Below are 538,198 nucleotides of genomic sequence, written 5' to 3' on the forward strand. Positions count from 1 at the left end.
GACATTTCCCGTTTATCGGTTGTTAAATTTTAAATGAAATGGTCTAGTCTTAGACAGCCGGCTGTGGAAAGATAGAACAAAAATCATTTGTAATTAAAGAATGAAGGATTAAACAATGTAACTTTTAACTTGAGATGATTTTACGAGTTTTAAATGATTGATGTTCAGTGAGGTACTGATTAACGGTGCGAACGACGAGTTTCGATGTGTATCGAGCTGAAATGGTATGATAGGGTGTTGATAGGGTCAAATCAAACTGGCTAGCTGTCATCGGGACAGCCAAAGCCAGCCGCACCTTCACACGCACGCGAGAAAAACGAAAAAAAACGAAAAACACACCGACGGCGGACGCGAAAATTCTTACGACCCTACGGAAAGGAATCGCAAATCTGACTGGCTCAACTGTCATCGAGACAGCCAAAGCCAGCCGCACCTTCACACGCACACACGCCCAAAAAAACGAAAAACAAAAAAACACACCGACGGCGGACGCGAAAATTCTACGACCCTACGGAAAGGAATCGCAAATCTGACTGGCTCAACTGTCATCGGGACAGCAAAAGCCAGCCGCACCTTCACACGCACACACGCACACCAAAAAAACGAAAAACACACCGACGGCGGACGCGAAAATTCTTACGACCCTACGGAAAGGAATCGCAAATCTGACTGGCTCAACTGTCATCGAGACAGCCAAAGCCAGCCGCACCTTCACACGCACACACGCACGCGAGAAAAACGAAAAACACACCGACGGCGGACGCGAAAATTCTTACGACCCTACGGAAAGGAATCGCAAATCTGACTCATTCCGAGCTCACTTGATTTCAAAATGATTCAAAAATTACTTAAAAAACGTTGAATTCAGAACTATTTTTCAGAACAAGCAACTTTGAATTCGTGAAAGAAGCAGGTGCTTATAGTGCTTTGTAAGATTGAAATCTACCATTTTCCTTTAATCCTGTTTTGTGGAATGATCCATATCTGAGTCCCATGATAAAGGTTGGGATAAACTCACATTCTCGCACGAAATACAAAGCTCTGCCGAAAAAATCGTGTTTCAAAGTGAAACCAAGAAGGTACTTGATAGCAAGGCGACAAAAGTGAAAAGACATAGATCATACGATCAATATTGCGCCCTGTCGGAGTCTGTAAACGGCACGAGAATGCGGGAATTCAGAGGAAATTTCTGAGAGAAAGTAAAAATAGATTGTCAATTTGACCCTCCAACCGAAAATGACTTTTGTGAGCATAGAGAGAGAGAGGAATAATAACAATAAAATCAGGCAGAAACCCCGAAAAAAAATCGTGTTCTTATTCTTCCGTAGTTTTCTCTTTTATGCGGCATAATGCCAGGCCTGAAAGTCAATATTCAGATGATCCTTCTATTTTGAGTCGACCTTCTTTCTCACAGCATATTTGATACATTGATTTTTTCTGTTTTGTTTCGCTTGTTCGTCCTCTCTTCTAGGAAATGCTTTTCAATTTCATTTTTTCTCAAAGTCTTGCTCTGCGCGTGGAGGTAAGCCAAATCTATTTTCACATGGTTGTCTAAAGGGTCATCCACAAACCACGTGGTAACTTTTCAGGAGACGTATCTCCCGTTGTGGGTAATTCATTTAAAAATATTGATTTTGTATGGATCGTGGAACATGCAACCCCCTCCCCCCTTCCCGTAAAGTAATCACGTTGTTTATGACTGACCACTACGCTGCAGCTGACGATATGTTTCTGGCTTGAGCTGGAGTCTTGAGACGGTTCAAGATATTTTATAAAATCGAGAACTGCCTTTTAGAAAACTCAAGCAAGTGTGCTTCCTTTTAGACATTTGGTTACACCAATCACTGTTAATACCAATTTTGTTCAATGTGTTTGATGTGTTACCGAGATTTTGAATTTGTTCTCGGTTATGCAGTAAGTCGATTTTTCGATATTTTTGGACAACTACACATAGTTTTTTACACTTACTTAGGGAAAACCACCATCTAACTATTACAAACCAGACACCCTACCGTTGGAGAGTAACGAACAGTACGATAGCGACTAGACAAAAGTGAGTCCCATATGATGTTTCGTTGTGTTCCCCCTTGCCAATTTTGTGAATAAATTTACAGTTTCCCCTGAAGAAGACCGACAAAACCGGTCGAAACGTCGGGCAGTTTTAATATAAACATCGCTTGATTATTTTTAACCGACTGAGAAAGCCGACCAATCAGAACAGAACATTCCAGTCAAAAAAGCATCCATTTGATGTGTTATATACGGTTTTTGATAGCTTTTAATTTTTTTTGATGATATATAACAACTTTTCTTTGTATGATTTTTATGGCAAAAATATTTTTTTCAAGAGCATTACACTATATTTTAAACAAATTTAAACAAAGTGTTTTATGGATGGTCCCTTAGAAAAACAAACCTTTAATCAGATATAACTTTAAACGTTTCAGAAATATTTTCCACGAAAGTTTAGTTTGCATGTAAGGTGAGATAAGGTAAATTTGGTGGACAAAGATTTATTTTGTTTCGCTGATACTCTTGAAAATCATCGCACTGCTCATTACAGCAGCTGCTGGAGTCAACATAAATTTAATGTATTCAATTTTGAAAACATAAATTTGGATGAATCTCTATAATGTTCATACGTAAGACGCAGTTGTGCGAACTCACGAGTAAAAAAGTTCATTTGCAAGATGATCTTTTTGGTATGGCTAAAATCGTAATTCCATACTTCCAGCGTATTTTTTTGGAAACTCATAAGCAAGCACATTTATCTTTTTCGACTCATACTTTTTGCCTTCCTCACCTCAACGAGGAAAGGCTATAAAATCACTTGAAAAATGAACTTCTTTATAAGACATCGTAGACCCACCTTCACGTATACCTATCGACTCAGAATCAAATTCTGAACAAATTTCTGTGTGTGTCTGGATGTGAGTCCGTGCAGCGAAAAATATGCACACGATTATCTCCAGATTGGCTGAAACGATTTCGACCGTTTTGGGGTCCCACAAAATCCTAGTTAATATGAAGTTTAGTAAAGTACTTCAAAAGTTATGCTAAAAAAACGATTTCGAATAAAGTCCGAAAGATTGTAAAAAGAGTGGTTTTTGTAAGAAAACCCGCAACGCTATACATTTTTAAAAAGATATTTAAAAGACCTTTCTAACGAGCCCAAAACGTTTAAGATCTGACAATCCTATCAAAAGTTATTAGCACTTAAGTGTTATTTATGCACTTTTTGGAGGCCGGATCTCAAATATTTTGATGAAAACGTTGTTCGGGTCCACGATGCGACCTGTCTTTGTATAGGTAATCAAAAGACCTTTCTAATGAGCCTAAAACGTTGAAGATCTGACAACCCTATCAAAAGTTATAACCACTTAAGTGTTATTTATACACTTTTCGGATTTCAGATATTTTGATGAAAATAAGTCTTATTTATACTCTTTTTTGAGGCTCTGTAGTGTATTAACTTTATGAATGTAAGGAAGGCACCACCCACCTAAAGGTGGATTAAGCAACGTTTATTTTTAATTTCTGCCCAGCTTGGCTGCCACGAATCGATTCGCATGCGCATTTGATGTCCATCTCTCTCTTTTCACTGCACTGCTGTGGTGCAGCAGACAAAAGAAGGAATTCTGTGCAGGAAGAGGCAAAATCACCTTGAAAATGTACGCAAGGATTTAGCCAAGTTCTCCGGCGATGGCGATACTTCATCGCGTTCAACGGATCGCTGCGGGTTCGATTGGTTGAGTATATAATTTTTCGATTTGCAGACAATAATGAACTTATTATTGACTATAAAAATCGTCCTTTATAAACCGTTTCATTTCGTTCGAATGTAATTTATTGATCACATCGATTATCATAAATTCATAAATGTGACGTCGTAGACGTATTGAAAATGACTAAATGAAACAGGAGGCGGGGTGGTGTTGAAGAGTACATGAGGTCGAATGCTAATCATCATATATTTATGTTGTTCAAACATTGATAAAAATTAAAGTACATATCGATACCTCTGTGCTCTCTTGTAGTAAGCTTGCTGGGTTTCCTATCTAGTTAACATAAGAGAGCACAGAGGCATCGATATATGTGATGCAAAATAGTATATATCTCCTGATGAAGTAAGCGTTAACTGTTTATAAAATTAGAATAAACAATTTCACTTGTTATTTAGTTTTCATTATTTTTTATATTTTCAATAACTGATTGCATTTCACTTAAAAAGATTAAAAAATAATTAAGTTAACAAACTTTTAGTTTTTGCTTGAGATACAATATGCAAGCTTTCGCTTGATCGCTTGAATTTTCCGTCGGCGATCATCGATATGAAAAAGATCATCGAAAATGTGTTTGAACTACATGTTAGTTCCAGCAACATTATTTTACAATTAATGCTTTATTTAAAACTTTTTGCGTGCGTACATTATGACGTAGTGATCAGAAAAATAAGCTCTAACGTTTTTTGTGATAGAATCAAAAAATCAATCTTAATTTTAGCCCTGCCAAATCCCTTTTTTTGTGTTTTAATATGCCTAAGATTCAGGCAAAGCAACATTTTAATGCAGTTATAAAGATTCCTCAATAATATTTTTACTTTCTTTTATAAACAATATACGATACTTGCCTACGATACACTTTGACCGACCGACCTTTGACTTATCTACAATCACCGTCATCTCTGAGCGATATGGGGAAGCTGTTTTAGCTAAGTTCTTTGGGAGTTTGGGGTAACATGGACAGTAGGGGTAATTTGGACACCCCTTTAAAAATTACCTTTTCTTCTGATAACTATAAAGCGAAAACGGCAATTCAAGTGATAAGGCTAGTACTAGTAATGGCCTAGGAGTATGAAAAACCCCAAAAAGTTGAAATAGGTTAAGTAGTTTTGGTATAATATGGGAAAGTTTCCGAAGGCCGGTAGGCACTGCCTTAAGTTCTAATATTTGTGGGTTAGAAAATAAGGTTTTCCAAGGATATGGCAACAAAGTTAACCATTTGTGTTTAAGGGGGCTGCTTGGATGATGCCTGAGATATGTACGTATAAATATTGTGCATTTTATCAATTTTTATCATAAAAAAATGCAATATTTGATAGAACATTCTATGGGGGTAATTTGGACATGGCTTGGGGGGAAATTTAAGGCCTCGTGGCGCGGTGGTTAGCGGCTTCGGTTGCCGATTCCTAAGTTGCTATGGGGCGCAGGTTCGATTCCCGCCTTATCCTCCTGGGCTTCTATCGGATGGGGAAGTAAGACGTCGGTCCATTTGCGTGAAACAATATGTTAATTTGCTAACAATTGAACTGTTATCACTTAGACACATTAGAATAGAATGTATTTGTAAAGTGAGCAACTCTCTACAAAATCAATTTTTATTTTTGTATTTTTTTTATTTAGCTCAAACTTTGTGGAGGCCTTCCCTATGACCAAAGAAGCTATTTTGTGTCATTGGTTCACCCATAAGGCTTTCTAGTCAGAATTTTACCAACACATTCAAAGTATGTTTACATGACAGCTGGACGTTTGTTTGCATCAGGTTTCCTATCTCTTTCTAGCAAAAAAAAATTTGTCAGGCGACTTCTAGCTGGTTTTTTTTACTGACTGCCCGATATTAGTCTCCAACATACTTCACAGGGCTGTGACAGCTACAGCTCGATCATTGTTTGCATCAGGACACTGTGACGAGGAGTTCGTCATTTTTGAGTTAAATTATATTTTTTTCACTGGGCCTAGAAAGCCTTATACAAGTCTCCATGCAATTTTGGCTGTTGTCCATACAAAAATGGTTCGTACATATTCAAACAGCTATAACTTTTGAGTGAATTTTCTGATCAATTTGATGTCTTCGGCAAAGTGGTAGGTATAGAGCTTTATGACGTTGATATTGCTCTGGGTGCTGAAAAGACAGAATGCGTAACGTGATTTCCGAATGATCCCTATGCTCTTCACAAATACAACTGAACTACAGCTGTGAACATAAACAAATTTGAAGGCTATGTTCAAGCACAAGCGTGACATATTTTTTGGTGCTGAAGTGACTTGTTTTGAAACATTTTGGATCTGTTGATTTCTGTTTTCTTTTTTCGCTGAAAAATTAAGTGTTTGCGCTTTTTTGTTCGTAGACTAAATGATGGGCGGCCAAAAGAGTCAATCTTTGTTTTCCACGTTTCCAATTGCGTCAGAAGTGGGTAGAATTTTATGAATCTGAAGAGCATCCGAATGGAAGTTCCGTGATTTTGTATATTGAAGCGCAGTGATAACATCGGAGTAAGTTTATTCAATATTATTTAGCTGGTGCCATTCATAGCTAACATTTCAAAAAACCTCATAAACATAGGTTTTGCGTGAGACATAGCGCTTATTTAAATGTTAGCGACAAATTATGCCAATCTCGATTCCAACCCTCTTTTAAAAATTTGATGACTTCGAATATCGCAAAAGCTCGACACCCTCGACTATTTTATTCCTGACAAAATAAATCAAAGATCGATTACAATACTTGCCACTTCTTGGTATCATTTTTCAAACAGTAAATTGGTTCCGCTTTGACAGTTCTAAATTGAGGCCGCTTTGCGGACAACTATTCTCCACCCAGATATTGCTTGCTGGATAGAATTTAACCTCAATCTTGTTCGTGTACGTATACACAATACATGCGCACGTAGATAGCTCTATTGTTGAGGACTATTGAGAAAAAATAGGTACACGGAAAAAAATGGCTGATTTTTATATCAACTTTTTTTTTTACAAAAATTCAATTTCCGAAAATACGTATTTTTTGATTTTCGAGATTTTTTGATATGTTTTAGGGGACAAAACCCCACAACTTTTGAGCCACAGAGAAGCATGGTCAAAAATCTGCAGCCGGGTTATGGTTTTTTGAAAAAATAGTGATATTTGAAAAAAAAAAAATCAAAATTTCATGCAAAAACAAATTTTACGTATTTTTTTTTAAATGTAAAATTGAATTTCCAATCGAAAAGTACTTTCTGATTTTTTTTTTGAAAAGTTCAGAAAATTTGCTATAAAATTGCCCAAGAGACATTGAAGATTGGACCTCTGGTTCCCGAGATACAGCGGCTTAAAGAAAAAGAAACAGAAAAATTAAAGTTTTTTAAGTCTCACCCAAACAACTCACCATTTGCTAATGTCCATATCTCAGCACTACTTATCTAGGAAAAATGGAATTTTGATAAAATGTCCTTAGAGCAGTTCTGTACGGAATCGGTATTTTTTCTTTAATTTTAATTTTTGTATTTTTTTAATCCGGCTGAAACTTTTTTGGTGCCTTCGGTATGTCCAAAGAAGCCATTTTGCATCATTAGTTCGTTCATATAATTTTTCATACAAATTTGGCAGCTGTCCATATAAAAATGTCTCTTCTTATTACTTATTTACTCTTCTTATTGAAAAGTGCCGGCGACAAAATTGGGCGATTTGATCTTTTTTAAGACTAAAAAAAGTTTTGAATTCAAACCTGATCATAACTTACAACTTTGCCAATGGTTCGTGATCAGAAAATCTTATCTCAAGATACAGATTTGCGAAAACATTCACAGCACTTGTGTATAGACAGACACCATTTTGTATGAAGTATATGAAGCAATAGTGCACAATAACTTTTTTGGTCAAAATAAATACACTCAAACCCCGATGGTTTGACACCAACTGGTGTCAAACGAACGGGGTCACTTTTTAGTTTGACACCCCTTTTACACGGAGTTCACATACACTACCAAACGTTTGTTTTGATAGTGTACGTGAGCGCCGTGTAAAAAGTGACAGTTCGTCACTTTTTAGTTTGACTTTGACCAACCAACGGGGTACAAACTAAAAAAGTGTCAAACGAAAAAGTGACCAACCACCGGGGGTTGAGTGTAAAACAATGGACAAGGTTTCATACAAATCAGAAAATGCAATCAAAAGTCAATTTGTAACAATGAAAGGAATTAAATACTTTGTTGAATACAAAATAACGCCTCAATTTTGTGTTTGTTGTTGTGCAGGTTTGGTTTCAAATATTTCGTTTGATATGTTTCAATTGGGTCCTAAAGTGAAGCTTAAATTTGTGATAGTATTGTTCACAACGATAAAGCTTATATTTCTGAGTACAATGACACTTTGTACGACCGAGAAAGATTTAAAATTGATTTTTAAATAAATTTGAAAAAAAAATCGTGGCCCTTCTTGACAAAAAGATCCTACTTCACAGCTACGCGGACCTTAGTTGATTCATCGAAAAAATGTTGTCCTGTCCTATTTTTTGCATTTAAATGAAAAAAGTGATCAGAGATGGGTTTTAATCTGTTTTTACCGTTGAACATAACAATTGACTTAGGGCTTTAGGACCCTATTGTCCGCCATTACGGGGTTTGTTTTCCGGTACCCTCTGAGATCATGCGTGATCAATGGAGGTCTATATGGGTGAATTAACCAATCGGTGTAGCTTCAGGTAGCTTTCGTGAACCACGATAGATACTCTGGGGTACGTTGGATTGTTATTGATCATCCAAGAATTCCAGGAAGTGATGACCTGATGATCTACCTGATCAATGCGAAACTATATGGGTATATCAACCATCGGTATCGCTTCAAGAAGCTTCAGTGGACCATGATGGACACTTTGTACCATGCTGGGTTTCACCTTAGAGCACAGACAAACAGACGGGACTCTCGAGTGCCAAACCATCGTCCTCAAAAACGGTTATTTCAAATGCAATGTTGTTTCGGCATCCACTCACCCGGCGCTGATGGCGCTGCTGTCGTGACAGCTCACCCGTCTTTTCTCAGTGTGTGTGATGCGTGTTTTTGTTTTTAAGTTGAGCGTGAACACGTGCGAGGCAACAAATGAAAACACCAAAATTTGTGGGATTCAGGAATTCTACCGGTGAATCACAATCCAGGCTTTGCAGGATAAAATTGGGGCTGTCTCGGCCATGGCCTTTTGTCCCACGATTAATCTGGTAGGCCTGCTCAATTGCCTGCCGATGTCGAGGCTGCTGCTGAGGCGCCCGCTACTGCGGAAGAAGCCGGATCCTGTGGTGGAGTCATCTTCTTCGGAGCAACCTGCTTATCCTTCGTGGACTGCTGCTCCGATTGCTGCTGTTGGTCGTCCTCTTGGCCTTTTGGCGATGTTGCATCACTCAATCTTGCACAGTTCAGTTTCTGTGGTTCTGTTTCGATGAAAATTTTACGGCACCGTTTTTGGAATCTTTGCGTTTTTGTCAAAAAGAGCGCACACTTAAAAGATTAGTCTAAGTTTGTTTTTCATGCTAAGCACTGCAAATATTAAACTTACCAGAAGTTCCGGATTACCGAAACTGTTGCCCCCGAAAAAGCCCCTGGTGGATTGAAAAAACTTCTCCGCAAATCAAATGCAACCGGAAGCAACCCGCCGGTAAAATCGATTGCCGCAGTGCCCAGAACCCTCGCCAGAACTAGTTTTACAGATCGGAATCAAAAATTAGCCACCCTTACCTTTCATTAGCGGCTAGAGGGTGACGATTCTCGAGATTTTCGATTTCCCGGGAATCGAGAGTTGTATTTGGCAATTTCCCGGGAATGCAATTGTGCCAATAATTAAAAAAAGTAATAAATTTGTTTCTTTTCAATGAAAAGTTACAATTAATTAAAAAAATTTCAATGAAACGGTAATTTAAGTAGGCTCATAACATAGTTCTACTTTTTGATAATTTTTTTTCTAAATCTGTGAATACGAGTTCATTTCATGAACTTTTTGGGACTCAAAATAGTAGTTGAAAATGTTTATAAATCTTTATTCACACTGACTGATTTTTTAAAAGTTGCACAAACTTTTTCATGAACTACACAGAAAAAAATAATGTAAATTTGGAAGCTGTAATTTTGGAAGGTTGAATATTACCTATTATATGATGTAATTTTACCGCAATTTAGACTGAAAAAGTGACATTACACCAGAAAAGTGGTAAAATTACAAATTTCCAGAGGTAAAATTACACCTTTTTTCTGACATAAAAGATGTACCCCTTCCCAGATGTAATATTACCATGATTTTTTTTCTGTGTAGACTTAGATTTTTGTGAAGTAAAAAACTAGCTCTTATATATTTTCCCAATATCAGGATTTTTGCAATATGATAAATAACGACTCAAAACAACAATTTAAAGTTCTTTTTCTTTCTTAAGGTCAACTGTTAATATAAAAAGTAAATAATTATGTTATTTTTATTATTATTATTAGGAAAACTCGAATGTTCACAATTAGCGGACCTTTACTTTTAAAGTTTTTTTATTTCCAAAATGTAATTAAATATTGACATCAGAAAGGAAATTACCTTGATACAGCGAAATCAACTTCAATACTAAGAATTAAAAAAAAAAAACGAAAAACAAAATTATAAGGTTTTCTATGTTCAAGAGAGGATACGGAAAAAGAACACCCAACTGGCAGTCGCATGATTGTGATGCATGGCGGCATGAAAGTATATCAGAATCTGCATGAAATCTGTCCTCATGCATTTTTTGCGATATAGGAGTATGACATTTTTGCCCGTTACCGACAATTATCGACATCACCGACGGCTTTTTGGTTGTATTTCACAAAAAAAAACTTAGTAGAACGAGGATTGAATCACCAACTTCTTGGTTATTGATCCGACACGCTACCACCGCACCATGGACGCTTGATGAAAAGTGAGTGAAAGAGCACCAACATATGCTTCTCTTTGGAGTGTTGCTCGGGGACGGGCCAGCATTATATGTGTTGGTAAGAACTGCAGATCGCTGAAATTTTTACACGCGGGCAAAAATGATCTACGGGCTTGCTGCAAAAAATGTTATAAAATATGACATTTTCTGCAGCAAATCCAATGTTGCAGATTTTGAGATATATTTTTCCTTTGGGTGAACTTATCTTGAAAAGGTTTTATTCCCTCTTAGAAATAATAAATAATTTTTTTTTCAAAATACTTTAGTTTTTCATTCATTCCTGCTAGACATGATTTAAAGTAACTTTTGGCGTTCACATTTGTTTGGCAACACTCAATTATAGTTATTGGAATTTTTAACAAGTTAAAATTTACACTTTCTTAATAAGAAGATTGCAGAAGCAATGATATATTCGAAATTGAATATCGAACATGTAACTCTCAATTTTCTTCGAATTTTTCGAATGTTTTTCCTGATTAGTTTACATAATGTTGCTTTCATATTTATAATTACAAAATTTCCCGGGAGTCTCGACCAAATTTCCCGGGAATCGAGAGGTCCAAAAATGATCGATTTCCCGGGAAATTTTTCCCGGGAATTCCCGCTCGTCACCCTCTATTTGCGGCAAAAACATTTGAAATCGGTTTATTTCCATTTTTTGAGCGATTTCCTTCGACGTTAGACATTTCCAAATGTTGATCCAGCAAACAAAACAGCGCGCTGCTGACAGACCGCGGATGAACTTTTCTTTTGTTCTACAAGGGGAATTGGGGGTAGAACGGTCAAATTGGCAAACATTGTTATATTAAAATTTGACCTAGTGTGTTTGAAAGGTCAAATTTGATGTAACAATGCCTTATTTACTGTAAAAATTAATTACATCGCAGCAGCGATATTTACGAAAAAATAATTATTTTCTAATTAAACAGAATGACGAAACAATCATTAAACCTTAATGAACCCCGAATCCTTTTTCGCGGTGTTCACTCGCTCGCGCCAACTCGCGATCTCCGGGCGATGAATTTTTCGCCCAATTAGGTTTTACGCCGACTCGGTTTTTAGGTTAGAAATTTGACAGCTAGGCTGCACTGTTTACAGTTTTTGCACGTGTGTCTCAGTAAAAATGTGTGTGCGTGTGCGCTCGTGACGTCACGCTGTAAAACCTAATTTTGTCGCCGGCACTTTTCAATAAGAAGAAATATTTTTATTAGGACCTCTAAGGTGCTGCGATCACGTAAGGGGAGACCCATAAACCATGTGGACATTTTAAGGGGGTTGGAATCACTCTTTAAATGAGAGGAAGGCACCAACCACCTAAAGGTGGGTTAAGCAACGTTTTTATTTAACTTTTTGTCACTAAAACTTGATTTGCAAAAAAACATTTTTTTCATTTTTTTTATATGTTTTAGAGGACATTAAATGCCAACTTTTCAAAAATTTCTAGGTTGTACAAAAAATCTTTGACCGAGTTATGCATTTTTTAATCAATAGTGATTTTTTTAAATTGAAATATCTGTTGCAAAAAGTTTTCAACTTCATTTTTCGATGTAACATCGAATTTGCAATCAAAAAGTTCTTTAGTGAAATTTTGATAAAGTGCACGTTTTTAAGTTATTGCCATTTTTAGGTAACTTTCTTGAAAATATTCAAAGTTTTTCATTTTTTTAAATTAGCACACGTGTTTGCCAACTTTTGAAAAAAAAATTTGAAGAGCTGAGAAAATTCCTATATTTTGCTTTTAAGAATTTTGTTGATACGACCCTTATTTGCTGAGATATTGCCATGAAAAGGTTAAAAAACAGGAAAATTGATGTTTTCTAAGTCTCACCCAAACAACCCACCGTTTTCTAATGCCGATATCTCAGCAACTAATAGTCCGATTTACAATGTTAAAATATGAAATTTTCCGATCTTTTCGAAAAAAAATATTTTCAAAATTTTTAAACCAAGACTAACATTTTAAAAGGGCGTAATATTGAATATTTGGCCCTTTTGAAGTCTTGATTTAAAATTTTTTAAAACATTGTTTTCAAAGAGATCGAAAAATTTTACGAATGTTTCATATTTTAACATTGTAAATCGGACCATTAGTTGCTGAGATATTGACATTAGAAAACGGTTGGTGGTTTGTGTGAGACTTAGAAAACATCATTTTTTTTTTTGTTTTTTAACCATTGCCAATCTCAGCAACTAAGGGTCGTATCAACAAAGTTCAAAAAAGCAAAATATAGAGTATTTTTTCAGCTCTTCAAAAATATCTTTATTATTTTTATAAAATATTCAAAAGTGGGCAAACACGTGCACTAATTTTAAAAATGAAAAACTTCGACTATTTTCAAAAAAGTTACCTAGAAATGGCCATAACTTGGAAACGGTGCACTTTATCAAAATTTCACTGAAGTACTTTTTGATTGCAAATACGATTTCACATCAAAAAATGATGTTGAAAAATTTTTGGGACCAATATTTCGATTTTTTGAAACAATCAGTATTGATTGAAAGATTCATAACTCGGTCAAAGATTTTTTGCCCAACCTAGAAATTTCTGAAAAGTTGGCATTTGATGTCCTTTAAAACATATATAAAAAAAGTGTTTTTTTGCAAATCAAGTTTTAGTAAAAAAAAGTTAAATAAAAAAAATTTTTTTTATTTTTTTGATTTTTTTCAGTGTAGTCCATATCCATACCTACAACTTTGCCAAAGATGAAATCGATCAAAAAATTCCTTCAAAAGATACAGATTTTTGAATTTTCATGCATCGTTTTTGTATGGACAGCTGCCAAATTTGTATGGAAAATAATATGGACAAACTAATGATGCAAAATGTCTTCTTAGGGCATACCGAAGGCACTGATTTCGTAGAGAATTGCTCTACAAAAATGACTTTTTAAATCGCTAATAACTTTTCAGGATCGAGTTTTACAGCTTTGGTTAGTTTGCGCACCGTGCGGACCAAACCGTAAGAAAATTGGGTTTTTCATACATAGGATAACATAGCCTTGGTGTCTATCCGTAGTTGCTATTCTGTTATTGACCAGGACCTCCAAGAATTGCTCCGTGGAACACAGATGAAGAGTAGGAACCAATCATCACCACTTCGCAACTTTCAAATGTCCCTATCATGCTAGCCAATCACAGCGCTGTCCACGACCAGTGGTAAGACACGGGGAAGTGGATAGGAATTTTAGTCCGATACTTGATTGATGAAAACCGCTAAATCGGCTGCGTCTTCGACAAAGTATCACGTGAGGTTTGAGGGTGTTAGTAAAATGGGTGTGAAGCCAGGATTCACCGTGGTAAGTGATACGGCCGGTCAAATCTATTTATAGTCCTTAATTCTTCGTATGTTCTTGGATTCATTTTGGAAGCTTTCCAATTCGGTTCACTAAGCTTTTTGTGGTGAATTCTGGTCGTGTTGAAGGTTCAATATTCACCTAACGAGTGCAGCCGAGTAAGTTCTTGAATAGGGGGATGGCGTCGCTATTTTTAGACCACGTTTTCCACTTTTTCTCATCGAAACCGACTACTTTATCGACTTTATTTTGCTGGGTGAGATAGGACGCCGTCTATTTTTAGACGATGACTCAGCACTTTTTCACTCTTGCGCTTAAAAAAACCAGGTGGCAGCACGATGTAACGTCACGTCCCTATTCAACTTTGCATTCAATATTGGCATTGTCTGTTCTATGGTTCTCAGATTACCATCAAGTTTCATGGATTCTTATAGCATTCTTAATCCTTTTAGTCAACTAAATCTCGATGGTCTGGTGGTTAGCATTTTTGTCTGCTGACCCAAAGGACGGGGGATCGAACCCCGCCGGGAGCTAATGAATTTTTCGTTCATATTTAAGTGTTCAGAATTCCTCCTTTCCACAATTTCTCGATAGGAGCAGATGGGAATCGAACCCAGAACGTCCGCTTACAAAGCGAACAGCGTAACCATTCAGCCACCCCTTCGTAAGAAAATTGGATTTTTCATACACAGTAAAAAATCCGATGGTAAAATCGCATGTAAAAGCATGCACACCACCTTCGTCAAAACAGACACTTAATATTACACGCTGCATGTACAATTTTTGTAAACACAAAAAAAATTGCAACCGACGGGACTCAAACCCAGCACCTCAGGCCATCAGACCGATTAAAAACGGAAAGATAAACGCATATATGAGCTTAATGCAGTAGTGTAGTTTGTAGTGTCCTAGACTTTGCCGCTACGCATTTTTTACAATTTAAATGATAATGGTGTAATTCTATAGCAGAAAATGTGAAAACAAGCGAAACATTGTAAAAGTGACTGTAAAAACATGAAAAAATTAGATATACCACCAAAAACTACCAGAAACTACTACTACTACCAAAAACAAACATAAACTAAACAAGATAAAGCAAATTAAAATACTAAACAGTAGAAGAGAGTTAAGTTTTTCGTAGAACAAAAGTTGCTCAAAATGACCTCCTGAACACGGGAGAAAACATTTGAGCAGTAAAGAGTTAAATTTCCGTTGGAGATTATTGGTGTCGTGTCGTGTTTCTGGTAAAAGCTATTTATTGCTTGAAATATAATATCTGAGAAAATTTATGTTTTCAGAAACAAATTGTTTTCACATAATAAAAGCACAGAATGAATTAAAGTATTCTATTTGCACCAGCATAAGAAATAGAGGAGGAAGGTATATATGAATACAAAAATAAAATAACTGAAGAGAAAAAAGTTTTGATGATGCTCTTTATGCACCGAATCAAGAAATTTATATTTGTATTTGGAACTTTAAAAGAATCTGAGTTTGATAAATCTAGAGTTTTTTGATAGGTCCTATAAACATATGAAACACAATATCTTATAGGACTTAAAAAACTCTGGAAATGTATTGTATATTATTGTATGGAAACAATAATATGAGAATCTTTATAAAGTTTTATAAAACTGGTGATGAATGTCAACATTGGACTTTCAGAATAATAAACACGAATAAAATGATTATATTAATTTTGAGACAAACATGTGGGTGTTACAGTCTATCAAACATGAGCAGATCACGTACACAATTTGGGAAGCTGGATCGAATAAGATTTGTTAGAATCGGGAGGGATTTTTTTCAAGTCTGGGAGACTAGAAATCTTTGAATCATATTAGACAGATTTGTCGAATCACAATTACAAACTTGCTCTAAACACAAACAATAACTAAACAGTAAACATCCTCCAATTGGAAGCAGTAACCAGTAATAGCACTTGTTTGTTGTTTTTCCTGGAACCTGGAAGCGCACATTTATGTTCAGTTCTCTGTTCAAGGGACGAGTGCGAATGGTCTGCATTCGCACACTACAGTAACCTGTCCCTTTGCAGGGATCAGTTTCGCCTGTCAGGAGATGATAAGAGAGCCTCGTCGTCGGAAAAGGTCCTTGTATGTGACGTCGTCGTTTGTAGTCCTGCGAGAAGTTCATGCCTGTGCACTGCCTGTGCGCGAGCAAACACACGTCCGAAGACGTCGACGTCGAAGGCGCGTCTTTGTTCCCATCTTACTCAGTTATGCCGGCAGCTCTCGGGCGGGAGTGCGAGAAGATCCGACTCCTACCATGATCGGCAATCTTACCGGCCTTACCAATATTAGTGCATGGTAGATGATGCCGCAAGGTCGAGTGGTGTGTGTGTGTGAGCGGGATTCAAACAAAATGTTGTGTGAAATCATCGGCAAACTGTCATGGATTATAAACCAGTTTGCGAGAGGCAAGAGAGAATGCTTCCATGCGCACAAGTTTGTCGTTTGGGTGCATGTGTGGTGAGGATCGGATGGCACGCAAACATTTACTTTTTTGTGGGGCGAGTTCACGAATACATTTTTAGCTTTCCTAGTGGTGTGCGTGCTGAGAGAGAGCGGGAAAGAGAGATAATGAAGTGGTTTGTGTGTGTATTAAATTTAAAATTTTTATCCTATAAGACATTCTTCATTTCAATCGCCCATATAAATAATTGTATATAGCTATCACATTTTTGTATGAGAATAGGCGGAGTTATTGCGTGCGCAAATTTCAAGCCGTATAGTGGTGCTTGAGCGAGAGCGGGTTGGCAGGAGTGCGCTTGTCGGTTGCGTGAAGAGACAAGGAAAACGTAAAAAGAGGCGGTCTCATAAATTTCGTTTCTACCTCTCGTATATTCCCACCACGGTAGATGAATGTTGATTGACAAGACAGTGTATATTTGCCTTCGAAACGCGTACGACGTGTTTACGAACGTCGCTCTCACTCTTTATATATTCAACCATAAGACAAATTATTATAACAATAATAGTATACCAATAATCATTTAAAATCGTTTTCGTTAGTCATTTATTACTGCTCTTCGGCAAATTTAGACAAATATAAATCGCTGTAAAAATTAATGTCTATTCGGTGGCCAATTATAGCAACAACAAAAACAAAAACAACAATAACACCGAAGGCAGATCGTTGTGATCCGAAAAGTGCTCCGCTGCAGTCAAAAGTGATCGTGGTCGTGGAGTGTGAAGATCGCGGGTTTAAGTGCGAATCGTGTTACCACCGGCGGAGATAATGGATAATACCTCAACTACAGTGAACTAGGACTCGCTGAAAAAGTCGTGTCGTGTGGGGCCAATTGCGTGCAGATTTTGGCGGTTCCGGCCCGACAACGGTCTGCCAACATTGCCTGAACATAAAAGATCTACGACAGTAGGCCGTGTTGTTATCCTTCCTGGTCATCGACGTCGGCCGCGGGCAATCTGATCTATCCTCCTTGCAGCGCGCGCTCCGGCACTCGGGGTTCGGAGACGCAAGGGAACCATCGGCGGACGCTCGTTCGGGAACATCCCGGCGAGAGGAGAACAGGGGAGATCCAACGAGCGAGAGAGTGAGAGGCCACAACAAGGTGGTGCAAAAGAGAGGGCCTACTATGTGTTGTAGAATTCGTCCTCGTCGCACCGCATACTCGCGCACACATGAATCCGTCGCCGTCGTCGTGAAAAAGCGCGCATCGAAAGTGAAGATTCTAGTGTGAAACCTAGACAGTGTCCCGCGTGAGTGTGATAAATCATTTCTCGCTCATCACACGCGCAGCCGACGACATTGTGCAAAGAGTTCGCGCGCTACTCCTCGCTCATTGAACCGAAATGCAAGTAATTAATATTCTTTTTTTTCGGTTGCTGAAAATTCATCGTCGTGCGGCGGACACCGCGGGTTGTTTGTGTACAATTTCTGCTCCTACTATTGAGCGAATAGTTTTCGCGTGTTTGTCATTGAAATAGAGAGACAATAATTGCGTTCATTCGGGATTTTCGGGAAACTTTCGTGGTTACCGATGATGCAGCGTAAACACAACGGAGGAAGGCAGCATCACACAAAACATTGTAACAAGTTTAGATAAAACTGTGATTCTAGTTTTTAGGCAAGTGGAAAATTCATTTAAGATTGTAACAATCAAGAAAAATACGTATACGGTTTTCGGTTTTCGCGCGCGTGCTGTGTAACGTGAAAGGATAAGAGAACGTGTAATTAATCAAAAGCTCAGACAAAGCGTAAACATATGGAGAAAATATCTTGTATACTAAAAAATCGTTAGTTTTGCTATTATGCTATATTCCCAACAACGAAACTAAACTGCGATTTCTTATGATTTGGCGAACGTGAGTCTAGCCGGTATCACAAAAAAAAAAAACATAAGAATAAGTAACTGAGATGAGTAGCAGCTGTAGGAATTCGTAGTGGCGCTGATCAACAGAGAAAGAGCGGTCTCGTGTGACAGTTTTATATGAAGAAAAGTGATATCATCGGTAGTGTTTTTTGTTTTAATTTGTGGTAATAAGTGACAAGTTTTTTGTGTTTTGTTTTCGAAGCGATTCATCTCGCTTTCGGAAACCACATTAATGGCACAACCTAGGGTAGGTATATTTTGTTTGTTAAGTTCGACAAGTGATTACAATAAAAACATGTTAGCATGAGAATATTTAAAATTTTGTTGAACTGCAGTTGCAGCAACCGTTGTATATTTTTTTAGTAAGCCGCCATTATGTTTGGTTCCCGTCGGGTTTTTCATGGCGCAGTTTCGATTAAAAAAAATAGCTTTTAAATGTTTGTCATTGGTTTTTGTTTGCCGTCGTTTACTGAAAAATTCGTAGCAAAATGAGCAACTAAGACACACATAAAACGCAAACTGTCAATCCGCTTAATTATCGTTTTCAATCAGGAAGGTTTCAAGCTGCGTCCGACAATGCCGAAGATTCCTGGTTAATCTCCATTATTTAAAAATGCAAATCCAATTTCGTTTTTCCTGGCAAGCACTGCTGCAGAAACAGCAGCAGTGGCCTTATCCCATCCCGAAGCTCGAAGAGCAAAACAAAAAGTTTAAGAAATTCCTGATGCTGTTGGATTTGGCGAAGCATTTAATCCCCTTTCTGCTTTGCTGCTTTTTATCATGTTCGGTCTTTTATCCGCAAAACAGTGTGAATATATGTACAAGTGTGTGTGTTCCCGGTGAGCCTAACAAATGAGCAAAAATAAGATTTTTTGTTGCTGGTCCTTTGTTTGAACCAAAAGCAGCAGCAGCAGGGAAAAGGACTTTGACGAAGGAGCCGAGAACCTCGGGAAGGTACGCACCAAGGTGTCCCACTCACATTGTTAGACGGTTTCCCTGAAGAAATCCTGGTCCTCGGGGAAGACACACAGCATGCAGCGCTGCACACAGTTTTGATTTGGTGCGCTTTTCCAGTTTGATCTTTGTTGAAGAATAGTAGAAAAAAAAGTTTACGCTTAATTGTTCGGAGGATCTGTTGGATTCGTTTTTTTTTTCAATTCCCAAACCGGTCTCTTCCTGTTTCGTTGGCAAAGAAGAGGAACTTTTGTAGGAAAAAAAGTGCCACAGGCCAGAGGGGAATGTCTAGTGAGATAGATTTATGATTTATTTTTGGTGTTGATTGTAATGTGCAAAGAAATTTTCAGTGAATCAAAATAGAAGAAGACATTTGTACACCGTTGAACCAAGCAAATACTTGTTACGATTCGTTAAAATTCATAAAATTCATTTCTTGAAGAGCAAACTATCTTCAATTTAAAGATTTTGTATTGAGTATTTTTTAACATACATTTTCAAACGTCACTGCCATTTTTCTCTAATGTGGGAAGTTGGTTTTTCCCGAAGTTTGATACGAAATAACGTACATTCTTTCATAAAGTAGTAACGTGTATTACCAAACATTGCTTTTGATGAATCATGCAAAAAGAAAAAAACAAAAGATCAGGATATTTAACATTATACCAGAACTTTGGTACTCCCTCCAGTCCCGCCGGGGATCCTCGACGATCTCTACGGCGGCGGTACAATCTCGGTACAACTGGATCGTCGAAGAAAGAACCGAAAAATCACTTAAACTGCCCCGCACATCCTACTCTGCCGCGGCCTCGGCGGCATCGTTGGCCTCTAACGATCTGGAAGTCGTGGCAGGCCGGTTCGCCGTGCCGTGCCTCTGGGTTTGCTGGGTTTTCGGCTTTGTCTAGCGCGCGCGGTTTCACTATTAATTTCCTGATGAACACACTAAAAAGCGTCTCTAATGTGGTATTAAAAACTGTCAGATGCGCGCCTGTATTGAGAGCCAGAGCTGGAGTTCTATCGAATCTGAGCGGTGGTGTTTTCGTTGAGTCATGTTTGGGAAACTGTTTTTTGTGGAAATCGATCATTTCGTTTTCATTGAAACTTTATTATTTAGAGCAACATTTGTGATTCTCACAAAAAATATTAATATGTTTACAATTTTTTGTTTTTGTTGATATTTTTGAGATTTTGGGAACACCAAAGATAAATTTAATGCGGTACTAAGCGACGACAATTTTCCACTTATTGTGGTTGGTGTTAAATGAATGTCGTGGAATGTGGGTTAGCATCTTGTGGTGTGATGAGAAGTTTCAAAATGGCCGCGCGTAGTAAAATTGATTGATGATCTTTTTCGTCTGCAGCCCCGCTGCGTATGGTCGCGGCCGTCGTCGTCGACGTTTTTCTCGCCAGCTCGCGACGTTCTACTATATTAATATGGGTTGATTTTTTTGTCTACCCGTGTCTCATGCGGCCTTAACATGCTGAGGATTCCGTTTTTTGTGAGTCTGAAACTTACGCTTGCTTATTTTGGCAAAAAATATTAGTCAAAGACAATGCTTTTTGATTGCACAGAAAAAAAAAGTTTTATTTTGGAATGTTGAAAATTTGGTAGGTTGAATATTACCTCTTTTTTTGGGTAATATTCCATAAAAAATGTGTAAAAATGTGAACCTGATGAATATTCATCAAAAACTGATGAAAATTCATCATTTTCTGGGGTAAAATTCATCATTTTTTTAGCCACAAAATCTGTCACCATTTCCTGATGAATATTACCATCATTTTTTTCTGTGTGTGTATTCAGAATAATATTTAGTAAAACTAGAATATGAAAGTGTTTAACTTTTTCCTTTAAATCCTATAAAGTTATTTCAAACTCATGTTTACCACAATTAAAAAAAATATTTACCTAAATAGAACTCAGAAAACATTCGGTTGAAGACTTCTGGGGAGAGAAATTTTTCAAAATTGGTGTAATATTCGAGAAACCTTGATTTTGCTTAAGGGTACCTATTTTCCCCTCGTTCCCTATAAAAGAAAATTAGAAAATATTGCATGAAAATTACCAAACAACCAAAGGTCACAAAAATATAAGCTTTTGGTGGGTTTTCCACATTCAACCGTCAAAGTGCCAGTGTGAAGAACGATTGGCTATTATTTCACTATTTAACCAATGTTCTGGCCCAGTCAAACTGACCGTCATTGCCATCGTTTATAGCAACAGAAAGCGAGAGAACACGGCAAAGAACGCCTTTCAAATTTCTATATACAAGCACTAATACGCGTAAAATGAAGTTTAAGTTAAATCAATAATTTTAATTTCAACCTGTTTTATCGACGGTGGTGGTGGATCGGACCCAGCCAGCAGCTGTGAGCTTCGCTGTTGGTCGGCAAATGATGAGCGTTGAAGAGAGCGGCGAGCGCGCGTGATGATGTAGTGTGAAATGATTTGACAGATTTCGATCATGGTGGAAATCAATTGAGCATTTTCCAACTATTTGATCAGAACGGTCGTTTTTTTGTGTTCGGTCGAGACGAAACCGGTACAAGTACCTTTTTGTTTTCAAGGATGATCGGCGTTGAAGCAACAAGAAACATTCATAATTTGAAAACTGAGTCGACTCCATAGCCATGGATGAAATTGTATCTGCTGAATGTACGTATTTTTCATCTCATATATAAAAAAAAATAAATAAACGGTGCAGATTTAAAACTTTCAGCATCTATAAAATAACTATCATTTCACGGAGTTGTTCTATAAAGTTTTACATATATTCGAGCTATAAATAAGAGCAGTGTATTTTATTTTTTGTAAAAAAAAAAATTCTCGGTTGGTCGTTCTGTACCCGCACTGCATTGTAGTTCTCTCTCTATGTGGCGGAAGAAAAATACAACATACAAAATGGAAAACTCATGCTATTGTCAGCTCAACAATCTCGTTTTACCTGTGTTTCTCGCATTGTTTGTTGAAATTTCGTATATACACACTCAAGGCGAAAAAAAGGGGTTCTGCGGACCGTTTTTCTTCCCGTCTTTCATTTCTGTTCTTTCTCAGTCATTTTACTCGAATCGCGCTATCTTGCATTTTCCCCACTAATTATACACGAATTCAAGTTTTATTTTATAGTTCCGCATGGGTTGCGAAGTCTCGTTGCTTTTTCGCTGCCTTACCCCTCCCTTTCTCGTGTGCACTCTCACCCCTTTTTTGCCTTTATTTCTTAGGTAGAAGTTGCGAGACGGTTAGTCGCCATTGTATAAATGTACGAGAATTAGATGAGAATGGAGAACGCGAAGAAAGCACTCTCTAATGTAGAATTTAGAAGCTTCTCCTGGCACACTTGCAGTCAAATTGATGGAATTTATATGTTTTATTGTCGAGTTATCTCTTGGCTGTACGAATCATTAATGCCGAATCTCTTTTTGTATGAATGCATGCGCCTTTCTGCTAATTGTAAAAAAAAAATCGATGGTTATCTGCTCTTCGAACCGTTTGAAGACGATACAACTCATTTCATTAAGTCTACCCGAAAATTGGGCTGATTCTTTGAAGCATTTTCTGCGCTTTCGCAAAAGATTCCGAATTTTCTTTTCGGCTAGGTCCAGCATAAATTAACAGCTTCGTTTGAAAGTTTAAACTATACTTTACCTGACATTAAACTTACATCATGCCATGTACTTACTCATGTTTCAAGGTCTATAAACATTGAGTAAACGTTCAACTGTTGATAACCAGATAATAATTTCAAATTACTTTATTTGTATTGGCAGATGACAGTTGGGCTACAGCCGACAAAAATTAGACCCGGGATCACCATTGAACAACTAAACTGATGCCACACTGTGGGATGTGAGACCCGCGCTCGGTCAACTGAGCATTATCGCTTCGACGGATTGATCTGACGTTCGATTCAACGTCTACGTTCCTGGATAGCCCCGCGTTCGGAGTTTCCTTCGGCGATCTCTCTTTTCCACATGGATAAATTGCTAAATTAATTGAATTAACCCACACCAGACACTTTAATGGGCCGGCATCGTGAACTGATTTGTTTACGTATTGCAATGCAACGATCCGTTATGCTCTATCTAATTTCACGCTATCGTTCGATGATGATGATGATGATGATGGTGATGACGCCATGTAGAAGGCAGTCTTTGCTGCCGCCGCAGCGCCGTTACATATTTCGAGAGCACCCACCGATGCGGGAATATCCCCAGCCCAGCAGCCATCATATGCGTACGTACGTACGTTTCCTGTAACCGTGGTCTAACACGCGCGAAATGGCATAAAGTTGGCATTAAAGCGAAAACCCCGTCGCCGGGGAGATCCCGATGCAGCGGCGACCGGCGGTGGCAGTGGCGTCACTTTTTTGCCCACTTAGCATCAGCTGACGTTTGGTAGCGGTGCCGTCGGCACCGACGTCGGAACAAAATCTGAATACGTGCGGTTCTTGCGTTTCTCGAGACGTTCGATCGTTACCATTACGGTTTGACCCATTTTCGACAACCAATTGCACAATGAATCGAGCGCCATTGATTGCTTTGTTTAACATGACTAATAGATGACTTGGCAGTAACGTGAAAACGAATAGCGTCAACTAGGGCGAATCGGGACTACTATCTTAATAGGGACAGCAGTTTTTAAAGCATTCAGAAGCTTGAATTTTGGAAAACGATGCACTGTTTCTGTTGTTCTGTGTCCGAAACTAGTCAAAAATATCAACATACTGTGCATTAACAAGGCTAAAACAGTTGTCACAATTCGCTCCAGATGACTGTAGTTTTAATCTTTTGAATCCCAAATCCCCGATTTTATATACCTACAAAACCGTACTATGGGATTTGAACACTTTGTTCGAGGTTCCCATTTTGATGAACGCTTGTTCACGATTTTGGGAACACTTTTTTCTCCGTGTAGAGCTTTTTCAACATATTGAATAGTTTAGGTCAACGGTAATGTCATGTAATAAGTTATATATTATAGAAAACTGTCATCACTATGAGTGATTATGATTATGGTATGCGATTGAATATATATTTTTTAATACAATATGAAGTGCTTATTTAAAAATAAGTTGTGAAGGTCTATACTGAGCAGAGTATCGATAGCATACTTAACACAAAAAAAGATGATGAACCAGGTTGTTGTTTATTTCTCAACAGGCACTTGTTGCCCAAATGAACTCAAAACTAAAACTAATGATGAACCATGTTACCTGGTTTTAATTAATTTAAAACGAAAACAAATTTGTTGAGCCACTGTAAAAAAGTTGAACGCACCAAAATTTACAAAAATGAAAAGGCGGAACATAAACGTGACGACATTTTACAAATAACAGAATTTTTAAAGAATTTCTGAACAGCGAGCATTTATATAAAAACAAATTGTTTTTTGTCAAAAGGCTAAATTCATTACCATTTAATGAGTTGCATGCAAACTCCTCTAAAATCATACATTGCTGAAAGATTTAATGTCTTACGAATAAAGTGCTATAAAACTCTCGAAAACGCCAGCAAGTGCCCAAATAGCAAACACCAGTTGCTGTTGCCAAATTCAGGCTTAAATTTTCGAAACAACCGCCAAGTGCTATGTATGCCTTCTAAAACATCTCTTTTTGCCATTTCTCTGCGCTCTTGCATTGGGGCCCCTTACAAATTTAATGCTGATGATGATGATGGATATAGGTAATGTACTCGTAACGTTACTTTTGTTCATTTATTTTATGACAAACCATACCATATTCGTGCGCTAAACTGAATCGGTTTCCTCGAACAGCAGGCTGTGCCGGGCGATTGTTGGACTTGTACCAAAACCTTCCAGAAGACACCTCGAGAGAAGCATGCACACAAAACACACGCTCAAACGCATAGAGCGGCAGCAATGTAATAAAGTTTTATGACAGAAAAATTAATTTAGGTGTGATGCCAAGATAAGCACCACTCTCATAGTGTTTGGCCTGTAAAACTCTCATCGTTTGTTGCGTCTGGGTCGTGTGGTTTTGGGGCGACGGTGATGGCGCTACTATCGACAAAAAAATGTCTGGTTATCGATTGTTTGAGCTACCAGTTTGCGGCTGGTTGTGATTTTGGAATTTCGGGAAATTGTAATTTTTTTTAAAGTTACAGTTGCAGGTTTCCCCCAACTCATAAGGGAGCGTTCTTTTATTACGTAACGCAAAATTTGGGATTTGTGACCCCCTCCCCCCCTCCTTCATAACAAATCGTAACAGATGAGCGATCCCCCCCTACCCCCCTGTAACGCGTAACACAAGGTCTTTTTGCAAATTTTTATGAATGCTTATATGAAAATTTTGCGTTACGTAACATAATTTTTCATCACACCCCCTTCCCCCAATTTTCGTAACATTTCGTAACAGACTCTGACATCCCCTCCCCCCCCCCTATCTGCGTTACGTAATACATGAACGCTTCCTAAAGTACTTTATAAAGAATTCAGACTATTCTTAAGCTCATCATTTGTTATTCGCCACTTCCGAAGTTGTTGAATATTAGCCGAAATCGACTGCGGCTTCTCAGAATTTGTCAACGCCGACTCTGAGTTTCTTATAAGACACAAATTCAACGATTTCTTCTTCGTTTTGAAGCAGTATTAATTCTAGCTGTTTGTTTTCTGTTAACACTTGAACTTTTTCAATTAAAAGTACTTATTTTATAAATGGCCACTAGGATGTAACAAAAATGACTTTTTGGCGAGCATTCAATGGTTTGTTCCATTGGGCATACTGAGCCCAAATCCTAAATATGAGCTTGATTGGACGTATAGGATAGAATAGGATTTAACCCATAAAAAGACATTTTTCAAAAATATCAAAACTTCAATGTTATATATACCAAAAGATGCGCAAGAATCTGGCCTACACAACTACACTAGAGCGTCCAATTTCCCGTCCCGGGAATTGTTAATTTCCCAGGAATTCCCGAAATTCAAGCGGAAGTATACATTTCTTAAATTTTTTGAACTTTTTTTTAAAATGCTCTAAAAAAAATAAATGAACAAACTTAACATGATTTTGTTAAATTAAATGTATTATTTGGTTTATATATAATTAACCAGATTATCACAAATTATGATATCAGAATTATTTCTGATAATACTAATTTTTAAGGCACCTGGGAATAGATCTTGTTTAATGAGTATTAAATTATTACAAATTAAATAATGATTAAATTTCAACAGATTGATGTAATTGAATCGAAACAATATTAACTCCTTACCTCCAAATTAAAATTGAGATTTCGTTTTCGTTTACCATGATCAAATGAGATGAAAATCGAATTTGTGCAAAAAGAATGAATTCAATTGGTTGAATACCTAGTACTAAAGAAATTACAATTTTAGATAAAAGAATTATGGAGCACTGGTGCAACTACAGGTGTTAAAGGGTTAAATGTGAAAAATAGAAGACTTTTTGTGGATTGATGTTAGTTTATCGTGTAATTTAAATGATGCAACATGATAATACAAAAAAAAATCATTGAAAAATTACTTTCTATTGTTTGTTCTAAAAAAATGCAAGAGTTTATTCAAAGTTTGCTCAAATATTTGAAAACATGGGGTTGTTTGGAGTAAAACCAACACTAAAAAGCTTTACGATTTGAAGAGAGCTGAAACCAGTATTTGTCATGAAAAACATAATTTCTGCATGTTTTTTCTCATTTCAATAAACTGGTCACAGAGGCATGTTTAAAATTTCTCATCAAAAAATACCAAAATACCTTTTCTTGTAGTTGAATGATTTTTTAACATGCAGTCAAGCTGTTAATTGATCTTCACACTTATTTAAACCATGTCCTATTTAATATTAATGAGAACCAAGACCATAACCATTTTCAATAAATTTATAATTTTCCGGGAATTCCCGGGATTTTCGAGGAAATCGGCTGAAAATTTCCCGTTTCCCGGAAAATTTGTATCCCCGGGAAATTGGACGCTCTAGCCTACACTGCCCACCATTGAAAAACCGGCTAATATCCACTTTTGGCAAAAACGAATTATTAGTACCAGGTGGTAGAGGATGTTCCAACGCATCTTCTAAACTTGAATTTCACTAAAATATAATATACCACTCATATGGAAAATCGTCTTGATGGAGATTTGGTGACAAAAACGCGTTTTTCTCGGAATACTTGATTTGGCATAATAGCCGAATTTTTTAATTCTGGGCAGTACAACGCTTCAAAAATGTCAAAAAATGACATTTCTGAAAAAAATCAGGTTAAATGCATTTTTTAATGCAAGACGCAAGCTCCTGTTACGTCTAATCAAGTTCATATTTGGGATTTGGGCTCAGTATGCCCACCAGAACAAACCCCTGAATGTCCGCCAAAAAGTCATTTTTGTTACACTCTAATGGCCACCCTTGATGCATTTCATTAATCAACCATTTTCTTCTCCTCCACAATTGCAGTACGACGATGGCCTGCACGGCTACGGCATGGACGGTGGTGCGGCGGCGATGTATGACCCTCACGCCGGCCATAGGCCGCCAGGGTTATCCGGCTTACCTCCACATCACTCACCTCACATGAATCATGCGGCGGCTGCATCAGTCGGCATGCATGGTTATCATGGAACCTCTAGTCATGTATCACCAGCCACCAGTCACATGGGTGCAGTGCAACCAGATGTGCATAAACGTGATAAAGAAGCTATTTATGGGTAAGTTATCAACCAAACACACACCGTTTACCGGCTCATCCCAGTAGTAATCGATGACGCCCCGAAAAAGAACCTGTAAGGTCCGCCTTTTTTCTTCGCAATATCATGTTTTTTTGTGTTTTAATTGAGACTCGCGACGAAAAACACAAACAATGATTACTAATCGGGCTGATCGCTCGAGCCCAAGCACACCGGGGAGAGGATATTAAATCGCCATAAATCATGTGGCCTGTGGACGAAGCACAAACATCAGCATTCTTAATTATAACGCGAAGAATGGAGAAAATTTACGAAATTACAACCTTTCTAAGTGGCGAGGATACGCTCAAATTGAATGCCTTCACTCCATGCACACGGGGAATGGGCGAGAAAATGGTCGCATCCACCCCGAAAAGATAATAACGATTATCCAAAATACCATAATAACAGATATCAAATTAAGGACAACCTGCTCTCGTCAATAGAGTGATGCAGTCTGCCCGTCAAAGTTTCAGTTTCAGCCTTTTGTTAGCTTGGGCATGATGGACGTATAGTTCTGGGTCTCTCTCACTCTCTGATCAATCTATTAATCTTAATTATAGTTCACATATTGAAGATTTGTGTGCAATTTTGAAAGTTGCGCTTCGATATATGATCATCTCACGCCGCCGCAGAGCCGGCCACAACAGCAGTGTCGATGTGCTGAAGGATACCTTTTTTTGTTCGTTCCACCGTTTAACGTTTCTCTTCTGATGGTGCTTTTCTTCGCCTTCTGCCAGCTAGCAGCTGTCGTGTCCTAAACTTTCTTTGGATTATTCCGATGGTTATCCTGCTCTTCTTTTGCGCCGGGTTTTTCCTAGTAAGGGCGAGCAAAAGGACCTGTTTAAAGTCATTTCAATATGTTTGGAATAATGATAATTTTATTTCCATTAATATCATTCAATCATCTCCTCTTTTTTCCCTTCGGCTGTTTACAACTGTTGCAACGTGGGGAGTGTTGCCATGAAAAAGGGAGTGACCTGCAGTCATTAGAGCCATTATCGTGTATATTTTTCTATGTCTGAATGATGCCCTTAAAAACAAAAAGCGGGAAAGCAGCTTAGTTTTTGTGACACCTTTCCCAATGAAAGAGGAAATTAACAAGAACAACCCAAGGCGCTTTATTACTCAACACGCCGAACCATTGATTTCCTTGTTGGTATATTTACTGTTCAAACAGGAGCGTGTTTGGGTGGTGGTTTCTCCCAAGAACAAATACACACGCACACACATGATGAATTTTTCAAAAGTTTGATATTTGTTTTGTACGCATTTTTGTTTTATCTGGGCTCATGTGCGGTGGCAGCACGAGGTACGACCACGTTTACGCCTTGTTTTTTGTGAGTGTGTTGATTCTTTTGATGCTTGCCCAGAAGGTGACCAATTTATGTCGTCAAATATTTGACTTTTAAATTTACACTTTAGATTCTTCGTTTGGTCGTCTGTCCGGCCTGCCTGGGGATCGAATGAAGATGCCTCACGCGGTTGGGCATTGTTTACACTTGCCGTCAAGCATCGGCAGCTCAGGATGCACGTTGATGCTCCAGCTGAATGATCCAGTTTGAGCACACAAGCAATTAGGGGTAGGTTTTTGTTGTTGTCCTACACCGGTAGCTAGCGTCTTTATATCTGTATTGAATGATCTCCCAACGGTCCTGGAGTTATGATATTGGCCTTTGGAAGGATCGGTGCAGTGGATTGAGGTTCGATGAAGCTCTACTGATCTTGGATGTCATAGCTGACCATCAGGACTGTTTAGAGAACCCGTTGTTGATTAACACTGGAACGCCCAACGCATGTCCAACTTACACGGACGCCCAAGCCTCACAAAAAAGGTGGAACGGAAACTTCAACTCGCTGGTTCTCGGGCATTACTCAACCAATCGGGACGATTCTTGTTTCCAGTGATTTGTAAGAATGTCTAGATGGTTTTGCAGAACTTGATTTGAACAAATCTGTAATTTCTGCGACCGAAAACATCGTTCCACCTTTTTTAAAACGACTGCCTCCGCGGAATTTTTGGCGAATTTTTTTTTTTACACCCGAAAAAAAAAGTTGGAACGATGTTTTTGATCGCAAAAATTACAGATTTCATCAAATTAAGTTCTGCAAAGTTCTAGAATCATCTAGCCATCCTAAAAAACCACTGGAAAGAAAATCATCTCGATTGGTTGAGTTATGCCCGAGAACCATTGAGTTGAAGTTACCGTTCCAACTTTTTTGGAGCCTTGGGCGTTGGAATGTTAACAGTGTGGTACTCTGAAGCCCTACCGATCCTTACTTTTGACATGGAGTTCACCCTCTAAAACACAGAGCGAGTTGTGGCGCTATAACCACGGCAAATAGTGTCAAGGGCATTCGTGGAAATACAATGTCCCATCCCAGAGGGTCCCGGAGTACCAAACCTTCTTAGCATGGTGCTCCCACCGAAAACAACCAAAATCTCGGAGCGTATGGTGGTGTGTCCCCACGCTTCTTCCTCCCTGTCGATTCAGAATTGTGGTGTTGTTCGAACACTCAGTGCTCAAACTCAACCCAATTACGAGTCATCTCTGCGATACGGCTTTACGCAGTAGGCCTGGCCGCTTTAACGCTTGTAATGTTTCAATGCATTCTAAAGCAATGGCGCACTACAAATGTTAATAAATGACAAAAAGAGTGCTAGGCGTCATCTGACCTAAGGCACTCTCCAGGATCCCTTCGAAAGATTGGCTGCGCTAGGGTCTGATTAGATTAGATTAGATTAAGAGTTCAACCTCTAAAACACTGATTTATAGGGCATCCAATTTTCCCGGGTTTTGAATTTCCTGGGAAACGGGAAATATTTTTGGAATCCCGGGAAATTTTTGAAACTGTCATAAAATCTATTTTTTATTATATTTGTTATGTCTTTCAAGCCTAAAATCATATAATTAGCTCAATACTATTAATTGCTGAATATCTACACTTCAATCTTAACAATGGCAACAGTTTAAGATAGCTTTAAAAGCTTAAAATTAAAAAAGGTTTTTTTTTTGTTTTTTTTGTAGTGCTCTGGATTTTGAATGCACTTTTATACATTTTTTTAACATGACTCTTGAGAAATTTCTTTGAAAATTTCTAAAAAATAAAACAAAAAGTTTTTTGTTTTATGTTAAATATATATATTATAGATAGTTTAATATACGAAAATATAATACCCAGTCCCCTAAAAATAAATAAAATAAATTAGAAAATATTTATTGCGTTATTTCAATGTTTCCTAATAAGCCAAATTTATGCTGATATACGTTAAATTAAATGTTTAATGCATTCAAATTTTTATCTAAGTATTCAACTGTTCATCTATTTACTCAACCAAATCCGACCCAAATTTATTTTGTTTTTTTTCAATTTCGGGAATTCTCGGGACAAATTTTGAAAAATCCCGGGATCGGGGAATTTCCGGTTTTAGAAAAAATCCGCACCCAACCGGCGGTCGCATGATTCTGATGCATGGCGGCATGAAAGTATATCAGAATCTGCATGAAAACTGTCCTCATGCATTTTTTGCGATATAGGGGTATGACATTTTTGCCTGTTACTGACAATTATTGATATTACCGACGGCTTTGTACTGGTTGTATTTCACAAAAAAAACCTTAATAGAACGAGGGTTGAACCACCAACTTCTTGGTTATTGATCCGACACGCTACCACCGCGCCATGGACGCTTGATGAAATGTGAGTGAAAGAGAACCAACATATTCTTCTCTTTGGATTGTTGCTCGGGGACGGGCCAGCATTATATGTGTTGGTGAGAACTGCAGATCGCTGAAATGTTAACACGCGGGCAAAAATGATCTACGGGCTTGCTGCAAAAAATGTTACAAAATGTGACATTTTCTGCCGCAAATCCACTGTTGCAGATTTTGAGATATATTTTTCCTTTGGGTGCGGGAATATTGTCCCGGAAATTGCCGGGAAGGACGCACTACACCCTTATCAAAAATCATGATTTTCTGAGTTCAATATCCCACTTTTTCTACGATTTTTTGAGTTCAGGTACTATACAACCATAAAAATGGTTATATGGGATGAACTGAAAAATTTCTATGAAAAGTGGGATATTGAACTCAGAAAACCATAATTTTTGGATAGGATGTATGATTTATGAACAATATGTAGGACCTGATATGTAGGATTGATACACCTCGTTCCAACGAACTCTTTGTAGTATCCTCAAGTATAAAGCTACCAACTCTTGTTGAGCAAAAATCCGTACACTTTGCCGATATGACACCATGGTGTAATAATAATATAAAACTGTGCCATTTTTACAGCTAACAAATTTCACAAAATGCTATCAGAGTGCTTATGACTTGCACGTTTAAAAGTATTAATAAAATAAAGTGTGATTTGTATCAAATCATTATGTTCTTCATTTTTTTTTGTTAAACGTTTAAATGTTTACGAAATGTCAAGTTTGCTTTTACGAATAATATCGTTCTTAGTGTTTTCACGAACACTTTTCCAGAGTTTTTTTTTATTGAAAAGGTTCTATAACATGTGAATCACTACAGTTTATAGGACCTTTAAAAAAACTCTAGATTTGTTAATTCAAATGTTCAAAAGTTTTCACAAGTCTTAGAAAGCCTTTGGAAATGGATAAATATATTTAGTAAGGAATTTCTAAAATAACAATTCTAGAGTTTTTTTTTAAAGGTCCTATCAACATATAACATAGTTAAAAAAACTCTAGAATTATTCATAATCAAGTTTGAATTGAGGAAACCTCGGAAAACTCTACCTTTTTAAATCAAACTCACAGAAAAATAAAAATTTCTAGTTAACAAAAGCTTCGACCAAATCAAAAAGAAATTAAAAGAAAATGATTAAAAAGTTGTTAAAATTCCGTACAAATCCGTATTATGCGTAAAATTCCCTACAAAAATTCCGGCCTGTTAAAGATCCGCGAAGAGGTTCGAAAATCTGTATGGCAAGGAAAAAATCCGTACAGTATTCTTCAGAACTTTTCTGATTTTCCAGAACAACAATATCCATATTCCAGAAAAGTTTAGATAAACCATGGTGCGAAATTCTAATCATAAAAATCTCAACATAAATTTCTCCAACCTATGTCGAAAGCGTTGAGCTTTACTTTGGTGCAGAAAACCCGCGCTCAGTGGCACAAGATGCTGCAAAGTCTTCACCACATAAGTATCGCCATATCTGAACAAGATTTATAACCCTGCAACCACATCATAATCGTAAACAATTTAATCTGTTCTTGAAGAGTATGTGTAGCTGTGTGTGCGCAAGCCTCATATTGCCATCTTTGTTGCTGTATCGATGAGATGAGTCTCACGGCCACCGGCCTTTTAATACTTCCAATGTTGTTGTTACTCCCTGGGAACACGGTGCACAGGATTTGTAGATCCTCGTTTTACAGCTCGGCTTTCCCTAGTGGGATTCACATACCGATAACTGAGGGTGGTTGTATTTTTTAACGTATGTCTGGCTTCACATGGTTTTGTGTTTGTCTACTTTTTCACAGAGGTTAATTTTTTCTGCTCTACTCAGTGCCTATATTGTGCAACTTTCTTCAATGCATGAATTATTATCACTCCTATGGAGCTACTTCAAGCGTAATAGTGTTATCCTTTCGTTCTCCAGATATAATTATCTTACCACAATTTGATTATAAATTTTTATTACACATATTTAGCTTATATCAGGGCACTCCTTTCTTGTCAGGCGGCGTCGGGTCGATGATTTAACACGTCGCCCTGGTGTTGAGGCAATTAAATATACTTCCCAAGTAAGAGAGAGGTGTGGTGGCGTGTGTGGCTATCCGTTAAGTGTGTTGTTCTATATGGACAACGGAGATGCTGCTCAAAGAGATGTAACCAGAAAAAAAACATGAAAAGAACGAACTTCGTTTAAGCAAGATATAAAAAAGCAGTCATAAATGTTTTACGACCATTGTTTTAACGCGTGCTTTGCTTCGCTTTCCTATCGCTTCACGTTAATTCATACACTAACGAATATTATTAGGAATTCGAGATGGTTTAGGGTGTATCTTATAAGAATCCCTTTTGATACTCCGAGGTGTATTATGTGTGTGTTCGCTAGTTAATATTTCATGTGTCCATCGCGTAGTGTATGACCATACCCAAAGTAAGTTCAGCACCCAATAACGTTATCGACATTCATGTAGCGAGCCACGTGATTCTCCGCCATGAATGAGTGTGTGATCAAAACAAGATGTTTTTTGAGTTTTATGATTTATTTGAATCACAACAGTTTAAAATTGAGGGTATTTAATATGTTTATGATTCTCCCAGGTAGTATTTAAATGAGATTTCGTAAAGTTTATTAATTTACAGGTTATTGGGGCAATCAGCATTGTATAAACTATACTGCAACTTTTTGTGGACCAAACTTTATGTTATGGCGAAATGGCCCTGGGCAACAAAGTGAACACGCACACACACGGTTGTTTCCTATCGATTCCTCGAGGTTCTTCTTAAAGCAAAGAGAGCACAAGTAAACAAAAGTAAAGCAGAGGAATATATGCTAGGTATTAATCGATTATAATCGTTTATCATTGCTTAACATTGGAGTTAAACTTATTGTTTTAAATGTACACAATTGTACGCATACGTCACTTCGTGGAATAGATTTATTTAATATACATGAAATCTTTTAAAGGAACTAGGAGTATAATCAAAACGGTTTGCATAATGCGTTTACTTATGAAATAAATTTGTACAAATTTAGAATGTGTAAATATTTATTCGCCACCCAAGTATACAATTACATTGTTTCTACAAACTTTGCTTTTTTTTATCAAAACACTGACTTTGTTTTGATCATGGATTAATTCCTAATGTTGTTTACCATGTTGTTTGTTGATATCACAGGACATATCATGATGGTTAGCAATCCCTGTTAAAATGCAACCTCGAGGCTCAGCCTACTGTGACCATCGTCGCGTTTGTTTGATTTAGGTTATGGCAATATTTTTCCACCTAAACACATCAGCCTTCCAGGATGGTGTATTTTGTGAGGGCGCCAACTTTCGTATCTCGGTTTTGTTATTTGTTGTTCTTGGTGCTCTGGATTCTGGGCCTCCAAGTTTGCCTTATACAAGTAAGATGTTCCGGGAGCGCACGCGTCGCCTCTTTGGCAGATACATTCACGATCCATACAAGATCACGTCGGCAGACGGGCGCGGCGCGGGTGGGTCGAAATTGTGTACGCTTCTGTCGCCCGCCAGCGGACCACGAGTCTTGTTTATCAAGCACTCCGGCTCCGGCGGCGGCTGGATGTTATTTTCTAATTCAGTTACTTCCTGCACTGCACTCTCTTATACGGTGCCCCACTATCATGTTAACTCTAGAGTGAGCGGTCACATTTTTGCCTTAGACGGTCTATTGATTTAAATGTTTGAAATACTCCCTTCTATAAATTTCTATTAACTGTTGCTCAAATGCATAGTTTATATATAGTACATTATAAAAAAATAAGTTGCAGTAGTGTAGGGTTCGATACAGAGCCCTTAACCCATGGTGTTCGTTTGCTTTCTTCGTCTGACGATTTTCTTGCTTAAACAACAACCATCAAAATCATCCCGCAAATTACATAAACAGATGGTATAAGTATAATATTTAGTGACATTATCAAAATATTTATGTATACCGGCGTCAGCGCGCGGAGTACGTGTGCGTGGTGTTTGTGTGGTTGTCTTTGTCAGTGTTGCATTTACTTGATGATTTAGCCTTGTTAAAAATCAAGATGACCGAGCAGCAAACTAAGCCTCACGAATTAACTAGTACAGTAAACTATGGTTGAAGTGAGAAGATGACACTTTCCCAATGTTACTAAACCCTTCTTTAACACTGGAACGCCCAACGCATGTCCAACTTACACGGACGCCCAAGCCTCGCAAAAAAGGTGGAACGGTAACTTCAACTCGCTGGTTCTCGGGCATTACTCAACCAATCGGGACGATTCTTGTTTCCAGTGATTTATAAGAATGTCTAGATGGTCCTAAAGTTTTGCAGAACTTGATTTGAACAAATCTGTAATTTCTGCGACCGAAAACATCGTTCCACCTTTTTTAAAAACGACTGCCTCCGCGGAATTTTTGGCGAGTTTTTTTTTTACACGTGAAAAAAAAGTTGGAACGATGTTTTTGATAGCAAAAATTACATAATTGATCGAATTAGGTTCTGCAAAGTTCTAGAATCATGTAGACATCCTAACAAATCACTGGAAAAAAGAATCATCTTGATTGGTTGAGTTATGCCCGAGAACCAGTGAGTTGAAGTTAACGTTCCACCTTTTTTGCGAGGCTTGGGCGTTGGAATGTTAATTAGTTTTATAAATACTTTCGTTTAAAGTTAAATAGAAATCAATGGCGAAATAAAAATATTCAACGAACAATTTAGCTGGATCCTTATATAACACATTCGTCTTCATTCACTTTCGACGCAAGACTTTAAAGATTACGACACGTGCACTAACCAGGATTTTATATACGCTTCTAGATTTACCTTTCAATCTTTCTACGTTTTTTTAATTTGATGTTCTTTATAGAAAACTTAAAAATACTTCACTATAATACAAGGAACTAACATTTTCAACTTCTATTTGCGATACAACTATTCCAACATCTCGACTCTGAAGTACACAATTGAATTCTATTATAGTTTTCTATTCTTGGTCCGCGATACTGTACTAAACGAAGAAATGTCAATTGTTACGAGATTGAGCAATAAAATGTATTTGCTTGATGAAACTAAACTGGCTACTGCTGCCGTTGTTACTTCTAAACGACAGCAATTCTCGACAGGCATTCCAAAGAGAGATATTAATATAGACAAACAGTCACCACGTACCAGAGGAGGTGTATGATCTTATCACCCCGAAATTAAACATCCCAGGTGTTATCAGTTGGTAGCTCTAATTACACACAGGGCAGTAAAATGTTTCACTTTTTCCGTGTTTCGTTTAAAGTTAAACACGGTCTAGGGCGTTAGGTGGACTGAAGGGCGTTATAGAATCTTGTTTGTCAATCACCTAACGCGCCAACGCGTAAAATGTTCATTGTACCTTAGGCTAAAGTTTGGAAGATAGCTGAAGAAAGCTACTACTGATGAACTAAATCACTACACAGTCTAAAGAATGATTTACTTGATAACTTATTTTTGTATTTCTCTTTTTCTTCGACAGACATCCTCTATTCCCGCTATTGGCACTCATATTCGAAAAATGTGAACTAGCAACGTGTACACCCCGAGAACCAGGTGTAGCGGGTGGTGATGTTTGTTCGTCAGATTCCTTCAGTGAAGATGTAGCAGTATTTAGTAAACAGGTAAGTCACATTTAGGCAACAGGAAACCGTTCACTGTTATCTTGCGTTTGTTCATCACAAACACGCAACATTTCTTCCATGGACGACTTTTTTTGGGATCGATATTGTTGATAAGCGGGGTTGTCCCTCGAATACTGGACTCTGTTTACGTTTATTTCCTATATTTGCTTAGACGGAGCAGACTTTACGGCTGCTTCCATGTGCCCTACTTGACTAATTTCACACTTTTGATCAAATATATTTATTTATATTAAAAAATTAGAAACAAATATTTATGACCCGAGAATAAATTAACACATTTTATTTTAAGGAACAAATTAATTTACGTTCAACTGAAGTGTCACAAGTGTGACCGCAGGAAGTTATTAACATACAGGTTATAGTGGTTACGAAACTTTATCTACAGTTTTGTACGATCCCACCCTAACGTTCTACCTTTGTTATCTGATAACAGCTCCAAACTTGTGTTCGTGCGAAGGTGCGCTTTCACTATTAATCTGTAACTTTGTACTTTACGTCAAATCCCACTGATTATCAATAAATGGTGTTGTTCGGTACTGGCTGAAATTCCTACTTGGGATTGCACAGTGTAAAATGGTGCCCCCGAATCCGAAACAAATCCGGAGCTCAAAACCCCGCTATCAATCAAACTCGATAGGACAGATATTATTCGCCTTGACAGAGAATTCGGTTGCAAACAATTGTGATTCGAGCGGGATGATAACACTATCAGCTCTGGCGTGTGCGTTTGGGGCTACATAGTAAAGTTTGGAGGGAAATTGTTATCGGAAATATAGTAGCACTGCAAGAAATGAATTTGAATTTTGATAACGACAGCTTTTCGACGAATCTCACGATATAAGTACTCCTGGTCGTCCTATTTATAGCATTTTTTGTGATTCATTCTATGATTTGAAAGATTTCTTTATAAGTAAATTAGGGAAAAGACGTTACATTTGGCTATTTTTGGGGCTTTAATTTCGGTTTGACTTCTCTCTCTCTTTCGTCGAATTGGACTATGAAAAAGTTATTGAAAATAGGTCCACAAATAATCACCATTTATTCATTCCGATCAGCGAAGAATTAAAGTGTCGCTTACGTCATGTATGCAAGGACATTCAAATCGCCCTCTCGTTCGCCGAGATGTGCTTGAATGCGTCGTGTATGGTATATTTTAGTTCGCTTTCTCGCGCTCACAGTAAATGAGGTACAGATGAAGTATCATCGCGCCGAGCTGAAAAGCCAAAAGTGAGGGATTCATTATCATCGAGCCAGCATCTTCATCTTGAGCACTGCTTGGGCGGCGGGGATCTGGTCGGAACATTTGGTGACGAGAGGTGGAGGAGAACGCGAAGAGCGAGTGAAAATAACATTACCATGCATGCAAACCAGCATCAGGGCCAAGCCAGGCCAGAGCAGAAGCAGACAGACAAACGCGAGTGATGCGTAAAGTATGTGTTGGAAATTCTAAACCAAACGAACTATAATTTGAAATCGTGACACACACAGCGGTTTACTCTTTTCCTTTCTTCTTCGTGGCTTGTTCACTTAGTCTTAGCGTTAGGTGGACAATGTTTACGTTTTGAAATTTTAGTCTTGATCATACTTTCGGATGGTTAAAGTGAAAGAATCACGCCCGATTGGCGCAAAAATGTTGGAATGCGAGTTGTGACCACCCTTGCTCTCAAATTAGCTCAGTGTGCCGGAATCCGTCGAACACTTGTGTGTGCGGGAGCATTGTGTTGCCGTGGGTAATCTCTCCTGCTCTCGTGGTGCGAGATGAAAACTCATCCGTGGTGTTTTATTTTATGGTCTGAAACAGTTCATCATTTCATGTACTCGTTATCGTATTTTCATATTTTTCGCCCTTGTTGCCTTCTATTTTTGAGTGTCTCGCACTAATTTTAGGATCCATCTGCAAGTATCACTCGGTGGTGCTAATAATATTTTATACCGGCGCATGGTTAGGTTTGAGCGCGATCGTCACATTTGGTGTTATATCCGATGGACAGTTTTTAAGTCGGATTAGCCAGGACGAGTATTCCTTTACATAGAGTTGAATGAGTGGTTTTGTACAGATCTTTTTTAATAACTTCTCTGTCACCGATCACTTAAATGGCCACAACACTATTACTTACCTGCATTCGATGTTGGTTCTCCGATAATGTTTTTGTATGGTTTCTCTTGGCAAGCTCATAGCGACTTTCATGCCAAATATCAGCGCATTTGGTTGAAAACTGGCTGCGCGCATCAGGGTTAAAAGCATGAAAAAGCATCAAATTTTCCTTAGCATGATATGAAAGTTTGATGAACACCACGACGCCATATGTCAGGTAGCTACCACGTGGTTGACCTATTAGCAATAAAATACAAATTTGCTATGTAAAGATTCTGAATTCGACTAAATACTATCAAGATTGCTCGGAATGATCATTTTCTAGCTTAAAAGAGGTTTAAAATTGAATATTCCAGCTGTTTCTCACCCACGTGTTAGCTGTCTGATATATGGCTTCGCGGTGTTCATCAAGCTTTCATAGCATGCTAAGGAAAATTTGATGCTTTTTTTGGGAAAATCGTTGATTCCGGAGACATCGGATTGTTTGCCAATGCGCCCGCTCTGGGTACAACGAATCCGTGTGCTCTCTTCGGGAAAAATGTTCTCCAGACCATTTCCCCTTGACCATACCAGAAGTTGGCGCGTGAGCCCCTATGGACATGCCCTACAAGGGGAACATTTTGAAAAACGTACCGAGTGAGTCCCGTGCACATAAATGAATCCCATACGATGCGTGATTAGAGGCATATAAGCTTTCTTATAATTTGAAGTTAGCTCAAATGTTCACATCAAAACAACAGTTCTTATCTTTTAAAAGTTCTACCAAAAATTTCTTAGATTCATCTGCGTGGTAGTTTTGAAAGCCCAAATATGCTCAATCAATTTCCCAAGGCATGCTTTTTGGTATTAGCTGGCACGTGGTTTTCCCCTAAACATTATCAACCTAATATCAATACAAATCCATAGCGAAGAGCGATAAAAACACTCATATGCATGTCATATAATACATTGGCAATTATCAGCCTCAATAAAAAATATGTTAATTCCCAGCCAATAAAAAATGTGGATTGATTCCTCCCAGTCGCACGTCATTCTCGTCGATTCTTCAATACGAAATTGCTCCAAACAACAATCAGCGCGCGCTCGTGGTGTTCTGAGCGCTCTTGATTTACGATGCCCGTGCTCGTACATCTGACCATGCCCACGGAACACTCCCGTGAGTCCCATGAACATAAATGAATCCCATACGATGCGTGATTAGAGGCATATATGCTAATAAAAAGAAAGCACGGAAATACTGGTTGGGACATTACAATTTGCGAGGAGTTCGAACTTTTCAGTGATATTTTTGTGGGGTTTTTGCATCGAGTTAAATTGTTTCGGATGGATTTGCAAACATTAGTTGTTATAACCCATTTCGGATAGACGTCGATATAAACGTTTATTTCCAAACAGCATCTGTCTTTGATACTAAATTTCCTCACGCGCATGACTAACGAGTCCGTTTCCAAAAGAGACACGGAGAACTCGAACTCGATCCGTCCGCGCAGTCAAATTTAATAATTATGTTTTAAGTCTATAATATGACTATAATGACAGTAATTTTCGAATCACATGCTGGTAGGGATGAGATGCACGTTGGAAAAAGAAGATCGGCGATTTAAAAGCGTAGAATGATTTAATAATGCGTTTCGTTATATCGGTGGTATAGATCTTTTCTCGGTGCGTTTGTTACTGCGCACTCTTGTGTGGAGCCCAAGAGTGGGACGCCGAAGATGTTTTAGGCTGGTGCTTTGGATGAGGTGGCATCTAAGTTTTCACACAAACTACGTCGAATGGTCGATCATCTCGATTGAATTAGATAAATTAGTGGTTCAATTTTAGGCATCCCACAGTATTATGTATGCTCTTTACGTTGAAAGCAATGAGGAAATTTTATTTGTTTGTACTTCGCTGGAGTAACCAACTTGAAGCCGCAATGGAAAGGCAATATGAGTATATTTTATTTGTATACATAAACATAACGTTGGAGATAAATGATATGTTTGGAACATCTTGGAATATATTCGTTCAAGGTCATCATTGAAAATGTGCAATAGGAACCGTATAACTCGAAATAACTTGTTTCAACCAACTTTTCACCAACGAGCAGCTATGACTGGGTAATTCATTGAATTAGTGTCGTTGACAGGTTCCAACAGCTGAATCGTCCGTATACATTGGACCGATCAGCTGTTTGAGGAATCGGTCGATTCAATGGAAAGTGAGTGTGGCAATGTGCATTTATCATACCTGTATTATATTCGGAGACCGCACTTTAGTAGTTCTACCGATGCTACTTATCGGTCCTGAAGGCGTTGTATACGTTGAAAAACAGAATTGCGTACTAATGGTTGGTACAGCAGATGCATCGCTAGAGCCAAGGGGGAGGGCATACGGGAAGCATCAACCAACACCTACATCAATCGTATTTATGTCAATAGTGCACTCCGGCTTGGATGTGTTGCGCTGCGACGTGGCCATGATGATGGTGGTATAAGAGTATAAGAGAGCTCATAAATGACACATTCAAAGTTGAATTTTAAGAAACATAAATGTTCAGAATCACGAAATCACACTGGTACAACTTTAGACAGATCGACAGGTAAGGGACAATTCACAAAATATTAAAGTACGTTATTTATCTGCTTTACCTTGATTTTGGATGCAACTTTTTTGTATTAGGGAAAGAGGATCGATTCTGAAATCTGTAATTGAAAGTTCATTTGACCACAAAATTATTCCAAGAAATTTCAGCCAAATTTCTACAATGTGATTAATGTTTGGGCATTCATTAAACATTAAAAATTGCGCATTTGTACCAAACTACCTCTTTTTGACAAAAAAATCATTGTTCTGAGGCAGATGCTTTATGTTTTAACACGGTTTATGTTGTTACAATTGCCTCGAAAAACGGAGTGCGCAGTAAGCTTATCCCATAATCCGATACACTAAATTGCAGGGTGACTTCTACGAAAAAATGCGTTTCCTGCAAGCTCCGCTACGTATCCTTGAATGTTCGGTTTGGGTTTTAGAAATACTCACAGCCAGTCAGGCAGAGGAGAGGAATAAGAAAAGAGCACGAAGAACTTTTCAATTATAAGAATTTGAAACTCTAGGCGATTCACTTCTTCTTCATTCTCGAAACCATCTATGAAAAAATCCTCGGATCATGAGAAGAAAGTGTACAGAGAGAAGGAGAGAAAGAACAAGGGTAAATCCAATTTAAAGGCATCAAAAATTTGGGAAAAAGGCCCGTTTGTGAAAAGACACTGCAAGGCAGGGCAAACACAGCAGGGGACGGATGGTCTCTTGTTTGATCTTTGGCAGCATGAAATGTGTTCTAGGCTGTCTTTTTTGGGTGTGCTGTGCTAACCTTCGAAGTATTATTCTACACAGCTTTAGTTTACTCAAAAAACAAACTTCACATCAGAGATCCTGCACAGAAAAAAAATCATGGTAATATTGCATCTGGAAAGGGGTACATCTTTTATGTCAGAAAAAATGTGTAATTTTACCACTATTCTGGTGTAATGTCGCTTTTTCAGTCTGGATTGAGCTAAAATAACATCATAAAACAGGTAATGTTCAACCTTCTAAAATTACACCTTCCAAATTTACATATTTTTTGCTGTGTGCGTTAACTTGGCCAGAACTGATAATAAATCGTTTTTTCGTCGCTGCGATGATCAAGTGTGAGATAGTCTTATGCAACATTCTTTGGATTCATGTTACGATTACTGTATGATGAATTTGAAAATTAAAATAATTTCTGATAATTGAAAATAACTGCACTTTTATTCGCTAGAATATCTTTAGGAAATGTTATCTACCTGGTGAGGTTGCTCCCAGAATTCATTTTAAAATCCGTAAATTTCAAGGGCTGGTACCACTGATGCTATAAATCAATTATCTTAGGACCAAAAGCCATTCCTCCCCGTGTTTGCTGAAGAGGTCGTAGGTCGTTTATTAGGGGTCGTAGAACATTTTCCACAAAATATCCTGGAAAATTTGCTTTCACTTTCTTCTCGTATTCGTATTCGGGGAAGTCAAACCATGTTTATGAGCTCTTACTTTTACAAATTTGTAAATGATCCTTCCATTTGGGTGAATGTTGGAAATTTGCTTTATGGCGTTACTGAAGCTAGAAGTAAAGAGGATTATAATGGTTTCTTTAACCTTGAAATTAAGTAAATTTGCATGAAATTTAAAAATTATCAGTTTCTCTTGCAAATGTTTGAAAAAATAAAATAAGAACAGTTTGTCCAGCTAGCAGAACTCCCTGCTACAATAAGAATTATTTATGCGTGCTCATTGTCGAGTATTTTCAGATGATGTTTTCTTTGCTTTTTCGCAAATTTCTTACCGGGTATCGCCAAAAGGTACCAAAATATAGTTATATTTAAAAATAGTAAAATTATTGCAATTCCTTATGGGAGCGTTCTTTGATTACGTAATGCAAAAAAATCGGATATTCAACAATCCCCCCCCACCCCTCAAATCAAAATTTCCATACAAATTTCGAAAAAATGTATGTAGCTTAACACGAACCCCCCAACTGCGTTACGTAATAAAAGAACGCCCCCTATACTCAGGTGGAATTTTCGGATAGCCAGTCTGTCTGGAGGTGCAGACAAAGTTATCAGAGGTCCTTTAAGAGTGCCAGCCAGTGGATATTTTAACTATATTTATAAACAGCGGCCATAAATCATTTGAAGAGCACTGTTTTTGATGCCTCTCTTTTTGGTTCATCACCGGAGAGAAGCTCTCTCTTTCTGCCATTCTCTATCTTCTGTCTTTCTATTTTCTGCTCTCACAAACACCAAGGTATGAAAATATACCAACGAGAGCACCAGCGTGTTCATACGACCTCCGATATTTGCCTGGAAAAGGAGAAGGATCATACGAAAAAAGGGTTCAGCTTGTGGAATGTTGTGTAGCTATAATTGAGGACTCTGCCCGAGTGGCCATAATGACTGATCATCATTCAATCATAATTTCAACGCAAACCTCTCTCAGACCAATCGCGCACACACATGGGGCGGCTGGTCGGCCAGAGTTTTATATATTTATAATGATCGAGCGAACGCGAGAAACAAAAGCAAAACGATCGCCATGGAGCGCGGGCTGCCATGAAAATATGTTTATTTTGTGTAGATTTGGTAATAACATAGCTATAAAACTCCGAAACAGTTTAATGGTAGGTTAGCGCTTTGGTATAATTATTCTGCACGAGTTGCCCGAAAAAAGGTGGAAAAATCATCGTGTATCGCCGACGGCCAACCCTAGCGATGATAATTTATGTTCACACAAAACTAAACGAATGATTTTGACAGTTGTCACGAGACGAAATGAAATGATCAAAGATTTCGAGTGATGATCAAACGTACACGGAGAAAAATGAGTTCCCAAAATCGTGAACAAGCGTTCATGAAAATGAGAACCTCGAACAATGTGTTCAAATCCCATGGTACGATTTTGAAAAACGTACCATGAAATTTGAACACTTTGTTCCTGGTTCTCATTTTCATGAACGCTTGTTCACGATTTTGGGAACTCTTTTTTCTCCGTGTAGGGTTTTTTTTATTTAGCCACCGATAAGATTGATTCAATGAGTACAGCAAGAAGTGGTAATTTCTTGTCATACTAGCTGCACTGGAGAGGTAAAAAACTAAACTAGCTGCATGCTGTTTGATACCGAATCAGACAGAAAAAATACTCCCTGTGTCGAACGCATGCGCATATTAATCTTTTTCAATCAAAACTAGCTGGTTTCGTTTGTCCGTCCGCGACGCCTGCTATGCTGTCGCTCCATGCCGTCGACGACGTTGGCATGGTGGCGCGCGCGGTAGGAGCTTGCCGAGCTCGTCTCCTCTCGCGCTTTGATCACACACTGGCTGTCAGAAATCTCTAAAGAGTCCCTCTGCAGGCCGCACAGCGTCCCGGGGAAGATTTGATTACACCTCGTAATTATGATTGATTAATGATTTTTTTCTCTCTCTCTCTTTTTGTTTTGCATTTCTCTGCAGATACGACAAGAAAAACCCTACTATGTGGCGGACCCCGAAGTAGACTCACTAGTAAGTATCGCAAGAATTGGTCTTGCTTCTTGTTTTCAACCTGTCCAGGCTAGAATTTATTCAAATACTGATGCTTTTCTCTCTCTCATTTTCATTTACAGATGGTGCAAGCAATTCAAGTGCTACGGTTTCACCTCCTAGAACTTGAAAAAGTAAGTAATTTCAAGCATCTCTCTTTATCGTTTACCCCTAAAACATGACCACTTCCCAAACAGAACGCGACATATCGAGGCTCTTCCTGACGACCACTGACGACGCTAGATGAATCCATTGCTACTTTTCACCACCAGTTGCGATACCCGTTCGAAGCTAATGATCGAATTAATTGCCCTTGACACAGCGAGAATTTAAATAACTCTTTTTACGACTTTTTCCACAACAAAACGTCTCTCGTTCAGTCGCGTTGTTGACTGAAAGGACCCTACCCAGATAGCAAGAACGTGCGTGTGTGCGCGGATCGCAGTGTGCCATAAAGTTTTATAACCCTTACAACTTCCTCAGCCTGCTACCACTGCTGCTGCTACCTTTGTTTACAGTGTTACGTAAAACTTACAGCTTGTCGTAGCAGGCTGGTGCCGGGCGATGTATTCATTTCTCTAATTGAATTAAATATGAAAACTTTTGCCACTTGTTCGGTGCGCGAGCTTTGTACGCGACCCTCGCTGATAGAAAAATGATCCAAAGCGCGCTGGAATGCTATTTTTTATATAGGCTTCTTCCGGACAATAGAAATTAGTGCATCTGCTGCTCCAATAAAACAAAATTCTTTTTTTCAGTCGAAACAAAAATACATCGCCCAATGGACAGGTGCCGCTTGTCGCTCCCCTCTCTCTTTCGCGCTGTTTATATTAGCGAGACATGATGTATAAATTAAACCGGGGAAGCAACCGTGCAGCTCCGTTCGAGGTCAATTTTCATCAAAATAAAAATGTAAATTAATTTTACTATTACAAATTTCGGTACTAATCACATCGTCGTTCCATTAGCATTTGTTCCGTTCTACACCGGGCAATCTTTGGGCGCTAGATTAGCTCGCCCATATTTTGTGGCCGCCGTGGCGCGTGAATCCCAGCCATAAATAATGCCTATTGGGGCCTTTTTTCCTTTATTTAGCCCAACTATTTTGTTAGTTTTGCAAGATTTTCCAAAACATTTAACTCATTGTTTCGGGGATCGAGGAACTGTTGTGTAGAATTTTGACAACTTGAGTAAAACTTGAACGAATGATCACTCATGTTTGCATGCAATCTGCCAACGACCCTCGCCAAGTCAGAATGCAGATTCTAGGAGGGTCGGACAGGAATTTCAAGGAACTAAATTTGGTATTAAAAATTATGGCTGCTTAGATAAATCATTGCTTGTTTTACAAGCAATAGATTCCCCCACTCTGAATGGCCCAAGAGGCATGTGTTTTAAAAATGGAGCATGGAATAGCAAAGTGGAGTAAATTCACAAAAGAACATAATACATGAAGAACGAAACGAAGGAGAAATAATAGAAGAAAATGAAGAGGAGAATGCTCCGAAAAGGCAAAAAATATATGTGCCCTTTGCATATATTAATTCATCAACGCCGTTGATTAGCATAATTTGTCATGAGTTTCGCCAATATCAATTCGAATGAGGCAAAGAATGTTATGTTCAGGCGTAAGGTACCTGGCGTTGAAACGAAAAAGAGTGAGGAAGTATATGTGTACGAAACACAGGCATCGTAAGGCAGATTTTACGTATGAATATATTAAATAAATGATACGTAAAATGTTTTAACGGTCCGGTATACCGTCCTCCTCGAAACTCTGTGTTTGAAGAAGGAGTGCACGATTTCCGCAACCTGTTTTCGATGGCAGACCACATTTTCTTCTGATGAGCTTTGTTTCTCAGCTTTCTGCCAGTGTATTATAAATTTCGAACTTTTTTAATATTAGGACCAGTCTGCCGGAAAACAAAAAGAAAAGAAAAAAATGGCGAGGGAAGTAACTATTGTGCGTTGCTCGATTTACCTCTGACTTGAAATATTTGTTTCACAAAAAGCAGTGGCCAAAACATAGGTGTGTTCGTCTATTATGACGAACCTTCCCACTTTTTTTCCGGGCAGCTGACTTTTCTTTCAACATTTTCTCAGCCAACGTTCAATTATCTCCAGCTCGCGCTCAAGGCTAATTTATTTCTAATGTTATAATTATTCCTTTTATCGTATTAATAAAATTTAAATTATCATCAAGTCCTTATAAAATTTGTTCGTTTTTTATTCTATCTTACACAAACGTCGCGTGTTCACAATGCTCAACCGAAAACCGCACCGCGCGCACTCTCCTTATCCAAAGATGGACTAGAGATAATTGCTTCACACCATGTTTGAGACTAGGAAAAGCGTTCGCGCTCAACTAGGGGGGGTCCCGTCCTCTCGGTGTCTTTGTAAGTGAGTGGCACGGTCTGAACTTCATTGCCAACATTGTGTTGTGTATGATATGGTTGGGTAAGCCAAAATACTCTTGCGACTCCTTCCAAAGTACTGCTGCGATCCGGAGTTTGGGAGCCACATATGACCAACAGATCCATGTTAAAAAATCATTGTTGAAGATTCATCTTAGTCAAATCCAGTAGAAATAAAACTGGTGTCAAATAGTTTTTTTTCATCATTTGAAACTTGTGACCGCCGATCATATCAAAACCATTTTGATCACTTTTTATAAGGCTCGTTGGCGTGGAGACTATCCTTTAGGCACACGAGAACGGCGTTGTGAAAGCAAGGGTGGAAAATGTCGTAAAATATTCATCTTTATTACGATGTAGTTCTTCTTTCACTTCCAGCCGAGGTTCTTGCGTCCATCGATACACATAGGATACATTTACGAGATTTTAATTTTCTGGATCGTTTTTATAGCATAAATTTTCGTGGCTTAATTTCCGTAGCTTTTATTATATTTTACCCGCTCAATCGCCTACTGCGATCAATACCGCTCGCGCTGACCTTCCCACCGTTGTCGTTGCCGTTGTCGCCACCGACGTCTTCGAGATCTGTGATTCATTTGATCAAAGCCTCCTTATCATCCGGCACCGCGCGCGCCTCGGGGAGATTTAAACAGGTTTTGAATAAATCTGAGCTGACCATAGTGGGGTCGCACACTTGGATCGGTATTGATTTTGAGTAGACCGAAGAGAACCGTGGATGTTTTTTTTTGTTGTTGTGTGGGGCTCCTCCAGTTGCCGCAGACCGCTCTGAGCGATGGTTTTCAAAAAATGTAAAAGATCAACTCGTAAATTTTGAATACGTCCAGCAGTGAATCTATTTGTTGCTTCTTCTTCCTACGACGCTAGACGCTTTTCATTATGAAGATCAAAAACTCCTATGGGAGAAACATAATGACGGGATATTGATATTTATGGGAAATTCAAATGATATCTTATATCTGAATGTGTCTCTCGCACAGCTTCCCACCCTGCCGTGTTTGTGTTTTTCGAACCATAAAGAAAAAAAAACTGTGGCCTTAAGCGTATAGCAAGAAAGACAAAAATCGTTTGTAACGAATAAACTGAGAATACGAAGAAACGAAACAAAAATACGATTACAGTTTCGTTAATTTTATTCCCTTCTCTCGCGCGGCATGCACCGCGTCGCCACCGTCGTCGTCTGCGAGTGCCGAATAAATTCAAATCAAAAAAGATATTTTTCTCTTTCATAAATTTGGTTCTCATCTCCTTAAAAATCTAACATAACCAAGTGAGGTGTAGAAGCCACAGCCAACCCAAATCGGAAACAAGAAGCGAACTTAAAAAAGAAAAAGACGTAGCAGAAGGCGAACAAGAAATTCATTTTCGAAAATTTTTAGAATCTGTAGAAGATAAAATTAAAACGTCGTATAAGGCGAGACGAAACCTAAGCAATGTTAATCTTTGCCTTATTCTTTCGGCGTCATATCTGGTTGGGTATGTCCAACCGACTGTAAGGAGAAAAAAATGTTCTCGTTTTGGCCTCTGAAGAACTATGTGTGTCTCATAGAAAAATATATACACACTCTTACACTTGACGTTCTCCGGGGTATGACAGTCAAGCACCCGCGCATAAGCAAGCCTCTTCATCCCCCCACGTTGCTGCTACAGCTCCGTCCGTGTTTCACTCTGGGAGTCGCGAGGTTACCCGGTAGGTACCAGTTTACTCACCTTTCCGTGAACCGGTTTTTGGAACGTTTTTTAAAATTCTCAGGCGCGCATTTTTTTCATTTGTGTCGCTCTGGTAACATTATCCATACGCACAGATGAGTGAGTTTTTGGCATGGTAATCAGCTCCAGGGTTTTGAAAAAAATACATTCCTTGATAATAGGAGTAGGAGAACAGCATCTAATTCCAGCGTGTCTCTAATGTTGGCAGGTCAGAACTTTGACATTCAATTAAAGCTAATTAAAAGCGTTTTAAACTGAAATCGAGTAATAAATAGCTCAATAAGAAGTGAGCAAGCAAGTTTCTATAAAAAGTTTTGCAAAATTAGTTGTTTAAATAGTGAAAATCATCAAATTGGATGAAGTTAGGAGCGAGAGCTTAACCTGCCAAACATACGAGAATTTACACCACCAGATTTGAGATTGACTATCGTTGTTCCTTGAATCAAGCAGTTCAACTCGAGTAAAGTCTCAACTCAACTCAAATAAATATATTTTCGATCCTGAGTTTAATCACATGTTTGCTGTTGACAAACTGATCATGTGCTGTGCTCTAAAACATTACCTCGATTTCCCGGTGCATATGCAAATGCAAAAGCTGTTGGAATCGGTCAGTCATGACCACAGACTTCTGCCTCCAGATGCGGAGCACAAATTGGAAACATTTAGACCCAAACTGCAAAGTGATTCAAATGAATATGTATTATCAAATGCATCATTATTTGCCGGGAATAAGATTGAGAGACCAAAAGAGCTTCCAGCCAGGCCCGGTAGGTACCACACAAAGGTGTTGCAGATACTCTCGCGAGGCCAAGATCCCAGGCCGGCCCGCGTTTGCTGTGCGAAGAAGTGTCCAGTCAGTGGAATAGTTTAGATTCCTCTTTTACTCTTTTGCTGATGCACGATGACGCGATACATTAGCACCACCACCAACCTCAACAGTTCAGGAGCAGGGGTTCGTTGGCGGAGCATTCCGCGTGCTACAAAAACTGTATCGAGATGCCGATCGGCACGATAATTACTGGACTGGTGTGCTGTTGCTTCTGGTCCCCAGTAAAAGCGCAAATGACGTGCCGTGGTTGATGCATCCACGACCCGGTGCTGCGCTCTCCCGAGGGATCAGAACAGCCCACGCGGAGTTCCAAAATGTGGTGTGCTAGATGACTTGTGACTTCTGTCAATTTGCACGCGCACATACACGCTCTCCAATTCTGACTTGTCACTTTGCTGTCAAACACCGGTAGGTGGTGTAGGCCATAGGCAGATGCAAGCTTACGGTGAATGCCCGCGCGCTTACGGGTGACATTCTGCCGTCGGCATTTTGGTTTTTTGTGTGTGGATACAATGTTGCACGAAAATAGTCTAAATTCTTTTCGAAAAGCGATATTTTAATGCTTTGCAATCGTTATTGCGTTACCTATGTCATCTGATTACCAAGGTTGGCCAATTAGTACAAGAATACTTCAAGTCCGGGCGCGTTCGGTACCGGTAACTGGCCGTGGGTGAACGAACAAACGTTTTACAACGTACACACACGTGTTTTAAGCGGCAAGGTTATATCTCGAGGCACACTTTCTGTCCATCCAGCGCGCACACTGCACCGCACTGACTCGTTTGCGTGGGATTTGCGCGAGTTGCCGGCCGTCGCTGTTCGGTATACCTTGTTTATCTGTCGATAATCACTGCGAATGATGTTTCCAGTCGATGGTACGCACTCTGCTTGTGGAGACGACCCAGTACGCGGGTAGTTTGGGGGTGACTTTATGACACATCTATAATGTTTCGAACACGACGAGGGACGGACGAACGGACCCTTATGAAAACAATTCGACATCATTAGTGAGGTGAGCGAGACCGATTGAATCCCTTAAAGCATCGGAGAATTAAAAATGACTGCTTACTGTTTTTACATTTTGTGTTAGGCAACTCGTTCTATCTTTCTAGTTTGTGTATGTGTGTCTGGGACGATCAGGCGATGTAAAAAAACTTGCCAATTAGCTCTATTGCATGGCAAGTTGGATTGACGACTGATGACATGGGACGCTTCGATATCTCGCACTCTGCAGAAGGAGGAGGAGCAAAAACGACTCCCGACTGACATCCTGTTTCCCATCTCTAACATCTCTTTCAGGTGCACGAATTATGCGATAATTTCTGCCATCGATATATTTCATGTTTAAAGGGTAAAATGCCAATAGATTTAGTGATTGACGAACGGGACACCACCAAACCACCAGAACTAGGCGGTGCCAATGGCGAGGGTAGAAGTAATGCAGATTCAACATCACATACAGATGGAGCTAGCACACCAGACGTTGTGAGTACCCCCTTCGCGGGAGCACATGGTCCTATATTGGCGAGCTACAATGCGGTGGTGCACCCATGTTCGTAGTACGACTATGACCTTCTTGCAAAAACGAAGCGGGTGCTCACAATGCCCTGGGATAATGGCCAGAACTTCGCTTGAGATCGCGCTGACTATGCTTAATTGTACTACTTTAGATACAACAAATTATAAAACAAAATACCAAAAAATGAAGCAAAAAATCGATAGCATTGATTCAAAATTGTCACTTAACTAAACAAAAACAAAACACGAGCAAACTAGTAAACGCCAATGAACATCTGCATTAACATCTTGCGAGCCACCAGCGCAATATTGAGATGATTAATGAAGTTTGCAGTACGTACAGAAGCTACAACCACATTCCAAGAGACTCCTCGCACTAAACGAAAAGGAAGAGATCCATGTGTGAATAATTCAAAACGTCTGGCTAAAGGCAAAGTAAAAAAAGAGTAAACGAACAGCAAACCGTAAGATGGCATGGAAAACGGCAAGTGTGCTGCATGTGCAACAGAGAAAAACGGAGAGAACACATTACACAGACAATGGAGAGACAGTGAAAAAGAGGAATAGCAATCAGCAAGTCTGTGAGTGCAAACAATCACACTCTGACCACCGGCTCAGGTGCATTGCTTCCCCTTGTGTGTATGTATAATCTCGTTTTTCATCTAGCATATTACAAAGCCTTGAACCATGAATCCTGTTTATAACAACAACAACAACAACAATAAAAAGCTTAAAACACTGTTGGTGAGAAAGAGAAAAAAGAATGCATAAATCAGACAATTTGAATGAATTGTGGAATCTGTACGTGCTGCAAACATTTGAATTTCAACAGCGTTCAACGTAGAAGCAACAGAAAAACAGTATAAATTGTATTGCTACATCTTAATTACGGATACAAGAAGAAGAACTAATGCGACAAACGTACGAATCTGATGTATAGATTATAAAAGCAACTTTATATACGTAATTAAAGAATAAGAATTAAAAAGTAACTATAATTAATTTCAAATTTTGTTGAATGAAAAAAGGAATCAGATTAAATCAGCTGTTTAAGGCAAGCCAGGAGAAAGATATACGATACAAAAAGTAGCCAGAGTATCCTTCGTTTTTGCAAGAGGCCCATATAGCTCGCCAACTTCAATACCCGTAACCATTTGGCAACAAAGTGTGTATGTGTGTGTGTTTGAATGTGCGCACATGATCGTCTTCAAGGATTCCTTTTCAATAATTCACAATTACCGGCAGAAGCGAAGGATGTCGTTGCTATCTGCTCGGAGAAAACTCATGTTCAATGATTATTTTTCCTAGAGTTATGCAACCAGATGATCCTCTCTTCGTTGCTGGGAAACATTTCCACAACAACAACTAGCTCAAAATCAATTTCTTCATCCTTGAAACAGCACACAGCAAGTCGCCCACGCCCACGAGGTGGCCGCCGCACGTCATATTGTTGTCAAACGGTTCCGTGTTTGCATGTATAGTTGTAATTTTTCACTGTGACAAAGTATTCTTTTGTGTATTATTCCTTTCCCGTCTATCATCTAATTACATGCTTGATATTACTTCAACAGCGAGAGCCAGAAAATTTAAGAGTTTTGTTTTGTTTCGTTTCTCGGAACGAACTCGAAAATTGCTTTCTTTTTTCGTCACGTGAACTTCCCCACTTTGAAATACCTATTGAAATTAGAATCTCTTCTACCGACAATTAACAAACATTACAAAAACAAACTATATCTATCATCTAGAAAAAAAGCAGCTTACTGAATCGTTTCTACCGAGGATGAAGCGTGCGACAGTTCTAGTAGCGAACAAAGTGTAGTCGTTAATCCAAAACCATTCAGAGTACACACACGTAAATCATAGCAAAAATCTTTAGTTGTGTTATATTTAACTGCTTACGCTTCTTTTATTTGGCGCCATCTTGCTCTCATGCTAAACCATGAGAAAAGGTGGTTGGTGGAATATGGAAGTAAGCAAACGATCAAGGATAAAACAAACGATATACGTAATTTACATATGACTGAAAGTTTTTTTTCTCATATTGTAATTCCCCGAACGGTTCGCGCACAAAGAAAGTGCAACCATTCGGCTAAATCTAACCTAACCTGTATTGAACTAGGACAAAAAGTACCACTTAAATTCAGAGAATACTAGAACCTATTAACGCGGTGATGAAAGTGAAATCAACAGAGTATACGATTTTGAAATCCTCGACTACGTAATGAAAATATATTGTTCTTATTGATTCATAGAATAACCATTCTCTCAAGTTTTTAACTGCCACCGATAAGGGTACCTACCTTTTTGAAGACATTTCAGCTTGGTCTTATAGCGAAGGCTGAACGTGTCGTTCAGGATGAACTCTTTCAAGCAAGGAAAAGAATGCACATCGGTATATGTTTTGTTTTCTTTGTGGCAACGACTTAATTGGATATACATAGTATACTATAACAAAAAAAACATGCAATCGGATCGTGATCACCAACGTATACTTGATGCGTTTACGCAATTTTAATCAATTTTGATCTACCTTACGAGATAAATGCATTTCTCAATCATTCAATGAATGTTTGAATAATCACTTTTTCTTCTATGACCGAGGCGTTTTCGATGCATTTTCCAATTTAAAATGCCTAACTAGTATCTTATAAAATATAATTACGCTGAATTTTAGAGAAAAAAACACAAACACTTAATATAAAGCGGCATAAGAAATATAAACAAATTGATTTTTTTCAACAAACGTCTCTCAAAATAAATTCTACAATTCAATGAGTACTAAGCGAAAACAAAACAAAGCATCCAACCCTATACACATTTACCTAGATAGATTATAAGTTAAGGTTTGAATTAACAATGATGAATTGCGTATACGAACTATATTTAAAAAAGGAACCAGGAAAAAACCTACAAAACCATGAAAAAGAAATAAATATTTTATTAATGAAATATTTTTTGTAAGTATGTAATAAAAGAAGGTATATTTAAATTAACTCGATCTATGAAAAATTAAAGAAAATAAAAAAGGTAAACTAATAAAATAAAGTTAGTAAGAGTAAGCTAGCTAAACTCTCGCTTTTGGCGGTCATACAAAAAGAATAGAGAAATCTTCTCAAATTAGAATAAAAAGTATGATGAAACAAGCTATATGGGCATTTTAGTTTAAAAACAGCAAAATATCAGAAAAGTATGAGGAAAAGAGGTAATCCCCAAATTGATAACAATAACTGCAGAAAATATAAGAAGGATAAGAAGAAACAACAAAGAAAATCATACTCAGTATACAAGAAAGTAAAATTTGTGATTTTTTATTTATATTATTAGAGAAAAAAGAAAACAATACGAAAAATGTAAGCAGCAAGATGTTTTTAGAACAATTTTCATTATGTTTGGCAAATCATGTTCTTTTTCGTTATGATTTATCAGCTAGCTAAACGCAACAACGCAAACAAGGCAAGGTTTAGGCGATAGATACAGACTATGCAGAATGCAGCTCGTACACCGTCGGCAAATCTAAACAATGCGCTTGAACAAGCATAAAATAAACAAACAAATGCACAATTTCTGTTAAAATCAGTAGCATCCATGGAGAAACGGGTTTCATACAAAGTTGTTTACAACAAAAGCTGCACTCTGGATTGTCTAAATGAAAAGAATGAAGGCAAAAACTAACTGGCAAAATTAGCAAACACCCGCAGGCAAAAGAAAATTTATCAAAAATTAAATATTTTTAGTTAACGTTCGTCTGTTTTTATTATCATTATTATTGAAGCATTTTTGTCTATTGATTATTGTAATTTTTATTTTATATTCTATACAACGCAAAAACTAACTTATCAAAATTCTGGAATACGATTGAAAACCAAGATCAAACTGCGGCCACCGGTCAAGGCAGTTACATATAAATATTGAACATATATGAATTATTTTTTAACAAAATAAATGTTTTGTTGTTAAAATATAAGCAAAATGTGTATTAAATTCTTATAAACAGTCCAAAATAGGTTTAAGGCACGCAATCCATTTTTCGTTGTTAATCTGCCAGTTATGCTACTCGGAATTAATATTCGTAATATATCCACTAAATGTAAATGTTTGAAGATGAGAATCGTTTTAATATCGCACTTCAGAGTTTATGTCACCTCAATGTTAATTGACGTTGAACTGTCTTGAGTCTCTTTGGTACGAATCAATGTACGTAGGGATGCTTCGCGAGCTTAGGCGTTACCCGATTCTTCGATCAAAGCGGATTAGTTTTAACTAAAAATTGAGAAACGATCAAAACCCCTAATTCTTCCCAGTAGCATAATTGTAAGTACTAATTTCCTCTACATTTAGAATACGAATCCTGATTGGCTGCGAGTTCGAGTGTGTGCGTGTTGATTTGTATCGAGGATAATTACACGACCGATCAACTTCGACAGGGATTAGCCACAGCATACTCGGATGGATGGAAGGTTGAAGGAAGGCGCGCGCGCGTGTGCCAATGGCCATGACCTGCTTCGACCGGAAAAGGAGCCGCGTGGCGAGAGACTGGATTGCCATTGTTGGCACACGTTGCCAAAACAAACTCCCAAATCACACCGACCGACGATTGCGTCGTGGCATGCTGCGTGATGGGATGATTATTTGAATGTTGTGTTGTTGTCCTATACCAACAAACAGTTCCCATTAGGAATTTATCGCCTACTGCCTACCCCACACGGTTTGCACCCTTCATTTTGTGGGCAGATTTTTATATCCGTCCGACCCGCTCTCTCAGGATGCACCCACAAAAATCAACAATGGCACGTCGTTGATGTGATGTGAGTGTTTGTGATAGCTTTTTGACTATTGTTCAGGCGAGGATAAGCCGCCGGTGGAAAACGTTGCCGCGTCTTCCCGTGCAAATTTTGTGCGAGAGCCGAGAACCAGATCACAATGATGTGGCCACAGATTTGAGGGCGATTTCCTGCCAGTGGTGGTGCGTGAGAAAACAAAAATCTCTTTCCGTTTTTATGGGCGATTTTTATTCAAATGTAATGCCCGTTTAAAGCACTTTTTATGGCGCGGGTATTTCCCCGAGAGAGAAATTTTGAATACCGCACACTTTGCCCTGCCCTCCGTTTCTGGAAAGAGCTGCTCCTCGCGCCCTGGTTGGCAGTCGGACACTGGCACTGTTGCTCGCTGGGGATGAGATGAAGATGCTGTTAAAATCAATGTTTGCAGGAAAAGTTAGCTCCTGGCTTTTGCAGCTATGCGTTCGTTTTCTACCCTTGTCAGGATTCGTCGTCGTTGCCGCGAGTTGCAGTACGTGATGGGATTTGTGGCAGTAAGTGTGGGAAAACGGAAGGAAGTGATTGAAAATTAGCATAATTTTCAATGGATTTCAATTTTCAGGTTCAAACTTTTGGTTGTGGTTCGTGATCGCAAGGGCCAGTAGCGGATGATTTATTGCTGAAGTTTTAGCATCATTTCAACGTAAATGTGAAAAAAACTGTACAAATCCAAAATATAACGTAAAAAAACAAACGATAGTGGAAAAACAGAAAATTATACCAAATTATTCCATAGACATTATTTTTCTAATAATCGAAGGTTGCGTTCACAAATTCTGAGCTAACATGCAAGCTTCCTTAAAACCATTAAGCCATATTTTGCACATTTTTTTATGTTCCAATTGAAAGTGGACTTATCTGCTACCGTCAGTTGGCCAAGGATAAGCTGTTTTTTCAATTTCTTAGGTTTTTCTCAATAAAAAATAATTCTGTTTTAGGGTTGTGTAGGGGTCATCTTAAATAAACCTTAATAAACCTTGCCAATTGAAAGTGGACTTATCTGCTACCGTCAGTTGGCCAAGGATAAGCTGTTTTTTTTTTTCAATTTCTTAGGTTTTTCTCAATAAAACATAATTCTGTTTTAGGGTTGTGTAGGGGTCATTTTAAATAAACCTTACTGAAAAAAACTCGTTCCTAGAACAAATCCTGTCGTTTTGGCATATTTGGATAATTTTTCATAGTAAAGCTTTTCAAACGACTTTTAAAAGCATAAATTGTGTATAGACTTTGTGGTGAGGAAGGTTAGTTATTTAGAGGGTACAGTTTAATTACAAATTACAGTTGAATTGTTCAAGCTGTTTTTTTTTATCTATATAGTCTAACAATTTATTGTATGAGGTCAGTATCTGGGAGGGAGAAGCGATGAGGTCTTCTTATTCTTATTCATTTTCTTGTTGTTGTTTTTGTTTTTATGTGCAAGACAATTTCTCTTCCCATTTAAATTTAATGTTAAAATGAACGATCTTAATTTTTAGGCAAATTTTTCCTAGGATGATTTTTTTTTTCAAAAAAAAAAAGAAGAAAACGTTCTGCTTCCTTTTTATTCATGTCAACCTCCAGCTCGCCGTTTTTTCCCTCTTTGTTTCTATTTTCGTTCAGAGAATTTGCTTCACTTCCTCCACAGCTCGGGTTGTACTGAACGATTTATATATTTAAACACATTGACTAACTACTACTAACTGAATAAGTCTTAGTTTAAGTACATGTATGAAAGACATAACATTGATTGATTTATGGTCATTTTGGAAATATATCTCATGAATACATATTTTCAACTAAATCTTATCAAAAATTTGCAAGAATTGACAAATAAATAAAAAAGAGGCTAACTCTTTTGTATTTAATAAATTGTCTCAGTCTGAAAAAAACATTTGCAAATTTAAACACTTTTTTAAATTTATTTTCTTTCAAACACAATACTGCTCTAACCAAATAAGAACAGTAACAAAAATTTAAGGCGGCTCTCACTGACAGTTCGCAAGTGGCTGACACTGACAACTAGGTATATTCTTCTCCGCCCGACTCAGGTCAGTATACACCCAAAGTTAAAGAACGAGGGGATAGTCCTCACGAAAAGAAACGTGAGGAAAGTGCTATATTGCGAGAGTATAGTCCTCTCGCGTGTTCATTCGTTCATTGGAACCAGGGCTTGCCATTTACCATTTTACTACCGAATCGTGCTGGGTGTAGGTGATCATTCTACCAACAGCGGGGAAAAAGTGCCCTACATATCATCTTGACCTCATTGCATTTGAAAAGACATTTTGACAACGAAAGTGCAGCTCTCGTATCGAATGACGATATGTGACAATCGGACCAGGGTATAGAGTTTCACCGAAACTTTAATCAGACCAAAAGTGCATGTACCGCGTGCCCGGCCGAATTTCGGGATTTAAGCCCAAAAAATCTGGATTTACCCAATTCGCCATGCGATATGTGTGTATTCATTGCAAGAAAAGAGCCTGCAGAAGCCGCTCTGACAGCAGGCTGCCCGAAACAACTTTGCAACTGCAGTTCAGGGACTCACTTTCCAGATCAAGTTACTCTGGGTGAGCAAAAAGTTTGAACAATATGTGAGCCACAAGTTGCCGTAGTGGCCGACGAGGTTGGGCGACATCATCATCATCATTGTGGTCGGTTGGTGTGCAGGAGGGTGGCGCGGCAACTTTGTTGCAGCTTCTTAGCCATGCCAAACGGCGGCAAATTCTCTCCGGACCTTTGGCATCGAACCACGGGCATCGGTTAACGGCTAACTTGATTCCCTTGATATCACATCCGAGACACGTGACCAAATCTAAGCGTCGTCGTCGTGCTTCTCGATCTTTACGGAGTTGATGCGGCTGAAGAGTTTGTACAATGCCCTCTACATGCGCCGCCACCCGTTCTTGCGTCCGTTCTGGCGCAGGGCGCGCAAGAGTGCACGAACCAAGCCCCTAAATATGACACTAACTGGTAATGAGGGAGATTAAACAGAAAAATGCATTATGTGAAATATGAGACCGTAAACTGAAGTGACAAAAACAGTCAGTGCGTGGCGCAGCGTGGCCCTGGTCGGGTTCGGGTGTTTATTTGCCCTGCCTGTTAGTCGGTGGGGTCTTTTGGTTCCTTTGGTGAACTGTTGATGTTGTTGTTGCGTCGTGTGTCGCATGCGTATTTAATGCTAATCTGGATAAAGTCGATTGTGCTTGACATTGCAGTTGAACGTTCGTTTAAATACCAATGCGGTGAACTACGCATATACTTGCGATGTTTCACAATAAAAGGGTCACTAGGGAGTGAACGACAGCTCAGATGGAATAATTATTAAAAATGAATTGAGCAAAACTAGAGAAAATGCATGTATATATGTCAGACTAACGATTCATAATCAATTTATTTTGCAAAAGGTCTAAGGTTAAATAATATTAAGGTAACGATAAGTTCATGCAAACTATCATCGTGATTATTTACCTTAATAATTCGATTTGTAAAATAAAGCTAGGACAGCTTGTTCAAAACCGTCATCAAAAATCACCGTTAATCTATCAGAGGACCCATGCAAAGTTCCGAACACATTGACCTGTATGCGTATTTGCAAAGATTTTGTTTCTTGCGGTTTCGGCTCCCATCAGACAACCACGTCGTTCGAGATGAATTCATCCATATGATGTTGGTTAATATTTAAGAGGTTTCTTGGTGAAACTAAGCCTCCACTTTCAAGGCCTTCTTGTTTCGCATCAACACGCTCCGGGAGAACAACGCGGTGCGGAGCTTATTTTTAGATGAATGAGGCAATATTGCCGTTAATGGCAATTATCCTCTGAAAATTTGTTTAAATCACCTTAATGTGGAATTATTTGAGAATCTCATTTCTGGTTCCGTCGTTTTCCCTTAAACTAATTTACACACCCTCGAAAAATGTTCATCATTGTGTACAAAAGACTGGCGAAATTACTTGCATGCATCAGCAATTAAGCCAGGGCGACAGCCAGCACCCGCACAGGGCGTTGGTGGTGGCGTCGTCGGCGACGATAGCGCAGCATCAGCGCTTGCTTTGATACGGTGAAAGTGGTTCTCGCCGGGACTGTTGCAGCACCTACTAAGTTGTGTATCGTCGTATTACTGTCGAGCAAAGTCCCTCTGCGGTACCCGAAATTATGAAATATGATTCCTTTTTCTCACTTTCACATGCGGCAGAGCCATCAGGGCCCTACTGGGAGAAGAAGGGATGCACGGCAGAGGGCGACTAGAGTGGAAAACCTGGAGAAAATACCCATTATCGTCGTCACCCCTCATTCTGAGCATTTTTCGATGTCAGACCGTGTACCGGATGGATTGCTGTTGTAAGAATGAATGGTTGGTTGACGCCGGAGCGCTGTTCACTCCGGAGGAGGAAAACTCGGCCGTAACAAAGCGAAAGAGCCAATCAGTCTTTTGGATAGGAAAAACGATACTTAACATTCAAGTTTGAAGTTTCAAAGACGCTAGCAAAGTTCTAGTCATCAAAAGAAACTCAAGTTACTCACAGCATATGAGTCCAAAACCTATATAAATGGTTATAAGTCATAATCATTAAATATGAGGCAAAATCTCTTACTCCCTTTTGCATAGTTGCGCCCGAATTCCCTAGATGCTGTTATTATTTTTTCCTGCTTTTCCCGCTCTCGCCCCTCTCGACACCTCTTGCCGTCTCGGGCGCGTCAACGTTGGTCGGCTGCTGCCTGCATCCCCGCCCGCTATCTTTATTATTATTTTTATTTTTGTTTGGTGGAATACGGTGCGAAGAGTAAATTGACGCCAATTACCAGTCTGCCACCCTCTCTCGGCACCAAGAAGCTTTGGGTACTCTCTAGGGGAAGCAATTTTCATGTTCTTTTCTGCCACGCAGCAGCAGCCCAGTCCCTTCTGTTTTTCTGTTCAACCCTCGGAGCGCGCGCGGGAACCTAGGGAGTTTTAGGGTTCGGGGAAGATTTCTCTGGTTCTTTGGCCACTTACGACTCCCGACGACGAGGGGGAAAACTATGCCGCGTAGATCTCTACAGCTCAGGCGTACATTCCTTCTCTGCTTAGGCCGGAATTCTTCGAAATTGTAATAGTATACGAATAAATCCATGATAATAATGACGTTGTTCGGGTGGGCTATTTATAGGTGGTATTACTAATACATAAAAATATGTTGCAAATGAAAAAAGTCTTTATTGCAAATAACATAGGATTTTGAAACCTTTTTGGGATATCCTCACGCTGTAATGTCAAAGAAGTTTCATCACATAATATTATTGATAAGCTCATCTTAACCTTTTAAACTACTTTATTTTTTGGTGGTTTTAATTTGTTTAGGTCCAATTAAAACCACTTTCATTTAAGGGGTACTACATGATGCCATTGCAAATATTTTTTGAAATTTATGTCCCTCGACAATGTGAAAGGGAAGGGGGTTGGTTAGTTTTCAAAAAATGTAAGAAGTGATAAAAAAATCTCGAAAAAACCTTTTTGTACTTTTCACATTTTTTTCAAAGGAGTTCAAACATTATAAATATGATTATAACGCAAAAAAATGCATTTCTAATAGTTATCAGTTGATTATGCTTCTTTTCTCATAGAAAATTATTGGTTATTTTATTGTCCCTCGATTTTTATAACCTTTGAAACATATTTGCAACGGCCTTATCGGCTAACTTTTTAAACTTGGATGGTCTATACTAACCACGTTTGCATAAAATGTACATTTTCGTCGCTTTTAAGTTGATGATGCAGTTGAATTACAGATCAGGTACACTTTCACTGAAATCTAAAACATACAGTATTTTGTTCTAAAAATTCGTCTGAAAAAGTTTTTTAGTTAAAAACCCTGTTTTTTTCCATGAATGTTAAGCTATTTTGGAACAACTGTTGTTAATTAAAGTTTAAAATTGTAAATGTTGCTCAAAATAGTAATGGAAAGTCACTTTCAATGAAACATTACACAAACAAGATGATTTGCATGATAACGCTGGCTTTAGAGTTCGGATCGATCTCATATTTTAGTATATGTTAAAAAACATTATTAGAAAGTGGGAGTAACGAGGACATCATAGAATTATGATGAAAAAGTTCAAAAGCCATTGAATATACCAAAATCTAAAGTGACTACTCTAACCTATAGTTTGTTGAAATGCTGAAAAAAGTATTTTTCAAGCGTTTAACAACCACAAATTTTACAAGTTGCCAAGAAAATGTTGTATCAAATTACATTTTGTGCATAAAACAAGTTACTTATTCGAAAGATTTCCGAATTCACGATACCGTAATCTGGGGTGAATCGGGACTACAGTCTGAATAGGGACAGCAGTTTTTAGAGCACTTAAAGCTTTTAAATTTGGAAAGAAATGTACACATTTTGTTGGCCTGAGTTTGTTCTAACCGAAACCAACCAGAAAAATCAAAATACTGTGCTCCAACATGGTTAAAACTGCTGTCCCAATTCGCCTCATGTGTCCCGATTGACCCCAGTTTATGGTAGTATTAACAACCGCAAAGTCGGACAAACATATTTGGGAAAATGGAGCGAAAGTTCTTAACCTGAAACAGGTAATGAATTTCTTCATTTTCTTAAGCTTATCAGACTTTCAAAGATTTTTCCCATATGCTACAAAAGTGTGCGGGAGGGGGGAAAATAAAGAGGAAATTGCGGAAGCGAAGGTTTCTTCTCCCATCCATCCGTATGAAGATGAGATGGAATTCCGTTCATGCTTCCGTTTTGAGCCACCACGCTGCCCCCAATCGCTGCTCGTTGAGAACAAGAACATCATCTTCCACGACGGCTTCAAGAACCAATTTGGGAAAGTTTTCCGCTTCGTAGAGCTGCGTTCCAGCCGACTCCGCTACCGCACCGCTGACCCCAGTTCCTGTAGTACCATGTGCTCAGTGTGGAATCCCATTCGTCGGGGGGAAATGAGAGTTTTTCCCGACATTTTGCTTCCTACGAGCAAATAAAATAAGTGGGAAAAAGTAAAACCAACAAAACTAGGCACCGAAGCAAATAGAATCTTAGCATGGTAAACAAAACAAACATATTTAAGTGATTTATTATTTATTTTTGTTTCCAATTTAGGGCCACGTCACTGCCAAAAACATGTACGAGAGCCCCGAGAGTAGATCGGAAAGAGTGTGTTCCGTATTATGTGCGTATGAATGTTTCGTTCACCAGCCAGCCAGTCGGGCTGCCGTTTTGGTTTGGTAACACGGCGGCTCTCGTTTGGACATGGAGAATTAGAAGATTCAAGATTGTGTTATAATTAGCTTTCTCTTGGTTATAACGTGTTTAGAGTTTTGTTACTTTGGCAGGTGTATTGATTCGAAGTTTTGCAAGAATGTAGCAAAATTGTATAAACTTTAATGTTGATGATTTATGAGCATAGAATTGCCATATTTGTTCCAACATTCAGTATAATTTGGACTTTTTGAACATCAATTCCCTTTAAGAATGTTTCTATCAGAAAATAAATTAGGAAAGTAAGTTTTCCCCAATTCCTGACAGAAACACTCTTAAATGGAATCGGGGCCACATTTACCAAGCAAATTCAGTGACATTTTTTTTCATAACTTATGTCTACATAATATACATGAAGTACATACTCGCAATTTTTGACAAGGTTGTCAGTTCTTCAATCGTTTGGACTCGTTGGAAAAGTTTTTTTTTACTTTGTATCCAACAATGGTTTGTATTAATGATCCGGTTCAGCTAGTGATGAGATTACTGATTGCACAATAGGGTGCCCAGAAAAAATGACCCCCTGCTCCACAAACGGAAAACGGTTAATTGGGTCATTTTAAGCATCTGTGCAAATTTTGAGCAAAATTGGTTGAGATTAATCCATTGATACCCGAGCCTAAAGTTGGTGAAAAAAATGTTTTCATACAAAAATGATTTTTTTAAATCACTAATACCTTTTCAGGATCAAGTATTACAACTTTGATATGTTCTACAAATTTCTAATGAGAATCTCACTTTTATGAATATTTGGATTGAAGTAGCGCACCGTGCAGACCAAATAGTAAGAAAATAGAGCGAGGTTTTGAGAAAAAGTCCCATGTTCTGGGCACTCTATTGCACAATAGGGTGACAATAAGAAAACTACATTAGGGATTCCCCCTGACTCGTTTCTTTAGGCAAAAATAAAAAAAAACTGTGCCAATTTTGAACCAAGTCGGTTAAGGTTTGGGGGTCGCTATTGATCGTTGAAGATTGTTTGGCACAATTCGTAAAAATATAAGAGTTCTTGTTGCACCCTTCGTCAAATTTGTAGGGAATCGGACACTTTGGGCGAGATCTCAGTATGTTTAGGAATGCAATGATGTGTGCCTTCCAAAAGCTAGCAACATATCTATATCTATGTTTTTATGATTGTGATTTTTTTAATATCTTGTTTTTTCTTTCGATCTGCGTCATTAAATAACATTTTTTTAAATTTATAAAACATGCGCTAGCTCATAAAATAAAATAAAATAAAACTGTTTTCATCAATTTCAAGACAAAACTGTTTGTGAGATGCTTAAGTGTATGAAAGTATGGCAAGGAGTGACGGCGCCAAATACCCATATTTACACACCGAATTTTAGAGCGCCCGCCGCGGTATTCGAACCGGTTACCTCTAGATTGTGAGTCCAGTGCGGTGTCTGATTGATCCACACAGGCGGACTTGCTTTTGTTCTATTTGGTATAAAGTGTCATGTTAAGTTTCATCTTTCAAATTCATTCGCAAGGAACATTATTTTTCAAATCATCTGATTCAACGTTTTCACAATTTTACCTGACTTAAAAGGAGCAGGGAAAGATTTTGTGTTGGCATCGCGTACTAAATTAGATTTACTAGGTTACCGTCATCAGGGGTAGTATTGAGTCTGGGGGTGATATTGGATCAAACAAATTTTCGCAATCATTTTGTACGTTTCGTGAAATTTCCTTGAACTTGATATTTTTGAATTATTGACTCCGTAATTTTTTTTAAGCAGGAAAAATCACCTAGTCCATTGTTGAGCGAATCGAATTTTGATGGTAAAAGATCAACAGTTATGTTGGTCCGAGCCGAGCATTAAACTCTTGATGTTTCACATACGAGTTGAAAGCGTCTTAGTTTTAGTCATTTAAAAAATCTAATTGAAAATCATTTGAATGTAGAAAATTCACATCTGAAAGCTTATCCTATTAGTCGTGTAGTTTTGCGTAATGAAATCTCGATTGACAAAAAAAATTAACAACAGTTCACATTATGATCCATTTTTTGTCACAAACATGTATGAATGATCTTAGCTTCAACTGCTTTCCAGGACACTGATTTGTATTTGTTCCTTTTTAATTACCATAGCCAAATTAATTAAATCTGTCAGACACACTCGACGACGACGCTGATCCGAAAGTGTCGAACCGTGCTTGTCACACGGCAATGCACCGCGCCCACGAGACGGCCAATTGATTCTCTATACCAAAGAGGTTGTCGAGCGTCGCGGAACTTGCGATGCATCGACATCGGCTTCGGCACTGCTGCGACGCGTGGAATTTTCTCGTGTGTGTGTGTGTGTGTGAGTTTGTCGGGTGTTGTTGGCCTTTTCCTGGATTAAAATTAGAATCGGCGACATAAACCTCAATTTGTAAGCCGAATAATTTATCTACATACTGAAATGCTCTATTGTGACACTTTTGCACTCTCGGTATAGCTCGCGGTACGGTGGACGATTCGGCTCTTGGGTATGTCAGGTTGCCAGCGCCGCGGCGGCAAGTAAAATGCATTCTTTTTGCTCGTGATCCAAGTAACACGTGCATCCTCCACTTCTGTACAGTGTCGTGGCGACAGAGCGCTGCCGGCGTCTTCGATGGCGATCAGCTGCTGTGTGCGCGCGATTTGTTGTTTTTCTCTCTCTTGTTTCTTGTTGCTATTAAAATCGTATGAATGGGAGTGCAAAATACACTTTCTGCTCGCAAAAAGGAGTGCATCTCGATAGTGTTGCGGACACGTATTTTTAGATCGGCATGCTATGATAGCGCCACAGGAAGAAGCATCGCCATCCTACGTCGACTATGGCTACTTTGACCTACTCCCGATTGCTGCCGGATCGGATCGCTCTCAGTGCGCGCGAATTCGATTGTTTATTGGCCTTTGTCAATCAACACGCGCGTTTAAAGGAATGAGGGTGGTGACTGGTAGGCATGACAGCAGCACCAGTCAATAGATCGTACGCACGGAACACAGAGTGGCAGAATAATGCGCAATCGGTTGTAGTAGCTGTCAGCTTCTGGCAGACTGCTAATTTGACGAACTTCGGGACATTCGTCGGATTTGACACTTAGCTGATGATCGGTGCTGTTTTCGCATCGCACTGGCAGACAACCTCAACCTCTTTTTGAATGTAAAAATAAAAGCGGATAATGTTTGTTGCATAATACTTACTGTATTCCGGTGGAGAAAAGTTAAATTTTGTTTTGTATTTGATTATTGTTTCAATGATACTGATTTAAATAGTATGTTATTTGAAATAATGCAAAATTATCCTACACGCAGTTTTTCGTAATGTTTTTTCTGCTCTGTTTGAACAAGGCTATTTGACGATTTTTTACTAGCCCTGTAGATCGAAAACACCGCACTATTTATTAAGGTGATGTGAATTGATAAGTTCTAGAAATCAAGATGCACAACAAAACCAAAAGTAACCTGAATCGACACGTACACTATTTTTTAACCAGCACTTGCGTAATCGATGTTTTGTGGACCTCATCTCACTGGAATATTACGTATCGTTCCAAACTTTTATTTGAATGCGAAGAAGCTTCGGAAAGAAGAGCATTTTAAAAGACATAAAGAGTAGACAGAGGTTTACCCTTGAACCAAACGATCACCGGCAGATATGAGTGATCGTGGGTGTTCTTTTATAGGTTTGTGTCTACGTTAACGGTCAATTTTCTCTTTCGGTCGCAGTATGTTTCCCGACCCAAAAGTCGAAGAGACATCAGGCAAGCAAAGAGATAATTTTTCCACCGCCGCATGGGCAGAGGATCAACAAAAAAGAGTCGAATCGAATCGACTTTGTTCTGTCCTTCATTTCTAATGCCACCATACAAAGAGCAGCACATGGTGAAGAGACGAGAGGAGGAAAGGCTCACAAAAAGTATAATGCTGTCCTCTAAGACCAAACGCGCTTCGGAAAAATGAACTCGTATTTGTATCGGTCTTTGCTGGGGCTCACCAGCGTGCCTCAACACACTACATTCGGAGTCCCGGGTGGAGGAAAGTGACAAATTCGGTATCATGCTGTGTGTGATCCTGAAGGGGGTCTCTCTAAACTCTCCTATTTGGATGGCTGACCAGGTCAATCAGGTTCCGCTTCATTTTGAATATTTAGATCTCCCGTTGAGCGAGCTCAAGTGTTGCTTTCCCTCATGCCTGGCTCTTTGGTTTCGCTCGATCTCCTACTCAATGGGCATTTTAGTTTGAATTTAAATCAGACACACAAAACACAGCCGAAATATATATCATAGGAACAAAATCGCCGCACTCGCCCTGTAATGTAATGAGATTTGAGTGCGACACAGTGTGTTAAATACCCGTGGCGTGCCCAAAGTAGAGTAACGTGAAATTTTACGATATTTTTATCGTAGTCTTTATGTTTATCTTATTTTATTCGTGTTTCGGCCACATACCCGCCATCTCCCTAGATACAGAAAAACACCTCACGTCTTCAAGTGCCATGAGAGAACACTTTCTGGTGCTTTTGTGCAAATGGTGTTACTATAAAGAGCTCGTAAAGTTTACACTACTTTAGAAGGCGTAAAAAAAAACATAGTGCGAGAATGCTACAAAAAAGCTAGTTTAATTTGACGGCTCCGGGTGGTTTTTCCGGCGACCACCTCGGGAACGCAGCATCTTCCTGCCCTGGTGGGTCTCCTATTTCTGCGCGATCCGCGTTTTGAATTTGTATGCCCCTTCATGAGAGGCGACACATTCGTTCGCCTCATAAACTCTCGTTTCCTCATTTTTCCATTAATCGCTCGTATGTGGTGCTCCACACAGCACGATAAAACGGAGTAAAAACAGGTGTGGATAATTCAAACTTTTCTTGATGGAATTTAAGCTAATTGCTCTTTGTTTCGGGTTTAAATCCAGTTTTATCGTGGTTATGCATTCCTGTGTGTGTGGATAAGGTTGAGCATATTAGAGTGAGATTGAAAGAAGTATGCCACGATGAAGTGTGCTTGCTTTATTTTAGAATAAATAACATTTCGTGGTCGTGCTTTTACAAACGGAGATACTGGCCAGGGCAAATCGATCATCCCTTGGATTAGCTAAACTAACTCAACTTAAAAGTTATAAGCTCGGCTAACAGTTTAGTTATCTGAAACAATCTATACTGTTCATGTTAATGTCTCATGTGCAAAAACATTGAGCTGAGAAAAACGCAAGGCAAATGTCCCACTCTCATAAAAATGCATGCCCTAAACTAAGTCGAATGTAACCGATTTGATCAAAATCGGTTAAGCCAGTGCTGAGAAAACTCAGTGAGAATTTTGGTCACATACATACATACAAACACACACATACATTTGTTCGGTTTCCGTTCTGAGTTGTTATGTATACATGAAGGTGGGTCTTCGAGCTTTTAATAGAAAGTTAATTTTTATAGCAGGATTATAGCCTTACCTCAGTAAGGAAGTTAAATCTTGGAGATCAACGATAAAAATGCAAGAATATCATCAAAGCGTCACATTTACACATGAATCGCAACAGGAGAAAAAAAAAAACAAAGGAGGCACATCACCAAGTGTGTGTGGAGCAGCTGTTCTTTTTTTCCCCAGCCTTGACGTCGATAAAGCAGTTTATTTTTGTTCGAGCTTTTGGCTAGGCATTAAATCGGCATCACTTTGCGCCACTAGAAATATTTCTCATGGGAAAAGTGCTGATTAAATGTGTTTGAGCATTATTTGCTGGTATTAAATGCCACTATAATGCTGATTTAATGCCGCTTTTTAGTGTAACTCGCGGTTACTTAGGCAGTATCACGTGTATTTTGATTTTTACCTAAATTTGTTGGGAAGGCCGTCGAAAGAAGTTTTTTCTCCAAACAATGAACTACAAATAACATGTTTAACATATTTTATAAATGAACCCACTGGAATAAACAATGTTAGTTTTGCAATTATTCAATCCATGTTTTATACAAAATGTATAGTCCATATTGTTTTTAAGTTGTACCCGAAAGAAAACAAAATTCTAAATAGTATATTTTCCTACACCCAAAGTTAAGCGGATAGTCCTTCCGAAAAAAACTAGAGGAATGTACTATTTGGCGAGAGTATAGACCTCTCGTACTCAACCCCAGGTGCTCGGAAAAAAAAAACAATTCTCAAAATCGTGAATTAAATTCACGAATGCGAGTACCACGAAGGAATATACTCACGTTTATAGTGCAAATGTACCATACTATTGAATAAATTCCTTCGTGGTTCTCACATTCGTGAACTTAATTCACGATTACGAGAATTGATTTTTTTCGGTGTGGTTGGTGACTTTTGTCCCGCCCGTGTGGATCAATTGGACCGCACACTGGACTCACAATCCAGAGGTCGCAGGTTCGAATCCCGTGGCGGGCGCTCTAAAATTCTTTGTGTAAATATGGGTATTCGGCGCCGTCGCTCCGTGCCATACTTTCATACACTTAGGAGCCCAGGGCGGCGAAGTCCTTGTAGATAAAAGGAAGACACTCGTGGTTGGTACTAGCAATGGTGGCCGACAGCTATAAAGTCAACTTCGTTGGTCACTTTTAAGTTTGACACTTTTTTAGGTTGTATGGGAAATATACCCATTTTAATCAGTCTAAGCCGTTCGACCAATTCTCATCACTTTTGCCGCTTTCCGCTATTAAATCAACATTTTCAGATGTACAGTCATATTCGGAACAGTTTACAGATCAGTTTACAGATGTTAAAAAAATCATAGCAAATCAATAATTAAACTTAATGATTCGCTTTTACCTTCATTTGAAAGCTATTCTTGCTATCTTTCGAATGCTGTATCGAACAACTGCAAATTTTAACTTTTATATCAATTTTTTGAAGAAAAACTTTGACCCTTGAAATCCACAGATTCGGAACATTTTTTTCTTACGAATGTAAACAACCTTTGGATCTCTCCAGGAGTTCATATTTGTAACAAAATAATGACTTCACCCACTGCAACCAGTGAAACTCAAGCTTAGTGATGTTTTATCCATGGTCTGATAACTTTTTTGTGTGAAAATATTAGTTAAATTTAGGGCCTCCCATAATTGTGGGAGGCACAATAACATCCCACAATCACGGAACAGGCAATTTGGAGGCAGTGTTTTGCTGTTCATGATTAAATAGTCTTGAAATGAAGTTTTTTGTTCAAAAAGTACTTCGTTTAATAGTGAAATACCAAGAAAATGTCCAAAAAAAAGGTCCTAAAACTAGTAGGGTCGAGAGAAAAGCTGCATTTGGCATGTAATTGACAAATTATCATAAAAGTGTTCCGAATTTGTGGGTGTTCCGAATATGTGGGATGACTGTATCAACAATGGAGAGTTGCGTGCTCATTTTTATTTGAGCTATTTATTACTTTGGAACAATCAAAAACTTTTTATAAAAGCTGTAATTCATGATCAAAGTGCTGATAGGTCGATAATAGAAATAGGCTGAGAAAGGGTTGAGTTCCCCTACCCCATTGGTAGGTCAAAGTCAAACCAAAAAGTGACGAAGTGTCACTTTTTTCACGGTGCTCACGCTCCCTATCAAAATAAACATATGGTAGTGTGTGTGAACTCCGTGTAAAAAGGCTCACTAAAAATCATTTTACTACCGAACCATGTTCTTTATCCTCTCGTATGCCGATGCCCAGTGCTGGGTGTAGTAAAAATAAATAATTACACGAATATTATTTGACTCCACAGTTTGCTGAGAAGCAAGCCTCCGCAGTACATTCCTCAAGATCCAATTTTCAATTTAGGAGTTTGTTGTAGAGGGATGCGAGGATTGGAAAACTTTGCTCGTACCTTTCTCGCTCGAGAGCTCGATGGTTCGTTCTTTGCGGAGAAAAAGTTTTTCCCAACACGACAGTTTCCTCGCCAGCAACTTTCCTTGATCTGGCAACATTTTTTGTGTGCTTTCGCTCTTTTATAAACTGTGTAACTTTTCTTGTCAAGAGGGTGAGCGGAACAATTTTTGGAATTTAATTTAATGTTCAATACAAATTATTTATCTTATCTTTGCGAGGCATAGAATTTTAATCATTCTAAATTCCTCAGCCGTTTGAAAAATGTCACGCTATTGGATACACTCCTAACTCAAATGAAGAGCGTGCAAAATAATAGAAAAAGGATAAATGCGGGCAACACTGCTTTAAAACAGTAGTTTTCAATTCGGTAAATTTGATAAAATTTAAAACATTCACGCAGAAAGTAAGGCAAGGGAGGAAATTCATTTTGCATTTCCGCTAATATCTCCGCAGATCCCAGTAGACTTTAGCAAAACCTGGCGGGGGTGTTAAAGGCTCTCTTTTCACGCACACTGCAAACTTCCTGCCACGTGAAAACGGAACGCGCACTCTTTGTGCCTAGGGCGGTCGCAGGATTGGCTGGGGAACTTTTCTCCAAAGACCCGCGGCAGAGAGGAGGAGTTTGTGCGCGCCTTGTATTATTTTATAATAAATCACAAGGACAAATTTAATTACCAGAACGTCGAGCAGCACGCGATAAGGGAGAGCCAAGACGAACGTCGGCAGGATAATCGATTGCACACAGGAAAACCCAAATCAACAGCGATGGAGGAGGGCCGGAAAAAGCCCGGATTCCGAGAGGCTGTGAAAAGCAGTGGAAGAAAAAAAAAACTAGAGCGGTGTGAAATAATTTTCTCGTTTAAATTTTCAACATGCTTCTCTCCGACCATCAAAGACGGTTTCCTTGGGGAAATATAAATGGTGAATATGTATGCGCTGCATAGATTGAAAAAGAAGATTTAGATATTTTGAAAGATAAGCTGAAAATGGGAAAATTTTGCATCTCGTTTTCTTCGCTGTTGGTAGTTGGTATGCCGAGCGCGAAGCGATTCTTGGAGGGCAAACACGATAGCACACACACCACTCAGTCGCACGACCAGCAGCGATGCGGAGCGAACCATGTATCTACCCACTGATACAACAGCTCCCCTTTGGATAGACGGACGGGGGAGCCGGTTCGGTTGTGAGGTCGTTTATCGTATGTGAAAATTTGCTTCAAGGGAAAACGCGCGTCGCCCAGTGCTGCTGCGCTAAATTTCAGCACGTTCTCGATTGAGTTGTGCGAAGAAATGGCGGAATTCCGTTATGATTACTTATTGTAATAAGGGTATTCCGAAATCAATTTGGTTTTTACTCTTTCAGCTTTACCCAAAATGATTACTACCTGTTGTTCGGGTTCTACTGGATACAACAATGTTTGAATATGAAATTACAAAAAAAAAAAACGAAAAAACGAAGTTGACTTTATAGCTGTCGGCCACCATTGCTAGTGCCAACCACTAGTGTCTTCCTTTTTATCTACAAGGACTTCGCCGCCCTGGGCTCCTGAGTGTATGAAAGTATGGCACGGAGCGATGGCGCCGAATACCCATATTTACAAAAAGAATTTTAGAGTGCCCGCCTTGGGATTCGAACCGGCGACCTCTGGATTGTGAGTCCAGTGCGCGGTCCGATTGATCCACACGGGCGGGTACAGATTTTATAATAACAAGGCCTAATTCCTAACCTATATTTCTGTACTAAATATAAGTTAAGGATCATCCATAAACCACGTTGACACTTCAGGGGGAGGGGGGATTGACGATTGTTCACGCTTCATACAAAAAAGATGAAGGCTGAAAAACTCTGTTATCAAGAATAAAAAATAATCTGAACTGAATTTATTTCTTAATAGAATAGATCATTTACAGTCCATGTAAAAATGTTTGCAAAGAAACAATAATAAACAATCCAATACGTGATGTCTTTAAGTTACTATATAGTCTAGAAACGATTTGCAATTTTTGCAAATTTCTTAGCCTGACAGATTATGCCTTTTTATCGCCACAAACTGATCGCAGCAGCCTGACCCAAGCCTCACACCAGTGCATCCCAGTTGCAGCAACCAGCGCGAACAGCAAAGAATAATCGTAAAAATGAAATTAAGGGTTATAAAAATCCTACCGTTGCAAATCGTTTGAATTAGTAACGCCTACTGCTGCCTCTTCCGTTGGTTCTCGCATAATAACAGGCGATAACAACATCTGATTCAGAAGCATCTTCGCCATCATTATCATTATCATCGGCTTGGCATCGTCATCGTCGTCATCAGCGATCGTTTGGGCAAACCTTAATTAAGGGTCACATGTATGGTTGTATCAGACTGTGGGTCAGATTTGTTTTAAACTTTCTGTCGCTTTTCCTACATGCCTTGTCAAGTTAATCGCACAACGCAACTAAGCATTTTTTAAGAAACCTTGAACGTATCAATGATTAAAAAGAGAGCTGTCCGAGAAGTGCCCTCTCACCATAACAGGTAGTTATGCCAAAGATCTTGCTACGCCATCGATGCTGGAGTAGTTCTGATGAGTCCACTCACCACGCTGAAGAGCAATCGTACCTCTTGTATTCACGAGAGCGTTTCTTTCTTTAGTGGGAGCAAACTAGCTCACTACAGACTTTGTTAACGATCTTGGTTGATTGAATTTTGCCGATAGTCCACTGTTTTTTTAAATATTTTGATCACGTGCATTAATGTTTTTACCTAGTATCAATATATGCTTTCACCCAAACGAATGTAGCCAAATCCTTTGACAAATCCGGACGGACAAGGATGATCTGCAAATGGAAGTAAGAAAAAACGTACCGCATACACACAGATTGTAGCAAAACCCGCAGCGGTAGAAGGTAGCTGGGAAGGCCAGTAATTGTTTAACACATCGATTTTTGTGAAAAAGTTACCTGTTGTCTCGGAATTGTCAAACTAGTTCCAGCTAGCAAAATGCTTATCCACCCTTTTCAAATGTTGCTTCAGAATTTTCCCGGGGTCTCTATTCACCCTATATGTCCCTAATCGCCCCAGTTAGCAGTGTTGCTCCAGATTTATGCGAAGAAACACCGAATTCGGTCAGCTCCAGCATGCAAAAAACTTCAATGTTATATATACCAAAACTTGCGCAAGGATCTGGCCTACCCGCCAATGGTGTTGAAAATAAACGCATTAGTGGCTAAAGTACTTTAAAAAATAAATCAAAAAATCTTTTTACGGGTTTAATCTATTTTTTTCAAATGCAGAGCGCCAGCTCTTTTTACGTCCAATCAAGTTGGGCTCAGTACACCCACCGGAACAAGCCCCTAAATGCCCACCAAAAACTCATTTTTGTTACATCCTAATTTACCAATATTTTGGATTATACATGCAACGAAGTGCAAACTAATTTATGGATTGGTGTTAAAAATTGGAGGCATTCTTTATGGATTCTTAGGCAGGCTAGTGTGCGTGAATCCGATCTAAGATACCTTAATTGCGAAGATTGAGTTATTGGGAACTCGAGCCTGCATCATAGAGTTTAAGCCCTTATTCCACGGTCATGAAAATTCAAAACGTCTTTAGCGTAAAAGGGATCAATCAACCGTTTCGTCCTTGCGTGAATCAAAATTAGTTCCATAACACCGCAATTGTTTCCCACTAACAAAACATTTGAACAGTGGCCGAGGTTCGTCGTCGGTGGTGGTTGTTGAATTGAAAACCGACTTCCTTTCCCTCCGTCATTTTTTTTAACTGCTTATTTGATTCAATTCATTGGGCTGCTGGTGGGCTGGCAATATGCTCTAGCTCTAGAAAACAAACAAATTAATCCGTATTGTTTGACGAATTTCAGTGGTTTTATTTGGTTCCTCTCCACGCAAAACGAAATCCTTCGGTTTGACACGAACCTTGTTTGCCGTTGGCAGCATCAGGATCAGGATCGGTAGGCAGGCAAACAGGCAGGAGTGTGCATCATCTGCTGTTGTTGATTGGTAGAAGTGAAGCATATGTGCGCCCTCTTTGGATGGAATTAAAGTCGGATTGTGCGAGTGAAAGTTTTTCACCCGCGGGCATCCTTTTTCTGCGCCGAGGCTGTTTACTGAAAGATTATGAATATTTAGATGGTATTTTAATTTTACCAGGGGTTCATGAATTTACATTAGCCGGTTTATGAACAGAACTAAAGTACCCGAATACCAAAATGGGTGAGCTAAAGGCAAATGAACGCACAGAAAAGCTCCCCGAACCAAACCAGTTGGCAGTTGCACGATGCTAATAAATGTAAATCGAATAACGCTCCCGGTAGCAATGCGAATCGTCATTTAGGGAAAACCGTTCCACATTTCACGGTAGCCCTCCTCAACAATACCGGGAACCGGGCGCGTTGCTCCAAGGTGGAAAAGCACAAAATTATTGCGCCAGCTTTGCCATCGGAGGTGGTCGCGGAGTACCGTGAACGGACCCATTGAGTGACGTTATTCCTTTTCTCGCGGTCACACAATTTGACTTACGCGGTAGCTAAAATGCCTGTCAAGTTTCGGCTGTAAAAACGTCACTCATAATTTATGTATCTTGGGTAAGCAATCGTTGCTCATCCATCGCGCTGAGAAGAGTCGCATCAGTTCCGACCTGCAAGCGTCTGAAGAGTTCTTATTTTCACGTGTACCACACGGTACCTTTTGGCTCTGGTGCCACTTTTTTATGGTTCGCGAAAGTCTCTCCCAATTCGATCCCGCTGAAGACTTCCATTAGTGAAAACAATCATCCAGTAAAAGTTCTATAATAATGGATCTCTCATCTACTTCAAGAGTCGTTTCCCACATTTTAACGAGTGCTATTCTAGACGAATTAGTTGACCTTATGTTGAAGAAAGGCTTTCCCAGGTGTCCAGCGCGTTGAATTTCCGCGGGCTTTTCTCGGTCCATAAGCAGCTTTTGGGTCTTCTCTTGCCACCGGCCTACTGTCGGTCGTCGCCGCCGTTGGTTTTAGGGGAAAGTGGGGCAAGTGTAACAAGCTAAGGAAATGCTCGTTATAACCCATTAAAAAGTTAAAAAATCTGTCGGATTTTATTATAATCATCTTATTCTAGGTCTTGACTAAGACTTTGTTTAAACAAGTTTTAAAAAAATCCTGTTTTTTAATGTGAAAAATTGATTTTAAAATTTTTGATTTTCCGTACGTTCTACTCAACTATTGGGGCAAGACGAGCAACCCGTTGGGGCAAGAGGAACAATGCATGAAAAAATATGGTAATTTGCTAACAATTGAACTGTTATCACTTAGATACATCAGATTAGAATGTATTTGAATGGTTTCTTCCATTTTTAGATTAAATAATAATATTTTACTAAAAAATTTATCGTTTTTACGAAAAAAAAATACTTCTTCGATGATAAATAGTAAATTTTTATAATATCACTATACTTTGTATTTAACGATTGTTTATCAGTTTTTAAGTACTTTCATGTATTTATTTTCCAATAAAATATGTTGTTGCAGCAATTCGTAATTTTTTCCATACTAAAAATCCATATGGTACACTTGCCCCACCTGAACAAGATTTTTTAAAAGCTCTCAACAAAAATAACCAAAAGTTAAATCATACTTTGTAATAGGTGCATGTCATTTGTAGGGACACTACTGATCTAGGAAAAATAGCATTTTTATAAAATGAGCCTTAAAACGAACCCTAAGCCTTATTTTGTACTTTCCAAATATTATAAGAAAACAAAGGTTTCGAAAAAAACTTCATTAAATCTTATGCCCCGTGGCGTTTACGTCATTTTGGCGGTTATGTGGTAGTAGAATCAGCTAATTGCATTGCTAGCAACAATTCCTCATACTGGAAATAATCAAAATTGTAAAAATTACGGCCGTAGGAGCGATTGTTCCTCTTGCCCCATATGGTCGTCTTGCCCCACCTTCCCCTATTGGTCTTTTTCTCTCCTTCACAGAAGGCGTCGGCGGCACAGTTTGCGGTACAGTCCGTGGCCTGCTATGGCGTGTAGCGGCGGGAAAATGTTGTAAAACTCGATCGTTCAACAAAAAAAAAAACACACATTTTTATGACGTTGTGGTAGGATGCAATAAAATTGTTCAATTACGATTGACGAATCAGTCAAAACCGGGCAAAATATGTTAATTTGTGTGGTCATATGTAATGAGATAAGGCAAAAGTGGGAAACACACGTGAGAGTGACACTTGAAACAGTGCCAGAGTTGAGAATTCTAGCGCTTCAACGGTTCCTACATGAGGTTTACTGTAGCCCAATAGTTGAAGTTTTTGGAACCCAAATCACAAACCAGTTGATTACAATAATACTACAAAATTATCACACGGTTGGCAGCTGCTTTCACACTCACTGCAATTGCAGTTAGATGTCAGAGGTACAGTTATTATTATTAGCATTTCAAATGTCTAATACAATATTTGAAAATGAATTCGATTTTAAACAAGATTTTTTTAAAGACAATTAGTAATGGCGTTTCTTTTCCATACAATGTTCTGTGATGAATGTTTCAGCACTTTCACTCAAATTTTAATTTAATTTTAACTGCTCATTTTACAACGCCCTAGAATGCTGGTAAACACTAGCGGAAATCACGCGAGCACAAAACAGCAATTATTTCATGAAATATTCAGTTTCCAAATTATTTTATAGGTTTTCTTCTCCCCTTTACGCCCGTAACGGGTTAGCAGAAAATTTGGACAAATTGAAGAAGTGCCCAGCAACACCGCAGTTCACTTTGTTCTAGAAACGCACTGTTTGGTGGGGAAGCCACCTATTTTTCTCTCACCCCTTCTCCTCCCCTTCACAGAGTTTATACCCAACGGGCATGTGCTTGCGTAACTCCAAGCATAAGGGGTTGATTTCACTTTTCACGTTTTAAATTACTTTACCCGAAAAGTCAGGATTATGTTCATCCCACCATTTCACCCCCTTTCGGTCGCCGTACGTACACCAAGCTGAAAACCTATATCAAATATTCAAATGCAAATACAATATCATCACGTCGGCCCATACCAAACCAGCAAAATTGCTGGTGGTGGAACCTGCTGTAATATGCCACCCTAGTGTCTTTACGAACAACCCTCACCCTCAACCGAAGAGCGAGAGGGCGAGGATGCTTCGAAATCCTAGGAGCCTCCGGAGCGGCAAAACCGACAAGAATTTCGAGTCAAGAAGCTGAGTGTGCGATGTGGTGTTTAAGGGTGCCAAAAGCAAGTGCAGCTGCGGTGGTTTGCAAGTGGGAACACCATCGTTTTATAAATGTATGAAGATGAGGGTTTGTTTTTTTTGCATCAATAATTGAACGACACCCAAATGTACACTACATGTGATTCTGATTTGACCGGGAATGTTTGCCTCTCCGTGCTGGTAATCTATAGACCAGTTCAAGCAGATGTGACCGAGTACGGGGTATAACGAAATTTACTTAAAAGTGCACTAGAGTGTAACAAAAATGACTTTTAAGCGGGTGTTCAGGGGTTTGTTCCGGTGGGCATACTGAGCTCCATATTGTTAAGTCGTAACAGGAGCTGGCGCGTTGCATTTGAATTTCAAATGCGATTTAACCCATAAAAAGATTTTTTTCAAAAACATCAATTTTTGAGGCACTAAGGCGTGTAGGCCAGATCCTTGCGCATCTTTTCGTATACATAACATTGAAGTTTGGAGCACCCTGGAGCTCGGCACAGACCTTCAAAGTTTTTTTTTTTTGTAAAAATCGTACCCAGCAATATCAAATGGCGTCGCGAAATGCGACGCATATCTTTTTTGCTGGGGCGATTTAAAAAAAAAATGCCAAACTTAGAAGGTCTGTACCGAGCTCCAGGGTGCTCAAAACTTCAATTTTATGGGTTATTTCGCCCAAAAAAAAAAAAAACAAAAAAAAACAAAAACACAAATTTGAAATCAACTTTTTCTGATCAAGCTCAAATTTTGTGGAGCTATAGAGGAGAAAAGCAACTCGCGACAAAATTTTGAGGCTAGGAATTTTTACAGGTATGATTTTCATAAAGCCTCCTTTTCTCTCCCACAGCAAACTGAGGACAAAGTAGTTGTCAAACAAGGCCAAACTGTTAAAGTCACTCACAAAATGAACTTTGAGTGATTTGAGTTCATTTCTGACGTCACGATTTTCTCCTTTATTGATACTATCAAAACATGTAAGAATCACGATTTAGAACCAAATTGGACCACCCCTTCTTTTTTGGCACCACCCCAAAGTTTTGCGATTTTCGTCATTTTTCCAAAAAACCTCTTTTTTTTTAAATGGCCATATTTCGGAGAAAAAATTATACAGCAAAACTTGACAGTTATTTTTAAAGAAAATTGTACGCTGAATCGAACTGCGTCATAAGATTTTCTTTTGGAATCAAACTTTGATGCATTTTGCGCAATTGAAAAACTTTACGCGCAATTTTCTCAATATACATGCAATTAGATTTTGAATTCTAGAGTTTTTTTTAAAAGGTCCTATAAACTATTGTCTTTCATATGTTTATATGGCCTATAAAGACTCTTGAAATAAACTTTACCATCGTGTTTCCCAGACGATTCAACATAAGAAATCAATCGAATGTTGGGCAAATTAAAATCTCTTGAGATAACAATTTTTTAAGCATGCAGTTGCAGAACTTACGTACTACGTGATACATTTTGAGTGGAAATGTTAATTAAAACGTAGCTGACGCATGGTGTCAGGTAGACATGGCAAGATGTGCTTGTTGGTTTTTTAGGCATGCGTGGTAGGAAAATTCTGCAACTGCAAGCTTAAAAACGTTACTTAATCCACCAGAAGGTGGTTGCTGCCTTCCTTCTAAAAGCCTTGCAACAACACACTACGAAAGCTTTGGCTAACGCTTACTTAGTAAAGACACTATACATCTGAGTGCGGCATTCTATGATAAATTTAATGAACCATTTGAAAGCACTGCAGTGTTTGTGTGCGTGCATTGAGTGGAAAGTTCCGTCAGTTATCCGTCGGAGCTTTCAAATTATGTAAATAATGACCCTTTTTAGTATCAATCAAAACAGTTTTTAGAACATAACATTTAAAGTACTGCACCAAATCGGATGAAATTTAAAAGAGACTTAAAGGACCTGAAGACGAATCCTAAAACATAGATCCGGACAAAATCGGTCGAGCCAGTTCCGAGAAAAGTGAGTGAGAAAAAAAAAATCTACGTCCATCCACACGCACAGACATTTGCTCAGAATTTGATTCTGATGCGATATGTATACGTAAAGGTATATCTTGGAGGCTTATTGAAAAAGTTCAATTTTTGAGTGATTTTATAGCCTTGCCTCAGTGAAGTGAGGGAGGCAAAAATCGTTATCTCAAGAGATTACAATTTGCCCAACATTCGAAAAATTGATTCTTTCGTAAAATCGTCTAGGGAACACGATGGTGAAGTTTAATTCAAAATTTAATCGCATGTACAGTATGTAAAAAAAGTATTGTGATGAAACATCTAAACAATTTAATGTTGACAGAAACCTAGTACTACGTTTTGTTCAGAAACTCATGCCAGACATTTTGCTACAAAAAGCTCATGAAATGATGTTTTCTATAAAAAGTTATATAACAAATACTATTACGAAAATAAAAAAGGTGCAAAAAAGTTTGCAAAAGATCGGAAATTTTATGCCCTTTCTGATGCCACATAGGTTGACTTGTGAATTGTGGGCCGGTTCAGATGCCGGTGGATTTTCCGACGACGTTATTCCGGGTTGGTACCCAATTCCAACGAAAAATCTATTCTATCGATACAAATACCCCCTAAACGGTGTTATACCCACTCCAAAATGTTTATTTAGCAATTCTATGGTAATATATTGACATTTAGTTGAATTAAAAGTTTGCAAAATTAAGTTTAGATAAGATTTATATACTTTTATACTAAGTAGTTAGTAAACTTTATATTCAATCCAAATTTTTTTTTATCAGTCAAGAATGCCTATTTGGAGTTGGGAGACTGGATTTATGGTGATTTGTCAACAAATAACATTATTTATGTTAATTTTTCAAAAGGTGTACAAACTTTTTTTGCACCTTTTTTATTTTTGTAATAGTATTTGTTATATAACATTTCATAGAAATCTTATTTTCATGAGCTTTTTGTAGCAAAATATTTGGCATGAGTTTCTGAACAAATCGTAGTACTAGGTTCCTGTCAAACTTTATTTTTTTTACATTTTTCATCACAATATGTGCATAGTGCCCAAGGGGTGTAAATACTTTTATACATACTGTATATATACAGTATGTACTTTATATTGAAATAAAAAAAAATGCATGTCAAGTTTTCAATACCCCAAAATGCATCAAAGATTGATTCCAATCGAAAATTTTATGACGCCATTCGATTCAGCCTCCAATTTCCTTTTTAAAAAGCTTTCGAGTTTTGCTCTATCATTTTTTGTTTCTAAAATATGGCCATTTGAAAAAAGAGGTTTTTTGAAAAAATGACAAAAATCGCAAAACTTTGGAGCGGTGTAAAAAAAGGAGGGGTGGTCCAATTTATAATTCTTACATGTTTTGATAGTATCAATAGCTCCAAAAAATTTGATAAAAAGTTGATTTCGAATTTGTACTTTTTGTGAACAGTTGAGGCGAAATGACCCAAAAGATGCACAATGATCTGGCCTACACCCCAGTGATGTTGAAAAAATAACGCTTGAGTAGGGTGCCCAAAATATGGGACTTTTCTCAAAACCTCGCTCCACAAGCTGAATATTGTCCCTTGAGCTATTTTAGGACTCTGGGCCAAATATGAGCAAAATCGGTCAACATTCACCCATTAATACTCGAAGGTGAAGTTTGTATGGAAAAAATCGAAAAAATGTATGAAAACCCCAATTTCCTCACGTTTTGGTCTGCAAGGCGCGCTACTTCCATCCAAATATGCTCAAAAGTGAGATTTTAATTGGAAATTTAATGCTCTACAACTTTGTAGAACATGCCGAAGCTGTAAAACTCGATCCTGAAAAGTTATTAGCGATTTAAAAAAGTCATTTTTGTATGAAAAACATTTTTTTGGCAACTTTAGGCTCGAGTATCAATGGGTTAATCCTAACCAAATTCGCTCAAAATTTACACAGATGCTTAAAATAACCTAAAAAACTGTTTTCCGCTTGTGGAGCAGGGGGTCATTTTTCTGGGCACCCTACGCTTTAGTGGACAAAGTGCCTCAAAAATTTAGATTTTTGAATTTTTTTCTGGTTATATCTCAAGCTCATATTTGGGATTTGGGTTCAGTATGCCCACCGGAACAAACCCCTGAATGCCCGCCAAAAAGTCATTTTTGTTACACTCTAATGTACACAGAGAAGGTTTTTTTTTTGCATTGATAAAGGATTAATATCGTATAACAAATGGTTCTTAGCTTTCAAGCTTAGATCTAGTCAAGGAAGAAAATAGTACAATGAGACCTTATCTGCTATTCTGTACTTGGCTAAATATCATTTAAAGTTATTTTCTTTTTCAGACTAATTATAATAAACACATTCCACTCTAAAAAGTCTTGGGGAATCTTTTGATAAGATTAATATGTAGCTGAATTACCTTTAATACGGTATATTAAAATATTTGAAAGTAATGTTTAATTGAAATGGAATTGTATTGTATAACAATTGCGTGTTGTACTATTCCAATTCAATTGCGTCCAATGATCAAATATAAAATTCAGCAAAGAGGGTGCGTAACAGAACCCACTGTAGCGTTAATCACCGCAAATGAAACATGAATTATCACTTCCAGTTTATACTTTGCTATCGTGATAACAATTAAAAGCGTTTTTCGATTTGCATGTATGTTTAATTTTTTACACATTATACTCTTTCTATCTCCCACAAAATGGAAAGAGAAGTGCGAAATAAATCAGATTGGTAGTGCAAGAGTTACGTATTTTCTTGTATCTTGCTGCTAATAAAGGCAATTTCTCTACGTAGTTGTCGAGTGACCCTAATCCAGTAGCATGTTTGACTTATGCAGCGTACGATAAGTAATGAAAATGCTATTTTCTAATTATCACGCTAATTACAGTAACGACCTCATCATGCAATTTCACCTCCATGCGCATTTTACAGTATGTAGTTAGTTCGCAGGGTTTACTTGAATACAATGAAAGCAATAAGTGGAAACTGTTCATCGAAGCTGCTGACGGATTCATAAGTGCTCGGTTTAGATTTATAAGGGTATGTTTGTTTTCCTAACGAATGCATTATTTATTTTTTGAATTTATTATGGATTGTCCCAAAATAAATGGATCGACCTTTTGCTTGCAAACTATGAATGGATAAAAAATAAATAATAAGAAGGTTTTTTCTTCAACTACATTACACGTGTGATGTTTATTGCCACTTCAAATTGTCTGTTGTTAATTTGTGTAGAAGAAGAGAAGAAAATCAGCAGAATAAAAAATATACTTTTTAGACACTCAAGTCACATATGCGTTTGTTGGTTTCTTGATCAGTCGGTTTTCGAAAAAAAGGCAAAACCATAAGACGCTGTTACAGCAATCTTTATTCAAATCTAATTTGCCATATCGAATGTTTTTTCGGTGTGGCAGGAACCACAAAACGAAGGTCTGAACAGAGGGGGAGCCTGTAACTGTATAGGATAGTAAATTTAATAAGCAAACTGTTACCCAAAAGGAAGAAAATAAGAAAGGATAAATAATGTGCCGTGCTGACTTTCTGGTCAAATGCGAGAAACGGATACAGGACGAGGACAAAACGACGAGACGCGTGTTCGTAATCCAATAATGCAGCATCCCACTGGGATACCTCGGCGAAGTAAGATGGACAGAAAAGTCAAACGGGCAGGCAGAATCCGGTACCAATTGATCGACCGTCTACTATCCCTAGTTTCAAACTCTCCCTTTATGTGGGTCGCCTTTTTCGGATTTCGAAACTGTTCCTTTTGAATGTTAGTTGAATTTCACTCAACCGGAACAAATTGTTGGTTGCCAAAATGGTTACAGAAATTGCAATATCGGTTTTAAACCGCATTAAAGGGCGTTAAAGGACTCATCTTTTTGACCTTAGTTATTATAAATATTCATATATTCCAATCTGTATTTCGATTTCCGTACCGGAAATATTACAATTTTTCTTAGAGTGCCATGACAATCCTCGTTCGAAGACACCTGGTTCCCAATGAACACACAGCCTATTTAGATCATATTATTGAGCTATCATCGCGTTGTCATTGTCGAGCACCGCCTGCTACGATTCACAAACTAATCAGCCAGAGTGCTTTCCGAAATAGCATTTCATTGGCGGCTGGAGACTACCCACAGGCCGCACTCTCTACTGTACCACCGCACACTTCAGATGAATATTACATGGTGCAAGTGAAAATAGCAATTCTCGCCCCTTCAGCTTCACCTCTAATGCAAACACGGTACGCAATGTAACGCCGACAGGCAGGCAAGTGATCCCCGAATTCCCGTGAGTATACCCCAGTTGGCATTCCTCCCAGGTATCTGGCTCCCTACAGGGCGCAACTCTAGGGAGGTACCGACCATCGTTGTGTGTGACGCGAAAGCTAAAGTTTTCACACAACTCAATAAAAAAGTGGGAAAAAACAAAACATTCCGGGTTGAGAGATTGCTCACCCCTCCGCTCCCTAAGCGCCAGGCCGGCAGGACTTTGTCACGGCGTACGAAATGAACAAATTCGTCTCCCAGTGGGCTGATGCCAAGGACCATTTGGCAGCCCTTGATTTCTCAATACACACAATACCGATCCATTATGAGCAATCGAGTGCGGTAGTGGTCGTTACTGCTGCTACTGCTGGGACCGCATAGGATCACATAGGGGAACCCATAAAAAGCAGTCTAGCAATTGATTTTATTATTTCGTACATGTACGGAATATTAACAACAATGCATTATTAATGAAATTTTATCCTAACTGAATTTGATCGATTAGAGATGCGAACCCCGGGCAGGGCTGGAAAACTCCAGGAACCCTCTAGGAGGGACAGAACACCAGCGAAAAGTGTCAAGCGTTGCTCATTTTCTCAGAAGAGTGTGGTGGAAGATGAAATTACTGACAATTGTGAATTTATAAATTATATTTGGGTAAGTGAGAAAAATTATCATACACTTTTGTATCCGATTTGATGCTCGCTAGCCGGGGCGATCTCAAGTAGGGTGGAAGAGGTCCGCAATAATTCGATTTCGGAACGCCTGTCAATCTACGGTGCCCATCAACCGGCATAAGTGACGCGCGACTGGTCTAAACCAGAGGGTTAGAATAGAGGAGAGTTATTTTTCAAAGATACCATTCTCCGACGGTAGGCAAGTTTAAAAGTGTCTTATCAAGAAAGTTGAACACTTGCATCGCAACGGAACGGCTATGCATAATTCATATGTTAATCAACGAAAAGGGTAGGTATTTGGTTATTAGCCTATTAACTTATTTATGTCTATGAATAATACATTTATCATGTACACGGCGATGAATGTTGGAGCCATTTTGAAATTAGAATAAGTTAATCTCGGGGTTACAATCAACCGATTGATGGAAACGTCACAGCAGGTTTGTTGGAAGTTTCAGAAAAGAAATGATTCATCGAGAAGATTGACCGGTTCGTTGAAATGTAGAAAAAAATACACTATGTTGAAACTTCCTTGAAGCTTTCGATAAAAATCCGGAACCTGCCTTGGTTACTAATATTATGATCCGCAATCTTTTTTTTTGAACTTCATCATCCCGGTACGAGTATCGAACTCACGACCTCTAGATTGGAAATCCAGCACGCCGCTAGTCGAAACCCATCCCCTACCGGTCAGTATTCCCAGTGCCGAACCAGACAGGAATCGAACTCATTAACTTCCGCTTACAAGGCGAAACCCGTAACCTTATGGCTACGGAAGCTCGGCAATTAATTAATTAATTCTTTAAGATAAGGAAGCTCGAATACCGTCAGCATGGGTTGGGGGCCCAATGTAAACCCTGCTAACGATATTTGGGAATCTTCAAAATCATACAATCGTGACGATCTTTGTTTTTCGGTCCGCGAGATTAATTTTCACAGTATTGTAATAATTTATATTACATAGTTTGATTGTAATAGCTTTTACAAGGATGTCATAAAACACAAAATTAGCTTTTAAAACAAAGTTTTCAACAAGAAATAATGCACCGCCAAATGCTCCATAAATGTGCGTGTGTTTGGAAAATGAACGTGCTCATGAGGCGTGTGATTTAATGGCATTATCCTTCCATTTAAGGCTCCAGCTGGAACAAACCCACCACAACATTTTAGTGAAGGAGCGGTAGCTCTCCAGGATCTAAACGCGCGTGTGTAGTGTTAATGTATTCCAGTTTGAGGGATTCCCACCCGGACGGCCAACCTGGCCGGCCAATACCACCCTCGGCAGAGTGAATTTAGACAATTGCAGAACATGCACATTGCATTGGTCACCCGGTGCGTTCTGTGCGTACACCAGCAACATTCATCTGTCTCTCGTTGTTGTCTAATTTCATAATAAACAGCAATAGTCATCGATGGCTACCGGAGCGTTTGATTTGCATTCACTACAAATTTGCATTCCATTCCTCGTTATGCCCGGGAGCCATGGAGAAGAGGGTGAGACGGCTCCGCAATGAAATACGCCCTCTAGTGCTGCATTATATCCATCCAATGAATTTTCCTGCTCACTGGCTGGCGCCGCTCGTGTTCCTGATCCCTGACGCAACACCCGGGACTGTTTTATAAAATAAATCGACCAAAAACAGCACGTTGTTGAGGTGATTCAGGTGAAAGTGTCGACGTCGAAAGTGTCATTTTGACACCATGCGCCAAACACGCTCTGATGATGGCATTGGCCAGCACGAGCATTGCCAGGACAGAACACTGATGGCGACGGGGTGCAACCTTTGGAGAGGAATGTGTTTCCATTACCAATAAGCCACCGAGAATGGTGTTAAATATCAATAAACTAAAATAAGCAAAACTTGTACAAATGGCTGCTCATTAACCTCTTTAAGGAAAATGAGCTTAAATTGAATGAAATGTATCGTGGTTTTGGTGATGTTTTCCATGCATTTAACAGGTGTGAGGAGAATTTGAACTAGTTTTTTCTCATTAACAATTTGAACAGCTGTTTTTAAAAACGTGTATAATGGATATTATACTACCTTAGTCGAATGTTGTTTTACCTAATACCCTAGGTGTAATATGGTTGTATGGAAAAAAAACTTGTCCAAATTTAGTGATCGCAGAAAACTTTTCAGCTCCTTTTAAGGTCCTAAATAACTTCCCATAGTTTGGGAACGATTGGTTAAGTCCCCATTTGGCGCGAAGCGGTTCAATTTTGTATGGGAATTAGTATGGGGAAACCTATTATTTTATTTTGATATTTCAAAAATCCACGTTTCACGCTATATTTTAACCGGATTCATATTCGGATGCTCTAGAATGTGCTTTACAACTTAGTTTCCCGAAGAGAGTATGTGCTAACTTGCTCCTATAAAAAGATACAGCGTGTTCAAAACTCGTCTAAAACGTGTTTTTGTGCTCGAAAAGCACGTTTTTGACAAGTTTTGAGGACGCTTTGTCTTCTTTCAGAAACAAGTTAGCACCATACTTTCTTCGGGAAACTTGTAGAGCACCTTGGATTTTTAAAAATTTCAAATTAAAAAAAAATCTTATGCAAACTTATATGGAAAAATGAATCGCTTTGCGCAAAGTGGGGACTGAACCAATCGTTCTTAAACTTTGGGGAGTTGTTTAGGACCCCAAAATGAACTGGAAAATTGCTGTGCTGGAAAATCGATTTTGATATTACACCCTAATGATGCATATGCAACGTTGAGGTAAAGTGAACCAAAGCACACGCTGATAATATTCGCTCAATTTTTTACTAAATATGCATGTTTTTTGAAGGTCCTAATTCAAGAATGGAAAACGTTTATCTTCCTATCCAATGTTAAAACAATAAACCGACCGTTATTTTAACGCTTCACTCCCAGGTGCTACGCAATGAATAAAACGGCGATAAAGCAAACCTAATTTAACTTTTATTGGTTCGTGTTCTTGTTCACAAGTTCAACCGAGCTTACGCATGATGATGGCGGAGTTTATTACGGATTGTTGCAGTTACCTCATCTGGAAAATAATAAAAAGAGTGTGTGTGGTAAAACTATAAAACTAAATTGGCTATTTTGAAGTTATTTGGATAGAAAGATGTTTCTTCAATTGACTACAAAGAAGTTTTAGTGTAATATCAAGATGTTATACCAATTAGACGTTAGACGTAGTTTGTTTTCTTACTAAGTTATGGAAAAATACTCAATTATCATCATTATTTTGCAGAGACCGCCAAGCTCATCGATATCGTACAGTGGAGCGGTGAACGATGACGTGCGGTCACCTGGTTCTGGGAGCACGCCTGGACCTCTAACGACGCAACCTCCTCCCGGCCTCGAAACGCCTGATCCCGGTAAGTAACGCACATCCCCTTTTATGGAGTTATGATGGTTCCGTTGTGTTGTCGCATATTTGGAAAGTCGCCTGCAAACTCAGGCCAACACAGTCCAGACAACTTCCGTTCGCCCGTTACCAGACAATACGTCGTTGTCGCGGAAGTTGTAGACAAACTGTCTGCGGATTGCCTGTCCGATCAAGACTCTTTGCTCATGTCGCTCATCATTGTTTGCGTGCGATTGTGGAAACTAGTGAGCTCGCACATGATGTCAGTGGCTATGCTCACCGCACAACTCCATTGTGGGAATAGAAAATTATTTCAAAAATAAATGCGACGCAAAAATTGATATTCAAACAATACAGAATCGATAGACATTTATTCATAAATTATGCATATTTAATGGCCATGTTAACAGCCAGTTTTACGATTTACTTAATAGCATTATTTATGGAAACGATTTTCATTAATGAAATAATTATTGCACGTATTGAAACAATAATTCATTCAGTATTCGTCCACACTCAGCATTTTATTGCTCTCCATGATGGGCATTAAGTTTCTACTGAAGGAATATGAAATGGCCAAGTTGGCAAAGGTTTCGGTTACATACCTACATGGTATGCACAAGTCTGTCGTACCGTGTGAAGTACAACGCTGAAGGAGCATACCAGATCAAATAAAAAATCAAAGCTGACTTGATCCATGACTTGTTGAAGGCACAGCACAAGACAAGGCACCAGAGGGCGCAAATATGTGTAATTCATGCCGAAATTTTTATTGATCAATAACAATTATGCTGGACAAATTTTCAGTTTGCTTTCCGCGTTGATTTACGGCTTTCTAATTATCAATTTTAATAAATTCAAGAGTGTTTTGTTTATCAGTGTAATTAAAATAAATTCATATTTATGAACATCATTATCGCCACTTTTTGCTCTTTATACTTCGGTTTTGTGTGCTCATCTGGTTGGCAATTAAATGAGTATAAACCGAGGAAGAACATCACTTAAATTTATTTATATATATTTAAATAGACGGCCGCGCGAGAGAAGCGAAACAAAACGCATACATGCGGTTCTGCCGTAAAAAGGTGAAAGTTCAGCCGCGGCAACGCTGATAACGACTGATTACAATGCGATTTCAGCTTCGCGAGAAGTAATGTACCTCCACAAACTTTTGTCTTTTATGGCTAAACAAAGTGTGAGTGTGTGTTTTGGCTTCCGTATGTCTTAAATGCATGATTTGGATGAAGTTTAGCGGGATTGTCGTAAGCCTGTTTGAGACAGATTTGAAATAAACACTTTTTTATTGCTTCGCCATGATAGAGTTGCTGATCTACTTGTTTGTGTACACTTTGTAGGTCAGTATAAAACAATAAAACAGCACCATTGCAGTGAAGTATAATTTGTTCTTTTCGATTTGTAATTGGAAAATATTTTGACACTTTCGACGGCTAACCAGCGCTCCGTGGAATCGCAGATGATGAACTTGTCATCACAGCCGCCGGAACAGTGGAAAAATCAGCCGCAAAGTGCCGTAATCAAAGTAGCCGATGCGAGGGTGATAAGGGCTATAAAACAGGTCCCGGTTTCCGCTACTTGTTGTAAATTTACACGCTAGACCAATTCATACCGATGCAACATTTGCTGCTTAAATGTACAATCGAAGTAAGCTGCTAGCTGCCTTGTTTGCTGTCGTGAAATCCAAATGTGAGCCATAGTTAGGCTGTCTTGTACGTCCAAAATGCAGACAACCTGATAGCTCGGCTGTCTGGGTGATCCTATTGCTGCCAGAGAGTAAACTAGACTGATTGCTAGTTTCCGCGGAAAGTCTTTTTTTGTTGCGGAAATAGTTGGAAATAATGAAATGAGTCATGTAAATCTACCAGCGAATGAAAAAAAAACACAAAAAATTACAATTGAAAACTAAAAACATTGATATTAAAAATTATCCTACTCTGATTCACTTGAATAAGATTATGCTCCGATCATGCCGTTAGAGCATGCAGCGTTAGGACAAGTTCATTCATCGTATTGTTTGTCAAGAGCGAGCGTAGCCCTCTGCGTCACGTCTTCCGCCATGGTTGTACTTTCATTTTACGCTTCGCCTGAGCATTATCATTTCACAATTCGTCGAGCATCCGTATCGTGATGTTTGATGAACCATATCACAGTTCATCCTTGTTGTCTTCTTCTGTTTTCTTCTTGAGTGCTGCGCTCGCTCCTCGCTCCCCACACAGTCACAGTCACAGGGAGTTGATGTTGCCTGTGCGTAACGGCACCTTCCAGCACCGACGTCGTTGTATTCGTCGTCGACGATCAGGACGCGTCGTCGGTTGTTGCAGGGGTGTCAAAGCGGATTCTCCAAACTCATGATTCAAATGAACGGAATATGAAATTGAGTTACCTCTTTAATCACTTCAGAATTTCACAAAGGTTCATTCATCCAAATGTAATCCTTGCAGAATATTGAATTCCAGGTATACAGGATCGCGGTTGAACCAGCGACACATATTTCCACTAAGATTATTTATTTGGTTGAAATCACAAAGGGCACTTGTTAATCTAGTGGATCGAGTTAAAAAAAAAACAATCAAAAATTGGTTGTAACATCAGAATACTTCTAAAACTTGTTTGATCCAAGGTAAACTAAGTGAATTTTTTAGTAACAAGTTGATTGGTTTTAGTTGGAAACAGTGGGATCCCGGTTGATCTAGTTATCCTAGATTTAAATAGATGAGTGTATGCATACTCAACTCCTTAAATGATAAGGGTCCCAATCCATGTGTTTGTGAATCATGTGTCAATAATCAATTGAGATAACATAGATTTGATGATGATTTGGGGATGATTCTGGGTTCGATTCCCATCTGCTCCAACCTTCCATCGGATGAGGAAGTAAAATGTCTGTCCCGGCCTTGGTTGTTAGGTCGTAAGTCGTTCCAGGTGTAGGAGTCGTCTCCATGCCATAAGTACAAACCACACACCAAACCAAGCCTACTCCGGTGGAATCGCTGGCGGCGGTTGGACTCACAATCCAAAGGTCGTCAGTTCAAACACTGGGGTGGAAGGTTCCTTGGAGTAAAAGAGGTTTGGGTGCTCTCCCCATTCAAGCCTTCGGACTCCTAGGTTCGAGCAGAAACTTGCAATAGAGACCACAAAAGACCTGGGGGTCGTTAATGTGGATGGTTTGTCTTTGTAGATTTGAATACAGGCAAGAATTGACCGAACCACGTAGCCCAGTGGTAACGCTTCCGCCTCGTAAGCGGTAGATCGGGGTTCAAATCCCGACTCGACCCAACACAACTGGTGATCTTTTCCCTTCTGGAATCGATTGCTTAGTAAAGGGAAGGTAGTGTATCGTCACAAACTGGACCTTATCACGACACCTTAGGAAGGCGACCTATAGAATGTTAACATTAATCTTAACATGTTAACATTAAGTTGAGAATGAACTGCCACTGAATCCGCTTTGTAAATGCCGGCCCCGATACTCTTCAAGGGTGTTCCCCTCAGGAACTGGGAAAGATTTACTTTTACTTTACAAGAATTGGTTTTAATTTCTGGATATTTGTTCATGAACCTTTTTTTCCTGGTTACACTAAGATGGATTAAAAATTGATATAAAATAGAATCAAGCATTGAATTTGCTGGATCCTTTCTTTTGGACAGAATTTACCCGGTTTCTTGTGACCAACATTAACAGTAGGTTTATTTAAGATATGCTTCGCAACCCCTGATATATTGGTATAACGCAGAGGCAAATCTACACTCAAACCCATACAGACACAACAAGCCACTTTTCTACCCCAATGCCAACAGTGCAAGCGTAATGTGTAATTTTCCAAGCGTATACACAATTTCATTATTTTTCCACCTTTTCTCCCCCTGTGACGCGATGGTTTTGATACATGAGCGCGATATCGCATACCCCGCGCGTTCTACTTGGTGAAATTTAGGGATTCTTGCTCCATTGGAATTTTTGGTCGAAGGGATCTGCAGCAGCAGCCGCGAATAACAAGAACACGTTAGAGGTATACTAAAATAAGATAGAGCGAGTCGAAAACAACAATATTTCATGGCGACGGTGACGGCGACGACGTCGTCGATGATTTTTTGTGAGTGGTATTCGTGAGACGCTTTTCTAAAAATATCACCTAGTTCCAAGTATTTCTCGCGTCTACACACTTTCTTTCTAGAAGGGGTTCCATGTAGTGCGCGGCGCTGGCAGGGCACACGTCACTGACGATGCTGCCGATCCATTCCGACGGCCATAGAGTGCAAATGTGTCCATTAGGAGCAAAAAAATTTCTCGAAAAAAATTATGACACACTTATGATGCGAGCATTCCTGTTGCCGCAAATCTCTGTTAACGAATACTTTAAAATGGAGAAAACTTCAAATTAAAGTCTTGTAGAAAATTAAGTATATATTTTTCATTACTTAAAATGTTATGTTAAAGTCTTGACAAGGTACAGTGTTTTGTCAGTGTATCAAAACTATGTCTTCTGAATAGTGCGATATATGCGATCTTATTTTCTGTTTTATCGGGGTACATGTATGGCTACATGGGTCGTCCGTAGCCTCTAACTCTCATATGAACTTTACCGAAAAAACAGGCTTTTAAGAAGTCCTTTCAAACACATTTTATATTAGGTGATTTTCACGCCGTATCAATATTGCCTTCATTCAAAGCCGATAAATTATCTTAAAATTAAATTCCAAGAAAGTTTGCTACAATTAAGGTTTCCCCCGCCGCAAACGTCTGCCTTCTTTTAAGATTTTCGGCTGTTATTGTTATTATTTTCAAGAAACACTCACCAACAAGAATAAAGCACACTTGAGCTGTGCGCTAGGCTCGCGAGCGCCGTGCCACGGCTTAAGAGAGAGAAAAAGAAAACAAAAAACTTAAGTGTGTTGAGGCCCCTCCGCGCGTTGGAACTACCTCACGTGCGCTATAAAAGGCCCAAGTCGAAATAATCTTTCCTTCACTTCAACTGGCCCTCTCAAACGGCACCAAAAGCACTAAATTGCACTATCATTAAAATATTGAAATAGTTCATTATTAAAACTCGAGTACACTTAACACACAAGTTATTTCGTTCTCGAACTCGTGGCGGTTTGAATTTCCAATTATCACATTATGAAAGGTTACTTATTACGAATACATGAATTATGTCCTAACGGTGTAAATCATGAAGAAAGGGGCACCACGGTTAGGAGCATTCACAAAAGCTGCAGCTAAACTGGCTACAGTAAAACCTTGATGATTTGACTTCAATTTTTTGAAAGAGTAATGCAGTCCCAAACGGCATAAGTTTAACATGAGAACGAATTATATTTCTCGGTTGCTCATTATATTTGGAACAAAGTTTACAAAGGCACAATATATTAAGATTTTGTTCGCAGAATGTTCATTGACTTCAAAAATTAAATTAAAATCAGTCAAATGGTACATTTGAAAACAATCACTGTCCAACCATCGAAGTTTTCTTGTAGTCGTCCAAAACATTCCCGAGAGCGAGTGTTGTTCAAAGTTGGACAAAATTATCGAGAAGTGTGGCCAAGCCCCGCGCCAAGCGTTGTGGACAACGTTCTAACTATGAGCCGAGAGGCTAGAAAATGCAAATCATCATCTGGGTCGAATTAAATGGAACTATAGAAAATTCTCTATGCTTAGCTTGTTCGTAAAGCAGGTGAGGAGGACGCAGAGACGCACTACGCTAGCAAACATTAAAGCATTTTATCCGCCACAAAGAAATAACAATATTTACTTATCACCAAAAATAATTGATTCAACTGAGGAGTTTTGTGAATTTGGGTAGGGTTGGCAGTTCAGGAAAAATTATGAATACAAATTGTTACATGTTTCGATTTCCACTGAAAATGGAAATAATGCAATATTTTTTTTGAAATAATTTAGTTTGAACGTAAATTGTCTTCTAGAAGTAATCAAAATCGATCATTGAATTTGTTGAATGGCACACGATTTTCAACATGTGAGAGGGTTGGTGAAGCAGAAGAATTGTTTATTTTTGGGGAAGGCAAGTCATCAAAACGTGACCCAGCGTAGTTTATGGCATGTTGAACTATTTTATTGTAGTAAATATTGGTGCGTGCCCCCGGCAACAGAAACGGCAGCGAACCAGCCATAATTTATGCTATCTGGAAGTGATACGATTGACGGAGGAAAACCTTTGACTGTTGGGAGTTGTAAAAGTTGTCGATTCTTATAGACACTTTACACTAATTGATTTACAAGTTTGTGTAGATATTTTGACATTATTTGATCAATTATTTGAAATGTTTACTATTGTCCCGTAATTTGAGTTTTCTAATTGTTGTTACTCTTGTTATACAATCATTGAGCACAGACAAAAATGTATAGTAAAAACCCCAAGAAAATGTTAAGATATGAATCTGAATATGTATTCCTTGAGATGTTCACACGCACAATACACGAAAATATTTCCTTTTCAAAAAACTCGATCCTATTCCGTCCATCAATAGTACCATAATTCCTGCTCTCCCTTTTTTCCCAAAATCCCATGTTTCCATGTAGCAAAATAGGATTCGTTCCCTTGGCCCATTGTGTGACGGCAGCAAATTCAAGAGAGTTCACGAGAACAGTTTTCTCGAGTGTGCTCCTCGAGGCTTGGCTCCGGCGTCAATCGGTTGTCGTTTTCGCCAGAATCTGCCAAAAGATGCCACTTATGTTCTGTGGCATCTGAAGGATGCTTCAAAGTGCGCTTCGAGTACCGAAAATAGATCGGTCGAACAATGAGGTGTGGTGCGCTATGCCGGAATATATACAGGCAGGAGGGGTGTCCCGCATCGCGATATGTGCCCAGAGGGTACTATTTGAGGGGTTTCGCTGCGATTGTCCTCGAGAAGTTTCTATGATTGCATAATACCATTCCGGCAGCTGGGAAACGTCGTAGTGAAATTACTGTTGATACATTAATCGTCGTAGTGGTCGGTAAAATGGTTGAAAAAGATTCGAATTTGATTTCTGTTTCAAGTGGGAATGCCCCGGAGCATTGATTCATATTAGACTATGGTTGATATTCGTATTTGAAAAAGCATTCATTAGCGATCCATATATCTTATCAGAATTCAGGATTATCGATCCTGCTAGATTGCATAAAATTAGGCGTCAAAATTGTTATGAGATTCCTGCACTAAATTTAAAAAAATAGTGTCACAGAAAACAATGCAAAATGTAATTACTATCTGCACTGCTAGCAATACTTCTTTTAGGACAATGTTCGTGCCGCGCTCGATTAGAACATTGTTGAGGGAGTAAAAGTCCGAACCGTTCGTTCGTACGTCAGTCTTATGTGCGTGTCTCGAAAAATCACACGATTCAACGGGTGGTCTGCGATCGAAGCCCAGAACGTGTGCCCTCGCGCCAAGCAACTTAATTAGGAGTGAATTTCAGGAGAAAAGAAAGTGTCCGATTTTGTTACTTAAAGATGTTATTTTTGAAAACTTTCCATTATAAGGGCGGATTTTATTATCCAAATTTTGCAACATTGTTGCCTACTGATGTTAAGGTTTGTGTGTGCGACTTTATTCATTTATGTGCTGTCTGATATTCAAACTAAAATGCATGCTCATTAGGGACCATCCATAAACCACGTGGGCACTTTAGGGAGAAAAGGAGGGGGGTTGTTCAGCGTAAGGTCTTACCCTGAACCCCAGAAATGGATCGAATCGAGGTAGTGAACAAACAGTGCGTTTACAAACTCTTTTCGGATCATCACATTGGCTCTATAAAAATTGATAGAGATGCCTACTTTTAACCTCCGCAGTGGAACCTCTTTGGCAGCTAAATCGAACCCTTACTGTACTGTCTAATTTGATGTTAATTAAATGTAGGTAAATGTTTCTCCTCGACTTCATTACGCTCTCTCCTTTGCCGGGGCGTTCCACGTGCGATAAAGATTCGTCACAATTTGTATTTCTCCCCACGTGTACAACATTAAGGTTTATGTAATCAAATAAATATTCGAATAAAAGTGTCCCCACCGCGCGCAAGTTTTGCATTAGGCTTTGGTCACCACGCGGCGCACCAAGAAAAAATCGATATCAAACAAACAAAACCTGAAGGATTGTGGGCGCAATATGGCCTTTGCACAGCACAGTATACGACGATTCATGCTTCATCATAATTCAAGCCTGCGATATCGTTTAATTCGATCAAGTGCCGAGGCCTCGCTAATGCATTTGTTCACCTCGGAAAGCTCTCTCCTGCTTTTTTTTTTGCCCTGCCTCGCTGCTGCCGGGTTTTGTGCGTGTAATTTAAGAAGCATTATGTCAACCCTAAAAGGCATTCGATCGGGAGCATTAGATATGTTGACTCAGATACCCCAACAAACACAGTACAGCACAGTACAGTCTCGGCACGATGCGTTCTCAGCGCGCCTGTATCTACACCAGGAGTGTCGACGAAAGCGGAGTTCGGAGTCAAGTCAACCGGAGGGAGAGTAGGAGAGTGTTCTTATCGGTTTGATCTTTAATACCAGTGCGGTACAAATTTGTGGCCGGCGTTGAACAAACCTTTATTGTTATTATCAATAGAGAGCAGCACCAAGATGAGGGTTCACAACGGGGTCGTGGAGAAAACAAAACAAAAAAGGATTTCAATCCACCTTGCGGTGAGAAAAGGTTTTGCTTAGTCAACTGTTGTTGATTTCGATTAGCAGGTTAGTTTTGAGTGTAACGGTTTATCACTCAGGATTAGGCAAAAGAGAAATCTCAATTAAACTTTAAGCATTGGTCGACGTGCCATCTGAACTACGATGTTGTGAAGTTGAATTTATTTCGTAATGATTGAGTGAAAAAAGTAAAACGCCACGATGATCTGCACAAGTACTTGTACCACTCCATGATCCATTTATTTGCAGCTTTGACGGATCTCCTCACACGTCAAGGACTTCCCACAAAGGACTCAACACAACACCAGCCTTAGCGTGCCACCTTAACTTTGGCACCGTTAAATTGGTGAGATTTAATTTTATCAGTCAAAACAAGAAGAAAACAAAAGGAATAAAACTTTGATTACGACTTTCCCCAGGGAAAGCTACTAAAACACCAATAAAACGTATTCACCTTGATTCACAATGGGCTCCTGACTGCGGTAAGACAGGAGGCTGCAGGCAAGCGTGAAGAATCTGTTATCGGCGAGAAAGTTTTCCCGTTCTCCTAAAAAATGATTCGTCTTCACTCTTTGCGCAAGTTGTTATCAGAAAGTCAGCTCGGGAACCCGCACACCGAAGCCGTCATCCGGGAGCGCTGCACCATCTTCAGGGTTATCTTAAATCGAGGAAGAACAAGGGAGCAACGCGCGCGGCGCCAATCAACCCTTTAAATTTTAATCACTCACACCGACACCCTTTTTCGAAAAGGCATTTACGCAGCTTGAAGAACTTTACAGCTGGGCGAGAAGAAAAGTTCCACCGCTTGAATTTTCCGCTTTTCGACTTCAGAGCGCGTAATCGCGGTGTGAGCGAGACGGATCTGTTCATTAACCAATAAAGTTGGGAAGTTTTGTGATGCGGGAAGTCAGAACGGTGGTTTCATGCACAAAGTGTTGACTTAATGATACAGGATTATTAGAAAGGATTGCAATACTTTCAAAAAAAACTTACAATTTGTGCAATTTCAACACATAAATGAGTATGAATATCAAAAAAAAACTTTTCGGTACACAAATCTTCATGCTTGCGCTGTCTTACCAAACATAAGGATTCTTGAGGATTTATGTAAGGGATTGGCAAGATAGCGTTAGTAAGACAAAATATTTGTAACTTGAGATTTCATTGGTTACAATTACCTGTTAGTAGGTATTTTGACATAGGACTATGTCTTTACTTACTATATTGGGGGGCCAGTTCAGAAATTCGATCCAAAGCGTCACTTTTAAGCGTTGAAAAAGGAGACATTTTGAACGCTTATATCTTTTTTCCCTGTGAATCAATCCAGATGGTTGGACCACCAATCGAAAGAGGAAGACTTCAGCTATTGTTTAACTACATAGATAGTCTGACTAAACATAGTTAAAGCACTTAAAACATGCAATCAAAATGAGTAATTTTTCAGTACAAATCGGACAGATGACCAATCAGAGCGAGCGTATGCATTCGAGACCGCGCCCCTTTTGTGCCGTTCTCCGGCTGTGCCGCTATTTAAGCAGAAAATTTCGCAAAAGCAAGTCACTTTGGAACGAGCACTCGAACTGTGCACGTCGGGCCGGCGCGGAGCAGCAGCAGCAGCGGCCAATAGAAGAAGAGGACCAGCAACCAGAAGGAAGAACCACCGGCAGCAGAAGGAGGAAATTCGAGCGAAGCGGACGGCGTGGAAGTCGCTATGATGCGGCGGTTCTCATGAAAAACGACCAATTCGACAGTGGTGAAAAAAAAAGCTGGAGTGGCCGGTGCCCTCGAAGAAGGTTCCCCCGGGGCCTGGGGGGACATTTACAGAAGCATACGAGTTGTGGCAATATGGGTATCAAAATTCATGGTTTTTTATACTGAACATAATAATGGCCATTTCGACAGTAGTGGCCACAACCTGGAGTGGCCGGTGCCCTCAAAGAAGGTTCCCCGGGGCCTGGGGGACATTTACAGAAACATACGAGTTGTGGCAATATGGGTATCAAAATTCATGGTTTTTATACTGAACATAATAATGGCCATTTCGACAGTAGTGGCCACAACCTGGAGTGGCCGGTGCCCTCAAAGAAGGTTCCTCCGGGGCCTGGGGGGACATTTACAGAAACATACGAGTTGTGGCAATATGGGTATCAAAATTCATGGTTTTTGATACTGAACATAATAATGGCCATTTCGACAGTAGTGGCCACAACCTGGAGTGGCCGGTGCCCTCAAAGAAGGTTCCTCCGGGGCCTGGGGGGACATTTACAGAAACAAACGAGTTGTGGCAATATGGGTATCAAAATTCATGGTTTTTGATACTGAACATAATAATGGCCATTTTGACAGTAGTGGCCACAACCTGGAGTGGCCGGTGCCCTCAAAGAAGGTTCCCGGGGCCTGGGGGACATTTACAGAAACATACGAGTTGTGGCAATATGGGTATCAAAATTCATGGTTTTTGATACTGAACATAATAATGGCCATTTCGACAGTAGTGGCCACAACCTGGAGTGGCCGGTGCCCTTAAAGCAGGTTCCCCGGGGCCCGGAGGACTTTTACAGAACCATACGAGTTGTGGCAATATGGATATCAAAATTCATGGTTTTGATACTGAACATGAAAATTGACATTTCGACCGTAGTGGCCACAACCTGGAGTTGCCGGTGCCCTCATAGAAGGTTCACCTTGGGAGAACATTTATGACAATTTTGCCGACAAATCTATGAAACAAAATAAAATAATCTTATTTCAGATTTCACTAGCAATCCAAAAACACATTCAAATTGTTTGGTCCTATGTCTTTCGGTTATGTCTCTGACATACCATCTTGAACTTTTTTTTTTCCTTAACTCACATCATAATAGTTACCTTTTCATCTTAAACTGGCAATAATAATAGTTGAATAGTAGTTCTCATAACCGTTGTCTCAATGAAAATGGTTAACCAAAAGTTTTTTGCTGAAACTGTTGTTTAACAAGTTTGTTGTTCGTCGATTTTCCATTTTTAGAATAGCTTTGGTTTTAAATTCATACTTTCTGCAATTATTTAGTCCCTTCAAATGCATCCAAAGATCACCAAATTAAAATATCATTAGTCGAAAATGTGCCATTGATGCTCTGAAAAGAGATTTTCAAATATTCAAACGTTTTAAAATTGAACTGATTTGTATGTACATTTCTTCAAGTTCCTGGACCTCGTAAAAGTCAGCTCAACAGTTATTTTTAGTTTTTAAACGGTAAGAGCTGACACCCGGAGTTCCGTTCCCGGTAAACCTCTGGTCGGCTGACGAATTTGGTGATCTTTTTGGCAATCCTCTCCTCTATTGAGTTGCTGTTTGTTTTCTTTGGCTTCGTTTGAAGGCGGAAGACGCAGAACTTGTTGTTTGATGTTGGAAAAAAACGAACAAAAAATAGACACGTCGCACAACCGAACTACCAAAATGCTGGGAAAACCATTAAAAAGCAATAACATATTTTTTAATCCACGGCACTCCTCTGTTGTCTGGCATTATATGGTACAAGCGCGTATAGTAAAATATCAAAGGCGTCAAAAATTCACGGAATCGACCAAGTTACGTTTGGATTTGTTGTAAATGCAAGCAAGTTCAAAGCAAGGCCCAAACAAAATCACAGTTTCCTAATTAATGTTTGCACAATTACAAATCTGCGTTTGTCATAACTTTCCGAGTAAATCCTGAACGCAGCAGGATTTGCGGGGGTTCGGAGACGTATATCCGTGTCCTGTGTGTACCATGTGGCCTGTTTCATTAGTAATGTCGGTCACGTGATTGTGCCATCTGGGTGGGCGAGCTCTACACTAAACAACAATTAATTTAACCTTAACCGCATATCAGCACGTAAAAGGGCAAGCTTGTACATTTTTTAGGCTGGGTTGCACCAGGTTCTCGGGGTGATGAAAAAAGGTGTCAAATATCCAAGCAATCGGGGGCAGCAGCAGAAGGACATGGTCATAAGGATGTCCTGAGTCAATATCACGTGTGTGTACACGCACTCTCCTCGGTGGTTGGCCTACTACAACAACGTCGCGCGTATAAATTCCCCTGTAAATTGCGGGGAAAGGGTCGCGACGGTGTGGTGCGTGAGGGTGAGGATTCACAAAAACCACGTGATGAGTGTTGGCCGGGTAAATCTTGAGCTCGGGAAAACTTTTTGTCGAAGTAATTATGCGGTTAGGTATTTTGGGGGGTTTTTGTGTGGTTGGGATGAGTAAGGTGAAATGTGCAAAGTTTACACGTTTCTGTCAACCTTCAAGGCGAGATGCTCTCGCGCGTCAATTGTCCTCGTGGTCACACTATTTCAGGTGCCAAAAATACGAAGCACGATGTGGTGCGGCATGGCAATGGGAAAACTTTTGTCAAACTCCTGGCTTAAGCCGAACTGAGATGATGAGTGTCACTAGATGTCATTTGAATGTACATATTGCTCGAATATGCGAAAACAAGATGCATGAATGTGAAATATGCTGTGTAAATAGTTTGGTGGACCGAGACGCCAATCATTCCAAAAGTACACTGTAAACGAGAGGATCAAGTGTGCGGCGAGCTAGATTTTCACCATACACTAAATATGTGCTCAAATGGTATCGGAGCGACTGCTTGCGCAAGGTAAGGGAATGAGACAATATCGTTTCCTGACAGGCAGCGCCTACTAACAACAACAACCACTTGGGCACAAACAATAATAATGATAGCAACATGACGTTAAACAAAGGCTCACTGAGAAAAGCACTACACGCCATGATATCTCCTGACATCGATAACCATTAGACAGAGAAAATGATTTAATTTCTCAAAGTTATTTGTTTAGCTATCATTAAAATCATTATGATAATGGTTTTATGTCCTCATCGTTCCATTCGTCGTCGTCGTCGTCGCATACCCCAGAACTGCCACAAAACGCTTTGCGATGCGACGGGCCAAGCCTTATAATCTCAGCATCACCGAGTCCTAGCCCGATCTGGCCCGACAGTCCGGGTTTGGCCATTGCAAAGCGGTTGATAACGCGCTCCTAGTATGGTAAACTGACACCGCCGCATGTGTGTGTGTTTGTGCATGTGTTCATATTTGTGTTTGATATGAGCAAATGATATCCTACAATTTTGCTGTAGCCTGCCAGTTTTAGCTGTCTATGCTTTGAGACTTTTAGTAGTACATTCTCGTGTCACGACCAGATTTTATTACTCTGGCGATGCCGAAGCTTTTGATTAATAGTGGCTTCTGATTCATTCCATGATGCCGAAATAGTTTTCTCAATGTCTAGCTATTTTCACAAATTTCCGGTAGTGATAATTAGCTGACGACTATAACAGTTCATTGAGCAGCGGTTCTAACTCGAATTCGTACTTATCAATCATCCAACTTTATATTTTTGTAAATATGTCTGAGCTTATAAAATTGTTGAAACATATATGAATTTATTCCGCAATATATCGAAAAAAAAAATGTTCATAACTTTAGATTCAGGTGTTCCAGATTATTAGTTCGTTTATAAGCTTGGTATCTAAACTGTACTTATTTTTCGAACACTTTTCAATCGACATGAGATAAATACTATAAAATTAATGTATCCCTTATTATCATATTGAAATCAATGGTTGTGAATCTTATTGTGACTTATGGTTGTCGTGATGCGATTGTCAACTAACATGGACATTGTGCTGGTCTTGAAAGTAACAGCATTCATCGTGTTGAAAATGATCTGATTTTTGTGACATCAAATTTGTTGAGAATTTTTAGTGCACTACATACCATTTTGAAAATTACAACGAGTTTGATTGAGGCATCCACAAATTGCTGATGTGAAAATGAATTTTCTTCTTTGAGATTTAGAGCAGCATATTTTAAATATTTGTTTAAGCCGGACAGGTACAGCATGTCGGCTGTATTTTCCAATGGAATACCTCCTCCCACTCACCGCGAGATTCAAAATATCAGTCAGTTCGAATCAAACCCGCGCGGCGCGGTGTATGCGCGCGCAAAAGCGTCTGTAATTTATCAATATTCAATTAGTTTCTTTTTCTCCCATTCACGCTTTCCCATACGCGGGCCGAGGCGAGGTGGGCAGAGGTTTTTTTTCACGTGGATTATTACCGCGTGATATACCAAGAGTTTGCGGCTTCTCGGCAAAGCGCGTTTCGTCTCGAGCATTCTAATAATGTTGTAATTGATTATAAATTATAATGGTGATGATGATAAACAAGATCTATTCAAATGATTTATAATGATGATGTTAGATTTTTTACTATTTCTCTCTCGTCCAAAAAGTCCGACAATCTTGTACATTACCTCTTTGGGTTGGATTGAAAATCGGCCACTCTTTCATTGGGTTTTTTTCAATTCAACTTTTTCCCTACAAACTATGGAGGTCATGCAAAGGGAATATCATTATCTATCAAACCTCAAGCTTCAATGCATTGTTTGCTCATGACTGGCTAACGATTTCGCTTCACTCAATGTCCTTTCAAATTTGGCCGTTACTGTTAGCTGCTGGAGCCCATATCCCACAAACCGGTCGGGTTAGCTAAATGCCTACTTACCAAGCCTTTAGCACCTAGCTTCGAAACGGTCCCAAAATGTGTCGAGAAACCGTGTACGAGATAATAGAACCAATTAGCATCTGCTTTTTATAACGTGCTAACGACTGATATAAAGTTTATGGAAGTTTCAATTGAGACATGCGTGTTTTGATTTATTTGCTTTCTTTTCCCATCGGTGCTAAATTAACGTAAACGATGCTCTTCGTTTGTCCCTCCGTCTCGCCTGAAACCCATGAGACCCACTTTGGAAGCTCACTAACTGCCCATTCGGAATCAACATTTCGGTGTCGTCATCAGAGGGAGAGAGAGAGAGTAGCGAAGAAAGACACCAGCACAGGGTGGATCCGCTGCTTACCGCAAAGAAAACACCAAGGTGGTGCCCCAAAAGCATAAGACTACCGCCCGTCCATCGTACAAAAAGAAGAAAGCAATTATTTAATGAAGACAACAAGTACATTACCACCACGAAATATATACTTCAGTTGACGATCATTCTGATGTTTGTTTATGGGGCGGAAGACATTGAAAGGGAAAATTACCGGGAAAGAGAAATACTTCTAGGTTCGACTCCAACCACCGGGCGTCCGGAAGACGCGTTTGGGCGGTGAAAATGACTCTGGTAGTAGCTGAAAGTTTCTTGTGTGTTTGGGGGATGCGCTGGGCCCGAAGAGGGAGGACTAGAGAATAAGAGGCCCAAACGACATGAAGAGTCATTTATTTTTATCAGCAATATTCCCAAGGGTGTATTACTGACCCCCTTTATGCGCCCGCAGCCGTCCGTCGTTGTTGTCGCCGTCCATCCTAGTCCGCAAGTCCTCGATGTGCCCTGCAAGCTATGAGGCAATGTGTTCATTTATTTTTCTCCTCAAATGAGATGGTGGTTTGAAAACGAGCATGGAAAATGTCCCTCTTGGCCAGCACAGACCAGCCAGAGAGCCACCCAGAACCCCGAATGGCCATCCGGTGATTTCTTCCTGCCATCATTATTGCATCGACGGCATCGGCAGACGACAGAGACATAACGGAGCGGAAACGACGATCTCGGGGAAATAGAATATAAAATGGACCATTCATTCGATTTTTCCATCTTCGAAAAAGTAATTTCGCTGCTAATTCCAATACCCCGGAGTTCAAGAGAAGGGTTGGGCGGTGGGGATTGCCATTCTTGGCCAGGAAGTCCGATGTGATTGATGGGTTAAAAATGATATTATAAGTTCAATTCGTGGTCAGCAAATCCCCATCTTACCTGAAAAACATTTAAGCGATAGGCATTACCTCTTAACACTCTAAAATCCAAAACATTGCACTCACACTCCGGTGCCACCAAGTTTGTTTAAAGTAATTTTAAAGCATTTGCTAAAAAAATTCAACCAAACTTTTCTAACCGACGAAAAAGAGACAGATTGAAACACAAGTTTTTGAACAGTTTTCATTGAAAGACATACAACATTAGAAAATAAAGTTTAAAAAGTGGCAACGGTTTTTTTGTCTCATTTCTACCATTCAATGCAATTAACAGTCACATTATAATTATTTGTCAAAACAAATTATTCGTAATTTTTGCTTAAAAAAGAACTTAAATTATTCACATAGCTGAGTTTAGCTTAGATAAATTCCAAAGACAAATAGTGTTAATTGGAAAAAACGAATATTGTATATTTTGCCATTATTTTGCAGTATTTAATTGAACGAATAAACTCAATAACTTCCAAATTGCTCTCCATTTTTAGATCGACTGATTAGCGCGTCTCATAACCAAAATATCGTTTCAAAGTACAAAAGGGTAACGGTTTAACAGTGGGGAAACACACAAAACCTTAAAAAAAATCATTAAGCTGCACACAATTCGTCATTCGGTTGCATTTTTATGAACAACTCCCTCTATCTCTCGCTGCATTGATCGCAACGCCGTCGTCTGCCAAATTTCTCAAGTCATCCACCGCACAGACTGCGCAAAAAAACGCGAAAATATCTGCTATGACACATTTCGATGTATTATATTATGACAAATTAATAAAAATTTCATTTTTGTATGCTGCCTGTGTATCATTCAGTAATGAACCCCGGGCTTTTGCCCCGTTTTGTGATCATCATTTCCTTTTTGAAGAACGCGATTGTAACCGTTTTTGCTCGCGTGATCCGATGAGTTGTCCTTCTATTTCATTCTTGCTACCCTTTTTCACTATCTCTCGCTCTCTCACTGGGTTGTGGTCTTTGTCAAAATTAAATTGTTATAATTTTTAAAGAGTATTGTTTCCTTTTTTGCCGATGACGACGGTACAGTGCTCAAAACTGACAGCATGAATTTGAAAAATTTTTGTTGTGATTTCTAAATTTCAATAATGAGAGGTTGGCACCATGTTGTGAATCGATACATGGTTCTGATGATGCTTCAGATTGCAAAGTGTTGTAGGTTTTGATTTTTTTGCTGCGTGAGTTCTTGATGCTGTGGTACCTTGGTCTCCTTTTTGCAGATCCAATTTCTGTACACTTGTTGTACCTCCAAAGCATAAACTTCTGATATCTTATGTCACTACAAATCAACAAAAAATCACACACGTCATTCTTGCAGTTGGGCGTTCACCGTCTACGTTACTAGTTCTATTTCTCACCCAAACAGCAACGAAATGAAACTTAATTGAAGCAACAAGTTTTTTTTGGCAAACCTACTGTTTTGTTTGCACATACATTACTATATTTTAATAACTACTGGTAGTTTGCTGATATCTTGTCTACGTATTCAGCAATTCCCCACGAAAACAGCATGGGAAAAAAACAAAAGTGCTCGGATCGGGCTCAACATTTTTCTTGGTTCCCTGGCCGAAATAATGAGACCCGTATTTTTTTTATTTGACCAACGCCGTGTTAGGGTGGTCTGAAAAATGGCAATTTTCGTCGATTTTCGCAAAAACCCCTTTTTTCGAAAAATCATAACTCTTCGCCATTTGAACCGATTTCAACTGTCTTATACGCAAATGAAAGGTGATAAGTTTCAAAAATCTAGCCTAACATATGAAAAGGGCGTATGAAACATTAAAATGCCGTTTTGAAGGTGTCTGGGCCAAAGAGCCTATGTTTGGAAATATTTTTATCGGAATCCCATCAGGACATTTTTACGCAACATTCTAAAAAATGTTAGAAGTTCATTAACAGAATTCCGAGATATGATTTTTTGAAAATAAAATCTGTGTTTTTCGACGCACCGCGCGCAAAAACCGGAAAATGACGAAATCGGCAAAAAATCTGGGTAACAAATTGAAAGGCGCAACTTTTGGTACCCAGACATCTATAGGTCATCGCTGAAATTTCAAAGTTTGTTTTTTCCTTGCTGTTTTCGTGGGGAATTGTTGTATTATTGACAACATTTTCAAGAAGTCTAGCGATTCCATGTACTCATTTCTTAGAAGCATTTAGTTTTTTTTTTTTCAATTCCCAGCTTTCATCCTTTAAAAATCAAGGCAAAGGACTCATAACAAGACTAAATCCATAGAGTTCATCGTTTATTCCAATACAATTTAACTTTAAAGCGCTTGTCGGTCGTTTTGGGAACTCAACAACAACAAACTCTACCAGGCAATCCTCTTCGTGGCTGAGGAGGTTGTAAAATCGGAAATAAAATCAATAATAAAATAGTAATCTAAATCTTTATGCTTCGCCCGACGTAAATTTGCCATATTCCAATTACTTATAAAATGAAGCTGTTATGTGGCTGTTTTTATAGCAGTTTTTATAACATTGTTGAGCGACGGCGAAGACGACGACTATGGTCGTTTCGTCGGTGACTACAGACTAGAGCAGTAGACCCGTACTTAAAATGTTATGTGGTTTCTGATATCGTTGAGCAGTTTGCACATTTGTCAAGCGATGAATGATTGGTAGTGAATGAATGAATGAGTGAGTAATAGTGAGGATGGATGTGCCAAATTTGTGATACTTAACTGTATTCATATGAAGTATATGTTATGCATACTTTACACACTATGTTGACAATACTTTATTAGGAATTGCTTCATTCTCAAAAATGGCTTGAAATTTGTTTTGCACAACATCTTTTTGTAACTTAACATCTACTACTTCTGTTCTATCTTATCATAACTAGACACATTTTGTGGAAACTTTTGTAATTATTTTATCTATCATCATGATGGGTGACATTGGGTATGGGGGAGGGGTGGTGGTGTGGGGAGGGGGAAGGATTGTGAGATTGGCTCATGAGCAGTTCTCTAGGATTTCGGTCATTCGTTTTTTTTTGTATTTTTTTAATCCGACTGAAACTTTTTTGGTGCCTTCGGTATGCCCAAAGAAGCCATTTTGCATCATTAGTTTGTCCATATAATTTTCCATACAGCTGTCCATACAAAAATGATGCATGAAAATTCAAAAATCTGTATCTTTTGAAGGAATTTTTTGACCGATTTGGTGTCTTGGGCAAAGTTGTAGGTATGGATACGGACTACACTGGAAAAAAATGATACACGGTAAAAAAAATTGATGATTTTTTTATTTAACTTTTTATCACTAAAACTTGATTTGCTAAAAAACACTATTTTTATTTTTTAATTTTTTGATATGTCTTAGAGGACATAAAATGCCAACTTTTCATAAATTTCCAGGATGTGCAAAAAATCATTGACCGAGTTATGATTTTTTTAATCAATACTGATTTTTTCAAGAAATCGAAATTTTGGTCGCAAAAATTTTTCAACCTCATTTTTCGATGTAAAATCAAATTTGCAATCAAAAAGTACTTTAGTGAAATTTTGATAAAGTGCACCGTTTTCAAGTTAAATCCATTTTTAAATGACTTTTTTTTTAATATTCGCAGTTTTTCATTTTTTAAATTAGTGCACATGTTTGCCCACTTTTGAAACCAATATTTTTGAAAAGCCGAGAAAATTCTCTATATTTTGCTTCTTCGGACTTTGTTGATACGACCTTTAGTTGCTGAGATATTGCAATGCAAAGGTTTAAAAACAGGAAAATTTATGTTTTCTAAGTCTCACCCAAACAGCCCTTCATTTTTCAATGTCGATATCTCAGCAACTAATGGTCCGATTTTCAATGTTAAAATATGAAACATTTGTGAAATTTTCCGATCTTTTCGAAAACAATATTTTCAAAATTTTCAAATCAAGACTAACATTTCAAAAAGCCCAAACATTCAATATTACGCCTTTTTAAAATGTTAGTCTTGATTTGTAAATTTGACATTGAAAAATGCTGGGCTGTTTGTGTGAGACTTAGAAAACATCAATTTTCCTGTTTTTAAACCTTTGCATTGCAATCTTTCAGCAACTAAAGGTCGTATCAACAAAGTCCGAAGAAGCAAAATATAGAAAATTTTCTCAGCTTTTCAAAAATATATTTTTTTTCAAAAGTGGGCAAACAAGTGCACTAATTAAGAAAAATGAAAAACTGCGACTATTTTCAAAAAAGTTACATAAAAATGGCTATAACTTGAAAACGGTGCACTTTATCAAAATTTCGCTAGAGTACTGTTTGATTGCAAATTCAATTTTACATCGAAAAATGAAGTTGAAAAATTTTTGCGACCAATATTTCGATCTTTAGAAAAAATCAGTATTGATTAAAAAAATCATAACTCGGTCAATGTTTTTTTGCACAACCTGGAAATCTCTGAAAAGTTGGCATTTTATGCCCTCTTAAAACATATCAAAAAATAAAAAAAAAATAAAAATAGTGTATTTTTTGCAATTCAAGTTTTAGTGATAAAAAGTTAAATAAAAAAATCACCAATTTTTTAACCGTGTATCATTTTTTTCCAGTGTAGTCCGTATCCATTCCTACAACTTTGCCCAAGACACCAAATCGATCAAAAAATTCTTTCAAAAGATACAGATTTTTGAATTTTCATGCATCATTTTTGTATGGACAGCTGCCAAATTTGTAGGGAAAATTATATGGACAAACTAATGATGCAAAATGGCTTCTTTGGGCATACCGAAGGCACCAAAAAAGTTTCAGTCGGATAAAAAAATACAAAAATTAAAATTGAAGAAAAAAGACCGATTTCGTAGAGAATTGCTCTCATACGAAAATTCATGTCACCTCTAATGACGAAAATGGACTGCAATGAGGTGGACTGAAAAAGTATTTAAGTTAAGTTACCTAAACAAAATTCTTATTTTGAAAACGTTCAGCAAAAAAAAAAATAAAGCTCCATTCACATATCAATTTACACCCTAAGTTAGTGATGTAATGAAGTTATAAAAATTCAACTTCACAAATCAGCCCACAAATCATCAGGTAATCTGGGCCACTGATTTCATTGATAATAATATTCCACAGATAGTAAAGGCATAAATTTAACTCCCTTTTACTGCCTGGTTCTCTCCTGAGAGAGAAATTCGTTCAAGAGATCTTCATTCCCACATTGTGGTAGGCCAGCGCAGCAGCAGCAGCAAACACAAGAAGCCTAATTGTCTCGTGGCCGTTGGATTTCACCGCACACTGCGACGACGAGTTGGCAAACGACGAGTGAAAATGAATAGCAGTCCTATTTTCTCGTAAAAATCAGCTTACCGTGATTACGACAATGCCACCCCGCGCCGCACTGTGGATTCTCACGCGTGTGCTGTTCCGGCAGGCGGCAAAATGCACTGAGTGTATAGGGAAAACCTCGTAACTGCCAATGAAAAAGTTGTTAAAACCTGCCTGCCTTGAAAAAGGGAGCCTATGACTTTTTCCCTTGCTGCTCGTGCCAAACCCACTTTTATCACGATTTGGGTGGTTAAAGTCTCCCTGTTTGCTGCTGTCGGGTCGCTACCACATTTTTATTCCAGTTTTATTTTTATTTCCACGGCTTTTATCTGCTAGAAATTACGCATTTGAATACACTTCACAATACAGCTCGGTCCGCTCGAGAAGGAATAACAGCATCGAAATAGAGATTTTCCCTCGAGAGTATCCCACTAACCGCTACGACGAAAGAACCAAAAAAAAAGAGGGGACTGCTGCCCCCAAAGAAGCGGTTGAAAATCTTGTGGGAAGACAGCGGCAGCGCCTGCTACGCTCGTGATGTGCACTTTATACGCGTAGAGTGTAATCTGCCGGAATGATTTTGATTGTCATATGACGGTTTTGTAAACTTCTTTTTTGCATATCTCCCACTCCCGAGGCCTCTTTGCGTGAACTGTGAAAGCAGTTGGTGATGAGCTGGGAAATAGGTTCATCCCGGATCGTTTTGGCCGCATAAAACAACCAGCTTCACACAACGCGGTCTGCTTCTTTGTGTTTATTAGAATTTTATTATTATTATCTTATCATTGAGATTTTTTTATTGTTACTAAAGAGATCACTTAATAACACTGTTTCCTTTTATTTTTTCTGCTTCTTCGCACCATACCAGAGACCGGGTGGGATCCGACGACGATCGTAACTATTTGTTGCTTCCTGCCTTATTTAGAAGATTTTCCCGCAAAACAGAAGGCCCCTGGAAATTTTTATTACCGGAGTGTCCTTTTTCTTCATTGTGTCGTTGCCACTTTGACACCCGCCCGCACTCCCATCCTGCAGAATTAAACTCCACCGTGAGTGAGTTGGTGGGAGGACTCAGGGATGTTTGAAAAAGTCTCCATGATGGGTGATATATCTGTTGATGCGGATGTTATTTAGCTATAAAGGAAACTCGTAAAGTTGAAGTGTTTAATGTTTACGAGTGGGATATTGATAAACCGTGATCCTTTAACGAGATACCTAATAATGCAACGATTTCTTTAACACAGCAACAGCAATGTGGTTTACCAGGGCATTTTTTTTACTAGCGGAAGCTTTCGTCATTTTTAACGGGTGATCCCACCAAGGGGATTGTAAATCTTTTTGTTTGCCATGGTTATGACTCAGGAGATTTGGCTTAGATTGTTTTATTAAATCAATAATATTTTTTTATAAGGATCTTAGAATCAAATGTAATTCTTCAGAGTACTCCACTCACTCGAACGGATATTTGCGTAGGGTGTGCAGGATACATCGAATGTTTTATTTATTTGTTATATAGCTCTTCATTAACCCCCGCTAATGTGTTTTTTATTCATAATTTTTATATTTATGATCTTGTTTTTACATCTTGATCATAAACTGGATGTTGACATTAAATTCAGTTCAGATTTTATATGAGTTCTATGTTAAAAGACCAGATTTGGTGATTTCCAGAGTTTTGAATGGTTTATCAAAGTAGAAATCTCGAGAGGTCAAAATATAGCATTAGCAAATATTTTCAGTGAAACTCATTCAGATTTAGCAGTTTTGCAGAAAATTTGTTTTTTGTGATTTTCGATTAAAATATAAAAAATAGATTTGCTCAACTGGATCGTTTAAATTGATTTTGTATGCCGGAGGCACTGCCTTCGATAGCAAATAGGTAAAATATTGTTGAGGCAACGAAACATTAATAAGAAAATCATCATGATCAGAGGAATCATAATTCACGACGATATGTTCCATGAAAAATTCTATAATGTTGATGTTATCACTAGGTCCAATTGTTACTTGTCTTTTGCTAAAATTGATGATAATAATATGAAAGTATGAAGGTAAAAATTTAAAAAAGGATAAGGATTCAATTCTCATTTCGACGTGCTCGTTGAAATCACATGATGCATGATTTATTACTTCATACTGGAAACAAGCTTTTCGGGACAGTTGTTTAACAAAGCAAATCCAGTTTATCGTTCAAACAGTTCAAATAGTGGATTCGTTGTCCTGAACGGCGTAGCCTTTCAATATTAAATTATTGATATGAACAATAAAACCTTTAAATTATTTTCCTCAACTGAAGGTCTGGCCAATTATATCATGCCAATAGCTTACTTCTCCTCTTAAGTTCCATCCAACAACAACAACATAAACAACAAGAACCAAGTCGGAACAAATCGAGCATCGCGCGTGTGTGAGCTGAAATCGGGGGAATCGCAGGCAAATGCTGATATAGAGGGAAGTCATATCAAAGCCATATACGTGTCGCTGTGCACAATGATCCGTTGAATGAGCGCGTTCTTCTGGCTGACACTTGAAAATAACTAATGCACAATGCCATCTGTGTGTGTGTAAGTGTGTGCGGGAAGCGCAATCGTACTCCGGCTACGACACCACGATGATGAGTGAAGCTGCTGCTGCTGCGGCGGCTTCGGGGCCAACCATAGAGAACACATAAAGAACCTGATGTTGTTGCAGCCAGCACCGACGACCTCAGGAACTCCGCCACAGCCAGATCCCATACTCCTTAGTTCAACAGTTCTGGCTGCGCGGGCGCTCTGCTCCTCCCGGTGATGGTGCCTCAAGTAACGACGACGATGACGATGAGGGTGCTGCACTGCACAGTGGAGAGCACGGGCTTAAAATTCCACCAGAATGCAACTGTCCACTGAACTGAACTTCTTCTGACTGGCATCTTGCGGTAACAATCACACTCGAGTGTGTTCCAGATTATCGCCAACTAGAGTGTCTGAGTCCCAATGTGTTGTGTACGCCCAACAAAGATATCATTGTTGTTGAATGAGTTTAATTCAGCTTATTTATTTCTTCATCGCTTAATTACATTTAGGGAGGGCGAGCCCGTGAATAAGTAGTGTGAATGGAAACTAAAACAAGAAACCAAGAGAAAGAACAATCCGGACGCTCGAAAAATGCAAGCATTTAAAAATATTGTCATGAGTTATTTTAGAACGGTTTTATGAAATTGCATATGTCTTAGCTAACGAACGAAAAACAAGACCTTTTCATTAATTCTAGCGGATACGCAGGAACGATGAGGACACATATCAAAACCATGTGTAGGAGCATATTTCGAATTGTGGTTGCAAACTTTTTTGGATAGTATGTTCTGTTTCGTGCCCTAACCAGCACCTTTAAACAACTAACTAATCTGAGGGAAAAATGGAACCAAATGCGTCCCATTTGCATCCACTTGATATTTCTAACGGAGCATTGCACTTCTTAACTGTGATTCAAGAATCCTGAATAAAATAAAAAGGGGTCACATTTTTTAATCCCAAATCTTGATCAATCGAGTTATCAACAAGTGATTTAAGTTTACATTGCTGAGTTATTATTTTTAAATGTTAATTGCTTTGAAAAACGTTACTTAATCCACCTTTAGGTGGTTGGTGCCTTCCTCACATTCATAAAATGAATACACTCACAGTCTCAAAATAGTGTATGTAAATAACACTTACTTTATCAAAATTTCTGAGATCCGGCATAAAAAATGTGTAATAGAAACACTAAAGTACTAATAACTTTTGATAATGTTGTCAGATTTTCAATGTTTTGGACTCTTTGTAAAGATCTCTTGATTACCCATCCAAAGATAGGTCGTATGGTAGATCCGGACAATGTTTTCATCAAAATATGTGAGATCCGGCTTTTAAAAAGTGTATAAATAACGCTTAAGTAGTTTTAATTTTTGATAGGGTTGTCAAATCTTCATAGTTTGGGCTCGTTGGAAAGATCTCCAAAATACCTTTCTAAAAATGTATAGCTTGATGGGTTTTCTTACAAAAACCAGCCTTTTTACAATCTTCCGAAGTCTAGCTAAAATAGTTTTATGAGAATAACTTTTGAAATATTAACTAGGGTCTTGTGGGACCCCAAAATGGATCGAATGAGACCAAAACGGTCCAAATCGGTTCAGCCAAACCGGAGAAAATCGTGGGCATATTTTTCGGTGCACGGACTTACAGACATACACACGCACAGACATTTGTTCAGAATTTTATTCTGAGTCGATAGTTATACGTGAAGGTGGGCCTACGAGGTCAAATAAAGAAGTTCATTTCTCGAGTGATTTTATAGCCTTTCCTCATTGAGGTGAGGAAGGCAAAAATGATCGATACACATTTATTAACTTGTATTAACATAACATCACAAAATTTGCAATTTTTCCGTAGAACTAAAATTAAGAAAAGGATTGAAGAGGAGAGGAGAGAATAGGATTTCAAGAGTTTAATAATGGAATTTACTGTAGAACGAGACAAGGAATGCAAGACAATTATCGATATAGTCACAACAGGAAACATCCAGTGGTATCATCACCACCTCATGTGCGCTTTTAGAAGTGATCGCTTTCCATCACGTCCATGATCCATATCGATGATGATTTCCTGTGTGCATGAGTGATGTGTATAATTGAAACTAATTTGTTTATCTCTTTCTTTTTTCCAGACGGTAAGCCACTAATTGATGATGTTCCACATAATGAATGGAGTACGGACGGCAAGTACCTTTATTTGAGTAGTGTTATTTGATACGACGAACGAGGAGTCTCTTATCACGTGAGAGAGGTGCGCTCTTCACGGGATCTGTTGAGAAATATTTCAATAATCGTCGATTGAGGAATCACAGGTGGTTGATTGATACATTTTCGTGATTTGTTAGACAAACTATTGACTCTTGATAGCAGCTTTGCATTTCCATTGATTTGTGTTGCTTTGAAATTTTGGATGAAATTTGAATGATTTTCTTCTTATCAAATATCAAACAGATTGAAAAAATATTTCGTATTGATAAAATTTGTATGTTGTGTTAATACGGCGGAAGATGTCAACTAAGCAATGCATCACGAAACATTACTTTCCGGGAAACCCTATACTATATTTGCTTCATTTCATGCTCGTTGATCACGGCGGTCTCGGCCCACTAGTTTTTCACGTGTCAGGTCTCACAGAGTGCTGCTGCACTGCCTGCAAAAAGCATAATTCAGTTTATCAGCTAAAATGATTTACTGATCAATCTCCAACACGCTGTTGATCGCAAGCTAATTCATGTTGATCTGAGCGTCTTCAATGTCGTTTTTTATATTGCATTTTCGTCACTCTATCACAGAAAATGATGAATGCTTTGAATGCACCGAAGTGCCGACAAAATTTAATCTTCAAGGCCAGTGAAGAGCATCTTTGCAGAGTTGTTCCAGGGCGAAACGCCCAAGATCTCTTAATTATTTTTGGTCTTCCGTTTACGGTTTGTTGATTAAAATTTACACCATTCCAGAGCGAACAAGTGGCAGCAATGTGGACCTTTGCCGCGCCGAATTTGCTGCTGAAGTTTTTTATTGTTTTGCGCAGTACGAAAGATCCAGTTAAGATCCTGACTTTTCTGATCGCTCTTAGGAACCGCACTCATTGATTGACTCGCTGAGCACACGTTAAAGTGCTACTGTTCTACTATTTAGTTGGGTCCAATGTCTAATTTTGGGGACGGCAGCGATGAAAGTGTACAACCTTTAGCTTCAAACATTTGGCAGGGCCTAACTCTTTGCTGTTCCACTCCTGTGTTTCGGTTTTTATCTTGCCCAGATCACTTGGTTATAAAATATGAAAATTTATATCAGAAATGATTTTGCTTCGTATCTTTCTCTTCTTGATATTTCTTCACTTCCTCTTATCACAATCGCACCACCATTGGGCAGCTTGCCGATGGAATGGATGGCATCCCGAGATACAATTTTGTACTGGGATCCAGTCAGAGAGTATACACTGACTGGCAGCCGGATTCAAAGAAGTTTCGGCCAAAAGATGGAAGATAAAACTTTTAATATGATGAATAATGCATTTCTAATTTCTCATATTTTTATTATTTCCAGCGCATAGAAGTCCTCGCAAAGTTTATCAAAAATGAGAATGTTAAATTATTCATTATGATGAAAGGAATGAATAATTCTTAAGTTAAGAGAATTACTGTAAAAGTTGAACGTGCAACTTTAGCACTATTCACAGAATAAATGCTTCAACAATCAGAGATTGTGAAGGCAAATTGTTAGTGTTTTTGTTTAATTGGTAATTGATTAAATTTCCAAATATAGAAAGTAAAAGTAAATCTTTCCCAGTTCCCCATGAAGAGTATCGGTGCCGGCATAAAAAAGTGGTTTAATAGACAATTTTTACTCAACTAATATTTACTAATGTTTAGTGTTAACATTTCATAGGTCGCCTTCCCTTAGGTTTCGTGATAAGGTTCAGCTTGTACTACCTTCGCTTTACTAAGCAATTGATTCCAGAAGGAAAAAGATCATCAGTTTTGTTGGTTCGAGCCAGGATGTGAACCCCGATCTACCGCTTACGAGGTGGAGGCGTTACCACTAGGCTACATGGCTGATAAAAAAACATACTAAGACACTAAATAGTTTTTAGCCCACGTTAAATATAAGATTTTCACCATCTTATCGAAATACCTTCAAACCACTGTAAAGTCTCATTTAAGCATTAAATAAACCAATTAAAATATCTCAATTACCCCCCAAAATGATTCCTGAATAATGTTACGATGATTGGGGCTGGAATCATCCCCTGTCATTTCATTGTTGTTGTACCGACGACGACGAGGAGGAGGATGTCTTTTACGTACACTTTTTTAATCTTCCTCAATACGGAAGCCGTGTCATTTACGTTTTAACTCTCCAAAAAGGAAAAATAAAGCGAATAACAGAAGCGTAAAACATAATCTTTTTTTTCTTTTATGCGGTTTGCCATTATGTTCCAAAAGCAAGTGAGCGAGAGGGGGTAGATGATGGTTTACCGGGAGATTATGTGAAAAAATGTGCAATGTTTTTCCTTATTTTATTTCCACTGGAAAAAGCGAAGAGGAAAACCAAGATTGTAAAAAAAACAGAGGAGGCAGAGAAAACATAGAAAATCATCTCACCGTAGTCGTCGTCGTCTTCAATTGCTACTAGGCCGTACGAAGACGGCCTTTGCGATGGCCTGCGCCGCCGCCGCCAACACGGCCTGCTGTGTGTCGGGCGGTGTCGGTATTACAAGAGAAGCTACATCAATAAACGAGCGGGGCGTATCCATTTTGATGTCAATAAGTAAAATCAATTTTGTCTTGCCGTTTTCGTAGAAATTAGAATGGAAGGTACGTTCCATGGTTCCAAAGTCGTCGGATTCCCCGCGATTTTTTGTCATTGTGCCGGCGTAATTTTTTTTTTGGGTTCTTGCGTGCTGCCGAGCACCTTCTTATTGCTAGAAAGCAAAGAATTTACATATATGAGCAATAAAAAATGTTAAATCGGACCGCGTCGAGCGGTGTTTTGAAAAATATTTAAGAAAAAGCAGGCTGCTTCAAAGTCGCCTGAGACAATCGTCGTAAAGTGTGAAATCATTCCCGAAGGGGCAATCCCACAGTTCAATATATTTCAGTCACGTCTTTTGAAGGTCGTCTAAAACTGGTGATAGATTGAATATCTATTCATTGTACTTTTTCACTTTCACATTGGCAAGTCAATGAAATTTCTCGGATTTGTTTTGCTCTGGATTCTATTAAGAGTTTGGTTGATTCGTTGACTTTGTGATTTTGTAGTCAGTTCACAGTGCCTCATTTTACGACTTTTTAACACCATTTTTATAGATATGAATGGATTTGAAGGTGTTATCTGCTCTGTTTATCATTGCTTTGCATACTTCTATTATGAATTCCCACAATCAATCATGAGTGTGTTATTTAGTAAGACTTGCCAATGTTTGAATACGCAGATGCTCCACTGATCGGAAGGATTATCGCTTTTCACAGCATTATTTAAAACAAATTCTTGTACGAATAGAACGCGAACTTATTGAATATGAAATAAAACTGCATCAACCTCATACGTGTGTCGTTTGCAGAGTTTCTGGCAGCAGAGAAAAAGCTTCCCGGTCATTCAGCAGTCATTGGTTCCATCACACACCATGGCTCCTTCTACTCCTCGCCACGAGTGTGGGTAAATGGTGGCACAAATTGCAATTAGCATATAGATTGTTTTTATATTTTCTTTATCGTATCGTCCTTATTTTTGTTTCACTGCTCTTTCAACTACATTTTATTAAAAGACGTCCTTTGGACTTTGCATTCCCCGCGTGTTTCACTGGGAAGAGTCACCACCACCGACCGGTCAGTGTCCAGTTCAGTCTGCTTTCATATGCAAAGCCGGACAGTGTCAGATAGAGCAAATGAGACGCAAATGAGAAAAATGATCACAATTCGCGCAAAATTTCCGATGCGAGAGATTCTTGTTATTATTTTCCCGTCCTGATGATAGCTTATTGCTATTCAACCGGTGCGAAGTGTCGTTCTCTTCGTGCGAATCGACGAGGACTAGCAGCATCACTACAGTAATTGACATCGGTGGCGGTGGTACATGTGACGAAGAACGGAGATGAAATTTTTCGTGTGCACACATGCTTCCGTGCTGTAATAAACTTGGTATTTTATTGATATTAAATTATCATTGGGACCTCTGTTAATAGTGTTCCCTCCAATGAACAATAGCTTCAGCAGAAGCAGGTTCTTCGAGTTAAAAATCCTGAAGGATAAAGGTTTCTCGGACGCAAACTGGGTTCAGACTTCTCAATAATTATCAATTACAATTTCAACTACTGCGATCTTAACTAAACTACAGAATCTTAATCTTTTCCTATTCTGGAGTCCTGACTTCTAATAATAATTTCCGTCTGTCTCTCTCTCTCTCTCTTACTTGGCACTTCAAATTGGTGATCCCTGGCTCCAATTCCGAGCCCCAAGCAATCTTTTTATCCATATCTGATTCCTACACCCAATACCCTTAACAGTCTACAATTTTGCAAGAAACAAAATAATGTGTTCATTCGGTCATTGCATCTATTTACTAAGCGCTATGCATCGACTTGTCTTGATATTAACGTGGTGGCTCTCGGTATCGAATCCTGTTACAGACACTTTTCTTTGGGTAATTTTTTTTTAAATAAACTTGATAGCGAGAAAACCACGATCGTTGTTTCCTCTCGGATGGATGCTACGCTGCTGTGAGTGGGGGTCCAAATTCTACCCCGGAGCTCTGACGCGGCCCCTACAGTCCTGGAAGCGAGTTTAATTTTGGCCAAGAAACAAAACAGATTCATAAATGTTGACAATGTTATATGTTTTGACCAAAGTACATCTCAAGCAGTTCTGGCCGGAAGAAACTGATCTATACCGGACACATTTTGTTACTTCCTATTGCGTTATGAGCAACAAAAGCAGAACTAGAGCGGAAGAGTTTTCGGTGGGATCAAATCGCGTATCAGAAGCAACAACAACGAAAAAAAAGTCCGAACAAAAAATCAGATATTCCGACCAGAGGCTACGCATTGATGAGGCCATCCCGTGACCAAAAGGGGGAGAAATAATACATCCCTTCGGAGTAAAAGTTGGAACACGGCACATTTCACATACAGACATAAACATTCAGCAAATTGGGGCTACTGCGTAAATGCCGCCTACTGCTGTTGGCTTTTTTGTGGGGTAGAAATTCAAAGAATGAAATCCAATGGGATCTAAGTTTGCCATTCTGGGCATGTCGGCCAGGGCACTGGGTGCATTATTTATATCCTCGTCGATTATCTAAACGATATCCAGAGATTATTTCCTCATATTTTATTCAAGAAATAATATCTTCCGAAATGCAGCGTTCCCAACTGGCTGATGTGAAATTTGTATGTGCCCAGGGGAGAGTGGATTTTGTGCAATAATTTGTCCTGCACGTCACTTCGCGCATTCTGATGAGAAGCAGAAACAGATATTCACAGGATGAACTACTTAAAATAAACGATACAGATATAACCTGGCGCCCAAGTCCTGAATGAAAACTTTTGCCGACGGGTCAGAAACAGACGAAAGTGAAAGTGAAACACTCGGCTCACAAACCAGAACCTGGACCCGTAACAGGTTCCATATGAAAAATTGCACTAGAAGAAAAACGGCCAGACGAAACAATTAATTATTACAGAATTGTAACAATAAATTTCTCCCCAAAATCACAACCGAGAGGCAATGGTAGAAATAGAGGGTACCAGGGGGAAGCGAGACAGAGCAACAGAGACAGATGGAGTGAAGGAGACGGGGAGTTGGAACATATTAAGCACTAAAAGAAAATAAAAATAAAAGAAGGAACTTTAAGTCTTGCTCATAAATTTCTGACACAAACACTCACACTAACATACAGGCACTACTTGCTGCTGGTGCTCACACTGCTATTGGCCCGACTGGTATCGACCGAGTGCGGAGCAAAACCTAAACCTAGGTCAAGTTCGTAATTTATCACTTTTAATCTTTGGCCATTATTCTTACTCCACAGCGTGACTTTAAAGTTTGCATTTCCGCAAGTACGCGCCACACCAAAACAACATATTTTGGTCATTGGGTACGCACTTTATAGTTTTTGAAAAAAGCATACTCCAGAATACATTGGTTACCTTCAATTAACTAGTAACGTCCTCATTCAAGCAGGACAAGAATTCAGTACCCGAGCACTATTATTTTACTGAAGTTTAGTTTTTTTTAAAACTAACACTGGTATGGTATCAAATCTGTAAATTACACGAAGAAAAAACCTGTAAATTCACATCGAATCCACAGAGAGTCTGTAGTTACCTGGATATCAATGAATCTAGATAATGTTCGGAATCATCATTATAATCAGAAAGCTTAAACATCATCCGATTGTAGTCAACTCTGAAAAAAATGCAAAAGCTTCTGATTGAAATATAGGATTGATTTGAAGATAACTTTTAAAAGTACTGTGGGTATTCCTTTTTTCCTTAATCTGCAATCAAAAATGATCAGGGTCGCTGTGGACGAGCGCACACCCAGTGCATATCAAAAGTTTAATAATTATGCACTGTAACTGTAAACCGTATGAGCAAAAATTTGCAAAACAGGTTTCTCTTAACGATACTACATACATACATTTAATATTTAAAATGACTTGCTTTTTGAGGCCAGTTGAGCTGCACCGGGCGCGAATCACATCACAGTGAGTGTGGTTTTTCCTCCTCATTTGTGTTTGTCGTCGTCGTCGTCATACTCCGCTCGAGAGTGCCAAGAGCGGTCCAAAGGGACCCTCGTGTCCACGGAGAACATCCGACGCCGCCGCCAACAACAACGCGATGGTGCTATTGTGACTAATGAAAAATGATGGCTGGATGCAAGATTGCTGCAACGGCGCAGGACAAGCAGCAAACCAGCAGGGCCACACAGAGATTGGAATTTCGAGGTCGTATCAGAAGCCCGTGTGCCCATCGGAGGAGATCTTGTGCGTGAAATATACACAGGTGATATAAATGTGATGGGTAGTATGCAAAGTGTCTTTTGACAGATTGTACCCGCGCTGCACATCACATGACGTGTCAAGAAAATGAATAAAAGTATCACTAATGTCAGCAAAGAGTGTCTTTCATGTCACCAGAACTCTGTACCGCATTTCTCGCACCAATCGATGTCACTGCCGGCCGACGGCAAGATTAAAAAATCGAATCATGTGCACTAACAACAACGGGATACCGATCAAGACATCAGGGGATAAAAGAAATCAAATCGAGTGGCAGAGTGGCAGGCAGTACCAACAGACGACAAGGCCAAGGCTAAATCTTACAAATTCACGCCGATTGCTTATGTCATGATGACTATCCTCAGCCGAATCTGACTAAAAAGATAATACGGTCAACCAGCGGCTGACCCGTCGGAGAAGACGACGCGGTCCGTTTGCTGGCATGTGTATAGTACGGTATATATAATCGATTTTATATGTGTCTGCAAAACGCGAACAATAAAACATTTAAAATTTAAATTCATCCCAGTTCTGTCTCAATTTCTGACGGCTATGCATGCATAACGTGAGTCGAGGAACCCCAACGGTCTCCTCCGCGCACGGTCTATCGTTTATTCTGTTTTGCGCCCATTAAAGGCGCGATGCGATACGTTTGCCATATAAATTGGATGGTATTTATTTCAGTCTTTTTCGACAAGTTTAATTCAAACCAGCGAACGTAAAGTAACATTGAGGCACGACGTCAAGGTCAACGATTAGTCGTGGGCATAATTTGGACAACCTGTCATCATTTTTCAAAATCAGTGAAGTACTTCATCGAAAAATGCACTTTCAGGGTGCATTGGCTGTAGAGTTGCGTATGGGGTTCTCTTTTTTTCTGCTTAAGAGTCCTAACTTAAACCCCTATTCTTTCGTTGGTTTCCTACGCGATGCGGACTTAAACAATTCTAGAGTTTTTTTTAAGTCTTATAAGTTATTGTGTTCATTATGCTTAACAGAAATTTTCAAAAACAAACTCTAGGATTACAATCAACTTTCTGAAAAATGCCTACCATGACTTAGTTCTCCAAATTAACCAAGTCGTCAGGATCTCTGTGTCCGAAAATAATAAGTTAATAGGATTTTAAATGTTCCCAAAATCCATGAATGAAAATTTAAAGAGTTCATGACGTCAGCACAAAATACATAAAGAGTTTAGCAGTCACAACAAGCCTGCTGGTTCTTTATTTATTTTATTCTGACGGGACGAGAAGAAGAAAAATGATGAACAATTTTTGTGGCACTGACGATCAGCTGTTTATAGCTAACCAAGCTGTGCCTGCTCGGGTACAGCATAATGCTAGGGAGCTCAGAAATTGCAGGATATGACAGATTCTCCCCCGAACCCTCCCGTGCTTCTACACCCGGTTGCGGGGTAGCGCCACCGCGCAATACTTGGTTGTTCGAAGTTTCTTCGTGTACACGAAGCTTTCTCGTTCCGGCGGCGGTTTGCACTCCCCGCTCCTAAAAACTGCCCGGTTGACTAGCCAGCCGGTACGCAAAGTGATGACGTAGAGGAGTGTATTAAACTGTCAAAAACAGAGAATCATTTTTCTCGTCATGATCATCAGCGTCACCTGCAACAAACACAAGCGCACACTCACAAAGACACAACAACGCGCAAAATTGGTGCGCCTCTGGATTTTTTATCGGCAACATACGGCACAAGGATAAAACGCCCGCCGACCAGCAACCTCTCAATACATTTTTCATGGGATCGTCATGATTTAACGCTTTGTAGAATGGGTCCTCGCACATGCACACACCCACACATTTATGATTTTTATTGTGTGTGTATAAGTCTATATCATTCCTATTTTATTGATCCCGCCAGGCGCCAGTCGACAATGATTCAGCGAATTTTCTCACTCATTGACAAAACCCGTTGAAAATTGGGTGTGCTTATCGATTTTTTGGGCACCGGACTGTTTTATTCAAGCCTCCAACATTGATTAAAATTGAGTCAAAGTTTTTTTTTTAATAAGAATTTGCCTTAATTCTGCTTATAGTTTCAGTAAAAATATTTGAATTTCTTTCCAACTACTCTCAAAGTTATGCATCAGAATCATGTTTTGCCTAAATTTAAGTTTTATTGAAATTTTTTGGAAGCCAGAACCATTTAAATCGTTCAACTTACGACGATTCGGAAAATTTGAATGCTTTTTCTGAACTTCAAAATTATGCAGGACACCATCAGAACAAGGCCATATCTCTATCCAAACGCAGCAAGTGTTGAATCGGATAAAGAGAATGATCAAACATCACACCTGCCATCATTGGGAGACGACCCAACCAGGACTCTATGTTAAAGCTCAAATGATATTTGTTAACTAGCAACTCACAGAGTAGTACCTCTCGTTGCGATTTCAAACAATGCGGTACCTTTCAGGAGGACCGTTTCAAAACATTGGCCTATCGGTGCCAAAACAGGACCCCCTCCCTTCCATTTATACTCCGTCCTTGTTTGTAGTTCATGAACAATTTCGCCCGTACGATGAAGAGCACAAACAGCAGTTCGACAGGTAGACAAAAATGCTCCTCGTCTCTGTTTTTAGCCAGTGCTGCTTCTGCTGGCTGGTGTTACTGAATGAACAAACTTTAAACTGGACCTCGAACCATATGCAAATAGTGTGCAGGCAGGAATGCTCGTCTCGAAGCCAAAGGCAAGACAAAATGTGCCATAGTGCCATATACATATAGTGTAGAAATGTTGCGTCCTTTGGACCCGGCCTATTCTCAACGTGACAAAAAGCAGTGCGGGGAGACAACCGAGGTGCTACCCAAACAAAATAATTTATTTTCTCCAATGTTTTGCCATGGCCAGGACATTGCTCTGAACCCGGTCTAGGTGTTGAAAGATAATTCATCGAAATCCAGAATGTGAAAGTTTGAATGGACACATTTATGAATCAAGATGAAATGACTTCTACCTTATGTTTTTTGTGCATACTTTCCGGAGTGCAAAGATACATTTGAAGATGATCACCAATGGATAACTGGTGCTCCAGCTTGTTTGGGGCAAAAAAGATCCCAACAACTATATAGCGTAAAAAAGATTTAACCGGAAAAGACATACAAGGTAGCGTGCCAAAAATTGCTCTCGATACACCATATGGCTGCGTGAGCGTCCTAACAGTAGGCTTTGTATAAAAATATCAAAATTTAGTTTGAAATATGCATAAAATCACATTTCTTATTTTTTTGTGAAATAATACATTTGAAAAAATAAATGTCTCTGGTGACAAAACTTTACGCTAATTTTCTTTTGTTCAAGAGTATTTCGACGCCAACATTTCAAAAAGCATCATGTACAAACCATGCGTTTTGAGAAAAACGCATTTGAATTTTGAGCATCATTTTTCAATTCCCATTTTATTATAAAAGCAAAAGAAGATGTTCTAATGATTACAAACGATGAAAAACGTTGCTTTTATTGATACTTGATCATGCAAATTCAATAAAACATCATTTCCGTAATTTTATTTAAGAAAAACAAACATAACTTCTCTTGAAATCACCAACGTCTATATCACCCTGCTGTCATTGAGGGGGACGCTTTGTTTGACAGGTTGACAGGGCTATATAAACAGGGACTGCTGATGGCAGAGATTTTGTTTATGTTACTTTATTTAAAATCATGATTAAACAGACTTTACTGAAGTAACTTTTGCTCATTTTTGGTGGAGAGGTAGCTTATTAGGAGTACTTTCAGAATATGCAATAACCCAGAAAGTGTCAAAATGTACATGATGCCTTTTGAAATGCTACCGTCGATTTACACTGAAATAAAAAAATAGTATCAAATTCCTTTATTCTAGGAAATTTGCCTCTTTTCCTTATTTAGTAATCGGGTATTTTGGATTACTTAATAAGGAAAGGAGCCAAAATTCCTAGAATTTAGGAATTTGATACTTTTATTTTTTTCAGTGTACCTCTTCAACTGATTAGCCGTTCACTGCCGGGTGGCAACCGGCAATAGTTCAGATAAAGTCAAATAAAAAAGAAACGCATTGTGAAACGCATGGTTTTGGACACAGTGCATAACAACGGTAATAACAAAGCAACCTTTGCAAATGATGTGGTTTTCTGGAGTATGTTGCCGTGACTTTGCGGTCAAGGTGTGCTGAGTGTTGTTTCGCCACCACATCTGCAGCGCGCCAATTATTTATCAAGACGAAACGATAGGATCGGGACGAGACAGGGTAACATGTGCGATGCCCACTTGAACACGAATGTGTTTATTTTTGGCAGATGATGATAATTGTGATCTCTGTGTTCTCTACGAGAGGTACAGTTATGAGAGGCATTTGAAGACTAGTGAATTGTTTCGTTTGTATTTTGTTCTTATTTTTGTGCTTTTAAGAATCAAAACGGGAACATTTGTACACAACCTGTTACATTTTTGTCCTTTTCCATGCCATGAATATAAACTCAAATGGTGCTGACAGTTGGAAGCTCGGACCAACAAAACTGGTGATCTTTTCCCTTCTGGAATCGATTGCTTAGTAAAGGGAAGGTAGTGTATCGTCACAAGCTGGACCTTATCACGACACCTTAGGGAGGCGACATTTGGAATGTTAACATCAACCATAACATGTTAACATTAAGTTGAGAATGAAACTGCCACTTTGTGAATGCCGGCCCCGATACTCTTCAAGGGTGTTCCCCTCAGGAACTGGGATAAATTTACTTTTTTATTAAACAAGTGCAAGCAAGTTTTTACTGAATGTCCTAAGCTGATTTTGTTTTTATTAGATTTTTATTGATGGAATTATCATAAAAATTTCAAAGGACATTGCATATCAATTGAAAGGGGCATAGTTTAGGATAATCGTTCAGATATTTACTTTTAAAATCAAGACTAAGCTTTATAACATAGTTTTAATAGCAGTTTGCAAAACAAAAAAAATATCAACAAAGGGTTACCAAAACTAATGTTGGAGCAATAGTACCAAAGCGCATCTATCACTGTCACCGGGGTATGTTGGTCGCACACATTGGCACTACCGTAACCCAACTCCATAGACAGAGTATTGAGAGAGTGGGAGCCCAAGACTACATATTCCATTAACACAGTATATTCATCTAATGCAATTTATTTTCATTACGTGACTACAAGCAAAACGCATCAAACCGATTTATAGAAATGTGTTTGTCTCGTCATTGCTTCCTAAGACCCTCCCTCGGCAGACGGTTGCCACTCGGCAGCGAAAATGGAATATATGAGCCTGATGGGTGAGCTAGGATTTGGTGGTTATCCCACAGGAGAAGATGTTTTCTGTCACACAGCGACACAAGAAAGGACTTAACTGTCACATCTACCTTTGAGGGTGGCGAATGGGCTTACGGTGTTGGGCACGCGCGGACAAACTACCCACAAAAAGCACTAACCTGCTCAACATTCGTACACGGTATAATCAAACCCCTTAAAATCTACTGTAAATGTGTGACATCGCACTATATTTGATGACTTTGCATTTTTGTTTTACATTTCGGAACGCATTGTTCCCCACCACTAGCCTGCATTAAAACTCGTTCACCGTTCATGTATAAGGACCGCGCCATTGAAGTATATTTTCAGCATGGTCAGGCCAATAATGGCCTCTTCCGCCGAAAGTAAAACGGATGCGCCCTTGGCTGGTATTGGTGTTACAAAATATGTGCAGACGGAGGGCTGAAGGCAATGGTAATAGTAGCCACCGGTAGTAGTAGTAGTAAAAGCTGTGGAATAGAAGCAACAACATAAAACAAGCATGACCATGGAAATTTTGAGGAAAATCGATATTTGCCATTTATTTGTTTACGTTCCAGCCATCCAAGGATATTGTCAACCGGTGGAAATTAATTATTCTGAAATATCCACACTTTACACACACTCACACGACTAGCAAGTTTGTTGTGTTTTCAGACTTTTGAATCAATAGAGTGTGTGTGTCTGTGTGTATGTATCAGGGTGTGGATAAGATGATCACAGTATGCTGTGTAAACCTAAGCACTACTTCAATTATAGCACAACATTCTCTCACTGGCATAGCCTACCACTATGCAGTGCAATGTGAACCTCGATGAAGGAAAATTGGTGAGATAATTGTTAAATGATACCTATATAAACACTGACAGCGGGTTGGGTCAAGTACAATGGTAACATCAATTACAACCCGCTAGCGCTATGCCCCGGACATTCGTGAGTCCAACATAGCCGCTCGTCAAAGAGTTTTGCGTCCACCCCCTTCCTGCAAAGCAATGACTACGACGTTTTCAGCGCCGGTTTGAGGCTGAATAGAAAATTGCTTCGCCCTGCTTCTTATGAGCCTTACTTTTGCAATCTTGTAAAAGCACGGGCAAAGGAAAATGAAAATTTTATATTCGTGGAAATGAAAATTGTAAAACGATTAGCAGCGCACGGGTTGAATTCAACCTTCTCCGAGGGGTTCTCTGTTTGGTTGTTTGAGGTGCAATATCAGCCTAAATGCAGGAGACAAATTTATCGAGCTCCAGTTTAAAACCGTATTTTCCAAATTCAATTTGATTGGGGAACACTAGGTGGACGACCCAGGACCGTTTGGAAAATTTCATTTCTGGGAATTTTAATCATTCCTAACTGTAAGCTTTATTCAAGAGCATGGAATCTTCAATTCAGAAACATTTCTATCGCATTGAAAAAAACGACATTCTTTATATACGGCAATCCACCCCACTGTTATTTTCATTCTGCGTCGATAACCGATGCAATGTGGTTTGGTATGAATTAAATATTGGTTCAGTAAATTGATTGAATCCTATCAATTATTTAACGGTATTTTTGTGTTTTTTTTTCATCGTGCAACGCTCCTTCAGTTTTTTTTTCAAACGGTACCTGTTGTAACGACAACTGTACAGCACATTGTTGTGTTAAATTTTTTGACATTTAAAGCAGGAAGGGGAGTTTTGAGTGGAATTGGTATTTCAATTAACTTTCATATGACAACATCTTTCAACAGCAACCTGACCTTTTTAAATGTAGATTGAACTCCCACTTATCGCTTATGAGGCAGAAACATCACCACTAGTCTCAGTATTTTGGAAAAATTTTGGTTGGAATTTATAAAAACTAATGAAACTTATAATAAAAATAATGAATGATAAAAAATGTAATATCTTATAAGAGTCTGATTAACCCTTTCATGCCTGATGGGTCATATATGAAACAAAAATTAAAATTTTAAAATGTATCCTATAATTTTCGTATGATCATAAGAATCATTTTCCCATAATTAACTTAAAAATTCAAAATTCAGGCTTAAAAAGGTTAAAAAAATGCTGTTGGCAATGTTATTTCTTTTGAGGCCTACATTCAATTTATAAAAATTTAATGTGTTTTTTAACTGATGCATTTTTAGCTTTAATATGTCATAATGGTTTCAAATCCAAACCGATATGATTCAGAGCTGCTTATTCCAGTGAAAAACTGAAGCGAGCAAAAAAAACGAACATTTTTTTAACAATCCGCTCAGAAGCATGTCTAAAAATAAACAAAACGACAAAATTCGAGTTCTTTTTTGCGTCACAACACAGCTCGTTCAACGAATATGGCCTTAAACAAAGGAGCGTAGCTCTCCTCCGGCCACAAGAAGTTGCCCTGAATGAATGAAATTATTTTGCCCCATTTCCGTTCTTTCGGGTGCATCACGCTACTGCTGCTTTGTCTGTCCGTTTTCCCGATGGATGCGGCAAATTCCAACACATTTTCGCGTAAACTCAGCTGCTGGTGATGCTGCTGCCAGACCAGCAGGAGCGAATAAATTCACCAAAACAATTATTTTTATTAAGTTTTTGAATATCGTCCAAAAATCTCATGGAAGCCGAAAGAGCTGGAGTGAGCTCCGAATAACCATCCATTGACAAGCCACCACACCAGTTTAGGTGAAGAGTAGAGGTATGTTCTGAGGAAATACCCAAAAAATAGTCGTTCTGGTTAGGTTAGGATTGACAACCGTCATCAATGACAAATTGTGCTGTATGATATCGGAAAAGTGTCTCTGTACGTCGCAGCTTAAGTGGTGGTGCCTTTATGGGCATTTAATTCTAATTTTACTAAAATTATTATTTTGACAAACTTTGTCCAAACTTAAAGTATCGGCTCAGAGCTCTTACCGTCGATTCAAGTTTAACGAATCAAGCACAAATGAGATCGAAATTGGAATGTAGCAAAAATGTGTTGATTATTCGATCGCGGGTTGCCTCTTTTGCTCCACATTTTCGCACCATTTTTTCTCCCATTCTCAAATTTAATCTTATGCCTTTTCTTAACATTGACACTTGACAAATGCAATACAACTTTCGCACAGTGCGATGAATTCATGCCGAAAACGTTTTCCACTTATCGTTGAGACCGTATCAAATGAAGCAGCGTTTGAACCTCGAAACAGATGTTTCTTGTGACTGTTTTACCTCATCTGATAGCATTTCTGCAAAATTGAATGCATCCGTCCAGTTTCGAATTTAAATTGATTGTTACAAAACATTTGAAAATGAACGGCGACTTCTGCTCCAAATTTGATATCATACAAGCTTTTTGAATGCTGGGTTTGCTGTTGTACTTTTCTATGATTTGATTTGAAACGAGAACCCGTGAAATAAATTGCATTTTTAATGAAAAAACGTTACTTAACCCACCATAAGGTGGTTGGTGCCTTCCTCACGTTTATTATATTTATTTTTCTTAAATAACAATATCCGACTCACAAATGTTTCCTGAACTTAACTTTCTATTTGAAAATAAAAATGTATAGGGTTTCAGTGTAATGTATTAGGGTCAGGTCTTCAATTTTTTTGGACTCGTTTGATAGGGCTTATGATTACGCATCAAACAATGGTCGCATGACGTAATTTTTATCGATTTATCGAGATCCGGCTTCAAAAAAGTGGTCTCCCCAGCTTCCTTTCAACACTGCTGGTCAATGTCAATAGTTCTGGTTATACTAGGAACTTGCAAAATAGTCTCAGTTGTCAAAATGCTTATCCACCCTATTCAAAGGTTGTTCCCGAATTATCCGTCTAAGAATTATTTGTCTAAGAAATGTTATTTTGTTGACTCGGTTCTAACCAGGTCCCAGTACCGAAAACGACCTAATAAAAATAATTTTATGAAAAAAAAGTTATTTTGTTTCTCAGTGTAAAAAAACGATCCACAACGTTCCTGCAGGAACGGGCGGAAATGGAACGGATTGGAAATATGATCCAACATGTTTAGCTGTCATTAGGTTTCATTGGGGCTGTTCACGATGTAAACAACTGTGGATAAAAACTCAGGCTACTGCGGCTGAAAAGTACGCCGTGAGGTTCAGCATCTGGAACAACTACCAGATTGTCATCCTGGAATGTGACCAATCGGTTAGTGGCCCTCTGCTTGGTCCGACCATGGTCATTTGTGGCAGTGAGCAACATGTTGGATCATCAAGCGTCGTCGGAGCACCAGGAAGACAACCCTCGTAGGCCCATTCCGTGTTCCGAAACTGCCTATTTGTCGACGGTAAGAAGTTAAAAAATTACGGGATTGAGTATATAATTAAGTCCTTCTCATAGCGTCGAAGCCCGGAAGGCAACGATTATGTTTCACTTTTTGGTCAGATCATCTACCAATAATGAATCCGGATCTATTTTAAATTGTACGTCACCGAATAATGCGTTAATTCAAATTTCATTTCGTTTTGAAAGCTCATCCCAAAGCATCGTTGCTCGGATGGCACGCCGGCGGTAAGAAGTAAACATATACGCGATAACAAGTCCATCTCATAGCGTCGTAGCTCCGAAGGCAACGATTATGTTTCACTTTCTGGTCATATCATCTACTAAGATGAATCCTAACCTTCCCTTTCCTTCCCCTACTAACACAATTCCCCCACTTCCCGTGATGCTTGAAGGAGATGCTGTGGATTCAACGGTATCATGCGGTGTCAACAGGTATAGAGCGACAAACTCTGTGTCTGATGAGCCTGCAACTTCAACTATCGGACTAACATGCCTACCTTTGTTGAAATGCATCTCCTTGGGGGGGCGCCGGTATTTACTTAAAGCAGAGATCTTCAGGGGTTATGCTCATGCTCATGCTGCTCAAGGACTACGTCGTCGATGAGGAGTAGGTAGGTGGGCAGGAGGGAATCTGAAGGAGGACTCACAGAAGATGTTGGCCAAGCTGGGCGAGTAAAAGGAAGAAGAAGATAGTTACTTCTCGTTGGAAAACGAACCAATTACGCATTTGACCCAATAAAAAAACATTTCCGGTTGAGAAAATTATTTGTATTTTTATAGGTAGTACAAACTATGTCTGAAAAATAAGATGTGGAGAAAAAATAAGTAAAAGAAAGCCGTGAAAGTTTGCCCCTTGATTTAATTATTATTTTTTTCAATCCATTGCATGAACTTGATTTATGCAAAATCGAAACCATGGATCCAATTGGGAGAACTGTGTTACTGTATGGCTCCGATAGGCTCATTACTTTTGATAGGGTTATCAGATCTTCAATCTTTTAGTCTCATCTGAAAGGTATTGTAATTATTCAACTAATAACGAATCGTATGACGGAACCGGACACCACTTTCATCAAAATGTCTGAGATCCGTCTTCCAAAAAGTGTATAAATAACACTTAAATGCTCATAACTTTTGATAGGGTTATCAAACCATCGATGTTTTGGGCTCATTTGAAAGGTATTTCAATTATCTAACTAACGACGTGTTGCATGGTGGACCCGAGCACAATTTTAATTGAAATATCTGAGATCCGGCCTCCAAAAAGTGTATAAATAACACTTATAACTTATAACTTTTGATAGGCTTATCAGATCTTCAATGTTTTGGACTCGTTGGAAAGGTCTTTCAAATACCTTTCTAAAAAAGTATAGCATGACGGCTGTTCTTACAAAAACCACACTTTTTACAATCTTGCAAACTTTAGTAAAAATCGTTTTTTTAGCATAACTTTTGAAATACTTTACCAAACATAATGGTATGAAAATATGACCAATGGGACCTGTAAACGGATCTAAAAACACAGATCCGGACAAAATTGGTCAAGCCAGTTCCGAGAAAAGTGAGTGAGAAAAAAATCTACGTCCATCCACACACACAGACATCTGTCTGATTCTGAGTCGAAATGTATACGTGAAGGTGGGTCTACGAGGCCTTTTCAAAAAGTTAATTTTTCGAGTGATTTTATAGCCTTTCCACAGTGAGGTAAGAAGGCAAAAAGATCAATTCATATAATCAACATAAGAAACAATTATTTTTTTTATTCAGCTCATTTTTATGTTTAGCCAAGTCAACTCTACGTAAGATCAATCTTAAAAATCACAAGTATAAGTCCCTTGAACAAACATTACATCTACATTGTGAGATCCATAAAAATAAGCCCCAAGATGTTCTTCCCAAATATGAGCTAAATCAGTAAACGTTGATACATTCATTCTAAAGGATGAAGTTTATATGGTTTGTATATTTTGTACTTAAATGTATGTAAACTATATCCGGAATCACCATCCAACCCATCGTTGGCTAGGTTATCGAAAGACCTTTCCAACGAGTCCAAAACATTGAAGATCTGGCAACCCTGTCTCGAGATATGGCCACTTAAGTGATATTTATGTGATTTTTATTCCGGATCTAAAAAATAGAAGAAATTGGTGTACAACCATTGTTGGTAAGTGAGGAAGGCACCAACCACCTAAAGGTGGATCAAGTAACGTTTTTTTAATAATGTTAGGCTAAACTCGCATTCTTATTATTTGTATTGATAAAGCATATTTCAGGTTCAATCATTGCCGAAGTTTGATTTTCATGGAAAAAAATATAACTATAAATAGTAAAAAAGCTATCTGAATTCATCTCAACGCTGTAAACATCACTCAGAATGTTGTAAAACAATTGAAAATCCAAATCCCAAATCATTAACCTCGTAAGACGTTCACTACGAGCCATTCATTGAGCTGTTGTGTATCGCACCAGCCAGTGTCCAGGATTCAAAATGCAATTGCTCACCCAGACCAAAACCGATATGTTGCAGCGATGTCCATGTAGGTCAATAGACCGTCACCCAACAACAGCTTCCAACACCAGACAAAGTTTGGCTTACCCCGATTTGAGTGAATCACAATCAGATAATCTGTTTCTTGATTGATTTTAAATAGCTCCCAGACCAGATAAAACCCGCTCGTAAAAGTTGACAAAAACGCTATAAATAATAATCATTTTGTAGCACTTAAAGCGCCTTTCTGTCTTCCGATCCGTTGCAATTGTATACGTGTCAGGCATAAACTGTTAGAACCCTGGTTGGGATGCTGTGTTGTAGTAAAACGATGCATATCTACGAGACAGAGGCGTCACATCATCATCTCACCCAGAAAACGTGGAATCAGAAATAAAAATTTTATGTCGAAAACTGAAATAGACTTGACAGCATCCAATACCTAAATCGAGAGGGAACTCCTCACTAGTATTCGACGCATTCACTAAGTACGTAAGTACCATCTTCCAAAGTCATACCGACAGTCCAAATACGCAACTGAGTGTGTGGCTGTGGCGGTGGGTCCTGTGGCATCATTTTTACGACAGCCGTAAATATTTTTTTGTGACATTTGATTGCCTGCCTCTCTGTCTGTCTGGCTAGATTTAAGAGTGACTTTACTGAACTAGGCCGAACAGGGATCCCGAGGTGGGAGCAAAATTTATAAATTGATCTTCTTTTCTCTTTCTCTCTCTAGCATTGGTAACATTTTTCAGCCAAGCCGCGAAATTACTCACATTGACACCTGTTGTTCACTCCCCGTTGCAGCAATAAAGTTTGGATACTGCCAAGCATCAATTTACATGATCGCTTGAGGTATGATTTGGAAACACAAGAACTATGAATGATCTGAATTTTTCCACGATAATTATTGTATGTTTTTTCATTTTTTTGTGAAAATGTTTTTGAACTGCGTCCGAATTTAAATTTGAAATTGATAGTCATGAAAAAAATAAAAATTTAAACAACCTCTAGTTATAATTCGATTAAACTTGTTCTTTAAAAAATGTTTGCAAACGATTAAAAAACGGAACTCAACTTTGGCTGTTCCTATTTATTTGCTACTTTATCCGGGTTCCATGGTCAATATTCTTACGGATTTGTCTGCAGAGCGCGCTACTTTGATCCAAATATTCTCAAAAGTGAGATTCTTATTGTAAATTTATGTTCTGTTTATGATCTTCTGGACTTTTGAACATTGCTTGAATACCAAAACTTGGTATTGCCATGGTTTTATTTTCAGGTATTCCCGCGCCCTTGGACAATCAGATTTTGGTATTCCTGTGGTCTTCCACATACATGATTTTGGTATGATTTCATGGTATTTTACCATCTATTACTGGGGAACCAAGAGCACATTTTGTTCGCTGGTATTTGCATAAGAAATACCAAAATTTGATATTTTCATACCATTTTTAGTGCAACAGTTGCAGTTAGTGAAAAAACGGAAATGATCCATATGCAACAGTCAAATCTAGAGTAAGGTAGTCATCAATGAGACACTTTTGGTTTTTAACTTTCAACGATGTTTGTACTTTTTTCATCAGCTTGTTTTAATGAGCTTTTTGTTGCAATGTGTTCTAACATTGACCAAAATATGAGATCGATCTGACGTCTACAGCCAGAGTTATTCAACTGTCTCATTGTAGACGCACTTGGCAGGAACAATGAGACACTCTACAAAAATCAATACTTTTCTAGTAAAACATCATGTTTCTATATTGTTACATTGCAGGTGACTTACTTTGAACATTTTCCGTGTCTCATTGATGACTACTCTACTCTACTCACCTGATGATTCCATATTGTTCTTAGTGATATTCTTCACCACATCAAATGCGTTTGTCATTGATGAACGGCCTGTGGTTTAAGTTCTTGAAGGTTCTGAAAAATAACAAGATTGAAAAATAAGTGGGTCATTCCACCTGAAGCGGAACCCCATTTGAAAATTACCATCTCCGATTCTGCTCAAATTTGGCAGAGCTGTTAAGATTATCAAAACATGCAAAAATCCCGAATTTCATCCAAATCGGACCACCCCCTCCATTTTTGTACCCTCTCAAAAAATCGACTTTTGGCGATTTTTGAGCGAACCCCCTATCTTCAAACGACGATAACTCAGGAACCACAAATCTTAGAGGGTCGGTCTTTGACTTAATTTTGAAGGAAATTGGACGTAGAATCCATTTCCGCGATCAAAATTTAGATTAAAATATATTTTCTACCTGCATTGCGCAATTGAAAACTTTAAATGGCCGTATCTCAAAACAGCCCTATTTATTTTTTAAATTTGACCTCACCATCGTATTCCCCGTCCAATTTTACATAAGAATCACTTATCGACAGAAAGGAATATTTTTCGTTCCAGAGATATCGAATTGTAAAGTTTTAGGTATTTGAAATTACCTATAATATCTACACTCGCCGCATCTGCTAGAAGCACTCAGTCGTGCTGATCAATAATAACTACCTGGTGTTCTGTAAGATGAAATATTTTTTCAATTTTATACGATTTTGAGATAATCAATACCTTGAACAATCTATTTTTTGTTTAAGGAATATTTATTGGGTAATTTTTAATACACTATTTTTCCTGATCTCAGTGTCATTGAACCATAATAAGTAAAATTTGAACTTTTTATATTTATTTGCAAATGCTACAGAGTTTTTACAGTACAATTTTCGAAAATTTATCATTATTCTATTATTTTCATATTTTTCTAATTCCTCATTTCTTCCCACTTTCTCAAATTATTTCTTTTATTTCTTCTTTTATTTGAAACGAGAACAAATGTAGAGCTGGCTGTAGTAGATGAAATAATTCTCATGGGTTCTAGAGCTTTTGCCATGTGCGGTAGCGAAATAGTGCCATTCAGCAAAAACCCCAAATTCTGCCTTAGGGTTTGAAAGATTGATCATATTAAACCGATTTTTATAATGTGTTTCATCAGAAAAATTGATGATTTTTTTTAATTCTGGTACATTTAATTTCAAAAGCAATACCATATACTTCTGATACATGTGGATAGCAGCTGTATCGTCTTCCAAGATTTCGAAATGATTGACAAACAATAAAAAGATTATTGTTCGGACGGTGTCGAAATGAACACAACTGAATAATAACACAACTAGATAATAAATCAGATTAATCGTTGTGATTTTCTTACCTTTTTCCAGTTTTATACTTTCCAGAAATCCTCCTCCTTAATCATGCTTCACGAGAGTTTTATTCATATTAATTCATATTTTTTAACACGATAATGTATCGTACACTTTTTCTTAAGTTACAAGATCAATTACAATTTCCTGCTAGCTCTGCGGGAATTCCATTCTGCCCTGTATTGCGTGTCGTTCTTGCTTTGTACTGTGGGCTAGCACACAAATTTACCGTATACAGCAGTTTCCTACAGTGGTGTACATTACATTTTTGCCTTATTTGCTAATGATTATTTGGGATGAAATCTTAATTCAATAAATAACCAGGTAGCAGTTATTGAACAGCGCTTTTGAGTGCTTCTAGCATATGCGGCGAATGAAGCTAATGTAGGTAATCTCAAAAACTAAAAACTTTAAAATTCGATATCTCTGGAACGAAAAATATTCCTTTCCGTCGATAAGTGATTCTTATGTAAAATCGGACGGGAAATACGATGGTGAGGTCAAATTTAAAAAATAAATAGGGCTGTTTTGAGATACGGCCATTTAAAGTTTTCAATTGCACAATACAGGTAGAAAACATATTTTAATCTAAATTTTGATCGCGGAAACGGATTCTACGTCCAATTTCCTTCAAAATTGAGTCTAAGACCGACCCTCTATGATTTGTGGTTCCAGAGTTATCGTCGTTTGGAGATATGGGTTTCGCTCAAAAATTGCCAAAAAGTCGATTTTTTGGGATGGTACAAAAATGGAGGGGATTGTCCGAGTTGGATAAAATTCGGGATTTTTGCATGTTTTGATAGTCTCAACAGCTCTGGCAAATTTGAGCAGAATCGGATATGGTAATTTTCAAATTTGCATTTTTTCTTGCACACTTCAGGTGGAATGACCCAAGTGTTATTAAAATTAAACTGGATTGAAATTCACCAAAATTCAATAATCTGTCGATTGACTTGTTATTCAAAGTATTTGGTTATCCCAACTTTCAACGATTAAAAAAAAATCTTAGTGGGTACATAAAAAAATCAGCTTTAACATTTTGGGTATCAAGTAATTTTAGCGCAAAATTATTTATCTAGTCAAAATTTATAGAAAAAATTCCATAGTTTCGAAAGAATTTGATGAAACACTACAATACCAAAATGTGGCATCATGACTTAGAAAATTTTTCACAATTTCAAGTCATTTATTTAGGGGGTATATAAAAAATGTTTCAAATCAAATTTGAAATTTCCGGTTTTCAATGAAAGCATCCGCTTTGAGACATCATTTTAGCGCAAAATTAATTATTTTGTCAAAATTGGTCAAAATATTCCCATAGTTTCAGAGGAATTTGATACAACACTTTAATAATAAAATAATTCCAAAATGTGGTGTTCGACCATTGACAAATTCTGCAATTTTGCAATATCAAAACAATACCTTAAATTGGTATGATACCACATTTTGCTCTTGCATAATCCTTAAGACACATTTTAAAGGATCCAGGAATACCAAAATTTGGTATTGATACCAGAGAAAGGTATTATTACGCATTTCCCTTGTTATTTACCCATGCTCAGGATATAGCAAAATTTCGACCCTTTTTGGTTTCATACAAATTATTATGTCATGTTTTAGGGATTTTTAACATTTGTCATTGTTAATCCAGCTGCGATCGGTGATTGGACCATTAAAACAACAAATAAATAATTAAAATGTCGTGTCGTTTTTGTCGCTGGAGAATGTGTCTAAAACATTTAGCTTTGAAAAAGATATTTAGTTTGTATTTGCCTGTTTTTAACCAATTGAAGACTTTATATATAGTCTTAAAAATAAGCTTAAAAATATGATTACTAAATAAAAGCTTAACGTAAGCAAAATTAATCAGCCATTAAAACTTCATTTGAATCCCACATTCAAAAATGTATTAAATATAACAGTAAGTAAAATTTTCACCAAAATACTACCTAATACTATTACTATAGTGCTTATACAACTTTTTTTAACCCTTCGGAAGTCACGTTTTCAGCCTCCCTTAAGAATATTCTGTGCAGAAAGAATACACGTGACTGACGGAAAGTTCACTGGGCATTTTATATTTGAAACTAGTTTACTACAGTAACGGTAAAGGTGAAATTGTATTTCTGTTTAATGCATGGAGGTTTAGCCTTTCTTTATATTACTATAGAATTGCATCCTAAGAAAGCAATGATTTATAGACAATCTTTTGTGGGATTGGAAAATGAGATCTAACAAGAGATACTCCTATCACAATGCAGAATAAACTTTTCCAATAATATCAACTGCAATATAGTACCAGAATAATGAGAAAAATGAACTTATTTGTGTTGTATTTTTATCTCGCAAGGAAATTGAGAAAGATTGCAATAAAAAAACCGAGTTGATGGAATTGAAGCAGAGCAAAAAAGAAGCACTAACGAAAAATGCTTTAAACTGTTTGTTATATTTATATGAAACTTATATCAAAATGTATAACTGAAATAAGGTAAACCTATGGAAGCTTCGGATTGTTCTTAAGAGGGAGTGAAAAAGACAACTCTATGTCTAGCAGTCTCCGGTGCTCAGAGCTTTGCAAGATGATGGAACGAGCACACAACGACGCCGGTGACTACATCGGTTGGTGGAGAGTCACAAAGAGCGTGAAAATCGAGAAAAACAAACTCAACAAACCCAACAAGGGGTGGAAGCGCAGCTTAGCTTTTTCCGAGCTTCTCTTCGGTGGCAGTGGCGGCCTAGATCCTACGGAGATTGCTACGGAGCTCAGGGCGGTGGCGGGCGTTGGGAAGAGGGATAGCTTATGCGATTTTTTGCACTGCTCTCAGCTCAGAGTTTCCTTCTGGCAGCTCTTCTGCTTGATGGGATCCTGCCTGGGAGAGCGAAGCACTCCATAGAACGAAATCATCTTTCGAATTTGAGATTCGTAATTCCGAGAGTCTGCGCTATGTAAAAACCAATCGCATAAAACCACCCTTTTATATCCCGCTCACTCCCCACGTACTTCCATATAGAAAAATATGTTCGTGTGAGTGACTGTGCACATAACACAAGTAGTAGTAAACTTATTTCCTCGTTCTGAAAATTTGTCTTATTTATACATCTACGACGTGCGATAGTGAGTGGTATATTTTTCCTCCTATTTATTTCACTTTCCAGCAAACGCTTTGGTTTTCTAGCAGACGCTCCTGTTGGTGTAGGGATCTACTTCAGAATGCTTCTCAGGTCCTAACCACCAACCAAACCCAAAAAAAGAGTCAAACAAGCTCGGCATCCGTCCGACGTTTGCTTCGAATTTTCTCCAACTGTGTCGCTCTCTTTCTCTGACACAATATTTGCCACCCACCCAAACCCTGCTCCAGACCGAGCGGCTCTGCACACGCTAGCCAAGTTGAATCTAGTAAGCCTTGCCTTGTCCTGGCAGCCAGCGCCAACTTTGGCCACGGTAGTCGTTCCAACCACTAGCGCAGCGCGACAAAGGTGGTGGCGGTGGTGAAGGAGGCCACGACTGAATGCTTATACCCATACCTTTTTGTGCTACTCAACTTCAATCTCCATACTTCACGTTCTTATTTTTCGGTTGAAGACCCTCCCCATCCCCACCCACGATGTGTGTGTGCATCAAGGATATATTAAAAGCAACAGCAATTTCTATCCTTTCCAAATAGCGCGCCGTATTTCTGTGTAGGCAAACATTATTCGTTATGTACGTGTTGGAAAATGTGGCTCGTTCTGTGTTGTAGGATTTTTCCTTGAATAACAAAGTGTACACATTGCAAATCATTCATACTCGGTTACTGTGTGGAAAATTAAACAACCAAAAAGAATTTGATTAAAATAAACGACATTTTGACAACTACACAGATATGCATAAAGCCCTTCAGAAAAGCTTGGGAAATAGCTCTGCTTAAGAAAAAAAACTTCAATTTGTTTTCGTGAAAATAATTGCTTACAACGCATAGCTGAAGAATTTAACACCCTTGCTTTTTTAAATTCAACCCAGCATTGGACCATAAACCTTCAACTAGGTACCTTAGTTTTTTTTGTAAATCTGTATTCAGTGCTGTGGAATCCGTTAGCGCCTCCAACTTCTGGAAATTTAGCGACTCCAACGCTGGCTTCTCAGAATTCACCGACTCACACTCCAGCTGGCCAAAAAGACCCGACTCAACCAAGTCCGGCTCCTACTTCAGGTCTGTCTGTAATAATGTATATGATACACAATAGCTTATAGGACCTTTACAAAAATCTAGAGTTTTTGGTCCTGTTTTAATCCAGTCTGTTGATTTTCACTTTATTAAATGATTGTTTAGCGTAACTTTTAAAAGTAAATGCCTGCTTACTTCTTATTATGAATACAAAGAGACGAGTTGTTCCTTTTAATTCCGCTATATATTTTAATATCTTGACAGATACGTATTTCGTCTACTACTTGCAGACTTCATCAGTGTTCTGTTCTCGACTCGAGTAATGCAGCATTCTACTAAAACGCTCAACCGAACCACAATTAGAGGAACTATACCCTTTCTCAGCCTATTTCTATTATCGGCCTATCAGCACTTTGATCATAAATTACAGCTTAAATAAAGTGTTTTTGACCAAAGTAATAAATAGCTAAAATTAAAGTGAACAAGCAACTCTTCATTGTTGATACATCTGAAAATGTTGATTTAATAGCGGAAAACGGCAAAAGTGATGACAATTGGTCGAACGGCTTAGTGTGATTAAAATGGGTATATTTCCCCTACTTCTTATTGGGCTGTTCATTAGCGTGTTCCAAAAAAGTACAAAGTCGAGGGCTTCATCGATGGGCTCATTTCTCATATGATGAATAATTTTTCATACATGAAAACTTTTGGAAAAATCGTTGACCTGGGTGTTTTTTTAAATGTTATTTTTTTCGACAACTTTACAAAATCTGCCCAGAAAAATTGAAATTTTTAAATTTCAAATGGCTTATAGCATAGAATGATGGTTTGAATGTATTGATTTGGCTTTTTAAAACCTTTTTTTCACTTTCCCGGTAGCCTTTATTTCGAAAATTACGAGTTTCGCTAAACTTTTCTCAATCTTTTCTCTCGGTATTGAACACAAAAAAATCTCATTTACGAGGATAGAAAGTAAGAAATTTTCCACCGAAGATTTCCGTCTAGGAACTTTCGTCAACCCTGAACTGAGATATTTGAGTTTTTGTGAAGAAAGAATATTGATTTTTTGAAAAAGTTTAAATTTATTATTATTTATTATTTTCTGCTCACCTGTTTTGTTATCATTAATTTTCAAAATACCTAAGTGCTGACGATTTTGTTTTTCGCAAATTTTTTTTTTGCGCTGCTGTACATCGGAATTTTACAAAAATTAAAAATATATTTGATCGATCCCAGACATGCTAAATATGATTTTAAAAGCAGGAAAATGCATTTAAATTTGTTTTAAGTCAATTAGACTTCAAATTTTTTTTAATGGCTTTTTTCTGCACAAATGCAAAAAGTTGATGAAACAAATAGTCAGAATTGTTCAAAAGACTGCAGATTTCATTGTTTTGTACACAAGGTTATGAAATAGTGCTTAAAATATTGAATGATCATCGGCTCTACTGAGGGTTCCACTAATGGTTAAAATACCCTAGTAATGTTTCCCTTATTTGATTAATTGAACATTTCTGGTTTTAGAATGTAAGGTATGAAAATTATTTATATGAAAAATATTGTTCGCGAAAAACAATTTGACTGTTTATTTTATGAATGTTAAAAAAAGGGTGCAAGTCATAAGCCAAGGCGTCATCCATAAAGTATGTCACGCTCTAGGGGGGGGGGGAGGAGGGGTCTGAGCAAGTGTGACATTACGTGTTATTACTTATAGGAAAGCGTGACAAAGGGGGAGGGGAGTAAATTTTGGCTGATTTTAGCGTGACCTACATTATGGATGAAGCCCAAGTCATGTAGCCTAGTAGTAACAGGGATGCCAAGTACACAGATTTGTCTGTGTTTCACAGACTTTTGAAGTTGTGTACAGACATTTTGTGATGCACAGACAAACACAGACTTTTTAAATCTGACACAGATATGCACAGATTTTCCAAAAACGGAGCGAAAATTCGATTTTTGAAAGTCAGGATGAAATTGAGTATGCAGTGAATTCCACAAAGTTGTATCCGAAGTCACAAATTCAAAAATATAACTTAAAGGGAATTTGCATGATCATTTTGCAAAATTATATGACCCAATTTCACCCCCAAATGTCATCCCTGTTGACGGTACTTTCCTTTCTTTCCTAATGCCATGTATATTTTAAGAATTAGGGCGCTTAGATTTGCATCAGAATTTCTACAATTATCCACTGATGTGGACTTTCAAGTATAGTAGAATATGGATATAGATAAGCCTACAAATTCTTGCTGAGTAAACATCCGTACACTTTGTCGATGTGACACCATGGTATATTAAAAACTGTCTTTGGATAAATTTGAAATTTGCGATTTAAAAATTTAAAACTCTATCATTTTTGCAGCTAACAAATTTCACTTCGCTATAAGACTTGCACGTTTAAAAATATTCACAAAATTAACTGTGATTTGCTGAATCAAATCTTCATGTCCTTCAATTTTTCAAAATTCCGGCCTGTAAAAAATCTGCGAAGAAGGTCGAAAAGCCGTACGGTAAGGAGAAAATCCGTACAGTTGGTAGCCTTAGATGTAGAAGCGAAGAACTCTTTAACTTGAAATAAATTCAAAAAAACGCATTTTAAGTTGTTTTATAACAAATGCGTAAAAATAAACCATTATGTAGGTGCTTGGTCCACTCAGACGTAGATGGACCGATTAGGCGAAGGCAAAGTGGTTGCCGTACCCGTACACCCATTGCGTGGACATCGAGAGGAAGAAAAGTTACTCGGCGGGTGGCCCCGATGCCGTGCGGTATTTGTCTCATCAGGGGTTAAGTAATTATTACGAATATATTTCAATCGATTCGCCGCGGTCCGTCCGTCCGGAGAATCAGTCGCGTCCCCGAGTCCAGGGGTCCCCTCTGGACAGGCAAACCACCGGGGAGCATCCGGACTGCATGTAACCCCCACATACACACACATACACACATAAAAAATTATATTGCTCGTTTATTTGCATCATTTATCAAACTGGAAATAATGATTGCACCTTTGCTTAACGTGCATCACTATTTTTAAAGTGTCAATAATGTGGTTTAATTTTGCAACGTTGCAATAATAACTTCAGGGTTTGCATATAACAACGCTGAAAACTAATCAAACTCTTGTTTTTTTTTATTCAGGTACTATACATCTCTTTGAATTTAAATTATGCTTCCACATCTGCTGAATAAAATCGGAAAATAAAATCAAATATGATAAACCTTCTTTTTTTTAAAAAAAAAACAATGTCTTAGGTTTTGTTAATTTTTTTAAGTTTGTCACGAACCTAATCATACAAATGTTTATATTGAGTAAACCAAAGCACTCGAACTTTAGGTACCGTCATTTGGGGTAAATCGGAACACATGGGGCGAATTGGGACACCTTTTTAAGCCTTGTTTTGCATAATATTTGGATTTTTTATTAGTTTCGGATAGAACACACATACAACGTTAAAAATAGTGCATCGTTTTCAAAAAATTCAAGCTAAGTGCTAAGTTTAGATGCTCTAAAAACTGCTCCTTATTCAGTCTGTAGCCCCGATTCGCTCCAATTGACGGAAAATCATTCTGAAACATAACAAATATAATTTAAAAGGCTGCTTCCTGTTTCAAAATGTCCCATAGCAAAAATGTCATATTCATTGAACGAATCCTGACGAAGACAACATACTTTCAATTGAAAATGATAATAATAATAAAAAATGCAGCATTGGTCGTTAACCTTGACTATCGACCATTTTAAAGTATCGTAAAAACAATAACTCCCCCACAATAACAACCAAACTTTGGTGTGACTGCCGACGACCGAGTATATTTAACAGTTTGCTCATCGTCAGCATCGTATTGCCGGTTGTACAATATGCGTTCTGCCTATGCTAGGGCCCCTCTCCAAAAGGACCAAACACCGGCCTCCGCGTCACCATGATGCCATGGGTGTATGTGTGCAATGTTTTGTCGTTTACAGTAGCAGTAGGTATTGGGCCACACAAAGCAAGCTCCTGGCCGTCCCGAGGTGGTATACTGTGTATTATTAGTGTACAATATCCCAGCCTGCTGTAATTCCACACATAGTGCGAGTCCACCACACCGGGCGATCTCGATAGGGTCGCCTTCCTACCTACACAGCCATGCACAAACACGTGCTCGCTACTGCTGCATGTGTGTGCGTCCCGCCAGGACATGCACCCATACACGTAGTTCCCGGAGAGACGGAGCAGCGCTCAACTTCACACCCAACGGGCAGGTTTTTCACTATTTGCCATTATCAACCAACCAACGAGGGGGAGTAATATCTATCCATGCGCGCTCTCTCTCATATGGTGTTTGTGTTTTCCCCGCGTGTCATTGCTGGCTGGCGGACATAGCTAGGGTGCCTCGCATCTTTGTCCTTATGCCGCGACGAACCCTCCCTTACCGTATTTAGCGGGAGTTTCCCTTTTGGGAAACGCTAGGAGGATTTTCAAACGACGGGAAAGCTCGATTGCCTTTTGGCTGGTGGATGTGCAACGCACGTGGTAGCTCTACAGGGAGCATCCAGAAACGGTGCTACTTGGAATTGCTGTACGGAATTTAATCGAGCAAAAAAAACAGAGTATATGGATATTTAAAGCATGATTGGTATTTGCTTAAAAGAGGTTTTGGGTGACTTACCACACATAACCTTCGGACGCTTAGAAATGAGCAGAATCTTGCAACAGAGACCACAAAAGACCCGGGGTCGTTAAAGTGGATTGCTTTGCTTTTTTGGTATTTTTGAAATAAAAAGTCCAGAGTTCATTAATCCTTGGAAATCTCTTGAATTTTTGGATTGCCAAAAACTAAAAAAACACAGCAAAAATGAGCAATTTAGAGTGTACACGAAGCGTTATCGTCCCAGACTACCGATTCAAAGGTGCGAGTTCGAATCTCACCTGATCCAAGCCATTCTTATTTCTGATTCCCATAAAAAAATATGTCGATACGGTTATAATCTTTTTATGATCATGATATTACAATATATTTTTTGATTGACTATATTTGGATTTTATATTGGGAATTTTAAAAGGATGGAATAATGCTAAATGACTATACAAACTATACAAACTTGTCATATTCTAACCAAAATAAATGCCTTGGTTCGCCATTACTGGAAGCACCCCCCCCCCCCCCTTGGAGAGATGATGTTTACCAATGGGCAAAACCTCCCAACGTTGTTTTGTACAGCACATCGAGCCGGCTAGATTTTTTTCCGGCGCCCAAAGTGCCACCGCACGAGATGCGCGCGTTGTTGGCAGGTGACTACTCGCTATGCACTACTCGCTTGCCCTTCTATCTCTTTCTACCCGCGCCCGCGCGCCCTCTGCTTTTGTGTACGTGTTGAAGTTGAAATTGCGCCTGTTGCGCTTTCATAAAATTAGCAATATTTTTTCATTTGACACTTCAAGGCTATTTTTGGCAGTGCGGAAATTAATCATTTTTCACGAGAACCTATGCGTGCCGGGAGCCGGACAGGCTGGCCCGCTGTCCCATCGGAACGGTAGTTTGCCGTACGGAAACTTTTTGTTCTATGTCCGGTTCAGTGGCACGTGCAGAAAGGACTAGTGGGGCTTTAACTCTTGTTTTGGCGAGTATCGATTTTTGCTTGCCCAAACTTCATGAATCAATATACCGTTAAAACTGGTTGGAGATCGTCGTAACTGTATTTTATCGTCTGAAGTATTAATTCTAAGGATAAAAAATATGGCTCTCGTTTTACTTTATTTTGATATTGTTTATTTGTTTTTAACTTGTTCAAGAATGGGATATGGGAATTTTTAAAGTTCAATAAGCAAATCAAAGGCCGTATTCTCTCTTGTACTATCCACATCAGCATCGCAATGTAAAAATTGAGTGTATCTCTCTCAAACATTATGTCTATTTTCATCGAAGAAGTGACACTCAATGTTTATAATATTATTTACTTAGGACATTGCATTTTTTTCAAGTTGTTCATAAAAATTCAACAAAAAAACTAACTTAATCCACTTTTTAGGTTGGAGCCTTCCTCACTCATTATTAACAATGGCTGTACACAAATTTTATCTATTTTTTAGTTTCGAAATAAAAATATACATCCATATCATTTACATTGCCATATCTCGAGGCAGGCCAGATCTTCAATGTTTTGGACTCGTTGGAAAGGTCTTTTGATAACCTAACCAACGATGGGTCGGATGATGTACCGGACTTATTTTACCTACATTTAAGTGAGATCCGGATTTATGTGAAAACACATTTTTATATATAACTTTTGAACTACTTATCGAAACTTCAATCTGTATAAAACTCGAGCTATGAGACCCTAAACTAGGTGTCCGAAGGTTTGGTTGTTGAGTCAACTGCAAACTTTTTTTTACACCTTAGCTTCCATCCACCCCGGGATTCGAACTGACGACCTTTGGATTGTTAGTCCAACTGCCTACCAGCGTCTACCGAGGTAGGACCCAGGGAGACGATTTCTACACCTGGACTGAGCTATCGACCTAACCCTTTAGGTTAGACCGGAGCCAACATTTACTCCCCCATCCGACGGAAGGCGTGGTCAGACAAATCTCGTCTCGAAAAATTCCACCGGGACCGTCTGGGATCAAACCCAAGCCGACTGGGTGAGAGGCAACCACGCTTACCCCTACACCACAGTTCCCGGCTATACAAAGTTCAGTTTTAGAGCAGGTTTATAGCCTTACCTCAGTGAGGAAGGCAAAAAATAATAAAAAAAAAAACTTCCAAAATCTAGCTGTCAATAATCTTCCGGACCTTTTATGCTTTGCACTGAGCTCCATTTAAATTTAAATTTTAAATTCGGTTTTATTTGGGATTAATCAAACAGAGAACCTATCATAGTTTTTGTGTTTATTTCAGCTGTGTGTTACGTCATAATTCGGTTTAGAGCAATTGTTACTGTTAATTAATGCATAAACACGAGTAAGAAAAAGTTTTCAAAAAACATACACAATTGCTAATGATAGGGGATAAGAATAGAGAAAGCTTAAAACTAGATCACAGCAAAATTTATTCATTTATAGATGTGCTAGATCATCAGCTCCCCAAGGACCAGGAATTGCTCTGCCTTGTTACGGCAGGTCTGGAACCGCGACATCATCTCTCCCACGCGAGCAAAGATCTCCGGTAGGGTAAAAAGATCTTCCCCGGTGACTTCTTGCTGGGCCGCATTGCCGCTACCGTCAGAGAGCACTTTTATCTCCCGCGGCTTTATTCCGGCGTTCGAAAGGTATTTCTTCAGGTCGGAAACCGAACGGTCTTGGTAATTCTCGGTCTTGGAATTTTACTGACGACTTACCGATTTTCAGACAATATCCGAGGCCTCCCAGCAACTCGTCAACATCGTCCGTCCGGTAGTGCTACGGTAGTGATGGCGGTCGAGGCGGCGTTGGGTTGCTACCTTTTTACACACGACCGGTAGACGAACTTCGCAGGTTTTCGAGGCCGCACTAGAACTGCCACGGCCGCGACCGGCCTTTGGCATGTTAGAGAAGCAAACTCGCGGGTAATCACAATCAATTACGGCGAAAAAAATCTCCATTTAGCATCTAAATTGTTTCAAGATTTGGCATTAAAAAATCTAAACTAACTTCTGTAGAGTGTCAAAATTACAATTCAACACCTGTGTGGAATTTTCAATAATTTTTGTCTGGGTACCAACTGTGTGCAAAATATTTTTTAACGGTCGTATGTTTGTATGTATGAATGTATGATACCCATACCCGCAGGTAACTATGTCCGGAAATACACGTGAGCGCTAGGTGAATGATTCGATCATCTTTTACTCCGTAATCTGTACACCCACGTGCAAAAGAGTTTTTTTCCACGACTTTTAATGCTACAAATACCGGCGCATAGATCAAAATGGTTTCTCCTCTTCCCTCCTCAAGCGCCGAAAATTTGTAGCGGGACACTTTGCATAGACGGCCTTGTTCCCATCACGTCACTGAGGGTATAGAGCGACAAGAAATTAATAAGCATGCCCCCAGTCGAACATTAAATAGAGAAGTAGGTAATCCACAACTCACAGCGAACGACCAAGGGAACACCCTACCGCGTATGTAATTGTATTTTGGCGTGGTTGTCTTGAGCGAATGTTATAATATAAGTGAGGGAGTTTTCTGTTTTATAAAAAAGAACGGGCTCGCCAAATAATGTAATCTTCAAGACCATCTTCAGACCGGACCGGATGAACTCCCTTCGACAAACTTAAAACAGTCAACCACAACATTCAGCTGGGATTGGTGACGTTGCCGACGGACTCCTCCATTGACCATGGAAGTGTACCGGACGAATTTGCTGCTGTTGGAAAATCTTGACTATGATGATTATTCGCGTTGGAATCCGGGTAGCAGCTCCGACATCTGCAACAGGCTCGGGCTCTACGTTATTTGGCCGTTTTGACACAAAACCACTTTTCGAAATCCTGGTTGTGTTCCAATAGAGCACCCGGTTCGAGTGGTAGAAATGACAGTTCTCCCATAAGGAATATATTACAGAAAAAAGCAAAAATTGCCGAATTGAAGTATTCCATTGCTCCGCTGGATACCACTGCACAGTTGTCCGAAACCGAAATCTAGCGTGACAAAATTGATAGCAGCCACACGTTAAGATTTAGAGCTTTGGTGTCTTCTGGACAAATGATCAGGGTCAATAGGGGCATCTTTTGGTATGGTGGACATTAGGGTGGTCCAAATTTTAGGATGGTTAAGCATTTTTCTTTTGGAGGGATGACGAGATAGCGCTTCGGTGTCTTGAGAAAAGTTGTAGGGAACACCATTCAAGAGCACAAAGCTCTATCTTTAAACGGGAAGTTTCTAGAGCCATTTTTGTAATTAAGGTTGAGGTGTTAACGAAAAAACGAGTTTTATGAATCTATCAACTCAAGCTTATGTCGTAGCGATATGATGTCTTCTAGACATTTGTAGAAATAAAATTAATTATTTTGTTAATTCCTGAAATATTTCAGCTACAACTTGTTTCTTCTTTTACAACCACTAGATCATTTTGTACATTGTTGGGCCCTTTTAGACAATTATAGAGCTTGTCAAAATGAACATTTTTATTCTTGAAAAACGAATTTTGGTCACTTCTATCAAAAGTTATGGGCAAAAAACGATTTGAAAATGCTCATTTTCAAATTGAGATTAAATTAGTTAAACTCCACCACCTTTTCAAGTTATTCGTATTTCAAAATGGCGTCTTTTTCGTCGTATTTAGGCTATAACTTTCATTTAAAAGGTCCGATTTTCGCTCTCTTGGAAGATAAATGTGTGTTTTGATAAGCTCTACAAATGTCTAGAAGACAGCATCTCGCTACGACATAAGGTTGAGTTGATAAATTAAAAAACTCGTTTTTTCATTAACACCTCAACCTTAATTACAAAAATGGCTCTGGAAACTTCCCGCTTGAAGATAGAGCTTTGTGCTCTTGAGCAAAGTTGCTCAAAATGATGTTCCCTACAACTTTTCTGAAGACATCGAAGCGCTATCTCGTCATCCCTCCAAAAGAAAAATGCTTAACCACCCTAAAATTTGGACCACCCTAATGTCCACCATACCAAAAGATGCCCCTATTGACACTGATCATTTGTCCAGAAGACATCAAAGCTCTAAATCTTAACGTGTGGCCGCTATCAATTTTGTCACGCTAGATTTCGGTTTCGGACCACTGTGCACTGCTGAACCGCTTGTTCTTGAACACCAAGTTTTCCACCGGATATTGCAAGATCGTTTTGATTAAAATTTTAGAGTATAGTTGCGCAGAATAGTAAAAGATCATTTTTTTCGCTTTACAGCATTGCCTTGGTGTTCTCGATTGCGAGATACGCAGAATAATAGAATTTAAAAAATAAAACTTGTCAACAAAACTGAATGACGTTTGCGATAGCAAAGGAAAGTGACAATTCTGAAAATTGACTTAAACGTGCTCGATTTTCATTTTCAATACAAAGTCCCTGCAACCTCCAATCAAGCTCATATCTGGGATTCGAGCTTAATTGTCAGTCGGTCAATGGTCAGAGAATTGCGATTTAAATGTCTTATCTAGAAATGTTAATTTCGTTATCAATTGACAGTAATATTTAACCCTTAACTATTGTGAAGGCAGACAAAAATCAAAATACGAGCGCAACCTGTCAAAGCCTGTTGCGCCACGGGCTGATGTACACGCTTACGACAAACCACTCAATTTTTGTATGGCGCAACAGATTTTTTGCGCAACAGAAGAGATGCGCACTTCGGTTTGGTGGTGCGCGGATAATATGTACTAGGATGTAACAAAAATGACTTTTGGCGGGCATTCAAGGGTTTGTACCGGTGGGCGTATTGAGCCCAAATCCAAATTATGAACTTGATTGGACGTAACAGGCGCTTTGCATTTGAATTTTAAATGGGATTTAACTCGTAAAATTTTTTTTTTCAAAAATATCATTATTTGAGGCATTTTGGCCAAAAAAATAGGCACACGGAATTTTTTTTTTGCAGATTTTTTAATTTACTTTTTTCACTAAAACTCAATTTCCCAAAATACCTATTTTTTTATTTTCGAGATTTTTTGATATGTTTTAGGGGACAAAAATCCGCAACTTTTAAGCCATAGAGAAAAATTGTCAAAAAATCTGCCACCGAGTTATGGTTTTTTGAAAAAATAGTGATTTTTGGAAAAAAATGAAGTTTCATGCAAAAACAAATTTGACATTATTTTTTAATGCAAAATTGAATTTGCAATCGAAAAGTACTTCACAGATTGTTTGATAAAGGGCTCCGTTTTCAAGATATAGTCACCGAAAGTTTGATTTTTGCGAAATTTTTGCAGTTTTTCGATTTTTCAAAATAGTGACCATGAGTGACCATTTTTAATTTTTTTTAATGTACAGAAAATTTGCTATAAAATTGTCTAAGAGACATTGAAGATTGTACCTCGGGTTGCTGAGATAGAGCCGCTTTGAGAAAAAGAAACACGAAAATTTAAGTTTTCTAAATCTCACCAAAACAACCCAACATTTTCTAATGACGATATCTCAGCAACTAATGGTCCGATTTTCAATGTTAACTCATGAAACATTCACAAAATTTTCCGATCTCTTCGAAAAAAATATTTTGATTTTTTTTAAATCAAGACTAGCATTTTAAATGGGCGTAATATTCATTGTTTGGCCCTTTGGTCTTGTCGCAAAAAGAACGATACACGCCTGTGGATCCATTGACGAAACCGCAAGGCTTAAGAGGGGGGTAAGGTATTACGTCGATTCCGTTATGGACACATAAACTTATTATTTTTCCCATCAAAAGTTGGTAATGTTGGGTAAAGTGTTTCGAAATTCATTTTCAAATCGGTGTAGGTATTTTTTTATTTTAGATTGAAAATGAATAAAAGGCCGATATAATTTTTGATTATTACTTCATTTTTGTAAAGTGTGCTTAATGTTCAAGGTGTTAATCACATATAATGAAGTGGATTACAACGTCTTACATTCAGAAGATAACATTAAGATTCCTTCGAATAGCTCGTTTAAGTAATATGCCAAATTGTGGTTAAAAACCCCTAAAGGCTTGCGGAATGAAATTTAAATGCAAACAAAACCAAATAGTAAAATCATGCAACAAATCATGCCGAGTGAGTGAGTTGATCCATCGATTCATGAATGCAAAGGCCAGAACGCAAGTACGGTGGTTTCATTTTACCGTGTGATGTGGCCACTTGTACCACACTTTTCCGAATGTAAAATTAATGAGTTGTGAAATGGTATTATCAGTTTTTATGTATACAATGGGTGCGTGCACATTGCTGCGAAAGATATAAACACAAACTCGCGGAATCGTGGCTGTGGTAGTGGCGGTGGCAATGCTGGACCACATCCCGACCCGGCCCGTAGTTTTGGTCCACCAAAACGGCCACTGCCCGATGGTGTGTGATTGAACGTGTTTCGATATTCATAAATGTGATGCATGCAAAGCTATATCTGATGGACACAGATTATCGGATGGATATTATCGGCGCATCGTTTCAATCCGTCATCAATTTCTATGCCCTACGGCACACACAATTGGGAGGCCAACTCACGTGGCGTCGGCGGCAGCAGCAGCACCACAGTATATGTACATCGGAAATCGTTGACCAGAACACCAAGCGAACGATTCAGTTGAAGGTATCCCGTAGGTCATGACACTACAACATTATGTTGGTGTGCGTACCGCTTGCAGGCAGGCAGGCAGTCTGTGAAAGGGCATCCTATCCATCCAAAAGCCGGTCACCGCTTTATGGAACGAGTTAATGCTTTAAAGAGCACAACTTCGTTAGCCCCCTCGAATTTTACAAGCTCTATGCTGAACTTAAGCGACCAAAGAGGTCCTGTGCCCGTGAAGAGGAAGAGAAAGGTTACACATTTTACTTACTCTCCTCAACGCTATGGTTCACGGAAGAGTAAATTACTCACATGACGGGAACGCCTTTGCAAAGATCAACCTGGTTTGCCCCCGGTATAAGAGTCTACTACTGCCAGTAAGGTAATTACGATTTATCTCATCTATTTGCACGACGTACAACCCAATCAGCAATGGTCACATCGTGATGCCTCCACATGATGTATGTGCGGTATTTTCGTTTGCACCATTTCTGTCGGCAAGCAATGCTAATCGAGAAGGAATGAAAAATATAATTGTAGTATTTATAAAATATGCCTCACTATCGAACTTGGGTGTCGAGTACTAACATAATGGGGCTGTTATTACGCCCATGTCCCACCATCCGTGATCCGTTTTGTGTGCGTGCGCCATACTGTACCCGCAACGTCCCAGTAAACGTTGTTCAACATCAATAAGTACACATGTAGCAGCCATTGAGCAGCCAGAACTTGCTAAAGCTGTGCGCTGTGATGCCGTCTTTATTAGTCACATATAGACGATAACAAAATATGATTAATTTTTGCAGTACACCGAATCAAAAACCGAGCGACGATCGTGTGGGATGCCTCCATCCAATGTGAAACCGGATTCTGCCAAGTCACAGGCAGGGCAGGTCAAGGCACAAAATGCACAACATCATCGACCGTGGAGGATCGATCAAACCGGGAAACCGGCTGAATGGAGTTTCCAAGCTTGGTCGTACCAGAGAGATTACTCGTTGCCCGAGAACATTAAGGGAGGAGGAGGGGGGTCGTTCGAGGAGACATTGACGAAGGGGATTCTGGGTCTGGAAGTACAACATGAAAACTATATCTTTAACGCATGAAAATATTCACAAATACATGTTCAGGAGCTCCACCGCTCAACCATCGCTGATCCTTGACTTGGAGAAATAATTAAATTGCAATTATTATTGAAATTCATTGAAATTGTGCAAATGGCGGGTATCGCGGAAAGATCGTCCAGAAGGAGCATGGTGGTGAGTGCGTGGAAGTTGCACTGCAAGATGGATCAGACGAGGCAACGACAGTTAAAGGATTCCGCGGATGAGAGAGGGAAAAAAAGAAGACAGCACCACCAACAGTGCCGACCGACACGAGAACCGACGTCGCGAGCCCGAGCCAATTGTGCGCAAGTTTCGTTTTGATAATTTTCCTTAGTGTAGGTTGATTTTTTCCACTTCTTTACTCGCTCTCGAGAATTTTCTTGCTCTCTCGCCGTCGTCTTGTGCTGAGCGCGTGTGTGGTGGTGGTCGTCGTCATAGTAGGTGCTGCTTTACGTCGTTTTCCGAATACATCGCCAAGAAGCAAGTTGCTTGAATCACATCACGCGTCCGTGTGAGATAGACAGCGCTCTCGCATACAGGCGCTCGCAAAAGAGCAAAGGGGGGTCGGTTGGGGTCGGGTGGAGCACACTTCGAGACTTTTCATCACGATGCTGGAAAGAGACGACCAGAACGTCGCAAGTTGTTTACTGGGCGGCAGGTAGGGCCTTAAATCAATCCCTCCTTCTTTTGGCATGGTGTGCTATGATATACTGACGGCGGTGATGACGACGACGGTGTCGCGTTCTTGCAATTTCATTATCTCGAGAAGGAATTAGAGTACGATGGACTCTGTGATTCCAAAAATTGCATCGTTTCACAAAATCCTATGGAAAACTAATAGCTTTCAATATTATCAATGTCACCATTGTGAGCAATTTTGTAAAATAAAAACGTGGTGATTGACTCAAAACATTTTACAACAGGTTAAAACATATTAATTTCCATAATGTTGATCCTCCTCAACTTTATTTTTTAACTATGTTCTTCATCTAGATGAAATATATGATGTTTCAAAGTACAACATATTGTAACGATTTTGTTAATGTATCGATGCTTTTCGAACTTTCAAGATCTATTTAAGAATAAACATTTAACAATAACTGTTTGTGAAGTAAGCATATAACACCTCCATTTAGCAAAAATGAAAACACAAAAATAAATTTGGTCGTTTTTTCGGTTCTTTTAAACAATGTTTGTTGAGGATAATGAAGAGGCATGATGTATTACCAGTAAAAATTAAGTGAAATAACATTTGCACTCAAAATAAGGGAATTTTAATCAAAATTGTTGTAAAATAAATATCTTATTCAAAATGTGATTGACTTTAACCTAATTCTTTTTTTGGGCATGTTGGCATCTTTGGCATATTTCGATTAGACCAAATAAGAACAACACAATTTTAGTACTGAAGCATTCATGTTTTATAAATATGTTTCCCCTGTTAAAGCTTTGCTCTCGATTCGCCCCAGTCATTACTTGAAAAGTTTCGGAAATAGGCATTTGTACAATGTATTTTATTCAAGAAAATTTTAACAAATGTAAAATGTGTTTCATTTGAGAAAAGCATTTTTTTGTAAAATCTTTTTGAATGTCATCGTCCATTCATCAACAATTAAAAAAAAGCTGAAAAAAAAGTTCTTAGTTACGACCAGACAGAAAAGATTAATTAAAAATAAATAAAATGTTTTTTTTATGTATTTGGATTTCGGATATTTATTTTAAATTTTTGCTATCTACAAAATTGGATATCAAGTATCTACAGTTCAAAACAACGTGGAAATCACGCATCTCCGATGTTTTGACGAATCAACAGACTAGTATTTTACAGCGATAGTATAAATAACGGGGTTTACCAAAAATAAATAAAACATCATTATTGTTTATTCGAATCATAGGGTACGTTATCCATTAGTGGATCCCTTTCCTATAGTGGACCCTCTGAAGGGTTTTTGATGAAAAAATCAATAAAATCACAATTTCAAGCGTGTTGTTGTCTACAAATCTTTTATTTGGCATGTTCAGCATCATGTAAAACAATGTTGACTGACAATTGTCATTTTCACCAAAATAAGTGTATTGAGTTTGACATCTGAAATCAGCCATGGCCACTAGCATTTTCACAACCAAACTGCAATTATATTTTATGATTGAAATAACTATCCAATCATTTTTTGACTGATTATTTAACTTCAGCATGTCGAAATAGTGTAAGTTTAAGGAAGTTACTAAAATAAAGCGAAGAACTGCTTATTTTTGAGCAAAAATTAGGGGGGTCCAACATAGGACAACGAAATTCCAAACTTTTCCAAAAGTGGACCTCTGTTAATTAAACCTTCAAAAATGAAGAAAACTGTGTATTTATGCAAAAGTTTCTCTTAAACATAGAATAAATGCTTGTTGTTATCAACCTAAACGCATATTTTTTCAATTATTAGTGTAAATTAACTGTTTTCATGTTAAAAGTACCAAAATGCTGAAGCCGTATGAATTTATAATTAATCAAAACTATAGTTAAAAGCCTGTCCCATTTTGAGGTCATGTCAAGGAATTTCAGGTGCTCACTTCTTAAATGATAGATTATGATGTTAAGAACAATGTTTTCATAGACAAGAAAAAATAATAAAATACTTTCTCGCACCCCCTAGTCGATTTACTGAAAAAAGTCACTTTTATGAACAAATTTTCTAAAATCGCTTCTGATCAATACAAAAACTGTTTCGATCAGGTGTGTATTATCTTTAAACGATAGGTTTTTGTCCATAGATTAAGATGACTATCAATATTGGAATAAAACTTAAGTTTTTGGATTCTTCCAGGCGGATTCTTGTCAAAAAAATCGCTTTTTTTCGAAACTTTTTTCAGAAATGCTCATTTAATTTAGGGTAGCCTATTTTTCCCAGTATGACTAATACATGCAGCTTGTAGGAAATTTCATGGCGAACATTTTTACTTCTGAGAAAATGCAATTTCGACACTCCAGAGCCGAGATATTTGAGTTTTAGTGAGAAAAAATGTGGAAATTTCATGGCGAACATTTTTACTTCTGAGAAAATGCAATTTCGACACTCCAGAGCCGAGATATTTGAGTTTTAGTGTGAAAAAATGAGATTTAAAAAAATGTGTCCACGTGGTTTATGGATAGTCCCTTAGCACCCGCCAAATAACAATATGCGATTTTTTGGAATTGCTTAAGATAATCAAAACGTAAAAAACATTAAAAATGTGAGTAAAATAACAATCAAAGTGGTACGAAAACCGAGGAAAAAGGATGACTGAACTTGCAAGCTATTTAAATTGCAGCGATTTAAACACGCAAATAAGATTGCAAAAGCGTGTAGCTCCAAAGCATCACTGTTTACACGAAATTTGATTTCAGATTCGGATTCAGCGGCCAAAATTACTATAAGAAAGCATGCCCTGCCCTTTGCGACACATGCTAGCAACATCGTGTAATTAGTAGGCCTTACTTCTGAATTCTGCGAAATTTTGAAAATTGGCACTTTTTTTCTCACTAAAACCTAAATTAAATGAGCAAGTTGCGTCTTTTAATTACGAAAATTTTGGTACCCAAACATGTATAGGTCATCGCTGAAATTTTAAAGTTATCGCAGTTTTAGTGAAAAAAGTTGATATTTTACCGATTTCGTCATTTTCCGGTTTTTGTGCACGGCGCGTCGAAAAACACGGATTTTATTTTCAAAAAATCATATCTAGGAATCCTTTTAATGAACTCCTCTCATTTTTTAGTATGTTATGTAAAAATGTCCGGGGAATCCGATAAAAATATTTCCAGACATAGGCTCTTTGGTCCAGACACCGTCAAAACGGCATTTTAAAGTTTCATACGCACTTTTCATATGTTAGGCTAGATTTTCCATTTTTTAACTATTTTTCATTGAAAGGCCAACTTATCACCTTTCATTTGCGTGTAAGACAGTTGAAATCGGTTGAAATGGCGAGGAGTTATGATTTTTCGAAAAAAGTGGTTTTTGCGAAAATCGACGAAAATGGCCATTTTTCAGACCACCCTAACACGGCATAGGTCACCCTAATGGCCAAACAAAAAAATACGGGTCTAATTATTTCGGCCAGGGAACCCCCAGAAAATTTTTGAACCCGATTCGAGCACTTTGTTTTTTTCCAAGCTGTTTTCGTGGGGAATTGTTGATATATATCTTGATCAAGTATATATACTTCTGCATTTTTTCCGAATTGGAAATTCCAAAACATACATAAAATCAACAATTTTCCAAAGTTTTAATCAATTCACTCATTCACTCATGATGCATTTTTTTCACTTGTTTTAGGACGATGGTGCTCTCGAAGAGACTGGTCAACACCTCCCGACTCCCGAGTAGACGCATCTAGGCGAGTGTTATATTCCTCAGTCTTCCTTGGTAGTCCTGGTAAGTTTTTATGAAGATTAAGATCAATATAAATACCACGTCTTAAAAAAATAATGTATGTATTTGATCACAAAAACTAACTGTTAAGTAAATAAATGATGTTCCTCGATAATACGATAAAAATAATAGTGATATCATGATATCATACAGTGTGTTATCCGTGTAGGGAAAAGTGGGGCAAGTGTAACAAGCTTAGAAAGTTATCGTTATAACCCATTAAAAACGTTAAAAAATCGGATTTTTTATAATTATCTTATTCCAGGTCTTGACTAAGACTTTGATAGAACAAGTTTTTAAAAAAATCCTGTTTTTGGGACTGACATTCGGTTAGTATGGAATTTAAGGAGTTTTTTTGTTATTATATATTGTTTTACTGATCCTCGGTCCCAACCTGGTCACAGCACCTAAAAGGACCTAATAAAAATAAGTCAAGAAAAAAAATGACATTCTGTTGGGGCAAGAGGAACAATGCATGAAACAACATGTTAATTTGCTAACAATTGAACTGTGATATGTCAGATTAGAATGTATTTGAAACGTTTCTTTTATTTTTAGATTAAATAATAATATTTTACTAATAATTTGGTCGATTTTACGAAAAAAAAATTATTACTTAGATGATAAATAGTAAAATTTTATAATATCACTATATTTTGTATGGCCATTTTTTTTAACAATTGTTCATCAGTTTTTAAATACTTTTATGTATTTATTTCCCAATAAAATATGATGTTGCTGGAATTCGTAATTTTTTCCATACTAAAAATCCATATGGTACACTTGCCCCATCTGGACAAGATTTTTTAAAAGCTCTCTATAAAAATAACCAATAGTTGAATTATACTTTATAATAGATGCAAGTCATTAGTAAGGACACTACTGATCTTGGAAAAATAGCATTTTAATAAAATGAGCCTTAAAACGAACCCTAAGCTTTATTATGTACTTTGCAAAGGTTTTGAAACTTCAAATCTTATGCCCCGTGGCGTTTACGTCGTTTTGGCGGTTATGTGATAGTAGAATCAGCTAATTGCATTGCTAGCAACAATTCCTCATACTGAAAATAATCAAAATTGTAAAAATTAGACCATACGAGCGATTGATCCTCTTGCCCCATATGGTCGTCTTGCGAAATAAGACAAATGTATTATAGCTTTTTTCAATTTACAAAATTCAATTTCAGGAAAATTTTACAAGCAAATATTGTAAATATTTGTATGACATTCTGCCAAACTATTTTCTTTTCTTTTCATGCTACTTAATCAATCAAAAAAGCAGTGCGAAAATGTTTAAGTATAGCACTCATTTGAGTTTTTTTTTTCAACTTTTCAAAAATGTTTTCAAACAGTTGGGATGAGTTGAACTTTCAGAACTCATTTTGACGGCGCCTTCAAACTTGTAACTCGTTGGATAAACCTACGACTCACGCTGAACAAATCTTAAATTTCCTGAAATAACATCATGTTATTCGCACTCAAATTCGTTGAATCGCTAATGAGTCGTTACAAAAACTAAAAAGATTGTTTTATTTACAATGACCATAAACTAAATTTAAATATTCGGTGACTAAACTGCACTGCATTTTTATATGTGATTTTTTGGTCCTTATAAAAAATAATCCAGAACTGAATAATTTCTGCTGCCGAAATTTATACATTGTAAAAGTCTGTGTTGTTAGATATCGTCTATAGAGAACAGCAATAAATTACATTACTCACCAGTATGAGATCAAAATCTGTTTATTATTTGATTATTTTTTGTTGAATTTTTAATGCCTTGATAAACGTTTGCCTACCACTGCCACAGTTCTGAAAAACATGGAATCTGCACACAATATTAGAAAAATATACAAAATCGAAAAACACTATAACGTTGTATTCAAAAAATAATTCCAACATTTCCGTAGTAACATTTCAATAGGGTGAATCTGCATTTGTTAACAAGCCGTCTATCCCTTTCGATCAAGTGACAGTTCACGTCAAGTAAGAGGGGGATAGACTGCTTGTTTACAAACGCCCTATTGAACTGTTACTACGCATTTCTTAAATTTTGGTGATCAGAATAGACAAACAATTAAAAATTGCCAACTGTTGCACAGCGTTGCTCGAAGAAGTTTAGTATTGAAATTCTATTAAAAAGCGTTTTTCGAAATAGCAAAAAAAGCTGTCGATTTGTTTTAAAGTAAACTTTATGTGTTTACAAAAATAAAGCGAAAAATTGAAGTTTGTATAAGTGTAAGCATAACATTAACAAAATAAACTTTATAAATCTTCAGATTCACGAAACCTTTGGATTCACTTGAATAGTGTTTTGTATAGCCAATTACTATACTTGAAAATCTTCTTCTTCTTCTTACCATCTGTTTTCCCAAAACAAATTTTTATTAGGGTCAAAGGTACGCAATATAATTTGCATATATTTCTATATGAAGAAAATTCAAACACATTTGATCATTTTTATTTCTGATAGTATTGATTCAAAATCACAAAAAATATATAAGTACTACTTAGCTCAAATCAGTATTTTTTCGATAAATTTATCATTATTTGGGATAAAATAACAACCCTTAATTGAAAACCATATGAATACATCCAATCAAAAATATTTGAAAGACACTGGTTACAGAATGACTATCATTAGGTTCGTACCTTTGCCCCGTTTACACTATGCAACTCGATGCAAAATTCGATTTTTTACCCTGTTGCATCAACTGCGGTATTCATAACATTCAAAAACCAATTTTTTGTCGTTCATACACACCAAAGTTTTTTTTGCTGAAATTCAATAAAGTTTTACTGAATTTTCATCAACCGAAATTTCAGTAAACGATTCAGTAATTCAGATTTGACTGAATACTCAGTTAACTGACATTTGCCACTTTGACAGAGTTTACTGAAATACCAGTAAAATGGGTGTCAAAAAATCTGAAATTAGAAGAAACGTCAAATTATTTTGCGGAAAATTCAGTAATTTTCTTGCGCCAGTTTGACAGATAATTTGCTGAATATTCAGCTATCGTTGCTGGTAAGTTATCAAAATTTGATTTTGCCTGCCATAAAAATGTTTCCATCCAGTACTGTTATTTATACATTTATTTCATCAACCCTCCAAAATTAAAAAAATAAACAGGTGGTTATCACTGGGCATTTGTTATTCACATTTTTCAGCATGTCATGTCGGTAAAAAGTTTGGCGTGGATAGACACTTCATCGCCAAACGTCAGCCTGACATGTGACATTAAATTTAAGTGATGAAATATTTCCAGAAAATCCACCAGCATTGTAAGTTTAACAATGCAACTCTTATCTGTGAAGATTTTCCCCATCAAGATCCAATCGATTTCTGAAGAGCTCAATGATAAATTGCGCTGATTTTTTTACGCGATTCATAAACCTGCTGAATATCGTCCAGTAAAATAAAAACAAACCATATTGTCTTAGGCAAGCAGTAACATAACCGAACTTTTCGGCACCTTCAGCAAACGTCAAATCAGTACAAAATTGCTGCCGGATCTTTTTCCGGATTTCTCACGGGAAAGATCCGGCAGCAATTTTGTATGGTTTGACCGGTTTGACGTTGGCTGAAGATGCCAAAAAAGGTAAACAAATCACTTCGTGCATCAGCCAATAGAGGTATCTAAGCCCGATTTCACACACACTAGCACACCATTTGTTTTGCTGGCTGGTACACAATTTAACCTCAATCTTTTGCGTGTACGTACACGCAATACATTCGCACGTAGATAACTCAATAGCAGTATCACTCGAATGGATACTACTACCACTAATACTTGATCTATTACACCACTATATATATAGTTTATACACTAATGCTCATACTAACATAGAACAGACACAGCAAGTGCACGTGCTTCCTTCACCCGACAACAGATGTTGTTGTGATACGACGACGATGGTAGGTGGTGTATGCACAGAACGATCGCTCGTTCGTTAGAAGCAGACGATGCAAATTGAGAGAACAGCTCCGCAAATATTGGCCGGCGCTGACTGGCTGTTCTGCCATGGCCACCTTGTGTCTTGGTGGGATGGAGAAACGGAAGAAGAAAAATGGCACTCAATCCAAGTTGGCTTGTATCTCGGATCCGAGCGTAGTGGTGGATAATCGCTCGCCGAATAAGATGAGTTTTAAGAGACGTGTGAATGAGATATGCATATATATCAATATCGTCACAAGTTTAAATAATACGGTCGTCATAGCAACCAAGTATAAGAGAACTACTCACAAAAATACCCACCACCAACACATAGTTGGATCGAACATCGGGGGGAAGAACCAAGTTCATACCGATTACTTCCACGACACAACTTGGTTGGTATCTATGGAAACACATCAGCGCGCCTCCATCATCGTCATTTCGCTCTCTTCACCAGTCAGCAGGGCTTGCTTTGGGGCCAAACTGGTTTGAAGATTATTTTGCATTCCTTTGTAAGATTTTCTGCAAATAAAGAGTGTTGTCTTGATCGTCTTTGGAAGGCTAATCCATACTTTATGCACTCCTAAGTTCTTTTCTCTATTCATGTAACAATCTTAAGATTCCGTAACTAGATGGTGAAATCAAACACATGACTTTTATTCGTCAAAAAGCTCAAATTTATTGAATATTTTCTTATAAACAAGAAAACCCTGATCGTAATTAACATGCATCCATAGCATTCCTCCAAAATCACCCTCCCCACATTCTTTGGGAACTTGCATTACGCGTCATGCGCGCTGTGCCTCACGGGGCTATACCATTTTCTTCGTTGCTGCTCTCTCGTCTACATGCCTAAATGGTACATTTAATTACTATAATTGATAGATGGGGCATATAATACGGATACCCAGCAAAGTTGAGGCAAACACAAAAAAAAACAAAGGAGTCTGGGCACCCAGCGAAGAGGTTTTTTTTCACTCGCGATGCCTCTAGCTGTGAGATTTAAGTTTTTGTTCATCATGGCTAACCATGATGAGCCAGAGCACCATCAGAGTCACGCCAGACTGTCTACTGCTTGCCTGTTGCCATATTGCTTTGAAAAGATCAAAAACAAAATTATTCAAAACTTGCTTACACAAGCTTCTATTTGATTTCGGAGATCAATGATCTTTAGACGTAATATTATTGAGAATATTTTCGAGATTAAATTGAAAATGGTGAATGTTCCATTGGTATCAGCATAAGATTGGTTAGATGATGTTTTTTGATGATCATTCAAACATTCATCATGGATATTTTCCTTACTTGGCAACTAGGGAAGATGAGGGTAAGACAGCCACCCTGAAGGTAAAAACTCATTTAAAATCAAACTAAATCGTTATGTTCAACTCCAATTTAGTACATATCCTAGTTGGACTTCTCTTTCATAGAAATGACCTAACTTGGTATCTTTTAAAAAAACTTTTCTTTACATTTTATTGATTTCAAAAAAATGTGCTATTTCGATCCATCCTCCTTTTCGGGGGTATGACGGCCACCGTATCTGATACTGTTAAGAACATTAGTATCATGACTGTGATATGCTTTTAGTAATATGCTGCAAAATGTTAATAAACAAAGCACTTTTTCAAATCACAAATATTCCGTCACACTGCTCATTATGGCAATTTTTTCTTACTTATCAAAATTTTGTGAACAAATCACTTTTTTGTTTTGCAAAAAGTGGATCATAATAACATACTCAGGCTGAGGTACAATAGCTTTAGATATTTGGGTAACTTTTATCATGTTAAGGGGTTACATAGCGGGTGATGGGATGGACCAAATTGGTTAAAATTTGGGGTGAAGACACTCAAAACATATCTCGTGTGCATGACGAAGCCGGATTCTGAATTTTTGCTTTTTAAAAAAATTCAAAAATCATAAACTCACGATTTTTGCCTTCCTCACGTTACTGAGGAAAGGCTATAAAATCACTCGAAAAATGAACTTCTCAATTAGACCTCCTAAACCCACCTTCATGTATACCTATCGACTCAGAATCAAATTCTGAGCACATGTCTGTGTGTGTGGTAAGATGTTGATCAAAAAATTGTCACTCGATTATCTCGACATTGGCTAAACCGATTTTGTCCGTTTTGGCGTCATTCGATCCGTCTTGGGGTCCCATAAGTCGCTATTAAAAATTATGCAGTTTAGTTAAGTACTTCAAAAGTTATGCTAAAAAAACGATTTTAACAAAAGTCCGGAAGATTGTAAAAAAGGGTGGTTTTTGTGAGAAAACCCGTCATGCTATACATTTTCAGAAAGGTATTCAAAAGACCTTTTCAACGCGTCCAAGACATCGAAGATCTGACAAATCTCTCAAAAGTTATAAGCACTTAAGTGTTATTTATACGCTTTTTGGAAGCCGGATCTCAGATATTTTGATGAAAACGTTGTCCGGATCTCTCATGCGACCTATCGTAGGATGGATATTCAAAAGACCTTTCTAACGCGTCCAAAACATTGAAGATCTAACAACCTTATCAAAAGTTATAAACACTTAAGTGTTATTTATACGCTTTTTGGAGGCCGGATCTCAGATATGTTGATGAAAACGTTGTCCGGATCTCTCATGCGACATATCGTTGGATAGGTATTCAAAAGAGCTTTCCAATGCGTCTAAAACATTGAAGATCTGACAACCCTATCTGAAGTAATAAGCACTTAAGTGTTATTTACGCACTTTTTCGAGGCCGGATCTCAGATATTTTGATGAAAATGCAGTCCGGATCTCTTAAGCGAACTATCGTTGGATAGGTATTCAAAAACGCGTCCAAAACATTGAAGATCTGACAACCCTATCAAAAGCTATAAGCACTTCAGAGTTATTTATGCACTTTTTGGAGGCCGGAATTTACATATTTTAATGGAAACGTTGTCCGGATCTCTCATGCGACCTATCGCAGGATGGGTATTCAAAAGACCTTTACAACGAGTTCAAAATATTGAAGATCTGACAACCCTATCAGAAGTTATAAGCACTTAAGTGTTATTGCATTTTGGATAGCACCCTTTAAATGTGAGGAAGGCGCCAACCACCTAAGGGTGGATTAAGTAACGTTTTTATATGAAAAACACAAAAATATTTTTATCTTTTTTATAATATTTTTTTTAAAAATCGGCTTTCATGACACATGACACACAGGATTGGTTTAACGAGTCTTTACCAAAATTTTGAGCCGATTTGGTTAAGACAGTGTTGAGATATCATGGCACCCGTTTTTTGAAACTGCTAACTTCAAATAGCTATATCTTGGTAAGGTTACAACCAAATGTCTTCAAATTTGTTTTGATAATAGATGAAAATGTATATTTTAATGTCCTGTAAACAGATTTAAAATTAAATAAAGTGTGTGCTCACACCAACCTCTGACTTTTTTGTCGATTTACATGTATGTAACCCCTTAAGTAATAAAACAAGCGCATGGCCGTCTTACTAACACCTCCCCACACATGGTTATATTCCTGGGAATGTGTTCTTTTTTAATGTTAAATTTTTTTACCTCTGAATATTTGTAATATTACTGTACACTATAAACGAATAGAATTATTGTTGCCTTCCTCACCTTACTGTGGAAAGGCTATAAAATCACTCAGAAAATGAACTTTTTAATTAGACCTCCTAGATCTACCTTCATTTGTACATATCGACTCAGAATCACCAGCTGAGCAAATGTCTGTGTGTTTGGCTGTATGTAGACATGGGTACCAAATCAATGTCACTGGAATATCTCAGGGCTTTTGTTAATTTGATTTGGTTAACCGCGGTGGATTTTCTTGAAATAATTCGAACTGTCAAAAATCCACCAAAGCACCGCGGTTAACCAAATCAAATTAACAAAAGCTCTCTCGTCACTGGCTGAACCGATTTTGACTGTATTGCCCTCATTCGATTCGTCTTGGGGTCCCATAAGTAAACGAAGTTGACTTTATAGCTATCGGGCACCATTGCTAGTACCAACCACTAGTGTCTTCCTTTTAACTACAAATACTTCGCTGTCCTGAGCTCCTAAGTGTTTGGGTACGGTACGAAGCGACGGCGCCGGGTACCCATATTTACACTTAGAATTTTGAGAGCGCCCGCCGCGGGAATCGAACCAGCAACCTCTGGATTGTGAGTCCAGTGCGCGGTCCGATTGATCCACACGGGCGGGACGGGCGGGTCCCATAAGTCCCTATTGAAATTTATAAGATTTGGTAAAGCAAATCAAAAGTGATGCTTAAAAAACTGCTGCATATAAATTTCTTAATTTGCAAAAAAGAGTGGTTTTTGCTTTAAAACCTTCCATAGGTATTATATATTTTTAGAAAGGTTCTGAAATGACCTTTTTGTATATTAGGAATTTTGAAGGTCTGACTTAGCTATCTTTAATTACAAGCAGTTTAAAAAATGGTATGAATTTACATAACCTCAAATGGTCGGGTCTGATCGCCACGAAAAAGCCGTGTAGAGGGATGCAATTTTCCTCAAAGGCGGTGTCTGTATAATGTTGACAAAACGTCTGTAGGTAGTCTGTTTTTTTATCATCACTTATTTTTATTAAGTGCTGCGATCACGTTAGGGGAGATCTATAAACATGTGGTCACTTTAGTGGGGTTGGAATCACTCTATAAATGAGAGGAAGGCACCAACTACACAGAAAAAAAATCATGGTAATATTACATCTGAGAAGGGGTACATCTTTTATGTCAGAAAAAGGTGTAATTTTACCTCTGGAAATGTGTAATTTGACCACTTTTCTGGTGTAATGTCACTTTTTCAGTCTAAATTGAGGTAAAATTACATCATAAAAGAGGTAATATTCAACCTTCCAAAATTAAAGCTTCCAAATTTACATTATTTTTTTCTGTGTACCAAAAGGTGGATTAAGTAACGTTTTTAATATGTGTACACTTAGAGTGAAGGATCACAAAACTATTTTTTATTAATTCAGCCCAACAGATCCAATAACATTTTATCTTTCTAGGGTTAGTGACTTCTATATAATGCTATAAGTTATTTTTTATGCTTATCATCAGTAAGAGTATTCTGTCTATTAAACCAAAAATTCTTACTATTATGTTTATCGCTCAAGTGCGACATATTGTGCAGTTCTATCCGCTTTTGTTTGTGTTTTTATTATTACAGTAGAATCTGGCAGTTCCGCATGTGACTAAAGTCTTCCCACCGGCCTCATACATAGCTCATCAGATGGTCCTTCCTTCTCACTCACTCTTTTCGTCTCATTTATGTTTTGTTTCTGCGGTCTCTCGCTGGTGGGCATCATGTGCCAAGAATGAAAAATGTAAAGCGCGGCAGTGATAAAAACCAGATAAACATTCATTCAATTTCGATTAAAGAGAAGATATATGGCTCAAAATAACAATTTATTTGTTTAGAGGAAGCGGGATGGAGACATCTGAAAAAGGGCGAGCGCGCATTTTTCCAAAAGCGAGAGAGATGGAGAGTTAGGGATCCGTTTATAGTGAGTAAAACTAATCTACTCGTTCCGTCCCTTCGTGAGTGCTCTACGACACTCCGGCCAGGATACCACCAACGCCACTTGATCGTTTCTTACTGAAACTTTTCCTCAATGGGCCTCCGTAAAACGCGCTGAAAAGAAGAATGATGCTGAATTTCTCGGCTATGCCCTCGTGCCTTAAAGTGGAGGGAATAGCTGGAGGTGCCAACGGTTGCGCTTACTGGAATTTATAGCGTTTTGATAAACAGATATAAATCATGTACCATTTGTTAAATGTATTGATTTACTGCGGGAAAAATAATTTTGAATTGATTCTTTGAGGCGCTCTCACTATCCGCAAGCTTAAAGATTTATTTTACATCAGTATCATCTCTGATTGAGTAAACTAATCCAACATTTAACAGCAGGTTCATTATAACACTGCACTGATAATGACAATAATGTAATCTGTTGCATTCAAATCGAGAAGGTTACTTGTAACATTTGAAAATGGATAGTTGAACCTCTGGATTTGGTCAAGTTGATCTCCATTGTAGATGCGACTACGTGTCAGAATGACAGGTGACCAAATAACTGCAATTGTCCACGCTCCATACAAAAAAAAAGATTTTGTTTTGTCCATACAGTTTTTTTAGTAAAGATTTCCAAAAAAGTGTCCACGTGGTTTATGGATGGTCCCTATCTGAGTGACAAAATAATGTATTAGTTCTTCAATTTGCTAATCCCAGTCTTAATCACGGTATTTCTTTGATTAAACCTACCGAAGGCATGGTTTATATTGCGATGCGATCTCAACCCCAGCAGACCCTGTGCGTGTAAACGTGTGCGTAGATCTATCAAATCTCCGCGGCAAACTGTCCGCTCGGGGGAACTCTAAAACCTATCTCTAATGGGATACTCTTTAGTTAGCTGCCATGAAAACAGGTCAGGCTTGCCTGCCAGCCGGGGGAGTGAGGGAAAGCAAGATTCCAAGAATGTGTAATAACCACGTCATCCAGTCTAATGGCCGTGAAGTGTATGTATAACGCGCGTATACACCTCGGCGTAACAAATCGCGCGCGGCTTTCTGGCTCTGGCCGAGGACCGGCCAGTGATCACGCGGGCATAAAGCGTGATCACCGTTTATCTCGCTTGCCCTTTACCGTTTTATTTCTTCTCTAAGCTTAGCACTACTCACCTTCGGACCTCCTAGTCCCACCGGCTGTTGTGTATTTTTTTTTGTTTTCTTCAGTCTTTGCTTCTCACTCTCTTCTCCGATCGCGCCACCGCGCTCTTTGTGGTGTGCTCGTTAGTTGAAAGAATGCGATCAATGGTGGTGCAAATTTAATTTGTATAGAGATCGGCAAAAACAAGGATGTAATGATGGAGTGGATGGGAAGAGAAAAAAACGGCCCAAGAGCCAAGGTTCACATTGTCTCGCGCATCAAAAGTATCCCATCGCACACAGCAAGCAGACATTGGGTTGTTAAGTGGTTTAATTTTACGATCGTAAATGGCCGCGCGACTAAAATGCGACGCGACTTGGAAGCACCGTGATGGCGACGGGTAGTACTGGCTGGGACTTAGCTCTCTGCTGGCTTGGTTGCTTTTAACCATCTGCTCAACTACCCTCGCGCTCTCGGCTTTGGCTTTGGCTTCTCGAGCTTTTAATACACCCGACCGCCGACCGCCGACCGCCAACCGAACCGAGCGGCGTGTGCGCTGGGTTCCTCAGCCTGAAAATTGAATTCAAAGTTCATGAAAAGCATAGCCGAAAGCGCTATATGTGTGTTCTTTCCAGGCTTTTCAATTTCAATGCAAGTTGGCCCAAGCGTCCATAATAAGAGTTTTTGTTCGTTTTAGTTAATGTTGTTTTCTGCTTACCACGCGAGCGCTCGGTCACAGCATTGTGTTACACTCCGGATGTTGATCTACTTTTTTGGGGAGGTGAACTTTTCCCTTTTTTTGTTTTCAGTCGAACTTTTTCTCGAATTGCAAAAAAACGTCATCAATTTGGTCATCAATCTTGGTCATAAATAAGGTTTAAAAAGAATTTGAAGATTGCACTATAAAGTTGTAACATGTGTTAGAAGAAGTCAACATAAAAAAAATGAGTGTGGATAACGTGCTGAATTAGCAGCTGACGCATACGACTAAAATAGGGGACAACTCCCGCGTGCTTAGGACTACCAGAAACCAGAAACTTGGTGAGATCTATCCAAACTGAAATTTTCACATTTTGCCTACTTTTCAACCATTATTTAATACGCGCTGATCCCTGTTTTGCCTGATGGCATTGTTTGAAGATAGGTCGAGGACTCGTCTGGTTCTTGTACTATGTTTAGGCGGGGCCAAACAATGCCCAGTGACCTAGGAATCGGGCCGCTAGGATCTCTGCCATTCTTAAATGGGTCATTGGAAGCAGCGCGAGGGCTGTTACCACCTAATACCCGGGACTGAGATAAGCTGTATCAGCACAGCCCAAGTCTGATACAAACTATACTTTCCCATAATTTCGCTGCCGACCAGCGGGTATTGGATCGAACCACATACACTCCATTTTTTTAAAATTTTGAATATAGGAGTCATGTTTTGAAATTTTAAATTGCCATTCTCTCGTTTTTTTTTTGTTTTTTTTTCATGAGTGATCAATTTCCTTCCGTTTTGAAAGCCATTATATTGATGGCATTAATATAACATGAGTGTGCTTCGTTGGAAATCAGTTCTGGTCATTATTATACTGCAATTATAAAGTCATATGGTCTTAGTAGTCAATACCGCGTATCGTATGTGCTAGCTTGGAAACCTCTTTAAGACAATAATTATTTATTGTATAATATTTACAGTAGACCGAGCCACGTAGCCTAGTGGTAACGCTTCCGCCTCGTAAGCGATAAATCGGGATTCAAATCCAGGCTCGGACCAACACAAGTGATGATCTTTTCCCTTCTGGATTCGATTGCTTAGTAAAGGGAAGGTAGTGTATCGTCACAAACTGGACCTTATCAAGACACTTTGGGAAGACAACCTATGGAATATTAACATTAACCTTACCATGTTAACATTAAGTTGATTCATAAACTGTCACTGAATCCGCTTTGTAAATGCCAGCCCCGATACTCTTCACGGGTGTTCACCTCAGGAACAGGGAAAGATTTACTTACACACATTTCAAGCCGTTTGCGCTTCAGCCAGAACAAAAATGATCCATCTTCCATTCCATCACAGTTAAACTTCGGTTACAGTTTTAGAGGTTTTTTTTAAACCTTCGTTCCCTCTTTAAGGAAAGATCATTATTATCGCACGGAAAATTGGAAAGAACCGTTTAATTACTGGTACAGGATGGAGTATGTGCCGCCCTGCTTAATACCCAAGTAAAGAATAAAGTCGAGAGGCAACGCAAGCCAGCAGCCAGCAGCCAGCCACCCTCAATAACATGTCACATCCAGCAATGTCTGCAAGTGACATAAACAGTATTCTCCGCGCTCTGTTTGGGTTATCCTGTGCAGCCCGCCAGCCAGGGCAATAATAACAACAATACACATGCCACCCCAATTTTCTCTATCGCTTATTCTGGCCTGTGTACTTCAACGAGGTCGGGCCTGCCAGCGCACGTTCCTATATTAACGCCAATATATGGGCCATAGCACCAGCAAGGCAGCCGTCGTCAAAGTACTACTTCGGCTGCAAAAGCAATCTGTGGTCTGAATGCTCTCTTGTCTATAAACACGAGCAAAATATACAATTTTGTTTGTCTTTTTTACCACCAAGATGCGATTTTTAATTGTTTAAAAATACGCGTAAATCGAAAAATCTGATTCAATATGATTAAACTTGCATTAAGCAAGCATAAAGATCTAATTTGAATAAACCATAATTTTCAAATCCCGAAATGTCGATAACGTTGAGTTAGGATGAACACAACGAATTGCAAGGATGCTGATGGTGGATATTTGCATCAGACTGGGGGATGTGTTGTTTTCAACCCGCTTACCGGATTTCTATTTGCCACCGTCATATGTGCTCAATCGATTCTTAAGTAGCTTCAATTATGTGCAACAGAGTGGTTTAACTAATGGCAAAAGTTGGAAAAATGTGAGGGTGACTTTAAGTTTTCGCAGTTTGGGTAGACTTTTTTACCCATATTTGAAAAATCGCCTCTAGAATTCGTTTCTTTTTTCTACATAAGTCATAAAACAATCAGTTTAAAATATGGAAATTTCACTGAATCATCGATGTTACATAAATTATAATTGCCAACATTCTAGCTGTAATCAAATTTTTAATTCAAGGCAATAATTGAAACTAGCAGAGTTTCAAAGCTGAATAACTGCATTCAGTGAAGCTCAATGGTCGATGTTTACTAATGGCTATCTGCAATTCTTTTACTTACTTTTCACGTCCTTGTTCTGGAGAAATTACGCATAGACTTCATCCATAATGTACGTTACAGTCATAAATTACCACCCCTCCTCCCTTTGTCACGCTTTTCCTATAGGGTAGGGTAGTCATCAATGAGACACTTTTGGTTCTCAAATATGAGATCGATGCGATATCTACAGCCAGAGTTATTCAACTGTCTCATTGTAGATGCACTTGGCAGGAACAATGAGACAGGGAGGGAACACTACGAAAATCAATACTTTTCTAGTAAAACATCATGTTTTTGTATTGTTCCATTGCAGGTGACTTGCCTAGAACATTTTAGAGCAATTATGCCAACATTTAACTTTAATTAACAAAATTTATGTTAAAAAGTATTGAAATTTTGTAAAATGATTTATATTTTTACCAAATAGCTTTGTATTTTTGGGTGAATGAAGTTAAAACTCTATAAATATGTCAAAAATCACTCACAATTCATGTTTTGAAAGATTTCCACAGATTTTGAAAAGTTTAATGAAGAAAAATCGAAGTGTCTCATTGTTACCCATGGGCTGAAATGAGTGGGGAACAATGAGACAGCCCTGGATTCTGGGTATATTCTAAATTTTGGTCAAATCTAATAAAAGGACATTGTAGCCCAACTCATTCGCTATGGAACGTCGACAGAAATTTGAAGAAATGTTAGTTTTGGTGTTAATGGCAGCATATGAGCGAAAATGTAATTTTTAGTCATAATTTGCTTTTACACCCCAGAATCAAACATTTATGAATAACTTTTCAAGGGAGCGTCCATAACCAAAACCATTATTATGGCAGACGTGTTTCCAGTAGACACACATTTTCCCCTAAATATGAGCCTGATTGGTTGAAACTACGATTTATGAGAGCAATTTTATCATTATTCCCCTTGTCTCATTGATGACTACTCTACTCTACTTTTAACATATCGTCGCTTGTGTGCTTTCTTGTGACACGTCTGCTGTAAAAAGATAGGACGTGTCACAAGATAGCACACAAGCGATGATATAAGTAGTATATTCAAGAACTTCATTACCCTCTTTAACTTTCAACTAATTGGTATAAATGCACAAATGGCATAAAGTTGACTATATTTTTTGCTGGTTATCACATCAAACAACTTTTGCAAACCAAACATGTATCATCGCTGAAAATTTAAAGTTATCGCAGTTTTAGTGAAAAAGTAGATTTTTTTCCCGTTTTTTTGTCAGTTAAACAGAACAACCCGTTTCGTTTTGTCAGCTATATTTTCAGATACCTTCCAAGATGAAATCTAAGAAAGCAGAAAATGAAAAAAATATTAATATATTTTGTAAAAAGATAATTATCCAACCGGCTCCGTGGCTTAATGGTTACGGCTTCTGCCTCACAAGCAGAAGGTTCAGGGATCAAATCCCGGCCGGTACCTCTGAAATTTGGAATCAGGAATTTGAACTTTGAATATGAATAAAAACGAAAATGAATCAGGTGGGATTCGAACTCACACCTCCGGATTGGTGGTCTGGGACGCTAAGCAGTCGGCCATCAGAAGTTTTACACTATAGAAATGAATTGATCCGTAGTGTTGAAACATGTTATCTCTTCTTCCCATATTATTAAATACGCGCTGATCCCTGATTTGCCTGAGGGGATTGAAAGTCTAAATATAGATCGAGTTTCCTTCAGATGCTTGCTTCTATGTTTAGGCGGGGCCGAACAATGCCCAGCGACCTCGGAATTGGACCGCAAGGAGCTCTGTCATTCTGAAACGGGTCGTTGGAAGCAGCGCGAGGGCTATCACCACCTAATACCCGGGACTGAGATAAGTTGTATCAGCATTCGGCATATACAAAGTCTGATACAAATTATACTTTCCCATAATATCGCTACCGGTTAAGCGGGTATAGAGTTATTTACGTGCGCATGTATTGCGTGTACGTACACGAAAAAAAGTGAGGTTAAGTTTTGTCCGGCCAGCAAAATCAAATGGTGCGCTAGTGTGTGTACGCGAAACGTCATAAAGCTCTATTGGATTGGACCACACACACACACACACACACACACAGATAATTATTAACAAAAAACACATTTTGTCAAAAAAAAATATTGTAAGCAGGAAAGTATTAGATAAGGTTTTAAGTTTTTTTATTTTTCAAAACATTGGACTTCTAATGCATTTGCATTCTCTCTTAAAAATGGCCAATCCCCCCTACATCATTGCCTTGGCGTTCTCGATTGCGAGATTCCTACTCGAAACTAGGTGTCCGAAGGCTTGATTGTTGCGGCAATTGCAAACGTCTTTTTACACCTTAGCTTCGATCCACCCCCCGGATTCAAACTGGCGACCTGGGATTGTTAGTCCAATTTAGGGACCTACATAGGGAAATGAAATGTTCTGGGAGAAATTTCAAACACCTAAAGTCATTCAAATTTAAGCTTGAAAAACTTGTACTTTTTCTTTCGTGCTGGCACTTTTTTATACCGAACACGCACAAACATAACAAAAACTACCAGATTGTTATCAACAACAGCTTTACAATACTTGTAATTGTTATAAGTGTCGTTTTTTTGCCAAAACTATTTTAAATTGATTCCAACCTTGTTCTTGCATGATCTTGTTGCTCGATTGGAACCCCGATTTGACAGTTCGATTGGAACCCTGAGAGTGACATTTCGCCTCTCCATATAGGCTCTCTAGTCCAACTGCTTACCAGCGACTCCACCGAGACAGCACCAGGAAGATGTCTCCTACACCTGGATTGAACTAACGACATAACCTCTAGGTTAGACCGGTGCAAACATTTACTTCCCGTCCGACGGAAGGTATGATCAGACAAATCTCGTCTCGAAATATGGCACCGGGACTTTCTGGGATCGAACCCAGGCTGACTGAGCTTGGTTGGTGTACGTTACTGTTTACAGATATTGAAATTTGTACATTACTAAAAATCTTCTAAGTAAGTTGATTGAAGATACAACTTTACGAATGAGAGAACGAACAAAGATAACGTTTATTTGGAATTGTTCTAAATTTTTTTAAGCCATTTTTACCAAGTGAACTTTTTTGCAATATAAACCATGATTTTTATCAATCACAAAAGATATCTAAAAATCTTACCAATTTTACTTAAACAGAATTGCTTAAATTTTACTGAAACGTTAATCTTCTTTGGAATTTGCTAATTTCCATCATCTACTCAATTAAAGCTGAAAGTCAAGCCTGTATTTCAACGTTGGCATGAGCTACAGAATAGAAATAATTTATACACACCCCACATTGGACTAGAGGCTCCCAATGCTTCCGCTGCTGGGTGATTTGACCCTACCAATCCGCTCCATCAACTATGGACCTTCCCCTGAACCCTCCACACCTGTGCGCACTGCGCACCCAACTCTCTGCAGCGCCAAGTTTGAGATGCACGCGCAGCTTGTGGGAAAAGTTTTGTCGTTCAAGTCGTCGTTCTTCGGACATAATCAGATGCCTGCTATCCGATAACAAAACTTAGATATGGATGACCACTCAGCTATTAGCACACACACGCGGGGAATATACGAGAATATGGAAACAAAACGAATTGATGATGATCATGGTCGAGGAGGAGATGAGCAAAAGAGACGGATTTCTTATCCGACAAAGGAATCGAAAAGCTGTGGATGAAGAAGAAGACGAAAGCTATGAGAAGGGGCAAAAATATCTTTGTATATTTACATTAATGTGAAAATATTAATCCCTTAAAAAAAATAATGAAAGAAAGGATCTCTTCGCGCTAGTCAAGTGTGAAGCCGCGATAAAAGACAAGTGTTTGAAGAGCATGTGACGATGAGACCAGGAAGGAGCCGCGCAACCGATTTCTGAAAAAAATCATGGAGAGAGTTTTAAACCTTTGTGAGACACCCCATTGTGGTCGCGATCGATGTAAAGCCTGCATCTAATCACATAATGTCACGATTCTATTCACTTGCTGGACTCGGGACGTGGAATTAGTGGGGAGGGAGAACAAATCTTAAGGTATACTGATGCGCTCGATCTCCGACTTGATGTTCCTCCTCTGATTTGAATACATATTTGTTCGAACCCATTTAATTAAAAAAGAAAAAAAGATACCTTATCCAATCTGTTTATATCTACATATAAAGCACAAAAATATATCAAAATAAGTTGAATTGAGAAACTGGACTTAATTATTAAGAACATCGAGCCCGGGAAGCCAACGGCACTGGTGAAACAAGTTTTTTTTCTCCATGAACGATTCCTTTCCACTCATGACAACACACAACGGTCATGCGGCGATCACTGGAAATGAGAATCTGTGATCTCGGGCAGGGGTAGATTTTTTTTCTTCGTTTGGTATTTCTTTTGCCTCGCCTTCGGCGTCCCTTTGGAATGCTTGGTGCTGTCTGTCTGGCGCAAATCACCACAAACTGAATAGAGAACCTTCAATCTGTGTTGTAGAAATATCGCTCAATTCAAACGATTCCGTCCCAAGTGCTGCACATTTGCATCGTGGCGGACGGAGATTAGCTCGGGCCCAGACCCCCGAGAGCAATCTAATCGAACCCGTGCACGCACCACCATCAACCTCAAGGTAAATTTACCCTGTTTTGTAGTGGAACCTCCGTACCCAACACGAGCTGTACCGTGCTGGAGTAACCATCAAGTGTATTCAATTAAGATTTTTGTTACGAGAAAGTTAGTCAAATCAGTTACAAAAGTTAAACAGACAATATATGGGTGTTTCACGGCAATAAAAGAGATCTTAATCTTGCACCGTGATAGTAAATTTATACTCTTATTAGCATCTTTTTTTGCTTTCTCCACCGTCGTTGTAGGTGCTGTGCCGTAATAGGTTGTTGCTTTTGAGCGCGCTAAGAAAACGTTACTAGGCTCCGCCTTTAAAATTTCCTGCGCGCTTAATCGCTTGATAAAACAGCCTTTTAATGACTAATAGCCAAGCGAGCGCTTTTCAGTCAGCTTTCGTTGTCGTGCGTTCCTCCTGTTCCTCTCTACACTACACTACACAACACACATTCTGAGCTCCTTTTTATAGTCAATTAAATGTTATTTGATTGATCGTAAATTATGCAGAAGGCACACTTAATAATTACATGTTTAAAATAAATGCCACTTATTACAATGTGTCTAATATTCTAACAAATCTTTGAACGATGCATTTCATCATATACCTCACACTCACGTAGAGAGCACGATGTGTTGAATATAAATGTTTTATCGCCCGACGAAGAGCCCGTTTGTCCGGCAACCCTTGATTCGTGGGTGCGTTGGAGAAGGTTTGGAAGGAATACATAGTTTTCAATTTTGTTTTGGGGGTAGACTGCTTAACCCTTTCAAGCCTAAGGATTTGTAAATGACCCAATATTGAAAATAAAAGAATAGGTACATAACAAAAGCGGTGATACAGGAATAGGTACATACATAGCACACAAAAAACGATGGTAAAATCACAAGCAAAAGCATGCACATCACCTTTGTGAAAAAAGACACTTAATATTACACATTGCATGTACAATTTTTGTAAATACAAAAAACAAGTTGCAACCGACTGTTCAACCTAGCATAAACAGTAAGGACTAGCTCCTTAGATCGCAAAAAAAAATTACACCCAGGCCCAGGCCACCACGCAGCTGGACTACTAATGTTTTTGCAGTGTAAGATGTATCGCCCTACATCGTTAATACATAAAGTAACGTATAAGTGACTTTGAAATTTAATTATAATCTTTGTAAAGTGGGATTTGACAGATAATTTTTTTTAATATTGCTCAAATAATGTAAGATTTTCTTAGATCTATTTCCTATCGTCTCAGCTTGGGTAACATCGTATAGAAAAGTGCCGATGTAAACCCCTCAATGGGATCAGCTGTTTTATTAGCCGAAAACACACTATTTCGCGATCGTTCACTCGCGAGAGCTTTTATCTCGGCTTTTTATTGTGGATGTGCTAACTTGAACACGTTATATGTAGTGAGTACACGACTCACAACACTTGGACGATTTGATCATAAACATCCAAATAAAGTATATTTACCCTGTGGACGAAGAAGGGATTTTAAGCACCTTATGTGTATAATCTTGGAGGTAATCAATTTTTAGACCAAAAACAAGTAGTTGACGGTGAGCGCCAACTAGTAAAGTCCCAATCTTATCACTAGGTGAATTTATTCCCATTCCCATGGTGTGAACTGAGAATCTGTTTTTAATTTTTGTTCTTATATCGTGCCCTGTTACTTGACTGCGGCGGCATCTCACATTCTCCCACATAACCTCTTCTCCCCGTAGGCTCTCTGAATCTGGCTCTCATCCGTAGCATAACTGACACGGCACATCAATCAATTTAGATTTATTTTTGGTATGTGATTTGCGCTCGCTTGTTCGCTTCAGCATAAGCACCACACTCGATCCTGGCCCTTGTGCTTAGCTTAAGCTCAGGTCGCCGTCTGCGAAAAACTTGTACCCTGTACTGTTTCGAGAAAGAATGCAAACAAACAGAAAGAATTTTGCCTGGAATGTAATAAAAGGATCCACCAACTGAGAACCTCCATTACAGAAGGATGGGATGCTGGTGTAAATTGAAAAGATGCAAGCCAAGAAACGAGACCAACAATCAGAGAAACCACTTGCGATTTTTTTGGAATGTTCATGACAACCTGACTATAAACATCCGTGAAAATCAAAATTGAATTAAAAAATTCTTCATATTAAATCTTAATAATTATTTGTTTTTTTTTTATGTGTCAATAGAATTTTAACAATGTCAAGCTAAAACTATAGCAAAAAAAAATACATCACTTAATAAATGGGTAATTCTCCGCCAACTCACACAGCAGTTGCCCCGACCCCTCTTCGATTTGCGTGAAACTTTATCCTATGGGGTAACTTTTGTCCCTGATCACGAATCCGAGGTCCGTTTTTTGATATCTCGTGACGGAGGGGCGGTACGACCCCTTCCATTTTTGAACATGCGAAAAAAGAGGTGTTTTTCAATAATTTGCAGCCTGAAACGGTGATGAGATAGAAATTTGGTGTCAAAGGGACTTTTATGTAAAATTAGACGTCCGATTTGATGGCGTACTCAGAATTCCGAAAAAACGTATTTTTCATCGAAAAAAACACTAAAAAAGTTTTAAAAATTCTCCCATTTTCCGTTACTCGACTGTAAAAATTTTTGGAACATGTTATTTTATGGGAAATTTAATGTACTTTTCGAATCTACATTGACCCAGAAGGGTCATTTTTTCATTTAGAACAAAATTTTTCATTTTAAAATTTCGTGTTTTTTCTAACTTTACAGGGTTATTTTTTAGAGTGTAACAATGTTCTACAAAGTTGTAGAGCAGACAATTACAAAAAAAATGAAAGTTGGTCGTCATCGATCATGGCCGTTCATAGTCACCCGCGACAGACACGGACGACGAAACGAAGAAAAACGCAAAAAGTAACTTTTTCAAAACTTTTTTTCGTAAAATCGCGATAACTCGTGATGTTTATAAGCAAACCCCTTATGTCTATATATTTCAACATCAACAATGTGCGGCTGGACCACCCTCACAAAAAAAAATAAAAAAAAATGTTAGTCTATTTTCGGAAGATACTGCTGGCTGTCTTTTTTTTTTGTTATTTTCTAATCATTTCCAGATCAATGGTCAAAATATAAAACAAGAACCACCAAAGAAAGCAGCTTAAATCACAAGGAAGGAAGACGAACACTAAAAGGACGATTAGAAACTACGGCGTCAGCGTGATGCTCCGAATGCGGCTGTAAGCGATTGAAACTTCAACTTGGGGATCGCCAAGGCATGTAGGCCATCAAATAATTGCAGCTCCCGCAAAAAGTACCTTTTTCCAGTGAGCGATAAGATGGGTATTACCCAAGGTATTACCCATCATCAGGTATGTGACTTTAGTTGCCTTTATTATTTACAGTCGGCTCAGGTGTTTATCGAAAGGAAAAAAAAGTTTTGTGGTTTTAGTGTTTTTGTAAAAGGAAAAAAATCTAAAAGCCCGAATCAAGCAGCCGTGTCACGATGAAGGAGTTTGAAAGTGTTCGTGGGCTGCTATGTTGATGAGAGGAGTTGCAGGAATAAAGTGTTGTTGGTGGGGGTGAAAACGTTACCAGTGAAATTATAATGCGAGCCAATTTGAAGAAAATTGTGGCAGTTGACAATCATCATCGCAAAAGGTGTCACTCATAGAAGCACACCATCAGCAGTGCAGTGAATTCCGATAAAATCCTTGTTTCATATTTCTTCTAATATTTTTAAATTTCAATCACTACTCTTATACATTTATTGCTATCTATCTTTGAAAATCCTACACAATAATCTGCTACATTTTCCTACTATCAATTCTAATAATCTCTTAGATCTTTACTTAAAGATAACCTGTATCATCCTACTACTCTACTGTAACTTGACTGTAATTGTCCGCTTTCCTATTATATTTTCTAATAATTTTGAATATTTCAGCTGGTTATGAAGGTAATTTACTATATGACGCATCATAAATTGGAAAAATATTAAATTATATATTATTACACATAACACACCGTACACAACATCCATGCAATCATAAATCGGAGCGTTTGGTACGGTATGTCCACGCATCCTTCCTCCCCTGTTGATTCTGTGAAATGTGATCCGTTTTCAGAATCCTCTCTGCGGTAAACACGACGCAGTAGGGCTGGCCGCTTTAATTTTTGTAATACATTTTCGGGTGTTCTCGGATGTACTGCAATTATTAATATTGACAAGAAAAGTGCTTGAGGCGTAATCTTATCACAAGACTTTCCAGCATGCTTTCATCGGACTGGCTGCGTCTGTGTCAGATTAGATTAGATTAGAAACCCCTTATGTCTATATATCAAATTTTTTGCTCTACAACTTTGTAGAACATTGTTACACTCTAAAAAATAACCCTGCAAAGTTAGAAAAAACACGAAATTTTAAAATGAAAAATTTTGTTCTAAATGAAAAAATGACCCTTCTGGGTCAATGTAGATTCGAAAAGTACATTAAATTTCCCATAAAATAACATGTTCCAAAATTTTTTACAATCGAGTAACGGAAAATGGGAGAATTTTTAAAACTTTTTTAGTGTTTTTTTCGATGAAAAATACGTTTTTTCGGAATTCTGAGTACGCCATGAAATCGGACGTCTAATTTTACATAAAAGTCCCTTTGACACCAAATTTCTATCTCATCACCGTTTCAGGCTGCAAATTATTGAAAAACACCTCTTTTTTCGCATGTTCAAAAATGGAAGGGGTCGTACCGCCCCTCCGTCACGAGATATCAAAAAACGGACCTCGGATTCGTGATCAGGGACAAAAGTTACCCCTTAGGACAAAGTTTCACGCAAATCGAAGAGGGGTCGGGCAACTTTTCCCGATTTCGTGTGAGTTGGTAGAGAATTACCCAAATGAAAAAACAAGATTTATTATTCTAAAATTAAACACCATAAACTGAAACTTCACATTGAAAATCATTGCAATACGCAACAGTGCGTTGGAGAAAAAATTGATCCTCGTTCACTGAGCTCGTAAAACGAGCTGGTCAAAAACTTTTCGACTAGTGGAAAAAGTCGACACAACAGGAATGAAAACTCGCCACCGCCGGCCACCCTGCGCCGACGAGATATTTATGGGGAAATTTTTCCTAAATGAAAATATGCTGACACACATAAAATAAAACGATATGGGAAAGCCATAAACCACATTATGTTGGCCGCCGTTGTTTGGAAATTGGTCAAATTAGTTTCCTGTTTATTTTTATATTCGTTTATAGTCCTTTTTTCTGCCGCTGCCCAGTCTGGATTCAATTTCGCCAATAATCGGCGTCCGCTTGGATGGTGCACGCGTTTGTGCCCAACTGCTGCTGCTCGCTAGCAAACAGCATTTGATTGTGCTTTCATTTTTTCGCCATTTTCCGGGTCGACGAATGGAGTGCGCCTATTTTGCATCTCGTCGTCAGTTGCCATTATGAATTTGAATGAGATTGAAGGGGTCGCCACGTTGTACTGAATTCCAGCCGACACAGTGGTATCCCACGACGCGTTTGGCGCCAAAAAGAACGGAAACCACCGTACATCATGGGTGTACGCAGAGGTGCTCTATAGTTTTACCGATACGCTCACGTCGTCACGAGCAACGCTCGGTAAACGAAATCAATTGGAACCTGGAACGTGAGAAAGGCTAGCAGCGCCCCCCAATTAGATAAATCAAACTAAATAGCTGCTACTTTTTCCAATGAACACAAAATAGCGTAAACAAACAATCGAAAGGAAAATAGTATGACGATGACTATTGGTGGTTTGATAGTTAAGATAAAAACAGTTTTTTCGACAACTCGTGATGTTTACAAGTAAACCCCCATCCTTTTATATATCAAATTTGTTGGTCTCATCCAATTATTATACTGTAGAAAATGTCCCTGCTAAATTACAAAAATACGATATTTTAAAATGATATAAAATGCTCCTAATGACAAAATTGCTTGAATTATTACAGATTAGAAAAGTACATCCAGTTTCCCTTGAAATGAAATGTCTCACAATTTATTAACGGCTGAGTAACGATAAAGTTGTTTAAAACTGTTTTGAATTTTGTAAGCCTGTTTTGAAAATATGTAAGTAATTTGCATTTACAAAGTGGATTCAGTGGCTATTTCTTAACTTAATGTTATCATGTTGAGGCTATAGTTAACATTCCATAGGTCGCCATTCCTGAGGTGTCGTGATAATGTCCAGCTTGTGATGATACACTACATTTCTTTTACTAAGCAATCGAATCAAGAAGGGAAAAGATCACCAGTTGTGTTGGACCGAGCCGGGATTTGAACTCCGGTCCACCGCTTACGTGGCGTTACCACTGCGCTACATGGCGCGGTCCTGCTCCGGTATGCCTTAATAAAAATCACAAAAAAATAAAGGAAGAGGTTATACTGCATCGAAAAATGGACCTCAGATTAGTGATCGGGAACCAATATTACTTCTTAGAATTTTTAGAAAGCCGAGAGGGACCAGAGACCCTTTCTCGATTTGTATGAGTCGATAGCTATGGAATCATGTTAAACAACCATGAGGGTACTTAAAAGCAATCATGCGCACCCCCTTATTTTTGCTACCCCCATAGATAAAAGTGGGTGCGCATTAGGGTGCCCAGAAAAAATGACCTCCTGCTTTTCAAGCGGAAATCCGTTTTTTGGGTTATTTTAAGCACTGTGCCAATTTTGAGCGAAATTTGTTGAGATTAACCCATTGACACCCGAGCCTGAAGTTGGGACGAAAAATGTTGTTCATGTCATAATGACTTTTTGCCTTCCTCACCTTACTGAGGAAAGGCTATAAAATCACTCGGAAAATGAACTTTTTAATTAGACCTCCTAGACCTACCTTCATTTGTACATATCGACTCAGAATCACCAGCTGAGCAAATGTCTGTGTGTTTGGCTGTATGTAGACATGTGTACCAAATCAATGTCACTGGAATATCTCGGCACAGGCTCAACCGATTTTGGCCGGAAAGGTTTTAATCGATCCGTCTTAACGTCCCCTAACTTGCTATTTAAATTCATGCAGTTTTATCATGTATTTAAAAAGTTATGTCAAAAAAACTGTTTCATATTAAATTATGGTAAAAAGGGTGGTTTTTTCATGAAACCCTCACATGTTATACATTTTTAGAAAGCATATGAGAAGTCCTTTTAGGTGGAGTAACAATTTTCAAGATCTGACTTACCTATCTTAAATTACAAGCAGTTTAAAAAATGGTCTGAATTCACATAACCTCAACTGGTCGGGTCTGATCGCCACGAAAAAGCCGTGTAGAGGGATGCCATTTTCCTCAAAGGCCGTGTCTGTATAATCTTGACAAAAAGTCTATAGGTAGTCTTTTTTTTAATCATCACTTATTTTTATTAGGACTTCTTAGGTGCTGCGAACGTTAGGGGAGATCCATAAACATGTGGTCACTTTAGGGGGCTTGAAATCACTATAAATGAGAGGAAGGCACCAACCACCTAAAGGTGGATTAAGTAACGTTTTTAAATCAATAATAACTTTTCAGCAGTGCGTGGCCGAATGGTTACGCTGTCCGCTTTGTAAGCGGATGATTCTGGGTTCGATTCCCATCTGCTGCAACCTTTCATCGGATGAGGAAGTAAAATGTCGGTCCCGGCCTTGGTTGTTAGGCCGTTAAGTCATTTCCAGGTGTAGGAGCACACCAAACCAAGCCTACTCCGGTGGAATCGCTGGCGGCGGTTGGACTCGCTATCCAAAGGTCGTCAGTTCAAACACTGGGGTGGAAGGTTCCTTGGAGTAAAAAGAGGTTTGGGTGCTCTCCCCATTCAAGCCTTCGAACTCCTAGGTTCGAGCAGAAACTTGCAATAGAGACCACAAAAGACCCGGGGGTCGTTAATGTGGATGGTTTGATTTTTGAACTTTTCAGCATCGAATTGTACAGCTTTGGTATGTTTTACAAAGTTTTACAGCATTGAATTTACAATTCTCACTTTTGGGAATCTTTGGATGGAAGTAGCGCACCGTGCAGACCAAACCGTAAGGAAATGGGGGTTTTCATACATTTTTTCGATTTTTCTAATTCAAACTTCACCTTTGAGTATCAATGGGTAAATGTTGACCGATTTTGCTCATATTTGGCACAGAGGCCTAAAATAGCTACTTGACTAAACTGAAGCGTTTATTGGAAACAACTTTAAAAAATGTCGAGTTGTGTAGAAAATAACTCGGATTTACGGGCAAAAGTTTTTTCCCGAGCAAAAGTTTTTTCCCGAGCAAAAAACTGTTTTGATATCGTCTCAAACGTTTCTCGTTTTTCGGTAATCATTTAATTTTAATACCGATTATCACATCACCCGCAAAGACATAAATCAGACGCCGTAACAAGGATGCTATCGGCGATGCTAAGGCATGTACCAACTCGTCCACTTTTATTCGATCCCTCGTAAAAAGATGAGTCACTTTAATTTCGCTTTGATTTATACACTTGCGCCCCCAGCAGCACAGTAGACTGGTGTGGCAGAGACAAAGTAATACGCGCATCTAGTAGCGCGCACGCGATAATCACTCCCGCCAGAAGTTGTCGACCAGCTCAAGTCGACGGCAGTCTGGTGCGGATGAAATGCAACGGCTGATTTTATAGGCGCTCATCACCGAGTTGCAGAGTTGTGAAATATGTTTATGATAGCTGCCCAAACTGCTCTCTCATAGAAGGGTAGCGCAATTTATTTAAACACTCTCCGTGGATATGCAATTCGAAACAGCTAAAGTGAGCAGCGAGTGCAAATTTATCACAAATTTAACTTCCCATATAATTATAATAAAGTCATCACATCAACTTTCCTTGTCGCTCGACAGCGGTGGTGTGGTAAGGATGGTGAGTTTTTGCTTTCCACCGAATCATTTAGCGCCTCGCTTAGCCTGTTGACGTTTTGCTCGCTCCCGAGAGCCATTTGTCAAACGCGCTGCTGTATGTACGAGAAATTAATAAATTAATCTCAAAACGAATTCTCCAGGCCAGAACTACTTCGCAGGCAACTTTAAGAATCAACAAGATGTGTTTCGATTTGTGACGTGTCCTTCAGTTCCGGAGCAATTCACGCCAGCGGCTGCAATCCTGGGGCTTGGAGAAGGGGTTCTGCAGAAATCTACATGTTTCGTATACTCTAACCCGGTCTTCTTCGCTCGATGATCACCACAACACAACCCATACAAAATGATAATTATTCTTAATTAATCGTATTTATACGCAAGACCTACACACTGGTCATGTACCTACGTGCTTTTGTGTCATGAATATTCATACCGGTTCAACTCGTTGAAATTGAATTTTGAAGTGTGAAAATCAGAATGCATACTGACCGAGAAATGCAACGTAAGTAAGCAAAAATGCCTCTTTGCACTGCACTCAGCCACAATCTCAACGCACTCAACCTAGTGCGTAGGCGTCGGTGTTGTCGCTGGCAGTTGGTTTAGCTGGCTGGCTGCAAGCGTTGCGTTTCTTATTATAGAAACTGTACTTTGCTCTTTCGTGTCTCTTAAAGCAAATAAATAAACATTCACGGCGCGGAGTTGTGCAGATGAGTATAGCAAATTTCTGAAAACGTCTGAATCTGCTGCTGTCCAACGTCCTCGATGACGCCTCTTGAAGCTCTACACGCGTCGATGGGTACTCAAGTGTGTGTCTTCCCGAGCGCGATTGCCACACTCCAGAGCACCGGAGACTTCGACTGCACTGCTGCTGTTTGTGCCCCACGAATCGCGTATTTAACAAGTAAATGTGACAAGAATGAATGTCAATTTTTCTGCTCCCTCCTCTCTGGCATTTCTCAGGCATATTTATTCTCTAATTGACAACGAGTAGATTTAAATGCGCGCACACCACCAATGACTGTGAAAATATTGGGCTTTCAAGTCGCGGCTGGGACATCGCTACTGAGAATTGCTCTTAGTTATTAACTAGGCTCACATCAGATCTTAATTTTCAAAAAATGTATAGATAACAAAAAATCACAAGTATCACTGACAACTAAAATTCAAAGAGAAAAAAATGTAGTGTAATTTGATCCCTGAAAGTATCAGCAGTATTTTATGTACTATATCAGATTGTTTGGAAGCTTAGGTGTAATAAGAGGTTTGGATTGTCTCACCGTTTCAAACCTTCGAACACCAAGTTTCTAGTAAGAATCTCGCAATAGATAATGCCAAAACAATGCTGTATACACGTATATATATATAGAGTGAACAATTTGATTTTGAGATACATTTTTTTGTTTGTAATAGAAACATGAAACAAATCAAAACCAATTCAAACGAAAAGTCCATTACGTAACGTGTTCAACTTCATAGGAGAACTCAAAAAAGAAGAAAAGCCTAGAGATTTGCAGATCAGACACATTTAACATTTGAAATCATCTGTTCGAACTCAGCAATTACCGTCATCTGGGGTAAATCGGGACAAATGGGGCGAATTGGGACAGTGGTTTTAGCATTATGATATTGCTTATTGTTCGGTTTCGGACATCGGTTCTCAAATTTGAAGCTTTTAGGTGGGTCTCGTGGCGCAGGGGTAGCGGCTTCGGCTGCCGATTCCGATGATGCTATGAGACGCGGGTTCGATTCCCGCCTTATCCACTGAGCTTCTATCGGATGGTGAAGTAAAACGTCGGTCCCGGTTTCTCCTGTCTCGTCAGAGGCGCTGGAGCAGAAATCCCACGTTAGAGGAAGGGCATGCCCCGGGGGGCGTAGTGCCAATAGTTTCGTTTTTTTAGGTGCTCTAAAAACTGCTGTCCCTATTCAGACTGTAGTCCCAGTTGACGCTATAATGAAAAGATGAATTTATTTTTGGTTAAATAATAAACCAGTAACTAAGAAAGATTTAAAACATTTAAGTTTTTTTGAATATATTTCAAACGAATGTATGACTAAATAACAACAACAGTCATCCTTTTACCAAAAGGTTTAAGAAATATCGTGTAATTTAAGAATTTAAAAAAATATGTAAAATTTTCCATCAGGTGTCGAAAGTTTTAAGAAAAATCTAAATTTGTCCGAAATTGGTTGATAGTTACAAAAAAAAAATTTGTTTCACTTTATTATTCAAGTTATGTTTTTAACAGGGGGAGTCAAACATTTTTTTTAAATATTCTTAAAGATCCACATGAAAAAAAAACATTAAAAAATGTCACTTATTCTTGTGATTAAAAATTACTTTGAAAGGTTTGTTTCAGCAAAACAACAATGTTGTCATCAATTTCGTACTCTTGGCATAAAATGTGACAGTACTCCAATATACAGATGAATGGAGCACCCGATTCGTGTGGTAGAAATGACAGTTCTCCCATAAGGAATACATTGTAGAAAAAAGCAAAAACTGCTCGAATGGATCCTTGTTCAAGGCGTTATTCTTATACGAGAAGTTATGAAGCTTAACCCTCGCTCAACCTGTGCAGATAGAAAGTGTAACGAAACAAGAAAACTGCACAGGCAGAAATGCGCTAAATAATGTTATTTACGACACGAATGTTTCATTTTATGAAAGGAGAGTATCGTGCGACAGTGAAAGAATTGTGCAGTCCTCCTTCCCGCAGTATGGCATATGAACTTCAGCTTCATTACTGTACGCCTTATTCAACATTCGAATTGCGAAATAAAAAAAAAACCTCCGGCTTGAAGGCGAGCAGCTTATAACAGACACGTATCTCTTTAATTATTCTGCAAAAACTCAAACTGCGATATTTATAATGGGTTTCACACTCTTTTTCTGCTTCATACTCGAGCGTAGAGAAGAAATATTTAAATAAAACTCTCGTAAATTCGTGGATTCCAGTGCCTTTTGAATACACTTTTGCCCGATGCACTGTGCTGCAAAAACACCACCCGCCATTCTGCGCGTGCACCCTCCCTCATCCTCAAAACGAGCATCCTCCTTTTTCGAAACTTGCGAAAACAAATTCGTCTCGACAGTACGCGAAATGCATTTTCAATATCCGCGAGGGACTCCACCACACAGATCAGTGACACCGATGACACCCGAGGAGTCGCTGACACCACCACCACGCGTGCCCTGTTTGGTGGTGCATTTGGCCGATGCCAGGCTGTTTTCTTGCATCATATTCAAACTACATGACTCATCATCTATTTTTCATTAGGCCTTGGTGACATTCTGGAGCACTATCCCAACACTCCCAGACCGCGAGTGATGCCTTTCAGTTTGGGACGCATTACTTACTTATGAGAATTTGTTGTATAGTTCCTTGATGATGCGTTCACCTGTTCTTGTCCATTTGCATTCATATCATTTGCTTGAAATTCACGCGATGTGATGGTTCTGTTCACAGACAGATCTAGCTAACGGCACGGTGCTATAATTTTTCATTATTGGAGACATCCTACTGACGGCAGAATAAATTAATTTTGCAGCATCATAATTCGAAATCAAAATGTATAAGTTGCAGGGTATCAAAAGTTCCAACTTAACAAACTATTACAGTATGGCCCATAAAAAATGCGACATTGTAATTAGGTGAAAATCGGGTCTGTTTTTACTATTTATGATGTATGTAGCATGTGTACATGTTAATTAGGTTCCAAATAAACAAATAATACATTGAGAACCATTTGCTTAGCATAAAAAAATTTCCAGCACAAAAAAAACTGTAATTTTCCAATTTGCTCCACACCTAGGCCATATAAAGATAAAATGACTTTTTCCATGTTGGTCGATCTGGAGAGCCTATTATGGTTTTTTATGAATTAAAAAGTAAACAGCTTTCAAGGATACTGTTTTTGAGAGCTGAATTTTACGCATTCTATTGACAAGTTATACTAACATGGTGAACTTTTTGAAAGTATCCCAATTTAGATAATGTATCAATTTTTTTTTTTTTTTGAGATTGCAATGTTTCAAGGAAAAACTAACTTAATCTACCTATGTGGTTGGTGCCTTCCTCACTCTTTTCCAACAATGGGTGATTTGTGATATGATGGGTTTGGACACAAATTTCGTCTGATTTCGTCAAGTTCCGGAATACAAAAAACACACATATCACTCAAGGGCTCATAAGTGGCATCTTAAGTGGTCATAGCTTGAGACAGGGTTGCTAGATCTTCAATGTTTTAGACATGTTGGAAAGGTCTTTCGATAACCTTACCAAAGATGGGTCGGATGATGGATCCGGACATTGTTTAGATACATTTAAGCGAGACCCGGCTACAAAAAAGTACATAAATATCACTTAAGTGGTCAGAACTCGAGACAGGGTTGCCAGATCTTCAATATTTTAGACTCATTGGAAGGGTCTTTTGATTACCTAACCAACGATGGGTTGGATGGCGGATCCGGACATTGTTTACATACATTTAAGTGAGATCCGGCTACAAAAAAGTACAAAAATATCCCTTAAGTGGTCATAACTCAAGACAAGGTTGCCAGATCTTCAATGTTTTGAGCTCGTTTGAAAGGTCTCTCAATTACCTAACCAACGATGGGTTGGATGATGGATCCGGACATCGTTTGCATACATTTAATTGAGATCCGGCTTCAAAAAAGTACAAAAATATCACTTAAGTGGTCATAACTCGAGACAAGGTTGCCAGATCTTCAATGTTGTGGACTCATTGGAAAGGTCTCTCGATTACCTAATCAACGGTGGGTCGGATAATGGATCAGAACATCGGTTACATGCATATAAATGAGATCCGGATATATGTGAAAACACATTTTTATACATAACTTTTGAACTAGTTATCGAAACTTCAAACAATTCATTAGCGATGCATGGGACCCTATACCAAGTCGATTGCAACTGGTTTGGTCAAAATCGGGTCAGCCAGTGTTGAGGAAACTCAGTGAGAATTTTGGTCAAATACATACGTACACACACATACACACACATACATTTGTTCAGTTTTCGATTCTGAATCGATATGTATACATGAAGGTGGGTCTTCGAGCTTTTAATAAAAAGTTTATTTTTAGAGTAGGATTATAGCCTTACCACAGTGAGGAAGGCAAAAAGAGTACGCAATGTAAACAGTAAAAAAACGTTTTGTTTTGCGCTCTTTATATAGTTTATAAGTTAGTTTTAGGGTATCCCTTTTCCCTTTTGTACATGTAGGACCTCCTACATTTGAAATCACTGAATAGCGAAAGCTACAATATTTCATGAATAAATGAAAGTTGCTAGTATTTAAAATTGAGATAAAAAGTCATCGTTTGTGATTGGACACTCAATAATATTTTAACTGAATGAATGTACATGGAAAAGAAATTTGAATAAATATAAATTTAAAAAAACGTTTTGTTTTGCTGACCGTTTTAGGCATTGTCCCAACATTTCGTTGAATTTTGTTGCCAGTGGACGAGCATGTAAGAGTGACATATCAGCATCTGACTTAAAATACCTTTGGCCGAATGTGTCAAAAGCACGATTTGGTCGAAACTGCATTGCATAAGAATAGTGCCACCATTGTTTTTATGGTTATTATTAAATAACCTTTCACTTTTTTTCACTTTAAAAATTATCAAACCATCCACTTCAACGACGCCCAAGTCTTTTGTTGTCTCTACTGAAAGTTTCTGATCGAAGGATTCCATAGGCATGAATGAGAAGAGCAAGGGGTAGCGAAGAAGACGCCATCTTGGAAGTTCAGAAAACAAACACTGACAATCAGTATTATACATACAGTATGTAAAAAAAGTATTTACACCCCTTGGACACAATGCACATTTTGTGATAAAACATGTAAACAATTTAAAGTTTGACAAAACCTAATAATACGTTTTGTTCAGAAACTCATGCCAAACATTTTGCTACAAAAAGCTCAAGAAAAGATTTTTTCTATAAAAAGTTATATAACAAATACTATTACAAAAATAAAAAAGGTGCAAAAATAGTTTGTACACATTCCGAAAAATTAACATAAATAAAGTTTTTTATTGACAAATCACCATGAATCCAGTCTCCCAACTATAAATAGGCATCCTTGACTGATTAAAAAATAATTTGGATTGAATATAAAGTTTACTAACTACTTAGTATAAAATTTTTTATAACTCTGGAAATTCTATATAAAACTTATCTAAACTTAATTTTGCAAACTTTTATAACTATAATCCCATAGAATTGCTAAATAAACATTTTTGAGTGGGTATTACACCGTTTTGGGGGTCTACCCACTTTCTTTTGCACCTTTTTTATTTTTGTAATAGTATTTGTTATATAAACTTTTATAGAAATCATCTTTTCATGAGCTTTTTGTAGCAAAATGTTTGGCATGAGTTTCTGAACAAAACGTAGTTCTAGGTTTCTGTCAAACTTTAAATTGTTTACATGTTCCATCACAAAATTTGCAAAGTGCCCAAGGGGTGTAAATACTTTTTTTTACATACGGTATTATTATGGTTACACAAAGTGTGTTATCCTGGTTGAACTCAATAGTCCCATGCAAATGTGGCAAACTGGAAAATGTGTAATGCCGATTCTCAGTGTACGGGCGCACTGTTTTGTCGACCAAAAGAAAAAAGCAAAAAAAGGTAAACAGAAAAATCATTTTTTCGATATTAATTTTCAGCCATTATTGGGATGAAATCTACAAGAATAGAATTTGTCATCAGCAACACAATTCACGCATTTTTTTTTAGGAATTTATCGTTTAAATTGCGGAAAATTTGAAAATCAAAAACCCAAACAATGATTTGTTATGGACTACCATTTGACAGCTAGTGCTTTTGTTGTGGGCTCTCATTTGACAACCGTGATAATGTCGACTGTTGTCAGTTTGCTTTGGTCGGAATAGGGTTGCCATCCCCTCGGAGGAGAGCACCCAGACCGCTTTCTTCTCCAAGGAACCTTCCACCCAGAGTTCGTACTGACGACCTTTGGATTGCGAGTCCAACCGCCGCCAACGATTCCACCAGAGCAGGCTTGGTTTGGTGTATTGTTTGTCTTTATAGCAGGGTGACGACTCCCAAACCTGAGATGACTTAACGGCCTAGCAACACCCAAGGCCGGGACCGACGTTTTACTTCCCCATCCGATGGAAGGTTGGTGCAGATGGGAATCGAACCCATGATCATCCGCTTACAAAGCGGACAGGCTAACCATTCGGCCACACCCACTTGTAAACTGCAAATAATGAGGTTAGTGACTCAATTTAGCCCAAAATGCAAGTGCTAAAGATAGCACGATCATAACGAAGTTAGGAATCTATTCAACCAAAAGTTAGGCTTTAACTAAAAAGCGAAAAAAAGTGTTAAAATCACTGTGTGCTGTTCACTCGAAGAGCCATAGCTGATAAAACTTTATATATCGATGTTTACTACCAAATATTGACAACTGTCGGTATCAATCAATCACTCTTTTAATTAAATTATTGTTGTATTTGAATTTGCAATCGAAATAAACGCTGCCCGTATGTGTGATGCAAACGCAAAAAAGTTGTGTCTGAATCCGGCGCGCGGTCGCATGAGCGATGATTTATAGGTGATGATGATACATAACGCGCCAGGAGACGTTTTTTAGCCACGGCTACCTTGCAATCGTCTAGTCCGAGTGGAATAATTGAAGGATTCTAATGAAAATCTTCATGCGGTTCCAAGACCCCACCGCCACCGTTCCTCACATTCGTTTGTCAAACACATTTCAAAACGACGACATGTCCCGGTTATCAGTTTGTTTATTGAATACGGATGGCACAAATCGGTTCCGCACACCCCAATTACAGCCGGGGAAGGTCTGTGAGTCTTGTACGGAATTCGACTTTCGATACTTCCGTATATAAAGGCTATCAAATATTTTACCGATCAAACAAACTCAAGATCGTCAAGTATGGATACTCCGGGTACTTCTGTACGTAGGATTAATTATCGGTCTCTGGAATCCAGATTTTTGGTTCTGGATCAATGTAGATTACTTGCTGTTATCCGGATATTTGGATTATAGAGAAATCAGCGCGCTTTGTGGCGCAGAAGGATAACGAATTGGGTCCTAAAATTAAGCTTAAATTTGTGATATTATTGTTCACAACGATAAAGCTCATTTTGTGAGTACTTTGAAACTAATGACTTGATCAGTTGTCAAGGACGGCTAGCTCAGTCCTTTCCAGGACAAAAGACCATCAGCTCAAAGGTAGTCGTAGATCAAAGCTACTGACTACTCATCACTCAGGGTCGGCACAAACTACTACTAAACTACTCTTTATCAATTCTCAGATGTAGGACCTTCATTAAATGTAGAACAACTTTTCCGAATACACCATATTTTAAGGATTTTTTGCTGAAAATTTATTAGCTTCCGAAAATGACCATTATTGTGCAGACGGCTCTGAGACGCTGACCAACGGTTACAACTTTGATCCTTTGTACGACCACAAAGGATTTGAAATGGATTTTTAAATCAATTTTGAAAAATTAACTTCGCGGCCCTTAGCTTAGCGGCTTTGAAGTAGATTTTAAAATCAATTTTGAAAAATTAACTTCGCGGCCTTTCTTGACAGAAAAGGCCCTAATTGACAGCACGTTCCAAGGGGACCATAGTTGATCCATCGAAAAAATGTTGTCTTGAGTTTTTTTGCATTAAAATGACAAAAATGATCATAAATGGTTTTTAAGCGTGTTTTTTACCGTTGTACATAAAAAAATGACGTAGGCCTTTAGGACCCAATTGCGCTTATAGCAAAGGTTTTTTTTTACCATATTGGGAAGGCAAACAAATATCAAAAAACGAGCGTAACCTGTCAAAGCCTGTTGCGCCACAGGCTGATGTACACGCTTACGACAAACCACTAAGTTTTTGTATGGCGCAACAGATTTTTCGCACACAGAAGAGATGCGCACTTCGGTTTGGTGGTACGCGGATTAGGGACCATCCATAAACTACGTGGACACTTTTTGGTAATCTGTTCTCCCCCTTACCCCCATCGTGGACAATTGTCCATGCAAAAAAACTTTTGTGTATGGGTCGTGAACAATCGCAACCCCCTCAAAGTGTCCACGTAGTTTATGGATGGTCCCTAATATATTTGATGTATAAAACCAGGAGAGAGCAAACCATGACACTAAATTTGCACCAACACCAAGAATGTTTTTGGAGAGCCTGTCAAAGATGAATGTAATTTATCCATACATGGCAATCAGCTGACGATTAGTGCCGAACTGTTCGTTAATGGCAGTATCGTAGACGGAAAAACGTTCAATAAATCCAGATTCGGTTGTCGCCAAATAGTTCGTCCTTAAATACACAGTTAAAAAAAATCATGGTAAAATATCATCTCAAAAGGAGTACATCTTTTATGTCAGAAAAAAGCTTTAGTTTCACCTCTAATAATGTGTAAATTTACATCTGGCAGACGCTGGGAAAAAATAAATGTAATCCCAAAAAAAATATCAAACCGGCAGTAGTTATATCTAGCTCACTAAGTCCGCGCCCCAACCCGCACGGCCATCTCGCCGCTGTGAAACTGGACGATCAAAGCCAATGTGGTTCTATGTGTTCCGTGCATTGTATACTGTATTTACTGCATATAGGGTACATATACGATATACGAGATACGTAGAGGTATCCAGTTTCCAGATACGTAGATAATCCAGTTTTCTCATCGGTGAGTTGGCCGTGCGGGATGGGGCGCGGACTTAGTAAACTAGATATTAAGTATCGCCAGTTTGATATTTTTTTGGGATTACATATATTTTTTCCTAGCGTCTGCCAGATGTAAATATACACATTATTAGAGGTGAAATTAAAGCTTTTTTCTGACATAAAAGATGTACTCCTTTTTAGATGAAATTTTACCATGATTTTTTTTAATGTGTAGGCCGCCCAACGAGGTCATGTGAGAGATGCTATCGAACTTTAAAAACACTTTAATTGGTCGAGGTTGTGGCCCTCAGCGTGAGCATGCAATCTGATACGGGTTTATGACACAATTTAAATTAAGTATCGTCACCAGAATCACTAACCAACCCATTCGTACGTCATTGCGACGCGCGCGATAGGATTACTGGTTATCGTCACTGGACGAACGGGGCTCTGGATTTCCCTTCTCTGGAAAACCCCTTATGCAGCACAATTTCTACCCTGCTGGCTTTGAGCAGAGGGTGGAGAGTGGGGAGTTGCTGTTTTTAATTTTCCGAGTCAGTCCCTCCAAAACATTAAACACACAAGGCAGCAAATTTTTGCCATCGTCAAACCTACCGGCAGCCGGCCACACCGCATTTCTATCGGGTACTTTTTCTGTCTCTTCCGGAGGTGGTGATCCAAGCAGGCCACTGTGACTGTTTGGTAGATAAATATATTTATTTAATCTGAATAAATATTGTAATATGTACATTATAGGCATTAAGATTCATTAAAAATAGCCAAGGGTAGCAAAATCTGAGTGAGCTTAACGAATGCGCAGGGTCGACGGTTGCTGACGGTTTTCTCGGAAAAGGGGGGAACCCAGGCAGAAAGGGATGAGAGTTTGTCCGGGTATTGGAGCGGTCTCTAATTGAGCGGAGTGATTTAGTGCCCCCCCCCCCCTATCCCTCTTTTTCTTTCTTTCTCTCTCTCTCACACACACTTGCTTTTGTAACAGACGTGCGCTGGAATGATGAAACATGGGAGGAAGGTAAATGGCAGGCGGGTCCGGTTGGACGGATCCGGCTAAAAGCAGAAGGAAGGGTGGAAGCTTACAACGATGGCCCAGGAAAAAAAAAACGAATAAAGGATACTTTCACGCAAAGTGTGCTCAGCGATGTACATGGGTTGACCGGGCAGAGTCGTGGGCGGAAATTACCTGAAAGTTGAATACAACCATTCCTACCGGGTCGCTGAATATCAGCGGATTTGGAAAAGTCACATCGTACCAAGTCTGCCGACGCGACCCTACGCATCCAGGTTGGATTTTAATGCGGAAGAAATTTTATCCCACCGTTGTGCCATTATCGCATTCTGGCGATCTTTAATTTAAATTCAAATCGGATGCTATGATTTTGCGATGGAGTTTCTTTGCACCCATTTCTAACCCAGTAACAGGTGAAATAGAACAACGCGAAAATTCATTTAATTAAACTGACACGCAAAAGTGGTAAATATCACTAAACCATATACAAATCTCAACAAAGTCAAAGTTACTGCTCACCATCAACGTAGACGCCACCGTGCCACGATATAGCTCGACCTTAACTATTAGGGTGCGTCCTCCACGAAGAACGTTAAACGAAATGCAAAACAGTAGAAAAATCACCGCCAAAGCAAGCAATTTGAGATTTATCATATAATGTGTTTAGTGCACATTTGATCCATTAAGATAACAATTTTATTCCATCCTTGAAAAAGGGTGCATAATCCTATTATCTGTTCCCGCAGGCGGGTGAGGCAGCGCGACGGGTCTTCGAGATCACACCAGCCCGATACCGGGTGATGGCGATGGCAGTGGTCCACCCTCGCCACTTCTCACCCGGAGATCCGCATGCCTAATCGTATTCATGAATTAATCTGGGGCAGTTTCCCTTCTCTCGACGGGTTTGGCTCCCGAGAGAGGGTCCGGGAAAAGTATGCGCGAAAATAGTCTTTAATATTTTATAATAGCCCAATTAACAGAATGTCATTTCTGTCTCTTTTTTCCAGGTGATGCCAGTAATACGAGTATCGGAAGTGGGGAAGGAACGGGGGAGGAGGATGATGATTCGAATGGTAAAAAGAATCAGAAAAAGCGAGGGATTTTTCCTAAGGTGGCAACAAATATTCTAAGAGCGTGGCTCTTCCAACATTTAACGGTAAGTTTACAATTTTTGTAGCTATTAAAGTTTTAGAGTGCACATTAGGGTGACAAGAAAAAATAAAATTTTGAAAAAAAAAATAAAAAAAATATGGGTCATATCCAAAAATTTCAAAATTCTGCCAAAAGGGGAAGTTTAATGTGTCGGATCATTGTCAAGTGTGAGATTCTTATATAAAATTTTATGATAAACAACTTTGTCCAAGACTGACGAGTTTTCAACGATTTAAAGAAAACGTTTTTGTATAAAAATTTATTTTTTATAAACTTCAACGATAAAAGCGACGGTTAACCGATTTCGCTCAAAATTTTCACAGTTACTTATTTTTGCCAAAGGAATCTAATCAGGGGGTACGCCTGATGTCGATTTGTTTTTATTGCCACCCTAGTGCACATCCAACATCAATCAACCATTACGTTAACTTCAATAAAAAACGAACTTTGGATTGCGAGTCCAACCGCCGCCAGCGATTCCACCGGAGCAGGGTTGGTTTAGTGTGTTGTTTGTACTTATACGGGGGATGACTCCTACACGTTGAATGACTTAACGCCCTAACAACAACAAAGGCCGGGACCGACGTTTTACTTCCCCAAGCGAAAGAAGATTGGATCAGATGGGAATCGAACCCATGATCATCCGCTTACAAAGCGGACAGCTTGACCATTCAGCTAAGCATAAGCTAACTATCCATAATATCACATATTGTACGATCAGTTCCTAGCTGCACTCGGTCGCTGAAAACGACCGGCAACTCAACGACCGACGAAGTAAGCGGCGGGCCAGATGCGGGCATAAAAATGTCAAAATTTCTTCCCCTCACTTCGTCTCACCATCCAGCTGCAGCTTTGTTGACAAACAAACGGAGCACGCGGTCGCATGATGGCGGCATCAAGCCAGAATTAGGGGTGATCATGTGATTAAAAATGAAAAAATTTTCAAGAAAAATAATATTTTTCTGACCGAATAAAAAAATTGCGAGCATGTTCAAACAATTATTCCTGATTTCGGAGAAGTGATAAAAAAGCAAAATTTTAATCCATAATTGTTCTTCAAAAACCCCTAGGTCTATCCACGACCGTTTCCAATGACCGTGAGAAGATGCCAGAAAATCCAGCTACGAGCTAAATCCACAATATTTGCCATTATTAAAGAAGATTTCCAGTACTAAGAGAGAGAGAGAGTGGCAGTATCGCATTTGAACAAAATACATTAAGCCGGGAACCGTGGTGTAGGGGTAAGCGTGGTTACCTCTCACCCAGTCGGCTTGAGTTCGATCCCTGACGGTCCCTGTGGCATTTTTCGAGACGAGATTTGTCTGACCACGCCTTCTGTCGGATGGGGAAGTAAATGTTGGCCCCGGTCTAACCTAGAGGGTTAGGTCGTTAGCTCAGTCCAGGCGTAGAAGTCGTAACTGAGTCCTGCCTCGGTGGAGTCGCTGGTAGGCAGTTGGACTTACAATCCAAAGGTCGTCAGTTCGAATCCCGGGGTGGATGGAAACTAAGTTATTAACTTTCTTTGGAATTTTTTTTCTATGTTTTGGCTCTATTGTAAAATCCTACAGTTCCTTCCTTGACTTGGCGAAAAGTACACACTACAAGTTATCGTATCCAATAAAGCAACAAATTACAATTACAATTTATTTTTCAAATGATGGAATGGGAAAGGTAGCACCAAGTGGATGCCCGAGTGATTTATTGCGGGTGTTAGATTTTAATGAAATTGCAACAAGGCAAAAGTAGAATTCTTTTGCACTTTTCCCCTTCGTAGTACTGTTTTTCCTAGTGCCCAATTCGTGCACATTATAAATTTATGTACCTTTAGATAGATAGATAGATACAGTAGATAGGATAAACACCACATTTTCCGCACCATTCTTTCTCCGGACGCAAGTGTCCCCATTGATCCTACAAACTCACCTCCTGGCAGTTTCAGTTGGTTTCCTGAAGCGACTTTTGCAACACCGTTTGTTGCCCTAGACGAGATGATAACGGCCCAACACGCGCGCATCCGCCTCGGTTTTCTATAACATTTTCTTCCTTTCTCTATCTCTCGCTCTCTCTCAGGTAATGACTTGACCCTTATGTCCCTATTTAGCCAAACTTTTTGCACCTTTTAATCCCCGGTAGAGACATCCTTTACGTTACAGTAAATAAAAGCGGGTACTTATGAACTAACTTTAGCGAAATCGAAAAAACGGTTTTTAACATTAGAAGTAATCAATACGCTAGGGTAACCGGAAAAATTCAGCCGCATCTTTTGTACAAACAACAATCAACAAGCAAACAACAGTACGACGTATTATTTGTAATATCTTGGGAAAGGTAATTTGTTGGTTTAATACTAAGTCGCAACTCTAATCATCTTTGAAACAAATCGATTGCGATCCAACAACGATGGCAGTTGTTGAACTAGTTGACTAACGAACCCTTGGTCTACTGAGATATTTACTCTCTCGTGAGCAGAGGTCACCAAACTCGACCTAAATACGGCTTTTCTCAGCAGAAATGCTTCAATTGTGTGACTGCTTCTAGACCGGAAGAGTCTGTGGTTGACAGAGCAGCGAGTCAGACGTGCGTCCCTCACACACCAAAAAAAGTGCTAAAAAGTGCAAAAATGCCTCAGGGCAAGAAAAAGAGGCGGTCCTCACCAGCAGGATCGGTTGATTTGAAGAAGCTAAAGAATGCCGAAGCGCTACCTGCAAAGCCAGGCAGTTTGAGCAAGGACGCTCAAAAATTGTCTGGAAACCAGTTCGCTACCCTTCCTGTGGACGTGAGCGAGAAGGAAGAATTTGAACGACGGGAAAAGTTGCCACCCATTTTTGTGAAAACATCGTCATCGGACTCGGTGCGAAAGTGGCTGACCGGATTTATCAAATCTGGTGCTTTACGAGCTTTCATTCGCTTGTGTGCTGATGGACTCAAAATTCTGCTACCTACCAGAAAGGATTACAACTACGTTCGGGATTTCCTGAACAACACCAAGATTGAATACGACAGCCATGACGATCCAGGTAAACGCCCCATGAAACAGGTCCTCCGAGGTCTGCATGACATGGATGTGAGTGTGCTGAAAGAAGAGCTCAAAACTCTTTAAGTTGAACGTGATCGAAGTCTTCAAGATGACGAGACACAACAAGGACATCAAGTATCGTGATCAACTGTACCTGGTTCATCTCGAGAAAGGATCGACAACGCCGTCTGAGCTGAAAGCAGTTCGGGCAATTTTCAACATCATCGTGACTTGGGAACGTTATCGTCCAGTGCACCGTGACGAGACGCAGTGTTCGAACTGTTTGCAGTATGGACATGGTGGAAGGAACTGTTTCATCAAGAGTCGTTGTGCAACCTGCGGAGGTGAGCACAAAACTCATGCTTGCGAAACAATCAACGAGAACATTGAAGCCAAATGCTTCAATTGCGGCGGCGACCATTCAACCAAGAATCGAAGCTGCCCAAAACGTGCTGAGTTTGTAAAAATTCGGCAGCAAGCGACTACGAGGCACCAACCAAATCATCGCAAAACACCACCAGCATACACGGACGTGGATTTTCCTGCTTTGGCGTCACCTGGAGCGGGATCTGTTCGAGTGGTTCCAAATCTGTAGCCGTTGCCGTTGAATCAGCGGCAAAAAGTTGCAGAGAATACAACACCTCCTGGCTTCAGTCAGCAACCGAGGGAAAACCAACCAGCCTCAACGGATAAAGGCAGTAGTGACCTGTTTTCACCACAAGAACTTCTGAACATTTTCATCGAGATGACAACAACTCTGCGTGGGTGCAAAACTCGCCAGGAACAAGTAAGAACGCTTGGAGCATTCATCTTAAAATACAGTTCGTAGTTTACTCGTTCTAATGATTTTGAATAATTCAAAGAATTTTTATTTTAGTTTTAAGTTAGGATTAGTTGTTAAAGTAATTTTTCTTTTTTTTACCCAAATGTATTCGATTAAATGGAAAAATGTAAAACAATTTGAAATAAATGAATAAATGTGAACAGTAATAATAAAACGAAAAGTACAACAAAGATGAAGAGCATTTAGCCATACCACTTAGAATGTAAATGAAATGTAATTATTATAAGAAAGTTCAATAAAGACATATTTAATTTCAAAAAAAAAATTCTAGACCAGAAAGGTATCATTGCAGTAGTTGAATGAAGTTCTTTTTCACTTCACTTTTTTATAAACTGGCCGTATTTAATACATAAACATTTTCATTGAAGCGACCGAGAGATGATGTTGCGCTGTGCAAAGGAGTCGTGAGATAGAACTTAGGGCCGGCGATGACGACGAAGACGACGATCTCCTGCGGTTTAGTATACGAAAATTTATTTCGAAAACTGATCTTTGATCTAAACCGATACACAGGTTCATCGCATCACAGCCGAGAGTGAAGTTGAACTCTTGCTGGCCTCTTTCACGTCGGCTCGGCAATGGATTGTAGATATGTGGTACCAAAGCGTGCCCGTGCCATCGGGAAGAATGTGAACGCGCGCGAACCAGCAGATGCCGCGGGTTTAATCTTCTTAGGGGCTGTTCCCGCTGCTGCTGCGCAGTATTTAACGAAAAAACGAAGCCCGCGTACAATACAAAAGAACTCGGTGTGGAACATCGTTATAAGAAGAAAAGAATTGTTTTTTTTATAAAGAAATTGTATTATTCATAAAATATATATTTATAAATTTGAAAGTATAACTTGACGTTCGGGGTAGAGTGCAGTTTAATGAAAAAGGGAATAATGATTGCCGTACATGTATTATTCAATTTAACCGCTGGGAAGCACTTTTTCGGCTTGACGGCCTCGAGAGTGGTCTCAATTAAACTACTCCCAAAGGAAGAGTGCTCATCAAATGGCAGGTAAAAAATCTTAATTGTTTCAAAATAAGACTTGCCCGCCGATAAGAGGTAGTGACTTTTCCAAAGTTCCGTATCATGAAACAACCTGCCGAGTAAGATGCTGCACCCCTTCGCAACGTGCAATCCAATGATGGGAATCAATTGGTCAACAATACAAATTAAGCAAATCTTAGTATATTGTTCCTCGTCAACAATGGTTTTTGCCGTCAACTTGAACAGTCACATATCATCGCGACCTGCGTGAGCGCCAAAATGATGCCAAAAAAGAGATCCAAGAAGGCTCCGTAACCACCACCCTCCACCCAGGCGGCTCTCTCTCTCTCTCTCTCTCTCTGCAATCAAGTATGCATTGGCAAGTGAGCTGCGCGGTGGTCACACAAGACGACCTAAAACGTTCCGGCATATCAATGAACGCATTACAATAAATCGCAGCAAATAACAAACAAGCCATCAACAAAGGGGCGATTTAACCACATTTTTGCATTATGCGCGTGCATACTTGGTAAATAATTTGCATTTTATAAATATAAATGTCCTAAATTATTTGTCATTTCGTATTGACATTCAAAATAAGATAAGATTATCGCGTAAGCGCACACATGCATTTTTATAGCAAATATTGTACCAGGAGCGCCAATTCTGCTGGAACCGGCTGGCCTGCCGGTTCAGGACAAGCGATGTGAAATTCAAAAATAAAGAAATATATACAAGAATACCTGCATAAATACAGCCCGGCGCGCAAACAGTGTTTCGTGTTTGCACTTGCACTTCTTTCAGCGCATTAAATCACGATACAAACACACACACACGTGTGCATCAACGAAAAAAAAGTTCGTTCAGATTGCAAGTGGCAGAAAAAGTGCAGCGGAGAAAAGGTTGGTCGCGATCGCAGTATGCGCCGGAGCTGTCTCCACCTACTAGTAGGAGGGAGTACTGTATACTGCGCTGCTTGCCGGGCTCATAAATAATGTAAATAAATATTGTCTCCTTATCAGCCGGTGGCAATTTCTCGGTGTACAAACATGAAAATTGGAATCAATGTTAACTAATGATCGGCATGCCCTTTGTTCCGTTCGCACGGATTGGTATGGCACGGCCGGGCGCCTTGCATATCGCGCCAATATAACCAATGTGTTCTAGGCGCTGGGAAAATTGATTTGTAATGGCGCAACATGACATGACATGCTAGATGGACTTGCGGCTGCTTTAAAAATTGTTGATTTTGCTTTTAGACGGGATGGTTTAGCCGTGTGACCTAGTAATTTATTCAACTCGGACCAAACCATCGGCTTCCTTTGGGTTCTCCCGTCCAGAATATGGAACGCACTGCTCTAGAGAACCAGCATGATATTTGCGTCCGGCAGTGCGATCAATTTTACTATTCCGGAGCCACTTATTCGCTTATCCACTCCAATACACCGCCGCCGCAGCAGTATGCATAAAGTTTCACTTAATGAACATTTGGTGTGATGGTTCGGCCAGGCCCGAGACCGACCGTAGCCCTGTCCAAGAATGGGACTCCGTGGGACGTCTGACCCCCACAATGTTTACATGCCGTTTACACAGCGGTCATGCTCAGCGCTCGATTTATCATTTCTGTACTGCTGCTGCTTCTTTGAAATCGCGGTTCGACATAAGCTTAAGCGCGATTTGTCCTTTTGTGTTTTTAGGCTCAATCTTGCAAGCATTCTAATTCAGCAGGTGAGTTCATTAATATGGTGATTGGTGATCGAACTAGAAAAGCCGAACTAGTGAATGCCAACTCTAGAGCTCCGTACAACCCTTAAAAATTTGGCATTTTTGATTAATCATTTCAAAGTCAACGTTTGTTATGTTGATTGAACTGAAAATTGCCTTGAATTAAGTAGGTATACCGTAAATATCTTTTTTGCAAGTCCGTCGTTAAACTATTTAATTTTACTGTCATTCTTGAAAGATCAAACAGCCTTCTTTTGCTACAAAAAAAAAACAGAATTAAATCCAATTCGGCGATCCTCTAAGGATAAATGTACGGCTCGTGCTGAAAAAAAGTCTTCTTCTGAAACTTGTTGCATAAACTACTATTTTGTTCAGTGAAGTACGCCGATGATTAATCTTCATAAAAAGCAAAGAAGGGGAATGTGGGGCAAGTGTAACAAGCTTAAGAAATGCTCGTTAAAAGCCCTTAAAAACTTAAATAAATCAGTCGGATTTTTTGATAATCATCTTATTCCAGGTTCTTTGATAGAACAGGTTTCTAAAAAAATCCAGTTTTTGACTGTAAAAAATTGATTGTAAAATTATTGATTCTTCGTGCGTTCTACGCAACTTGGGGGGCATGACGAACAACCCGGGCAAGAGGAACAATGCATGGAACATAGGGTGCCCAGAGTAGGGGAAAGTGGGGCAAGTGTAACAAGCTAAGGAAATGCTCGTTAAAACCCATCAAAAACGTTAAAAATCTGTCGGATTCTTTAATAATCATCTTATTCCAGGTCTTGACTAAGACTTTGATAGAATGAGTTTTTAAAAATCCTGTTTTTTTATGTAAAAAATTGATTTTAAAAATTTTGATTTTCCGTACGTTCCACTCAACTAGTGGGGCAAGATGAACAACCCGTTGGGGCAAGAGGAACAATGCATGAAACAACATGTTAATTTGCTAAGAATTGAACTGTTATCACTTGGATACATCAGATTAGATTGTATTTGAAACGATAATATTTGGCTTAAAATTAGATCGTTATCATGAAAAAAAATATTGCTTTGATGAAAAAAAGGAAATTTTCATAATATCACTGTATTTTGCATGGACAATTTTTTTTACAATTGTTTATCAGTTTTTAAATACTGTTATGTATTTATTTCTCAATAAAATATGTTGTTGCAGCGATTCGTATTTTTTTCCATACTAAAAATCCATATGGTACACTTCCCAAGTAGCAAGAAAAACATCGCTCTTTATTTTGTTGTTCAACAATTGCTGCATAAGTGTTTTTATTCGTTAATTATTGAACTAGTGTCAAAAAAATTGGTAAATTGTTCACATTTTGACCAAAAAACCATTGTTCAACATGGCTGTGTAACACAAATGCCAAATCTAGCAACGGATTACGAACAGTTCATTTTGAAGTTTATTCTGACCTCAATGCAACATGCTTGTAGAACTCGAAAAGCAAAATGACATTTGCAGACATAGTAAATTTGACCTTTGGCTTCGGCTGGGATTTCTCGTAAACTAGTTGTTTATGTGAAGTTCGCGTTCGTGTTCTAAACACCGAGCAAGGACATGTTGACGAAACAAGCAAGGATAGTTCTAAAAATAGAAACAACTTATGTTCGAAAGAAGTTTTGGCAAACTGTTAGTGAACTTGGTAAAACCTAGATGACCGCAGACTTCTTATTGACGTTAAGGCCTGCTCATCCAACATAACCACACGTGGAAAGAAGCAGACGCGCGCCCGGACTTGATATTTGGATTGATCTTGGGTTCGATACTTGCCCTGAGCATTCTTCATCAAAAAGGAAAACTGAAAATGCAGCACCGGGAACCAGCAGCAGTAGTAGAGTAGTAGTTGGTAGCAAGCGATGTTAATTAGCACTCAAACATAATTGAAAAAAAAAATCCCAAAGGCATAATTAAGAAATTGAATGATTTTTATGGTTGTTATTTTTTTATTATCCATCATTCATAAATGGCGTATCCCTGTCCAAACTAAAAAATTACAAAAAAACTGGTAGTTAAATATCGTAAAGCGACATTTCTCACAAATAAAGGGTTAAATGAAGAAATAATAACTTTTGAGCGAACACCTTGAACATATTTTATGAAAAGCCTGTTAAACATTCTTGTCTGCCACGATATGTTCTTGAACGGTTATAAAAACGTTTGCCTAACTCCCTCCTGAATCTTAAAGGCAGAATGTTGCTAAACGGTTCTAACGACGTTATCCAACCCGGTTCAGAATCTTATAGTCAAGAGTTCTTATGACATGTTCAACAAACGTTCTCTATGCAAGTAGGACGTGTGCTGGTAAAACTTAATTAAACCACGCACATTTCTAACGGGTTAAGAGATGTTCAACAACAGAAAAACGTGCGCTTTTTCCAGCGTTCAAGAGTTCTCAGGGATGTTGGGAAAACATAGTAAATGAGTTCAACAACAAGTTCGGAAATCTTTTGGCGAACAAAGTGTGCTACTTGGGTTGCCCCACCTAAACAAGATTTTTTAAAAGCTCTCAACAAAAATAACCAAAAGTTAAATCATACTTTATAATAGGTGGAAATCATTAGTAGGGACACTACTGATCTAGGAAAAATAGCAGTTTGATAAAATGAGCCTTAAAACGAACCCTAAGCCTTATTTTGTACTTTCCAAATATTATAAGAAAACAAATGTTTTGAAAAAAACTTCATTAAATCTTATGTCCCGTGGCGTTTACGTCGGTTTGGTAGTTATGTGTTAGTAGAATCAGTTGATTGCAATGCTAGCAACAATTCCTTACACTGGAAATAATCAATATTGTAAAAATTACGGCCGTACGAGCGATTGTTCCTCTTGCCCCATATGGTCGTCTTGCCCCACCTTCCCCTATAGGACTTTTTTCTCAAAACCTCGCTCCACAAGCTGAACATTGTTCCTTGAGCAATTTTAGGACTCAGGGCTAAATATGAGCAAAATCGTTCAACATTTAGCCATTGATACTCGAAGGTGCAGTTTGTATGGGGAAAATCGAAAAAAATGTATGGAAACCCAATTTTCTTACTGTTTGGTCTGCAGGTTGCGCTACTTTCATAAAATTATTTCCGAAAGTGAGATTTCCATAGGAAATTTAAAGCTCTACAACTTTGTAGAACATTCTTAAGCTGTAAAACTCGATCCTGAAAAGTTATCAGCGATTTAAAACAGACATTTTTGTACGAAAAACTGTTTTTTCACCAACTTTAGGCTCGGGTATCAATGGGTTAATCGCAACAAATTTCGCTCAAAATTTGCACAGATGCTTAAACTCAAAAACCGGTTTTCCGCTTGTAGAGCGAAGGGTCATTTTTTTCTGGGCACCCTAATGGAACAAAATGTTAATTTGCTAACATTTGAACTGTTATCACTCAGTCTCATCAGATTAGAAGTTATTTATAACGTTACTTTCATTTTTAGATAAAATAGTAGTATTTTGCTAATATTTTGATAGTTTTTAAATTACTAAGATCATAAATAGTAAAATTTCATAATATCACTATATTTTGTAGGGACAATTTATTTTAAGAAATGTTAATCAATTTTTAAGTACTTTAATGTATTTTTTCTCAGTAAAATAAAGTACATATGTAAAAAAAGTATTTACACCCCTTAGGCACAATACACATTTTGTGATGAAACATGTTAATAATTTAAAGTTTGACAGAAACCTAGTACTACGTTTTGTTCAGAAACTCATGCCGAATATTTTGCTACAAAAAGCTCATGAAAAGATGATTTCTATAAACAGTTTTATAACAAATACTATTACAAAAATCAAAAAAGGTGCAAAAAAAGTTTGTACACCTTTCAAAAAATTAACATAACTTAAGTTATTTGTTGACAAATCACCATAAATCCAGTCTCTCAACTCCAAATAGGCATCCTTGACTGATTAAAAAATAATTTGGATTGAATATAAAGTTTACTAACTACTTAGTATAAAAGTTTATATAACTCTGTAAATTCTGTATAAAACTTATCCAAACTGAATTTTGCAAACTTTTAATTTAACTAAATGTCAATAATTTACCAAAGAATTACGTCGTCAGAAAATCCGCCAGCATCCGAACCGGTCCACGATTCACAAGTCAACCTATATGCTATCGGAAGGGGCATAAAATTTTCGATCTTTTGATACTCAAACATCTAGGTTTTTTTTAAGCCCCCCGTTTTTAAATACCTGATCAAAAAGTATGTTTGATAATACTTAAGTTAGTAAACTTTATATTCAATCCAAATTATTTTTTTAATCAGTCAAGGATGCCTGTTTGGGGTTTAGAGACTGGATTAATGGTGATTTGTTAACAAAAAACTTTATAAATTTATTTTAATTTAAACACTTTTTTTTTTGCACTTTTTTTTTATTTTTGTAATAGTATTTGTCATATAACTTTTTATAGAAATCATCTTTTCATGAGCTTTTTGTAGCAAAATGTTTGGCATGAGTTTCTGAACAAAACGTAGTACTATAGGTTTTGTCAATCTTTAAATTGTTTACATGTTTCATCACAAAATGTGCATTGTGTCCAAGGGGTGTAAATACTATTTTTACATACTGTATATTGTTGCAGCAATTCGTATTTTTTTCTATACTTAAAATCCATATGGTCCTTGCCCCACCTGAACAAAGCTTTTCAGAAGCTCTCAACAAAAATAACCAAATGATAAATCATATTTTTTAATAGGTGCAAATCATTGGTAAGGATACTACTGATCAAGGATAAATAGCATTTTGATAAAATGAACTTAAAAATGAACTCAAGTCTTATTTTAAGCTTTCCAAATGTTATAAGAAAACGAAGGATTAAAAAATATTCAATCTTGTGTCCCGTGGATTTTACGTAATTTTTTTTGGTTATGTGATAGTAGAATTAACTAATTGCATTGCTAGTAACAATTCCTTATATTGGAAATATTGGAAATTGTAAGAAAAACGATCGTACGAACGATTGTTCCTCTTGCCCCATATGGTCGTCTTGCCCCACTTTCCCCTGATCCACTTAAATGGCCCCCGGGTCTTTTGTGGTCTCTTTTTTTTTCTTCTTTTGCAAGTTTTTGCTCATTTCTAGGCGGCCGAGGGTTATATGCGATGAGTCACCCAAAACCTCTTTTGCGCAAATGGACCGATGTTTTACTTCCCCATCTGAAAGAAGGCGTGGTCAGGCAAATCTCGTCTCGAAAAATGCAACCGGGTCTGTCTGGGATTGAACCCAGGCCTTACTGGCGTGAGGGACTACCACGCTAGCCATTACACAATCGGACACGGCATAATCTTCATATACATGTTGTTGTTGTTGTTGATTTTTTTAGGGGAACTTTAACCCTATGGGTCATTCGCTCCCGTAAGCTTCATATACATATAAAAACGAGAATTTTTATTTTGCTATGTTCAAGTTTATTTTGTATTAGGTCTGTTTTAATCATACTTGCTATACCTGTTAAAAATATTATGAGCACTATTTCTATCAACCATATCAACAGTCAACCCCACATTCCTCCCGTTGGTGCCCAGTACATCAACATGACGGAAAAGGATACAGCTAGAAGTCTCCACGGACATGCAGGATTTTTTATATCTGCCCAGCTTTATGAAAACCTACAAAATGAAACATAATAGTAAAGGATATCACACGCCTCACGACTGTGAACGGATGCCCACCACCAACCACCAAACTGGCCGCAGTGGCTGGTTGAGGTATCCCAAATCAAAATGCAGAATAGGGAGGAAATTACCAGGAGAGTTGAAAATACAAACGAAGGGAAAAGTTTGAAATCCAAGCTCAGTCAGTCGGAGGAGCATTTTGGTCCCCTCCCCCAGATCGCCGTCGACCGACCGGACTATGGCTCAGAATTATTTATATTTTGTACGGAAGTGTATCTCAAATAGGAAATGGGATTGTGGCATAGTAACAAACAACACGTTTGAAATAATTCATTTCTGTGCCGAGGGTCCAACTAGAAAATGGAAAAAATATCAAGATTCTTTTATGAAATCTAAAAAAAAGCAAAGCAATCCACTTTAACTACCCCCGGGTCTTTTGTGGGCTCTGTGGCAAGTTTTTGCTCATTATAAAATCTACGCTTATTAAATGAAATCTATCTATGCAAAAACAACATAAAAAAATTATTTACTTCTTCCAAAATAGCAGACTCCTTCACGTTTTAAATAAATTTATGTGCAAGTGAACGACTTAATCTCCATTTGTGCTGCCAGCGAGACGTAAATCAAAATATAAACAATTTCTCCGGTTGTAATACAAGCGATGAGCTCAATAAATAATCCAGCGTTACCCACGTGAACACGGACAGCCGGAGCACTTCTGTGTTTTAATTTCCGTCAATAAGATCAACCTGCGCGCACACATTACGAATACTTATAAGGACATCGGTACTTGCCAGAACTGAACACGTGTTGTTTCATGAATATACATATCTTCAAAACCAAAAGACCAATAAAAGACGAAACAAGACGAGGTACAGAGCGGGAGAGTCTGCTAACCAATCCACAGCAGTGCTGGTATCCATGATGCGGTAAAGCATAACATCATTGTTGTAGGTGATACATGATATAAATCATTTCTGGGATAACAAAATTTAAATGATTCACCTTAAATGCACGTAAAAGCAAGTAGATTTGAAGTGAAATCAGCATCTTTACGCTTTTTTGCGTTACCTTAACGTGGATTGACATTTGAGTGTCTTGATCTGAGCCAAATCTAAAGTCAACCATCTATCGTCAACCATAGAAATTGACATGGCTTCTGTCAAATTAAACAAATTATGCTTCAAATGTGTCTATAGGAAAGTTTGAATTTCAGAAACAAATTCTTAGCGCAATGACATTTAGTACGACCAGTTTAGGTTTGAGATTTAAAAAAAACATTAAAAATTAATTTTGAATTATTGGTTTTACGACCTATCTGAACCAGGGAGGCGACATCTATATCTCACTACAGGCAGCAAATATTGTATTGAGCAATTAAAAGTGCAACATGGAGTTAAACTTTCTGTCAACCTTCTGTGAAGTTTACCATGACAGTTGCGAAAGTTTAACTCCATGTTACTGGCTCACATCTCTCTTTTTAATTTCTCGATAAGTTTATCGAGCTTGTTGTTAAGCTTTCTAGCCACTCTACAATCGTAAAGTTTGGTTCAATGTCAACTTTTGGCTCAAAGTCACCCCAATTTAAATTATTTATTATTTATAGTTTCCCTTGACTTGATATTGTCAAATGTAGGAGTTTTTTTATGATCAGGCATAAACTTGTAAATAACGTACTTATGGTACTTGACTTACACACAAAAAAATATTTCCGAATGTTACATCATTTATGATGTAGCACTTTTGCATTACATTAAACATTTAGATTCAAATGCAATTTGATGTAAATTTGCAACAAATCATACGTAAAAACATCATTTTACGTGTGATTCAACCGTTTACGTCGAATCTCAAGTTTACATCAACTAAGTTTACATGTGATGGTTATGTGATTTGGTATTGTTTTGAATGTTGATTGTAATATTTGTGAAATAATTGATTCTGTTGCGTAACGACGCCCGTTCGGACTGGTCGTCTCAACAGGACCAAGAAAGTCGTTGTGTGTTTTATTTGTTATATCGTTCCCCCTGTGGTGTCTTCGTCCGCCGTCGTAGATTAGTTCTTTTTGTTGTTCCATCCATTGGGCCATCGGCAAATCGGAACACAATTTTGCAAAATGTGCTGTCACTTTTTGGTTTCATTAGTCTGGAGACTCCAGCTATTTAGGTGTACTAATTGACCGTACGCATATATTTATAACACCAAGATGTGCGAATGCCTCGCGGAACTGAAGCAGTTACAAAATTAGAGCATAAGGGAAAAACGATCTGCTCCTATGACCAGAAACAACATAAATATATTTAATATGTCTGCATTAATGATCTTGTTGAAATGCTAAAATGAATTATTACATTCACAAGTTGTTTATTATAATATTCCATCATTTTGTGTTTATAACCAGCACGAAACAGTTGATGGGTTGCTGCAGAAATTAGCTGATGGAAAATGGATACCAGAGGCACCCAACAAGCTCCGGGTGCGAGAGCGGTTTGTTGAGACGCCAGACCAGCCAGGCATGCTATGATTGACAGTTTGTGTCTAAGTAAGACTATACATAAGTGAACCGGAAATCTGTGCACATACGTAAAGGATGCCATGACAAATACACTTTGCTGGCTCATCGCTGCGCCATTATCCAAATGTAGTAACATTTTAAATTATCTTTGCTGCAGGTTTTTTAGTATACAACCGGAAGAGAAGCATTTGTTGACTTAGTTGCCCTCATTTTCTGTTCAAATACTTTCCATGAGATATTATCTGCCAAATGATTCCAGAAGCAGTGGCGCCTAGATGAACGTATCTGCTTATCGCTCGTTTAATATTTCAACAATTCTCCTCTCTCATTTTAACTAGCTTCTTTGGTCTTGGATTTCACTTGTTTATTCAAACCTAGTAGGGCACGCACTTTTTTGGGTTCAGATTATGTACGTCTAATTCTATCCACCAGGAGCCATGATGAATGTTTTATTTACACCAGGAAATGTGCCAGACTAAATAATTATTTACACCTAGCCTAATTGCATTTTGGCATTTTAAAATGGTTTTCTACTTTGAAGGCAATTCAAATGATTAGAGTGATAAAATTTTCTTAAAAAAAGAAGCTAGAAGTTGATGTTATTTTTGTTAAGGTAAGTTCAATCAGAAGATGGTTATCAGCAAAATGCTAAAAGAAGAAATTATCAAAACATTCCATTCTACATTTCTATTTTGAAAAATACTTACTTGCACTTGTATAATTCTCAACACTGTTTAAGACTTTGAGTTGAAACAAACACACGGACGCCAAACCATATAAACAAATGTTCAAATGAAAAATCCATCTCAAAAGTGTTTTGCAAAATTGCAAAAACTGTTTAATGCAACTGGTTTTTTTTTCAGCACGAGTCGTGCATTTATACGAGTGCATAAACTTCTATTCTATTCTATTTAAGCTTGGCTTAGCAAAAAATAGGATTGGTGAGTTTCGGTAGGAATAGATTGAGGAAATTTCCATCAGCCATAGAGTGTTCTTCTAAACTAGTAATATGTTACTGCCCCAATTTGCACCAAAAGCGATATCATTGATTTTTTAAGGCTACTATCAACTTAATATTGAAAGCTTTTTTTTCCGGATACGAGCGTGATTGAGCGAGTTTTGGCGCTATAACCATGGCAAATACTGCCCAGGGCAATTGTGGAAATGTCCCATCCCAGAGGATCCCGGAGTACCTAAACTTCTTGTCCCCCACTTCTACCTCCCCTGTGGATCAGAATTGTGTTGTTGTTTGAACACTCCGTGCTGAAACTCAACTCACTTTAACAAACCATCTCTGTGGTAAACTTTACGCAATTAATGCATTTTAATACAATGGCGCACCACAACCCAATCACGACGTTCTAGCAGGATTCTAGCAGAGTTCTTACAGAGCTGGATATTCTTCTAAAAGGATTCTAAAAGGATTCTAGAAGAACCAGCTCTGCTAGAAAATTTCGTGACTGGGAAATGTTAATAAATGACAGGAAGGAGGCTGGACGTAATCTCAGAGGAGTTTGGTAGCACAGTTGGCTGGTGGTGCACGAGTCGGGTTGTGTGTGTTTTTTTTTCGATGTAAAACGCACGTTGTTGTGTCTTAATTGTGATAAAAAGATTCTACAAACACCCCAGAAAACAATTCCTCAGAATGTACCATTTCCCAGAAAACCATTCCCCAAAAAAGTTTTTTTCTCGAAAAATACTAGGAATTGATGCAAAGTAATTTCAAAGATTAGATTTTTTAGAAAATTCATAGAAAATATAAAAATTGGACTTAGTAATTTTATCCATGCCAAGAAATTTCTGTTATTTCCTCAATTCTTGAGGAAATAACAGAAAATGTAAATTTGGCATATGACTCTTCCTATTATTCTATGAAATTTTCCCTTCTTTTTCAGTCATTATAACACATTTAGTTATACAAATGCCGAATAAATTGCATTTATTTTTTGTATTTCCGTGAATGGTATTTTTATTTTGCAAAGAAGAAAAATGCTTTTAAAAATTAAAATTAAAGAAGATTAAAGATTAAAGAAGAAATTAAAATTAAAGAAGGGAAAACTCTCCTCCTCCCTTTTAAAGGTAAATTCAACATAACGTGGTGATTATTGCACCCGGGCGTAATATTTCAATCTTTATTTCTCGCATCACGATCGAGATTTCTCGATCTAGGGGAAATATGCCCATTTTAAGCCTTATAAGCGGTCGTGTTTGAATGATGCTGGATAATCTGGATTGTTCCTTGAAATTCACTAAAATCAAGTACACCAACGAGTAGAGCAACTTTTTGTGAACATTTCTGTTTATTTTTACTTTTATTAAAAGTTATACTATTCCTTTAACAAGCATTTAAAAAAATATTTCAAAAATGCATTCTAATCAGTCGAGTGCATTGGGCCACGCCCATTTTGCCTTCCTCACTGAGGTAGGCTATAATCCTGCTCTAAAAATGAACTTTTTTTTTTGAAATTAAATATGTCTTTATTGAACTTTCTTATAATAATTACATTTCATTTACATGCTAAGTGGTATGGCCTAATGCTCTTCATCTTTGTTGTATTTTTCGTTTCATTATTAACTGTTCACATTTATTTTATTTACTTCAAATTGTTTTACATTATTGCATTGAATCAAATACATTTGGGTAAAAAAGAAAAAAAATCACTTTAACAACTAATCCTAACTTAAAACTAAAAAATAAATTCATTGTAATATTCAAAATCACTAGAACGAGTAAACTACGAACTGTATTTTAAGATGAATGCTCCAAGAGTTCTTACTTGTTCCTGACGAGTTTTGCAACCACACAGTGTTGTTGTCATCTCGATGAAAATGTTCAGAAGTTCTTGTGGTGAAAACAGGTCACTACTGCCTTCATCCGTTGATGCTGGTTGGTTTACCCTCGGTTGCTGACTGAAGCCAGGAGGTATTGTATTCTCTGCAACTTTTTGCCGCTGATTCAACGGCAATGGCTGCAGATTTGGAACCACTCGAACAGATCCCGCTCCAGGTGACGCCAAAGCAGGAAAATCCAAGTCCGTGAAAGTTGGTGGTGTTTTGCGACGATTTGGTTGGTGCCTTGTCGTCGCTTGCTGCCGAATTTTTACAAACTCAGCTCGTTTTGGGCAGCTTCGATTCTTGGTCGAATGGTCGCCGCCGCAATTGAAGCATTTCGCTTCGATGTTCTCGTTGATTGTTTCGCAAGCTTGAGTTTTGTGCTCACCTCCGCAGGTTGCACAACGACTCTTGATGAAACAATTCCTTCCCCCAAGTCCAAACTGGAAACAGTTCGAACACTGTGTCACGTCACGGTGCACTGGACGATAACGTTCCCAAGACACGATGATGTTGAAAATTGCCCGAACTGCTTTCAGCTCAGACGGCGTTGTCAATCCTTTCTCGAGATGAACCAGGTACAGTTGATCACGATACTTGATGTCCTTGTTGTGTCTCGTCATCTTGAAGACTTCGATCACGTTCAACTTAAGAGTTTTGAGCTCTTCTTTCAGCACATTCACATCCATGTCGTACAAGCCTCGGAGGACCTGTTTCATGGGGCGTTTACCTGTATCGTCATGGTTGTAGTATTCAATATTGGTGTTGTTCAGGAAATCCCGAACGTAGTTGTAATCCTTTCTGGTAGGTAGCAGAATTTTGAGTCCATCAGCACACAAGTGAATGGAAGCTCGTAAAGCACCAGATTTGATAAATCCGGTCAGCCACTTTCGCACCGAATCCGATGACGATGTTTTCACAAAAATGGGTGGCAACTTTTGCCGTCGTTCAAATTCTTCCTTCTCGCTCACGTCCACAGGGAGGGTAGCGAACTGGTTTCCAGACAATTTTTGAGCGTCCTTGCTCAAACTGCCTGGCTTTGCAGGTAGCGCTTCGGCATTCTTTAGCTTCTTCAAATCTGCCGATCCTGCTGGTGAGGACCGCCTCTTTTCTTGTCGTGAGGCATTTTTGCACTTTTAAAGCACTTTTCAGGAGCTAATATCCAGGAGTACCTCACTGAATGGTGGTCCACAAAGGAATGAAAATGAACTTTGTATTAAAACGTCGTAGACCCACCTTCATGTATACATATCGACTCAGAATCGAAAACTGAACAAATGTCTGTGTGTATGTGTGTGTGTATGTATGTATGTGACCAACAAACTAGCTCATGTTTCTCGGCACTGGCTGAACCGATTTGACCCGAACCTGTTGCATTCGACTTGGTTTAGGGTCCCATAGATCGAGTTTTATACAGATTGAAGTTTCGATAAGTAGTTCAAAAGTTATGTATAAAAATGTGTTTTCACATATATCCGGATCTCGGATGTATGTAAACTATGTCCGGGTCCATCATCCGACCCATCGTTGGTTAGGTTATCAAAGACCTTTCCAACGAGCCTAGAACATTGAAGATCTGGCAACCCTGTCTCGAGATATGGCCACTTAAGTGATATTGATGTACTTTTTGGAAGCCGGATCTCACTTAAATGTATGTAAACTATGTCCGGGTCCATCATCCGATCCATCGTTGGTTAGGTTATCAAAAGACCTTTCCAACGAGTCCAACTCATTGACGATCTGGCAACCCTGTCTCGAGATATGGCCCCTTAATTAATATTGATGTACTTTTTGGAAGCCGGATCTCACTTAAATGTTTGTAAACTATGTCCAGATCCACCATCCGACGCATCGTTGGTTAGGTAATCAAAAGACCTTTCCAACGAGTCCAAAGTATTGACGATCTGGCAACCCTGCCGCGAGATATGGCCACTTAAGTGATATTTATGTACTTTTTGGAAGCCGGATCTCATTTAAATGTATGTAAACTATGTCCGGATTTACCATCCGACCCATCGTTGGTTAGGTTATCAAAAGACCTTTCCAACGAGTCCAAAACATTGACGATCTGGCAACCCTGCCTCGAGATATGGCCACTTAAGTGATATTGATGTACTTTTTGGAAGCCGGATCTCACTTAAATGTTTGTAAACTAAGTCCGGGTCCATCATCCAACCCATTGTTGGTTAGGTTATCAAAAGACCTTTCCAACGAGTCCAACACATTGAAGATCTGGCTACTCTGTCTCGAGATATGCCCACTTAAGTGATATTGATGTATTTTTTGGATGCCGGATCTCACATAAATGTATGTAAATTATGTCCGGATCCACCATCCAACCCATCGTTGGTTAGGTTATTAAAAGACCTTTCCAACGAGTTCAAAACATTGAAGATCTGCCAACCCTGTCTCGAGATATGGCCACTTAAGTGACATTTATGTACTTTACTAAAGCCGGATCTCACTTAAATGTATGTAAACTATGTCCGGATCCACCATCCAATCCATCGTTAGTTAGGTTATCAAAAGATTTTTCCAACGAGTCCAAAACATTGATGATCTGGCAACCCTGTCTCGAGGTATGGCCACTTAAGTGATATTTATGTACTTTTTCATTCCGGATCAAAAAAATAGATGAAATTTTTGTACAATTCCATCATATCAGTCATTGTTGGTAATAAGTGAGGAAGGCTCCAACCACATAGGTGGATTAATTTAGTTTTTCTATTTTCAGCATAGTTCATTTTTTTCTTCCAGCGCTCTTTTGGGTCTGCTTAGTGCTGCCAAAATTGATGAAATTTTAAGCGAACACTCACAAAAGTAGCATTTATAGCGAAAGTTTCCTGGCAGAACTTGCTCACTCCAACAGGTGCTGCACCAGCATGTTGGTGGTGTTGGTGGCCACCCTTTGTTCTTTATTTGCCTTCGCTCCTCGTTCGGTTTTCTTCAGCCTTCGATTGGAATGGATATTCAAAATTGAAACGTCAAACGACTTGGCGCGTTCGTTTTTTTATGGTGCTTGCTAATTATTTACATGTTTCGAGATTATTTTTCAAGTCAGTGACTAACTAATGTGCAAAAGAACATGTTGCCGGTAGTTGGAAGCAATTTTATATCTTAAGCGCTTTAAAATCGTTAGCGCAAGTTAGTTTTGGATTTTTTTTTTAAATTTTAGAAATTTTGGAAATTTTGAAAATGTTGGAAATTTTGGAAATTTTGAAAATTTAGAATTTTTTGAAAATTTTGGAAATAATAATAATAACCACGATACATATTTCTGGGAAACGGTACATTATGCGGATTGGTTTCCTGGGGAATAGTACATTCTGGGGAATGGTTCATTCTTGGGAATGGATTTCTGGGGAATGGTATTCGGGGGAATGGTTTTCTGGGGAACGTGACACAATCCGGTATTGACAGCATCTGAAGTGACGTTTGTCTTGCTTGTGTTCGCATCGTTCGCATGCACTTTGTTTTGATTCACTAAGCGAAGCCAAAACTTCATTCAGTGGCGAAATTGTATCCTACTTGATTTTTTATTAACTTTGATTAATTAATGCGCATGTTAGTGAATAAAAATGTAATCCGAAGGAAAATCCAAAATACTAAGTGAATGTGAACAAATCCCAATTGAAAGACTCATTGGTGCAAGACGAACTCTGCCAATTGAGTAGTGTTTTGGGAATTTTAATTTTCCTGATGATTTGTGATTGTGCCCTTCAGGGATGCCCTTCAGATCGGAAGAAAAGGGGTCAAGAATCAGCTTTACGAACAGCAGAACAAAGGTGAGGGAATGATTTCTTGGGGCTTTTCTTCACCCTCTGTGGCTTGCTTTCGCTGCCGCTGCTGCCCATTTGAATTTTTCTTGACCGGTTCCTTCCGATGTGCGTATACCGCTTTAAGCTGATTTGGACCAAAGAAATTTTAGTGGATATAAGAAAAGCGTGATAAACAGTGAGGGTTGGGTAAACCGTTATCAAAATTGTGTTGATGTTGTTGTAATATTTCGTTGGCTCAAAATTATCCTGAAACAACCCGCTTCGTATAGTTTTTGACCGGTTTGTTATGTAAGGCAACCGAAAAAATGGGGGCGGTTCAGCGCTTTTGCGTGTACATCCTTTTCAAAGAACTTAAAATATTGATATCGGAATGTTTAAGAGCGAGTTTTTCACCGATGTGAAACAGGTCGTATCGAGGTGCTCCGATTTGGATGAAACTTTCAGCGTTTGTTTGTCTACCCATACTCCCATAGGTCAAATGTTAGGGAATTTCATGAACTATAAGCCTACGGTATTAACTTTTTGGTCAATCGCAGTTTTTCTCATAGTTTTTCGATTTTTCAAGAACAAACATTTTACAACGTTAGTTTTTGCCCTGTAGGCCAAGAAGACGGTACTTTTTGGTCTCAATTTTGTCATATTCGGAATCCTCGGTCAATTTCACGTAAGTTAGAAGTATTGAAGTTGTAATTTTGATTTAAAAAATAATTAAATAAAACATTTTTGAAAAAAAGAAATAGATCTTATTTACCCTATGATCAATACGTCAAATGCTGTATCAAGTAGGCGAAAACTTGTTTACCCCTAATCCGACAAAATTCTAAATAATATTTTAATTAATTCTAAATGGCATTTTTTCCAATCAAATTCAAAATTCCAACACCTCAATCTAATGTAAAATTTTCTGAGGATTCCGAATATGTCAAAATTGAGACCAAAAAGTGCCGCTATGGAGGCCTATAGAGCAAAAACTAACGTTGTAAAATGTTTGTTCTAGAAAAATCGAAAAACTATGGGAAAAACTGCAATTGGCCAAAAAGTTAATACCGTAGGCTTATAGTCCATGAAATTCCCTAACTTTTGACCTATGGGAGTATGGGTGTTGGAAGCTGTTGCCAAAAGTTATTAAGGTTTTAAAAAAATCAATTTTTAACAGTAATTTGCAAAGGCTATGAGAAAAAGTCAAACCAATCCTGGATGTCTATAGCACATTTTGAAGGGCTTCAAAAGACCTTTCGAATGCATCTAAGAGAGTTGGAATTGATGAAGTTGATGAATTGAGAGTTCATCTCATGCATAGACAAACAAACGCTGAAAGTTTCATCCAAATCGGAGCAACTCGATACGACCTCTAGAACAAACCGAGCAGAATCTACAAATACTGCCTCTTAACAATTTTTCTTATACTTTTCATTTCTGTGTACTTCTTTCTTCTATATTTTTATTTAATTCCTATCTTGTGAAATCTTTCTTCAATTCTTCTACACAGTTTTTCCTTTAAAGTTCAATCACCTATTAAATCTTTTACTTAAACAACTTACTTTACTTTACTGATACTGTACTATAACCATCTTCATTTATAAAAAAAAAATTGTCTTCAGCGGGGTATGAAGGTAATTTATTATACAACACATAATAAATTGAAAAATACTAATAATGATATATAACAATGCTGTTAATCGTTGAAATCAACGGCGTTTATATCATCGATGTCGTTGATCGTTGATTTAAACGTAATCGTAATCGAAGCCATCGTTGATTTAATCGTCAACGTCAACGGAGTCGTTGATTTAAACGGCGTTGATCAACGCGTTGATTATCGATAATCAACGCGTTGATCAACGTCGTTTGTTAATAGTTTTCTAGAGTTTTATGAGGAAAGAACGATTTTTTCATAAATGTATTAATTGGGAAACATTCTTAAATAGATGTGTCATGGTTGTTCGGGGATCCGGGTGTACCAAGAGGACCGAAGTGGCCGGATTTTAAACGTAATTTAAGCCCTAGCTATAATTGCTGGCCACTTCCATCTTCACTTTGGTTCCCAAGTCCAACCAGGATTTTTCTTATGTAAATGACACCGAGGACGGACAGTTGGGAACCAAGATATGGTCGGATTTTCACCGGAATTATTGTTCCGGCGGGTTCAGTAAGAGCCTCGCGTGGCTAAATATCGACAGAATTGACCACATGACCCATGTTCCAGAACCCAGATAGAGTTCGGTCAAGATGTCAAACTTAATGACAGACCGGATTAGCCTCCTGCTAGTATTCAAAGAGTAAACAAAATATTCATGACCTACTGCGATCGGTTTTCGGCACCACACGGAACATTTATCTCTTGGGGTTCGATCGGAACTCTTTGATCACCAACAGTAGGCTACTCCGGTCTGTCATGAAGTTTGACATCTTGGCCGATCTCAATCTGGGTTCTGGAATATGGGTCATGTGGTCAATATAGTATTGTATCATAGAAAAACAAATTCTGTCGATATTCACCCACGCGAGACTCTAACTGAACCCGCCGGGACAATAATTCCGGTGAAAATCCGACCATATCTCGGTTCCCAACTGTCCGTCCTCGGTGTCATTTACATAAGAAAAATCCTGGTTGGACTTGGGAACCAAAATGAAGATGTAAGTGGCCAGCAATTAGCTAGGGCTTAAATTACGTTTAAAATCCGGCCACTTCGGTCCTCTTGGTACACCCGTATCCCCGAACAACCATGTCACATCTATTTGAGAATATTTCCCAATCAATACATTAATGAAAAAATCGTTCTTTAATCATAAAACTCTAGAAAACTGAAAAAGAACGCCGTTGATCAACGCGTTGATTATCGATAATCAACGCGTTGATCAACGCCGTTTAAATCAACGACTCCGTTGACGTTGACGATTAAATCAACGATGGCTTCGATTACGATTACTTTTAAATCAACTATCAACGACATCGATGACGTTGATTCAACGATTAACAGTATTGATATATAACAACACTACTTAACACACTCCACACAACATAAATGCCATCATAAATCGGAGCGTTTGGTACGGTATGTCCACGCATCCTTCCTCCCCTGTAGATTCTGTGAAATGTGATCCATTCTCCGAATCCTCTCTGCGGTAAACACAACGTAGTAGGGCTGGCTGCTTTAATTTTTGTAATACATTTTCGGGTGTTCTCGGATGTACTGCAATTATTGTTATTAACAAGAAAAGTGCTTGGGCGTGATCTGATCACAAGACTTTCCAGCATGCTTTCATCGGACTGGCTGCGTTTGTGTTAGATTGGATTAGATTAGAGAAGAAGGCTAGACCTAATGCTTTCTCCAGGATCCCTTCAAAAGATTATCTGCACTAGGGTTTGATTTTTTTTTTTTTTTTTTGAGATTACATTACATTACAAAAACCCTCAATGTTTAATGACCTAATTTATGCTTCCTGAATCAAGTATAGTTTCTCTTACATCAAGTCGATGAAAATGACAAATATGCCTTTTATTTGCGGTAACCAAATTAAGTTGCTTATAATGTATGTACTCTTGATGCAGTCTTCTTGGCATAAGAGAAGATCATTTTTAACAGATTAAATGAAATTAGAAACTGTGTGAAATCCAACTGATGCCAGCCTGTTTACCTCTACAGAAAAACAGTTGCAACGACATTGGACAGAAAGGATAACGATATTCTGTGTAGTCAAGGCTTTACAAGGCAACCGAGAATAATTTAGTTAAAATTCGTGTAGAACAACAACTGATGCTATGGCGATATAAATTACCCCTTGCTATTCACTCCTGCATAACCCCACCTAGAACATTTTATAATTTCTAGCAACGACATTGTTTACCAGCTCACATTGTGCTTAGAACGCACGATCTGGGTGCAATTTCAGTTTGCTATAAGAACACATCCTTGTCACCATGGGCTCAAACGGGTGGGTGCTCTGAGTAAGTTGTGCGTCACATTGCCGGAGACAGTCTCCATCTGGTGAGATCTCTACACACTAAAAAATAATTAATATTACATTTAACTTAATTTCTAATCCGATGTAAAAATCATAGATGTACTCCAGAAAATAAAGTAAAATTATGTTCGATTTGATACAAATTCCCAAATCCCTGTTTGAATCATGAAACAAAACATTATATCAAATATCGTGTAATTTTAATTTAAGTTTGACTTGATTTTGCGTCTAATTTGATGCACATGGTTGGAGCGTGTTTTTAGCAAGGGTCCTGATTTTCGGTTCAATGAACAGAAACCACTCACTCATCGTCTATCCATTCGTCGCCTATAGGCAAGAAAACCGTGACGTAGCAAATGAACTCAAAGAACTCAGTATTCATTTTGTGAGTGCCATTTGAGTGGTTTGACAGGTGTCAAATCGGGACTAAGCATTTTTTGAATTTGAATTTGCTTCCGAATTCGCGAAACGAAGTATTTTTTCGTATTAGGGCCCGTGTACTTGTCCGTGCTTCTGGCCGTTTCGTGTCCCTGGCCGTGTAGGTGCCTGTTCCTGGCCATTCCCGTGGCCGTGTCCTTGCCGTGTTCCTGGTCGTGTTTGTGTCCATGCGAAACGGAACAACCGGAACAAAATTATAATTTTAAAGTCCCGGAACTGACACCTGTCAAAAAGTTCATTCGGTCGTTTACCTTTGAGGTTAAGTTCCGAGCTTTTCTCCTTTATAGAGGAGAAAAGCAACTCGCGACAAAATTTTGAGGCTAGGAATTTTGACAGGTATGATTTTCATAAAGTATTCGCCTCCTTTTCTCTCCCACAGAAAACCTGGGAACCACTATGGTACATTGGGTGGCCAAGTTTCAAAAAAGTGACCTTCTCCAAATATTTTTTGGTATTTTTTTCTCGAAAGTAATTATTCTAACTAAGAAAAATCCAAATTTTCAAAGCTCTAAGTTTGTTTATTACACAGATACGCAAGCTGAAAGTCAAAAAATGGGGTAACAAACTAGCGTTTTTCGTAAAAAAGGCTGATTGATTAATTTTAACATTGGTCAGCCATTTTAAATATTTTATTAGGACATATATACATCGTTGGAAAGGTAATGAGATAAGCTTTAAAACTATTAATAGATAAAATGTTGTTTCCGAACCAAAAACTGAAGTTTTCATCGAATAACTGGAGCATTTTTTTTTACAACACTTATTTTTAGTGTTTGTTAATCGAGTACTTTTTTGCTAACCGATGCTAAATATGAAACTAAGATCACTTGAAAGATTGGATCATAATCTAACATTGCTGAAATTTCCAGCCTGCGATTTTTTGCGTTTTCGGAGACATGCCATTTTGAACATTTACGTTTTATAAAAATTTGCTTCAATCTACATATATGCGCCCGTTTATTTCACTTGCTTTGCTACCTACTTCGTAAGCATCGTCGCTTCAAATATCAATACAAGGTTTCAAGAAGTTCGTAATGACTTTATTGGAATTTTCCGTTGCCTACATTTAAAATTGAGTACCTTAATCAAAATAAGGTATTCGTACCGAAGTTTCTCAAGCGAAACTGGAGAATCTCAGTTTGATACCGAAAAAAGTATTCAGCAAAATATTGACTTAGCATGATGAATTTCTGCGATCAATCCACATTTGAGTTCTATGTTGGTTAGTACAAAACATCATAAAAAGTACCTTTAACATATCCTGAAGCCGTTAGAAACTCTATAATCAAATGAATTTTCATGGACAAGTAAGAATATGTTTTGTATATTATCGTTTTACTTCATAATTAATATTTTGAATAAAATTAATTTTTCTGTTATTTGATTTAACAATTAAAATTTTCGCAATTTATGTCCGTAAGGGTGGGGGTCTCAAGTTATATGGCATGGACTCACAAAAGAAACACACAGCAGTAAATACTAAATATTTGACTTAAAATGAATTTATTACGCTTAACAAAATTTTGTTGGTGGAGAGGGGGGGGGGGGTTGAAAGAAAGAGGAGGGAGGGGTTGTGTCCTTAAAGTGGGGATGTATTAGCTTACCCATAATTTAATAATATAAACTTGCAATACAATATATACGCAATTCTGTTGCACTTGCAAATGTATGAAAAGACTATTTATTAGAAACAATCAACTATTGAAAAACATGAAAAGTCATAAAAATCGACGTATATCATTTCAATACCATACAATCACCCAAATTTGTATGAAAAAACATTTAAAAAGCAAAAAAAATAGTTGGCCGCCTATTTGTATGGAGATGGCCCATAGTGGGAACGAGGTAGCTGTCAAACTAGGCCAAAATGTTAAAGTCACTCACAAAATGAACTTTGAGTGATTTGAGTTCATTTCTCCTTTATAGAGGAGAAAATCGTGACGTCAGAAATGAACTCAAATCACTCAAAGTTCATTTTGTGAGTGACTTTAACATTTTGGCCTAGTTTGACGCCATCAATTTGATTTTTTCTTGGTGGATGTTTCTTTGAATGGTGTCTATAATTCGCAATTCGCAATTTTCAGTGTAAGAACGGGCCTTGACCGATCTTATGCACTAGGTTCCCGACGAACACGCACTGCCCTTACCTACATCTCACCCTTGCTCTGAGTCAGTACGAGCAGCACGCTAGAACACGCTTTGAGTGTTCGTGCCAGGCATGCACACCTTCTTTTCCGGTTACGCATTTTAACTCGGCCGGGGGTGGTACATTACGTAGGGTTTGATGCAAGTATACGCGCCTAACCATTTAAAGTGTGCCTATCAACTTTCATTTAAGCAAAAACTGTTTTATTTTTAGTTTGAATTAACTTATTGTTATTTACTGTGTATTGTTTTCTCCTGAAATCTTCCCAATTGTTGAGTCTGTTTATCTGTTGCTATTTCTTTTGTCGCGGTGTTTTGTTACAATTTTTGGTCCTAAGCATGTTATAAAAGTTTACCAAAAATACAATAGTAATATTTGTGATAATCCTTAAACCATTCCATAAATTGAGTAAGGGCTCAAACCTCACTTGTTTGAAAAAAGGGTGAAGATTGAAAACAATAGACAGTAAAAGAGAATTTATTTTATAAAAATCAAGTATCAATAGTAAGAGAATGATGAGCGTATTTTGAAGAATAAAAATGAGAAGCTAGATGTATTAGATGTAAAATTAGACAATAGTTAATAAATAGAGATACAAAACAAGCTTAGATTATAGTAATGATAATTTATAGGACAGATAAAGAATTATTCAAATAAATAAATTCGAAATAAAATCAAAAAAGATTAGGCGAATGATAAATAGACTTGATATTACTAGTACATTAAGGAAAAATATATTTTTAAGGAAAAAAAAAACAAAGTTTTTTACAGCAGTATCAATTGATAGAAAAGAGTGGAAAAGCTTTGAGAGATAAGAGAATCAAAAGTTAGTAAAATTAAAATCAAATGTTGGATATTAAATAGAAGAATCAGTGAAGAATTGGGAATCAGAAGAGCAAAATAAAAATAGGAGATAGGTGGTAGCTGAGAATGAAGAGAAGAGAAACCCCGTTGTGCTATGTTTCAGGTACATCCACAGCAGTTGACTCAACATACTGCGAATCAAAACAATACCGTCTACAATCAAAAATTACTTCCCTTTCCCACATTGTCGCGCCCCTTTCTTTTAGCCGTCTCGACTCTGACCCGCGGTGGTCAAAGGTTTACGATCCGTTTCCACAGGCCACCAGTTAGGTCATCATGAAAACCAAGCCAACGTGGAGGTAAGAAAATAGGACACTCGCAAGGAACCAGAGCTATACTGTTCTGATCAAGATAATTCGGATGATCTAACAGAACTACGGATGTAGTTAGTTACGCTCCTTCCAGGATGTTCTTTACGTGGACGTCAACCGAAGAGCACGCAACAAGGTCAGTGCCATTGCATGCTCTTAGGTATCAATCCTTGGCCTGCTGAATGGTGTCTATAATGTTATGAAATCAAAATAAATGCACAATTTAATTGATAACATTGATTTTAGGCAACCCAAATCAATGAGTATAACGCAGAGAAAAAATGTTTTCAGTTCTGAGTGATCTGCGACGTTCGGCCTGCCTGAGCCGTTCGGAGACTGAGCCGATCAGAGAGAGAAGGAGAGTAGAAAAGAGAGTGTTCGGGAGCGAATGGTTTCAAAGTGACAAACAGTAGGAATTCATCAGGGCAGTATCGCGTCGCCTGCTATTTGTGCTCGCGAATAGAGTGGTTGATTTTGAGCAATCAGGACCCTTGGTTTTTAGATGTAATTTTCAGTCTCAGCAGACTGAATTTTAAGTTTATTTGAGTGATCTCTCTTGACAGTACAAACCAAACGTCAGCCATCATTGTGTTTTGCAAATCGGCGGAGGTCGCGTTTTTCACCGTCATCTGAAAACCGGAAAAATGCATCGAAAATCAAGGCAGTTTCCTTTCAAAATGATAAAGGTAGGTTCAAATAACCATCAGCTGCGACAGAGGGTAATTTGTTTGCAAAAAGATAACAAATGTGTGCTTTTTTTTAGCTGTTCTTGACAACCGGAGCACTTCTGAAGTGGTTTAACAAATTCGTACCTAGAATCCACTCCGCCTCAGCAGCAATCCAATTCGCGATTAAAAGAAAAGCTCAAAAATTCCGATAGATGGCGCAAAGCATCGCAGAATGACGATGTGAATTTTCGCTGTTCGGTTACATAGGAATGCAAACTTAAAATTGAATTTACAGCTCTTAGAACAACTTTTGAGAAAAAAAGGCAAGTGGTACGAGTGTAAACTTTTTGCCCTCTATAAATTAACGCAATAAAAAAAATTTTGAAAAAAAATATTTTTGAAAAAAATAATATTGTTTAAAATGATAGAGCATCAAAAGTTAACAAAGTATCAGCTCGAATTTTTGCTCAAAAGTTGTTTTGAACGCTGGAATTTAACAAAACAGAATTCGCATACATAACCTCAAAGGGCGGAAATTTCAATCGACATTCTTCGCTCTGTTCTGCTACTCAACACTAGGTGTCGCATGTCGTTTGGCTCTTGAACGGCAATTGGCCACCCCCTGCAATGGAGCATCCTGTCCGCGGTCAGACCGCAGAACGCCTTAACCGGAAAAAAATAAGCCGACCACCACGTTTGCAGATCTGAAGTGCTTGAATTTCTACAAATTCTCCCGAAAAACGTTATTAGTAGCAGGCCTGCAAAATGTTTCCAACCCAGCGTACACATGAAGCAAACCAAAATGTCAGTTCACTGCTAGCATCTGACTGTAAGCCTACTGTGTCCGTTCAACCACTGCCGCCTGACACGTGCCGGTCGGCTGCTGGAGAATGAGAGACGTGAAAAAATGAGCTAAACTCACTCAATTCGTGTCGTATGACTGACTCGTAAAATCCTCTTTAAACACTATTTTGACTATTTTTAAACAATTGAATGGTTCTAGACTGTGCAAAACACTTAAAACAACCATAACTTATATTCAAAATTACATTTCCACACATAAATACCAACTTTTTGTGTAAAAACTTGTTTCTTTATGTGTGTGCGTGCAACGTCGAATGAGTGTTGGTCGACTACTGCCTCGCATTGCAGCTGCTCAGTGAGCTACGGTTTTGCGGTTCAGTGAATGGATCTGAAAAAATCGTGTATGCGCCGCTGATTTTCGCGTCAGGACCCCTGACATTTTCAGCTCTGATTCGTAGGATTGAATACGGACTGGTGATTTTAGTGTTTTTTAGTGTTTAAGTGAGGAAAACCGTGTTCAGGGAAACAAGTTCAGACCAATATTCTTGGAAGACCAGGAAAAAATGAAAAAATGTATTGTGTTCAGTGCAAGTTTTTAATAAATAAACACACAGATAGCTGTGTTTGCAGAATGAGAAATAGGTGTATTTTATTCCAATAAGAATTCCAATTAGAACTGAACAATGACGACCAATAACGAATTACATCAATGTAATTTTCAAATGACGTAAAATCACATTGCTGCTAACCATTTTTTTGGAATCGTGTAATTTTCAAATCTAACGTAATATTATGTTTTATTAGATGCTCCAGTTATGTGCATCTATTTGACATAATATTACACGTTTTTTTCAAAGTGTGTACAATGTTGCCCGTAAGTGTAGTAAACAATTGTTGGACTTTGGGTATTGTTTGCTCGGGGAGATTTTTAAACAAGAATTTCAAACGAATAAAGCTAGGCTCTCTATAAGTACTAAATCTTTACGGAAAAACTAAAAACATCTTCAGGATCCCTACACAGAAAAAAATGTTCATGGTAATATTACATCTGGAAAGTGGTACATCTTTTATGTCAGAAAAAATGTGTAATTTTACCTCTGAAAATGTGTAATTTTACCACTATTCTGGTATAATGTTGCATTTTCAGTCTAAATGGAGGTAAAATTACATCATAAAAGAGGTAATATTCAACCTTCTAAAATTACACCTTCCAAATTTACACTATTTTTGCTGTGTAGGACAAACTAAGAAAGTTATTAAAAAGGAATACTTCGCGTGCTAAAATTTAATCACATGTAAGATGTAATGGGAAGGGGGGGGGGGCTTTAACCTGTTGCTCACCGTATTGCTTTGCCTACATGCATGAGGAATCAATCACAGTCGACCAAAAAACATACGCTTTTTTATTGGCATTCACAGAAAAAAAAAATCATGGTAATATTACATCTGGGAAGGGGTACATCTTTTATGTCAGAAAAAAGGTGTAATTTTACCTCTGGAATTGTGTAATTTTACCACTTTTCTGGTGTAATGTAACTTTTTCAGTCTAAATTGAGGTAAAATTACATCATAAAAGAGGTAATATTCAACCTTCCAAAATTACAGCTTCCAAATTTACATTATTTTTTTCTGTGTTGTTTAAGTCGACTGGCAGACCGAGGCTACGTGACTCTTCGCCGCGTCAGAAGTCAAGCGCCCTACTGAATGCACTGACTTATCATCCCGGCCCTGCCCGCCCTTCACCCGCTGTAACTGGCCCTTTTCTTCTGGGAGGGCGTTTCCCCGCCCATCGGCAAACGCCCTCTCATTGCTCATTGGATCGCGCAGTACAGTTTTCCCATGTTTCGCGTTGCTCTCCTTGATGGACGTCGCTTGGCACACGGAGCAGCGTAATCATTATAATTTGAGGAGTATATTTCCAAAGATATAATTTACATTCTATGGACGTTTAGTGACGATAAAAGGAAGGAAAACTACACGATTTACAAATTATACAGCATTGACCTGATGGGCAAAACGGTGTTCATCGAGGGTTTTTCGGGGTTGGACTGCTTTCAATCGGCAATTTCAGTACAGGCTGGTTGAATCAACGGGTCACCAATCAGATAGAAAGGTCAACGAAGACAACAAAAAAACGTTGCTTAATCCACCTTTAGGTGGTTGGTGCTTTCCTCTCATTTATAGAGTGATTACAATCCCCTAAAGTGTCCACATGGTTTATGGATCTCCCCTAACGTGATCGCAGCACCTTAGAGGTCCTAATAAAAATTAGTGACGAGTAAAAAAAAATGGCTTCCTACAGACTTTTTGTCAAGATTATACAGACACCGCCTTTCAGGAAAATGGCATCCATCTACAAGGCTTTTTTCGTGGCGATCAGACGGGACCATTTGAGGTTATGTAAATTCAGACCATTTTTTAAAATGCTTGTAATTTTAGATAGGTAAGTCAGATCTTGAAAATTCTTAATGCACCAGAAATGTCTTCTCATATGCTTTCTAAAAATATATAACATGTGAGGCTTTCATGAAAAAACCACCCTTTTTACCATAATTTTAATTTCATATGAAACAGTTTTTTTTTACATAACTTTTTAAATACATGATAATAAATAGCAACTTAGGGAACGTTAAGACGGATCGATTAAAACCATTCCGGCCAAAATCAGTTGAGCCTGTGACAAGATATTCCAGTGACATTGATTTGGTACACATGTCTACATACAGCCAAACACACAGACATTTGCTCAGCTGGTGATTCTGAGTCGATATGTACAAATGAAGGTAGGTCTAGGAGGTCTAACTAAAAGTTCGTTTTTCGAGTGATTTTATAGCCTTTCCTCAGTAAAGTGAGGAAGGCAAAAATGATGCAAGGGGGTTTTCACTGAAAAATCTTCTCCTCCCAATTTGTAATGTATATTTTGTAATAAACTGACTAATGACTATTAAGATAGGATATGCGTACCGCTGCTCTGAGGCAGCTCCTAGAACAAACCTTGCACGTTCCATTCGTTGATAGAAAATGAGCTGCTGTGTGCAGATTGCCGGAGGCGCAAACGTACACACCGGGATTCTCCTCTCCAGCCGTGTGCGATACATCGTATGAATGGACCCCAATGTTTCTTAGGCCTACCAACCTCTACTAGTCCTAGCTGGCTGCTAACTCTATACTATCTGTTCGAGGTATTGTTTGTTCAGGCATATTGATGAGGTGCGTGTTAGGGCGTTGCAAATTTCACTCCCATCCTCGCCCACTTTTGTCATACCACTACTAACCGGTCTGCCGGTTCGTTGAACTGAGAGGAAGTAGCAATACTATCCAGAGGTACTTTTATGCACGCACAACAAAACTCCACGTATGCGTGTGTGTGTGTGTTGTCTATGCGAAAATGTTTGACTCGCCCTATGATACAATATGCTCAAATGTCTAATGATTCTAATGATATCACTTATGTGTAGTTCAACCTCCTTGCGTGTCCAACTGGGAGTTGACAGCAAACATATTCCCGGATCACCGTGCTCTAAGTCGGCCGAAAGCTCATTGGACGTGTGTACACTGCAGATATTAATGCCCACATCCAAATAATTGCAATCGTAAGAACTTGTTACAATTATTAGAATCTCAAGATCCGTCTCCTTCTCTCGATATATTCACGTTTCAAGAACATCTTCTTGGAGGCCCATCAAAGAAAACTCAAAAGTGGTTATTAGAATCCTGTACAATATCTGTCTATTGTTTTATTGAAACACGCCTAGTCCATGTTTGGGCATTGATGCGTTTGCCCTCTGTTTATAGTTAATTAACAGAGTGCAACACATATGCTAATTTAACCAGCTAAGTTGAAAGCGCTAAGAAAGCAAGTCGCACAAATCTTCGTTGGCAGAATGTTTTGTTTTAACCCCTTTCCAATAAATCAATATTCATGCGGCAATGTGTTCCCTTGACTGCCTAATCTGAAATCATTTAGAAAACTTGAACACCCAAAACTGCAGACTGGTTCACATCAATACGTTTTGTATTTTGCAAAATTTTTAGTACAAAAATAATAATCTTCAATTTTTTTTCAACTTACACTTTTTGTCAAAACCATGTTTTCACAAATCGTCAGCTGTGTGCTATCTTGTGACAACGACCATTTAGTACTATTCAAGAAAATCGATTTTTAAAGTTTGATGATAAATATTTTCAAAACTTTGAATGGTAGAGCCAAACTTTTTGAAGCAATCGGTTCGTATACTATCGCTTAACAAACGCTCCGAGTTTCAACTAATTTGGTTACACCAGTTAAAAGATACAGTAAATTATGTAAACAAAAATCTGAAAAGCACGTGTCACAAGTGTGCCTTGAAAGTAAATTTGTACTACGTGTCACAAGTGTGCACAGAATTCCCATAAAAACTAAAATAGGCTCAAATCAATAGTTTAACCGACTTAATAAGTATATTTTCAAAAACAAAAGATTGCATTGCCTTCAGAAAATGTGTATCAACATAAATTTGTGAAAAACAAGAATAATTTTCCACATTTTCCAACAACATGTATGACGTGTCACAAACGTGCACAATCATTTTGATGATGAATTGGTCTATGTCACAAGTGTGTATTGCGATATCCGGGAAACGGAAGCGAGTTTCCAAAATCGGGTTAAAGCATCTTGTAGTGTTTGTTAAGTATAGCAAAACGTCATCATTAGCTCATTTTCGACCAAAATGGTCTATGTCACAAGATAGCACACAGATGACGAAATATCAACATCATCATTTCTTCCGTCAGTTAACACAAACTTAACGTTCATAGGAGCAAGCACACGCGGCTCCCGCGGCCGTCGTGGTTGCGCACATCGCATTTAAATCACACTGTCATAAAAGTTTGAAAGATAAAGTGCTACTGCGCGTAAAAGTGCTGTGCTTCTGCGACAAACAGCAGCACACAGCAATTCTGTTTGATTTTAGATATTTGGTGATTATACACTCAAACCCCGATGGTTTGACACCAACTGTTGTCAAACGAACGGGGTCTCTTTTAGTTTGACACCCTTTTACACGGAGTTCACACACACTACCAAACGTTTGTTTTGATAGTGTGCGTGAGCGTCGTGTAAAAAGTGACAGTTCGTCACTTTTTAGTTTGACTTTGACCAACCAACGGGGTACAAACTAAAAAAGTGTCAAACGAAAAAGTGACCAACCACCGGGGGTTGAGTGTATATTACGCTATGTTTGCGCTTATTTCTGGGCTACAGACCAAGTGTCGGGCAATGGTGCCCTACTATTAAAAATAGGTGGCAGTTGAGCTTGATAAGATAAAGTAGAAGTAGGCTTCCTCGGATCGCTTTCTCACGTGAATCATAAAAACGATCTTGTTCGACCTGAACAAAATAATGCAATAAAATGGCTTCGTCTTAGATTTAGCCATTATTTCCTCGAAGAATTTTACATACGGGCAATAAAACAATTTCGGTTTCCACCTTAACAACTCCCTTTCTTACAACGTAAAAATCGCACACTGATTGCGTTCTGGAGGATATACATACATTTTTATGTTTCCTTACACTACACACACGCTCACACATTCTCAAGGGGTTGTAAACGGGGGTGAAATAATCGAAGGGAAACCCAAAATTGAACCGCATCGTATTGTTGTATTCCGCCAACTCCACCACCGACCGTCGAAGAGTGTGAGGTGTACGTTTCCATCCTTTCGATTAAGGGTTAACGACATCCAAGCAGGCGGACACGCGGAGGTTTCCCGAAACAGGTCAGCTGTAAAAGAACTTTTTCCACCCGACCCGAAAATAGCGCAAAAGGGGTGTGCAGAACAGCAGGAACTATAATAACCAAAATTGGGGGTCGGTTTCTTCAAATGCCACCTTTGGGTGTACTTTCTCTTCTCTCAAAAGAATTCTGGCAGTGTGTGTGCGTGTGTGGAGATCGCTACATTTTTTTTTCTTTCATTCTTACGAAACCCTTGCAATGCTTCTTGCCGTTGTTATTCTCGCGCTGGCAGGGTTTGCGTTGTGATTGCTCGTGCGGCTGCCACGCATGTGAATAATTTATAAATCTGTATGCAAAACATGATAAGGATTACCTTTTTATGTCTTGTTATTCAAATTTTCCGAAAATCGCGCAGTTGTCCTGTTTTACAACATTGGAATTCGTGTTTCCGTTGGCGGTTTCAATTTTGTGGTTACCACGCGCGCAGGGATATTATCATTTTTACATTAAAGCAACGTTCGAAACTTCAATACTATTTTTGCTGAAAGTGTACTAGTTTTTCAGATTTAATTTTTAAAAGCATATTTGGACCAAGCCACGTAGCCCAGTGGTAACGCTTCCGCCTCGTAAGCGGTAGATCGGGGTTCAAATCCCGGCTCGGACCAACACAACTGGTGATCTTTTCCCTTCTGGAATCGATTGCATAGTAAAGGGAAGGTAGTGCATCGTCACAAACTGGACCTTATCACGACACCTTAGAGAGGCGACCTATGGAATGTTAACATTAAGGGGTTACATACAAGTAGAAAATCACAAAATTTCATATTGCTGAAAATTTATTAAATCAACTTAAAAGATGATTTTCAAACACTCCTGAACGTTTCATGAAGGTATTTCATGATTAAACTGAGTTAGAGACGATTTAAGCTCAGAGTTTTGACATGCGCAAAGCAAACTGTCTAACTTTCTGAGCGTTTTTCTCTGAACACCAAGTTAATTTACGGGTGCCACGATATCTCGAGATGGGACAGACCAAATTGGCTGAAATTTTGGGTGAAGACTCCCAAGACATATTCCGAGTGCATGACGAAGCCCGATTTTGAAATTTTGAATTTTCAAAAAATACAAAAATCAAAAACTGGCGATTTTTGATATGAGAAACAGAAAAATATTTTTATCTTTTTTAAAAAATTTTTTTTTATGAAAATCGGTCTTCGTCATGCACACAAAACCGGTTTAACGAGTCTTCACCAAAATTTTGAGCCGATTTGGTCGAAGCAATGTTGAGATATCGTGACACCCTTTTTTTGAAACTACTAACTTCAAATAGCTATATCTCGGCAAAGCTACAACCAAATGCCTTCAAATTTGTTTTGTTAACAGGTGAAAAGTAATATCCCAAGCAACACACTTTGTCAGATAAACGTATTTCCTAACTGGTTGTATAACCGAACGGCCTCGTTACCACAACTTGTTCTACAACTCCTTTGCATTGGAAAAAGCGCACTTTTTTCTGTTGTATAACTTGCCAGAATAAGATGCAAGTTATCAGAGTAAGTTGTACAAATGTATTTGACAACACTGTGCTAGCTAACAAGAGATTCAACGAAAAAAGGGGGCGTGGTTAACGGCTGTGCTGTCAAATCAAAGCGCACACTTTAAAGGAAAGATAGATTGAAAACAGTTGTCTAACCGTTACCCAACTTACATGTAAACAAACAGTTCTTATCAGAATTTCAATCAACGACGAAGCCAATATGAATAGTATCTCTGACTATTTTGGTACGCTTGTTTCTGGCCGATTTATTTAGAAAAAAATTGAAATTGTATGAAAAAAACAATCCTTTCGCGCTCTCTAATTGTGACTCTTGTGAAACCCTCTTCATGGCGAACTTTTAGATTTTCCTTTTTTGATGAACTTCGTCTTTCCCAAGATTCGATCCGATGACTTCGAACGATTTGTTGTTATCTCCACGGCAGGTCCAGGCGCGCTTCCACATCTCTCCACGAGGCTTCATAGTAAACAAGCTGGCCTAAACGTCAATAAGAAGGCTGCTGTCAGCTTTGTTATACAGCAGTGAGCTATACAACTTAACACCAGAAAAGGCTGTCATTGGAAATTAAGTTATATAAGTTTGTTTCAAGTCAGTTTTTATAACTCCGTTATGTAACTTTGTTATAACAAACCGTTTCAACTGTCATTTCGATTACCGTACCATGGAGTAACATTGAAAATTGGTGTGATTTTAATTTGCTGTTTTCTCTATCATGAACTCCGTAAGCTGATATTTTTTTGTAGCTTTTACCGGCGATATGTTTATAAATAATCGGTCAACAATTAAAACTGTTGCAATTTTCGATAAATAAACATTATTGAAACTCTAAATATCTCACATACAAATTTACACCACCTTACAACACGCAATGTCAAGTTGAATATGTTTGTTGAATATCAGTTATATAACCTATTCTCCGATAACATTTGTGTAACAAAGCAAGAAAACCTAAGGTTATTTATAGAATGGTTGGCCACGCCCATTTTTCAGAAGATGCCGTCACATGACAATGTTAGATAAGCAGTGAAACAAACAGTGAAATATTATTCTTATTTAACAAACTGTTTTCGAGGAAAACATTGCAGATGAGGGAACAGCATCTTGGCATATCAGCATTTTGACGTTTAATTACAGCTCATAGAAAGCGTTTTCAACTGAAATCAAGTGATAAATACCTCAAACGGAAGTGAGCAAGCAAGTTTCTATCGAAAGTGTTCCAAAATAAGTTGTTCAAACAGTGTAAATCAGCAAATTGTATGGAGTTAGGAGCGAGTTCTAAACCTCCCAAATAGGTGAGAATTTTTCCTATGTTGTGTTTTAAAGTTGGATAAGAGTGAAGTTGACTGTGTTTTAACACTTTTGTGGCACAAAACACGATTGTTACATAAGTCAGTTATACAAGCAGTGAAACAAACTGTTATTTAAGTTATGTTCGGATTTTTTCTCGTATGTTTATCAAAAACAATTGTCTAACTGTTATTCAACAGTCGACAAGTTATGAGTGCAACTTGGGATTTTAATGCCCTGAAAACAGATTTTAAAAAAAGTTTAAGTGTGTGCTAAAACCCACCTCTGACATTTTTGCCGATTTACATGTATGTAACCCTTAACTTTAACATTGTTAACATTAAGTTGAGAATGAAACTGCCACTGAATCCGCTTTGTAAATGCCGGCCCCGATACTCTTCAAGGGTGTTCCCCTCAGGAACTGGGAAAGATTTACTTTATATTTATATTGAATACCACGAATCTTCTTTGAACAACAATAATCATAATAGTTGGATGGAGACCCAAGGTTACTTGAACCTTGGGCCTGGGTTCGATCCCAGACGGTCCCTGTGGCATTTTTCGAGACGAAAATTGTCTGATCACGCCTTCCGTCGGACGGGGAAGTAAATGTTGGTCCCGGTCTAACCTTAGAGGTTAGGTCGTTAGCTCAGTCCAGGTGTAGGAGTCGTCTCCCTGGGTCCTGCCTCGGTGGAGTCGATGGTAGGCAATTGGACTAACAATCAAGACTTCGGACACTAAGTTTCGAGTAGAAATCTCGTAATCGAGAAAGCCAAGGCAATGCTGTAGAGCGAATAATTTGATTATGACTTAAGCAATACCCGAGCAGACGGAAATAACGTGGGAATAACATTTTTTGTTATTTGAAAATACTAGGCCAATTACATTTTATGTTATTTATAACAAGATTTGTTATTCGCCGTTATGATTTTTTGTTATTGGATTGTTATTGTAATAACAGACTAATAACATTTTGCGTTATTCTTCGAACAAATCTTTGTTATTCTTTTTTGTTATTTTAAGAACTAATCCGATCATCCCAATAACAGTTGGAGCTATTCTTCCATCACAAAAAATGTTATTCCCAAGTTGTTTTGACTTTCAACCAACATCTGACCAATAACAAATTTGGTTATGATAACATAAACTGTTATTAGACTCTTATGCAAAAATAGATTTTGCAAGAATATTCCATAACATTTTTTGTTATTTTAACAGTATTTGTTATTGAAATGGCATGAATTTTGTTATTACCGTCTACCCGGGTACATGACCTTCTGACACAGCGAGCGTAGCGACAAATCGTGATGTTTCCGATTTATATAATGAATTATATTTTGCACCGTGGACTATATAAAAAAATACATATTTTTGCTATAACCATTCAAGCTCCCAATATTGCGAAAATAAAAGTGGCAATAAATTCTTATTGATCATAACACAACTATACTTTCTAAATAGTCCCCAGAATGTTATTTTTATGGCTCATTTGAAAAATTCAATACAATTGTCTTTTGAAATCTCTTTGTGAACTAACTGAAATTTTTGCATGATCAATCTATCTGACAAACCTTCTCAGTACTTGGTATGCTTTGTTAAAAAAGTGTGTCCATTCAAAAAACTTTGTCCCCAGCAGCAGATAAAAGATTGGTTTAAATTTTAACCGAAAACAACATTTATCGGCTTCGGGACCATTTCAGTAAACCCACTGGAAACTTTTAATTTTTCCGCTCAGCGATTAGTGAAACAATTTGATATCCTTTTTTATTAATTTTAATGTGCCATTAGTAATTACACTTTAATTAACTGGTAGACAAAACCCTCATTTCCCCCTCCGGTCGGAACTGCTCTGATCATTTGGGGCCGAATTCCAAGAAGGTGGCCCCCCCATTGGGCACGGTTGGGACAGCGGCGTCGGCGTCGGCGTCGTCGTCGGCTGCTGCTGAATAAACATGAATTGCTCTTTGAGGATGGAAATGGTTACGTTTTAATTTCGTACTTGTGCTGCGAAGGAGGGTTAGTGGGGCTAGAGCTGCGCAGCAAATTAAAATCGCACTTTTGGACATATTATCTGAAGAAGCAAAGAAAGTATCAGGATTCGGGAGAAAAAAAGTGGTGTTAGCTTATCCGCGTGGAGACTTTTTTATGCAAATATAAGAGGAAACAAAATTAATTGAAATTCTTTGATTCATGTGAAGCGATGGTAAGCATTTTCAGCCGGTAAACTGATTTCCTTAGCAAGTGATAAGGAATATTGCTTATATTATTTACATTCCTAGAATATAGTAGAAAACGTTGAAAATTTAAAATCAAAGACAAATATAAGCGGATATCAGTACCCGTATCAGTTGCATCCATGCATTTGGAAATTCCATCTGTTGTGGCCGGTATCACGCTGCATAAAAACAGTAAAATAAGTTACCCGAAATGAGTGGTGGAAACACATCATCCACCTCAATTCTCCTGAAAAATAAAAAGCAACATTCCCCACATTTGTTTTCATTGAGGCAGCAGAAGGGGATTGCGGGAATGAGTGAAATGTGCATACAGAACGTGTGTGTTCTGCATGAATGTTTGTGTTTTTTCATTGAATTTTCCGGATATGCATGCTGAATGATTGCTCACTGGCTGCGTTTATTTTTTCCGTTATTTTCCGTATATTTATTTATGTATATAAAATTGCAACAATAGTAATTACACACACACTCTCTCTCTGGTGGAAAACCAATATTAATATGAACAGTGTACCGTCGGTTTTTTTCGGGCGTGCAAACTTGAAAAGCATAAAAATATGTATCTATCGCGGCTTTTAAGCGGCAACTATTATACATTTTTGACATGTCATTTATTTTCTGGTTTTGGTATTTATTTTTGATATATGTTTGTTTCCTCCTGCTTTCATGCATATTTTATTTGCTTTCAATTTCTGCTATCTCCCAGAAGAAGGGGTGTTTGATTTTTGCAATGTGCAATGGTGCCAGCTTGTATAAGATTAGTGCATTTATTTTGAGAACTGGATGTGTGCCCCAAAACTGTTGGTTGAACAGTGTCTTGATGTCAATTTCGATGATATCTACAGTGTTTTATCATCCTAATGCTGTATGAAATAATACGCAATGTTATCGCTGGATCACCGGACTTGCTACAATCCGGCAAAGTCACGTACATGCCAAGTTGTGCAAACAGAGCTGAAAGTAGAAAGGTACCCTGATTAGAGAAAACCGCGTCTTGTTTGTTTTTTCGCCGAGCCGTTTTCCCCCAAACCCACCAACTTTTCTGCCCAAACAGAGAGCAGAAACTGCGACACCAACCCGCCAAAAAAGACCGCACACAGCAGCAAAACAAACTGTTTACCCGTCATTTATAATTTAAACTAATTAAATGAACGATTAGTATTGCGATATGATACGAGAAGCAAAGAGTGTCTAAATACTGCCAGACAGTGTCGATTTGAATTACAAAATAAATTGGCACCTGTAGCAGCAAACACTACGCTTCCAGCACACACACAATCGAGCACACGTCAAAGCGAGGAATATCTATCCCAGATAGCCTACCCGAGCAGTCCAAAGATAAACATCAAATTATAATAAAGGAAATTATCGGCCACAAACAGTTTGGCCCTGCTGTGACTGCAGAGCTGCATTCCTGCATTTGGACTTGGTTCACAATGGCAAAAACGAAACGAAACTATTGGCACTACGCCCCGGGGCATGGCCTTCCTCTAATGTGGGATTTCTGCTCCAGCGCCTCTGACGAGACAGGAGAAACCGGGACCGACGTTTTACTTCACCATCCGATAGAAGCTCAGTGGATAAGGCGGGAATCGAACCCGCGTCTCATAGCATCATCGGGATCGGCAGCCGAAGCCGCTACCCCTGCGCCACGAGACCCACAATGTTCACAATGGCACTCTGTTTTATTTCGTCCCACTTCCGAATAATTAACTGCCATTTTTACATACCTTGATTGTTGAGGCAATTGGGTCCTTAAGCCCTATGAAATTTTTAATGTACAACGGTAAAAAACACAGAGGGCCTCGTGGCGCGGTGGTTAGCGGATTCGGCTGCCAATCCCTAAGTTGCTTGTACTCAGAAAAATAAGCTATACCGTTGTGAACAATAACATCACAACATTTAAGCTTAATTTTAGGTCACAATTGTAAGACTCTTTTTACACATTAGATTCCATCCACCCCGGGATTTAAACTGACGACCTTTGGATTGTTAGCCCAACGCAACTCCACCGAGACAGAACCCAGGGAGAGGACTCCTACACCTGGACTGAGCTAACGACCTAACCTCTAGCTTAAACCGGTGCCAACATTTCTCAGTTAACTCAATCGGAATTCTGAAACAGAATACGTAAACGTTTTGAATTGAATTCCATTTCAGAATACAATTTTTTTTATTCTTTAATTATTTTTATTAGGTGCTGTGGCCAGGTTGGGACCGAGGATCAGTGAAAACATACATAATAAAAAACAAAAACAACTTCTTAAATTCCATACTTGGAGATCATGTAACTGACGAGGATTACTTGGTCCTAGCGGGTCTTGCAGGTCTTGAACCTACCGATGTACTCGGAGAAAATCCCCCAAAGCTCAGCCGAACTGTAGAGTACCTCTCCGGCTTCCTTCTCCGTGGCTCCACCGTCTCGGCAGCCACCTTGGCTGCTTCCTGCGGGTCGAGGGCGATCCTTCGATTTTTCGAAGGATCGCCCTTCGCACTCGTCCGTCTTGTGGAGACCCCCACAGTAGTTGCACCTCCCCTTGAGGTGACAGTTCCTGGTTCCATGACCCAGCTGCAAGCAGTTCCTGCACTGGGTCACGTTCGGTCGCTTGTTCCGGTAGGCCTCCCACCGGATGTGAAATCTCCTCAAGCGCTTGATTTCACTCAGCTGCTTGAGGTTGGTGTGCCCTTGGGGAACGTAACAATGTACGGGGTTTCCTCTGACGAGGCGAACTCTCCCTTTCTCTTGATGGCGTGCACCTCCACAGCATCCAAGTTGTGCGATTCCTCTAGATTCTTCATGACGTATTCAGACACTACAAAAAAAAAGTGTAATTTTCGGTTATATTATATGCACAATAGCATACTAAGGACAATGCGTACATTTAAATGGTGAATCGTTGATTCTGGAGACACCGGACGTCGATCCAATGCGCACCTTGGGGACAGAATGGACAACTCTAATTCCTTCTGGAATTTGTTCCTTAGACCATCCCCTACACACCTGTCTTTATTCCGAGTGAATCCATGTTGTCCCCAGACCTGTAGAAACTGCAGAAAAAACAACCGCTGTGTCCGGCTGTCACACGAAAACTGCTCAGAATACCATTGGTCAGGACAATTTTCAGCTTGGATAATTTCACCGTTTAGCGAAACTTTACTGTCATCTCACAGGCCCCCAGTCACATCGTCATCGTTGGTGGTTAAACTTTGAGCAATATCGAAGGCACTAATATTAATTGTATTAAAATGAACATTTTATAACATGTGTCCATGACATTAAGGAATTGACTTCCATTAGAAAGCGACATTATTGTGCAGGTTTTACGCTCCATCGTTGTGTCACATTCACGTTACACAGTTCGTCGTTTGTGACCACATCTAGGTTCTCGACACACACACATGATCAGTCCCTATTCGAGAGCCACTGTGGACGGTGGACCAGCAGTCGACCTTTCTGATTGACATGAGGCATTTATTGAAGTCTTCTCTAATATTTATTGAACATTCGGCCGGGACCGACTGCAATGGTAGGAAGACGCTTTCATCCCCCTCTAAACCCCATCCATCAGCCAGCACGCCCTCAGACGCCTAAAATTTGCCAAACGACTCAATCCATTCCCGATGGTAGTGGCCTCGCCGTGCAGGCATTAGAGACTGTCACAAATTGACGATGAATTTTCGCTTTAATTATTTTCAAACACTTCGTTCTTCTTGTGTTCTCTAAAATGTATCCATTTGGGCAAATTTCGAATGTCTGTTTTTGCATTTCTGCTGGTGCTGAAACATCACTTTATGACACGTGCTGCTACCCTGTCGCGTTGTGTCGTGCGGGATTAGAACACTGATCGTACCTACTATGCACAGGGTCGACTACCATCATGACCGGAGCATCCGCCAATTGAACGGATTCAACCTTTGGACCTCAAAAGTTCATGTGGCACGGAATGCACCCGGTAGAAATAACACTGACCTACAAAAAAATACAAAAATGACTGCGCAGGCCAGGGATGCCAGATACACAGATTTGTCTGTGTTTCACAGACTTTTGAGCTTGTGCCAGACATTTTTTGAGGTGCACAGACTTTTAAAAAACTTCATTTAATTAATATTTTGTAATCTTTTTTGTCGAAACTTATTTCTTTAGACTTCAAATGCTTAAAAACGCGATTTCTGATAGATTTCAATGACTGTAAATTTATATATTTGAATTTTAGACAAATGCACAGACATACACAGACTTTTTTACAGACATTTTAAAAAAAACCAATTGGGGTCCCCAGAATCACGTGCATTTTGAATCTTTCAAAAATAGTTTGTCTGAGCCGAATGGTTTTTCTCCAAAGTTTGTATGGAAAATTAGAGCGGTTCGTCGCTCTTCCTTACAACCCAAAAATTGCATGCAATATGTAGGAGAATCGAACCACACTAATTCTCCATACAAACTTTGGAGAAAAACCATTCGGCCCAGACAAACTATTTTTTTAAAAATCAAAATGCACGTGATTCTGGGGACCCCAAACTTTATGCTTCCCCTCGAGTTGAGTCTGTGCAGAAATGTTGTTGGTCAGTGTAATTCACAATTACTACTTTACATGCTAGCACACTGGCCTCACCAGCAACGGATGCCGGAGGACGAAACCATCAGCGCTCTCTTCGTCAGTCGGGTAGATTCGACTGAGCCGAAGAGTTGCATTGATATCGTCCGTCCCAGGACGCGCTGTTATTAACAGAGCTGATCACTTTTACACTGCTTACCGTGACTATACGCAGTTGACTGACGGGAAAACATTTTGTATTATGGATGAGAACTGACAACTGTGCATGTGGTTTCAATTTTCAAATTAATTTTATTACAGTTTGGAAAGATACTTGCATCAAACAAAATTATTTGAGCGGTGAAAAGATTCATCTTGAAGCTATTCACCGATACAGGACCCAGGAGACGACTTCTACACATGAACTGAGCTAACGACCTTTTTTTAGGTTAGTCCGGGGCCAACATTTACTTCCCCGTCCGAAGGAAGGCGTGATCAGACAAATCTCGTCTCGAAAAATGCCACCGGGGCTGTCTGGGATCGAACCCAGGCCGACTGGGTGAGAGGCAATCATGCTTAACCCTACACCACTTTCCCTCCCTCCTTCACTCCTACATCTACTACCCAAAATGTACCGACAACGATTCTGATTCTTCTTAGTTCACAAAATATGCCCAACATTCAAAATGACGAATTAAAGTTATCCTGAAATGTCAACCTCTTCTAAAACTAACTACGGCTCCCCAGCCCCAATCATCCATGTTTTACAAGGTTAAATTCAAAAGTAAATGTCTTGAATCTTAACATACAAGAAATAGAAAAAGTCAGTCAAAAATAAAACAACGCTAAAATTCTAGTTATTTACTAGAAACAACGAAGATCAACTGGGACAGCCTCCGAGACTCAAACGATGCGGTTAAATTTATTTCCGCCAGATGTGGGTGTTTTATTGTTGCGCAAATATACACTTCCGAAAAACACAAACAAATGAAAACACAAGTCGCCATCATCAGCCATCGACCAACCAACCAACAAATGTTTCGCTCAAAAAGAAAGAAAAGTGCACAAAGAGTGCGATGCGAGAACAATGGGCCTGTCAAGTCAATGGCGAAATGCTACCCTTATTTTGCAAATCCTTGCCTGAAACGTTGATTATGCCAGCGGAGTAGAACAAATCATCATCAGCTCACACGTCTTACTCGTCGTCGTCGTCGTCGTCGTCTACCGCATGGCCTGCTCGGTTTTCATTTTTTGGAAGTTCTGCAAGGTTAGTTCTGGCTGAATGCATACAAAAAAGCGACCACATCAGCACCGGGCACATACAAAAAGCTGCTAAAGAGTAGACATTGAGTGCGAGATAGACGTAAGACATTCGAACAAAATATGCTTGTCAATCATTCTTCACATTTTCACTACTCCGGCACACACGGTTTCGTTTTTTCCCTTCTCTGGTACCGGAACTGCTCCGGATTGGTGGCGTCAAAGTGCATGTACTCACACAGCGTACCACAATAATTGTTCAAATATTTTTTATTATGACAAAGTTATTCTGGGCTCCCACCCGGCGAGCAGTGGCGGCTTCCATTGTTATTTTGGCACGTGGCCAAAATAATAATGTTTTCATTGCAAAATAACAAACAACTTATTCCTGATGTGTTTTTTCTCGTACTCGTTTCAGCACCCCTACCCCTCAGAAGACCAGAAAAAGCAGTTAGCGCAAGATACGGGACTGACGATATTACAAGTTAATAATTGGTAAGTGCATACTGTGATTTGCATCATTCTGGACTCACCTTATCAATAGTTTGATGCAGCATCTGTGAATAATTTGATTGTTCTTATAACCATTACCTAGCAAGGATCGTTTCAACTTATTTACCTATAGTTTTTAACATATATCTATTCAAATTTATCGATACCGAGGCTGCCATTTAACCATTAGTGTGATTGCATTCTAAAAACCCTAAATTTCAAATCATTTTGTACGATTCTAAACCGATTAAAGCTGGCAGCTGCTATCAATGGTGACCATTCGGATCGATTCTTGGACCTTTCCAGTCGATTTGGGGTTCCTTTATCAAATTAGAAGAGATACGCTCGGCAAATCTATCATACGCCATTAATGAAACTTCGATATGGATCCATAGACACGGTACTGCTAATGCTAATGAGATGCTCGGTCCATATTGTGTGGTCTCGTGGCTTTTAGCTGCACTGACCGACCGGCACTTTCCAATGAGCGTTAAACCGTGTAGCACAACAAAATTTCATTTTGGAGCTTTTATACCAATTAGTGTTGGCAAAAGAACAATTTTAACGCATCATACACAGAGGAGGTAAACTCTCTCTCACAGGAAGACTGGAGGAAAGGTTCATTTCATTTCTTTCCGCTTCGCTCTCCATGGTGGTACGCCACGCCGCGCTACGAAAGATCCCGAAATTCAATCAGTATCGCACTGATACGGATTTATTGTAGAAAAGCGTATCCACGGCGAGCAATAAATTCTCATAAATCATGGTCTTATATTATTTGATACTCAAGCTAATCCAATTTACACCTCTCAACTTGATCAAAATTTATTTCATTCGGTGTGCCGTGAAATCTGGCGCGAAGAAAAGGTTTTCCGAATCATACACTTGCGCGCTGACAAGTGTGTCCGATGCTTTTCAGGATTCGTTCGAAATAATGAAAACTTCGTGGCCGAAAGACCAGCAAGAAAACACGCGCTCTCCATCTCTCTGACATCCGGAGCCAATTGTGAACATGGAATCGCTTCCATCCAAGCACAAATTATGTCACCGAAACATTCAAAGTGAAAACTAAAACAGCACTCACCCCTACACTCCTAACAAACACAATATTCCTATGTTACAACTTGAATCCTTTCTGTCAATTCAATCCAAGGTCTCTCCGTTTCCGTTGCTATCGGGAAAAGGAAAATATTAAAAATATGATAAACGAGATTTGATTATTATTTTCAACAAGGTTTATTGTGTACGCTACCGTGCTACATTCGGAAATCCTTATGTTGTGCTACGGTATGTGCCCGTGTCCCCAGAAGCTTTCAGAGATCAGGGAGGAAGAAAGTGGTTGACTGCCAATTTCGAACCGAAAGGAAATGGTAACAACATACAAGAACGCCGGGGTGAAATCGCACCTTTAGCATCAATATCGAGCGCGGGTGGCAGCAGCCAATTTTCCTGTACATTTCTTTTCCACATATATTTCGTTCTGGAACCATCCCATCTCAGTTTTTTTTCTACTCCTTCCGATTTCTTCAGAAGCCCCCTCCAACACCCTGGACCATATCCCACCTTAACCGGTCGGTGCTTGCTCACAGATCATCACAGTAGGCTGGAACTTTCCTTGGGCCCCTTGATTTTCCGCTTGGATCCGTTCTTACCCCACATTGAGATGATGGCCGGAATGTTTGTTACCGGAATCTCGGGATCCGAAAGGTAGCATCACCGGCAGACTCCCATTTGGATTGTTATTGAAATAGCAGCAACAGCAAACGAGAAAGAGCCAATACACAGCAGCAGCAGTACACAGTAGAAGGCAGCAATAAATAATCAAAAACCCCTTTATCTTACGTTTCGTATTACAATAAATTATACGTGTAGAAGCGCGTGAAAATGGAATGAAATGTTAGGTGTTGCGGAAAAAAGAAATCTAGCGTTAAACTCTAAAAGCACAAGGCGAATTAGGCTTCTGTGTATCCAAGGCACGGTTTACGTTCGTTTGCCGCCGGTGCACGAGTAAACTGCTGCGCTAGCGAAAAGTCTTCAACGGTTTTGATAACACAGTTTAAGATTATATGTCCCACCCGCGTGGATCAATCGGACTTGGCTAACAATCCATGATTTGCTGGTTCGAATCCCGCGTCGGGTGCTCTAAAATTCTAATTGTAAAAATGGGTATTCGGCGCCGTCGCTGTGTGCCGTACTCAAACACTTAGGAGCTCAGGGCGGCGAAGTCCTTGTAGTTAAATAGAAGACACTTCTGCCCATACCCATAATGCCCATAATTGAAAATTGGGCTATTATGCCAAATCAAGTATTCCGAGAAAAACGCGTTTTAGTGTTTGACACAAAATCTCCGTCAAGGTAATTTCCCATAAGAGTGGCATATTAGCCGTTTGGTTTTTCGCATCGGCAGCCAAGTTTAGACACTATTTCAGTAAAATTCAAGTTCCAAAAGATGCGCTGGAACGTCCTCTACCACCTGGTGCTAATATCTCGTTTTTGCCAAAAGTGGATATTAGCCGTTTTTTCAATGGTGGGCAGCATAGGGGTTGATACTAGCAGCTGAGTTGTTGTTGATTTTCATTGACTATTGTGTATCATTTACAATTTTTTTATTATGGAAAACCTTACTCTTCTGTATGCTCAAAAATCAAAACAAAATGCAAATGAAACGCATGGATCGTGTTCTCACCAAAACACCAACGACGCAAGGGTGACAACATTACATTTTTTCCAATAAGAACAACACAAAATCAACCAGTCAAATTTCAACATCTGACCTGCTCACAGCTTTCTCACCTCTTGAAGTATCGTTGCGAATTCGGGGCCAAAGAAGAAGACAACCACGACGAAAAAATGCAATTACTTGCTAAACTTTGTATCTACCTACGACAAATTTCGAGTGTCAACTGATCCTGTTTGTTAAAACCAATAAAACACAACGTTTGGCCCCGTGTGGAATCTCGGCCCTCGGTCTGATGTTACGGCAACGATAGTCCAGTTACCAGCCTGGGTTTACCCCTCGGTTGGTCCTCAGTTGTAGCACACCGTGGACGTTGTTTTGTCTGTTTTGTGGAATGACTAATTACATACTTCTCGATGGAACATGAAATCTCATAAAAAAAAGTATACACACTTCTCGTATGAAGCATGGAGCAAACAAAAAAGACCTTAAAATCAGCAAAAACGTGCAACCTTTTTTCTGCGCACTCCGGCCGCGCTCCTCCTCACTTGCACGGATATAACACGGCGAGCTCCAAACGTAAGAAGTAAAAGTTGTTGCAAGAAAAGTCCTCCCATACGTGTACGCTTACAAAAAGTGCAAGCTCCCCGCCAAAAGAAGAGTTAAGTAAAAAGCCAGGAGTAAGCTTACTCTAATACGACTAGACTTAATTACATAAATTAATAATGCTGATAATAAACTAATTGCTGTGTATTTTAATTCTCTCATTCCACTGTGGTTCTGCTCCTGGCCCAGTGCGAGCCACTGGCCGCTCTTTCCGGCCGAGTGCAATTTCAGAATGCAAACGCAAAGTATGCTGGAAACTCTTCGGGATATGAGCACGAAGGATGATCCCCGCAGGGTTCGAACTTGAGTCCAAGCAAACTTCCATCCACCTATATAATTTAGTACGATAGACTTACTCATTTACGGGCTCAGAACAACGCACACTCGTCGGACGACGACAATCAACGATTTGGCAGACTGTCTGAAAAAATGAAATACGATTAAGCGCTTCTACGAAGCTTGCAGATAATGCAGCAGCATGCGTAAATCCATTTTTACACGAACAGCAACTGCGCCCGTAATAACAGCAGCAGCAGTGGAAGAGCCATCATCCTGATTGTTGGTGATTTCCAGATTCTTTTGCTTACGTGTACCGTAGTGGTGTGGCCACCGGCCACCACAAGCGCCTCTGTTAATGAATTTACAGTATAATATTACAGTCCGGACTGCCTCAGTCGGCATATCTGCAAACCCGAAAATCCAATAATTCTAATCCCTATACCACCCATTGCCCCATTCATTCTGGATTCGTGCAACTGTTGGTACCATCTATTATCTCCGCTAAAGAAGCCTCCTGAAAATGAATTTGTAGTTCGACAATATAACTCGCTCTGCAATTTTGGACTTTCAATATTCTGGGAACGCAGGAGATGCAAAAGTCAACTCACCACCGACCGCGCGCGGATCATTTTCGGCAACCACCGTGTTGTACCGCGGTTCGGGAAACCGTGAAACCGGAGCGCAGTATAGGCGCTGAGTTCGTTGGGGAGATGTGGCTGGCGGCAGATAGAAAGGACACGACAAGAAGGAACATCGCTGATGTACGCATATGGACACGCTTCAACACAGTGGCCATGTAGAAAAGCTGTGCGAGAGGGAAAAACATGGAGTTGCATCAGGCATCAAACATGGCGGATGTCGAAGCCGTTGCGTGCCATCGGTTTAATGTGTATTTAATCAATCACATGTAAAGAGATAAACAGCAAAATGATGAAAGTTCATTATTTTGTTAGTAGAAAACCTAGTGTTGCATTTTTTAAATGAATCGTTCATAAAATCCTGTTTTTTTATCAAGAATAAGTATAAAAAAAGTTTATTAAAAGGATTTCTTGCATTTCAACCAATTGAATGGTCTAAAAAGGCCATAATTGTTTTAAGACTGATTGTGAACCCTTAAAATGACATGTTCCAAAAAATGTACAGTTGAGTAACGGAAAATGGCAGAGTTTTCAAAACTTGTTTAGTGTTTTCAAGTTTTCAAAGAAAAACATTGACCCTTGAAATCCACAAATTCTGAACACTTTTTTCTTACTATGTAAACAAGCTTTTTTTCTCTCCAGGAGTACATATTTTTTTTACAAAATAATGACTTTGCACTCTGAAACCAATAAAACTCATGCTTAGTAATGTTTTACGAATGGTCTGATAATTTTGTTGTGAAATTGAATCCATCAGCACACATTTCCCTGCGCGATGGCGGACGACGTGGCGGCGTTGTTTTGTTACTTTTTTGCACTCGGCCGGTAGACGAACTTCCCGGGTTTTCGAGGCCGCACTCGAACTGCCACGGCCACGGCCGGCCTTCGGCATGCTGGTGGAGCAAACTCGCGGGAAATCACGGTCGATTACTAATCTAATCAGACCCTAGCGCAGTCAATCTTTCGAAGGGATCCTGGACAGTGCCTTAGGTTAGATGACGCCTAGCACTCTTCTTGTCATTTATTAACACATCTAGTGCGCCATTGCATCGGAATGCATTGAAACATCACAAGCGTTCAAGCGGCCAGGCCTACTGCGTAAAGCCGTATCGCAGAGATCTTTCGTAATTGGGTTGAGTTTGAGCACTGAGTGTTCGAACAACAACACAATTCTGAATCGACAAGGGAGGAAGAAGCGTGGGGACACACCACCATACGCTCCAAGATTTTTGGTTGTATTCGTTGGGAGCACCATGCTAAGAAGGCTTGGTACTCCGGGACCCTCTGGGATGGGACACTGTATTTCCACAAATTCCCTGGACTTTATTTGCCGTTGTTATAGCGCCACAACTCGCTCTGCGAGAAATCACGGTCGATTACGGCGGAAAATTCGAAAAAAAAACTTTTAGAGCTCTGAGCACTTCTCTGCTGCTAGCTCTGGAGGATACACGCAGAATCCATTCAGAACTTAAAAACGTGATATCTCAAGAATCATTCAATTTACCCTGAGGTAAAAAAAACTCTCAACAGTCAAATGTCAGTTTTCTCGTAAGTACCGGTCCAAATAGTTAAAAATACACTCTATATCTTCAAACACAAAATTTTTGTATCTGGCACCACTGTTCGTAAATTTTGAGCCATTAGATTCTACGTCAAAAAATCCTCTTATTTGCTAACCCAAAAGTTGACTTTTCGTAAAGTTTTCTCTTAGGAAAATGCATTTTAAACATGAGGTTTTCAAAAATCTAAAAATCATCCATAAAGTATGTCATGCAAGTAACGATTCTCAACCTTCTTCTAGGCTGGTACCCCCATCAAGTAGGTCCGGTACCTCCATTGAGAATCGCTGTCTTAAATCAAATTGCACATGGATCGGAGGAATGTGATGCCAGACTCTATTTTCGCTTACAATAATAATATTCAAATCGTCATATTTAAAAAAAACACCTAACTATTTCAATTTCATTGAGTTAAACAATTGATCCTTTTACATTTTGACCTAAATTAAAAGGTTTTGTCCAAAAGTGCGCCGAAAGAGCAAGGTGGAAAATTGCATTTCAACTTTTCTCAATTTCCTTTTGAGTCCGGTACGCGCGCGTCATTCTGCTGCCTCCCTCTCCTTTTTGTTGAGAGTTGATTGCAGAAAAATACAGAAAACCATCATCAGGGGCTCCAGGGGAAGAACCTTCAGCCATTAAGTCTAAATTAAGTGTTTTCGAAATTCACCGCGCTCGCTGGGCTCAACACTAAACGAAATGGAGGAATGCAGTTATTGCAATCTGTTCGGCGTCCGGAGCACCACCTCAACCGCCGGGCAGCCGGCCTTCGGTCGCTATCTTGCCATTTTGTGTGAGTCCCAGGGTCCCGTTTATGTTCCGCGGACCGCCTTCAATCTAAAATAACCAGACACAGGGCGCAATTTTGTGCCGTGTTTTGCGAGACTGTTTGTAATGTTTTGAATTGGGACGAGCAAAATATATGTTTTCGAACTCGTTAAATATATACTGGAGCAATTGGAGCTTCATTTTCGAAGAATACTCATAATGGTTGGGCGAAGCTTTGGTTTTTCATACCAATATCTCCGTTTGCAACTCATTAATTATTTTAAAGCTTGAATAGTAATTAATAATCATTAGGAAAAAATCTTTCAATTACATTGAATGATGCAATGCCCTCAAAGGAACCTAAAAAGTCAAGCCACTTTGTTGTTTCATTCTCTGGTGCAAAAAGTAAAAAAAAAAAATCTTTTTGAAATTTCCGAGGACATTTTTACGTTTGTTTTGAATTGGATATGCTGAATGGCTACAAACAACTAAATTTTGAAAATTCAGAATATATAAAATTGAAAGGTTCCGAAAATCCCTTTTCATCTCTTCCAAAAAGTATATCCCGAAATATATGCACATATTTCATCACGGCACGGCACTTTCCACATTATGCTTCGTCGCGCATTAGTGTGAATTGAAGGGTTTTTTTTTCTTCTTATATGCTTAAGCTCTCACTCTCGAAAAGTGACACCTTACGTGATGAAACGGAATTCCCAAGACAAGCACAGATCACAAGTTATCTTTTCTATCCGTTAGGATATCAGCCAAATTTCTTTTAGGTTTGACATTGTTTTTGATAAATTTATTCAAATGTTGGATTCGCGGTAAATTTAAGAAGAAAAAAAAAACAATTCCAACTAACACTAGTATTTTTTCTTCAGCGACCTGCTAATTAAAACATACATATTAAACAAACTTATAAGGCCTCTCGAGTGTTAACAGAATCTTCAAACAGGGTAACAGATATAAAATCTTGAATCTTATTGCTCCCAGCTTTCCAGAGTTGTTTAAGGACAGCAAGGAAAGCAAACGAAATAATAATACATACCCTGGAATATTATAAAACTCAATAAACAAGCATTTTTAAAATGCATTAGCTGCTGGTTAAAAGCACCAAGCCTCTCTCTAAAGTTTTCTCCAGAGTCGTCCGCTCAGCTGTGGCTGCCATACCGCAAAAGTATCGTATCGCATGAATATTATTTCGGTGCGAAAGGAGCGCAAAAAAAGTAGAATCATCATTTTTCATAAGACCATTATTTTTTCTTCCCTTTTTTCCGCGCGACCGCTGACTGCAACAGGGACTCGCGAGGGAAAAAAGGATGGGAAAATTTCTCTAGCTATTATACATTTCCTGAAAATCACAAAATTATCCCCTGGCGTTTTGAAAAAAAAACACGCGAAGTAAAATAAGGGTAAAGCAGCAGCAGCAGCAGCACTTGCAAATGTGAAGTTTTGTGGAGGCGTAAATTCATTTCTTTATGACTTCCACTTAGAGTAGAACCCGAACGAGGGCCAAATATACACACACACATACACAGAGTTCTCGCAGTGTTTGCGATATGAAAGCTGTCGCACAGTGATAAAAATGGTTTTGTATGGTTAAAACCATTTAGTTTGCCGCTCAGAATCATCTTGCCAGCGCTGGATGTGGGTTCTATAACAATTTGAAGGACTTGGATGTCGTTGGCAAACTACGTCGGTATCCCCCAACAGTAATACAAGTTTTATGTTTATACACTTTTAATGCAAATCACTGTAAATTTGAAAGTAGTAGTCAGTCGTAACACACTACTGTACAGCGCTTCTTTTCAAGATAAAAATCATTTATGAATATTCATCGACGATGGCAATCACAGAGGATATTGTGCGTTCTACACATGTCAAACTACATCAATTTCATCCTTGTGCAGCATCCTCAGTTCTAAAAGGATGTCTGACAAATTTGACATTGTTTTAGCAACGACCACAAAAATCATTTGTACTTTTCTTTTTACTTTTTTTGTATGAATTTCATGAATATTTCTTCCTTATGTCTCTATCCCTTCTTAACAACTAATATTGAACACGATTAGGATATAAAATAGAATCAAAAACATTGATACATTTCGCACACCTCATCTTGTTTTATCAATTATTGGGACATAATTTCGCAATTTGTCAAAATTGGCGGTAATGCTAAACACAAAAAAATAGGAGTGCACCAATCATGTGATACACTTTAATCCAACTTTGGATAGGTATCCTAAGCACTGGGAAAGCGATATAAAAATATCAATTGTTTTGCTGTTTACAGCATATCAAACCTTAAGAATGCCGTTCACTAAAAGCTTAGTCCAAATTCGAGTTATACATAATATAAAACCAGTGTCTGGAATTCGAAGCAAACGTTTCCGGGATTCAATTCAGCAAATATTCAGTGTTCAGGAATTGAAGCGCAACAATTCACTTTTATTGAAAAGTCTTAATAAACCTTGTTAGAAAAATAAAGTAAATTTTCTATTGATTTTTTTTTTAAATTTGATAACTAAATACACTACCCCATTATGTGCAGAGCTTGTTTGATGATTCAGAAGCGTTCAATATTATTTAAAAATACAGAACATCCTTGTCGCTGCATCAAAGATCAAACTTCCCACCAGCCCACCTCCGCCCACATATCGCTCACCAGCACTCCGTGTTCTGTTTCTGTCAGTCATTGTCCCAAAAATAATGAGCTATATCCGATTTTCCAAACCATAAACACATAAAATGCATCAAAAACATGTTTTCGATGTTCCACATACATGCATGCATGTCAGCGTTTACGATTACATAAATTGTGCATAAAGTGTAAAAGGAAAATACTATTTGATCACGCGATTTCTCCACCGTTGCTGTTGTTATTGCTAGGCCGTGAATATTGCATCGGGAATAACGCTTATGCCAAGCTGATGGCTGAGCTCGAAAATCGCAAAAATGGTTCTATTATGCATGGATGCAATTTTGATGTGCGGTTTTTCATTTTTCATATCAAACGTGCATAATACGAATAAAATGTGCACTTTTCAATTCTTCGCCGTGCTCCACCGCTTCGGAAATAATGGAAAGATTTTCGTGAACTAACCCTGGTACCGTGGTTGGAATTTCATGCGTTATAAACATTTTCATTTCACAGTTCACGGTGGGTTTTGCCAGAATCAATGAGAGACAACAACTGACTCAGCAATCGTAGGCTGCACATTTGAGTAATATTGTGTTTTATGTTATCAACGTCAATTGAGAATACAATTTTCTGTAATCAATACAACTTTTAATTATTTTATAAATCGCTATTATCGTTACAAATAGAAACATTCTAAAAATTAATTATCTCGCATAATTTTCCATCAGACCCTGAGCGCATATGACATTTAAAACACATAAGAAGAAATATTAAGCAGTCAAAAAATATTACGTTTCCATGGCCAAATTAGTTTCTTGAGCTAATTTAAAATGTTTCCAAAACCAATCTAGGAAATAAAATAATGGTAAAACTCCAGCCTTTCTTGGGGCCACCAAATCAAATCAAATACACAAAGTGTCTTTGGGAAAGCTGTTCCAAATATATAGAAGGTTCTAAATCTGTGACATTCACGCAAAAAAGTCCGTTCGCGTAAACGTGAACAACGTACCATGAAAATGGAAACAAAGCAAATTTTATGATAAGATTTTGCACCGTGAGCAAATGCATGTTTGCAATCGATTTTCATGAACGTTTGTTCACGAAAAACCGTAACGCCTGGTCTGGTTACGTTTTTCTAGTTCCCGTAATCATAAACTTCGTTCATGGTATTAGTAAACAAATCATATATTTGTTCACGCTCATGCGAACAAAAAACATGAAATTGTGGGCGTAGCCACAGCTTTGAAACAGAGACGAAGAACGTTCAGAAATTATTTAACGGGAAAGTGACAGTTGTAGGGTATCATTCACTGATTACGTGACGAACTCTCGTGGCGCAGGGGTAGCGGCTTCGGCTGCCGATCCCGATGATGCTATGAGACGCGGGTTCGATTCCCGCCTTATCCACTGAGCTTCTATCGGATGGTGAAGTAAAACGTCGGTCCCGGTTTCTCCTGTCTCGTCAGAGGCGCTGGAGCAGAAATCCCACGTTAGAGGAAGGCCATGCCCCGGGGGGCGTAGTGCCAATAGTTTCGTTTTTTCGTGACGAACTATTTAATTTTGGCTCGTGTACGGATGTAGTTTTCTACAGTCAGTTATTCGGATGGCAAAATTAGATAATTTAACCGATTTTGGAATTTTTGGCCGCAAATGACAAATACCGGGAACCTGCCCAATTCGAGGGCAGCTAACGGACCCTGGACCAACCTGGCCACTCCGGAACGGGTCACCGGTTACCGGTGGCCACTTAAGGACACTTCGGAATTTTCAAGGAACCGGGTCATGTAACGTATCAAAATTCATCAAATTAAAAACTGTGACCGTTTTAAGTGAAACCAATGTCCTCTGGCCCAACCTGGTCACTCCGGAACGGGTCACCGGTTACCGGTGGCCACTTGGGGACACTTCGGAATTTTCAAGGAACCGGGTCATGTCACGTATCAAAATTCATCAAATTAAAAGCTGTGACCATTTTAAGTGATGCCAACGTCACCTGGACCAACCTGGCCACTCCAGAACAGGTCACCGGTTACCGGTGGCCATTTGAGGACACTTCGAAATTTGCAAGAATCCGGGTCATGTGACATATCAAAATTCATCAAAATAAAAACTGTGATCATTTAAAGTGATGCCAACGTCACCTGGACCAACCTGGTCACTCCGGAACGGGTCACCGGTTACCGGTGGCCATTTGAGGACATTTCGGATTTTTTTTTTTTGCCCACCACACTCCCCCATACCAAAGAGCTCAATTTGAGCCCCCTGGTTATGGACTCCTTATTGTCAACAGCCCTCTAATATGCAGCACATAAACAAATAAACTAATTTTAACAGGGCTGAGACGTTTACATTTTTATTCAAAGCGCGGTTTACAAAACAAGAAAGGTGTGTGGAGGACGGGACACATTTATTAGCTAATGAATCCCAGTGGAAAATTTCCGATTAAGGGATTCATGCTTAACTACAACATTAACACTACAAACGACATTCAATTACATGGATTACACAAGTTACACTACAGTTATTATTAATTGGTTGATGGCTTCAAATGTTGTCTTAATCTTATTTTGAAAGTTTGTCGACTTAAACATGAACTTATTTCTAACGGTAACTGATTGAATAAAGTTGGACCTAGAAAGGTACGACCCGTCACTTTCAGATCGTTGGTACAAATACTACCGCACCGTTGAAACAACAATTGGACCAAAGAAAAATAAATTGGATGCCAACAAATTAATCGCACTTTTATCCAGCTTCCAATGGCCCTCAGCACTATCCCCCAACGATTTGAAGCACTTTGCACAAGAAAGAATCACTTAAACACAGCGAGGGAGCACGCTTGGCAAAAATTTCTACTGGATTCACAACTAATAATCGCGCGCGCAAGAGTATCGACTAATAGCCATCAACCGTGCCGCAAAAAAAAGAAAAAGCCGCAAAAAAAAGAGTAATTTGCAAGAAACCAGGTCATGTGACGTATCAAAATTCATCAAATTAAAAACTGTGACCATTTTAAGTGATGCCAACGTTCACTGGTTCAACCTGGCCACTCCGGAATGGGTCACCGGTTACCAGTGGCCACTTGGGGAAACTTTGGAACTTGCACGGAACCATGTCATGTGACGTATCAAAATTCTTCAAAATAAAAAAATATTTCCATTTCAAGCGAAGCCAATGTCCGCTGGCCCAACCTGGCCACTTCAGAAAGGGTCACCGGTTACCGGTGGCCACTTGGGGACACAAAAATACAAAAATACAAAAATACAAAAATACAAAAATACAAAAATACAAAAATACAAAAATACAAAAATACAAAAATACAAAAATACAAAAATACAAAAATACAAAAATACAAAAATACAAAAATACAAAAATACAAAAATACAAAAATACAAAAATACAAAAATACAAAAATACAAAAATACAAAAATACAAAAATACAAAAATACAAAAATACAAAAATACAAAAATACAAAAATACAAAAATACAAAAATACAAAAAAAATGTATGTATGTATGTAGAACAATCGCCACCTCATTTTCAAATGTTTGGCTAGATAATCATTAAGGCCACAAAAAAGTGGGTACGCTCTGTTTGCATGGGAGCAGTCAACTTGTTCCCGGGCTGAGTAAATCACTCCCATGTGCCCGCATGGCACCCCCATGTATATGGATCTCAATATGCATAGACATCAACCCCCTGGCACCGCACGCAAACGCGCACCACCGTCAGTGTACAGTTGCAGTCTGCAAACCCCTTGTGAACAATTGTCCTAACTTACCAGAACAATTCGAACGTGCTCCCAGAAGAAAACCGCCAGAAATATAATCTTACTTCCACTTTCACTCACAATTTGAATGGCGAAACTCTGACTGAAAATCATCATCACACGCAGTCTTCACACAACTTCGCTCAACAGCTGGCCAGCACGTAAAAACAAGTTAGCTTTTCCATGCGTTACTGGTCGAATTCAAAAAAGTAACGCAACTTTTCTGCCTTGCACGTGTATCACAACTTCGTGAACTAGTTCATAACATTGTGAAGTGCATATCATGATTTCATGATTTTTGTACCATGATTTCATGAATTTGTTCACGTTTCCATGAACACGCTTGTTTGCTAAATTCGTGATTTTTTGTTCATGGCTACGGGAACGCTTTTTTTTGCGTGTTTTAAAAATTGGATAACTATTGCGCCCTCCCCAGGTAATGAACTGAAACAATTGATTTTCTCTATACATTTTCACGATTTTTTCCGATACAAAGGGAGGGAGGGGTTCCCCAAGTAGCCCCGAGAAAGCCCAGATTTCGACCACCCTAATATCCGTAATGAATGATAATGGAGTAAAATTATACCGTCAGTGAGGGTGACATTGAGTCTGGAGGGTGAGGTTGAGTCAAAGCGATTTTTTACGGGTTTTATCAAATCTCAGGTTCTTCTCAATGAAACTAAATTCTTTCAAAATAGTTGTGTAGGAGACATCTTAAGATGATTTAGCTAAAACAATATCGTTCCTTTGGCCGGGACCGTGGTGTAGGGGTAAGCGTGATTGCCTCTCACCCAGTCGGCCTGGGTTCGATCCCAGACGGTTCCGGTGGCATTTTTCGAGACGAGATGTGTCTGATCACGCCTTCCGTCGGAAGGGAAGTATATGTTGGTCCCGGACTAACATAAAAAAGGTTAGGTCGTTAGCTCAGTCCAGGTGTAGGAGTCGTCTCCCTGGGTCCTGCCTCGGTGAAGTCGCTGGTAGGCAGTTGGACTCACAATCCAAAGGTCGTCAGTTCGAATCCCGGGGTGGATGGAAGCTAAGGTGTAAAAAGAGGTTTGCAATTGCCTCAACAATCAAGCCTTCGAACACCTAGTTTCGAGTAGGAATCTCGCAATCGAGAACGCCAAGGCAATGCTGTAGAGCGAATAATTTGAATCTCGTTCCTAGAACAAATCTTGTCTTTTTGGCAGCTGTCTAAAGATGAGGTTACGTGTTAACCTCTCAAAAAATCTTTTTTTTATTGCTCAAAAAGTGTCCAAATGTTTGAAAATCTCTACTTCAAACATTGTAGCATGTTAATACGATTCCCTCGAACAAGAAAAACTGTTGGATGTTTTTACCATATTGTTAAATTTGAGCATCATTTTAGTTTCATTTGACCCTCTAAGGGGTGAGATTGGGTCAATATTCAAACGATTGGGATTTAAGGTAGAGTTCATCAAATTCCACCATATTTTGGCAAAATTTCAGTAAACTATCAATAAGATTAATTCAACGTCAAAAGATTTTTAATGTTATTCAAATTGATTTTGTTAATAAAAAATACGAGAGTTGTATTGTTTTTTGACCCGTAGTCACCCTCACTGACGGTACTATTTAAGCACAGCAGTTAAACTGAATGTCATGGCAGCGATTACTTTGGTTATTAAAGTCAAACAGCAAGATTTAGGTTCATAACCTGTGTTCTGTCAATTTGTCTTTGGTTCAAATCATTTTTAGTATACTTATTTTCGTACTCAAGATAATCTTCTCTTTTTTATTTATTGGAATTTTTTGTCAAATCATTATTTTTTTAAATTTTCTGACATTTAATTTTAATGCTTTTTTACCATTTTCTCCCTGGCTTTGTCAATTTTTTATATTTTTTACATGGCAGAAAAATATACTGCTTAGTGTAATGTCATTTTGCAACGTTCCTTGCTTTTTCTTCAGCAAATAAGTCATCTCAACAGGGAAATTATCACGAACAGTGCCAATTACTTACGAATTACCAATCACTTATGGCGTTTGAGATTTTCGCATGGCGATCCTCGTCACCAGCAAAAGCTTTGGCTCCACCCAAAATTAAAGTGCAGCATAAAAATGCTAATTATACGAACACAGTGAAAACAAACGCAGCAAAAATGAACATTCTGGGGTAAATTTATGAAATTGCATCAGAATTACTTGGCGTGGTAATAAATCTACAATTTGGCCCGTTTTCCCCCCTCCGACGTTCGCCGTCATTTTGAAGCTAAAACTTTGCGCTGTGAGTGAGTGAGTGCATGATGCATGCACTCACATTAAACTTCTGAACACCATTTTAAAGTGCGCGCCACGACGAGTTTTCTTTTCATCCGTAAATGAATGGCTGCTGTTGCGGCCTCTGCACTGGCACGGTAGTAGTAGGCTCTGGATGTATCATTTTCGCCATGCAGTTTCTTCTTGGAAGTGCTACTCCACTTGTTTTACTTCTTGTTTATTTTGCTTGCTGAAGAAGGGCTTGAAACTTGCTTGAAAAAAGTTTACGAATTTACTGTTTTGTTTTTTTTTCAATTTATTGGATTTTGTTTTTTTACAGAGATTAAAGTGTCTGTTTATGTAATTTTGTATGCCTTTGATATTGCAAAATACCGGGAATTGCTCCAATATTGATGCAAGTTCGAATTAATGCATGCACGCCCCTTCAAATTATAGGTAGATTTCAAGTGTTCCTTGAATGACCACCGTCATCTGGCTGAATCGGGCGAACATAAATGTTAATTGTTAAAATGTTTAAGTGTTGGTATGATTGTGGTTCACAATCGATATTTTTAAATCAGTTTTGAGGGCATTAAAATATTCAAACACCCAAAAAATGAGTTCCCCTAAGGCAGGAAGAAAACTGTTTAAGGCTCTGAAAGGCATCATTCCCGATCGGCCATTTGGCTACCATGATTGTTTTAGAAAAACATTCAAATCTTGATTCAGAATGTTTCACTCAAAAAATGGTTTTCTTTGCGTTGTTTGTAGAAGTATTTTACATATAGTGATTATTTTTTCATTTCAATTTACTATTTCTGGACCCTGAATTCAGAACCATCATTGAAAGTCATTGCCCCAAAAGTGAAAGACACCATCTACGACCTCAATTGGGTCCTAAAATGAAGCTTAGATTGCTGATATTATTGTTTACAGCGATAAAGCTTATTTTTCTGAGTACAATGACCCATTGCACGACCACAAAGAGTTAAAAATGGATTTTTGAATCAATTTTGAAAAATTAACCCCGCGGTCCTTCTTGACAGAAAAGCTCCTACTTGACAGCTCTTTCCAAGGGGACCATAGTTGATCCATCGAAAAAATGTTGTCTTGACAAAAAAAAATTTTGCGTTAAAATGAAAAAAAGTGATCAGAAATGGTTTTTAATCGTGTTTTTTACCGTTGTACATAAAAAATTACATAGGGCTTTAGTACCCAATTATCATGTAGCATGTTCAAACAGTTGATCAGTTTCATCTAGGTTCTCAATTTTATGAATTTTGTTCAAGTTCAACCCGTCTAATATTTTTATTTCATAAGGTTTAGTCAAGAACTGACTGAAAAAAAAAAACAATTTGTAAATTATAGGTTAAAAAATCGGGTGCAACGATAACTAACCATTCAAATAGTTAACTTTCAAAAATCTTTAAAATAATATTATGGTTTGTCATATTCAAGTCATCATACATTGGATTTTTTTTCAACTTTGAACGACGAAATTACTGAATATGACCTCGTCATCCACATTAAATATACCTTGAGAGTATGTCACCTCTAAAAAGCTTCAAATTTTGAAATCTATGTAGGGGAGAGTGGGGAGACTTGATCCCCGGGGACACTTGATCCCAAGCCTGTATCTCGTCAGCATGTGGGTAAAACAATTAGCTTTGTTCTAGAAAGTTGTGTGAAATTGACTAAAACTCATTGTAGAAAACAAAGAAAAAAATTAAAAAATGTTTAGATTGAGTTACACACAATTTTCTAAAAGTGCTGCAAAAACTTCCAAGAGATCTTTTTTCTTTGTTTTGATAAGTATAGAAAACACTCAAAAGTTATTCAAAAAAATATGTTTTATACATGAATTGTTTGATAAACATATCAACTCCAAAACCCTTACGCATTTGACATTAAATTTATCGTCATACTATTTTTACAATCAATTGTTTAAAAAGTGTGTTTAGGAGACTTGATCCCTGCATTTTTACAGTCACTGGAATCAGCCTCAAGATTATAATATTAAGCTGGATTTTTGTACATAGTTCCCTTTAGTATAGTTGTACATAACTTACTGCAGTTTGAACCATATTTCAAAAGTTTTGTAAACAAAAATTATCAGCTTTTGCAAACATGCTCAATTTTGGTCTTAAAAAGAAAATTTTATGTTTTTGAGTATTTTGCATGCTAAACTTGTTATATTTTGAATACAAACGTACAGGTTTAATTTAAAATTGCTATAACTTATAGAAAATTTAAAGTTTGGATGAATAAGAAACATTTTGCTTAAGATTTCTTCAAAATGTTGAAAGGGGGATCAAATTACCCCCAACATTTTGAAAATGCCGGTTTAAAATATTTTTTTAAAGCGCTTGGCATGATTCGAAGAGTTTATCTGATGAAATATCCTTATCAGCCAAACATTCTTGAATGTGTAAGCTTTCAATTCATGCAAAAAGTTCATAGTTTTGTGAGAAATTGACAGAGTTATGTGCGATACAAAAAAAGGGGATCAAGTCTCCCCACTCTCCCCTTCTAGTTTTGTAGCTCAACAAGAATAAGCCAACGCATTATTTTAGTTTGTAAAGGAACCTTTTTTGATGACCTTGTGTATTTTTTAGAAATTCGATTATCTAAAAAAACCTGTTGAAACTGTTCGAATACATGAATAGCACAAGAAATCCTTTGTTCAATTAAGGATACTGGGATAAGAAAGGCATCCTCCGACCAAGTGACTTAATTGTGTTTTTATATGTCCTCACCGATCTCCTACCACTCGATGTTCCCTGCCAACTGCGATTGTGGTGCGATGAGTGAGCACACGATGTGATAAATTAAACATCGAAATAAACAACAACCAAGACGATTACACCACCAGAACGCGAAAAGTAGAACTTGCAATGCAAAAGAGTGAGCAAGAACGAAAATGAGGGAGAGAGAAAGAGAGAGAGAGGGGCAAGCAACGCAGCAGGTAAATGGCAGAACTATAACAACAATAAAGCATAAGCCAGCCCCCATCGTAGTCGGCGGCGTTCGTGAGTGGATGTGTTACACATATAATTTTATAATTTTACACCGTTCTTTTGCGCCTGGATATTCATTTGCATGGCCGCAAAATGTAATTAGTTTTCGCAATGGCACATATATGTGCGCAATTTCGCTGTCGTGCGTCCAATCATTTATAGGCACTCAACCGTTCATGTGTTTATTTCTGACAAAAAGAATGGCCGCGTGTGCGATCGCACCACATGTAAAGTGGGTATGTACGACGGGTGGAGTACATGGTCCACTCTTCAGGGTGGCTAAAGATGGGACCGGGATCTTCTATGAACCATGCCCCAAAATATGATAACAGAGAGCATATTCGGCAAAATGCTTACTTAAAATTAAAGGATGTTATGATTCTTAAGCTCGAACAAACTGCCTTCATCACAATGGCCAGACCTACAGTGTTAAGTTAGCAGCTTAGGTGATTCGTTGCACTGTTCATGCAATTCAAAAATCAAACCATCCATATTAACGGCCCCCGGGTCTTTTGTGGTTGTGCAAGTTTCTGCTCGAACCTAGGAGTCCAAAGGCTTGAATGGGGAGAGCACCCAAACCTCTTTCTACTCCAAGGAACCTTCCACCCCAGTGTTTGAACTGACGACCTTTGGATTGCGAGTCCAGTGTGTCGAGTGTGTTGTTTGTACTTATGGCATGGAGACGACTCCTACACCTGGAATGACTTAACGGCCTAACAACCAAGGCCGGGACCGACATTTTACTTCCTCATCCGATGGAAGGTTGCAGCAGATGGGAATCGAACCCAGAATCATCCACTTACAAAGCGGACAGCGTAACCATTCGGCCACGCACTGCCAATTGAACATTCCTGAATAAATGGGGTAGCAAAACTAACCGAAATGCATCAGGACTATTCAGGAAGGCCCGAGTCACGTAGCATAGTCTGCCGTTTTACGGCGATATGATGTATACGCAATTTTGGACATTTTCAATTTTATTGTACAGTCTGATAAAGAATCTTAAAAGCTACCTCCTGACGAAAGATTTTTTCAAAAAACTGCTCTGGGGCCTATTTTATTAAGCAAACAAACAATGATGTATACGCCAATTTTACTCATCATGATGTATGTATACATTGAGAATTGATAGAAGTCAAATTCAATACTGTTTGAATGTTGATTTGAGGTTTTGGGACCAAATCAAGACTGGGCAATATTTTATTACATTATTTCGATTAAATTCTTAAGGGGACGTCCATTCAGCGTCATCCGTAAAATACGTCACGTTCTGAGGGAAGAGGGGGGTTTTGAGCAAGCGTGACATTGCGTGTTAAAAGCATAGGGAAATCGTGACAAAGGGAGAGTGGAGTAAATTTTGGCTGATTTCAATGTGACGTACTTAATGGATGACACCTTATCCACATCCACGTAGTGCTTTTTTTTAAATTCTTGACCCACCCACCTCCCTTGCAGACAATTTGTCATGCAAAAAATGTGTTTATGGAGCGTAAACAATCGCTAAGGGAGCGTTCTTTTAATACGTAACGCAAAAATCGGATTTTTAGACCCCCTCCCCTCTCCCTCGTAACCAAATTTCCATACAAATTAAAAAAATCTATGGAGCGTAACACGGCCTCCGACACCCCTCCCCCCAACTGCGTTACGTAATAAAAGAACGCTCCCTAATACCCCCCCCCCCCTAAAGTATCCACGTTGACAATGCATTGAGGAATCCGCTCCGCTGTCAAAATAGCTGGCAAAAAAATACAGCCTGCTTTGATCGAGCAATGTATACATTAGGGTGCCCAGAAAAAATGGCCCCCTGCAAGCGAAAAACGGTTTTTTGGGATATTTTAAGCATCTGTGTAAATTTTGAGCGACATTGGATGAGATTAACCCATTGATACCCGAGCCTAATTTGACGTAAAAAATGTTTTTCATACAAAAATGACTTTTTTAAATCGCTAAGAACTTTTCAGGATCGAGTTTTACAGCTTTGGTATGTTCTACAAAGTTGTAGAGCATTAAATTTTCATTAAGAATCTCACTTTTGGGAATATTCGGATGGAAGTAGCGCACCGTGCAGACCAAACCGTAAGAAACTTTGATTTTCCATACATTTTTTCGATTTTTCCCATACAAACTTCACCTCCGAGTATCAATGGGTAAATGATGACCGATTTTGCTCATATTTGGTCCAGAGTCCTAAAATTGGTCAAGGAACAATATTCAGCTAGTGGAGCGAGGTTTTGAGAAAAAGTCCCATATTTTGGGCACCCTAGTATACATACATCATTGGGAAGGAAAAGTAGTGATTTTTTTTTGCTATTTTTTCGGCCAAATGATGTTTGTGGTTTTAAATCGTAGAGAATAGGAAAAAACAAGAAATTTTGTAGGGCCACATTTTTATTGTACTTTTTAACAATTTCCACAGAGCAGAATTTAAATTAGTCATTTTAAATTTGAAAAATGAACAAAAACAGAAAATCGTGTCTACAGCAAAATCACCTCAATGGCGTATACATCATATCGCCGTAAAACGGCAGTAGTGGTAACGCTTCCGCCTCGTAAGCGGTAGATCAGGGTTCAAATCCCGGCTCGGACCAACACAACTGGTGATCGTTTCTCTACTGGATTCGATTGCTTAGCAAAAGGAAGGTAGTACATTGTCACAAGCTGGACCTTATCAACGACACCTTAGGATGGCGACCTATGGAATGTTAACTTTAACCTTAACTTGTTAACATTAGTTGAGTTGAAAACTGCATCTGAATCCATGTTGTAAATACCGGCCCCGATACTCTTCAAGGGTGTTCCCCTCACTATTCAAGTGTTAAGTAGTAAATCTTTCCCAATTCCTGAGGGGAACACCCTTGAAGAGTATCAGGGCCGTATTTAAAAATAATACAAATTCAACACTATGTAACGCAGTTTAAGGATACCCCCTCGAAAGATAACGTTGGAACCGAAACACATACTCACTGTCACTGCCAGGTACTATCGCGCGTAAACGCAAGGTGTTTGTGCAGCAGCCTGTTATGCCCATGTCGTGCTTATCAGCTCAATGCACTGCTCTGGCGAGATGTATGCTACAGATGCGAAAAAGATTATCGACATTCGCTTCCAGCAAAATGGAGACAAACGGCTGGTACAATCAGCAGCAGTCACACGCGCGTTCCTGTCTCTGATACCACATAGGTGGGTGTGCTTGTGTGCCCCTGTGTATGTAAAATATAGTGATTTATTATACGGCTGGCCAGATTGCTTTAAACATTGATGATCGGGTTATAATACGGCCACAACCTGCTGTAGTGCACCCGAACGCGATGATTGCAAAATACTAATTTATTTCCATCATCACCCCCACCCACTTTGACCACTGTAATTTTTAAATTTGCGAAAAAGCTATAATTTATCGTGGGAAATGAGCTGTCCACAAATGTGATATCCCCGCCACATGCATTGTGAAACGTTAATAGATCTAAAATTATTGTCATTATACTCAATCACCAAATCATTATCATTTTTAATTTGACCCGAAATTCTGCACAGTTTTGCAATTCAGCCACAACAGCGTGGACGCACGAGCTCGGGACGAAAAGGAGCCAAATTGGACAATTAAGTTACCACAAAACACAGGTTGCATCTTTTCATATTTCTTCCACCTTGATGACTATACTCACTATAGATTTCCCCCCACACTTTTGATAGGCATGTTTGTTCACACATTTACGAACCTTTTATTCCCCCTTCTCACAGTTGCATTTTTCTTTCTTGCATGGTTCAAAATTGTGGAAACGTTAATAATAGACAAACCACCGTCCATTTGGTTAAGGTGATGAAAAGTCAGTTGGCCGTTTTCTTTGGTGAATAAAAAATCGACTTTCAATGTAACGATGGGCGGCGAGCGTCACACACGCCATCGAGTGCGGTTTGGGACGGGCAATTACCGACCAAGTGGCCCTTATGCACATTTGTGGGGTCGCGCCACAAAAAATCCTTATGAAGGTCCGATAGGTAAACCCGTTTCTTAGGTCCCTTTGACGATGCTTGGTGCCTATGTGGACCAGGAGTCAATTTTACAACTGACATTTTTGTTAAACGTTTCAATGTTTACGAAATTTCAAGTTTACTTTTATGAATGAGCAGTTCTCTAGGATTTCGGTCATTCGATTTTTTTTGTATTTTTTAATCCGACTGAAACTTTTTTGGTGCCTTCGGTATGCCCAAAGAAGCCATTTTGCATCATTAGTTTGTCCATATAATTTTCCATACAAATTCGGCAGCTGTCCATACAAAAATGATGTATGAAAATTCAAAAATCTGTATCTTTTGAAGGAATTTTTGATCGATTTGGTGTCTTCGGCAAAGTTGTAGGTATGGATACGGACTACACTGGAAAAAATAATACACGGTAAAAAAATTTGGTGATTTTTTATTTAACTTTTATCACTAAAACTTGATTACAAAAAACACTATTTTTAATTTTTTTATTTTTGATATGTTTTAGAAGGCATAAAATGCCAACTTTTCAGAAATTTCAGGTTGTGCAAAAATCACTGACCGAGTTATGAATTTTTAATCAATACTGATTTTTCAAAAATCGAAATTTTGGTCGCGATGTAAAATCAAATTTGCAATCAAAAGTACTTTACTGAAATTTTGATAAAGTGCACCGTTTTCAAGTTATAGCCATATTTAAGTGACTTTTTGAAAATAGTCGCAGTTTTTCATTTTTAAATTAGTGCACATGTTTGCTCAGTTTTTATTTTTGAAAAGCTGAGAAAATTCTCTATATTTTGCTTATTTGGACTTTGTTGATACGACCTTTAGTTGCTGAGATATTGCAATGCAAAGGTTTAAAAACAGGAAAATTGATGTTTTCTAAGTTTCACCCAAACAACCCACCATTTTCTATCGTCAATATCTCAGCAACTAATGGTCCGATTTTCAATGTTAATATATGAAACATTTGTGAAATTTTCCGATCTCTTCGAAAAAATATTTTGGAATTTTCAAATCAAGACAAACATTTTAAAAGGGCGTAATATTGAATGTTTGGCCTTTGTGAAATGTTAGTCTTGATTTGAAAATTCCAAAATATTTTTTCGAAGAGATCGGAAAATTTCACAAATGTTTCATATATTAACATTGAAAATCGGACCATTAGTTGCTGAGATATTGACGATAGAAAATGGTGGGTTGTTTGGGTGAAACTTAGAAAACATCAATTTTCCTGTTTTTAAACCTTTGCATTGCAATATCTCAGCAACTAAAGGTCGTATCAACATAGTCCGAATAAGCAAAATATAGAGAATTTTCTCAGCTTTTCAAAAATATTTTTTCAAAACTGGGCAAACATGTGCACTAATTTAAAAAAATGAAAAACTGCGACTATTTTCAAAAAAGTCACTTAAATATGGCTATAACTTGAAAACGGTGCACTTTATCAAAATTTTAGTAAAGTACTTTTTGATTGCAAAATTTGATTTTACATCGAAAAATGAAGTTGAAAAATTTTTACGACCAAAATTTCGATTTTTGAAAAATCAGTATTGATTAAAAATTCATAACTCGGTCAGTGATTTTTGCACAACCTGAAATTTCTGAAAAGTTGGCATTTTATGTCTTCTAAAACATATCAAAAATAAAAAAATTAAAAATAGTGTTTTTTGTAAATCAAGTTTTAGTGATAAAAGTTAAAAAAAAATCACCAAATTTTTTTACCGTGTATTATTTTTCCAGTGTAGTCCGTATCCATACCTACAACTTTGCCGAAGACACCAAATCGATCAAAAATTCCTTCAAAAGATACAGATTTTTGAATTTTCATACATCATTTTTGTATGGACAGCTGCCGAATTTGTATGGAAAATTATATGGACAAACTAATGATGCAAAATGGCTTCTTTGGGCATACCGAAGGCACCAAAAAAGTTTCAGCCGGATTAAAAAATACAAAAATTAAAATTGAAGAAAAAAGACCGATTTCGTAGAGAATTGCTCGAATAATATCGTTGTCGGTGCTTTCACTAAAACATTTCCAGAGTTTTTATTGAAAAGGTCCTATAAACACAAGCACAACACAAGAAAGCTATTGGATCTTTTATTTGATAAATATGTTTTGCGAGGAATTTGAAAAGAACAATTATTGATAACCATGTTTGAACTGAGGAAAACCGGGAACCGGGAAAACTATGCCAGTTATCCCTTTAAAATCAAACTGACAGTTAAATAAAAATGTCTATTGCTAAGCTTTGGCCCAATCAAAAAGCAATCAAATTTTTAAAAAGTTGTTGAAATGGCGTACGAATCCGTATAATGCGAAAAATTCCGTACACAAATTCCGACCTGTTGAAAATCCACGGAGAGGGTCGAAAATCCGTAAGGTAAGGAAAGAATCCGTAAAGTAGATAGCCTTAAGTATACGTAGTAAGCTACGTAGATGTATATGTATTTAAAGGATATTTGAAAATACAAGTGTAAGGCAATTCATGAATACCTGCAAGCTGCTTCCGCCCTCCCCCTCTTTTCGAGCAACAAAATTCACATTCATTGCAATTTATTGTCCGCCAACCGCTACATACACACCATGAATTCGTCACGAGACATGTCTGGTGAAATTCGAGCGATCCCATCATGAAAATGTTTTCAAATCAGCAAATTGTTTCACTGCAAATTATTTCACGTCAATCATCTCTGCCGTATTTATTACATCGCAGTAGCTCATCATTGAAGTCTGCTGAACTGATGTGTTTAAAACCCTTCCCTCTACACGCCCTTGACGGGAGGGGCCAGGATAACAACCTGGATACTTGACAACAATTTTCTGGTGATTTCCAGGGGAAATCTCTCCTTATTATTTTTAAACAGAATTAACATTAGAATCAAAAATAAACTTTGAAAAATCCTTTTTCAAAAGTATGTGTTTCAGCGACTACTGAGTACCTTCATCTGGGGCGAATCGGAACTATAGTCTGACTTTCCCTATTCAGACTATAGTTTGTTTAGAGCATTTAATGGTTTAAAATTTGGAAATGGATGCACACATTTGGTTGGTCTGAGTCTGTTCTAAACGAAATCAACCAGAAAAATCAAAATATTGTGGTCCTACATGGTTAAAGCTGCTGTCCCAATTCGCCCCATGTGTCCCGATTCGCCCCAGTTGACGGTATCTAAGTCGTGTTTCCCAAAAAAAGAATTATGCTGGTCAAGATTTTAAAAAAAGTAAAGAGAAACCTCAATTTACGCGGTGGCGTTACGCTTTATATTTTGTCGATTTCTCTGAAACCAAACAATATTTTTGTAAGTCTCAAACTGCGTTTTGTAGATCTGAACAAATTCTACAAATTGGTTTTAAAAGATTAAAATAATGGACTCGCAATTCAAAGGTCGTCAGCTCGAACCCTAGTGTGGAAGGTTCCTTGGAGTAGAAAAAGGTTTGAGTGCTCCTTGGCTCGAACAGAAACTTGCAATAGAGACCACAAAAGACCTGAGGGTCGTTGAGGTGGATTTTTTGATGCTGTTACTAATGATTTGAAGAAAAAGTTTTTTAAATTTACCTATTATGAGAAAAATACTATTTTTTATCACTGTACACTAGGGTGCCCAGAAAAAAATGACCCCTTGCTCCACAAACGGAGAATTGGAATATTTTAAGCATTTTTGCCAATTTTGAGCGAAATTGATTGAGATCAACCTTAAGTTGGTGAAAAACATGTTTTGCCTTACTGAGGAAAGGCTATAAAATCACTCGAAATTTTTTTGAAATTAAATATGTCTTTATTGAACTTTCTTATAATAATTACATTACAATTACATTCTAAGTGGTATGGCTAAATGCTCTTCATCTTTGTTGTATTTTTCGTTTTATTATTACAGTTCACATTCATTTATTTACTTCAAATTGTTTTACATTATTGCATTGAATCAAATACATTTGGGTAAAAAAGAAAAAAAATCACTTAAACAACTTATCCTAACTTAAAACTAAAAAAAAATGAATTTATTGAACTATTCAAAATCACTAGAACGAGTAAACTACGAACTGTATTTTAAGATGAATGCTCCAAGCGTTCTTACTTGTTCCTGGCGAGTTTTGCACCCACGCAGTGTTGTTGTCATCTCGATGAAAATGTTCAGAAGTTCTTGTGGTGAAAACAGGTCACTGCTGCCTTCATCCGTTGATGCTGGTTGGTTTTCCCTCGGTTGCTGTCTGAAGCCAGGAGGTGTTGTGTTCTCTGCAACTTTTTGTCGCTGATTCAACGGCAATGGCTGCAGATTTGGAACCACTCGAACAAATCCCGCTCCAGGTGACGCCAAAGCAGGAAAATCCACGTCCGTGAAAGTTGGTGGTGTTTTGCGACGATTTGGTTGGTGCCTCGTCGTCGCTTGCTGCCGAATTTTTACAAACTCAGCTCGTTTTGGGCAGCTTCGATTCTTAGTAGAATGGTCGCCGCCGCAATTGAAGCATTTCGCTTCGATGTTCTTGTTGATTGTTTCGCAAGCTTGAGTTTTGTGCTCACCTCCGCAGGTTGCACAACGACTCTTGATGAAACAATTCCTTCCCCCAAGTCCAAACTGGAAACAGTTCGAACACTGTGTCACGTCACGGTGCACTGGACGATAACGTTCCCAAGACACGATGATGTTGAAAATTGCCCGAACTGCTTTCAGCTCAGACGGCGTTGTCGATCCTTTCTCGAAATGAACCAGGTACAGTTGATCACGATACTTGATATCCTTGTTGTGTCTCGTCATCTTGAAGACTTCGATCACGTTCAACTTCAGAGATTTGAGCTCTTCTTTCAACACATTCACATCCATGTCATACAGGCCTCGGAGGACCTGTTTCATGGGGCGTTTACCTGGATCGTCATGGCTGTAGTATTCGATCTTTGTGTTGTTCAGGAAATCCCGAACGTAGTTGTAATCCTTTCTGGTAGGTAGCAGAATTTTGAGTCCATCAGCACACAAGCGAATGAAAGCTCGTAAAGCACCAGATTTGATAAATCCGGTCAGCCACTTTCGCACCGAGTTCGATGACGATGTTTTCACAAAAATGGGTGGCAACTTTTCCCGTCGTTCAAATTCTTCCTTCTCGCTCACGTCCACAGGGAGGGTAGCGAACTGGTTTCCAGACGAATTTTGAGCGTCCTTGCCCAAACTGCCTGGCTTTGCAGGTAGCGCTTCAGCATTCTTTAGCTTCTTCAAATCTGCCGATCCTGCTGGTGAGGACCGCCTCTTTTTCTTGCCCTGAGGCATTTTTGCACTTTTTAGCACTTTTTTGGTGTGTGAGGAACGCACGTCTGACTCGCTGCTCTGTCAACCACAGACTTAAAATCACTCGAAAAATCGACTCAGAATCAAATTCTGAACAAATGTCTGTGAGTGTGTATGTCTGTAAGTCCGTGCATCGAAAAATATGCACACGATTATCTCCGGTCTGGCTGAACCGAAACGGACCGTTCTTGTCTAATTCGTTCCGTCTTGGGGTTTCACAAGACCCTAGTTAATATTATGAAGTTTTGTAAAGTACTTCAAAAGTTATGCTAAAAATATGATTGTGAAAAAAGTCCGGAAGATTGTAAAAAATGTGGTTTTCGAAAGAAAACCCGTCATATTATACATTTTTAGAAAGGTATTTAAAAGACCTTTCTAACGAGTCCAAAACATTGAAGATCTGACAACCCTAAGCATTTAAGTGCTATTATACACTTTTTATAGGCCGGATCTCAAATATTTTGATGAAAACTTTGTCCGGATCTATCATGCGACCCATCGTTAGATAGAAAATCAAAAGACCCTTCCAACGCGCTCAAAAGATTGTCAATTCTATCAAAATTTACGAGCACTTAAGTGTTAATTTAGGCTATTTGGCAAAAAGCAAAGCAATCCACTTCAACGACCGCCGGGTCTTTTGTGGTCTCTGTTGTAAGTTTCTGCTCATTTCTAGGCGTCCGTAGGTTATGTGTGGTGAGTCACCCAAAACCTCTTTTACGCAAATGGACCGACGTTTTACTTCCCCATCCGATAGAAGGCGTGATCCGGCAAATCTCGTCTCAAAAATGCCACTGGGTCCGTCAGGAATTGAACCCAGGCCTTACTGGGGCGAGAGACTGCCACACCAGCCACTTCACCACCGGATTCGGCACAGAGTCTTAAAATAGCCCAAGGAACAATATTCAGCTTGTGGAGGGAGGTTTTGAAAAAAAAATCACATATTCTGGGCAACCTGATGTACACACAAGAAACTTTGACCTATCGTTTTAGGTGGATTGGCCGAATGAGATTTCCAGTCATAGACATCAAAATACCCATGAATGCCGGCACCGATAACTTTTCAGTTAAACTTCTGGTTGCTTTCGGGGACTGGGCATAACCGAAGCACGTGTCAAGCTGAAATCTGATATCCCGGCAATTCATGAACACCACGTTCGCCTTGAGCTAACTCCGTAAGAGCGTAAAACATGAGTATAAAAAAATGTTAGAAGCTTTAAACAAACAATAACCAAAGACCTATTTAGCAAAAAAAAACAAAATAGTTTTATTTTGGAATTGTTCATTTTGTTATCGTATTCAAAACCACAAGCAGGAACGCTTATGCAGTCAACATAGACCGGACCACGATTTGATAACAATTACGGTTCACTTTGTGTACCCAGCCCAAGGCACAAGCAACCTTAATTGCGTGACATGTAGCTGACAGTTGCATTTTGCGTTGATTCAAATTGAAATTACTGACATTTACAATTTTCCGTGGTTTCCCGCCATGCCTTGCAGATGAAAAGTCAGTAAGATTGCTGGGGTCATAGAGCGAGAGAGGTAATTCTTTGTGTTGGATTCCACTTCTTCTATTCCGGGGCCGCGCTCTTCGGAACATGAAACACATCCGGCGCGCGAGCGGGGAATCCATCCTCCTCTCGGAATCCAACGCTATAAAAGCATCGCCGTTGTGTGCCGAGTATAATGGGTTCAATGTTTGTGTTTGTGTGTTTCAAAAAGGGCCAGTTATTCCCCGTCTAATATCTAGTGTATGATATCCCCGCGTGTTAAGAACAATAACAATACCCCAATTATCTTATTGTAACTCGATGAAGAATATCCGTTTCATTTCAACATCATGTATTGTTATGGGTGGTGAGCATACGAGAGTATCTCACTCTCTGCTGGAGCGGAGAGCAGTCTTTTCAAACAAGATCCCGTCAGAGCCAAGAAACAGACCGCTGGCTGGCTGGCACTGTTGCAACGAAACCCAAAAGGTCGTGTGGCAGGAATGCATAATCAGCAGCCGATCACCGACCCTGGTGTGGTGTTCCAGAATGAGTTTTGGCGTAACAAAAGAACTCTAATTTGATAAGTTGGTAGCGAAAATGAGAAGTTTTCCGCGCTTTGTTGCATGTAGGTAGCTACCATGCAAGTCCCTTTCAGCGAAACGTTACTTTTGTTAACCTTTCGTTGCTATTGTGCGTCTTTATTTTAACATGAATGGAAAAACATGATATTTTTGATAACTAGTCAGAGAAACGTATAAAGCCCAGCCGAATCCAGAAATCCCAGCGAGCTTAGTACAAAAGAGCACGAGTCGAAAAACTCCTAAAAATCTATCAAACTAAAATGGCAGGTTTAATAACATTTTTAGTTATTCTTCGAACAAATCTTTATAATTTTTTTTGTTATTTTAACAACTAATCCTACAAAACAAACAAAAAAACAAACCATCCACATTAACGACCCCCGGGTCTTTAGTGGTCTCTATTGCAAGTTTCTGTTCGAACCTAGGAGTCCGAAGGCTTGAATGGGGAGAGCACCCAAACCTCTTTCTACTCCAAGGAACTTTCCACCCCAGTGTTTGAACTGACGACCTTCGGATTGCGAGTCCAACCGCCGCCAGCGATTCCACCGGAGTAGGCTTGGTTTGGTGTGTTGTTTGTACTTATGGCATGGAGACGACTCCTACACCTGGAATGACTTAACGGCCTATAAACCAAGGCCGGAACCGACATTTTACTTCCTCATCCGATGGAAGGTTGCAGCAGATGGGAATCGAACCCAGAATCATCCGCTTACAAAGCGGACAGCGTAACCATTCGGCCACGCACTGCAACTAATCCTATCATCCTAATAACAGTTGGAGTTATTTTTCCATAACAAAAAATGTTACTTCCAAGTTTTTTTGGCTTTCAACCAATATCAGACCACTAACAAATTTTGTTATAACAACATAAACTGTTATTAAGTCCTTATGCAAAAATGATTTTTTTCAAAAAGATTCCATAACACTTTCTGTTATTTTAACAGTATTTATTATTGAAATGGAATAAATTTGGTTATTACCATCTGCCCGGGCAGACTGTAATAACAAAATTATCTGAGATTGTTTTAAAGCCAAAACTTTGGAATAACATTTTTTGTTATGGAAGAATACCTCCAACTAGGATTAGTTGTTAAAATAACAAAAAATAATAAAAAAGATTTGTTCGAAGAATTACTAAAAGTGTCATTAGTCTGTTATTACAATAACAATCCAATAACAAAAAAAAATCATAACGACGAATAACTAATCTTGTTACAAAAAACATAAAATGTTTTTGGCCTAGTATTTTGAAAAAAAAAATATTCCCAAGTCATTTCCGTCTGCTCGCGTGCCCGGGACAAGATCATTCTCTTACCGTCAATGGAGATGACATTCGGTCTGGGTAAGATTGACTCGAGTGTCTCAGTGTTTTTTTAAGTATATTTTAAAAATTCTTAGGTTCTCTCTTATTCCACCATATTGTGGGAAAATGTTGGTAAACTATCTAAGAACATTAAACGTTTTTCGCTATCCTTACATTTTTAGTTATTTAGAAACTACAATATGTGTATCCCTTTTTAAGCCATATCACGACCACTGACGCTTCCATAAACTGAGATGATTAGAAGCAAACATTTCAGCAATGCTTCAATAATTTATTTTTTTGGTTTTCAAATTAGTTTTCAAACATACCGCCGTTGCAACGTCACGAATTTTTGCACTTTTTGTCGAAGTAGGTATGTCTCGTTTGATATCAAAACCTGTCCTAAATATAATTATTTTTACAGATTCGGATTGGAAATTAAATTTTCTACAAATAGTGACTATGTAAAACCAATTTTAAGTCGAACTTTTCATTTCACTTCGACCTTTTTGGTTTCATACAAATTTATAAGTCATGTTTTAGTTATTATAAATATTTGTCATTGTTAATCCAGCTGCGATGAATCATTGGACCAATAAAACAACTATGAATAATTAAAAAGTTCGAGCTATCAGCCAAAACGTGTCGTTTATGTCGCTAGAGAATGTGTCTCATGCAGTTCTCAAGTAAAGAAAAATTGATGAAAAAAAAAATCAAATTTAAATAATAGCAGCTTGCAATCGGCACCTTCAAAGCCCATAACTCAAAAGAAGCGTACACATTGAAATGAGCTCAAGAGCAATTTATTTTATTTCGGTATTTAACTCCAATCAACGCCCCAGATAAATACATTTGGGATAGTGTTTTTTTCTCGTTCTTTCTTTTAGATGGAAATTTCCCTTATCAAAAACTAGACCGTCAGCCATTCAGCCTTCTTTCCTCCGTGTATCCCCCTCTATAAATCCCCCACCCTTCCGGCGGCGGTCTAGTCCTTTTTTCTAAGCCTAAAGCCATATAGGGGAAAGTGGGGCAAGTGTAACAAGCTAAGGAAATGCTCGTTAAAACCCATTAAAACGTTAAAACATCTGTCGGATTTTTTCATAATCATCTTATTTCAGGTCTTGACTAAGACTTTGATAGAACAAATTTTGAAAAAATCCTGTTTTTCAATGTTAAAAATTGATTTTAAAATTTTTGATTTTCCGTCCGTTCTACTCAACTAGTGGGGCAAGACGAACAACCCGTTGGGGCAAGAGGAACAATGCATGAAAAACATGTTAATTTGCTAACAAGTGAACTGCTATCACTTTGAAACATCAGATTAGAATGTATTTGAAACGTTTCATTCATTTTTAGGTTAAATAATAATATATTATTAAAAATTTGATCGTTTTTACGAAAAAAATAATTACTTAGATGATAAATAGTAAATTTTCATAGTATCACTTAATTTTGTGTGGAATTTTTTTTTAACAATTGTTTATCAGTTTTTAAGAACTTTTTTTTATTTATTTCCCAATAAAATATGTTATGGCAGCAATTCGTATTTTTTTCCATACTAAAAATCAATATGGTACACTTGCCCCACCTGAATAAGATTTTTTAAAAGCTCTCAACAAAAATAACCAAAAGTCAAATCATACTTTCTAATAGGTGCAAATCATTGGTTGGAACACTACTGATCTAGGAAAAATTGCGTTTTGATAAAATGAGCCTTAAAACGAACCCTAAGCCTTATGTTGTACTTTCCAAATATTATAGGAAAACAAAGGTTTTTAAAAAACTTCATTAAATCTTATGCCCCGTGGCGTTTACGTTATTTTGGCGGTTATGTGGTAGTAGAATCGACTAATTGCACTGCTAGCAACAATTCCTCATACTGCAAATAATCAAAATTGTTAAAATTACGGCCGTACGAGCGATTGTTCCTCTTGCCCCATATGGTCGTCTTGCCCCACCTTCCCCTACACTCCCATACACAGAGAGAGAGACCGCCATTGCCTTCGTTGCCTGTTTGCCGACGCCACCGGCCCAACCGTCCTGCTCCTGCTGATTGTTGTATGGAAATGTTGGCGCAATTTATCATTCTGGTTTGACAGTGCAATTCTCTTATCTGGAAAACAATACACAGGGTGATTTTTTATTTATATATTTATCCTTATAATGGGGAGTAAAAATATCGAATGGATGAGCTGCTGCTGCTGCTGCTGCTGCTACTCAATCTGGCTCTCTTTTTAGGTCTATCGTGTATTTTTTCTGGGCTCGTGAAATGTCGAGGAAAGAGGAAGAAAAAAAAATTCTACTCCAGAAAGTCTCCAGAAAAAGGGACAAAAACACATTTTCTGATAAGTACATTACAGGACCAAGAATAATTCAAAGCTGTCCAAGTTACATTATTATTCAGCATTGGCATGATAACATCGGGGAGTTTGTTGCAAGTTTCTAACCCAAAGACTCGAACTTACAACGCCTCGATTGCAGAGCGTTGCACAATTTAGCCATAGCATCAACTTCTGCAGTTGAAATCTAGCGCAAAATCAACAACGAGCAATTAACAAAATACTGTGATAAAATTGCGAAATTAAACGCCACCACCAAAAGGAAGAGCAGGTGGGCAGGTGCTTCACATGCTCGCGGTTTCCCCTTTCCTCGCCACTCAGCAAAATTGTATTTTATAGCACGCATTAGAAAATTGCCAATATCAACACATGTGTGCGAGTGTGATTTTGCGTGTCCAATGCAGTAAGTTTACACATAGGTACAATCGCAGCAAAACGCGCGCGCGAATGGCATTTAAAAACGCATTTGCATTTTGGCGGTAACCAAAACCACTGCTCATCCCGCTGCTGCTCCACCCAATCGGGAGTCGTAATAGTTTTTAATGAATTTGAATTTTCCTAAATGGGAATCGTTTCCTTGTCGGAAGCAATTGATAACAAGCGGTCAGACCCGGGTCAGTGGTGAAAAATAAAACATTTCTCTAAATATATTTATGTATTCATGCAAAAGCACACAGTTGACAGTTGTTGGTGCACGCAGCAGATTATGCGATTGTAATTATCAAATTCCCATAACATAATGCCTGTCACCATGTGTGCAAACGAGCGACATAAAATAATATATATAATGGCGAATTTTGAAATTTGTCATTCGCGTTAAATTTTATCTAATTTTAATTGCATTCCTTCTTTTTTTGTTTGCTTTGTGGTCGATGAGTGCAATACAACTGTGAATACGAGAGTTCCAAACTCTTATTTTAAACAAATATATTTTGAATTAATTTGGTGTGCTTTCTGTCCAACTATTAGAAACAAATCTTAGTTAAAGCTTGCAATCAGCAGTAATCAATCATTGGAATATTTGTATGCTCAAAGCAAAGTTGAAATATTACTAACGAAGGGACCGATCATTCAAATAACAGATTGACTTCATCCGTTGCGCGCTGCAGCCAGATCGCTTGTAATCAGTTAACGTTAATTGGATTCAATTGTTTCAAATGATGTACTCGATGTTCTCATTCGCAGCAAAGACGCGATTCAAAACGTACAACTTTAAATCGTCGCTTGTGTGCTATCTTGATGATGATGATGATGATAGGACGTGATAGCTTACAAGCGACGAAATATGTTGATTCTTTTAACTTTCTTCAGCACAACCATACAGTATGTAAAAAAAGTATTTACACCCCTTGAGCACTATGCACATTTTGTGATGAAACATGTAAAGAATTTAAAGTTTGACAGGAACCTAGTACTACGTTTTGTTCAGAAACTCATGCCAAACATTTTGCTACAAACAGCTCATGAAAAGATGATTTCTATAAAAAGTTATATAACAAATACTATTACGAAAATAAAAAAGGTGCAAAAAAAGTTTGTACACCTTTCGAAAAATTAACATAAATAATGTTATTTAAAATCGTGGGTTTTATAGAAAACCTAGATGTATGGGTATCAAAAGATCGGAAATTTTATGCCCTTTCCGATGCCACATAGGTTGACTTAAGAATTGTGGACCGGTTCGGATGCCGGCGGATTTTCCGACGACGTAATTCCGGGTTGGTACGAAATTCCAACGAAAAATCTATTCTATCGATACAAATACCCCAAAACGGTGTTATACCCACTCCAAAATGTTTATTTAGCAATTATATGGTAATATATTGACATTTAGTTGAATTAAAAGTTTGCAAAATTAAGTTTAGATAAGTTTTATATAGAATTTCCAGAGTTATATAAACTTTTATACTAAGTTGTTAGTAAACTTTATATTCAATCCAAATTATTTTATAAATCAGTCAAGGATGCCTATTTGAAGTTGGGATACTGGATTTATGGTGATTTGTCAACAAATAACATTATTTATGTTAATTTTTCGAAAGGTGTACAAACATTTTTGCACCTTTTTAGTTTCGTAATAGTATTTGTTATATAACTTTTATAGAAATCATCTTTTCATGAGCTTTTGTAGCAAAATGTCTGGCATGAGTTTCTGAACAAAACGTAGTACTAGGTTTCTGTCAACATTAAATTGTTTAGATGTTTCATCACAATATGTGCATAGTGCCCAAGGGGTGTAAATACTTTTTTTACACACTGTAGTTTAGTCTACATTTTCAAAGTGGAACTATTTTAGATTTTGTATACTCAAAATTGTTGTTTGGTTGAAAACCTTTCATATGTAGTTTTATTATAACATTTTACGTTAGTATTCGGTTGATTCAAAGTGCAAAAGTTAACGAAGAATCCGATTTAATAATATGCCTAATTTGATAGTTTTTTCGCTACCTTAATGTGTGAATTAAAAATCAAACCATTTTTCCTACCCGATATTGTGCGGCTCCTACCTTGATGTGTCATTGAAGGTATTTAATAAATTTTTTGATGGCAGATCGTATTCGCCACAAATTGTTTCATACTCCTATTAGACTTGCCACTGGCTCGTCTCTGCTCTCTGTCCGGCGCGCTACGATAACTCAGCGGAGGAACGAATCAACAATAATATTTATCATGGGCTATACTACGACGCTACAACATATATAGTGGACCTGCAAACCATCACAGAGAGCCGATGGCAGGAACCGCTCCATGGGCTGGGTGCGCGGAACTTCTCGTGAAGCCGCCGCCGCCAAGAAGGAACACAATCGAGCAAACGAAGCTTTATTAAGAGGTTCAAGTATCCTCGGCACAACTCACATTTTTTTCCTCCTATTATTCAATTATAGATAAGAGCTCTACGGATCACACAGAAGCAAGCAACCGGGAGTAAAACAAAAGAAGAAATAATGCAGAGGCAAAAAAAAATTAAAGTCTATATAAAGAGATAAAATAAGATTAATTCATTTTTGCATTCGAGCGAATGATGCAGATACTATCAGTTCTTATTTATAATTTAACTTTTTTTGCTTGTTTTGCTCCGATGTCCCCAGGAAATGTCGGTCTCTGGTCTCTCTCTCCCATTGAATGGTTTTTTGTTGCTGGCAGTCGGACAAAAAGTAGCCAAACTTTTGAATTCATGTTGACGAGATGTTAACGAGTAATACAAAAAGCAATTTAAAAATAGTAAGGCATTGAAATTTTTGTGCCGGTCTGTGCCAATCGGAAGAGATCCTAATTTTCACAACAACAACAACAACAACGAAAAAGGGATTGAAAGCACCAAGCCGGAACATGCCCGCTGAGCTCAACAGAACGAAGTCGTGTACGACGCCATGCTACTGCACACAGTAAATGTGTATACACATGAGCAAACGAGATTACGCACGCCATAGCACAAAAACATTCATCACTGTGAAATGTTTACTAATACCGGGGATTAGAACGAAATTGTATTTTAGGAAATAAATTTTAATGTCAAATCCTTTTTATTCATGCGCAAGGCACCCTGATTCTTTGGAAGATTTTACGGTCTTCACACGTGATGTATTCTAGTTGAGCCTTGAACACTTTTTCTAGCAAAAGTGAAAAAGGTTACTAGGAAATTGCAACAAAAATTAAAATTATTTCCATTTCTTCGGAATTTAAATTGTGACAAACCCTTTTCCGAAAATCAAAGATCATCTTAAGTTTAATTCAAAGCGGTATCTACAAAGCAATAAGAAAGTTGTGTGTGTTGTTATGAAAGGCTCCATTTCGATTTTTTCTTTGAACTTAAAGTAGTCGGCATGTCATTCATGTACCTTTTAGGGGTCGTCATTGTGATGCCGGGGCAATCCTCATTAGAATGATGCCGCCAAATCGTATTTTGCATAAGAAGAAAAACAATTGTTACCGCTCTGGCGCAGTAGACCATATACTTTATATATATATATATATATATATATATATATATATTTATATTTCGACCATGTCAAGTTGCGAACTATCGAAACACCGCGCTCGCTACTGTGGCCCGCTGTACGCGTAACCCAGTATCCGCGTGTACACATTGTGCACCATGCATCAGTCCATTCCACGAATGCACCAGGTCGTCTGCGGCGCAAAATGCTGCAACAGGTTCCAGCAGCGATACCCACAAATCAGGCACAATGTGTGTATGCAAAGTAACCCTCTAGTGGGAACATCACAGAGTGAACACAAAAGGAATGACACAAAACCGATCAGTCTTGGAGATTAAAGAATGGAATAATAAGAAATAATTTTACTTCTTTAAATCAAGCACTTAATGCCGCCAACGATATTCAAATGTCCTGAACTCAAAATGAATATCAGCGCACATTTTCGTTTTCAACGTCACGTCTCGATTCCCGCATGCCAAAGAGTCCAGAAATTGAGGACTCACTGTGAAAAATGTAAAACAACAAGTTTAGAATACCTTAATAGTGTTCTTTTTTCTCTAAAGTTCTTTCCGAAAATAGTAACAAAAATATGAAATTATTATTATAAAACATGTTTTCTCAACTGTTCCAAGGCTAAAAGCGATTTTTTCTCAGTGCAAACTTGCCCGGTATCCCGGGAAACCGATCAAGAGCAGAAGGCATTCAATCGAAAAGCCCCAAGCAAACCCGATCAAGGTAGCCGAGCCGCGGCCATCGAAGACAGCTAACCGGGGTTGAATCAGATCGCGCGGCAGTGTTTTTGTTTTGATCGATTTCTTCTCAGCGGTGACCGTGGCGCAACGACGACGAATGTGTCTTCAAGGCATGCTGCGCGAAAACTTCATTTGGACGTACTACAGAGACAGTTTCGCCGGTTTCAAATTTAGTTTGCTTTAGGTTTTTACAGATTTTACTTCACTTAGTAAACTTAACTTAAATCTTAAGAAAAAAAATCTGCTGTAGAAAAAGTTGTGACTAATAAATCCGATTGCGGTGCGCATCAATCGGAGTTGTCTTTCTCATCTTCTTTCAAACATTTAACATTCCCGGACCCAATCCTCCAACAAATTGAAAGTAAAAATATTCTAACAATTTTTTACATCCGTCAGGATTTACAAATGTTTGTAACAAGAGTCTGCCTGATATGCACCGTTAAAGACTGCATGTTAGAAATGAACCGTTGCAAAAAAAAACTTTGACAGAGAAAATCGGAAATTATCTTTGAATTTACAACACTGATTATTTACACGTGACATAATCTTTTCATCTGAACATTAACCGACACAAGTACACGTACAACATCAATTATATCTTAATTGTTTTATAAGTCTGAATTAAACATTTATATTTCTCCCTTGATCAAAATACCAAAACCGTACAAAAGGACTGTGGACGAACGCCTTCCCTCAAGTTTGTGTTTCTACAACCGAAAGGGTTCCGACCAAATCTCTAGAGTAATTCCGAGAGTGGTGGTCGAGAGCGTGTATATTAGTCTTTCCGCTCGAACTTGCCTGTGAAAGCAATGGAACAAGAGTTGATTGTTTTGTAAGTGTTGTTGAACCCATTGCTCTCCCCTTGTTTTGGCGATCCTACCGTACACTCCCGCACAAGCACCGAGCATCCGCCACATCATTGAAGCATCCTTCTCCTCAGCTCAGCTCATGCCAACAAAACCCTCTTCGATATGGTGAGCGATTATTGGGTTAATTTCACCATCGCTGCACTCGATTTTCATAATTGAGGAAATATTGTATTTCCGGACTTAAGTGCCCAACGGCGGACAAAGCAAACGAGTAAACACACCACACCGATTGAGAGGCACTCAAGGGCAGCCTGGTGTTTGCTTTGGCATTGTCACACCGTTATCGATGCGTTTGATGCGGAGACAAACACACCAATAATGTTTTAATTACGGCGATACTGGGTGCTCCGCACAAAATAATCTTTTATTTCAGCATCTTAGCCCCATATTCAGTTCATGGAATATAAAGTCATTCATTAAACAGACACAGATGGTCTACATCAAGAATATCCCTTCTAGACACATGATTTTCGCAGCTATTCCTCTCGGATATAACCAAATCATGTGTTCCTTGGAGGATACTTTGATTTATTCGACTATTCAAGAACACAAATAGATAGGAAGGGTTGAGGTTACCTAGTTAATTGACAATAATTTTACATTGTAAAATCCAGATTTGGACTCTTCAAATATTCGGTTTTTATTTCAAATTGGAAACAATGATTCCATGGTTATGTAAACTTTGATCTCGAATGTTTTATTTGTAGACATCACATGGACACGTATAATTAAATGATGTGAAAATAGCATTTTGGTTGTTAAAATAAAGTACGCTTCAAAAAGCAATTAAACAGAGCGAAAAAAATCAAGCACATTATTCTAAGGGTGGAAAAACTGACTTCTAACATCGTACCAAATGCAATTTAATACAATCTAGTCAAGCAAACGTTCACAGCAGGGTTGGCCTGAGCACACACTCTCTGACATGTATCAAAATACGAAGCCCAGCGTAGTCGGGAAATCTGTGGGGAGAATCCATAAGAAGAAAGAATCCGTGTTCGACTAGTTGGACGAATAAATCCCAGCAGTACAAGATTAGTCTGTTAATCCCTTACGCAATAGCATGATTTATGGTATTTCTTTTAGGGAAATTACAGCGTTCACATGTTTGGGATGCGGCCGATGCCCTCCGGATTTGACTGAAAAGCTGCTGAGATCGCAAAGAGATTCTTTCTCCCAATTCGGCACATACACACATTAACACTGTCTTATACTTTGGCACATTAATCTTTTTTTTCGTGCTGAATGCAATGCATGTACCGACCTGTCGACAGCAATGACTTCTCATTGAATCTCCGTAATCGATTAGAGTAAATTTATTCCCATAGAGTTTCGGGCAGTAATCAAGGGCACAGGTTGTAAATTAATTTCTACGATTACTCATGGAGCTACCCGTGAAAAAGAATAAAATCACGTAAATATACTAAATATATCATTGCAATTCGCTCACCCCAATATATACCAAACATCATAACTGAGACCAAACTGTACCACACCGTTCCAATTTGCTCTCAGATTTCTCTCCTTTTCTGGCACAAAGATGATATCGGTGGCCATCATCATAAAAAGGATACGAATTGAAATTTGTAAATCCATTATTGGCATTAGGATAGCTTCATCTTATACATTTAAATGATCCATAATATCGAAGCCAATACGAGGGTTCGGTAACGAGCGAACAGACGATAGTCCTTGCACAGCCTCTGTATCCAACTTGAAACGCATGGAAGCACCATGAAACGGAAGTATGTGGGATTACTAGTGGACATGAGGAGAGTGGGGATCAAAACTCAGCAGTTTTTTTTCGATCTTCTAGATTGTTCTATGTTAGAAAAATTGTTCTGCCGATGCAGTTTAGAATGGGATACTCGGTTTTGTACCTAAGAGCATTATCCGGATTCACAGATAACGCGGATAGTTACCGAATATCTACCTATCGATGCCTCTGGGCTCTCTGTTCTAAGCTTGCTGGTTTTCCTATCTAGTTAGCATAAGAGAGCACAAAGGCATCGTTATATCGATTTCGGATACCCACTACAATAATGCCATGCTAATTCAATACTTTAATTGTAATTGTAATTGTAATTGATTGTTTATTTGTGACGAGAGCTTGTTAGTTTACAACTTTTTATCAGGTTAAGGAGGTAACTTTAAGATAGAAAACTGAGATAAATAAACCAACCAAATGTTTCCAAATAAACCTAAAAATCAAGTTAGATGCGGAAGGCTTAAACTTGTTGTTTAACACAGCTTTTAAACGAAAATAAGGTTTTTTTTTGTCTTTGCCTCGATCGGCAATTTGTTCCAGCAAGTGGCTCCGTACACCAGTACATTTTTCCCACTGGAAGTAGTGTGTCTGGGGATGATGAAACAGCGCGCTCGTTCCAGTTGTCCTCGCTGCACGTGCTGCCTGAATGTACTCGGGAAGGCTGCCGTGGTACGCTTGCCGCATAAAGCAGCAGATCCGTAGGCGTTGGTTGGACGGCAAATCCACTCCCAGGATGTTGTCGCGAACAGCCGCTGTTGTGTCTCGTCGTCGGAGGCCGTAGACGAACCGTACGGCAGACTTGAAGCAGCGATGCAGCTGTCCTTTCAGTTCAGCTGACAGGCCCGGAGTGTAGATGATATCGCCATAGGAGAAGATCGGCATCACCACCGCCTGCACCAACTTGAGTCTAGTCTGCGTTGACAGTACCGAGCCAAACCGGCGGAAAGTTCGTAGCACATAGTACGTTTTCATCACTTGAGGCTTCCACGTCAGGTTCCGGTCCAATTTGAGCCCAAGGTTGACTACGGTCTCCGACAGCAGAACAGTTTGTCCACAAACTGTTTTCCACGTTTAAAAACAATAATTACAATTATTTTCCAACTTTCCACTCTGATAAGGAAAACTCAACACTGCAGGCTATTATAAAATATGCAACAACAACAGAGTCGTGTCAGTGGACTCCAGCACACGATAAAAATGTGAGTCGAAACCGCCAACAAACCAAATGTTGCCAATTGCGTGCGTGCGTACGTTCGTTTGTGGTAGCGGTCGGAGTGCAGCTAAAAAACGGTCACGGGTGATAAACGTCCAGAAAATAAAAACTCCCCCGTCCAATGAAAAGCTTTCAATGCGGAAAATATGCGTTTCGTTTCGAGTACCATAACTGTCAATAAGACACTTTTCCACGTTTATTTTTTCCCAGATTTGTCATCCCGTTTCACAGTTTTTGACATTATCCGCACGTACATTTTTGCGCGAGTGTGTCAGGTAGCACAATGCACGATGCAAGTTGGAAAATTTAAATTGAATTTCCTAGAACACGATGGAAGAGTGCGGGATTTCAAAGTGTTCCATTTTTGCTTATTTTGTAAAGGGTTGAGAGCATGATATCTGAAAAAGGAAGAAAAAAAGATATGACGTGTATTTAACACAACACTTTATACACGATTTCATGTTTGATACGGTTTTGCTCTTTAACTAGATTATCTTGTCAGTAGGAAATCCTTTTTGAAATAAATTAACTGACCTCAACTGCATTTGATCTTTGAACAGAGATTACCATCGATTGGTTAACTCTCAGCGTCTAATTCATAATATTATAAAATAATAATTGAATCACCGTTTCTTTACACGGTCCCAACATATGGTACTCTTCCCTCTAACGGAGTGGTTAACACCCGCATTCAGAAACGGACAGACTGTTGCAAAAACGCGAATAAAAATTCAATAGGCCTTTATCACCACATTAGTTACAGTGAATTTCCTTTCAATTCAACCTCGCTGCGACAAGGGCCAAGGGAAAACAGGCGCAAAAAGTCAGATCCTTTTGTTTTTTTAAGCTGTTAAAATGGAACGCCCGCGCGTTATCGTCTCCCCCGGCAACACGTGCTGTAGAACTTCTCAATTTTGTTCCAAATCATAATTTTCATAATTGCAATAAATAATAAACACAACCTGTCACCAGATGGTGCGCCACTCAATTTAATACTGTCTGGGGTAAAAAGGGCGACGGTGGTGGTGATTCTGTTAGCATGTGTGGCACTCCGGCACCGTATTGTGTAATGCTTACGAGATGAAAAGAGACGTTACAATTTGATAAACCGAAAACTACGGCGACAGTCTCCACAGCACCGGTGGTCCGGTCCCTCAGCCAGACTGGTGCAAATATAATGAAAAACACCCCCTCGCCAGCGCGATCCTCGATCCTTGGGTAGGAGAAAGAGCAGCACCAAAGCAAAGGCTCCCTTTGGCACCATCTGCAATGTGAACAATCGGTAGAAATTCGCATGATGATCCAATCTATTGTGCCAACGTACCCGTAGGGAGTCAGTAGTTCTGGAACATCCTGCACAGCCAATTTAATTGGTTGTGTTTTGTAGTTGTTCTCATGAAAAAATTTTTGAGCTAATTTTCTTACGATTTCTAACAACCGTCATCTTTCCGGATTTCCAAAGTGTTCCGGTCCCACCGTCTTTGACTCCTTGATTACAATAGTTCTACATAACATTGCCGAGCAAGAACAGTTTCACGAAATGCTCTCATTACAATCACTTGCTCAAAACGTCTCTGAATTACTCTAAAGGGTCCTCTCCCCTCCTACGTTAAGCATTACTTACGCTGACATCCAGCAGAGTGGAAGCGACATAAAAATGTATCTACAAACCAAAATAATAACAAACAATAAATCAAAGAGTCACTAATCTACCCCGAAATGTATGTCACCCCTTTTTCCGGCGAGTGGTGGTGGTGTGTCTTCTGGAAGCTTTCCCTTTTCCCATTTCCATCACTTGTCTTGATACGCCGTGGCTTCTGCCGGCACTCCAGTTTGGCTGATTCGCGTTTCGACTCATTTATCTTCTGTAGCCGGGACACTCGCGTGGCGGGCGCTCGCGAAGAGAAGATAATTCTACCCACTCTGCCACCAAGCTACTCCTTCCTGCATGTTCTCTATTGTTCTGTTCTTTGTGCAAATCCTAAGGCTACCATTTTCCTCCCAACAACCCAATAGATACGCATATTTGCATAATTTTATACGTAATTTCCATCCGAGAAAAACAAGTCAGGGAGGCAAGTGACTATAAGAAACAGGAAGGGCACTCATTACATTTATCGCTAATCAAATGGTGTACGTAACGCATTTTTGTTAAATTTTTGTGTGTAATTCAAGTTTATTTACGGCAACACAAATTATTTGATTTTTTTTTTATCCAGAAAATTGGGACCTGGTAATCTTTGGATGTTGTTCAAACAATTCGTTTCTTTGAGATTTTTCCAGCGCTGGCTCTAACCAAACACATCCGGGTATTCATTTCCTCAGCAGATTCAATAGCCTCGAGCGTTTGCATAAACAATAAAGGATCACTCTCAGTCGGTAGTGGTTCAAGCTGGCCCCGCAACTGTTTGCCCAAAACATCTCTCTATGAGAAGATATTTTTCCGCAAAGAAATGATAGACACGACGGACTAAACAAACCGAGAGCCTTCCACCCTCGCGTAGTTCACGGAGCTCTGATGGCCTATCGTCGTGGCAACAATATCCGATTCGATTTGATTCAATTCGTTGCCTCTTATTCAATTAGTTCAATTGAATTCAGCGCACTCGCACTCGCTCCGCTGATGATGATTTATTTGTGTATCTGTGGGTGATTTATTAATTGCATAATAAAAGCGTTAGCACTAATGGATTTCTTTTGCAAACTCGTTGGCTTTTATAAGTTTACGAGAACTTCTCTTTCCATGACTACATAGACTGAATTGGAAATGTCATCGATAAGAATACCAGCGTATTTTTTTTTTTAATTTCATTTCGAATTTAGAAATACTAACTTGGCCCAAATTGCACACACACACCTCTTTGATCACCGCAGTGATGTTTTTCGCGGGCGCATACTAAAAGAAGATTAGAAACACATACAATAAGACGATTAAAAGCTTTCCGTACTCTGCCCGGAACTTTTCCGAATACATCATCCTGGTGGCGCTACACTATTGCCATTTTCTCTGCAGTTGCTATCCCGAAGATAGCTTCCTTTCTCGGCACATTCTATGGCAAGAACTATTTCCCGTTCAACACTCCCTTGACAAACATATACATTTCTATGAATAAATCCATCACATTGCATTTATAAAACGAACCGAAACTGAATCTTCCTTTTGCGCTTACCCCTTCGTATATATAACGTAACTGTGCGAGTGTCCCACCCCTGTCCTGCCTTGTGCTCTCAGTAGTAGTCACTCATGCATAAGTTGTCACATAGTGATTAATGGGTGTCGAACAAATTGTCTAGAAAAATAGAAAAGGGTCGCACAGTCATCTCAGTAGGTACGCATCACAGCAATGTCGTGCTCTGCCCTCTCCGAAGCGGCAGAGAACGGAGCAACCATATCGTGGAATAGCGTAGGTCCATCACGTGTATCAACAGCAGCAGCAGCAGTAGGCGACGACGATTCCCTGTTCTTGTTGACTTGAACTTGTATAATCGGAAATGTATACAAAAAAATCAAACGGCGGCTCATTGTGGTCTTTTACGAGGATAAATGTCGAAAATTTTCAAATCTTGATCCTAGATGAATCGAATTTGTGCATGATTTTTTGGCCAATATAAAGAACTTGATTATTCCAACATTGGCTTTCCGTAGTTGCCTACTCCAGATCACCTAAAAGTACCAAATCTACTAACTAGCGACTCCTAACTCCGACTATGATTCCTTACTCCGACTCTCCGAAATTTCTGACTCAAACTCGAATAACTTTCTGACTTCGCTATCATAGACTCAATTGAGAGATTTTGGATTTGATCTTTGAAGGATTTTATTGAGAACCTGAATAGAGGCAAAAATATTTATTTCATTACTACTGTTAACATTCCAACGCCCAAGGCTCCAAAAAGTTGGAACGGTAACTTCAACTCGCTGGTTCTCGGGCATAACTCAACCATTCATGATGAGTATTCTTTCCAGTGATTTGTTGTTAGGATGCCTAGATGATTCTAGAACTTTGCAGAACTTAATTTAATCAAATCTGTAATTTATGCGATCAAAAACATCGCTCCAACTTTTTTTTCGCGTGCCAAAAATTCCGCGGAGGCAGTCATTTTAAAAAAAGGTGGAAGATTGATTTGTTCAAATCAAGTTCTGCAAAATTTTAGGATCATCTAGACATTCTTACGAATAACTGGAAACAAGAATCGTCCCGAATGGTTGAGTAATGCCCGAGAACCAGCGAGTTGAAGTTACCATTCCACCTTTTTTGGGAGGCTTGGGCGTCCGTGTAAGTTGGACATGCGTTGGGCGTTCCAGTGTTAATTAATGTATTATTAATCCCTTTTCGTCCAGAGCAAAATCGAGATTTTTTTACGTTTTTCACCATTACGCAGGTTGACTGAGAGAAATTTAATTTTGAAGACAAAAGTGGTGCTCTGGAGTAACCATGGGCGTAAGAGGGTTAACATCGAAACAGCCGCGAGTATTCAGCTTCCCCCTTTACTAACCCTAGCTATAAGTAATTATACCCGGCACCGTAAAGCTTATACTGCTCTAATTAATTAAACTGACCTACAAAAATTGACAAAATGACTGTCTCCAGAACCACGTGTACTTTGAATTTTTCAAAAGTATTGAGACAGGGCCGAATGGTTTTTCTCCAAAGTTTGTATGGAGAATTAGTGCTGTTCGCTACTCCCACATATTGCATGCAATTTTTTACTTGTACGCAACAGCGATGAACCGCCCTAATTATCCATACAAGCTTTGGAGAAGAATCATTCGGCTCTGTCTATTTTTGAAAAATTCAAAGTACATACACGTAGTTCTAGGAACCCCAAACTTCATGCTTCCCCTCGAGTTGAACCTTTTGGTCGGTGTTATCAATGTTGGATCTGATTTTGCTCGGATTTTTTCCAATACAAACACGAAGCAATCCACTCATTCGCAAAATTCACTCTGACCAGTTCCGAGGTCCTCCCTCGCAGTTCCACCGCTTCGTTTTGTTCCGTCACTGCTGGACGGCTCCACCGGACCTTTGCATACATTGTTCCGTGAATGCGCATAAACAGATAACGTTCAAATTTCGATAGGGCATTAAATTATTTCGCATATACGCCGGTAAGCCGGTGCCATAAGTCAATAATGTGATTAGTGTGGCATTAAGGTTTGACTTTTTCCGTCTCATATCCCACCACCACTGTGAGCACACCGCAGAGAGCACCGGGTGAGCCCTCGTTCCCTGCACAGTTTTAGAAAGATTTAATGAGATATTCTGACAGACGAAGTGTAAATCGAGAACTCCATCTCCCTGTTGTTTGGTCGATATTCGGTAACGCGTGGCATCGCTTATCTTCTCTAAAAGTTTAATTACTGATGCTCGTTTCGGAAAATAAAGAGGGGACATGGTAATGCTACTGTCAGTTCTTTGATCCGGAATATAAAAAAATTTTGTCAGTTTCCGGTTTTTAGTGAGTCTTTTATTTTTAACATCGCTTTACTGCCCATGATCGCATAAATGTCCCATATGCATTTTCGTCACTTTTGAGTTATTTATGCAGTTTGGTTCAAAATCGTGTGCGCTTTCAAAAGAGCCTATAACATCCAGTACTTTGTTCTAGAAATCAGGAGGAACAACACGTAGCCTTATGTGTGGAACAAACTTGTATAGCGTTTTTCTCAGCTGGCTGTTTTTGCATATGGGACATTTATGCGAACATGGGCAGTATAGCTTTGTATAAAAAATGCATTTCCTCCGATTTTCTTTAGTTTTGACAATTGCTTTTGTTTTTCTTGTTTTTAATACTAAAATTGATGCTCGACTGCCGGAAGAATAACTTAAATCTCACTTTTTGTAAGCTATATTAAATAATATGGGTAATTCTCTCTCTCTAAACATTGTCCTAAGGCAGGAGTGTAGCCAGAATTTTGGTTGGGGGGGGGGGGGGGCTGGACGAAGAAATTTTATTCTTCTTTTCTTCTTCTTCCCTCTCTCCCATATGTCTTCCAAAAATTTCGGGGTCCCTGTTCACGAATCCTAGGTTCGTTTTTTGATATCTCGTGACGGAAAGGCGGTACGATCCCTTTCATTTTTGAACATGAGCAATTCTCTGAGATATAATTGTCCATACAAGATTGGCAGCTGTCCATACAACAATGATACATGAAAATTTAAAAATCTGTATCTTTTGATATTTTTTTTTTGATCGATTTGGTGTCTTCAGCAAAGTTGTATGTATGGATATTAGGGTGGGTACGTTTTTCAAAAAGTTCTCGGATCAAGTTTTAGTATGGTTCCCCTTGTAGGGCATGCCCATAGGGACTTTCATGCCAAATATCAGCTCATTTGGTTGTAAACTGGCTGCGCGCATCAGGGTTAAAGTTTACATGGGAATTACTATAGGAAATTGGAACTTTTTGTTCAAACGCTCCTACAGGTCTGGGAAAATCACGCGCCAACTTCTGGTATGGTCAGGCCTATGGGGAATGGTCTGTAGAACACTTTTTCCGAAGAGAGCATATAGATTCGTTGTCCCTGGACCTGGCGCATCGGCAAACAATCCGATGTCTCCGGAATCAACGGTTTTCCCTAAAAAAGCATCAAATTTTCCTTAGCATGCTATGAAAGCTTGATGCACACCGCGACGCCATACGTCAGGCAGCTACCACGTGGATCGCACCTTCCTAGCTTCTGTGGATATGGACTACACTGAAAAAAATAATACACAGTAATTTTTTTTGTGATTTTTAATTTCACTTATTGCACTAAAACTTGATTTGCTTAAAACACTATTTTTATATTTTTTAATTTCCGATATGATTTAGAGAACATCAAATGCCAACTTTTCAGAAATTTCAAGAATGGGCAAAAAATCATTGACCGTGTTATGATTTTTTGAATCAATTCTGATTTTTTCAAAAAATCGAAATATTGTTCGTGAAAATTTCAACTTTATTTTTCAATGTAAAATCGAATTTGCAATCAAAAAGTACTTTAAATGAAATTTTGATAAAGTGCACCGTTTTCAAGTTAAAGCCATTTTTAGGTATTTTTTTTTTTGATAGTCGCAGTTATTATTATTTTTTTCAAATTAGTGCTATTTTGAACTTTGTTGATATGACAGCTGTTGAGATATTGCCATGCAAATGTTTAAAAACAGGAAAATTTATGTTTTCTTAGTCTCACCCAAACAATCAACCATTTTCTAATGTCGATATCTCAGCAACTAATGGTCCGAAGGGCGTAATATTGAATGTTTGGTGCTTTTGAAATGTTAGTCTTGACTTATTTTTTTTTTCAAAATATTGTTTTCGAAAAGATCGGCAAATTTCACGAATGTTTCACATTGTAAATGAGCCTCGGACCGAATGACTCTTGAGTAAAGTGGTCCTTAAACGCAAATAAATAAATAAATACCTAAATAAATAAATAAATAAAGCATGAGCATGAGCATGAGCATGAGCATGGTTGACTGCCAATGAGCTGCTACTCCGTTATTGACGGATCAGCTGAAGTTACACAATGAACCAACAGATGAGTAGTGGGAGCTAATCATCCTCACTGTATAACCCCTGAAGATCTCTGCTTTGAGTCAATACCGGCGCCCCCCCAAGGAGATGCAGTTCAACAAAGGTAGGAATGTTAGTCCGATAGTTGAAGTTGCAGACTCATCAGACACAGAGTTTGTCGCTCTATACCTGTTGACACCGCATGAGACCGTTGAATCCACAGCATCTCCTTCAAGCATCACGGGAAGTGGGGGAATTGTGTTAGTAGGGGAAGGAAAGGAAAGGTCAGGATTCATCTTGGTAGATGATATGACCAGAAAGTGAAACAATCGTTGCCTTCCGAGCTACGATGCTATGAGAAGGTCTTATCAATCGCGTATTTTTTACTTCTTACCGCCGGCGTGCCATCCGAGCAACGATGCTTTGGGAGGGACTTTCAAAACGAAATGAATTTTGAATTAATCGTATTATTCCGTGATGTACAATTTTTATGTTTAACTTCTTACCGCCGGCGTGCCATCCGAGCAACGATGCTATGGGATGGGCTTTCAAAACGAAATGAAAATATAATATATAATTCAACGATGCGAATCTCTATTTCAATTCTTTTCCGATCTACTTCTCGCGGGTTCGCGCGCGCCTATTCACACTTCGATCGATCCAACGAACACCACACGACTGATGGCCCAACTTCTCTGGGCACATTGCGACCCCAATGATTTCGAGAACTTTCTACCAATCGATTCACTCTCCGATCGATCCAACGAACACCACACGACTGATGGCCCAACATCTCTGGGCACACCGCGACAATGATTTCTAGAACTTTCCACCACTTTCCCGCGGATTCGCGCGCGTCGATTCACTCTCCGATCGATCCAACGAACACCACACGACTGATGGCCCAACATCTCTGGGCACACCGCGACCTTTTTTTCAATGATTTCTAGAACTTTCCACCACTTTCCCGCGGATTCGCGCGCGTCGATTCACTCTCCGATCGATCCAACGAACACCACACGACTGATGGCCCAACATCTCTGGGCACACCGCGACCTTTTTTTCAATGATTTCTAGAACTTTCCACCACTTTCCCGCGGATTCGCGCGCGTCGATTCACTCTCCGATCGATCCAACGAACACCACACGACTGATGGCCCAACATCTCTGGGCACACCGCGACCTTTTTTTCAATGATTTCTAGAACTTTCCACCACTTTCCCGCGGATTCGCGCGCGTCGATTCACTCTCCGATCGATCCAATGAACACCACACGACTGATGGCCCAACATCTCTGGGCACACCGCGACCTTTTTTTCAATGATTTCTAGAACTTTCCACCACTTTCCCGCGGATTCGCGCGCGTCGATTCACTCTCCGATCGATCCAACGAACACCACACGACTCTAAATAAATAAATAAATAAATAAATAAAGCTGATTCGAAAAGTACATTAAATTCCCTTTAAAATGACATGTTCCAATTTTTTTACAGTCGAAAATGGGAGAGTTTTTAAAACTTGTTTGGTTTTTTTTTTAATGAAAAATACGTTTTTTTCAGAATTCTGAGTACGCCATTAAATTGGGCGTCTAATTTTACATAAATGTTCCTTTAACACAAAATTTCTATCTCATCACTGTTTCATGCTGCAAATTATTGAAAACACCTCTTTTTTCGCATGTTCAATCATGGAAGAGGTCGTACTACCCTCCGTCACGAGATATCAAAAACGGACCTCGGATTTGTGATCAGGGACAAAAGTTACCCCTTAGAACATAAAGCAAAGCAATCCACTTTAACGACCTCCGGGTCTATTGTGGGCTCTGTTGCAAGTTTCTGCTCATTTCTAGGCGTCCGAAGGTTATGTGTGGTGAGTCACCCAAAACCTCTTTAACGCAAATAGACCGACGTTTTACTTCCCCATCCGATAAAAGGCCAGGAGGATAAGGCGGGAATCGAACCAGCGCCCCATAGAAACTTAGGGATCGGCAGCCGAAGCTGCTAACCACCGCGCCACGGAAAACGGAATCGACGTAACACCTTATAATGTGGCCCTCTTAAACCTTGCGGTTTCGTCAACGGATCCACAGGCGTGTATCGTTCTTTTTGCGACAAGACTCCGCCTCCCGGGTCTCCTAAGTGTGAAGGTATGGGCACGGGGAGAGGGCACCGAATACCTATATTTACACTTAGAATTTTTTGCGTCCGCCCCGGGATTCGAACCGGCGACCTCTGGATTGTGAGTCCAGTGCGCGGTCCGATTGATCCACACAGGCAGACACCCGCGCCACGAGGCCCTTAGAACAAAGTTTTACGCAAATCGAAGTGGGGTCAGGGCAATTGCTGTGTGAGTTGGCGGAGTATTACCCATATCTTAAAAATCTTGGAGAATTTCATTTTCACTCTGACTATTAAATGTTGATTAATGGCAGTCGAAAATACGCAATCAATAAATTAAAATTACAATTAGGAATATAAAACGCCAACATTAAGATATTTCAAACTTCCGCATCTTCCGTTAACGAAAAACGCTCGGGCGTATAATTCTGTGCACAATCTGGACGAAGTTGATGCCAAATTGATAACGTTCATAAAATTTTCTTTTATTATCATACTTTATGACCAATAATCATCACATAAACATATTGATATTTTTATGAGTTTGGCGAAAGCACATAAAAGCATCCGATGATAGAGGGCTACCCGAAAAAAGAACATGTTTTGAAGAAGGGGAGAACAGAATGACATTGTAAAGTTGCGTTCTGATCAAATATGGCACCTTTTCTATGTTTGGCGCAAGCTAATTTTGTTTCCCCTCTGCGGAAAATCGAACAAAATATTCAACATCATCCCTTGTACTTGCAGGTTCATTAATGCCCGGCGGAGAATTGTACAACCAATGATAGACCAATCGAACAGAGCAGGTGAGTTTCACTTATAATCTCGAACGACATTCCACAACGATGATCTCCCGGATCTAACGATCCGACGACGGTTCAGTCTTGCTGGAATGTGTACTTTAAATATTCAGTCATTTTGTATTATCAAACACAATCACCTTCTATCACAACTACAAACACACCCAAATACAATGCTGCGGTGCTGAAGACTTAAAATGGTAACTCACGTGCCAATTGTCGAAATAAATTACGATATAAATTATGATTCCACACTTCACGAATGAAACTTTAGATTTTGTTTAAAAAACAAATCTGGCAATGCGTTGTCGGAAGTTTGTAGCCTTTCAGAACATTACAAACCGCACGGTTCAACAACATGTTGTCGAATTAACTGACCCACTTGCTTCGGAATCTGTTTACTTGACATGTTTGTGTGATAAAATGTAATCTCACACATAACTTTATTACCACCAATATCTTCAACAGACCTTGTACTACACGCAGGGGCTATGTATTTCTCCTCCTTTTACTCCCTCAAAGTCGCTATAAAATTTTCTCAACCGCTTGACGGATTTTATGTTTACGATGAAATTATTGATTTTTTTCAGTAGACAGGCCCTGCTGACGATGAGATCACTAAAAATGAGCAATATTTTACACGTGGCCGTCGTTGCTCTTTTTCGGCACAATTGGGTGGTCTGGCCCCATCCATCCTTGCGTACCCTCATTCATTCATTCCGACGGGCCAGCCATGGTTGGTGGCCAGGAGTGGAGTAAAAGTAGATGCACGTGAATGACAGTCGGCCGGCTTCGGAGTGAATTGCATATTTATTATCTCTAACAATTTTATTTATGGCGGGGAGGAAAAACCATCAATTTTACTTTCACGACCTGCCTCAACAAGAAAAACGGAAAGGAATGATTTGCAAAAAGAGAGGCGCGGGCGACGACGAGCAGAAGTGGCAAGAATAACGTGTAGGGTAGGGTAGTCATCAATGAGACACTTTTGGTTTTCAACTTTCAACGATTTTTTAATTTTTTGATCAGCATGTCTTAATGAGATTTAAGTTGCATTATCTTTCTTTTAATGTGTTCTATCATTGACCAAAATATGAGATCGATCCGACATCTACAGCCTGCGTTATTCAACTGTCTCATTGTAGACGCACTTGGCAGGAACAATGAGATAGCTGGGGAACAATAAGACACTCTACGAAAATCAACATTTTTCTAGCAAAACATCATGTTTTTGTATTGTTCCATTGCAGGTGACTTGCCTTGAACATTTTAGAGCAATTTTGCCAACATGAAACTTTTAATAACAATAGTTACACTAAAAAGTATTTAAATTTTGTAAAATCCATATATTAATACCAAATAACTTTGTATTTTTGGTTAAATGCAGTTTAAACTTTATAAATATGCCAAAAATCACTTTTAATTCATGCTTTGAAAGATTTCCATCGATTTTGAAAAGTTTATTGAAGAAAAATCAAAGTGTCTCATTGTTACCCATGGCCTGAAATGAGTGGGGAACAATGAGACAGTCCTGGATTCTGGGTGTATTCTAAATTTTGGCCAAATCTAATGAAACGACTTTCGAGCCCAACTTAGTCCCTATGGAACGTCGAAAGACATTTGAAGAAATATTAGTTTTGGTGTAAATGGCAGCCTACGAGCGAAAAAGTATTTTTTGTCCATGAATTACTTTTACACCCCAGAATCAAACATTTATGAATAACTTTTCAAGGGAGCGTCCATAACCAAAGCCACTTATATGGCAGACGTGTATCCAGTAGACACACCTTTCCCCCAAATATGAGCCTGATTGGTTGAAACTACGACTTGTGAGAGCCATTTTATCATTGTTCCCCGTGTCTCATTGATGACTACTCTACCCTACGTAAGGACTCGCCAGCCCGCCATCACATTGTACTATAATACTAATACTACTACTGCCGCTAGTCTGTCAGTTAGGCGGGCTGTGATGGGTCTGCCCCAGGCGGAAACAACGCCGGTGACAGACTCTTCCGCGATCGGCTGACGGCGCGCGTACAAGGTCAATAAATTAAACTGTACTTTGAATGTTTGGTGGTACCCTTGGGGGAGGAGGGGGTGCACTCCATGATCAAATGGTTGATCGAGAATTGGATATTTTGACTCCATTGTTTGGACTTGGATTCCAAAGCCGACTTTTTGGCTTCATCCATAACTACCTACTTCACGCTAAAATCAGCCAAATACTGAAACGATGTTTTTCTCCATACATTTTCGCGTTTTTTCCCATATAAAATCAACGACAAAAACGACCCCTTAATTATTACCACATCCACATGGAAGGTTAATGAACATTATCCAACTACAAATGCTTAAAAATTCCAACATCTTTTAATGTTCATAATAAAAAATCACCGCTTCACAGCTGAAATTTAATAATATTGTGACATATGGAGTCCAATTTATTTTACAAAATGTATGATTATGCTCCTATAAACAGATCATTCATGAAACATTAGAAATCATCAACACCAACAGCATGACGCGCGCCCACGCATCACCCACGACCACAAGTGTGTCCTTCTGTGTGTTTCCGGCTCCGATAATACCTTAACTGAATGTTTTTCTTTCTTTTTTTGATTAGTTTATTCTCCGATTTCAGTATACACCCACCCAGGACCGTCAGCCGGATATCCGGACGCGATGAGCTACATGATGGACGGCCAGGCGCAGATGATGCACCGGGCACCGGGCGATCCCGCGTTCCATCAGGGTTACCACTATCCACCTGCTGAGTATTATCCTCACCACTTGTAATAAACGGCAAATTTTAAGGTATGCTGTTCATTTGTGCCAATTGGCATGCCATTAACGCCACCTCTAATGCTTTCTTCTTCTTGCAGTGTCTAGTTTAGATAATTGTGTAATGAAAGGTATCTCGCACACATCACGTTCACATAAGCTGTGTGGAAGTAGCAAAGGAACCCCCAACTTCCCAGCGAGCATAAAGTAAACTATTGAAACAATGAAAAACCATGTGGCCATCTAGAGGAACCAAAAAGCACGGCAACAGACATGCAAAGAATGTTGAACGTTCAAAGTAGTCCAATATTATTCTTCAAAGAGCAACCGCAAATCGAAACAAAAACAGGAAGTTACAACAAAGGTTATTGGCAGCTGAGTGACGACCAAATCGAGATGGAATCGTTTCCTCGACTTCGCATACACACCCACATGATCCACGAGCCCCAACTTTAATACTTTTTCTATGTCTACGAAGCATCCCTTCAGCTTTCAACGGATTTGTACCAGGTGGTATGACAGCTGTCACAAGAGTAGACACCATCCTAAACCATACCTACACTTTTCTTTTGGAGCATTTTTGTTTTAGGAAAACCAACTTTAATTTGTATACTTACAACCAAACAACAATTTATTGTAGTACCCTACCGAATATTTATTTGTTATGTTTATGTAAATATATTTTACTATAAGTTAGTTCCCATTCAACGCGTATACAGATGCACTATACAGAGAAAAAAAAATATGGTAAAATTACATCAAAAAAGGGATACATCTTTTATGTCAGAAAAGGGTTTAACTTTACCTCTAATAATGTGTAAATTTACATCTGGCAGACGCTAGTTATACAGCAATTCCCCACGAAAACAGCATGGAAAAAACAAAGTGCTCGGATCGGGCTCAAAATTTTTCTGGGAGTTCCTGGCCGAAATAATTAGACCCGTATTTTTTGTTTGGCCACTAGGGTGACCTACGGCGTGTTAGGGTGGTCTGAAAAATGGCCATTTTCGTCGATTTTCGCAAAACCACTTTTTCGAAAAATCATAACTCCTCGCCATTTTAACCGATTTCAATTGTCTTATACGCAAATGAAAGGTGATAAGTTGGCCTTTCAAAAAAAAAATAACAAGAAGTTTCAAAAATCTAGCCTAACATATAAAAGGGCATATGAAACTTTAAAATGCCGTTTTGACGGTGTCTGGACCAAAGAGCCTATGTCTGGAAATATTTTTTATCGGATTTCCCGGACATTTTTACATAACACACTAAAAAATGGGAGGAGTTCATTAACAGGATTCCGAGATATGATTTTTTGAAAATAAAATCCGTGTTTTTGACGCGCCGCGCAAAAACCGGAGAATGACGAAATTGGCAAAAAATCAACTTTTTTCACTAAAACTGCGATAACTTTAAAATTTCAGCGATGACCTATACATGTCTGGGTACCAAAATTTTTGTAAAAATGTCCGGGGATTCCGATAAAAATATTTCCAGACATAGGCTCTTTGGTCCAGACACCGTCAAAACGGCATTTTAAAGTTTCATTCGACCTTTTCATATGTTAGGCTAGATTTTTGAAACTTCTTATTATTTATCTTTGAAAGGCCAACTTGTCACCTTTCATTTGCGTATAAGACAATTGAAATCGGTTAAAATGGCGAGATGTTATGATTTTTCGAAAAAAGTGGTTTTTGCGAAAATCGACGAAAATGGCCATTTTCAGACCACCCTAACACGCCGCAGGTCACCCTAATGGCCAAACAAAAAATACGGGTCTAATAATTTCGGCCAGGAACCCCAGAAAAATTTTGAGCCCGATCCGAGCACTTTGTTTTTTCCATGCTGTTTTCGTGGGGAATTGCTGTATATATAGTTATAACTAGCTTACTAAGTCTGCGCCCTAACCCGCACGGCCAACTCGGCGCTGTAAAAGCCGATATACTCTACGTATCTCGTATATCCGTATATGCTGTAAATACAGCCCCGTCCACTGGGGCGAATTGGGACAGCAGTTTAAACCATATTAGAGAACAATATTTTAATGTTTTGGTTGGTTTCGGATAGAACAGACTCAGACCAACAAAATGTGTACATTAATTTCCAAATTTAAAACCTTTAAGTGCTCTGAACACTGCTGTCCCTATTCAGAATGTAGTCCCGATTCACCCCAGATGACGGTATACAATATATGGAACACATAGAGGTAATTACTTTGACATCCCAGGAACAAACATTTATGAATATCTTTGAAGCAACTCTTATGGCAGAAAAGTATCCAGTAGACACACCTTTCCCCCAAATATGAGCCTTATTGGTTGAAACTACAATTTGGGAGAGCCATTTTATCATTGTTCCCCTTATCTCATTGATGACTGCTCTACCTTAACCCTTTTTCGATGTAATTTTACCATGATTTTTTTTACTGTGTACACCACATTTCTCAGTAGCAAGACAATTATTTATGTAACAATGGAAATTCTACCTCAGTTGCAGCTACAAAATAGAACTGAAGATATGAGCAACCATTTGCCCCAAAAGAATTGAAACAAGCTTTCATACCCACTGCAAAAATATGTAGTATGAATTATAGTTCAACTCTACAATGAGTTTATTCGAACCAGTCGAATGTAGATCATCTAAATAAATGTCTGGAAAAAAAATCCTCAAATCCAACGCGCAATTTTCATGTCTTCAGTTGCATTCCCAAGGCTGTTAACTTGTGGATCCTAAACACCATCACCATTAATCCATTGTGTATGTGAGAGGTAAAGTTCCATTTAGCGAAGAAGAATTCATAGGCATTATCGACTGAGACAACCATCCTGATAGGAACGACCGAAATTGTTGCGAGCAGGTTTGTCACGATGTGAATTTTTGTGCACTAAATAGCAAAATCTTAGCAATTAAAGTATCAAGCATTATCTGTAATTTTGTACATAAAATTAAACCATCAATACTAAGAAGCAAAAATCTCTTTAACAGAGAGACTCGAGAACAAAACTGATTAGCTGCATAAGAGTAACACGCTGCAGGCTGTAAAATGCTGGTTCATGGTTTAAATAAAGTACCAAAATTCTTTCAACTTGGATCATTCACTCATACCTTCTTGAATCCTTCAGCATAGGAAATTACCATAAAAACAAAGGGTCTGGAATATAAAGAACCAACGAAATTTGAAAGAACCATTAATTTTGTTTTTAGAATCATATATTTTGCTATCAAATATATATATTAAATTAATTTCCATTTATTTTTCAAATCAACGTTTTCCTTCTGGAGCCAGTATTCTTAAACAAATTCAAATGCGAAAAATTTATTTATCTCCATCAGAATATCTGTGGTATTGTTGTGTAATGATTATTTCTAAAAGAACTAAAACCTTTGAAAACACACATTTCAAAAAGCAAAAAAAAAAACTAAACGGAACACATTGAACAACAAGCAAACTGGAAAACTCTCAGCACAGTACCCAAAAAAAGTGCATTTTGTTGAATCTGTTTTTAAATTCAGTTGTTAGTCGCACATCTTCACATTTTGTTTAATTTTCCAAAGTATCGTTGCCGATATTTGGTATCTGCAAACATAAACTGATCAAATATAAAAATAGGCAAAAAATAGCAATAATACACAAAACTGGAACGAATTCCTTTCTATAGTACGTAGTTACAAATTTTTGGAGCAGATTACACACACTCACATAAACAAATTAAAAAGTAGTGTAGTGTGTTCGGTAAGGATCACACGTTTTCAATTTAATTAGTTTCTAAGTACCTTGTATCATTTCGCATTATCTGAACATGTGTTTAGTAAACAACCACTTCCTATAAAACTTAATGATTTTTGTTTTTGAAAAATCAATCGATAAAGTGATGTACATTAAGTAGATCGAAGCATCTTAGTTCTAACGCCAACAGTACCAAACTCAACATTTGAAGAAACACCCCGAAAGCAAGCGCGATGCATTTCAGATGTAAAATTGCGGACAAACGGAAAACATGGTGGTTCCTAAATTAAAGTGTTGTTTTTACTTGTAAAAATCAGTTCAACACTCAGATGTGAGATGAGCAAATTTTTGTTTTGCTACAGGAAAAGAGAGGATAAAATCAATGTAAGGTCTCGTTATATTAAAATAATTTAATGCTAAGCACGAACAAAAGGACATGCAGAAGAAAGTGTAACAAATAGGAATGATTTATGAATTTATCCGAATTATATTATTATTTTGAAAGTATTATTTTGTTTGTTTTTATTTATTCTCACCACCTTGCTTTCTTCATGTAACGCATAATCCCTTGGTTGTAAATGACATTGCCTTTGTTTATATTCCTTTACATTTCCATGCGCCATTTGTTTAATGTATTAAACAGGTCAATAAGAATCTTGAAAGAAATTAGATGGAGAAAAAGCTCTATTTCCAACGGCTGTGGGTTTTTCATATTAAATTGCAACACTATAACGCTAAACACATTAATCCCTAAGCTCGAGAAAAAGTTTAATCTGATTAAAAATCCCTCACACTTAGTAGTTTGGCATAACTAATTTACTTTTCAAAACATATGAAAATAAGTAAAATAAGTGTTTATTTACACAACATAAAAATTTCAATATCAGTTTCAGGCAAAGTTTAAAATGTGTAGGTAAAATTCTCGTATGTTTGGCAGGATAAACGCTCGCTTCTAACTCCATCCAATTTGCTGATTTTCACTATTTAAACAACTGATTTAGCACAACTTTTGATAGCAACTTGCTCACTTCCTACTGATCTGATTATCACTCGATTTCAGTTAAAACGCTTTTATGAGCTGAGCAATTCTCTACGAAATCGGTCTTTTTCTTCAATTTTAATTTTTGTATTTTTAATCCGGCTGAAACTTTTTGGTGCCTTCGGTATGCCCAAAGAAGCCATTTTGCATCATTAGTTTGTCCATATAATTTTCCATACAAATTCGGCAGCTGTCCATACAAAAATGATGTATGAAAATTCAAAAATCTGTATCTTTTGAAGGAATTTTTGATCGATTTGGTGTCTTCGGCAAAGTTGTAGGTATGGATACGGACTACACTGGAAAAAATAATACACGGTAAAAAAATTTGGTGATTTTTTATTTAACTTTATCACTAAAACTTGATTTACAAAAAACACTATTTTTAATTTTTTTATTTTTGATATGTTTTAGAAGACATAAAATGCCAACTTTTCAGAAATTTCCAGGTTGTGCAAAAATCACTGACCGAGTTATGAATTTTTAATCAATACTGATTTTTCAAAAATCGAAATTTTGGTCGTAAAATTTTTCAACTTCATTTTCGATGTAAAATCAAATTTGCAATCAAAAGTACTTTACTAAAATTTTGATAAAGTGCACCGTTTTCAAGTTATAGCCATATTTAAGTGACTTTTTTGAAAATAGTCGCAGTTTTTCATTTTTTTAAATTAGTGCACATGTTTGCCCAGTTTTGAAAAAAATATTTTTGAAAAGCTGAGAAAATTCTCTATATTTTGCTTATTCGGACTATGTTGATACGACCTTTAGTTGCTGAGATATTGCAATGCAAAGGTTTAAAAACAGGAAAATTGATGTTTTCTAAGTTTCACCCAAACAACCCACCATTTTCTATCGTCAATATCTCAGCAACTAATGGTCCGATTTTCAATGTTAATATATGAAACAATTGTGAAATTTTCCGATCTTTTCGAAAAAAATATTTTTGGAATTTTCAAATCAAGACAAACATTTTAAAAGGGCGTAATATTGAATGTTTGGCCTTTGTGCAAAATATAGAGAATTTTCTCAGCTTTTCAAAAATATTTTTTTCAAAACTGGGCAAACATGTGCACTAATTTAAAAAAATGAAAAACTGACTATTTTCAAAAAAGTCACTTAAAAAACTTGAAAACGGTGCACTTTATCAAAATTTCAGTAAAGTACTTTTGATTGCAAATTTGATTTTACATCGAAAAATGAAGTTGAAAAATTTTACGACCAAAATTTCGATTTTTTGAAAAATCAGTATTGATTAAAAATTCATAACTCGGTCAGTGATTTTGCACAACCTGAAATTTCTGAAAAGTTGGCATTTTATGCCTTCTAAAACATATCAAAAATAAAAAATTTAAAATAGTGTTTTTTGTAAATCAAGTTTTAGTGATAAAAGTTAAATAAAAAATCACCAAATTTTTTTACCGTGTATTATTTTTTCCAGTGTAGTCCGTATCCATACCTACAACTTTGCCGAAGACACCAAATCGATCAAAAATTCCTTCAAAAGATACAGATTTTTGAATTTTCATACATCATTTTTGTATGGACAGCTGCCGAATTTGTATGGAAAATTATATGGACAAACTAATGATGCAAAATGGCTTTGGGCATACCGAAGGCACCAAAAAGTTTCAGTCGGATTAAAAATACAAAAAATCGAATGACCGAAATCCTAGAGAACTGCTCAGCTGTAATTTTATGTCAAAGTGCTGATATGGCAACATTAGAGGCGCGCTGGAACTAGATGCTTCCCTATGTTTCGCACAAAAATGTCAAAACAAGTGACCTTATTTTCATTCGAATTTCGGACACTCCTTAAGATAGCGTTCCTCGATCAAAATGGCATTGGCATTCAAACTGTCAGATCTACTTGTTTTTTGAAAGATTTGACGAAGTTTTGCGCAGTTTTGTAAAATCTAAACACACCTTTTGTTTTATAATTAAATTTATTAAGATCACGATGTCTCCTTCTCCCGTAAGCTTCCTTCAAAACTCTAATTAGTTTGCAACAAATCGACGTCCAACACTTAATTATTTTTTCATGAAGAATAAATTGAATTTTATTGTTGTTCAGTAAAGAATAAAAACAAGGACGTGCAGATGAACAATTAAAAAAAATGTTTATCATTCGTTAGTTGAACGAGAATTGATCGAAAAACGACATTGTTTACAAATGGCACTTAGGACCTATTGCAAACTAATTCGAGAAATAATTAATTTATAATTTAATATTGGAAAAAATACGTAGTCTTATACACATATAAATTAAAAAAGCATTATTACATTCACTACCTCTCATTCTAAATGTGGAATCGAGTATTTGTTTGTGACCAAAAAAAATGGTGTCAAACGATTTTGTTTTATGGGAAATAATTTCTTTTCAAATACAAAATTAATGCACAATCTACAGTAAGTGCAGTAAGTGTCATTTAGTTCAATGTGTTCCGTGATTTATGTGTACAATTTCAAAACAAAATTTATCAGTAATTATGGAACACACATCACCTTCTTTTCACGACCTCACAACCGCTCCAAAAAACTTACTAGAGATGAAGACAGTTCTACAGAAACACAATGAACAGTAAAAAGAGTAAAACAGGGTTATTACAGATGATACTGAACTGAAATATTGTAATATAAAAAAAGTAGGATAACAACTCATGCTTAAATGCATTATTCATTGAAAAAGAAATAAATGTTATAATTTAAGATGGTTACGAATTATACTGAATATAACATAAAACAACTGCGTATATTTAAAAAAAAACAAAAACTCATACAAGGTAGAGATGCAGTATACGAAAAAAAACAACACACGAGTACACAGAAAAAAATAAATTCTTGTAATCGTGAATTATGTTCACGAATGTGAGAACCACGAAGGAATTTATTCATGAGTATGGTGCATTTGCACTATAAACGTGAATATATTCCTTCGTGGTTCTAGCATTCGTGAATTTAATTCACGATTTCGAGAATTGTATAAATAATAAAATATTCATTTCAAGAAAAAAGCAGTCTCTAAACATTAATCCCATAGTCTGATGGCCGATGGTACAGAAACAATACCTGAAACCAAAATTTGCACATAGAATATCACTGGAAAGCTTCATAATTACTGATAAATGTAATAGTTACGAAAGCTTTCCACTTTTTTTGAAACACACGAGCAAAAGTTGTAAAAAATTAAAACCCTTTTTATTGAACGAAAATTTGCATCTTTGTATACGAGCCAAAGGTATGTCGCTTAACATAAAAATACACAATCACACACACCAAAATCTACGTTTTGATTATCAAAAACGTTATTTGGCTGTCTAAATAATATGGTTTGAGATCCATTATTCGCCTTAATCAATGTATACGAAAAAATATTTGAGAGAAGGTAATGTAAAACAGACAAAAATGCTATTCGAAATATCACTGTGTTTAAATGTGTAAAAAACTTAGATTTATTTACCAAAGTAAACATGCAACTACGTGTAACATTAAACTAGAGCGTAACAATCTGGATTGGATTTTCAAGGATTAACAATAAAAGATATATAGATATATATATATATATTTTCAGACTTGAAAGCAATACTGAATGATCGTGAGGACATACGACCAAACAGAACAACACACCGAAGGCAAATGCACTTTTCGTATAAAAATATACAACGGAACACAACACACAAAGCAGCAAATACACAATAGCGACTAGTAGCAAAGGATGACCGAATGAAAAAAAGGAACAAAGGATAGGAAAATTGTCTATTTTTCTGTGACAAAGAGACACGTGAGGTTCAAAAATGAAAAGTATTTAAAACCCAGGATAGATGCGAAAACGATTGATCCAACATATCTATTCATGACAAGAATTAAAACAAACATAAACCTACACACAAACACTCACACAAACTCACATACACACATACACCATCGGTAAAAAAACAATCGAAGCAAAAAAGGTCTCTCTTAAATCTGTGCAAACACAACACTTCTGCATTTTGGGAAAATGAAAACATTTCATGGAAAAGGCGCAACCAATTTGAACAATGAGTGAAAAAACAGAACACAAAAATAGCAGAAAATTGTTGATACTTTTATTTTTAAAGTAAGATTTTAGTTAAGGATGAAAATGCGCTGAATAATTGTGTAAACTGTAATTTTGTAGGTAAATTATGAAATTGTATACAAGGAATAAATTATTGAGTATGATTAATAGAAAACTGCGTTTATGGCTGTCACTTAAAAAGCAAAACCCAATATTCAAGAGAATGATGACAGCTTGTCGCTTGTACCTAGGCCAAATCCTAAGCGCTCCCGGGCCATGCACTCTCCCCTTAAGCACTTCGAGTATACCGCATACTGTGTACGGCAGCATACCGTACGCGCGTACCATAGAGCTATCTAAGCCCGCTCTCACGCACACTAGAACGCCATTTATTTTGCTGGTCGGTACAAAATTTAACCTCAATCTTTTTCGTGTACGTACATTCGCGATTAAAAGCTCAAAAATTCCGACAGATGGCGCAAAGCATCGAAGAATGACGATTCAAATTTTTCGCTGTTCGGTTACATAGGAATGCAAACTTAAAATTGAATTTACAGCTCTTAGAACAACTTTTAAGAAAAAAATTCAAGTAGTACGAGTGTAAACTTTTTGCCCTCTATAAATGAACGCAATAAAAAAATATTTTTTTTTAATAATATTGTTTAAAATGATATGTTGGGCTTGCCAATCCAAGCAACTTTGTCGAAGGCACCAACATTTTATCTCGTAATCTACGCCTTTTATGGCCAAATTTATAGAAAGCATCTGAGCAAACCTTCAAAACTCAGTTTTTTGAACGTGGCAATTCAAGGTTAATTTTTAGGGAAAAGTGTTACTATTGGAGCTCTTAAAAACGAACATTTTTATTTGTTGACATGTCAATTTGGACTTAAGGGTCAAACGTTACAGCCATTTTAAGGTAAAAAAGGCTGTAACTTTAATCTGCCCTCAGAATTGAACCACAGAGTAACCCAGAGTGACCAGTCCGAAGAAATGTCATTTCATTTTTTGGCTCCATAAGGTTTGCTGGAAGCAGTCGTGCGATGTACCTGCGATGTACCACCAAGATGAACCAAAAATCAAAAGGCAGTGGGAACTCTGTCTTACTTTGTGATTGTACCAAAGTATCGAAAAATCGATTTTTGGTCAAAATTTGGTCATAAATGATAATTTTACATGGAAACACACAAAATGACCAAAAATCGATTTTTCGATACCTTGGCATAATTATGAGGGCAGATTCAGATTTAGCGGACAAAATTACATGGAAAAACATATCTTTGAACAATTGTCGATTTTCATTAGGGTGGTCCCATATGATTTTCCCATGAAAATTAGACTTTTTCAGATGAAGATATCTCGAGTTTAAAGAAAAACACCCTGAGATTTTTAAGCGTTTGTAGTGCTAGATCTCCTTTTTCAAATGCAACCTGGTGGTTGAAATATGGTTGCGCCTTTTCGAGATATTTGAGTTTTAAATTTGCACCATTTTTACCTTAAAATGGTTGAAAACTTTGACCCTTGAGTCCAAATTTACATGTCAACAAATAAAAATATTCATTTTTCAGAGCTCTAAAAGTGCTCCGAATATCACTATTCTCTTAAACTTAATCCTGAATTGCCACGTTCAAAAAACTGATTTTTGAAGGTTTGCTCAGATGCATTCTATAAATTTGGCCATAGAAGGCGTAAATTACGAGATTTGTTTTTTTTTAATCAAATATGTCTTTATTGAACTTTCTTATAATAATTACATTTCTTTTACATGCTAACTGATCACATTTATTTTATTTACTTAATAATATTGTTTAAAATGATACAGCATCAAAAGTTAATAAAGTATCAGCTCGAATTTTTGCTCAAACAAGTAAAAACGCTTGGAGCATTCATCTTAAGGGTTTACATACATGTAAGAAATCGTAAAATTTCATAATTCAGAAAATTGATTGAATCCTCTGAAAAGATGATTTTCAATCACTCCTGAAAGTTTCATGAAGATATTTCATGAATAAACTGAGTTAGAGACGATTTATACTCAAAATTTTTTTATTTTTTTTTAGTTTTAAGTTAGGATAAGTTGTTTTTTTTTCATTTTTACCCAAATGTATTCGATTCAATGCAATAATGTAAAACAATTTGAAGTAAATAAAATAAATGTGATCAGTTAATAATAAAACGAAAAATACAACAAAGATGAAGAGTATTAGGCCATACCACTTAGCATGTAAAAGAAATGTAATTATTATAAGAAAGTTCAATAAAGACATATTTGATTTAAAAAAAAAAAACAAATCTCGTAATCTACGCCTTCTATGGCCAAATTTATAGAATGCATCTGAGCAAACCTTCAAAAATCAGTTTTTTGAACGTGGCAATTCAGGATTAAGTTTAAGAGAATAGTGATATTCGGAGCACTTTTAGAGCTCTGAAAAATGAATATTTTTATTTGTTGACATGTAAATTTGGACTCAAGGGTCAAAAGTTTTCAACCATTTTAAGGTAAAAAAGGTGCAAATTTAAAACTCGAAAACGAAACTATTGGCACTACGCCCCCCGGGGCATGGCCTTCCTCTAACGTGGGATTTCTGCTCCAGCGCCTCTGACGAGACAGGAGAAACCGAGACCGACGTTTTACTTCACCATCCGATAGAAGCTCAGTGGATAAGGCGGGAATCGAACCCGCGTCTCATAGCATCATCGGGATCGGCAGCCGAAGCCGCTACCCCTGCGCCACGAGACCCACCAAATTTAATTTAATTTAAAACTCAAATATCTCGAAAAGGCGCAACCATATTTCAACCACCAGGTTGCATTTGAAAGAGGAGATCTAGCACTACAAACGCTTAAAAAATCTCAGGGTGTTTTTCTTTAAACTCGAGATATCTTCATCTGAAAAAGTCTAATTTTCATGGGAAAATCATATGGGACCACCTAATGAAAATCGACAATTGTTCAAAGATATGTTTTTCCATGTAATTTTGTCCGCTAAATCTGAATCTGCCCTCATAATTATGCCAAGGTATCGAAAAATCGATTTTTGGTCATTTTGTGTGTTTCCATGTAAAATTATCATTTATGACCAAATTTTGACCAAAATCGATTTTTCGATACTTTGGTACAATCACAAAGTAAGACAGAGTTCCCACTGCCTTTTGATTTTTGGTTCATCTTGGTGGTACATCGCAGGTACATCGCACGACTGCTTCCAGCAAACCTTATGGAGCCAAAAAATGAAATGACATTTCTTCGGACTGGTCACTCTGGGTTACTCTGTGGTTCAATTCTGAGGGCAGATTAAAGTTACAGCCTTTTTTACCTTAAAATGGCTGTAACGTTTGACTCTTAAGTCCAAATTGACATGTCAACAAATAAAAATGTTCGTTTTTAAGAGCTCCAAAAGTATCACTTTTCCCTAAAAATTAACCTTGAATTGCCACGTTCAAAAAACTGATTTTTGAAGGTTTGCTCAGATGCTTTCTATAAATTTGGCCATAAAAGGCGTAGATTACGAGATAAAATGTTGGTGCCTTCGACAAAGTTGCTTGGATTGGCAAGCCCAACAACTTTCTAGAAGGTGAAAAAAATCCCAAAAATATACCTGTAAAGTTAGATTTTCAAAATCACCCTAATCGTGAACCACCCTAATTTTTAACTAAACCAAAAGTTGCCCCTTTCCATTTGCAACAACTCTTCTGAAGACACCAAAGCTCCAAAACGTCACCATTTTTCGGAAAATCCATTTTCCACTTAATTTTGCGATCTGGACCACTGTGCATTGAGAAGTACCTGAGAAATGGTAAAATCAGTCAAAAATACTTTGACCCAATCTCACCCCCAGACCCAATGTCACCCCCACTGACGGTATTTTTCGTTTCTAATCTAATCTAATCGAACACAAGCGCAGCCAGTCCGAAGAAAGCATCCGGGAAGAACTTATGGTTAGATTACGCATCAAGTTGATTGCAGTACTTTCGAGAACCCCCGAAGTGTATTACACTCATTAAAGCGGCCCGGCCTACTGCGTTGCATTAACCGCATGAGACAGATTCTGTAAACGGATTCCACATTTCATAGAACCATTGAGGTTTTGCAGCGCGCCTTTGTTTCAAATGTAGGTGGCGCCAAAATGAGGTTACTTGCCAAAAATCGTATTCCTTTCTGCTGGATTGAAGAACAGAATCGCTTATCTCTCAAGATTCTCTGCATCAATCTTAATGAAACTGGTTGCAAAAGACGAGAACATATAAAATCACATAAAATAATGAACATAATTTTTTGGGCGCGCAAAAATTTGTGACCTTTTTCTTTAAAAAACATGTTTTGGAACACGAAAAAATGAGTTACCCCGTATATATCAATGGAATAAACAGTTATATAGTTGATAACAGATGTGTTAACGTATATCCAAAATTTTTTACTGATTTTTGACAGACTTTCTTGCTAAATAGTCCAAATTAATATCTTTTTCTAAATTTACAGTTTTCTCATAGAAAAATCAAACATATATTGGAAAGTTAAACACCAAATTGTTGGAAATAATTTTTCTCATCCGAATCCTGCATAAGCTTTATAAAAATGTTGAACCTACGATTTTTTGAAAAAAATGTGTTTTTTCCTTCATAATTAACATTTTTATAAAAGTTATGCCGGATTCGGATGAGAACAATTATTTCCTACAATTTGGTGTACAATATTTGTTTGATTTTTCTATGAGAAAACTGTAAATTTAGAAAAGATAGTAATTTGGACTATTTGACAAAAAGTCTGTCAAAAATCAATGAAAATTGTTGAATATACGTTAACACATCTGTTATCAACTATATAACTGTTTATTCCATTGATATATACAGGGAAACTATTTTTTTCGTGTTCCAAAACATGTTTAGCTTTTGAATGCCAATTCGCGATCAAAAGCTCAAAAATTCCGACAGATGGCGCAAAGCATCGAAGAATGACGATTCAGATTTTCGCTGTTCGGTTACATAGGAATGCAAACTTAAAATTGAATTTACAGCTCATAGAACAACTTTTGAGAAAAAATTCAAGTAGTACGATTGTTAACTCTTTGCCCTCTATAAATTAACGCAATAAAAAAATATTTGAAATAAAATAATTTTGAAAAAATAATATTGTTTAAAATGATAGAGCATCAAAAGTTAACAAAGTATCAGCTCGAATTTTTGCTCAAAAGTTGTTTTGAACGCTGGAATTTAACAAAACAGAATTCGCATACATAACCTCAAAGGGCGGCAATTGCCGTTCAAGAGCCAAACGACATACGACACCTAGTGTTGAGTAGCAGAACAGAACGAAGAATGTCGATTGAAATTTCCGCCCTTTGAGGTTATGTATATGTATATGAATTCTGTTTTGTTAAATTCAACGCTAACAACTTTTGAGCAAAAATTCGACGTGATACTTTGTTAACTTTTGAAGCTCTATCATTTTAAACAATATTTTTTTCTCAAAAAAAAAATTTCTAATTTTTTTTATTGAGCCCATTTATAGAGGGCAAAAAGTTTACACTCGTACTACTTGAATTTTTTTCAAAAGTTGTTCTAAGAGCTGTAAATTCAATTTTAAGTTTGCATTCTATGTAACCGAACAGCGAAAATTTGAATCGTCATTCTTCGATGCTTTGCGCCATCTGTCGGAATTTTGAGCTTTCCAGATCTAAAAATAGATCAGCTGGTCTACAATAGATCAAATAAATAGTCGCAGTGGACTCATGGCAATCAAACATAAAAAAATACTGTTTGATGTTACACAGCTAAAAAGTAGTAATCCAGCTGCGTGTAGAAGGCCTTAGTATAAAATAAATATTGCATTATTTTATGCAATTTTATGTGATATGTGATGTATGGGAAACCTACTTGACCGAAATGTCAAGCTCATATGTGCGTTTATCCATTATCGTTTCATCGGTCTGATAGCCGAGTGGGCTAAGGCGCCAGTCCTTACTGTTTGTGCTTGGTTTGAATCCCATCGGATGCAATTTTTTTTGTGTTTGAAAAAATTGTACATGTAGTGTGTAATATTAAGTGTTTATTTTGACGAAGGTGATGTGCATGCTTTTGCATGCGATTTTACCATCGGATTTTTTGCTGTGTACATATGTAACGGAATCGACGTAACACCTTATAATGTGGCCCTCTTAAACCTTGCGGTTTCGTCAACGGTTCCACAGGTGTGTATCGTTCTTTTTGCGACAAGACTCCGCCTCCCGGGTCTCCTAAGTGTGAAGGTATGGCACGGGGAGAGGGCACCGAATACCTATATTTACACTTAGAATTTTTTGCGTCCGCTTCGGGATTCGAACCAGCGACCTCTGGATTGTGAGTCCAGCGCGCGGTCTGATTGATCCACAAAGGCAGACGCACATATGTTAAATGTAATCCATCTAGCAATCCATTAACATAGCACTACCTCATTGCGAATTGCAAAGAAAGCATATTTACGAAAGATTATACAATCGAGCCTACCCAATTTCGGTAGGTGAATGTTCTCAGCAACTAACGCTAGGATTTGCGCTCTTCGGTATCAATTATGATAATTAAGGGCCCACCGGAGAGGAAAACTGGATGATTTTTATTTTTATTGGAACCACTGCCAGAGAGGAAATTTCATTGCTACTATGATGACTTTAACGAAAAACATCAGTTCGCGCCAAGGCGCGTGCATCGAGCCAACCACGTGGCCCAAAATCATAGCCTACCTAAAATCCTTGCATACGGCACATAACACGTGGCGAGGTAGTGTTTTCATGTAATCACGCTATTCAAGTTGTAACGAAATATTTCAAATAGCAAATGATAAATAGCAGAAAAAGTCAAAAGTTAGTACTATGCATTCTTTTTTTGCAATAACAGACGAAGTTGACTTTATAGCTGTCGGCCACCATTGCTAGTACCAACCACTAGTGTCTTCCTTTTTATCTACAAGGACTTCGCCGCCCTGGGCTCCTAAGTGTATGAAAGTATGGCACAGAGCGACGGCGCCGAATACCCATATTTACACAAAGAATTTTAGAGCGCCCGCCGCGGGATTCAAACCGGCGACCTCTGGATTGTGAGTCCAGAGCGGTCCGATTGATCCACACGGGCGGGCATAACAGACATGTAAGAATATAATTGGGCAATTCCCGTAATCATAGAATTCTGCAATTCTGCACACAATCGGAAGCAGAGTGTTCAAATAGTTTTCTGCAACAAAAGTTACTTCTTTCTCGTGCAGAACACCAGCAGAAAAAGAAGCTACAGAAACATGCAGGAGCGCGTTCCCGGTCATTTTCGTGAATAGGATTTTCTACCACTTCCAAACCAGTTTTTTTTTTGAAAATTGCTTTTCTAGCTTTGTTGGTCTTTTACAAAACTTCTGGAGTTACTAGGTCTATTTTCGGACTCTATATTTCTATATTATCTATATTTCTTACGGAAATCCTACACTCATTTTTTATAAGAGTTTCCTAACCTCGAAAACAAGGGATTATCCGCTCAACCGTTGTTCTAGTCGATTCTGCTTTGTATCCAGATAAGCTTACAGGATTTATATCCGTGTATAGAAAAACCTCTTGGTCAGCTACTCTTTTTTTTTTGTTCAGGGATTGTCCATATAAGACGTAGTTTTCGAAACGATCATATTATTGTTCAAACTTTCCCGAGTAGCTTGACACGTTAGTGGTCTGCTATTTTATGTAGTATGACAATGGCCTTCTTGTTTCCTGCTTTATCACCTTCAACCAGGATGGCTTTCTGAATATATAAGCAACCCAAAATGTGAATATGACAAAAAATTCCACCAGGTTTTTGTTTTTTGTTTGTTTGTTTGAATTGAAAATTGCCTACTAAATATTTAAAGAAAGTTAAAATAAATTGATAATAGAAACCGTTATAGAATAAAAACTTCTTGCCATTCCGTTCTAAAACTACTTTCTCTTCCTGTAATTCCCGAATGATGAAAAGCCATAAGTTTCTATACTAAAAGAATCGGAACAAAAACAAAAACAAAAAAACAAAAACAAAAACAAAAACAAAAACAAAAACAAAAACAAAAACAAAAACAAAAACAAAAACAAAAACAAAAACAAAAACAAAAACAAAAACAAAAACAAAAACAAAAACAAAAACAAAACAAAAACAAAAACAAAAACAAAAACAAAACAAAAACAAAAACAAAAACAAAAACAAAAACAAAACAAAAACAAAAACAAAAACAAAAACAAAAACAAAAACAAAACAAAAACAAAAACAAAAACAAAAACAAAAAAACAAAAACAAAAACAAAAACAAAAACAAAAACAAAAACAAAAACAAAAACAAAAACAAAAACAAAACAAAAACAAAACAAAAACAAAAACAAAAACAAAAACAAAAACAAAAAAACAAAAACAAAACAAAAACAAAAACAAAAACAAAAACAAAAACAAAAACAAAAACAAAAAACAAAAACAAAAACAAAACAAAACAAAAACAAAACAAAAAAACAAAAACAAAAAAAAAAAAACAAAAACAAAAACAAAAACAAAAACAAAACAAAAACAAAAACAAAAACAAAACAAAAACAAAAACAAAAACAAAAACAAAAACAAAAACAAAAACAAAACAAAAACAAAACAAAAACAAAAACAAAAACAAAAACAAAAACAAAAACAAAACAAAACAAACAAAAACAAAAACAAAAACAAAACAAAAACAAAAACAAAAAAAACAAAAACAAAAACAAAAAACAAAACAAAAACAAAAACAAAACAAAAACAAAAACAAAAACAAAAACAAAAAACAAAACAAAAACAAAAACAAAAACAAAAACAAAAAAAAAAACAAAACAAAACAAAAACAAAAACAAAACAAAAACAAAAACAAAAACAAAAACAAAAACAAAAACAAAAACAAAAACAAAACAAAAACAAAAAAAACAAAACAAAAACAAAAACAAAAACAAAAACAAAAACAAAAACAAAAACAAAACAAAAACAAAAACAAAAACAAAAAAACAAAAACAAAAACAAAAACAAAAACAAAAAAACAAAAACAAAAACAAAAACAAAAACAAAAACAAAAACAAAAACAAAAACAAAAACAAAAACAAAACAAAAACAAAAACAAAAACAAAAACAAAACAAAAAAATTTGTATTTGTATTTTTGTATTTTGTATTTTGTATTTTTGTATTTTTGTATTTTTGTATTTTTGTATTTTTGTATTTTTGTATTTTTGTATTTTTGTATTTTGTATTTTTGTATTTTGTATTTTTGTATTTTTGTATTTTGTATTTTTGTATTTTGTATTTTTGTATTTTTGTATTTTTGTATTTTTGTATTTTGTATTTTTGTATTTTTGTATTTTGTATTTTTGTATTTTTGTATTTTTGTATTTTTGTATTTTTGTATTTTTATTTTTGTATTTTGTATTTTGTATTTTTGTATTTTGTATTTTTGTATTTTTGTATTTTTGTATTTTTGTATTTTTGTATTTTGTATTTTTGTATTTTGTATTTTTGTATTTTTGTATTTTGTATTTTTGTATTTTTGTATTTTTGTATTTTGTATTTTTGTATTTTTGTATTTTTGTATTTTGTATTTTTGTATTTTGTATTTTTGTATTTTTGTATTTTTGTATTTTGTATTTTTGTATTTTTGTATTTTTTTGTATTTTTGTATTTTGTATTTTTGTATTTTTGTATTTTGTATTTTTGTATTTTTGTATTTTTGTATTTTTGTATTTTTGTATTTTTGTATTTTTGTATTTTGTATTTTGTATTTTGTATTTTTGTATTTTGTATTTTTGTATTTTGTATTTTTGTATTTTGTATTTTTGTATTTTTGTATTTTTGTATTTTTGTATTTTTGTATTTTGTATTTTGTATTTTTGTATTTTGTATTTTTGTATTTTTGTATTTTTGTATTTTGTATTTTTGTATTTTTGTATTTTGTATTTTGTATTTTTGTATTTTTGTATTTTGTATTTTTGTATTTTTGTATTTTTGTATTTTGTATTTTTGTATTTTTGTATTTTGTATTTTTGTATTTTTGTATTTTGTATTTTTGTATTTTTGTATTTTTGTATTTTGTATTTTTGTATTTTTGTATTTTTGTATTTTTATATTTTTGTATTTTTGTATTTTTGTATTTTTGTATTTTTGTATTTTTGTATTTTGTATTTTTGTATTTTGTATTTTTGTATTTTTGTATTTTGTATTTTTGTATTTTTGTATTTTTGTATTTTTGTATTTTTGTATTTTTGTATTTTGTATTTTTGTATTTTGTATTTTTGTATTTTTGTATTTTTGTATTTTTGTATTTTGTATTTTTGTATTTTTGTATTTTTGTATTTTTGTATTTTTGTATTTTTGTATTTTTGTATTTTGTATTTTGTATTTTTGTATTTTTGTATTTTGTATTTTGTATTTTTGTATTTTTGTATTTTTGTATTTTTGTATTTTTGTATTTTGTATTTTTGTATTTTTGTATTTTTGTATTTTTGTATTTTTGTATTTTTGTATTTTTGTATTTTTGTATTTTGTATTTTTGTATTTTGTATTTTTGTATTTTGTATTTTTGTATTTTTGTATTTTGTATTTTATTTTTGTATTTTTGTATTTTTGTATTTTTGTATTTTTGTATTTTTGTATTTTTGTATTTTTGTATTTTTGTATTTTTGTATTTTTGTATTTTGTATTTTTGTATTTTTGTATTTTTGTATTTTTGTATTTTGTATTTTTGTATTTTTGTATTTTTGTATTTTTGTATTTTTGTATTTTTGTATTTTTGTATTTTGTATTTTTGTATTTTGTATTTTTGTATTTTGTATTTTGTATTTTGTATTTTTGTATTTTTGTATTTTGTATTTTGTATTTTTGTATTTTTGTATTTTTGTATTTTTGTATTTTTGTATTTTTGTATTTTTGTATTTTTGTATTTTGTATTTTGTATTTTTGTATTTTGTATTTTGTATTTTTGTATTTTTGTATTTTTGTATTTTTGTATTTTGTATTTTTGTATTTTTGTATTTTTGTATTTTTGTATTTTTGTATTTTTGTATTTTTGTATTTTTGTATTTTTGTATTTTTGTATTTTTGTATTTTTGTATTTTTGTATTTTGTATTTTTGTATTTTTGTATTTTTGTATTTTTGTATTTTTGTATTTTTGTATTTTGTATTTTGTATTTTTGTATTTTGTATTTTTGTATTTTGTATTTTTGTATTTTTGTATTTTTGTATTTTTGTATTTTTGTATTTTTGTATTTTTTGTATTTTTGTATTTTTGTATTTTTGTATTTTTGTATTTTTGTATTTTTGTATTTTTGTATTTTTGTATTTTTGTATTTTTGTATTTTTGTATTTTTATTTTTGTATTTTTGTATTTTGTATTTTTGTATTTTGTATTTTTGTATTTTTATTTTGTATTTTGTATTTTTGTATTTTTGTATTTTTGTATTTTGTATTTTTGTATTTTTGTATTTTTGTATTTTTGTATTTTTGTATTTTGTATTTTTGTATTTTTGTATTTTTGTATTTTTGTATTTTTGTATTTTTGTATTTTTGTATTTTTGTATTTTGTATTTTTGTATTTTTGTATTTTGTATTTTTGTATTTTGTATTTTTGTATTTTTGTATTTTTGTATTTTTGTATTTTTGTATTTTTGTATTTTGTATTTTTGTATTTTTGTATTTTGTATTTTTGTATTTTTGTATTTTTGTATTTTTGTATTTTGTATTTTTGTATTTTTGTATTTTTGTATTTTTGTATTTTGTATTTTTGTATTTTTGTATTTTTGTATTTTGTATTTTTGTATTTTTGTATTTTTGTATTTTGTATTTTTGTATTTTGTATTTTTGTATTTTTGTATTTTGTATTTTGTATTTTTGTATTTTTGTATTTTTGTATTTTTGTATTTTTGTATTTTTGTATTTTTGTATTTTGTATTTTTGTATTTTTGTATTTTTGTATTTTTGTATTTTTGTATTTTTGTATTTTTGTATTTTTGTATTTTTGTATTTTTGTATTTTGTATTTTTGTATTTTTGTATTTTTGTATTTTTGTATTTTTGTATTTTTGTATTTTTGTATTTTGTATTTTTGTATTTTTGTATTTTTGTATTTTGTATTTTTGTATTTTTGTATTTTTGTATTTTTGTATTTTTGTATTTTTGTATTTTTGTATTTTTGTATTTTTGTATTTTGTATTTTTGTATTTTTGTATTTTTGTATTTTTGTATTTTTGTATTTTTGTATTTTTGTATTTTTGTATTTTTGTATTTTTGTATTTTTGTATTTTTGTATTTTTGTATTTTTGTATTTTTGTATTTTTGTATTTTTGTATTTTGTATTTTTGTATTTTTGTATTTTTGTATTTTTGTATTTTTGTATTTTTGTATTTTTGTATTTTGTATTTTTGTATTTTTGTATTTTTGTATTTTTGTATTTTGTATTTTTGTATTTTTGTATTTTTGTATTTTGTATTTTTGTATTTTTGTATTTTTGTATTTTTGTATTTTTGTATTTTTGTATTTTTGTATTTTTGTATTTTTGTATTTTTGTATTTTTGTATTTTTGTATTTTTGTATTTTTGTATTTTTGTATTTTTGTATTTTTGTATTTTTGTATTTTTGTATTTTGTATTTTTGTATTTTGTATTTTTGTATTTTGTATTTTTGTATTTTTGTATTTTTGTATTTTGTATTTTTGTATTTTTGTATTTTTGTATTTTTGTATTTTTGTATTTTTGTATTTTGTATTTTTGTATTTTTGTATTTTTGTATTTTTGTATTTTTGTATTTTTGTATTTTTGTATTTTGTATTTTTGTATTTTTGTATTTTTGTATTTTTGTATTTTTGTATTTTTGTATTTTTGTATTTTTGTATTTTTGTATTTTTGTATTTTTGTATTTTTGTATTTTTGTATTTTTGTATTTTTGTATTTTTGTATTTTTGTATTTTTGTATTTTTGTATTTTTGTATTTTTGTATTTTGTATTTTTGTATTTTTGTATTTTGTATTTTTGTATTTTTGTATTTTTGTATTTTTGTATTTTTGTATTTTTGTATTTTTGTATTTTTGTATTTTTGTATTTTTGTATTTTGTATTTTTGTATTTTTGTATTTTGTATTTTTGTATTTTTGTATTTTTGTATTTTTGTATTTTGTATTTTTGTATTTTTGTATTTTTGTATTTTTGTATTTTTGTATTTTTGTATTTTTGTATTTTTGTATTTTTGTATTTTTGTATTTTTGTATTTTTGTATTTTTGTATTTTTGTATTTTTGTATTTTTGTATTTTTGTATTTTTGTATTTTTGTATTTTGTATTTTTGTATTTTTGTATTTTTGTATTTTTGTATTTTTGTATTTTTGTATTTTTGTATTTTTGTATTTTTGTATTTTGTATTTTTGTATTTTTGTATTTTTGTATTTTTGTATTTTTGTATTTTTGTATTTTTGTATTTTTGTATTTTTGTATTTTTGTATTTTTGTATTTTTGTATTTTTGTATTTTTGTATTTTTGTATTTTTGTATTTTTGTTTTTTTGTATTTTTGTATTTTTGTATTTTTGTATTTTTGTATTTTTGTATTTTTGTATTTTTGTATTTTTGTATTTTTGAATTTCTGAAAGGATAATTATAAGAGTTATAGAAAATGGACTGGACCAAGGTCACCGGATAAATGCTTGCACTCCAAAAAATTTGTTCGCGTAAACGTGAACAGAGTTCATGTCAACAGGAACCAGGAAGAGAACTGTTCACTTTCATGGTGCAATGCACTATAAAAGTTGAATAGTTTTCGTCGTGGTTCCCGTTGGCATGATTTCTGTGCACGTTTACGCGAACTCATTTTTTTGAGTGCGGTTTTCCGGAACCATGTCAACAAGTAATTTATTTTTGTACGTGATACGAATTTCCATTGATCCATATTTTTCCTTGAAAATAACACGAATTACCAGTCAAATGTAACCAGAAGCATAAAATCCGTTAAAATGTGCTAAGATGCATTTCAATAAAAATTCCCAGAACCGATTCAGGAAAAATGAGCCGTCACATGACGTGATTTGGTCAAATCATGCAAACAGTAATTTTCACAGTTTCACTGGGGAGCTCCTGCGTTGTTTCGAAGATGGCTACTGCCCATAATTGACGCATCATCAAATAAAGAATCTAAAAGCATGTTCAAGAATGAACATTTCCTAAAAGCATGATGATTATCTTTTCCATACTAAATCTACGTGTTTTCGTTCAAAAAAAAAATATACTGAAAACTAGGTATGTATTTGTAGAACTTGAAAAAAATCAAAAGTCGAAATAAAAAAACTAAATTTTCTGTTGAATACAAAGCCACACAAATATATGAAAGTTGAATGATCATGATTCTTCACCCATCACTTCATCCACGTGGTTACCATGATCGAGTCACAGTTCATGCTTGAATCCGCGCGCACCCTGTTCGCGGGCGCCAAACAAACTTCGCGTGGTCATAGTAACGACAGCAGGAAAACGACGCCGTCCGCTGGCGAAGGTGAAAATCTTGATCAACCAGTGGTTCTGCAATGGCAGCCGCTGAAAAAATCGATTCAAAATTTTGAACTAACAAATCTCCTAAATGCGAAAGATTTTCTTCAACACATATAGGCATTTTGGAAACGTAAATTACTCAAAAGGAATTGTAGCAATAAAAACTAGTATTCCTTCAGCCGTATCGGAGAAATAGCTTAGCAAAGGCAACGATTTCATATTTCCCCATACATTCGCGAATCAATCTAGCAAAATTATAATTTCAAACTTTCAATGTAACAAAAGGGTTCAACAGATAACATTGAAAACTTTTCAGTTTGTTCAAGATATATTAATTTAGGTATTGGAACAGTTTGAAAGCAATCTATCGAGTCAATTTCATGTTCTGGTAATAGAAATGAAACTTGGGCGGGTGGACGATTTTCCGTCTCCGGTGGTGGCTTAAATCGAGATTTATATTTAAAGAAATTTATATTTAAAGACATTCCGCCCAGGGATGCCAGATGAAATTTTGAGTTATCTGCAAATTTGTTTTTCAAATATCTGCAAAAATCTGCAAACTTAAATACACGTAAAACTAGGTTAATGGATTCGTATCCTACAATTCTGTTTAACTAAATTATGATCTTTAACTTAAACAACATTTAATGTATGTTTTATGTCCTTAAATCTGTGTGAAAACAAATTATTTAGCTACAACTATTTGCAATAAATTCAATTAGTTTGAAAAAAAAAACGAAATAAAATGTACATTCTCTTTTCGATAAAACGACATGAACTATACAAACAATATTTTTAAAATTAAAACATTTTTATCAAGATACATCAAGATGTATTTTACTTCTCAATGTGTTTTTTCTATTTCAAGGTTAGGCTAATATAAAAATACTTTTCAGGGGTTTTCAATGTATTTCGAAAACAAAATTTTTACAAAAATCAACTGCCATTATAAGTATCTGAATTATAATTCATTCATACAAAAAATTATTGTTCGCTACACCCAACCGGCGCGAGAGGTCCAAAAATGGCCGATTTCCCGGGAAATTTTTCCCGGGAATTCCCGCTCGTCACCCTCTACATGGAAAGTATATTCCATGATCATTAGGGTGTTTCAGTCAAACAAAAAAGTTCTCAGAATCAGGCAAACCGAGGTTCCCCTAGTAGAGGATACCCATAGGGACTCTCATGCCAAATATCAGCCCATTTGGTTGAGAATTGGCCTGTCCCCAGCGGTTCAAAGTTTACATGTAAATTACTATGGGATTTTTATGCTTTTCGTTCAATCGTTCCTACAGGTCTTGGGACAACATGGATTCACTCGGAATAAAGACAGGTGTGTAGGGGATGGTCCAATGAACACATTCCAGAAGGAATTAGGGTTGTCCATTCTGTCCCCAAGGTGCGCATTGGATCGACGTCCGGTATCTCCAGAATCATCGATTCACCCTTCAAATGTAGGCATTGTCCTTAGTATGCTATGACGGCTAGGAGAAAATTACGACGCCCCATATGAGACGGTGAACACGTGGCAGAGCATCTACTCGAGTTTTGGCTCAGAAACATTCTTTAAAGTATTAAAATTATAATTATTGATGTTCCTGGAAGAATTTCAACTATTCTAAATAAAGTAAAATGATGATTTTGTGTTAACAATGCAATCGATGCCTCTCCACGTGTTCACCGTCTCATATGGGGCGTCGTGGTTTCCACCTAGCCGTCATAGCATACTAAGGAAATGCGATGCATTTGAATGATGAATCGTTGGTTTTGGAGACACCGGACGTCGATCCAATGCGCACCTTGGGGACAGAATGGACAAGCCTAATTCTTTCTGGAATGTGTTCATTGGACCATCCCCTACACACCTGTCTTTATTCCGAGTGAATCCATGTTGTCCCCAGACCTTTAGGAACGATTGAACGAAAAGCACAAAAATCCCATAGTAATTTCCATGTAAACTTTAAACCGCTGGGGACAGGCCAATTCTCAACCAAATGGGCTGATATTTGGTATGAGAGTCCCTATGGGTATCCTCTACTAGGGGAACCTCGGTTTGCCTGATTCTGAGAACATTTTTGTTTGTCTGAAACACCCTAATGATCATACTGCATTATCTACAGTTGATATTGAGCTGTTAGTGGTAGTTTTTTTAGACTTAGCAACGAAAAAACGAAACTATTGGCACTACGCCCCCCGGGGCATGGCCTTCCTCTAACGTGGGATTTCTGCTCCAGCGCCTCTGACGAGACAGGAGAAACCGGGACCGACGTTTTACTTCACCATCCGATAGAAGCTCAGTGGATAAGGCGGGAATCGAACCCGCGTCTCATAGCATCATCGGGATCGGCAGCCGAAGCCGCTACCCCTGCGCCACGAGACTTAGCAAAAATTTCGAAAATTAATTTTTTTTCGAAAATTTTACCCGAACATCATGAAATGATTATTTTGACTTTGTTTCAAATTTATGCTGGACTTAGCAAAATTTGCAGTCACTGACCGAAGTTTCAATTTCCGATACTTAGAATAATTTTCATGAGCTGATATGTTAAAGTTTGATTTTATTTATGCTGGACTTTGAAATTTTTGCGTATATTTTTTAATTCTTTACTTTTTACAGAAAAAGCATTTTTTTGAGACTTAGAAAATTTTCGGGAGTTTGGAAACATGATAAATTATTTTGATATTTATTTTTGCTTTGAACCAAAATTTCGGAAAAATCGACGAAATTACAGGAATTTTTGTCCGATTTTTACAAAAACATCAGTTTGTTCCTAAAATAATGTCCCTAACAAAACTTCTTCATTGATTTTTTTTTTCGGTTTTTAAAAATAGTTTATTTACCCATTGTTCGTGTTACAAACTTTCATAACCTGCTCTTAACAAATGTTCAAACTATTTCCAAAAATAATCCTTATGTTTTTTCGCTCATTCCATCTATGCTCTCTTATTTCCTTTTTCAAAACAAATAATGACGGTTCTGATACTCTCAAATTGTAACTGATTGTTTTTACTGCAAGCCATAAAGCTGCCTTTTCTGATTCGCTTTTCTCATCGAGATCTAATTGAAGAATATCCTCTAAATCAACTACATTCATTTTATATCGATTTTGGACAATACGACTACTCCATTCCCATACTTCTTTTGCTCTTGGGCACTCTTTTATTCTGTGTGAATTAGAATCAATTCCACCACATTTGTCGCAGACAGCTGACGTCAAATTTCCAATATTGTAACTTAATAATTTTTCTTTGTTAGGTAACAAATCATTTACGAAACCAAACATTTTTGCACGATCTTTCATTTCGAGGAAGCTTTCACTACAATTTTTCCAAATTAAAGTCCAATTTAAACTCAATTTCCTTCAATAGCTGGTGATTCACTATTAAGTGAAACAAAATAATTATACATCAATTTTACAGTATTTAAATTGTGATTGGCAACAACTGCCTTCCCTTCATTCAACCATTCCCTTGCATTACGTGTAAGTTTCTGCGGTGAATCTAAATCTATCAAATAACTTTCATCCAGTTGTGTTCCATGTGCATTTAAATTATAAAAAATGTTTTTCAGAAATAATGCCTTAGATTTTGCTTCTGGATCAACAAGCCTAAGACCTCCCTTGAAAAAATCTAAATAAAGTTGTTTTCTATCTAATTTAAAAATGTATCCTTTCCAAATAAACTTGCCGCACGCCGATTTTATTTGAGCTAGATGGGAATTTGCAGGTGGAAACAATTGTGCAACGTACCATAATTTCGATAAAATATAGGTGTTCAAAACAATACATCTTTCGATTATGTTAATTTTCCTTACATTATGCTGAAGCATAGATAAATTGATATTAGTGACAAGTCGTTTATAATTATTATTCACAGTACTTGACCAACTTTTCTCAAATATAACCCCAAGAACTTTCAATGCTTCAGTCTCTTTGAATTTCTGTGGACCAACTTTAGCATTGTTCAACCTAAGAAATACTGATTTAGCAAAATTTAATTTAATAGATGCATACTTCGAAAATGTATCAATTACTTTTATAAAATTATCAAATTCATAATCATTCTTAACAAAAACTACTATATCATCGGCAAAAGCTAAAACATTTATGAATTTCCCATATACTAAAACGGGAGGAATAGTAACTGAAATTTTTCTAAGCAGAGGTTCTATGTAAAGTACAAAAAGGATCATGCTTAAAGGACAACCCTGTCGTACTGAGCTGCTAATATTAATTTCAGGAGTTAAAAATCCATTAACCAAAACTCGAGAGGCTGCATTAGCGTACAAGTTTTTCAAACAATCTATCAGTTGAGTAGGAAACCCAAACTTCTCCAGGACTTTCCATAGATAGGAGTGATTAACTCTATCAAAAGCCTTATTCAAATCCACGCTTACTAAACAACCCTTAAAACGCTTAGACTCACATGCTCGAGTGAGAATTCTGCGAATGTCCTTTAAATTGTCTATACAAGAAGAATTTGGCAAACATGCTGTTTGACCACAACCTAGCAATTTACCCATGTAAAACTTCAAACGTTCAGCAATAATTTTCATAAATAATTTATAATCGCAATTTAACAAACTAATCGGACGATAATCATCCAAATGCACATTATTTGCACCTTTTTTAGGTATTAACGTAATAATTCCATCTGTAAAAGTTTTTGATGGTCGCATATTACCTGGAAGATATCCATTAAATAATAATACTAAATCAGCTTTTAAAGAATCAAAATTATTTATATAAAACTCATATGTTAATCCATCAGGGCCCGGTGACTTTTTACGGGTACAATTTTTTAAAATTTCCTCGATTTCAATTACTGTTATAGGTCGCATAATGTCATCTCGGTCATCTTGATCTAGCGAACTATTTAAACAATGTATAGGATCTTCTGCATTCAGTTGCTGAGAACTGTTATTATCTTCGGTAAATAAATTCGCATAATATTGATAAACCTTATTTTTTAAAACATTTATGTCTACAACTAAGATGTTACCGTCTTTAAGTCTTAAGTTAGAACTAGACTGAAATCTTTTAACTTGAGCAGAAACTTGATATAAATTTACCATTTCATTTTGCAAAATATTTCCATTATTTAAATTGTTTCCTAGATGTTTCATACGGTTTGATTCAATCTCATATAAACGAGATTTAATCATTTTAATATCTAATAAAGTTTCCTCATTTCTATTTTTCTTATCCATCCATTCTAACATTTTTCTATAAAAATAAGATTTCTCATTAGAAATTTGTTGGTTTAACTCCCAACTCTTATTTTGATAAAACAGTTTAAACTTTTTTTTGCAATTACGTTCCACCAAAGATTTTTATCATCGGTGTACTGATGTCTTAACTTCCACGTTTCGAAACATTCAGAAAATTGATCCGAAACTGAACTATCGTTAGCGATCGTACTGTTTATTTTCCAATATCCTCGACCTTTTAAACAAAACTCATCACTGCAAGATTTAATTTTCATAATAATCGCATGATGGTCAGAAAATGCAACTGGGAGGGTTGTGAAATCTAAAACATTCTCTAAAAAAGCGCTCGGCGCATAAAATCGATCAAGCCTTGACTCTGTGTTACCCCGATAAAAAGTAAACTGATGTTTGCGCAATTCAACAGCAATGTCCTTAAAATTAAATATTTCAATAAGTCGCTTCAACCCGGTAGAATAATTTTTATTCGAACCAGCAGTGTCAAACGCGTTCAAAATGCAGTTAAAATCGCCTCCAATCACACAGAATTTGGACCCCGCTTTATTCAAATGAATTGTCATATTTTCCAAAAATAAATCATCCCGCTCTTTTTTACGGTTACGGAGAATGCATAAACATTAATAAAGTTGATGTGATTAATTATCACTGAGGATATTCTTCCATTAGGGTCGAGAAGGGGGCTGCTGAAATCAAATGGTTTTCTAATCAAAATGGCAGTACCAGAACCACTATCACTTAAATTAACGATGGGAGCATGCGATGGAACAAACGAAAAGTTATCATAGGAAACCTCTTGCAGGAAAATAACGTCTAAATCATTAATATAAATAAAATCTTTCAAGAGCTGTTTGTTAACTAAACTATTCGAACTATTTAAATTCACAGATCCTAATTTGTAAGTGAAATTCATCATTAAAATCTACCAAAAACTAAACTAACTAAATCTACTATACAAAATTATAACTAAAGTTTAAAAAATCAAACAAGCAAACCCTATTCCCCTACCACATCACAGTGAAACGTCGTCCAAAACTTCCCCCCCCCACACCCCTGTTCCCCCCCAGTCCCCTGTTCCCCCCCGGCTCCCTGTCCCCCCCCCCCAGACCCCGCTACCTTCATTTCGTCGACGCCATCCACATCCATCTCACCACTACTCGACTGCTTGGCTTCCTCGTTCGTCTCTGCCGTCACGATGATCTTCGGCTTCTTCGAGTCGCCGTTCTTCGGTGCCGATCGACTTCTGTCTCTGTTCCGCTGCGCATCACTGATAGCGGTCGGACGCGGAGTTCGCGGACGCAAAAACTTCGGATCGACCGAACCCGATGCACCCGATGAACCAGCCGAACTTGAACGCACTTTCTTGGGATTTTTCTTGTTCTTCTCCTTCTTCGGTGGCACCACGCGCCAGCCGTCTCCATCTTGCTTGTTCTCCTGCTGTGGCTGCTGCAATTGATCCGCGACTGCTGCTAACGCTTGAGACCAAAGATCGTCCGTCTCCTTCGCTGCTGCAATTTGCTTTCCGCTGGACGGTCCAGTCCTTCACTTCCACCATACTCTGCTGCGGTTTCATCAAAGCCGTTTGAGGAAACAGAGCGTTGAGGTTCGTCATCTTTGCCTCTGGTTCCTTGCTCAAGGTCGGTTCCGCCATTTTCTGCTTGAACCACCGAGCAGCTCCACCAGCAACCGCGGCACTGTAGGAACCGCGGCTAGCATCCAACCGGGTATTAACCGTTTTCCGTTCGGGACACTCTGCCTTGATATGGTCCGTCGCACCGCAAAGGAAGCACTTGTTGACCAAACCTTCGTAAAAAACTCTTGCTCGTATGTTCCGCACATGAAGGGACGCCGGAATCTCCCTACCCTCCTTCAGCTCAATGTACGCTCCTCGGACGGATGTCCAGATGGGGAAACCCGTTTCCTCGCCGTACTTTTCGCGAATCAGCCGCTGGATTCGGCCGTACTTGGACAGCGCCGTCCCGATCTCACGATCGTCCACCTCCGGCGGCAGGTTGAACAGCCGCACGTACTTCACCACCGCATTTGCCGGTGACAGGCGAACCTTCGTCGACTCGTACTTGTTGTACGCAAACTCCATGGTTCCGGGCAACCTGGCCAGAGTGGCCTTGAACTCTTCCTCGTTTTTGAAATTCACGATCACAGAAGCGTCCAATTTGTCCTTGTACATGGACAGCAGATGGTCCGCCTTCAGCTTCATCTTCCCGCGCATGAAATCAAAGATTTCCGGCTCCGTAGGTTCTCGGCAGTTGCCGGCAAACCGAATCTTCAAGGAGTTGGTCTTGAGGTCACTTTCCGCCATTTTCACTCCGCGTTATAGAAATAACAAAAGAAACCAAACGAACTATTGTTCTTATAACAAAGAACAGGTAGCGCGCACGCTGGTCACGAATCGGAAGATTTTAGATACTCGCTCTTGAAACACGTCTAGCTGTGACAATGTCCAAACACGAACTGAAATTCGAAAGTTGGTTTTTAATAATTATTGATATACCCCCTACAAAAATCGTTCCGGCACTTAGAAAATTTACGGGATCCGTATCACGACAAGATTTTCGGTAGAATTTATTTGATTTTTGGACTTAGCAAAATTTTGGCTTTTAGCCAGTAAAATTTCGGAAAAATCGTCGAAATTACAGGAAATTTTCGTCCGATTTTTACAAAAACATCAGTTTGTTCCTAAAATAATGTCCCTAACAAAACGTCTTCATTGAAATTTTGAAATTCGAAAGTTGGTTTTTAATAATTATTGATATACCCCCTACAAAAATCGTTCCGGCACTTAGAAAATTTACGGGATCCGTATCACGACTAGATTTTCGGTAGAATTTATTTGATTTTTTGGACTTAGCAAAATTTTGGCTTTTAGCCAGTAAAATTTCGGAAAAATCGTCGAAATTACAGGAAATTTTCGTCCGATTTTTACAAAAACATCAGTTTGTTCCTAAAATAATGTCCCTAACAAAACGTCTTCATTGAAATTTTGAAATTCGAAAGTTGGTTTTTAATAATTATTGATATACCCCCTACAAAAATCGTTCCAGCACTTAGAAAATTTACGGGATCAGTATCACGATAAGATTTTTGGTAGATTTTTTTAGATTTTCAGGACATTGCGAAATTTTTGCTCACAGCCAGTTGAATATTTTTCAACATTTTGAAAAAATATTTTGATAAGAAACATTACCAGGCTTTTGGAATTTTACTGTTGATTTTGGACTTATGCAATTTTAGGAATATTTTCATAAACTGTTATTTTTAATTTCAAAAAAATTGAATATAGAGACTTTGGATTTTTTGTGATTTGGAAAATTATTATAACATTTTGGCAATTCAACGCTTTCTCCACAATTTTTTAATGAGTTTTTAAAGTAAAATAATTTTTCAACTTTGAAAAATCTTGTTTTGATGTAAGTGCGTATATTCCTGCAATATTACTCATATTTGTGAAGAGGAAGAAGGGGGGGGGGGGTCTGAATTGTGGCGGGGTGCATTAAAAACCAATAAAATTATTTTTGGGATCAAAATCTACTTTATGAACTTGATATGATTTTTGGAAGATTTCAGTTGTTTGCTACTATAAACTCAACTTGATATGGCATTGTTGGTCAAATAAACTCAACAAGATTTTTCGCAGATACGCCTCGAACAATTTATGTTCGTGGCCATGTTCGGTTATCTCTTAACCATACCCTAGGGTGAACTTGACTTGTTCGTGTTTTTACGAACATGGGTAGATTTTTCCAAGATGCAACTTTCTGCCCGGGAACCCGGGCAGAAAGTTACATCTTCCTGAAAACTTGTCATGTTCGCAAAAACACAAACATGTCAAGTACCTGTTAACTTCCAGTTAAGAGTTAATCAAACATAAACGCGAACATAATTTACTCTACGCATATCAAAAAATTATCAACTTAAGTTCGTGTTGGAAACTTCAAATTATCATGCTATGGTGCGGAAAAATATCATCCATAAACATAAAATTATCCCGACCAGTTCATTTTTTTCCTGCAAAGATATGGGGCGAAAAAAAACATACAAAAACATAAACGTATCATAACAAGTTGTGATGTTTCCAGATATTTTTTTCTGTAATAATTTGGATGCTTTAGAAAGCGTAATACACAGTAAGAAGATATAAGTTTCATATAGACTGTTTTTCAATTGTATTTTAATAAAACAAATTAATTTAATGATATAATGTGATTTTCTAGTAAAATTTATTTTTATTGAATAAGCCTAAAATTAAAAACTATAGCAAACAATCTGCTGGAAGACTTAACATAATGACAATCTAAATTTTTAAAAATATTTGTATACAGTCATCCCTCATATTAGGAACAGTTCACAGATCGGCCAATATTCAAAAAATCATAGAAAATCGATAACTGAACCTTCATTTGAAAGCTGTTTTTGCGATCTTTCGAATGCTGTATCGAACAACTGCAAATTTTATCGTTTTATATCAAGTTTTTGAAGAAAAACTTCGACCCTTGAAATCTACAAATTCGGAACACTTTTTTCTAACGATGTAAACAATCTTTTTTATCGCTCCAGGGGTACATATTTTTATAAAAATAATGACTTCACATTCTGAAACCAGTAAAACTCATGCTTAGTAATGTTTTATGAATGGTCTGCTAACTTTTTTTTGTGAAAATATCAGTTAAATTCAGGTGTTCCACAATTGTGGGAGGCACAATAACATCCCACAATTATGGAACAGGCAATTTGGAAGCAGCGATTTGCTGCTCTGAATAAAATAGTCTCGAAATGCAGTTTTTTGTTTTAAAAGTACTACATATATTAATGAAATAGCAAAAGAATGTCCAAATAAAGGTCCTAAAAATAGTAGGGTACACAGAAAAGATGCATTTGGCATGCTTTTGACAAATTATCACAAAAGTGTTCCGAATTTGTGGGTGTTCCGAATATGTGGGATGACTGTATCATTTGCCGTATAATTCGAATTAATTCAAAGTTTAGTGTGAATAAGTAAGGCTGGTACAAATTTTATTTAAAGTTTTTGTCACTCCCCCTTCAAAGTTGGCCCGAAAAATCAGGGGCAATAAAAATTACATCCAAAATTGCATACTACTAACAATATTAAAACAAATCAAACTTTTTGTAAAGCCAAGTCAAAGAAAAAGCTTCGAAAATATGTACAATTGAACTAAACAAATCAATAATGCACTTATTTATTTGCATTGGCCGCTGAAAATTTCCGTAGTAACAGTTCATAGGGCGAATCTGCGTTTGTAAACAAGCAGTCTATCCCTTTTGCTCAAGTGACAGTTCACGTCAAGTAAGAGGGGATAGACTGCTTGTTTACAAACGCAGATTCGCCTATTGAAATGTTACTACGGATTTTCCTGAAATTCTAGCAAACCTATTTGAAAGTGTAGAAATTTGTAAATATTGTCAAGGCGGAAGCGTTACAACTGGGCTACGTGGCTCGGTCTTATACAAACATTTAAATTTATAAAATTCCCAAACAACAAAAAATAAACAAAAATATGGTCTTTAGAGGAAAGAAACTAAAAAATATATGCAATCCTTATCAATAAATAATTTATTTTCAGAATTTTATATCAATCTGTCAAAAGTCAATAATGTGTATTCAAAATCAGCATAAATAACAGAATGAAAAACTGAACTTTGCTAAACAAACATTGAAATGTTTGAAAGAATTTCTAAACTGAAGTGATAGGTTCACTTTGAAATAATAATTCTCGTACATACCTTGTTAATCCTCTTCAAATGCATCCAGAGAGCATATGATTGCAGCACAATCCATTTTTGCAGCTGATTGGTCAAACTAAACAAAATACTAGAAGCCGAATGTCCAGAAAATGCCCGTTAGTAGATCTGTAAGAGAAAATAAAACACAAAGCATCAATTCTCAAACAAAATTTATGGAATAATTAAAAATTCAATAGTAAACAAAGAAAAAGAAAATAAGCAATACTTATCTGAGTTTTAAAAATCGTCGAAAAATATTTGTCGGGTTTCAGGTGGACTCATCCTCCTCCGTGAAACTGCTTTCGAGCCACCTCCTCCGGAATCACAAGAGGAAGGTTCATCCTTCTATCGCTGACACTCCAAAACGATAGAAACAATGTCACAGTTTCACGTTCAGTCCCCAATCACCACCATGAACGCAGAAACGTAAACAATCACACGCACACTCGCGAAAACACACGGATCAAATACGGTTTCCCCACAAATCGCGATTCTGATGACGCGACGACAAAAACCAAAACAAATCGACACTGCTGTTTTCCTCCACCGAAAACTGTCAAATTCGCCAAAATCATTCCGGCGTTGATCCACGTCTTAACAGCACCGGCAGGAGGAGGAGGAGGAGGAACGATGACCAGCGGCATGTAAGCAGGAGGATTTCGCTAACATAACTTCTCCACAGAGCCACAGAAACATCAACTTTCACATAAATTACAACATTTCGCAACTCTCACATAAAACGACACCAACGAACGCACATTCCCACGGCCAAAATACGCACTTACAACCCGCGGCGATTCGCGGGCTGTTGTTAATCTGTGGAAAACTACTGCACCAAAAACGTAAACAAACACAGCAGCCCCCCGCCACAAAAACACAAACAATCACTTAACCACAACATATCACGGCTCCCAAATGCCACGGAACGAACGAACACACACTCCCTCGGCCATAGAACGTACTCACAACTTGCGGCGATTCGCGGACTACAATTTATCCGCGGAAAACTACTGCGCGAAAACGTAAACAAACCAGCCCGCCACGAACGCAAAAGCTGTCTGTCTGCCGATTGCCGATTCCTGTCACGACATGTCGCGCGCGTTGCGTGCGAGCAGTGAACGAAAGAAGAGAAAAAGAGAGTGAGCGAGCGCGTGGGCTCATTTTTGCGCTTTGCGATGAAATTTTATATGCGGTAAAATACTTTTAATGTGATTAGTTTAACTAGTGCATTTAAAGTAAATTAAAGTGAAAAAATCAATAAAAATGTCCACTAACAAAACTGTCATTTTAGCTAAGTCCCGCTTGAAAAAATTAACTTTATAAATCATCTCATAATCCAGGGTTTTAAAAAATATTTTAAGTGTAGGAAAAGTGAAATTTTGTCAAGGAGTGAAAATTTTACTAAGTCCAACAAAAACAAGATAAAACTAGAAAATATCATCTCATGATAAAGAGGTCGAAATTTTTCTAAGTCCCAAAATAATTTGGCTTTCGAAATTCTGCTAAGTCCAGCAAAAACAAGATAAAACAAAATAATATCATCTCATGATAAAGATTTCGAATTTTTTCTAAGTCCCAAAATAATTTGGCTTTCGAAATTTTGCTAAGTCCAGTGAAAGCATGATAAAACAAAATAACATCATCTCATGATAAAGAGGTCAATTTTTTCTAAGTCCCAAAATAATTCGGTTTTCGATTTTTTTCTAAGTCCGGTAATATCATGAGAAAATGAAAATTTAACAACTGATGATAAAAGGTCTACAAACATAGAAAGGAACATAGATTTTGGCGCGCATTTTAAGAGTTTTTGGAACAAATAGCAAACATGCCATGATATCAAAAACAACTCATGTTATTTTTTTGTTCGTCCCATGATGCGACTTTCTGCCCGGGGGCCCAAAAACTCTTAAAATGCGCGCCGAAATCTATGTTCCTTTCTATGTTTGTAGACTTTTTATCATCAGTTGATAAATTTTCATTTTCTCATGATATTACCGGACTTAGAAAGAAATCGAAGGCCGAATTATTTTGGGACTTAGAAAAAAAATGTACCTCTTTATCATGACATGATATAATTTTGTTTTATTATGTTTTCACTGGACTTAGCAAAATTTCGAAAGCAAAATTATTTTGGGACTTAGAAAAAATTTCGAAATCTTTATCATGAGATGATATTATTTTGTTTTATCTTGTTTTTGCTGGACTTAGAAGAATTTCGAAAGCCAAATTATTTTGGGACTTAGAAAAAATTTCGACCTCTTTATCATGAGATGATTTTTTCTAGTTTTATCTTGTTTTATTTGGACTTAGCAAAATTTTCACTCCTCGACAAAATTTCACTTTTCCTACACTTAGAATATTTTTGAAAACCCGGGATTATGAGATGATTTACAAGGTTGAATTTTTTTCAAGCGGGACTTAGCTAAAATGGCAGTTTTGTTAATGGACATTTTTATTGACTTTTTTTCCACTTTAATTTACTTTAAATACACTAGTTAAACTAATCACATTAAAAAGTATTTTACCGCATATAAAATTTCATCGCAAAGCGCAAAAATGAGCACGCGCTCGCTCTCTTTCTCTCTTCTTTCGTTCACTGCTCGCACGCAACGCGCGAGACATGCCGTGACAGGAATCGGCAATCGGCAGACAGACAGCTTTTGCGTTCGTGGCGGGCTGGTTTGTTTACGTTTTCGCGCAGTAGTTTTCCACGGATAAATTGTAGTCCGCGAATCGCCGCGGGTTGTGAGTACGTTCTGTGGCCGAGGGAGTGTGTGTTCGTCCGTTCCGTGGCGTTCGGGAGCCGTGATATGTTGTGTTTAAGTGATTGTTTGTGTTTTTGTGGCTGGGGGGTGAAGAAAAAGTTTCGCTCCGTGTTGACGGGTGCAAGGAAAGTTTCGGCCAAGCCGCTGCACCAGAAAAGTAATTCTCTTGCCCAAGATGCTGCTGTGGATTAACGAGGAAAGGATTTTGGCGGATTCGCCAGGACAAGGGACAAGGGTTTGTTTACGTTTTTGGTGCAGTAGTTTTCCACTGATTAACAACAGCCCGCGAATCGCCGCGGGTTGTAAGTGCGTATTTTGGTCGTGGGAATGTGCGTTCGTTGGTGTCGTTTTATGTGAGAGTTGCGAAATGTTGTTATTTATGTGAAAGTTGATGTTTTTGTGGCTCGTTGGAGAAGAAAAAGTTACGTTAGCGGGTGCATTACAAAGCCGCAGTTCGCAGAATCGAAATCCTCCTGCCTGCATGTCGCTGGTCATCATTCCTCCTCCTCCTCCAGCAGGTGCTATCAAGACGCGGATCAACGTCGGAATGATTTTGGCGAATTAGACAGTTCTCGGTGGAGGAAAACAGCAGTTTCGATTTGTTTTGGTTTTTTGTCGTCGCGTCATCAGAATCGCGATTTGTGGAGGAACCGTATTTGGTCCGTGTGTTTTCGCGAGTGCGCGTGTGATTGTTTACGTTTCTGAACCTTCCTCTTGTGATTCCGGAGGAGATGATTAAATTGTGTGGCTCGCAAGCAGTTTCACGGAGGAAGATGAGTCCACCTGAAGTGGCTACAGATGTTAGTTCTACTAGTCAACCGACAAATATTTTTCGACGATTTTTAAAACTCAGATAAGTATTGCTTGTTTTCTTTTTCTTTGTTTACTATTGAATTTTTAATTCCATAAATTTTGTTTGAGAATTGATGCTTTGTGTTTTATTTTCTCTTACAGATCTACCAACGGGCATTTTCTGGACATTCGGCTTCTAGAATTTTGTTTACTTTGACCAATCAGCTGCAAAAATGGATTGTGCTGCAATCATATGCTCTCTGGATGCATTTGAAGAGGATTAACAAGGTAGTACGAGAATTATTATTTCAAAGTGAACCTATCACTTCAGTTTAGAAATTCTTTCAAACATTTCAATGTTTGTTTAGCAAAGTTCAGTTTTTCATACTGTTATTTATGCTGATTTTGAATACACATTATTGACTTTTGACAGATTGATATAAAATTCTGAAAATAAATTATTTATTGATAAGGATTGCATATATTTTTGATTCTTTCCTTTCAAGACCATATTTTTGTTTATTTTTTTGTTTGTGAATTTTATAAATTTAAATGTTTGTATAAGACCGAGCCACGTTGCCCAGTTGTAACGCTTCCACCTTGACAATATTTGCAAATTTCTACACTAATAGGTTTGCTAGAATTTCAGGAAAATTTTCAGCGGCCAATGCAAATAAATTAGTGCATTATTGATTTGTTTAGTTCAATTGTACAGATTTTCGAAGCTTTTTCTTTGACTTGGCTTTACAAAAGTTTGATTTGTTTCAATTTTGTTAGTTGTATGCAATTTGGATGTAATTTTTGTTGCCCCCTGATTTTTCGGGCAAACTTCGAAGGAGGAGTGACAAAACTTTAAATAAAATTTTTACCAGCCTTACTTATTCACACTAAACTTTGAATCAATTCGAATTATACGGCAAATGATACAGTCATATTCGGAACACCCACAAATTCGGAACACTTTTGTGATAATTTGTCAAAAGCATGCCAAATGCATCTTTTCTGTGTACCCTACTATTTTTAGGACCTTTATTTGGACATTCCTTTGCTATTTCATTTATATAAGTAGAACTTTTAAACAAAAACTGCATTTCGAGACCATTTTATTCAGAGCAGCAAAACGCTGCTTCCAAATTGCCTGTTCCATAATTGTGGGATGTTATTGTGCCTCCCACAATTGTGGAACACCTGAATTTAACTGATATTTTCACAAAAAAGTTAGCAGACCATTCATAAAACATTACTAAGCATGAGTTTTATTGGTTTCAGAATGTGAAGTCACTTTTTTAAATATGTACCCCAGGAGCGATAAAAAGATTGTTTACATCGTAAGAAAAAGTGTTCCGAATTTGTGGATTTCAAGGGTCAAAGTTTTCTTCAAAACTTGATATAAAATGTTAAAATTTGCAGTTGTTCAATACAGCATTCGAAAGATCGCAAAACAGCTTTCAAATGAAGGTAAAGCGAATCATTATGTTCAATTATCGATTTTCTATGATTTTTGAACATTGGCCGATCTGTAAACTGTTCCGAATATGAGGGATGACTGTATACAAATATTTAAAAAAATTAGATTGTCATTATGTTTAGTCTTCCAGCAGTTTGTTTGCTAGAGTTTTTAATTTTAGGCTTATTCAATAAAAATATTTTTACTAGAAAATCACATTATATCATTAAATTAATTTGTTTTATTGAAATACAATTGAAAAACAGTCTATATGAAACTTATATTTTCTTACTGTGTATTACGCTTTCTAAAGCAACCAAATTATTACAGAAAAAAAATATCTGGAAACATCACAACTTGTTATGAAACTTTTATGTTTTTGTATGATATTTTTCGTCCCATATTTTTCCAGGAAAAAATGAACTGGTCAGGATAATTTTATGTTTATGGATGATATTTTCCGCACCATAGCATGATAATTTGAAGTTTCCAACACGAACTTAAGTTGATAATTTTTTGATATGCGTAGAGTAAATTATGTTCGCGTTTATGTTTGATTAACTCTTAACTGGAAGTTAACAGGTACTTGACATGTTTGTGTTTTTGCGAACATGACAAGTTTTCAGGAAGATGTAACTTTCGGCCCGGCCCGGGCAGAAAGTCGCATCATGGGACGAACAAAAAAATAACTTGAGTTGTTTTTGATATCATGGCATGTTTGATATTTGTTCCAAAAACTCTTAAAATGCGCGCCGAAATCTATGTTCCTTTCTATGTTTGTAGACCTTTTATCATCAGTTGTTAAATTTTCATTTTCTCATGATATTACCGGACTTAGAAAAAATCGAAAACCGAATTATTTTGGGACTTAGAAAAAAATTGACCTCTTTATCATGAGATGATGTTATTTTGTTTTATCATGTTTTCACTGGACTTAGCAAAATTTCGAAAGCCAAATTATTTTGGGACTTAGAAAAATTTCGAAATCTTTATCATGAGATGATATTATTTTGTTTTATCTTGTTTTTGCTGGACTTAGCAGAATTTCGAAAGCCAATTTATTTTGGGACTTAGAAAAAATTTCGACCTCTTCATCATGAGATGATATTTTCTAGTTTTATCTTGTTTTTGTTGGACTTAGTAAAATTTTCACTCCTTGACAAAATTTCACTTTTCCTACACTTAGAATATTTTTAAAACCCTGGATTATGAGATGATTTATAAAGTTAATTTTTCAAGCGGGACTTAGCTAAAATGACAGTTTTGTTAATGGATATTTTTATTGATTTTTTTCACTTTAATTTACTTTAAATGCACTAGTTAAACTAATCACATTAAAAGTATTTTACCGCATATAAAATTTCATCGCAAAGCGCAAAAATGAGCCCACGCGCTCGCTCACTCTCTCTTTTTTCTCTTCTTTCGTTCACTGCTCGCACGCAACGCGCGCGACATGTCGTGACAGGAATCGGCAATCGGCAGACAGACAGCTTTTGCGTTCGTGGCGGGTTGGTTTGTGTACGTTTTCGCGCAGTAGTTTTCCGCGGATAAATTGTAATCCGCGAATCGCCGCGGGTTGTGAGTACGTTCTATGGCCGAGGAGTGTGTGTTCGTTCGTTCCGTGGCATTTGGGAGCCGTGATATGTTGTGGTTAAGTGATTGTTTGTGTTTTTGTGGCGGGGGGCTGCTGTGGATTAACGAGGAAAGGATTTTGGCGGATTCGCCAGGACAAGGGACAAGGGACAAGGGTTTGTTTACGTTTTTGGTGCATTAGTTTTTCACTGATTAACAACAGCCCGCGAATCGCCGCGGGTTGTAAGTACGTATTTTGGCCGTGGGAATGTGCGTTCGTTGGTGTCGTTTTATGTGAGAGTTGCGAAATGTTGTAATTTATGTGAAAGTTGATGTTTCTGTGGCTCTGTGGAGAAGTTATGTTAGCGAAATCCTCCTGCTTACATGCGGCAGGTCATCGTTCCTCCTCCTCCTCCTCCTGCCGGTGCTGTTAAGACGTGGATCAACGCCGGAATGATTTTGGCGAATTTGACAGTTTTCGGTGGAGGAAAACAGCAGTGTCGATTTGTTTTGGTTTTTGTCGTCGCGTCATCAGAATCGCGATTTGTGGGGAAACCGTATTTGATCCGTGTGTTTTCGCGAGTGTGCGTGTGATTGTTTACGTTTCTGCGTTCATGGTGGTGATTGGGGACTGGACGTGAAACTGTGACATTGTTTCTATCGTTTTGGAGTGTCAGCGATAGAAGGATGAACCTTCCTCTTGTGATTCCGGAGAAGGTGGCTCGAAAGCAGTTTCACGGAGGAAGATGAGTTTGGACGATTTTTGATCACCGTTATTTTTATGATTACCGAAAAATATCAATCAAAACCCGTAATCAACTCAGATAAGTATTGCTTATTTTCTTTTTCTTTGTTTACTATTGAATTTTTAATTATTCCATAAATTTTGTTTGAGAATTGATGCTTTGTGTTTTATTTTCTCTTACAGATCTACTAAAGGGCATTTTCTGGACATTCGGCTTCTAGTATTTTGTTTAGTTTGACCAATCAGCTGCAAAAATGGATTGTGCTGCAATCATATGCTCTCTGGATGCATTTGAAGAGGATTAACAAGGTATGTACGAGAATTATTATTTCAAAGTGAACCTATCACTTCAGTTTAGAAATTCTTTCAAACATTTCAATGTTTGTTTAGCAAAGTTCAGTTTTTCATTCTGTTATTTATGCTGATTTTGAATACACATTATTGACTTTTGACAGATTGATATAAAATTCTTAAAATAAATTATTTATTGATAAGGATTGCATATATTTTTAGTTTCTTTCCTCTAAAGACCATATTTTTGTTTATTTTTGTTGTTTGGGAATTTTATAAATTTAAATGTTTGTATAAGACCGAGCCACGTAGCCCAGTTGTAACGCTTCCGCCTTGACAATATTTACAAATTTCTACACTTTCAAATAGGTTTGCTAGAATTTCAGGAAAATTTTCAGCGGCCAATGCAAATAAATAAGTGCATTATTGATTTGTTTAGTTCAATTGTACATATTTTCGAAGCTTTTTCTTTGACTTGGCTTTACAAAAAGTTTGATTTGTTTTAATATTGTTAGTAGTATGCAATTTTGGATGTAATTTTTATTGCCCCTGATATTTCGGGCCAACTTTGAAGGGAGTGACAAAAACTTTAAATAAAATTTGTACCAGCCTTACTTATTCACACTAAACTTTGAATTAATTCGAATTATACGGCAAATGATACAGTCATCCCACATATTCGGAACACCCACAAATTCGGAACACTTTTGTGATAATTTGTCAAAAGCATGCCAAATGCATCTTTTCTGTGTACCCTTCTATTTTTAGGACCTTTATTTGGACATTCTTTTGCTATTTCATTAATATAAGTAGTACTTTTAAAACAAAAAACTGCATTTCGAGACTATTTTATTCAAAGCAGCAAATCGCTGCTTCCAAATTGCCTGTTCCATAATTGTGGGATGTTATTGTGCCTCCCACAATTGTGGAACACCTGAATTAACTGATATTTTCACAAAAAAGTTAGCAGACCATTCATAAAACATTACTAAGCATGAGTTTTACTGGTTTCAGAATGTGAAGTCATTATTTTTACAAAAATATGTACCCTGGAGCGATAAAAAAGATTGTTTACATCGTTAGAAAAAAGTGTTCCGAATTTGTAGATTTCAAGGGTCGAAGTTTTTCTTCAAAAACTTGATATAAAACGATAAAATTTGCAGTTGTTCGATACAGCATTCGAAAGATCGCAAAAACAGCTTTCAAATGAAGGTTCAGTTATCGATTTTCTATGATTTTTTGAATATTGGCCGATCTGTGAACTGTCCTAATATGAGGGATGACTGTATACAAATATTTTTTAAAAATTTAGATTGTCATTATGTTAAGTCTTCCAGCAGATTGTTTGCTATAGTTTTTAATTTTAGGCTTATTCAATAAAAATAAATTTTACTAGAAAATCACATTATATCATTAAATTTATTTGTTTTATTAAAATACAATTGAAAAACAGTCTATATAAAACTTATATCTTCTTACTGTGTATTACGCTTTCTAAAGCAACCAAATTATTACAGAAAAAATATCTGGAAACATCACAACTTGTTATGATACGTTTATGTTTTTGTATGATATTTTCGCCCCATATCTTTCCAGGAAAAAAATGAACTGGTCGGGATAATTTTATGTTTATGGATGATATTTTTCCGCACCATAGCATGATAATTTGAAGTTTCCAACACGAACTTAAGTTGATAATTTTTTGATATGCGTAGAGTAAATTATGTTCGCGTTTATGTTTGATTAACTCTTAACTGGAAGTTAACAGGTACTTGACATGTTTGTGTTTTTGCGAACATGACAAGTTTTCAGGAAGATGTAACTTTCTGCCCGGGCCGGGCGGGCAGAAAGTCGCATCATGGGACGAACAGAAAAATAAGTTGAGTTGTTTTTGATATCATGGTATGTTTGATATTTGTTCCAAAAACTCTTAAAATGCGCGCCGAAATCTATGTTCCTTTCTATGTTTGTAGACCTTTTATCATCAGTTGATAAATTTTCATTTTCTCATGATATTACCGGACTTAGAAAAAAAAATCGAAAGCCGAATTATTTTGGGACTTAGAAAAAAAATTTACCTCTTTATCATGAGATGATATAATTTTGTTTTATCATGTTTTTGTTGGACTTAGAAAAATTTCGAAAGCCAACCCGGGCAGAAAGTTACATCTTCCTGAAAACTTGTCATGTTTGCAAAAACACAAACATGTCAAGTACCTGTTAACTTCCAGTTAAGAGTTAATCAAACATAAACGCGAACATAATTTACTCTACGCATATCAAAAAATTATCAACTTAAGTTCGTGTTGGAAACTTCAAATTATCATGCTATGGTGCGGAAAAATATCATCCATAAACATAAAATTATCCCGACCAGTTCATTTTTTTTCCTGGAAAAATATGGGGCGAAAAATATCATACAAAAACATAAAAGTTTCATAACAAGTTGTGATGTTTCCAGATATTTTTTTTCTGTAATAATTTGGTGGCTTTAGAAAGCGTAATACACAGTAAGAAAATATAAGTTTCATATAGACTGTTTTTCAATTGTATTTTAATAAAACAAATTAATTTAATGATATAATGTGATTTTCAAGTAAAATTTATTTTTATTGAATAAGCCTAAAATTAAAAACTCTAGCAAACAAACTGCTGGAAGACTAAACATAATGACTATCTAAATTTTTTTTAAATATTTGTATACAGTCATCCCTCATATTCGGAACAGTTTACAGATCGGCCAATGTTCAAAAATCATAGAAAATCGATAATTGAACATAATGATTCGCTTTTACCTTCATTTGAAAGCTGTTTTTGCGATCTTTCGAATGCTGTATTGAACAACTGCAAATTTTAACATTTTATATCAAGTTTTGAAGAAAAATTTTGACCCTTGAAATCAAAAATTCGGAACACTTTTTCTTACGATGTAAACAATCTTTTTATCGCTCCTGGGGTACATATTTTAAAAAAGTGACTTCACATTCTGAAACCAATAAAACTCATGCTTAGTAATGTTTTATGAATGGTCTGCTAACTTTTTGTGAAAATATCAGTTAAATTCAGGTGTTCCACAATTGTGGGAGGCACAATAACATCCCACAATTATGGAACAGGCAATTGGAAGCAGCTTTTGCTGCTCTGAATAAAATGGTCTCGAAATGCAGTTTTTTGTTTAAAAGTTCTACTTATATTAATGAAATAGCAAAGGAATGTCCAAATAAAGGTCCTAAAAATAGTAGGGTACACAGAAAAGATGCATTTGGCATGCTTTTGACAAATTATCACAAAAGTGTTCCGAATTTGTGGGTGTTCCGAATATGTGGGATGACTGTATCATTTGCCGTATAATTCGAATTAATTCAAAGTTTAGTGTGAATAAGTAAGGCTGGTACAAATTTTATTTAAAGTTTTTGTCACTTCTCCCTTCGAAATTTGCCCGAAAAATCAGGGGGCAGCAAAAAATTACATCCAAAATTGCATACAACTAACAATATTAAAACAAATCAAACTTTTTGTAAAGCCAAGTCAAAGAAAAAGCTTCGAAAATCTGTACAATTGAACTAAACAAATCAATAATGCACTAATTTATTTGCATTGGCCGCTGAAAATTTTCCTGAAATTCTAGCAAACCTTTTGAAAGTGTAGAAATTTGTAAATATTGTCAAGGCGGAAGCGTTACAATTGGGCAACGTGGCTCGGTCTTATACAAACATTTAAATTTATAAAATTCCCGAACAAAAAAATAAACAAAAATATGGTCTTTAAAGGAAAGAATCAAAAAATATATGCAATCCTTATCAATAAATAATTTATTTTAAGAATTTTATATCAATCTGTCAAAAGTCAATAATGTGTATTCAAAATCAGCATAAATAACAGAATGAAAAACTGAACTTTGCTAAACAAACATTGAAATGTTTGAAAGAATTTCTAAACTGAAGTGATAGGTTCACTTTGAAATAATAATTCTCGTACATACCTTGTTAATCCTCATCCAATCCATCCAGAGAGCATATGATTGCAGCACAATTCATTTTGCAGCTGATTGGTCAAAGTAAACAAAACTCTAGAAGCCGAATGTCCAGAAAATGCCCGTTAGTAGATCTGTAAGAGAAAATAAAACACAAAGCATCAATTCTCAAACAAAATTTATGGAATAATTAAAAATTCAATAGTAAACAAAGAAAAGAAAACAAGCAATACTTATCTGAGTTTTAAAATCGTCGAAAAATATTTGTCGGCTTGACTAGTAGAAACAACATCTGTAGCCGCTTCAGGTGGACTCATCCTCCTCCGTGAAACTGCTTTCGAGCCACTCAATTGAATCACCTCCTCCGGAATCACAAGAGGAAGGTTCATCCTTCTGTCGCTGACACTCCAAAACGAAACTATGTCACAGTGTCACGTCCAGTCCCCAATCACCACCATGATGCAGAAACGTAAACAATCACACGCACACTCTCGAAAACACACGGATCAAATACGGTTTCCCACAAATCGCGATTCTGATGACGCGACGACAAAAACCAAAAACAAATCGACACTGCTGTTTTCCTCCACCGAAAACTGTCAAAATCGACAAAATCATTCCGGCGTTGATCCACGTCTTAACATCACCGGCAGGAGGAGGAGGAGGAACGATGGAAAGCGGCATGTAGGCAGGAGGATTTCGCTAACGTAATTTTTTCCACAGAGCCGCAAAAACATCAACTTTCACATAAATAACAACATTTCGCAACTCTCACATGAAACGACACCAACGAACGCACATTCCCACGGCCAAAATACGCACTTACAACCCGCGGCGATTCGCAGGCTGTTGTTAATCAGTGGAAAACTACTGCACCAAAAACGTAAACAAACCCTTGTCCTTGTCCTGGCGAATCCGCCAAAATCCTTTCCTCGTTAATCCACAGCAGCATCTTGAGCAAGAGGATTACTTTTCTGGGGCAGCGGCTTGGCCGAAACTTTCCTTGCACCCGTCAACACGGAGCGAAACTTTTCTTCGCCCCCAGCCACAAAAACACAAACAATCACTTAACCACAACATATCACGGTCTCGAACACCACGGAACGAACGAACACACACTACCTCGGCCACAGAACGTACTCACAACCCGCGGCGATTCGCGGACTATAATTCATCCGCGGAAAACTACTGCGCGAAAACGTAAACAAACCAGCCCGCCACGAACGCAAAAGCTGTCTGTCTGCCGATTGCCGATTCCTGTCAAGACAGGTCGCGCGCGTTGCGTGCGAGCAGTGAACGAAAGAAGAGAGAAAAGAGACAGTGAGCGAGCGCGTGGGCTTTGCGATGAAATTTTATATGCGGTAAAATACTTTTTAATGTGACTAGTTTAACTAGTGCATTTAAAGTAAATTAAAGTGAAAAAAAATCAATAAAAATATCCACTAACAAAACTGTCATTTTAGCTAAGTCCCGCTTGAAAAAATTAACTTTATAAATCATCTCATAATCCAGGGTTTTAAAAAATGTTCTAAGTGTAGGAAAAGTGAAATTTTGTCAAGGAGTGAAAATTTTACTAAGTCCAACAAAAACAAGATAAAACTAGAAAATATCATCTCATGATGAAGAGGTCGAAATTTTTTCTAAGTCCCAAAATAAATTGGCTTTCGAAATTCTGCTAAGTCCAGCAAAAACAAGATAAAACAAAATAATATCATCTCATGGTTTGTTTACGTTTTCGTGCAGTAGTTTTCACGGATAAATTGTAGTCCGCGAATCGCCGCGGGTTATGAGTACGTTCTGTGGCCGAGGGAGTGTGTGTTCGTCCGTTCCGTGGCGTTCGGGAGCCGTGATATGTTGTGGTTAAGTGATTGTTTGTGTTTTTGTGGTGGGGGGCGAAGAAAAAGTTTCGCTCCGTGTTGACGGGTGCAAGGAAAGTTTCGGCCAAGCCGCTGCCCCAGAAAAGTAATCCTCTTGCCCAAGATGCTGCTGTGGATTAACGAGGAAAGGATTTTGGCGGATTCGCCAGGACAAGGACAAGGGTTTGTTTACGTTTTTGGTGCAGTAGTTTTCCACTGATTAACAACAGCCTGCGAATCGCCGCGGGTTGTAAGTGCGTATTTTGGCCGTGGGAATGTGCGTTCGTTGGTGTCGTTTTATGTGAGAGTTGCGAAATGTTGTTATTTATGTGAAAGTTGATGTTTTTGTGGCTCTGTGGAAAAAATTACGTTAGCGAAAACCTCCTGCCTACATGCCGCTTTTCATCGTTCCTCCTCCTCCTCCTGCCGGTGATGTTAAGACGTGGATCAACGCCGGAATGATGTTGGCGATTTTGACAGTTTTCGGTGGAGGAAAACAGCAGTGTCGATTTGTTTTGGTTTTTGTCGTCGCGTCATCAGAATTGCGATTTGTGGGAAACCGTATTTGATCCGTGTGTTTTCGCGAGTGTGCGTGTGATTGTTTACGTTTCTGCATCATGGTGGTGATTGGGGACTGGCCGTGACACTGTGACATTGTTTCTATCGTTTTGGAGTGTCAGCGACAAAGGATGAACCTTCCTCTTGTGATTCCGGAGGAGGTGATTCAATTGAGTGGCTCGAAAGCAGTTTCACGGAGGAGGATGAGTCCACCTGAAGCGGCTACAGATGTTGTTTCTACTAGTCAAGCCGACAAATATTTTTCGACGATTTTTAAAACTCAGATAAGTATTGCTTGTTTTCTTTTTCTTTGTTTACTATTGAATTTTTAATTATTCCATAAATTTTGTTTGAGAATTGATGCTTTGTGTTTTATTTTCTCTTACAGATCTACTAACGGGCATTTTCTGGACATTCGGCTTCTAGAATTTTGTTTACTTTGACCAATCAGCTGCAAAAATGGATTGTGCTGCAATCATATGCTCTCTGGATGCATTGGATGGGATTAACAAGGTATGTACGAAAATTATTATTTCAAAGTGAACCTATCACTTCAGTTTAGAAATTCTTTCAAACATTTCAATGTTTGTTTAGCAAAGTTCAGTTTTTCATTCTGTTATTTATGCTGATTTTGAATACACATTATTGACTTTTGACAGATTTATATAAAATACTTAAAATAAATTATTTAATGATAAGGCTATTGCATATATTTTTTAGTTTCTTTCCTTTAAAGACCATATTTTTGTTTATTTTTGTTGTTTGGGAATTTTATAAATTTAAATGTTTAAATATAAATTTAAATGTTTGTATAAGACCGAGCCACGTAGCCCAGTTGTAACGCTTCTGCCTTGACAACATTTACAAATTTCTACACTTTCAAATAGGTTTGCTAGAATTTCAGGAAAATTTTCAGCGGCCAATGCAAATAAATTAGTGCATTATTGATTTGTTTAGTTCAATTGTACAGATTTTCGAAGCTTTTTCTTTGACTTGGCTTTACAAAAAGTTTGATTTGTTTTAATATTGTTAATAGTATGCAATTTTGGATGTAATTTTTTGCTGCCCCCTGATTTTTCGGGCAAACTTCAAAGGGAGGAGTGAAAAACTTTAAATAAAATTTGTACCAGCCTTACTTATTCACACTAAACTTTGAATGAATTCGAATTATACGGCAAATCATACAGTCATCCCACATATTCGGAACACCCACAAATTCGGATCACTTTTGTGATAAATTGTCAAAAGCATGCCAAATGCATCTTTTCTGTGTACCCTACTATTTTTAGGACCTTTATTTGGACATTCTTTTGCTATTTCATTAATATAAGTAGAACTTTTAAACAAAAAACTGCATTTCGAGACCATTTTATTCAGAGCAGCAAAACGCTGCTTCCAAATTGCCTGTTCCATAATTGTGGGATGTCATTGTGCCTCCCACAATTGTGAAACACCTGAATTTAACTGATATTTTCACAAAAAAAGTTAGCAGACCATTCATAAAACATTACTAAGCATGAGTTTTATTGGTTTCAGAATGTGAAGTCATTTTTTTAATATGTACCCCTGGAGCGATAAAAAGATTGTTTACATCGTAAGAAAAAGTGTTCCGAATTTGTGGATTTCAAGGGTCAAAGTTTTTCTTCAAAAACTTGATATAAAATGTTAAAATTTGCAGTTGTTCGAAAGAGCGCAAAAACAGCTTTCAAATGAAGGTAAAAGCGAATCATTATGTTCAATTATCGATTTTCTATGACGTTTTGAACATTGGCCGATCTGTAAACTGTTCCGAATATGAGGGATGACTGTATACAAATATTTAAAAATTTAGATTGTCATTATGTTTAGTCTTCCAGCAGTTTGTTTGCTAGAGTTTTTAATTTTAGGCTTATTTAATAAAAATAAATTTTACTAGAAAATCACATTATATCATTAAATTAATTTGTATTATTGAAATACAATTGAAAAACAGTCTATATGAAACTTATATTTTCTTACTGTGTATTACGCTTTCTAAAGCAACCAAATTATTACAGAAAAAAAATATCTGGAAACATCACAACTTGTTATGATACTTTTATGTTTTTGTATGATATTTTTCGCCCAATATTTTTCCAGGAAAAAAATGAACTGGTCGGGATAATTTTATGTTTATGGATGATATTTTTCCGTACCATAGCATGATAATTTGAAGTTTCCAACACGAACTTAAGTTGATAATTTTTTGATATGCGTAGAGTAAATTATGTTCGCGTTTATGTTTGATTACCCGGGCAGAAAGTCGCATCATGGGACGAACAAAAAAATAAGTTGAGTTGTTTTTGATATCATGGCATGTTTGATATTTGTTCCAAAAACTCTTAAAATGCGCGCCGAAATCTATGTTCCTTTCTATGTTTGTAGACTTTTTATCATCAGTTGATAAATTTTCATTTTCTCATGATATTACCGGACTTAGAAAAAAAATCGAAGGCCGAATTATTTTGGGACTTAGAAAAAAAAATTGACCTCTTTATCATGAGATGATATAATTTTGTTTTATCATGTTTTCACTGGACTTAGCAAAATTTCGAAAGCCAAATTATTTTGGGACTTAGAAAAAATTTCGACCTCTTTATCATGAGATGATATTTTCTAGTTTTATCTTGTTTTTGTTGGACTTAGTAAAATTTTCACTCCTTGACAAAATTTCACTTTTCCTAGACTTAATATTTTTTAAAACCCTGGATTATGAGATGATTCATAAAGTTATTTTTTTTCAAGCGGGATTTAGCTAAAATGATAGTTTTGTTAATGGACATTTTTATTGATTTTTTTTTCACTTTAATTTACTTTAAATGCACTAGTTAAACTAATCACATTAAAAAGTATTTTACCGCATATACAATTTCATCGCAAAGCGCAAAAATGAGCCCACGCGCTCACTCTCTCTTTCTCTCTTCTTTCGTTCACTGCTCGCACGCAACGCGCGAGACATGTCGTGACAGGAATCGGCAATCGGCAGACAGACAGCTTTTGCGTTCGTGGCGGGTTGGTTTGTGTACGTTTTCGCGCAGTAGTTTTCCGCGGATGAATTATAGTCCGCGAATCGCCGCGGGTTGTGAGTACGTTCTGTGGCCGAGGAGTGTGTGTTCGTTCGTTCCGTGGCATTTGGGAGCCGTGATATGTTGTGGTTAAGTGATTGTTTGTGTTTTTGTGGCGGGGGGCTGCTGTGGATTAACGAGGAAAGGATTTTGGCGGATTCGCCAGGACAAGGACTAGGGTTTGTTTACGTTTTTGGTGCAGTCGAATCGCCGCTGGTTGTAAGTGCGTATTTTGGCCGTGGGAATGTGCGTTCGTTGGTGTCGTTTTATGTGAGAGTTGCGAAATGTTGTAATTTATGTGAAAGTTGATGTTTCTGTGGCTCTGTGGAGAAGTTATGTTAGCGAAATCCTCCTGCTTACATGCCGCTGGTCATCTTTCCTCCTCCTCCTCCTCCTGCCGATGCTGTTAAGACGTGGATCAACGCCGGAATGATTTTGGCGAATTTGACAGTTCTCGGTGGAGGAAAACAGCAGTGTCGATTTGTTTTGGTTTTTGTCGTCGCGTCATCAGAATCGCGATTTGTGGGGAAACCGTATTTGATCCGTGTGTTTTCGCGAGTGTGCGTGTGATTGTTTACGTTTCTGCGTTCATGGTGGTGATTGGGGACTGGACGTGAAACTGTGACATTGTTTCTACCGTTTTGGAGTGTCAGCGATAGAAGGATGAACCTTCCTCTTGTGATTCCGGAGGAGGTGATTCAATTGAGTGGCTCGAAAGCAGTTTCACGGAGGAGGATGAGTCCACCTGAAACCCGACGAATATTTTCCGACGATTTTTAAACTCAGATAAGTATTGATTGTTTTCTTTTTCTTTGTTTACTATAGAATTTTTAATTATTCCATAAATGTTGTTTGAGAATTGATGCTTTGTGTTTTATTTTCTCTTACAGATCTACTAACGGGCATTTTCTGGACATTCGGCTTCTAGAATTTTGTTTAGTTTGACCAATCAGCTGCAAAAATGGATTGTGCTGCAATCATATGCTCTCTGGATGCATTTAAAGAGGATTAACAAGGTATGTACGAGAATTATTATTTCAAAGTGAACCTATCACTTCAGTTAAGAAATTCTTTCAAACATTTCAATGTTTGTTTAGCAAAGTTCAGTTTTTCATTCTGTTATTTATGCTGATTTTGAATACACATAATTGACTTTTGACAGATTGATATAAAATTCTTAAAATAAATTATTGATAAGGATTGCATATATTTTTTAGTTTCTTTCCTTTAAAGACCATATTTTTGTTTATTTTTTGTTGTTTGGGAATTTTATAAATTTAAATGTTTGTATAAGACCGAGCCACGTAGCCCAGTTGTAACGCTTCCGCCTTGACAATATTTACAAATTTCTACACTTTCAAATAGGTTTGCTAGAATTTCAGGAAAATTTTCAGCGGCCAATGCAAATAAATTAGTGCATTATTGATTTGTTTAGTTCAATTGTACATATTTTCGAAGCTTTTTCTTTGACTTGGCTTTACAAAAAGTTTTGGATGTAATTTTTATTGCCCCTGATTTTTCGGGCCTACTTTGAAGGGGAGTGACAAAAACTTTAAATAAAATTTGTACCAGCCTTACTTATTCACACTAAACTTTGAATTAATTCGAATTATACGGCAAATGATACAGTCATCCCACATATTCGGAACACCCACAAATTCGGAACACTTTTGTGATAATTTGTCAAAAGCATGCCAAATGCATCTTTTCTGTGTACCCTACTATTTTTAGGACCTTTATTTGGACATTCTTTTGCTATTTCATTAATATAAGTAGTACTTTTAAAACAAAAACTGCATTTCGAGACTATTTTATTCAGAGCAGCAAATCGCTGCTTCCAAATTGCCTGTTCCATAATTGTGGGATGTTATTGTGCCTCCCACAATTGTGGAACACCTGAATTTAACTGATATTTTCACAAAAAAGTTAGCAGACCATTCATAAAACATTACTAAGCATGAGTTTTACTGGTTTCAGAATGTGAAGTCATTATTTTTTAAAAATATGTACCCCTGGAGCGATAAAAAAGATTGTTTACATCGTTAGAAAAAAGTGTTCCGAATTTGTAGATTTCAAGGGTCGAAGTTTTTCTTCAAAAACTTGATATAAAACGATAAAATTTGCAGTTGTTCGATACAGCATTCGAAAGATCGCAAAAACAGCTTTCAAATGAAGGTTCAGTTATCGATTTTCTATGATTTTTTGAATATTGGCCGATCTGTGAACTGTTCCTAATATGAGGGATGACTGTATACAAATATTTTTAAAAATTTAGATTGTCATTATGTTTAGTCTTCCAGCAGATTGTTTGCTATAGTTTTTAATTTTAGGCTTATTTAATAAAAATAAATTTTACTAGAAAATCACATTATATCATTAAATTAATTTGTTTTATTAAAATACAATTGAAAAACAGTCTATATGAAACTTATATCTTCTTACTGTGTATTACGCTTTCTAAAGCAACCAAATTATTACAGAAAAAATATCTGGAAACATCACAACTTGTTATGATACTTTTATGTTTTTGTATGATATTTTTCGCCCCATATTTTTCCAGGAAAAAATGAACTGGTCGGGATAATTTTATGTTTATGGATGATATTTTTCCGCACCATAGCATGATAATTTGAAGTTTCCAACACGAACTTAAGTTGATAATTTTTGATATGCGTAGAGTAAATTATGTTCGCGTTTATGTTTGATTAACTCTTAACTGGAAGTTAACAGGTACTTGACATGTTTGTGTTTTTGCGAACATGACAAGTTTTCAGGAAGATGTAACTTTCTGCCCGGGGAGTTGGTGGATATAACTTCGAACTATCTTGGCTTGTTTATTCGCATCTTGCTGTAAACTCCTCGAGTTATGACGACTTTTGAAACCGACTGCGTATCATGGAAAGTATATTCCATGATCATACTGCATTATCTACAGTTGATATTGAGCTGTTAGTGGTAGTTTTTTTAGACTTAGCAAAAATTTCGAAAATTAATTTTTTTTTCAAAAATTTTACCCGAACATCATGAAATGATTGTTTTGACTTTGTTTCAAATTTATGCTGGACTTAGAAAAATTTGCAGTCACTGACCGAATTTTCAATTTCCGATGCTTAGAATAATTTTCATGAGCTGATATTTTAAAGTTTGATTTTATTTATGCTGGACTTTGAAATTTTTGCGTATATTTTTTAATTCTTTACTTTTTACAGAAAAAGCATTTTTTTAGACTTAGAAAATTTTCGGGAGTTTGGAAACATTATAAATTATTTTGATGTTTATATTTGCTTTGAACCAAAATTTCGGAAAAATCGACGAAATTACAGGAAATTTTTGTCCGATTTTTACAAAAACATCAGTTTGTTCCTAAAATAATGTCCCTAACAAAACGTCTTCATTGAAATTTTGAAATTCGAAAGTTGGTTTTTAATAATTATTGATATACCCCCTACAAAAATCGTTCCGGCACTTAGAAAATTTACGGGATCAGTATCACGACAAGATTTTTGGTAGAATTTATTTGATTTCTTGGACTTAACAAAATTTTGGCTTTTGGCCAGTAAAATTTCGGAAAATCGTCGAAATTACAGGAAATTTTCGTCTGATTTTTACAAAAACATCAGTTTGTTCCTAAAATAATGTCCCTAACAAAACGTCTTCATTGAAATTTTGAAATTCGAAAGTTGGTTTTTAATAATTATTGATATACCCCCTACAAAAATCGTTCCGGCACTTAGAAAATTTACGGGATCCTTATCACGACAAGATTTTTGGTAGAATTTATTTGATTTCTTGGACTTAGCAAAATTTTGGCTTTTAGCCAGTAAAATTTCGGAAAATTCGTCGAAATTACAGGAAATTTTCGTCCGATTTTTACAAAAACATCAGTTTGTTCCTAAAATAATGTCCCTAACAAAACGTCTTCATTGAAATTTTGAAATTCGAAAGTTGGTTTTTAATAATTATTGATATACCCCCTACAAAAATCGTTCCGGCACTTAGAAAATTTACGGGATCCGTATCACGACAAGATTTTTGGTAGAATTTATTTGATTTCTTGGACTTAACAAAATTTTGGCTTTTGGCCAGTAAAATTTCGGAAAATCGTCGAAATTACAGGAAATTTTCGTCTGATTTTTACAAAAACATCAGTTTGTTCCTAAAATAATGTCCCTAACAAAACGTCTTCATTGAAATTTTGAAATTCGAAAGTTGGTTTTTAATAATTATTGATATACCCCCTACAAAAATCGTTCCGGCACTTAGAAAATTTACGGGATCCTTATCACGACAAGATTTTTGGTAGAATTTATTTGATTTCTTGGACTTAGCAAAATTTTGGCTTTTAGCCAGTAAAATTTCGGAAAATTCGTCGAAATTACAGGAAATTTTCGTCCGATTTTTACAAAAACATCAGTTTGTTCCTAAAATAATGTCCCTAACAAAACGTCTTCATTGAAATTTTGAAATTCGAAAGTTGGTTTTAAAAATTAATGATATACCCCTTACAAAAATCGTTCCGGCACTTAGAAAATTTACGGGATCAGTATCACGATAAGATTTTTGGTAGATTTTTAGATTTTCAGGACATTGCGAAATTTTTGCTCACAGCCAGTTGAATATTTTTCAACATTTTGAAAAAATATTTTGATAAGAAACATTACCAGGCTTTTTGGAATTTTACTGTTGATTTTTGGACTTATGCAATTTTAGGAATATTTTCATAAACTGTTATTTTTAATTTAAAAAAATGGAATATAGAGACTTTGGATTTTTCGTGATTTGGAAAATTATTGTGACATTTTGGCAATTCAACGCTTTCTCCACAATTTTTTAATGAGTTTTTAAAGTAAAATAATTTTTCAACTTTGAAAAATCTTGTTTTGATGTAAGTGCGTATATTCCTGCAATATTACTCATATTTGTGATGAGAAAGAAGGGGGGGTCTGAATAGTGGCGGGGTGCATTAAAAAGCAATAAAATTATTTTTGGGATCAAAATCTACTTTATGAACTTGATATGATTTTTGGAAGATTTCAGTTGTTTGCTACTATAAACTCAACTTGATGTGGCATTGTTGGTCAAATAAACTCAACAAGATATTTCGCAGATACACCTCGAACAATTTATGTTCGTGGCCATGTTCGCTTATCTCTTAACCATACCCTGGGGTGAACTTGACTTGTTCGTGTTTTTACGAACATGGGTAGATTTTTCCAAGATGCAACTTTCTGCCCGGGTTGTTTATTTGTTTATCACAAGTAAATCTGTAGAGCTTCATAAAAGTAAAACTTGGATCAGTTGAGTTTCGGCTGTATGGGTTATCATAAATAAAATGATTTTTTTGTTAACATGTAAAAGTTAACACTTTATTGTCGTTTTTATTCTCGATAAACTCGATAAACAAAAAAAAATGCTGTCGTTTTGATACAAACAGTGATGAATCCATACTCTAATCTCTTGCAAAATCGATTAATCTTTTGTTTGATATTTTCGCTCAATCTTTCCCTAAACGGTCCCATAAATTTTAATGCATGGAGAGACGATTGTTGCATATTAAAATAAATAAAAATATGTAAGATATTAAAGTTCATATTAATATTACCAATGTGTTTTTTTTATTTAAATGTTTCATGTTTTTATTTTTTTTTGTACATTTTAATCAAAACTGAATTGAAAAGCACTTAAATTGCAATTAATGTTTTAATTTTATTTTTGAAATTCCGTCGTGAAACTACTTAATTTTCCTGTCATTCTTGAACGACGAAATAGCCTACTTTTCTGTACCAAAAATAACAGAATCGAATAGCAACACTTTTCAAAATAAATGCTGAAAAGTTCTACTTTTCAGCACTGGAATTGGTGCTGAAAAGTTGAACTTTTCAGCACTTGTTTCGAAAAGTAACACTTTTCAACATTTTTTTATTTAAACGATTTATTGACAAAATATATGAAAATTCGACTTTAAATTTCACTCAATGGGTGTTTTTCGGAATTGCAAAAAATGTTGTATGGAACTCGTTGCAAAACTTGATTTTTTCAGCACTCTTCGTATTTATCTAACTCGGTGAACCTCGTTGGATAAATGTACGACTCGTGCTGAAAAAATCCTCTTTTTGCAACTTGTTGCATAAACTACTAGTATAGCCTATAGTCCTATAGTTCCATTTTTTGTGAGTTTAATTCACCCTCCAATACCTACAATTTTTTTTCTATGTATTTTTTTCAGCATATTCTGGATTTATTTTGTTAACAGTTGAACTTTATTACAAGCAATTCTTCCAGATTTGATATTTTTGTGTACCATTAATAGACCATTAATTAAAAAGATTTGATGGTGAAATGGTATTGAAATATGTATAAAATGAAGATTTTATGTTATTTATAAATTGAATTATTTTACTTCTATAGCGATTTCATGTTAAATATAAAAAAAATAATCAAAACTAATGTCATGTGCCCTTTCAGACAACTACAAACGTTTTTTTTCTTCTGTTTTTAAGTTTATCTTCATTGGATTCTTCTGTGAGCAAAAATTTCTTTTAAAATATCTATTGCATTAAAAACTAATTCTAATTATTTATTTTTTTTTTTGAATCATTTTTGTGCCAAATTTTCAAGAAAAATTGTAATAATCGTTCAGAAATTTAGAATTATAATTATTTTAATGAATCTAATTAAATAAAAACATAGGCGTGGAAAAGAAGTATGCAACTAACGTTTTTTGTAAAATTTACAAAAAATATTTGAAATATTTTGAAATGATTCGAAACACAAACCCAAAATTAAAAACAAGGCAAACAATATGTGTTGAAATAATTTTATTTTAATCACTTAAAAAAATCTAAACTTATCATTCTTTATATGTGAACGCCTTAAGTTATCTATACATCAGACAAAATCATACATGATTTTTTTCTTTTACATCTAGAGTTTTTCTTTAAAAGGTCCTATAAGCTATTGTCTTTCATATGTTTGTAGAACCCTTTCGAAAAAAAAATTCTGGATATTGTAACTGTCGGGTTACCACCGGCTCACGAGCGCTACCGAGACTCTCTCATGTAGCCTCAGGGTCGGCATGCCTGCGGTCCTGAATCGCGGTAAGCTTGGGAAATGCTTTCGGCCAAGGTAAAACTCCACTTCGATCGAACTTTCTCTATTTGTCCTCCCACTTTCTTATAACTATCTGACCTTCTTTTCCTTCCTTCTTCTCGGGGCCCCGTACTCCGACACTGCTTCCGGTGACGTCGCTTCCTCCTCTCCTGTTGCTACAGCTACTCGCCGCTACGCGGCGCAACCGCTCGTTGTTGTTCTGGCACTCGCCGTATCACGGCGCAGCCTCCTGGATATGGTCTTGGTGGCGTACTTGACCGGTTGCGGTCGTACAAGGTCCCACTCGTTCCGGTTCTTGTCGTCCTGCCCTCTGTCGTGGTTGGTTGCGTCCTACGACCTTCGGAGCACCATCGAGGGTGTCCGGAATACCCGGATGAGGCGCAGGTACGAAGCGGGTAGACGTCCGGCTGCGGACTGGATTCTGGGGGTGACTCGCTGGTTGCGGCGAGTCCCCGGTTGGTGTCCTCGACACGGTTGCTGCGAGGCGGTGCCGAACTGGTACGAGGGGTCCTGAAGGTGATGGTTGAGGTTAGGTGAGCCATGACGGTTGGATTTGTTGGTTAGGCGGATGGGGTCGTTAGGGTTGGCAAACTGGCGGGTTTTATGGATATACCTGATGTCCTTCAGCGGTCCCAAACACTCCTGGTTCCCGCTGGCACTATCACTCACGGCCGTGGCCGTGCACTACTTGGCGAAACAGTGGAGTTGTAGCGTTCCAACTGTTCGCTATGACTCTTTCCGGGCAATTGGACGAGTCTTGAGGAGTCCTTGGCGGTTGACGGAATTCGTCTTTCCCTCCTCTTTCCGCGCCTTTTGCTTGACCTTCCAACCTACCGTCATGTCACCTCTCTACCGCCCACTGCCGACGAGGTCCTCTGGTGGTCGGTTTCGGAAGCTTCTGCTGGCTGCGTTCTTGGTGGACGTCACTTGCTGGGTCGTTTACCGGAGACAAAACACTTGACACGCGAACACTTCCCAACTTTTACAGAAAACGAATAACAAATCGCGTAAATCGCGGTAACCTTCACGAGTGAGGTTCCGAACGGTTACAATATGTATTGTAATACAAACAATAATGAAGATAGTGCTACAAATTTATTAGTAAAAGTGACCTTTTTATCTGTGTATACATAATCGCTATATAGTTTAGCCTGTCTCACTTTTTCGCATTTGAAGAATTGGTTAAAATTTGAGTTTTTGCGTGACTTAACTAATCTAATCTAATCTAATCTAATCTAACACAAACGCAGCCAGTCCGATGAAAGCATGCTGGAAAGTCTTGTGATTAGATTACGCCACAAGCACTTTTCTTGTCATTATTAATAATTGCAGTACATCCGAGAACACCCGAAAATGTAATGCAAAAATTAAAGCGGCCAGCCCTACTACGTTGTGTTTACCGCAGAGAGGATTCTGAGAACGGATCACATTTCACAGTATCTACAGGGGAGGAAGGATGCGTGGACATACCGTACCAAACGCTCCAGTTTACAGTTTCATATGTGTTTTGTATAATGTGTTCAGTGTAAAATATAGTGTGATTATATAATCAATTGAATATAATAATGCAATATAATGATCATTTAATAAAATCCCTTCACCTATTTATAATAACCGCGCACCCAAGCACACAAACAGCGACACAAAAGAAATGAAAATGAGCATGCAAAAACAAGACAACGCGTCCTCGTGGTCAGCGCACTAATGATGCCATTATTCAATTATAATAACCACGCACCCAAGCACACAAACAGCGACACAAAAGAAATGAAAATGAGCATGCAAAAACAAGGCAGCGCGTCCCCGTGGTCAGCGCACTAATGATGCCATTATTCAGTTATAATAACCACGCACCCAAGCACACAAACAGCGACACAAAAGAAATGAAAATGAGCATGCAAAAACAAGACAGCGCGTCCCCGTGGTCAGCGCACTAATGATGCCATTATTCAATTATAATAACCACGCACCCAAGCACACAAACAGCGACACAAAAGAAATGAAAATGAGCATGCAAAAACAAGACAGCGCGTCCCCGTGGTCAGCGCACTAATGATGCCATTATTCAATTATAATAACCACGCACCCAAGCACACAAACAGCGACACAAAAGAAATGAAAATGAGCATGCAAAAACAAGACAGCGCGTCCCCGTGGTCAGCGCACTAATGATGCCATTATTCAATTATAATAACCGCGCACCCAAGCACACAAACAGCGACACAAAAGAAATGAAAATGAGCATGCAAAAACAAGACAGCGCGTCCCCGTGGTCAGCGCACTAATGATGCCATTATTCAATTATAATAACCGCGCACCCAAGCACACAAACAGCGACACAAAAGAAATGAAAATGAGCATGCAAAAACAAGACAGCGCGTCCCCGTGGTCAGCGCACTAATGATGCCATTATTCAATTATAATAACCGCGCACCCAAGCACACAAACAACGACACAAAAGAAATGAAAATGAGCATGCAAAAACAAGACAGCGCGTCCCCCCCAAGTAACATTTTAAGCTTTATCAAAGCTGTCACAACCGCTATAAAACCTATCAGCCAAAACCAACATTAAAACCACCAAGTCGTAACAGCCTCCCCAGAACCCCGATAAACCTCACTTAAAACCCAAAAGGACCTCCGCAAAAGGTTGTTACGGCCTATTTATAAAACCCACATAGGAGTTCAAGGCTTTACAACGAAATCCTAACAACCTCCTTAAAGCCTTGATAAAGCCTTTGTTAAAACCTTGTTAGGAGTTAGGGAAAATGACATTTCATACGTCTTCATGCGTCTTATGACAAACAGATTTTATTCTGGCAAAAAAAATGAGTCTTCGTCTTGCCAAATGAAATTATGGAGATGGTTGTCAAAAATGGTGATGATGATATGATAGATATTGGAGGTAATTGAAATAATTTTAAACCTTATTTCTCGAAATTGGTGGCTCAAAATCAGCTGCGGTTAAAATTTTATTGATGATTGTAGGGGAGATAGAGCCAAAAAAATCAACTCGCTTCATCAAAAATCATTATTTTGTAGTCATAGTTTTTAATGTTAAATAATATTGTGTTGCAAATCTTTGCAAAAAATGTTCAAATTATGTTTGAACTTCTGTGGCTATGCTAACGATGTCACAAATTTATCATAATTGTGTGTTTTCATCAAATTTATGATTTTTAATTTTTTTTTGCCAAGATGGCGGTCAATCATATTCAATCAGAGCACGCGTTTAGCGCCATATTTATGCACTGCTTTTTGGCCGCGATAAATGCTCTATTAGGAGCTTATGGTTTTAAGTGAGCTTTTGCATGCCTAATGGCACTTGACAGCTACAACACCCTTGGTTTTAACAAAGCATGCGATAAAACCGTTTGGCATGGCATTGCCATCTGGTTTTCAAGCCTCTATTAAAACTTTCATAAAACCTTATTGAAAGCCAGTCGGCTTTTATTTTCTCCCGGTTTTATGTCCGAGGCATAAAACCTTGTTAGAACCTATTAATTAGCTCTTGCTTGTTGGTTGCGGTGAATGCCCAAATAAAACTATTAAGCAATCAAGATGCTACAATAAAACCTTAATAAAACTTGGTGGTGGCTAGTTGGTTTAAAATGTTATTTGGGCCGTGGCCAGCGCACTAATGATGCCATTATTCAATTATAATAACCACGCACCCAAGCACACAAACAGCGACACAAAAGAAATGAAAATGAGCATGCAAAAACAAGACAGCGCGCGTCAGCGCACTAATGATGCCATTATTCAGTTATAATAACCACCCAAGCACACAAACAGCGACACAAAAGAAATGAAAATGAGCATGCAAAACAAGACAGCGCGTCCCCGTGGTCAGCGCACTAATGATGCCATTATTCAATTATAATAACCACGCACCCAAGCACACAAACAGCGACACAAAAGAAATGAAAATGAGCATGCAAAAACAAGACAGCGCGTCCCCGTGGTCAGCGCACTAATGATGCCATTATTCAATTATAATAACCGCGCACCCAAGCACACAAACAGCGACACAAAAGAAATGAAAATGAGCATGCAAAAACAAGACAGCGCGTCCCCGTGGCCAGCGCACTAATGATGCCATTATTCAATTGTAATAACCACGCACCCAAGCACACAAACAGCGACTTAAAATGAGCATGCAAAAATCAGCGTTATGATGCCATTATTCAATTATAATAACCGCGCACCCAAGCACACAAACAGCGACTGAAAATGAGCATGTTAATGATGCCATTATTCAATTATAATAACCACGCAAAGCACACAAAACTAACTTGAAAATCATATTTGAATCATTGAATCTTAATTAAAATTAAATGTCTTTTTAGGAATTTCCATTGAAAATCATTCTTTTATCTTATAATAACAATATACCAGGAGAACAGCTCCTACGGAATGACTTAACGGCTTAACAACAACTAAGACCGAGACCAACGTTTTACTACTGAGAACCACATTGAAAATCTTATATAACTTCGCACTTCCATATATTTTTTTGTTTTTAAAAATAAACAGAGGTAGACTTAATACTTAATTAATACTTAATTATTTCAAAACATGAAGAAATTAATATTAAAAATGCCTGAACTCAAATAAAATTGATTTATGACACATGGATATATTCCAAATTTGAGCTCATTCTGACCACGGGTTCCTAAAAATATGATGTCTTGAGGGAAGTTTTTCTAAAATTAATGAAAGTTCTACATCTTAGAAATGGTTAGAATCGGATAACTATTGCGCCCTCCACGGGTAAAAAAGTGAAACAGTTGCCATTCTCTATACATTTTGACGATTTCTCCCATACAAACTTCATACGATTAGAAGGAGGGGTTCCGGTGGTCAGAATAAGCTCATATTTGGAATAAGGGACAGCGTTTTTTTAACAATAGCCAACATCTTGGAAAACAAGCAACTGCGACCTTTTGAACACCTAGCTTTGAGTAGGAATCTTGCAGTAGAGTATATCAAAGCTATGTTATAGAGCGCACAATCTGATTTGTAATTTTTTTGCGACAATTCTTAAGTGATTAAAAAGAATAGTTGGTAAAATACTTGCATATTTTGACAGTAACCAAACTTGATGTAGGTCTAAGAAGATTATTTCTGAATTTGTAAAATGCTATGTACAGTTGGGTTACTCATCTTATTCAAAGAAACTGTCACAGAAGGATTAAAGTTTTTTGGCAAACCTTACCGGTAAAATATCTGCAAAAATCTGCAACAAAAAAGTTGTCTGCAACAAATTTTGGAAATCTTCAAATTTGCAGAGAAATCTGCAAATCTGGCATCCCTGATTCCGCCTACAGTTATACACGTAAAAGTTTGCCAGTTTTATCCAAGTTGTATACAAGTTGAATGCAAGATTATTTCCAACACAAGCCAACAATATCTCACTATTACGCAACGTGAACTGTTACCCAGTCACGAAATATTCTAGCAGAGCTGGTTCTGTTAGAATCCTGCTAGAACGGTGGAACATTTCTGCTAGAATGCTCTAAGAATATCCAGCTCTCTAAGAATTCTGCTAGAATCCTGCTAGAACGTCGTGACTGGGACTAGAACAAGCAGGATAGATTGTTTGTTTACATCCAAGGTTTCACCCTTTTTGAAAAGTTTCTACGAATTTGTCCTTTTTAAATTCACGAATCTTAACAAAATTATTAATAATAGTCAACTTTTGAGGACGCATTTCAATCGCATTTTTTTTTAATTATTGTTCCGTGAAAACTAATAACAAAAAAAATGATTTTTACTACTTGAACTCTGTATTCACAACTCAAGCATCCAAACAAATATTTAGAGCTATCCACTATGGTCTAGCACAGTTGGATAGCGTGGTGAACAATTAATCCTAGCTTTCGGAAGGCCAAACAGTTTACTTTGCAGAACCATAGAAATTTTACGCTTTTCCCTTCAACACACGTGAGCCGGTCTCTTGCCACCTCTGCTATACTACAGACAAATGGACGTAAATATTTGAAATTTTTATCAAAAATATATCAGCCACTCCTCACTAGGGCCATCTTGTTGTGAATGCACGCACATATCGCACGATATATTTGAACAATTTTCAAACACGCGCAAAATTTTAGGAGCTGCGATGAATTTCAAGTCACCTTGGTAAGTTTTTGATTACTCAAATCGACCGTTAACATATTGATTTTTTTTCTAAATTTGGGTGTGTTTGTCTGTGGCTGTGCCAAGCATATTAAACGAACGAGAATGCAGCAGACATTGCGGTCTAAGGCCTAGTTATTCAATCGTTCGCTGTACGATGTGGACGCAAATTGGAACTGCTCGCTCCACCAGACACCTGTCGGCAGTATAATTTTAGGCCAAACGACTAACACTTGCACTACAACTGGCATGGTTCAAGCAAGTCTAGAACAAGAGAAGAGAATTGTGCAGCATTTAAAGTAAAACTTTATTTTTTGTAACGATAAATTACATCAATCAACCACAGCATCATCTCATAACAAAATATTGTATGTCATCGTTGGTCACAACTGTGTGAATAAAGTGAGAGGAAACATAAAGGTTCAGTGTTAACCGCTAAAACAGATCAAGGATTTTATACTCAAGTCTACGCTACTATACGATCGTGTTTTTTTAGTACTAGTGGATGTTCGGAAAGCTGCTGCTGCTAACGCGGTTTTCGTAACTATGTTCTTGTAGTGAATATTAAAAAAACTAGATTAAAGTTAAGTGTGAATGACGAACAATCACAATGAGAATTGCATACACTGTGATATTGGGGCTGATAATCAATGGGCTTCTGGTGCTGGGCCGTGGTACCGACTTCAACGATAGTAAAAGTGAGCGGCGTCGCCATCCAAGTAGGCTAAGAGGGAACTTCAATGCAAAAATCGTCGAAGAGACTGTCGGTAAGTGAAATAGTGGCTTAGAAGATTAACCCACTACAAATTAGAAACAAAATAATATTTTGTTTAGTTTTTCAAAAAGTCCTGATATTATCAGGACTTTTATTAAATAGATCCTTTAAACAAATGTAAACAGAAAGTTTATCCCGCTTACTCCGATGGACACTGCCATGAAAGTTCAGATTTGTTTTACATTATTATAATTAATACGTAATTGAAAGACGCAACTTTTGGTACCCAAACATGTGTAAGTTATCGCTGAAATTTTAAAGTTATCGCAGTTTTAGGGAAAAAAGTTGATTTTTGCCGATTTCATCATTTTCCCGTTTTTGCGCGCGGCGCGACGAAAATCCAGTTTTTATTTTCAAAAATCATATCTCGAAACGTATGGTTAACACGCACAAAAATGAATTATCAAATCGATTAATAGAATTATCGGTTGGCAACCAATATTTTTTTTTTATCAAATTCAATCAGTTTTCTTATCAATTTGATAAAACTTTTTTGTCGATTTGACAAAATGTATTATCAATTTAATAAACGTCTTAAAAAAAACTTCAAAAGCAAAACTTTTCAAATTGATAAAATTGTTGATCATTTTGATAAATTTTGTTAATCAAAACTATAATTTTGTTTATCGGAATGAAAATTGTATTTATCACTATTATAACCATAGATATATAGACTAAGAATAGCCAGCAAGGCTATTCTTTCGTTATTTTTTGCTTATTTAATGCGTGATTCAACGACTGTATTTATTCACAAATCTGAGAATGCAAAAAGATTATTCGGTAAGCTGAAGATCCACATCCGTGGTGGACCAACCGGAACTCCACAGGGACCAACTCTCCCGATACCGTCTGCTTCATTTTGGCTTGCGTTTGTCAAGGCTAAAGTTGCCCGGAACGTTTTGACAGCGTCCAAAGATTCAGGTGAAAATCTGAAAACACGATAAAATCTTTATTTAAAAACAACTCAATATAAAATTGTCACCATCGACCTCTGATTCCATTCCAAGATCAGCCTATTTGTTCAATGTGACCTGGGGTGTACTTTGTTGCAGCTTGAAGGTTGCGGAAGTTGTCAGATTCTCCAGCACTTCGAGTCGCTGCCGAACTTTCCGTAACGGGAGTAGTTGTCGTCCCCATAGGTTCAGCACAGACAAGCAGACGAGACTCTCCATTAGCCTGTCCCATTTTGAGGTCATGTCGAGGAATTTCAGGTGCTCACTTCTTAAATGATAGATTATGATGTTGGGAACAATGTTTTCTTAGACAAGAAAAAATAATAAAATACTTTCTCGCACCCCCTAGTCGATTAATTGAAAAAAGTCACTTTTTTGAATTTTCTAAAATCGCTTGGAATCAATACAAAAACTGATTCGATCTGGTGAGTATTATCTTCAAACGATAGGTTTTTGTCCATAGATTAAGATGTACTATCAATATTGGACCAAAATCTTAGTTTTTGGCGGATTTATGTCGAAAAAATCGCATTTTTTCGAAACTTTTTTCAGAATGCTCATTTAATTTAGGGTAGCCTATTTTTCCCAGTAAAACCAATACATGCAGCTTATAGGAAATTTCATGGCGAAAATTTTTCTCTCTGAGAAAATGCAATTTCGACTTTCGAGCCGAGATATTTGAGTTTTAGTGAGAAAAAAAGTGCCAATTTTCAAAATTTCTCAGAATTCAGAAGCGAGGCCTACTAATTACACGATGTTGCAAGCATGTGTCGCAAAGGTCAGGGTATGCTTTCTTATAGTAATTTTGGCCGCTGAATCCGAATCTGAAATCAAATTTTGTGTAAACAGTGATGTTTTGGAGCTACACCCTTTTGGAATGTTATTTGCGTGTTTAAGTCGCTGCAATTTAAATTGCTTGCAAGTTCGATCATAATTTTCTCGGTTTTCGTTCCACTTTGATTGATATTTTACTCACAGAGCTGTTTAATGTTTTTTACGTTTTGATTATCTTAAGCAATTCGAAAAATTGCATATTGTTATTTGGCGGGGGCTTAGGGACTATCCATAAACCACGTGGACACTTTTTTTTTAAATCTCAGACACCGTCCCCCCCCCTCCTCCCAATTTACAAAACAAATCATTTTGAAATAGAGCGTTGACAATCGCTGAACCCCCTCCTCCCACCCTCACAAAGTATGTACGTGGTTTATGAATGGTCCCTTACGAGAATTAAGGATTGATTAATAAATAGAGAAAAAATCAGAAGCATTTTTGATGGTTGTTTCATATATTTTTATGAAAATTGTTCGGAAATGTCTTCTAGAACTTATTTCAATGCAATTTTCCAAACAAATTTATTAAAATGCAGCCACTTTTCCTAAAATTATCTCTGGTATTCTTTTTTAATCCATATTAGCATAAGCCCCGCCAAATAAAAATATGTGTGTTAAAACATAATCAAAACGTAAAAAACATTAAACAGCTCTGTGAGTAAAATATCAATCAAAGTGGAACGAAAACCGAGACTGTTTACAAAAAATTTGATTTCAGATTCGGATTCAGCGGCCAAAATTACTATAAGAAAGCATACCCTGACCTTTGCGACACATGCTTGCATCATCGTGTAATTAGTAGGCCTCGCTTCTGAATTCTGAGAAATTTTGAAAATTGGCACTTTTTTTCTCACTAAAACTCAAATATCTCGGCTCTGGAGTGTCGAAATTGCATTTTCTCAGTCCCTCCGTGTAATTTACAGCAGTTTGTTTACCCTTTCTCAGTGCTATTATATTTTGTCGGTTTTAGTGCGCAACACAATTGTTTTCGTCGCGAAACCTCGGCCGATCCACTTATCGGCACTTATTGACGAAACTATTGGAGTGTACCTGATTATCCGCGAGTTAATTTCGGGAAAGTGATTAAGAGTTTAGTTCTGTGTTCAAAGTGCCATTGGAGACACACAGCTTCTCTACGTCCCCCCAACACGCAGTTGTTTTTAATCAGCGCCATCTATTGGTGAATAGCGGAGTTACAGCTATCTCTGTCGTCCCGGTTGCTTACTTGTTGGCGATTTTTCGGATTGCGGAGCAACATCTTCGTAATGTCTGCAACATCGACTAGCAACATCTCCAAGAACACCATCCTGTGCCATGCGTGCGCCGAGGATGTTCTGGACGAGTACATTCCCTGTCAGGGGTTCTGTAACGCGGTGTTCCATCCGAATTGCAGCGGCGTAAAACCAGCGTTGCTGAAGGAGATTGCATCACACCGGCAAATTTTTTGGGTTTGCAAATCATGCACTAACCTTATGGTGGACCTGCGTCATCGTCGTTCGATCCAATGCGCATATGAAGCAGGCCAGGAGTTGTCACTGAGCCACCATAACCGCATCGTCGAGCAGCTCAAATTGGAGCTCTTAACCGTGCTGAAAGCTGAGCTGAGTGCAAACTTCGCCAATCTTGTTGCGTCAAACTCACTGACTCCCAGGTCTTCAAGTCTGAATAAAGGTGGTTTTCGCGGTTCTGGAAGTCGCCGGCTATTTGACAACAATCCTGCTCCACCCCTTGGACCGAACCCTATCCCACCCAAGCCTGTCACCGGCAAACCCGGAGGGCCTGCCGATGTACCGGAAAGGATAGTGGCGAAAGGGTTTGGGGCACCTGCTGGTGATGATTCACCTCGCTTCTGGCTTTACCTTTCCCGCGTCTCCCGGAACGTGACTGAGGAGCAAATTACCAAGCTCGCTATCGATCGCTTGGGAATTAGCGAAATCAAAGCGAAGAGGTTGGTTGCCAAAGGCAAAGATGTCAGCAGAATGAGATTCATCTCTTTCAAAGTTGGTATGAACTTCGATTTGAAGGACAAAGCCCTCGAATCCTCCACGTGGCCCGACGGTCTCCTGGTCCGTGAATTCGAAGAGCGTTCTGGTGAATTTTTTTTGGAGCCCACAAACGCCGTCAACTTTCAGCAGATTCCAACGCCACCTGTCCCACCACAAGATCCAAGGAATACGCCAACGCCGAAGTCTACGCCAGTATCCATGCCGCTAGAGTCAAAGGAAATGATGACAAATCCGAAGGATACAGAGCCAACTTCACCAGGGAGCCAGGGTTGTTCACCTATGGATCTCTGGACAAAATAACGCGCACGTCCGCGCCGTTTGGCCGATCTTCCCTACTTTCAACCATATCGCCTCGCATGGAACTGCCGTCCAGGAGCTCTTGGATCTTTCTTCCCATGATGACTCGATCATTGTCACCGGTGATTATAACCTACCCCATCTCTCGTGGACCTTCGACGACGACGTGAACGGTTTTATCCCGCTGAACGCCTCTTCGGAGCAAGAGCTGGCATTGACTGAAAACGTTGTCGCAACCGGACTCCTGCAGATCTGCTCGTTAATGAACGCGAATGGAAGGATCTTGGATCTAGCATTCGTAAACGACGCGCACTCCGTTGAACTCATCGAGCCACCTTCCTCAATCCTCAGAACCGACCGACATCACAAGCCTTTTGTTCTTCGAGTTGATCTTCTTGACGTCCCGGACGAGGCAACAGGAAACTACGAAATGGAGCCGGATTTCCGCCGCTGTGATTTTGACCTTGCCACCGAAGCCCTCAGTATTATTGACTGGGATGCTATCCTACTAGACCGAGACACAAATGCTACGACTACGATCCTCTACGACGTTCTTTACGAAATCGTGCGACAGTTTGTACCCGTTAGGCGTATTCCCTGCAACCGGACCGAAAAGCTCCCGTGGTGGAACGCTGACCTGAGAAATCGGCGAAACATCCTCAGGAAAGCGCGGAAAAAGCTGTTCCGTGCCAGTACACCCGAAAACAGGGCCACTGTTGAGCATTTGGAAGCGGAGTACGAATCGCTGCAAGACTCATCTTTTCGAGAATACCTGAATCGTGTGCAAGTAGACCTGAAAGAAAACCCATCGTCATTCTGGAGATATGTTAGAAGCAGAAAGCGCTCCAGCGTACTTCCAGCAAGGATCTCGTTCAACAACACTACTGCTGAGAATCCAGCGGATGCTGCAAACATTTTCGCCGACTTCTTCAGTAATGTTTACGAGACAACGGCGCCCGCTGCATCGGCCGACTACTTGAACACGCTACCAACTCACGATCTACAATATTCCCAACCGGAGTTCTCGCAAGTCGACGTACAAACCGCTCTTGATGTTGTTGACCCTTCTAAAGGCGCCGGACCTGACCGTCTTCCACCCGCCTTCATCAAGCGGCTTTCTGCGCAACTGGCCAAACCCGTCAGCATAATCTTTAATCGCTCTCTATCCGAAGGTGTTTTTCCTGACGAATGGAAACTAGCAGCAATCACGCCCATTCACAAATCTGGTAGTACCATGGCTGCGGATAACTATAGGCCAATCTCTATCCTGTCCTGTCTACCCAAGGTTTTTGAGGTGCTTATCCACGAGGGAATGTACTCTGCCGCACAGGTAGTAATTTCCGAGTTCCAGCACGGTTTTGTCAAAAAACGGTCCACGGTATCCAACCTGATGGCGTACGTCAGCGCACTGAATGAAAACCTCGAAAAGTTCAAGCAAACTGACGCGATCTACTTCAACTTCGCCAAAGCGTTCGACAAGGTACCCCACACACTTATTATCGCTAAGCTAGACCGCTAAGCTAGGTGGCTGACAGCATGGATCCGTTCGTACCTTTCGGGACGGTTTGGCTACGTCCGCCTCGGTGGCGCTCAATTAAGGAAATTCCCCATTCCATCCGGTGTCCCCCAAGGCAGCCATCTGGGTCCGCTGATTTTCATTCTTTTCGTCAACGATATTTGTCAACAACTCCAGTCACAAAAATTGTTGTACGCGGATGACTTGAAGATCTTTCGTACCGTAACCTCCGCCATTGATTGCGTGGCGCTTCAGCAGGACATCGACAAAATTCTGGAGTGGTGTAGCCTTAACGGAATGAAAGTTAATCCTAGCAAGTGCAAATGCATTTCGTTCACACGGTCGTCCGCCCCAATTCGTTACAATTACAGTTTCGACCGTCACGAACTGGACCGCGTCAGTTCCATCAGGGATCTCGGTTTGTTGATCGACAGAAAACTAAACTTTTCCGAGCACGTTTCTGCGACGGCGGCGAAGGCGTTTGCAATGCTTGGGTTTCTCCGCCGTAATACTGCTGAGTTTGAGAACATCAACGCACTGAAAACACTCTACATCACAATGGTTAGAAGCATATTGGAGTACGCTGTACAGGTGTGGGCGCCTCACCACGCTAATCAACGTGACCGTTTGGAGAAAGTCCAACGTCGTTTCACCCTCTTCGCCCTTCGTCGTCTACCTTGGAGAAATGGTGTTTGGTGGTCAAGCTACAGCGACAGGTGTGCACTACTTCGGATGCAATCGCTCGAACAACGCCGTGTCTTACTTCAGCGAATGTTTGTCTTTGATGTCCTCTCGGATCGCATCGACTCCCAGCAGATCCGCGATGAAATCAACGTGTACAGACCAGTGCGACAGCTGAGGAACCTGCCCATGCTGAGAATTCCAGTCCATCGCACGCTCTACGGCCACAATCGACCAATTGACAGGTGTTGCCGCTTTTTCAACGAGGTGTCCAACGAGTTCTCACCTGGCCTGCCGAGGAAGAATTTTAAGCTGAAAATCATCAATCTGTGATATATTTGTTGTCAATGTTTTGTATGATTTTATTTTTTAAGTTTAGTTTTAAGGTATTCAGTCTGTGCGATTAACTCGAAGACGGTGTAATAATAATAATAATAAAAATAGAAAAATTTTCGCCATTAAATTTCCTATGTGCTGCATGCATTGGTTTTACTGGGAAAAATAGGCTACCCTAAATTAAATGAGCATTTCTGAAAAAAGTTTCGAAAAAATGCGATTTTTTAGACATAAATTCGCCTGGGAGAGTCCAAAAACTAAGATTTTGGTCCAATATTGATAGTGCATCTTAATCTATGGACAAAAACCTATCGTTTGAATATAATACTCACCAGATCGAATCAGTTTTTGTATTGATTCCAAGCGATTTTAGAAAATTTGTTCAAAAAAGTGACTTTTTTCAGTTAATCGACGAAGTATTTTATTATTTTTTCTTGTCTAAGAAAACATTGTTCCTAACATCATAATCTATCATTTAAGAAGTGAGCACCTGAAATTCCTCGACATGACCTCAAAATGGGACAGGCTACTCTCCATACAAATTATTTTTGAAATCTATCGTCCTTCATCAAACCACCAAATCACGGCGATGCCAGCGCTGTCTGGTGAACTGATGCCGAAGCGCAGCCCAAACATACCAATAAAAACCCATCACTGTCATGTGTCATGTCAATGTATGCGTGAGACAAAAAATAAAAAAAAAAAACCATCCACATTAACGACCCCCGGGTCTTTTGTGGTCTCTATTGCAAGTTTCTGCTCGAACCTAGGAGTCCGAAGGCTTGAATGGGGAGAGCACCCAAACCTCTTTCTACTCCAAGGAACCTTCCACCCCAGTGTTTGAACTGACGACCTTTGGATTGCGAGTCCAACCGCCGCCAGCGATTCCACCGGAGTAGGCTTGGTTTGGTGTGTTGTTTGTACTTATGGCATGGAGACGACACCTGGAATAACTTAACGGCCTAACAACCAAGGCCGGGACCGACATTTTACTTCCTCATCCGATGGAAGGTTGGAGCAGATGGGAATCGAACCCAGAATCATCCGCTTACAAAGGAACTCGGATAGCTTACTGCAAATATTTGAAAAAAATATCAATAGAAAACCTTAGCAGTGCGCAACATAAAAAAATAGCAATGCACCGTTCCATAACTCGTTTTTACAGGGGCACGCGCAAGGCAGTGAACGCTACTCATAGCTATTGATCAATTAGGGCAGAAAGATTGTACCGCTGAAATGTTCCATTAACCTTCAAGCAGTCAAGCTTGTGTACACTGAGCACCATTTGTACAAATGTTTAGTGGAGAACCAAAAAACGCGACTATTTGTTGCTTAAGCTGTTACTAACACACCAACACGGACATTTCATTTTCCTATGCACTGTGGCAAATCAGGTAAACCCGTGTTCGAACCGGTTGTTGCGTTTGAAACGGAATTTGTGTACGATTCTAATTAGATTCTATTTCAGAATTCGGATTGATTTGACAGGATACCCGGTCGGAAATGGCGGGCACAATTCTGACGTTCGTCTGGGGGTTTGCGCCAGCCATCTGGCAGAATTTCTCCACTCAAAATAATCCACACGTTGATGCTACCTGAAAAATCACGTAACCCCGATTTTCCCCTCGCTAGGCTCGTTTTACGTGACACACGTAAAAATAATGTGAAAGTGTACTGGCAAAAAAAAGTTTTCACGTTGATGTTACGTGAAAAGCCTTATGGTATTTTTCCACTAGGGTTTTCCATGTAGTTTTTATGTGTTTTGAAATGTAACTTCAACGGAACTCGAGTGCGCCATTCGGCGAAATTTCTACGTGATTATTTTAGTATGAAAATTGATGGCGTCCGGCGAAGACCTGCTGCCGAACTTGTTCTCGCAAAATATCATCAAAAAAAGAACAGACGGTAAGTTAAATAAAGTTTTAATGATTTTATTTATAAATAATCATAGAAATATTTTTGCAGCGGCCGAATTCTGGAAGCAGCATACTTTTACCGGTGGCCACTTGGATTCTGGCCCGTTCTAATATAAGCGGCTGGTCGTGGTGAACGACGCAACCGAAAATGTCACGGACATTGCGGACACTTGCCTGGGTGCGAGGTTGCTTTGCGGCCATCTTCTCGTCGGCCTTGGCCAGTGTGGTGCCCGCGCCAAAGTTGTTCGAAGCAGCAAGTTGTATCCGGCAAGACCAACGAACCCGTGCACGGAATTCGAGAGCTGAACGTGGTCGCCCCAATCATCTTTAACATCTTCCTGGCCACGCCATCCTGGCCAACCATCCGAGCACCCAACTTGATCGGAAACTTTGCCTAGTTGCTCTCAAAGTACCTGCCCCTGGTGATGTGCAGCCACGTTAACGTGGCACAGACAGAAGTACCACAACTAACGACAACGACTTCGAAACGGGTTCCCGTGCGGCCACGAAGTATAGCGGAAACAGAAAGCTACGTACGAACGTCTTCCTGCTCGGTTTCATGAGAGACTGGACCATTCTTTATAAATGTTAGCAAAGGAAAATTGAATAAAACTATGATTTAAATTGAAACTAGAACTGCATTTCTTGTTTTTTTTCTGTTTGATAAAAAAAAATATCAGAAATTAGACCACATTAGTACTAGAAGGTTCCTATAATGTTTACTACAACAAACATGTAGAAATCATCAATTGATTCATTTAGCTTTTACGTGTGAAGCACGTAGAAACGACGTGAATTGATCTGGCCAAGCAAATTCCGTTTCTACTAGGGCCGCCTCGTAGAAGTTACGTGAAAACTCTAGTGGAAAAATACCACATAGCTTTTCACGTAACTTCAACGTGAATGTTTTTTTGAGTGGATCTCATATTTGCCCCAGATTTCTGCCATGATTTCTGACGAATGTGACACACCCAGTCAACTCAATTCCGTTTCAAACGCAACAACCGGTACGTACACGGAGTCGGTTGTTGGGTTTGAAACGGGAAACGTAAACGATTCGAATTGAATTCCGTTTCAGAATTTCGATTGAGTTAACTGGGTACCGGTCGTGCACGGTTCAACCGATTGAACCGGTTGATTTTGTTGCCAGACAGCTGGCAGAAAATTTGCCCGATTTTCGCCAGATTCGCAAAACTTGGTTAGAATAAGTGTGCCAAGTTAGAGATCCTAAATAGGGAGAGTGAATTTGACGTTCCCAAACAGACACGAGTTTGACGTATCCAAACGAGCATTTGCCTTTACGCCCAGCAAAACTTATCAGTGTTGCCAAGCTCAAAACATACGTTGCCAGATCGATTTAGCAAACTTAGACCAGTCTTCCTATTTAGGGTCTCTATGCCAAGTGTGTCTGAACTGCACGAAAAACGTCCGCCTGCGCCAGACACTCAAATTTACCAGATTATTTTCCAAGTGGGTAACGAAGACACGAGAGCACGATGAATCGCGATGGAGGTTTCTTGGAGGGCAAGTGTCATTTTTTTCGATCGCTATTAATTTGTTTTTAATAAAGAGACATGGCGTTTTCAGTGTCAAAAGCTGTAGCCAATACATTCTTTATTTTATTTTTGAAAACCTTCCAACTAAGTTAAAATCTGAAAAACCTGGAAGCCTCAGGGGAAAGAAAAACAACACTCAAAATATTGTTGACCACAATGTTGCATGAAAATACAGGTGATTATTCTCCATATGGATGTTCATGCCAAATCTACGTGAACCTCTGGAGGCTAGACTGCATCAATTTTCAAGTGCACCAATACAACCATGCATACTCCACTTCACAAGAATTTCACAGCCATTTCACGCAACCCATGCCTGATTGGAATGTGAATATCATATGATTTTCTCGACCCCCTGCAATGGAGGCCATATTTTGTAACCAAAGCTTCTGACGCGTACAAGATAAAGAAGACAACAACAAAAACACGTCTGTCAAATTGTATCAACAAACCAAACCGCGTGCATTGATCCACTCGGAAAAATAACAATTTTGGCTAAAAGGAGGAGAATTTCGTTGAACGGGGTCTCCTCGGAGCCAATCCGTCACTTAATCTGGATCGCCGCAAAAAAGCTACTTATCAACACCTCACCGAGGAAATCGTTCCGGCAAACTTACTGCAGCTGGTGCTGGTGATCTGGACCACGACGGACATTCGGCGGTAGCTGCGACACTTGATTTTATAACAGATATTGTTTGATTACGCAAACTTGAAAACAAAATATGTTCAATGCCGCGCTGCCGCAAAGAATTTCACATTTTTACAAAAAAAAATCTGGTTCGATCGCTTTGACGTTTCTTAATGTAAACAGAAGGCCGCCATCTACCACTACATCAGCAGCAGATTTCAGATAGGGGCTACTCACAAACACTAATGCGTGGGCTAGTTTTCAGACAGGGGCTACTCACTAATACTAATGCAAGATTATGGTGATGGGCGAGTAGAACATCCCTTTACTCTGACACCACCCCCCTGGATTTTCTACTAACTTTTACAGTGTGGGAAGTTGGGGGTGGGGCATTTTCTTCTTTTTTTTTGTTATGATCTCAAATGAATGAAAAAAATGAGTTGTTCTTTTAAAATTTTATTTTCGCGAACGCTGTTCATATTCACTAATACACCATCTCAATTACACCACAACACTCTATACAATGTAGTGTATACACTATTTTTTTTTTGTCTGGAAATTCCGAAGGGCATCTCACAAACGCACCCATGGTCCATGGTTCCGGCGTTCTAGCTGCTCGCGTGGTTTACTAACCTCCTGCCGAACGCGGCCGACGTTTTCGCCATCAACTTCCTAGCATCGTTGGCTCCCTGGAGACGACGACGGAGAACGTCAACACTGCATCCGTTCGACACGAAAATAATGGCTCAACTGAATAGAAATTTGCTAAGTGCCGATCGCCAAGGGCTGAAATTTTCAGACAGGATTTCACGCAACCGTGACTGAATTTTCACCACAAAGTTGCATGAAAAGGTGTACAGATTTTTTCCATACCAGTTTCCATGCGGAGGTTGCATGATTCTCATGCAAATACAAAACCAGCTGACTGCAAGCCACGCCTCCAAATTTTCAGGCATGGATTTCACATGACATTCGGTTGGGTGAGTGTAAGCTGCGTGAAAACATCAATTTTTTTCAATTTAAGGGCGCCTCCAGCCAAATTTTCATATTAAGAATTTCAATACATTTTTATAAGTCGTAGGGGCGCCTCCAGCCAAATTTTCATATTAAGAATTTCAATACATTTTTTTAGTTCGTAGGGGCGCCTCCAGTCAAATTTTCATATTAAGAATTTCAATACATTTTTATAAGTCGTAGGGGCGCCTCCAGTCAAATTTTCATATTGAGAATTTCAATACATTTTTTTAAGTCGTAGGGGCGCCTCCAGTCAAATTTTCATATTGAGAATTTCAATACATTTTTTTAAGTCGTAGGGGCGCCTCCAGTCAAATTTTCATATTGAGAATTTCAATACATTTTTTTAATTCGTAGGGGCGCCTCCAGTCAAATTTTCATATTGAGAATTTCAATACATTTTTTTAAGTCGTAGGGGCACCTCCAGTCAAATTTTCATATTGAGAATTTCAATACATTTTTTGACAAAGAACTTTGTCCTAAGGGCACTGTCTACGGGTGTCAATCCAAAATTTCGCGAAGCGAAAGTGTAACGATTTGTGTAATCGTTTAAACGCTTATATCTTCCACCCAATTCAAGCAATCTGCATGCTTTATCCACCAAACGAAAGGGGAAGTCTTAAATTGCATGTAGACTACCTCACAAAGTTGATAAAACTTTGTTAAAGTACTCAAAAGTTAAGATGAAAAATAAAAATTCAGACCGGGAAAATCCCGGTCGCTGATTGGTTGAGCGCAACCTTTCCCGAACACATTAATCAGATTCAAGTATCTAGCACTTAGCAAATTTTGCTCTCTGCCACTGCTTCGAAAGCGTCGAGCCGTCACAGCCAAGCGAGGTTATAAAAGAGCGCCGTGCCGCCGGTTGAAGCTCAGATTCAGTCTCTAGACGCTGACGTGGAAAGAGCTCGTTGATAACAAGAAAAGTTTTTGAGGATAAGGAGTAGAAGTCAGTTACGATGACGAAGAAGAGGAGGGGCAGCCCCCTTCCAGGCCCGCCGGGTGACCCCCTGCTGGCGAAAAATCCGTTCGCGCCACTCGCAAACCCGGGACCGGCACCGGCGGCAACCGTTCCGCGGAAGGAGAAGCTCCCGCCTTTTTTTGTGAGGTCGATTGAGGGCAACCTCAAGGCCGACCTCGACGCGTTGATCAAACGTGGCCTCAAGGCCACCATGAAACTGTGCACGGATGGGTTCAAAATCATCGTGCCGTCGAAGCCCCACTTCAACGCGGTGTTGGAGTACCTCCGGCAGAAGAAAGCTGCGTTCTTCACGCATGACATCCCGGCGGACAAGCCGTTCAAAGTGGTCCTGAGGGGCCTCTACGAGATGGAGGAAGGAGAACTCACCGACTACCTCTCCGACTGTGGCCTGAAGGTGGTCGCGGTCCACAAGATCCGCCGTAAGGAGACCAACACCAAGTTCCGCGACCAACTCTACCTCCTCCACCTGGAGAAGGGGAGCACGACGCTGAAGGACCTCAAGCAAATCAAGGCCGTCGCAAACGTGGTGGTCGAGTGGGAGCAGTATCGCCCGGTCCATCGGGATGTTACGCAGTGCTGGAAGTGCCTGAACTTCGGCCATGGCGGCCGAAACTGCTTTCTCGCCTCGCGCTGTCCGAACTGTGGTGAAAACCACGACCAAGCCCAGTGTGCCGCTGAAATCCTGGTGGCCAAGTGTTGCAACTGCGGTGGTGATCATCCGTCGACCGATCGTGCCTGCCCCAAGCGTGCTGAATTTATTCAGTTCCGGAAGAACGTGGCTGCCCGGAAGAACAACGGTCGTCCGAAGCCAACCCCAATCAACCAGGAGAGCTTTCCAGCTCTTCCCAACCGCAACAGAGTTCCGAATCTCGAGCCAATTCCGCTTCCGGGCCTGCGGCCTAAGCCAGCTCGAATCCGGTTCCCCCCGGCTTCCAGAGATTTGACCCAACTCCAGGAGTCAAGCCCAACCCGCCCGGCGATGGCCCCAGACCGAGAACCAAACTGCTCACCGCGGCTGAGCTCCTCAACACCTTCAAGATCATGTATGCCAAGCTCATGCAATGCCAAACAGTCGAGGAACAGAGTATGGCGGTCCTCGAGTTCACCTATCAAATCGTTTATGGATAATTACACCCCAACCCGCATCCTCATCTGGAACTCCTGCTCTATTGGCAGGAAAACTTTGGAACTAAGCGACTTTCTTCGATCAAACAACATTGAAGTCGCTGCCATTTCGGAAACACACCTTAAGCCGGGGGATAAAGTCTGGGTGCCAGACTACGTTCCGGTTACACTCGAGAGAACGCGTTGCAAAAAGGGCGGCGTCGCTGTCCTGGTGCATCACCTGGTCCACTTCCGGGTCCTACCCAGTCTACAGACTAAGTTCATTGAGGCGGTCGGCGTTGAGGTCGACACCTCGTCGGGCCCTGTCGCAGTCGTGGCTGTTTACTGCCCCAAGCAATGTCGGATCGTTGACGGATCGCTGGCCGACGACCAGACGACCTACTCAAGCTGACGCGTCGCTTTCCACGATTCATCATCGCCGGCGACCTCAACGCCCGGCACTCGCTCTGGGGCAATCCAAGCAACAACAGGAACGGGAACGTACTTGCGGAGGATCTTCAAGCTGGCCATTACGTCGTCCTGCATCCGGAGAGCCCGACGTTCTTCTCCCACGCTGGCGTTGGTTCAACTCTGGACATCGCCCTGACGAACTTGTCGGAGTTTTGCACACCACTCCAAGCTCTCACCGAACTCTCCTCGGATCATCTGCCGGTGATCTTCAACCTGGAGGCCAGGGTCAACGAGAGGCAGCGTCTGAGGAGGCACAACTACCATCGCGCCAACTGGATTCGATTCAAGCAGTTTGTCGACGACCGGGTGGAGGAGAACCCGGTGCTGGACTCGAAGGAAGCCATCGACCGTGCCCTGCTAGTTCTCGAGGACTCCTTGAACGAGGCCAAGGACCTGTTCATCCCTACGGCCGAGGTTTCAAGTAAGTTTGTGAACATTGACCCTGAAACCAAGAGAATCATGTCCCTCAGAAACGCGGTTAGGAGGCAGTACCAAAGAACTGGGAACCCAGGTAGGAAGGCTCTTTTCAAGAAGTTTAATAAGATTGTCTCGGTCAGGGTAGAAAAGTTCAGGAACCGGCAGTTCTCAAAACACCTCAAGTCCATCCCACCCTACTCTAAGCCCTTCTGGCGCCTAACTAAGATCTTGAAAACAAAACCCAAACCAATCCCGCCCCTGAAATCCGATGACCTTGCCGTCACGCCCGTTGAAAAAGCCAACCTTATCGCGGGTCACTTCCTGACTTCGCATAACCTGGGACGTGACATCGTAAGCCCAATGGAGGGTCCCGTGCTTGAGAGCATCCACCAACTTGCCCACACGCCGTGGGTGCTGCCGGACGACCAAAAGATCACGCTGGAGGAACTCTCCGGCTGGCTGAAGGGACTGAAGAACATGAAGGCACCGGGCTTCGATGGGATCTTCAACATCGTACTGAAACACCTGGGGGAAAAAGCGCGAACCCTTCTTGTGACCATCTTCAACCGCTGCCTGGAGCTGGGATACTTCCCGACTGCCTGGAAGCGGGCCAAAGTAGTCCCAATACTCAAGCCCGGCAAGGATCCGTCCAGCCCGACCAGCTATCGGCCCATCAGCTTGTTGTCTTCCCTAAGCAAGCTGTTTGAGAAGCTGATCTACCGCCGCCTCCTTGCCCACGTCGAGGAAAACAACATCCTGCTGGATGAGCAGTTCGGCTTCCGCCGGGGCCATTCGACAGTCCACCAGCTGCAGAGAGTCACCAAAATGATCCATCGCGCCAAGTCCGTTTCGAAAACCACCGTAATGGCGCTGATGGACATAGAGAAGGCGTTCGACAACGTGTGGCACGACGGTCTGGTACACAAGCTGATTCAGTTCAACGTTCCCACCTACCTGGTGCAGGTGATCTCCGACTACCTGGATAGGAGAACCGCCCAAGTCAACATCGGAAGCTCTGTATCGGACCCGTACGATTGCCCAGCTGGAGTTCCTCAAGGCAGCATCCTGGGCCCGCTGCTCTACAACCTGGACACTTCCGACATTCCACCTCTGCCCGGCGGCGGCACGCTTTCCCTCTTCGCCGATGATTCGGCCATCAGCTACGAGGGGCGGAACATCCGACATCTCGTCACCAAACTCCAGAATGGCCTGGATGTCTACACGCGGTATCTCACCGACTGGAAGATTTGCGTGAACGCGGCGAAAACGCAAGCAATCGTGTTTCCCCACCGCAACACGGATCGGCTCAAACCAACTACAAAGCTGAAGGTGCTTGGAACGGAGGTGGACTGGTCGCAGGTCGTTCGGTATCTCGGACTGCTGATCGACTCCAAGCTGCTGTTTCGGTACCACCTCGACGACAGGATCGTCAAGGGCATCGCGATGCTCAAGAAGCTGTACCCGATCATTAATCGTCGGTCGAAAGCATCGCTGAAGAACAAGCTGGCAGTCTACAAGATGGTGGTGGCTCCGATGCTGCTGTACGGTTCCCCGGTCTGGCAGGGTGTGCCATGACCCACCGGAAGAAGCTGCAGGTGATCCAGAACAAGTTCCTGCGACTGATTCTGAACCAGCCCTGGAGAACAAGGTCCTCTGACCTCCATCGGCTCGCTAGCATCGAACCTGTCGACGCGAGGCTGGCTTCACTGGCCGAGAAGCATCGGAACAGGGCGTTGGTGTCGGAGCACGGGTCAATCCGCGGATTGTACCCCTGAGTGAGTGTGGTTGAATGTGTGAGAGTGTGTTAGTTTTAAGACAGCGTGCTTTTTAATTAAGCTAGGTAGGATATTTTAATAATTTAACATTCAGCAAATTTTTTTTTGCACCATGTAAACTAGAGAAATCTCGAGCATTCCGGTTCATTTTGAGCACCACAACGCACCTAAGACTGAAAAGCAAAATTTGCTGAATCCCTTTAAATGTAAAAATTCCCTGGACTGGCGACAAAATAAAACAAATTTTATTTAACGGTAAAAAAAAAAAAAAACGGTTGAAGCTCAAACGAGTCCGAAGCTTTGCACGAGGAGGATCGAGAAGCAGCAGCAGCACAGCAGAGCCGCCGAGAGGAAGGAGAGAATTGAAAGCAGAGCAGTTGGGAGAGCAGCATCATGCAGAGGAATGAGTTTCTGTGAGCAACAAGTTTGCTTGAACTTGCTGCTTCATTTGTGTGCGCCTGGTTTCTGCCGTGCAACTACCCTTCACGAGTTTGCTCATCCGATCGATTTTGGGGAAAATCGATTTTCGATATTAGTGTGGTTCCGCGAACACAATTTTAGTGTGGTTTACTACACACACACACACAGCAAATCCACAGTCGATGGCGCTTTCTTGCTACAAATACACTTGCAACGCACTGTTTGGTGCTCTAGGTGGTGTAGTATGTGTAAAGAGAATGAATAAAAAGATCGGAACCCAATTTTTGCGAAGCGAAATCGTTACGTGGCGATTTCCCTCTTCGCAGACTTCCCTCCTTTTCCTTCACGCTGATTGGTTGAACAAACCTTTCCCGATCATCCTCTCCGAGAGACGTGAGATTGATGTATCTAAAATCATCTCCACTCAAGCTCATAATTTTCTGACAGCCGAGGAGTCAACATCGAGTGGCAGTTGCAGAATCAGAAGGGACAGCAGAAATTTCCCCGGTCAACGACGTGGAGAGGTCGCCGAAATGGCTCGGGCCGTCGCAGGAACGGGACGGATTGTCGCTGCAGGCCATCAAGGAAGAACGTTAGGGACCGATGTGGTCAAGCTGCTGATCCCGGAAGGCTCCGGTTAACGGCATCAAGAAGGGGTCTCCGTGTTGATCGAGAACCAGTTCCCTTTGGGTCAAGTTGGTTGTGGTTGCGATAAAGTTTATGGTTTTTGATACTGGACATGAAATTTAACATTTCGGCAGTCGTGACCACAATCCGGAGTGGCCGGAGGCCCCGGGGATGTTCCGGTGGGGGGACATTTCCCGAACCATAAGAGTTGGGGCAATATGGGTATCAAACTTTATGGTTTTTGATACTGCACATGCATCTGACCATTATCTGAAGTTACGCAGTTAAAATAAATCGCTTATTTTACGCAGGAAGTAATAAATCGATTACTGCGATTGCCTTTTTATTGTGCCGCGGCGAAATTCTGTTTCTGGAAATATAGAATAACTATTTCGAATTCAATTAGAGCCCTTGAAAGGGCAGTTTTAATGTTTGCTGTTGAAATTTACTTTGCTGCCGCCAACTGCTTGCAACAACCTTGCAAAAACATTTCCGCATCTTGATAACTTTCGAGTGGTGAGGGAAAGTCGATTGATTTCACCTTGATTTCTATTGCAGCTCCATTTGCAATTTCCGTCCCCTTAGTTCGATAGGACGTTGGTATTATGTCTTAAAACTATTCACAAAAGAGTTGTCTTATGTAATTATAAGGGAATCATGGGAAATTTGGACCGGACATTCTTATCGAAAATTTCAACAATCATCTTGCAAAGTTCTTTGTCATACTGGTTATGTGTAACATAACCACCTGCACCTTTTTTAAGTCGTAGGGGCGCCTCCAGTCAAATTTTCATATTGATAATTTTATTACAATTTTTTAAATCCTAGGGGCGCCTTCAGACAAACTTAATTTAAAAAATATCGCTCCTCGACTTGGCGACTTTGCGACTGACTGCGACAGCACTACCTTGGAACACTGAAATGTTTGGTTGACTTTCCAGAAAGAGTGCATATGTCTTGAAAAATGAAAAGGGCGCTTCAAAATTGAGCCAAGAAATTGGTGAAACTTGGTGCAAGCCCTTTTATGGTCAAAAATATCGTTTAACTTGAATATTTTTCCTCAAAAAATAAATAAGTTTAAGCAAACAGCTAAGTAGATGTCATCTACTCAAATCTACCCATAAGCACACCCAAGTTGACATGAATTTATGGTGATAGTTGCATGACTCATGTGAAACGTTGTTTTGGAACAAAATTGCTGATTGCTGATATTATTGTTCACAGCGATAAAGCTTATTTTTCTGAGTACAAATGACCCTTTGTACGACCATAAAGAGCTTAAAATGGATTTTTAAATCAATTTTTAAAAATTAACCTCGCGGTCCTTCTTGACAGAAAAGCTCCTACTTGACAGCTCGTTCCAAGGGGACCATAGTTGATTCATCGAAAAAATGTTGTCTTGTCAAAAAAAAATTTTGCATTAAAATGAAAAAAAGTGATCAGAAATGGTTTTTAATCGTGTTTTTTACCGTTGTACATAAAAATTGGCATAGGGCTTTAGTACCCAATTGGCTGCCACCGGAATTTTCATGCGACTATGTAGTGAAAGGTTTTTTGAGTGAATAAAACGGCGATAGTGATCGTAAATGGGAATTCACCCGCCATTTCCGACCAGCCATTTCTGGACTTTTAAATGGTTCAATGAGCAAATGTAAACATTGAGATAAACAAAACAACCACGTACACGCAAGTAATGTCCCAACACACAAAACCCACAACAACTAACGGAGTCTGCGATTAGCAGAGAAGCAAAGTCAGACGTGCGTCCCTCACACACCAAGAAAAGTGCAAAATATGCCTCACGGCAAGAAAAAAGAGGCGGTCCTCACCAGCAGGATCGGCAGATTTGACGAAGCTAAAGAATGCCGAAGCGCTACCTGCAAGGCCAGGCAGTTTGAGCAAGGACGCTCAAAATTCGACTGGAATCCAGTTCGCTACCCTCCCTGTGGACGTAAGCGAGAAGGAAGAATTTGGACGACGGGAAAAGTTGCCACCCATTTTTGTGAAAATATCGTCATCGGCAGGGTTGGTATTTTCTCATTTCCTCGCCGATGGCCGAGGGCTTTTAGATATCGTCCCTCGCTCAAATCATCAAATTTTCGGCGTTCTTCCAAAACTGCATCAAGAGAGCGAAGCGAAAACGACGCCGATGAAATAGCGAGCAACGAACAAACCGATAAGACGGAATCTCACACAGCCAGTCCCTCGCTCAGCAAAGAGCAATCGTGAAATTCTCTCGCCCGTAAGCCCTGTAGAAATGAGTTCATTTGTGTGCGGAGCTCCAGTGTATGTATACAGCAATTTCGTGTGCGTGCCTCTCCGGTTGGAACGATAGTTCCATCCGAGCAAGCGATAGGGTATTTCTCGTTCGGCTTTCGATATTCGCGATAGCAAGCCGACCATCACTCGGCTGCGAAAGAGAAGAGAAGTTTTAAGAGACGAGGAACGCACCGAAATATGCATCAATGATAGTGCGATGGTGATGGTTTACCTACCCTGGTCATCGGATTCGGTGCGAAAGTGGCTGACCAAAAATCAAATCAAACCATCCACATTAACGACCCCCGGGTCTTTTGTGGTCTCTATTGCAAGTTTCTGCTCGAACCTAGGAGTCCGAAGGCTTGAATGGGGAGAGCACCCAAACCTTTTTCTACTCCAAGGAACCTTCCACCCCAGTGTTTGAACTGACGACCTTTGGATTGCGAGTCCAACCGCCGCCAGCGATTCCACCGGAGTAGGCTTGGTTTGGTGTGTTGTTTGTACTTATGGCATGGAGACGACTCCTACACCAGGAATGACTTAACGGCCTAACAACCAAGGCCGGGATCGACATTTTACTTCCTCATCCGATGGAAGGTTGGAGCAGATGGGAATCGAACCCAGAATCATCCGCTTACAATGCGGACAGCGTAACCATTCGGCCACGCACTGCCACGAAAGTGGCTGACCGGGTTTATCAAATCTGGTGCTTTACGAGCTTCCATTCGCTTGTGTGCTGAATGACTCAAAATTCTGCTACCTACCAGAAAAGATTACAACTACGTTTGGGATTTCCTGTACAACAGAAAGATTGAATACTACAGCCATGACGATCTAGGTAAACGCCCCATGAAACAGGTCCTCCAAGGCCTGTACGACATGGATGCTAGTGTGCTGAAACCCAGTCAACTCAATCGGAATTCTGAAACGGAATTCAATTCGAATCGTTTACGTATTCCGTTTCAAACGAAGCAACCGGTAGTACACGGAATCGGTTGTTGCGTTTGAAACGGAATACGTAAACGATTCGAATTGAATTCCGTTTCAGAATTCCGATTGAGTTAACTGGGAAGAAGAGCTCAAAACTCAAAAGTTGAACGTGATTAAAGTCTTCAAGATGACGAGACACAACAAGGACATCAAGTATCGTGATCAACTGTACCTGGTTCATCTCGAGAAAGGATCGACAACGCCGTCTTAGCTGAAAGCAGTTCGGGCAATTTTCAAAATCATCGTGTGTTGGGAACGTTTTCGTCCAATCAATCGAAACAATCAACGAGAACATCGAAGCCAAATGCTTCAATTGCGGCGGCGACCATTCTACCAAGAATCGAAGCTGCCCAAAACGAGCTGAGTTTGTAAAAAAAATCGGCAGCTAGCGAAGACGAGGCACCAACCAAATCGTCGCAAAACACCTCCAACTTTCACGGACGTGGATTTTCCCTCTTTGGCGTCACCTGGAGCGGGATCTGTTCGAGTAGACACCTCCAGGCTTCAGTCAGCAACCGAGGGTAAACCAACCAGCATCAACGGATGAAGGCAGTAGTGACCTGTTTTCACCACAAGAACTTTTGAACATTTTCATCAAGATGACAACAACACTGCGTGGTTGCAAAACTCGTGCGGAACAAGTAAGAACGCTTGGAGGATTTATCTTAAAATACAGTTCATAGTTTACTCGTTCTAAGTGCATCTCCAGCGCGGGTAGCAAACATCGAAGTAAATCAAATTTGCACCCGACGTCACGGAACCGGTTGTTACGTTTGAAACGGAATTTGTATATGATTCTAAATAGATTCCGTTTTGGAATTCGGATTGAGTTAACTGGGACTTTGCTACCCGCCACTCGAAATAATCCACACGTTGATGCTACCTGAAAAATCACGTAACCCTGATTTTCCCCTCGCTAGGCTCGTTTTACGTGACACACGTAAAAATAATGTGAAAGTGTACTGGCAAAAAAATGTTTTCACATTGATGTTATGTGAAAAGCCTTATGGTATTTTTCCACTAGGGTTTTCCATGTAGTTTTTACGTGTTTTGAAATGTAACTTCAACGGAACTCAAGTGCGCCATTCGGCGAAATTTCTACGTGATTATTTTAGTATGAAAATTGATGGCGTTCGGTGAAGAACTGCTGCCGGACTTGTGGTCGCAAAATTTTATCGAAAATGAAACAGATGGTAAGTTAAATTTAGTTTAAACAGTTTTTTAAAAGAATTAATGTTTTTTTGTTTCAGATGACTAGAAGAAGCATCTTCTTTCTCGATGGCCATTGGCATTCTGGCCGGTGATATCACCAGCGGAGACCTAAAGGACCCCTCGAAGGCGATCCCAGGCGCAATCTCGGTCATCATCCTGACGTCGATTTCGTCCGTCGGAACGGCAATTGTGGCCGATGTTACTGTGGTGATTGACGCCACCGGAAATGTTTCGGAATTGGCCAACGGGTCGTGGATCTATGCCGATTGTGCCCCGGAGAAGTACGAGTACGGATTACACAACTCGTTCCAGGTCATGGAGTTGGTATCTGGTCCAATCATCTACGCCGTGTACGCCGAAAAGGGTTTCTCTGCTGTCAGCAGAATCGGCAAACTTTGACCACATATCACACTCAAAATAATCTACATGTTGATGCTACGTGAAAAATCACGTAACCCCGAAGTTCCCCTAGCTAGGACCAATTTACGTGACACACGTAAAAATAATATGAAAGTGTACTGGCAAAAAAATGTTTTCACGTTGAAGTTATGTGATAAACCTTATAGTATTTTTCCACTAGGTTTTTTCATGTAGCTGTTATGTGTTTTGAAATGTAACTTCAACGAACCTTTTTTCTCGAGTGCCCCCAAGTTCTACGTGATTATTTTAGTATAAAAATTTACGGCGAACGGTGAAGACCTGTTGCCGGACTGTGCTCGTAAAATTTCTTGAAAAATGTAAAAGTTGGTAAGTAATATTAAGTTTAAAATGTTTCTTTTTGCTTAATTCATGTTTCTTTACAGAACCGGTCTCTGGAAGAAGAATTTATTATCCCTGTGGACATTCTGACCGGAGCTAACATTAGCGACCTGACGGACCCCTAAAGGCAATCCCGGTTTCTTCAGTCGGAATGGCTATCAAGATCGGTGCTACCGTGCTGACACCACCTTCCGGACAAGGCCGTGGGCATCGCCGAGTGTTTCCTGGAGAAGTGCTAATGGAGCTGTTGTCCGTCTTTGGACCGATCATCTACACCGGGTGCTTTGCGGTCACCCTCATGCCGGCCAGAACAAGGATGATGCCCAAGCGTGTGGTGCTAAATAACAGGAGCAGCCAATTACTCGACGAATCGTAGATCGACGGTGAGAAGAACACATGACTGCGATCAAGCATCGTCGTGGCATTTTTTGTTGGATAAGAAGTGTTATTAGCTGCATCGCATGCACCGGTGAGATCGTTCAGCAGTAGATTATTGATTGATAAATAAAATAAGTTTGAATAAATAAAATAAACAACATTTTTTGTCTTATTTATATTCGAAAAAAGAATGAAATAACCTCCTTAAACTAAAAACAAATCATATAAGGTTTACTACAACAAACATGTATAAATCATCGGTTGATCCATTTAGTTTTTACGTGTGGAACACGTAGAATCAACGTGAAATGATCTGGCAAAACAAGTTTCATTTCTACTAGCATCGCCTCGTAGAAGTTACGTGAAAACATTAGTGGAAAAATACCACATAGCTTTTCACGTAACTTCAACATGAATATTTTTTTGAGTGGCATATATGATATATACACAGCATACAGTGCAGTGCAGTCATCAGTTTATTTCCGGCAAGAGGCACGGAATTACAAAGTTGTGTACAGTGAAATCGTTTCAAAAAAGTTGAAAAAGTATAAATAAAAAAAGTATCTGCTAATTAAAATTAATTCTTCTTATTTCCATCCAAAAAAAAAAGAAACTAAAATCAGAAACTACTACTATAAAGTTCATATAACGCTTACTACAACATACATGTAGACATCATCGATTGATTCATTTAGCTTTTACGTGTGAAACACGTAGAATCAACGTGAAGGGATCTGGCCAAACAAATTTCGTTTCTACTAGGGTCACCTCGTAGAAGTTACGTGAAAACCCTAGTGGAAAAATACCACATAGCTTTTCACGTAACTTCAACGTGAATATTTTTTTGAATGTATGTGTGTGCCATGGTCGATGTTTGCGGAAGTGCACGCAGAACACAGAACAGTGAGAACTAGCGAAAATGCCTCACTTTCTTCTGATACAAGTCGCCATATTGAATTTGCTTGAATATTCATACCCGTAATATATTTGAATATGGGAGCTCAGGAAAACTCAATTTTTAAGCAATAAAATGATTATTTATGATAAAAGTATTGATTGATTAGGTGCAAAAGTGTGTCTAGAATATTATTAAAATAAAACTGCTCGAAAAATTTGCAATCGAGATAAGTACACCATCCGATTCAGCAGGAATTTTTGGCACCAAAATATATAGTTTTCATAAGTTTTTTTTGAAGAAAATTAACAAAAAATATGAGAATCGAGACATTTAGTATGGGAGCTGTCAAATCTCTCACCATCAAAACAGCTTTCGCTGGATTTGTCTATAACCCTTAAAAGGGTACTTTCTGTCCTTTTCTCAACTTTACACGTCGTCACTCTTTTGAAAGGGTATGAGGCGAAACCCTTCAAAAGGGTACAGGCGCAGTAACCTCCCAGTCAAATCAATCCGAATTCTGAAACGGAATCTAATTAGAATCGTACACACATTCCGTTTCAAACGCAACAACCGGTTCGAACACGGACGACATCTATGGGTCATAATTAATTATTTGATACTGATCAATTACAGATGCCTACAATGCTACAGACAAAAATAACAACACTATATCAGTTGTTAATAGTGTTACAAACATTAACATTGGCCCAACCAAATTGAACAAGCGGAAAAATAACAAAGGCAAGGAACTACTGATCTGTCCACAGGAGAAACAGGCTCCTTTTCAGCTCATTCCAACTCTATGTAGACGTAACAGAGATTGCAAAAAAAGTGGTAGCGAAATGAAATGCTGTAATTTGTTTGGCAGCAAACGATGCGTTAAAGGAGTTCGAAAGGCGCTGCCAGAACCACCACATGATCGTGAGTATCTATTATGGTTTAAAGTTTTCAAAGCTTGTTGACTCTAAATTGTTGAAAATTTACCGATATCGGCTAAGACTTCTTTTCAAACGGGTTGCAAATGATCACTTTGTTTTTGGTTTAAGAGCGAGTATTTCGCCAATGTGAAACAGGTCGTATCGGGGTGCTCTTATTTGGATAAAACTTCCAGCATTTATTTGTCTGTACATAGAGCTATCTAAGCCCGATCTCACACACACTAGCACACCATTTGTTTTGCTGGCTGGTACAAAATTTAACCTCACTTTTTTTCGTGTACGTACACGCAATACATGCGCACGTAGATAACTCTATGAGATGAACTCATGCCACATATAAGCCCTCTACGACGAAGGGAAGTTGGGTAAAACGGACATTGAAGTTTGAGGTCCACAGCAAAAAATCCGATGGTAAAATCGCATGATAAAGCATGCACATTAGGCCGTCCCAAAAAAATGAAAAGTTGTCAAATCTTCGGTGCTCACCCCTAGAATGATAGATTAGGATGTCAGGAACAATGTTTTCATACAACAAAAAATTCCCAAAAATGGTTTACAACTCGCGCGCGGAGCTTGAATGAAAAAAGTGCATTTTTCGAGTATTTTTCAGAAATGCGCGTAACAATCATACTAAAGTCATTCAAATTTGGTCGCCTTGGGCTTCAAGTTATAGTTTGATGTCCCTGAACAAATTCCTGTGCAGAAAAAGTCCATAAAAGCTTATGTTTGAGCATGGCAGGGCGTTTTAGGAAGAAAAATTTGTAGTTTTTAGCCAAAAAAAATCCAAAATCACCTCCCAAAACGAGCCAAAAAATTTTGCAGCCAAAACTAATGCATTCAGCTTACAGCAAATTTTACGGAGATCATTTTGCTTTTTTTAACATTCGATTTATGTCCACGCAAAGCCGAGATATTTGCATTTTAGTGAACAAAAAGTGACGAATTTTCAAAATTCTTGATATATAAGCGTTTTAGCATAAAACATAGGTTACTATGATTACAAACGGGAAGGTATATATTTTGGATATTTTTATTTTGCCCGCTCAAAAACGATATTTGTTAATAACATTTCATGAAAAAACATGAGATTTTATCACAATGCGACGTAAACGACATATTTATAAGTACTGCTCTGTGCTCTTCTCGATATGAACAAATAAACTGCCGTTTTACGGCGATATGATGTATACGCCATTGAGGTGATTTTGCTGTAGACACGATTTTCTGTTTTTGTTCATTTTTTCAATTTAAAATGACTAATTTAAGGTCTGCTCTGTAGAAACTGTTAAAAAGTACAATAAAAATGTGGCCCCTAAAAATTTCTTGTTTTTTCCTATTCTCTACGATTTTAAACCACAAACATCATTTGGCCGAAAAAAAAGCAATAAAAAATCACTACTTTTCCTTCCCAATGATGTAAGTATACATTGCTCGATCAATGCAGGCTATATTTTTTGTGCCAGCTATTTTGACAGCTGAGCGGATTCCTTAATGCATTGTCCACGTGGTAACTTGAAGAGGGGGGAGGGTATTAAGGGAGCGTTCTTTTATTACGTAACGCAGTTGCGGGGAAGGGAGGGGGGTCAGAGAATGTGTTACGCTCCATACGAAATTTTTAAAATTTATATGGAAATTTTGTTACCAGGGGAGGGTCTAAAAATAAGATTTTTTTGCGTTACGTAATAAAGAACGCTCCCTTAGCGATTGTCTACGCTCCATAAAAACAATTGTCCGCAAGGGAGGTGGGTGGGGCTAAAATTTTCAAAAGTGTTTTCGTGGATGTGGATAAGGTGACATCCATTAAGTACGTCACATTAAAATCACCCAAAATTTACTCTACCCTCCTTTGTCACGATTTCCTATGCTTTTAACACGCAACGTCACGCTTGCTCAAAACCCCCTCTTCTCTCAGAACGTGACGTACTTTATGGATGACGCCTAATGGACGTCCCCTTAAAAATTAAATCGAAATAATGTAATAAAATATTACCCAGTCTTAATTTGGTCCAAAAACCTCAAATCAACATTCAAATAGTATTGAATTTGACTTTTATCAATTCTCAATGTATACATACATCATAGATGAGTAAAATTGGCGTATACATCATTGTTTGTTTGCTTAATAAAATGGGCCCCAGAGCAGTTTTTTGAAAAAAAAAATTCGTCGGGAGGTAGCTTTTAAGATTCTTTATCAGACTGTAAAATAAAATTGAAAATGTCCAAAATGGCGTATACATCATATCGCCGTAAAACGGCAGTAAAGCTCTAATAGGTACAGTTAAACCTCGTATAAGAGCGCCTCGCATATGCAACTTTGCATATACGAGTCATTCCACCTGATTCGGTTTTGTCGCAAGAGTTGCATATGCGAGGTACAGGGCTTATGGGATTTTGGCTATATGGGAGACGTGGGCTATATTTTTATAAAAAATCAACTAAACAATACAAATTTATAGTGTTTTGAAATCGTTATGAAGTCAGCTTTACAGCTACACCAAATTAACATGGTTTACGATGTTCTAGGTCATCCGAAACTTCGTCAAGTTAAGGCCTATGTGTTCAACGCCGTACAAGTATGAGGTAGGCGATTTGACTGTGGTTTTTGACCACAGATCATATCCGGATAGCCTCAGGGAGGTTCAGGGACTAGTCTACCGATATGTGGTGATGTTCTGGGTCTTCTGTAGAGTCCCGGGAGGTACGTCCGATGGGTCTACCGCCGTAACACGGCAGAGGTCGGTAGTTTTAAACTTCAGATCATATCCGGATAGCCTCAGGGAGGTTCAGGGACTAGTCTACCGGTATGTGGTGATGTTCTGGGTCTTCTGTAGAGTCCCGGGAGGTACGACCGATGGGTCTACCGCCGTAACACGGTAGAGGTCGGTGTTTTTTGACCTCAGATCATATCCAGATAGCCTCAGGGAGGTTCAGGGACTAGTCTACCGATATGTGGTGATGTTCTGGGTCTTCTGTAGAGTCCCGGGAGGTACGACCGATGGGTCTACCGCCGTAACACGGCAGAGGTCGGTGTTTTTTGACCTCAGATCATATCCAGATAGCCTCAGGGAGGTTCAGGGACTAGTCTACCGATATGTGGAAATGTTCTGGGTCTTCTGTGGAGTCCCGAGAGCTACGCCTGAAGGGTCTACCGCCGTAATAAGGCAGAGGTCGATGGTTTTTGGCCTTAGATTATATCCAGATAGACTCAGGGAGGTTCCGGGACTAGTCTATCGATATGTGGAGATGTTCTGGGTCTTCTATAGAGTCCCGGGAGTTACGACCGACGGGTCTACCGCCGTAACAAAGCAGAGGTCGATGGTTTTTGACCTTAGATAATATCCAGATAGCCTCAGGGAGGTTCAGGGACTAGTCTACCGATATGTGGTGATGTTCTGGGTCTTCTGTAGAGTTTCGGGAGGTACGTCCGATGGGTCTACCGCCGTAACACGGCAGAGGTCGGTAGTTTTAGACCTCAGATCATATCCGGATAGCCTCAGGGTGGTTCAGGGACTAGTCTACCGGTATGTGGTGATGTTCTGGGTCTTCTGTAGAGTCCCGGGAGGTACGACCGATGGGTCTACCGCCGTAACACGGCAGAGGTCGGTGTTTTTTGACCTCAGATTATATCCAGATAGCCTCAGGGAGGTTCAGGGACTAGTCTACCGATATGTGGAAATGTTCTGGGTCTTCTGTGGAGTCTCGAGAGCTACGCCAGAAGGGTCTACCGCCGTAATAAGGCAGAGGTCGATGGTTTTTGGCCTTAGATTATATCCAGATAGACTCAGGGAGGTTCAGGGACTAGTCTACCGATATGTGGTGATGTTTTGGGTCTCCTGTAAAGGCCCGGGAGTTACGGCCGATGGGTCTACCACCGTAACAAGATAGAGGTCGGAAGTTTTCGACCTCAGATCATATTCAGATAGCCTCAGGGTGGTTCAGGGACTAGTCTACCGATGTGTGATAATATTCTGGGTCTTTTGTAGAGTCCGGGAGTAACGGTCAATGGGTCTACAGCCGTAACTAGTCTACCGATATGTGGTGATGTTCTGGGTGTTTTGTAAGATTTCGGGAGCTACGGCCGTTGGGTCTACCACCGTAACAAGATAGAGGTCGGAGGTTTTTGACCTCAGATCATATCCGGATAGCCTCAGGGAGGTTCTGGGGCTAGTCTACCGATGTGATAGGTCTTTTGTAAGATCCCGGGAGTTACGGCCGATGGGTCTACCGCCGTAACAAGATATAGGTCTGTGGTTTTTGATCTCAGATCATATCCGAATAGCCTCAGGGCCATTACTTCCGGGACTCTACAGAAGACCCAAAAGATCATAACACATCGGTAGACTAGTCCCTGAACCGTCCTGCCTTATTTCGGTGGTAGACCCATTGACCGTAACTCCTGGGACTCTACAAAAGACCCAGAACATCACCACACATCGGTAGACTAGTCCCTTAATCTCCCTGAGGCTATCTGGATATGATCTTAGGTCAAAATCCACCGACCTCTGCCATGCTACGGCGGTAGACCCATTGACCGTAATTCCCGGGACTCTACAGAAGACCCAGAACATCACCACATATCGGTAGAATAGTCCATGAACCTTCCTGAGGCTATCCGGATATGATCTGAGGTCAAAATCCACCGACTTCTGCCTTGTTACGGCGGTAGACCCATTGACCGTAGCTCCCGAGACTTTACAGAAGACCCAGCACATTACCAGAAATCGGTAGACTAGTACCTTAACCTCCCTGAGGCTATCCGGATATGAACTGAGGTCGAAAACCTCAGACCTCTATCTTGTTGCGGTGGTAGACCCATCGGCCGTTACTCCTGGGACTCTACAGAAGACCCAAAAAATGACCACACATCGGTAGACTAGTCCCTGAACCACCCTGAGGCTATCCGAATATGATCTGAGGTCAAAACTTCTGATCTGTATCTTGTTACGGTGGTAGACCCATCGGCCGTTACTCCGGGACTCTACAGGAGACCCAGAACATAACCACATATCGGTAGACTAGTCCTTGAACCTCCCTGAGGCTATCCGGATATGATCTGAGGTCAAAACCACCGACCTCTGCCGTGTTACGTCAGTAGACCCATCGGACGCAGCTCCCGGGACTCTACAGAAGACCCAGAACATCACCACATATCGGTAGACTAGTCCCTGAACCTCCCTTAAGCTATCTGGATATTATCTAAGTTAAAAAACCATCGCCCTCCTCTGCTTTGTTACGGCGGTAGACCCGTCGGTCGTAACTCCCGGGGCTCTACAGAAGACTCAGAACATCTCCACATATCGGTAGACTAGTCCCTGAACCTCCCTGAGTCTATCTGGATATGATCTAAGGTCAAAAACCATCGACCTCTGCCTTGTTACGGTGGTAGACACTTCAGGCGTAGCTCCCGGGACTCCACAGAAGACCCAGAACATTTCCAAATATCGGTAGACTAGTCCCTGAACCTCCCTGAGGCTATCTGGATATAATCTGAGGTCAAAAACATCTGACCTCTATCTTCTTACGGTGGTAGACCCATCGGCCGTAACTCGAGACTCTACAGGAGACCCAGAACATAACCACATATCGGTAGACTAGTCCCTGAACCTCCCTGAGGCTATCTGGATATGATCTGAGGTCAAAACACCGACCTCTGCCGTGTTACGGCGGTAGACCCATCGGTCGTACCTCGGTAGACCAGAACATTCAGACTAGTCCCTGAACCTCCCTGAGGCTATCTGGATATGATCTGAGGTCAAAAACACCGACCTCTTGACGGCGGTAGACCCATCAGTACCTCCGACTCTACAGAAGACCCAGAACATCCACATATCGGTAGACTAGTCCCTGAACCTCCCTGAGGCTATCTGGATATGATCTGAGGTCAAAAAATACCGACCTCTGCCGTGTTACGGCGGTAGACCCATCGGTCGTACCTCCCGGGACTCTACAGAAGACCCAGAACATCACCACATACCGGTAGACTAGTCCCTGAACCTCCCTGAGGTTATCCGGATATGACCTGTGGTCAAAAACCACAGTCAAATCGCCTACCTCATACTTGTACGGCGTTGAACACATAGGCCTTAACTTGACGAAGTTTCGGATGACCTAGAACATCGTAAACCATGTAAATTTGGTGTAGCTGTAAAGCTGACTTCATAACGATTCCAAAACACTATAAATTTGTATAGTTTAGTTGATTTTTTATAAAAATATAGCCCATGTCTCCCATATAGCCAAAATCCCATAAGCCCTGTACCTCGCATATGCGTGCTTCGCATAAGAAACCCCCATATGAGGTGCATATGCGAGGTTTAACTGTAACTATTTTTGAAAAAATAAGTTTTTTATAAAAGAATTTGTTTCATTCGAATGTATGTACATACCAAAAAATCACGTTCACAGCTTGGAGATGTGAACTTTAATAAAATTAATTTTGATTTATGATTATTTGTCGTTTACGTCACATTGTGAGAAATCTCATGTTTTTTCATGAAATATTATTAACAAATATCATTTTTGAGCGAACAAAATAAAAATATCCAAAATATATGCCTTCTCGTTTGTAATCATAGTAACCTATGTTTTATGCTAAAAACGCTTATATACCAAGAATTTTGAAAATTCGTCACTTTTTGTTCACTAAAATGCAAATATCTCGGCTTTGCGTGGACATTAGGGTGGTCCAAATCTGGACTTTTTTGGGGCTACCCCCTGAAATCAAAGATTGGCCCATCACTAGGCTAAATTCCAAATTTGAGCTCATTCTGACCACGGGAACCCCTCCCTCCAATCGCTTAAAGTTTGTATGGGAAAAATCGTCAAAATGTATGGAGAAAAGCAACTGTTTTACTTTTTTACCTGTGGAAGGCGCCATAGTTATCCGATCCTTACCATTTCTCAAATGTAGAACCTTCATTATATTTAGAACAACTTTCCCGAAGACACCATATTTTTAGGATTTTTTCCCGCGAAGTTACCCACTCAGCGCGTTCCGTTTGAATTCCGTTTAGAATTCCACTTGAGCGAAAAAAGTTCGATTCGAATTCTAAACAGTGTTCGTTTTAAATTCTAAACCGCATTCCGTTTCAAACGCAACAACCGGTTCCGTTTGAGTTTTCGCCTCAAATCGGTTCAAGTGGAGTTGAAACGGAATCGAAGCGGAATTGACGGGTTGGTTTTGACAGCTTCTTCTTCTTCTTCTTGTTTTTACTTGTTGGTTTTCTTTTTTTGTTTCGGTTGAATCCAAAGGTAATTGGAATTCAACCAGAGAGGTTGATTAATGTTTTTTGCACGATAAATTTTTGCATAAATTTTATTTAAATTCCTTGTTAAATAAACGACCCACCCGAACCCAGACCCCCAGTACTCAATTTTTTTATTAGCCATTTAAAATAAACAAAGCACTGACAGTTTGTATTCCCCGTGGCAATCCAAAACGTCGTGATTCTTGATGGCCCCGGTCAATCCTTCGGATCTCTTACCACTGCCATCGCCCTGCAGCTCCATCAGCTTGACCAGATCGAAGCGGCTTGTTGGCAACCTGGGCCGGATTTAGCGAAACAAACTGGATGTTGGAATCTGCCTGCTGGAAACATTGTGGACCGGCGGTGGCACCACCCGGTTGTACGTCTGGTACGGCGCCTGCGTCACAAACACGGCCAACCGCCCTGGGTGGCGTCCTGCGGGGGCAGCAAAACTCCCGGTGAATTTCCCAAAACGTGTAGCTGGGTAGAGGTAGACCGCTGCTTTCCACGACGAAGATGACGAATTTCCTCCCGCAACGCAGGTTGGCGTGTACTTGGCGTGAGCGTGAGGCGGGGCGTCTACTTCGGTTGCTTCCGACTTGCTGCCGCTACTTTCCATCATGCTCATGTCTGCTGTGGACGCGAATGATGCCGGACGATTCCTGCTTATGGCCACTGCAGCGGTGCGAGGACGATCCTGAGGATCGTGCTTTACAGCATGATGCTTCGGCGTATCGTTATCCCCGTCGCTTTCACCCTCCGTCACACAGGCCATCGACGTCGACGTGAACGCCATCTGTCTCAATCTGGACGACAACGGAGAGGGCTTGATGGCGGTGGAATAGTTTGATCCTCCTTCCGTCGGTACTGGTTCCTCAAGGACATTCCACGGCTGCTGCCGCACGTGCACGTTGACATTTGACCCGCGTCCCCACTTCCGGATCCGACTGCGGCAGGTTTGCGCTCCTTTACCTTCGGTCCCTTGCAAGTGGGACCAGAGCATCCACGGGGTTCAAATTCTTCGTCTTTTTGCTCTTGGCCGATGGGGCCGCAGTTTTGAAAACTACCGGATTTTCTGCGGCCTGAGCTCTATCCTCCAACCGTCGTAGCAGCTCCCGGCCTGAACAGCCTCTCAGCTTCCGTCTCTGTCGGAAGACAAAAAAAAGTGTTATTCAATAACGAAAAAAGTGGAACATTTTTTTCTCCTACCTGCCACGCAAATTTCAATCAAAAAGGCCTACCGCGATTGCACGTGGACGCAAGAACGAAAAAAAAATTAAACAGGATCTAACATGTCACAATCCATTTTCATTAAGCAAAATCATGACGTTTGGTTAAACAGACAACAACAAAACCGATTCGACGAAACGCGGCGAAATGTCATCGAGGCTCCGCTGTACACCGCCAGGTGTCGCCCTAGTGCAAAAACGGTTAAACGGAATCGAAACGGAGTCCAACCGGAGATTCCGCTTAGAAAATTTCGAAGCAATTTTCGAAGCGGAATTCGAAGCGGAATGAACCCGTCATGCGGAAAACGATTTGATTGGGTATTAGCGCCCAAAACTGACCATTTTTGCGCGGCCAGCTGCAAGGGGCTACCTAACAACGATGTTTAATTCCAATTCGTACACGCACGCTCTCACTCAGGTTCAAACTCTCTCACGAGTTTGCTTGCCTGCCTGCTTGCTTACCAACAAGCGCGCGCTGTTTCTCTGCTTGGACTTTTGTCGTCGTCGTCGTTTTCGTTTGCTATTCGCGATCAAAAGCTCAAAAATTCCGACAGATGGCGCAAAGCATCGAAGAATGACGATTCAGATTTTCGCTGTTCGGTTACATAGGAATGCAAACTTAAAATTGAATTTACAGCTCATAGAGCAACTCTTGAGAAAAATTCAAGTAGTACGATTTTAACTCTTTGCCCTCTATAAATTAACGCAATAAAAAAATATTTGAAATAAAATAATTTTGAAAAAATAATATTGTTTAAAATGATAGAGCATCAAAAGTTAACAAAGTATCAGCTCGAATTTTTGCTCAAAAGTTGTTTTGAACGCTGGAATTTAACAAAACAGAATTCGCATACATAACCTCAAAGGGCGGAAATTTCAATCGACATTCTTCGTTCTGTTCTGCTACTCAACACTAGGTGTCGCATGTCGTTTGGCTCTTGAACGGCAATCCGCTGCGCTGCGTTCTTGGCATGTTTATTATAATTTTCAAGATATATTTCGATATTTATTTCGAGATATAAAATTAAATGTAATATGTGATTAACAATAGATATCATATTATCAGAGCGTGTGTGAGAGAATACAAATTTCGATACATTTGTTCCTCCATGAATTGTCATCTGTTATGTTATGTAATTGAAATTTATTTCTAGTTTTGGTATCATACCAAACTCAAGACTGGGATTTTAACTCTTCTAGAAAAAAAAAAGACTTTTTTTTAACTTAGTCAAGTATAGATTTCATGAAGAACAATACACTTAGACAATTAATCGATTTTGGGAACTGTTTTTTTCACTTTTTTATACTATCAAACAAGCTTAAAAGAAAACATTTGAAGTTTTTCGTAGCCCTATGATCACGATTATTTTTCATTCCATACAAAATATTTTAATCTGCCGAAAATATAAAAAAACATCCTAACAACAAATTGCGGTATAGGGGAAATATGCCCATTTTAATCACTCTAAGCCGTTCGACCAATTCTCATCACTTTTGCCGTTTCCTCAATTAAATTGACATTTTCAGTTGTTTTAACAATGGAGAGTTGCTTGCTCACTTTTATTTGATCTATTTATTACTTTGGAACAGTCAAAAACACTTTATGAAGGCTGTAATTCATGTTCAAAGGGCTGATAGGCCGATAATAGAAATAGGCTTAAAAAAGGGTATAGTTCCCCTATTTTGCCTTTGACGATTATTAGAAGTTTACGATTCCGAAACATCCAAAAAGTGCAACGATGTCTATAAGAAAAGCCTCAAAAATAGAGATTGTTGAGCTAGCTAGTTTGAAATCTGTAATCAAATCGCCTTCGAATGGACAAGCAGTTGGTCGGATGATATTTAGAGTAAAAAAAACAAAATTTGTATTACCTGAAGATTTTTTAAAATAATTGAATCATTCTCTCTAATGAACATATACGAACAACTGCTTGTAATGCTTGGAAAACGAACAAATCCTGTTCATTTGCTTCAATTTTTTAAACGAGGCTAAGCCAAGGCCTGAGTTTTTTATTCAAATTATTTTTTTAGTGCACTTTTTTCAATTTTGACATAATCTAAGAATTTATATGCTAAATATATCTCAAAACAAACCTGCTATTTTATTTGAAAATTATAATAAACATGCCAGGAACACAGCGCAGCAGATAGCAAACGAAAACGACGACGACGACAAAAGTCCAAGCAGAGAAACAGCGCGCGCTTGTTGCAATGGTATGGTAAGCAGGCAGGCAGCCAGGCAGGCAAGCAAACTCGTGAGAGTGTTTGAACCTGAGAGAGAGCACGTGCGTGTACGAATTGGAATTAAACATCGTTGTTAGGTAGCCCCTTACAGCTGGCCGCGCAAAAATGGTCAGTTTTGGGTGCTAATAACTTCGCGGGAAAAAATCCTAAAAATATGGTGTCTTCGGGAAAGTTGTTCTAAATATAATGAAGGTTCTACATTTGAGAAATGGTAAGGATCGGATAACTATGGCGCCTTCCACAGGTAAAAAAGTAAAACAGTTGCTTTTCTCCATACATTTTGACGATTTTGACAAAGAACTTTGTCCTAAGGGCACTGTCTACGGGTGTCAATCCAAAATTTCGCGAAGCGAAAGTGTAACGATTTGTGTAATTGTTTGAACGCTTATATCTTCCACCCAATTCAAGCAATCTGCATGCTTTATCCACCAAACGAAAGGGGAAGTCTTAAATTGCAAGTAGACTACCTCACAAAGTTGATAAAACTTTGTTAAAGTATTCAAAAGTTAAGATGAAAATAAAAAATGAATGCAGGAAAAATCCCGGCTGCTGATTGGCTGAGAGCACTTTACAAATTTTGCCTTGCCTCCTGCTTTCGTGGAACTGTCACGCGAGAATGTTGCACCACTGTTGCCACATTTCATGCGAACTATTTAAGCTAACAGATAGCCTCAGAAAATTTCAGTACCTTACGAGGTTTCGTCAAAGACGGATCCACGGTGGTAATTTTATTGCTCAGACACACACATCCACACATCGATAGACACAGGTTGTGCACCAACTTGGGAGGAATTCTGTTCTAATGAAGATAGAACGGTCACCCGAAAGCCAGAATGATTTGGGGCAATGGTGTTGGGACTAAACTTTTAGGATATTGGCCACACCCGGAGTGGCCATGGCCCTGAGGGAAGGTTTTACCGGGGGGACATTAATCGAGCCATACGACTTGGGGCAATATGGGTATCAAAATTCATGGTTTTTGATACTGGTAATGAAAATGGCCATTTTGACAGGATTGACCACAGCCTGGAGTGGCCGGTGCCCTCAGGGAGGTTCTCCCGGGAAGACATTTATCGAACCATGCGACTTGGGGCAATGTCGTTTTTGAGGCTGGACATGAAATTTGCCATTTCGATATTGGTTGTAAGGTCCATGATTTCCGGATGCCGTTTTTTCTGGGGGATAGACATTTTCCGAACCATACTTGTTTTGGCAATAGTTTCGTTTTCTGGCAATTTATTTTCACAGAGATGTCAATGATTGAAGACATTAAATTAGTATTAATTATTGAGGATTAAATAAATTGGCCAAAAATTAAAAAATATAAATAACAATAGAATGATTTTTAGAGTTTTATACAAAGTTCTTTGTCTTATTGGTCATGTAGAACATAACCACCTGCACCTTTTTCCCATACAAACTTTAAGCGATTGGAGGGAGGGGTTCCGGTGGTCAGAATGAGCTCAAATTTGGAATTTAGCCTAGTTATGGGCCAATCTTTGATTTCAGGAGGTAGCCCCAAAAAAGTCCAGATTTGGACCACCCTAGTGGACATACATTGAATGTTAAAAAAAGCAAAATGATCTTCGTAAAATTTCCTATAAGCTGAATACATTAGTTTTGGCTGCAAATTTTTTTGGCTCGTTTTGGGAGGTGATTTTTGGAATTGGGTCCTAAAATGAAGCTCAGATTGCTGATATTACTGTTCACAACGATAAAGCTTATTTTTCTGAGTTCAATGACCCTTTGTACGACCACAAAGAGTTTAAAATGGATTTTTAAATCAATTTTGAAAAATTAACCACGCGGTCCTTTTCGACAGAAAAGCTCCTACTTGACAGCTCGTTCCAAGGGGACCATAGTTGATCCATCGAAAAAATGTTGTCTTGTAAAAAAAAAATTGCATTAAAATGAAAAAAAGTGATCAGAAATGGGTTTTAATCGTGTTTTTTACCGTTGTACATAAAAATTGACTTAGGGCTTTAGTACCCAATTTTTTGGCTAAAAAATACTAATTTTTCTCCCTAAAACGCCCTGCCATGCCCAAACACAAACTTTTATGGACTAAAACTGCACAGGAATATTCAGGGGACATTAAACCATAACATGAAGCCCAAGGCGACCAAATTTGAATGACTTTAGTATGATTGTTACGCGCATTTCTGAAAAATACTCGAAAAATGCACTTTTTTCATTCAAGCTCCGCGCGCGAGTTGTAAACCATTTTTGAGAATTTTTTGTTGTATGAAAACATTGTTCCTGACATCCTAATCTATCATTCTAGGGGTGAGCACCGAAGATTTGACAACTTTTCATTTTTTTGGGACGGCCTAATGCACATCACCTTTGTGAGCAAAAGCATGTAATATAGCCGAGATGGTTGGGGCGCGGACTTGGTAATCTGGATAGGACTCTCACCAGATTGTTGTTATTTTTGGGGTGGTCAAAATTAATTTATTTTTCATTCGTACATGCTTTTTGTGTACACGTTTTCTCATACAATATTACATGCTTTTGCTCACAAAGGTGATGTGCATGCTTTTGCATGCGATTTTAAACCGAAATTTTTTACTGTGTCCAAAAAACATAAAAATCTTTTAACTGCTCGCAACACTCGGTAAACAAAATCATTTTTTCACAAAAATGTTTTATTTAATTATTTTTAAATCCAATTTACAACTTAAACATCTCAAACTTACGTATTTTCCAAGGATTCCGAAAATGTTAAAATTGAGACCAAAAAGAGTTAGAATTGATGAAGTTTTACGATAATGCGAGCAATTTTAAGACTTTTTATGATTTGGACCTCAAACTTCGATTCCCGTATTACCCAACTTCCTTCGTCGTAGAGGGCTCATATTTGGCATGAGTTCATCTCATGTATAGAAAAACAAGCGCGAAAGTTTAATCCAAATCGGAGCACCTCGATACGACCTCTAGAACAAACCGAGCAAAATTTACTAAAGCTGCCTCTTAATTAAAATTAACCTTATGATACATACAAATATCCCACAGCTATTTTTGGCATCCCAAGGAAATGCCCTCAGACGCCGTTAACGGAAACGTTCTGGGAGATCAAGACCTGCGAGACTGACGCGGACTGCTGGCCAAGAGTTTGCTGCCCGGATGGAGATAAAAGATATTGCCGCACTTCACAGCCACTCTTTGAAAAATCGGACAATGCTGCAGCGAGACAGTTAGCATATCGTAAGTTCATATTTATTGTGGCGGCTAATAATGAGCATTTAAATTTTTGCTTATATCATCGGATCACTTTCAGCTATTGAAGCGGTTTCCCAGTACCTTCAATGTACACCAGCGCCACCAGTAATATTCGACATTCACCCAAAAGCCTGCAACACAACGCTTGACTGCTTCCCTAATTTATGTTGCCAAGAGTTTGGAAAAAGAAATTGCAGACCACCCAAAAGATCACTGCTAACTTTTGTAACAGGATTGACATCCGTAAGTTCGTGTTCAGCGAAAAGCTATTAAATTAGAGCTCATCAGAAGAAAAAAAAACAGCTGAGCAACTCTCTACGAGATCGGCCGATTTCGACCATTTTTATTTTTTGTATTTTTTGATTTGGCTCAAACTTTGTGGGTGCCTTCCCTGTGACCAAATAAGCTATTTTGCGTCATTGGTTCACCCATACAAGTCTCCATACAATTTTGGTAGCTGTCCATACAAAAATGGTATGTAAATATTCAAACAGCTGTAACTTTTGAGATAATTTTCTGATCAATTTGGTGTCTTCGGCTAAGTTGTAGGTAATGTTGAGGATTATTGAGAAAAAAATAGGTACAAGCAAAAAAAAATTTGCAGATGTTTTAAACAAATTATTTTTCACTAAAACTCAATTTCACAAAATGCGTATTTTTTTATTTTTGAGATTTTTTGATATGTTTTTGGGGACAAAAATCCGCAACTTTTGAGCCATAGAAAAACATGGTCAAAAAATCTGCCGCCGAGTTATAAATTTTTGAAAAATAGTGATTTTGGAAAAAATGTAAGTTTCATGCAAAAACAAGTTTGACATTATTTTTTAATACAAAATCGAATTTGCAATCGAAAAGTACCTTACAGATTTTGTGATAAAAGGCTCCGTTTTCAAGATCATTTTTTTCAATTTTTAAAAATTGTGACCATGAGTGACCATTCCTAAAAATATTTTTTTTAAGTTTAGAAAATTTGCTATAAAATTGTCTAAGAGACATTGAAGACTGGACCTCGGGTTGCTGAGATAGAGCCGCTTTAAGAAAAGAAACACGAAAATTGAAGTTTTCTCAGTCTCACCAAAACAATCCACCATTTTCTAATGACGATATCTCAGCAACTAATGGTCCGATTTTCAATAATAATACATGAAACATTCGTAAAATTTTCCGATCTTTTCGAAAAAAAATCTTTTAATTTTTTTTTAAATCAAGACTAACATTTTAAAAGGGCCAAAAATTGAATATTACGCCCATTTAAAATGCTAGTCTTGATTTAAAAAATTTCAAAATATTTTTTTCGAAAAGATCGAAAATTTTCACGAGTGTTTCATGAATTAACATTGAAAATCGGACCATTAGTTGCTGAGATATCGTCATTAGAAAATGGTGGGTTGTTTTGGTGAGACTTAGAAAACTTCAATTTTCGTGTTTCTTTTTCTTAAAGCGGCTCTATCTTAGCAACCCGAGGTCCAATCTTCAATGTCTCTTAGACAATTTTATTGCAATTTTTTGAACTTTTCTAAAAAAATATTTTTAGAAATGGTCACTCATGGTCACTATTTTCAAAAATTGAAAAACTGCAAATATTTCGCTAAAATCAAACTTTCGGTGGCTATATCTTGAAAACGGAGCCCTATATCAAAAAATCTGTAAAGCACTTTTCGATTGCAAATTCAATTTTGCATTAAAAATTAATGTCAAACTTGTTTTTGCATAAAACTTCGATTGTTTTTTTTCAAAAATCACTATTTTTTCAAAAATTCATAACTCGGCGGCAGATTTTTTGACCATGTTTTTCTATGGCTCAAAAGTTGCGGATTTTTGTCCCCTAAAACATATCAAAAAATCTCAAAAATCAAAAAATACCTATTTTGGGAAATTGAGTTTTAGTGAAAAAAAGTTGCTATTTTTTCTCAAAAGTCCTCAACAATACCTACAACTTTGCCGAAGACACCAAATTGATCAGAAAATTATCTCAAAAGTTACAGCTGTTTGAATATTTACATACCATTTTTGTATGGACAGCTGCCAAAATTGTATGGAGATTTGTATGGGTGAACCAATGACACAAAATAGCTTATTTGGTCATAGGGAAGGCCCCCACAAAGTTTGAGCTAAATTAAGAAATACAAATAAAATGCATTTCCGGTTTTGGTAGAGAATTGCTCAGCTGGGCTTTTTAAGCGGCATTAGGCGTCACACGCCATGGCGGAAGGCAATTATTATTGAAATTGAATGTAGGGTAGAGTAGTCATCAATGAGACACGGGGAACAATGATAAAATGGCTCTCACAAGTCGTAGTTTCAACCAATCAGGCTCATATTTGGGGGAAAGGTGTGTCTACTGGATACACGTCTGCCATATAAGTGGCTTTGGTTATGGACGCTCCCTTGAAAAGTTATTCATAAATGTTTGATTCTGGGGTGTAAAAGTATATTATGGACAAAAATTACTTTTTCGCTCGTAGGCTGCCATTAACACCAAAACTAATATTTCTTCAAATTTCTTTCGACGTTCCATAGGGATTGAATTGGGCTACAATGTCCTTTCATTAGGTTTGGCCAAAATTTAGAATATACCCAGAATCCAGGACTGTTTCATTGATCCCCACTCATTTCAGCTCATGGGTAACAATGAGACACTTTGATTTTTCTTCATTAAACTTTTCAAAATCTATGGAAATCTTTCAAAACATGAATTAAAAGTGATTTTGGCATATTTATAGAGCTTTAACTTCATTTAACCAAAAATACAAAGTTATTTGGTATAAATATACGAATTTTACAAAATTTAAATACTTTGTAAAATAACTTTTGTTAATTAAAGTTTCATGTTGGCAAAATTTCTCTAAAATGTTCAAGGCAAGTTACCTGCAACAATACAAAAACATGATGTTTTACTAGAAAAATCTTGATTTTCGTAGTGTGTCTCATTGTTCCCCAGCTGTCTCATTGTTCCTGCCAAGTGCGTCTACAATGAGACAGTTGAATAACTGTGGCTGTAGATGTCTGATGAAAAAATGAGAAAAATCTTTGAAAGTTGAAAACCAAAAGTGTCTCGTTGATGACTACCCTACCCTACCTAAAATGTTTTTTCATAGAAAGGTAGTTTAGGGGGTCCCTTTTTGATATATGTGACCTAGAAAATATTTCTTCTAGGGATTTTCGATTTTTTGTCATTTTCAGTTTTTTAACTGTATAAATAGAGGCGCACGGTACTTTTGGTTACTTTGCGGTTGCACAGCACCTCCCAAAAGCTTTTAATTGCAATGGATACTGATCAAAGGGGTCGTCCATTAAATATTTCACAATATTTAAGGCGCTGACTACGCCTCCCCCCCCCCCCCCCCCCCTTTTGAAAAGTACGACACGTTTTGAACCCTAATCTTGTTTTTTTGTACATTCTTTTTTTTTTTTACTCTGAGTTCAATTTAAGCTTATCATTTTTATAGGATGTTTTTAATCGTTATGCTATGCTATGCTATGCTATGCTATGCTATCATTTTTATAGGATGTTTTTAATTTTTGTTATTGTTGAAATCACGATTGATGATTCAAGTAAGTAATGACTAATGATTTAAGTACCGTAAACCGGGGTGACTTTGATAGGATTTCAAATTGTTTTTAGAATATTTTCCAACAGGTAAGGGTTTTCTCAAGATTATTATTTTTAAAACATGTACTGGGGTAGGCCACACTAAGTCCATGCACTATTTTGGAAAAAAAGTTTTTTCAGTAGTGTTTAGAAAAATAGTTATGTTAAAAATTCTTAGTTTTAATTCCGGGGTGACTTTGATAGTCATTGTTTTTCTTGCTAAAATCATATTCAAGATGTTCCAACTTTAATTTTACGTTAAATTTACCATCACTAAAGTAGCTGATATAGTTTGTAAGAAAAAAACCTTTTTAACCTTTTTAACAAAATACATATAAATTTTAGGTAAAATTGCTAAAAAGTCGGAATTTTGCCTGAAATTTGTTAAAACTGGTTTTGTTTATAAAATTATTGATTTATATTGCATTTATCCTTGGATGGCCCACCTCTTACCCATACACAGTTTTTGTAGCATGGAAGGATTACGAGCAGATATCTTTCGATAATTCTATCGTCTATTATTGAGAGTGTCCTTTAATCTAACTCTACTTCCGTGTATGCCCATCCGTTCCTCTCTTACTTCATCTCAAGGCGCTCTTACAAAATCCTGTGTAGAGTCCTTTTGTCTTTCACTCAGATTGCAGCTTCCATTTAGGGTATTGAGATCATTTGCTATCCCACACATATGAGCACATAGGGTTAAAACCGCGCCCAGATTCGCGTTACTTTTGATCAAGCTTACATCATATGAGGCCCAAAGTGATCCCATGCGACATGTACCGATAATGAAGATGGCCGGCCGTCATAACATGCTCTTCCTCACAGTACAGTCGTGGTTCACTTTTACTCCATCGGTCGTTGACGCACGAAATTCTTACACAAGTTTTTGAACTCGTTGATGTTCCTTGTGTTCTTTGCTGCTTCCGGTAGCTGGTTGTACATGCTGTATCCTTTGTAGAACAGTGAATTCTGCGTACACGCCTTCCTGCACATCTGCAATCTGAGATTGTCAGCTCCTCTGGTGTCGTGCTGATGGATATCCCTCCCGTATACCACCGTACCTGTCAAGTATTTGGGCGCCATCCCTTTAGTTACACGAAACACAAAAATTAACGTATTGTACTCGATCCTTTGACGAACAGACATCCATTGTAAACAATCCAGCATGTTTTGCCTTGGTGTTAAACGATCACATTGTAAAATTAGTCGCATCACTTTGCTCTGCAGGACCTGCATTCTTTTCAGTTGCATTTTATACTGAATTCGAAGCACGAATCACAAGTTTAAACATTTTACATGAAATTTGTTCAAATGAAAATGCCTATAAATTTGAAGATTTTTTTTAACTTTGAAACACAGTATTATTTATTATTTACAAACTTATTGAATCTTCTCCTAGTGGAAAATTGTCCAAAGAATCCGAAAATGCATTCCGTTTTCCGATTCAAAATCATGTTCATTGAGAAAATCAAAGAAATTTGTCTAGCTTTTCTAGTTATGGCATATGTTAACGCACAAATTGACGATTTTATAGAAAAACATTTGAACGACACTGTTAATTTAGAAGCATAAACACTGACACAATCACAGTTGAGATTCATGTACCGTAAACTGGGGTCAATCGGGACACATGGGGCGAATTGGGACAGCAGTTTTAAGCATGTTGGAGCACAATATTTTGATTTTTCTGGTTGGTTTCGGTTAGAACAGACTCAGGCCCACAAAATGTGTACATCCATTTCCAAATTTAAAAGCTTTAAGTGCTCTAAAAACTGCTGTCCCTATTCAGACTGTAGTCCCGATTCACCCCAGATTACGGTACTTTTTGTTGTATGTTTGTAGATGTTTTAGTACATGTGCCATAATGTTTTGTAGAGTCTTCCCGGTCTAGGAGCATAGCTTGCTCAGAACCTCAAGAATCTAGACCACTTACTTCTGACCAGACGGTCGACCGGGACAGACACAGCAGAAACAGATAAGTACCAGTACAGTAAAGATTACCCGTCCACAAAAACTCTGCCTTTTCTGTACTATCTAGTGGAATAAAGTTGTCCTAAGCGTAAGCACTTTAAGACTCTACGCGTATTGGGTGGGTCTCGTGGCGCAGGGGTAGCGGCTTCGGCTGCCGATCCCGATGAGACGCGGGTTCGATTCCCGCCTTATCCACTGAGCTTCTATCGGATGGTGAAGTAAAACGTCGGTCCCGGTTTCTCCTGTCTCGTCAGAGGCGCTGGAGCAGAAATCCCACGTTAGAGGAAGGCCATGCCCCGGGGCGTAGTGCCAATAGTTTCGTTTTTTTTTTTTTGCGTATTTTTGACTCACCGAACATCTCAGGCACAGGACCACATCCAACGCTTGGAATGTGCGTCAACAGCATATATTAAAATATATAGAAGAAATTTATTTATACAACACTTATTTAATTTGAATGACATTGAAAATTTAAATTTGACCATTTTATAAATAAAAAAAAACCATTTTAATTCCTTTTAAGTTATTTAAAAACTGTCGTCCTTGTTTAGATTGAAGTGTAGATTGTCACCAATTATTATTATTGAGCTTGAAAACATATCAAATATTATGAAAACATACATTTTATGACTGCTTCAAAAATTTCCCGGGATTTCAAAAATATTTTTCCCGTTTCCCGGGAAATGCAAAACCAGGAAAATTGGACGCCCTATGCTCAACTTATCAAAATGAACAACTCTCTCGAAGAAACCAAAGCACTATCTTCAATAGATACCGAAATAAAAAGTCAAAGTAGTTATGTCACAGACATAACCGGAATGGCGTAGACTACGTAAAGTTTAGATGTGTGAGTTCCCAAGTAGCAAGAAAAACATCGCTCTTTATTTTGTTGTTCAACAATTACTGCATAAGTGTTTTTATTCGTAAATTTTTGAACAAGTGTCAAAAAATTTGGTCAATTGTTCACATTTTGACCAAAAAACCATTGTTCAACATGGCTGTGTAACACAAATGCCAAATCTAGCAACGGATTACAAACAGTTCATTTTGAAGTTTATTCTGACCTCAATGCAACATGCTTGTAGAACTCGAAAAGCAAAATGACATTTGCAGACATGATGTTTCATTTCAGTTTGCTAAACGTCATAACATAGTAGATTTGACCTTTGGCTTCGGCTGGGATTTCTCGTAAACTAGTTGTTCATGTGAAGTTCGCGTTCGTGTTCTAAACACCGAGCAAAGACATGGCGACGAAACAAGCAAGGATAGTTCTAAAAATAGAAACAGCTTATGTTCGAAAGAAGTTTTGGCAAACTGTTAGTGATCTTGGTAAAACCTAGATGACCGCAGACTTCTTATTGACGTTTAGGCCTGCTCATCCAACATAACCCCTCGTGGAAAAAAGCAGACGCGCGCCCGGACTTGACATTTGGAGTGATCTTGAGTTCGATACTTGCCCTGAGCATTCTTCATCAAACAGGAAAACTGAAAATGCAGCACCGGGAACCAGCAGCAGTAGTAGAGTAGTAGTAGTAGCAAGCGATGTTAATTAGCACTCAAACATAATTGAAAATAATCCCAAAGGCATATTTAAGAAATTGAATGATTTTTTATGGTTGATTTTTTTTATTATCCATCATTCATAAATGGCGTATCCCTGTCCAAACTAATAAATTACAAAAAAAAACTGGTAGTTAAATATCGTAAAGCGACATTTCTCACAAATAAAGGATTAAATGAAGAAAAAATAACTTTTGAGCGAAAACCTTGAACATATTTTATGAAAAGCCTGTTAAACATTCTTGTCTGCCACGATATGTTCTTGAACGGTTATAAAAACGTTTGCCTAACTCCCTCCTGAATCTTAAAGGCAGTGTTTGGTTTCTATTAACCCCTCGGACCGTGTGGACCGAGAGTTCTAAACCGCGAACGGCAGATCCCTCTGATCGCCATTTCGCCGCGAAGACCGCGAGAGAAGTGGTGAGAGAGAAACTGGACCGCGATCTCCGCTAGTGAGCCTTCGAGGATTCTGCGATCCAGCTTGCGCTACAGTACGCTTCAGCGCTTCACTCCGCGAAGACCCACACGCAAACCTTCCTCGACGACGAATAACAAGTTGTGTTTTTACATATAAGATTAAATAAAGTTTACTAGACTAGTTAGTTTTTCTTAAATAAAGAGTCGTGTTTAAATAAAAGTCGTTTTAAACTGAACCGTGCGTGCGTGTGATTTTCGGCGATAGGCCATAGAACCGCCTGAGAAATCCGGTTACCCGAAGTCGGCGACCTACCCAGTGGTCCGACTAGCCGCTGAAGACGTGCCAAGGAGCGAACGCCGGAGCACTCCATCCCAACCCAGATCCGACCATCAACCCCAAGGACCGCCTGCCACAGGAGTGGCCGCGCGGAAGTCCCGGAGCCCGGAGCATCCCACATCCCAACCAACCAGGTACCCTCAACCAAAACCGGTTCCAACATTTGGTCCTTCGAACCGGATTGGTTGAAGGTACCCGCCTGGAGTCGGTTTCCCGCGTCCGGAACGTGCCGGACCAAGCCGATCGGACCGCCATTGTCGCGAGGACGCACAATAGGCCACCGCGGACAATTGGATATTGTCGGAGGAGCCCTACAAATCCCGAGTTCTTTGTCGAGGAGGTACAAAGGACGTTCCGCCATCGAGGTTCCCTGAGGTTGGCGCCATTTCCCGAGCGTCATCTCACCCGATCCCGGCCAAGGATTGGCCTGATCTCCAACGGTTTGGCACTCATCCCACGGACTGTGCCACTAATTGACGGCGATTACCACGATCGCCACTTGTACGAGGTTCCCGAGTTTGGTGCCATTTCCCGAGCGTCGTCCCGACCGCGCCGGCCAGTGTACGAGAGTTCCTGATTTTAACTTTACAAGGCCCGTTTTAATCGGGAGCAGGTTAGTACCGCCCCAATACCCTAAAATCGGTTTAGTCGGTGTTACGCTTTGGCACTTTTCCCTCCCGCGAGTCAAATCGCATCCAGGTGTGCCAGCCTCCCAACGCTGCAACGTTCCCGAACGGTCATCGGAATTGATCGTACCCGTGCTTGGACTGTCCTGGTCCACCCCAGCGAACCGATTCGCACATCGGTACCCCGTTGCACGCGCCCGACAACCGATCGTTCGAGCCGATTTGGATTCGGCACTGGATTCGAACGAGACCACGCCCAGCGAAGCTCGAAAAGACTCGAGCTACCCGTCGACCGGAAGTCGACATTGGTCTACCACACCCTGTGTGGTCCCGCCCATCGAGAGAGAGAGTGATCGTCGCCTGGAATCGATCACTACGTCGTGCTGCCGATTCGGCGTCAACCACCCACAATCCCACCCACCGAAGTCGACAGCGGACTGTCGGCGAGAGCAGCGATCGTTCGTGAACCGTCCCATCCCACAAAGCCCTGAGGTTCGTGCACAAGGAGGTCGCTTCATTTCCCACCTTGAGGTGAAGGCCCGTACCAGGAAAACGGTGCATAATTAATTCAAGGCACGAATTAATTGGCAATCGGTTAGTACCATTCCAATATTTCCCCGCGCATCCCAAGGGTGCTCCTTTCGTGCTTGTTTATTCTAGCTGCCCATTTGTACACCTGCCACGATGTCTCGTCGCTCAACCGTGACCCGCCTGCGCAACCTGATGACGTCGTTCAACGGGATCTACGCTTTCATGGAGAGCTACGACGCAAGCAAGCAGGCCGGCGAGCTGGTTATGCGGCTGGAGAAGCTCGAGCCGCTGTGGGACAAAATCGACGATGCCATCACGGAGGCGGAGCTAGCGGACAGTGAGGAGGGGACCGGCGAGGAGGAGAGAGAAGCTGTGCCGGACAAGAACTACTCCGAGATCCCGAACAACCGCCTCACGCACTGGCAGAGCATCCAACAGCAGCTTCAACGTTTCTGGCGTCGTTGGCATACGGAGTACCTGCAACAACTACAAGCTCGTGTTAAGAACTGGCAGCCTGCGATAGAAATTCGCCCTGGACGTCTTGTCATCGTGGTCGACGAGAACCAACCGTCGATGAAGTGGAAGATGGCACGAATACACGAGATTCATCCCGGCGCTGATGGTGTGGTCCGCGTAGTTACGCTCCGGACTGCTACTGGATACCTGAAGAGACCAGTTACGAAGATTTGCCTGTTACCAATACCAGCAGAATCGATCGAGGAAGAAAAGGCAGAGACTGCTGAAATCGGGCAATTTCAGGGGGGGTCGGAATGTTTGGTTTCTATTAACCCCTCGGACCGTGTGGACCGAGAGTTCTAAACCGCGAACGGCAGATCCCTCTGATCGCCATTTCGCCGCGAAGACCGCGAGAGAAGTGGTGAGAGAGAAACTGGACCGCGATCTCCGCTAGTGAGCCTTCGAGGATTCTGCGATCCAGCTTGCGCTACAGTACGCTTCAGCGCTTCACTCCGCGAAGACCCACACGCAAACCTTCCTCGACGACGAATAACAAGTTGTGTTTTTACATATAAGATTAAATAAAGTTTACTAGACTAGTTAGTTTTTCTTAAATAAAGAGTCGTGTTTAAATAAAAGTCGTTTTAAACTGAACCGTGCGTGCGTGTGATTTTCGGCGATAGGCCATAGAACCGCCTGAGAAATCCGGTTACCCGAAGTCGGCGACCTACCCAGTGGTCCGACTAGCCGCTGAAGACGTGCCAAGGAGCGAACGCCGGAGCACTCCATCCCAACCCAGATCCGACCATCAACCCCAAGGACCGCCTGCCACAGGAGTGGCCGCGCGGAAGTCCCGGAGCCCGGAGCATCCCACATCCCAACCAACCAGGTACCCTCAACCAAAACCGGTTCCAACAGGCAGAATGTTGCTAAACGGTTCTAACGACGTTATCCAACCCGGTTCAGAATCTTATAGTCAAGAGTTCTTATGACATGTTCAACAAACGTTCTCTATGCAAGTAGGACGTGCGCTGGTAAAACTTAATTAAACCACGCACATTTCTAACGGGTTAAGAGATGTTCAACAACAGAAAAACGTGCGCTTTTTCCAGCGTTCAAGAGTTCTCAGGGACGTTGGGAAAACATAGTTAATGAGTTCAACAACAAGTTCGGAAATCTTTTGGCGAACAAAGTGTGCTACTTGGGTTTGGTGAGAATTTTTTTTTATAAAATATTGTTTTATTGGTTTTGATTGCTTAAAAACTACTTGACCAAATAGCTTAAACTTCAGTATCTAAGTGAAATTCTAATTCATTAATGTCTATTACATTTTTATCCTTGCTAACAAAGATGACAAACTGAATGAACGTTTTAAGCACTTTAACTTTAACTGATCTTCTAATTGCAAGAAGTGTTGGTTGCAATAGATGGGTGAGAGAGATGTTTCTGTTTTGGGCGATGTTCCTTAGTCTTCTCTGCAGCACGGTCCACGCCGCTGCAACGCGCGGGCATGTTGAGATTTTGTGTGGGATGTCCTCTGGTTCGTTGTTGCAGTTGGGACACATGTCAGAGTCGGCCCGTTGCATCCTGTGCAACAGCCGCTGGTTGGACAGCTTCCGGTTGACGAGCAGGTAGTAATGACAGCGCTCGAACGATGTTAGGTGTTTGGCAGCAATGTTTCGCCAGATTCGATTCCAGTTTGCTGTTGGGTTTTCTAGCACCACTTTCGGCTTGTCGATCTTGTTCGGGTAGTGAGCTTGGAGAAGATTGGCCGAGTGATTCGCTTGGAGTGCACTGGGGAGGTGAGGGAGCTCGCTGCAGACTGTTTTCAGACACGGACAGTTGGTTGGAACTATCCGTAAGTTTGGGGGATTCCGTGTAGTATTCACAAAAGAGTTGTAGAAGGGTAAGTTCTCGATCTCGCGTAGATGTTTGTTGACGAGGAGAGCTTGACATTTGAACGCAGGCAGATGCAGATTCAAACCCCCCAACTCAACTGGCAGCGCGAGCTGCTGCATCGGCACTCTAATGCACTGGCCGGCCCACAGAAATGATCCCATTAGCCGTGTGAGTCTGGCAGTGAGAATCAATTCGGGTAGCAAAATGTTTAACTTTCGAAAAAATGAAATTCTTAGAAATTTTTAATAGGATTAAAAATATTAATAAATTTTTAGCATTTCTTGGCATGAATCAATACATAATTATTGATTTTGAAGGTAAACGAGAGCAAAAAGTGATAAAAACCCTTATATGCCCCCCGCGGTGGGCTTGTTTGGTATGGTATGTATGCGATGGCGATGACGGAGTTTTTTCAAGGTGGCAAATTTGATCTTGGAATTCATAAACCGGGTGCAAATTTGATTTGCACTTCAGCGCTGCAGATGCCCTGAGGGCACAAGCACTAACAATTGGGAATTGATTGCGTTTATTGGATGAATTTTTGCAAGAATGCTAAGAGAAGAATGGGGGGAGGACAGAGGGGTTGGGGGCGAGAGCAGCCTCAGAAAGCTGTACATTCCGTCGCCCCGAAGACCAAAATTTGTTCCTGAAATTTAAATTCAAATTAGCTCGCTGCCTCGTCCCGGGTGGGACGAGGGCAACTCTTTCAACACTTTAGAATTGGATGAGACGTAAATCTTTCAGAAGCGCTCGCCGCGAATGCGACGAGCTAGTTGGATGTCCTGATTGTTTCACAACCAAGGCTTGACCCACGAGAGGCTTTTCGGCGGAAGGCAGCAGGCGCGCGCCTCATCTTGTTGATGCCTCGTCCCGGGTGGGACGAGGGATGGGGATTGAGGCACCTCCGAACCACAACAACCACGAAAGATCCAAACGGTCCGGCCATCGAGAGGCAACTGGCTGAAGGTGACGACGAGAAGGCGATGCGCACTCCTATTCCCGTTCTGGTCCCTCTCTCCTGCTGCTCTGGTCTCTCTCCTTCTGCTGCTGCTCTGGGCTGAGCTTTCCTGCTGCTGCTGCTCTGGGCTGAGCTTTCCTGCTGCTGCTGCTGCTGCTGCCGGTCCGACGTCTGAGACGTGAATGATAGAATGGGCTCTGGCGCGCGTTCTTATAAATGATTTCGGCCCGCTACTTCCCCTCCTTTTTCGCGACTAGAGCGTGACGAGCGGGAATTCCCGGGAAAAATTTCCCGGGAAATCGATCATTTTTGGCCCTCTCGATTCCCGGGAAATTTGGTCGAGACTCCCGGGAAATTTTGTAATTATAAATATGAAAGCAACATTATGTAAACTAATCAGGAAAAACATTCGAAAAATTCGAAGAAAATTGAGAGTTACATGTTCGATATTCAATTTCGAATATATCATTGCTTCTGCAACCTTCTTATTAAGAAAGTGTAAATTTTAACTTGTTAAAAATTCCAATAACTATAATTGAGTGTTGCCAAACAAATGTGAACGCCAAAAGTTACTTTAAATCATGTCTAGCAGGAATGAATGAAAACTAAAGTATTTTGAAAAAAAAATTATTTATTATTTCTAAGAGGGAATAAAACCTTTTCAAGATAAGTTCAATTTCCGTATCCTCTCTTGAACATAGAAAACCTTATAATTTTGTTTTTTTTAATTCTTAGTATTGAAGTTGATTTCGCTGTATCAAGGTAATTTCCTTTCTGATGTCAATATTTAATTACATTTTGGAAATAAAAAAACTTTAGAACTCTTTGTAAAGTTAAGGTCCGCTAATTGTGAACATTCGAGTTTTCCTAATAATAATAATAAAAATAACATAATTATTTACTTTTATATTAACAGTTGACCTTAAGAAAGAAAAAGAACTTTAAATTGTTGTTTTGAGTCGTTATTTATCATATTGCAAAAATCCTGATATTGGGAAAATATATAAGAGCTAGTTTTTTACTTCACAAAAATCTATGTCTAGTTCATGAAAAAGTTTGTGCAACTTTTGAAAAATCACTCAGTGTGAATAAAGATTAGTAAACATTTTCAACTACTATTTCACAGAATAAGAAAAAAAAATTATCACAAAGTAGAACTATGTTATGAGCCTACTTAAATTACCGTTTCATTGAATAATTTTGAATTAATTGTAACTTTTCATTGAAAAGAAACAAATTTATTACTTTTTTTTTTAATTATTGGCACAATTGCATAGTTAAAAAAACTCCCGGGTCCCGGGAATTCCCGGGAAATTGCCAAATACAACTCTCGATTCCCGGGAAATCGAAAATCTCGAGAATCGTCACCCTCTATTCGCGACCGACACTCGGTCGCGTTGCTCGGATGATTTTCCCCTCAAAATAGGTACTTGACATTCCCGTCCGTGAGTGGGAAGCGCTCATTTTGCTTGCAAAATCTCTGCATTTTGAAAACATTTTAAAACATTCAATTGTTTCAATAGTTAAACTATTTTGCCAACAATGAAAGTTTTATAGCAAATTGCTGAATAATTTTCGAATCGAATGGAACATAAATCGTGTCGATTCGATTAGAGGGAAGGAAGATATAAGCGTTTGACGGATGACGCAGTTATCCAGGGCCTTCGGCCCGGGTTTTTTGGAATGGCACCCCAGTACCTTCGACAAAGACGTAGTCTACGTCAAAACTATTTTTATAATAAAAACTGCTTGCAACAAACACAAAGCGACCGCGTCGTAGGCACAGGTAATATGAAGCATGTTTGGTAGAGATCGTCTGAAGTGAAAACTAGTGTAGCATAGCGTTCATAGAGAGTTTTTATGTTAAATGCTCTCGTCTTGATGGTTGAAAGAAATTTCTGTTAAAAATATACAAATTTATCAAATTCTATATTCTGTTTACTGTACTGGTAAGTAATTAATAATAGAAACGATATAAATATTTAACAGCTATTTTTATGTTTGTTTTGACCAGGGCTGCGGTCGGGTCATATTTCAAACGACTCCGACTCCGACTCCGGCTTTCTCAGACTAGCCGACTCCGACTCCGACTCCGGCTCCGGCTTTCAACAAATGGTTGGCTCCGACTCCGACTCCGACTCCGGCCTACCAACTCTACACCCAAAACTGGCAGCGCTAGTCCGAGAGAATGATGGTCTCGAGTCGAGAGAATAGTGGTACCATTCACGGACGCAGAGAACACAGCTCGAGATGGGCAATAGAACTATTCTCTCGAGGTTCATTGCAAAACAAGTTCATCCGTCAAACAAAAAACCAAAAGTGTCGACAACGGGAATCGAACCAGAGACCTTTGACAAACCAATCCAATGACTTAGCTGCCTCGGCCACCACAGCTTGGTGACCAAGGAGAAGTCAGAAGTCGATGCATGACACTTGTTGGAGATTTATCGATTCAACTAACGAATGAACTCATTTGTTATGATGGTGTGAGTTGGAACGATTCTCTCGACTCTGAATTTTGGGTGTAGCCGACTCTGACTCCGAGTCCGACTCCAGCTTTCAACAAATGGTTGGCTCCGACTCCGACTCCGACTCCACATATTTTTAAATGTTTCAAAAGTTAGTCAACTATTATTAGCTAATTATTTTTAAAACATTGATAAATAGGATTATTTAAATACTCTCTAAGCGTCATGTTTTTCTCAAGAAAAATAAGTTCGAATCACAAAACGAAAAAAAAGTTTCTAGGTTACAAGTTTTATACGTTATGGAAACAGAAATCAAAAAAAATCATCAGTTTTAGAGGCATTTTGAGAAGAACAGTTTTGTAAGTAAATTTGGATTTATTTGCATCACCTCAAATTTGCAAATAATGTATTCAAAGCTAATAAATTTAAATATTAAATTGTTATTTTTGAATGAATAATCAAAAGAAACCTGACCTTAATGATCTATTGAACATTAAAATTCAATTTGCTCTTTTTCAGGCTGACATTTATAAGAAGAACAGTGACAGGCACCTTGTTTTTTTAAATGACAATTTTAAAAGAAACAATTTTGTGTTTTTTTAAGACGTACATTAGGGTGGTCCAAATCCGGACTTTTTTGGGGCTACCCCCTGAAATCAAAGATTGACCCATCACTAGGCTAAATTCCAAATTTGAGCGGAGAGAGGAGAAAAGCAACTGTTTTACCTTTTTACCTGTGGAAGGCGCCATAATTATCCCATTCTTACCAATTCTCAAATGTAGAACCTTCATTATATTTAGAACAACTTTCCCGAAGACACCATATTTTTAGGATTTTTTTCCCGCGAAGTTATTAGCGCCCAAAACTGACCCTTTTTGCGCGGCCAGCTGTAAGGGGCTACCTAACAACGATGTTTATTTCCAATTCGTACACGCACGTGCTCTCTCTCAGGTTCAAACTCTCTCACGAGCTTACTCGCCTGCCTGCCTGCCTGTTTACCTACAAGCGCGCGCTGTTTCTCTGCTTGGACTTTTGTCGTCGTCGTCGTTTTCGTTTGCTATTCGCTGCGATGTGTTCTTGACATGTTTATTATGATTTTCAACTAAAATAGCAGGATTGTTTTGAGATATATTTAGCATATACATTCTTAAATTATGTCAAAAATAAAAAAAAACTGCGCTGAAAAAAAATGTTTAAAGAAAAGACAGCTTAGGCTCAGTTAACAAAATACAGCAAATGTAATGAGAACAATGTTTGTTTGTTTTCCCAAGCATTACAAGCAGTAGCCCCTTACAGCTTGCCGCGCAAAAGGGTCAGTTTTGGGCGCTAATAACTTCGCGGGAAAAATCCTAAAATATGGTGTCTTCGGAAAGTTGTTCTAAATTTTATGAAGGTTCTACATTTGAGAAATGGTGAGAATCGGATAATTATGGCGCCTTCCACAGGTAAAAAAGTAAAACAGTTGCTTTTCTCCATACATTTTGACGAATTTTCCCATACAAACATTAAGCGATTGGAGGGAGGGGTTCCCGTGGTCAGAATGAGCTCAAATTTGGAATTTAGCCTAGTGATGGGTCAATCTTTGATTTCAGGGGGTAGCCCCAAAAAAGTCCGGATTTGGACCACCCTAACGTACATGGACATCACGCCATGGCTGAAGGAGATTATTATTGCAAATCAATGTATCTGAACAATTTCTTCGTGGAAAGGACGCTTAAGAGGTCCTTTTTAAATATCTGTGACAAGAAAAATATGTTATTTGGAATTTTGTAATTTATTTAAATTTTAAAAATTTAAAACATTAAAAAGGAAGCACACGATACTTCGTGAATTTTCACCGAAAACGAAGCTTTATGAATGATCTTGCGCCTCCATCAAAATATATGAAATCACTTAAAATATAATAAAAAACAAATATCCACAAGTAAAATATTTTCTAGGTAACAAGTATTAGAGATGAGAAAATTCTTACGGGTTGATCAAATTTTGATTTCGTTTTTTTTAATAATATTTGAAAAATACATTAAAATCCTACATTTTCTTCTATAAATTTTTTTATAAGTTCATTTTTGTACTGAAGTCTTGAGATTTGTTCAACAATAATTTGCAACGATATCAAAATAGTTTACCTAAAATCAAAATCAACATCAACATTCAATGATTATTTCAAAATTAGTTGCAACTTCTTTTGATATTTTTTGTTAGTTTCAATTATTTTAAATGCAACACTTTGATTTTCTTGTACTCAGTTATAAACAAAATTGAGTTGAGTTCCAAGTAAGAGATTGTTATTATCGTTGATTATTTGTTACAAAAGTTAACTGTCAGTGACTCTTTTTTGATTTCCAAAAACAGTGATTACTATTTTTAATCTTTTTATGTACCTCGTAATTTTTTTCCTAAAAAATGATTTAACTTAAAACCTCCAAGACATTCGCTATCGGGGTAAAAGATGACTGTGTGTGTTCTTTTTTCAGAAAGAACTGGATGAAATTTGGTCAAATTAGAATTGAAATGGCCCATAAATATAGGCTAAAGGATTGACTGCAATCCTCAATTAGATCTCTGGCTACATAACCAATATGTTTTATATTTTTTTTAAATTATAATACTATATATTTGGGTGAGAGGTTATCATTTAGTGATTTTAGTGAAGTAACACAATTAGAGCTTTCCAATCACAATAATAAGCTTCAAAAACATAATGGCATCTGATAAATCTATAAAAAGAATTGAAAAAATGGCGACGCATTGCATGCGACGTAAAAAACTATTAAAAACATAAGAAGTTTTGTAAATTAAGCTGTTATATAGTAAATGCTGAACAATAAAAAAACATATTTTTTGTTAAATTTAAGATAACTCCGACTCCGACTCCGGGTTATCAGAAATCTCCGGCTCCGACTCCGACTCCGACTCCAGCTCTTAAAATTTAGCCGACTCCGGCTCCGACTCCGACTCCAGCTGTTCGAGTTTTGACGACTCCGACTCCGACCCCAGGTCCCCAAAAAGACCCGACTCCACCGACTCCGGCTCCGACTCCGACTCCGACTCCACAGCCCTGGTTTTGACAAAACAAATGTCCAACAAAATTCCATGTTTTGAGACAATTTCAAATATGCAAGTTAACAAAAATAAAAACTAAAGCTTCTAACAATTATATTAATTATATACAAAGAAAAACAGTTAACAGCTTTTTTACCTTATGAAGATTTGTTTGAGGAAACTTTGCCATTTTACTTAATTCAACAGAAAAAAAACTATATTTTTCCTTATTTTCCAAGCAAGAAAGTTTCAAGCTCTAAATGCTCTCTATGATTTTTTTTACATTATGTTACCTTTTTTAAATAAAATAAGAAATTGAATTTAAATGGCAAAAACATTTGTTTTCTTAATTTCTCAAGCAAGGAAATTAGTGAAGAGTTTTTAGCTCTAAATGCTCTCTTTGGACATTAGCCATTTTATTACCTGTATTTTTTTTAAGCAAGAAAATCAATGAAATATTTAAGTTCTGAATGCTCTCAATGGAATTTTGCCATCGTATTGCTCTTTTTTGATTTCCTTGCTCGATAATAATTTAAAATAAATGTTTTTCATTTAATTTTGAATGCTTTTTTTAAAGAAAGGTAATGAAATGGTAAAATTCCATAGATAGCATTTAGAACTAAACACTCTTCATTGATTTCCTTTGCCTGATTTTTTATTAAAACAGGTAAATGGTCAATTTTCATAGAGAGCATTTAGAGCATAAACATTTCAGTGATTTCCTTGTTTTAAAAAATAAAAAAATCAGAATTCAGGTAATAAAATGGCAATATTCCATAGAGAGCATTTAGAGCTAAAAACACTTCACTGATTTCCTTGGTTGATAAATTAAGTTGAAAATTAATTTCGGTATCTATTGAAGATAGAGCTTTGGTTTCTTCGAGAGAGTTGTTCATTTTTGGTAGTTGAGCAACTTTGTTTCTTCGAGAGAGTTGTTCATTTTTGGTAGTTGAGCAACTTTGTCGAAAACAAAAATATTCTTTACCTTGTATCTTAGAAAATAAATAGTTTTTTTCTTGTTTTTCACAACTAAAATCCATCAAATTGTAATGACGTCTAAGAGAATGATATAGAACTTTTTGGTACCAGCAACTTTCTAGAACATGTCAACTTTCTAGAACTTATAGTTTTTGAGATATATGCAATTAGACTATATATTAGGGTGTTTCAGCCAAACAAAAAAGTTCTCAGAATCAGGCAAACCGAGGTTCCCCTAGTGGAGGATACCCATAGGGACTCACATGCTAAATATCAGCCCATTTGGTTGAGAATTGGCCTGTCCCCAGCGGTTTAAAGTTTACATGTAAATTACTATGGGATTTTTATGCTTTTCGTTCAATCGTTCCTACAGGTCTGGGGACAACATGGATTCACTCGGAATAAAGACAGGTGTGTAGGGGATGGTCCATTGAACACATTCCAGAAGGAATTAGGCTTGTCCATTCTGTCCCCAAGGTGCGCATTGGATCGACGTCCGGTGTCTCCAGAATCAACGAATCACCCTTCAAATGTACGCATTGTCCTTAGTATGCTATGACGGCTAGGAGAAAATTACGACGCCCCATGTCAGACGGTGAACACGTGGCAGAGCATCTACTCGAGTTTTGGATCAGAAAGATTCTTTAAAGTACTAAAATTATAATTATTGTTGTTCCTGGAAGAATTTCAACTATTCTAAATAACGTAAAATGATGATTTTGTGTTAATAATGCAATCGATGCCTCTCCACGTGTTCACCGTCTCATATGGGGCGTCGTGGTTTTCACAGGTTTTCACCTAGCCGTCATAGCATACTAAGGAAATGCGATGCTTTGAAGGATGAATCGTTGGTTTTGGAGACACCGGACGTCGATCCAATGCGCACCTTGGGGACAGAATGGACAAGCCTAATTCCTTCTGGAATGTGTTCATTGACCACCCTACACACCTGTCTTTATTCCGAGTGAATCCATGTTGTCCCCAGACCTGTAGATTGAACGAAAAGCAGAAAAATCCCATAGTAATTTCCATGTAAACTTTAAACCGCTGGGGACAGGCCAATTCTCAACCAAATGGGCTGATATTTAGCATGAGAGTCCCTATGGGTATCCTCTACTAGGGGAACCTCGGTTTGCCTGATTCTGAGAACTTTTGGTTTTGGATGAAACACCCTACTATATATACAAAATTTCGACGGTTTTGTTCGAACGCTAATCAGTTCAATACGAAGCGTCCGATCGAGGTGCTCTTTGTTGCGTTGGGTTCGTATAAGCCCAAGGAAGGTTCTTACGCCAAAAAGTTACAACTTTGGCCACTCTGGGACCGATTCCGGAGCATCGGCGAAACGAATGGAAAAAGTTACGTAAAATCAAATTTTGATCAAAGGAGGCTGAATAAGCAAAAAAGTTAAAAACGTCAACAAACGAAAAAAGGCAGAACGAAGTTTGTCGGGTAAGGCTTGTTAGATATATTTTTTTTCCCCATACAGAGCTGGCTCTGTTTGCTGCATACAGAGCTTAGCTCTGTTCTACCATACAGAGCAGGTAAAAGTTTTATTGAGCCTGTAGAGCTCGATGCGTCTCTGGCTCAAGAAGAGGAGGGGGTTCGAAGAATGTGTGACCTTGCATGTTATAAGTATAGGAAAAGCTTGACAAAAAAGGGGGGGGAGGGAGTAAGTTTTGACAGATTTTAGCTTGACGTACTTTATGAAGGAAGCCTTAGAGCAGGCCTGCCCAACCATTTTGGCTCAATTTTCGCATTTTTGATTGTCAAAACTAATATTATCAATTTTTTCATGGTATATTTGATGGAATCGGTTCTCAGATAACCAGTGATCATAACTTTGACAAAAGTTAGAAAAAATATTGTAGCAGGTCGTTTTGATGTAAGTTTTAAGTGAAAAATTGGTCCGGCCCGCGGGCCGGATTGATTTTAACGTAAAATGAAGATAAAAACGACTTGTATAAATATTTTTTCAAACTTTTTGAAAAGTTATGTTCACTGGTCATCTGAGAACCGATTCCATCAAATATCAAATGAAAAAATGATCAATTGTAATTTTGAGGATCAAAAATGTGAAAATTGAGCCGGAAAGGTTGGGCAGGCCTGCTTAGAGCGTTCGATAGAATCTATCCAACAATTAATTTGAACTAAACAACTAACTTAACACTCGAAAAATAGAACAGTTTTGCAGGTTTTTAAACTGAAATATAGTAACAAGTGCACGTGCTTTTGTGTGGCTGTTTGTGTGCATGGGGTGATTGGTCATTTTAATTGAACAATGGCATCATAAGTGCAGTGCTTCTGAGGACGCGCTGTCCTGTTTTTTCGTGATAATTTTCGTCTCTTTTGTGTGGCTGTTTGTGTGCATGGGGTGATTGGTCATTATAATTGAACAATGGCATCATAAGTGCAGTGCTCCTGAGGACGCGCAGTCCTGTTTTTTTCGTGATAATTTTCGTCTCTTTTGTGTGGCTGTTTGTGTGCATGGGGTGATTGGTCATTATAATTGAACAATGGCATCATAAGTGCAGTGCTTCTGAGGACGCGCAGTCCTGTTTTGCCTTCCTCACCTTACTGAGGAAAGGCTATAAAATCACTCGAAAAATGAACTTCTTAATTCGACCTCGTAGACCTACCTTCACGTATACCTATCGACTCAGAATCAAATTCTGAGCAAATGTCTGTGCGTGTGTATGTCTGTAAGTCCGTGCACCGACAAAAATGCACTCGATTATCTCCGAACTGGCTGAACCGATTTGGGCCGTTCTGGTCTCATTCGATCCGTCTTAGGGTCCCACAAGACCTATATTAACTATTATGAAGTTTTGTTAAGTATTTCAAAAGTTATGCTAAAAAAACAATTCTGGCTAAAGTTTGAAAGATTGTAAAAAGGATGGTTTTTATAAGAAAACCCGTCTGATCATAAATTTTTAGAAAGGTATTTGAAAGATCTTTCCAACAAGCCCAAAAGATTGAAGATCTGATAACCCTATCAAAAGTTATGAGCACCTAAGTGTCATTTGTACACATTTTAGAGGCCGGATCTCAAAAAGGTTGATGAAAAAGTTGTCCGGATCTATCATGCGACCCATCGCTGGATAGGTAATCAAAAGACCTTTCCAACAAGCCCAAAAGATTGAAAATCTGAGAACCCTATCAAAAGTTATGAGCACCTAAGTGTCGTTTGTACACATTTCAGAGACCGGATCTCAAATATGTTGATGAAAAAGTTGTCCGGATCTATCATGCGACCCATCGTTGGATAGGTAATCAAATGACCTTTCCAACAAGCCCAAAAGATTGAAAATCTGATGACCCTATCAAAAGTTATGAGCACCTAAGTGTCATTTGTACACATTTCAGAGGCCGGATCTTAAATATTTTGATGAAAAAGTTGTTCGGATCTATCCGGTGATCTAGCTCCCGGGATTTTGTTGATTTGATACTCCCGGGAAAAATGAACAGATATATTTTTTTACTGCCTTAAGGCTTAAAAAACTTTAAAGTAATATAACTATTGAAAGTGAACAATTTTCATGAAACAGCCCCGTAGGTGTTGTTCTAATATTACGTCCAATGATTTTGGGATTCTAGACCCTATACTCCATGTAGATATGTTGTAAGAAGTAAAATTTAGATAAAATTTGTAAGTTTGACATTCTTACTACAGAAACAAATATGTACATAATTGTGAGGAAGGCACCAACCACCATCGGTGGATTAAGTAACGTTTTTCGTGATAATTTTCGTCTCTTTTGTGTCGCTCTTTGTGTTCCGATTATGTTCCACCAGTGCAAGCGGATGGTTGTTTATATGCAAAGTGAAGAAAAAAAATCAGGATTGTGCCTGAATGAATGCTGAGTGAAGGGACGCGTTGGTTGGGGGAAATTATTCAATTATGGTTGTGTTAGTGTGCAAAGTGAAAAAGCAAAAAAATGAAAAATAAGAAAAAAACAAATCAGGATTGTGAGATGGATTTTTGCGGTGTTCATTTTGTGCTGTATTCGGGATCGTGAAAATCAGGAGTGAGTCGCGCTGTAGTTATAAAACAAGATCGATCTTGAAAATTATTTATATTACAGTCATCCCACATATTCGGAACACCCACAAATTCGGAACACTTTTATGATAATTTGTCAATAGCATGCCAAAAGTAGCTTTTCTGTCGACTCTACTATTTTTAGAACCTTCATTTGGACATTATCTTGCTATTTCACTAGTAAAAGTAGTACTTTTTGAACAAAAAACTTCATTCCAAGACTATTTTGTCAAGAGCAGCAAAACACTGCCTCCAAATGGCCTGTTTCATAATTGTGGGATGTTATTGTGCCTCCCACAATTGTGGAACACCTGAATTTAACTGATATTTTCACAAAAAAAAGTTATCAAACCATGTATAAAACATCACTAAGCTTGAGTTATACTGGTTGCAGTGTGTGAAGTCATTATTTGGTAATAAATATGTACTCCTGGAGAGATCCAAAGTTTGTTTACATTCGTAAGAAAAAAGTGTTCCGAATTTGTGGATTTCAAGGGTCAAAGTAATTCTTCAAAAACTTCATATAAAAGTTAAAATTTGCAGATGTTCGATACAGCATTCGAAAGATCGCAAGAAAAGCTTTCAAATGAAGGTAAAAGCGAATCATTAAGTTCAATTATCGATTTGCTATGATTTTTTGAACATTGGCCGATCTGGAAACCGTTCCGAATAAGTGGGATGACTGTAATCGGTGAGTTATTGTGTGCTTCAAGCCCTTGTGTTGAAAAGACCTTCCCATAGCTCCGTAGCTCGGAGGGCTCGACGTCGGTTGTTTGTGTGTTAAGCCCTCTCCATAGCATCGTAGCTCGAGAGGCAACGAAAATCAATACTAACAGAAAGAAGATCGGAAGACACTTGATGGTTGAGTTCGTCGCGTCTATTCCGTAACAAATTCATGAACTAAATGATTAAATAATTAAAAATCAGACTACGCTATCATTGCAGCATTGCGTTTAACACCTCATTTTATAAATAAATATTATTTGGTTTTATCTTTCCACAGCCGGCTGTCTAAGATTAAACCATTTCATTAAAAAATTAACAACAGTTAAACGGGAAATGTCTCATCCGCAGCATCCGATTGTTTGCCTTGAGAATAAAATATAATACCTTTCAACAAACACTATGATTTTGGGTCACATCATCATCTTCTATGATGAATCCTGACCAAACACCCTATCCTCCTACCAAGTTTTCAGGTTCCTGGCGCTCGTGGGGTGTAAGCACAGAGTAAATCAGCTGCCCTAGTAGCAACCTGCGCTTACTAACATTCCCGTCCCTTAAAACCGAGATCTACAAACTGACATGGCGGGCGCCGTTGGTGGCCAATGACTGTTACCTATTCGCAACTGATCTTGTTTTGGCAATCATAGTTTTTATCTTTTCAGCGCATTCATACATGCTGTTGATAAGGGAAATACCACTTGATAGTCGAAGCCTATGATCAGTAGTGCTGAAAGGATATTACGGTTCTGTTCAGCAACGGAGAAGGACAACCATGGGTGGTCTCTCATGCTCATGCTCATGCTCATGAAATATAGTAACAAGTGCACGGTGGGTAAGAAGGGGATTATTATGCAACTTGCATGCACCTCGGAAATTCCTTCTGGAGGTTGTTGGGGGGACTATTCTGAGTCAGAAAAATCGATTCCCAAAATATTCCGTCGGTGAAAACTGATTTTATCTCGATTTGAAGTTAAAAAACCAAATATATCACCTAAAACCTCAAAAATACGGCTAAAATCTTGATCTAACTCTGGACAAAGATGTACATTTTCATCGAGATATCAATTCTTAGTTCTCAAAATATATTCCTGACATAGGGGAAATATACCCATTTTAATCACTCTAAGCCGTTCGACCAATTCTCATCACTTTAGCCGTTTTCCGCTATTAAATCAACATTTTCAGATGTATCAACAATGGAGAGTTGCTTGCTCACTTTTAGTTGAGCTATTCATTACTTTGGAACAGTCAAAAACACTTTATGAAAGCTGTAATTCATGATCAAAGTACTGATAGGCCGATAATAGAAATAGGCTGAAAAAGGGTATAGTTCCCCTAGTACACCTTAAATCGATTCATTACTTGAGTCCCAGCGTCATCAGGAGGTGTAAAATAGCGTTATTTAAAAAAAATATTTTTAATTTGCTCTGGTTTTTTGATTTTTTTTTTTTTTGAATTAAATATACTTTATTGAATCTTTCTTATAATAATTACATTTGGTTTACATAATAAGTGGTCAGCTCACTATGGGCCATCTCCATACAAACAGGCGGCCAAATTATTTTTTTGCTTTTTAAATGTTTTTCATACAAATTTGAGTAATTGTATGGTATTGAAATGATATACGTCGATTTTTATGACTTTTCATGTTTTTCAATAGTGGATTGTTTATAATAGTCTTTTCAAACATTTGCAAGTGCAAAAGAATTGCGTATATATTTTATTGCAAGTTTATATTAATAAATTATGGATAAGCTAATACATCCCCACTTTAAGGATACAACCCCTCCCTCCACTTTCTTTCACACCCCCCCCTCCCTCCTCCCCTCCAACAAAATTTTGTTAAGCGTAATAAATCCATTTTAAGTCAAATATTTATTATTTACTGCTGTGTGTTTCTTTTTGTGAGTCCATGCCATATAACTTGAGACCCACCGCCCCCACCCTTACGGGCATAAATTACGAAAATTTTAATTGTTAAATCAAATAACAGAAAAATTAATTTCATTTAAAATATTAATTATGAATTAAAACGATAAAATACAAAACATATTCTTACTAATCCTAATGTTCTTGTTCATGAAAATTCATTTGATTATAGAGTTTCTGACGGCTTCAGGATATGTTAAAGGTACTTTTATGATGTTTTGTACTAACCAACATAGAACTTAAAAGTGGATCAGTTTCATGGAGTGATCGCAAAAATTCATCATGCTAAGCCAATATTTTGCTGAATACTTTTTTCGGTATCAAACTGAGATTCTCCTACTTCGCTTGAGAAACTTCGGTACGAATACCTTATTTTGACTAAGGTACTCAATTTTAAATGTAGGCAACAGAAAATTCCAATAAAGTCATTTCGAACTTCTTGAAACCAGGTATTGATTTTTGAAGCGACGATGCCCACGAAGTAGGTAGCAAAGCAAATGAAATAAACGGGCACATATGTAGATTGCAGCAAATTTTGATAAAACGTAAATGTTCAAAATGGCATATCTCCGAAAACGCAAAAAATCGCAGGCTGGAAATTTCAGCAATGTTAGATTATTATCCAATCTTTCATGTATCTTAGTTTCATGTTTAGCATCGGTTAGCAAAAAAAGTACTCGATTAACAAACACAAAAAAATAAGTTTTGTCAAAAAAATGTTCCAGTTATTCGATGAAAACTTCAGTTTTTGGTTTGGAAACAACATTTTATCTGTTAATAGTTTCAAAGCTTATCTCATTACCTTTCCAACGATGTATAATTGTCCTAATAAAATATTTAAAATGGCTGAGCTATGTTAAAATTAAACAATCAGCCTTTTTTACGAAAAACGCTTGTTTTTTACTCAATTTTTTGACTTTCAGCTTGCGTATCTCCGTAATGAACAAACTTAGAGCTTTGAAAATTTGGATTTTTCTTAGTTAAAATGTTTACTTTCGAGAAAAAAATACCAAAAAATATTTGGAGAAGGTCACTTTTTTGAAACTTGGCCACCCAATGTACCATAGTGCAGCTGTGGCTCTTCAGCTTTAGTTTGCTTTTCGTGATTTAAGCACTGTTCATTTTCTTAACTTTAAAAGTATATGATTTATCATTTTTGTAACACTAGGCACAATTAGGAAAAATAAAAGAAAACATAACCTAACCTAAAACTAACTTAATCTTACCATAAACTAAACCAATCCTTGAATCAAGTGGTATTCAGATATAGCACATCTTTCCCTGAATTTCAAACATTTTTCTTGAATCTTCTGATCCAACATTTTTACTTCTGCTAATTCATGAACCTCACTTGATCTTGCCCAGCCAGGAACATTCAAAACCATTTTGAGTACCTTGTTTTGGACACGCTGGAGCTTCAATTTATGAGTTCTAGCGCAACACTCCCAAACAGGTACTGCATACTCAATAACGGGGTAAATTATTTGTTTGTAAACTGCTAGCTTATTTTTCAAAGAAAGTTTTGATTTTCTGTTAATTAAAGGATACAAACACCTGATGAGAATGCTGTACTTGTTCAATATTTTATCTACATGCTGCCGAAACAATAGTTTCGAGTCAAGTATGAGACCCAGTGATCCCCGTGCACCGCGTTCAACCGCGTTCTCTGTTTTCTGTACTCGATCAAACACCAGCACCGCGTGTGCACGCGTACAAGCAAACCTAAACTCTGCCGTGTACAGTCTGTACGCGCACACGAACCTCGAGTTTAAAACCGAACCTTGCACCCCGGGTACAAACCTCGTGCAAGCCGACGACGCAGAAAAGAGACAAAAATAGTTCCCTCACGCTCCCTCTGCTGTAAAGCGGTGTTTCATTCTCCGCTGCAGTCACACTATAGTGTTTGCCACAGAGAGAGTGAGAAGCAGTCATTTTTTCGTCTCTTTACACCCTCTTCGCTCGCACGGCGTTGTACCCGAGGTGTGCACCCCGTGTTTACACCGCGTGTAAACTTGAGTGCGCCGTGCGGGGAGAACTCGAACATAGCAGCCTGGTGTGTTTGAGGTTCATCTGCACTGAAAACTTGTACGGCGTGCGCGCGTTTCGGGAAGACTGATGAGACCTAAATAGACAACTTCCTTTGACCAGGGTATTGAAACACCATTCATTTTAATCAAAACATCATCCTTATCCCACTCGGAAAATAATCTGGTAAATTTGAGTGTCTGGCGCTGGCGGACGTTTGTCGTGCAGTTCAGACACACTTGGCACACTTATCCTAGACAAGTTTTGCGTAACGCCAGATGAATCTGGCGAAAATCGGGCGAAGTTCTGCCAGCTGTCTGGCACAAAAATCAACCGGTTCAATCGGTTGAACCGTGCACGACCGGTTTGTGTCATATTCGCCAGAAATCATGGCAGAAATCTGGGATAAATCTGGGGGAAATTCTGCCAGATGGCTGGCGCAGGCCCCAGACAACATCAGAATTTTATCCATTTCACCTTTGGGGCAAATCGGGCCGATTTGGAAAGTGGAAAAATGATGGTTTGAGTTTTGGCTGCATTTATGCGAATTTTCCAGTCGCCAAAGTATTCGGAAAGAACGTCAAGACCCTTCTGAAGACGGCCAACTAAATATCTGGTTATTTTACCCTTATAAATAACGGCAGTGTCATCAGCAAAAGTGACAACACACCATTACCAGGAAGAGTAGGCAAATCAGATGTAAAAATATTGTACAGAAGTGGGCCAAGAATACTTCCTTGGGGAACCCCAGCATCAATGTTGAATAATCCAGAAGCAATCCCATTCAGAAAAACCCTGAACGATCTCTCCGAAAGATAGTGCTGGATAATTTTGATAAGATACATTGGAAAACCGTATAAATACAGTTTATGTATCAAACCATCATGCCAAACATTGTCAAAAGCCTTCTCAACATCCAACAAAGCCATAGCAGTTGATTTAGACTCAAGCTTGTTCTGCTTGATGATTTTAGTTACTCTCGTAAGCTGATGAGCAGTATTATGACCCTTTCGGAAGCCAAACTGTTCATTCAAAATTATATTATTATCGTTGGTAAAATCCAAAAGCCTTGAATAGATGACCTTCTCAAAGAGTTTGGACAGACTACTCAAAAGACTAATGGGACGATAACTTGTTGGCGATGTTGGATCTTTTTGAGGCTTCAAAATTGGTATGACTTTGCCCAGTTTCCAATTGGTGGGGAAGTAACCAAGTTGCAAACATTTATTGAAAATATTGGCTAGATGTTGAAAGAACTGATCACTCTGTTTTTTCAACACTAGATTAAAAATGTTATTAAAGCCTGGAGCTTTCATATTTTTCATTTGTTTAACTGCAACTTTGACTTCCTCAACAGAAACATGGGAATCTGCAGGAAATTCAAAGGTAGAGTCATTGATTGTTGAAATACTATTGGCAACTGATGTTTCTTTACGGCTGGTCATGGAAGCGCCAAGATTATGTGAACTAACACTGAAAATAATCTGTAAAACGTTTGTCTTGCAGTTCAGACATTGTAGACAATAATGAAAATCGATAGATCTGGCACATCAACCGGTTCAATCGGTTGAACCGTGCACGATCATATTCGCCAGAAATCATGGCAGAAATCTAAATCTGAAATTCTGAGATGGCCAGAATTGTGTCCGCCAATGCATTTGCCTTTTCTCGGATGTAATCAAGGAGAATCCTCAACAATAAGAGGAGGAATAGGCTTTGGTTTGTTTTTAAGAACTTTTGAAAGTTTCCAAAATGGTTTTGAATAATTCCCAAGCTGGCTTACATGTTTTGAAAATTCTTGATTTCTGATATTGTCAAGTCGGTCTTGTATGATTTTGTTCAAATTGTTCACTGAAATCTTTTGTCATAGTCCCCAGTCCGTTGATATTGTCTCCTATAAACATTCCTAAGTCTAATCAAGTGTTTAGTATCTACGTCAATATCAGTTACCTTAAAATTAACAGGAACCTCCCGAACGTTGGCAGCCTCTGCTTGGTTGATAGCCTGCTGGATCACCTCCAGCGAACGATCAATATCAGCAGAAGTTTCCGGGTGTTGATCATAGTCGATGTTGCTGTCTACCACTTGCTGAAACTGCTGCCAGTCAACGTTGTGGTAATCTTTCCGGGTTGGTTGCCGCTGCGGAGTAACGGAAGCTCCAACCTCCACAACCACCGGATAGTGATCAGAACTCAACTCTTCAAACACCTCAGGATGAGCCACGTTCTCAGCCATATTGGTAATGAAGAAGTCGATGATTGAGTGATTCCCAGACCGAGCCACCCTCGTTGGACGATCCGGACTCACAACGTTGTAGTATCCGTTTTGCAGATCGTTGTGCAGAATCACTCCGTTCCGATTCCTCCTGCTGTTGCCCCAAACTTCATGCTTCGCGTTGAGGTCACCAGCGATGATGTACTTTGCGCTCCGCCGTGTCAGCTTCTGGATATCGCTCTTCAGTTTTGCTGCTGAACCATCTCTGGAATTCACCTGACGTGGGCAGTATGCAGCAATGAAGAGTACTGGGCCAACCGAAGTGGGAATTTCCACTCCAACGGCCTCGATGATGTCCAGCTTAAAGTGTGGCAGCCGGCGTGGCTTGAGATCACGATGAACAGCGACAAGCACACCTCCTCCTCCAGAGGTGGTCCTATCGAGCTGCGTCGCGATCTTGTAGTTTTGCAGATAAACTTTTTCACCGGGCTTCAGATGAGTTTCCGTGATGGCAGCTACGTCGATCTCCTTCTCGCGAAGAAAATCCACCAGCTCTAAATTCTTCCTCCTAATGGAGCAAGCGTTCCAATTCAGCAGCTTGAGGGACCTACGATCCATACTGGATGACGAACGAGGTCAGCACTTCAATCTGCTGGGTCTTGGTTTTGCATCCACGCAGTGCAGCGGACATCTGTTTGAAAATATTGAGGAGTTCGGTTGAGGTGTAAAGATCATTACCATTTTCCTCAACTGCTGGTTCTTGGGTTGGTCTTGGCTCCTGGCTGAAGCCCGGTGGTGGCGGTCTCGGCTCCTGGCTGGAACCCGGCCGTGGATGATTCATCTCAGCTCTCTTCCTGGGATCCAACGGCAACGGTGCCAAGTTCGGGACCTGGCGTCGCGGTTGAAGAGGTGGAAAGTTTTGCTCCACCAGGGCTGGAGGAGTTCTACGACGCTGAGGCTGATTCTTCGTCGATGCTTGCTGCCGAATTTTCACGAACTCAGCTCTCTTGGGGCACTTTCGGTCGGTTGACGAATGCTCACCGTTGCAGTTGAGGCACTTCACCAGCGAATCTTGGATGCACTGGGATGTGATGTGCGCATCGGTACCACATTTGGCGCAACGACGCTTTAGGTGGCAGTTCTTACCTCCGTGCCCGAAGCCCAGGCAGTTGAAGCATTGTGTGACGTCACGATGCACTGGTCGGTATCGCTCCCACGACACGATAATGTTGAAAACCGCTCGAATTGCCTTCAGCTCAGGAAGCGTCGTCGATCCCTTAGCCAAATGCAGCAGGTAGAGCTGGTCACGGTACTTGATGTCTTTGTTGCGTCGGCTCATTTTGTGCACGGCCAACACATCCAGTTTCAAAACTTTTAGCTCGGCAGCTAATTCCTCCACTGGCATGTCGTACAGACCTCTGACGACGATTTTGTACGGCTTATCCACAGATCACTCTGAAGTCAGTTCACGATTATGAGAACCACGAAGGAATATATTCACGTTTATGGTGCAAATGCACCATACTCATGAATTCGTGAATTTAATTCACGATTCCGAATTGATCTGTGCATGACGACATCATGTGTAAAGTACTCCGCCTCGTTTTCGGTCAAGTAATCCTTGACCAGTTGATAGTGCTGCCTGGATTGCACCAGCACCTTAAAACCGTCCTGACACAGACGAATGTTGCCTTGGACTTTCCCAGACTTGATGAGTTCAACCAGCCCCGCTCGATAGTCGATCGTTGCTGCTGATTGCCGCACATAAAAAGGAGGCAGTTTCTCCTTTCGCTGTTTCACTTCATTCTCCTTTGCTTCCGCTACCTGGTCCTCGTCAGGCAGTCCAGCAAACTTGTTGTTCTTCAATAGCTGCTCCTCGTGCGACGAAGAGTTCTCCTCCTCCTCATCCATCGGTACAGTACCGTCGCTCTTTTTCGTCTTTTTGATGTTCGATGTCACCTTCCTTTTGGAAATCCCCGGTTTTTGGCCATCAGTTGAGGCCTCAACCTTCCTTTTGGAAATTCCCACTTTTTTGCCTGCTTGAGCCGCAGGTAGGGCAATATTGCCGGCGTTTTGCGCCGGGACGCGACGAGTCATGTTGATTCAGACAACCTTCACCAACGAATGCTCGGATAACAATGATTTGCTCTGGTAAATAAACTGTCATGTCTGAATTCAAAAACTAATGTAGCATTGTTGCAAACAAAATGAAGAACAATTTTGCAGAAAAAAGTATGACACTTTATCCATTTTCAGTAATGTTATGTCTATTTTAGTGGGAAAATTGCTGCCAATTTTCAAAATTCTTCGATATTTAACTCATTCCTGTTATAAACAGCTACTATGATCATACTCAGCAGGATGTAACAAAAGTTTTATTTTGGCGGTCATTCAAGGGCTGGTTACAGTGGACTTACTGAGATCAAATCCCAAATATGAGCTTGATTAAGCTTAACAGGAGCTGATGCTTTGCATTTGAATTATAATGGAATTTAACCCGTAAACACATTGTTTTCAAAAATGTAGATTTTTTAGTCAATTTAGGCACTGAAGCGTTTATTTTCAACATCATTGGCGTGTAGGCCAGATTCTTGCGCATGTTCGATCATTTCAACCGATTTTAACTGTCTTGGACGCAAACGAAAGGGTATTGCATTGGATTTTTTTTTTTGAAATTAAATATGGGTCATTCCAGGTCAACTGAGTACACTTTTGGACTCGACCTTCACCGATTTGGATCAAACTTGGAGGGAACGTTCATCTATCGATACTTAACAGAAATCCCAAGTTTGGTGCTGTTTGGACCATCCCTCTATTTTTGGCACCGCCGTCTTTTATGACGATTTTCTAAAAAACTTTTTTTTCTTTTAATCATAACTTTGCAGCTATTTGAGCAAAAGACTTTCTACAGGTTGCATTTTATAGAAAATTGTCCAAGGAATTTGATAAAAATAAAATGTTAACCCTTAAATGCCCACCAATATTATATTTTAACGTTTTGAGTATTAAAATTCCGTTTTGACCAATTCATTATATTTTTATTTGTTTTGCACCGGACTTAGTCCGTGCGACCTACCCTAACTTAAATTATAGCAAAGACCCTCACTTGAGTTGGGCACAGTGGCCAAAGGTGCTTTTATTCACACCGTCAGCACAGACGAGCGCTCCGCGCGGCGGTGCAGTTTTGCAGCACACGGCCAGCTTTGCTGATGTGGGCTTTTGGGTTTCCCCTGGGGACATCGAGTGTCTTACCAGGGAATTGATTCCATTATTAAGTGCTAGGCCGCGGTAGTGGTAACGTCGATGTCAATAATTATTTAGAAACATAATATAGTTGTTAGAGATAAACTTTGAACTTTAAATTACTTTAATATCACATCATATGCGCCAATCCTTACCGCTCGGCGGCGCATGTGGTGACAGTCGGTAACTTAAATTAATTTAGTAATTTAGTTTAGAGTACAATGTGCAACGTGTCGTTTGGAGCAGTGTTATTGTGCTGGTAAGTACCTTTTTTTTTACTATTCCCCGGTTTGTGTTGGGAACTACTTAATTAAGTGTGTCGTTATTTCGTTATTTCGTTCGTTCGTTATTATCATCACCGGTACAGCCAGTAGTGAGATAATCAACACAATCCTGCACACACAGACATTTCCTCAGAACTTGACTCTAGATTGGATTTTATTGAAAAAAATTAAAAACACAAAATTTTAGCAGATTTTAAATGTTTGCAAAATAAACTTAAACAAATTAACTTTGATCAGTTTGTGTCATAGTGCGCTTCTCCAGGGTCCGAATGACGGATAGAATATTAAGTCTTCGTCCAAGAAAAACATTAGTCCGAACCGTAGAAAATCCTATAAAGAGGTCGAACTCTCTCTCGACGAGGACAAACATTAGTAAACAACTAAATACGTCCTACTCAGGGCTAGAAAAATTAAATTTGGAAGAGTGTCAGACTTCGTCAACACCCATCAGGCTCAGCAAGTACTGCGCAAAAAGTGCCAAAAAAAGTTTTGAAAAGTTCGAAAATTTTCTTAAGGAAGTCAATTTCGATAAAAGCCTTTTTGACCAATTCCTGTATCCAGAATTGGAAGATACACCCGAGGCAATTTTGAATAAAAAACGCGAAACGGTAATTCAAGAATTTTTATCGGCCAGTGCTTATTTTGACAGCGCACTTAAGATGGCTCAATTTGATTTTGAAAAAGCCCTCCAATGTATACCGGAATTCACCGGTAATTTCGATGACGTTGAAAATTTCATCAACATCGCTGATATTTTCCATGCTAGAATTGGGGCGAGAAACGCCGACCAGCTAAACCAGTTTTTAGCTGTGATTCGGTTAAAGTTAAAAGAAGACGCCAAGGAGAGGGCGATAGATATTATGGCTGATACTTGGCAAGAGGTTCAAAATAACTTGAACACTCTGTACCAAGAAAAATACATGGCCAGAGATTCTTAACTCTTGCAATAAATTAGTACAGACTAGACAAGAATCCCTGGAAGAATACCGCCGCAGAGCTGATAAACTCAATAGGCAAATTAAACAAAAAGGAAACGATGCAGCCGAAGAAATTTTAAAAGAAAATTTCATCGGTGGGCTGCAAAGTACCACCCTCATGCAGTTCGCTGCAACTATAGAAGAATGTTCATATGAAGACCTGGCGAACACAATTCTAGAAAGAGGCAAAACGCTAGAACGCATCTACGAAGCACACAAAGAGAAGATGAAAATTCTTCTTCAAATGCGACTGAAGGCGGTGATGGTGGCGGAAACAGCCTCAGAAATAAAAATTGAGCAAAAAAAAATAACACGTGGAGAAACCCAGTATGGGGTCACCCAAGTAACCTTACACAACCTCCACCGTTGGGTCCAATTCCCCAACCATATACCATGATGCCGAATCAAATGATTGGATGGCAACCCAATCAAACTCAGAACTTTGGTAATCCAAACAGAACACTAGTTCCGTACGGTCATGTACAAAATCATGAAAACATGACAATGGACAGGTGGGGTAGAGGTCCACCACAATCAAATCAAATGAGTCAACTGAATAATACAATGAACTTCAACCCAGATTTTAATAGTACATTCAATAGTAATCAAAACAGTACGCAACACGTACCAAAAAACTAATACAAGGGGACGTACAAGTCGGATACGGCTCAGTCCCCTTTAAAATAGATCAAAGCGCTGGTAATTATATTGGCTTCAAAGCTAATCAAGAAATTATAGTTCCAGTAGACAAAACCGTTGGAAAACATATGGCCATCCAACTAGCTACTATAACCAACCCACAAACGCCTTCAAGTTACATGTTAGATACGGGGTCACCGAATAACTACATTCATAAAGATCACCTTGAAGTTATAGGTTTAAGTATGCAGAATATAAATCATTATGACAGGCACACCGTTCAAGGGATCGGCAAACAGTTAACACAGACTTGTGGTTCGATATGGGTAAAATTGATAATTGGAGAAAGTACATTCCCTATCAAATTCCACGTTCTGGATAATATGATAGTTCCAGCAATCATTGGGCTGGAATTTTTAAAAAACCACACCTCAACAATTGGAAGTTGCTTTGATTATATTACATTCCAACGCTTTCCAGTAAAGAAATCAACGAATAACACGAAACAAAATACGAAAAACGACTACCATAAGGAAACAATAAACGAACAAAAATCCCAACGTATTGGAAAACCGTAATAATACAAGCAGAAGCAGCAATTGCAACATGTGGTGCAATTGACACCACAAAATCCATGGAACAGGCTATACTGGAAAGCGCTATCGATCTTGATGCTCACCAAGATTGCGATTTCCTAGAATACAAGAACCATAAAGAGATAAAGGTCCTCAACGAGTAGCTACTCTGATGGAAAAGATAGATCTAGGCCATTTGAATTCATCTCATAGACAATCTATTACTGACATAATCTCTGAATTTAAAAATACCTTTTTTATAGAAGGGGATCGCCTTACGCGTACTGACGCAGCGGTACATGATATCGAAACAGAAACCTGCATTCCGATTAACAAGCGCCAATACCGATTTCCGGAAGCAACCAAGAAGCATATAAAAGAGCAGGTCGAAGAAATGCTAGAGCAAGGAATTATAAAACCAAGCACGAGCCCCTGGAACGCACCAGTCCTTTGCATCCCAAAAAAACCAGATGCAAATGGCAACCAGAAGTACCGGATGGTCGTAGACTACCGAGCACTTAACACAATTACTAGAAGTTTCGTGTATCCAATTCCATTAATAAACGAAATTCTGGATAACATCGGTGAAAATAGTCTCTTCACATGCCTAGATTTAAAATCGGGTTTTTACCAAGTTTCTATAAACCCCAATGATACCGAAAAGACAGCGTTTTCAACGCCTCAAGGGCACTTCGAGTTTGTTGGTATGGCAATGGGGCTCAAAATGCCCCAAGTACCTTTCAAAAACTGATGCACACCGTAGTTTACGAATTAGGGGCTGTTAAAGCGTTCGTTTATCTAGACGACATAATTGTTTTTGGGAATACAGTGGAAGACCACAATGATACTCTCAAAAAGGTTCTAGACGCTCTAAGCAGGCATAATCTTAAAATCGAACCGACAAAATGCCAGATGTTGAAAACACAGATTGAATATTTAGGGCACATTATTGACAAAAATGGTATCCGCCCTACTGATGCAAATATTAAAGCCATAACTAATCTTAAGCGACCAACTAATATTCGACAGGTTAGATCATTTTTAGGCACTATAAATTTTACGGTAAGTTTATTTCTAACATCGCCGCTAGAAGGAAACCATTAAATGACCTTCTTAAGAAAGGCGTTAAATTTTCATGGACTCCCCAATGTGAAAGAGCATTCGAGGATTTAAAACAGTGCCTGATATCGGAGCCTCTACTGATCAGGCCGAATTATAAGGACACTTTTGTAATCACTACAGATGCAAGTGATTTTGCCATTGGGGCAGTACTATATCAATGCACAAACCATGGATCAACCGATCGCTTTTGCAAGTAGAGCATTGAAAGGTGCCGAGCTTCGATACCATGCTATAGAGAAAGAATTACTAGCTATTGTATGGGCAACCCAGTATTTCCGACACTATATATTTAACCAAAAATTTATAGTGTATACAGACCACAGGCCACTGGTCGCTATCGATAGCCTGAAAGAAACGTCTACCACACTCTCAAAACTTCGCCTTAAATTGTTAGGGCTAGACCGTGAAATTCGCTATAAACAGGGAAGAGAAAATGCTGTTGCAGATTTTCTATCTCGAATTGATCATGATAAAACAGAACAAATCAATCCAGAAACTGTTGGCGCAACAACTAGAGCGCAACTCAGAAACCAAAATAGGAATAATAATACTTCTGCAAATAAAGGCTACGATTCATCCGATGATGTGATGTTTAGAGAGCTGTCAAACATTGATATTAGTGACGGAAATGACGATTTACCCGAAGAGGAATACTTTTCGAAATTATACGAAGAATTTAGATTATATGCCGAAGAAAACAAGTCATACGCTACGGAAATTAAGAATTGCAAAACCTTAGACAATGAATCAAATTGCAGTCATACTTTCGTGATAGCAAACAAAAAGTCAGGGTTTTCCGAGATTTCCCAGGTTTACAATCTTCCACATGGTGCAAGAAACATAATTCAAGAGGGAAATTTTGCATTTCCTAATGATAATCTTTATGGGGTGATGCTAGATGGTAAACACAATTCTATAATCGACAGCAAAAGTTTTTCCAAACATTTGCTTTGTTCTACATTCACACCTTCAGCGAGTGTGCAAATAAACGGATTCATCTAATATCGTTTAGAAAAATTCGGCAGCCAGAAATCCTGCAAATTATAGAGTTCGCCGCTTGGAAGACAAAAACAAAGATATGTTTCTACAATAACCGCTCAGAGATCGTCAACGCAAAGGCGGATCAAATTCAAACTATCCTCCAAGAATTTCACGATGCACCTTTGGGCGGCCACATTGGGGCCCGCAGAATGATAAAAAGGATAAGTCAAGCATATTTCTGGAAGAATATGAATAGGGATATTTTGAACTATGTGCGGCAGTGTGACTCCTGCCAAAGACACAAAATTCACAAATCAAACAAGATACCGATGAAAATAACAACAACGGCTTCAGAGCCTTTTGAAAAACTATACATGGATATAGTAATGTTCCCAGAATCACACTGGGGCAATAACTGCGCTTTGACTGTGCAAGATGACTTGACACGATTCTTAACAATCATTCCAATTCATAACCAAGAAGCCTCTACAGTTGCTAGAGCGTTAGTAGAAGGTGTGATTTGTAAATTTGGTACGCCATGTGAGATAGTTACAGATCAAGGTACAAATTTTATGAGTAAAATGCTGAAAGAAGTCTGTAAGTTACTTCACATAAAGAAAATCAACACAAGTGCCTATCACCCACAAGCAAACTTGGTCGAAAGATCGAATCGAGAATTGAAGCAATATATGCGTCAATTCGTCGGAAAAGACACCGGGTCATGGGATCAGAAATTGCCATATTTTCTTTTGAGTACAACACGGCACCGAACGAATCTACGGGATTTTCACCGTATGAGTTACTATACGGAAGAGTGGCAAGAATGCCAGCTTCAATCTACAAAAGCACAACGGATGCAAATTACGAAACGTATCTGGACGAAATTAAGCACCTTTTCAGCAGTATACATAAAATGGCTAAGGAAAACCTTGCTGTTAGTAAAGTAAGGAATAAGATAAGATACGATGTAAATGTTGAAGATTGGCAACCAGAGCTGGGAGATCCGGTTATGGTTCACGATAACCCCATGGGTATGGGGAGAAAACTCCAACAGCTATGGAGGGGGCCCTATTTGGTAATTAGATTAGATAGCGAGCAAACTTCGACCATTCTTAATGGAAATAAAGAAGAAAAGGTTCATAACAACCGACTTAAAAAATATAATGATTAATTTCCGAAGATGGCCTTTAAAACCTTTAATTTTTATGGAACTTAGAAAATAACAAACATCATTAATAATAGAGCTAATGCCTCGTGGCAAGTTTTTTTTCTCTCTTTCTTTCCATACAAATTTCAGGCATCCCTTGGATTAGCAACCAGAGGAAAAACTCACACCATTCAAGGAGGGAGAGGGCGACTTAACGCATTGATGACACTAAAACGCTGGAATTCTATCTTGATATGAATTGACATTTTAAAAATAGAGGAGTAGTTTCAACAAATCCTTTTTTTTTTTTCTTTTCAAAAATATTTCAATGTATAATAAAATTAAATATGATATGTAAATCGGAACATTTCAAACTAAAAGCAAAGAGGAATTTGAGTAGATTAAAAACAATTAGGTATCCTAGTGGTCTTTTACAAAAGAATCAATCAGAATAGGTTTAGTTGCACCTGAGCTTACGGATAAAACGGCACGCGCAGAACCAGATGGGGGCTCGCCAAGGGGCTCGAGCGACAGATAGCACGAAATGGCACTGTCGGGCATTAGATAGCGGGTGAATTTGTGACGCCAAGGAGTATTCATTATTACAAGACAGCGAAAGGAAGAATTCGAACCCCGGACACCAGAAACAAGAGCATGGCAAAATTTGAGCCAATCTTAATTTAATCTTAAAATGCAAGGACAGCATCCCGTAAGTCGGTCCATGGATAGAGCGAAGACTTTTACTGAAGATACAAATACGCTAAGACTGCAAAACTATTTCACAAAAAAGGCGTAGTTGGTTCTAGGCCCCAACAAAACAGCAAAATAATCAAGATTCGTGGCAGTGTATTTTAGCAAACAGTACCTTACGCAATCAACGATAACAGCAATTAAAAAAAAAAAAGCGTAGTTGGTTCTAGGCCCCAACGAAACAGCAAAATAATCAAAATCTAGTACAGAGGGTTCGAAAGGAATAGTAGACGATGGATGTATCACCGAAAACAACAGGAATTAAGCCAGTTATCTAAACGCCCGACCCGCCAATGGCTATCTGCACGATTTTAGAAGCCGGTTCGCGAAGAAGCTCCATCATAACGGTTAGGCTATAACTAGCTTTAAAATAAAAATAGTTGATAGTATGTCTTTAGTATCCACGAAACCTTATTTTATTCCAGCGTCTTACCTCTTGAGCTCGGCCTCTTCAAGGCCAAGCTCAAGCTCGGTAAGGGGGGGGACATGCACCGGACTTAGTCCGTGCGACCTACCCTAACTTAAATTATAGCAAAGACCCTCACTTGAGTTGGGCACAGTGGCCAAAGGTGCTTTTATTCACACCGTCAGCACAGACGAGCGCTCCGCGCGGCGGTGCAGTTTTTGCAGCACACGGCCAGCTTTGCTGATGTGGGCTTTTGGGTTTCCCCTGGGGACATCGAGTGTCTTACCAGGGAATTGATTCCATTATTAAGTGCTAGGCCGCGGTAGTGGTAACGTCGATGTCAATAATTATTTAGAAACATAATATAGTTGTTAGAGATAAACTTTGAACTTTAAATTACTTTAATATCACATCATATGCGCCAATCCTTACCGCTCGGCGGCGCAGTTTTATTTTATCACCATCGTGTTCCCCGGACAATTTTACATTATAATCAATGTGTATCTCAAACTAAAATGAAATATTGGCGAGATACAGCGATTATACTGAAAAAAACATGATTTTGCGCAGCACTCGGAAGTTTAGGTGTACTTTTCAACAAAAAGGGATGAATCCCGCATAGTTCGGTTTTTATATGTGAGAAACTCATTTCGGATTTGAATTCATAGGACAGAGTGCAGCGCAAAATCAAACTACTTTCAGTAAAATCGCTGTATCTCGCCAATAGTTCATTTTAGTTTGAGGTCTACATTGATTATTGTGTAAAATTGTCTGAAAATATTTTTATCAGATTCCCCGGACATTTTTACGTAACATACTAAAAAATGGGAGGAGTTCATTAACAGAATTCCGAGATATGAATATGGGTACCAAAAGTTGCGTCTTTCAATTACGAAAATTTTGATACCCAAACATCTATAGGTCATCGCTGAAATTTTAAAGTTATCGAAATTTTAGTGAAAAAGTTGATTTTGCCGATTTCGTAATTTTCCCGTTTTGCGCGTGGCGCGTCGAAAAGCACGGGTTTTATTTTCAAATTTCAGCGATGACCTATAGATGTTTGGGTACCAAAATTTTCGTAATTAAAAGACGCAACTTTGGTACCAGACATGTATATGTCATCGCTGAAATTTTTATGTTATCGCAGATTTAATGAAAAAAGTTGATTTTTTGCTGATTCCGTCATTTTCACCACAATCAAAATGGTAGTTTTCATGTCCAGTATCAAAAACCATTAATTTTAATACCCATATTGCCCCAAGTCGAATAGTTCGATTAATGTCAAAATTCATGGTTTTTGAAACTGGTAATGAAAATGGCCATTTTGACCGGATTGGCCACACCCGGAGTGGCCATTGTGAAACTAATGGCTTGATCAGTTGTCAAGGAGGGCTAACTCATTCCATTTTTTCAGGGCAGAGACCATTTATTTAAAGGTAGTCGTAGACCTGAGCTACTGACTACTCATCATCTCAGGGTCGGCATTACTACTAAGCGATTCAAGAGAGACTCGGAAAGGAAATAAAAATCAAGAACCACACTTTTCTTATTTAAATCGTGTAACATGTTTGTCATTCGCTGCCTAAACACGAAAGCAGGAGACAAGGCAAAAATTGCTTAGTGCTCTCAGCCAATCAGCAGCCGGGATTTTTCCTGCATTTATTTTTATTTTCATCTTAACTTTTGAATACTTTAACAAAGTTTTATCAACTTTGTGAGGTAGTCTACTTGCAGTTTCGTTTGGTGGATAAAACATGCAGATTGCTTGAATTGGGTGGAAGATATAAGCGTTTGAACAGTTACAGAAATCGTTACACTTTCGCTTTGCGAACTTTTGGATTGACACCCGTAGACAGTGCCCTTAGTACAAAGTTCTTTGTCAAAATCCATCTATCCTAACTATCTGAGACCCATTTCTATTTTGCCATCATTATCAAAAGGTTGTGAAATCTTACTGAAGGATCAAAAAGTTCAATATGTTACATTAAACAAATATCAGACCATTTCAATCTGGTTTTCGAGAACACCATAGTGTCGCAAATAGGGCGGGCAATGCTGATAGAATTTCAAGAATTTGTAAATGAGCGCGAAATGTTTAGAGTAATTGCCTGTGGCCATTCGAAATGTTAGTGCCGAAATTCGAATGTTTCTAGATTCTACCCAGACGGAAAAGGGGGCGCCTGGCGGGCGTTTTGTCTTGGGCGCTGCACTTAGCTGCGCAAGACGTCTGGCAGATTTTCCCCCCGACTGGCCCAAGAATGTTGCCAGAATTCTGGCGAATATGCAACAAACCGGTCGTGCACGGTTCAACCGATTGAACCGATTGGTTTTGTGCCAGACAGCTGTGTGTTATTCCGCCCGATTATCGCCAGATTCGTCTGGCGTTACGCAAAACTTGGCTAGAATAAGTGTGCCAAGTGTGTCTGAACTGCACGATAAACGTCCGCCTGCGCCAGACACTCAAATTTACCAGATTGTTTTCCGAGTGGGTACGAAAGACGAGACAAAATGCACACGAAGCGAGAGCCAGCGCCACGTGTGCGATTGTATATGTGTGAGCGCGCCGGCAGGATAGATTGAAGTCTGCGCAACGCGCACGTTGGTAGAGGAAAAGAAGAGAGCGAGAAAGCGAGAGCTGCTGATGTGGCGTGAGAGTGAGGTCGATGAGCTTCGGGTTGATTCGGCTGATCACGCGTGGCGTGGTTGAGAAAAATTGAGAGAGTTTTGTAGGTGTTTGTGTGTTGGGTATCGGGATTTGGAAACGGTACTTTAGTCTGGCGTTTAGTTCTGAAGCGAGCGGAAGTGTTTTATGTGGTGGGTGGTGGGATCGTAAAGCAAAACGAAGGTTCGCTTCCGAGGCAGTTAGAAAAAGAAAATTAAGGCCAGAGTTACGACACATAGTACATCCACCATTATTACAAAAGTTTGCCAGGATATAAATGCAGCATTTGATTCTAACTATGTTACAGTACTTATCCTATTGGACTTCACTAAAGCATTTGATTTGATTGACCACAGAATTTTTATAGATAAACTTAAAGATCAATTTCAATTTTCTAGTGATGCTTGTGATCTTATGAAAAGCTACCTGAGCGACCGTTCGCAATTAGTTCAAATTAACGGAGTCCGATCTCAGTTTAGGTCCACAAAAAGAGGTGTAGCGCAAGGATCCGTTTTTGGTCTGTTGGCGTATACATTATCCGTTAACGATTTGCCTAAGGGTCATTCCACCTGAAGTGTGCAAAGAAAAAATGCAAATTTGAAAATTACCATCTCCGATTCTGCTCAAATTTGCCAGAACTGTTGAGACTATCAAAACATGCAAAAATCCCGAATTTCATCCAAATCGGACCACCCCCTCCATTTTTGTACCTCCCCAAAATATCAACTTTTTGTCGATTTTCGAGCGAAACCCCTATCTTCAAACGACGATAACTCAGGAACCACAAATCTTAGAAGGTCGGTCTTAGACTCAATTTTGAAGGAAATTGGACGTAGAATCCATTTCCGTGATCAAAATTTAGATTAACATATTTGTTCTACCTGTATTGCGCAATTGAAAACTTTAAATGGCCGTATTTCAAATCAGACCTATTTATTTTTTTAAATTTGACCTCACCATCGTATTCCCCGTCCGATTTTACATAAGAATCACTTATCGACAGAAAGGAATATGTTTCGTTCCAGAGATATCGAATTTTGAAGTTTTAAGAGCGAGTCCACGAACAGGACATACCCCTTTGTATGGGACGTCGTTTGGACCTCACCAATCTGCCTGAAATTTTCAGGGTTGTTTGTACATATAAAACTAGCATCTGGCCAAAATATGAGCACCCTAGGTCAACGAGAAGTGGGGCAAATCGGGACACAAAGTTTGAAGGTTCAAAAACATAAAAATCTTAAAATGGCTATAACTTTGGCAAAATTCAATTTAATTTTAAAATTCAAAATGCATCTAAAAGGGCTTAAAAATGCAACAAAATGCAGGGTAGAGCATCCCAATTGGTTAAATCTAAAGGGAGTTATTGGCTTTTTAGTGAAAAAATAGCATAATTTTCAAACTCAAATAAAAAAGTGTTCCATCCAGATATCAACTTGGTTCGACCTGCAGCTTGTAGGGGACATCTGGGACTACCATCTGAGACTGAGAACGCTTTGGGTAAGGCAGTTTAACATATTAAATAGACACTTTTACTTTTAGTGATTTTTTTGGTTGTAAATTTTTGCTCGGGGGACCCCTTAGATCTCATTTTCCGGTAATAATTTTATCATATTCGTGTTCCTGAGACAATTTCACAATAGAAACATGCATAAAAATTTCAGGCAGATTGGTGAGGTCGATGCGAGATGGGTATGCTTTGCTCGTGGACTCGCTCTTAAGTATTTGAGATTCCCTGTATTTGATTTATTTGCCGCATCTGCTAGAAGCACTCGGGCGCGCTGATCAATAACTGCTACCTGGTTATTTATTGAAATAAGATTTCATCCCAAAAATCATTAGTAAATTAGGCAAAATTTTAATGTACACCACTGTACCAAACTGCTGCATAATCTTAAATTAAAAAATAGTATACGGTGAACTTGTGTGCTAGCCACAGAATAGAGCAAGAACGACACGCAATACAGGGCAGAATGGAATTCCCGCAGAGCCAGCAGGAAATTGCAATTGATCTTGTAGGTAATTAACACTTTAGAAAAAGTGTACGATACATTATCGTGTTAAAAATTATGAATCAACATGAATAAAACTCTCGTGAAGCATGATTAAGGAGGAGGATTTCTGGAAAGTATAAAACTGAAAAATGTAAGAAAATCACAAAGATTAATCTGATTTATTATCTGATTAAGATCAAATTCAGTGGTGTTTATTTTGACACCGTCCGAACAATAATCTTTTTTTTGTTCATCAACCATTTCGAAGACGATACAGCTGCTGTCCACATGTATCAGAAGTATATGGTTTTGTTTTGAAATTAAATGTACCAGAATTGATTAAAAAACACCAATTATTCAGATGAAACTGGCTCAAAATATAAAAATCTGTTTAATATGATCAATCATTCAAACCGTAAGGCAGATTTTGGGTTTTTTGCTGAATGGCACTATTTCACTACCGCACATGGCAAAAGCTCTAGAACCCATGAGAATTATTTTATCTACTACAGCCAGCTCTACATTTGTTCTCACTTCAAATAAAAGAAATAATTTGATAAAGTGGGAAGGAATGAGGAATTAGGAAAAATATGAAAACAATAGAATTTTTTTTAAATATATTGTGAAAACGTTGTAGCATTTGCAAATAAATATTAAAAGTTAATATTTAAAATTTTACTAAATATGGTTCAATGACTGTGATCAGGAAAAACAGTGCATAAAAATTACCTAATAAATATTCCTTAAACAAAAAATAGATTGTTCAAGGTATTGATTATCTCAGAATCGTATAAAATTATAAAAATAATTCATCTTACATAACACCAGGTAGTAATTATTGATCAGCACGACTGAGTGCTTCTAGCATATGCGGCGAGTGTAGCTAATTTAGGTAATCTCAAATACTCAAAACTTTAAAATTCGATATCTCTGGAACAAAACATATTCCTTTCTGTCGATAAGTGATTCTTATGTAAAATCGGACGGGGAATACGATGGTGAGGTCAAATTTAAAAAATAAATAGGGCTGTTTTGAGATACGGTCATTTAAAGTTTTTAATTGCGCAATACAGGTAGAAAAATATTTAAATCTAAATTTTGATCACGGAAATGGATTCCTTCAAAATTGAGTCTAAGACCGACCTTCTAAGATTTGTGGTTCCTGAGTTATCGTCGTTTGAAGATAGGGGTTTCGCTCGAAAATCGACAAAAGTTGATATTTTGGGAGGTACAAAAATGGAGGGTGATCCGATTTGGATGAAATTCGGGATTTTTGCATGTTTTGATAGTCTCAACAGTTCTGCCAAATTTGAGCAGAATCGGAGATGGTAATTTTCAAATGCTGTTCCGCTTCAGATGGAATGACCCTAAATAAACTATTTTTTGCCGATGATACACAAATTTACCTTTCCTGCCCAGTTGATCAGCTTATCTCTAATAAACTATGATTTATCTGCTATTTCTCGTTACTGTAAGGATAATGGACTTGTTTTAAATACTTCAAAAACAAAAGCAATAGTTTTTTCCCGTCAGAATCGACAATGAAAATGTAGAAATAGTTGATGAATGCTTAAACTTAGGTATTAAAATAAACAAACATCTTACATGGTATGATCAATCAAATCAAATTAAACCATCCACATTAACGACCACGGGTCTTTGTGGTCTCTATTGCAAGCAGGCCCGTAGCCAGGGGGCTACCGGGCTGCAGCCCCGAAATTTTTCCCATTTTTTTATTATGTACTATCCAAAAAAATAAATCTAAAATCGATGATTGTGTGTTCTCTTTAATTCTCCCAGATATAGATTTTTAGATAGAGAATCTAGAATACATTGATCAAACTATGTAATTTTTGCGTCCATTGCCGGGCAAAAACTTTGTGGAATAAAGATCCAATATTTAACAATTGAGCTGCATATTTGAACATCGTTTTACTTCGGTGAAAAATCTATCCTACACTGAGGGCTATCTTTCAAAGAAGAAAGAAGAACAAGTGTCTAAAATAGCGCCTAGGTCAAATAATGTTCAACCCAGCCTCGATTTCCCGCAGCATCGAAAAATCGAATCACGAAAAAAATGCGTGTTATTTTTGATTTTCGAGCTTGATTTTAAGAAAGCGGTCATAATGGCGGTGATGAAATATTGAATTTGACTGAAATGAGGTGGCAGAAGCCGAATTTGATTTTGACATCAAGTCATTTTCACGATTCGATTATCTAGAATCGATAATCGAAATATTATATTATCGAGACTTCTTTGGGGACCTTCAGTAAATTTCCAAAAGGTTTGTTTGTTACATTTTTCAAAATATACCTTATTTTTCACAAATATTCGTATTCTGTATTGGAAATACAATGTCCCATCCCAGAGGGTCCCGGAGTACCAAACCTTCTTAGCATGGTGCTCCCAACGAATACAACCAAAATCTCGGAGCGTATGGTGGTGTGTCCCCACGCTTCTTCCTCCCCTGTCGATTCAGAATTGTGTTGTTGTTCGAACACTCAGTGCTCAAACTCAACCCAATTACGAGTCATCTCTGCGATACGGCTTTACGCAGTAGGCCTGGCCGCTTTAACGCTTGTGATGTTTCAATGCATTCCGATGCAATGGCGCACTACAAATGTTAATAAATGACAAGAAGAGTGCTAGGCGTCATCTAACCTAAGGCACTCTCCAGGATCCCTTCGAAAGATTGGCTGCGCTAGGGTCTGATTAGATTAGATTAGATTAGATTAGAATATTCGTATTCTGTATTGGAAATCTTGAGCATTTGATATGAATAGAGGGTGACGAGCGGAATTCCCGGGAAATCGGCCATTGTTGGACCTCTCGATTCCCGGGAAATTTGGTCGAGACTCCCGGGAAATTTTATACTTATAAATATCAAACCAAAACTAATAAACTTATCAGAAAAACATTTGATAAATTCGAAATTGTTTAGAACATTGGATGTTTAATGTTCGATTTTAAGTTTGAATAAACCAATGCTTCTCTAATCTTCTTATTCTAAAAGTGTAAATTTTAACTTTTCAAAAATTCAAATAACTAAATTGAGAGTAACCAAAAAATTTGGACCCCAAATTCCATAGGTCGCCTCCCTAAGGTGTCGTGATAAGGTCCAGTTTGTGACGATACACTACCTTCCCTTTACTAAGCAATCGAATCCAGAAGGGAAAAGATCACCAGTTGTGTTGGTCCGAGCCGGGATTTGAACCCCGATCTACCGCTTACGAGGCGGAAGCGTTACCACTAGGCTGCGTGGCTCGGTTATTCAAAATCGAAAAAAAATGTTTACGATTTTGGAAACATTGCAATGTTGACAAATTCAACAACTTAGAGTTACCGGATTAGCTTGCAGGATTTTTGTCCGTGTTATTAACAACGAAATATGTATCAGCTTGAGGAAAAAAATGAAATGATTAAAATATTCAAAATGGAAAAAATCATTAAATTAAAACTAAAAATTACCAAAATATTGTTTCTATTATTTTGAATATATTTTTTTAATTCTTGAATTTATTATGGATTTTATATTTGGAGCGTTTTAAAGTGATTTTTAAATTTTCTCATTATTTAATTTCTGATTAATATTTTATTTTTATACTCTTCTGTTTTCAAACTTTAGACTTTCTGAATTTCAGCATCTTTAGATTTATAATTTCAGAGTTTTAATTTTTAAATAATAAAAAAACTAAATATTTTTTTTAACTTCATATTTCTGTCTCTCCTGCAACTCGTCCGAAAAATCGAAGGACAAATAAAACATTTGTTTCAAATAACTTCACACCAATATGTAGAAAACAAATTGAAGTGCATTTCCTTGCGTCAAAAATACGACATGTTTTGCCTCGTTGAAAATATTTTATTTTTTTCTAAAATTTCGATGTACAGTACAGAAAAAAAGTTTTCGTCTCTAGCCGGATATTTTGAAAACTTAGGATGGAAAACAACTGGTACAAAATGCATTTTTAAACACCTTTAATAATAAAACCTTGTTTTACAATTTTTTTTATATTTAAGTTATAAAACGTCCATTGTAGAAGGGAAGATGTTTCGAAATAAATAACGCCAACGCGTTGTGTTTGACTGTCCAAAACGTTGTGTGTGTGTGTGTGTGTGGTCCAATCCAATACCCGCTAACCGGTAGCGATATTATGGGAAAGTATAATTTGTATCAGACTTTGTATATGCCGAATGCTGATACAACTTATCTCAGTCCCAGGTATTAGGTGGTGATAGCCCTCGCGCTGCTTACAACGACCCGTTTCAGAATGACAGAGCTCCTTGCGGTCCAATAGGGACGTGGCGTTACATCGTGCTGCCATCTGGTTTTTTTAAGCGCAAGAGTGGAAAAGTGCTGAGTCATCGTCTATAAATAGACGGCGTCCTATCTCGTCCAGCAAAATGAAGTCGATAAAGTAACGTCATGATTCGAATTCCCGGACGCTCCGAAACCCGGACACTTCATCTTGTTTTATCAATTATTTGGATATAAGTTCGCATTATGAATGTCAAAACTGTGTAATTTGATGAATTCCAACATCAACTTTCATTTAAAGTTTGTTTGAACGCTGCAGTTAATTGCCAAAACAATTAAATACAATAAAATTATAAGTTTACCAAAAATGCGAAACATTTCACTTGAAATATTTCATAGGCGTTCGAAGCACCGGGAAGGCAAAGTAGAAATTTATGTTTTCGATTCCCTTAAATTCTAGCAATTTTTTATATAAACTATCGATTGTTTTGATGTCAACAGCTTATTTGAGACCTAAAGAATGCCATTCACTATCATTTCAGTCGAAATTTGTGCGATTCATAAGCAAAATCGAGTGTCCGGAATTCGAAGCAAAAGTGTCCGGATTTCGAAACAGCTTTTAACATTGTCCGGGATTCGAAGCACAACAACTCATTTTAATTTTAAAATTCTGATGAAAAATTGTTAGAAAAGACATATTTTGCATGCATTTTCTTGAAACTAACTGTTTATACTACATCCTGATGATATTTCTACATTCCCAACTTATTACATGATTTTTTGCCAGCTATAACAAAAATGATATGCTACTAAGTGTCCGGATTTCGAATCATGACGTTAGTCGGTTTCGATGAGAAAAAGTGGAAAATGTGATCTAAAAATAGCGACGCCATCCCCCTATTCCGAGGTCGCTGGGCATTGTTCGGCCCCGCCTAAACATAGAAGCAAGCATCTGAAGGAAACTCGATCTATATTTAGACTTCCAATCCCGTCAGGCAAATCAGGGATCAGCGCGTATTTAATATGAGAAGATAACATGTTTCAACACTACGGATCAAATTCACTACTGGAGTGTAAACCTTCTGATGGCCGACTGCTTAGCGTCTCAGACCACCAATCCAGAGGTGTGAGTTCGAATCCCACCTGATTCATTTTCGTTTTTGTTCATATTCAAAGTTCAAATTCAGCATTCCAAATTTCAAAGGTACCGGCCGGGATTTGATCCCTGAACCTTCTGCGTGTTAGGCAGAAGCCGTAACCATTAAGCCATGGAGCCGGTTTTTGACTGTCCAAAACGTTCTGATTTTATTGTGATCGAAAGTCCCCCAGAGTCTCACACACGAGGTACTGAGGTTTTGCTTACTGAGCATTAATCGAGCTACTTGCTTTAATCGCGGCGAGGCAAAAGAAGTTTAGCTTTGTTCGCAGTTTGGGTTACTGTTGTCGGCTGTGCTGACGATGTAGGTGGCGTCGATCAATTATACGGAAAGCAATTTCCGTAACTGCTCCTCACCAAGAAAGGATCGTCCCGATCCGCATCGACTGCACATAAATTTTCCATCGGAAAGAACTACCAAACAGGTCACTTAGCGAGTTTGAAATATCTCAAGCTTCTTTGGTGATGTTTGAAACATTATAGTTGTTGCTGTTTTGTAATTAAGTGTTACAAATATTTGTAATCAAAGATTACGTAATCCTTAATTACATCTTCGTTTGTTACATTTCTGTAACTCTGAATTACAAATTGAGACTTGTAATTAGCTTTTACAAACAAACTATTATTTCATTGTTATGTTTCCTCTTAACAATTTCAAACACACTCGATTAACTTAAATTTGTTTGCTACATAATTTTGAAATGGTTTTCTTTGTTTTTTTATCACTCACACACCTTCTACAAAAATAAATTTTGAATCGTGATTTTTCCTTTTGTCAAATTAGTTAATCTGATCATGCTGAATTATTGAAATGATTTTCGAATTGCTGATTTTGTTTTTACTCACACACACTCACTTAACTTATCAAATTTGGAAAAATATTTTTGAATTTTGAATTTAGATTTTTTTTTCACTTTAAATTTTGTTGCTTGTTGAAAATCCGGGTAACGCTGTTCCTTTGTCCTCCTCGTCGAGGGTGTTGAAGTCCATGTCGTGCTGCGCTCCTGAACTCTGATCCGAGTTTTTCGCGATGTGCACACGATGGTATCACGCCTCTTGCCGAAGTATCCAGCGGATAACGTTGGTTAATCTTCTTCGGTCGGTGGCTGCATCACCAGGTAATTTCCTTGGCTGCTTCACTCCTGATCTCCAGAGCCGTTGGTGGTGAATTTCTGCTGAATGAACAACTGCCGTGTTTTTCGCATTAACTTGCACTTTCGGTCTCACTACCGAGATTTTCGCGAACGACCACTTCAATCACTGGGCACAGCCACCTTCCGGCGAAGACTCGACTGCGCCAGTTATAAAACGTCCATTGTAGAAGAGGAGATGTTTCGAAATAAATAACGCCAACGCGTTGTGTTTGACTGTCCAAAACGTTCTGATTTTATTGTGATCGAAAAGTCCCCCAGAGCCGCACACACGAGGTACTGAGGTTTTGCTTACTGAGCATTAATCGAGCTACTTGCTTTAATCGCGGCGAGGTAAACGAAGTTTAGCTTTGTTCGCAGTTTGGGTTACTGTTGTCGGCTGTGCTGACGATATTGGTGGCGTCGATCAATTATACGGAAAGCAATTTCCGTAACTTATATTTTTTATTTGGTTTTGCCAGCCCCCTCGACCTTGGCCAGAATCTAAAGATATTAATTTTATCAAAATTATTCGCAGCGGCCTAATTTTAAATTTCACAATTTTAATAATTTTAGATTTCATTTTATTTACTTCAAAGGGTTTTTACTTTGTATTTTGGAATATTTTAATTTAGAAATTCTTAAATTACTGAATTTTGAAATCCTCTAAATTTTTAATTTTCTTTTTTTAATTTTGCGTTTTTTTAATTGTTTTTTGTTTTAAAATTACCTTATTCTGGACTATATTTTTACTATTTTATTCTACAATTTATAAATTGTTGAGTTTTTCAGTTTTTCCCGAAAATTAAATGATTATTGTAATGGCTTTCCCTAATTTTGAACTTCACTCTCAGTAAAAAACAAACTCTATCCTTTAAATGTTCGACTCTGCGTTTTTAGGAAATTATGTATTTTTATTTTTTTTTTTAACATATACACCATTATTCAAACGTTTCTAATTTTCAGTCGCATTCAAATAAACAAACTCAAAATATTTGATTTTTTTTTCATCGAAAAATATTGCACACAATTAGCACGCGAAGAAACGTCATACGCCACTTTTTGATTATGTTCCCTTTCAGCTTCTTACAGCTTGACAAAAGTATTTTCGTGACCCTTTCGTTGTCCATTGCTTGAGCATTTTTTATATGGAATTTTACGTTCCTTCCGTGCTCCGTGCTAGCATGATAGGGCAAAACTTTTTTTTATTTCCTCTTGAATGTTAAATATGGTTCTAGTAGCAAACATTCCTATGTCAAGTTTTCTTGACTTTTCATTGAACCAGATTTCGTAAATAAACAAATTTATAAATCCTAAAATTTGTACGATTTCGTTTCCAGAGTCTCGATATTATATAATTTTACATCATTAAAAAGTTAAATAAAGTTAAATGAGGGAAATGAAAAAAATATTGTGATATGATTTTTTTTTATTTTTCTAAAAAAGCCGTTCCTAGAACTAACACAGCCATGTTTACCAACGAGTCAGGAACGAGTAGACAAATCTTTAAATCAAATTCTCATTTGAGAACTTTGCTAAATTGTTTGTACACTATTTTAATACATTGGATAGTGTTTATTTTAGCTTTTTTAATGAAATAGTGCTCTTTAAATATTACTGTGAATTTAGGATTTTTGGTCAAAAATCGCAAAAGGCGTATTTAAAAAAAAAACAAATGTTTTTTAATGAATTCATAGATTATTACATATTTTGACTCTAGCATAATAATGTTTATAAGCATTTTGTGAGCATAATGTTTATAAGCATTTTGTGATTTCTTTGCTGGATTGCACACCTCGGGTACAACGCCGTGCGAGCGAAGAGCGTATAAAAAGACGAAAAAAATGACTGCTTCTCACTCTCTCTGTGGCAAACACTGTAGTGTGACTGCAGTGGAGAATGAAACACCACTTTACAGCTGCTGCAGAGGGAGCGTGAGGGAAATATTTTTGTCTCTTTTCTGCGTCGTCGGCCTGCACGGGGATTGTACCCGAGGTGCAAGGTTCGGTTTAAACTTGAGGTTCGTGTACGCCCAAGTAACCACAAGCACTAAATTGAAGTATTTATTCAGTACTAAATCAGCACTCGAATGTTTTGAAGTAGTAAATAAGCTTTGCGAATGCCTCAAAGTACCAAAACTTTGCAGCATTACAACTGGCATTAAATCACCATAGGGGGATGGCGTCGCTATTTTTAGACCACGTTTTCCACTTTTTCTCATCGAAACCGACTACTTTATCGACTTCATTTTGCTGGGCGAGATAGGACGCCGTCTATTTTTAGACGATGACTCAGCACTTTTCCACTCTTGCACTTTAAAAAACCAGGTGGCAGCACGATGTAACGCCACGTCCCTATTTACGACCTTGAAAATGTGCTTCAAAGCATCTGATGTTTATCAACAAAGTAAACCATCCATACGGGAAACATTTCAGCCAGTCACGCTCTTATTGACTTTTATCCTTCTCCCGTTATACTGTTCCAATAAGCGTGCGGGCTAAGGCGCATTTCCCCCAGTATGCAACAGTTTTATTTTTGCGTGAACTGGGTTCAATTCCCGCTGACTGAAGTGTTTTTTTGTTTATTTTTTTTGTGGAAAACTGCAGCCTGTAATTAAGCCAAATTTTTCAAAACGTATGCCCATAGCACAAAGGACATTATCAAAAGTTCTCTGGTAAATTGAATGACTTTTCTCGCAAGCAAAAAGCTGCTTTCCGGAAGTCTGATACACTTTGTGAAATTTTGCCAACCGTGGACCAAGCACTCCTCGGAAAAACAGTTTACGTTAGCCGTTAGCCATTACTTGTCCCTATTAACCCCAAGCCTTCCGTAATTGATGTACTGTACTTGACTGGATGGCCGCAATTTGCTGAGTGACTCGTCAATAATTTTCGTCCAACAAAATAACAACGGGTTTTTCTCATGAACCAGAAACTCGAAACAGTATAAAGAAAGTCTTCCTTAATGTTCGATGCATCAACCACATCGATTAAAACTTTCAAAACAAATACTCATTTCAGAATACATCAGTTGGCTGGCGCGCATCCTGGAGATCGACGAGAAAAATGCAAAAATAACATCAAAGTGTCACACTCACACATGAAACGCAACAGGAGAAAAAACAAAGGTGGCCCACCACCAAGTGTGTGGAGCAGCTAGCTGTCCTTTTTTTCCCCCAGCCTTGACGTCGATAAAGCAGTTTTTTTTGTTCGAGCTTTCGGTGAGGCGGGTACACCCAAGTAACCGAGAGGCACTAAATAGCGGCATTAAATCAGCATTATATTGGCATTTAATACCAGCAAATAATGCTTCAAAACATTAAGTCAGCACTTTTCCCTTGAGAAATATTTCAAGTGGCGCACAGTGATGCCGATTTAATGCCTCACCGAAAGCTCGAATAAAAAAAACTGCTTTATCGACGTCAAGACTGGGGGAAAAAAGGACAGCTAGCTGCTCCACACACTTGGTGGTGGGCCACCTTTGTTTTTTTTTTTCTCCTGTTGCGTTTCATGTGTGAGTGTGACACTATGATGTTATTCTTGCATTTTTCTCGTCGATCTCCAGGATGCGCGCCAGCCAACTGATGTATTCTGAAATGAGTATTTGTTTTGAAAGTTTTAATCGATGTGGTTGATGCATCGAACATTAAGGAAGACTTTCTTTATACTGTTTCGAGTTTCTGGTTCATGAGAAAAACCCGTTGTCATTTTGTTGGACGAAAATTATTGACGAGTCACTCAGCAAATTGCGACCATCCAGTCAAGTACAGTACATCAATTACGGAAGGCTTGGGGTTAATAGGGACAAGTAATGGCTAACGGCTAACGTAAACTGTTTTTCCGAGGAGTGCTTGGTCCACGGTTGGCAAAATTTCACAAAGTGTATCAGACTTCCGAAAGCAGCTTTTGCTTGCGAGAAAAGTCATTCAATTTACCAGAGAACTTTTGATAATGTCCTTTGTGCTATGGGCATACGTTTTGAAAAATTTGGCTTAATTACAGGCTGCAGTTTTCCACAAAAAATAAACAAAAACACTTCAGTCAGCGGGAATTGAACCCAGTTCACGCAAAAATAAAACTGTTGCACACTGGGGGAAATGCGCCTTAGCCCGCACGCTTATTGGAACAGTATAACGGGAGAAGGATAAAAGTCAATAAGAGCGTGACTGGCTGAAATGTTTCCCGTATGGATGGTTTACTTTGTTGATAAACATCAGATGCTTTGAAGCACATTTTCAAGGTCGTAAATGGTGATTTAATAGGGAGGTGGCGTTACATCGTGCTGCCACCTGGTTTTTTGAGGAGCAAGAGTGGAAAAATGCTGAGTCATCGTCTAAAAATAGACGGCGTCCTATCTCGCCCAGCAAAATTAAGTCGATAAAGTAGTCGGTTTCGATGAAAAAGTGTGGTCAAAATTGGTACTTTGAGGTATTGCTGCAAAGCTTATTTACTACTTCAAAACATTCGAGTGCTGATTTAGTACTGAATAAATACTTCAATTTAGTGCTTGTGGTTACTTGGGCAGGCTGTACACGGCAGATTTTAGGTTTGCTTGCACGCGTGCACACGCGGTGCTGATGTTTGATCGAGTACAGAAATCAGAGAACGCGGTGCACGGGGATCACTGAAATAAATACATTTTTTCAGTAAATATTGCGGCGTCAATTTAAGTAAAACAGTGTTGATGTTTTTTAAAGAAAATTTCAAGAAAAGTTATGTTTTGAGTTTTATTTTGTTTAAAAATCGTGCTACATTTTTTTTCAGTTCATAGTTTTTATTTATAAAATTTGTCATCAAAATATACACACAGCTAAAAATTTAAATCTAGACGGTTTTAAATTAGATAGTAGAAATTTATCAATTTGTTCATAAGTTTTTCATCCAGATTTGTAGAAAAACGAAATTATTTATACGTAAGTGAGATAAATTAACATTCTTCGGGCATTTGTTTTTATTAAAAAATTATTCAGGGTATATTTTGAATTTGACAATAAATTGCTAGCTGACAGTTTTTCATGAAATTCGTTGAAATTTCAACAATCCAAGAAAACGTAGGAAAATCGCTTTTTTTCAAGTCCTTTTATATGAAAAAAGTGGATTTTTGATGAAGCATTTTCTTCGATTTATTTTTTTAAGCATAGATGAAGCTTTTTTAAATCTTTTTTGCATACATTATTTTACAGTTTTATAATTCATCTCAATAATTATACCGTTCACCTGGTGAATTTAAACAAATGGTATTTCTGATTTGCTGATTTCCATATCCTTTGAATTTTTACTTCCTCATCCGATGGAAGGTTGCAGCAGATGGGAATCGAACCCAGAATCATCCGCTTACAAAGCGGACAGCGTAACCATTCGGCCACGCACTGCCATGAAAGAAAAAAGTCTATTCAACTCTTCGAACTCTGAATTGCCATAGACACACATTATCAATTGACACTAAAATAAAGCTAGTACATACACATTTAATGCCTCTTTTTATTTACGGTAATGTTATATTTTCTAAAATGGATGCTGACGCTGAAAGACACCTTCAAGTATGCTTCAACAGTTGTATCCGTTTCATTTACAATTTAAGGAGATTCGATCATGTTTCACAATTTCAAAGGTAATTTTTTTGTCTTTGAGCAAGTTCTACCAGTTTCAATTATTGTTATTTTTATTCAAATTTATTAATTTCAAAGAGCCGCAATATCTTTTGTAGGTTTAGTTTTCAGTCGTTCAAATCGCTCAAATAATATTATAATACCAGTTCATTACCTCGTTCACCACACTAACTTTATGGGAAATTCATTCGCAGTTCGAGGTGCTAGAGAGCCTGGAATTTATTAGAGAACGGCCATCTCAAAACAAAAGTACCTATCCAAGGACGAGAACTGCCAGACGGAGGTACCAGTCGAGCAGAAGAAATTTCAGTTGGCGTTCAATCGGTGGGAAGTATTGTAATTTGGATGATTTATATTTTATACTAAAATGTGCAAAACACAAATTGAGTTCGATTTGGAGCGTCGTTCCGTCGAGTCGCTTGATTTTTCGCGTTCAATTTCAATTCGGTTTTATTGGTGAATAATCAAGATACAATGAGTTATTTTGAAGTGCATAACAGAGTTTTGGAGTTCCTTTCAGCTGTGTGTTGCATCTTAATCCATTTTGGAACAATTATTTCTTTAACTAAGGCACTAGCAAGAGTAAGAAAAATTCAAAAAAACTTACAGAAATTGCAAAGGAAGGGGATAGAGGAAGAGAAAGCTTATATCTAGATCACAGGTTATTTATCCTTTGTAGATGTGTTTGATCATCAGTTCCCCAAGGGCCAGGAATTGTACCGCCTTGTTCCGGCAGCTCCGAAACCGTGTCATCATCTCCCCCGCGAGAGCAAAGAACTCCGGCAGAGTGAAGAGATCTTCCCCGGTGACTTCTTGCTGGGCCGCATCGCCGCTACCGGCAGCGACCACGCTGGCGAACGAACGCCCCCATCCAGGAGGGATCGCTGGGTTGTCTGCTGGAACCGTACGCTGTCCAGCTGCAGGAACGGCTGCGCTCGTACTTCGCTGAGGATAGTGGGACGCTGCTGCTTTCTTCTTCCTCTTTTCCTGCTCCTCGAGGTAGGCCTTGCGCGCGACGCATCCGCGGTAATTGCCGGTATGGTTGCCGTCACAGTTCGCGCACTTTACGCGTGGCTTGGTTTGTTCTGCCTTGTCCCCCAAGTCCGCCTTTCGTGGCAGTGCGCACGCCTCCGAGAGGTGTGACTCACCGCACTTCACGCAGCGGGGCCGGAGGTTGCAGTTCCGCGAGCCGTGGCCGAATTTCTGGCAACGGTGGCATTGCGCTACGTCCGTCGGGTTCTTGGTGTTAAACCGCCAGTTTACCCAAAAACCGTCCAACGTCTTAGTCCGCCGCAGGTCTTGGATCTTGACGGTGCCGCGGTCGAAGTACAACAGGTACAGGGTATGCGTACCCGTGACTGTTGTCTTTCGCGAGAGCACTTTTATCTCCCGTGGCTTTATTCCGGCGTTCGATAGGTGTCGCTTCAGGTCGGCGATCGGACGGTCTTGGTAACCCTGCAGGACGACCTTAACAGGGGGCTTCTCGGGGTTGAATGTGTAGAAGTTGAAATTGCTACGCTTCAACTCTTCAAACACCAGGTTGAAATTCTTTTTATTCAGTGTGATCACTTGCACTGACGACTTACCGATTTTCAGACAATATCCGAGGCCTTCCAGCACCTCGTCAACATCGTCCGCCAACGTGTCCAAAACAAAAATTGGTGGTGGTCTTCGTTCCGTCAGAGAATTGTTCTTTTTTGACGTCGGCACTTTTTTCCGTGCACGACCATCATCGTCGTCGTCGTCGTCGGTAGTGCTGCTACCGTCGGTGTTGTTATTTTCTTCGTCGTCGCTCAGCATCTGGAACTCGTTCCTGATGGGGATGTTGGCGGATGTTGATGTGCCACTGGTCGTGGCACCGGAAGTACCGGAACGGGTTCGCACTGGTGATCTCGGAACATACCCGGGATGTAGTAATTTTTTGTCGATTCCATCTGCGCTCACGCTCCCCTGCGCGATGGCGGCCGACACGGCGTTGGTTTGTTTACCTTTTTGCACACGGCCGGTAGACGAACTTCGCGGGTTTTTCGAGGCCGCACTCGAACTGCCACGGCCACGGCCGGCCTTTGGCATGCTGCAGGAGCAAACTCGCGGGTATTCACAATCAACTACGGCGAAAAAATCCGAAAAAACGATGGAGCACTGAGCACTTGACTGCTGCTTGCTCTCGTGCGTACACGGAGGTGGATTTTTCGCGTTCGTCGTTGGAATATTTTGGTGTTTTTCGGGTGAGTGTGTGCGTGTGCGCGTGCGTCTGCGGCTGGCTCTGGTTGCTTCGATGACAACCAGTTTGCCAGTTCGATTTGGAGCGTCGTTCCGTCGGGTCGCTTGATTTTTCGCGTTCGTCGTCGGAATATTTTGGTGTTTTTCGGGATCTTATGGATTCCAGAGACAAGCAGACACTGAATTGGTGAGCTCGTTCCTTTAAGGAATATTCTACTCGAATGATTTTTGAAATATTTTTTAGTCAATCTTATCTACGTTTCGTTCAGCCTATTAAATTTAATTTTCTACCCGGGTAGATGTTGTAGTTGAAATGTCGCGATCGTTTTTCTAGTCTTTCGAGATACACATTACAGCCTTCTATGATGAATCCTAACCATTACCCTTACCCACTAACAAAATCCCAAGTAGAAGTAGTTTTTCCGGCACACTTGGGGGTGTGGATATCGTATAGAACCCACCCTTGGTAGCAACCTGTGCTAACTAACATTCCCGCCCCAATCCCCCGAGATCTACAAACTGACATGGCGGGCGCCGTTGGTGGCCAATGACTGTTACTTATTCGCACCTGCTCTAGTTTTGATGATCTTGTTGTTTTATCTTTTCAGCGCATTCATGCATGCTGTTGATAAGAAAAACATCATAGATCGTTGAATCCGTTGAGTGGTAGTGCTGATAGGATATTACGGTCCTGTTCAGCAACGGAGAAGGACAACCATGGGTGGTCTCTAATGCTCATGCTCATGCTATACTAAAATGTACAAAACACAAATTGAAAACAAAACAATTTAAATTTTCTTTTCAATTTTAATTTTGATTTGATTCGCAAACTCATTATGTCGTTGCGTGTTAATGCCGCTCAAAAATGGTCAGTTTCGGGCGCTAATAACTTCGTGGGAATTTTTTTTTTAAATTTTTGCAAACGCAGAATCTTATTTTAGATTTACACCAACCATAAACTATGTTTAAACTCAGTTTGTTTTGGTTCAATTGACTGATCAAAAAAGAATCTGAAAAGAGTCACACAGGTGCTTTGACAATTGCAGTGCTGCAAGCTATTTTGACAGATGCGCATGTAGTGGTGCCAGTTTCAGTATTTTAGATGTCCGTTCTCTAATAAGCTCCAGGCTCTCTACGAGGAGCACGTTTGTGGAATAATTTGCCGCATAATTTAAAATCTATAACTTCATTTAGTAAATTCAAGCGTAGGTGCACAGAAAAAAATATGTAAATTTACACAGCACGTAATTACTGCTTCTTATGTAAACTCACTCAATGTAATGTTGAAATATGATGTAAAGAGTAAAAAGTCATGGAAATTACTTCAATGTAAATCTAAATCTAATGTAAATCATGAATCTAATGGAAACGTTGAGCATGGAAACTCAAATCTGATGAATTTCTACCCGTGTACGGCTTCCTGTAAATTCCTACTTAATGTAAATCATATATCCAATGTATTTCTGCCAAACGTTGACTTCAAAACTACCCGAACTAAAAATAGTAATATTTGGTTCTCTTTCTATCGCTCTCATACTTCGCTGGCCCACTGCCTGAGCCTCGCCCTGAACAAGTTGATGCTTTAGCCGCTCGATTATAAAATGCGAAGATGGCTCAGTCGGCAGCGGGTAACAGCAGTAACACCGAACATCCTACCCGTCGTCTGTTCGATTCCAGTCCAGCGTTATTCCACTTGGCCGTCGACGAGAAAGCGTCCCCTACCTGTGAAACAACTTTTTAGAATCAGAATTTCCTTTTGCTGCCCGCTTCAATAATTTTAAAATAGAACATAGGCCACACCCTTTTCCTACTGCAATCCAAGTCGAGCTTCTCATTCCCATTGGCCAATCAGAATTAGTTGATTTGAACTAATGTACAGTATGTAAAAAAAGTATTTACACCCCTTGGGCACTATGCACATATTGTGATGAAACATCTAAACAATTTAATGTTGACAGAAACCTAGTACTACGTTTTGTTCAGAAACTCATGCCAGACATTTTGCTACAAAAAGCTCATGAAAAGATGATTTCTATAAAAGTTATATAACAAATACTATTACGAAACTAAAAAGGTGCAAAAAGTTTGTACACCTTTCGAAAAATTAACATAAATAATGTTATTTGTTGACAAATCACCATAAATCCAGTCTCCCAACTTCAAATAGGCATCCTTGACTGATTTATAAAATAATTTGGATTGAATATAAAGTTTACTAACAACTTAGTATAAAAGTTTATATAACTCTGGAAATTCTATATAAAACTTATCTAAACTTAATTTTGCAAACTTTTAATTCAACTAAATGTCAATATATTACCATATAATTGCTAAATAAACATTTTGGAGTGGGTATAACACCGTTTTGGGGTATTTGTATCGATAGAATAGATTTTCGTTGGAATTTCGTACCAACCCGGAATTACGCCGTCGGAAAATCCGCCGGCATCGAACCGGTCCACAATTCTTAAGTCAACCTATGTGGCATCGGAAAGGGCATAAAATTTCCGATCTTTTGATACCCATACATCTAGGTTTTCTATAAAACCCACGATTTTAAATACCTAGGTAAAAACGTTGTTATGGTTTTGTTTGAGCAATCTGCCAAAAATGTATGGAATTTCGTAATTTTTGTTCTCGTGGATCAAACTTACTTTTTGCCCAGGTATTTAAAAACGTGGGTTTTATAGAAAACCTAGATGTATGGGTATCAAAAGATCGGAAATTTTATGCCCTTTTCGATGCCACATAGGTTGACTTAAGAATTATGGACCGGTTCGAATGCCGGCGGATTTTCCGACGACGTAATTCCGGGTTGGTACGAAATTCCAACGAAAATCTATTCTATCGATACAAATACCCCAAAACGGTGTTATACCCACTCCAAAATGTTTATTTAGCAATTCTATGGTAATATATTGACATTTAGTTGAATTAAAAGTTTGCAAAATTAAGTTTAGATAAGTTTTATATAGAATTTCCAGAGTTATATAAACTTTTATACTAAGTAGTTAGTAAACTTTATATTCAATCCAAATCATTTTTAATCAGTCAAGGATGCCTATTTGGAGTTGGGAGACTGGATTTATGGTGATTTGTCAACAAATAACATTATTTATGTTAATTTTTCGAAAGGTGTACAAACTTTTTTGCACCTTTTTATTTTCGTAATAGTATTTGTTATATAACTTTTATAGAAATCATCTTTTCATGAGCTGTTTGTAGCAAAATGTTTGGCATGAGTTTCTGAACAAAACGTAGTACTAGGTTCCTGTCAAACTTTAAATTCTTTACATGTTTCATCACAAAATGTGCATAGTGCTCAAGGGGTGTAAATACTTTTTTTACATACTGTAAATTCCAAAACTAATGTAAATTCCAAAACTAATGTAAATTTTCAAAACTAATGTAAATTTCCAATGAATCTAATGTAAATTTCCAATGGATCTAATGGAAATATACATCATTTATCATGATACCTTTTGGTACATGATAAATAATGTAAATTTACAGAAATATTTTTTTCTGTGTGTAAAGAGCATTTAAAAAAATCAATGTGAGTTTTGTTTTGGTTTTTGACTAAGCAATGCCTTGTATTACTCACTCTTTTATAACTACATACACAGCTGATAATCAGTCTTAAATTTATTACTGAATTCTACTTAAACAAGTAATTTGTCGTATTATCCTGGGTGATGAATAGAGAGAATGCGTAACGTGATTTTCGAATGATCCCACTTTGTTTACATCTACAAAGTAGGTGGCTGCTCAAGCACAAGCATGACTTTTTGCTTACTAGTAAATGAGCTGTTTTATTATCAGCAGTATGTGTTTTATTTTGTCTAGTTTTTGATATTTTTGCTGGCAAATTGTTGCGTTTCGATCGGTAAGAAGAGATTTTTCTTTTTTACGGGTGACGAAGAACTGCGGCGAATCAAACAATAATGACAACTTCTGGATGGATACAATCGCATCGACTCCATGAACAACTTCCAATCATAATTATTAAATTATGACGTTCTCGCCTTCAACTTTCTTAAGATTTCTTGACATCAACTCAACTTCAACTTCCTCAATAGCCACACATTTTTTATTCTTGATAAAAAAAAACAATTTTTAATAATCGATAACAATACTCTCTACTTTTGGCGAACAGTAAATTGGTTCCACTTTGACAGTTCAAAATTGAGGCCGTTTTGCGAACCACTATTCAGCACCCAGGTTGTATATATTATTTTTAATATCTAGGTGATGAAAAGAGAGAATGCGTAACGTGATTTTTGAATGATCCCACTTTGTTTACATCTACATCTACAGGCTGTTCAAACACAGACATGACTTTTTTCTTACTGGTAAATTAGCTGTTTTATAATCAGTGGTATGTGTTTTATTTTGTCTAGTTTTCTAAAAAACAATTGCTGGAAAATTGTGAGTGTTGATCAAACAAACAGAAAAGATTTTCAATAAACCAGTAGGTTTCCAAACGGAATCAAAAAATTAAAATAGCATCTGAATGGATACAACAGCATCGACGCCATTAACAACTTCCATTAATAATTATAAAAAATGACGATCTCGCCTTCAACTTTCTTAAGATTTCTTGACTTCAACTTTAGGTGCTTGAAAGCCACAAATTTTTATTCTGGCAAAAAAAAAGAATTTTTAATGATCGATAACAATACTCTCTACTTTTTGCGAACAGTAAATTGGTTCCACTTTGACAGTTCAAAATTGAGGCCGTTTTGCGAACCACTATTACAGCACCCAGGTATTATCCACATTTTTATTTCTTTAGTTTATTTCGTTTTAGGTTTTAATTTAGTTCCCTAGTAACATTTTTAAACTTACAGGTTTTATCATGGTTCTGAAAACCCTCATACGGCCTAAATAAGCTTTTATGGCCTACTTGAAACCTAAAATGTTACTAGGGTTGTTAGTTTTAATGAAACATAAGGTCCTTATCATTTAAGTCAATATATACAAAAAAGGTTGTAAATTTGAGAGGGGCGTCAAATGAATGCGCCGTGGACCCAAGGTACGGCTCTACATTTGACCTCTTCACCTTAGGCTAGGTATTTTAACCTGGCCATGGTCTTCGTTTCGTACATACACTTATGCTGCCCATAATTGAAAATTTGGCTATTATGCCAAATCAAGTATTCCGAGAAAAACGCGTTTTAGTGTTTGAAACAAAATCTCCGTCAAGGTAATTTCCCATAAGAGTGGCATATTAGCCGTTCGGTTTTTCGCATCGGCAGCCAAGTCTAAACACTATTTCAGCAAAATTTAAGTTCCAGAATATGCGTTGGAACGTCCTCTACCACCTGGTGCTAATATCTCGTTTTTGCCAAAAGTGGATATTAGCCGTTTTTTCAATGGTGGGCAGTATGGTACTCGGGTCTATATGACCCAGAAATGTTCTTGGCTGCCAAAATTCGGAATCTTGACCGATTTTGGATGTCTTGGCCGCAAATGAAAGGTTAGAATGTCTACTTTGCGATTCCAACTGGCAGAACCGGTTTTGGGCACTGTGGCCACCGGGAACCTGCTACAACCGAAAAAAGTCCTTTTTGAGGCCCCGACTTTGAGGATCTGTATCTCCGGAACGATAACACATAGCGGGTTGCTTCCAGTTGCATTTGACGGGTAATAACCTCAACTTTAAGCTCCCGTAGAGATTATTTGTCAAAAGTGGACACCGGTTCTGTTAACCCGGAACATCCGAAAAGCATGATTTTTCAGCTTTTGTTATAAAATCAACACATTAGTCAATTTTTCTACCAGATTTTTGTAAAACATTACATACGCACACTACATACTACCCCTGACTGTTTGGGATCGTTCCGGGAAACTGTGGCCAATCCGGAACCGGTTCCAGGGTACCACCAAAACGGTTCCAATAATGGTATCGCTAGAAACCCGTCATGTTGCATATCAAACTTCATGAAATTGAAAATTATGACCATCTGAGTTCATGCCGATATCCTCTGACTCAACCTGGTCATGCTGGAACCGGTTACCGGTGGGCAGTGGGGGACACTTCCGGAGTATGCAGGGAAGCATATCATGCGACATATCAAACTTCATGAAATTGAAAATTATGACCATCTGAGGTCATACCGATAACCTCTGACCCAACCTGGTCACTCCGGAACCGGTTACCGGTGGCCACTGTGGGACAATTCCGGAGTATGCAAGGAAGCATATTATGCGACATATCAAACGTCATGAAATAGAAAATTATGACCACCTAAGGTCTTGCCAATATCCTATGACCCAACCTGGTCACGCCGGAACCGGTTACCGGTGGACACGGGGGGACACTTCCGGAGTATGCAAAGAACCCTGCCATGCGACGTATGAAACTTCATGAAATTGAAAATTATGACCATCTGAGGTCATGCCAATATCCTCTGACCCAACCTGGTCGCTCCGGAACCGGTTACCAGTGGACACTGGGGGACAATTCCGGAGTATGCAAGGAAGCATATCATGCGACATATCAAACTTCATGAAATTGAAAATTATGACCATCTGAGGTCATGCCAATATCCTCTGACTCACCCTGGTCACGCCGGAACCGGTTACCGGTGGCCACTGGGGACACTTCCGGGGTATGCAGGGAAGCATATCATGCGACATATCAAACTTCATGAAATTGAAAATTACGATTATCTGAGGTCATACCGATATCCTATGACCCAACCTGGTCACGCCGGAACCGGTTACCGGTAGCCACTGGGGGACACTTCCGGAGTATGCAGGAAGCAAATCATGCGACATATCAAACTTCATGAAATAGTAAATAATGACCATCTAAGGACATGCCGCTATTTTTTGACCCAACCTGGTTACGCCAGATCCGGTTGCCGCTAGCCACTAGGGGACAATTCCGGAGTATGCAAGGAAGCATATCATGTGACATATCAAACCTCATGAAATTGCGAATTATGACCACCAAAGGTCTTGCCCACGTTATTCAATCCAACCTGGCCACTGGGAGACAATTTCTGATGGCGATGTCCTCCGGCCCATCCTGATTAATTTGGAACCGAAAATGGGTTGGGAATGGAGGAAATTTGTGAAACATGCAAAGAACCAAGTTTGAAGTTTCTTCTCGAACCTAAGATTTAAAAGGTTTTAATGGGGAGAGCACCAAATCCTTTTTATTTTCCAAGGAACCTTCCATCCCAGGGTTCGGACTGACGACCTTTGGATTGGGAGTCCAACCACCGCCAGCGACACCACCGGAGCAGGCTTGGTTTGGAGTGTTGATTGTACTTATAGCAGGGAGAAAACTGGAATGATCAAATGACCGTACAACAACTGAGGCTGGAACCGACGTTCTACTTCCCCATCCGATAGAAGGCGTGATGACACATTACTCGTCACAAGAAATGTGGACGCAATCACACTAGCAGCTACACAACCGAGCCCGATTACCATTCCGGAACCATTTAATTGATGGCCGTTTGAATTTTCTGTAGTAGATAAATTTAGTTGAACCTTCCAAAATTACCTAACTTACAGACCCTCCGGAAGTGTCCCCCAGTGGCAACCCGTATCCGGTTTCGGAGTGACCAAGTTGGGTCATAGGATATCGGCATGGCCTTAGATCAGTGGTCATCGCGGGCTAATTTGGAAATTTGCCCCAGAGTCGCGGGCAACATGTAAAATATAAATAAAAAATAAGTTGTAGAGTACAATAGTTTGAAATTGAATTTTTGACAAACAACTAAATTTTTGACAACTTAGAAATTGTCACCAATTATACATAATCAATTGATAAAAATTCAACATTCTTCATAAATTTTTCTCATCATATTTCATGTTTTTAAAATATAATTGTTGTACAATTCGACAATATTTCACTTAAAAATATATATTTTTTTGTTATATTTATAATAACTTTGTTTTGTTGATAACTATTTTCTTGGTTTTGCGTACACATTTGGTTTGATTGTTCTATTTAAGCTTTGAATGTTTTGCTATTTTTTCAATGATTTTTGAGTGAATTTTGAAGTAAGAGTAATAAGTTTTTAATTATTCGTATGTTATAGGAAAAAATCAAATTATTGAAATTTAGAAGTTTATTATGCTTCGAAAAATTTGTATTATTGAACAAGATATAAAAATGTTTTTTCATTGATTTGGAAATTTTTTAAGATCTTTTCGTACGAAGTACGGGAAGGTGGGGCAAGAGGAACAATCGCTCGAAAGTCCGTGATTTTTGCAATTTTGATTATTTCCAGTATGAGGAATTGTTGCTAGCAATGCAATTAACTACTACTACTACTACATATCCGCCAAAACGACGTACACGCCACGGGGCGTAAGATTTAATTAAGTTTTTCTCTAAACCTTTGTTTTCTTATAATATTTGGAAAGTACAAAATAAGGCTTAGGGTTCGTTTTAAGGCTCATTTTATCAAAATGCTATTTTTCCTAGATCAGTAGTGTCCCTACCAATGACTTGCACCTTTTATAAAGTATGATTTAACTTTTAGTTATTTTTGTTGAGAGTGTTTAAAAAATCTTGTTCAGGTGGGGCAAGTGTACCATATGGATTTTTAGTATGGAAAAAATTACGAATTGCTGCAACAACATATTTTATTGGGGAAAAAATACATAAAAATACTTAAAAACTGATAAACAATTTTTAAAAAAAATTGTCCATGCAAAATATAGTGATATTTTTAAAATTTCCTTTTTTTCATCTGAGTAATTTTTTTTTTTGTAAAAAACGATCATTTTTTTAGTAAAATATTATCTTTTAATCTAAAAATGAAAGAAACTTTTCAAATACATTCTAATCTGATGTATCTAAGTGATAACAGTTCACTTGTTAGCAAATTGACATGTTGTTACATGAATTGTTCCTCTTGCCCCAACGGGTTGTTCGTCTTGCCCCACTAGTTGAGAAGAACGTACGGAAAATCAAAATTTTCAAAATCAATTTTTACATTAAAAACAGGATTTTCTTTTAACTTTTTCTATCAAAGTCTTAGTCAAGACCTGGAATAAGATGATTATGAAAAATCCGACAGAATTTTTAACGTTTTTGATGGGTTATAACGAGCATTTCCTTAGCTTGTTACACTTGCCCCACTTTCCCCTATAATCTTCTCGTTTCATTTTGGATAGAATTTTTATGTTCTGTCGATTTTTTAGGATAACAAAATTGAACCAAAAAATATTAGCTCGGAATACATATTTTATAATTTCTTAATTCAATAATTCTAACAAGATTTAGTCAGTAAGTGATCTGATGTTTAGAACTGTTGGATATTTATTTATTCTTAGTACTCTTAGCAACGTGATTCTCAGATAATACAAAGTTTTTGTCGCACTATCACATTCATAATTTTATATTTTTAAAGGAATGAATGTTTCATATTTATTATTTCCAAATTTAGAAATTTAATCGTTTTATAAATTCTTCAGGAAAATAAGGCACCACTAGTTCATTACTTCCCACGACCTTATAAATATTGTAGAAACCTGAAATCAATTATGGTTATTTCGTCATAAAAAAAAACTTATTTTTTCTTTTTGAAGAAACTTAGTTCATGATTTCTCTAGCGAACTTCATATGAGAACGCAAAGTGGGCCGGATTCCAAAATAATTTCAAAACCATCCCGAAGGCCGTACAGAAGACCTCGGTAAGCCACATACGGCCCGCAGGTCTCATTTTGGTGACCACCGCCTAAGATGGTTATAATTTTCAAATTCATGAAGTTTGATACGTCGCTTGATATGCTTCTCTGCATACTCCGTAAGTGTCCCCCAGTGGCCACAGGTTCCGGCGTGACCAGGTTGGATCAGAGGATATCCGCGTGACCTTAGATGGTCATAATTTTCTATTTCATGAAGTTTGATATGTCGCATGATATGCTTCCTTGCATACTCCGTAAGTGTCCCCCCGTGTCCACCGGTAACTGGTTCTGGCGTGACCAGGTTGGGTCATAGGATATGTGCATGAGCTTAGATGGTCATAATTTTCTATTTCATGACTTTTGATACGTCGCATGGTAGGGTTCTTTGCATACTCCGGAAGTGTCCCCCAGTGGCCACCGGTAACCGGTTCCGGAGTGACCAAGTTGGGTTAGAGGATATTGGCATGACCTCAGATGGTCATAATTTTCAATTTCATGAAGTTTGATACGTCGCATGGCAGGGTTCTTTGCATACTCCGGAAGTGTCCCCCCGTGTCCACCGGTAACCGGTTCCGGCGTGACCAGGTTGGGTCATAGGATATGTGCATGAGCTTAGATGGTCATAATTTTCTATTTCATGACTTTTGATACGTCGCATGGTAGGGTTCTTTGCATACTCCGGAAGTGTCCCCCAGTGGCCACCGGTAACCGGTTTCGGAGTGACCAGGTTGGGTCAGAGGATATTGGCATGACGTTTGATACTTCGCATGGTAGGGTTCTTTGCATACTCCGGAAGTGTCCCCCACTGGCCACCGGTAACCGGTTCCGGCGTGACCAGGTTGGGTCATAAGATATTGGCATGACCTTAGATAGTCATAATTTTCTATTTCATGACGTTTGATATGTCGCATGAAATGCTTCCTTGCATACTCCGGAAGTGTCCCCCCGTGTCCACCGGTAACCGGTTCCGGCGTGACCAAGTTGGGTCATAGGATATGTGCATGAGCTTAGATGGTCATAATTTTCTATTTCATGACTTTTGATACGTCGCATGGTAGGGTTTTTTGCATACTCCGGAAGTGTCCCCCAGTGGCCGCCGGTAACCGGTTCCGGAGTGACCAAGTTGGGTCAGAGGATATTGGCATGACCTCAGATGGTCATAATTTTCAATTTCATGAAGTTTGATATGTCGCATGATATGCTTCCTTGCATACTCCGGAATTGTCCCCCAGTGTCCACTGGTAACCGGTTCCGGAGCGACCAGGTTGGGTCAGAGGATATTGGCATGACCTCAGATGGTCATAATTTTCAATTTCATGAAGTTTGATACGTCGCATGGCAGGGTTCTTTACATACTCCGGAAGTGTCCCCCCGTGTCCACCGGTAACCGGTTCCGGCGTGACCAGGTTGGGTCATAGGATATTGGCAAGACCTTAGGTGGTCATTATTTTCTATTTCATGACGTTTGATATGTCGCATAATATGCTTCCTTGCATACTCCGGAATTGTCCCCCAGTGGCCACCGGTAACCGGTTCCGGAGTGACCAGGTTGGGTCAGAGGTTATCGGTATGACCTCAGATGGTCATAATTTTCTATTTCATGAAGTTTGATATGTCGCATGATATGCTTCCCTGCATACTCCGGAAGTGTCCCCCACTGGCCACCGGTAACCGGTTCCAGCATGACCAGGTTGAGTCAGAGGATATCGGCATGAACTCAGATGGTCATAATTTTCAATTTCATGAAGTTTGATATGCAACATGACGGGTTTCTAGCGATACCATTATTGGAACCGTTTTGGTGGTACCCTGGAACCGGTTCCGGATTGGCCACAGTTTCCCGGAACGATCCCAAACAGTCAGGGGTAGTATGTAGTGTACATATGTAATGATTTACAAAAAATCCGATTGAAAAAATTGACTAATGTGTTGATTTTATAACAAAACCTGAAAAAATCATGTTTTTCGGATGTTCCGGGTTAACGGAACCGGTGTCCACTTTTGACAAATCATCTCTACGGGAGCTTAAAGTTGAGGTTATTACCCGTCAAATGCAACTGGAAGCAAACCGCTATGTGTTATCGTTCCGGAGTTACAGGTCCTCAAAGTCGGGGCCTCAAAAAAGGACTTTTTTCGGTTGTAGCAGGTTCCCGGTGGCCACAGTGCCAGTTGGAATCGCAAAGTAGACATTCTAACCTTTCATTTGCGGCCAAGACATCCAAAATCGGTCAAGGTTCCGAATTTTGGCAGAAATGGTTTAAAAGTGCCATTTGTAGGTTCTTACGATTCACTAAATTCCACCCACTTCTGACGCAATTTTTCGTCACGTGGAAAACAAAAAGGCCTCTTTTGACTGCCCTCGTTTAGTGTATGAACAAAACACGCGCGAAGTACTTAATTTTGTAAGCGAAAAGTCTAACATCAACAGATCCAAAATGTTTCAAAACAAGTCACTTCAGCAGCAAAAAAAATGTCACGCTTGAGCTTGAACATAGCCTTCTACTTTGTTTATGTTTACAGCTGTAGTGCAGTTGTATTAGTGAGGAGTAGTGAGGAGCATTCGAAAATCACGTTACGCATTCTGTCTTTTCAGCACCCAGGTGCGGAGTCATGATTTTATTAAAAATGTGTTTTCACGAAAATCGACGAAAATTTCCATTTTTCGGACCACCCTAAAATGGCGTTGGTCACCCTAATGGCCAAACAAAAAAATACGGGTCTTATTAGGGTTCGTTCAAAAATTACGTCCATGAATAGGGGGGGGGTCTGGGGTTTGTGACAGCCCATGTTAAAGGTATAGGAAAAGTGCGTGACAGGGGGAGGGGGGGTCTGGAATCCCGAAAATCACTGGACGTAATATTTGAACAAACCCTTATTTCGGCAAAGGAACCCCGAAAAATTTTGAGCCCGATCGAACAACTTTTTTTTTCGAATCATGCTGTTTTTGTGGGTTTACGATTGTCCATCGCTCCATACAAAAAAGTTTTTATTTGTATGGAAATTGTCCACGATTGGGGGGGGGGGAGTTTGAGATCACCAAAAAAGTGTCTACGTGGTTTATATATAGTCCCCTACTGGTACAGTCATCCCACGTATTCGGAACGGTTTACAGATCGGCCGATGTTCTAAAAATCATAGAAAATGGATAGATGAACATAATAATTTGCCTTTACCTTCAGGTGAAAGCTTTTCTTATAATCTTTAGATTGATGTATTGACCAACGGTATTTTTTTTTCGTTTTATTTCATTTTTTAAAAGAAAAACATTGACCCTTCAAATCCAGAAAAATCCGGAACACTTTTCTTACGGATGTACACAAACTTTGGATAGATTTGAAATAAAGTTTTTGGTTCAAAAAGTACTACTTTTACCAGTGAAATAGCAAGTGAATGTCCAAATAAAGGTCCCAAAAATAGTAGGGTCTTCAGGATTTTGGCAGGTCCAAAAATGAAGCTTAGATTGCTGATATTATTGTTTACAGCGATAAAGCTTATTTTTCTGAGTAAAATGACCCTTTGTACGATTACAAAGAGTTTAAAATGGATTTTTAAATCAATTTCGAAAAATTAACCCCGCGGTCCTTCTTGACAGAAAAGCTCCTACTTGACAGCTCGTTCCAAGGGGACCATAGTTGATCCATCGAAAAAATGTTGCCTTGTCAAAAAAAAAATTTGCATTAAAATGAAAAAAAAGTGATCAGAAATGGTTTTTAATCGTGTTTTTTACCGTTGTACATAAAAATTGACATAGTGCTTTAGTACCCAATTGTCCAAATGTGAGATTCTTGTAGAAAATTTAGTTTCCTACAACTTTGTCGAAGGGTGCAAGAGATCCGAGTTGATCCTGATGAGTAATTAGCAATGTGATGAAAAGAAATTGGCTTATATACTTGAAAAAAAAGTGGTATATAGAAAGTATATAAGAAAATACTCCAAAAACCAGGATCAACTCGGATCGTTTTGCACCCTTCGACAAAGTTTTAGGAAATTAAATTTCCTACAAGAATCTGACACTTGACAATTTTAGGCGACCCCGCGCCACCAAGCAGAAAAATACTGAAACGATGTTTTTCTGCATACATTTTTGCGTTTTTCCCCAAATTTCAACGATAAAAAGCGACCCCTTAACCTTAACAGATATGGCTCAAAATTTGCACAGATACTTCGATTCCTTATACTTGCTTATACTTGCCTAAGGAATCGAAGCAGAGGGTATCCCTGATGTTGATTTTTTTTATTGTCACCCTATTGTATATGTTATGATTTCTTTTTTCTTTCTTTTTATTGCAGCGAATAAATATTGGTGTCATAAAAGATATAACGGAAAATTTAGTCATTAAAAGATAATTTCAATAAATATAACGTAAACCAATTAAATGTGTTCGTTTTGTGTTTCAGAGCTGGCAACCTGGTTTTCTAACGAATCAAATTTTAGCTTTGGAGTGATAGTTGGTCATACACTCAACCCCCAGTGGTTGGTCACTTTTTCGTTTGACACTCGCAATAAACTACGTTTATTCACGGGGTTCTGTCGACGGTTTATTGGGCACTTCCTTCCTACTCACTAGCACGTCTCCTTTCCCACTTCCTTACTTCCATCATCCTACCTCACACGATCCTTCTTCCTACTTCCTTGTGCACCGATGATCTGCTGCGGGGCCCCGATCTGCACTTCGGTCGTCGTTTTTCCGTCCGGATGACCGTCGAGCTCCTCCTGCAGTACGCCAACGGGAGTGGCTTCTCGGTCTTCGGATGGACCCTCCGACTTCTGCTGCTGCTTCTCGGACCTATCGCCAGCCGTCCGTGTCCTTCCTGCGCGTGTAACGGTGCTGCAGGCTTCGACGAGGCAGCGCCTCCGTCGGGATTATCCGGGTTTAGGGCACGGAGGTCACGTGGCGGCTTGGCGACGCACCGACCAACGGGTTGACGGTTGGTGGTTTCGGGGTTGGTCTGCCGGGCCGGATATGGTAAGGGCAGAAACCAACGGGGTTTCACGGAGGAAACTTGGGGTAAACCCGAGAGGTCCTGGGATGTCCAAATCTCGAGCAGCTCCTGCTCTTCACTTTCCACGGAACGTAGCACGGTTCCGGGCACTTCCTGACACGGCCTTCGGTTTCGGCTGCGATTCACGACAGCCTCCTTCGTCGTACAACACCGAACTTAATGATCGCGCAATCTTGGCCACTTCGTCCTGAACCCCCCTGATCCGAACCTGCCAACTTTCCTCTCTTTTCGCCCTCTTTCGCCACCCCCTGCTGATCTCTCGTGCGATGTTTTCCACGACGACATCTGGTGGTGGCTAGCGGCAGCAACGCACTGCGTGGGACTGGTCGTTCTGGGAGACGTCCAGGTAGCTTTCCGTCGACAACCACGAACATCGCTTGGCACTACATTTACACAAATACGCGACGAGTCACACTGATATCGAACACTACAGACACACTGGTTACACTCTCCCCGGCTCGGGTTAAAAAAATTGCGGTTAAAAAAATTGCGAAGAGAGTTAGCAAGTTTTTTTACACACTACATGTAATAAACTGCCACGTCTCTCTGAACCCAAAACTAATAACTAGTCCAACTTGCAAAGATCTTTTATTCTTTTACATGCTGTAAGTTGCTAGCTTTATAAAAACCATTCTGGATCTTACTAAGTCTGTTAAGGCTGGTACAAATATTTTTAAAAGTTTTTGTCACCCCCCCCTTCAAAATTGGCCCGAAAAATCAGGGGGCAAAAAAAATATTTTTACAATAAACTTCAAAATTTCAATGAAAATTCAAGTGCAACCAGCTGAAATCAAATTAAAATACATTCTTCTCCGTTTTAAATCATTTTTAGCATGTTTGGGTTTATTAAAAAATCTTAAGATTTTTTGAAAATTTTCGATGCAAAATCTTTTTTTTCGATACAATTTTTGTTTTTGTCAGATCTTAGATTATTTGAAAACTAATGATTGCAAAACAACTGAACAAGTGTAAAATGCATTTTAAAACACATTTATCATTTAAATGTGTAGACTATGGCTTGTTATTTAAATTTTTATATTTTTTTATTTTTTTGCCCCCCCCCTTGACCTCGGCCAGGGCCGAGGGACAAAAACTTTTTTGAATATTTGCATCGGCCTAATGAGCCAAGGTCAAGAAACATTTCATACAGTGTGGGCTTGAATTGGGGTCATAAGACATCATCGTCGATCGAAACCAACTCCGTTCTGTTTAGAAGCCGTAGCTTTTTACTGGCCTTCAACGTTTATACAACTCTAGCCTCCAGCAATTCAAACACTGTGCTACTTCCAATATCGTTGAGACACAAATTAAAAGTGGTAATAAATATTTACAAAAATTACAACACAAAATATTTACACATTAAAATTATATATACAAGTCAAGACTAAAGAAAAGTCTGACAATGTTTTCAACTCTACGCATGCAAATTTTTATTGGATTTTATCATTTTTCAAAGCATGCAAATAAATAACAAATAATCAAACTACTAAATCCGGATTGTTTACAAAAAATATTTACAAATTTCAAACTACCAACGATTCACGCGCGGCGCGATGCATTGTCGAAAAGTGCGCTACCGATCTAGTACTTCATTCACTGATACTGTTATCATTCCTCATCTGTGTATGTGCGAATTATGCCGAACGATCGATCTGGCAAACCAGATCAAAACAAATTAAAAGTGATTCTAGACAAACGTGGTGGGTTTTCTAAGATTCAGTCCTAAAATATTCAAGTTTTGGGCACTTTTGGGCTTTAACTATCAATATTTGTTGATCATCAATCGATTAGTGAGCCCTTAGATCATTTCAAAGAAAAGTTTTGTCCAAAAGCTGCTATTCTTGTTTATTTTATGAGTGGTTCTTTTTCAGGGTGTAGAGAATAAGACTGGGTAATAAATATTTGCAAAAATATTTTATTGATTAAATTAATACTTGGATAAATAAGTATTGGAAATAAGCTATGACCATTTAAAATGTTAGAACCGAAATTCGATTGTGGTTTGGTTGCTGAACGCCAACGACGACGCACACGAAGCGAGAGAATCTTCGTATATCATGTAATGGGCCAGCAAAGCATGTGTGATTGTATGAGTGTGAGTCCGCCGCCGAGGTTGAGTTTGTCTGCGCAACGTGCAGCGCTGGTAATGAAAGAGAGTGCGTGGCGCTGGAGAGACGTAATGAGAGAGCCGTGAGTATGTGTGCGCTCTTGGAACGATCGTGTTGAGAGTTGAGTGACATTCGTGCGTCGGGATTTATTTTGAGTCTTCAGTCTGGTTTGGAATTTTGCAGCAGATGGTCTTTTTGACGACGAGCGCAGTTTCCATTTTCAAAATGGCTGCACGGGGATAAATTAAAAGGGTCTGTTCAGTGTTTACTACATGGCGCAGTTGGTGGGTAAGTTTGGAGAAGGTTTTAAAAAATGAGCCAGAGTTATGAAGCTACAGAGACAGTTGACGAATGCCTCAACTGGACAAAATAATAATAAAAAAGGTTTACAGTTGACGAACGCCTCAACTGTTAAAAAAAAGAAGAAGAAAACAAGAAAAGACAGTTGACGAATGCCTCAACTGTACAAAAAAATATTAGAAGGAAAAAAGTTGACGAAAGCCTCAACTGTTCAATGAAAAACTTGACGAATGCCTCAACGAGTTGTTTATGAAATGGACTGAAAAACAAACCCAACATGGTGATTGAGCAAAGACTAGAAGAGTTTTCCAATTTAAGCGTGGATGAATATGTTGACCATTGGTGAGAATTTCTGAATGAAAGTTTTATTTTCAAGAAGAAAATGGAAAAGTGGAATAAGTTGCGACGATTAAAATAAACATTCCGTTTAGAGAGATAATGTGAAGATTATAGATTTGAAATCTACACGATTACATGTGATTCCGGAGAGAGAGAGAGATAGAGAGAGAGAGAGAGAGAGAGAGAGAAAGAGAGAGGAAAATTGGAAATATCTTTGAAAGAATTAAACAATTGAGGGAGGATATATAATGGGGGTGGCTTTAAGGCCAACACTGCACTGAATTCAAAGGTATTTAAAAAAAGGAAAAGAAATAATCAATTAAGAGAAGATAAAAAAATGGCGGTGGCTTTAAGGCCAACACGCCTTATAGTTGATCACTGCACTGAATTCAAAGGTATTTCATAAAAAGAGGTGATTTTTTCTGAAGGGGAAAAAACAGCAACAGAATTTGGAATTATTTAAAATATCTGTCAGTTTATAGAGAAAATATGAGAAACGGTAGAGTGAACACCTGTTCGCCTTATATTTTATCATTGAACTGCATAACTGCAACTGGATAATTTCGAATAATCTCGAAAATTTATGATTGTTTATGATGAAATTATTTGATAATTGAGTTGATCTGCTATGAAAAAAAGCAACGGTATTTTTTAAAGAACAAAAAAGAAGAAAGACGTTGAAGGAGTTATTATAAAAGGATCTCTAAGTTATAGAGAGAATTGAAAAGAGGATAGTTTGAAATCTACACTTCTTAAATTTGTTAAGTAAGCGCAAATAGAAGTGAATTTTGCCACCCTAACTGATGAGAAGCTTTAATATTAACTCCAAAAATAGTTAAAGATGATTTTTGTGATAATTGAATTGATGAGAGAAAATTTAAGTACAGTTTTTTTGTTAAAAAGAGCAAAAAATGTAATTGGGATGATTCGGAAGTTTCTGAATTGTATCCTTTAAAAAAGAAAATAAAACGACCAAAATAAGGAAAGGTTCTGAAAATTTCTGCAAGTTTAAGAAGAAATGTAAAACCTTTATCTTGGAAATCTACAGACTCTATGTTAGATGGTCAAATCATGTAAGAATAGAAAATTGAATAAAGTGTTATACTGTAAAAAAAGTGGAATAAATTTGGAAGTTTCTGAACTTAAGTGTCTAGACATTAAAAGTAATTTTAACTAGGAAAGAAAAGGGTAAACTGGTTTGAAAAAATTTGATTTTTTTCTGACAGTTTAGGGAGAAAATGGAAAAAGAAGGTGGGTTTGAAAGCATCTGGTGACCATTGGTACCAAATGGTAAAAGAGGAATTAGGAGAATGGCATCTAATTCCATCGTTGATCCATCGGTATATCAGGACTTGGTGTTCAGTTCCAGTTCCTAAAAAGAGTTTTCATCGATAAATAGCTTAATAGGAAAAGAAAGAATTAGTTGTGCAAAATAAGTTGTTTACAAACAAAAAAAGAGGTACAAATTGGACGGAATAAAGACAAAATCCGAATGATGTGGGTGTGAATGTGGAGATTTAGCCTTGAAACGATTATATGTGTTCTCAAAGATTTTGGTAGAGTAACAAAAAAAAAGAAAAAAAGAGAGGAACAATTTTAAATGACTTTGAAACTTTGAGTGGAGAAAAATGACAGGTGGCGGTGGATCGAAGGCATAAACGCCTTATATTTGATCACCACACTGAATTGCCGGATGAAAGAAGTGACAGTTTCAGGAGAATTGTAATAAGTTTCAGCTTGGAAGTCTATGTGATAGTTTAATCACGGACGTCCGTGGTTTAATCAAGTTTGGAATTGAACAAATTATAATAAATTTTAATGATTTCGGAAGTTCCTGAACGAAATACCTGGATGGAAACAAAGGGGTTATTCATTAATATGGGAAGAAATGAGAATTTTTTTAATGTCTTGAAGGTTTCTGTTCGTTCAAGGAGAAAATAAAAGAGAAGGTGGTTTTCAAATCGACGGATATTTTGAAATCGACACTCAAAGTTTGAGCATAAGTCTACGTGTCTTAAAAAAAAATAATGCAAAAAAAATACAAGGGTTCGAAAGTCTACATTTTTAGAATTGATTGTATATGAATTCCTGGATGAAAAAGCGGAATTGATTTTTTCATCAGAAAATAAGTGAGCAAAATTATTTGAAATTAAGTGAAAAAAAAGACCAAATAGTTTATAACAATTTGAGATAATCTTAGAAGGTTCTTAACCGATTTTTTCTTTCTGTCAGGAAAAGAAATTATTTGGTATGATACTAAAAAAATTATGACAGTTTAAGAAAAGTGTAATCAAAAAAGACTAGAGTTTGAAAGTCTACATTTTAGCAATTGATTATATATGAATTCCTGGATGAAAAAGAGGTTTTCATTTTTCATTAAGAAATAAGTGAGCAAAATTATTTGAAATTAAGTGATTGGTGATTAATTTAGAAGTTTCTGAACTGAATATCTGAAGGAAATAAAATAAAAATATTTTTACCAAAGAAATAAGTAACAAAATAAGCCTTGAAACGATTATATGTGTTCTCAAAGATTTTGGTAGAGTAACAAAAAAAAAAGAAAAAAAAAGAGAGGAACAATTTTAAATGACTTTGAAACTTTGAGTGGAGAAAAATGACAGGTGGCGGTGGATCGAAGGCATAAACGCCTTATATTTGATCACCACACTGAATTGCCGGATGAAAGAAGTGACAGTTTCAGGAGAATTGTAATAAGTTTCAGCTTGGAAGTCTATGTGATAGTTTAATCACGGACGTCCGTGGTTTAATCAAGTTTGGAATTGAACAAATTATAATAAATTTTAATGATTTCGGAAGTTCCTGAACGAAATACCTGGATGGAAACAAAGGGTTATTCATTAATATGGGAAGAAATGAGAATTTTTTAATGTCTTGAAGGTTTCTGTTCGTTCAAGGAGAAAATAAAAGAGAAGGTGGTTTTCAAATCGACGGATATTTTGAAATCGACACTCAAAGTTTGAGCATAAGTCTACGTGTCTTTAAAAAAATAAAAAAAAAATACAAGGGTTCGAAAGTCTACATTTTTAGAATTGATTGTATATGAATTCCTGGATGAAAAAGCGGAATTGATTTTTTCATCAGAAAATAAGTGAGCAAAATTATTTGAAATTAAGTGAAAAAAAAGACCAAATAGTTTATAACAATTTGAGATAATCTTAGAAGGTTCTTAACCGATTTTTTCTTTCTGTCAGGAAAAGAAATTATTTGGTATGATACTAAAAAAATTATGACAGTTTAAGAAAAGTGTAATCAAAAAAGACTAGAGTTTGAAAGTCTACATTTTAGCAATTGATTATATATGAATTCCTGGATGAAAAGAGGTTTTCATTTTTCATTAAGAAATAAGTGAGCAAAATTATTTGAAATTAAGTGATTGGTGATTAATTTAGAAGTTTCTGAACTGAATATCTGAAGGAAATAAAATAAAAATATTTTTACCAAAGAAATAAGTAACAAAATAATTTTGGATAGATGTGAACATTTCTGTTAGTTCTATTTTTGCCATGTTTGGTCAGCAAACTGAATCCTCGGAAAAAAGCAGAAAGTGAAAGAGTGAAATAATTTGAAAGAATTTTGAGGAGAATATTCAAGAAACTTGGCAAGTAGCTTGGCAAGCATATAATTGATCATTGCATTGATTTCGTGTGAAACGGAAAAAAAGTAATATACTCAATGATTTTAAATTAAACCTTAAGAATTTTTTAAACTAATTCAAGAAAAAAAATAAAAGTAAAATCTAGAAATCATTATTACAACATAATGATCCACAATGTGACTAAAACATCAGATAATCAAAGTCAGACAGAATGAGAAAAATAAGAGTAGAAGCGAAGAAAACTGACGATTTCTAATAATTTTAAGTAAAATATGATGTACAATAGGCTGGATACCTGGATAGTTAAATGTCTTACGAACGTATACATCTGAATTCTAAGGAAAATAAAAAAAAAACTACTACTGGAAGAAATATAGTAAAGAAGATTAATTGTATAAATGTTAAGAGTCAGTTAAAAGAAAAATTCAAGAAATTCAAATAAAATATAAAAACTGAATTTAAAAAGTAATTAAAAAAAGCTTTAAATTTGAGAATTTTAGTAATTTTTAAGATAAATGATATAAAAACGATAGCCTGCAGAGCATCATCAAATGTGGAATATAGAAAAGCTTGGTGCGTCACAAAGAGCGAATTTGGAAAAAAACATTAAACACCTTGTTAAACACAAATGAGGTCGAGTGTTGTTACATATGTTGTACAACGAGAGAAAATTAAAAAAAGAAAAGTTAAGTTATGGCAACAGCATGCATGTAAAAAACATAAAAGTAAGAGCACGCAAACGCGTGGGTTTGGAAATAATAATTGCAGTGCATACATTAGCAGTGACCTTTTGAATATTTTAACAAGGATACCTATAAAATTAATACCTTTTGCTACCACAAAAAATAAGATTTGAGAAATTATTCAAAATAACAGAGACATCATTTTATAAATCATGAATAGTTTAACTATTATCTGTAAGCCAAGAGTTTAGAAGAAAATTTCAAACAACATACGAATTCTTGACACATCAGATTGGAATAATTCTAATTCAAAACGAATCGAAGAAAGGAAACAGGAAACAAAGAGTAGAGAAGGGGATAATGTAGAGAATAAGACTGAGTAATAAATATTTGCAAAAATATTTTATTGATTAAATTAATACTTGGATAAATAAGTATTGGAAATAAGCTATGACCATTTAAAATGTTAGAACCGAAATTCGATTGTGGTTTGGTTGCTGAACGCCAACGACGACGCACACGAAGCGAGAGAATCTTCGTATATCATGTAATGGGCCAGCAAAGCATGTGTGATTGTATGTGTGTGAGTCCGCCGCCGAGGTTGAGTTTGTCTGCGCAACGTGCAGCGCTGGTAATGAAAAGACACTCAAAATAATCCACACGTTGATGCTACGTGAAAAATCACGTAACCCCAATTTTCCCCTCCATAGACCCGTTTTACGTGACACACGTAAAAATAATGTGAAAGTGTACCGGCAAAAAAATTCACGTTGAAGTTACGTGAAAATCCTTATAGTATTTTTCCACTAGGTTTTTCATGTAGCTTTTATGTGTTTTGAAATGTAATTCTAACGAGACTGTTTTTCTTTGAGCGCTCCATTCGTACCAGTTTCTACGTGATTATTCTAGTGTGAAAAACGATGGCAAATGGTAAAGACCTGCTGCAGAACTTGTGTTCAGAAAATGATGTTGAAAATTTATCAAATGGTATGTTCAATTTATTTTGAGTTGTTTTCTTTATAATCAATTATTTCTTTGTTTCAGAGGTTGAACCAGCTTGCTTGGTGTCCTGATAGTCACATCCGGATTGCCACAGCAAGCTTCGTCGCCAAACTGATAAGTGATCATCCTTCTGCGAAACCGGTGGAACCGCTTTTTCCGGCGAAGGATGAGAACCTACCCATCGAGATCCCGGAAGACCATCTCTGGCAATCATGAAATCTGAAGGTGTTAATCATTCTGTAGTTCTGCTACCAGGAGTCTTTGTTTCGGCGTAGATGTCGTGTTTCTTGCTGCTCTCTTCTTCGGCCTGGCAAGTTTGTTGTACGGTGGCGGTTCTGCGTGTGGCCAACGGACTCGATTACTCGGAGATTCTCGGCGAGAAAACCACGGTCAAGCTCATCTTCGAGGCAGGGCTCTGGCGTGAATATTTCGACAGGCGATCTTTGTTGGCAGCGACTATGCTCGAAGACTCACTGTTCCAGATTGATGATGGGGTTCAGAAGGACCAGCAGCAATTTACCCAAACCCGAACCGAAACCAGTGAATAGTGACTTTAGAATTATGTTTTAAATGAACAAATAAAACATGTTACAATTTTGAACTGCATTTCTTTTTTGTTTGATTCGAAAAAATAGGCTAATCTTGAATAAAAATTTCCTATAAAACAAAAACTAGAAATTTCCTATAACATTCATTAAAATAAACACGTAAGATTCATAAAAATAATTATTTAGCTGTTATGTGTCAAACACGTAGATTCAACGTGAAATGATCTGCCCAAGAAAATTTCGTTTCTACCAGCGTCACCTCGTAGAAGTTACGTGAAAACTGTAGTGGAAAAATACCACATAGCTTTTCACGTAACTTCAACGTGAATATTTTTGAGTGGAGAGTGCGTGGCGCTGGAGAGACGTAATGAGAGAGCCGTGAGTATGTGTGCGCTCTTGGAACGATCGTGTTGAGAGTTGAGTGACATTCGTGCGTCGGGATTTATTTTGAGTCTTCAGTCTGGTTTGGAATTTTGCAGCAGATGGTCTTTTTGACGACGAGCGCAGTTTCCATTTTCAAAATGGCTGCACGGGGATAAATTAAAAGGGTCTGTTCAGTGTTTACTACACAGGGATGTGGTTCTTTTTCAGGTTATGTATGTTATTATGAGGATTTTATGCGAAAAAAGGTAAGTAAAGTGAAATTAGTGAAGTGATTTTACGATCATTTGATCAGCTTTCACAATAAAAAAACAAACTATTTTGTGGGTTTTACAAGTGTTTCAACAAGTTCTTAAGTTTATATTTGAGATTCTATACATCTACAAAGTGTTGCAAATTTACGATCGTTTCAAGATCATTTTATTTCATTCATTTGTTTTGCACACACAATGTCACAATTCAGTTGATTTATTGCTTACTCACCTTGCCACAACTCTAAAAACTTTTTAACAGTGTCATGACTAGGTTCCAAAAACTTTCAATCAACCAAACGCAATCTCCAATTTGTTTTGTATAGAGAATTTGCAGCAAAGCTAAAAGTCACATGTCGCCACCTATGAACAAATAGCGTAAACCTATGATTTTTTGAAAAAATGTGTTTTTTACTTCAGATTCAACACTTTTACAAAACTTATGCCGGATTCGGGTGAGAAAAATTATTTCCAACAGTTTGGTGTACAACTTTCCAATAGAGAATTTGCAGCAAAGCTAAAAGACACGTGTCGCCACATGTGAACAAATAGCGTAAACCTTTGATTTTTGAAAAATATGTTTTTCCTTCATAATCAACATTTTGATAAAACTTATGCCGGATTCGGATGGGAAAAATTATTTCCAACAATTTGGTGTATAACTTTCCAATATTTTTGATTTTTCTATGAGAAAACTGTAAATTTAGAAAAATAGTAATTTGAACTATTTGGCAAGAAAGTCTGTCAAAAATCAATAAAATTGTTGAATATACGTTAACACATCTGTTGTCAACTATATAACTGTTTATTTCCTTGACATATAGGGGAGAGTGGGGAGACTTGATCCCATTTTTTTGTATCGCACATAACTCTGTCAATTTCTCACAAAACTATAAACTTTTTGCATGAATTGAAAGCTTAAACATTCATCTATGTTTGGCTAATAAGGATATTTCATCAGATAAACTCTTCGATTCATGCCAAGCGTTTTAAAAAAATATTTTAAACCGGCATTTTCAAAATGTTAGGGGTAAATTGATCCCCCTTTCAATATTTTGAAGAAATCTTAAGAAAAATGTTTCTTATTTATCCAAAGTTTTAATTTTCTATAAGTTACAGCAATTTCACATAAAACCTGTACGGTTGTGTTCAGAATATAAGAAGTTTAGTATGTAAAATATTTAAATACTTAAAATATTATTTTTTAGACCAAAATTGAGCATGTTTAAAAAAGCTGGAAGTTTTGTTTACAAAACTTTTGAAAAAAGGTTCGAACTGTAGTAAGTTATGTACAACTATACTAAAGGAAACTATGTATGAAAACCCAGCCCAACTAATTAATCTTGAGGCTGACTCCAGTGACTGTAAAAATGCAGGGATCAAGTCTCCCTAAACGCACTTTTTCAAACAATTGATTGTAAAAATAGTATGACGATAAATTTAACGTCAAATGCGTAAGGGTTTTGGAGTTGAAAAGTTTATCAAACAATTTATGCATAAAAAATATTCTTTGAATAATTTTTGAGTGTTTTCTATACATATCAAAAAAAAGAAAAAAAGATCTCTTGCACGGAGAGACCGGCCAGGGCAAATCTAAGAAATTCTTGGTTAATTTAACTAAAAGTATGGGCTAATTTTTTACACAGCTTTTTTTCAACAATCGATTGTTGATTTTGTTAACCTGAAATTGCTGACCACCAGTAGGTAAAAGTAACAAAAAAATAGTTAGAATTGCCATTTTTGTTGGTTAAATGACCAAAAAAATTCTAGCAGTCGACTGCTAGAATATTTTTCAGAAAATTAACTATTTTTTTGTTTTCAGCTGAATAATTGTTAAATATTCTGTAAAAACAGGCTGGACAATATTTTTCAACTATTTTTAACTTTTTTCGTTGTATCAACTGAAATATTTTTGCATGCAGCAAATTATTAGTGGTTTATAACAAAACATTTCTTAATTAAACATAATTTATGTTAGTGTCTATATATATTTTCTTTAATTATTTAACGATACAGGCTGGGCCGAATTTCTAGCTATATTTTTAACTAATGTCTTACTTGAATACAGAAAAATATTCGTACATGTAGTCAGTAATTAGCTGTAGTTAGCAATATTTTTATTTAATTTGCAGTAAATTTTGTAATAATGCCTCACAAATTAACTTGTTGTACTTGTACTTATTTGTATTTTTAATTGTTATTATAAAACATGTTATGTTTGATTAATGTTTTAAAAATTATAAAAAAAGCATTTTACAAATTTTGTTAAACATGTTCAAAAAATATGTTTAATTTCTCGTAAATTCCTTAAAAGTAGAAACCGAGCAAAAATTTCACCAAGTTTTAAGCTTATATGTTTATTATGTTGTATACAATTAAGTGTTGTATTCACTTACCATCACTGAGAAATCATCCGATAAGTCGTCATCATCTACAACGGTCTCATGTTTAGTTATTTTTCTTGAGGTTGGACACAGAATTTACACCAAGGCGAACCTTTTGCTGCAAATAGACATATGAAATTTATTATTAATCTAATAAAAAATTAATTCCGGCTCTAAACTGATAAAAGGAACGTAAATAAATGTAATTATAAACAAGAAATATCAATAATGCTACTTACCCAGTTTGCACTAATTTAACAACTACTTTTGGCAACATACTTTCATTGCATTTGATTCAATTTATTTAACGTACTCCGATTCCTGAAAACAATATTTTGAGTTTTACTTACCAGTTTATTGAGCAGTCTTTTTCAACAGCATTTTTAAAATATTAATATCTTCTTTTTTATATCTTTTATATATTTTATTTTTTTAGACATTTCCCACTATCGAATTTTTATTTTGATATAATGTGTACGCATTTCCATGTATTTTATGGTTGATGATTCTGAAATATCCATCGTAAGCATGAAGGTTCCTGGTGATTCAGTTTTCTAATTAAAAACACAATAGATAAATTGTTGTGTAAAATTAAACCTATACTTACTTAGATTAACCAACGTTTTGTTAAATTTGCCCGTGCAAGTATTGTCGTGCAAGAGTTGGCCCGCCTCTTCCTTCCACTGCCCCTCTCTTTCCTCCAAACATTATCATAAAGTCCCCTCGCATCAGAGGTCCCCATTGCGAATGTCCTCGTTTTGCTCTTCATAGTTTATCACCTGCAAAGAAATCATCAACAAACTTACTCACCAATTCCACCTTCACAGTTGCAGCAGTGTGCACTTCGATTTGCCACTTCAACTTAGCCAAATAGTGTAATTTTCACCTTTCACATCCTCTTACTTCATAATTAACAACACAAACTCAACAAAACGACCGCTCTCGTTCGAATCCTGACTTCAAATGACAGATGTAAACAAACCCAAGTTTATCTTCTAAATATTCAACCAAATGTAAATTATATTCAACCAACAAAATTTTTGATTTTCCTAAAACAAAAGCTAACAGTCGAGCACGTTCATTCGAGTTCGGGAAATCTGTTAGCTTTTTGCCTCTAGCATTTTCAACAAACAGGTTATTAAATAAATACTGAATTTTAGTTATTTTAACGGAATATTGGCAGTAACAAGTACGTTTTTGTTAAAATTTACGAAAGTAAAATCAACAATTTTAATTGTTAAAATTTCTGGGCACAGTCTCTCCGTGTGGAAGTTTTTTGCAGCTCGTTTTAGAAAAATGTGTGTAACTCAATCTAAACATTTTTTAATTTTTTTCTTTGTTTTCTACAATGAGTTTTAGTTAATTTCGCACAACTTTCTAGAACAAAGCTAATTGTTTTACCCACATGCTGACGAGATACAGAATTGGGATCAAGTGTCCCCGGGGATCAAGTCTCCCACTCTCCCCTCAGGGCCGTATCTAAGGGGGTGTTATGGGTGTTCAACACCCCCCATGGAAAAAATGGCTTACACCCCTAACGCCCCGACAAAAACAAGGCCCGAAGGGCCGGCATTTTTTATGAATATCAAAATTTAGTCACCCAGGAAAAAACTTCACTCTCACTAGGTACGCCATCATGTGAAAACTCAACTCTCAGTAAATACGCCCTCATAAAAACATTTGACGCTAAGAAAAAAAACTCCACTTTCAAAAAACACGCCCTTCTAAAAATATTTAAAAACTACCATGTTCGTTGACGCCTAGAGGAAAACTACACTCTCGCTAAATACGCCTTTCTAACGCTCCTTTGATCGTTGACGTCTAGAGAAAAATTGAACTGTTACTAAATACGCCCTCATAAAAATATTTGAAAAAAAGCTGATCGTTGACTCCCAGAGAAAACTCAACTCTCTTTCGATACGCCCTCACAAAAAATATTTAAAATAAACTTTGACCGTTGACGCCTAGAAAAAAACAAATTTCTCACTAAATACGCCCTTCTGAAAAGATTTTAAAAATCGTTGACGCCAAAAAATAAACTCAACACCCACTAAATACGTCCTCCGAAAAATAATTTAAACAAATTTGATCGTTGTCGCCTAGAGAAAACTCAACTCTCACTAAATACGCCCTCATAAAAATATTAAAAAAAAAGCTTCGATCGTTGACGCCTAGAGCAAAACTAAACTCTTACTGAATACGCCCTCATACAAATTTTTGCAAAAAAAACTGAATGTTCACATTCACTAAATACGACCTCAAGTAAATATTTTAAAAAAACATTGATCGCTGATGCCTTGAAAATAACTCAACTTGCACTAAATACGCCTTCATAAAATAATTTTAAAAAACATTGATCGTTGACGCTTTAAAAAAAAAACAAACTTTCACTAAATACGCCCTCAAGAAAATATAAAAGAAAACTTTGATCGTTGACGCCTTGAAAAAGCTAAACTCTCGCTTAAAACGCCTTCATAAAAATAATTTAAAAACTTTGATCGCTGACGCCTTGAAAAACCAAACTCTCACTTCATAAAAATAATTAAAAAACTTTGATCGTTGACGCCTTGACTAAAACTTAATTCACTAGATACGTTGACGCCAAGAGAAAAACTTAACATTTACTAAATACTTTGGTCATTGACACCAAGAGAAAAACTTTACTGTCACTAAATACGCCCTCAAGAAAATATAAAAAAAAACTTTGATCGTTGACGCCTTGAAAAAAACTAAACTCTCGCTTAACACGCCTTCATAAAAATAATTTTAAAAAACATTGATCGCTGATGCCTCGAAAAAACTCCACATTTACTTAATACGACCTAAATATTTAAAAAAAATATTAAAAAAAACTTCAATCGTTGACGCCTTGAAAATAACCCAACTTGGACTAAATACGCCTTCATAAAATTATTTTAAAAAACTTTGATCGTTGACGCCCTGAAAAACCAAACTTTCACTAAATACGCCCTCAAAAAAATACAAAAAAACTTTGATCTTTGACGCCTTTCAAATAACTCAACTTGCATTAAATACGCCTTCATAAAATAATTTAAAAAAATCTTTGATCGTTGACGCCCTGAAAAAAACAAAACTTTCACTTAATACGCCCTCAAGAAATTATAAAAAAAAAACTTTGATCGTTGACGCCTTTAAAATAACTCAACTTGCATTAAATACGCCTTCATAAAATAATAAAAAAAAACCTTTGATCGTTGACGCCCGTAAAAAAAACAAACATTCACTAAATACGCCCTCAAGAAAATATATAAAAAAAATTTGATCGTTGACGCCTTGAAAATAACTCAACTTGCATTAAATACGCCTTCATAAAATAATAAAAAAAAACTTTGATCGTTTACGCCCTGAAAAAACAACTAAACTCTCGCTTAATACGCCTTCATAAAAATAATTTTAAAAAACATTGATTGCTGATGCCTCGAAAAAATTCCACATTTACTTAATACGACCTAAATATTTAAAAAAAAATATTTAGAAAAAACTTTAATCGTTGACGCCTTGAAAATAACTCAACTTGGACTAAAAATGGCTTCATAAAAATATTTAAAAAAAAAAACTTTGATCGTTGACGCTCTGAAAAAAACCAAACTTTCACTAAATACGCCCTCAAAAAATACAAAAAAATTACTTTGATCTTTGACGCCTTTAAAATAACTCAACTTGCATTAAATACGCCTTCATAAAATAATAAAAAAAAACCTTTGATCGTTGACGCCCTGAAAAAAAAACAAACTTTCACTAAATACGCCCTCAAGAAAATATTTAAAAAAACTTTGATCGTTGACGCCTTAAAAATAACTCAACTTGCATTAAATACGCCTTCATAAAATAATAAAAAAAAACTTTGATCGTTGACGCCTTGAAAACACAAAACTTTCACTAAATACGCTCTCAAGAAATTATTAAATAAAACATTGATCGCTGACGCCTTTAAAATAACTCAACTTGCATTAAATACGCCTTCATAAAATAATTAAAAAAAACTTTGATCGTTGACGCCCTAAAAAAACAAACTTTCACTAAATACGCCCTAAAAAAAATATAAAAAAAAACTTTGATCGTTGACGCCTTTAAAATAACTCAACTTGCATTAAATACGCCTTCATAAAATAATTAAAAAAAACTTTGATCGTTGACGCCCTGAAAGAAAAACAAACATTCACTAAATACGCCCTCAAGAAAATATAAAAAAACTTTGGTCGTTGACGCCTTGAAAATAACTCAACTTGCATTAAATACGCCTTCATAATATAATTTAAAAAAACTTTGATCGTTGACGCCCTGAAAAAACAAACTTTCACTAAATACGCCCTCAAGAAAATATTAAAAAAACTTTGATCGTTGACGCCTTTAAAATAACTCAACTTGCATTAAATACGCCTTCATAAAATAATTAAAAAAAACTTTGATCGTTGACGCCCTGAAAAAACCAAACATTCACTAAATACGCCCTCAAAAAATACAAAAAAACTTTGATCTTTGACGCCTTTAAAATAACTCAACTTGCATTAAATACGCCTTCATAAAATAATTTAAAAAAAACCTATGATCGTTGACGCCCTGAAAAAAAACAAACTTTCACTAAATACGCCCTCAAGAAAATATTAAAAAAAACTTTGATCGTTGACGCCTTAAAAATAACTCAACTTGCATTAAATACGCCTTCATAAAATAATAAAAAAAAACTTTGATCGTTGACGCCTTGAAAAAACAAAACTTTCACTAAATACGCTCTCAAGAAATTATTAAATAAAACATTGATCGCTGACGCCTTTAAAATAACTCAACTTGCATTAAATACGCCTTCATAAAATAATAAAAAAAAAACCTTTGATCGTTGATGCCCGTAAAAAACCAAACATTCACTAAATACGCCCTCAAGAAAATATATAAAAAAAATTTGGTCGTTGACGCCTTGAAAATAACTCAACTTGCATTAAATACGCCTTCATAAAATAATAAAAAAACTTTGATCGTTTACGCCCTGAAAAAAACTAAACTCTCGCTTAATACGCCTTCATAAAAATAATTTTAAAAACATTGATTGCTGATGCCTCGAAAAATTCCACATTTACTTAATACGACCTAAATATTAAAAAAATATTTAGAAAAACTTTAATCGTTGACGCCTTGAAAATAACTCAACTTGGACTAAAAACGGCTTCATAAAAATATTTAAAAACTTTGATCGTTGACGCCCTGAAAAAACAAACTTTCACTAAATACGCCCTCAAAAAATATATAAAAAAACCCGATTAAATCCCACCTGGGGTGAGATAGAGCCTTTCTTACAAAAGGAAGTTAACGGCAGTTGATTTTTTTTTTTCAAAGAAATAGCAAAATAAAGAATGAATGGTCCATTCATGATACAATTCTAAACTCAACCTTATTTTTCACATAACTTATAAAGCGCTGGTTTTGCCCCATTTGCTATGGCCGGTTGTAAGCTGTGCTCGCACACAAGCATTTTCGATTTTAAAATCAGAACAAATTATTTTTGAGGCAGAGAATTAGCTCACAATTTGCGATGTTCGTAATGTTTTCTGCATATCGCTAAATTGTTCGTATTATCTGAGTGTTTTTTGCACTTTTCAAAATATTTAAAATTAACGAGAAAACAAAATAATTCCGTCTTGCTCCAATGAGTTAAAGTGGTTACAAAATGACTGGCAGAAAGTGTTTCAACACCCGAGAATTTGCCGTGTTGTAAACAACGATGTAACGGTAAAGCCGCATAAATGTTCTTGAAAGCTTTGAAACGCCTACTGTAATTCACTAAACTGTCATTTAGGCGTTAGGCAAAATTGAGAGCTTTCAATAAGCAAGCATTTAGGCGTTTTTGGGATTGGGAAGCATACAACGACTGAGCGCTCGGTGGGACTTCACTACGACAAACGCAAACGTACCGAATAAACCACCTTGGTGCGCTGGTACGATGAACAAAAATACTAATACACAAAAAGGCTAGTACCGAAGCTAGAAAACCAAACCCGCGATGTGCGTTGTCACTGGCACATGGGAAGCTTAGACGTTTCCCAGAAATTCGTTCGCTCAGAGTTCGATCAGAGAATGAGCAAAACAAAAAAGAAAGGCAAAAGAATGAGCATGAGGCTTCAGAACAGATAGCTGCTTGCGTCAAGTTTGCGTTCACTGAAGCTTAGCATAGAAAATAATGATAGGCGATGTGTGTTGAACGAGCAATCGATAAAGCAACTTGCCCTAAAAGGGGGTAATCTAGTATCAAAACTCTATACCCGCCAGCATCACGCGCCAGCATTGCTCGCGTCTGCATGTGAAGCTCAACTTGACAACTTGTCGACGAGGCGTCGAAAATCGATCGTCCATACTTTTTTTGCAGATTTTTCGAATGAATATTTCTCGAGAAATGATTTGGGAACGAAGCTTGAATTGGCGTCGGAGCCAAAAGCAAACCCTATACCTTTCTTTAGTAAGAAAGGCAAAAATGGAAATTTTCTAAAATCTGAACGGTAAATCCGAATGAGGTCAAATTTGTTTCAGAACATCGAGTATGGTCTAGATTATGATGTGGAGAAAAAATAGATAAAATGCCAAAGGAATAGTTTTGGCATTTGGTGAAAATTGGTTTTTACCTTTTTAGGGTTTTCCCCTCACAGTGAATTAGTCCACAAGCTGTAAATCAAGAACCACATTACCGACATGGATGAAAATTTGGGAGGATGTAGGGCTGGGAAAATGCAATTTTTTGGACAAATAAACGATTTCAATACTTCAACTTTCGACCGAATTTTCATTTGAAAACCGCCTGATTTGGTGAAAACACACTCCGAGTCCCCATAAAAAATGGATAAATTCAAATTTGGTATGGAACTGGTTCAGGTTCAGCACATCCCCTTTCAAATGCGCCCAAGAGAGCTCAAATCCATAATGTGGGCTCTGAGAAACCCCTACCACAAAATTGAGCACTTTTTACCACACACGGACGTCACGCGTGCTCTACAGTAAATCAAGCGCCAAAATTCGGATATTGGAGGTAGACCAATTCTGTCATTGTCAATCGATCGGGCGTCGAAAATCGATCGTCCATGATTTTTGCAGATTTTTCGAATGAATATTTCTCGAGAAATGATTTGGGAACGAAGCTTGAATTGGCGTCGGAGCCAAAAGCAAACCCTATACCTTTCTTTAGTAAGAAAGGCAAAAATGGAAATTTTCTAAAATCTGAACGGTAAATCCGAATGAGGTCAAATTTGTTTCAGAACATCGAGTATGGTCTAGATTATGATGTGGAGAAAAAAAAATAGATAAAATGCCAAAGGAATAGTTTTGGCATTTGGTGAAAATTGGTTTTTACCTTTTTTAGGGGTTTTTCCCCCTCACAGTGAATTAGTCCACAAGCTGTAAATCAAGAACCACATTACCGACATGGATGAAAATTTGGGAGGATGTAGGGCTGGGAAAATGCAATTTTTTGGACAAATAAACGATTTCAATACTTCAACTTTCGACCGAATTTTCATTTGAAAACCGCCTGATTTGGTGAAAACACACTCCGAGTCCCCATAAAAAATGGATAAATTCAAATTTGGTATGGAACTGGTTCAGGTTCAGCACATCCCCTTTCAAATGCGCCCAAGAGAGCTCAAATCCATAATGTGGGCTCTGAGAAACCCCTACCACAAAATTGAGCACTTTTTACCACACACGGACGTCACGCGTGCTCTACAGTAAATCAAGCGCCAAAATTCGGATATTGGAGGTAGACCAATTCTGTCATTGTCAATCGATCGGGCGTCGAAAATCGATCATCCATGATTTTTTGCAGATTTTTCGAATGAATATTTCTCGAGAAATGATTTGGGAACGAAGCTTGAATTGGCGTCGGAGCCAAAAGCAAACCCTATACCTTTCTTTAGTAAGAAAGGCAAAAATGGAAATTTTCTAAAATCTGAACGGTAAATCCGAATGAGGTCAAATTTGTTTCAGAACATCGAGTATGGTCTAGATTATGATGTGGAGAAAAAAAAATAGATAAAATGCCAAAGGAATAGTTTTGGCATTTGGTGAAAATTGTTTTTACCTTTTTAGGGTTTTTCCCCTCACAGTGAATTAGTCCACAAGCTGTAAATCAAGAACCACATTACCGACATGGATGAAAATTTGGGAGGATGTAGGGCTGGGAAAATGCAATTTTTTGGACAAATAAACGATTTCAATACTTCAACTTTCGACCGAATTTTCATTTGAAAACCGCCTGATTTGGTGAAAACACACTCCGAGTCCCCATAAAAAATGGATAAATTCAAATTTGGTATGGAACTGGTTCAGGTTCAGCACATCCTCTTTCAAATGCGCCCAAGAGAGCTCAAATCCATAATGTGGGCTCTGAGAAACCCCCTACCACAAAATTGAGCACTTTTTTACCACACACGGACGTCACGCGTGCTCTACAGTAAATCAAGCGCCAAAATTCGGATATTGGAGGTAGACCAATTCTGTCATTGTCAATCGATCGGGCGTCGAAAATCGATCGTCCATGATTTTTGCAGATTTTTCGAATGAATATTTCTCGAGAAATGATTTGGGAACGAAGCTTGAATTGGCGTCGGAGCCAAAAGCAAACCCTATACCTTTCTTTAGTAAGAAAGGCAAAATGGAAATTTTCTAAAATCTGAACGGTAAATCCGAATGAGGTCAAATTTGTTTCAGAACATCGAGTATGGTCTAGATTATGATGTGGAGAAAAAAATAGATAAAATGCCAAAGGAATAGTTTTGGCATTTGGTGAAAATTGGTTTTACCTTTTTTAGGGGTTTTTCCCCCTCACAGTGAATTAGTCCACAAACTGTAAATCAAGAACCACATTACCGACATGGATGAAAATTTGGGAGGATGTAGGGCTGGGAAAATGCAATTTTTTGGACAAATAAACGATTTCAATACTTCAACTTTCGACCGAATTTTCATTTGAAAACCGCCTGATTTGGTGAAAACACACTTCGAATCCCCATAAAAAATGGATAAATTCAAATTTGGTATGGAACTGGTTCAGGTTCAGCACATCCCCTTTCAAATGCGCCCAAGAGAGCTCAAATCCATAATGTGGGCTCTGAGAAACCCCCTACCACAAAATTGAGCACTTTTTTACCACACACGGACGTCACGCGTGCTCTACAGTAAATCAAGCGCCAAAATTCGGATATTGGAGGTAGACCAATTCTGTCATTGTCAATCGATCGTCCATGATTTTTGCAGATTTTTCGAATGAATATTTCTCGAGAAATGATTTGGGAACGAAGCTTGAATTGGCGTCGGAGCCAAAAGAACCCTATACCTTTCTTTAGTAAGAAAGGCAAAATGGAAATTTTCTAAAATCTGAACGGTAAATCCGAATGAGGTCAAATTTATTTCAGAACATCGAGTATGGTCTAGATTATGATGTGGAGAAAAAATAGATAAAATGCCAAAGGAATAGTTTTGGCATTTGGTGAAAATTGGTTTTACCTTTTTAGGGTTTTTCCTCACAGTGAATTAGTCCACAAGCTGTAAATCAAGAACCACATTACCGACATGGATGAAAATTTGGGAGGATGTAGGGCTGGGAAAATGCAATTTTTTGGACAAATAAACGATTTCAATACTTCAACTTTCGACCGAATTTTCATTTGACAACCGCCTGATTTGGTGAAAACACACTCCGAGTCCCCATAAAAAATGGATAAATTCAAATTTGGTATGGAACTGGTTCAGGTTCAGCACATCCCCTTTCAAATGCGCCCAAGAGAGCTCAAATCCATAATGTGGGCTCTGAGAAACCCCTACCACAAAATTGAGCACTTTTTACCACACACGGACGTCACGCGTGCTCTACAGTAAATCAAGCGCCAAAATTCGGATATTGGAGGTAGACCAATTCTGTCATTGTCAATCGATCGGGCGTCGAAAATCGATCGTCCATGATTTTTGCAGATTTTTCGAATGAATATTTCTCGAGAAATGATTTGCGAACGAAGCTTGAATTGGCGTCGGAGCCAAAAGCAAACCCTATACCTTTCTTTAGTAAGAAAGGCAAAACTTTGATCGTTGACGCCTTTAAAATAACTCAACTTGCATTAAATACGCCTTCATAAAATAATAAAAAAACTTTGATCGTTGACGCCCTGAAAGAAAAACAAACATTCACTAAATACGCCCTCAAGAAAATATAAAAAAAAACTTTGGTCGTTGACGCCTTGAAAATAACTCAACTTGCATTAAATACGCCTTCATAAAATAATTAAAAAAAAAACATTGATCGTTGACGCCCTGAAAAAAAACAAACTTTCACTAAATACGCCCTCAAGAAAATATTTAAAAAAAAGCTTTGATCGTTGACGCCCTTAAAATAACTCAACTTGCATTGAATAAGCCTTCATAAAATAATTTTAAAAAAACTTTGATCGTTGACGCCCTGAAAAAACCAAACATTCACTAAATACGCCCTCAAGAAAATATAAAAAAAACTTTGATCGTTGACGCCTTGAAAAAAACTAAACTCTCGCTTAATACGCCTTCATAAAAATAATTTAAAAAAAACTTTGATCGTTGACGCCTTGACTAAAACTTAATTCCCACTAGATACGCCTTAATAAAATAAAAATAAATACTTTCATCATTGACGCCAAGAGAAAAACTTAACATTTACTAAATACTTTGGTCATTGACACCAAGAGAAAAACTTTACTCTCACTAAATGCGCTTCATAAAAATATTAAAAAAAGATCATTGATGGCCACCGAAAAACTCAACTCTCACTAAATACGCCCTAAAGAAAATATTAAAAAAAAAAATTTAATCGTTGACGCCTTAAAAAAAAACTAAAGTTTAGCTTAACCAAAAGCTTAACCCTCTAACGCCCATGGTTACTCCAAACACCACTAATTTTTGTCTTCAAAACTAAATTTCTATGCAACCATGCATGTTTTCAACCTGATTCAACTTGCGTTAGTTTATATAGATTGTTAGCTTATAACCATTAGAATTATATCCAATTTGATCGGTCCAGTTACGAGTTATGAGCATGAGCATGAGCATGAGCATGGTTGACTGCCAATGAGCTGCTACTCCGTTATTGACAGATCAGCTGAAGTTAAACAATGAATCAAAAATGATCAGTGGGAGCCAACCATCCGTTCACTGTTTAACCTCTGAAGATCCCTACTTTATTAGTCAATACCGGCGCCCTCCCAAGAAGCCTGCAGTTCAACGAAAGGGAGGAATGTTAGTCCGATAGTTGAAGTTGCAGACTCATCAAGCACACAGTTTTTCGCTATATACTTGTTGATACCGCTTGAGACCGTTGAATCCACAGCATCTCCTACAAGCATCACGTGATTATTATTTTTTTGGGTTAGTAGGATAAGTATTGGCTTTTCGATGCCTCCCGAGCTACGATGCTATGGGGAGGACTTTCATAACAGACCCGTCGGCGAGCCTTCCGAGCAACGATGCTATGGAAAGGTCTTTTTGGTTAACACACAAAGTCACTCACACACAATTATTTCACTCCACTATTAATTAATCCAAAATGTCAGTGCGTCTTTCGATCATTATATAGAAATTTTTTCACCATTAAAAATAAAACCTTATTCAAAACATTATACACAATTTACCCGACGCCGTGCCTTCCGATCAACGATGATATAGGAAGGGCTTTGAAAATCACAAAACAATTAATTAAGATCTCAAAAAAATCACAAAAAAAATCACAAAAAACACCAATTACTCAACGAAAATTACGCTCAAGACACAAATAATTCAGTAAGTCATGCTATTATTCGATCACCACAATCACTCACCCCTAACGAACAGCGACACAAAAGCACACAAAAAAAAATAACCTGCATAATCACGATTTCGCGTCCCCACTTCCAGCGCACCAATGATGCTATTATTCGATTACCACAATCACTCATCCCATACGAACAGCGACACAAAAGCACACCAAAAAATTAACCTGAATAATCACGATTTCGCGTCCCCACTTCCAGCGCACCAATCATGCTATTATTCGATTACCACAATCACTCACCCCATAAGGAGAGCGACAAAAAAGCACACAAAAAAAATTAACCTGTATAATCACGACTTCGCGTCCCCACTTCCAGCGCACCAATGATGCTATTATTCGATTGGCACAATTTGGGCACAATCACTCATCCGATACGAACAGCGACACAAAAGCACACCAAAAAATTAACCTGAATAATCACGATTTCGCGTCCCCACTTCCAGCGCACCAATCATGCTATTATTCGATTACCACAATCACTCACCCCATAAGGAGAGCGACAAAAAAGCACACAAAAAAAATTAACCTGTATAATCACGACTTCGCGTCCCCACTTCCAGCGCACCAATGATGCTATTATTCGATTGGCACAATTTGGGCACAATCACTCATCCGATACGAACAGCGACACAAAAGCACACCAAAAAATTAACCTGAATAATCACGATTTCGCGTCCCCACTTCCAGCGCACCAATCATGCTATTATTCGATTACCACAATCACTCACCCCATAAGGAGAGCGAAAAAAGCACACAAAAAAAATTAACCTGTATAATCACGACTTCGCGTCCCCACTTCCAGCGCACCAATGATGCTATTATTCGATTACCACAATCACTCATCCGATACGAACAGCGACACAAAAGCACACCAAAAAATTAACCTGAATAATCACGATTTCGCGTCCCCACTTCCAGCGCACCAATGATGCTATTATTCGATTATCACAATCACTCATCCCATACGAACAGCGACACAAAAGCACACCAAAAAATTAACCTGAATAATCACGATTTCGCGTCCCCACTTCCAGCGCACCAATGATGCTATTATTCGATTAGCACAATCACTCATCCGATACGAACAGCGACACAAAAGCACACCAAAAAATTAACCTGAATAATCACGATTTCGCGTCCCCACTTCCAGCGCACCAATGATGCTATTATTCGATTATCACAATCACTCATCCCATACGTACAGCGACACAAAAGCACACCAAAAAATTAACCTGAATAATCACGATTTCGCGTCCCCACTTCCAGCGCACCAATGATGCTATTATTCGATTACCACAATCACTCATCCGATACGAACAGCGACACAAAAGCACACCAAAAATTAACCTGTATAATCACGACTTCGCGTCCCCACTTCCAGCGCACCAATCTGATCGGTCCAGTTACGAGTTATGGTGAAAAACGTTAAAATCTCGATTTTGCTCTGGGCAGGAAGGGGTTAATACGCCCTCATAAAAATATTTCAAAAAATACTTTGATCGTTGTCGCCAAAACAAAAACTCAACTTCTACCAGATACGCCATAAGAAAAATATTTTGGAAAAAAAAGACACTTTGATAGTTAACACACAGAGAAAAATCGAAATCTCACTAAAAACGGCTAGCTATTTTTATTATAAAGCCTTCGACTAACTGGATAGGCCCTTCTGGATTTTAAGTAAAATAGTTACTTAGATCGTTATCGGCCAGATCCAATCCAAATTTGACTTTGTAACGCCAAAGTGATTTTTTTAAATTGGGTCTACTTTTTCTGATCCTGCTGAAATTTGGTTAAACTGTTTAATTTAAAAAAAAACTTTGTCAAATATTTTGGAAATAAAAAATGATTGAGCAATATTCGACTGCTATTTTTAAAAGAAATTTGACGCTGATTCAATTCATCGTCATCATTTTGATTAAAATCAAACATTGCAGCATTTTGAACAATTAAAAAAATGTATCATGTATCGATGTAGGTAAATTCTGCTACTGCAAGCTTATACATTTGAAATTCACAAGAGATTTCAACTTGCCTAACAAGTAAAGTTTGATTCGAATCAAAAATTTGATGACGCAATATAATTCAGCGTTTCTTAAAAAGCAGTCGAGTTTTGCTCTATTTTTTTGTATCCAAGATATAACCATCGGCTTCTATCGGATGGTGAAGTAAAACGTCGGTCCCGGTTTCTCCTGTCTCGTCAGAGGCGCTGGAGCAGAAATCCCACGTTAGAGGAAGGCCATGCCCCGGGGGGCGTAGTGCCAATAGTTTCATATAACCATTTGAAAACTGAATAAAAAAATAGGTGAAAATCGTAAAACTATGGGGCGGTGCCAAAAAAAGAAGGGATTTTGCATGTTTCGATAGGATAAACAACTCCGCAAAATTTTAAGCATGTTCAGAAAAAGTCGATTTCGAGTGGTCGAGTGATTCACGAGGCTTCGTGAAATGGCCTCGTAAGCAATTATATGGGCAGCTGTCAAACTTCTATGGAAAGTTGTACGGACAAATTAATGTTTTTTTTATTTATGAAGTTATTGAAGGTATTTTTGTCTAGTAAATTTAAATATTAGGCCATATAACCATATAACTAAAATCATACCATAAATGGAACCATAAAAATCGTTAAAAATACAACTTTGTATAATATGAAATTCACCCAAAGAATGCAACCATTTTTCAAAACTCACTTCAAATATTGTAAAACTTTGAGTTATAATTTCATGAAATAGTGTTTCAAGTTAAATAACGTTAGAAATTAGATTTTTGAAGCAAAATCAATGATTATCTATTTATTCACAAGTTGAAAATACTAATTTGCCATGAAAACATTATTTCTGCTTGATGTATTTTTTCATTTCAACTTTATGGCCACTGAGACAAATTTAAAAGCAATTTTATTGTTGTGGAGCATAGATTTTCACTGTCCAAACACTTTGATTAAAAAAATACTTCTCAACACAAAATCCTAATATTTTTTTTTGTTATTTGGTACGAACAAATCTCGCTGATGTCTTCGGCAAACTTGTTCCTTAAAACACGAACTATAAGCTCATGATATTTAAGAAAAATAAAAACGGCGAAACCCAAAACGCATAGTTGATTTCCATTTTAAATTGATTTGGCTTGGGATGGCTCAAGTTGTGTACAGGTAAAAAGGCTCTCCTTTAAAATTTTCCCGAAAAATTTGGAGGCAAAAAATTACTGATGATAAAAAAATAATTGAAAAAAACAATCTAAACTATTAAGGATGCAATAACGTTATTTCAATATTTTCAATCACATATATCACATCAATAATATATGCATGAATAACAATATTTTCACGAACTTATTGATGTTTAGATAATTTTTAGCGTTACTGTTACAATATATAAAGCAAATTTCAGGTTTTTGGTACTCATTTGTTGACTATATACGCCTTTCCTATAACACACATGCACCTAACGCCTTATGGGAGGAAACACCCCCCCATTGAAGAATCCTGGATACGGGCCTGTCTCCCCTACAGGGAAACTAATTTTTTCGTGTTCCAAAACATGTTTTTTTAAAGAAAAAGGTCACAAATTTTTGCGCGCCCAAAAGTTGATGTTCATTATTTTAAAGCAAAAAATTTTTCTCGTCTTTTGCAACCAGTTTCATTAAGATTGATGCAGGGAATCATGAGAAATAAGCGATTTTGGTCTTTAATCTAGCAGAATGGAATACGATTTTTGGCAAGTAACCTCATTTTGGCGCCACCTACATTTGAAACACAGTCGCGCTGCAAAACCTCAATATTTGTTTGATTTTACCGGGGGGATGGCAACCCTATTCCGACCAAAGCAAACTGACAACAGTCGACATTAGCACGGTTGTCAAATGAGAGCCCACAAAAGCACTACCTGTCAAATGGTAGCCCATAACAAACCATTGTTTGGGTTTTTGATTTTCAATTTTCCCGCAATTCAAACGATAAATACCTGAAAAAACACGTAAATTGTGTTGCTGATGGCAAATTCTATCATATCCTTGGAGATTCCATCCCAATATTGGCTGAAAATTCATATCGAAAAAAGTGATTTTTCTGTTTACCTTTTTTTACTTTTTTTCTTTTGGTCGATCAAACAGTGCGCCCGTACACTGTGAATCGGCATCACACATTTTTCTGCTTGGTTTTACACATTTGCATGGGACTTTTGAGTTTAACCAGGATAACACACTTCGAGTTACCAAAGTAATATGAATAATACTGATTCTGAGTGTTTGTTTTCTGAGCTTCCAAGATGGCGGCTTCTTCGCTACCCCCTGGATTTTACTATGAGAAAACTGTACATTTAGTAAAAGATAGTAATTTGAACTATTTGGCAAGAAAGTCTGTCAAAAATTAATAAAAATTGTTGAATATACGGTAACACACTTGTTATCAACTATATAACTAATTATTTCATTGATATATATCGGGAAACTCATTTTTTCGTGTTCCAAAACATGTTTTTTAAAGAAAAACGTGTTCCAAAACATGTTTTTAAAGAAATAGTTCACAAATTTTTGCGCGCCCAAAATTGATGTTCATTATTTTTAAGAAAATTTTTCTCGTCTTTTGCAACCAGTTTCATGCAGGGAATCATGAAAAATAATCGATTTTGTTCTTTAATCGGCAGAAAGGCATACGATTTTAGGCAAGTAACCTCATTTTGGCGCCACCTACATTTGAAACGCTTCTTCAATTTCTTACTCCTCTTCTTCAAATTTCAATCAGCATTGACACTGACAACTACTACATTGTCACATTTGCACGTAACACACGTGCACGCAGAAAAATAAGGCATATTTGAATCAACAAAACATTTTGTTGATTTGAAAATCAAGATTTTTGTTTAATCGACGCTAAACGCCAAAGCAACTTTTTCAAAACAACAAAAGATTTTTGTAGAATTGAGAAAATCAAAGTTTGTTTCAACGCAAAATCTGCGTTGATTATTGAGGTTTTGCAGCGCGCCTGTGTTTCAAATGTAGGTGGCGCCAAAATGAGGTTACTTGACAAAAATCGTATTCCGTTCTGCTGGATTGAGGTTTTGCAGCGCGACTGCGTTTCAAATGTAGGTGGCGCCAAAATGAGGTTACTTGCCTAAAGTCGTATGCCTTTCTGTCGATTAAAGAACAAAATCGCTTATTTCTCATGATTCCCTGCATCAATCTTCATGAAACTGGTTGCAAAAGACGAGAAAAATTTTTGCTTTAAAATAATGAACATCAACTTTGGGCGCGCAAAAATTGTGACCTTTTCTTTAAAAACATGTTTTGGAACACGAAAAATGAGTTTCCCCGTATATATCAAAGAAATAAACAGTTATATAGTTGATAACAGATGTGTTAACGTATATTCAACAATTTGTATTGATTTTTACAGACTTTCTTGCCAAATAGTCCAAATTACTATCTTTTCTAAATCTACAGTTTTCTCATAGAAAAATCAAACAAATATTGGAAAGTTATACACCAAATTGTTGGAAATAATTTTTCTCATCCGAATCCGGCATAAGTTTTATAAAAATGTTGATTAGGAAGGAAAACACATTTTTCTAAAAATCATAGGTTTACGCTATTTGTTCATAGGTGGCGACACGCGTCTTTTAGCTTTGCTGCAAATTCTCTATTGAAGAACAAAATCGTTTATTTCTCATGATTCCCTGCATCAATCTTAATGAAACTGGTTGCAAAAGACGAGAATTTTTTTTTTTGCTTTAAAATAATGAACATCATTTTTGGGCGCGCAAAATTTGTGAATTGTTGAAAATATTTTTCTCATCTGAATCCGGCATAAGTTTTATAAAAATGTTGATTATGAAGGAAAAACACATTTTTCAAAAATCATAGGTTTACGCTATTTGTTCATAGGTGGCGACCTGGGTGCAGAATAGTTGTCCGCAAAGCGGCCTCAATTGCCGTTCAAGAGCCAAACGACATGCGACGCCTAGTGTTGAGTAGCAGAACAGAGCGAAGAATGTCGATAGAAATTTCCGCCCTTTGAGGTTATGCATGCGAATTCTGTTTTGTTAAATTCCAGCGTTCAAAAAAACTTTTGAGCAAAAACTCGAGCTGGTACTTTGTTAACTTTTGATGCTCTATCATTTTAAACAATATTATTTTTTTCAAAATTATTTTTTTTTTCAAAATTTATTTATTGCGTTAATTTATAGAGGGCAAAAAGTTTACACTCGTACCACTTGAATTTTTTCTCAAAAGTTGTTCTAAGAGCTGTAAATTCAATTTTAAGTTTGCATTCCTATGTAACCGAACAGCGAAAATTTGAATCGTCATTCTTCGATGCTTTGCGCCATCTGTCGGAATTTTTGAGCTTTTAATCGCGAATTTAGAATTGTCAAAGCGGAACCAATTTACTGTTCGCATAATTATACCAAGAAGTGGCAAGTATTGTGATCGATCTAAAATTTATTTAGTCAGGAATTAAAAAAAATCGATGACTATTGAGGTATTCGAAGTCAAAACATCTTAATAAGAGGTTTGAAATCGAGTTTGGCATAATTCGTCGCTAAAATTTTATAATCGCTATGTCTACAAAATCCATGTTTATGACGCTTTTTAAATGTTAGCGACGAATTATCAATAACTATCAATAGTATTTTCCAAATAATATTGGATACTCCGATATTATCACTACACATCAAAGATACATAATCTCGGAACTTCCATTCGGTTGCTCTTCTGATTCACGAAATTCCACTCACTTTTGACACGATCAGTTCTCTACGGAATCGGTCTTTTTCTTTAATTTTAATTTTTGTATTTTTAATCCGGCTCTTTTGGTGCCTTGGGTATGCAAAGAAGCCATTTTGCATCATTAGTTTGTCCATATAATTTTCCATACAAATTTGGCAGTTTCATACAAAAATGATATGTGAAAATTCAAAATCTGTATCTTTTGAAGGAATTTTTGATCGAATTGGTGTCTTCGGCAAAGTTGTAGGTATGGATATGAACTACACTGAAAAAATGCTACACGGTAAAAATTTTTGGTGATTTTTTTTTAACTTTTGAACACTTGATTTGCAAAAAACACTATTTTCATTTTTTTATTTTTGATATGTTTTAGAGGAATGCCAACTTTTCAGAAATTTCCAGAATGGGCAAAATCTTTGACCGAGTTATGATTTTTGAATCAATACTGATTTTTCAAAATCGAAATATCGGTCGCAAAATTTTTCAACTTCATTTTCGATGTAAAATCGAATATGCAATCTTTAGTGAATTTTTGATAAAGTGCACCGTTTTCAAGTTATAGCCATTTTAGGTAACTTTTTTGAAAATAGTCGCAGTTTTCATTTTCAAAATTAGTGCCCATGTTTGCCCACCTTTGAAAAAAATATTTTTGAAAAGCTGAGAAAATTTTCTATATTTTGCTTTATTGAACTTTGTTGATGCGACCCATAGTTGCTGAGATATTGCTATGCAAAGGCTAAACAACAGGAAAATTGATGTTTTCTAAGTCTCACCCAAACAACCCACCATTTTCTAATGTCGATATCTCAGCAACTATAGGTCCGATTAACAATGTTAAAACATGAAACATTCGTGAAATTTTCCGATCTTTTCGAAAAAAATATTTTCAAAAATTTTAAATCAAGACTAATATTTCAAATGGGCGTAATATTGAATGTTTGGCCCGTTTAAAATGTTAGTCTTGATTTTAAATTTTTGAAAATATTTTTTTCGAAAAGATCGGAAAATTTCACGAATGTTTCATGTTTTAACATTGTTAATCGGGCCTATAGTTGCTGAGATATCGACATTAGAAAATTGTGGGTTGTTTGGGTGAGACTTAGAAAACATCAATTTTTCTGTTTTTTAGCCTTTGCATAGCAATATCTCAGCAACTATGGGTCGCATCAACAAAGTTCAAAAATGCAAAATATAGAGAATTTTCTCAGCTTTTCAAAAATATTTTTTTCAAAGGTGGGCAAACATGGGCACTAATTTTAAAAAATGACAAACTGCGACTATTTTCAAAAAAGTTACCTAAAAATGGCTATAACTTGAAAACGGTGCACTTTATTAAAAATTCACTAAAGTACTTTTTGATTGCAAATTCGATTTTACATCGAAAAATGAAGTTGAAAAATTTTTGCGACCGATATTTCGATTTTTTGAAAAAATCAGTATTGATTCAAAAAAGCATAACTCGGTCAAAGATTTTTTGCCCATTCTGGAAATTTCTGAAAAGTTGGCATTTTATGTCCTCTAAAACATATCAAAAATAAAAAAATAAAAATAGTGTTTTTTGCAAATCAAGTTTTAGTGACAAAAGTTAAATAAAAATCACCAAAATTTTTTACCGTGTAGCATTTTTTCAGTGTAGTTCATATCCATACCTACAACTTTGCCGAAGACACCAACTCGATCAAAAATTCCTTCAAAAGATACAGATTTTTGAATTTTCACATATCATTTTGTATGGACAGCTGCCAAATTTGTATGGAAAATTATATGGACAAACTAATGATGCAAAATGGCTTCTTTGGGCATACCGAAGGCACCAAAAGTTTCAGCCGGATTAAAAATACAAAAAAATCGAATGACCGAAAACTCAGAGAATTGCTCACAATTTTTCATCACGTGGAAAACAAAAAGGCCTCTTTTGGCCGCCCATCGTTTAGTCTACGAAGAAATAAGTGCGAAGCACTTAATTTTTCATCTAAAACATCAACATCAACAGATCCAAAATGTTTCATAATAATTCACTTCAGCAGCAAAAAATATGTCACGCTTGAGCTTGAACATAGCCTTCTACTTTGTTTATGTTTACAGCTGTAGTGCAGATGTATTAGTGGGGAGCAGTGGGGAGCTTTCGAAAATCACGTTACGCATTCTGTCTTTTCAGCACCCAGGTGGCGACATGTGTCTTTTAGCTTTGCTGCAAATTCTCTATATTCAACAAAATTTTTGTTGAAACAAACCTCGTACAGGCTGATTCTACAAAACATTTTTTCTGCGTGTGACTTCACCTGCTACACCTGGCGTTATGATTAGGAAAGATTGGTAGTGTTGCTAGACAAATCTATTAACACCTAAACTACCATGCAAGCGAAAAAAGGCGAAGTCCAACTTCAAACAGCTGTATCTCGGCTCCCTGTGGACGGGATTTCAAAATTCAAGAAGCAAAAGATGCGGACAGACCTTGGTTGAAGTCTAGAAATCTTAAGAAGGTTAAAGGCGAGATCGTCATTTTTTATAGGGCCGGTATGCTGTTCAAAAGAAAGGGGGTCAAGAAACAGCTTTACGAACGGCATAACAAAAGAGAGGGAACTTTTTCTTGGGGCTTTTCTTCACCCTTTCTGGCTTCCTTTCGCTACCGCTGCTTCCCATTTGACATTTTTCTTGACCGGTTTCTTCCGAAGTGCATACCTTACAATAATTATGAATGAATGGAAGTTGGATGGATTCTGGAGTTGATGCGGTTGTATCCATCCAGAAGCTGTCTTTATTATTTGATTCTATTTGAAAACCTGGTTTAGTGGAAATCTTTTCGGCTTGTTGGATCAGCTTCGCAAGAATTAGCGATGTTTTTTCGCTGGACCAGGAAGAGCTGCAGGATTTCAAAATCAGCCAGGGAATTTATCTGCGAAGTTCTTCGTCACCCGTAAAAAAAAATACTTTCAACCAGTCGAAACGCGACAATTTTCTAGCAAAAAAAAAGTCATGCTTATGCTTGAACAGACTCCTGCTTTGTAGATGTAAACAATGTGGGATCATTCGAAAATCACGTTACGCATTCTCTCTATTCATCACCCAGACCGCAACTTGCGCTAAGAAGTTTAAAGTAAACGCATTAGTGGCTAATGTTCCTCAACAATTGACAACTTTACAATGATTAAGTAAAAAGTACTTTTTGTGCAGGGTACAACTTGCATGAAAGTCCCCGTCACTGAAATATATTGAACTGAGTCGACATAAGGTTCTGTGTCGACATTGACCCTTGATCGGTTGACAGCTCTTCATCCAACCAGCTGACCGGCAAGTTCGGTGTTCCCCGCGTCGGGCGGCTCTTTCATTGGCCACCGGAAGTCCACATTGGCGATCCTGCCAGGCGAGATGGGATGTCCGCACGGTCAAGGCGAGAGGGGATGTCCGCAAGAATATTTTGAGAGAGAAAGTCTCTACGAATAAGTTAATGTTGCCTTTCGTCTGCTAGATTTGTGGGAATGAGAGAAAATGGTACGGGGCGAGATGTCCATATTGACTGAATAAAACGGGGACCCACTCTGTAAAATCTAGAGGTGGGCAAAAAGAGCGAGCCGCCCAAAGAGCCGGTTCATTAGAAAGAGCGAACGAACCATGGCTCACAAAAAAAGAACCGCGGTTCTTTTTTAAACTCCGGTCTTGAAAGAATTGGTCCAATATGGAATAATTTTTATATTTATTATAAACAAGATTTATTGAATTTCCAACAAATTGTAGTGTTAAATTTGTTTTGAGAATTGATAATACAATTTCAAATATTTCAATGCTAATAAAAAAATAATCCCAGCATTGTCCCTTGGTGTACTTTTTCAAGTACTTTAATATAAAAACGGAAGGTTAAAGAGGGGCTATTTCCCGATATTTTCAGAGCTGAATCGTCAGATTTCATTGAGATGTTTATAGAAACTTTCTCGTCAATACATATTGAAAGACTCTCAATAGCTTGTAAATTATTACCAAAAATCCACTAAATAGCTTGGAGATGTTGAAAAAAATACAAAACAATTAATTTTTTTGCCCTAAACTTTAGCGTTTATAGACCTTATCGATCAAATCAAAATAAAGAAAAGAGTTAACAGATTTTTTTTTTCATGAAATATCAGCATTATTTTAATTTTGGCGGAAATAAACGCAATTTTAAGGTTAACAGCAATTTCTTTAAAATCCCAGATTTATGTTTGGATGCCATTCAATTATTCGAACGTTAAGGTTCGAGTAGAAATGTTGACATAGAGACTGCTAAGGCCTTTGGTTTTCAAGGGCATCTTCTCGTTTTTAGATATTTTTATTCAAGCTAATTCTAATGTGAAATTGCTTCAAAAATCATACCATTCTTAAAAATATCCTTTTCATCCATATTCTGAAAAAGAGCGAAAGAGCCGTTCTAAAGAGCGGCTCTTTTTAATGAGCGAACGAAAATGAGCGGCTCCTAAAAAAGAGCGGTTTTGCCCACCTCTAGTAAAATCCCTCGAGAATCCGAGCTTACCAAAGTCCCATTTTTTGTATCAGAAGAAATAGCAGAAAGGCGAAACGATGGAAAGCATCTTTAGATATGTACGAGCTCCGCCTCCGTGCGACGACGACGATGTCAACCGCGGGAGCAACAGCGGTGAAACCGGCCGCGAAGGCAGCGAACACGAGTTCGATAGTGATGCAGATGCCGGTGCTGGCGTGGAGGACCGTGAGGGCGATGTCGACTCCGGGGACGATTGGGAGGTTTTCGATTCTTACGTACCAAGCCACGGCGCATCCGACGTAGAACACTCAGGGTACTCAAGCGCCCAGTCAAATCAATCCGAATTCTGAAACGGAATCTAATTAGAATCGTATACAAATTCCGTTTCAAACGCAACAACCGGTTCGAACACGGAACCGGTTGTTGCGTTTGAAACGGAATTTGTATACGATTCTAATTAGATTCCGTTTCAGAATTCGGATAGATTTGACTGGGCGGAAGCTGCGATGAGGACGCCACGAAGCCCAAACGCAGTGGAGGGGCGAAGCCGAAGAACATCGGTTATCGAGTCCAACAGCTTGAGGATTTCCTGGTAAAACTAAACGAGAAGCTGGATTTCTTCGCCAACACACCGATGATCCCGATCCCCGCTGACCAGATTAAGGAGAAGGCGAAGCTCTGCGGCTACTCAGCGGAGAATTTGGACTATCACGTCCATTCCCAGTTCCTAAAGGGTGCAGCGACCTCAAATTTAAATCATTAAATTTGTCCATTTTTCGAACCTCACCACAGTTCTGACCATGCGTGCTTACGCAAGCATAAATAATTGTACACGTCGACTCGCGTTGCGCGACAAATAATTGCTTATGTACAGGTGTGGATCATGAGTCATCCTCACCTGAAAAGCCCTTTATTAAATTTCGCCAATTGTTAGGTAATCAAAAAAATGGTTAAGCTTTCAATTATGATGTGCGATGTTACTCCACAGAGGAAATTGAGGGTGTGGCTTAACCAAATTCATTGGCATGTTTGTTCAATGGAGAATTCGGCCTTCTCATTATTGACCTACATTTTTGAGAATGTTTGAGGAACATAATTTTGATATTTCAATAACATAATTTCAAGACAAAGGTTCGAACTCATGACTTCCGATTTTGAGGTGTACTTACGACACCATACGGAAAGTCTCTCTCTCTCTCTCTCTCTCTCTCTCTCTCTCTCTCTCTCTCTCTCTCTCTCTCTCTCTCTCTCTCTCTCTCTCTCTCTCTCTCTCTCTCTCTCTCTCTCTCTCTCTCTCTCTCTCTCTCTCTCTCTCTCTCTCTCTCTTCTCTCTCTCTCTCTCTCTCTCTCTCTCACTCTCTCTCTCTCTCCCTCTCTCCTCTTTCCCACTTTCTCTCTCTCTCTTTTCTCTGCTCTCTCCTCTTCTCACTCCCACTTTCTCTCTCTTCCTCCACCTCGCCCTCTCACTCTCAGTCTCTCATACACACACGGGCACAAACGCACTTTCACAAACGCATACATACACACACGCACATAGACACACCCGCAACGCCCAACCAAATCACAACAAGCTTAATCTTTTCCACCAACCTGAAACTGGATACAATTTTCCATTCGCCTTCAGCATCTTTCTCTATGGATCGCACAATCCTCCCGGTGTGGGTTCCTTTATATTACCCCTTTCCAGCTCTTCCGCAAACATCCGCCCTCCAGGGCACGAGAGGGAAGCCGCGGCTTTTTTAATCCCGCCGGGCGTTGAATGTTCCGTCCTCCTCCTTGGCACTCAATAGGCGGTTCCCTTAAAAAATAAATAAAGCTACGTAACTAAATCCAGCGATGCCCCGGCGGAACCTCTGTCCCATCTTGGGAGACCTGTGCCACGCGTCGGATTTTGAAGAGCCGAACCCAACTCGAAATCAATTCCCGATCGGCTCCCGGCACAAAACTTACCTTGCCACTTCCCACAATTTAAAAATTAACAGCAGCACCACGGAACACAAACTCACAGCCGCGAAATTATTTTGACATTGACATGTCAAAACGTGAATCACAATTCTTGAACTAAAAAAATACTAAAATTTAGGAATTTTTAAGAAGCACTTCAATGTTCTAAAGAAATCCTAAATTTTAGGAAGAAAAAAATACTAATTTTTAGGTATAATTTGACAAGCTAGAACATAAGTTCAAAAAATACTAAAAATTAGAAATTTATACCTAATGTCCGTTTTGCGTGTGAAGCTTCACACGTCTGTGCATCCGGAAGGAGTACTGAATAGTTGCTGAAAGTAGTCCTTTAGACTGTGGAGATGGGATTGGTTCAATATTTTTGCATTTTTATACGAAATTTACTGAGCAGATATGCAGGCAAGGATTGATACCTAAGAGCATGCAATGGCACTGACCTTGTTGCGTGCTCTTCGGTTGACGTCCACGTAAGGAACATCCTGGAAGGAGCGTAACTAACTACATCCGTAATTCTGTTAGATCATCCGAATTATCTTGATCAGGACAGTATAGCTCTGGTTCCTTGCAAGTGTCCTATTTTCTTACCTCCACGTTGGCTTGGTTTTCATGATGACCTAGCTGGTGGCCTGTGGAAACGGATCGTAAACCTTTGACCAACCGCGGGTCAGAGTCGAGACGGCTAAAAGAAAGGGGCGCGACAATGTGGGAAAGGGAAGTAATTTGTGATTGTAGACGGTATTGTTTTGATTCGCAGTATGTTGAGTCAACTGCTGTGGATGTACCTGAAACATCGCACAACGGGGTTTCTCTTCTCTTCATTCTCAGCTACCACCTATCTCCTATTTTTATTTTTGCTCTTCTGATTACCAATTCTTCACTGATTCTTCTATTTAATATCCAACATTTGATTTTAATTTTACTAACTTTTGATTCTCTTATCTCTCAAAGCTTTTCCACTCTTTTCTATCAATTGATACTGCTGTAACAAACCATGCTTCTGACGATCCCCGTGAAACTGCTCAACTTGTCAAACATCGGGAAACGTTCGACAGGAACTGTCATGGCCAGCACTACTCCAGTTCGCATTTCCGGCAGCTCGTCATCCGGAATCACGATTTCGTCCGCAGCCGCGGCTACGGTTGTGCGTGGTCGGCCCTGCCACCACTTCTTGGACTTGATCAGCTTCTTCGGTGTGACTCCCGCGAAATCAAGTCGGGCGGGTTTTCGTGCGTAGCAACGTAATGCCAGTGGAAGTTTTGCGTCAGTTTTTGGATTTCGCTTACCCGATTCGACACGAACGTCTGCAGCAGCTGCGGGAGTTTCTTGAGCCAAGCCAGGACGATTTGCGAGTCGCTCCAGAGGTGCACCGATTCGAACTTGAGTTTCGTGGCGCTCAGGAACTTCACGACCATTCTAACGAGCAACAGTGCCGCCAGCAGTTCAGCTCGGGGGGTCGAGATGGCCTTCTCCTTAGGCTTCCGTTTCTTGGGCAGGATTCGAGACTTGCTGCAGATCAATCTCATCTCGGTCTCCTCGTTCGCGAAGAAGCCCTTCACGTAGATGCACGCACCGTAGGCCAGATCAGATGCGTCCGCGTTCCCGTGCAGTTCTAGCTTGAGCGCGCCTTTCCAGGAGATCCATCTCGGCAGTCGCACTTCTCTCAGCGCGGTCAACTCGATGCGGAAGCTCCGCCACTTCTCGCCGATGTCTGTTGGGACCGGGTCATCCCACTCGATGTGCAGCTTCGCGTAAGTGATGACTGGCCCGAAGAATCCCAGCGGGTCGAAGATCTTGGCCAGCTGACTCAGAAGCTTCCTCCGAGTCACTTCTTCCAGGTCGTCGAAGTCGGGCACTGACACCGAGAACCAGTCCTCAAACGGGTTCCACGTAACGCCCAGCGTTTTCACGATCGTCTTCGAGCTGTCGTCGGTGACCTCGAACGAATTGCCACGCAGCTCTTCAGGGACCTCTCGCAAGAGGTCGGAGTGGTTCGCGCACCACTTGTGGGCGCCGAAGCAGGCTTTCGCTAGCAGCCCGGTCATCTCCCGTTGTAGTTCGCACGCCTCAGCAAGCGTATCGGCACCCGTCAGTACGTCGTCCATGTACGTTCCCTTGTCGACCACCTCGGCGGCCCTCGGAACTCGTCTTCGTGATCTGCTGCATAATTCAATTCATGAGGTTCATCGATGCTTCTCATCGAAACGGACCACTTTAGCAGAACAAAATTTAGTAGAGTTTTCGGGGACTGACTATAAAAACCCAAAATTCTTGAGGAGGTGCAGTTAGTTCCAGTTCTTGTTCCAGTCCAGTTCCAGTTCCAGAAGACGTCCCAGACCAGCCGGACCCGCCAGCAGCCACCAGTAGCAGAGGCCCCAGTCCAGCCGGACTTAGCGGTGGAGCCCGCAGTCCGTCGAGACTTAGCCGATTGAAGAGTCCACCCGGGACTTAGCCGTTTGAGAAGTCAGCTAAGACTTAGCCGATTGAGAAGTCCACCGGGACTTGGCCGCCGTGAAGAGTCCGTCGGGACTTAGCCGCAGTGAAGAGTCCACCCGGGACTTAGGAGTTCGGGGTCTGGCATGGCTCGGCGAAGAGGTCTGGAGGACAAGTCTGGTTTCAGAAGAATTGGCTCGACGAAGGTCTTAATGAAATTAGCAACAAAAAGTTGAGTGATGTGATCGTGCGCGTAAAAGTTGAGAGTGTTACCGCAAAAATGTAATCTTTAAAAAAAGTGTAATATACAAATAAGTGAAGTTTACTGCTCTGTTTTGACTCTACAAGTAAATATCACAAAAATCCTGAAAGCCTAAACCGCTCGGGCACGTTCAAGGGGTTGGCGAATAGGGACATCGTGAAAGACGCTAGGCGATACAAGCGGAGCATTAGCGAAATCGTTAGTGCAGCCACAAACGACGAAGCGTACGAAGGAATTGAAGTGCCGGAGAGAGTGGGCATTTTCGCGGTTTATTCGGCGGTGATTCGGCTCGGGATGCTGAGCGTGACCGTGAATTTGCTCGAGGCGGGGATCGCAGCCGCGAGTGGTCTCGGGAAGAAACCGCAACCGCGAATGGCCTAAAGACGGTGACCGCAACCGCGAACGGGCTCAAACCGGCGAACGAGGGCGCGAATTGACTCGAAACAGTGGCCGCAACCGAGAATGGTCTCAAGACGAGGACCGCAAGAGGAAGTTCACTCCGGAAAACACCACCAAACCAGCGACGCGTCGATTTGACGAGGTGACCCCGAAGCGTTTCCGTAATGATGACCGTGGACGAGGACGGCGTGCAAAGTGTTCTCGATGCCTCAGCGCCCACAGGGCCAGAGATTGTCCAGCGATGGACAAACTGTGTTTTCTGTGCAACGAGATAGGCAATTTTTCGCTTGCCGGCAGAGACGATCTAAGCCGAGCAGCGCCAACGCTGAGCAGGTTAAGGACATGTAACAGTTTCAGTTTACTTTTGTTTCTTTTTTTTTTCATGAAGAATAAAAAAACACTTAATTTCCGCCCACAAAAGTGTTATTTTATACTGCCACTGAAGCATGAATCCCTTTCTTATAGCACATCAACGCACTATCTCTCCAATACGTTCTCGTGGATTGTAGCCTAGGCGGATCGATCCCTATTCAGTTCCTTGTGGATTCCGGCGCGGACATCAATTTGGTCGGAGGAAAGTATTGGATTCGCTTGAAAAGAGAATTTGAGGTGGGCCATGTACAGTTTACCAAGGTCTATCAGGACGAGAGAGAATTGCGGGCATACGGCTCACGTTTGCCAATGAAGGTAGAAAGCGCCTTCGAGGCGGTCGTAGCTGGTCCCAGGATAGATCTTCCGGTGGTGCGCGCCAACTACTACGTGGTGTGTGAAGGCGCGAGGTCACTTCTGGGCCGATCAACTGCTAGCGACATGGGTCTTCTCCAAGTGAATTCTGCAGTCAACTCCATCCAACAATCGGTCACGGCGGAATTCCCCAAAATTCCCGGGGTCAAGGTACGGTTTAGTATCGACAAATCTGTTCCCCCTGTCAAAAATGCTTACTTCAATGTGCCGGCGGCTTTCCGGGAAGCTGCAAGGCAGCGGATGCGAGAAATGGAGTCCCAAGGAATCATAGAAAGGGTCACAACCGCTCCAAGGTGGATCAACGGAATGTCCGCCGTCGCCAAAGGTAAGGGAGACTTCAGACTGGTGGTGAACATGAAAGCCCCAAACCGGGCGATCAACAGGGTGTACTATCGACTGCCTTTGCTGGAGGAGGTGAAGGTGAAGTTACACAAAGCGAAGTTTTTCACCAAGCTGGACCTAAAGAGCGCGTTCTACCATCTGGAACTGTGCAGATCGTCCCGCGAGCTGACCACTTTCATGTATAAGGATGGGATGTACCAGTTTACCATACTTTTGTTCGGGGTGAACTGCGCTCCGAAGGCTTTCCAGCAGGAGATGGAACGGATTATGAAGGACGAACCCAACACGAATGACTATATCGATGACATTCTCGTCTTTGCGAAGACCCTGGAGGACCTTCGCAAGATCGTGAGCCGCGTGCTTCGTATCCTGAGAGAAAACAACCTGACCCTTAACACGGACAAATGCGAATATGATCGAACTAGGATAACGTTCCTGGGCCACGAACTCGATGAGAATGGATTCCACGTGGAAGAGACAAAAATAAAATCCATCAAGAACTTCCGAGAACCAGCGACCGTGTCGGAACTGCGCAGTTTCCTTGGATTGGCCTCGTACATAAGCCCGCACGTGCAGAGCTTTGCCGACATCACAAGTCCGTTGTGGAACGTGGTAGCACGCAGAAAAATAAGGCATATTTGAATCAACAAAACGTTTTGTTGATTTGAAAATCAAGATTTTTGTTGAATCAACGCTAAACGTCAAAGCAACTTTTTCAAAACAACAAAAGATTTTTGTGGAATTAAGAAAATCAAGGTTTGTTTCAACGCAAAATCGGCGTTGATTATATTCAACAAAATTTTTGTTGAATCAAACCTCGTACAGGCTGATTCTACAAAACAGATTTTTCTAGAGCCGTGTTATGCCTAAATTAGTGTTCAGTTTAGGTTAACAAAGATAAGCGTGTGAACGCTGTGAGTTCAGTCTGTGTACGAAGATGGACGAATAAAGCGGTGCGTTGAAAGCCGCATTATTGTGTTTTATTACAAGCTTGAGAATATCACATTGGCGATCCTGCCATGATGATTTTTCCTTGTTTTGTGAAGAAGAGTAGTGATTCAATCTGTAGTGTTGTGTTTTTGGTGATAAAGGAGTAAATTTGTACATATGCACGCGTGAGTGATGTTTTGTTTTCGTTTGGTTGGTGGCTTAGTTGAAGGAGCTCTTGGGTTGACCCAGTGCGTGATTGGAGTCCGACAGGAGCCCGACGTTTACGAGACATCGTCGGTCGAATTCCATTCAGCGAGGAAGGATGAGTGGTTGCGGAGGAGGAAGGCGTTTATAACGGGTGGTAGCCGTGTCGAGCTGTGTTGGTAAACAAACGAAACGCGCGGTCGCATGATGGCAGCATCGAGCAGGCCCTAGAGGTGTTCATGTTGTTAGAAAAAAAAGAAACTATTTTTCAAGATAAATAATACATTTAAAGCTGAACTAAAGGTTTGCAAGAGCAATCGAACAATTATTACTGATGTTGGAGGAGTGATTTGGGACCAATGTTTTTAATCCATAAATTTTCAGTGAATTGAACATTTACACGCCAAATGGGAATCCCTAGGTCTTTCCACCACCGTTTCCAATGACCGTGACAAAATGCTAAAAATCCAGCTATCAGCTATCCACAATATTTATGAGCAATAATAAAAAAAAGTTTTGTATCTCTAACATTATTTATCGTTCAAGATGAAAAATTCTAAATTATGTCGTGTAAACTAATATGTCATTTATTGTTGTATTAGATAGAGCAACCTGTTAGTGTGCACTTCAGATCAAGGAAGAACCGAGTCAAGGAAGAGACTTTACGAAAACTACACGAAAAAATAATGAAATTTGAACTATCTAGTTAAGCGTTAGTATTTATGAATTTTGACGCCAGTTTTGATGGTGAATGATACAATAGTAAATAAATAATAAATTTATGATATAAAGGATATTTAGCAGTCTTGGCAGAAATCAATTAAGTCAATTAATTGGTTATGAAGCATTATTTAAAGTTAAAGCCTCGGTTAAAGCTCTATATTCATACATTTTAAAAATGAGAAATGGAGAGAGTGTGAGTTATTTATAAAAAAACATTTAGCGATTGGATTGGAAAAAAAAGATACATAACAAGATTTTTAATTAGAAATAGATATGCTTCGATTTTTTTTACGATTCATTGAGACTAGTATGAAGGGCAAAAGTCAGTAAAATGAGATAAAAGGAACCTGAAAAGAGAAGTTTTATTTTACTGCCAAAGTTAACTAATAAATATGAAAAGGTCTCATAAATAATTGCGCCAAGTTGTTTGATTACAGGTTTATCTAAGAATAGTTTGTTTTTCTATCTTCGAATAAAGGATGAAAGTATTCCAATTGTTCTGGCCAAGTAATGTATAAATTACCGATTTAGATTTTTACGATGAAATTCGATTAGATTCGATGGGAGAACTATAAAAACAGTAAATGGGCTAGAAGTACAGTTCGGTTATATTCTTTAAGGAAGTTTCACAAGAAAGCACAGACAAAGCATGGAAAAACGAGAGAGATAGTTTTAAAAAACAATGTTGAATTTCAGGTAGTTGGGTCAAGTTTGACCCATTTCCAACTATAACCAAATTGTTTTTGAAAGTTAAGAATGGAAGTCTTGGTCGAAAAAATGCAATTGGTTTCAAAAAGGTGAGTCGGGTTAGGTTCATGACTAGCAAACAAAGAGATGAAAAAGAAAGTGGATTCAGTTGCTGACAGTTGAGTCGGGTTCAGCCCAAGGCCAACTTAAACTAAAGTGTGGTTGAAAAGAGGAGTCGGGTTTAGCCCATGACCTTCTTAGGAAAAAAAAAGAGTTGCTGATAGTTGAGCCGGGTTTAGCCCATGACCAACTTAAACTAACGTGTTTAAAAAAAGAAGGTGGGTTTAGCCCATGGCCAGCGAAAGCCAAAAGTGTTGAGTCGGGCTTAGCCCAAGACCAACTAAACTGTGTTTGAAAAGAGGAGTCGGGTTTAGCCCATGACCTTCATAAAAAAGAGTTTCTGATAGTTGAGCCGGGTTTAGCCCATGACCAACTTAAACTAAAGTGTGTTTACAAAGCGGAGTCGGGCTTAGCCCATGACCTCCTTGAAAAAAAAGTTGCTGACAATTGAGTCGGGTTTAGGCCATGACCAACTCAGATTAAAATTTGTTTGGAAAAAGAAGGTGGGTCCATGGCCAGCGGAATCCAAAAGAATTGAGATGGCTTTAGCCAAAGGTTAACAGAAGTAGAAAGTGTTATGGAAAGATGAGTCTGGTTAAACTTATGGCCAAATATCTTGAACAGGTTTATATAAAATAGTGGCATATTTAATTCATAGCAAACAACTGTTTAAAAGTTAAATGAAACTTTTATAGGATAATCACAAGACACGCTGCCGAAGAATGTTGTTCAGAATAATATACAAGTTGTTTTAAATTAATAATCATAGAAAAAATGAATGAATAGTATAGCTGAAAGCTATATAAGCTCACCAAAGCATCAGAATAAATTATTCATTAACGAGTAGTCAGATTTTGAGCTTTTCGGTACAGTTCAGCTGTGTTTTATCGTTCGAGTTTGTTTCAGTGATTCTTCAAGTTAGTCGTTAAATTTTATGTTAATAAATCAGGACACTGATTTGATTGAAATCAAGATTAACAAATAATATAAATCACCTTAAGGTAGCTGTACGAAAAAATGGAAGAACAGAGAAAAAAAACATGTAACATGCACATGAACTATTTTCTTTGTAAACGAAACTTATTGGATAAAATAGTTCCATATTGCAGAGAGGTATAGATTGTACAAAACAAAATATATCTTGATTGTGACACATTCACAATTGGATTCTAAAATTAAGCTTTAACTGCTGATTAATGTATTATAACGATAAAGTTTATTTTTCTGAGTACATTTACCCTTTGTACGACCACAAAGGGTTAGAAATGGAAAGTTGATCCATAAGCAAAATTTGTCTTGTTCCTTTTCATAAGTGTTCATAAATTACTGTCGTGTTCTAACCGTTGTACATAAACATTTCCGTTGAGCTTGAGGTCCCTATTGGCAGTATCATTGAAACGTAAGGCAAAATAAATGGCTGACATGATAGAGAGATGGTTACACGTGTTTCAACATTTTCGGAAAAGGCGAGACATGGTACCCGAGTTTGGCTCTATTGTGTATTGGTTGTGTATTAAGAATGGCAATAAAGAAGAGTTTTTGTTATTGGTCGAGTAAAATCAGGAGATAGTAGAAGATAAAAAGCAATTTGTCCTGTCTCGGTAGAGTCGCTGTTAAGCAGATGGACTAACAATCTAAAGGTCGTCAGTTTGAATTTCGGGTGGAAGGAAGCTATGGTGTAAAAGAGGTTTGCAATTGCCTCAACAATCAAACCTTCGAACACCAAGTTTCGAGTAGGAATCTCGCAATAGAGAACGCCAAGTTAATGCTGTTGAGCGAACGACCTATTTTTTTGTTTTTAGAAATTTGTATGATGTAAGAATTTGGACATCATTCTACTTGTACCTGGATGAATATGTCAAGTTGAAAATACAAACGATGGTTCTTTGTTATTTTTAATGCAAATGGTTTCCTAGTTCCCACAAGGAGAGAACCCTTGAAGAGTATGGGTGCTGGCATTTACAACGCGGATTCAATTCAATTTTTACTCAACTAATGGTAACATACCATAAGTCGCCTTCCCAAAGGCGCCGTGATAAGGTCCAGCTCGTGATGATGCGCTACCTTCTCTCCATTAAGCAATCGACTTCAGATGATGATTAGGATTATATATAGGATGGTTATTATTGTAAGGGATTTTAAAGATAGCATTAGAAAAAGTTATTAAATTACTATGTTCATTTAACTCTATGGTAAATGTATAATTTGAAGGAATATAAAATAAACTGTTTGTGGGTAAGACTGATCAAAGTAAACAAAAGGAATTAGGGAAATACAGGCAAACTGGGACAAGGGATTTGCAATTGTTAGCAGTATCAGAAGATTGCAGGAAAATTATGAAATAAGTTTAGTACTTTATGGTATAAGTTGCTGAATTTGATTTAGATCACTGTTCGGTTAATATTATGTTTTTGTTTGTGGTTGGCTTTTCTCTGTTTTTGCTCGTTTGTTTTTTTTTCTTTTTTTTAGCGGTAGCAGAGGAAGAGGGAAGAACAGAAGGAGCAATCATTTGGAATTCAAAGAACTGATGATGACTACCGGAGGGACCGAACGCTGTGTACATCACTTCTACGATACAGTTCATCGAGGACCTAGAATTAAGAGTTACGATACAAGTGATAGTTTTTAAGTTATCATTCATTCATAATTTATCGAAGGGGAGGATGTGGCATTCTAGATTAGCCGTGTTATGCCTAAATTAGTGTTCAGTTTAGGTTAACAAAGATAAGCGTGTGAACGCTGTGAGTTCAGTCTGTGTACGAAGATGGACGAATAAAGCGGTGCGTTGGAAGCCGCATTATTGTGTTTTATTACAAGCTTGAGAATATCACACTTACAAGGTTTGGACATGGGGTCCGCAACGAAGTACTGCTTTCAAAGCGGTCAAGGACAAGATTACGAACAGCTGTGCCACTCTCGGTTCTTTTCCGAGGACGGAAAACCATCTTGTACACGGACGCATCTCCGGTTGCGCTGGGAGCAGTGTTGGTACAAGTCGGACAACGGCCCCCTTCAACAGAGCAGAGTACAAGGCTTACTGCGCCCAGAGGGTATCAAACCGATATTTTCTACTCCATTATTCCCCCAGCAAAACGGCTTGGCCGAGAGTCAGATGAAAGTTGTTGGGACTGGGAACCTTGGCGGTTACCAGCAACAGAACCGCTACCAACCTGGAGGCTCACTACTGTCAGCGTGCTTGACAGGAGGCCCGACGTCAACAGTATCAACAAGCTTACGTCAGCATCCCAGTTCTGGTGTCATTCGGATTTGTGAACTCGTACAATAAAGTATTATTTTAATTCGTATCGTTTGTGTCCTTTTATTTCCTTCTCCGGTGGCCCAACTGTGCAAGTTTTCTCCGATACAACAGTGGTGACGATTCCGGGAGTTGTAGTGGATTTTTCTCCACTATAAGCTATCCACGCGCGGAGGAGGAGGAATAAAATAGAATCCGCAACAGTCAACCCGCCGTTGATTGATTGCCTTCGCGATGGCGTCGTGATTCCCGACATGGAGCGGCCGGTGGACGGCCATTTTCCCGTCGGCCCGGAATTCCACGCACAGCAACTATCGCGCTACGGCCAGCAACACCCACCAACGGCTGGCCACGTAAAAGGTGTCCCCGGCGATCAGCAAGCGATGTTCCACGGATTGGCGTCCATCGGCCCGGGTCCAGCTCAAGCAACACCGTATGGCAACGTCCATCCGGGTGACCTCTGTCATCACGCCCCATGTCCCGGACTACCCGTGCTCTCCTTGGACCAGATGATGCTCCGCTGCTCAAAGATGATGGGACTGCTTGTCCAGCAGCAGCATCAACTCCAGCAAGTTCTAGCAACAATGGCGGCCGCGCCATCTTCCTCGATACGCACTGTACGTGATCTTCCTCTGCAGCAACAAAGTGAGGTTACGTCAACCACGCAACGCAGCCCAGCACCCTGCCAACTGGGTTGCTCAACAAATCCTCACGGTGGCGACGGCGGCAAAGTGTGCCACGAATCACCCTGGGTGAATGATCGCATTCGAGGGCGCACACCAACATCATCATCAACACATCCACCTCAATACTCGTCGCAAGCACGGCTCAACCGAAGCGAGTCCGTGAAGCTGCCGAGATCGCTCCGCAGCCAGCAGGTGAGATGTTCATTGTCATCGTCGGCGACGATCAAGCACGTCGGAAGCTCGTCCGGGAGGCCCAACAACCTGGAAACGACGATGTGGACAATTCCGGTCAGCGGTTCCAGCCCAAGCCTGTGAACCCATCAAGCAGCAAGTTCGCCCAAGCTTCAGCGTCGACAACTGAGCAGATCGAACTTTCTGCCGACGTCATCGACCAGACTTGGGATCAGCTCATCCTTCGTTCGGGGCCGTGTGGCTCACGGTGCCACCCACAACGAGCTCGGTCGGCACAAGCAGGTAAAAACAACCCGAACAACTTCTCGAGTTGGCCGTCATATGCAGCGCACGTCCAAACCGGTGTATTCAAGGCCAGCGGAGGGTTCCTTCACTTTACCATGTGGCAGCAGCATCATCCATGGTCACCGTGCAAGGTCGTAGCCAATGCAGCTGGCTCCCTTCAGCCGTACATCGCCACCAGTGGACTGCGGCCGGAAGCGGGTAATTCCATGTCGTACTTCGGGCAACTTCCACCGTGGCCGCCTCCCGTGTGTGACTCGAGCTCTCCCACACGCACCTTCAAGAAATTCGGAGGAGGAAGAAAGATCGTTCAATCGCTTTGGATTCTTCCCATATGTCAGTCCTTCTGCCAACAGCAACAAAAAGTCGCAAAATCGGAGCCTTCATCGTGCATCAAGCTGAAGGTAAAGAATGCTTCGTGTCATCTTTACTCCAGTTTTGTTCAGCCCTTTGTCATTTGTACCGCCCAAACCATCTGGTCCCATGATCACCACATCATCCTTGCCGTTGCACAAGCGGTGTCCATTCTTCCTGAGCCGACATCGGTAGTGGTCAACATCGTCGTTCTTCCATGAATCGAAAAGCATTCCCATGTTTCGACCAGCACTACCAATCTTAAGAGGGGATATGTTGAGACTGGGAACCTTGGCGGTTACCAGCAACAGGACCGCTACCAACCTGGAGGCTCACTACTGTCAGCGTGCTTGACAGGAGGCCCGACGTCAACAGTATCAACAAGCTTACGTCAGCATCCCAGTTCTGATATCATTCGGATTTGTGAACTCGTACAATAAAGTATTATTTTAATTCGTATCGTTTGTGTCCTTTTATTTCCTTCTCCGGTGGCCCAACTGTGCGAGTTTTCTCCGATACAACAAAAGTTGTCAACAGAGGCATGATAAGTGCATCAATCAACGGAACCGGCTACGCCGAGGAACTACAGAAGGCCGTCGACGCTATGTGGACTTCCGGTGGCCAATGAAAGAGCCGCCCGACAATCCGCGCGCCGGAAGCGAGATGGGATGTCCGCACGATCAATTCAAGATGAAACAAAACATGCCCGACCTAGTTCAGAAGGAATCCGCGCAGCGAAAGCGAGATGGGTATCCGCACGATTAAATTCGAGATGAAACGAAACATGCCCGACCAAGTTCGGGAGGAATCCGCGCGGCGGAAGCGAGATGGGATGTCCGCACGATCAATTCGAGATGAAACGAAACATGCACGACCTAGTTCAGGAGGAATCCGCGCGGCGGAAGCGAGATGGGATGTCCGCACGATCAATTCGAGGTAAAACGTAGCATGCAAGTTGTACCCTGCACTCTTTTGGTCTTTGGGTTTAATCCCATTTAAAATTCAAATGCGTCGGCTTCCCTCCCACAAACATCACACACAAGATCCTCTGTAATTACTTCTAGCTCAGTTGGCAATGACCTCTTGTGTGCACTAGACGTGCTTCCTTGCTGTGCTACGCTAAACAATACGAGCTTTGTGGCAGACTCTGCAAAATGAGTGCTGTCCGCAAAAACACCCTAGTCGTCGACTTCAGCGTCCTCCCGAACGCCCCAAACTGGACGTGGTGCAGCGGTTTGTAGAGAAAGGCCTGGGAATATCTCCTTCCAACCATAAAGCATCCAGCTGCACAACATCCGCCATTGTGTGCTGATCGATTTCGGACCCCGTAGCCGCCACCAAGATAGCAGCACAAAATCACTGCAAGTACGCCTTTAAGGCCAACCCGACCATCAAAATTCCGATCTACGTCGACGACAACACCGTCGACGTTTGGATCCACGATCTACCGCTAGACCTACCGAACGCCCTAATCGCCGAGGCCATGCGTGAGTACGGTGAAGTACTCACAATCAAGGACGAGGTTTGGAGGAACTTCTTCGCCGGCGTGCCGAATGGTGTGCGGGTGCTGAAGATGAAGCTGTCCAAACCCGTGCCATCCTACATCACTGTGTGCGAACTGGTCACACTTGCAACGCACACACATCAAATTGCCACGTGTCGCCGCTGCGGCGAAAAACGCCACGTGTCCAAGAGCTGCTCACTAGCAGCAAAGACACAGAAAAAACCAAAATCATCCAGCCCCCCAGCGCCGATTGTTTTGGCTCCAGCCCAACCAACAGTAGTTGAATCCCAAGTCATTGCTCCACTTACTCAGGACAATGGCAATGACGGATTTACTACTGTTGGGAAGAAGGGAAAAGCAAAACGGCAGTTATCGGGAGAAGAAGCCGACAAATGTGCGGAAAAAAGAAGCTGCGTAGATGACGACGCAGACACATCACCGACGACGATTAGTGGAAACTGTGGAAATCTGCGCTGTCCACATCAAGTCTGCGCACATCCTAGGCCCTTCTGGCAACCACGATGACGACGACGACGAGCTCTCCTTCTTTGACGACTCATCGATCGTCCTCATAACCAGTTTAGCGATCAACTCGATCAGTCGTGTTTTTTACAACAAATAAACGTTAGTTAGTCTTAATGTAAATTCTCGCGTTTTCATTCTGACTTCCGACTTCTGCTTTCCTCTGGTCGCCGATAGGTTATGGGCCCAGCAGAGTCGGAATAGAAGGTTCGGTTGTAAAAAGAAAAACCGCGTGGTTTTCTTTGTTCCCGCAGTGGAAAAAGTTTTTTTTAGAGACTATTGTTTGTCTGTGCCTTTGTGTTCCGTACCGGAAGTGAACAAAATGGCGGAAAAGTTCGCCATTCAGAAACTGAATGGCCGGAACTGGCAAACCTGGAACATCCGGATCGAAGCGCTGCTTTCCCGCGAAGACATGTGGTCCGTCGTGACGGACGCCATCCCGGTCGGGGACGCCCGGAAGCCGGAGTGGGTCGCACAGGACCGGAAGGCGCGGTCAACGATCCTGCTGTTAATTGAGGACAACCAGTTCCCGATCGTGAAGGGCAGCACCCACGCGAAGGAAGTGTACGACAAGCTGAAAGCGTACCACCTGAAAACGACTCGGTCGTTTCGAGTAAGCCTTTTGAAGAGGTTATGTTCGACGAACCTCACCGAACGCGGTGACCTCGAACAGCACGTGTTGGAGTTGGACGATTTGTTCGATCGTTTACAAGAGGCTGGCATGGACCTGGCCAGCGATGTCCGGTGTGCATGCTGCTCCGCAGTCTGCCATCATCGTTTGACCACCTGGTAGCGGCGCTGGACCTGCAGTCGGACAAGGACCTGACGCTGGACACGGTCAAGTCCAAGCTGTCGGACGAGTACCATCGTCGGCAGGAGCGCGATGGCGGCGGTGAGCTGAAAGTGGAAAAGGCCATGCGGTCGGCCGAGCAGAAATGTGAAAAACGGTTTTATCCCATATTCCCGAATCCCACTTTCCCGAATCCCATATCCCCGAAAATCATTTCCCCGAAAATTCCACATTCCCGAAAATCATTTCCCCGAAAGTGCCATTTCCCCGAAAATCATTTTCCCGAAATTTCCACATCCCCGAAAATCATTTTCCCGAAAATTCCATATCCCCGAATGTCATTTACCTGAATGGCCATTTTACCGAACTGTCGTTTTCCCGAATTTACATATACCCGAATGGTTATTTCCCCGAAAGTTCCATTTTCCCGAATGATATTAACTTAGATATAAACTAAATTGTTTTTAGGGATATTTTTACAAAAGTATGACCTTAATATTAAATTCTCCTACGTGTGTTTTTAAATATGAAAAAACAAATGACCGTATTCATAAACCACGCGGAAACTTCAAGAAAGCGAGGTTTTGAGATCATCCATGTTCAATAAAAAAGATTTTTTTTGTATCGGACAATTTTCAGCAAAGCACAATTTTCCAAAACGGTATCCACGTGGTAAGGATTGCACAGCACCGAAATGATCAATGTATCAAATCGACCCTGTCGTGCTATCTTGTCGTTTGTCGCTTTTTGACGTTCCGAGAAAAATGCGTGTTAGTGTTTGACCTTGAATAAACGAAAAATAGAGCACGCTATGTAAACAATAACAATCACGTTATATTTTGTTGACCATTCTGTGCATTGTCCTGAAATTTGTTTGAATTTGGTTGCTGAGGTCCCGAGTTATAATTACAATCGTTTACGGTAGTCGGGCATGTACGTGTGTCAAACGCATTCTGATCTGAAACCTCTTTGGCCAGTTGTCTCACTTACAGCAATTTTCAGAGTGTGTCAAGTTAGCACGAGACAAAATTTTCGGTTTTTATTGAATATCTCAGAATTGAAATCGAGTTTTGGGCAATGTGAGCTGCACAAAATGGCTTTCTTAATTCAATTTGGCCCAAAATCGACGTACGACAAGTTAGCTCGAATGCGACGAAATGAGAAAAATAGGCAAATGAATTAAGCGGCACGCAGCTATTTAGATTTGTTCATTAGAAATAAGGAGCGTTCTTTTATTACGTAACGCAAAATTTGGGATTTGGGAGAAACTCAAGTGGAGCTGGAATAAAACGCTCGTAAAAATCTCGGAATTTTTGAACGTTCAATTGTGGACATGATACTTCATTGATCGCCACTTGGTCAGGCGGGTATGCCCGTTGCCCAGAACCGCGCGCGCGGTTCTGGGCAACGGCATACCCGCCTGACCGTCGGGGAAGTGGCGTTCGGGAAATGGCCGTTCGGGGATATGGTCATTCGGGAAAATGATTTTCGGGGATGTGGAAAATTAGGGAAGTGGCCATTCGGGAAAATGGTTTTAGGGAAGTCGCCATTCGGGGATGTGGTCATTCGGGGAAATGGATTGTTCGGGAAATGATTTTCGGGTAAATGACATTTCGGGAAAGTGTCTTTTCGGAGATGTGGCATTCGGGAAATGTCTTTTCGGGAATGTGGGTTTCGGGAAATGTCATAGATTCGTGAAAAACTGTGTTATCAGTGTAAGAAGCCCGGACATTTGATGCGCAATTGTCGACTGGGCAGGAAAAACAGCGACACGCCAGCGAAGAAAGAAGAAAACGGCAGAGCCAAGGCGGCTCACAGTGACGCAAAAGCGGTCGCGTTCACGGCCGGTGACCCCGGTGACGAAAGGGCTGGCTGGGTGATCGATAGCGGCGCGAGTGCACACATGACGAGCGATCGGTCGATTTTCACCTCGCTCCGAGAGTTTGCCGGCGGCTGGATCACGCTCGCCGACGGGAAGAAGACGCAAATTCTAGGTGAAGGCAGTGTTGTGTTGTTTGGCCTAGACGGCGAAGAAGATGTGGTGAAAATAGAGGTGAAAGAGGTTAAGTTTGTGCCCGGCTTGTCAACGAACTTGATATCCGTGTCCAAGCTGGCGCACAACGGCCTCAAAGTGTTCTTCGACGACGTCGGCTGCCAGATTTCGGACCCCAGCGGGCGTGTGGAGGCAACCGGAGATCGTCGCGGCGGGATGTACTTCCTGTGCCTGGCAGAAGCATCCGCAGGGCAGCACACGGAGAGTTGCCAACACCTATGGCACCGGCGGCTGGGCCATCGTGACTTGGCAGCTGCCGAACGTATCAACAATGAACAGCTGGCCACCGGGATGAAAGTGCGTGACTGTGGCAATCGGTCCGTTTGCGAGTGTTGTCTGGAGGGGAAATCTGCCAAAGCCCCCTTCTCGCCAGTGACCGAAAGAAATTCGACGCAGATTTTGGACATCGTGCGTACAGACTTGTGCGGCCCGATACAAATGTCAACACAACCTGTCAAGCGTTACGTCATGCACCTCATCGACGACGTCAGTCGATGCACATCGGAGGCCGTGGACAGGATCAAGGTACGGTGGACGGAGAACCGGACCTGCCGGAAGATGCAGATCAACCGTTTGGACGGAGGTAACGGATTCGACAGCAAAGAATTGAGAAAGTGCGACGCCAAGTTCATCGAGTTGAGCAACAGGAGTTCTCAAGTGGAGTTGCCAGCCGCGGGGCCGCCTGCCGTGGGGCCGCCCGCCGTCAGAGAAACAGTGGCGGGACCGCCTGCCGCGGAACGACCTGCCGCGGAAACGCCAGCTGCTGAGGAGGAGATCGAGCTGCTGCCGTGTGGGGAAAAGCTGGAAGAAGTTCCTGAAGAAGAAAATGAAGGGAACGAAACAGTGAGTGATCTTCAAGATGTTCCTGAAGAAGAGCCCGAGGATTATCCGGCACCAACCGGTGGCGCGGACGGCGCCGGCGGCGGTCGACCGAAGTGGTACATCCAGCTGCCGAAACATCTGGACAAGTACGAGGTCGGCGACATCGACCGGATCTTCCGGTGCCTACAGAGAGAGTTCGAGCTGACCAACTTGGGGGGTGCCAAGCACTTCCTGGGCATGGAGGTGAAACGCGACAACGGGTGCTACAAGGTGCGGGTGAAGAACCACATTGACAAATTGCTCACGAAGTTTGGGATGGAGCAAGCGAAAACCACGAAGTCACCCATGGACCCCGGGTACCTCAAAGCCGAAGAACCGAGTACGCCCTTTGGAGACCAGACGAAGTACCGGAGCTTGGTAGGTGGACTGATGTACATCGCCTGTACTGCTAGACCGGACATTGCGGTCGGTGCGGCAATTCTTGGGCGCAAGTTCAGCGCGCCCAATGAAGCCGACTGGACCGCGGCAAAACGTGTGCTCCGGTATCTAAAAGCGACGAGGGAGTACTATCTTCGACTGGGCGGTGAGCCTGGGGAAGCACTTGTTGGGCACTCGGAAGCAGACTGGGCCGGCGACCCAGGAAACAGACGCTCAACGTCCGGCTTTGTTTTCACCTTTGGAGGAGGAGCAATCTCGTGGGCAAGCCGTCAGCAACTGTGCGTCACGAAGCAGATTGCGTTGGAGTACTGTCCGACGAACCGGTTGATAGCCGATCTCTTCACCAAGCCCCTGGGACCGTTGAAGCTTGGGCAGTTCTGCGGAACGCTCGGGCTGCTGGCGTAGGCGTTGCTGCTGTCCATCGAGGAGGAGTGTGAAATCTGCGCTGTCCACATCAAGTCTGCGCACATCCTAGGCCCTTCTGGCAACCACGATGACGACGACGACGAGCTCTCCTTCTTTGACGACTCATCGATCGTCCTCATAACCAGTTTAGCGATCAACTCGATCAGTCGTGTTTTTTACAACAAATAAACGTTAGTTAGTCTTAATGTAAATTCTCGCGTTTTCATTCTGACTTCCGACTTCTGCTTTCCTCTGGTCGCCGATAGAAACGAACAAAGCAATGACCATGGACAACGAGAACAACAAATTCTACCACAAACAGTGCCGAAAAGAATACTGTGGAAGCCAGCCGTTTGACGGAGGACTACGCCAGTCAGTTTAGTGATTTTTTTTCTGAATTTTTAATATTATTATTGTGTGAATTTGTAAAAATAAGTAACGCTTGGCCAAATTATGTTTACAAATGCCAGTTAAATAAACGAGAAAAAAAAAATACTTCTAGCTTTAAGAAAAATGTAATTACAAATGCCGACTTGGTCTTAATCATGTCCCAGCCCTTATAAAAAAAAATTAAAAAAAAAATGCAAAGTGCCAGTTACATGAATTAGGGCTCAGTCACTAACGGAACAAGCCCTGAATGCCCACCCAAAAGTCATTGTTGTTTATGTCTAATCCACATCTCTTTTAGCATTTTTTTTACTATATTTTAAAAATAAAAGACTGTGATCATAGAAAAATAGATTTTTAGTTTTAATTAACAATCAAACATATGCCAACCCGTTCTGAACAAAATCTTGAATTTCATAAAATCATTGATTCAAGGCGAAAACTTATGATTTTATAAGCGATTAAATTACTAGTAAAATGCAACCCGCGAGTTTCTCTAACTTTCATTTAAGATGTGTGCTAATTGTCAATTCTAGAATGATTCTCATTGTTTTGCAACCAAATTTCCATCGTTTTTTTCATCCATATTTTTTTAGTACTGTTGTTTGGAGCAGTTCTAGTACCAAATATACTGATAGCATTACAAAGCTGGTATCCTAGCTTCGAGTAAAAGGCTTGTTTGTCGATAGTGGAGAGATAAATTGTTTTCAGTTTCAAAACACCAAAGCAATGCTGCTCAGACGCCATCATTAAAAGTCGCCCAAGACCTTGACCGCGTCGACGACTATCAACAACTACCGATTCGATGAATACAGCTTCCTAAAATAGGTGAAACGAACAAATTTAGATTAACAGTATTAATAGATTGAACGCAAACGAGATGACCTGATCGGATGGGATAACAGACAGTTTGGCGTGAGCGAGAACCGTCGGTTTAGCATTTTGAGGTTCATCTTTCTCGATTAGAACCAAACTTGTGGGAAGTGTATCTGATGCTTGCAAACTCCACATGCGGGCACTGAAGCTACGAGGCCATTCCGAATTAATCAGAAGAACACAATCCTCTAACAGTTCTTGATTATGATGGATTGGTACAACAGTGAGTTTACCCTGAAAGTACACGTATACAAGTATTAGCGCATACATAGACAAAGTTTGATAGAAAATACATAAAATAAACTTTTGGTTACTTCTTTGCTAACAATTATGGTTGAGTAAAATCATCCAGGGCAAATCGGGTATGTCTGTACAAGGACAGTATTTATTTATATCTCTTGAGTCAACGAATCCACTAAAAAACATTAAATATGTATCCTACGGGTCCGGTGGCGCAGTGGTTAGCGTGGTAGCATATCACCCCAGTATGGCCAGGGTTTAATCCCAGACGGACCCGGTGGCATTTTTCGAGACGAGATTTGCCTGATCACGCCTTCTATCGGATGGGGAATTAAAACGTCGATCCACTAGCGTAAAAGAGGTTTTAAGTGACTCACATAACCTTCGGACGCCTAGAAATGAGTAGAAACTTGCAACAGAGACCACAAAAGACCCGGGGGTCGTTAAAGTGGATTGCTTTGCTTTTTTATGTATCCTAAATTTCACACTAAATAATCCACTTTACTTTTAGAGCTTTTAGCATTTTCAAAAATGAACTATAAAACATGAAATGGAAAAAATAATAAAGTACACATTGAATATAATTCAATTTGGTGATGGAGTTGATCATGGAAATTAAACTTCCGAGACTATTAGACTTCAATGAATGCCTTTGGTGTTAAAAATAAACTTATTAATTGGTTGGATGACAGCTATCATTATTTATATTACATGATTGCTCAACTAAAACAAAAAAAGAAGAGTTTAAGAGTTGAAATAATTTTCTTACCATTATCAACATAAATTTAGCCTGGAAATTAATTTAAAGTCAACTTCAACAGCACAAATTAAAACACCCAAATAACATTTATAAATCCCACCTCACGAAATATTTAATATCAACATTGGAATGAAACAAAGTGCGCTGACAGCAGTAAGGTGAGCATGCTCATATTCGCATATGTATATGTATGTTTTGAAAACATCACGCCATCATAACCCACTCGAAAAATAATCTGGTAAATTTGAGTGTCTGGCGCAGTCGGACGTTTGTCGATTCCTTCACGCAAAAAAAAATCACGCATGTTTGAATCATAACATATTTTGTTGTTTTGACTTGACGATTTTTTGTTAAAATAACCCTCAAAACCAATTGAATCAAATCAAATTGAGTTGAATTAACTTGCTGTATTTTGTCAAACCCTTTTGGAAATAACAACAAAATTATTCACACAAAACAATCAAATGGCGTCTACACTGAAAGAAAGGCTCACAGCAACATCACATGTTTTACACGTGAATCTGCCCCATACTACTTTCCATATGAATGTCATGTGTAAATCACTTGAGTATTTTCAATCGCGCGACACGGTAAGTTCAACAGCAAAACACGTTAATTTCACGTGACGACGCACATGAATTTGCAATGCTTTTCTCATTAATGTTAAATGAATTTGTAATGTAAAACAATTGGTTTTCCACTGGTATTTAGGTGTTTCAAAAATGAATTTTATTTTTATTTTTAATAAATTTATTTCACGCTTTTAATCACAATTATGTTTTATTTTACGAAATCAAAAACTCTCTTTGGATACATGTAAATTACATAAAATCAAACACTTCACTAAACTGATTAAAATTTCACTGATACGCTGCTTTTAAGAATGCGGACCAGGTCTCGGACCAGGTTCCAAAATGACAAGTGCCCAAGACCATCTAACACTTCTTGATCCAGCAGCTGGCGGATTCGTAGCCCGCCCTTGATGTCCAGGGTGAATCTCTAGATACCACTACACCGCTTGTTTTCTTTCGTCCGGACTCGGAGCAGATTCCGAGGAAGACCTCTGGCCGGAACCTGATCCTCTGAAAAATATTGTTAGTAAGTTTAAATCAATTGTTTGATTTTCTCTTTTTACTTTTACCACCAGCGCACAAATATTGAAATAAAACGATGGAAATTTGCTGACAAAAGAATATTTCCTTTCGAACAGCAAGTTTCGCACCACCACCGTCCGTAGCCATCTTACAAATGAAGATTTATCGACACACGCTTTTATAATCAAATCATTTCAATCTAACGTGTTTTTCACCTCGAAATCAAAGGAAATGTCAAATGGGGCAAATCCAAGTGGATTTCATTTGAATATGAAGTGAACAGCATGCAAGAAATGAGTGAAAGGTTTTTCGATAGCAATCAGCTGATTTTTATTGATTTTCACATCCATTTCAAATGTTAAACATGTGTAGGTCAAAGGAAAAACACGTCAATTTATTGTGTTGATTTTGGAGAATCTCACGTGAAAAACACTTGAGATTGCAATGTTCACTGAAAGAAAGGCGCACAGCAATATCACATGTTTCACACGTGAATCTGCCCCATACGACATGACATGTGAATGTCATGTGCAAATCACTTCGAAAATTCTCATCGCGCGACGCGGTAAATTCAATAGAAAAACACGTGAACTTAACGTGGTGACACTTGAAATTGAAATGATGTTCTTGTGATTGTTAAATGAAATTACATTCGATTTCATGTGATTTTTGGTCGTAATAAAATATATTTATTGCTTTTTAAATTTATATTTTTACACCCTTTAGCTCAATAATGTCATATAATAAAACAAAAAAAAATCACGTCACTGGTCTTCTTTGTTTTCTTTCATTTTTAAAGACGATGACGACGGTGCGGATCTTGACCATTTTTTGTAAATGTTAAAAACATCAATCCTCATAGGAGTAGCAGCTCCTTCCGACCACGCCAGGATGGTTGTGTACTTTGTGGCCATCGGGAATCAGCACTGGCGGCAACTGCTCCCAGAACTTGTCCCAGAACGCCTTTTTTCCTCGGCTGGCCGTATTTTTCCTAAGAAATTTAATTCCGGAACTCTATTCCCTGGAAA

At 38.4% G+C, this 538,198-nt stretch overlaps 3 protein-coding genes and 3 long non-coding RNA genes across 8 annotated transcripts; 3 read left to right on the forward strand and 3 right to left on the reverse strand.

Moving 5' to 3' along the window:
- Nucleotides 1–1,889: 1,889 nt before the first annotated feature.
- Nucleotides 1,890–2,220, forward strand: LOC119765505. Its single transcript, XR_005276784.1, has 2 exons — nt 1,890–2,053; nt 2,115–2,220. It is a non-coding gene; the product is annotated as an uncharacterized LOC119765505 (long non-coding RNA).
- A 14,674-nt stretch (nt 2,221–16,894) lies between these two features.
- On the forward strand, nt 16,895–302,022 carry LOC6045521 (homeobox protein homothorax). 3 transcript variants are annotated; one of them, XM_038249283.1, is made up of 14 exons: nt 16,895–18,587; nt 27,721–27,971; nt 37,188–37,329; nt 45,454–45,504; nt 45,606–45,656; nt 51,793–51,978; nt 89,193–89,319; nt 115,700–115,702; nt 159,513–159,611; nt 198,557–198,705; nt 246,213–246,289; nt 298,345–298,403; nt 301,021–301,211; nt 301,280–302,022. In XM_038249283.1, the coding sequence occupies exons 1-13, from the start codon at nt 18,573–18,575 to the stop codon at nt 301,191–301,193; spliced, it is 1,383 nt and encodes a 460-aa protein (XP_038105211.1). In that variant the 5' UTR covers nt 16,895–18,572; the 3' UTR covers nt 301,194–301,211; nt 301,280–302,022. The 3 variants fall into 3 exon arrangements, with proteins under 3 accessions (XP_038105211.1, XP_038105214.1, XP_038105215.1); XM_038249286.1 differs by having other exon boundaries at nt 301,039–301,211; XM_038249287.1 differs by lacking the exons at nt 89,193–89,319; nt 115,700–115,702; nt 159,513–159,611; ... (3 more) ...; nt 301,021–301,211; nt 301,280–302,022 and having other exon boundaries at nt 51,793–55,975.
- Nucleotides 240,399–243,078, reverse strand: LOC119765441. Its single transcript, XR_005276732.1, has 2 exons — nt 243,001–243,078; nt 240,399–240,953 (listed from the first exon to the last, which is right to left on the reverse strand). It is a non-coding gene; the product is annotated as an uncharacterized LOC119765441 (long non-coding RNA).
- Nucleotides 302,023–388,597: 86,575 nt separating the features above from the next.
- LOC6044503 (solute carrier family 12 member 1) lies at nt 388,598–389,668 on the forward strand. The gene is made up of 2 exons (XM_038262690.1): nt 388,598–389,310; nt 389,367–389,668. The coding sequence occupies exon 1, from the start codon at nt 388,630–388,632 to the stop codon at nt 388,960–388,962; it is 333 nt and encodes a 110-aa protein (XP_038118618.1). The 5' UTR covers nt 388,598–388,629; the 3' UTR covers nt 388,963–389,310; nt 389,367–389,668.
- A 101,480-nt stretch (nt 389,669–491,148) lies between these two features.
- On the reverse strand, nt 491,149–491,661 carry LOC119765422. The gene is made up of 2 exons (XR_005276712.1): nt 491,287–491,661; nt 491,149–491,217 (listed from the first exon to the last, which is right to left on the reverse strand). It is a non-coding gene; the product is annotated as an uncharacterized LOC119765422 (long non-coding RNA).
- A 42,878-nt stretch (nt 491,662–534,539) lies between these two features.
- Nucleotides 534,540–536,356, reverse strand: LOC119765226 (N-alpha-acetyltransferase 80-like). The gene is made up of 3 exons (XM_038248692.1): nt 536,086–536,356; nt 535,086–535,310; nt 534,540–535,019 (listed from the first exon to the last, which is right to left on the reverse strand). The coding sequence occupies exons 1-3, from the start codon at nt 536,095–536,097 to the stop codon at nt 534,720–534,722; spliced, it is 537 nt and encodes a 178-aa protein (XP_038104620.1). The 5' UTR covers nt 536,098–536,356; the 3' UTR covers nt 534,540–534,719.
- Nucleotides 536,357–538,198: the final 1,842 nt, after the last annotated feature.

The sequence above is a fragment of the Culex quinquefasciatus genome, chromosome 1, assembly GCF_015732765.1.
Source record: "Culex quinquefasciatus strain JHB chromosome 1, VPISU_Cqui_1.0_pri_paternal, whole genome shotgun sequence".
NCBI lineage: Eukaryota > Metazoa > Arthropoda > Insecta > Diptera > Culicidae > Culex > Culex quinquefasciatus.

What these genes read in the sequence shown, in the direction of transcription:
- LOC6045521 (XM_038249283.1), top strand. An exon ending in GATAAAGAAGCTATTTATGG is followed by an intron (nt 27,972 to 37,187) that starts GTAAGTTATCAA and finishes TTTCTTCGACAG; the next exon opens with ACATCCTCTATTCCCGCTAT. An exon ending in TAGCAGTATTTAGTAAACAG is followed by an intron (nt 37,330 to 45,453) that starts GTAAGTCACATT and finishes ATTTCTCTGCAG; the next exon opens with ATACGACAAGAAAAACCCTA.
- LOC6044503 (XM_038262690.1), top strand. Translation starts at nt 388,630, where the DNA reads ATGGCCATTGGCATTCTGGCCGGTGATATCACCAGCGGAGACCTAAAG.
- LOC119765226 (XM_038248692.1), bottom strand. An exon ending in CTGTTATCCCATCCGATCAG is followed by an intron (nt 535,020 to 535,085) that starts GTCATCTCGTTT and finishes CACCTATTTTAG; the next exon opens with GAAGCTGTATTCATCGAATC.